General features: G+C 42.0%; 4 protein-coding genes and 1 pseudogene across 14 annotated transcripts; 1 reads left to right on the top strand and 4 right to left on the bottom strand.

Moving 5' to 3' along the window:
* The first annotated feature begins 123,031 nt into the window (after window positions 1-123,031).
* On the top strand, window positions 123,032-376,165 carry CHRM3 (cholinergic receptor muscarinic 3). The gene is made up of 2 exons (XM_047088691.1): window positions 123,032-123,130; window positions 374,186-376,165. Exon 2 carries the CDS (start codon window positions 374,205-374,207, stop codon window positions 375,975-375,977), a length of 1,773 nt encoding a protein of 590 aa, XP_046944647.1. The 5' UTR covers window positions 123,032-123,130; window positions 374,186-374,204; the 3' UTR covers window positions 375,978-376,165.
* A 50,628-nt stretch (window positions 376,166-426,793) lies between these two features.
* Window positions 426,794-449,694, bottom strand: ZNF37A (zinc finger protein 37A). 3 transcript variants are annotated; one of them, XM_047088777.1, is made up of 5 exons: window positions 449,441-449,694; window positions 442,086-442,212; window positions 441,709-441,798; window positions 428,114-429,184; window positions 426,794-427,152 (listed from the first exon to the last, which is right to left on the bottom strand). In XM_047088777.1, the coding sequence occupies exons 1-5, from the start codon at window positions 449,528-449,530 to the stop codon at window positions 426,851-426,853; spliced, it is 1,680 nt and encodes a 559-aa protein (XP_046944733.1). In that variant the 5' UTR covers window positions 449,531-449,694; the 3' UTR covers window positions 426,794-426,850. The 3 variants fall into 3 exon arrangements, with proteins under 3 accessions (XP_046944733.1, XP_046944732.1, XP_046944731.1); XM_047088776.1 differs by lacking the exon at window positions 426,794-427,152 and adding an exon at window positions 447,213-447,271 and having other exon boundaries at window positions 427,659-429,184; XM_047088775.1 differs by lacking the exon at window positions 426,794-427,152 and having other exon boundaries at window positions 427,659-429,184.
* Window positions 449,695-459,187: 9,493 nt separating this feature from the next.
* Window positions 459,188-545,229, bottom strand: LOC124518720 (zinc finger protein 33B-like). 6 transcript variants are annotated; one of them, XM_047088771.1, is made up of 5 exons: window positions 545,145-545,227; window positions 496,420-496,546; window positions 484,892-485,036; window positions 484,519-484,614; window positions 459,188-461,917 (listed from the first exon to the last, which is right to left on the bottom strand). In XM_047088771.1, the coding sequence occupies exons 3-5, from the start codon at window positions 484,923-484,925 to the stop codon at window positions 459,681-459,683; spliced, it is 2,367 nt and encodes a 788-aa protein (XP_046944727.1). In that variant the 5' UTR covers window positions 484,926-485,036; window positions 496,420-496,546; window positions 545,145-545,227; the 3' UTR covers window positions 459,188-459,680. The 6 variants fall into 6 exon arrangements, with proteins under 6 accessions (XP_046944727.1, XP_046944726.1, XP_046944728.1 ...); XM_047088770.1 differs by lacking the exon at window positions 545,145-545,227 and adding an exon at window positions 502,751-502,856; XM_047088772.1 differs by lacking the exon at window positions 496,420-496,546 and having other exon boundaries at window positions 545,145-545,229.
* LOC124518717 (zinc finger protein 33B-like) lies at window positions 514,729-568,739 on the bottom strand. Of its 4 annotated transcripts, XM_047088761.1 has the most exons (5): window positions 568,602-568,739; window positions 561,803-561,929; window positions 545,518-545,662; window positions 545,145-545,240; window positions 514,729-522,972 (listed from the first exon to the last, which is right to left on the bottom strand). In XM_047088761.1, the coding sequence occupies exons 3-5, from the start codon at window positions 545,549-545,551 to the stop codon at window positions 520,646-520,648; spliced, it is 2,457 nt and encodes an 818-aa protein (XP_046944717.1). In that variant the 5' UTR covers window positions 545,552-545,662; window positions 561,803-561,929; window positions 568,602-568,739; the 3' UTR covers window positions 514,729-520,645. The 4 variants fall into 4 exon arrangements, with proteins under 4 accessions (XP_046944717.1, XP_046944716.1, XP_046944714.1 ...); XM_047088760.1 differs by lacking the exons at window positions 561,803-561,929; window positions 568,602-568,739 and adding an exon at window positions 561,424-561,508; XM_047088758.1 differs by lacking the exons at window positions 561,803-561,929; window positions 568,602-568,739 and adding an exon at window positions 555,445-555,735.
* On the bottom strand, window positions 560,858-574,051 carry LOC124518644 (uncharacterized; annotated as a pseudogene).
* Window positions 574,052-576,716: the final 2,665 nt, after the last annotated feature.

The raw sequence follows: 576,716 nt of genomic DNA, 5'->3' as shown, positions 1-576,716 counted from the left end.
TGATTCCTTTCAGCGATTTAAAAATGTAAGACCCATTCTTAGCTCCAAAACAAGCGGCAGGCTGCACTTCGCCAGGCCCTGCTCTAGACAGACATCAGCCACAGCACTCACTGCTTCTTCAGTGGGGTAAATTGGGTCTGACCATCGGGGTCTTTGACGTAGCTCTTTCTCTATAGCTTCTCCAGCTTTTCCTAGTTCCTTGTGGTCATGCAGTTTCTTCCTAGGGTCTTTAGCCATTTCTGTTTGCCCCCGTCTTTGTGCAAGGGAAGGACTGCATGAAGAGATCTGGCCACAGGGGAAGGTGGTTAAGTTCTGTTAGCACGCTGATATCTGATCTAGGAGTGAAAGCCGACTTCTTTTTCCGTCTCTGGAAAATTTCTTTGTTATTGACCTTTTGCTGTTCTTCAGGAACCTCTCCAATTGAAGCAAATTTAACTGACTCCTAATGAATTTGTAATTCTTTGAATGAGGGCTATTTGACCTTAGCTCACTTGATGTTTCAGATTATGTATTCTGCTTTTTTTTCTCCCGAGACTGTGTTGCAGACAGGAAGGTAATGTCGGCAAGTAAATGAAAGAAAGGGTTGATCAAACAAAAGTGTGAACTCAGACAAAAAATAATGTGCCAGTTCCTACTTTTGTTGCCATTTATTCATTCGTTTACTCAGCAAATATTTACATGTGCCAGACTCTGCATCCCCACACGAGATCTCTCGCTTTGCAGGTCTACATACAGTGATGAGCAGAGGACCACGTTTGTCTCCCAAGAACCCCAGGGGAGGCAGAGATCAAGGAGACCCATCTTTCCTTGAATCTCTTGGTATCTGTCACTCATATTGTAGGACGTAGGGGGCACAGGAAGCATAGGACGACACGTGTTCCTACACGTTGCCCATGATAAGTGAAAGGACATGGCTCTAGAGGTCAGAGTCTGGAGCCAGCTGCTGTACTATTCTGAACCCTAAATGCTGTAAACGAGGAGACTACCTGTGTTGGAGCTTTGTTAGGAGGACTAAAAGAAATGTCATACACGGGCAAGATATAAATGTTTAGCACATAGGCCCTAAAAAAACCACCCACATCCAAGGATGTCAAATTTGCCTTTTGTTTGTTTTGTTCGTTATTGATAAATTTATAGCCTTCCAGTAAAGTCCTACCGATTTACTGCTAAATGTACTACTAAATCAGACTTATTTATTGACTGCACAGTGCGGTCCCACTATGCATTGTGGGAGAAATCAGAAAAGTGTGATGTATCACCAAACATTTTTTCAAGCTGGAGGTTGGAAACATACTCTTATATGAATGATACGAAATACTCTTTACTGACGTTGCTATCTCTTTGTGTGTCTTTTTTAGATCTGAACAGTGATGGCACACATTTCAGTTATGAGTCGCTCAGTGAGCTGTGGATCGACGGAACGATAAGCATGCCTGTCGTGATGTATGCCGCTAAGCCTCTTTACTAGTAGGTATTTTCTATTCAGTATTGTTTACGTGGCTATATATGGAGATTGTCAACAGAGTCTACATTTATAATGAAAGAGAAGCAGAATACTTGTGTTCGTGTTGTGGTTGTGAACATGGCTAGATTTATTCTGGTTATGTGGTAGCCAGTTGCAAAATGAAAGAACAGGTTAAAATGTACCTGTTGCGTATGTGTGTGTATATTAGTATGGAAGCGTATATGTATCCCTATAGCAGAGTTTAGAAGTATAGAACTTTACCTCTCTTTTAACTGAGTAAAAATAATGTCACCGGAAATGTTCACTGTCCTTTGGCTCTTTAATATCATCATATAAACCTGGCAGTGAAAACCTAAAAAATTTTACCTAATGTGATGTTTTGAAACGGTTCAATTTTATTGCCGTTTTAACTAACAAGGTATCTGATCATGTGTCCACTTACACAAGTATCATGTGGTAATTGACTTGTCATATTTATGGTGTCATGGAAAAGGAATTATACTGTGTCAGAAAACCCTAATTGGATCATCCGACCAGACCCTCAGGTCTCCAGGCATCAGTTTCCTCATCTGCAAAATGAGAGAGAATTTCTGTTTTACCTAATTCATAAGATTACTTTATAGGTCCAGTGAGATAATAACATGAAGTTATTATTTAACTACAAACCCCATAAAAATGATATTATCTGTGGCTGATTAATATTTCAAGGAGGGAGTTGGACAAGAGTTGTGATCATACTTTGCTTTTTCTTTAGTTTTTTTTTTTTATTTCAATTCTAATTAGTTAACATACAGTGTAATATTAAATTCAGGTCTACAATTTAGTGATTCAGGACTTCCATACATTTGGTGCTCAGCTTTTTAAATTGGTCAATACTGTTTGATATCTTGTGTGTTATTCACCCAAAATATAAATGATAAAATCATACTTAACTTTAATTCATGAACCAAATAAATTTCTCATATTTGAGAAAATTGTGTGTAAATTAAACATGAAAAAAAAAACAACCAACCATGTTTCTCACACATATTGTACACACCAGTCCCCACCAACTATGGGTGTTGGATGTCTGCTTCTGTTCTCCTGGATACACTTTATTAGACTACGTTTGGGTATTTACACTCGGAGGAGAAAAGATACATTAGATACTTTTTGTATACAGTTTAATTTCAGGACATTAAGAGATAATGGAGAAATTCAACCAGATATTGTTCATTTAGCTTACTATATTAAATTCCTTTTTACCGAAACCTCTTCAGTGCCTCATATAGCCATTCTTTTTTTTGCTAATGGAATACAGTTAGTGTGTTTAAAAGATTGAAAATGAGAATCTTAACGAATATATTTAGTAAGATGGAAAAAGACCTTTTCACTAAAATTTTAAAAGTTGTTATATAACCAGGACCATGCAATGACACTGGTTTGCAGATTATTCTCCAGGAATTGGATATGATTATTTTTGAAGGGGCAATGGCTTATTACATGAATAAAGTGTTTGCATTTAGGTGAAACAAAATCTTTAATAACAGGTAATATATATTCACTTGCTAATATTGTAGCATAGTCCCTAAGTGGGGGTGGGAGTGGGGGGGAGGAGCTGTCTAAAGTCAGATTTATGGGGTTGCAACCAACCCAGTTGTTTCATTTTCCAGCTTTGCACTGTTGGACAGGTCCTTTAACCTCTCTGTGCCTTAGTTTGCTCATCTGTAAAATGGGTCTAATAATAAGAATGATTTCTTTTTCTAAAATAAGAGAGAGAGAGAAAGTAAGAAAAGAGGTGGAAAGGCAGAATGTATGTCACAAAACGATGTGGAGGATGGTTTGCTTTTCACTTCCCCCGATCATTTTGTCTAAACCATATTGTATACTTATTCCTGTTATAAATAAACTTAAGGTATTGTCCATTGGGCTCACATTGGACAAAGTTCAGTGGTTGCACTGGGTGGTATATTTCAAATGAGTCATCATTTGTTCCCAAGATGGGAAATACTGATAATCTGGGGCGGTGATCTGAGCCAAGAGCCAATTGCCTGGCTGCTGTGTATGACTCAGAACAGAAAACCAAGTCTCTTTCTGTCACGTGTTAGTTATAACCCATTTGGAACAGTGACAGTGCTTGGTCACCACATCTCTGTGTCCATCTGTATATCAGCACCCAGGATTATCTCATAGGGTTTTTGCGTGGATTACATGAGTTAATAGGGTCAAGTGCTTAGGAGCGCTGTGTGATGCTTCGTAACTAATCAACATTTATGGTTATTATTCACTGGACAGAGTGAGGGATTATGGTAACCACCACAGATTTTGGAATCAGAAAGCCCTAAGTCCAAAACCATTCATTACGTTACGGTGGAAGCTAAAGTAGTTACTGAACCTTTCGAAGTCTCAGTTTCTGAAAAAAAAAAAAAAAAAAAAAAGAAAGAATTTAAAAATACTCCATACTGCTTTTGTTAGGATGATTTAACACAACATCTGGCAAGCAGTGGTAGCCAACACCTGAATCGAGAGTTGTGAAAATATAGTCACAAATTATTATAGAATGCATTTTTAAAGTAATGTAAATCAGAGATACTCCGATTCTGAAAATGTCCTTCTTGCCATATGTTATATTTAGGGGACTTTTAGAAATGTGCCCAATTATATGATTTACTTTGTGAGATCTAGAATTTCAAAAAAGACAAACGAATAACTTAACTCAAATTAAAAAATGCAAACATAACTTAAATATGGTATCCTGATTAAAAAAAAAAATCTGTTGCCTTTTTTAAGCCTATCAGGGAATATCAACTCAGTGTTTATTTTGTTATAACGATTGGGCTGTTACCACATTTAAAATGATTTGTTTTCTAAAAAAAAAAAAAGTGGGGGGGAGGAAAGAGGTGGAAATGCAGAATGTATGTCACAAAACGATGTGGAGGACGGTTTGCTTTTTCACTTCCATGAACATTTCGTCTAAACCATATTGCATACTTATTCTTGTTATAAATAAACTTAATGTATTGTCCTCTGGGAGCATACTGGACAAAATTCAGTGCTTGTACTGGGTGGTATATTTCAAATGAGTCATTATTTGTTCCCAAGGTGGGAAATGCTGATAATCTGGGGCAGTGATCTGAGCCAAGAGCCAATTGCCTGGCTGCTGTGTAAGACTCAGAACAGAAAACCAAGTCTCTTTCCATCACGTGTTAATTATAAACCATCCAGAACAGTGACAGTGCTTGGTCACTTCATCTCTGTCCCTCAGTATCACCACCCAGAGACTCTTTCACATGCAAATTTAACCTGACTTGTTGAGAATTCAGATAATGATATTATCAACAGTTGCTTTCTACACACCTGTTATTCTTCTTGTTTATTTTTGCAGTAACGTTAGCCTTTAAGAGTTTGCCCACGATGAGGACAGTCATGGTTGTAGAGGAGGTTTTTGGGTGTAAACGTCTGGGAAGTGCATTTTTTTTAATGTTTATTCATTTCTGAGAGACAGAGAGAGACAGAGTGTGAGTGGGGGAAGGGCAGAGAGAGAGGGAGACACAGAATCCGGAGCGGGCTCCAGGCTCTGAGCTGTCAGCACAGAGCCCGATGCGGGGCTCGAACTCAGACTGTGACATCATGACCTGAGCCGAAGTCCGACGCTTAAGCGACTGAGCCCCCCCAGGCGCCCCGGGGAAGTGCATTCTTATGTCCACCTATGCAGACATAGGCTTTGCTGTCCCTGCTTGGGGCCCTTGGTGAGAGATGACCTTGGTCATTCTGACCTCCTTCCGGAGGGCCCTGCATTGCTGCATGCTTCAGGCCTTCGGTATGGTCACCATTCACGTTTTGAAGTCTCGTATTAGAAGTTAGAGTGTAATAAAAAGAAGCAGAGTCGTCGTGCTCATCCAAACAAGTGGATTCTCACATCGCCCTCCTTCCGCCCTCCTTCTTGCTGCGGCCATTGTGCACTCGCGATGTTTGTCTCAAAAGTGATTTGTGGCTTTAGAAGTGTCCTTTTAAAGGGGTCTGATCTAGTCGGTTATCACGCTAATACTTCATCAAATCGTGTCTCTGAAAACGAAGAGACATTTCATTCCTTGTCACAGGGCCAGAGTTTGGAAGAGGTAGGGGGCGTCCAGAACCAAAGTCGGCTGTCGTTCGGAGACAGACGTGAAACGAAATCTGTCTTGGCGGGACTTTCAAGAAGAGGTTGTGACTGTAAGCGTAACACACTCATGGGAGGGAGCGGGAGAAGCTCGGAGCGGTTGCGGGTGAGCCGGCTGGGCGGCAGGACAGGAGGAAGAGGAGCTCATGAACAGCGAGCGTCTGCTGCCCAGTGACCAGAAGTAGCCTCAGATGAGCCGCAGACGCCCCCGGACGTGGACGAGGCCCCCTCTCTTTTGTCGGCTTCAGATCTCAGCCTCTGCGCTGACCGCCCACCCGGAGGCACCCCCGTCTCACCTGCCCGTCGCCATCTCCTCGTGCTCGCCGTCCATCAGACTCCAGTTCTTCCTTCCAGACTCATTTGGCATTCGCTGCCGTCTGTGAAAGCTGCCCCCATCCTCCTCTTAAAGTTGACCGTCCCCTGCTGTCCTTCCACCTCTGTACTGCGGACGCGCCCTAGTGAGAGACCACATTCTTCACTTCTTCTGCAATACTTGTCTTCCATTTCACCATCAACCGAGTGGCTTGTGAACAACAGAAATTTATTCCTCACTGTTCTGGAGCCTGGGCACTCTGAGATCAAGGCACCAGCAGACTTCATGTAGGGTAAGGGTCTGCTCTTTAGAAAGCCATGTTTTCCGTGTCCTCACATGGTGGAAGAGGCAAAGGAGTTTTCTGGGGCACCTTTTATAAGTTTCCCACGTATTCTTGTATAACTATAATCCCATTCATGAGGGCTTCACCCTCATGACTTAATCACCTCCCCAAAGACCCCGCTCCCCTCCACATGCCACCACACTGGACATTTGCATGTGATGTCTGAGTTTTGGGTGAGAGGTCCACAGTCAGTCTATAACAAGTATCCATCTACCCCGTTGCAATCTTGTTGAGGGCATTCCTCGTCTTACTCAGTCTCTTATGTCCAGGGTCTAGTGCTCAACAACTAATTCCTGATTAAATTAATGGTAGAAACAATACCATTCTCTGTCCTCAGACTGAAGAGGCAATAATTGCATTTGCCACATCAAAAGATTTCTACGAAATGTTATTCAATATGGATATTACTTCAAATTGTTATTAATATAAATCTGCAGGGGCACCTAATGGCTCAGTCGGTTCAGCGTCCGACTTGAGCTCAGGTCATGATCTTACAATTCATGAGATCGAGCCCCACATCGGGCTCTGTGCTGACAGCTCTGAGCCTCGAGCCTGCTTGGGATTCTGTGTCTCCCTCTCTCTCTCTGCCCCTCCCCTGCTCGTGCTCTGTCTCTCTCTGTCTCTCAAAAAATAAAATAAAACATTAAAAAGTATATATACACATATATATATAATTTTATATTATAATATATTATACATTATATAATTTTATATTATATATTACAATATTATATATTATATATAGATCTGCAAAAAGTATAACCAGAAAAATGAAAACTGGCAACTTTTAACATATTATGAGATTTGTATCATTTTTAACACTTTTAGAAAAACAGAACACAGTTTTGAAAACGTAAAACTGATTCTACTAACTTCCTTATGGGTTTACTATTAAATGTATTATTTTTAGAACAGCATTTCAACAATAATGAGAATTATTTGACCTTTTCTTGACTGAGATGGAAATGATTTTTTCCATGTAAGTTAATATGTAAGAAATTATTTATATATTAAGGAATTAATAGATTAATTAATAGTTTACTAATATATAAAAAAAATTAAAGAGTTCTTAAGGTTTTGTTTTATTATAGTAATTATTACATATATTTAAAATTGATTTTGTTCAATTCATTATAAAATATATTAAAATGTGTAAGATATTTTAACATAGTTTACCCATGGAAACCATGGAAGATACCTACTATTAATCTGAGTGGGGAAAGGTGGAATGTATATATTGTGTAAGTCAGCATTCCTATAGGTTTGAGCTGTTTTTGAAGAAATACAGAGAAAAACAACCAAACCAAAAAATTCCCTCCAAGTCAATAAACGAAACCCTCATGATGTAGTCGTGTGAAGTTCTATCTGAAACTTAACTTTGGTGGCCGTATACGACACAGTAGTGGACTTACAATTGTTTAGTTTAATATTTATACTTGAATAGTACCATGTTAACAGGGAAGATCGTCAAATCCGCTAAACTAGTATTTTCACACTCGACATTTATCTTTGTTACTTCGTGTATATCACTCTTACACAGAGGAGTCACTACAGGCTAACGTAGAATTGTGACACACTGTATCTTAAGCCATTCAGCTTTCCAGATGGCTGTAGATAGGTAAGCGGAAGGCATTGAGCCAGTAAAGACGTATTTCAGAGAGGAAAATGGGCTGACAGTTTTCAGTGCATGAGCTATTTTAGATTGACATGCTTCTGGCAAAAAGGGATAATGTTTGAATGAATCATGTATCAAGAATATTCATCCAGTTGTGTAAGCAGAAATACAGGACTAATGTAGGAGTGATGAATATTCATCCAGTTGCATAAGCAGAAATATACGACTAATGTAGAAATACAGGGCTCGGGTAATCACAATATTAAAGCTTTGGTGTGCTCCAATAAGTAGATCATGGTATGCCAAGAATAACATATTATCGGAAGAAGTAGGGGTTTTTATTTTGTTGTTGTTGTTGTTATTCCCAGAGGCAACACTTGAAAATTTTCGAGATTGTTTCCTGGTAACTTTTTGTCTTTATTTTATGTATTTGAAGATTCGACTATCTTAGTGACTATTTCCTGACATTCTTTTTAGCTAATGAACTTACAGGCGTGTGGTGAAACTTGGCAATGACAGTGAAGACTGCCATGTACTGAGCTAGTAAGTGTGCAGTAGGCTTTGGTCTCATGTTGTGTCACATCATTGTGTCATCCTCACGAAACTCTGCAACAAATGGCCTCATCATCTTCCTTTCACAAAGGAGATGAGTACTGTACCCTGTACCCCACTGATTCACATCCATACTTACATAACCTAAATTTGTAACAGCCTCATCCCTACAGGGGGGCACATATGTATGGAGGCATATCATATCTTATGAAATTAGAAAACTAATTTGATTTTTAAAATAAAATTAGTGTTGAAAATATAATGTGCTTCGGGTTTTGAGCCATGCTTCTCTCATATCCTGGAGAATCAATAGCTTATAAAATTATAATTAAAGATTTCCCCTTCTATCCTTCTGCAGCAACCGATATGAATAAAAATGAGAATCTGCAGTTATTTCAGTCATGTCTTCAGTAACAGATGCAAGCAGGTGTCTTCCAGGAAAATGCATCAGAAATGCATTTTTAAGACTGGACAGTTTATCCACAAAGTTCAACGACATCCTTATTCAACATGTTTTCTTATATCTTTTTTTTTTTTCATATTAACAGTCAGTGTAAGTGCCATGAAATCAGCATGTGTTTCATACTATAATTAATTGCTCCCACAAAATTCAGACTAAAATTCTTATTCTCAACAACTGTCTTCTGTACACCAGTCACCTCACCAAATGCTTTCACATTAATTCCCTCCTTTCAGCTCAGTTATGCTTGAAAAGAATTTTGTGGATTCATGTCATATGCTGCCTCTCTCTCTCTGATGGAGAGATATTAACAGTGTTTTACTGTCCCTTAGATGCGCACTCAGCAGATCTGTTAACCCCAGCAAGCAACACCTAAATGGAATTAAAAAAATACAATAAAATAAGCCTGGGAAGCAGAGAGAGTTTTGAAGAAACACTTGCTTTTAAATAAAGGAGATAATTATAATATTTTGAAGTCATTTAAAATTCGAGGGGATTAAACTATCTGGAAAGAATATCATGCCCTACATGACATTAGTTAAATATTTGAAGCTGGAGAACTGAGGTATTCTGTTTATTCATTCAGCAAATATTTCTAGACCTCCTTCTATGCAGCCCTGCCTGCTGCTGTGAACAACAGACAAAATCCTTGTCCTCATAGTTTTTCCAGGTAGCCACTGGTGAGCAGGAGGCATGGAGGACGAGAATAGAGTGTGTGTGTGTGTGTGTGTGTGTGTGTGTGTGTGTATACATATATATAAAGTCCTTTTCTATAGTGACATAGATCATTAAATATATGTATATACAAATAGTAATGAATTTAAGCTTACATAAAAGCAGTTGCTTTTTGTACCAGCAAAAACTTTCTTCAAAGCATAATTTTATTTATGTGTTTATAATGTTTATTTATTTTTTTGAAAAATTTTTAATGTTTATTTCTTTTTGAGAGAGAGAGTCAGAGCATGAGTGGGGGAGGAGCAGAGAGAAAGGGAGACACAGAATCTGAAGCAGGCTCCAGGCTCTGAGCTGTTAGCACACAGCCCAACACAGGGCTCGAACCCACAAACTGTGGGATCATGACCTGAGCTGAAGTTGGACGCTTAACCAACTGAGCCACCCAGGCGCCCCTGTTTACTTATTTTTGAGAGAGAGAGAGAGAAAGAGCGTGAGTGGGGGAGGAGCAGAGAGAGAGGGAGACACAGAATCCAAAGTAGGTTCCAGGCTCTGAGCTGTCAGCGCAGAGCCCAATGTGGGACCTGAACTCATGAACCGTGAGATCATGACCTGAGCCGAGGTCGGACGCTCAACCGACTGAGCCACCCAGACGCCCCTCCAAAGCATAATTTTAGATTACAAACTTGGAAATTCTTACTCACCAAAACTTCCTATTTTGATTGCTTCCAGAAACGAAAATTTTGATAATCTATCTCAGTCTTCATTGGAAAATGATTCATGTGTCTTCTGCCTTGTTTTCTTTACTCACTGTAAGATAATTCTGTAGGTGCTCCAGAACCTAAAGGAGAAAACTTCAAGACTATTGTGTACATCATCAGATTACACCGAGAGTGGCTAAAAGCGACTGAGGGGGACAGATAGCTTGCACACCATGAGGCCCAAAAGGGAAAAAATAACAGAGAGAAGAGAAGCAATTCCAGTGTTTTGGAACTTCGGTCGAAGTTCAAGTTCTTTCTCTGCTGAAGCACGGAGTGGCATGGATGTGTTGCCCTTGTATCACCTAATCCCATGGAATTTGGGTATAGAACCAGAACCATTCATTGATTGATATCCATCACCTAATTAGAAATGTAGTATCTGATGTAGAGCTGGTGACAAAAGGAAAACTAAAAAAAAATTGGGTAAAGTGGCAGCCATGCACTGTGCTGAACCAGCTTTCCAACAGGAAAGTGAGTCAGAGATTTTTAGTGATTTTTGGATGCCATATAATGACCTCTTAAGCTCAGCAAGTAAGTAGATATTAAACTCTGTTTACTTAGATTGCGGTGATAAATAAAATAGCCCATTCCTCTTGGGGGAGATGATAAACATCATAACTGCATTCATTTTAAAAAAAATATTTCTTTTCTTTGCATGAAGCCCAGTTGCATGTTTGACAACTTAGTCTACTTTCTAGGTTTTCTGAATACGTGGTTTTGGTGGCTCTCCCAGCTCCAGATCACTTAACTCTCATGCCACTGATGTGAAAATCAATGCTTGATGCAAAAAGTGCTACACAAGACTTTGCAGCCATTCTTGAGAGTGCATTTTTAAATTTAGCTCTTTAAAATAACCTAGATTAAAAAATAATGTAGTCAAATGGTAATGTCTAATGGCTTTTAGACAATGGGGCAAAAACAGTGCCGAGGTGGAGGGCCATGAGTAGCTCATCAGTGCTATTTTGCCTTTTCCCTACTACTCCGTATAGAGAGCAAAACTAAAGAATTTCCGCCAAAGTGAAAATTGTTGACAAAGTGATTATCACCAAGTTCCCATCCTGTGTGCTAACAGCCTGCAAAGTGTAGCAGTCCAATAAGGAGAGTAATTAAAACTGCATTTCAGTGTCTCAGACTCCTAGCATTTGTCTATTAAAATACATTAGACACGCTATAGAAACGTCAGTCTTCCTTAAGCTGGAGATGTGTCTCCAGCTTCCTCGGGGTGGAGGTATGTAAGATAAGTTGCAAGATACAACTAGTAAGCCCAAGACAAGGAAAAACTCATTGTGTAGAAGGAGTTCCAGGTTGTTTTTTTCAGTTTTGTTGTAACTCTCAGGGGAAATTCACACCAAGTGGGGCTCATAGGAGGAAGCAAATAAATGTTAGTTGAATCGAATGATGCCCCTGCTTTTCAGTTTCTTTAAAAGATCGGCTACAAGCTCAGACTATATTACTAAAGGTGTTTATTTTTTTTTTTTAACTTTAAAAAGTAATTGGATCATGGACTTTAATCTCATTCTTTCATTTATGCCTTGGGCTAGGAGATCCTCAGGGGCTGTGCAGATTAAGGAAAAGCCACTTAATTAGTGGAGAGAGCCCTCTCCCTTTGTTCAGATTCTTTGTTGCCTGCTAATGAGAAAGGCAACTCAATCACATCTCTTCTGACACTAAAACTTCTTTGTTCAGCTAGCTACTGAACAAAACTGGTCTTTCCATCTGAGTTCTCTGTCAGCCTTGCTCATACTTCAAGGCTGACCTGCAAATCAATCATAAAATCAGGTTGGTAGATTGCCACCAGCATTTTAAAATGCAACACAGCAAAGGAAAAAGTGTCAGAGTGTATCCCATAATGACTTTCTATAAAGTCTTTGTTTCATTTATATCTGTATGTATGTGTGCCAGGTCAAAGGTACAATGTGTTTATTATTGGGGGTCACAGTGGAAAAAAAAAAGTTAGAAACCCCCTGTTATTTATCTAATCCCCTCCCCTCTCTTCTTAGTTCTGTCTTCTTAATTTGTCTTTTCTAACTCATACATTTTCAAAATTTTCATTTCATTAACTCTTTTTTTGTCAGTGTAGACAGCTCCTTAGTTCCTCAGTATCTCTGTCATGATAGCCAACACTTAGTATAGAGATCACTGGAGTGATCTCGTAATGTTGTTTGAAGTAATGAGTTACTGGCATTCTTAAAAGCAGTTACGATTTTGTAAGTCCAACTGTGAATTTAGTTTTTAATCCCACCCTCCTTTTCCTCCTTTAATCCCTATTATGACCAGTGGTAATCACCACCAACCATGCAGTTACCCAGTGGAATTTCTGAGTCATTTTCTAAGTTCCCCGGCCTCTTTAATCAAAATGAATGATCAATCCAGATGATTCTATCACCTAACATCCTTTAAAACAATCCTATTCTTTACCTTGTCAGGACTACTATTTGGCCCTGTGATTTTATACCTAAGCTATTACAGTAAACATTGCAATAGTCTATTTGACTCCCTTCTGGTATGTCATTGCTCTTGCCGTTGGAATCTTTTCTAACACACAAACCTGAATATTTCACTCTTTGCATAAACATTTCCCATAGCCGCATTCCCTTTGCCTTGAGATTAAAATCCAGACACATTTCAGTGAGAATAAGAGGCCCTCCAATATGTGACTTCAGGAAATTCTCCAAACATATCCAGCCCTACCCACTTCTACACCTAACATTTGAACTCAGGTCGGTATTCTCAGCTATTAAGCACGTTAAAATCTTTTGTGTGACTGGACCATCGGGCTCGCCCATGCTCTCCTTGCCTACAATGCCTTCACCTTATATTATGCCTGGAAAATGCCTACACATCCATTAACATATTGGTCCAGGTTTTTTGCCTTATGTAAGAATTCCGAGTCACCTGAGTCAGCTTCTCTGCCATTACTTGCTAACTATTTACGAAACTGAAATCCCTCAATGTCTGTATGTTCGTCTTCCTATCCCTGATTAGACTCAGAGCTTCTCTTGCATACGTATTGCCAGTTTCCCTTTGTAACCAGAGATAGAAGCTGTCACAGTGCGGAACACTAGAAGGATGCTCAGGGAATATGGGCTGAGTGAACTCTTATGCCAGAATCATTGAAGATATTTGCCAGTCCTCTTTTACTGGTACGGCCTTCCTTATCCTCTCACTCCCACTATACCACTGACACAGATTCTTGCTAGACTCGTAAGTATGGCACAAAATAATATTCACCATAGCCATTCTCCATCACTTTCCCTATATCTGTGAGGTTTTTTTTTAAATTTATTTATTTATTTTGAGAGAGTCAGAGGCAATGCAAGTAGGGGAGGAGCAGAGAGAGAGAGAGAGAGAGAGAGAGAGAGAGAATCCTAACTAAGCAGGCTCTGCACCAACAGCATGGAGCCCGATGTGGGGCTCAAATCTGTGGACTGTGAGATCATGACCTGAGCTGAAATCAAGAGTTGGATGCTTAACCAACTGAGCCACCCAAGCACCCCATCTATGATTTTATAATCTTTGAAAAGGTCATATAAGCAAAGCAATATGTCTCCATTATTCACGTTATTCCATTGATACTCTGGACTTGGGTTAAGATCATCTTACATGGATTCACCAGTTTATGCTTTTACAGTGTGTATCCTAAAGTAATGTTCCAATGTGGGCACAAATACTTATTTCAACACTAGAATTTAAAATCAAATCTTGGGTTTCAGCTTACCCTTGACCTTACCCTTCATCTTGAACAGTGTTATACAACACATTTTCCCTGATTGTTTTATTATAGTCAAATTTTTTTTCATTGAATGTCAACAACTGACCGTTTAACCACTGCATCAGATTTAAACATCTAATTCTGAGGGGCCGATTGCTTTAAGTATAATATTTTCTTCATAAGACTTCGGGGAAAGTGAGGAAGAATTTCAAGAGAGAACACTGATTGGTTTAATTTAGTAAAGAAGACATTCCTGTTAGTTGCAGAAAGCTAATCAGCATTTCTCGTGCATGAATTGATTACCTTGTTACATTTCACTGGCCATGATAGGATATGTTTAATAAGGGAAAATATTGCATTGATTCTATAATTATAAATATATATAACATTGTCCCAGTGACTATGAAATGTCTTATGCACACTTTCCCCCTTTTTTGTCATTGCAGAGCTCACACAATTGATCACACAATTGATCATTTCCCATGCTTCATCCAAATCAACCGTTAAGGGGAAACAAAACATTTCATGGCCTTTTTGTTTTGGAATGAATAGCAATGGATGTCACAATTTGTTTTTCCAAGTAGATTTAAGAGTGATGGATAGACTAACTATATACCATTTATTTGTAAGAAAAGATACAAATGGTGAAGTGTATTAACTGGTGTGCAACAATTCTCTGGGACCAAAAATTTATGTATACAAAGAATAGGGAAAAGATACAGAGAAATGTTTTGTGTTGTAAAAACAAAATTTTAAACAATACCATTATATAAGCACATTAATTAGAAAATATATCAATATGCTACTTCTCAATTAATAAATTTATAGTAATGTTAAGAAATGAAATACCGTTAAACTGGTTTTGCTAAATCTTTCTTTAATATATTCTGCTGTTTTCTTGTAACTCATAGGCTAACTGAAGTTTTTATGGTCCTTATTTTTTCCAGATTTTATAAAATATAAAAATATAAAATATAAAAAATATAAAAAGAGATACAAAAAGTAATATAAAACACCTCAAACCGTACCACTGAAAAACTACAAAGTAACTCTTCAAATATTTTTTATATTCTAGACTTCTAAAGTTTACATACTTTTACAGAACCGGTGGGATTACAAAACTCCTCCCTTTTTCCTCTTAGTAGTATAACAATACATTCCTATGTAACAAACATGCCATCATCACGTGAGGGCCTAATAGATAGTTAGTGATAAATTAACATGTGCAGAATTGGACTATGGATTTTCCCCCATTCCACCTCAAACACGCTTCTCCACAATGTCGTTTCCCTTTTCAAACTTTACTGCTTTTTTTTTTTTTAAGTTTATTTATGCATTTTTTTTTAATTTTTTTTTTCAACGTTTATTTATTTTTGGGACAGAGAGAGACAGAGCATGAACGGGGGAGGGGCAGAGAGAGAGGGAGACACAGCATCGGAAACAGGCTCCAGGCTCCGAGCCGTCAGCCCAGAGCCCGACGCGGGGCTCGAACCCACGGACCGCGAGATCGTGACCTGGCTGAAGTCGGACGCATATTTATGCATTTTGAGAGAGAGAAAGAGAATGCCCACAAGCACAGGAGGGGCTGAGAGGGACAGAATCCCAAGCAGGCTCCACACTGTCAGCATGGATGCACATGGGAGGCCCGATCTCCTGACCTGTGAGACTGTGACCCGAGTCGAAATCAAGAGTTGGACACTTAACTGACTGAGCCACCCAGGGGCCCCCAAACTTTACTTCTTTCCCAGGAGAACCAGGCAAAGCCCAGGTGTTATTTTTCTTCTTTCTTCATTTCCCACATGTAATCCACCAGTACATTTTACTAAATCAGCCTTCATAACACATCCCGGATGTGCTCTCCTCCAGCACTGCCGCGTCCATCTGGTCTCACCTGAGCTGGTACCTGGCACTTCCCATCAGCTCTCCCTGAGCCCACTCTTGGCCCCTGTCACATCTCTCCTTCGCTCGCAATCGTGCAGGGGCTTTCGGTATACCCAGATAAAATCCAGACTCTTCCACAGCTGCCAGGACCCCATGTGACCATCACCAGGCGTGCTTTCCCTCATCTTTCACCACCTTCTTCCTCCTTCCCGCTTTGTCTACTGGCTTCTTTCTGCCTCGTAGAAAATCCCTTCCCCTCACACTCCCGCTACCTCTTCCTTTTTGTTCAGGATTCGGCAGACATGCCATTGCCCTCCGTGGCTTCCTGCCCAACGAGTAGGAAAGAAGGCCTCCAACAGACCTGCACATTTTGTTTCCTGTGTATGTACATTATTTCTTAAATACTCCTATGTTTGTTTATCATACATCCACTCATTAGAATGTAAGCTCTGTGGAAACAGAGAGAAAACTCAGTCTTACTCCCAACTCTATCCCCAGAACCAAGAATAGTGCTGTGTGGAGGAGACTAAATATTTACCAAGTGAACAAATAAATCCATGAAGATTTACTACTGTAATTTGTATTAAATAGGATTTCTCAGTCAAAAAATTTTTTCTTAACCTTTTGCTTCTCAGTCTTTAGTCCCCGCCCATTATGTGGCAGGGCTAAATTTACCACACCGCCTTCCCCATCCAACACTGCATGAATAATATTGTTTTGCCAGCTCAGTGCACAACATTTAACCAATGGTTTTCATTTTCACATTAGTGTCTGCTAATGGGGCCCAAAGAAGTTTGGAAATCTTTCTCATTTGAAGCTCACTCACTTCTGACCCAATCCAAGCTTCTGATCCAATCTGAAGACTTCCAGAAGGAAAGGATAAAACAAATGGGGACACATTTATTGAGAGTCTGTTAGGGACCATATACTTGCTGTTTTTCATTGAAGTATTTACATTTAAGTCATTTGACCCTCATAGTAACCCTAGAAAATAGATATTATCCCTTTTTTAAATTTTCATATGAAGAGATGTTCTCTGAGCGATTATGGTTCATGGAAACTAACAGGTTGTATAGTTTAAATCTGTACCCAAGTCTGGCTGATGCCAAAGTCTGAAGTGTTAATGCGACATCATAAACATAAAGGTTTATATCCATCACCACACAAGCTTTCTGAGCCATAGCCGTTAAGTTTTAGTGTGGATTCTGGATATTAGTGCTTTATTCAGAACATTTTTTAAAGAAACAGGTGTCATTCCTTTAGGAGATTTCCACAGACTCACATATCTGTTTTACTACATAAAGGGAAATTTCACAGGTAGAGACCTGGAAGTGACTGGAATCCATCATTTATATAAGCAAAGAAATGGTAAGCTGCTGTTGGAGAGTTCAGCAAACCTTTTATTTACGCATTAATAAAATCATGTCATCAGAATTGGTGCCGATGAGATTTCTATCATATTCTAGACATGCTTACAGGCACAGAGATTTGCCTTCCTTCCTATGAAGGTTAAGATGTCCTTTACTCCAAGGTTGGCGTGGAGCGACATATAAGAAACCAGGAAGGGATCCATCCAGGTGCAAACTCTTTCTCTCAGATGATATAATCACAATTATGAATATTTATTTGTTTCTAAGAATAAGCAGATCATCACAGAGGTGGCTTAGTTCAAATCAGGAAGATGAGGTCAGTGTGGCGTGTGCATGCAATTGTTCAAGTTCCCCAGATAGCTAACTTCTAAGGAGTCCTCAGAATGTCACTAACATAACGAATGTTTGGGTAAATAAAATGAGAACAGTTAAGAATGGCTTAAGCTAAAAATAAAAATTAAAAAAAAGGAAGAGGCCGAATTACTTTTAGACTAGTTCTTCAGATATATGAATGACCTTTTCATTTTTGTTCTTTTTTAATCCCAAACATTTCACAGTATAATTCAATAATCATGAAGAATTCCAGATGGGTTCGCAGAATTTGAAGTTTTTATACTATAGAAGTGATCTATCTCAAGGCAGGGAGGAGGCAACACTTTAATGAAAGGGAGGTGGGCATTGTGGACTAGAGTGTCTTTATTTATGGTAACTCTGTGCAGATTGCTCAGTACACATTTGACAAGAGGCTATTTGTAGGAAGCTAATTTAAAGTAGAAACAAATAGTTGTGAAAAATGAGGAAATCCTGCTGGAAAAAAAAAAAAGTGTGACAGGATCACATCAAATAGGAGTGTTAGAGTAATTTACTATTCTAGGCAATCCAGCAGCTGGTTTATCTAAAGCGTTCCTCTTTTTCATGAGCACTGGAACAAGGACAGGAAATCGTTCAAAAAGCATGCTGCCTTTTCCTCTAACAGATTTCTGTAAAACTTTAATAGCAAAAAAATGAGTTTTAGAAGCTCAGTTCTTAGCCATTTGGGGGACTCTTTAATGAGACAATGCATGTATTTCTAATTTTAGTTACTCAGAAATTATACTAGAATGGAGATTTTTCGAATAGCATAAAGATAAGAGGAAAGAACTCTCTGCTTATGTCATTCATAGAAAGTGTTCTGTATTGAACTCAACACTGAGAATCAGTTTTACAGAATAATGAGTATTTTAGCTAACCATTGAGAAAACGATCCAGAGACCTAACATTTTATAGAACTGCACTTAATTGTTCCAAATAAAGAAATATTAGGACTGGTATAATTAGGAGTTGGAATCCCGAAGACACAAGGACTGAAGGAAACATATAAATCATACAATGTAAAAATGTATTTGGAAAAATATTTTAATGCAACTAATAACCTATAGGTAGGATTATATTTTTAAAAATGATTCCAAAAGATTTGAGTGGAATCTCTTTATGAATTCCCTGCCCTTCTCTCCCACAACAACAACAACAAAAGAATAAAAAATATTTCCTTACTAGGGGCTGGGGGAGGGGGATACTAGGAAAGGGTTGGTTAAAAGGTACAAACTTCCAGTTATAAGATGAATATATGAAATATATATATTTCATATATGGAATACATATATTCATATATGAATATATGAAATATATATAATATATATGATATATATATATATATATCTCTTAGGATATATGGTTCTATTGCAGTAGTTAGCCACCGCAACTATATTTCTAAGTAACAAAATGCATTTTTCACTGGAGTTGTTGTCTTCTTGACTCTAGATTTTATTTGGGTTGTGGGCGACAAAAATCAAATTCTGTGTATTAGTTTCGTAATGCCAGCGTAAAAAAATTACCACCAACTTGTTTATTCTCTCACAGTTGTGAAGGACATAAGTCCAAGATGGTGGTAAGGTTTCATCCCCCATGGGAGGCTCTGGGGGAGAATTCTTGACTCTTCCAGTTTCTGGTGGCTGCAGGCATTCCTTGGCTTGTTGCCACATCACTCTTATCTCTGTCTGGATCTTCACATCACCTCTTCTTCCAAATGGGTCAGATCTCGTGTGGCCTTCCTCTTAACACATGTAACACATTCAGGGCTCACCTAGATAATCCAGGATAATCTTCCCATCTCAAGATCCTTGACTTCATCACATCTGCAGAGACTCTTTTTCCAAATAAGGTCACATTTGCAGGGTCCAGGGATTAGGGCCTGACATCTCTGTAATAAAGGGAGGCATGATTTATCTACTACAGGCTGAGACATGGAGTTTCCGATTCTCAAGTAGCTTTAAATCTAATGTAGTCTGTGGAATATATTAAAATGTAGTTGTTAACTACAACTTTCAGTTAAATAAAACTAATCAAAGCTATCATAGCTGTAATAGGGTGAAAAAAAAACTAGCTTTGTACCCAGAGTATTTTTTACCCCCCGTACTTCATCTGTTCTCAGTCACTGAGGTCATGCCATAAGGCTCTATTGTTCTGTGCCAATTAAATATGATAGAAATCAAGTTTTAAATGTTCGAGTCACATTTATTTCATCTATTAGAAATTTATTTCCCAAAGTTCCTCCACCCATTTTGCCTTACTGGTCCTTGGTGATGTATATTAGAAGCAGATTAGAATACCTGCCGTTAGGCCTTTTTTAAATTCCACAGTTTTGTGGTTAACTCTCCCCTTTTCTTGTTCTGTTTTCCAGTGACAATCTCCTCACATTCAGGCAATTTGTGATCACGGTAAAGGAATTAAGAAGACAACATAACAGCTCTGATCTGGTCTTGTTTTTATAGCACGTCCCACTGAGAAAATGATATATGTTAAAACACCACCTTCGCCAAACACTGTTTTCATTCCAAGCATCTTTGATTTTGATTCAGCATTGTGTCTGCCGGAGCAGACCGAGCTATAGATAATAACGCGAATCCGGAGGTTAGGTCATCGTATCTGTTATTATGTTAATTAGCTTAAGTGAATTACCCATGTCCAGCAAGACATTACTCACTTTGGAATGCATTTCACTAGCAATTTATCATAGTAATAAGAGCTCGAAGAGACATATGAGTTCCCTAAGTGGCAACAATTATACCTGCTAATGGAAAGGGAAGCTGTTTATTAAAACACACTCTATCTTTTGCATCAGAGTTGTTCATCTTTACTTGGATGCCTGGTTTCAGTCCCTTTTAATTCGAGTTCTTCTGTGGATGTTTATTACCTTGAAGGATTCGTTGCTCCCAGATTATTTACTTTTAATTCTAAATTGCTGTCAAATACAATGGGACATGAATTCCTTGTGGGACATGAACATTTCTCCTAGGAGTGTGGATTTGCAGGGTGCTTTGAGGAGTCTCGTTTGCTCCCACTTGACCCAAATTTCACAGAGAAATGTTGGTGATTCAGTTAGGACGTTTCAGGCTCTTCAGAGCAAGCCGGGCTCCTCGCTTACGGAACAGTAAGGGTCTGGTGTCAGAGAGGCGGTCAGAGAAGGAAGGTCCCCAAAAAGCACAACTGCACTTGGTAACAAATGCGATCCCTTTCACTAAACACAAATAGGAATTGTGTCCGATGCGAGTGCATTCACAATGATAGATTAAAAAGTCTCTGTAGAAATGTACCAAATTTGTGCAAGGTGAAATTACCTAGATCGAGATCTTTATTCCAGGGTGACTGGAACAGCTTATTCTAAGGAAAGCATCATTCATTGTATTAGGATGATTATGTGCTATAGTTACACATTTCATAGGTATCTCAGGAACTTAAAATTAATTCTTTGCTGGGGTGCCTGGGTGGCTCAGTCGGTTAAGCATCCGACTTCAGCTCAGGTCATGATCTGACAGTTCGTGAGTTTCAGTCCTGCGCTGGGCTCTGTGCTGACAGCTCAGAGCCTGGAGCCTGCTTCGGATTTGTGTCTCCCTCTCTCTGCCTCTCCCCCACTCATGCTCTGTCTCTCTCTGTCTCAGAAATAAACATTAAAAAAAATTTTTTTAAGAACTACTGTTAGGGGCTTCCAGCCTACCTATGACCTCATTAAAACTGATTGCTCTCTAATTTAAATAAAGAACTTGGTGACATCCTCTTGGTGCTTTAGTTAAAATTTTCATTCTCACTGCAACGCAGATATGCAGAAAAAAATACATTTTATTTATTTTAATCCTAAACTACTGATTAAAACATTTTCAGGATTTATTTTGGGGCCATAATTTAGGCAGTGCCTTAGATACTGCCCATTGTCTAGGGGACGTGATCTTTAAGTTGTCCGCTGGTGAGGATTACTTCTGTGAGCGAAGGCGAATGTGGGGCTTCCGTTATATCACGGAGCGTGTGACGCCCATCTCTGGGCACGGGGCGGTCTGCTTTGGGCTCCAGGATGCTGACCCCCCATCCCCACTTGTCCTGTGGCATCTATGAAACCTGGATAAGTAGTAACATAGAGGCTGGTCTGTTTTGGCACAGGGTCTGTTTTTCCCTGGCTCACTCCCCATCTCCCTGGCACCCGCTGGTGGCTTCTCCCTCGGCCCGCATGGGGTCTTCACTTTATCCCCTTCGGCCCCAGCTGGGCTGGCACTTAGCTCTGATTGGCCGTCTTCAGGCAGCCCCTCAGCCACCTCTGAGCCTGTCTCCGTCTCTAGGAACCGAGCCAGGCCGTGAAATGGAATTTGCCTCGTCTCCCCCACCCTGCCACGCTGGACAGCCAAACTCCCATTCATGGGACTGTACCCCAGGCTGGTGTGGGCAGCCTCTTTCCAGGTAAGGAAGTGGGTCAAAAGCCCTACTTTGCTTTGCTTTAGCTCTCTTCTTTAACCTGCTCTCCCAACCCATGGACAACATAGAGAGAAGAGCAGAATGGGAGAGTAAACACCCCTCACTCTTAGCCTTTTCTCTTCTGGGCTCGGCCTCCTTTCTTACTCCACTCTTCCCTAGGAACCACAAAAGGCAGATTTTCTGGGATCACATACTTCTTCTGGATACAAGCCTAATCATTAATCCCTGAGGAGGAATAGGGGTGTTCTCTCTACTCCCCGGGGTACCTGGGATCCAAGTACCCCTCTGCTTAGCTCTTGATGAACTAAATGAGAGCAGCTGGAATTCAGCAATTCAGACCAATACGTCTGGTCTCCACGTATCAGGCCTGGCTCCCATTGCCTCTTGCTAAAGAGAATCGGGTTCTTTGCCTTTTGCACCCTTGACAGAAAGGAGAAAGCGAGGAAGACGTTGGTTTAATATTTACAGTCATTATCTCCAATATTTATATATGTGATGTGTATATACATACGTATGTAAATGTAACAGTCTTGTCACCTGCCAGCTATATGATTGTAAGAAATTTGCTTTACTCTGTAAGCTTCGGTTTGCACTAAGATGTAGCTATAAAAGCCCATAACTCTGTAAGGCTTTGTTTTTAATGTTTATTTATTTTTGAGAGACAGAAAGAGAGAGAGAGCAGAAGGGGGGCAGACTGAGAGGGAGACACAGAATCCAAAGCAGGCTCCAGGCTCTGAGCTGTCAGCACAGAGCCCGATGTGGGGCTGAAACTCACAAACAGTGAAATCATGACCTGAGCCGAAGTCAGACACCTAACCAACTGAGCCACCCACGTGCCCCTGTAAGGTTTTTTTTTTTTAAAGTCGTAAACAGGGTTTAGTAGGTGAAATGACAGGTAAGGGCTTTAAGAACCTTAAATTCAGATCTAATGATCTTTGACTCTATACTCAGAGACACTTCAAACAGGCACAGTTAACTCATTGTGTAATAACTCAGATGGCTGCTGTGGAAATCTATCAAAAGGGCCCTTGTACTTATTTTAAACTAAGAAAATGTAAATATGATAGTAATGCAGATTATTAGGCAGTACATGTATGTATTGGCGGTAGGTTAGTGACTTCAATCAGTTTGTCAAAGCTGTGCCTTTGGAAAGTGATTGTATCCATTGTTGTTTAAGAAATCCACTTTCCAAAGCACCTGCATGGCTCAGTCAGTTAAGTGTCTGATTCTTGATTTCTGCTTAGTTCATGATCTCATGGTTCATGGGTTCGAGCCCCACATCGGGTTCTCCATGGACAGCTCAGAGCCTGCTTGGGATTCTCTCTCTCCCTCCCTCCCTCTCTCTCTCTCTCCCTCTTTCTCTGCCCCTCCCCTGCTTACACTGTCTCTCTGTCAAAATAAATAATAAAAATAAACATTAAAAGAAAAGAAATCTACTTTCCTTCATACTATGAGTCCTGATTTTAATGAGAAATAAAGAATAATTGAGAGGAGGCAGAACAAGACATCATCTTGACCTGTCTTTTCCCGTCTTTGCGATCAGAGAGAATCCCAAATCCCAAAGCCAAAGCAGAGGAATGTTGGTTGATGTGGGTACTGAAGAGGGTTTCCCGATACTGACAGTCAGAAATAGATGGCAGGGCTGGATGAGTCCGGTGCCCCCCCCCGCCCCCCGCGGTGGTGGAATCGTTCATATGAACATTAAGAGAGGAAGGACGGAGAGGTGGCTCACTTGAGCCCTAAGAGGTTTGTATTTTAAGATGACTTCTGTAGGTTTACGATTTCCCCCACTGTGTGTTATTTCAGTAGTTTAACTGAATTCTGAAGATCCGTCTAAAATTGGCTACCTTCCTAGGAAATCAAAGAGGACATTTATGTTTTACGTTTAAAAAAAACAAGAACAAAAGAAAGAGAGGTCAGGGGGACGCTTCTCGAATGGACTCGTCAGAAACTCCCACTGTCCCCGGGAGAGGGGAGAGGGGCTGACACAGACATGGAAAATCTCCTCCTTTCACTTCCTTTGGGTTTCTACCAATGTCAAATGGCGCAGCGATTTGCGAAGGGCCAGCTTGTCAGGCATACATGAATCTCTAGTAACACTTGAAGATCAGTTTTATTTTCTTGAGGCCAAACATTGATAGGCTCATTCTTTCCAATAATTGATAGTTGAGGGCGCTTTTTAAATAAAAATGGTGAACCAGATAAAGGATGTTCCCTTCAATCATATAGTTTGCTCAAAAATGTGAGGTAGGTTAATATGAAATACACTCTGGAGGGAAGTAAGTGACTCGGCTGGAGGTCACCTTAGCGATAAGTGACTCGGCTGGAGGTCACTGTAACGAACAGGGCATATTCAGATTATGGCAACCTCTAGCTTTGAGATGGAGTGAAGATGTTTTCAATCCTTCTCATCTTAAATAAAGAAAATAACAAGATAAACTCAAAATAACAAGAAATAAACCCAAACTCCATCTTCTCTGACAGTAGGAGGTATGACTACCAATAATACTCGGAAAATGGCAAGAGGGGCAGGGGCTGGATAAAATTCAGGGATATACACGAAAGTCTGCAGTGAATGGAGACCCTGGGGCCAAACCTCTTGTCTGCCCAGTTCTAGTTGACAAGCAGCTGCCTGAACAGGGCAGGACCTTTCTCTGGATATACTGATTCTACCCAGAGAAATCACCTAAAGATCGTAACAATTAAAGGGCCACCAGTTAAAAATCTCTGTACCATGAAGTGGACAAGCCGTCCCCTATGTACCAGACCTTCCAATGAGCTTGTTAGGGTTTTGCATGTTAATAAGGACAGACAGCCACAGAGCACAAGCTATTTGAGGAAAGCTTCGAACAGAAGTGTTCCAGAAACATAGTGTAGAGAAAATTGCAGGGAAAATTTTTAACAAGGAAACAATGCAAAAACATTTCTCAAAACTAAAGGACAAGAGTCTCCAATTTTTCTTTTTCTTTCTTTCTTTCTTTCTTTCTTTCTTTCTTTCTTTCTTTCTTTTTAATTTTGAGAGAGAGAAAAAAAGAACACGTTAGTGGGGGAGGATGGGAGGGAATCCCAAGCAGACTTCGTAATGTTAGCATGGAGCCCAATGTGGGGCTCAAACTCATAAACCATGAGATCATGACCTGAGCCAAAGTTGGACACTTAACAGATTGAGCCACCCAGGCACTCCGAGAGTCTCCAGTTTGAAGAGGCATGCCCTTGCCCTGCACCAGAACGAATTAAGATCGACACTGAGGCACATGACCGTGAAATTTCAGAGCATCTGGGAACCCTGCTCTTTGGTACAGAGAAACCTCAGAGACATGTCCTCCATTACATCCCTAGGAACCACCATGGACACATGCCCGTTTGGGGGTGGCTGGGTGAAGACCAGGTCACCATCAGTTGTCCCTTTCCATGGTAACATTCCCTGTGGCCCCTTCTGCTTCAGACTTCTTTTATTCTCCATGATTTCCGTCAACCACAATCCCTTACTCTCTCCTGCTCTGTCAGGGCAATCTCAGGCCATCAGAGAGGTCTCAAAAATGCTCAACTCCAAATGGAAGTGGCCAAAGCTCCAGTTACCTTTCTCTTGAAAGTAATCAGTGCACTAATACATAAATTCATAAATACATGTAGATATGTGGGCATTGGGCAATAGCACCTTTCTTCCCACTAGAATTCAACCTTTCCATACTGAGCAATGCATTGCAACAGGGCTGACTTCTTGAACTTCTTTTCCCAAGCCCTGGCTCAGCCAGTGTGTCCCGCCAGCCACCATTTAATTGTAAAACTATTATGTGCCAGGCATGCAAAGTAACTTACATATAATGTCAAATTATTTTTACAAGCACCCTATATGGAGGTTACAGCGTTTTGCATTTTAACTGGGATTTGACCTAAGGCTGTATGATTAGCCATTTCGTGACCAAATCTCCTGCAAGTTGCCACCTGGGACTTAGACTTGTGCATGCAGGAGTACAGGTACAGGGGCTGGGGGTAATGTTCCTTTACCCAGAATGATTCTGAGCCCTTGGGGATTCCCACAGTGACTGCTGAAGATCCTGGACCATCTTGATGAAGTGGATAAGAGATCCCAATGAATAAGCTTTTCATAAATTCAGTCCTGTCTTCCAGACTCTTAGGTGGATCAGAGATACTGCTAATTTTCTGTCTGAAATGTAGAAGCTTATCATTTCTAGACAGTATATCAGTAAATTATTGTTAGAAATGTGATGTTGACGAAGGTCATGTTGAATGAGATTTCCTAATTCAGTATAAAGTTGTATCAGGAGAATATACGTGTTTTTCAGCCAGCATGCATCGTACTTAATCATCATCAGCAATGGGCAAATTCATCCATTTTTATTTGTCTACACTGCTCTTGTAAACCAGTTTATTTAAATGAAGCCGTCTATTTCCATTAGGTACTTAATACATCAAATCTTTCTTCTCAAGAATTGTTTGATTTTTATGCATCGTTTTGATGTCCTGCTGTGCCCCTGGTCACTAAGTAGTGACAATGAATGCCATTCCTTTAATGGATGTGATCTGGGATGTTTGTGACATACCCATATCCATTGTTTCATATTTCCTTTACAGTAACTATTTTTATTTAAGAGAAATGAAATCATGTTGTTAAGGACTACACAAAACATGCGAAATACAGAGAGAGTAACAAGCTGGCATACTTTATACTGAGCCCTTCCTTGTCTGTGATTCTTCATATCCCCTTTGAGTTTACCTTTCACTTCCAATACTCTTTCTTCTCCAGAACATTCTTACCTTCTGCTTCACTTAACAGGTGGTGCTTACCCCTCCCATTCCTGCCAGGTTTCCGGGGGTTCTCTGGCATTCCGAGGGCTTTGACGCGATCCTCACTACTCCATGGGCATATAGAGCACAGACTCCCCCTCCCCATACTTTTTCTTCTTCTCTGTATCTCTTTTCATTACCAGATTTGTCTTGTCCGGCATCCCTTCTCTGACTACCCTTCACTGCCAGTTTCTCCCAACATTGGACTTCACTTTCCCTTTTCCCTTCCAATCTCTGCTTTCCCCCTTCCAGCGTTGTGCTGATCAGCTAGTCAGGCAGTTTTGCTAAGTGCCTTCTGTGAGATGAAACTCAAAAAGATGAGGCTTCTGGGTAATATTATATTGAAATATCATCAAGAAAACATTCTCTATAGAAAATTACTCTGATTAATTTAACAACGATACATCCCAGGGCCAAAACTTGGCCGTGGCTTTCTGGCATGTCCCGGAAATTCTCTTCTCTAAGCCATATTCTTCCCCCAAGTGATTGCTAAAGTCCTTTAATGATTTTACTACGTAGGGAAGAGTTATTGGGTAAGAACAAAATTATATTAAATGCACATAACCTATATTGAAAACAGTAGCTTGTCAAAGCCCGTAATCTCATAGAGCAATGCAGTAGAGGTCCCCATAAACCATGCTTTTTATCTGCTTTAATTCTCCTGTGGGTAAGAGCTCTTCTGGCCGAGGATCTCCTTTTCCTGGCCCGCAGTCCCCCGTTAAATCTCCTCCTTCTGTAATTGTCCTGTTCTCTTCTAAACAATGTCTCTGAGTTTTGCTCAAAGCATATCTCTGAGCTGAAATCCCCATTTTATAGATATATTAATCTTGTCCTTCTTTTAACTTTCTCCTTTCTGAACACAGTTTTCATATAACCCTTCACCAGAGCATTAACATTCTTCACCTCGTCTTCCACTCCAGGTCACCACCACCCCCTAGAATGACTCCTACCTAGTTAGAGGTTCGGTGAGTGGTGGAGGCTGGGTCTCGTCTCTTGTCTCCTGATCTAACACTCGTTGCAAAATGCCAGGACTTCCCTGCTGTCATCATATCTGAGAGCAGTCCACACCAGCCCACCCTGACGGTCCATCAAGAGTTAGTCTTGGGGGGCACCTGGGTGGCTCAGTCAGTTAAGCATCCAACTTCGGCTCAGGTCGTGATCCCATGGTTTGTGAGTTCGAGCCCCACGTCAGGCTATATGCTGACAGCTCAGAACCTGGAGCCTGCTTCTGATTCTGTGTATGTCTCTCTCTGCCCCTCCCCTACTCACACTCTGTCTCCCTCTGTCTCTCAAAAATGAATAAACGTTAAAAATTAAAAAAAAAAGTCTTGCATTCCTACACAATTAGTTTTGGGTATCGGGGAGAGATTATTTGATCTTCCTATTCCTTGCCCCATTTTAGCTGATGCTCAGCAGAGCAGTTGAAGTGTTTCTGCAAAACAAGCCAGAGCACACTACTTCTCTGCTCATCACCTTGCTGTGGCTCCCCATGTCACTCAGAGTCAAAGCCGCAGTCTTTACAGAGTCTGAAAGGCCCAGCGTGGCTGGATGTCAGTTTCCCATCTGCTTCCCCTCCTGCTTCGGCCTCTCATGACTTTCTAGCTCATGGGCCCCGCCGGTCCTGGTACATGCAACACATACTTCCCCCTTGGGACCATGCTCCAGCTTTCGGCCCGGAACACTCTTACCCAGATACGCACGGAGACAACCCCTTCACTCCCTTCCAGTCGTTGATGAAATGTCACTTCCTCTACCAGCCCTGCCCAGACTGTCCTGTGGAATAGAACAGGCTATCCCCCCTCCCCCACCCCAAAGCCGCAACGGACACTTCCTGTCACTCTCAGCTCACTCTACTTATGCCTTTTTTTTTTTTTTTTCCGCCATGTTCCTATCACTTTCTGGCACTCTAAATAATTTACTTTTTTTTTTAAATGTTTTAAACTTTTTTTGACGTTTATTTATTTTTGAGAGAGAGAGAGTGCGAGTTGAGGAGAAAGAGAGGGAAACACAGAATCTGAAGCAGGCTCCAGGCTCTGAGCTGTCAGCACAGAGCCCGACACAGGGCTCGAACTCACAAACTGTGAGATCATGACCTGAGCTGAAGTCAGATGCTTAACCAATTGAGCCACCCAGGTGCCCCAATAATTTACTTTTTTAAATAAAATGTTTCTGTTTATTTTTGAGAGAAAGAGAGAGCGCGTGCACATGGTGGAGGGACAGAAAGAGAGGGAGACAGGATCTGAAGCAGGCTCTGTGCTGACAGCAGAGAGCCTGACAAGGGCGAACTGCAAGATCATGACCTGAGCAAAAGTCGGACGCCTAACCAATTGAGCCACCCAAGCACCCTGATAATTAACTTTTTTTATTTGATTTCTCATTTATTTTCTTATTCCCTCTGCCATAATTTATGTCCAGTAAGTGTAGTGATTTTCATCTTGTGATTATGATTATGACAGTTGCCAGCAGCAGCAACAGCATCACCTCGACCAATGCCTGGCACATAATGTGTATTCAAAAATATTTGTTGAATGGAAGTACCCATCTCACCAATTGACAACTTGGCCCTAATGTTATCCTTAGACTACAGGACACTGTTTCAGAGTTTACAATGCTAATTTTATAGTGTCAGAAACTATGCCTTGATTCTGATGTCAAATAAATGTCAGTATAGTGAAACTCTTTACTTTCTTAATGTTTATTTATTTATTTTTGAGACAGACAGAGGGGGAGAGAGAGAGAGAGAGGGAGGGAGAGAACATTAAGTGGAGGAGGAGCAAAGAGAGAGAGAATACACACACACAGAATCTGAAACAGGCTCCAAGCTCTGAGCTGTCAGCACAGAGCCCGATACAGGACTCAAACTCACGGACCATGACATCATGACTTGAGCTGAAGTCAGATGCTCAACCGAACTGAGCCACGCAGGAGCCCCGAAACTCTTTAATGCCCTCATTATGTCCAAAGATAAGAAATAAGGGATTGAAATTAAGTAGAGCTAAGTTTTTGGGTTTTTTTTTCCAACTGGGATATTATTAAATCTCTCCTTTTATAAAAACAGATTAAAACATATAGATTCCCTATGTTTATTAGCATTCATTCTTTTAAAAAGGTAGAGGGGTGCCTGCGTGGCTCATTTGGTTAAGCTTCTGGCTCTTGATTTCGGCTCAGGTCACAATCTCACAGTAGGATTGACCTTCGTATCGGGCTCTGCGCTGACAACATGGAGACTGCCTGGGATTCTTTCTCTCTCTCTCTCTGTCCCTCCCCTGCTCATGCTCCAACTCTCTCTCTCTCAAAGAAAGAAAGAAAGAAAGAAAGAAAGAAAGAAAAAGAGAGAGAGAAAGAAAGAAAGAAAAAGAAACTAAACAAACTTAAAAAATTTGTTTAAAAAAGGTGGAATACTTTGAATAAAGAACAGAAAGCGGGAACGGTTCTTACACCTCTGGTTCACCAAAGTCGTCATCAGTCTGTTGTGAATGAAGAGAGAGAAATTACAAGTCTTAATAATGCCCAGGGGCAACTGAAATAATTCATATTATTGTAATCCTAATCTTTTATAAGAATGTCAGAGGAGGAAACCAGAGTATTTTTGACTTACTGGGTTTCTGAATTTGGTGGATCTCACCACATCTCATTTTCTAGAGAAAGTAGAACACCTTTGAGAGTAATGATCAGCTTTGCATCACACCCAGGACACAGAGTTAATTCTGACTTCTGATTTAGGTCACTGTAGACATAGGCGTGTGTTACAAGTCCTGGATGCTTTGTGGTGTCTTGTAAAGGGATTTGTGTTTTCTCTTAGGGTGAGCCAGTCGTTTGGGTTCTAAGCTAAAATCATCCTTTCTAGAGACTGGAAAAACTATAGGCTGTCAGAGCCAGAAAGGTGGCTGGTCTGACTCAGACAGCTGTGCTCAGTGACACCCATGTACAGTCACTAGTCACCAGCCGCATGATAACATCCTGAATCAGGAGAGGGTGTGCAGTCCCACAGGCTGTGTACAATTTACAGTTTTTAAACACACACACACACACACACACACACACACACACACATTTTAATGATTTTTGTTGTGACAAAAAACCCACATAATAATAAATTTACCACCTTAACTATTTTCATGTGATGGTTCAGTTTTTTAAAAATGTTTATTTATTTATTTTGAGAGAGAGTGTGTGAGCAGGGGAAGGGCAGAGACAGAGAGAGAGAGAGAGAGAGAGAGAGAGAGAGAGAATCCCAAGCAGGCTCCATGCTGTCTGTGCAGAGCCCCACACGGGGCTTGATCCCCAAACCGTGAGATCATGATCTGAGCTGTAACCGAGAGTCAGAATTTTAGCTGACCAAGCCCCCATGGAGCCCCCAGTTGAGTTTTATTCAGTACAGTCACATTGTTTTTCCACCCACCTCTAGAACTTTTCATCCTGCAAAACTGTAGCTCCATACCCCTTGAACAGTGACTCCCCATCCCCTCCTCCTCCTAGCCCCTGGCAACCACCATTCCACTCTCTGCATCTCTGAATTTGGCTTGTCTAAGTACCTCATAAAAATGGAAACATACAGGTTTTGTCCTTTTTGTGATGGGATTATTCTACTCAGCTTAATGTCCTTTTCGTTCATCCATGTAGCCTGTTTCAGAAGTTCCTTCCTTTTTTAGAGCTGAGTAGTATTCCGTTGTATGGATATACCACATTTCCTTTATCCGTTCATTCTGGGAGACTAGACTTCTCCCCTCATCCTACGCCCCTCCTCCCAGGGTCTGTAGTTAGTGGCAATTATAAGTGAAATTGTGATGGTTAGAAGAGGTACTTGAGATTATTTTGGGAAGTGTTACCAGAAAGAACATTGGAATGACCCTTATTTTAAAGCAAGGTTGAGAGAAGTAGCTGGTGAGAGGTTTGGTCCACGATGAGGGAATAATGAAAGTACACAGTGTCTGCACAGTTACTGTGGGCCACACGTGCTTTGACTCATCAAAGAGACCAACAGGGCACCTGGGTGGCTCAGGCAGTTAAGCGTCAACTCTTGATTTTGGCTCAGGCCATGATCTCACAATTCGTGAGTTTGAGCCCCAAGTCAGGCTCTGCACTGGCAGTGCAGAGCCTCCTTGGGATTCTCTCTCTCCCTTTCTGCCCCTCCTGTGAATATTCCCTCTCTAAATAAATAAATAAACAATAAAAAAAAAGACCAACACCTCCTCTTTGTGACCCTCTGAACAACACGCCTTGTGCTCTCAAACACGCACCAGCAAAGAGTAAAGAGTAAACACATAGAGATTTTACCTTTAAAGATAAGTTACTTATTTCTCGATATAAAAACATTTCTAGGGGGAAAAATTATCACAAACAGTTCAGAATTTTCAAGACCATTTGAGATCTTTAAATTGAAACTGACATATTAGAAACTTCATTGGTTTGTGATTCCTCCTCTAAATTATTTTTTAATGTTTATTTTTGAATCAAAGAGAGCATTCAGGTGGGGGAGGGGCAGAGAGAGAGAAGGTCAGAGGATCCAAAGAGGGCTCTGCACTGACAGCAAGGAGCCTGATGTAGGGCTCCAATTCGTGAACTGTGAAATCATGACCTGAGCCAAAGACAGACACTTAAGCCACCGAGGTGCCCCCTTTTAATTTAATCTTATTTTTAAAATTTTTTTAACGTTTTTTTTTTTATTTTTGAGAGAGAGAGAGAGAGAGAATGAGAGGCAGAGGGGCAGAGAGAGGAGACACAGAATCGAAACAGGCTCCAGGCTCTGAGCTGTCAGCACAGAGCCCAACGTGGGGCTCGAACTCACAAACCACAAGATCATGACCTGAGCCGAAGTCAGAGGCTTAATTGACTGAGCCACCCAGGTGCCCCAATTTTATTTTAAAATGAGAAACCGTTCCCTGTTCATCTACATCTTGAAAAACATAGTGGAAAACAAGCTGTTTAGAGAATATTCATAATGAATGCAGTTCTCACATCTGAGATAAGGATGGGCCAGACCTGCAGGCCAGCTCCGTTGGGATTGATGCACGATCTTCTCATGCAAGGGGGTCACGTTCCGAGTGTTGTCACCACCACATGCACCACCCTCTCCCCTGCCTCACAGTTAAAGAGCGACGGGTTATACAAATTCTTAAAACTGTTAACAACGTGCACTTGGGTTTTGGAATAATGATTGCTTCTGAGTACAAACTGTTTACTAACTTTGGCATTCGTACCTATTCTGTTATAAAATTCTGCATAAAATTCACCACGTTTGAATGTTACATTCTAAATTTTTTTTGCCCAAAGCGTGCTTCCTGTCGGATTTATGTATTGGTTGCCATTTCCAACGTGCCCCAGCCATGCATCATCCCGAAGGAGGCAGGTCTCGTTTACAGCATCCTCACTTTCCTGTCAACGGCACTCACCTAAAGTGCCCATCACGGGTATTCTGACCCCTCAGGAGAATCATTACAGTTCTAGCAAAACCCTGTTCATGAAGGAAATGACAGACTTATTAATGTGAAGACATTAATATGTGAGAAGGCTTATTATGTCATTCTTCCCAAGGGTATGTGCATTTTTATAACGATCAATGCTTTCGGCCTGAGGAATAGAACGCTTATGGTTGGATTTTGGGTTTCTGCAAGGGACCAAAGAAATGAGATTTTTCTTTTAAGATGTAAACTCTGGAATACCCCTGAAATCAGATCACAAAGATGGTTGTCCTTACGGAAGACCAGCTAATTCTTTTGACAAGTTACAGTATCTTACGGTCACATCTATGGGTGCAATTATAGTAAATACATTTCTGACTCTGTGTCTTGTGGCTTTGCACTTCCTGGTACAAGAAATGTTTGTGCACATTTTTGTATGTTTTCAATTAAATTTCATATTTTTATATTTACCAGAAACATTCCCTGAGTTTCACTGATATATATATATATCAATATATACCAATATCAATATATATATCAATATATACCAATATCAATATACACATATCAATATATACCAATATCAATATACACATATCAATATATACCAATATCAATATATATATCAATATATACCAATATCAATATACACATATCAATATATACCAATATCAATATACACATACCAATATATACCAATATCAATATACACATACCAATATATACCAATATCAATATACATATATATCAATATATACCAATATGAATATATATATCAATATATACCAATATGAATATATATACCAATATATACCAATATCAATATATATATCAATATATACCAATATCAATATATATATCAATATATACCAATATCAATATATATCAATATCAATATATATATCAATATATCAATATCAATATACATATATCAATATATATCAATATCTATCTATCTATCTATATATATAGATATAGATATAGATATATATCAGTGAAACTCAGGGAATGTTTCTGGTATATATATATATCGTGCATCTACCTCAGTGATACCACTTTGTTCCAAAAAATAAAGTCAATGATGCACCTTACTGGTATTATTTAACTCTGAATAACTGGATTTTTTCCAAAAGTCAAATCCATCAATAAAGGTCAGAGTCTACTAGCATGGTCAACATTCAAATGATGATGCGGAATCAGAAGGACATTCAGCAGAAGCAGTCTTTCGTATTTCAATTCAGTGATACTGTTTTTGTCATTAATATATGACTTCTTATGTGACTATCTTGAAAATGACCTGAATTACCAGAATGGATAGGGAGGGGTGTGTAGGGTTTTATAAAATGAATCTCATTATCCTGGGTTAAGCTCTTTACTAAATACCGTCTTTTCAGCAGTTCCAAAGCCCAGATAAATTTCAGAACCACCTCAAGAGCATTTTACACGAAGAGACCACCAGGACTCAGCCTGGAGACCTGACCCAGAATTCCCTGGTCTCCCACCCAGAATGCATGGTTGAAATTGGTTCCCTAAGTGATTCCCATGCTTCCAGATCAACACCAGTGGGGGCTACTGAGAACCATTGATGTACAGCTATCCCCATTCAGGAAACTTGAAGAGACTTGGATGTTTTCATCCCCGTTTTCTTGAGTAATGAGATCCTATTGACTTTGCATTTTAAATATCTCACTGTCTCTCTATTATATTTATGAGCATGAATGTCTCACCACTTGTCTCCAGTAAGAGACTTGAATTCTATTCTGGCGTAATTTGAGCATTTATGAAATAGCTGTTGAATGAATGATGAAGTGGCTGAATGAAGGCATCAAGACAGACCTTACTAAATGCTTTTCTGGCCCCAGGTTTTATTTTATCCCACATTTCCTTAAATTACCAATCTTCCAAGCCTAACAAAGAAAGTGTTGAAATTAGTTTGACATGTACTATCTTATTAAACCCATAGTGGTCCTTAGGGATTCCCCAGTCTCTTTTCATGATGTCCTTTACTATGCTAATCTGTTATAGAATCATTTCTGGAATATCAAACAGATTAGTCTCAATATTTGGAAATGACACTGCTTTGGGGGAATTGGAACAGCATGTATAATTTTCCAGAGCCATTGGAACTCGTGATGTTCCGTATATGGTTTTAAAGGTCACCAGTCACAGCTAAATATTCTTACTTGTGGATTCTTCAGTGCCTATAAAGGTATTTCACCGGAGGCAAGGATAGTAGATTTTTCCCTTGGAGCAGCCTGTGTAATCCCTGCTTTCGTGGAGCTGACTTTGAATTTCATCTTAGCAATTTTCACATACACTTAGGAGCTCATTTTTCTTGACAGAGAAGACAAAAAAAAAATACGTTAAAAGCTGGAGATGTTTTAGTCTCTTCCACTTTCACTTTCTCATCCAGTAACACAACCCGATTGTCCAGAAGCAGTCTGTGCGAGCTTTCTTACTCCCGAGATAATTCTTCTTGCCTTTAATGAGAGTTGTGCCCTATAACTTATTTTGAATTTTAGATCTTCTAAATTGTTTTTATCAGTCTTTCCTAATAGTTAATACTTGGTCCTCACTCTACGGCAGGCATTGCTGTATTTTATACTTCTGTATGAACTTATATATCTTCCCCAAAACACTAGGAGGTAGGCAACTGTGGTTATCACCATATTGTAGAGGAGGAAACCAAGGCACAGAGATGTTAAGTGATTTGTCCAGGGTCCTACAGCCCAAAGATATTTGAGTTGAGATTTGAATTCAAGCAGCCTACCTCCAGTATTCCTTAAAAAAATTTTTTTTAATGTTTATTTATTTTTGAGAGAGAGAGAGACAATGTGCGAGCAGGGGGAGGGACAGAGAGAGAGGGAAACACAGAATCCGAACCAGGCTCCAGGCTGAGAGCTGTCAGCACAGACCTCGATGGGGGGGTCGAACCCACGAGCTGTGAGATCAGGATCTGAGCCGAAGTCAGACGCACAACCAACTGAGCCACTCAGGCACCCCACAAGCCCCAGTATTCTTAACCGCTATGCTGAGGACACTATGCTGTCCTCAGTTATGTGCCCTTTGTCCATATATTTTGTCCATAGTTTGGTGCTGTATGGATTCAGTGAAAATTATTGGATACATCCACATTGCTTCTGTTAATTACCTACCCCTCCTCTGTCACTAAGGGGATTTATGAATACACAGATGACATTCTTTCTCCCCATATTTTAAACCCAAGTCTCTTTGAACCAGGAACTAGACTGTGCTCTTCAGGAAACAACATGCAGTCGTGCACACCAACACATTGTTAGTTGAAACGAAATTGACTAAATAAATATATTCAACTGAGTATTATGATCAGTTTCCGTGTTTTCTTTTTTAATCAAATTATTAAGATGCTATTATCTAACAAGGAAGGAAACTAAAATTCCTCCTTGCTGTTCTCACTTGGTGACTATTTATATAATATTCTATTTTGGCAAAGAGTTTAGTGACTGTTTATGCCTTGTTGGAAAGTCACTCTTAGATTCTCACTCAACGAAAGAAAAAACTGTTAAATGATTGATTTGTAGTCATTGAGAGGTTATCAAACCTGACAGCACAGTTGAATGTTTCTGCTCTGATTTTCAGACCCAGTGTCAGAATATCCACCTGTGCTCTCTCCCTGTTGTTACCTGTATGTGAGATTAGATGCACCGCTTTGCCAAATATATTTACTATTTATATACTACATACTATATATATATATACTATGTATATATATACACTATATGTTTATATGTATATACTATATATATATGTTCACATTTGTTATACACAAGTTAAGAACTTTGATATGATTTTAACATGTGGAGGTTTTCAGTGAATGTGCTTCTTCGGATTGGCTTTTTTAGATGAACGTATCTCTCTGTTGGAACAGAGTTCCTTACCTCTAGGGCATTTCACTACCAAACATAGGCCGTTGGGGTCATACTCTGAGCACTTGGCAGTGACCCAGGGACATGGCCCTTTACACAGACCTCACAGTACTCCAAAGTTGTGGTTTATCACCTTTTTTTTAAACCTCTCAAGATGGTCCTTGCTGTTCATTTTAATTAAGGATTGTTTGGTAAGAAATTATTATAGGAACCACGTAGTAACTCCACAGAACCTGTAGTTCTGTATGTGTGGTTTTGTTTCTCGAACAAGAATATTAGTAATGAGGAGGAAGAGGAATATGGTGAGGACTTACAATGAAAAAGGTACCTTTACCAAATAAACTGTACTGCTCAAAAAAAAAGTTCTTATTTAAATTTTAAAGCATTGTTATGAAGGAGATATGGTTATCCTTCTGTTTCAGAGGGAGAAATCAAAGCTTAGAGGGTTAGACGTTGCTTAACATCACACAACTAGTCAGTGGCAAAGATGGGATTTGAATCCAGGCCTGTCTGATACCAACACTCTCTTCTTAAGGAGAGTTACTGCTGAGACTTGCCTGTTTGTGCGTGCGTGTGCATGTGTATATGCGTGTGCATGTGTGAGTGTGTGTATCAAATGCTTACTGAGTTTCCATTGGGTAAATATTTATTGAGCACCTGCAAAGCCAGACTCCCTGTACTGGTCACCTTGTGGATACAGACATGATGAAGGCACAATCATTAACTGAACACAATTCACCATGGTTAACCATGTGTTGAGTGACCAGCTCTATGCTAATGCTTTAATTACATGATCTCATTTAAAGCTCACAGTAACCCTAAAAGTTAGGTAATATCCCATGCTATAGATGATGGAACTGAGGTTTAGGAGATTAAGTTAGGGCGTTATTCAAGTTCAAGGCTTGGACTTAGGTTGCCTGATTCCAAAGCCTGTGCATCTATTCTGTGCGTCTATTCAGTTTGCTATTCTGTAAAGAAATTAGGAGAAACATTTTGATACTTTTCACTATATACAGTGCAGAGAAAATAAATTCTACAAGTGGTTTATAATATCTTTCTTTTTATCCTTTTTCATCTCTGCCATAATGTTGTCACAATAATATAAAAGCATACATAGAAATGAATACATATAACTATCCAATATTTGTAGGACTTTTTAACCTAACCGCTTTGCAAGTAGATGTCACTTAAATAACTAAAATTTTGAATTTCTTGAGCGAGAGCACAGTAAAGGTAGATTGTGTGCTGAGTGAAACCATTTGTGTGCTACAAACATAGGATACTCTTGGGTAGTATAAATTATGCCAGCCTGCCAACCTTTGTGACTTTTTCCTCTGTGCTCTAACTACCCTGAAAATGTCATACTAAAGAGGATTTAGACTGCACCATCAGCTTAGAGAATTAGCAGGCTTACTTTGCTAAAAACACTTATTTTTAATCAATATATTGTCTCATTCAAAAAAATGAACCATCTCTGTGTAAAATAAGGAGGTCCATAGTACTTATCTGTTTAGTGTTTGAATTTTTTTTTTAAGTTTATTTATTTACTTTGAGAGACCGAGAGCGGGAGATGGGACAGAGAGAGAGGGAGAAAGAGAATATCAAGCAGGCTCCACACTGTCAGTGCAGAGCCCGACACAGGTCTCGAACTCCGGCACCACAAGATCAAGACCTGAGCCAAAATCAAGAGTCGTCGGTCACTCAACCGACTGAGCCACCCAGGTGCCCGAGTATTTGAGTTATTTTATCACAAACTCGGTTTTCTACCTGTAGAATCATTGTTCACTCAAGTGGAAAATCTCCCAGTTGAGAGCCCATGCACAGTGCGGCTTCGGTTACCAGCCACGTGCCCCTGGCTCTCAAACAATTTCTCTGGATAATAAAGATGTTCTGGGCTCCAGAATAGTACATCCTACATTTTATTGCACATCACCCCTTGCATTCTGCAGGCATCTCAAACATACCACCTCTCAGACTAAACATGCTTTCCCCCTCCAGCCTCTGAAATTCATCTCCCCAATGCCATCATGGTCTGTCACCTGAGTTACTGAAACAGCACTGTAGCCTGCCCCCTAACTAAGTCATTCCCCTCTAGAATCTGTTCTTTACACAGCAACTAATGGGAACCTTTAAAATCACATGGATCTTCCTGACGGGTTCAAGCTGTGAATTCTCTCAGAAGTCTTGAGTGTCTTCCATTGGGATCAAGTCCTATGGCTTTTATTTGATTTGCAAGACACCTTCTGATACCTTACCTGGCGAGCTCTCCAGAGTCCCCATAAGCCACTCTGTCTTTTCCTGCTACCTCTCGAGAGGCTGCATGTCTCTGGGCTTCTCTAGCATGAGAGCTCACTCACACCCACGCCTACACTCAAGCTGGCTCACTGGGCTGGCTAGCTTCTCCCCTGTCACCCTTTCAGCGAGCCTCTGCTCACTATGGACCATGTGACTTGCCCACACCACCACTCACCACACTTTAGTTCATAGTTCAGTGCCTATTTTTCCTGGGAGAGTGAAATTCTATGAGGGCAGGTCTCATGTATGAATGAACCATATGGAAACCAGTATGTTAATACTATTTGTAGTATTTTATATTAAATATGCATATGTATTTGTTTATAGCTTAATCATGAATGATTCATTGAGTTTATAAAACATGGAAGCAGTGGAATATATCATCAGTCTCAAAAATGCTTATATTTACTAAGCCTTACTGAATGCTAGGCATAAGAAAGAATGCATTTGTTCAAAAAGTATTTAGTAAATGCTCTGCTATGCCTCAGACTGTGCTAAATATAGCAGGTATAAGGCACAGTGTGTGTCTTCAAAGTTTTGGACAATGTAGTTGAGAAGATAGGACACAGACACAAAGAAATGGTAATGTAGGTCAATTTAGTATAGGGGTACTAAGTCTCAGTATCTATTTTTACTGGTTAATTACTTAGCCAAGAATTACTTTGAAAGTAATTTCACAATCTTTGAATTGTTCTTCTCTCCCTTTCTCCTCCCTTTCACCCCCTTTTCTGAGCAGTAACGTAAGATTTATTTAATTCCTCTCATTTGGCATCATGACAGTATAAAGTCATCAGTGTAATCACCATAAGAGGACTTTGTTTTAATTTTTATCACCCAGCACATTTTTATTGTCAGAATGGTTACTAATCGTTCATTTTTATTTACTCTAGCTGGGGAAGTTTTGCAAAAATCTTGTGACTATTTAGAAAATAAAATGTTTGGGGCGCCTGGGTGACTCAGTCGGTTAAGCGTCCGGCTTTGGCTCAAGTCATGATCTCGTGGTTCGTGAGTTCGAGCCCCGCGTCGGGCTCTGTGCTGATGGCTCAGAGCCTGGAGCCTGTTTCAGATTCTGTGTCTCCCTCTCTCTGACCCTCCCCCGTTCATGCTCTGTCTCTCTCTGTCTCAAAAATAAATAAACGTTAAAAAAAATTTTTTTTAAAAAGAAAAAAAAATGTTTTAAATTATGGGTTCCCTCCTAGCCTGCTGCCCAATGGACACACCATAGACTCAAACCTTATGACTCCATGAAGATGAAGAAGCCTTGGGTAGTAGACAAGATCTGCTTCTGCCCTTGCCAACTGGCCCCAGAGCCCTCCTTCCCCCTCCCAGACCATGCTCAGCACCAGAATGTCAAAGCCAAGCTGTGTTTCTCTCAGGTTTGATTGGAATAGCCATCTGGGTATCTGATATGGAAGACACAAAAATACTGATGGTTAGTGTCTATTTCAAATTCTTGGGCTCTTGAGATTTTTAAAAATAACCATTATTTTATAGTTTTGTTAAGCTTAATTGAAATATTTTAATAGTATGCTTCAGAGCCTCTAGAAGAAGAGAGAAAGTAAGGGTGAACATGAAATCGTCTAAAAAAATGCTATGATATACATCAAATCAGAAGCTGCTGAGAGGGGTAAAGCCTTGTGTTGAGAAGAGAGTCAGGAAGATCTAGGTTTAGAGGATTCTTGTTCCTGTTCAGATTGAGCCCCACAAAGTGTCACCTGTAGTGACACCTTCTGTCCTCAGTTCAGGGTGCATTCCTCATAATTCGTTCAAAATGCCAGTTGGAAAAGCGTCTGTCAGTTGTGTGGGCATTGTGTTGACCAGCAATATGTAAGTTGTCTTCTCTGATAGTCTAGAAGCTCATTAAGACCTAGAATTCATATATCAGATACCAGTGTTATAATTCTAAGCTCAGATTATTTTGTGAACGTTTGCACTTGGTTCTGGTTAGAATAATTCAAATAGGCCCATGACTTACAGCCATAAGAGGCGATAGTTCTTCATGAAATCAACCCAATAAAAGTTGAAAAATGACCTACATGATTGGAGACACAGTGTACATATATAGATCTATGCATACTTTCAGGAAAATGCTGAAAATTAACAGGAAAATGCCGAAAAACTTTGATACTAAAAGGATGATAAACTGGACATGTCATTTGAGTAAGAGTCACTGTGGCTCCTGTCTCATGATTATCCAAATGTGTTGTCTGGGAGAAAAAAACAGGTGTTCAGGACCTTTGTGAGGGTCAACCGGCTGGTCAGGACTATAGGGTATTTTGTTTGGTGATAGGAGAAAGAGATTGGAAGCTGAGGTCAATAGGCAAAGATTTTGAGCAGCATATCTAACATTAGTAAAACAAAGACCAAGACGATTACAGGAAGATAAGATGTGATGTATTCATGGGCTGGGACCCGGGCAGCCCTTAGTAGTTCGGAGGTATGTAGGAGAAACACCTTGCCTTTGATCATGTTGTCATCAAAAGCACCCATGTCCGCCTTTCCCTAAGCAGCAATATTCAAGAGTAAACACTGAGCTCAATGGGTCCAGTGTAGCCTGCATCTAACGATCACAGTTGAAGGTGGCTATAAATGCTTGGCAGGCCAATCTTTCCTGATTTGCAGGCTGAATGTTATGAAAGCCAGTGGAGAGTTGTAGTTCAAGAAGTCCTTGTACTTTAAGAGACAGAATATGAATTCTAAACGGCCACATCAAGATTAACTCGGTCTGTAAACTGGTCACCACTTCCTTTTAAATCTTGCACAGGATGCATGGAGAAAGGAAAAGAACTCAGTGTTCATGTGCCCTTGCTTCCACTCTAAAAAAAAAAAAAAGGTTTTCCTCCATGATGTCGGTTTTATTTATTATTCCCAGTTTCGAGATGGGAATAGTTAAGCCCAGGGGTACAGTCTTGCTAGGGGAACTCAGCTAATCAATCGTGATGCAAATCTTGATCTGATGAAGCAGCGTTCCATCCACTTTCCACCCTCCATGCTCCATAGGAATCATTTCTATCTAAACTGCTGTGCCTCAGGAAGTAGACAGGCCCAGAGACCCTGTCTGTGAATTGATGTGATAAGATGTTTAGATTGTTCATAAAACAGTATCTGAGGCCAAGCCGAGTCGGAACTGATGGAAAGTTATATAGTTTTGTTTTTGTGGCCATTTCTTAGTGGATTTCAGCCCTGGAATTACACCAAAGCCTATTAATATATAACTGTGGTCCACACAGCCACAAGGTCTTTATGCAAAAACTGCCGAGGTGAACTCGGACTGCAGTCTATTTTTTGCAGCATGGAAGTTTCTCAAAGCAAATGTCAGGGCTTTGGATACTCATACGAATCAAAACACAGGCAGAAATAAAATTATAGTTACCTCTTAGAACCAAAATTCAAGGCCAGAAAATAATCCCCTTCCCATTCTTCAATGTCTCAGGGAGATTATTCTTAAATTTGCCATTAATTTATTTAGAAATTATTCAGGTGTTCTTTGAGAAACACTTCAACGCTTTTCATTATATATTTTGGGATGTTATAAAGCAGATATGCTTCATGCTTCCTTCTTATTTCTGTGTGAAGATTATAACTTTGGCACTCAAGGAAAAAAAATGTGCTAGGAGGCTTCTTAAATTTTTGGAGTAAGTTAAAATCATTTTCTTGCACTTTCTGAGATACATAATGAGCTACAGCCAGTTCTACGATTGGTCCTGGAGGTTTGTGGTGCTGGTATATTGCCTCTTCTTTCTAGATTCTGTCTGGTAGACAGGAAGAGAAAAAGGAAGGTGAAAGCTTAAGTTTTATTTAGGGTGGATATTGGCATCTCCCAACACAGGTCTTTTTGGTGAAGTTGGATTTGAAAATATGACTAATGGAGAAATCTGGGGCTCCTACTAACTTCTGAGGGCTGTACCTTTCTGGGCTTGTAGAGAAAGCTTGGAGCATGTCCTCTCACCTGAACCAGGGGAGGATTGACCTCAGCTCTACCCACCACGGTCTGTCACAGGAAGACCAGGGTCAAGCCCCCGAGCTCGGTGTGACCCTCCAGGCCCTCCCTCTGGCAGGTGTGCCCTCAGCCTTACCCACAGGTGTCCAACGGAGCAGCCAGTTAGGTCCCGGTTGCTTCCTGCAAGGCTGTGACACTCGCCACAGACAGACATGGATCGGAGGTCAGTTCCCACTTGCGCGGAGAGCTCAGCCCTCCGTCCTGTAAATACCATGCACCAGAGAGATTAGCCTCTTACCAGTCGGTTTACTGCTGCTCTTTCCCTTTTGATGGAAAATATGGTGGAAAGCGAGATAGAAGGATCTCCTCCTCCTACTTCACCCCACCCCCAAACACACACACACACACACACACACACACACACACACACACACCAGAAAGAACTTTGCTTCTCATCAAGAAATTCCATCATTTACAGGCCAGGTTGGGACATGAGGAAGCAGAGGGTGGCCTTGGAGTCAGTACCCTGGGGAATTTTAAGCCAGCTATGCAATTAAAATAGTGAGGTTGGCAGAACTGTTTAAATTACCTACAGACACTAGTCTTTATTTTATTTTTCTGTTTATCTGCCTGTCTCTCTGCCCTACACTCCTCCCTTCCTCTCTCCATTTCTCTAACCCCTAAGCAGCAACAAAGTCATTTTTCCAGGGCTTAATTCAGGAATTATAGCCACAGTTACAAAAGCGTGTTCTGGCAAAGAGAAACATTTTCTGAGATTCATTTATAAAGAAACTTTCTCTGGGGCTAAGCAACAAAAGAAGCTTCATATTGGCTTAAATTTGACATATCGGATCCACCAATATAGCTTTCTCACAGGTGCTAAGTATACTTTTAGTAGACCGGTAAAACAAACTTCTACATTCTGGTTTTATTTTTTCCATTTTTACTTAAGTACAAAGGTCTCTTGAAGTTTGGTTTTTGAACATTCTATTAGACCCGTAGACGAGCCACACATCTCTGCTCTCTTAATGCAAACCATGTGGCATATTTTTAATTCTATGTGAATACTGCATAAAAACTTTTGAATACATTATGCCATTTTCTAATTTTAAACAAACTTGATTTAAGCATGTATGCAGATTGGTTCATTTGCTAGTTAGAATACCATTCCTGCAGCTCCCAAGGAGTGGATGAGCCTGGGGACAATATTTATGAAACTGTAATCTAGAATATTGATCAGCCCTCACACTGTCTGGTTGAAACTGGTCTTTGGAGATGAAGGTCCTACGTCTGGAAGTGCTTATATACCACATGGAGGTATTTTTATTATCCTTAACAGAGTGTTGTCTCTAGAATTCATAGACCTCCAATAGGTAGCATAGTGCATAGTATGAGAGAAGCTCAGTAAGCAATTATTGACTGAGTAAACGATCATCTGTTCGATGTGTGGCTATAATCAGACCCCCACTAGGAGTGTTCAGTCGTGTCTTTTCATTTTCCATTTTCAGATGTTCTATTGCAGGGCGTGAGTAGACAGTCATCTTACTTTTGCGAACAAAGGGTGATTTTGAAAATCAAAAGGAAAATAAAAGGAAAAAATCAAAAGGAAAATAAAAGGAAAGGCACTGGGATACTTAAAAAAAATACATATATATATTTTTAGCTCTCTTGTGCTCGTCATGCTCTGCGACAGAGGAACCAGAAGGCCAGCAGAGTACAAGCTGGGGGAAATGCTTCTTATAACAGCATTTTACAAAAAAGAAAACACAAACAAACAAACATACAGGCTTTAGCTGTGTAGAGAAGTGGATTGCATATGCCCACATGTATACGATAGTTCACAAGTGCCCATACAACTTTGTAGTAAAGGAAGTGGGTTTATAAAGCCATCATAGACCTTCAGGTGTTACAAAAAAGCAAAACACTTACTTTATTGAGTTTTTGGAGCACCATTATAAGAGAACCAAACAGTGTATTAACTTACGAATAGTTAATGTACTGATTTCAATGAGGAACCAAATTTAGTATCTACTAACTCACTCAACTGAGTGAAAATAGCCTCCTACATTTGTAGACCTCTCTCTGCCAAAGATGATTCAAGGTACCAAATGCAAGCACCGTTCATGAAAAAAAAATCATATATTAGTACATGAAAATTACATAAAACTATATATTTCTGACTTTGTGTCTGAAGTTCTATAGAAGTCCCTGTGAAGTCCATGACTTCAGAAGTAAGACCATTCATTTACAAGTGCCATAAAATACCTTAGTGATAAATATAAAATAATAGGGTCTTTGATTTTTATATGAAAACCCACATTTTAGGCATCACTAATTTTTTTAAAATCTTCTATTATTTTATATTTCTCTCTGAGGCATGTTATAATATTTGTATTTAAATGGCCTTAGACCTAAATTCGTGGGTGTGATGGATCCACAAGACTCAAGGTCACCTTCATAGGTCATCTGGTCTGTCTGACTCGCTTCCTCGGGTCAAGCAGTGGCCTTGTCCCTGAGGATCTCAAGCTCAGTCAGAGATGCTGAACGTTTGTAGATGAAACGACTGATTCCTTTTACCTCATACTTTGCCTTCAGTTCATTCAGTGATTTATTAAGTCAATCATTAAACATCTAGGGGAGGGGCGCCTGGGTGGCGCAGTCGGTTAAGCGTCCGACATCAGCCAGGTCACGATCTCGCGGTCCGGGAGTTCGAGCCCCGCGTCGGGCTCTGGGCTGATGGCTCGGAGCCTGGAGCCTGTTTCCGAGTCTGTGTCTCCCTCTCTCTCTGCCCCTCCCCCGTTCATGCTCTGTCTCTCTCTGTCCCAAAAAATAAATAAAAAACGTTGAAAAAAAAAATTTAAAAAAAAAAAAAAATCTAGGGGAGCCTGGGTGGCTCAGTTGGTTAAGCATCCGACCTCAGCTCAGGTCATAATTCCATGGTTCGTGAGTTTGAGCCCCGCATCGGGCTCTGTGCCGACAGCTCAGAGCCTGGAGCCTGCTTCGGATTCTGTGTCTCCCTCTCTCTCTGCCTCTCCCCCGCTCGTGCTCTCTCTTTCTCTCTCTCTCTCGCGCTCTCAAAAATAAATAAACATTAAAAAAAAAATCTTTCAAATGCCCATTATACATCTAGGGATTTCAAGACCAATACAATATCCCCAAGACCTCACAGTTGAGCATAAAAAGTAGACCAATGGGCAAAATGGGCAATACATCTTACCAGTATTATGACCTACATATAAAACAAGATACATTTGGGACACAAAGAAAGGGTGGCCAATTCTCCTTGAGACAGGGATACAAGTTTACTTTAAAGAACTATGTTTTAACCATTTTGCATAAGATGAAACTTTATAATAAAAAAAATGTCTTTAGGGATGCCTAGGTGTCTCAGTGGGTTGAGTGTCCAACTCTTGGTCTCATCTCAGGTCATGACCTCACGGTTCTTGAGTTCAAGCCCCGTGTCAAGTTCTGTGCTAACAACATGGAGTCTGCTTGGGATTCTCTCTCCCCCACCTCTCTCTCTTTCTGCTCCTCCCCTGCTCTGTCTTAAATAAACTTTAAAAAAATGTCTTGATAATTTCATTTTTTACAAAGCAGAGACCAAAAACTTTCCCTGTATCTATTCTGCCTCTCTGACCCTTCTTTTAAGAAATTCTTTATATCTTACTAAAATTTTTCAGGATGCATTTTTAACTTGAAGTTCCTTAGTTTCTCCAGGGAAGATGGAAAACTGCTGATTGGTATCCCTTATTTAGCAATCTGAATTTTTGGCAGGCTGAATTTGAATTGCTGGATCAAAACCAAAAAGATTAAATATAACAGGAATAAACATAAAATCCTATATTTAAATTAAAAATGTTATCACAGATAAAAGACAGGAGAAGCACTGACTTAAATGAAAAGGTCTGAAGATTTTAGCTGACCGCAAACTTCAGTATAAGCCCATTGTAAGATGTAGCTGCTGAAATCCCAACTCAACCTCTTGTCCACAGTTACTGTTAATGGAAACAGGCTTCATATCACAGTAAGTATTAAGCTCATTATCCCAGGCACTGGTCAGAGCACAGCTGGAAAATAATCCGTTTGGTTTTGTGTGTCACATTTAAAATAACAGAAAACCTGAAAGCTCTGTATGGAGAAGACCTCACCACGTATGTCTCTGGAGTAACCTTGGCCTCCATCTTGAATTTCAGTTTCAACCAACTGCCAAGCTTCTGAGTGTGTAGCATCTCGTACTACCCAGTGATACATGGCCTGGTTTGTAACAACTCTCCATTGTTCGGTCAGTTCTTCACTCCCAGCAATTTTCAGTCAGTTCTCTAAAACTGAATCACTCTTCCTTCCCTGTGACACACTCCTCTCCTTCTAAGGCATGCATCCATTTTAGACACCACTGCTCGAACATCCACCCAGATGGAAAATGTGGTGGTTGTTGTTTTAAAAACACTTTCCCCTGGGCCTCTGCTTTTCTGATATCCCCCGGTCCCCGAGACAGGCGGCTTACACACTTCACTGTCTTGCCCATGGTGTTAATCATCCTGTCCTTTTGTCTCCAATAGATAGTTCACAGCAGAGGTGAAAGAATATGGTTATACCATCTTAGTGGGAGAAAACAGAGACTTACATTTACTACTTAAGATGTGTTCTTTCTTTTCATTTTATTTTTATTTTTGGGACAGAGAGAGACAGAGCATGAATGGGGGAGGGGCAGAGAGAGAGGGAGACACAGAATCGGAAACAGGCTCCAGGCTCCGAGCCATCAGCCTAGAGCCTGACGCGGGGCTCGAACTCCCGGACCGCGAGATCGTGACCTGGCTGAAGTCGGACGCTTAACCGACTGCGCCACCCAGGCGCCCCTATTTTTTTTAATTTTTAATGTTTGTTTATTTTCTGAGAGACAGAGCATGAACGGGGGAGGGGCAGAGAGAGAGGGAGACACAGAATCGGAAACAGGCTCCAGGCTCCGAGCCATCAGCCTAGAGCCTGACGCGGGGCTCGAACTCCCAGACCGCGAGATCGTGACCTGGCTGAAGTCGGACGCTTAACCGACTGCGCCACCCAGGCGCCCCTCTTTCTTTTCATTTTAAAGTGCCGTAGCAACATTTACCATGCTAGTCTTTATTGAAACAAATGAACAGAAAGATTACTCTGAATGAATATTCTGGAGTTTTCATAACCTTTTAAGTAAATGTATGGACCATCAGCTCTGAGTTCAGAATAAATAAACATTAAATTTTTTTTAATTAAACGAAAAGAAAAAGAAAATTTTTTCTCAGAAAGCATCATTGCGGTGAAGAGGTTTTGGCCTTTTTCTCGCAAAAATATAGCTAATCTAGAAACGTGCTCTTTATAATTATCTGAGCACAAAGTGATCTACCATGATTGATTGACCTTAAAACTCACATTTTATTCTTCATCCATAATATACCTGCCACTTTTTTTTCCTTACCAGAAACTGTCAAGTTTTTTGTTTTTGTTTGTGTTTGGATCTTCATTCTACTGCCTGAAGGCCTTGATTTCTCCTTTGGTCTCCAAAATCGGTTTGGGTGTCAAACAAAAGCAATAATTGGATTTGCTTGAGTTATTTCTTACTTTAGTCCATTCCTTTAAAAACATAATAAAGCTCATAAAATTTATTTCATTTGCCTGAGATCAATTCTATGATCTGTTTAGTAGGTTGTTATAATTCAATATTGAATTCATACTACCTAGGAAAACTGTGTTAACTTATATTAGAAAGTATAATAACTATGTTAATATCAGTAGCTGCCCCAGCCTTTTCCCCTGTCCATTTTCAAAGACAAATGGCCAGGTTTTTATCTGTTCTCTTATTTCTGTTGATTTCTCTCAAAGAGTGTACTTATGGACCAACTTCTATGCAGAAGGTAACAATTTCAAACTTGTTGCCTCTTTGTAAACTCATCCAAGAGAATATACACACTTCTTTATCAGGCTCAGAATTTTACCAGAAGCACAACCTGCAGTGATTTGAGGTTAAAGACGAAGAACGCTATGACTAGGCCAGCAAGGTAGCATTTCTCCACCAGAAGATACAGTGTCAAATACTCAGGGAACCGCCAGGTTAAGCAAGCATCACTGAAAGGGAGACCTTCATCCAGGCCCAAGGAAAGCAGAAGTCATTAATGCATCTGATATATCACCGCAGTTGATTATAATCTTATTCAAAAGCGATCCTTAGCACCTATAATCCTTACTTAGCGGCACTTGCCATTAAGTTGTAAATAAATCTTCAGAATTGTAATTAAACCCTGACGTTCAAATCCACTGATAAGCACGTTCCTCATTTACTGCTCTATATAACCACTTTAATTGTGCTCTTAGGTATTTTCCATATTATTAATATGTTTCCCCCTTTTAAGCCGTATTAACAGTTATCCAGGCACAGGATGTGTCAGAAAGTATTGTAAAACACGTAAGTGGATCAGCTTTTTCTCCCTTTTCATGTCTAAATTATTTTTGCCAGGCACAAATTATTTCTGCATTCTGTGTTATGATATAACTTGATATTATTAGCTTTAACATTTGGAAATCAGAGGTCACCTGGGTGGCTCAGTCAGTTGAGCGTCTGACTTCGGCTCAGGTCATGATCTCACAGTTTGTGAGTTCGAGCCCCCCATCGGGCTCACTGCTGTCAGCACAGACCCCGCTTCAGATCCTCTGCCCCCCTCTCTCTGCCCCTCCCCCCACTTGCACTCTCCCCCAAAATAAACAAATATTTAAAAAAGAAAAGAAAGTATTTGGAAATCAGAAGCGAAAGACTTTTCAATATGACTCATTTGATTTACAAGCACGGGAATAAAAAGTACATTTCTAAAACCAGACAAATTTGATAAGCACAGTTGTACTACTTGGGGAGTTTGTTGACTTTTGTTTAAGGAGACTAAAAGTGGTAGCAACAAAGCTTTTCCCCAAATGGTTGGATTTTCTATATTTGGTATGGATCGTGAGAAGCATTGGCAAAGAATACATTTTGCAAGATGTTTGTGTTTATAAGAAGCAGTGTTTGTATCTATACGGGCACATCTCTGTTGTGAATATTAGCAGTGGTACTGTTGTACCTGTGAATTTACTGTTGCAAAATCAACTTGTCATTGGTGTCAAGGTTCACTTAAGTTCAACTCAGTGTTTCAGACTTTTAAGGTGTTTTGAGAATGTATAACTTCAGATACATTTGTGGCCGTTTCTCAGTTTGAGCAAATCCTCACTGTTTCAATTTCAGTAGATAGAATTCCAGTAGCTTTTAAGAAAGACTTTTAAGAAAGGAAATGGTATTATTTTTTTAACTTTTTTTTTTAACGTTTATTTATTTTTGAGACAGAGAGAGACAGAGCATGAACGGGGGAGGGTCAGAGAGAGGGAGACAGAATCTGAAACAGGCTCCAGGCTCTGAGCTGTCAGCACAGAGCCCGACGCGGGGCTCGAACTCATGGACCATGAGATCATGACCTGAGCCGAAGTCGGCCGCCCAATTGACTGAGCCACCCAGGTGCCCCAGGAAATAGTATTATTTTGATAACTGAGAGAAGAGTATGTCTTCAGAAATATCTCCCATAACTTAAGGTATTCAACTGGACCTCTACTATCTTAATCATTTATTTATATTTTTATAAGGCACAAAACCATTGGATTTATTTAAGTATTTGAAAACCATGTATTTCCAAGATGTTTTGTTCAATCAGAGCATCTCTTTCTTTTTCTTTCTTTCTTTCTTTCTTTCTTTCTTTCTTTCTTTCTTTCCTTTTCTTTCTTTCCTTTTCTTTCTTTCTTTCTTTCTTTCTTTCTTTCTTTCTTTCTCTTTCTTTCTTTCTTTCTTTTTTTTCTTTCTTTCTTTCTTTCTTTCTTTCTTTCTTTCTTTCTTTCTTTCTTTCTTTCAGAGAGAGCCAGCATGAGTGGGGAGGGGTAGAGGGAGGGAGAGAAAATCTTAAGGAGCCTCCATGCCCAACGTGGAGCCTGATGCGGGGCTCGATTTCACAACCGTGAGACCACGACCTGAGCCAAAATCAAGAGTCAGACACTTAATTGTCTGAGCCACCCAGTCGCCCCTGTTGTAGCATTTTCTAAACTTCCCTTTTCAATTCTCCAATGCTCTGAACATTGTAGGCTTTTGAAACAATGTTTAATGTTTATCCATTTGGGTGGCAGAGATTAGAATTTTCTTTAGACAAACAAATCTAAATCTATTTTAACCATTTTACTCTAAAATGGCCAAGTTAGTGCCAGGGTGTTTGAAAATTGAATTGTGTACCAGGGGAAATATGTTCTGATATAAACATCAATGCCAAAATTTACTACTATATTCTTCTACTTTCTATTTTCTTAATTTTAGAGTTGGTTTTTAGAATACTGAAAGTCTTTACAAGTAGTCCCATGATTTTGAATACTAAGTTATACCAGTCTGTTGTACTATATGTGACTCATGTTATGTTTAGGAAACAGAACATTGCCCAAAACATTCAGTGCCTTTATACTAAGAATCAGTGTTAGTTCATGCTTCTTAGTTTTAATTAGAAAAAAAAAAAATCCTCCTTAAAGTATATTTCACCTGGCTGGATTTACAAAATTCAAAGTTTGAAATTTTTTATGTGGGCTGTTTTTTCCATCTCTCGTTTCGCTAGACTGTGAGAAGTCGCAGAGAAATAAAACAATGTTGAGATAATTCCTACCTTCTTCTTCATTCTTTAAATCCAGTAATTTTCCATCTCTGATTCTACATGAAAAGCGTTCGCAGTTCCTGGGACATTTCAGCTGTTGACACTTTAGGAACTTCCAACTCTGTGTAGGTGTTTTCAAGTAAATTTGAAACCTGGAGGTGGAAAAAAAGCCATATGTCCCTAAAAGTTTTATTTTATTTTTTTGAGTGAAAGAATTGTTGCCAATATGAGAGACAGTCAGCAGCTCGTACGTAAGGAAGGTCGCTAAGAGAACTGAAGTAGAATGTCTATTGTTTAAAAAATTCTGAGCAAAACTAACAAACTCAGAGAATACGACACATTAAAAAATAAAAAAAGCTACATACCAAACTATGCTGTTTCTTCTTCATGGATTAAAATTGTACTATCAAAGACAAGTGTATCCCCTGATAAATTTTAATTTCAATTAAGAAGTTGATTGATCGTAAATCGGAAGATGGATCCAGCCCGAATCATCCCATTCTGAGAAGAATCCTTTCTTGCAACAGTGCACACGCCGCTGTTCCAGAATGTGAAGCAGTCTCTGAGGAAACGGATGTCATCTCTGTTGCTGATTTTTTAAAGAGATTAAAATTTAATGGATAAGAGGCCCCTAAATGGTTTTTCTTTGAGTGTCTGCACATATATACAGATACTTTGTGTGAGTGTAAGTGCTGCACAAGTGACCGGAATTTTTTTTAAAGCAAGATTCAGGACAGAGAAAGCCAAAGAGGCTTCATTTCACTCTGTGCTTCTGTAGGAGGGAGTGAGGGGGAATCCAAGAACACGAACCTTTTCACAAAGAAATGAGCTCGGTTCTGATTTTCCAGAGAGCTCACGGTTTAAACGGAGGAGTCAAAACAAAACAATAAAATAAAATAAACACAACTGAGTAAATAAAATCAAACCAAGAGACTTTATGGATGAAAATTCAACTATAATTCACTTCGGTTTATTTGGGGGGAGGGGGTGGAATATTCCTGTCTTTCATCATCCTGCCATCTTGTTATCATCATCAAAATGCATCCTGGGACATTTCCTAGGAGTGGACACCCTGCCTTTCCGTGATTCCAACGTTTTGATTTTTTTTGTGTGTTACAGACAAATAATGGCACGTTCAGTTTCGTTTCACTGACTTTATCAAGAGGGCGATGTATTTCAGAAAGCTAAAATGGCATACGATAAAACTACCGTCAGTAGCTGACCTGTAGCGGATTCTGAAGGATCTCATCCAACGTGCAAAGCGAAACCACTGTAAAAACAGTGGTCTCTAAAGCTTCTGATCTAGTGGGGTGTTTTGTTGGTTTTTTTTTTTTCATGACATGACTGAAGTTCCGTTTCTCATCATAATTTGTTTCTAGCTGATACCTTTTGATTTGTTCTTTTTCATGTCCTGTGAAAATCAAGGCAAGGGACTGTAGTGTTGACTTGTGTTTATTCACCCAACTGTCCCTCACCTCACTTCGAGCAGAGAGCCATTTATACTTTAGCATTTCCTTACGTCTCCTTCTGTTTGTGTATTTTTTTTTTTTTTTTTGTCAGTAGCATCTCGGGGCTTCTGTAAAAGCCTAAACTTGTTGATGGGGTTTTTGCTACTGTAGGTCTCTGAGGGCAATGGGAAGAGAGCACAAATGATTTGCCAGAGCCTCCCCTGCCCCTGAAATACAACGTTGAGAGTTGGGATCTCTGAGCAGAGGGGTCCCTTGAGTAATTCAGTGGCATTGCCTGGGGACACGGCAAGACTTCCGAGGATGCTCTAGCAGGAGGCTGGACTCAGACCTGGGTTCTTAATTGTAAAATCAATTCCTGTACCTCATCATGGCACAGAGCCAGGGGCTTTGAAGGCAAAAGCCAGTGTGGACAGCAGGCAGGACTCAGAGGCGGGGGGGCTAGGGGATCCCTCACGCTTTGGTTCTATGGGAGACACCAGGACCTTGGAAAGGCCCCAGTCATCATTGAGATCGGTATGGTTGTGTTACTGTTACTGCTTGAATTTCCCTGCTGGGCTGGCAGGGTCAGCTGGATCTTTGTTGAGCCAAAGAAAATAAGAAGTGTGTTTTCCTTGGCTTCCTTGCATCTTGAATGTGCCCTGAGATACATCCGTACCCAGTACCTTCGTGTTCTTCGGAAACTGGTATCATGAAAAGGTTGCTGACCGAGCACTCGGGAGACGGATTCTCAGCCTCTCGTCTCGGCTCTGTCTTTCGATCACACCTTTGTCTCAGGAGAACACGACACATACGTGACTCCGAAACTCTGTTTTGGTTGAAGTGGCATTAAACCAAGATGCTTCATCCATGCCCCCCAATTTAAAATTTTTTTTTTATGTTTATTTATTTCTGAGACAGAGAGAGACAGAGCATGAATGCGGGAGGGACAGAGAGAGAGGGAGACACAGAATCCAAAGCAGGCTCCAGGCTCTGAGCTGTCAGCACAGAGCCCGACGCGGGGCTCGAACTCACAAACCGTGAGATCATGATCTGAGCTGCAGTTGGACACTCAACCGACTGAGCCACCCAGGTGTCCCATGCCCCCCAATTTAAAGGTGGGGCTGCTGAATTAAAGGTTCCCGATTTAAGGATAAGGCACAACTGTGGTTCAAAGAGCGAGTGGAGTCACTGGTCAATCAGAGCCGGGTTCACACCTGACTCGTTTGGGGAAGCAGTGACGAAGGTTTCAGTGTTTCAAACTTTCTTTGAGTTTCCTGATTTTGAAAGTCTACAAACTGTTTTGAACCAAATTTTCTCACACCAACGTGCTTCTTGCCTTTCTCCCTCTCCTCTCTCTCTTTTTCCAAAGTGGAGAGTGTGGGCTCTGGGGCAGGAATAGGTGAGACTACGGACTAATTGTGCTCCCCCCACCCCCGCTGGCCCCCAGCCCCAGCCCCAGCCCCATGCACCATCAGGGTCTGCACAGAGGCCTCCAAGCATGAGCTACTTCGACCCCCCATGATGGATGTCACCTGAAATTGCATGGACCGCCTGCTCATGTTTTGGCTCTTCCCTCATCTGTTCCCAGCTGCTCCCTCCTCTTGTGACATCTCTTTGGGGATCTAATTTCTTCTCTGTGTTTTCAACCCCTCTCTTAGCCCCCTTCCGCAGACTGTCCTCAACTGTTACTTTGAGAAGACATTCCCCCGCCCTTGGTCCTGCCTCCTCCCACTGCAGGCCCCTGCATTCCACAGCTGCCCAGCAGCAGCAACCTTCTCAAAAGGTTAGAGGACTTTCACTTTCACTTCTGGGTCTCCCATGCTCCGCCCTGCCGATGGCGATGGATTCTCCCTTGGTCGCCCCGGATAGCTGCTCTTCCCAAGGTCGGCATGACCACCTCCTCAGCAAACCCACTGGATGCCCCCACACCCTCTTACTTCAGTTATCTTCCACGGTGATGCCCTGCACAGACCTCTCCTTCCTTCTACAGTTTCCACCACTTTTCATCCTCTCTCAGTCTCTTTGGCAGGCTCCTGGTGGCCTTTTTCCTTTCTTGGAGTCTTAAACATTAGTAATGTTCCACAGGGGTCCTCCCTGACCCCCTGCTTTTCTTTTCTGATGTCATATCCACGGGCTTTGCATCCATTCCCTTGGCTTTAACTTCTGTCCATTTGATGATTATGCCCAAAGCTTATTTCCTACCCATGCCTACACTGGGGTACTGCAAAGGCCAAGAATGTACACTTTACGCCCACTGGGCTGCTCCTCAGACCTAACATGCACCCGGAAGAACTGATTTTTTCCTCTAAACTTACACTGTAGTGTATGTGCCTTCTTCTGATTAAAAGCAGTGCCCCCACCCCCAAAACCAGAAACCCCAGAGTCATCTGTGAATGTTCCCTTTCCTCCTTTCCTCCCTCCTCACATCCAATTCAGAACTGAGTCACACGGACTTTAACTCTCACATAATCTCTGCTGCCTTCCCCTTCCTGTCTGTCATCACTGCCGCTCCCCTTGTTCAGGCCCCTGGCATCTGTCCTGTGACTCTATCAAGAGTTGTTTGGATGGTTAGTTCCCACCGGCCACCCCCACCCCAGTACATCCTCTGCCCTTCATCTGGGATTGTGTCCTGGGACAGTGACCTCCATGTGGGCTCTTGTGCTTGAGCTAAATCCATAGGAGGCCCTAGAAGATGGCAGAGGGCATGAGGGGAGAGATCGGTCCCCGTGGTTCTGGCTTTGGTTGTCTTCCTCTGAGGATACGGCTCATCCGGGGAGCTGTTCATCCACCCCTGGTTCTCTCCAGCCTCCAGTTACAGTGTCCCTCCTTCCCCTTCTTCTTTGGGCTGGCAACTTCCCTGGGCACTTCACCCTTAGTGGTTTTTTACCTCTGTTTGGGTGTGCCAGTGGGTTTCCTGCCGGGACTCGGGCTGATGCACCTTTTAACTGGTCTCAGTCTTCAGCTCTGCCCTTTCCCCGTTCATCCTCCATGCTTTTATGCAGAATGAACGTTTAACTGTAAATCTATCATCCACGTACTTAAAATTCTGCCATGACTTCCTTCAGTTGAAGAATGAGGATGGCAGGGCGGTTTCTGTGGCAGTGTCCCCCATGATCTCCTGCCTCTCCAGGCTTCTTCTACCCTGCTTGGCCCTTTGCAGGGTGGAACTGGCTAAGTCTAAGTGCTTATAAACCTGCTTATAAAGCACTTATTTTATAAGTGCTTATAAAGTGGTAGGTTTATTGGTAGGGAGAGCCCTGCTCCATAGCTCTGAGGACTCTACACTCTGGCCATGCTCTGTTTGACCTGCTCGTTCACCTCTCCCAGTGTTGCTACCACCATGTGAACCAATAGGGAGTTTTTCAGATTGTGTCACTTAGGTGAATGTTGCGAAGAACAGTTGAAAACAAGAAGTTTGACTGTTTTTCCCCATGGATGGCTTGTTTCCTCACAATTTGTTAAGTTGGAAATAAGGCACTTTCTGTTTAAAAAATTTTTTTTAATGTTTATTTATTTTTGAGAGAGAGAGAGAGAGAGAGACAGAGTACCAGTACGGGATGAACAGAGATAGATGGAGACACAGAATCTGAAGCAGGCTCCAGGCTCTGAGCTGTCAGCACAGAGCCCGACACGGGGCTCGAACTCGTGAACCGTGAGATCATGACCTGAGCCGAAGTTGGATGCTTAACCGACTGAGCCACCCAGGCACCCCGAGGCATATTTTATTTTAAACAGAGACAGGAAGTTTGAAATGATGGGTTACTCATGGAAGCTCAAGACAGGTATTTTCCCATATGTGCAGCGACCTCTGAACATATTAAAGGAACATTTCCCCACATTGTACAAAGTATATTTGAGATTTTTGAACCCATTGATTTTGAAGTATGTGGGCTCAGGGAGTGGCAGGGGGGAGAGTGATTTTAAATACCAGTGATAGGAGGCTGAACTCATCTTTCTCATCTGAAATATTGCCTTTAAGAACCCAGTGAAGAGGATTATGTCATTCCTTAAGTGAAACTTCATATTTCAGGAAAGCTAATTATTAATTATCCCAAGGGACTGAATCCCATGCTGGAACAGCTTTCCCTCATCCTCCGCTCTCAAATCTTATGTTTTCCTCGGTTAATTCGCTGAGGTCTATGCTGTTTGGTGATTGATGGGAGACCGTAGAGAGGCCCGGGATGTGAGTCGTGGTGACATGACCGATGGCATTGTGGGGTTGTTTCCTGATCCATAAAACAAGCAAATAATCTTTGTGACCTGATTGATCCTCTGTGATGGAAGTGGTTTTTAAACTGTGTTTTCTTCAGGGAAATGTCAATATGCATGAGCTTACTGAGTAATAAAGTGGGAAAGAGTAAGAGTGAGGTTAGAGCCAGATCAAGTTACACGCATTTCAGAGGAACGTCCAGCTCTATCACAGTTTGATAGACCCCAAGACCAATTAGAAAAAGGGTGGTAGGCTCATGGATACCAACTGTGTGACATTGGGCAAATTACTTAAATTCTCTGGTTGTCAGTTATGCTTCTAGAACATGGGGGCAACAGTCCCCCACATGTGCTTATTGTGAGGAGTAAATCAACGGATAACCTATCAAGTATTGAATACAGTGCAAAGCATAAGGGCTCAATATATGGATAGATGATGACTTCTGCTGTGTTCCCGTGGCTGCTTTCATTGCTGTTGCTTAGACATTTCTATGCTTTTTCATGTGCTCCATTGCTGTGCTGTTTATGAAATCCACTCACTATCCTTTGTTCTTCATTGTGCAATAACTGTTTTCCACTATGTTGATCGGCAGGTTATGACTTCCATGGTAGCCTCCTTCCTTCTTTTGTTTCTCACAAAACTTTCAATATATAAATGCCCACAATGCTACTAAATTGGCCCTATTTAAAAAAAAAAAAAATTAAGTGGGAGGAGTCACTTTGGACTTTAAGAATATGATTTTATAATTAGAAAAAAAACCCCATCCTGGTAACAAACCCAGACAATTTGAGGTATTGTTGGAGATGAAGTACCCATTTAAGATCATGGATTTTGGTGTGAAAAGAAAGTGAGTAACTGAGAATGTGAAATGCTGAACTAATGAAGAGTTTAGATGAGAGAAAATAGACAGTCTCTCTGTGCTGAAAAGCCCATCCTGAGCTCTAGAAAAATTAATGAAAGTGTCTATTGATAGCTCTTTATGCAATAAAAGTAACATTTTCAACAACAGGCAAATACTAGGAGCTGAATATGTATTTTTTTAATTAATGCTTAGTGTGCAAATAATTATTTTTGAAACCTGCTGGAAGTGTGTCCATATAAAACTAGAAGCATTTCCCTAAACATCTGTAGGACAATTCATTTTTAGAGCTGTTTGCAGTGGCAACGTGAGAAACATTTACCCTTTGTAAGTACACAGTTCAGTTATGTTGAGTACATTCACATTGCTGTGCAACCAATCTCCGGAACTTTTCCACTTTGCAAAATTGACCCCTATACCCACTAAACAAAAATTCCCTATCACCCCCAACCCTTGGAAACCACCCTTCTACTTTCTGTCTCTGATAAAGACTACTCTAGATACCCCACCCATATAAGTGGGATCACACAGCATTTGTGTTTTGGTGACTAGTTTATGTCACGAGCATAGTGTCCTCAAGGTTCATCCACATTGTAGATGTCAGAAGGCTGAACAGTACTCCATCGCGTGTATATACCACATCTGCTTTTCCATTCATCTATCGATGGGCACTTTGGTTGCTTCCAGAACTTCTGACTATTGTGCACAGTGCCGCTGTGCACGTGGTATGCAAATATCTTTTTGACATTCTTCTTTCAATTCTTTTTCATATATATGCCCAGGAGAGGGGTTGCTGGATCATATGGCAATTCTATTTTTTTAATTTTTTTTTTTTTAATTTTTTTTTTTCAACGTTTATTTATTTTTGGGACAGAGAGAGACAGAGCATGAACGGGGGAGGGGCAGAGAGAGAGGGAGACACAGAATCGGAAACAGGCTCCAGGCTCTGAGCCATCAGCCCAGAGCCTGACGCGGGGCTCGAACTCACGGACCGCGAGATCGTGACCTGGCTGAAGTCGGACGCCCAACCGACTGCGCCACCCAGGCGCCCCTATTTTTTTAATTTTTTGAAGAGCCTTCATACTCTTTTCCATGGTGGATACACCATTTTATATTCCCGCCAACAGCGCACTCCTATTTCTCTACATCCTCAGCGACTTTTGTTATTTTCTTTTTTGATAGTAGTCACCTTAATGGGTGTCAAGTGATATTTCATTGTGGTTTTGATTTGCATTTACTTAATGATTAGTGATATTGAGCATCTTCTCATATGCTCGTTGGCCATTTGTATGTCCTCTTTGGAGAAATACATATTCACGCCCATTTTAAAATTTGTTTTGTTGTTGTTGTTGACTTGTAGTAGTTATTTATATATTCTGGACATTAATCTCCTATTAGGTTATGAATTACAAATATTTTCTCCATTCTTTTTCACTCTGTTGTTTATGCTCTGTAATGCACAGAAATTTTAAATGAGTCATTATAACACTTTCATTTGTTATTATTGTTTGTTGTTAAAAGCAGTAAGAATATTTAATAATCCCTTATCATAAAAACAAAATGTTTTTTTTAATTTTTTTAATAATTTTTTTAATTTATTTATTTTTGAGAGAGACAGAGCACGAGCAGGAGAGGAGCAGAGAGAGACAGGGAGGCACAGAATGCAAAACAGGTTCCAGGCTCTGAGCTGTCAGCGCAGTGCCCAACATGGGGCTCGAACTCACCAACCATGAGATCATGACCTGAGCCGAAATTGGACACTTAGCTGACTGAGCCACCTAGGCGCCCCAGAAAATGTTTTTTAAAAATATAATGCTTCTTATTTTCACCTCAAGTTTTTGTAGGGAATTCCTACAATCAAAGGGAAGAACTTAGACAAGTTAACTTTTTGGAATGGATAGGTAAAGGAAGAATAAATAACATGGCAATATTTCAGAAATAACTGAGTTTTTCTGAACAGATGTGAATGTTATTACCATTCAGTGATAGGGCCATTTATCCTGTATCCTGGTAGGCATTCTGTCTGCTTGGACAAAGAAGACACATGCTATTGCCGTGTTCTACTGGAGTTGATTGTTCAGACTTTCTCAGCCTTTGTCGGTAAGTTTACACTAAAGTAAGCATGGATCTTGAGAAACTTAACAGAAGACCATGGGGGAGGGGAAGGGGAAAAAAAGTTACAAGCAGAGAGGGAGGGAGGCAAACCACAAGAGACTCTTGAATACAGAGAACAATCTGAGGGGGGATGGGAGAGAGGTGAAAATGGGTAATGGGCATTGAGGAGGGCACTCGTTGGGATGAGCCCTGGGTGTTGTATGTAACCAATCTGACAATGAATTATATCAATAAATAAATAAATAATTTAAGTAAGTAAGTAAGCATGGATAGTAAGCCAATGAGCTCTGAGTTTGACCTTCTTATAACCAATGGTTTTTCTTTTGTTCTTTTTGAATCTGCATCTAGAAACTGACTTTCTTCTTTACCAGAGAAAATATATTAATTCCCCATGAAAGATAGCCTTATATGATTAATGTAGACAGACTGATAGGGAACCTCAAAGGTAAGCTGAGTTATGGGTGCATGGGTGTTTTTCTTTTACCTTTATGCACACGTACACACACACATGTAAACACATATGCATGCACACATACACACACACACACATGCACACACACACATTATATAAACACATTACGGACAGTCTATAGATACAATAAATTTCATAATAAAAAATGAATAGCTTTACATTAAGTTCTGTTGGGAGTGAAAATTAGAACTGTAAGTAATTTTCTATAACTTAGACATTTGCTACTGGAGATGGTAGTTTATGGCCCAAATTCTGTTTGATTTTCCTCAATGGTATTATGAAGCTTCAACAATGTAGTAAAAGATGAACTCGAATAAGAACCACAGGTTACCTAGTTATATGTTAGTAAAAGTGAAGAAGATCCATAATACGTAAATTTTTAAATTGAAATACAGTGTTAAAAATTTCTCTCCTTGGGAAAATCCTTTTCCTTTGAATTAAACATTGTGAGGGGTGCCTGGGTGGTTCAGTCAGTTGAGCATCCAACTCTTGGTTTCGGCTCAGGTCATGGTCTCATGGTTCAAGGCCCATCTCGCACTGGTGGTGTTGAGCCTGCTTGGGATTCTGTCTCCCTCTTTCTCTGTCCCTCCTCTGCTTGCTCTCTATATCTCTTAAAGTAAATAAAAATAAACTTTAAAAACAAACAAACAAACAAACAAACATCTTTGTGGTTCAAGTTAGAGATTCAGATGATGGATTAAACATTTCCTGCCCGTGCTTTTGTGCTCTGTGCATGAAAGATGGTGATTATTTGCACCTTAAGAAGTAGCATTTATTAAATTGGAAACTTAATGAAATTCAAGTGGAATAGCAAACTCTTAGCCCATCTGGGAAAACTGAGGCTAGTTGTTTTTTTCAATCAAGGAAAAGCAACCAAAACAAAGTCAGTTTCACTAATTACAGCTTCAGAATACTGTCATGGTGTTTGTCCATGACATTCACTTCGTCTAGCCCCTTCCTGTATTTCCCGGGCTTGATGAATTCTTGAACATATTTCCACCTCTCTTCAGATAGGACTGAAATGATTGAAAAATGGAAAGATCCTCTCCAGTCTCTGACAATATGTCTAACATTATGCTTACTTGTCTAAGACTCCTGTCTAGAGCCACGTGCATCTTGGCTGGCTCTCTGCATGTGAGACAGCAACTGCCCTCTCATGAAGTGACAGACTGTGGATCTCCAGACAGAGGCTCGGTTTCTGTGGCTTACGAATAGTCCCAGAGAAGTCGGTCCCAACGTAGATGTCCTCTACAATATTTTAGCTTCAGAGTATTCGGATACGTTTATTGTTCCTTTAATCCAGGGATTTGCAGCTCATTTTCCTCTGAAATGGTACAGTTGGGGAAAATGGAATGCCAAATGATATTTTTAAATTTTTGTGCCGTTTAAAGATCGTTAGACTGTTTAATTGCACAGTGAATTCCTTCCGTTTTACCTTGTTAGTCTATGATTATATGCGTTAATTTCATTAAGGTCTCTTTATTTTCAATCAAAGTGCTCCCTTTAATGACTAAGATTTTTAATAGAAAAATTTGATTTAATACTATTTTTATAAAGTTAGGATGAATTCTGTATCTCAAGAGATCATATATAGGTTGAGTAACACTGGTTTTTATGCCAGGAAGAGCTACATGAGTAATCCAAAATTTTATCAGGTATGAGTTTAAATACTTGTACGTTTGTATAGTCCAGATAATGTGGATGAATGAATTATTTTCAAATTCAAACGTCCTTAGGTAAGAAGACATTTACATAGCTTAAGATCCAGTCGTATTCAAAATCCAATCAAGCCACCAGCCTGTGTGAGAGTATTAGACTTTTCAGTAGAAGGAAAAAATAGGTCATGCCCATGTAGGGTTATGGGCTACATTCTTTCTCCTTCTTGATGGTACAGAGCCATTGATATATTGACCATGTGGCGTCTAGTACCTCTCATAAGATCAGCTAACAAAATCCCATGAAAACATTGGCCAAAGGAACATGTCAAAGGGAATCCCAATGAGACTGAGAAGATGGTTGCCTTCCCTAGAAAGCAAGCACTTTTCACCTCTGAGAAGATAGGGAATTAAAATATAAATGTTTAAGAGAATCAAAACCATAATGCTAATATTTTTGTTTAAAGGAGAATCTGTGAACAACTGGTAACTTACAGACATGTAATTTTAAGGTCACCCTAGTATAATTACAGACTGATAATTCCAGTTTAAAATATATAATCATTTAAACTTGGGATTTGGGTCAGAAATCTCAACCAAGTTTATGTTCTTCATTAGAATGTTTAAGATAACTTAAGGTTTGTGGCATTTATAAGGTTAACTTATTAAATGCATGAGAACTACTTATGTGCTTAGGGAAGTTTCTCATCTGGGCATTTGTGACACTTAAAAAAGATTAGACATATCAGTTGGTAACAAACAGCATTCAAGGTCATCACTACTGTGAGTTTCCAAGGCGTGCCTTGGGATTCTGTGGGGTCCCCAGGTCCATTAGGGATTTCACATGGTCAAAACTATTTTCATAACACTGCTAAAATTTTAGACTATTTGCCTTTTCACTCTTGCTGCCTCAGCACGTCCAGTGGACTCGCCCAGAGGCTTCCCCAAGTGCGATATTGCAACAGACAAAATTCGGAAGCAAATAGGAGAATCCAGCTGTCTTCTGTTAAGCCAGTCATTAAAGAGATTTGCAAAAATGTAAAACAATGCCACTTCTTTACTGAAATTTTTTTTGTTTTGGAAAGTCTAGTTATTTTTCACTGAAAGATAAATCATTCATGCTAATTTGGGGGGTCGATTTAGTTTTTAAGTGAATTAATTTTTTTAATTTCTAGTTTTTATTTCTAATACAGTAAATATTTATAGGTATAATTAACATAAAGAACAGCTGATTGGTGTTATTTTTGAGCATGTAAACGCATCCTGAAACCTACAACCTTGAGACTACTCTAAATTAATTGTTAAAGTTACCACATTCATGGGGTGTAGAGGTGGTGGCTAAGTAGAATGCCTAAGAAAGCCATGATTTTGATTTGTAACTCTAATGAGTCAAAAATTAAATCTTGGGGTGCCTGAGTGTCTCAGTTTGTTAAGTGTCCAGCTTCAGCTCAGGTCATGATCTCACAGTCCGTGAGTTTGAGCCCACAAGCCCACGTCGGGCTCTGTGCTGACAGCTGAGAGGCTGGAGCCTGTGTCAGATTCTGTGTCTCCCTCTCTCTCTGCCCCTCCCCCGCTCATGCTCTGTCTCTCTCTGTCAGAAATGAATAACGTTAAAAAAAAAAAAGAAAATTAATTCTTAAATCCAAAGTCAACCTCTAAGTAGTCTCTTCTATGCACCCTAAAGGTCCTTAAGACCGTCAAACAATGTACCATTACATAAACAGGATTGCACCCAAAAATGTGAGCCTCCTGACTGCAGTCCTATCCCACACGCCCTCTGAGAAGGAACACTGGCTTCTTACTCTCATCCACTTGGCCTCTCTTCCCTCTTGCCACTCAGGTTCCGTTTAGGTGGAAATATATTATTTTCTAAACTTAAACAGCAAAAAAAGGTTTCCAGATCAGCAGAATGATAAAAAAAATAGTTCATGTGCTATGGGCCAGCCCAACAGGCTAAACTGATTCTTTCCCTAGAGCCAGGGATCACTCTGGGCCCCTGGCCTCACCTGTGCAAGGAGAAGAGTAAGGCAGTAATCCTGCATCAGGTGGTGGTGAGAGATGAATTCATACATTTAAGGAGCTTAGAATAATGCCTAGCATAAGATAGCTCTACAGCAAGTGCTGGATCTATTTTGATTGTTAAAAAAGAGTTGTCTAGTTCCCTTTAACAAATACATAGGCATCTGGCTGGAACAACGGCTTCTTGCGGTGGAGGCTGCCTATATCCCTTGCTTTTATGTCCCCAAGGAAAAGAGAAGTACCTGTAGGACCTGTATTAATGGTGGGATCAGTTTCTTCAATAACTTAGAATGTTGGCAGAAAAAAATAAAATTCTGACTCAGCTTCTTTTTGTTACAAGAAAGTGATTTTATTTTTCCATTTAAATTATTTATCTCAGTGGAATGCCACCAATATGAAAAACTAAAATGAAAAAGACTCCGTTTAAATCAACCTTTCTGTTATATGTGTGTGTATCACAAATTAATTTTGGAATTTATTACTTGACCTGAAAAATACACAAAAGTTAGCATGCGTTCCTTAGATTTATTTGAAATATTTTTTTTTTCACTGCAAGTCATGGTTGTAAAATTTAAAAGTATAAGATTAAGTGGAATTTATTCCAGGCATGCAAGGATGGTTCAACCTCATCAACCCTCAATGTGATATGCTACATTAACAAACTGAAATATAAAAATCATATGATCATATCAATAAATGCAGAGCAAAAGCATTTGACAAAACTCAACATCCATTCTGATAAAAACTCTCAACAAACTCAGTGTACAGGGAAGATATCATAACATGATAAAGCCCATATAGGACAAGTCCACAGTTAGCATCATTCTCAACATTGAAAAAAAAACTGAAAGTTTTTCCTCGAAGATCAGGAAGAAGAGGAAGACACCCACTCTCACCACTTCTACTCAACATAGTACTGGAAGTCCTAGCCAAAACAGTTAGGCAATAAAAATAAATAAGAGGAATCCAAATAAGAAAGGGAAATATAAAATTGCCTCTATTTGCAGATGACATGATGTGATATACAGAAAACCCTAAAGATTCCACCAAAAAAAAGTCAGAACTAATAACTCTATCAGTAAAGCTGCAGGATACAAAACCAGTGTACAAAACCCAGTTGCTTTTCTGTACACCAACAACAAACTAAGAGCGAAATTAAGAAAAAAAAATCCCATTTATAGTTGCATTAAAAAAATAAAATACCTGGGAATAAATTTAACCAAGGAGGTGAAAGATCTATACACTGAAAACTATAAGACATTGAATGAAAGAAATTGTAGAAGACACAAGCAAAAGATATTCTGTGTTCATGGGATGGAACAATTAAAATTATTAAAATGTTCATACTACCCAAAGCAATTTGCAGATTCAGTGCAATCCCTATTCGAATTCCAATGGCATTTACCAAAAATGGAACACACCATGCTAAAATTTGTGTGGAATCACAAAAGACTCTGAGTAGCCAAAGCAATCTGGAGACAGAAGACAAAGTTGGAGAGATCACACTTTCAAATTTCAGACTATATTGCAAAGCTAAGTTATCGAAGCAATATGATATTGACATAAAAACATAGATATAGATCTGGGGCACCTGGATGGCTCAGCTGATTAAGCGTCCTACTCTTGATTTTGACTCAGGTCATGATCCAATAGTTCATGAGGTCAAGCACCATGTCAGGCTTTGTGCAGCCAGTACAGAGCCCACTTGGGATTCTCTCTCTCCCTCTTTCTGTGCCCCTTCCCTGCTTTCTTTCTCTCTTGCTCTCAAAATAAATAAATAAACATTATAAACATTAAAAAAAAACACAGGCATAGATCAATGGAATAGAATATAGAACCGGGAAATAAACCCAAGCATATGTGGTGAATTAATTTACAAAAAAGTAGCTGAGAATGTACTGGAGAAAGGACAGTCTCAATAAATGGTGTTGGTAAACTGGACAGCCATGTGCAAAAGAATGAAACAGCCCTATCATATAAACAAAAATCAACTCAAAATGGATTAAAGATTGCATGTACGACTTGAAACCATAAGACTTCTGGAGGAAAAACATAGCTGGTGAGCTCCTTGACATTGGTCTTGGCAAAGATTTTTTGGATTTGATGCCAAAAGCAAAGGCAACAAAAGGAAAAATAAACAAGTGGACCTACATCGAACTACATATACAGCTTCTACACAGCAAAGGAAAGTATCTATTCTGTTAACTTGATAATGAAAACATGCTTCACATTATTCCCTGCATTCTGTTTTAAGATTGTAACATAATTATGCCTTCTTTTATTTGTGTTTAGAATTGGGGAAACCTTTCATTAGGTGGCTTCCCATGGGCTCCTAAGGGTTTATGTATTTACTTTTAAAGGAAGATGCTTTTTCACTGGAAGAAATGACCAAGTATGTATTAATAAACAAAGTAGTTTTCAGACTTTCTGAGGTCCTGAGTTCCTTTATTTAATAAGCCCCACTCTGTATGATAATAAACAGAATAAACTGCACCTTAACTTAAATATAATTTTTGTTGTGGATAAACTTTGAAGTTTATATATAATTATATTTTGAAATCATTTAGTTATAAATGAATCAAACTCATTTATCACTCACTGGCTGAAGTTTCTTGGTAAATATCATGGTAAATGCAGGATTAAATAATTCTTCCAGCTTTACGTGCTTATCACATGTACCTACTTTGTTCAAAGGTTGTTTTGGAAAATGTTCCCCACATACTTATTGTTTAAATAAACTTCTGTGGACTTTAATAATTTTGAGCTTCAGAAAAGAGCATCTCTGACAAAATCCTTGCTGGCAAGAATATGTCCTTCTAAATACTTCCATCTGTTTTAATTGTTCTGTACGCTCTAAGAGAGCTAACATAGATACTTTCACCTGCAAGAAAGTGCCAGAACTGACTTGCCAAACCATAAAATAATAAACCTTGATAGTTCTGTGGTTTAGAATATGGACAGGTTCGTTTGGTACTTTATTTTTTCTTTTTTTTAATGTTTCCTTATTTTTTTTAAATTTTTTTTCAACGTTTATTTATTTTTGGGACAGAGAGAGACAGAGCATGAACGGGGGAGGGGCAGAGAGAGAGGGAGACACAGAATCGGAAACAGGCTCCAGGCTCCGAGCCATCAGCCCAGAGCCCCACGCGGGGCTCGAACTCACGGACCGCGAGATCGTGACCTGGCTGAAGTCGGACGCTTAACCGACTGCGCCACCCAGGCGCCCCATAATGTTTCCTTATTTTTGAGAGAAAGACAGAGTGTGAGCAGGGGAGGGGCAGAGAGAGAGGGAGACACAGAATCGGAAGCAGGCTCCAGGCTCCGGGCTGTCAGCACAGAGCCCCATGCAGGGCTCGAACTCCAATGGCGAGATCATGACCTGAGACGAAGTCAGGACCCTTAACGGACTGAGCCACCCAGCCCCCCCCCCATTTGGTACTTTATAATATCACCTTGCAAATGCAGATAGTGACCATGGTACCAGTAAGCAGTAACACATGGGCAGAAACATTAATGAAAGTCAAAGTTGATTAGTCCCATTACTCAGTTCTGGGGAAAATGTGGCGATTTTCACCAGGACAAAGGTTTTTAGTACAAAACTGTTAGGCATAAGGTTTGCTTAAAGAAAAATTTTAACCTCACAAATAAATTTGACATACTACATAGACAGCAGTTCAGCCAAAATCATTTTTCTTATAGAGCCTCACTTTTTCTTTATTTTCTATTGCATACATTGCAGGACATTGGAAAATACAATAAATTGAAACATACAGTGGACTTATTATTTTTTTCCAGCTGTATTGAAACATAATTGAATCTCCGAACTGCACATATTTAAAGCAACCAGGTTGAAGTTTTGACATAATATATACATTTGTGAAGCCATCAACAGAAACAAGACAATGAGAATGTTTTGTCACTTTGTAATGTTTTGTAATGTAATTTTTTGCAATCTTTCCGTTCTCCATTCACCCTTAATTCCCTGTCATCAGCCAACCACTGATGTGCTTTCTGGCAGTATAGCTCAGTTTGCATTTTCTAGAATTTTATACACATGGAATCATATAATGGGTACTCTGTTTTGATCTAGCTTCTTTCACTCAGAATAATTATTTTGAGATTTCGTCATACTTTTATGTGCATCAGTAGTTTCTTCTTTTCTGTTGCTTATTAGTATTCAAGTATGCTGATATTCTACTATTTATCCATTCACCTCTTAGTAGACATTTGGGTTGTTTCCAGCATTGAGCTATTAAAAAAAAAAAACTACTGTGAATAGGTGTGTACATATCTTTGCATAGAAAATGCTTCCTTTTCTCTTAGGTTAATACCCAGAAGCAAAATGTCTGGATCATATGGTAGGTATATGTTGAACTTCTTAGGAAATTGACACACTGTTTTTCAAGGTGGTTATAGATTTTACATTCCCAGTAGCAAATGAAAGTCCCAGGTGCTCGACATTTTTGCTAACGCTCACTGTGGTCAGTGTTTTTCATTTTAGTCCTCCTAGCAGATGGATACTGGTATTTATTTTTATTTGCATTTCCCTAATGGCTAATGACCTTGGGCATCTGTTCATGTTGCTTATGTGCCATTCATATATATTTTTTTAGTGAAGTGTCTGATAAAATCTTTTTTATCGTATTGTTCATATTTTCTCTCGGGCTGTTCATTCTATTATTGAGTGTTAATAGTTCTTCATATATTTCATGTAAAGTTCTATAAGCTAGAATTTACAGCTAATTTGATGCTGTTTAAACTTTCATCCATAAATTCATCAAACTAAAGTTCTATAACTTTTTTTAACGTGTATTTATTTTTGAGAGACAGAGAGAGACAGAGCATGAGCAGGGGAGGGGCAGAGAGAGGGAGACACAGAATCCGAAGCAGGCTTCAGGCTCCGAGGTGTCAGCACAGAGCCCGACATGGGGCTCAAACTCACAGACCGCGAGTTCATGATCTGAGCCAAAGTTGGACACTTAACCAACTGAGCCACCCAACTGCCCCAAAGTTCTATAACTTTTAAAATTAATGCTTTTTAAATTGATTCAACGTATGAATCATCTCTTGTTTTACTGTGTATGCTCCAAGCACTATGGTATCAGGAGGCACCTGGTGGCTCAGTCGGTTAAGCATCTGACTCTTGATTTCAGCTCAGGTCATGTTCTCAGGATTGTTAGATCAAGCCCTGAGTCAACCTTTGTGCTGGGCATGGAGCCTGCTTAAGATTCTCTCTCTCTCTCTCTCTCTCTCTCTCTCTTTTTCTTCCTCTACCCTTTTCCTCTACACTTGCATACTTGTACTCTCCCTCTCTCTAAAACAGAAAAAAACTGTGCTATTATTATTTATGCCTCTTATTTTTTAATGCCTATGTCTTCTATATATTAGATTACAATTTCTCATGAAATGGTGTTTTTCTGTCCCCTTTTTTATGCCATAGTTATCAAGTTCTCCTTGATGCTGTTCCTGATCTATTATGTATTTATAAAACCTTGTAGCTTTATATAGATATGGTAAAAGCTAAAAGTGAATAGCACTTTTCCTTGCCAGGCATTATTCTAAATCATTCTAAGGTCTTTACATACATTAAATACTTTGGTCCTCACAACACCATGAGTGTACTAACGTGACCCCATTTAGAAATGAGAAAACCTAGTAAAAGAAAGACATTTGCCCAAAGTCACGAATGAGTAGGGGGCAGAGTTAGGACTCACTTCACATCTGGGCTGTCTGGTCTGAGTGTACAAACTCTAGATCTCTGTTAAAGGCTTGGAAATTTTCTTTTAAAAAAAGCTATGGATGTTAATGATTTTTCTGTCACCAAATTAACCTTTGTATAAATAAAATAAACAAATTTGAATGCTAGCTTTGTTGCCCTTTCTAAGTAGTGGAAATATCAAAATATATAGGAGAAAAGAAAACGAAGTTAAGCTTACTGGAAAAATCTATAAATTCTAAACCAAGCTCTTATCCATTAAATTCATTGAGTATCATGCACTCATGTACTAATTTTTCTAACATGTAAATAGAATAAACAGACAATGGAAGTAGTATAATATCATATAAATAGACAATTCTTTAAACATTGGATAAATCCAGACTTTATTTTTTCAAAGTAACCATTATGCCTAAGGTGGGGCTCAAACTCACGACCCGGGTATCAAAAGTTGCGTGCTCTGGAGACTGAACCAACCAGACACCTGTAAATCCAAATTTTGTAAGTTACATGTTTTGCATCCAAGAGAAAATTTAAGATTGACCATTTATGTAGACAAAATTTCATAACATGGCAAATTCAGACAAGTCTACTAAAACTTATTGTCAATGGGTTATAATTAAGAAGTGTGTGATATTGGGGTGCCTGGGTGGCTCAGTTGGTTAACCATCCACCTCTTGATTTTGGCTCATGTAGTGATCTCACAGTCATGGGATAGAGCCCCTGATGGGGCTCTGCACTGAGTGTGGAGTCTGCTTGAGATTGTCTCTCTCCCTCTCTCTTTGCCCCTACCCTACTCATGCATTCTCTCTCTCTCTCTCAATATTAAATGTGTGATATTGATGTTGATGAAAAATGAAGAGAAAATTCTCACAGATTTAAAGAATTCTAAGTACAATTTATAAAATTCTAATTTACAGGATTGAGTTTATACACATGGAGTCATTCGTAAAATAACTTAATCGTTGGGTCATGGAGGTGGGATTGCTCTCATGGGTTTCTAAATTGGTTCTTTCCCTTTACCATGTCTTCATGAATCTGACAATAAACTCTCTCTGCTTAAAGATATTCAGAGATGGAAACACCATGTCTTTATTTTAAATCATAAATCTGAGTGTTTTGTCGTATCAGAGGGATAATCATAATTCCTACTGCTCTGACTTTCTTAGAAAGGAGACTCGTAGAAGACATGGACCAGATTTTTAATTTTTATTTTAATTAGTATGTCACGAGACATAATACCACATCTAATTTAGCAGTTCTTGCCTAATTATTAGGTGATTTTATTAATTGGCATATAGCTGTAGAGAGCATTTTTGTGTCTTGAACGGCCACTTCTGATGAATCAAGGGTATCAACATTTTCTGAATTTTGCATTTAGAACTCTTCCTTAAAGCAGAAAATATGTTTTTCCCTCTTCTATAAATTGCATGCCGTCTTCCTCAGACAGATAAGGAAAAAGCAATCAAACCCACCGATAACAGAAACCGGCCTATTCCTCACTGCCTGCCAACCCCACTCTTCATTACACACTGAGAAATGTCAGTCTGACAGGGTATCATTCACAAGCAGTTTGATTTCTAGTTGTTTTACTTTTTCCTTCTCCATCATTTTTTTTTCCATTTCCTGCAGGATGCACTTAAGGAAATGCTGCCCGTTGTCTCACATTAAATGTCCGGATCCACTATGGAACTTTGTCCCCACTGAATGTTTCCCTGTGTTGTGAGCTGGCAGTGGTGTGGAATAGCACAGCGGTTGAGCGCCCCAGCCGTGGAGCCGCACGGTCCGGCTTCAAACTCGGCCACTGGCACTTACTACCTGGGTCATCTTGAGTAAGCTTCCTTTCCAGACCTTGATTTTCCCTTCTCAGGGGCAGGGAGGATAAGAGCACCTTGGCATAGAGTTTTTATGAGAATTAGAGGTAGTTCCTGAGGACCGTCTGGAGTACGTCAGATGCTATACGGCTAAGCTAATCCACTTCTCTGACCATGAACTCGAGACTAGGAGAATGCGCCATAAAAGCATAGCACAAAATAGGCTGATGTGACTTGGGGCGTCCTCACCTCATCCTCCCTGTGGCTGTCCCAGTGGTGCTGGGAGGACGTGACAGGCAACAAAGAGCTGATGTGGTAGCTCATCAAACACAAGTTTTTGCCAAGCTAGGTGCAGATTACACCTCTGTGCACACAGGAAGCAAAGGCTGAACGCGCTGTCATTCTTAAGGCCAGTTTACTGATCATCGCTAAGGAGCCACGAGTGAGCTGGAGGAGAACGAGCCATTTCAGAGCAACAAAGTGCTGTGATTTTTTTTTTAAGTAGAATTAAGACAACATATATCTTTATGCATATTTAGACATAGGGTTTGTAGTTATAGAAAAATGAGTATCACACAGATTATATATTCTAAAAATCTCCCAATCTCAGGTACCACATAATACAGCACTATTCACGGTAAGCCTCGTGCACATGCACAAAAAGTTGAAGCCTAAGGAGTTACAGGTCTCAAAACAAGTAATGTTAGTTGATGAAAGATCTGTAGGTAAAGAGAAATGAAACTAAAGGGGCCGTAAGAGAATAAAAACAAATGTCAGTCATTGGGTATGTGTGCATCTGTCTGTGTGTCAGTCTGTCTCTCTCCCTCTGTCAGTCTTTCTGCTTGGGTGTTTCTTACTCTCTATTGCTGTCTCTTTCTTTTACACATACATGCACACAGGCAATGAGACCCACTCTCTCCACATTAATGACTCTAATCACTAATCAGAAATGTAAAGTCATGACAGCAGTAGTCAAGAAGTATGCAGTATCTCATTTAAGAGAAAAAGAAGAGTAAGGTGGCTGCAATACCTCTGCGTCTGGCCTGTACTTTCTTAAAGACCAAGTTTCTAATTATTTCAAAAGTATGTGCAATCTTACTGATTTCTTACAACTAAGCAAATAAAAATATCAATTGGATAACATTATTAGAATGAATAACCAAAAGATACAAGACAACAGTATTCTCTATAATGTGAAATTTCAAATCAAAATCCAAGGTGGGGCCTGTGGGGCTCAGTCGGTTGAGCATCCAACTGTCAATTTTGGCTCAGGTTGTGATCTCATGGCTCATGAGACGAAGCCTCTGCCCCTCTCCATCGCCCATGCTCTCTCGCTCTCTCTCTCTCTCTCTCTCTCTCTCTCTCTCTCAAATAAAAATACAAACAAATAAAAATCCAAGTTAAGGATTCATCACGTTGTATATGTGGGAGATTGGTTGCCAAGTCCCGCTAGGAAGACACAGAAATAATGGTTATAATGTTAATGCTCATGCACAGAATAGGCTCACACTGGGCTTGAGAAAAATAAATCCTGAACCTAAGTTTAAATGTCTTGTCTTTTGCTGTACCCCAGATTCCCAGTGACTCCTCTTGTCTACACAGGCAGTCAAAATGTCCAGTTTTTCCCTCATCCAGCAAAACCTGTGCTCTCCCAGAATGGCTGGCACTCCATGTGGTTGAAGGAAAACTGTGCTTTAATTCATGCAAAGGTGGAGATGATTTCATGGATTACGGAAGCATTTACATATAGAGTATTTTTAAATCCCTACTTGAGTACTTAATTGCCAAAAATTCATGTCATCTTTTTCAACGTAATGAATATCTCAGATATAATAGGATCAACAGAATTTGGAAAGCAAAATGGAATACAAAGATAGTAGATTCAAATAAAAATACCCTTCTATTAGCTTGAAAAGTATTCACTTCTGTGTGGTCTTCATAATATGGGAAAAGTTGATATATTTTTTCAAGAGTTATTATTTGGTTGACTATTTCTTTTTTTTGTCTTTTTAAAAATTATTATTTTAATTCCTGTGTAGTTAACACACAGGGTTGGTTGACTATTTCTTAATTAATAATTCTCATGGGTTTTTTTTTAATGACTCGTAGTTTTATTTCAGTCTAATTGTTTTCTTCTCCCCCCATCTTGCTCACGTTTTTGGGGGGCGATCTCAATAAAATGGGTGTTACTAGAAGGAAACCAACTCTGTGAACTGCAGATGGCCCTCTCTAGGGAAAAATACAAATGCCTTCATGCCATCAGCCATCAGTCAGGAATAAGCTCCTCCCATTGCCCAGCTCCCTGGGGAGAAATGACACTTCTTTCTAATGAAAGAACTCCCTTAGTCTTGAAGCATCACCGTTGTGACTCTGGGGATCCTTCAGGCTGCTTCTGATCTGGAAAGACAAGAATATAGCCTTGGTTATGAGAAGGCGGTATGTGTTAACCTTTTACCTACCAAAGATACTGTTCAATCCAGTAGGGAAAAGCCATACTAACTCAGAACACTTGAGCATTTTCTGAAAGATATTTAACAAGAAAAGCTCCAGGGGAGCCGATTAAATATGTTGCTTGCACCCCCAACAGTATTCTATTTCCCAAGAACAGCTGTACAATAGGAATTGCCAAAATTGTAATTCATCACATCAAAATTGACCTTTCCAAATATTTAAGAGGTTGAGATTTTAGCAAACTACAGTTTCAGGAGCTCATTAGATTTTCAAGAGTGTATCCTAGAATATCATGGTTACATTTCAAAATGTGGCATTTAAAAATATGTATTTTGAATATTGTTATTGAATTTTTTTCCTATCCCAAATCAATTAGTTTTTGTTGTGTAACACAGCAGGCAGTATTCTCTTTTCAGAAAGACAAATTTATTTTTCATGATGTTCTAGAGTCTATGAATTTGGAGAAAATACCAGTCCAGACTCAAGAGCAAATTCATTTTCAAGCTAGGCTAGAAAAGAAATAGATGTCTTTTTCTGTAGTGAAGTAGAAAAGAGTCCTGAGCTGTGCAATGCAGCATTTGCCCTTGTCCTAGGAAAACTTCACATGGCCAAACAAAATTGGACCAGCAAGTATCAGAATGCATCTGTCTTTAGGAAATTCATGATGTGTACCTCAGTTTTAATTTCTGAATGATTCTGTTGTAAAGATAATGGTAATGTAGTATTTAACCCAGTAATTTCCAAATTTATTTGAGCAGCAGATCTCTTTTTTAAATACTGTGCAGCTCCTAGATGTCAGGTGCAGTCTAGAAAAGGTTGTAAACACCAGTGAAGAGTCCTCTGATTGCCTGATTTTGTCTACTCCAAACACTATCCTCTTGGTCACATATCAGAATCTAGACAGTTAAGGTGGCTCACTACAGCAATGCCAGCACAAGTTAATTTTTATAAAAATTAGATAGTTTTGTGCCAAAAAAAAAATGAATCTACAGTGTGGTGTTAAAATGTCTATATTTTTAGGGGTTCCCTGGTGGCTTGGTCGGTTGAGCATCTGTCTCTTGATTTTGGCTCAGGTCATGATCCCAGGGTCGTGGGATTGAGCCTTGCATCAGCCTCCACACTCAGTGTGGAGCCTGCTTAAGATTCTTTCTCTCTCTCCCTCTGCCTACCTCCCCTGCTTATATGGTCTCTCTCAAAAAAAAAAAGGTCTATATTTTTATATGTATATTATATACAGTATGCTGTATATACTAATACTAATTTCCTTTGCTTGCCACACACACACACACACACACACACACACACACACACACACACAAAATGGATAACAATCTGTAGCTAAGAAGACCACTGTAGCAGTCCACTGGAGGGTCCTTTTGTCCTTTTGTGTCTGGATTTGAATAGTCTGTGATAGTCCCTTTTACATCCCCACGCTATTACTATTTCAGGTACCGTGTCCCTAAGTATTGTGCTTCTCTTGTGTCTTATAGAAGCATTTAGAAATCTCAGACTCTGTGTCTGCTTTTGTTTGTTCGTTTAATCAGCCATATCCCTGAGGAATCTGGCTTAGCTGTAGTATACTCTGAGAAGTGTCGCCATTAAGAACTTACCAGGCATGACTTCACTGTTTCCTCTGGTCTTAGCTGTATGTCTACCTGAGAAGCAGTGTCGACTTAAGGGAACATTTGGTGCATGCGGTCCTTATCTACAATCCTGTGGAAGAGCTAGACACAAGAATAGGAAGTAGGGCTGATTTTTAATTACAGGCAGCATGGTAGCCACAGATGAAGCGAGCGGCACAAAGCAGGAATGTTGGGAAGAGAGGAAGCGCAGAGAGGGCGTCAGGCATGGAAGATCCTGTCAGACTTGAAGGTGAACTCAGGCTTCATATTGCAGAGGATTTGTTTCAGATTACTTTTGCATCAAATGCACCTGCTTATAAAAAAAGAAGTTGAAAACAAGAGTGATACAGAATACAGAACACACATTCCCTTTATTCAAAAGACAGCCATGTTGTCATTAGGATGTAGTATTTCCTTCTCTGTCTTACAAGTTCTTTTATCACTTCTCTGAGCTGAGTTCATGCTTTTAACTTCAGGCTGTGGGTGAGAAAACCAAAACACTGAATCAAGCGCCTGCCCAAAGTCCAGACTCAACGAGGGCTCAAGAACATGGAAACTTCCTGACTACTGAAATGTAGACTAAAGAAGGGGGAAAAAAAGGGAAAAAAAACTATTCTCCAAACAAGCAAATAATAGGCATAGAGCAAAGTCTATTTTCATTATTATGTTTTAAGGAGTCTATCTACCTGAGGTGTGGTAAACTAAGCTGGCATTATGACTAATTGTTCACCACAAATCTGTTCCAAAGTGTAGTCAGTGAGTGTGGGCGCCCCACTATTAAGAAATCTTGGGCTCCACATTCACCAGTGGTCTTTTTGGGTGTCTCTCAGATGCCTAATGGAAGTCCCCAAAAGAATATCCTTTATAAGAATCTAGGCTTTAGGTACATTTTCCCCCTTAAAATTCATCCCGGTAAACACAATTATTTGCTCCGGCTTTGTAAGACTGGTTTGACCAAAAATAAGAAATACTCCTTTCTGGCTTTTACAGTTGTATTATGACCTAACTTCAAAGACAGAGAGAAAGACTGAGATTTAAGGGCTATAATTATAAGCCACCTGAGTAAGGACTCCTGAAAGGTTACCTGAAGAAAAGGGTGATTAACATTTCCAGGCATGTGAACTGAGTCATTTCTGGCTGAAGGGTAGCATTTTAAAGATATAATATTGTTTGTAAAATTAAGGAACTTCAAGACTGGACCTTTTCCTTTGTTATATATTTTTTTGAACTTTTAGAGAATACAGGAAACCATTGGGTGGGTTAGGCATTTTTAAAATTATAGTTTTATGGAGAAAATAATAGCAGTGGCTTTTAAATCAGAATGTTTTTTTTCCATTCAGAGCAACTCACTGAATGGAGCACTTACTTGTTTTCACTCAGTACAAAAATTCTATCTCTGAATGGTAGTTCCTGTTGTTTTTCCTAAGATACATTTTCCAAGGATTATCTCCCTCTCATGCCACCACATTGGAACATTGGCCAAAGGTGCCCCTAGAACAAAACTATCTCTGAACCCCAACAGATAATAAAGAGGTAACACTGAGAACACTGATTTTCTTGCCAAAAATAAGATAGATTTACTGATTGATCAAAAGATAGAGAGAGATAAATATACAATTATGGGAAGCGGGAAACAAAACTGCTACAACCTTTTTGATAAGGAACTGGCATGATTGACTTAAACATAAAACGTGAAGACCGTATGATCCACAAATTACAGCTTTAAGAATATATAACTACCAAAATGAACATACATATACACAAGGATGGTTATTGCTAAATTGTTTTTAATAGAAAAAAAGGAAACATTCCTAATCCCTCGAACAGTAAAAGGATTGAATAAATTATGGCACTTTGTGCCGAGGTGGGTTCACCAACTCGTACAAAGCATGAGTTAGACCTAGACCCACTGATGAGGAATATTACTGAGAACAGCATATGCTTTGTAACATGAATGTTAGAGTAATAGTACGGAATGACAAGACAAGACACAGGGAACAATAAACATCAAACTAGTAAATTCAAGGGATTGAATTTGGGAGTGAAAATGAGGGAAAGACAAATTTATTGATTTTTTCTCTCTTTATGTAACTAGTATATTTTGGTTTATTAAATGAGCTTTATGCCTTTATAAATACAAAATAGACAACATTTTGTTATGTATTATTGTGCATGAGTGGCCATTGAATTCTGTTTCTAAGAGGTTAGGTTGCCTGGAATTTGGGCTGACCGAGATGAAGGCTCCAGAACAAAAAGTTAATGGTGGAACCCAGGTGAACAAAACTACCTCCTGCCCCCCACCTTATTCTTCCCACTCAATTTCCATAGACTCCTTGGAATTATAAATAGGTTATTGTCCTAGGCTTATCCATAAATACATGTCTCGACTCATAAATACCTCTATATCCAATGGGGATACAAAGGCAGAAAACTGGGGCGCCTGTGTGTCTCAGTCAGTTGAGCATCTGACTCTTGATTTTAGCTCAGGTCATGATCCCAGGGTCATGGGATCGAGCTTTGCCTCGGACTCTACACTGAGCATGGAACCTACCTGGGATTCTCTTTCCCGCTCCCTCTGCCCCCTTTTCTTGCTTGTCACTCTCCCTCTCTCTCAAATAAAAACAAAAGGTGGAAAATAATAGTTTTTCTGTATAAAAGGAAAAGTGGAAATGTACAAACCCATGGCTTTTTCCTTCCCACCTCATTTCTTTTTTTTTTTAATGTTTTATTTATTTTTGAGACAGAGACAGAGCATGAACAGGGGAGGGGCAGAGAGAGAGGGAGACACAGAATCTGAAGCAGGCTCCAGGCTCTGAGCTGTCAGCACAGAGCCCGATGCGGGGCTCAAACTCACGAACCGTGAGATCATGACCAGAGCCGAAGTCAGACGCTTAACTGACTGAGCCACCCAGGAGCCCCCTTCTCACCTCATTTCTACCAGCAATACAGATTAACTACTTTTCGACCAACCTACCTCACAAGTTTTAGAACTATGTTGAGGGGCACCTGGTGGCTCACTTGGTTGAGCATCTGACTTTGACTCAGGTCATGATCTCATGGTTCGTGAGTTCAAGCCCCACATCCATCTCACTGCTGTCAGCTTGTCAGCACAGAGTCCCCTTCTGATCCTCTGTCCCCCTCTCTCTGCGTCTCCCCAGCTTGCACTCTCCCAAAAATAAATAAATATTTTAAAAAACAGATGAAAATAATCATGAATCACATGTGATAAATGACTCTTTCACTCTTTAATTCAGATGTAGGCCACACATAATATTCAATGTGGTGCATTGGCTTCAAATTAATTATGTTACAAAAGGAACTGATGTTTAAACTTTCTTTTTTTATCCTTCTCCTGAAAGATGCTAGCAGAAGAAGATATTTCGTTTTGTCATCATACATACTCCACATAAAGTTCAAATTTCATTTTAAATCCACCACTTGTGACCAAAGGACAAAATTCAAAAATGGGAAGTTTCGCTCTAAATTGTCCTTTAATTCTTGTCAGCTTCAGAGTTCTTGAATTCTATGATTGTAAAGAAAAATTAAAGCCAAAACTACCGGTGAAGCTAGACATAATCTCCAGTAGGTTTTTGCTCACTGGAGACCTGAATGGAAGTGTATCAGTCTATTCAAGCTGCTGTAATGGCATATCCCAGATGGGGTGTTTTATTTTTTATTCTTTTTTAAAAATCTTTTAATGTTTATTTTTGAGAGAGAGAGAGAGAGTGAGCATGAGTGGAAGAGGGGCATAGAGAGAGAAGGAGACACAGAATCTGAAGCAGGATCCAGGCTCTGAGCTGTCAGCACAGGGCCTGATACAGGGCTTGAACTCACGAACTGTGAGATCATGACCCGAGCCGAAGTCGGACGCTTAACTGACTGAGCCACCCAGGAGCCCCTGCTCTCACAGTTCTGGAGGCTGAGGGTCTGTGGCCAAGAGGCCAGAAGAACTTGTTTCTGGTGAGGCCTTTCTCCTTGGCTTGTTGACAGGGCTTTCTCACTGTGTCCTTACATGCTGTGTTCTCTGTACCTAAGCAGAAAGAGAGAGTGAGCAAGAGAAGAACAGTCAAGCTGAGGTATCTCTTTCTCTTCTTATCTCAACACCAATCCTATTGGATTAGGGCCCCCCCTTATTATTTAACCTCATTACTTAACCTTAATTACCTCTTTAAAGACTTCATCCCCAAATGCAGTCACACCTGGGGCTTAGGGCTTCAACATATGAATTTCAAGGGGACAAAATTCATCCATAACAGGGAGAAAAACAAACATAGGGTACCACGGGATACAAAATTTGTGTATATTTTACATTATGCTAAGTTTCTCCCTTCTAAGTTTTTTGTGTCTTTTAGTAAAAGAAACAAATTGAACTGACATTTAACAGCTTGCCACAGCCAGCAGGTATAATCTACAGGGTCCAATTTTAGAAGGTCATGAATTATTTCATTACATTGTTAAAATGTCTTTATATTGAACATAATATGTGAGATACGTACGTACATCTTTTTTGAAAGTGATATTTGAAATGATGCCTCTATAGAATTATTTCTTTTGCTTTTAAAATAGCTTCTGGGAAAAGCACTGGTTAGCCTATTACATGCTAGCCATTTCGTGGGCCCCGTAGAAACACTAGTTAGTTTATATGAAAGACATTTTCTTCTAATTTATAGAAACAAACAAGTACACAAGAATCACATCTAATTACAGAAAGAGCCAGCCGACAGGCGTTAATATTATTGGTGAAGCTCCTTTTTGTTACTTTTCTGTGTACAGACGGAGAAAGGTGAAATTGTAAAGTCTGAGTAATACCCTTCACACTGTTTTGTACGTCTAGTCGAATCTAGCCTCCAACCTTTATCTCAACGGTATGAGATTAGGTCTGCGAAAATTGGACTGGCAGGCGGTCCTTTTCCACGAACGTAGGAGAGTTTTCTTCTCCCATTACAGCTTTCTACCAAAACTGAAATTCTCTTCATTCAATTGTCTGCTGATGCTGCCTCAAATTTCCAGAACTCTGGGTGTAATGAGACTTTATAAGAATCTCAGTAGCCACTCCTACTGACCTCAGGCTCCCGGAGCCGTGAGAATTGACCACTGCCAGCCACCAAGACTCAGCCGTGCCCAGGTCCCGAGTAGTAAAGGAGCAGACTCGTCCTCTCCAGTTGGCAGCTTCTGAGAATCCTGTGACCTCCAAGAGGTCCAGGGTGGGCCTTGGTAGAGCCAGTGTTTACAGTTCATCATCCTCAAATCCTGGTTTGCTCTTCTCATTCTTATTTAAAATAGATGCCCCCAGCCCCCAATTCAACACACCTCTGAAGGCTAGGGACCCAGGGATCTGCTTCGCTATGACCAGGGCACTCACTCCAGACTACTAAACCTTGCCCGTGTTCCCAGCCACTGGCTGAGGTCTTGTCAGCTCGGATGAGCCACCGAGTCTGCTCCCATCCTGATGAGTACGGAACCTGCCTTGAAGGCTTCTAAGACTGTGTCCCCCATCAAGCGGGCCCACTGCCCACCATCTTGGCTTTGCAATGGCTCCTTAGACACTGCAGTGTGGCAACACTCTCCTGGACAGCAAACCCCCAAAGTGGGAGCTTTTCTTCAGCTCCCAAATGCCATTCCCACTTACTGCCTCTCCCCTTCCAGAGTGTTCTGTTCTCAGGAAAATGAAAGTAGAGCCTATCTATCTTAGAGGGCTCAGGATCCACTAAAAATTCTCACGGTGCTGCCCGGATCAAGATCCATTGACCGTCAGCACAGGCAAAGCAACACCTCAAAAATGTTTTGGATATTGCTGGACCTGCTGCACCTCTACCCATTCAAACCGAGAGTGGTGTTAATTGTATGTCTTGGATGAAGTAAAATAAGAAGGAAAGGGCAGAGAAGGGGAATGGTAAATGGAAAAAGATGAAGCAACGCCAAATTTGGTCTCAATGATCCCTGTGGAGCTGTGGTGCCCCAACACAGAGCAAACAGGCAGCTGTTTCTTTATCTATGAAATGTAGACAACAATAGTTAGGGCTGTGGTGATTAAATGACCGGGTGTATACAAAGGGCTCGGGGGTCGCCTGGGTGGCTCAGTCGGTTAAGCGTCCGACTTCAGCTCAGGTCACGATCTCACGGTCTGTGAGTTCGAGCCCCGCGTAGAGCTCTGGGCTGATGGCTCAGAGCCTGGAGCCTGCTTCCAATTCTGTGTCTCCCTCTCTCTCTGCCCCTCCCCCGTTCATGCTCTGTCTCTCTCTGTCTCAAAAATAAATAAACGTTAAAAAAAAGGGGGGCTCGGAATGGCACCTGCAACATGGTGAGCGTTCGTAGATACTTGTCGCTGTTGTGGTTACCGCTACAACTATGTGCGACTGGAAATGCAAAGGAGCCAAGCTTGGACAGCAGCTCTACCCACCACTCACAGGACAACTCTGAGACAGTGATTTGATCCCCGAGCCTCATCTGCAAATTGGGAAGAGTAACAAAAGAATGAATCATTTCATTCATAAGAACAATTTCATGTTTTAATTATCTGTCTTTCCTTTTTCTGGATAGGCTGGCTTAAAAATGAGAAGACAGACTTTGAAAGGAACTAGTGAGGGTCCAACACAACATCTGAATGAATGCAGATACTTAGTGAATCCTGTGTTTAGATAAGAACTTAATGCAAACCAGACTTAGCATAATATATACATTTTTAGAACCATATTTATCCTATTCCCATAAAGCAGGCTGTCAGACACAACTTTGTCAAAACACGTGTTATTTTGGTCTTTGATAAGCAAGTTAAAAACTAAAGCTATATCATGAAATTAAAAAGGAGAATATTCTAGATCTTTCCGAAGAGGCTGGGATCTAATTTCAGCTGAATACCAGAAGTTAAATTAGTTAATTAAGCTTATTCATTTCGGAGCTGTGAGCAGGTATGATGCTGTCTAAATCAGATGACTGTGGGGCACCTGGGTGGCTCAGTCGGTTAAACATATGACTTTTGATTTTGATTCAGGTCATGATCTCACAGTTCATGAGTTCAAGCCCCACGTCGGACTGTGTGCTGACAGCACGGTGCCTGCTTGGGGTCCTCTCTGTCTCCCTCTCTCTGTCCCTCCCCTGCTTGCTCTCGTGCTCTCTCTCTCTCAAAATAAATAAATAAACTAAAAAAAAATTTTAAACATCAGATGGCTGTGGGTTCAGTTATCACTCACTTAGATTGCAAAACATCTGCTCAAGTGTTCTGTGTCTCCCAGGAGATCAGAGCAATATGCATGCTCACAATAATTAGGAAGTAGGCAAATAATGTGAGTTTTTGGAAAAGATTGAAGGAAATGGGACCGTTCAGATGGTTATACTAAAAGTCCAGACCTGCCACCTTGTTGCTATCTCATTACCTCTGTAAATACCCACTGATACGACACAAAGAAACAATTAAAGACACTAACAAAAGAGCCTACACATCCTAAAAGTAATGTTTTGTTGGCCTATTCTCTACACATCCTAAAAGTAATGTTTTGCTGGCTATTGAAAGAATCTTCTCATCTGTGCTTCCTTATTATTCTGTGTCTGGCTTTGTGTTCCTCTTTATTTGGCCTACTGCAAGATTATGACAACAATCTCTGGAATCGCCAATCATATTTTCATCATATAACCCTTTGAGCCGTGTCTACTGGGATTTGGTAGAGCCTGTCATCTACACTCGGAGAGCTGACGCTCACCCTCAATGAATGTCATGTGCGGTTAATTTGCGATAAAAGTAATTTGAAGTTATGACCGAAGCCAGTTCCCTCACTGGTCCTCACAATGAGTGCTTTGCCGAGTCTAACACTAGAGAAACTTAGAGATTCTTCGAGGTATTCAGTCTCTGTTATTGTTCTCTGATTCATGTAGTGAATGAGATATTTTTTTTTTTAATTTTTTTTTTCAACGTTTATTTATTTTTGGGACAGAGAGAGACAGAGCATGAACGGGGGAGGGGCAGAGAGAGAGGGAGACACAGAACCAGAAACAGGCTCCAGGCTCTGAGCCATCAGCCCAGAGCCTGACGCGGGGCTCGAACTCACGGACCGCGAGATCGTGACCTGGCCGAAGTCGGACGCTTAACCGACTGCGCCACCCAGGCGCCCCTGAGATATTTTTATTAGCAGACACTTGAATGACTGGATAGTGTTTATTTTATCATTAAATGTGTGACTTAATTTTATTTTATTGAGATATGTATTTACATATTCAAGTGATCATAATCCTAATACATAGGCATGTTAGGACTTCTACTTCTACTTCAACTGTGTTCTGGAAATCCGTTCATTTTAATGATAAAATCCATATGACAAATACGTATTGAGCAATTACTGTGCGTGGGGGACTTTGCAGGTTACAGTGACAGGACTGACACGGGCCTCAGTGAGATCCACTTGCCCTTGGGTTCCCTAGATTCTATAGGGAATCAACGGTGAAAGATGAAGTCTAGGCTCCCTGGCATGCCCCACCTGGCAGAAAACATCCGGTTTGTTAGAGACCAGAGTCAGAAATGTCTGTATCCTCCCACCGACATGCTATTTGGTGCTTTTCCTAGCACTTCCTCTAGTCACAGCAGGAGTGTTAATGCTGCCGCACATTCCCTTGAAGTGCCATAATACATGTATTATTTCCTGAGGAGACGCTGGGATCTACCAGAAGCAAGGCCATAGGTGGAAAAGGCCAGAGAGCCTGGGTTCAAGTGACCTCTGTTCACCCACAGCCGCAGCCTCAGTTTACCCATGCTCTCAGGAGATGATCAGCCTCAGCTGTTCCTTCCCGAGGATGCCCTCCTCTGCTGGGGCTGCAGGGAGAGGAACCGTGTGAGGCTTCACTTGGGTCCGGGACCCTTTTCCCAGAGTGGGAGAGGTTCCTTGATCGAGAGCTCCGCCAGTGCAGGCAATAGCAGAGTGAGAGGCCCTCAGGGAGAATGAGACGGCAAGGGAGGAATGTTCTCGAGGATAATGCTTCTCAGACTGAGGCAGCACCAGTGACTTTTCTTTCTTTTCCTTTTTCCCAATCTTCTGCAGATCGATACTTTCAACAAAAGATACACACAAGACACGCATCTATTTTTCATTATGAATGAAGTATTTCTTTCTGTCTCCGGGCTTATCTTGCAGACCACACTCTCAGAGGCTGCCCCGAGCTCCTCTCGTCCTGCGCACCCTGGGAACCCTCACCCTCTCACCTCACGGCCTCTTCCCCTCCTATGGTCTGACCTCACTGTCACCTCTCAGGAAACTGCAAGGTTCTCCTTTTAAAAATCCAGCCACGTCTTGTCAGTCCCCACCCCCAATTCTGCCATAGCACTTATGGTTCCCTCCCCACCCTGTGTTGTCCGTGACGTCCTTCACAGGAGCACACTTCCTTCACTCTCTCCCCGTGGAACGTGGTGTCTCTTTTTCTTTCTCTAGTCAACCTTCTAAAAGCTTTCCTAAGGTTCTAGCCTAAATGTCAGGCTCTATGCACTTTAAATATATGAATGTCAAGGGTGCCTGAGTGACTCGGTTAGTTGAGTGTCTGACTCTTGATTTCGGCCCAGGTCGTGATCTCACGGTTTGTGAGTTTGAGCCCCGCATCGGGCTCTGCACTGAAAGTTTGAAGCCTGCTTGGAATTCTCTCTCTCCCTTTCTCTCTGCCCCTCCCCCACTTGCACTCTCTCTGTGTCTCACAATAAGTAAATATACTTTAAAAAAAAATGTGAATGTCAGTGTCTGAAACAGGGTTGGGGGATGTTAAGATTTGACCCTCTCCTAATGTGAAAAGGGCCCTAAGCAGGAGTTAACTGCGTGTATACGTGTCCATCGTGTCTGGAGAAGGTAGCGGACCAAAGCTTCTGAGGAAGGCAGATGGTATTAACCCACTTGCTAACAGAGGAGGGTACCATCACTAACTTGTAAAATGAAGGGATGTGCAGTATCTTTTGTTTTCTGTTCTTCTCCCTTTGTGTCCCTTCACTCTGACGGGGGCTTTGATGGGTATGAGGAGTGGAACTATACAAAGATCCTTTTGTAGAAAGTCAATAGATGTGTTTCTTCTGCCAATGACAGGGATCTTAACTCTCTGACCACCTGTATCCTCATCAGTGATATGCGGTGGTTCAGTACCAGGATCACATTCCCTAGAAAGTTCCATAATTTTCGTACATTGCCTCAAATCTTTTGTTTAACCTATTGATTTTTTTCATCCCGGGGCTCTATGTTAACCTTATTTTCTTAATTCTCTTCTAGCATCTGTGTTCTGGTCAGAGGCCAAATAAATGACATTCAGAACTTCTACTGAGGTACTATAAGGTAAGATCTTTTTCTGGGTTGAGTTCTTTGGTTTAAAAAAAAAAAAAAGGATGTATGGCTTGATCAGTGAAACAGATTAATGAGGAATAGGAATTCCTAAGTTGGTGTTTTCAAGTATGATTTATAATTGCTCTCTGTGCATCTCAACATAGATAACACAGTCGTGCTTGATTTTTGTCTTAATACAGATACTTTTTTTTGACTTTTTGCTCATAATACTCAAAATTACAATGAAAGCATGTCGGTTAAAATATGAAATGTTGTTTTCTTTCAAATACTCATTTGTCTCTTAAGTGTAGCAAGACGGGGTTATTGGAAATTAGTGCCAAATGTTTGAATTATTAGCGTATATAAAATTTTATAGCTTGTCTAGTTTACAGAAGCTTAAATATTATCCCTTGATTGATATCACCTTATATAAAACGCCATACAAAATCTGACAGTGAATATAAAGACAGAGCAACATTGTGAAAAAGCTCCATTTCCTCTCAATGTTATTGTTAATACCTTCTCTATTCAGCAGACAGTGTTATTGCCCTAGTCAATATCCCTTCTCCCTTCTTCCTTCTAAAAATCGTCGTCATCATCATCATCATCATCATCCTGGTATTTTGAAAGGCAGTGAAATGCCTTGTTTAAATACCGTCACGTTCCCAGACTCCTTTACTGAGGCCACTAACTTGGTTCTCACTAATGACCCTGGATGGTGGGCCCCAGGGAGGACTTCTCTTCCTGAATTTATTCCCTTCCTACACTCATTCCCTTCTTGACTTAAAAGATCAGAGCTTCAAGAGCAGAATATTTTGGGAATATTGTTATTACTTCATCTTCTTACCTGGAAAGCTGTTCTAACATTTGTAGCCGCGGATTTTAATTTGTGGAGGTGACTGAGTGTTGACATGGAGAGGTAAATGCCATTGAAAGGAGAATTTCTTCCTTACATATGCTGAGAGAAGGGCCACTCTGTGCCACCAGGCCACCTGAGGAAGCACCAGGTTTGGTCAAGAGGCAGAAGACGGGAAGAGGAGAGAGTCTGAGTCAACAGTCTCTCCTGGGAGTGTCTGTGGGAACAGCTGTGCAGGGCGGGGCATACGGTTGAGGATTGGCCAGTTAAAACCGTGTGAGGGGCTCTGGGCTGTAAGGGTGGTCCCTGGCCGCTGGGTGACTTAGGGCTGAGGAAACACTGGCTTGGTGTGTGAGTTAGAGGAGAACTGGGACTGTGGATCCAGGGTTGCTTGGTTTACACATGAAAGATGTGCTCTGGGCCACGCCCTTTGCTGTCTCTAAGAACTGGGTAGCCCTCTTCTTGGGATGAGCGCTGGGAGTTGTATGCAAGCGATGAAACCTAGGAATCTACTCCTGAAGCCAAGAGCACACTGTATACACTGTATCTTAGCTAACTTGACAATAAATTATTTCAAAAAAATTAGAAAATAAAAATAAATGAAAAGAACTGGCTAGCCTTGACAGAGGCAGGCTCTCCCTCAGCAGCAAGGTTTTAAGATCTCAAAACATCATAAAATACAGAAAGGAAAGAACATGCCTGATACACAGCACAACCCCCCCCCCCCCCGCCTCCCCATCTTGAGATCCCAAGGACGAAAGCCACAGCCAGAGATGTTAGAGCAGGAAGGTAGAATGAACTTGACTCCTTGATGACATTCTTGCCCTCCGGTGAGCCTACCATCAGCTCTCCTGTGGGATGACTCCGATAAATCCCTGATTCTCTAGATCTCTTGACACTTGGAGCCCAGTCCAGACAGCACTGATTCACGGGCGTTCGTACCCGGGGGTTGTGCTAGACATGCCTGTCTTTAATCTTGGCAGTAGTGTGCAGTCAGGGTAAGTGTTATTATCCCCATCTACAGATGGGGAAACTCACACACTGAGTGTTAAGGTTGAGGTTTGAGCTGGACCTTCCGGTGCCCTTCCCTGTCCTCTGTTACCCTGATGCCTATCCTAACAGCATATGCCAGGAGCCTGTGCTTTCGGTATTCACATCTGCTGGTTGGTCAGCAACATCGCCAATTCATTACCCCTTTGAATGCTTGCTCTTCGATAAGCCAGAATTTCCACTGGATTATCCACTTATAAAACCAAGTGAACTTAGGCTATTCCACATTAAAAAAAAAAAAAGAAGAAGAGAGAAAATTCTAATTTGGGGGGGATCAGATTTGATTGGAATTGCCTGTGAAAGCAAGTGAAGGAAATATTAATTCCAAGGTGGGTTTTTTTTTTGTTTTTTGGGGGTTTTTTTGGCAGTAAAAGTTTAGAACTCATGGTCTCAATAAGGCCACCACAATTCAGCTTTTAACCTATGGTCCAAATATTAAATATTCTCCTTCCAACAATCTCTGTTCCTTTACTCGCACTTGTTGGGATCGGGGGAAAATGCAGGTAAAAGATAAATTATATAAAGAACTCCTTTCCAAAGAAAGTCATGCACGATATTGAATAAGGTACTGAGCTGAGTCAGGGAAGGAGGTGCTTGTAATGGAAAAGTCTCTGGGCTGGAAAATACGAGGGGGGCAGTGCAGGTGACAGCCAGCTCCTCCAAAGGCTTGAAAAACGCCAGCTCACCTCTCTGGACCTTTGTTCTTTATTTGTAAATGGAGGGTGCTAGATATTCTGATATTCTCTTCGTGTAAAATAATAGCTTTCTTCGTCAGATCTCCTTTGCTAAGGCAGGGAAACGCGGCATCTACTAAAGTCAAACTTTCCTTTTGGCCACTGAAGTTACGATTTCTCAGTACTTTTCCTTTTTCTTTCTTTTCTTTCAAATAGATCCTGAATCTCTTCATTTCTTTGTGTCTCTTCTGTCACGACCCTGCCCTAGGTCATCATTCTGTCTTTCCTGGACAACTGTGTGAGCTTCCCGATGGTCTCCTGGCTTCCAGGAGACTGGGGAGCCCGGAGCACATCTCATTACTCTCCTGCTGGAGACCTGTTGCAAACCCTTCAACTCCCTTCCTCTACATTAAGAGCAAAACCCCCAGTGCACAACAATGACCTATACATCCCATACGATCCGGTTTCTACCTGTACTTGTCTCCTTGCTTCCCAACTCCAGCAAGTGTCCTTTTCACTGTTCCTTGAATGTGTCTTTGTGTTCTTTCCCCCGACACCCCCGGGGCCCGGGCGGTATAGTCCCCTGGCTTGCATTGTGTGGCCCTGGTCCTTCCAATTCGGATCTCAGCTGCTTCAGCCTTCCCTGACCACTCTCTGGATATGAGCGCCAGCCCAGGTACCCAAATTGAATTCCTTTTAAAAACTAGAAATTTTATTTTCTAAAGGATACGAAAATACCCACGTATGGCAAAAACTACGTACGCATAGAACTTAGGGGATCTAGGAGAGACGTGAAAAATAAGGGGTTTAGGCCAGACGTGAAGAATGCAGCCATGTTTGTTTATGGTTTATTATCTCTTGCCATAGTGTGATCTAAGCTCGGTGAGGGCAGGGCCTTATCTGTTCCTTCCTTGCCAAAGCCCACAGTGCCTACAAGGATGCCTGGTCCCTGCAAGAAGCTTAGTAAATATTTAGCGAATGAGTGAATGTAGAGGCAGAAAACGCCGTAGATCAAATATCCCTCCCAAAATTAAGCGGTGCTTACAGATGTCCCCGAAGAGTCTATTGCTTAGGAAGGAAGGGGAAAAAAAATAAAAGTAAAGATGAAAAAAAAAATTCTGGGGAGAGGGACAGACAGCAGGGCACAAGGAAAGAACAGTAAATCTTTGGGAGGGATCGCTTCAGGTATTTTTACGAGCAGTATTTCTGATCTGTGGTGATGGGTGGCGGAGGCCAGTTCTTTGGATCTTAACAAAGATTTATTAGCTAAGCCTGACATGTGGACGAGCAGAACTGTTTGTTGAATGAAGGCCCAAAAGAATGAAATAATAAATTATTGAACTGCTAAGAGCATTTTGCCTTTTTTTTTTTTTAAATGGGCAGGATAACATTCCCTTGATGCCAATATTTAGTCCGTGTTAGTAACAGCCATTCCAAATACACTGAGTGTGAAGAATGTTCCATGAAGCAGAATTCGGTTACTGCGCTAGGCATCTCCCTGAGAGCATTTCAGAATTTATTCCATCTTCAAGTAAATTGTCACAGTGACTCTCCAGGATGGCATACCGTGGTAACGTATTAAAATGCTGATGGGAAAATGGAAACTAGAAAAATGTCTTATCTGTCAATTAAATGATGTAGCCTCGTGGGTCGATTACAGCAATTCGGGGGCTTTTTGTTTTCTGCCAATTGAGATTTGACAGCTGTTTATAAAATATTTACATTCTGATTTCAGTCACATTGACAACACTTTTGGGTCTTTGGAAGATGATAATTATATGTTAGGAAAACGTTAAAAAAAATTCTGAAGCTGATCTGTTGAGGGGAAAAAATATCTGGCTTTTTTCAAATTGTATGAAGGAAGGAAATCTACTTTATTAAAGGATGTATTTCTAATAAAAGTCAGGAATAATAGACACTTGTGACCCAAAGACGTACTGCGTGTAATATGAGGGAGTATCTTTCTTCACCTCGCCTGTTCTGGGAACCTTATCTTTTCTCAGTCAGCTCTGGCTAGCTAGATACATGTTTCTCACCTTTCTTTACTTTATTAGGCATACATAATGTTTGTATGGTACTTGGGTGAATTAGACAGGATTTGAGAGCATCTCTATGGAATTTTACAGAAAAAGAATTCAATATATATTCTTAGTACTCGAAAGAAGAGAAAATAAAAAGTATTGGGGATAATACTAACTATTGAATTTATATCGAATTTTCAAATAAAATACTTTTAAATGTTTTTCATGAGAAGTGTAAATTTACATGCAGCTTTTCTTTATCAGGTATCATGTTGGAAACAGTGACCTCTAATTTTTTATCAGTATCTGTCTAAAATCTTGACAGCCACTGTCTGTGTGATGCTTTGTAAGAACAAGTAGGTGATAGAAAATTTGAAACCTATTTTATAGCCATTCGAGGGTTCCCTGTAACTGACATTATGTTTGAAGTATCTAACAGCTATTACTTTCTTTCACTGATGAATGTTCAGTTGAAGTTTCTTAAGGTAAGGCAAATGATTTTGGAATCCAACCTAACTTTTTAGTATCAAGTATATTAAGTTTGTATAAAACATATATTCTTTTATAGCCATCACCCTGCACATAGTTTGGACCCCACTAAAAGGGCATGTCAGTCATAAATGGGCCAAAGTGGGCTTGAGTTTATCTGTGGAACCAGGAGAAAAAGTGCAGTTGGAGGCCCAGGGCCCACCCCCTTCCCGTCGCTGGCTCTTCCCTGTCTTTCCAGGGGCCTCGCTCTGGGACCATTCATGTAGACACTCCCTGTGAAAGTCTAACACGCCCCCTCCCCACTGTGTCACAGCTGTCCCTTGGCCAGCCATGGGGTCCCAGGGACACCTAAGGATGCATCTGGTGAAGCCACCACGTAAGCCCTAGAAGTGAGCAGACCTTTGGTGAGAGATTCTAGGGACCTGCAGAGATGAAGCCTGGTCTAGAAGAAACCCAACTCCCTGTGGGCAACTCCCATGCAGAGGGTCATGGCCAGAGGAAGTCCAGAGTGGACCCAGATACAGCACTTCTCCAACACTAACATGGATGCACCTGTTAAAATACAGACTCTGATTCAGAAGGGCTGAGGTGGGCCCGAGCTTTGGCGTTTCTGATATGCTCCCAGGTGAGGCTGATGCTGATGCTGACTAAACTCTGAGGAGCAAGACGGTGATGCACAAGGTCAAGGCCAGGGTCCTACCGTCTGGGTTGCAGGGCAGTACTGGACAGAAGTATCTGCTTTGGGTGAACACAGAGACGTGGGCCTGCCACAGACAGCTGTCCTCACCCCCAGGACCTCCCAGCCCCATTCTATATCATGTCCCTTGGCAACCTGTGTCACCAGTTGTCCCTCCATCAGCTCCCAGCCCCTTGTCCACGTGGGCAGCTGCCCACTCAGGGGCTGGGCACTGAACTTGATGTCCAGGTGTCAGAGCCCACCTTGGGTGTGCTCAGAGTGTCGCAAGGCCAGGTGTCCCCAGCATGCTTGCAGCCAGGGAGAGCTCAGCACCAGACCGGGCTCAGGCACACCTGCCCCTGGGGATTGCCCCCCCCCACCACCACCACACAGGTCCCTGAGGGCATATGCGCCTATCTTACACCCTGGGGCACTTCACCCAGCTTGTGGGAAGTCCTACAATCAGGCTCAAAGAGGCACATTAGGGGGAAGTGGTAAATCTAATAGTTCTCTAGCAAGATTATACCTCATTATATGAAATTGGATTAGAAAGTTTTCAGAAGTGACCCAAATAAAAGCAGTGCATAAAAAATTGATTAAGTTCTCAGAGGAACCTTTGAACCAAAGAGAAAAGAAAATCCAAATTAGGAACAAAAGAAAACAAAAGAAAAGAAACACTGGGGGGCACTTGGGTGGCTCAGTCGGTTAAGCGTCCAATTTCGGCTCAGGTCATGATCTCATGGTTTGTGAGTTCGAACCCTGCATCGGGCTCTGTGCTAACAGCTCAGAGCCTGGAGCCTACTTCAGATCCTGTGTGTCCCTCTCTCTCTGCCCCTCCCTGCTCACACTCTGTCACTCTCTGTCTCAAAAATAAATAAACATTAGAAAAGAAACATTTGGGAAGTAAATATAGGTGTTACGCCATATACAAAAGAAATAAAATGCTACCCAACAATTGATCAAATCATCAAAATATATCACAGAATCCCACTTTAAAAATTTTTTTAATGTTTATTTATTTTTAAGAGAGAGAGAGAGAATGAGTATGAGCAAGGGAGGGGCAGGGGGAGAGAGAGAGAGAGAGGGAGAGGGAGATTCCAAAGCAGGCAAGAATCTCAAGCAGGCTCCACACTGTCAGCAGTGAGCCCGATGCCAGGCGCAAACTCAAGAACCATGAGATCATGACCTGAGCCAAAGTCAGACACTTAACCGACTGAGCCACCAAGGCGCCCCTCACAGAATCCTGTTTAAGACAAACACACAAACAGTATCGGGAGATGGGAATCAAAAATTAAAAAATATTATGGGATGACTATAAAAACTTGTAACAAAAAAGCAGCTCTAGAAAACTGGAGTAATCAAATAAAGTAATAAAGGTGATTAATTTCATAAAAATCCAAGTTTGGAGTTAGTAGGTGATACTTTTTAAATAAAAGAGGGTTTTAGACATTAATTCCATAACATGGAGAAATTCAGTTACATTCCAGGAGAAATGAAAGAGCTCATTAGAATAAAAACATCATAGGGGCTCCTGGGTGGCTCAGTCAGTTACACGTCCGGCTCTTGATTTTGGCTCGGGTCATGATCTCAGTTCCTGGGATCAAGCCTCACATCAGGCTCTGTGCTGACAGCACAGAGCCTACTTGGGATTCTCTCTCCCTCTCTGCCGCTCCCTGGTACACACTCTCTCTCTTCCTCTCTCTCTATCTCTCTCTCAAAATAAATAAATAAACTTAAAAAAAATTGTAGAGGGGCACCTGGGTGGCTCAGTCGGTTAAGCCTCTGACTTCGGCTCAGGTCATGATCTCACGGTTCGTGAATTTGAGCCCCAAGTCGGGCTCTGCGCCGACAGCTCAGAGCCTGGATGGAGCCTGCTTCGGATTCTGTGTCTCCCTCTCTCTCTGCCCTCCCCTGCTCATGCTCTGTCTCTCTCTGTCTCTCAAAAATAAATAAATGTAAAAAAAATTTTTTAAAACCCGTAGAAAGGAACATTAAACACAAGCCACAGTCTTCACACCAGACAACATGCAGTGTACATGGAAGTATAAGAAGAAATAAATTCAAAGTGCGTATAAGGATGACTTGGAAAGAAAAGATCTCATAATGTGATCAAAGGCAAAAGCTGTCGAAGTGCTATATTTGCATTCTAGTGTGTCAGAGGGGAGAAAAAAAGAAAATCCATCTACACAGTTTCTTGTTATTCCAAGACTGCAAACTCTATCCAGTTTTCTTTACAGCAAAGGAGTTATTCAATTCCTGCTGGATGTTCCTAAGAGAAATTTTAGATGATCTATACCAATGCTTTAATACACAGGGTCTATCCTCAAAGAACGTGCAGTTCCGTTTAGACGGGAAGCCATACACATTTTTTTTTTAATGTTGTAAAGTGTTAAATACAAGACCAGGTATTAGCAATGTAACTAAGTAGTTTAAGTACCAAACAGAGGGGCGCCTGGGTGGCGCAGTCGGTTAAGCGTCCGACTTCAGCCAGGTCACGATCTCGCGGTCCATGAGTTCGAGCCCCACGTCAGGCTCCGGGCTGATGGCTCGGAGCCTGGAGCCTGTTTCCAATTCTGTGTCTCCCTCTCTCTCTGCCCCTCCCCCGTTCATGCTCTGTTTCTCTCTGTCCCCAAAATAAATAAACATTGAAAAAAAAAAAATTAAGTACCAAACAGATCATTGACCTGTTGTGGTCATGGGCTATAGCCTTAGCGTGTTTACATCCTTGATGCTTTTCGCAGTGATAGACCTGTGTGAGCTTGTAGAACATGTTTATGAAAAGGATGTGTTAATGGCATGCCAAAGCAGAATAAAAGGTAACATTTTTCATGGCTTCAGGGGCACAGAGACACCCCTCAATAAAAAGGGATGACATATATAGAGGCTGGAGAGAGAGTAGGACTTACATAGGCAGAAAGAAACCAGAGAACATTGAAAAGGATCACCGGGCGGAATGCAGGTATCATCCGTGTGTGTGTGTGTGTGTGTGTGTGTGAGTGTGCACGCGTGCGCAGGAAGTGGTTTTCAAGGATGGCGAGAGAAGGGGACGAGCAGAATGAAGAGGACTTTGTGATTCTAAAGCAGCTTGGATATTATCTGAAAAATCACGGAATACCACTGAAAGAATATGAACTAGGGGATAACGTGAGAAAAATTAATTAGGCAACACTATTTGGAGCTAGATGGAAAGTGGGGAAAATATGTGGGTGACTTTAATCAGGAACCAGAATGTCAAAGGCTGAAGAGAAAGCTACCCCCAGGAGGGAGGAAAGCCTGGATTCAGAAACAGCACAGCGAAGTCTCTGTCTTCTTCTTTTCTAGTCGGTGTGGTGTTTGCTCTCTCCTGTCTTCACACCTTTCTGTTCTTTTGATGATTTGCCTTTCATATGTACATGTCAAATGGGTTCAAATCGTAAAGAAAAAGCAAACAACACCCTGCCTAGGTTCTCTTTTGATTTCTGTCTCTCCCTCCTTCTCTTCCTCCAACCCGCCAGTGACCCTGGTTCCTTCCTTAGGTTTCCTCCTCCTCAGCCCTCAACCCTCCGTAGCCTGGTGGCTGGTCCCCCTGCCTCACTGGAACTGTCGCTAAAATGAGCGAAGATCTGGTTGATGAACCCCAAGAATTTTTGATCCACAACTTTTTTGACATCTCTGCAAGTTTTGCTGCCGTTGGTCTTTTTGAAATTTTCTCTTTGCTTGGAATGCAAGGAACTTCCTCTCCTTGAATCTCATTGTACCATTTTTTCCCTCATTGCCATTCTCCCTCCCTCCCTCCCTCCTTCCCTCCCTTCCTTCCTTCCTTCCTTCCTTCCTTCCTTCCTTCTCTCTCTCTCTCCTTCTATCAGCTGCCTAAGTGCAAATTCTCTCCTCTGCCCCTGCAAAGCTCTGTTCAGAATTCTCCTTATTTCATTTAACTTCCAGGCTTAGACTATGACCTCAAATCTGTGCCTCTAGCTTAGACACCTTTCCCTAGTTCACATCTAACTGTATCTGTAGAGACAACTCTCTCTACAGGGTTTCACCACATGCTCCAAAGTCAGAACGGCAGAACTGAACTCCCCTGTTCCTCTTTCCACTCTCTGCTTCTCCGTGTCTCTGTCTTAGTGCTGTGTGTGTTATACAGGTGCAACCCAGAAACTAGATAAACCCTTTCTGTTTCTCAAGTGAAAATCTAATCTTAATTCCACTGAGCCACTTCTTGGCTGTGTGACCTTCTACGTTACTTACCTTCTATGGCTCTCAGTTTGCTTATTTATAAAATGGACAGAATAGTAACACTTTTCTCACAGAAGGGCTGTGAAGATAAGAAATGGCACATTGTAAGCCCTCAATACGTATAGCTATTGCATTGTTTGAAATAATCTGACTCCCCATAGACTTGAAAAGAAAAAAAACCCTAGTTTTCTTAGCATGTGATTTGATGTTTGCCTAATTCTCAAACTTCTTTCTCACCATTTCCCAACTTCCACCCTGCTCTCCACCCTTATAGAAGACACTCTAAGGTGCCATTCTCTTCCCACCATCCCCCAAGCTCATGCATGCCTCTTCCTGGTATTAGATCATGACTTAACCATGATAATTTCCCCTGATCATCAAAGTGTATGTGGGTAGGGGTGCCTGGGTGGCTCAGTTGGCTAAGCGTCTGACTCTTGATTTCGGCTCCGGTCATGATCTCATGGTTCGTGAGTTCCAGCCCCACGTTGGGCTCTGTGTTGACAGACCGGAACCTGCTTGGGATTCTCTGTTTCCCTCTCTCTCTGCCCCTCCCCTGCTTGCTATCTCTAGCTCTATCTCTATCTCTCTTTCAAAAATAAATAAACTTTTTTTTAAGTGTAGGTGCTTAGCTCTTCTTGCATTTTTCTCTTCGATCTCAACTAGTTTTCCTCCATGTGCTTCTGGAAAGCCATTGCCTCAGAGATTGTTCCTTCTATGTTGCCATCGAGCACAGATCTTCATCTCTACCTCTGTACTATCAGTTTCTTGGTGGTAGAGGATGTCCTATTTATCTGTAGGTGGGAGTGGTTTTGAGAAGTATAACCAATAGGGTGTGGACAAAACAGAATAACCGTTGGCCGTGCCATTGTGCACCTAGAAATGGCTCTAAATATGGGTGAGTCAGCTTTCACCTCAGCTGAGTCTGAGATAGCTGCAAAAGGGAAAGTTTGAAGAGGACAAGGCAAAAGGAATATGAGGATCCTGAGGAAAAGCTAAGTCAAAGATGTGAGGGGAAAAATGGAAGCCAGCTGGTAGATGGTTCACAGTGGAGGAGAGGCCCGTGGGGCCCAGTGGAAGGGGTGGCTGGCAAGAAAGGAGAGCTCATGCTGACCTGTGATGGATTTATTTCTGCATAAAATCTTCCGGAAGAAGATTCCAAAAAAGAGAGGCTCTCAGTGTCAAGAATGAGGAAAGGACAAAACATACATAAATTTGTGATATATAGGAAGTTGAGATATAACAATATACACACAGTTTTAATGAGTTACAGGGTTTTTTTTGTTATGGTATTTGTGGATGTAATGCCATGTATAATAGTATATTATAAATATACATTTTTATATGCGGCTGACCCTTGAAAACACAGGGGTTAAGCGTGCTGATGCCCCATGCAGTCAAAAATTCATGTATAACTTTTGGCTCTGCAAAAACTTAACTACTAATAGCCTACCGTTGACTGGGAACCTTACCGGTAACACAACAGTCGATTACCACGTATTTCATATGTTATATGTATCCTATGCTGTATTCTAACAGTAAAGTAAGCTAGAGAAAAGAGAATGTTCTTAAGGAAATCATAAGGAAGAGCAAATACATTTCTCACTTATTGTCTCCCCAACCCTAAGAGACTGGGCAACAGGGCTCTGTGTCCCTGAGCTCAAGTGGGGTACAGATTTAAACCTTCTGGATTTAGAAGAACAGGTCTGGAGAAAGCACGCCGCGTGCCCAGCAACTGACCTCAGGGGCCTTGTTTTCAGGCAGACCTCTGTGTCCTGACTCTGCCCCCTTCCTTCAGCTTCAGGGCTCTCGTCACGGCTGGTGGTGGTGAGGCCTGGACTGGGTTGGTCTGGACTCTGGAATGGACTCCTGTGCCAGCCCCATCATGACTGTCCCTGTCAACTTGGGCCAGGCACTTAGCCCTTTCCACCTCAGCGCTTATCATGTAACATGGTGATTAAAGCTGGTCGTGAAAATGAGCAACAAATAAGAACACTGCTATAGGAGCGCCTGGGTGGCTCAGTCGGTTGAGCGTCTGACTTCAGCTCAGGTCATGATCTGAGTTCAAGCCCCACTGCTTCAGATTCTGTGTCTCCCTCTCTCTCTGCCCCTCCCCCACTCATGCTCTGTCTCTGTCTCTCTCTCTCTCTCTGTAAAAAATAAATAAACATTAAATTTTTTTTTAAAGAAAAAGAAATTGCACATAAATTTCCCAGCACACAACAAGAGAGCGTAAAGAGAAGGGACAGCCAGACACTGGTGACATCCTAACAGAAATGGGGGAGAGAGAAAGTGATTAACGGTTTGAAGGCAAAGTTTTTAAAAACTTAATTTTTAACCAAATGGCAGCCAATTAAAGCCTGGTGAGGTGGGCAAGGCCCCGCTTTTGTTTTGAAGCTGATAAATTTAATAAAAAGTTCTTCATGTTCACTTCAGTAAAGGCCAGGGGAGATTTCGTGTGTGCACAGGCACATTTCCAAACACGTATCTGTAATTGAATGAGATTTTGTACTGGGAAAGGACATTAATTACCACGTTATATCAGAGCATCACGCAAAACACTTAAAACTAAGTAAACTAACTATTTAATTGAAATACTCTGGGTTTTTTTTTAATGTTTATTTATTTTGAGAGAAAAAGAGCATGAGCCAGGGAGGGACAGAGAGACAGAGAGAGAGAATCCCAAGCCGGCTCTGAGCTGTCAGTGCAGAGCCCGACTTGGGGCTCAAACCCATGAATCGTGAGATCATGACCTGAGCTAAGATGAAGAGTTGGATGCCCAACAGACCCAGGCGCCCCTAAAATATACTGTTCTGTAGCATCATGGATATAATATAAAAACAGGGTGTTAAAAATGTGTATATTATGTGTCTTGATTTCCAGATGGAACCACCAGTGTCCAAGGGCAAATCTAGAACAGTGCCTGGGACATAGTAGCTACCAGATGGTGGTGGGTGAATAAATGAACAGATAAAACCCCTGTTTGCAACCTACGTAGCTTACATTGGAGGGTCTCCATCTTAGGAAAAAATAGCCAATGCATTCTATTTAGATTCTTACAAACGAATGCAACACAAAATTGTGCTTAATGCTAGAAAGCACTATGATGAAGGAATTTTGTATGAGTTGATGTATCAAATCCAAGGAAAAGGGCAAGGCATTCTGAAGTACATATCGTGTAAGCGTAGGTAGGATTGTGTTCCAGACAGTTGGAAAAAGGTTTATGGTGCAAAATCATACCATTAAAGTATTACCTGAAATAATGTTATATTTATTGCAAAATCAAAACATTCCTATGAGAGAAGAAGGAAGGCAAGATTTTAAATTTTTTTAACTTATTTTTTGAGAGAGAGAGAGAGCGCTAACAGGGGAGAGGCAGAGAGGTGGGGGACAGAGGATGTAAAGGGGGCTCTGTGCTGACAGCAGAGATCCTGACGTGGGGCTCAGACTCGTGAACCATGACCTGAGCAGAAGTCGGATGCACAACCAGCCACCCAGGCGCCCCAAGGAAGGCAAGATTTAAAGCTGGCGGCGATGCGGCACGGCACGGGAACAGGGAGGGGGTGTTCAGAGAAGCTTGAATAGTAGTCCTGGCTGAGACAGAGTCGGGGACTCTCTGTCCTTCCTTCTTCCCCTTCCCCAGGCTAGTCTCCAGCATGAGAACGTCAGTGACCTGAGTGACTACCTTCGTACTTTCTGAGGGGAGTATGAAGAGACTGGTACTTTGGGAGTATGAAGAAACTCGTACCCGGGTGGCTCAGTCGGTTAAAGTGTCCGACTTCGGCTCAGGTCATGATCTCATGGCTCGCGAGTTCCATCCCTGCATCAGGCTCTGTGCTGGCAGTTGAGAGGCTGGAGCCTGCTTCAGATTTTGTGTCTCCCTTCTTCTGCCCCTCCCCCACTCGCACTCTGCCTCCCTCTCTCTCTCTCTCTCTCTCTCTCTCTCAAAAATAAACATTAGGAAAAAAATTGAAAAAAAAAGGCAACTGATACTTAAAGTGTGATCCATGGACAAACATCAGCATCACCCTTAAATTAAAATTTGAGACATATTGTTCTAGGGATTAGAAACGTGGGCTTTAACGCAAGGAGATCTGAGTTCAAATCCTGATTCCTCCTCGGGCAGGCCAGTTATATAATACTGTTTTATCATCTGCCCTCTGCACTTATAGGTATGTCATAAATACCCTTATCTTGCTGTAAATGAGATAGGTACACGTAAAGAATTTGTGTAGTACCTGTCTTTCAGTAAGAAATCAATAAACCTTAGCTATGTTTATTATTTCTCTAATGCAGAGCAGGAAGAAAAGGAAATAGCGAGGAAGGGTTCTCGCTATGACCTTACTCTCTCCTTTCCCAATCCCAGACTCAGCAGGAACTTGCAAGCAGATCTGATAGTTTCTCAGAGTTTCCTTCTGCCACCACAAGGTTTTTTTTTTCTATTTACATTCCTATGGACAAGTCACTTAACCTCTTAGAGCCTCAGTGTCCTCCCCAGTAGCATGGGATGGCCACATTAGCCTGTATCACAGTTGTGGGGAAAAAAAAAAGTGAAGGGGTCCATAAGACAGTAGATTCTTTTCATTGTTCAAAGAGCGAGTCTGGAGAAGGTAGCATAATGGATTTCACAATTAGAAAGAATCCTTTCGGGTGCCCGGGTGGCTCAGTCAGTTAAGCGTGTGACTCTTGATCTCAGCTCAGGTCTTGATCTCCGTGTCATAAGTTCAAGCCCTGCGTTGGGCTCCACGCTGGGCATGGAGACTACTGAAAAGAAAAGAAAAGAGAAAAGAAAAGAAAAGAAAAGAAAAGAAAAGAAAAGAAAAGAAAGAAAAAAAGAAAGAAAGAATCATCTTACCATGAGAGGCTAAATAACTGAAGGTGCTGAATTACATCACTTTAGAGTAATGCAGGGTGGAATAAATGGTAGGGCGTTCCCTTTTGATAAGAGGAGAGCAGGTGGATTCTACTGGCAGATGGGGAGGAGAGGGAGTTAGTTCCGTCTTCAGAGACAGAGCCCTCTGAAGTTTGTTCTTGAAAAAATAACGTAGACTTTCAAGGGACACTTATGTATTTTGCTCTTTACCTATGTAGCAGCAGCAAAAGAGCGAGACAAAATTAAGGAAGTAGGCATAGAGGAAAAGTTTCTAAAGAGGATCAGAGGAAGGAATGATTGCATCTGGTTGGGTCTCAGCAGAGCTTCTGAGAGAGAAGATTTTTATGGTTGGCCTTGGGGGATGGAGAGAATCTTGAGAGGGAGTTGCAGTCTTATTGGAGGAAACAGCATGAGAAGAACAAGCCAGAAAAGCTTGATGCTCATGAAGGAAGAGTGAAGATTCTAATTTGGAGGCTCCAGATTGCACAGGGTTGGAGAGGAAGAATCAGTCGTGAAGGTAGGTGGGGATCAGATTGTGAAGGACCCTGACTGTTCGATTCCTAATTTCTGCGCGACGGCTGGTCATAGATTGTTCTTGATTTGGGAGCTGACATGATCAGGGATGTGTGTCAGAACATTTATTTGGCATCCATGTGTGATGTGGCTTAAACCGGGAATGAGTAGAGAGACTAAATCCGTATTGGAGTGGCTCAGGAAAAGTAATCAGGCCCTGAGCTGGATTTGTAATGCTGGGAATGAAAAGGAAAGGACAGTTTCGAACAAATGCCTTTGTGACATGACTCTTCCTTGTCAGCAAGAATCATCAGTATTAGAGGAAAATAGAAATCACTCACTTCATAGTGAGCAATGCTCTTACCAACTTCCATGTTTCAATATATTTTAAAGTTAGTGTGAGTAGAAGTGCAAATATACTAGTTTCTTGTTCTATTTTTATGTCCCTGTGTAAGGAAAGAGAAAAAGGAAGAGTTCTTTTGATGTGTCATACTCTGAGACTTATGGTAGTTTGCTAATTATAAGTTCTATTATAGTAAGGTCTCCCAGACCCCAGTGATTACACAGCTGCAAAATCTGTAGCCGAAATGTCAGCCTGACTTAGTATTTTTGCAGGCCAAAAGGCCAAGCAAAGTAAAGTCAAACTGTTTCTCGTTTCTCACCAAAATTTGCAAGATCTAACAATAGATCTCAAGACTGCATCAAAAAACTTGCATCCATTCTTTGCCCTCCTGGACTGTTGGCTGAGCTGGGTTTTTTCCATCTGTTGAATGGGGGATAATCATACTCTTCATCTATATCCCTGTCTTTGTAACAAAGGCTTTTTGAGTGCCTTGGTTTCCAGATATTTCCAGATACCCAAAATTAAACATAATTCGAATGTCCTCATACACATGGTGGCAGACCAGCTTTCTTTCTTGGTGTAAATTCTTGAAACTGATCAGCCACCTTCATCCACTTACTCTCAGAGCTGGGTGCCCACCTGACTTGTCATTTCCTTGACGTTTGTTAACCTGCCCCGTCAGGCTCGATCTTAGATGTTAGTGTCATCTCGATGTCTTCTCTATAGGGGCAGTCTTTCTAACGGCTTACCAAATAGTTTGAAATGAAACATTTAACTTAATGCGATCTCTTTTTGTTTGTTTGTTTGTTTGTTTGTTTGTTTGTTTGGTAAAAGTCAATATTAAGAAAATGCAAAGAAAAAGTACTGCCACGTAAAAATATTGATTCGGGATTGTAAGTGATTTGTAAAATGTTTTCATTTTTTCTTTTCAAATCTTTGTAATGAGAAAACCATTTCTTAGAGATACAGAGATAAGTGACCTATGAGTTATGTCAGTTCTTGGCGTGTAACATAAAGATGCAACATTTGTATATACTGTGAAATGATCACCGTATTAAGTCTAGTTAGTGTCCATCACCATACCTACTTACAGAATTTTTGTTTTCTTGCCATAAGAACTTTTAAGATTTACTCTCAGCTACGTTCATATATGCAGTATGGTATTATTAACTATAGTCACCATTCTGTACATTACATCCGGGTACTTACTTATTTTACAACTGGAAGTTGGTGCCTTTTGACCACCATCACCCATTTCACCTACCCTGTACCCCCACCTCTGGCAACTACCAGTAGGTTCTCTGTACTTACGAGCTTGGTTTTGTTTGTGGATTTTTTTGTAACATCTTTCTGTTTTTTATATTCCACATATAATCGAGATCATATGGTATTTGTCTTTCCCCATCTTATTTCACTTAGCACAGTACCCTCAAGGTCCATCTGTATTTTCACAAACAGAAAGATTTTGTTCTTTTTTATGGCTGAGTAATATTTCATCATATACATGTATACATATACCTACCATCTTTTCTTTATCATTCATCCAATGATGGGGAAAAAAATCTATTATTTAAAAGGCTTTTTCCTAAGCATAACCATCATACTTCATTTTTATAATTTTGATGGTTTTTTTTTGGGAGACAGAGTGTGCTTCGGTGAGGGAGGGGAAGGGTAGAGGAAGAGGGAGACAGACAATCTTAAGCAGGCTCCATGCTCAGTGTGGAGACCGATGTGGAGCTCGATCCCATGACCTTGGGATCATGACCTGAGCCGAAATCAAGAGTTGGATGCTTAACTGACTGAGCCACCCAGGCGCCCCTTGATGTTTTATTTCTAAAAGACACATCCTTTGATACGTTTTGGTGATTGTGCACATTATTTTATTCTATAGTAACGGTTCTTATGAATTTTTGGTTTTGAAAATGGAATAATGTTTTAAGAGCAACTAATCTTGTGCTGTTAAGTTTTAAGAAAAGGAAAGGATATTTTAATACTATACTAATATAAAGGACTTGGTCTAAGAACAAAAAGGACCCTTCAGAAGAAGGGCCAATAGGTATATTTTTACAAACTTTTATGAGGGCTATATTAACACATATATACACCATTTCAAATCCATTAAAATTCTATTTAATGACATTAGTGTGAAATAAAGTTATTTTGGAGACAGCCATTTTACAGCGAAACATGGAGATGGAGTGCCTACAATGTCTCATTTTCTCTCTGTGTCATTGTAACTATAAAATTGCCCAGCTCTGCACAAGAATATTGAAGGAAATGGAACAATACTCCATAATATTTACTGCGCTCAATTTGGAACGTTCCAGGTAAATTGAGAGATACCAGGATACAACCAAACATCCTGCCAAAATTGTCCCCTTGAAGAACCTAGAATTTCAGGAGTCAGGCGACTGGCTGACAAGGTGGCCTCAGCAGGTAAGGACTCTGCTGATTCAGCACAGAAAAGTCAGCAGCTTATATGAACGATTCATCAAGGTTGGTACCGGACAGGCATTTGAGAATCCTCTTCTTTCACTGCCTTTTTATCCTCAGTCGTTTTCCCCCCGCTGTCCGAAATATATTTTAGGTACTAAATCTCATGATAAAGCCATTTTAACTCTAGCTAGATTCTGTGATTTGAAGTATGGACAGGCAAGTCATTGGCCCTCAGAAGAACATTCACATCGGTAGGTTGCTTTTTAAAATCAGGCAAAAGCGGGCGCCTGGGAGGCTCAGTCGGTTGGGCGTCTGACTTCGGCTCAGGTCATGATCTCACACTCCGTGAGTTCGAGCCCTGCGTTGGGCTCTGTGCTGACAGCTCAGAGCCTGGAGCCTGCTTCCAATTCTGTGTCTCCCTCTCTCTCTGCCCCTCCCCTGCTCATGCTCTGTCTCTCTCTGTCTCAAAAATAAATAAAAACATTAAAAAAATTTTTTCAAATAAGGCAAAATCCCATTAAGAATAACATCTGTCTCCACTGCCCTTGGAGCCTTTGTCCTTTATAGAGCTAATATGTCTATGTTCTTCCCTCTACGGTCCTTGGAGAGAAATTACAAGATTTATGTTATTACTCTGACAGCTGTGTTATTGCATAAGTACCGAAAAACTGAGAACAATGCAGTGTACTTCATTGGGGTTATTCTTAAGGGGTCTAGTATGTGCCCCTTTGTTAATATTAATTTGCAGTTCTTAGTATGCTCTGTGTGTGGTTCTCTCAAATGAGGAAAAGTCCCTGACTAGGGATTAAATGTCTAATAGAGTGAGACCAACTGTTGAGATCGACTTTTTTATTGCAAGTGAGTGATTAACTTTTGGATTTTTAATAATGAGATGAGTTTATTATTGGAAAAAGAAGCTGTTGCTTCACCAAGGGCTTCCTTTATGTGACTCACTACACAATTGTAATATTATTTGTGCTAGATTTACAAATAATCTTTAGTTCTCATACTAAGTGGCAGGCTCCATAATGGGTATTATGGGGCGCCTGGTGGGAGCTCAGTTGGTTAAGCATCCGACTCTTGGTTTCAGCTCAGGTCATGATCTCACAGGTTCATGAGATTGAGCCCTGCATCAGGCTCTGCACTGACAGTGCTTGTGATCCTCTGTCTCCCTCTGTCTCTGCCCCTCCGCCACTTATTCTCTCTCTCTCTCTCTCTCTCTCTCTCTCTCTCTCAGTAAGTACATAAACATTCAAAAAATGTTTTTTTAAGAAATAATGGATATTGTGTTGAAAGGCATCCCAAGGCTTCCTTGGGCTCAACCAGAAAGAATATCAAGACGGATTCATACTGTCTACAAAAGACAGGAACCATGAGGTGCACCCGAGTGCCAGGGTGTTGTTGTGCCCAATTTGAGATAAGATTTTCAAACTGTACTCTAAAATTTAGTATCTTTATGTTGTTCTCTAAGCTTCTTCTGTAAGTCCAGACTTTTCAATTTCGTTGTACGTTTTCCCAAAGCATCTGGTATGTTAGGAACCAGTAAGCAATAATAATTGATTGGTTAATTAATGGATTGACAAATAAGCAAATATTTAGCACCTAAAAGTTGCCAAATTCTACAGCATATCTGTGTGTCCTCATTCAGCAAGTACATTTATTCCATGCTCTCTTTGTGTAAACACTAGCAAAGTCTACATCTTTCATCCTCCATGGTGGTTTGTTCAAGGTTAACAGGTGTGAGTTCTGGGGTGTCTGGGTGGTTCAGTTGGTTAAGCGTTCGACCTCGGCTCAGGTCATGATCTCACAGTTTGTGGGTTCAGAGTCCCACATAGGGCTCTGTGCTGACAGCTCAGAGCCTGGAGCCTGCTTTGGGTTCTGTGTCTCCCTCTCCCACTCTTCCCCTCCCCTGCTTGCACTCTACTTCTCCCTCTCTCAAAAAATAAATAAACATTTAAAAAAATTTTTTAAACAGGTGTGAGTTCTGTGTCTTTTATTTCAAACTCACTGTTTTTGTACCTGCTATCTGCTCCTTATGTCTCTGGGGCAAAGGCGCTTCTCTCCTTCACCTCTAAGTATATACCTGCTCTGCTCTTAGCTTCTCCTGCCCCTCCTGGGATCTTGTGCCTCAGTTGTTCCCAAGATCTGTAGTAACTGCCCTGTCTTTCTCTTGTCTGGAGCCTTTCCCTCTCCTTAAAGATCTACTAGTCTCTCTGTTTCAGTATAAACTTCACTTCACTTAGCTCTGTCCCTCACTTCCAGCTACCATATCATTTCTGTCCTCTCACAGGTGCCTCTCTGGCCTCCTGACCTTCTTTCACTCGAGGTACTTCCTGAAGTAACGGAAATGTTCTGTGCCTGTTCTGTCAAGCACTTGTGGTTCTTGAACAGTTGAGATGTGACTGCTGTAACTTGAAGAAATGAACTGTGATTTCTTGGCATTTATTTATTTATTTATTTATTTATTTATTTATTTATTTATTTTTAATTACACATTTTATTTTTTTTTATTTTTCACTTTTTTTATTGAAATGTCTTTTCCAAATTGCAGTTAAAATGGTATAGTCAAACTTTAAAAATGTAGCATTTCCATTAAAAAAAGGTATAGTGCATTTATATCGAATATATTTTTTTTTATTTTTTCATTTTCTTTCCTCTTTATTTTTTTTATTTTTATTTTTTGTGGTTTTTTTTAATTTAATTTTTTTAAATTAAATTAACATCTAAATTAGTTAGCATCTAGTGCAACAATGATTTCAGGAGTAGATTCCTTAGTGCCCCTTACCCATTTAGCCCATCCCCCCTCCCACACCCCCTCCAGTAACCCTCTGTTTGTTCTCCATATCTGTGAGTCTCTTATGTTTTGTCCCCCTCACGGTTTTTATATTATTTTTGCTTCGCTTCCCTTATGTTCATCGGTTTGTCTCTTAAAGTCTCATAGGAGTGAAGTCATATGATTTTTGTCTTTCTCTGACTAATTTCACTTAGCATAATACGCTCCAGTTCTGTCCACGTAGCTGGAAATGGCAAGATTTCACTCTTTTTGATTGCCGAGTAATACTCCATTGTGTGTATATATATATGTGTGTGTGTGTGTGTGTGTGTGTGTGTGTATACACACACACACACACATATATATATATCACATCTTCTTTATCCATTCATCCATCGATGGACACTTGGGCTCTTTCCATACTTTGACTATTGTTGATAGTGCTACTATAAACATTGGGGTGCATGTGTCCCTTCGAAACAGCACACCTGTATGCCTTGGATAAATACCTGGTAATGCAGTTACTGGGTCGTAGGGTAGTTCTATTTTTAGTTTTTTGAGGAACGTCTTCACATTTAATTTCAATTTAAAGCAGTCATACAGGGCAAATGGCTGCAATATGGGACAATGGGTAGACTTTCTAAGCCAGAGTCCCTCACCTGAGCCACACAACACAGAAAATTATTTGAATGTATCGTCTCCATTCTCCCAGGGATAGTACATAGCGGGTATTATCCCAAGATGCAGAGAAGTTAAATCAGCACATGTAGTGGGTGCTTGAGGGCGTCAGGACTTTGTTCTCTCTGCTAAGGTAACTGAAGTCTTCCTTTCCAGCCCCTTGAAAGACAAAGTTCAAATATATACCATTTTCAAAGGTCATCAGCATCTCTAAAAGGCAGTCCGGTGCAAGTTTCTCAATCCTGACTCCTAATTCTCTGCCTTAATGGAATTCATCACTATCCTCCAAATGCTAATTTTACTTTTCTACTTTCCAGCCTCATATTATACTTTATCCTCAGACTGTTTTATTCTGCCACCTCTCTATGCTTACCAAACTATATAGATTCTCGGAGGCTCACATCTGGGTTTTTCTAAAAAAATGAAGCCTATGAAAAATTGGAATCCTTCGGTCTTTTCAAGAATATCTATTGAAGTTTTGCTACATTCCAGGCAAGGACCTCCCCCCTCCCCCACCCCATTTTCCCCTCCCCCTTCTCTTCCCACTCCCCCCCTCCTTTTTCTTCTTTTGTTAAATATCTCACATAGATTCATGTGTTTGGGGAGTAGAAGGTCTTGATTCAGTAGCTGGGTTGTCATGGTGCTGAGACATCTATCAAGTTGGAGCTGAGGAGGAGTTTCTGCCCCGTTTGCTTCATCAGGGCTTTCAATCTCACCTCTTTTGCTCTTCCTTTGTCTTCCCCCTTCTTTCTTTTTTTTTAAAAAATTTTTAACCTTTATTTATTTTTGAGAGAGAGAGAGACAGAGTGTGAGCGGGGAAAGGGAGACACAGACTCCGAAGCAGGATCCAGGCTCTGAGCTGTCAGCACAGAGCCCGAGGCGGGGCTCGATCTCACGAACTGCGAGATCATGACCTGAGCCAAAATCGGTCACTTAACTGACTGAGCCACCCAGGCACCCTCCCCTCTTTCAATACAGATCACCATGAGACCTGTGACTTTCATCTTAACACACTTACAAGGATATCAAAAGAATGGACATACCGAATTTTGTCAACAATGTGCCAAACTCCCGGACTCTGTATAATTCACTTTCGACATGCTCACATTTCTTTTCCTTGCTGTACATCCCCAGGAAGAGGAAACACGAATGCCTCCTTGAGGCAAATATGCTGGAGGTGATCTCATCACATATCAATGTCATAATAGTCAATGGAGTGGAATCATAAGACAAAGGAAGAACATACAGTAAATTTACTTCTTGTTTACTGCCTAATTATCTTTAAATCTATTTATATTTTTAAGGAGGAATAACTAAAACCAGAACCATACATACTGGATCTCCAAATGAAACAAGAAGCTAAACCATCTGGGATGGTAGTTGAGCAATGTCAATTTACTCTTAAATTTTGTACAATTCCGGAGTGCCTGGGTGGCTCAGTCAGTTGAGCGTCTTACTTCCGCTCAGGTCATGACCTTAGTTTGTGGGTTCGAACTCTGCGTCGGGCTCTGTCCTGACAGCTCAGAGCCCGGAGGCTACGTTGACTTCTCTGTGCCTCTCCCCCATTTGTGCTCTCTCTTTCTCTCTCAAAATAATAAATAAACATTAAAAAAAATGTGTACAATGCCAGTCAAAATATATATTTTTTTGCAGCTGATTAATTATAGTCAGTCCTTACCAGTAGAAAACTCTTTCGGGATTCCTTTGGAGACTTTTTTGAAAAATACATATTCCTGTGGTCTGCTCCTCACCCCTTTACTTAGAGTCTCTAAGCGTGGTACCTAGAAATCTTCCCTTTTCAAGGAATTTCTTCTTCGGAGTGCCAGGGTGGCTCAATTGATTAAGCATCTGACTCTTGATTTCAGCTCTGGTCATGATCTCATGATTTGCACTGATAGTGCAGAGCCTGCTTGGGATTCTCTCTCTCCCTGTTGCTCTGCCCCTCCCCAGTTCAGGCTCTCTCCCTCTCTGTCTCAAAATAAATAAATAAACTTTGAAAAAGAAAAGAAAGAGAGGGAGGGAGGGAGGAAGGAAGGAAGGAAGCAAGCAAACAATGTCTTCTTGAAAAGGAATTTTGATGATTTCATCAGGGTAGGGAACCAGTGGCATGCAATCTTGGGTGGTAAGTGAAAACTACTTAAATATCAAAAAGCTTTTAAAATATATGTAACCCTTTTTAAAATTCGCTGATTTTTTTTTCTTAGTCGTGAACCCAAGTTTTACAAACATGATGGTTGGCTTTACCCTCTGGGTGTCCCTTCTGGCTCCCATGAGGAATTGAAAGCTACCAAAACCCTAATGCAGTCTTCATTCAAAAAATATTTTCATGACATCAGAAAGCAATAGACCACCAGTCACTTGTCCAAGAACCCTCTTTGTCTGTAAATATTTACTCCACGGTGTCACCTGCCCTTGCCGGTCCCCTCTCTTCTTTAGCTCACTGCCATTTGACTTCTCCTCCTTCATTATCTAGAAACATTGGTCTTAAAGGTTTTCAGTGAACCCTTCTCTTTTTAAACCTATTTTTCTCCAGCTTTTCTACCTGAAAACTTTTCAGAAGTTGAGGCCATAGTTACCTATTTTTTTGACATTGCCATCAGTCAGATCTGTGAATCCTTGTATTTTTCCACTTTCTCCGGTTGGTTCCTGGATTTTGGCTGGAGTCTTCTTTTCCACCTCCTGCCCTCCTAAAATAGTTATCCCCTAAGACTGAGTCTGCCTCTCCTGTCTTACATGCTTTTCTTCCTATTCTACGTGCTCTATTCACATAACTCTCATGGCTGTTGGGCAGGTAGGTCATCTTTATATTTTAATCTTTAAACTATCTCTCCAAGGCTTAATTCTTGTGCTATTAATTGTTTAAATGGCTGAATGAGTAAAAATCAGCACTTCTGAAACACAGAACTATTTACCATTTTTCTTGAAATTTACACACACACACACACACACGCACACATTTTCTTCTCCTTTTTATCTCAAAGAAATTGTTATTCTCCTAGTAACTTGGCCTTATCAAAATATGTGAATAATCTCCTTTTTCTTTTATATCCAGTTAGTTGAGAAGTTGCTGTGTTGATCTCTGCCTGAGGGACTCACCTGGGCTCCTCCTACCTGTAGCCATTGAGCCAGGAGCTTATCGAGCCCCCCTTGACATTTCCCCAGTCAGAGCCTGTGTTGGGGTTGCACTGGCCTTGTGGTTCTTCTAATTTCTAAACACATCTCAGCAACAAGGTAAGGGAAGTTTGAGGAAGAAGACTTATTCCTCACAGGTTCTGGAAGGTGGAAGGCACACCTAAGGGCCACACAATGAGGTCACAGGTAGAGAGGGAGGGAGGGAGCATGGCCTGAGGCTTGGCCTTTTTTGGAGTCCAAGGGTGGGGTGCCCATGGTTCAGTATTGATAAATTGAAAACATAAGAGTGGGAATTAGAATGTAGGAAGGGAAGAGTGGGGTCACCCAAGTGGTCAGTTACCTAGGTTCCCCGGGGCTTTCTGGAAGGGGAACTTCATGCGTGGGAGAGGCCTGGCTCCTTATCTGGTGGTTTTATTAGCATCTCAGTCACACAACAGCCGGTGTGCTGAGTTGAGATGGGGGTCACTGAAAAGGAAGCCTCAGCGATCAAAAGTGTCTGGTCAGGTGCTTGCACTACCAAAGCCTAGTCAGCTGTGTCCCTCATGAGGCCTTTTGGCATATTCAGTCCTTCATTTCTCAGCACCTGCATCAGTCACTGTGTGCCTAGACCCTTGGCATCATTCTCCAGATTCTACCAAGGCCTCATTCTTTCTCATGATCCCCAGTGTGACTGACTCCCATCGTGACTCTGTTTCACCTCTCTGTAACAGATTGATTACCGTTCAACTTTTTGACATGTCTTCAGTGTGAATTCAAGCCATAAAAACGTAGAGCTCCATGAGGAGACTGAGGCCCAAAAGGGAAAAATAATTTTCTCAAAGAAGCATCGCTTCATTCTTTGCTTTTGCATGTGCCACCTTCCAGAAGTATAGATGCACCAGGAAGGCTACCTGTCATGTTCCGTGCTGCAGCCTGTGGACATTTTCCTGTGTTCCTCTGTACCTGAATCCCATGTCTCCCATGTCTTCCTGGCAAAACTCTACCCCACCTTGCAGGATCCTACACAGATCTGCCATTGCCTTCTCATGCCTGATGAGAACAGAACTCATCCTTCTCTGTGTTCATGTAGCTTTGTAATTCTGTCACAAACCCTGTTGTCTTCCTCCCACAATATGCAGTTAGTGTTTTGTGTTGAATTGCTGTGAAATTCAACAATATGTGCAGACTTGAAGCACCTAATTTTATTGGAAGTTTACTGCTACTTAGAAATGTTATTCATTCATCACTGAAGGATACACTTTCCAAATTTAATTTGGCCTCTGCTTCCTTAGTCCCCTGTTCTTTGTATCTACTAAGCATTGCTTACAGATCTTTTTTCCCAGAAAGACCATCTCTATTACATGAACCTTCTACTCAAAACATTCAGTGACTCTGCTTTGCTCTCAGGATAAAGCACAAATTCCTAATGACTAGCATTCAAGACTTTCTCAGTCTGGTTCCAGCCTAGATTCCTGTAAATCTGTTCAGTGTTATCCTCCCCTTGGTGTTACAGTATTTTATCTTGATTCTTGATTCTGAGCCTTTTTTCTTATTGTCCACCCCTCAATCCCTGAACCACTTCCCTCTTCTTATTTTATGAATTACATTGAGAATTTAAGATCTAGCATTTTCTTCCTTTTTAGTTTATTCTTTATGAATCTACGCCTTTCCCATGGCGCCGTAAGACTCACTGCCAATAACGCTGAGCACCACATTAGAAGATGGATGGATGGATGGATGGATGGATGGGTAGATAGATAGATAAATAGATACACACAATATACACATTGTATGCATATATGTAACTTTCTGTTATTTTCCCAACATGATTATCTTTTTGCCGAAAACACCGTGTAACCTTCCCAAAGGCAAGGATGATGACTTACACTCCTTTATATCCCACAGAGACACTAGATCCCTAGTGTATCATACTCTCTACTTGAGTTTTTTTGGAATAATTAAATCTAGAACATATTGAAAAAGAAACACATGTAATGTCTCTATTCTAAAACTTTTCTGACCTTTGTTCTATATAGTCACACTCTTTCTATTGGACTCCTTTAAGCTCCTATTACTAAGACAAAACATTTTTCAAGCAGATAAAGTCAATTTCTAAAAAAAAATGGTGTCCACAGGAAAATTAAAGCTCCAAAATAGTGAGATTATGCATTACTTCTATGCAACTTGCACTCTTAAATATCCTGGTGCTTGATTGTTCTAGTTCAACAATAAGAACAATTCCCAGTTCATCCATAATGTGTTGGCTTCTGGAAAACAGAATTCTAATTTATCACATCAGAGTGTGATTGCAGAAGCTTATGTTCTTTGCTGGTAATTAGTACATGTTTTTTGTGTCCATTCTTGCTCATTAGTAAAACAGTTTGGGGTCTTATTCACAGAAAGAACGGGTAGTTCTAGAGATAATCAGATCAAGCAGGAAGTGCCATATTCCATTTTATACAACACTGAGAAACTGAAAGGGACATTAATTTCTCTAAAGGGCATCCCTGCCTACATAGCTGAACACCACCTTCTACATCGTTCATCAATTTCTATTCTGACTGACCTCATCCTGAGCTTCAATCTCCCTGGAAAATTCAGGAGGCTCTGTCAGCATGGAGCCTGTTCACGCTCCTGTTAGTCAGGAAGGGGCTCAGCACTTCCGGACCCAAACCCCACTCATGTGACTGCGAGCCTGCAGCCACCTTTCCCCGAAGTTAGCAAGCATTCTAACGCCTTAAAAGGGAAAAGTAAGATGAAAACAGTGAAGGCCAATTTCCATTCCCTTTAACAAAAATTCTTTGCACCGGCTCTTTCTTGATGTTCGTTGTGTTAAATTGGTGTCTTGGTTCTGTTTGTTTCAATCAACTGGTGAAAGCAGACTCATTATTCCCCTTCATTTAACAAAGTGGGTGTTTCTCTGCACCTTGCTTAGTTTATTCCTAAAAGGACCTCTCTTCTGCAGGCCAGGCTTTACTGAAATTCATTACTGTTTAATACAAAGAACCAGACTCTGACTTAACCAATTTCTCCTCAAATTATTCAGAACCTCACGTGTACATGTGACACACGTTGATTCTCATCTGAGAGCTGTGGTCGAGTAAGCTATGAAAGGAGATAAGGAAAGGACAGTAAAGAGGATGTGAGAAAGACCCAGAAGGACTTCACCACATAATCCAAGAAGAAGAATGTGGAGAGGAGGGCATTAAAACATACATCTAATGCCACCTGCTATATCGATTATACTCTTTTAAAGAAATGCAGTCCTCTAGATGTTTAAAACATTTTAAATTAAAGGGGCGCCTGGGTGGCGCAGTCGGTTAAGCGTCCGACTTCAGCCAGGTCACGATCTCGCAGTCCGTGAGTTCGAGCCCCGCGTCGGGCTCTGGGCTGATGGCTCAGAGCCTGGAGCCTGTTTCCGATTCTGTGTCTCCCTCTCTCTCTGCCCCTCCCCCGTTCATGCTCTGTCTCTCTCTGTCCCAAAAAATAAATAAATGTTGAAAAAAAAAATTAAAAAAAAAAAACATTTTAAATTAAAAAAAAACTACAGGCTTACTCAAAAGCAGGCAGAACATAATCAACCCCCTGTACTCACTGCCTAATTCAGTAATTAGCAGCACATGGCCAGCTTGTTTCTTGTAGATGGCCCTCTTTTCCCACAAACACTGGATTTATTTATTTACTTATTTATTTAGAGAGTGAGGGGGGGCAAGGGGCAAAGGGAGAGAGAGAGAATCTTAAGCAAGCTCCATGCTCAGCACAAAGTCTGACGCAGGGCTCGATCCCATGATCCTGGGATCATGACCTGAGCCAAAATCAAGAGTGAGACACGCAACTGACTAAGCTACCGTAGCTCCCAGCACTGGATTACGTTAAAAGAAATGTGAGATATGCATATTTCCAAGTGTCTCTAAATTGATATTTTAATATTAAAAATTAATTTTAAAAATAAAATATTTAATTTTTAAGAGATCATCTCTGATACTATATAAGAATTAAGAAGCCAGTTAAGGTTCTGTTTAATGAACTATAGTCAGGTATAATGTATATACAATACTAAGCACCCATTTAAATGTATATTTGGATGAGGTGAAACACATTCATCTAACCATGTTATTACCAGTAAATCAAATCTTAACAGTGCACTTCTGTCACCACACCTTGTTCCTTTTATGCCCCTTCTGTCTCTTGACACACGCCCTCAGCCCACCTTAAGCCCCAGGTGATCACTGCTGTGCTTTCTGCTTTCTAGATTTCCTTTTTCTAGAGTTTTCTAACAATGGAATCCTATGAGGGGTGCCTGGATGGCTCAGTTGGTTGAGCGTCTGACTGTAGCTCAGGTCATGATCTCACGGTTCATGAGTTCGAGCCCCACATTGGGCTCTGTGCTGACAGCTCGGAGCCTGGAGCCTGCTTCGGATTCTGGGTCTCCCTCTCTCTCTCTGCCCCTTCCCCACTCATGCAGTCTCTCTCTGTCTCTCAAAGATTAATAAGCATTAAAAATTTTTTTTAATGGAGTCCTACGATATATATTTTTGTGCCTGGCTTCTATTGCTTAGCATAATATTTTTGAAGTTTCTGCATAGTATTGTGAATATGAGCAGTTCATTCCTTTCATTACATTTTTTATTCCATTGTATGAAGGTATCTAGATTTGCTCCTCTGTGTCCTCTGATGGACATCTGCTTTCTCAGTTTGGTATAATTGTGAATGAAGTTACTCTGAACATGGGTGTAAAAGTCTCTGTATTGATACATGTTTTTATCTCTCTTGGGAAACTAACTAGGAGTTTAATTGCACAGCCTTGTACTAAACATGTTTAACTATACAGTAAACTGCAAACCTGTTTTCCAAAGTGGTCACATCACCTTACCTTCCCATCAGCAGTGTATGGAGACAGGAGTGGCTTCCTGTCCTGTCTGCCCAGCACGAATATAGTCAGTCGTTTTAATGTGAGCCATTCTTGTGGGGGCTTGGTGGCTTCTCACGGAGGTTTTATTTTGCGTGTCCTGATTACTAATGGTGTTGAGCATCTCACTCGTCGCCTTACCGGACTCCTCAAACTCGGGTCGACACTTTCTCAATTCAGTGAAGCAGCTGTGCTCTGCCCACTTCCTCTGTCCACTTTCTAGAAATCTTTTCCAAACAGGGAGCCCAGATGTTGTCTTCCCTCATTGGTTTCCCTTCCCTCAGTCATCACAGTCCTGTATACCTGTTGTCCGGTTCCTGAAAACAGTTATTTCGTTTGTTTTGCACAGTCTTCTAAGGTTCTTTTTTGGGGGGCAAGGGGGAAGGCCGGTGCCGTGTGCAAACGATTTAGGTTACTCTCCATCCTCGTTACTCTGTCATGGTTATAAATAGAAGTTCAGGTTATTTTCGGCAATTTTCTATATTCTTTGTTTTAGTTTATCAAGGGCCAAGCCCAGAAAACTCAAGTCATATTGTATGGGAAAAAAAACAAAAAACCAAAAACCCTTCAACTTATCACTTCTGGGCTCACTGTCTGATGGTAAAAGAATATGACACCAAGAAGGAGGAAGGAAAGCGTGCCCCTTTGCTGAGCCTGAGGAACTCTGCCAAGCAGGAATGACAGTGGCAGGGAGGAAAGTAAAGCTGTAGAATGTGTGCCTGCCAACTTTCTCTCTTGGGGTTTTAGCCCAGAAAAAGAGAGGTGTGTCAGTGAGAACGAGGTGTGCACAAGACGGGAGCTTTTTCACGTGCAGCAGCATAGTGAACTCAGCAGTTCAGCCTGCTAGGTCACAGGGAGGCCTTGGAACTTAGGTTCCCGTGTGGCACAGAAAGGACCCCGAGATAGCCGGAGAACCTGTCACTGGGGCTGGGGTTCCATCACGTGGGTGAGAGGGTGCTTCTGACCTGAGGGCCGCAGCACTCGAGGGCTGAGTTTGCATCACAGCCACACCCTAGAAAAGGCTTCATCGTCAGCGGGAGGCAGGATGAGTTAAATAGAGACGTCTACCCACCGTAGCAGGGCAAGAAAAAGCAGATGGCATACCTACCAGTGGTGAATTGAACTGTAAAGTCCGCAAAGCCGGGAGCACTCAGGTGGATAAGGAGCCCCGTCCCGTAGGTCAGAACAGATAAGAGAAGTCGTGTCTGGAGACAGAGACCCTTTTTTCTGTTCCTAGATTTATTCTTTTGCTGTTGTTCTTTTTAAAGTAATCTCTACGCCCAATATGGGGCTTAAGAACCCTGAGATCTTGAGTTGAGTTTTGGGAACTCAAAACCCTGAGATCAAGAGTTGCCTGCTGTACCAACTAAGCCAGTCAGGTGCCCCTGTTCCTAAATTTATTGAAGGCACACCTCTTTCCACTCTGCGTAACACACACACACACACACACACACACACACATTTTAGAAAAGAAATAGAGGAAGTTGACGGAGATGCTAACTTGTCCAAAAAAGATTAACGGTACCTGAATTACACTTAATTTTGTGTTTCTTTTTATACACAAATGCATAAATACAATACAGGCAGAGGGGCAGGGATGCGGTTTGTGAATTTCTAATGATCTGTAAGATTTATACACTTAGGAAGTGCCTTTGCTTTCCAAGAACTGTTGACATGAGATGGGTAATAGTTTCTCTGCATTCATCTCTAGAAGACAAGGAGTGTGTTGGAGCAGCAAATGCCATGACTTTACTGCCTAGAACCGAGAATGAGACCAAGAACGGACAGGGGTGAATATGACACCATCTAAGCACTTGCTCGCTCATCCTTAGTCTTACACGAGGCAGAAGCAAGCACCAAGACTCGCTCTTGTTTCTTCAAATGCTCCTTCTTCTTGCCCAGCCAAAGACAAAATGTCTTCCCAAAGATGGAGGAGACCTTGCTGGGGCCAAGGGCGATGTCTTAGAGCAGAAGATGAAGCAGTGGGAGAATTCTCCAGCCCACCTACTTTCCCTAGAACATGGGATGGAGGGAATGTGAGAAGATGAAAGCATAATACATAGTGGGAAAGACTACTGATCGTAGATCCATTTCAGATCACATACATTAGCAATTATGTCAACAAATCTTGTAATCTCATCTTAATTTCCAATGGCTGCCATAATACTAAAAACATTTGTTTACACCATTATGTTAAAATATGTGCATTTTGTCCCAGCATCGTACAAACCGTGCCTCCTTCCCTCTTCCTCCACTATCAAATAGTTAATTATGTAACAAAATAATATTGTGTATGTGGAAATCATTTAACCATATAAACACGTACTCCAACTGTATTGTGTTTGTGGGTCTATATTTTAATTCAATGGATACTTTAAATGAGTACAGTTTTAAATTATATGGTACGAAGGGGATTAGGATTTCTTAAATGTATTCATCCCTACTCTACCCCTAGCACAACTATTTTCTTTTTCTGGTCACCAGCTAGTATTTACTCACATATGTAGTTTGTTCCTACTTATAATCAGAACATGCAATTTTATATATAGCTTTCTTTATCATTCTCCATATTGCAACTTAATGGAGTTAATCTAGCAACATTTTCTTAGAATCTCCCCTGTTGGATACACAGATTGTTTCCATTATTCACTATAATGAATAAGGCTGCAATAAACATTTTCCTAAGTATGCCATTTTCTAATTTTGAATTATTCCCTTGGGGTAATTTGTAAGATTAATAGTCCAAAGATATGAATGTATTTAGGGACTCTTAATATAGATATGGATCAGATGGGGGGGGTCCATGGGCTATATATATGTATAGTACACCAGAACTATATGAATTTATCATTTGTTTTCCCAGTAACCTCATCTGCATTTATATTTTCTTGCTTATAATTTTAACTAACATAATATGTGTCACTTTTTAAATTTATTTGTATTTCTTTAATTGCCATTCAGATTTTGAAAGTTTACATATTGCTTTACACATGCCTTACTATTAGTGAGCTTAATCAGGGAAATCACTGAAGTATCATTCAAGCATAGGTTCAAGTTCCAACTCTGAATTAGCCTCTCAAAAAAAAAAAATAATTTCTTCAGTTACGACTTAGTGACAATGAGGCCTGCGTTACAAAGTTGTTGAAACGATTGGATGAATTAATCAATGCCTCATGAGTTAGCAGCACATGGGGAATTGTTACTTCTCTCTCTGTCTCTGCCTCCCTCATCTCATCTACCAACCCTCGTTGGTACCAGGTACCAGGGTACCAGGGTACCAGGCCTCGTGCCCCTGACTTCCTCTCGCATGGATTATGCACTCACGCTCTCTTGGTACACAGTTTTATAGGACCCGCCTTGTCCTTCCAGAGTTTACATCCATGGGAGCTCTTTGTCAGCGTTCTCTAGAGAACCGATCTCTGACTTGCCAGCAAGTGCTGACTTATATTGCACATCGCTGAAGTCAGATCTGTTGGACCACGTGTGAACTTACTTGAGTGTTCACACAAACATGTGGGTAATACACTCAGTATGAATGTCTTTCTATAAATTACTCACTTTAGGATTCTGTGTATAGTCCAGTTTCTCTTTTAAATGTCTCTTCTCCGAGTTTCCTTCCACTAGTCTTTTCAGAGATATTTTTATTTGTTTATTTGCCTCTTTGTGCTGGTTTCGGGTAATACTTTATCTTAATCTTCCACTTATTGTGTCCCACCTGAGAACAAGCGTCCTTCTTCTGGTAGCAAGTGCAGTTGGTCAAACAGTCGTAAGACAAGACGATCGCTAGACGTTGCATTCTAGATGATACCCCCATCTGGATTTTGTCCATGTTACGTCTAGTGTGTTTTCCAGGCATTATCCCCCAGCAGTTGCCTGGAGTTGGTTTCCATCTTGAGGACCTTTGTGGCAGGAGCTGTCTTTTCAAGCAGTCATTCTCCCTTAAACCCAAAATAATTCCAAATGCATTATAAAGTATGAGAAAGCCTGTGAGCAAGCATATGGTTTCTCAATTGGAAAAGCATCAAGATTGTAAATTCCTGTCCTCTTCCATGAGGGCAAGGCGGTTTGGGGTCTACCAGAAGATCTTCCAATCTCTCACCTTCATGACGGGAAATCGAACTGAGTAAGATGTGTTCTAAGCAGTTCCACTTCGGGATTTTAAAAAGAGCAAAAGGGGAGGAGGGAGAAGAAGGGAGAAGAGTTCTCTACAGTCTTTTCCAGCCTCAGCAACTGTATTTCTCATCCTCTAGAGAATGCCACGGGCTCCTTTCAATTTTTTATTTCTTACATAAGCCTTCTCTTTATGTGTCACAGGCAAGGCTTCATTTTTGCATTGCTAAACCTGCTTTCCTGCATCTCTGTGCCCACTCTCCCCATTTTTAGATGTCACACATGATGCTGGCCTCTTTTCCTATCTGAGCAGATGCAACAATTCTACCTTCTTACCCACATCCAAGCCCTTCATCCGCACACTGCACCAGCAAGTGTTCAAGTACTGATGATTTCCACCAAGCCTGAGAGAGGCTCCTGTGTAATAGTTAAATCAACAAAGGGAATTCAAGGATCACAGCTGGGTTTAGACACAAAGACCGGTTTTTCCATTGCTGGTGAGTGGTACACAGCAGCCACCATGCCCGCAATATGCCTGCGCAGAGACATCTAGCACTGAAATGTCCAAACTCACAAGGTGAACGAAACGTGCACTTACAATCACGGTATTGTTTCTCTGCCCCACACTTGCATTCATGAAGCTGGGACCAGAAAGGGCGATATTAGAAACGGTGTACTTGTGCCCAGAGCCCAACTTGCACACAGCAAGAAAGCTGTTGACATGAAACAGGACAGTGACTGTAATGGCCACACCACGTTCATCGCTGTATCGCACGCGCTTCCTCATGAACCCTGGCATCCTGAGCCTCTCCCTGCGGCTGACGGAGGACTGGCCCCAGCTTGAACCTCAGTCTGCATGACTCACTTTGTGGTTTGATCAAGTCCCCTTAGCCACAGTTTCCCCTACACAGTGCAGGTAAGGTCACACTGTCCTGCAAAGAGTTCATTAAGCTAGAAGGAGATAATGTGCATACAGGATTTTGGAACAGGGTTCAAATTCTCTACAATTACCAGGGTAGTTGTTTATGTTAGCGCCGTTAGGCTGATTTACAGTAATTTAAATCTGTAAAAAGATGTTCTGCCATTTGTTTGTGTATGTTCCACTTTCCTCACCCTGTTGTGCACCAATTAAGGCGGCTTTCAGAACATGCCGTTCTCCCTCACAGCTTCCTGCGTTTGAATATGCCGCTTGAATATCCTTCTCCTCCCCTCCACCCCCATGTCCCTTTGTCTGTCTGCCACTTTCCTACTCAGCATTCAAGACTCAGCTTGAAGACCTCCTGACTGGTGATGCCCACCTCTGTACCCTCTCTGTACCACAGTCGGGCAATTACTTGCCTGTATTGGGATGATCTGTGTCCAGTGTGGTCTCTTCCATTTGACTGGACCAAGCTTGTCGAAGGCAGAACCAAGTCTTACTCAGTTTTCACCCCAATACCTGGTTCATGTTATTCACTCAGTAAATGTTGATCAAAATGGTGAGTGAAGGTCAAATACTTGGTGCCATGAAGTCAATTGTATTAATCAGGTGAGCGATTCTTTGCTTCTTTGCTATAAATTTATGAAGGAAACTCATCACTCAGCTTTCTGTAAGTGGTATACATATATATTCATTTTGTGTACATATTAAAGGGGAAAGCTAATAAAATACTCCCGGGGCTCCTGGGTGTCTCAGTCGACTCTTGATTCCACCTCCAGTCATGATCTCACAGTTTGAGAGTTTGAGCCCCACATCGGGCTCCACAAGGTGGAGCCTGCTTGGGATTCTCTCTCCCTCTCTCTCTCTCTCTCTCTCTCTCTGCCCCTCCTCCTCTGCTCATGCATTCTCTCTCTCTCTCAAAAAAAAAAAAAAAACTTTAAAAAATACTCCCAATTATTTGAAGTTTCAAACCAAGGACATGTGACCATGTGACAGAGACCATAAGACGTGATGTTTATGTGGAGAGGTAAGTTATACAAATTCATTGTTTCCCCAGTAGCTGCCATGAATCACTCATTCAGCAGGACACCAACACATATTATAGAAGAATAGAGTTTCTTGATGAACATTTGGAAAATTCTGGGAAAATCTCTATTTATAAAATTTATCATTTAATTACAATGTCATCTCTGGAGGAGTAGGAGAAGGCTGGTCAAAAAGTAACAACCTTCCAGTTATAAGATAAAAAAATACTAGGGATATAATATACAGCATGATGACTATGGATAATATTGCCATATGACATATATGAAAACAGTTAAGAGAATAAATTCTGAGAGCTCTCATCACAAGGAGGGAGAAATTATTTTTCTTTTCTTTTTTGCTTTGTTTTTATTGTATCTATATGGGATGATGGATGCTAATAACTACACTTACAGCAATAATGATTTCACAATATATGTAAATTAAATTTATTAGGCTGTACATCTGAAACTTACACAGTGATGTATGTGAGTTGTATCTCAACAGGACTGGAAGAAAGTGAAATGCCATCTCACAACTTAGCTTTCCGAGTATCATTTTGTCTTTTGTTTTGGTTTAGATTAACTTCCTCTTTCATTATTTTGTTCGATTTTCAGCTTTCGTGGTAACATGGCCCCTGTTTTCCTTCTACAAGAGAAATTCAGCACACAGCAGAGTCCTTGATAAATTGGATTAGTTTGATGATCCCACTTGGAATAGGTATGTAGAACTTCAATATTTTCTTACTTAGTGTTTTGAACCCTTGTTATGATTCAACAGGAACCATTCCTGCTGTTCTTCCTGCTCACTGAGAATGGAATTTGCTATGAGGAGTAAAACTGATGGGTCAGAGATGACCTTTGTCTTTTCTGCTTCGAAGTATGTGTTTACGACTTGCAAGGCTCCGGAGATGCTTTTCTTTTCTTCCTCGTGTGATAAATACACATTGAGAATACAGTCATTCCAGGAGAGGGAGGAAATTCTATGCTTGTAGGATTCTGAAAATAATATTAATCTGCAACTCTTTGAACATCAAGTATATGAAATATGACTGATGCTCTGGTATGTTTATGAGTATAATATCTGTAGTTCAGTGCTGTAATGGAAAGATACAAACTTCTTTTTTCCCAAAATTAGGCCAGGCTTAGACAAAACTGAATACTAAATTACAGACTGTATAATTGCACATGTGAATTAATTAATCATCCCCGGATCACTGAGGTTTTGTGACAATTACTCCCTTGGTGTATCATCATATAAATATGATATAAAACCCACAAAATACAGTATCTGACAGTTTTTCTATATACAGAATTCTTTTGAAGGAAATGTTCTATAATTAGATTCTTATAAGGTATAAGCCTTGTAACTCTTGATTTGATCCAGTTAAGACTACTTGGATAACTACTGTGTGTGTGTGTGTGTGTGTGTGTGTGTGTGTGTGTGTGTGTGAGAGAGAGAGAGAGAGAGAGAGAGAGAGATATTATCACTAAGGTATATTTCATTATAAGATTCATTGCTTTCTTGTATTTGACTTTTAAAATATTATTAGGAATATGGTAGGCTTGTTGAGATGCTGGCAAAAATTTAGAAAAGTGTCCCATCTATATAAATTGTATTTTCAAAAGTAAAACTCTATAACAACTCTCCCATGCCCCGCCTCTCAAAAAAAAGTGTTGAAAACCACATTTCAGAAGTAGCACAGACTTGAGAGTTAATGAGACATGAGGACCTAGCTTTACTACTTAACCCATTACCTTAGGAGAATCTTTTATGTTTCCTTAGGAAGAGTGTTATTACTTAATTTGAATGGGAGGAAGAAAATAAATTAATTCACAGGTACAATTTATGAAGTCCACGAGGTCATTTTTATTCTTAATGAAGTATCAGGTAATTAAGGATTGTGTTTCCAAGAGTCTCCAAAGAATTTCATTTCTACCTTCTGTGAGAGTCTGAAATCCATAATTAGAGTTTAACTGCTTGATTTAAACAGAATTTGCAGCTGGTCACCTACATGTTAGATCTGTCTTCGTTTGTTTATTTTTACAAGGTTTTGTTTTGGTTTTTGGCCCACGCAAAGTTGATACGTATGTATTTTAAACAATTACCAAATCAAAAAACCCAGGAGAGTTCACATAAAAATCTAAGTTCCCAGTCTTCTCTTTCTTGGTCAGTGACACACAATAAACCAGTTACTTATTTAAGAAATCTAGTTGCCATACAAGAGACTTCCCTCTTCTTAACCTCTCCACATCTACCCCATCAAGTTCTCCAAGTTCAGCCCTGACTCTGTGGTTCTCAACGCTTATGGTGAAAAGATGCTGGTTCCCAGGTTGCACCCAGAAAAGGAAGGCAGAATTTTTTTTAAAAAGCTCCTCAAAAGATTCATATGTGCAGTTGGGGTTTAGAGCCACTGCTCCAAAATCTTCATTCGTGTCTGTGTCAGATGCCACCAACCCTCCCCCCACGCAAGTGAGACCTTCCCGTCTCACCAGTGCTCTGCAGTGGTCCTGAATTCACCTTCTCACTTCTATTCTGATCCCCAGTCAACCCATTCTCTGCCCAACAGCCAGAACGATTGTTTGTAAATAGAAAAACATCTGGTCAGTGCCTGCTTACGCCTCTTCAGTAATAACAGCAATAATGAAGATCACGGATAATGATCATTTATGCTTTGGTGGGATGAAGTTCAGGTTTGTTGAAAGACCGAGTCACCGAAGTGGTGAATTTCAGGACAAATGGGGGAAAGGGCATAAAAGGTATAACTGAAAATACCAAGGCAGTTTTGTTCCACACACCGCCCCCCGCCAAATCAGGCTTCTGGCCGAATCTTCTGCTGGCCTGTTCCTCTAGGCAGTGACCCAGAGGCCAAAAATAGTGCTGACCTTTCCCACAAATTGCCACCCAATCCACGTCCTGGTCTCCCATGACCATCAGGAGGAGCAAAGGGATTTCATAATTTGTCAGTGACACTATTATAAGATTAATTTCATGGCACAGCCACCAAAGTTTATTAAATGTCACTCCCTCAGAGTTGCACGATTCACCCAGCAAAATACAATGATATTGGTAAATTTTTAGGCAAAATAACAGAATTAAGGGTGTGTATTTGTTGGGGGGCGGGGGATGATGGTTGCAGCTAGGATCTTTTTTCCTATAGCTCATAGATGTAGGTCCTTCTTTTCGCCAATAAATAATGTAAATCCAGTTATTTATTTGAGCTGCAGCGGAGACATTTTGTCCTCATGTGACTGTTACCGTGATTTTATAGACCACTGTATCAGCCACTGAAATCTTTTCTTTAGATTCCAAGCACCCCATCACTGTAGATGTTGCGCTTTCCACTGGGAGGGCAGAAGATAAGGTTTTCATCAAAAAGTACACTCTTTGAGGTATAGTGATGTTGTTTCATCAGAGTTTTAAGAGATACCAGTAAATGCAAACCGCTTTGGTGCTGAGTGGAAACTTGGATCCCTGTCGGCACCCCATGCGCGTGGCATAATCAACTTTTATTTCATGCTTTTATTTCATGCTGTCTTATATACAGAACCTTCTGCAGTTCACCATTTCCATTATTAAAAAGTTCAAGGAGCTGCTTTAAGAACCTGACAAAAATGTGCATTTGACATTCAGGTAATGGAGACCAGTAAAGAGGTTATAAATGCAGCTACCTAGGTGTTGAATTAAGGCCAGGGGCATGGCTACCTTCTTTACCCTACATTATTTTCATCAGTGAAGCTAAAGTGTGTTTGGGGACCTAATTTGCCCAAATAATATGCCTGTGCAGAGTTATCCTTCATTTAAGAAAACAGTTGATATTTTAAGCTTCCCCTAAACGTTTAGTTTGGGGGAAAATGGAAAACAAAATATACGGAGAGAAGCACACATGCGTGCACGCACACACACACACACACACACACACTCACCCACACACACGGACCATCCCAAGAGACACTGGACAGGACCCTGCTTGCTAATGAGATGCCCACACATTTCTTTTTGGGATCAAGGTGGATTGGTCTTGTATGGAATTCTCTGTGGTGAATAGAGCTTTAATAAGGCCACAGATTCCTTTCATGCTGTTTTAGGAATTTCTTTGAAAGGATTCAGGCAGTGACACCCCTTGTGTTTTAGAGTTTTACATTTGTACAGACAAAGCTTTTCAAATAATATAAAGCCATTTTTCTAAATTCCTTATATCCCCGAGTCCCTGGGTTCTGGACAGAGGAAGATTAAAATCTCTATAAAATCTTCCATATTGCGACCACATGAACCAGCTATTGAGGGAGAAATTAATAGCATCTGAAATGAACCTTGTGTTAAGCGTCCTTCACTTTGTATTTTCTACTACTTTGCTCATTTTCTATTAAGTCTTTTTAATCAGAGAGCTCCCTAAAACTCACATACAGTTGATTCAGATTAATCTTTAAAATCTAATATAAAAGATAAATACATATTATGTTTGTTAAAGAGCAGACACACTTTGAATGCTTGTGAATACTGAATTCATTCTGAAAATTCATATTATCTTGTATTGTTATATCAAATGACTCCAAAAATATACGTTTGTCACAGATATTTACTACTGCATCAGACTTTTTCTTATTACTGTCATTCCTCTAGCACCTCGTGTTGACTCCTTTTTTGTTGTTGTTCTTTTTTTTTACATTTTTTTAAACTTCGATTCTTTTTAGTAAACATACAGTGCAATATTGATTTCAGGAGTAGAATCAGTGATTCATCACTTACATACACCCAGTGTTCATCCCAACAAGTGCCCTCATTTGTACCCATCCCCCATCTAGCCCATCCCCCACCCACCTCCCTTAGTCAACCCATAGTTTGTTCTCTATCATTAAGGGTCTCTTGTGGTTTGTTTCCCACTCTTCTCTTTTCCACCGCATATGTTTATCTGTTTTGTTTCTTAAATTCCACATATGAGTGAAATCATATGGTATCATACAGTATTTGTCTTTCTCTGATTGACTAACTTAGCTTCACGTAATACATTCTAGCTCCAACCACATCTTTGCAAATGGCAGGATTTCGTTCTTTTTCATGACTGAGTAATATTTCATTTTATATATATATATATATATATATATATATATATATATATATACCACATCTTCTTTATCCATTCATCAGTTGATGGACATTCGGGCTCTCTCCATAGTTTGGCTGTTGTTGATAATGCTGCAGTAAACATTGGGGTGCATGTACCCTTTCAAATCTGTATTTTTGTATCCTTTGGGTAAATACCTAACATTGCAATTCCTAGGTCATAGGATAGTTCTATTTTTAGTTTCTTGAGAAACCTCCATACTGTTCTGCATAGTGGCTGCACCAGTTTACATTCCCACCAACAGTGCAAGAGGGTTCCCCTTTCTCCACATCCTCACAAATTGCCTATTGTTTCTTGTGTTGTTAATTTTACCCATTCTGACAGGTATAAAGTGGTATCTCATCATGGTTTTGATTTGTATTTCCCAGATGATGAGTGATATTGAGCAACTTTTCTGGTGTCTGTTAACATCTGGATGTCTTCTTTGGAAAAGTGTCTATTCAGGTCTTCTGCCCATTCCTTAACTGAGTTATTTGTTTTTTGGGTACTGAGTTTGATAAGTTCTTAATAGATTTTGAACATTAACCTTTTATTGGAAATGTCTTTGCAATTATGTCTTCTTCCATTTTGTCGGTTGCCCTTTAGTTTTGTTGATTGTTTCCTTCATTGTGCAGAAGTTTTTTATCTTGATGAAGTCCCAGTAGTTCCTTTTTGTTTTTGTTTCCCTTGTCTTTGGTGACATGTCTAGGAAGAAGTTGCTGTGGAAAGGTCAAAGAGGTTGCTGCCTGTGTTTTCCTCTAGGGTTTTGATGGCTTCCTGTCTCACATTTAGCTCTTTCATCCACTTTGAACTTGTTTTTGTGTATGGAGTAAAAAAGTGGTCCAGGTTCATTCTTCTGCATCTAGCCATCCATTTTTCCCAGAACTATCCGTTGAAGAGACTGTCTTTTTTCCAGTGGGTATTCTCTCCTGCTTTGTGAAGATGAGTTGACCATATAGTTGTGGGTCCATTTCTGGGTTTTCTATTCTATTCCATTGGTCTATGTGTCTGTTTTTGTGCCAGTACCATACTGCCCTGATGACCACAGCTTTGTAATAGAGCTTAAAATCCAGAATTGTGATGCCTCCAGTTTTGTTTTTCTTTTTCAGGATTGTTTTGGCTATTTGGGGTCTTTTGTGGTTCCATACAAACTTTGGGATTGTTTGTTCTAGCTCTGTGAAAAATCCTGGTGGTGTTTTGATAAGGGTTGCATTAAATGTATAAATCGCTTTGGGTAGTATAGACATTTTAACAGGATTTGTTCTTCAAATCCATAAGCATAGAATGCCTTTCCATTTCTTTGTGTCCTCTTCAAGTTCTTTCATAAGTGTTCTATAGTTTTCAGAGTATAGATCTTTTAACCTCTTTAGTTAGGTTTATTTCTAGATACCTTATTGTTTTTGGTTGCAAATGGGATTGATTCCTTGATTTCTTTTTCTGCTCCTTCATTATTGGTGTATAGAAATGCAACAAATTTCTGCACATTGGTTTCATATTCTGTAATTTGCAGATTTCATGTATCCGTTCTAGCAATTTTTTGATGAAGTCTTTTGGATTTTCTACATACAGTATAATGTCATCTGCAAATAGTGAAAGTTTGACTTCTTCTTTGCTGATTTGCATGCTTTTCATTTCTTTTTGTTGTCTGATTGCTGAGGCTAAGACTTCCAGTACTATGTTAAATAGCAACAGAGAGAGTAGACACACTTATTTTTTTTTCCCCATTGAGGATGATATTAGCTGTGGGTCTTTTTTATATGGCCTTTATTATGTTGAGGTATGTTCCATCTATCACTACTTTGTTGAGGGCTTTTATCAAGAATGAATGCTGTATTTTGTCAGATGCTTTTTCTGCATCTATTGAGAAGATCATATGATTCTTACCCTTTCTTTTATTAATGTGGTGTATCGTGTTGATTGATTTGTGAATATTGAACCAGCCCCAAAGCCCAGGAGTAAATCCCACTGGTCACAATAATCATGACCTCTTGAGAATAATCATGTTGCCTCTTGAGAGTGAATATTTTAGAATGAAACATATAGTCTTCCAGTATCCTCCATGCTTGGACTCCACATTAGATTTTAGTAAATATTTTTAGAATTTGTATAATGAATAATTCAAATGCATTTTGATATTAGACACAAGTAGAGGAAATACCAAAGCTAGGAACGGACTTGGTACATAGAATAATGAGCAATGGAAATGGTAATTCACCAGATCAGAGACTATATTTGATACGCTCCGCTGAAGCAGAGAGATGGACATCATTTTTAAAGGATTTGGGTAAAGTAAAAAAGCCAAGAAGGCTAATATTTTGGTTAAGAACTCATCCTGATTTTATTAAGGCCATGGCCGTTGACTTCCTTCTTCACCACTATTTTCATCTTTAATTTTTTTCTGCCATGTTGAGGAGATGTTCTAGCCTGAAGATTCCTAACTGAGATGCCTTATCTTTTGAAACTTTTCTAGGGTCATGTGGACAACCATTAAAATGTAGAGTACTACAGAGTGGCTATAAATACTAGTCTGGTATAGAAATAGCTGCACTAGTGAAGAGTTTGGTGGCTTTTAATGCTGTCCAAGTAAACTCTAGGAAGTACTTGAATGTCTTCCACATTTCCATCTACCTGTCCATTAAATCTCTGACTTTTCTTGGCAAAGTTCAAACCCAATTAAAGATGATAGACTTTATATTACTTCTCTTTTGCATTTTAGAAAAAGAGTAGATGGTCCAAATGGATATGATGGTCTTCACAATACTATAAGCCCTTCATACGGAAAGTTATTTTTCTCAATAGTAGTGAAATTTCATTTCAAAATTAGACTGCATTCATAGTGTAACAACACACAGTGCCTTGGGAAAGAAACAGATAACTTTGATATTAAGTATTTTGAAATAAAGAACTTCCATATTTGACTTTGCCTTTTCAATGTTCAATCATATTTTTCTTTACATTATTAATATTCTTAAACATTTTCATCTACTCTTGTTTTTACTTGTGTATCTCTACTATGCTTTTCTAACCTATAAAATAAAAAGATTTTAGATGGCTTAGTACAATAATAAAATAGAATAATTATAAATGAAATAGAAAATTAAGGGAGGGGTGCCTGGGTGGCTCAGTCAGTTAAGCGTCAGACTCTTGATTTGGATCAGGCCATGACCTGGTGGTTGGTGGGATTGAGCCCCACATCAGGCTCTTTGCTGACAGTTTGTTTGCAATTCTTGCTCTCTGCCCCTCCCCAACTCAGTGTGCTCACTTGCTCTCTCTCTCTCTTTCTCTCTCTCTCTCTCTCTCAAAAATAAGTAAATAAACATTTTTTTAAAAAGAAAATTAGGGGAGGAAAAAAAGTGTAATTAAAACCAGAGAACCAAGAAAGAAAGAAATATCAGTCACAATTAGGTAGACCCTAGGGACCAGAAGTTACTACTGTTGGTCTTTAAGCTTGACTCTGAGTTTCCTGGCAGCAAAATTTAGTTAGGCAATTTTGTTATCTGAAAAAAAAATCTCACAAAAAGCAAGTACTGTACTGCCTAACATTATCATATTCATTCTGTAAAAAGAGAAATTGCACACTTGAAGGAATGGAAATTGTTTATGATGCTGTGGGACGATTGAACTCATATTAAAGCATCACAACAGGAGGAATGAGCTACAGCTATCCTGAACTGTGTGTATCTATCATCAGCATCTATTTATATTTGAAGTCATGTTTCAGCTAATGGTTGAATGAAATCCATTGAAGTCAGGAATTTGTATATTGAATTCCATTAGCCTTTTAACCTCAATGGGCACAGAGGTCTTGATCATATCTTCTGTTCTCTACCACCGTCAACATTAAAAATTTTTTAAAGATTTTATTTTTAAGCAACCTCTACACCCAATTTGAGGCTCAAACCCACAACCCAGAGATCAAGAGTCTCATGCTCCGCTGACTGAGCCGGCCAGGTGTCCCTGTCAGCATTCAATTTTGAATGATGGTTTATGGAATTAGGTTGAAGCTATCTATAGTTTCAAAATTGCTGTCTAGATTCTCACAAAAGTGGAGGTAGTTTTATTGTTTCAAATTCTTTAGTTTACTTCATTTGGCATAAAATCACATGGCCGCCTAACACTGTTTTTATTAGGTTGGCTAATACCAGACATACATATTTTTAATTTTGTTACTCTGTAAGCTTTTGGGGAAAAAAATGAATGAGTCTTTATATTTTTTTGATTAGGATCATTGAACAAAGAGTAGTAAACTGCTACATATTTCCCTAAACAACAACTTCCTGCATTAACCTATTGCAATATGAATATTGTGATTAATTTTCATAAAAGCATGGCACACAACTGGATCATTTTAAAAAGGAAAAAAAAGGGAATCACATATTATGTAAGCCACATGGTATAAGATAGAGTTAGGAATCCCTATGCATGAATTCTGGTCTTAAAACATTGAAAGGACGACTTTCAATAAGGAAAAAACAATGGAAATGAATCCATAAGAAAGAATGAATTGTCAGTAAAACACGCCTCTTCTATGTTAACATATAGCTTATTTCCAAATGTTGCATTGTAACCAACACAAAGTAGAATTAAGTAATGAGGGGCCAAAATTTGAAATTTATATTCTTCTTCCACTAATTTCTTATGACTTTGGGCATATTCTTTTTTTTTTCCTAACAACCTTTTTATGTTTTGTTATTTTGAGCATATTTTTAACTTGTGGCTGCCATATAAGTTCTCCCTATTTAGAATAAAAGATAAGTTTGAGAACCTGTCTCCAGGTATTAAACAAAAGGTCAACATGGCGGTACTGAATGCTGTTTTTCTGGGACATTTTTTCAACTTACAAAGACCATTTTAAATTAAATTGATTATTTTTGCAAACTGATGCAGTTGCTCTGGAAAACAGTGTGGAGTTTCCTCAAAAAAATTAGAAATAGAATTACCCTATGACCCAGCAATTGCACTACTAGGAATTTATCCAAAGGATACAGGAGTGCTAATGCACAGGGGCACATATACCCCAATGTTTATAGCAGCACTTTCAACAATAGCCAAAGTATGGGAAGAGCCTAAATGTCCACCAACTGATGAATGGATCAAGAAGGTGTGGTTTATATATACAATGGAATACTACTTGGCAATGAGAAAGAATGAAGTCATGCCATTTGCAGCAATGTGGGTGGAACTGGAGGGTATTAACGCTGAGTGAAATAAGTCAGAGAAAGACAGAGATCATGTTTTCACTCATATGTGGAACTTGAGAAACTTAACAGAAGACCATGGGGGAAGGAGGGGGGAAACATAGTTAAAAACAGAGAGTGAGAGAGGCAAACCATAAGAGTCTCTTAAATACAGAGAACAAACTGAGGGCTGACTGGGGAGATGGGGGAAAGGGGAACATGGGTGATGGGCATTGAGGAGGGCACTTGTTGGGATGAGCACTGGGTGTTGTATGTAAGCGATGAACCAAGGGAATCTACCCCCAAAACCAAGAGCACACTGTACCCACTGTATGTTAGCCAACTTTACAATAAATTACATTTAAAAATATAATAATTAATTAATTAACTAATTACATTGATTATTCTGAGGGTGCCTATGTGGCTCAGTCAGTTAAGCGTCCAACTTCAACTCAGGCCATGATCTCGTGGTTTGTGAGTTCAAGCCCCATGTTGGGCTCTGTGCTGACAGCTTGGAGCCTGAGGCCTGTTTCAGATTCTGTGTCTTCCTCTGTCTCTGCCCCTGCCCCCCCATCAAAAATAGATAAACATTTTTTAAAAATTTTATTAAATTGATTATTTTTACTGCTATGCAGTTAAAACTTGAGTATCACCATTAATCTGCTCGAGTCTTTCCCATTTTCCAAGCACTGCTATGGTCCAGTCCCCATGTGGGAACCCTAACACATACCATTACTTCACATTACCTGATTTCAGAGCAGCACTGGGAGATAGGTAATATCATCTTCACTCTGCATGTAATAAACAAAAATGTATTACAGGAAAGTTATGTCATGAGTAATTCCCATCTCCTTACTAAGAAGGATAACCCAAGAAAACCAGAATTTTTGCTTTCTCAGCACAAAACTCTTATCCTCTACATCAGCGCTTCGCCATCAGGGTTGTGTTGTCCTCTGTGGGACATTGGGCAGTTTATGGAGCCGTGTTTGGTTGTCAGGGGGAAGCGTCCCTGGCATCTACTGGGTGGAGGCTAGCGATGATGCAAACTTCCTGCAACGCACAGGGAACCCGTATCCCCAACAAGGAATTATCCAGATCAAAATGTCCGCAGTGCTGAGGTGGAGACGCCCTGCTCTAAAAAAGTGCCTTGTGAGGGGCTCCTGGGTGGCTCAGTTGGTTAAGTGTCCAACTTCAGCTTAGGTCATGATCGCACAATTCGTGAGATCGAGCCCCCGCGTCGGGCTCTGTGCTGACGGCTCGGAGCCTGGAACCTGCTTCGGATTCTGTGGCTCCCTCTCTCTGTGCCCCTCCTCCGCTCATGCTCTGTCTCTCTCTCTTAAGAATAAACAAACATAGGGGCGCCTGGGTGGCTTGGTCGGTTAAGCGTCTGACTTTGGCTCAGGTCATAATCTCACGGTCCGTGAGTTCGAGCCCCGTGTCGGGCTCTGTGCTGATGGCTCAGAGCCTGGAATCTGCTTCAGATTGTGTCTCCCTCTCTCTCTGCCCTTCCCCTCCTCATGCTCTGTGTCTCTCAAAAATGAATAAACATTGAAAAAAATTTCTTTTAATAAATAAATTTTTAAAAAGTGCCTTGTGGAGAGTATTGAGTAGTTAGTGAAAGGCTATAGATGTGCATAAAAAAGGAAAGTGTATAGGAAGTGAGTATTCTGACAGGGACACTGGGGAGAGTGAGTCTGGGGGCTGAGGGGGAGTGTCAGGGGCAGGAAGGCTTTGCGGATGGAGCCGGGAGACATGTGGAAACATGTATGAAAGGGAGCTTTTCTCCTCCTTTTTATTTTTTAAGGTTTTTAAGGTTTATTTTGAGAGAGACATCACAAGTAAGGGAGGAACAGAGAGAGAGAAAAAGAGAGAATCCCAAGCAGGCTCTACACTTTCAGCTCAGAGCCTGCCACGAGGCTCGAACTCACAAAACCGTAAGATCATGACCTGAGCTGAAACCAAGAGTTGGAGGCTTAACCGACTGAACCACGCAGGCGCCCGCTCTCTTTCCTTTCAAATACAGGGCAAGCTGTCTGCCCTCTTCATGTTCCAGCCTCACTCAGCATCTCGCTGGACTTTCTTGGCCGTTTCCCCTCTGCTGCTCATTCTGATGCCACAGGGCGTGTGAGCTCTAAGAAGTGTCATGACCCACTACCTACTGGGGGACCCTGTCTTACTCCAAATCTGCATTTCAGTTGTACCTTGCGTACAACCCCAGCCGGGAACTGGATGGCTGTATCTACTCTGAGGGAAGATATTTAACTTCCCCGAGCTTCGGTATCTTTATCTGTAAAAATGGAAATAGTGGTATTTTCTTCCTGGGATTGTCGTAAGGAATAAAAGAGTCTCTACTACAAAGCAAGTTCTTCCTAAATATCCTATTAGCTCCTCAGTTAAGTGGCATTTCATTGGCTTTCTCAAAAAAAAACAAAAACAAGAGTTCTAACCACTGGTGCTCTGTGGTCTGCCATTCTCATCCCCAAACAGAACAAACAAAAGCAATAATAAAAACTTTCTGCTCTGCTTCCTCCCTAGTCTGGGTCTCGCCAGCTCTCAGAATCGGTTCGTCTTTGACATACCCCTCCCCCGTTGTTGTGCGAGTCGTCGTCACTGCAACTGAAGGAGTCTGAAGTCTTCTTTAACGATCTCTTCAGTTATGTCTCTCCCACCAGTTTTACTTCACTCCAGTCTTTCCTCGGTACTGATTCCAGAATAATCTATATGTTTTTAAATGAGCCGCATAACGTTACGCTTCTACCTTAAAAACTGTTGACTCCAGGGGCTCCTGGGTGGCTCAGTCCGTTAAGCACCCGACTTCGGCTCAGGTCTTGATCTTGCGGTTTGTGGGTTCAAGCCCCGCGTCAAGCTCTGTGCTGACGGCTCAGAGCCTGGAGCCTGCTTCCGATTCTGTGTCTCCCTCTCTTTCTGCCCCTCCCCTGCTCATGCTCAGTCTCTATCTCTCAAAAAATAAATAAATGTTTAAAGAAAAAAAACTGTTGACTCCCTGGTGCCCACAGGCACCTATCCTACAAACTGAAATTGGAGAATTTTATGCAAGCTCCTAAGAGCCACTCCCTTCCATTAATCCTACGTAAGTTCTACCACGCTGGTGTCTTACTGTTCACTGGGAATTACCCAAACGCTGTGCTTGCACACGGTCCCCATTCTGCCTGCAGTATGCTGAACCTCCTTGCCTGCCACGTGTGTATTCTTCTCAAGACCCTGATTAAATCTCACTGTTTCGCTGATGCCTCTTCCCATGGTTCATCTTCCCCAAGCAGAGTTAGGTTGACCATGCTGTGTTCCCAGAACTCTTCCTTCATAGTTACCCAGCACTTAGCACCTTGTATTGTAACTTACTGATTTCCTCGGTCATTTCCCTGGGACCGCCCTCATATTCATCATAGTATTCCTAGGGCAGTACATAACGGCCACTAAATACATGCTTTATTGTTGAATAAATGCTAAGCGACCCATGAATCCCTGTTAATTTGTCATTCCCTTGCAGCTAGGGAAATGGTGCAATAAATTAATTTGCCCAACGTTCTGGGGCATCCAAAAAGATTAGCAGTGAGTTTCATTAACTTCAGCTTTTACCCTCCCACCATTTCTCAGCTGGGAAGAAATGCAGAGAGAGAAAAATGTAATGTACCTACCTCCTAAGACTTTAACACCTTTTGTAAGATGTGGTGTCATCCAGTTTCTTTCAAAATTATCAACATAAGTACTTAGGAAGCGTTTAAGGTATTATAATGTTCTCTCAAGAAAAAAAGCTATCACTTAAGGACAGATGTCATCCATTCATTCAACAGATTTGTGTTGATTGCTGAATATGTGCCAGATTGCCTGGAACATTATTATTCTATTAATACTATATTTTAATAATAATCATACTATTTTTTGAAAATTAATGGGATGTAGGGCGCCTGGGTGGCTCAGTAGGTTAAGCGCCAACTTCAGCTCAAGTCATGATCTTGCAGTTTGTGAGTTTAAGTCCCACATTGGGTTCTGTGTGCTGACAGCTCAGAACCTGGAACCTCCTTTGGATTCTGTGTCTCCCTTTCTCTCTGTCCCTCCCCCACTCATGCTCTGTCTCTCTCACTCTCTCAAAAATAAATAAACATTTTTAAAAAAAGAAAATGAGGGGCGCCTGGGTGGCTCAGTCGGTTGAGCGGCCGACTTCGGCTCAGGTCATGATCTCACGGTCCGTGAGTTCAAGCCCCGCGTCGGGCTCTGTGCTGACAGCTCAGAGCCTGGAGCCTGTTTCGGATTCTGTGTCTCCCTCTCTCTGCCCCTCCCCTGTTCATGCTCTGTCTCTCTCTGTCTCAAAAATAAATAAACGTTAAAAAAAAAAAAAGAAAATGAATGAGATGTAAAATGTGTCCTCTAATGCCCAAGAATAATTAATTGACTCACTTGTGCTAAGAAGATATCTACAAGTTTTATATTTGATCTAGGACTTTAAATTTATTTGTTAATAAACCCTTCTAAAGGAAGCTGATGTTACCTATATATCTTGGTGCTGGGTTCAGAGATTATTCCTTACTCTACTTTATGAGCAGGAATATTCCAGAACAACAACATCATGTGGTATTGTTACATCATGTCTTTCTGAGTTAGATCATATTTATACTTAGATATACTTTTTAAAAATTAGTTCACTTCAGGGGCACCTGGGTGGCCCAGTTGAGCATCGGACTTCAGCTCAGGTCATGATCTAATGGTTTGTGAGTTCAAGCGCCATATGGGGCTGGGTTCCAGCTTGGAGCCTGGAACCTGCTTCCGATTCTTTGTCTCCTTCTCTCTCTGCCCCTCCCCTGCTCGTGTTCTGTCTCTCTCTTCTCTCAAAAATAAATAAACATTAAAAAATTTTTTTTAATTAGTTTACTGCATAAAGCCATTCCTTTTACATTCCGTTGAACAAATTTAACAAGTTTATGGTCTTCATGTCGCAAAATTGTAAAAACCTGCCTTTACTAATATAAATGTGACATGTTTATACACTCAAGAAGTATATGCGTTTGAGTATATAACTATATTCTGATCACTACCAAATACCACTGTTATTAATGCATCACGCCATGCTGGATGTTTACACTGATGTACAAAAGTCTCTGCTCTTGTGGCCTCTGGGTGATTTAGTGAGTTCAGCGTCTGACTCTTGATTTCAGTTCAGGTCGTGATCTCGCACTGAGTGTGGAGCCTGCTTGGGATCCTCTCTGCCTCTTTCTCTGCCCCGCCCCCTCTCGCACGTGCATGCTCTCTCTCTTTCTCAAAATAAATAAACTTAATAAAAATTCTCTTAAGATAGTTGTGAGAATGAAAAAAAAATTGGAGAGTTTGGTACCTTCTTTTACTTTTTCTTGTAATATATTGCAGTGTTTTTCATTGATCTATTTGCAGAAAGCACCAATATAAATATGTTAGTGTATAACTGCTACTGTATATAATTATATGTTATTATTATATAGTATAGTATATATTTTTTATATATGTATTTCTCGCTGACTTCGAAGCATTGTCCTGGATTTTTTCCTAAAAACTATGTTACCGTACCAGTTTTCAACACAGATTTAATGACTATTTTTTAACTTTATTCAAACTGCATTATCAGTGCAAAATTTCATTTTTTATATGCTCTGTATTTTGCTAAGATTATTCAAGTCCACTAAGTGCATATTTGTGCATATTTATTTGTACACATGCCCATCTAAGACTAACAATGTTGTAAGTCGATGTATCAGCGAGTTAAAAAGTACTTCCATAAGCATAGTGTAGCGGTTATGGGCATAAACTTTGCACCCAGAAGCTCTGGGTTCAAGTTCCCCATCAAAACCTATCCATGGAGTTTCCTTGTTTCCTGACTTATCTTAGCCCCCGTTTTCCCATTTTGCCAAGGAGGGTCATCAGGCCCATTTTATGGACAGACCATGGTAAGGATTCCATGAGACGGGGTGTATAAAGTTAAACAACTTTCTGCGTGCCTGTGCAGGTTAGAGTACAGAGAATAGTGATTTGAATTTAGACCTCACAAAGGCCTTTAATAGTTCAATTTTGTGTCAAAGGGAGAGATAGAGGGAAAAAGCCATGTCCACAGCGATTGGGAAGTATCTGACTCCAGGTCACGGAGCTTTGGAGTGCCCCTGAATGCGGGCTTCCCTCATGCCTGCCCTGCCTCCAGCCCCGAGCTCCTGGTGGGCCGGATGGATCTTTATATCCTCAATGTTCTGAAACATAGTAAGCACTCCAGAAATGCTGGGTAACAATGCAGTTAAAGAAAATTTTGACAATTGCGTGATTGTAAGAATTCCTATGGGAAATTAAAGTTAGGGATGAATACACTGAGAGTCTTTGAGCCACACTAGTATAGCAGAAGGTAGTCTTTTTGCTAAGGTTCTGTTACATCACATCCCAAGGGCAAGAATCTTGTCTTAATTGATGTAAGAGAGTGCCTGGTGTAGACAGACACTCAATATCTATTCGTTTCATAACTGATAGAGCAAATGGATAAACTTGAATAACTAGAAGGAAGTGTTAATAAAAACCTTCTGAAGTTTTGAAATAAAAATGTTATTATTCTTACTATTGTCTTGCCACTAACGTCTTGGAAAGAATATATGCCTTTGGGTGGGTTTTTATCCTCAGGTCTCCTTCTATTCCTCTTTTCCATGTGCAATATAAAATTCTTCCTTTGCTTTTTTCCTCCATTTGTTTTGCTTACAAACAACTGGACTTGGTTTTCTCAATACTTTAAAAATATTTATCTTTTTCTTAAGACTCTTATTGAAATAAAATAAAACTTTGTTAATGTGTACTAAATGAAGAAAAGTTGAGACATAGTTGTTTGTTTTGTTTTTTAATTTTTTTTTTAATGTCTTTATTTTATTTTGAGAGAGGGACAAAGTGTGAGCAGGAGGAGGGGCAGAGAGAGAGGGAGACACAGAATCTGAAGCAGGTTCCAGGCTCTGAGCTGTCAGCACAGAGTCTGACATGGGGCTCCAACACACAAACTGTCAGATCATGACCTGAGCTGAAGTCGGACGCTTAACCGACCGATCCACCCAGGCAGGCGCCCCTGTTTGTTTTGTTTTATGCATAAAATGTAACTGAAATTCAGGGACTGTGGACAGTGGTATTTTTGAGGTGTCTATGTTAGGAAGTGAGAGAAGAATGATCCTTAAGGAACACCATGACTTTCAATAGCACAGATATCTCTGAAGTCCTTTAAATTATTGTGTATCCTTAGGATAGTTAAGGTGGAACTGCAGTCTTACTTCTTCTCTTGTTTTTGATATTTAAATAAGAAAATGTGTCACTTTGACCCGAGTACTGTGATAAATTCACCATTGAACATCACAATTGAAGAATTCAAAAACCACAAGGCACCCGCGGGCTCAGCCAGTGGAGCACGTGATTCTTGATCTCAGGGTTGTGAGTTCAAGCCCCACTTGGGGTGTAAAGATTACTTAGAAAATAAAATCTTTTAGAAAATATTTAACTCAAAAACCAAAGTTTGTGTACATAGGTATGTGTGTGTATATATATATATATATATATATATATATATATATGCTGATTTGTTTTATTTTTTTTTTAATTTTTTTTTCAACGTTTATTTATTTTTGGGACAGAGAGAGACAGAGCATGAATGGGGGAGGGGCAGAGAGAGAGGGAGACACAGAATCGGAAACAGGCTCCAGGCTCTGAGCCATCAGCCCAGAGCCCGACGCGGGGCTCGAACTCACGGACCGCGAGGTCGTGACCTGGCTGAAGTCTGACGCTTAACCGACTGCGCCACCCAGGCGCCCCATATGCTGATTTGTTTTAAAATAAAGTAAACCTCCTCAGTTCTCTCCACTGGAGTTTTTAATAACAATTACAGTGAAAATGCGATCTGTTTGAATGTTACTAATTTGTTTTGTTGGAAAACACAGAATGAGATTTTTCGCAGTTAGTTTTTTTTTCCCCCAGGGGAGGATTCTAATTGAAGCCTCACAAATCAGAGATACAGCAGGTTGATGGGGAGATGGGGGAGAGGGGAAAGTGGGTGATGGGCATTGAGGAGGGCATCTGTTGGAATGAGCACTGGGTGTTGTATGGAAACCAATTTGACAATAAATTATATTTAATAATAAAAAAAGACAAAAAAAGATGCAGGAGGAATGACAAGTAATAAAATATTAATGGGACCGATTGTTGCCTTAACTAGAAGCACTTCCTTTGTGCACAGACAGGTTTACATTCAGGCATAGGGTAAGTAAATGTTTGCATAAGAAGGTGATAAGAATATGAATAAAAATGTAAATTTTTCTAGTTAGAATTAAAAAAAAATTTTTTTAAGTTTATTTATTCTTGGGAGAAAGAGAGAGACACAGCATGAGCAGGGGAGGGGCAGAGAGAGAGGAGGAGACACAGAATCCGAAGCAGGCTCCAGGCTCTGAGGTGTCAGCACAGAGCCCGATGCAGGGCTTGAACTCACAAACTGCGAGATCATGACTTGAGCCGAAGCTGGACGCTTAACCGACTGAGCCACCCAGGCGCCCCTAGAAGTTTTTTAATAGTGAAAAGAATTATAGCAGAGCTCATGAATTAGACTTTTGATAACGCTGTGTGTTAAAACACATAAAATGGTCCCCAAATGTAAAATTATTTTGTATTTGGAATTTCCTGTGCTTCATTAGCCTTGCACCGTGTCTTCAGACATGTTTCCTCTTTCTGAGAGATCCTAAAACTGGGATTTTTACTGACCACATACTTTGGGTCAGACGTCCTTACACACTGAGGCTGTGACAGCAAATGAAACAAAAAGGTTGTGCCTTTATGGAGGTCATGTTATAGTAGGGGCAGATAGAAAGTACAGAGATACACATACAAATGTTGAGTGTGCAGGGAGATCAATCTTAATAAGCATATTAGGGCAAGAGAGAATCTTGGCACTAAAGGGATGTGGTGCATTGTTCTTTTAAGGAGAGTGTTCAGAGTCCTTTTTCAGTTAAGGTCACATTGGAAGAGAAACCCCAGAAGAAGCCAAGGCAGGGGACCAGCATCAGCAAAGGCCCTGAGGTAGGAGCATACTTGAGACGTTGAAGAGAGGCAGGGAAGAACCACAAGCTCAGGATGGAGAGGAAGAAAACGCTGAGAAAATGGAATCAAGTCAGAAATTGGTGGAAGGCCAAGTAGACCATCATAAGACTTTGAATTTTAGACGAAGTGACCTGGGAAGCGTTTGGAAGATTTTGAGCGAAGGAGTGACATAATCTAGATTCCAAGAATCTAAGGAAGGATCATTCTGGCTTTTCTGTGAAGAAGACTAGATGGGGAAAGGGTTGCAGACCATCAGTAATAGATGGGAGTCTGAGGAGCAGACGTGAACATTTCTCCTTGCACAGCCACGCCCAGCTGCAAGGAAGGTCACCATGTGACCAGCTGAGAGTCAGGGGCTTATTATTACAAGAACGGGAAGAACGGATGTAAGTGTGAAAAGAGCAGTTTCGGTGTCATTCAGAGGTAGGACATGGGGTAGAAGGACCAAGTTTGTGGAGGGGAAGTCCTGAGGGTTTGTGCAGGAAAAATACGAGATGCTCAGGTGAACCCCAATGAAATATTTGGGAGGGGCACAAAGGAGTTGTTTGGCTGGGGAAGATTTGGGGTTCTTTTGTATTGTTATATGTCAATTCGAAGCTTGGAAACAAGAGCATGTAAAGTGAAAGAGACAAGAACCCTAGGGATGTCCCTGCTTCTGAGCGTGGTTTGAGAACATATGTGAAGAGTCACCTCACCCTCAGAGGGAGAGAAGGTGCTGGTGGATGGACTTCTCTTTTTCCTCAGGGTCTGCACATTTCCTTTTTGCCCTAACACTCCGAGTGCTATGGATTCCCATTCCAATTTCTCCCAACTCGGTGTGAGTGCAAGCTTTTGCATATATAATACTTGAAATCCCTAAGATGATCCCAGCAAGGCAGAATAATCATCAAAACAAGGGGGCTGTGTTAACCTAAATTGAACATACTTCATGCAAAAGTACTTTCTCATCTTAAAGGGTGAAATCACTTAAAAATAGGACTGTTTTTCTCAAAAATTACCCCTTATATGCAAATTCACAGTAAATTATTTTGTCTGCTCTGGGAGAGGATCATCATTTTAAGAAGTTGCATAGGGTTGTTTGTGTTAGTATTCCTAAAAATTCATAATGTTTCTGTGAGATGTAGTAGCTGGTAATTTTGAAGTATATATATATATTTAGGTGTTTTGTTATAAGCAGATGAAATATGCATGTATATACTTAGGTAGATAATTACTTAGGTATTATAAGATAAGTATGTATAAGATATATATATGTATGTATTTATCTTGGATTACTACATATAGAGTTATATAAACATATTTACTGAAGTATTTTACAGGCATTTTGTTATAAGCGGAGGAAATATATATCATATATATTTACATAGGTATATACTTAAGTATTTATAAGATAAGTGTATATATAAGGAACATATATATCTCTTAGATTAGTATATATATAGTTATATACCTATATATATGCATACTTAAGTATTTTATATCTAAGTGTATATGTAGTTATATAACTATAGAGACAGAGAATCCAAGAGAAAGGAGTCCAGCTAATGAAAAGCTTTAAAGTGTCCAAAGTTGAAGTAATTATGACATTTGGATACCAGCTAAGAGCAGCAGAAAGAAACCTTTGGTCCAGCATCGCTCAGGGACATTTGCCAGGCTCGGATGGAAGTTGTTAAGGGCTGAGCCCTTGAGGGTCAGCTAGAGGAAGCCACTCTGGGGTTGGAGAAGCCACGAGATTGTGCAGATCGGGTGAGGAATAAACCAAGAGGCAGAGTGAGAGCTGGGCAGTGAGGGGCTTTAAGGGCTGACTCAGGAATTTCAGGAAGAGTTGGATTTCATTTTAAGCCTGTAGGAAGAGCTCATTAGTCTTATAAACAGAGGCATGGGTAAATGTGATTAAGAACTTTCTTAGAAGGCTTGCTTCTAAGAGTAACTTTTTTTTTTTCCAACGTTTATTTATTTTTGGGACAGAGAGAGACAGAGCATGAACGGGGGAGGGGCAGAGAGAGAGGGAGACACAGAATCGGAAACAGGCTCCAGGCTCCGAGCCATCAGCCCAGAGCCCGACGCGGGGCTCGAACTCCCGGACCGCGAGATCATGACCTGGCTGAAGTCGGACGCCCAACCGACTGCGCCACCCAGGCGCCCCAAGAGTAACTTTTTAAAATGTTTTGGCTTTGCCTTGTGTTTGCTCAAAGAATTTTACCTTACTCAACATGTTAGAAAATTTTCCTGACTCTTACCAAAAAAAGGAAAAAAAGAAAAGAAAAAGAAAATATTTTAAAGGTCAGAGGCTACAAGCTTTTCATCATTTAGCCAAGAGACATAGATAATATAGTCCATGTATTCGGTTTAATTTAAATAAAATGTCAGCTTGAGGGAGTAACAACGAAGCAATTATCTGAAGATAGATTAGAGTGACATTAAGCCGTGTCCCTCGTGTCCACCTGGGGATCTCATCATATAGTAATTCATCCATTTTACGTTTTAAATATTGTTCCTAGGGAGAAAATAGTCAATCATAATTTTAAATGAACTCTAAACGTTTTACGTTGTATTCGCCTTTTCTGTTCAGTCATGCTGATGTCTCCCAATTTGGATGTGCATATGAATAGTGGATTAAATGGCTCTCTCCATATTTTGTTGTGAAATAGAATGTCCACTTTTAGGCTCCGGGCTTACAGCTCCCCGAGGCACATCATTTGAGGACTTTCCCCCAAGACCAAGTGTCTGGAAAGATCAGTCGTGAAGTAATGAAATCAAAGGGTACTTATTTCAGTGTTTTGACAAGGATCCTAAGGCAAGAGACCTTAGGGGACAAAAGTATCTCAAAATGAATTAGCAACTTTAGATGTCACCAGTGTCTCGTCTGTTCCCTCTAGGCTAGTTGCCTGGAATCTGTTCCAGTTTCTTTCTCTTGAGTCTGAAAGGTGGTCTGTCTCTTAGGCATCTTGAGCAAAACACATATATCTTTGAAATAAATATTCAGAGGCTAGAATCAGTCAGGCAAGGAAAAAAGAATGTCTTTTGAAGAAATCTGCCTTGATGATGGTGCCGGATCATTCTGCATGTGCTCAGGCCAAATGATTCTGTAGGGGGCAGTGTGTCTATGGAGTTGAAGAGGAATTAAGGTTCCAGAATCAACACTCTGAAATGTAAACTCTAGTTAGAGGTGATTTGCATGTCAAAATAGTGGAAGGCCTAGAGTTAGTTGCAATTTTGAAAGACAAAATAAGACCAAAAAAAGACAACATAAGAAACAGCAGTTGTTGGGGCGCCTGGGTGGCGCAGTCGGTTAAGCGTCCGACTTCAGCCAGGTCATGACCTCGCGGTCTGTGAGTTCGAGCCCCGCGTCGGGCTCTGGGCTGATGGCTCAGAGCCTGGAGCCTGTTTCCGATTCTGTGTCTCCCTCTCTCTCTGCCCCTCCCCCGTTCACGCTCTGTCTCTCTCTGTCCCCAAAATAAATAAAAAACGTTGAAAAAAAATAAAAAAAAAAAAAAGAAACAGCAGTTGAGGTACGATAAGGAACCCGTTGCGCCTGGCTGTTTGGAGATGTTGTCAGCCATTTGCAAAAACAGTGAGATAATCCTGCTGTCATGCTCAATACTGAAAAGACCCTAATGAGTATATTGGTTCCATAACTCCAGAGGAGCGTGGAGATTTTGAAGAAGCTTTAAAGGGTAATTACAAAGATGAGTAACAAAACAAAAAGCAGGAAAAGTTATGAAAAGCAAAGAACTTCTCTAGAAGAACTTGAGTGATCTTTGAAGTCACCAACAGCCCCTTGAGAGATGGTTATGTCTGCGTTCTTTCTGCAGGACCAAACAGACCGCAACTAGGGGTAAGGGCTTTTACACTCCAGGACCAAACTGGTTTCTTGACCGTGAAACTTGGAAACAGCAGGAGCGGGAACCAAAAGATTGTAAAGTTTAGTTGTTCAAAGAATTAGGGTGTAGAGAAGATGTGTTTTCATCTACTTGCTTTTGCTTTGGTAACTGCTGTCCTCAGATTGACTCCTTAGTCTTTTCTAAGCATTGCTATGACTTTCTTCATTGCTCCAGAGAAGGACGTCTCAAGTGCATTTACAAGTAAGAAATCAGATCGTCAGAGGGTGCACAGCTTGGGCATCACTGCTCTGAATTCGTGTACGCCTCTGTTTGCCCCCATTTTCTTCACACAGGTGTTTAAGAAAAGTACTGTGATTGCTACCCTCAGCTCTCTACACAATCATAACCCAATAGTTCAAAACAGATGCCACTTACTTTTTTTTCACAGGATTATGATAGCTTTTTGACTTTTCAGAGCACTGTGGATTGAATTGTGTGCCCCCAAACCCATATGTTGGAGCCTTAACCCCCAGTGCAATTTTATTTGGAGATAGGGCTTTTAGGAGGTAATTAAGGTTACATGAGATCATAAAGATGGGCCCTAATCCCATAGGATTGGTAGCCTTATAAAAAGAACCCTCCCACTAGGAACCAAATTTGCCTTCATCTTTGACTTCCTTAACCTCCAAAAACATGAGCTGTCTGTATTTGTGAGCCACCCAGTCTATAGTATTTGGTTGTGGTAACCTGAGTAGACTAATAAGAGGAAAGTTTGCTGCTTGACTATCATAATCTCATTTGTCTGAAGCTGGCTTTAATTAGCAGAAACTTAGAAATTAGACAAGGCTTTTCTCATAAGTATCTCCATAGAGGTGAGGGGCAGGGTGGAGTTCTGGTTGTGGGGGCAGGAGGAGGGCGATAGGAGAAGAAAGGCTCAGGGCATGTCCACCTTGGAAGGTTTCTCATTAGAACAAAAACAGACTTGGGTTACTTACGCCATACTTGGGACGTGCCAGAACACTCTTTAAATCAGACTTGTTTAATACTTTGGTGAACAGATCAGGAGATAAACTTACAGGGTTTCCTTTGATTTCATACACGGTGGGAATTATTCTTCCATTAGGAATAAAAGACAGGCTAGCCTCTGGCCAATATATAAATGACAGACAGCCACATTCAGGAAGATGATTTTCGATTCCTTTTCACATAGCGATAATTTATATATTAGACACTGTGTAGTGGGGTGCATTGAGCTTTACACTATTTGTATGGTATGCAAGTTTCAGGCCTTTACATATTTATGAAGGTTAAGAGAATTAAGAACAGAAGTCAACACTCAGAAATTCAAAATACAATGAGACAAGAATTACATATCAAAACCAGTTAAGACGGCAGTTGGCAGTTGAAGACTTTGATCCGATACCTACTCCCAGTACAATGGGAATTCAGCCAAGAAAGGCATCGTTACGAAAAACGTTTTGAAGATAACTCAGAGAGATGGAACTTAGGCATGTTTTCTTCTAGGACATCATCACTGTTTAAGACTTTTTGTTCTTACATTTGTATATGCATATAGATGACAACAGTTGCGCGTTAATATCTTGAGTGAAGGAGTGAATGCTCAGAATGAAAGACTGCCATGAGGTGTAGATGTTAATCTAGGCACTGACTCACACATTTGCTATAGAAGCTTGTAATTAAATGTAGTCTTTATGACACTCTTTGGATTCCGTATGATCTGCTGATTTAGAGAAGCATCAGGCCCAGCCTACACCGAGCCACAGAAGTTCCAAAGGGTTTTGCAATTATTAATTTCTCTTTTCCTCTTAGCGCTCTTCTTTGAGGTGGGTGTTATGATCATCACGCCCATTTTTCAGATAAGGGAGTCAAGGCTGAAAATATCGGCTTGCCCAAGTCTCAGGATAGGGGCTGAACCTCAGCAGTCTGGGTCCATCGTGCTTCTAGCCTGTGTACTGTGTCAGCAGTTCTGGTCTACAGGCACTTGGTACTGCTTACCCACACACTTCTCCACCTCTTAAATTTGTGCTGATCGTAAAGAATGAGATCAGTATGGAACCAAACCCTATGGTTACAATGAAGATAACTTAACATCATCTTAAGATGTGAAGAAACAATGAAGGCACGGTCTGCTTCATTTTCCACCAGGGCACATAGGAGCTCCCCTGGGTCAGAAAGAACAAGGCGCAAGTCATGTGTCACAGGTTGTAGGAAGGGAGCTCAGACAAATCGGGCATACGACCGTGTCTCTGCTTCCACAAGCCTCATGCAAATGGGCCATCCAAGTTCTGAGACTTTCAAAGGAGCTTAGATGTTCCAAGAAATAAGAAAAGGTCTTTGGCATTCCTGGGTAAAGTGCTTATGGAATGTGAATTTGTTCTTGCGTGATGGTAAGTTAAATATTGTATTTTCTGAGTGGTGTTAGAATAGTAGAGACTGCCATCTCTCTGTTTTAAAAATATTTTATTTCATTTTTACCTTGAGACTCTGGGCTTAAAAATCAAAAGAATTAAAATGTCCCATTCTCTTACACATTAATAAGCATATAAAAATGATACTGAAGAAAAAATTCTGAGTCATCATCTGCATTTTAATACAAATTTAACATCCTAAAATAATTATACTAATCTTGATCTGCATAATCAATGTATTAAAAAGGGTATCCTTTATTAATATGTATAGCTACTTATAATAAAAACTTTCACTTTCAGATATTTTTACCTTTTGGAGTTACATATTGATTTTTCTTTTTTAAAAATTTTTTTAATGTTTATTTATTTTTGAGAGAGAGAGAGAGAACACAAGCAGGAGAGGGGCAGAGAGAGAGGGAGACAGAATCTGAAGCAGGCTCCAGGCTCAGAGCTGTCAACACAGAGCCTGACACGGGGCTCAAACTCACAGACTATGAGACCATGTCCTGAGCTGAAGAAGTCAGACACTTAACTGACTGAGACACCTAGGTGCCCCTATACATTGGTTTTTCATTGACATCTATGTTGCAGAGCAAAAAACTACCCTACAAAAAAAAATTGCAATAGAAATGACGTGGGTAAAATTGGAGTTGATTATTAAAGATGCTTCTATTTTCCTTTGGGAAAATATTCGTATTTTGTGTATTTTACCTTATATACACCACTAGCAAAGTAAATTACTATTTTTTTTAGATTGTTTTTAATTGGGAAAATTTAGTTTACTGCTTTGACATGTTGGCACATTGTTATTACTCACATATTTAATTTTTCTTACTTTCACAAGAAATCTGGAAGATCTTGAGGGACCAGAGACTAAAATCATCACACTATGCTCTCTGTGGTCAGCTACAGTCATTACATGCAAAATTACATCATAAACAAGAAAGGCTTTAGTGCACATTATAAGCTTTAGTGATTGAAATTCAAACTTAGGCTCTAAGAATTTTTAAGCTATTATGATAGTTACATGAAATGACTTTTTCCCTCAGAGTAGTCCTAGTTAGAGGAAATGAAAAGGAAAGAAAACTCATTTAGAAAATTATTTTTAAGAAGCAGAGAAAGAATTTTCATTACCTTTGAATTATTTCAGATTTGCTGTTCTTTAATTAGATGTTGAACTAGACTCACACAGCTATTTAAATTCAGTGGTTGGGGAACATGCTAGAGAATATGCCCAACTCAAGTGCCCTTATTACCTCAAAATTATTTATCTTGATTTCTGTTTCCTTTTCTAATGAATGGATTACCTCTGTAGTCATCATAATATATGTGTTACCTCCAAACCCAATATCTTCTCCATGCTTTCCATATATGCACTAGCATTTTCTCTTAAGACTTTGATTTACAATACAGTGAGGGTGTAGACCATCTTTATCATGTTAGGTATAGAAAGTACATATCTGGATTTGAAGCCAAAAGACATGGTTTCTGGCCCTGACTTTGCTATCTGTTAAAATGTCTGGCCTTGAGTAAGACACTTAACTTCCTTAAATTCCAGGTTCTGCCCTATTAAAATAGAGACAATAATACCTGCCTTGCAGCTTGAATGAAAATCTTATGTCCAAATAAGTGCTATATCTAATAAACCATAAAGTACTATAAAAATGCAAGGTCTTAGAAAAAGAAGAATGAACAAAACCCAAAACCAGTAGAAGGAGGGACATAATAAAGATTAGGGCAGAAATAAACAAAATAGAAACCAAAAAAAATAGAACAGATCAATGAAACCAGGAGCTGGTTCTTTGAAAAGATGAATAGAATTGATAGACTTTTCTCTAGACTCATCACCAAAAATAAAAAATAAAAAAGAGAGAGAGAGACAGAGACAGAGAGAGAGAGAGAAAGGCTCCAATTAACAAAATCAGAAATGAAGAGGAGAAATAACAACTAACTCCACATAAACACAAAAGATTATAAGATGTAAAATATATAACCTCCCAAAACCAAGATTCAAAATCAGAAAGAAATAGAAAATTTGAACAGACTGGTTATCAGCAATGAAATTGAATCAGTAATCAAAAAACTCCTAACAAACGAAAGTTCAGGGCCAGACAGCTTCACAGGTGATTTCTACCAAAAAATTAAAGAAGAGTTAGTACCTATTCTTCTCAAACTATTCCAAAAAAATAGAAGAAGAAGGAAAGCTTCCAAATTCATTCTATGAGACCAGCATTACCCCATTACTAAAACCAGATAAAGCCACTACAAAAAAAAAGAGAACTACAGGTCAATACCTCTGATGAACGTAGATGCAAAAAGCTTAACAAAATATTAGTAAACCAAATCCAACAATACATTTAAAAAATCATTCACCACAATCAAGTGTGGTTCACTATTCTCAAATCAATTGATGTGATACATCACCATCAACAAGAGAAAGGATGAAAACTATATGACCATCTCAATAGATGCAGAAAAAGCATTTGACAAAGCATAGCACCGATTCATGATAAAAACCCTCAACAAAATAAGTTTAGAGGGAATATACCTCAACATAATAAAGGCCATATATAGAGAACCCACATTTAGGGGCACCTGTGTGGCTCAGTCAGTTGAGCATCTGACTTCAGCTCAGGTCACAATGTCACAATTCTTGAATTTGAGCCTTGCATCAAGCTCGCTGCTGTCAGTGCAGAGCCTGCTTCGAATGCTCTGTCCCCCTCTCTGTCTGCTCCTTCCCCACCCATGCTGTCTCTCAAAAAATGAATAAACATTAGAAAGAATGAAAAGAAAAGAAAAGAGGAAAGAAAGAAAGAAAGAAAGAAAGAAAGAAAGAAAGAAAGAAAGAAAGAAAGAAAGAAAGACATCCCACATGTGACATCATACTCAGTGATGAAAAACTAAGAGCTTTTCCCCTCAGATCAAGACAAGGATGTCCACTCACACCACTTTTATTCAACATAGTACTGGAAGTCCTAGCCACACTAATCAGACAACAAAAAGAAATAAAAGGAATCCAGAATGGTACAGAAGAAGTAAAACTTTCACTATTTGCAGATGACATGATACTATATAGAGAAAATCCAGAAGATTCCATCACAAACTACTAGAACTGATAAATTAATTAACATTGCAGGATACAAAATTAATATATAGAAATCCATTGCATTTATATATACTAATAATGGAGCAGCAAAAAGAGAAATTAAGAAAATAATCCCATTTAGATTTGAATCAAAAATAATAAAATATCCAGGAATAAACTTAACCAAGGAGGTGAAAAACCTGTACTCTGAGAATAATAAAACACTGAAGAAGGAAACTGAAGACAACATAAACAAATGGAAACATATTCCATGCTCATAGATTGGAAGAACCAATATTGTTAAAAGGTCCATACTACCCAAAGCAATCTACAGATTTAATGCAATCCCTGTCAAAATATCAGTAGTGTTTTTCACAGAACTAGAACAAATAAACCTGAAATTTGTACGGAACCATAAAAGTCTCCAAATAGCCAAAGCAATCTCGAAAAAGAAGAATAAAACTGGAGGCATCACAATCTCAGATTTCAAGACATACCACAAAACCCTAGTCCTCAAAAGAGTATGGTACTGGCCCAAAAATAGACACACAGATCAATGGAACAGAATAGAGAGCTCAGAAATAAACTCACAGTTATGTGGTCAATTAATCTTCTTCGTAAAGAAGGCAAGAATTCATAACGGGAAAAAGACAGTCTTTTCAACAAATGGTGTTGGGAAAACTGGAGCTACATACAAAAGAGTGAAACTGGACCACTTACTTACACCATACACAAAAATAAACTAAAAGTGGATTAAGGACCTAAATGTGAGACCTAAAACCATAAAAACCCTTAAAGAGAGCACAGACAGTAATTTCTCTGACATCAGCCATAGCAACTTTTTTCTAGATATGTCTCCTGAGGCAACAGGAGGAAACAAAAAGCAAAATTAAATTGTTGGGACTACATCAAAATAAAAAGCTTCTGCATAACGAAGGAAACAATCAACAAACGAAAAGCCTACTCAATGGGAGAAGATATTTGCAAAGGACATACCTGATAACGGGTTGGTATTCAAAATATATAAAGAACTTGCACAACTCAACACCCAAAAAACAAATTCTTTAAATTGGGCAGAAGTCCAGACCAGATGTTTCTACAAAGAAGACAGACAGATGGCCAACAGAAACATGAAGAAAGTGTTCATTATCACTCATCATCAGGAAAATGCAAATCAAAACCACAATGAGATATCACCTCACACCTGTCAGAATGACAAAAATCAAAAACAGGAGAAAAGACAAGTGTTGGTGAGGATGTGGAGAAAAAGGAACCCTTGTGCACCATTGGTGGGAATGTCAACCAGTGCAGACATTGTTGAAAACTGTATGGAGGTTCCTCCAAAAATAAAAATAGGGGCACCTACCTGGCTCAGTCAGTTAAGCCTTTGACTTCGGCTCAGGTGATCATCTCATGTTTCATGGGTTCGAGCCCTGTCTCAGGCTCTGTGCTGACAGCTCAGAACCTGGAGCCTGCTTCAGATTCTGTGTCTCCCCCTTTCTCTCCCCCTCCCCTACTCACGCTCTGTGTCTCTCTGTCTCAATAATAAATAAACGTTAAAAATTTTTAAAAAAAGAGTACACTTATCATAAGCACTGAGTAACGTATAGAATTTTTGAATCACTGTATTGTATGCCTGAAAATAATATAACACTGTATGTTAACTATACTGGCATTTTTAAAAAATGCAAGTTCTTGTATGTTGTCACTTTTATCGGAAGTTGAGAGGTGTTAAGAGAGTAGATCGTAAATGTTCTCTCCACCACAAAAAATATGTAATTATGTATGGGGAGGGAGGTGTTCATTCACCTTAGTATGGTCATATGTTGCCGTATATGCATGTATCATAATCACCCTGCACACCTTTAACTTACATCTATGTCAATAATAATATCTCAGTAAACTCGGAAATATTTTTTAAAAAAATAAAAAAGAGGGGCGCCTGGGTGGCGCAGTCGGTTAAGCGTCCGACTTCAGCCAGGTCACGATCTCGCAGTCTGTGAGTTCGAGCCCCGCGTCGGGCTCTGGGCTGATGGCTCGGAGCCTGGAGCCTGTTTCCGATTCTGTGTCTCCCTCTCTCTCTGCCCCTCCCCCGTTCATGCTCTGTCTCTCTCTGTCCCAAAAATAAAAATAAAACGTTGAAAAAAAAAAAATTTAAAAAAAAATAAAAAAAAAATAAAAAATAAAAAAGAGTAAGTAACAAAAACAGGCATTATAGGAAATAATATAAAATTATGTGTCAAGGGGCGCCTGGGTGGTTCAGTTGGTGAAGCATCTGACTTTGGCTCAGGTCGTGGTCTCATGTCGTGGGTTTGAGCCCCGCATCGGGCTCTGTGCTGACAGCTCGGAGCCTGGAGCCTCCTTCAGATTCTGTGTCTTCCTCTCTCTCTGCCCCTCCCCTGCTTATGCTCTGTCTCTCAAAAATAAATAAATGTTAAAAAATTTTTGTTTAATTATGTGTCAAAAATTATCTGTACATAGAACTGTAGTATCCAGTATGGCAGCCACCAACCACCTGTGACCATTCAGTGCTTGAAATGCACTACACATGTGAAATAAACCATATTTTATTTTTTTTTAATTTTTTTAACGTTTATTTTTGAGACAGAGAGAGACAGAGCATGAACAGGGGAGGGGCAGAGAGAGAGAGAGGGAGACACAGAATCGGAAGCAGGCTCCAGGCTCTGAGCTGTCAGCCCAGAGCCCGACGCGGGGCTTGAACTCACGGACCGCGAGATCATGACCTGAGCCTAAGTCGGCCGCTTAACCGACTGAGCCACCCAGGTGCCCCTGAAATAAACCATATTTTAAAGACTAGGAAAACAATGTAAACTACCTCATTAGTAAATTTTACTCGATTAAATGTTGAAATTACAAGATTTTGGATATATAAGGTTAAATAAAACACATGATTAAATATTTTTAAAAAATACAAGTTCTCACGGGGGCAGTAGTGTAGGTATCTTGCTTGACAGATGAACACTGGTGTCCTCCTTGTGTAGGTGATCTCTCTCCAGTCATTTCTGACAATTTTGTGACTTGGGTTAAGATCCTGAACCTTTGTGAGCTTCAGTTTCTTCATCTTTAAACTAGGAATTTTGAGGATATTCCCCTCTAAAGGCAAAGTGAAGTTTAAGCTAGAAAATGCATGCAAAGTACTTACAGACAAATCTGGCAGGTAATGAGCATAAAATAAATAATAATTCATATTGTTTTGTTTTAAAACACACATATTCAGCATCATACTAGCACAGTTTTGTAGCTGGCATTGGTATTACCTGCTCAGAGTGGGATATGTGTTAAAAAGAAAACATGAATTTTTATTTTAGTTTTGTAAGACTTATTTTTCTGTTAACTGAATAATACATCTTTGCTGTAAACTCTCAGAACGTACAGAAAAGCAAGAAGAAAAGAAAAACAGCCATCAATCTAATTGCCAGGTAGAATCATTATTTAACAGGCTTCAGATGGAAAAGTACGTGAACAAAAATAATTTCAGAGAAAACCAAAAGTAACAGTAGGGATAGAAATGGGATGGATTTGGGTTGCAGAGAAACCAGTCCCTAAGAATGGAAACCAGTGGAGGGGGAGGAATTCAGGAAGTACAATATATGAGAGAAAGAAACAACTGACTTACAAAACTATGGTTGTGTTAATAAGGACTGAAAACTACTTTAAATAACTAAAACGTATGCCCTTGCTTAGGGTAGAATCACCCTGATTTCACCATTTCCCCTGTAGTATTTGACCACTCTACTGGCAGGGATGCGACCATAGCCACATGGAGGGGGTCAAGAGATCCACGTATAAACCATTTTCCATGGAGCTCCTGGCTCAGTCGGTTAAATGCCTGACTCTTGATTTCGGCTCAGGTCATGATCTCACAACTGTGAGACTGAGTCCCTCATCAGGCTCCATGCTGAGAATCCCTACTTGGGATTCTCCCTGCCCCTCTCCTCTCCTCCCCTACTCTCCCTCCCTCTCTCTCTCTCTCAATAAATAAACATTTAAAAAATAAAAAAAAAATTAAACCACTTACCAGTGTTTTCCCTAAAAAATAAAATAAAATAGGAAAAGAAAAGAAAACCAAGTCCTCTGAATCATTCCCTTCACACCTGTGACATCAGAAACCATTGTCCTTGGTGGATGGGGAGGGAAAAGTGGCCGCAGAGAAAAGCCGGAAGAGAAGAGAAGTGACTAAATTTGACATCTCTGGCTTTGTGCAGACAGAACTGGAGAATTATTCATACACAGGGGCAATTAAGAAAAAAAGATTCTAAGAAAGGAATTACACACCAAGTTTGCCACATTCGTTTTGTGAAAACAGGCATTAAGAGGTAATTATTATTTTGCGAAACTGCACCATGACAGGCATTAAGAATGCTACGACGTCTACATTTGACATTACTGCATAATTAAGAAGAGATTATTGCAGATCTCGAGAAATCACTCTCCCATTTCCTCCTCAAAGGTCATTATTTCTAAGTCATTAATCTGAAATGAAATTTAAGGTACTTCAGTAGCATATAGGAAAACAGCATAAAAGTTTAAAGCAGATTTATTCTTTCCGTGCTGCATTAATTTAATTTATGGCGTGGACCCCTCAAAGAGCAGGATCACGCCTACCTGATACGCCTCATATTCAGGAATTATACTCACTATTTCATTGACAAAGAAGGATGTGAATCAATTGCATTTTTTTGTTTTGTTTTGGAAATAAAATACATATTGTTATGAGGCTACTAAATTGTCCATTAGAACATAGGATTTAAAACACAATAAATAGGGGCCCTTGGATGGCTCAGCCAGTTAAGCATCTGACACTTGATTTCAGCTCAGGTCTCGATCTGAGGGAAGTGAGATCCAGCCCCGTGTCAGGCTCTGCACTCTGCACTGGGCATGGAGCCTGCTTGAGGTTCTGTCTCTCCTGTTCCCTCTGCCCCTGCCCCACTTGCACTCTCTCTGTCTAAAAAACAGAAAATAAAAATAAAAGCTAAAAAACACAGTAGGGACACCTGGGTGGCTCAGTCGGTAGAGCGTCCGACTTCGGCTCAGGTCATGATCTCACGGTCCGTGGGTTCGAACTCCATATCAGGCTCTGTGCTGACAGCTCAGAGCCTGGAACCTGCTTCGGGTTCTGTGTCTCCCTCTCTCTCTGTGCCCCTCCCCAGCTTGTGCTCTATCTCTCTGTGTCTCTTAAAAAATAAATAAACATTAAAAAAAAATTTAATATAAAATAAAAAACCCACAATAAATATACTGTACTTCCCGTTAAGTATACAGTTAACTTGCAGAACTTAATTCTTCCAAACAGAAAAGCTAATTAACTACAACACAGACCCTTGCTTGTCAGAGTGACACTTACTTCCCAAGGCCCTTATAATGAATGGTCAGCCGCTATCTTATTGCAGAAACAGTGAGTTCAATGAACAGTTACTGAGGGTCAACTCTGTGTCCTATGGGCTCTGATTCCGGTGTGGGGGCCTTTTATCTCCAGGTGGCCAGGGTCCTGGCCCTCTGGTCTCTCTTGCTCCTCAGGGCCATTTACCTAACAAAGGTAATAGACTCTCAATCCAGTTGTTGATGAACTGATTAGCAGGAGTGTTCCCACAAACTTAACTCTTCTAGCACCGTGTTCAAGTTGTACATTTCTCTCTTGAAGCCTGGAAAATAAAAAGGTTTAAAAAAAAGAAAGGAAAAATAAAAAAATAAAAACCATTCATTAGTCCTACCACACTAACACAACCACAGCTAGCACATTGATACTTTGAAGACTTTTTTTCCTATGTCTGAGGTTTTCTCAGTGTGCTTTTAGTAATATTATATAATTTCTGGATCCTGTTTTTTATTTAATGTATCAAAAGTTATGTTCCGTGTTATTACATAGTTTGGGAAAACTCATTGTTGAGTGAGTGGTGTTATGGAGTGAATGTTTGTGTCTTTCCCCAAATGCGTATGTTGGAGCGCAAGCCCCCAGTGTGATGGTATTTGGAGGTGGGGTCCCTGAGAGATACTTGGGTAAAGGGCGTCACGAGTGGGGTGCTGGTCTGAAAAGTTTAGTGCTCTTAGGAGAAGAAACACCAGAGAGCTCATTTTTCATGCCAATACAAAGAGGAGGTGATGTAAAGACACAGTGAGAAGATGCCCATCTAAAAGCCAAGAGAAGAGAGCCCTCACCAACCTGAATTGGTGGGCACCTTGATCTTGGACTTCCCGGCCTCGAGAGCCATGAGAGAGAAATTTCCATTGCCTGAGCCACCTAGTCTGTGCTATTTCCTTACAGCAGCCTGAGCTGACTAGGACAAGTGACTCCAGCCTATATCGTTTGATTATTTCTAATTGTCCACAGGCAACCTCTGTCACTGTGGTGTACATCTTTGTGCATAAAATATTTTTCTGTAGTTCACATTGCTTCCTTTGTGCAAATTCTCAGAAGTGGAATTATCTGATCAAAGACAAGAATACTTGCTAAGTGTTTATAAATTGGTTGTACCAAATTACATAGCCAAAAGGAATATGGAGAAAGCATGTCTTCAGCCTAACAGCACTAAAAAGAAATGCGTGACAGAAACCCTCAAAATATTAGTTAGAATATCAGAACCGTGTTTGGAACCAGCCTTAAGAAAATAGGGAAGAAATTTAAGTTTCTTTTCTTCCGTTGTTCCTTTTTCCTATGCCTGCCATTCAGCAGGGTTGTTTTCTCCTTCATTCTGGAAGGAAAAAGAACCGTGGATCCTATGCCTTCAGATTTTTAATTCACTCTTTCATGGAGGAATACTGTGTCTGATAGAGGCCTATGACAGAAATGCTGGACAAAAACTCTGGGCTTGTCCCTCACCGACTCCTCTACCTTTCTGTCAAGGGACCAGTGTTCCTTTCCGCTCTCTCCCGCCTGAGACGTTGATGTCATACAGTGTTAGAATTTTAGATTTGCAAAGGATCTCGCAGGCTGTCATCCCAACATCCCATCTACTATGTGTTATTCCCTCTGTCACATCCTCGCCAAGTGTTCATTTAAGCCCCGTATGAGCCTCTTCAGTGACCGGAAACTCGTCATCTCGCTGGTCAGTCCCGTTTGCTGATATCCATCCTCTGGAGGGATCACAAACAAATCTAATTCCACTTTGACTCAAAAGCCTTCAGAAATTTGAAAAGAGCTGTCAAATAAACCTTCTCCTGGATAAATCTTATCAGTCCATCCCCTTTCCCTTGGGCGATATGGCTTTGAGTCCTATTAGCATCCTGTCACCCTCAGAATGCTCTCCATTGTGGGTATGTTCCTATTAAAGCAGATGTCATAAACCCATAGCCTGCAGGCTGACTTTTGATCCTTGAGTATTTGGGAGGGAAAAAAAAAAAAAGGTAAGATCTGAGGGGCTTTATTTCTTTAGTTTGGCATGTTCCTCCCAATTTTCTTAACTTCTTGAAGTTATTACTCATCTAAGTTACCTGCAGACTTTTGGACGCCTGTCTGTTTGTGACCTCTGTCTTAAAGGGCAGGTCCCTCAAATGAACACAGCACTGTAGATCTGATTTGAACCGCTTGGAGGAAAAGAGAACTGTGATCTCCCTCATTTTAATGACATTCCCCAAATGGGTATCAGCCATTTACACACTTGGTTTTTGTTTACTCTTCATTTTAAGTTCCTAAGACATTTTTCCACTGTTCGGTGTCCTGTTAAGTCCTTTCTCTGCCTTGACTTGTGCAGTCGGTTTTCTGAACCGAAGCATAGGAGTTCGGACTCATGACCAGTGAGCATGTCTTCCTAGAGCTGGTCCACCAAGGCAGAATACTGACAACTTTTGTGTCCTGCATCTGTCAGTCCCTTGCAGCAGGACTGTGTTGTCTGGGGAAAGCTTGTGGTCTCTATCATGTCCTGGTGCACAGGTGAGCAGGACCCGACTGAGGAGAGACCCACGAGCAGGGTGCTGTATACCTTCCTCTTCCCCGTGGATTCAACATGCTCCTTGCTCTTCCTCTGAGTCTGTCCTCCTTCCCCAAAGTTTGTCACCAGGGTGTGGGAGGTCTGATTTCAGAATGGCCACCAGGCTGTCCTCTTCATTCTCATGGTTAAGAGCTGTCCCTCATCAAATTAGGCTTAGGGTTTTGCCAGCAATTACCTGCCTTGTTTGGCTAGCTGCCTCTTAACTCTGACTTTCAGTGCACCTTGTGTGGCATTGCCTGATGATTTTCCTAAAATATCACGTTCATCATGTCTATTCTGCTCTTGATATTTTAATAGATTGTAGTTAGAAATGCACACTCTTCGGGGTGCCTGGGTGCCTCAGTAGTTGGGCATCCAACTGGGTCATGATCTCGCAGTTGGTGGGTTCAAGCCCCACTTTGGGCTCTGTGCTGGCAGCTCAGAGCCTGGAGTTTGCTTTGAATTCTCGGTCTCCCTGTCTCTCTCTACCCCTCCCCTGCTCACACTCTGTCTCTCTCTTTCTCTCTCTTTCTCAAAAATAAATAAACATTAAAAAAAGTTTTAAGAAATGCACATTCTTCCCTGTGGGTGGCATGGCCTCAGTGACCCCATTCCATTCTGACCCACCCAGAGTCCTGGGCAGCCTAGACTCTTCATGTTTATTTATTTTGGAGAAAGAGAGAAAGAGCACAAGTGGAGGAGGGGCAGAGAGAGAGAGAGGGAAACACAGAATCTGAACCAGGCTCCAGGCTGCGAGCTGTCTGCACAGAGCGCTACTCGGGGCTCAAACTCACAAACTGTACGATCATGACCTGAGCCTAAGCTGGATGCTTAAGCCGCCCAGGCACCCTATACTAATCAACGTTAAGTCAACTCCTAATGATTCTACTATCACTTCTTTAATGGTTCCAGTTGGGTTCTATTCCTATTTCTGGGCTGAAGGGTAAGCGCGTCGAGAAGCAGCCATGTGCTTTAATGCTTTGTCTAAACACTTTTCCTGAAATAGTATTAAACACATGATGGATGCCTGGTGAATGTTGCTCTCAAGTTGATACACTTACACTTAAAGGAATGTGGTGCTTAAACTTATCACTGATCCATTGTGCAACTAACTCGATTGATTATGGAATTTCAGATTGAGGACAGTGTTTGGGGGCAATTTCTATCTGACCCTTCTAACAGTATTTCTGAAGAGCCTTCTGTGTGCCCCGGAGACATGGCTATCTCAGATTCAATCCTGGCATTCACGTGAATGTCAGTAGTTCTTGTTTTAAATACTTTGTCCACAGATTTTTCCCTTTACTGAACATGGGGTGCTACTCCGAGCTAACGTTCACACATGTCATTCACGGTACATCACATGTATTTTTCACTTCACATCTAGAAAAGTGAGCGTTGTCTTTATTTTTTTTTAATTTTTCTTTAACTTTTTTATTTATTTTTGAGACAGGGAGAGGCAGAGCATGAACAGGGGAGGGTCAGAGAGAGGGAGACACAGAATCTGAAACAGGCTCCAGGCTCTGAGCTGTCAGCACAGAGCCCGACGCGGGGCTCGAATTCACAGACCACGAGATCATGACCTGAGCCGAAGTCGGCCGCTTAACCGACTGAGCCACCCAGGCACCCCAACATTGTCTTTATTTTTATTCTTTTTTTCTTTCATTTTAATTTCAGAAAGGAACGCAAAAGAAAAACTTTAGTATTATAAAGCGTTGTAGAAATTTCTTGTCTTATCTATTAATTCAGTCTCACCTTTGCAAGAATAAAATTCATCTCTTTTGCTACGTGGTAACTTAAAACGTGAATTCGATCCATTGAGTTCCTATGGTGACCTGAATCTCTATTCCAAAACAGTGGCGTGCAACAGGTAACTTTCTTTGTCTGTCCCGATTTTCAGTGTTTCTATGTCAGCCTCACATATAGTCTTCAATAGATATCTTATGTGGATTGATACCATTGCAAACTGCTTCCAAAATTTCACAGACTGAGTGTTGTCTCATCCTCCTATATTAATTAATAATAATTAATTAATTGTGTTGTAATTAATTCAAAGTTGTACCACCACCGCAGAAATATATTGATAAGGCCCCTGCAGGCATGGCGCTGGGCTCAATGCTCTGTAAAAAGAGCAATGTGGATGAGCCATATTTTTGCTCTCCTGGGAAACTCTATTTCGCTTGATTCTCTTACGAGTTTACATCAGTTTCTGGTTTCTCGGGTGACAGAGGAAGTTTCTACATTGTCTAGAGATTGCATATACCCACATACAGAAATCCCTTTAGCTAGAGGAGTTAACTTTCCCTGCTACTGTGCCTTTGGACTAAAAGCAAAATGGAGTCGGGTTTCGGTCGCATTTGGGAGGCGTCCATGTTCAGGAAAACAAAACGACAGATACTTATTAATATGATCTCTGTTGTTTGGGGTAGAAGTGTGAGAAATGACTACAGTACAAATCAAGAAATTCAAAAAGGCACCCAACTAATGACTGTTACTTGGCAATCTGTCCTTTTCTTTTTACCCCCAAATATATGTCCTCTTATTCAGGTTAAAGCAAGCAAAATCTTACGGCTTTTGTGAGATGATGACATAATAAGCATTACATTGAACCTGTCCCAAGTGTGATATACTTGTCCTCAAAGCTGTAGGCCAGAAATGGTTTAATCAAATTAAGTGAAAATTGATAGATCTAGGAATCCCTTTAATAAGTGATGATGTCATCTTGTAAGCATGAGTTGGTGAATCTACCTAATATTTGTATTTGTTCCCTCCTATTCAGAATGTATTTGTTTATTAACTAATGTGAGAGCAACTCATTTTTTCATCAATTTTGACATTTCACCTGGAAAGAAGTGAAATAACTTTGGGGGAGCACTTCTTTGGCTAATAAGCATTTAGCCTCTAGGCTTTTCATGAAGGTCACAGAGGCTTTATCCAGCTTTGTTCATTTAAAAAAAAAATTAATGTTTATTTATTGTTGAGAGAGAGACAGAGACAGAGTGCAAGTAGGGGAGGGGCAGAGAGAGAGGGAGACACAGAATCCGAAGCAGGCTCCAGGCCGCGAGCTGTCTGCACAGAGCCAGACGCGGGGCTCGAACCCATGACCTGAGCTGAAGTTGGACGCTTAACCAACTGAGCCACCTAGTCACCCCCTGTTTTGTTCATTTTAAAGAAGAAATGCTGGTGTAAAATTTTTAGAAATGCCCTTCCCCCACCTTTTGGAAACTATTCTATAATTATGCTTTCTGCATAAATAACTTTGAAGATAAATAATTCCTCAAGAAGGGCAGAGGAAGATGTATGTGCAAACCAGAAGCATCTGCAACTGTTAAGGCGGGTCTGCACCTGGCCCCGTTGAGAGGTGTGGGATGTAACAAGAGATGAAATGCTGGCCGTGGAAATTATGAAGAACCTGCAGTTCTTTCTTCCACTGAACTGATGAATCGGTTGAAGAAGACCTTCTGGCACAACTTCGACTTGGATTTTTGAATTGATTGCAAAAAAGGAAAATCTGGGACACCAGACCCAGGGAGAAGCTCTACCATGAAAGGACACTGAGAAGAGAATAAACAGTCAGAAGTGTATTTTAGCTTCTTATCACAGAAGCAGAAACGCAATTCACCACAACCTTTTCCCAAGTAGCTGGGCTTCTCTTGTGCAATTCAGGTAACAAAATAAACACGAAGTACCTTCTCTGTGCAGAGTGCTGTGAGCAGAATCATGAACCGGTACCAGAAGGAGGAAGAAGTAGTCCTTGCCACAAAGAACTTGGTTTATTTATTAGAGGAAGATATGTATACAAGTAACAACAAAGCAAGGTAGAATTTATTAATATTTATACTAAGATACGAATAAAGCGCTACCGGGAGCTTGGAGGAAATTCGTTTATGCCAGCTAGCGATTTTGCAGAATTTGCGGTAGAAGTCATCTTCGGGCTAGTCATAAATGATAATGAGGAATTGTCTAGGCGTATATGAAATAAATGAATTTTGGAAAAGGAGAAGTATGGAACATGGCTGGGGAAAAGCAAATCGCCCTTTTTGAATGCAGCCCGAGTTGCTACTTTGCTAGGACCGCTCTAACGAAGCACCACAGCCTGAGCGGCTCAAACAATAGAAATTTACGGTCTTGGAGCTCTGGAGGCTGAGCTTGACATGGCCTTCTTTCATGCATTTGTGTCCAAATTCCCACTTTCATAGGGACACCAGTCACATTGGATTAGGACCCACCCTGATGACCCTGTTTTTACTCAGTTGCCTCTGTGAAGATCCTACCTCCAAATAAGATCACATTCAGAGGTCCTGAGGTCAGGACTTAAACACATCTTTTGGGAAGGACATACATCAACCCACAAGAGTACCTAAAGGAGGGAAAATGATAGACTGAGAGATTCACTGTATATATCCAGTGGCCCTGATTTTCAAAATAAGAAATATAAACATTATTCTAAGCATTGGAGTTCTGTGGGCAATCTGTACAAGGTGTTTAAGTGACCTTGGGATACTAAGTAAGCTTTCGTACACAATTAGGATGCAAAGTTGTGAAATGAATGGTGGCAGTAGATGATATTGGAGATAAAAGAGAAATTATAATTAAATATTTGACATATGAGAGGAGGGGGTTGAATGTCAAGGACGGTGGCTAATTTATTGAGATGGAAGGAATATTAAACTGAGGAAAAGAATACCTTCATTCAACTTCCAAGAACTGTTAAAGGCACTGAACACAGCTAGGACATCCCATGACCCAATGTGCAGACCATCTGCCCACTCCAAATTTTATATAAAATACCTGAAACACTGTTACGAGGTACCACCTCCTATGTCCTGGGTTAGATCGTCTGTCTCCTTGCGGATTTCAAAGAGGTAGAATTTGTTAGTCATGAAGCATGATTTGGAGAGGTTTCCACTGCTTCCTGATACTTAAATCTAGAAAAAAATTTCACTCCCATTCTGCTTCACACATCCCCTCCATACGTGTGCGTGCACACACACAGAGGCGTGTACAGGTAAGCACACATGTATAAGGGTGATTTTGGGAAGTACTAAGGAGGTACTACAAAAACTCGATTTATTATCATGGGTAATTTCCAGGGAAATGTGAAAAAGAGAATGCTGTTTTTCAACTTGTATGAGAAAAGTGAGGGCAGGGTATGGTAGAAGAAAGAGCAAAGTCTTGGAGTCTTGGGGCACGTTGGTGGCTCAGTCGGTTAAGTGTCTGACTCTCAGTTTTGGCTCAGGTCGTGATCTTACAGTTCGTGAGTTTGAGCCCTGCATCGGGCTCTGCACTGACATTGCGGAGCCTGCTTGGGATTCTGTCTCTCCCTCTCTCTTTCCCCCTCCAGTGCTCGCACTCATTCTCTCTCTCTCTCTCTCTCTCTCTCTCTCTCTCTCTCTCTGTGTGTGTGTGTGTGTGTGTGTGTGTGTGTGTGTGTGTGTCTTTCTCTCTCTCAACACAAATAAATTTAAAAACAAAAGCCTTGGAGTCTGGCAGGCAGCCTTGTACATGAGCTCCATCAACATTTTCTAGGTGGCTGTGGACATATGAGCCTATCTTACAAACTTTGGTTAATGTGCCATGTAAGAAGAGGACAAATACGTCATATAGTCATTTGGACAATTAGATTAAATGAGCTGTATGAAGGATACAATAAGTGTTATATCTCTCTTTCATTATCATGAATTATAATTTTCATAACCAAAAGATTCCAGACATTTCTGCCTATAGATTTAAACACATGCATATGCACAGACTGATTTGCTGTCATATTCATAAGGTGATAATAAACTAGCTGGACAATAAAAAAATAAATCTGAATCTCCGGTGGAAAAACCCATAGCTCTTGTAGGACTGGGATGATTCTCAGCAAAACTGGCAACTATTGCTCGTGTCAAGTTTCCTTCTGTTTGTTTCGTTTTGCAAACCTAGATGTTCTGAATAGTGAGATACTTGTTTCAGAAGGAAATAAAATCTACATTTTCAAATGAATATACCAACGTTTGTTGGAGGAAAACTCAAGGAACGATTTTAACTTTTCATGCAGATGTGTGATCTTGGTCCCACAAAGACATTAATCACACAGAGGCACTGGTTTTGAAAAAAGATGTAAATAAAACATCCTCCTTTTTTCATTGCTTTTGTATTTTTTTGTACTCAATAATTCCAACCGACATTTTCTGGGCAACAGAGTTTGTCAGCAATTACTCTGTTGAGAATGCAGAAGAGAAAACAGTAATTAAATACCTTCACTTATCCTACTTTATCCCTGACTCTGTAGCTAAACTTAAGCATGGACTGAAAATAAACATACCTTGGGATAACTTAATATAGAAAAGTACTGGGCATCTTTGGTCTTGGAGTAATTTTTTATACACTTATAGACATTAAATGCCTTTATGTACACTAGTTTAGCTGTTTCCCTCGACCTGTCTTCAACCTGCTAAATAAATACTATGGAATATTTCATTACATGAAATACCTACTCATCTCCTTAAAAAGGACTGTGTCAGTATCTGAATGTAGTAATTCTGCAGCATGGGAGAAGATACGACCTTCAGGGTGTTTGAGTCTATGTAATAGAGATGGGTTGGAAATGGGTGAAGCAGGTGATGGGGATTAAGGAGTGCACTTGTCGGGATGAGCACTGGGTGATAAGTGTGGAGTCACTGTATTATACACCTGAAACTAACACTACCCTATATTTTAACTAATTGGAATGTAAATAAAAACTAAAAAAAGAAACATAACCAGAAGATGAAATAAAACAAAATCCAACACTAGCAATGTAACACTATATAATTTTTTAGAAAATAGAAACAAATACTCATCGTTTCACTCAGCTCTTCGCATGTTTCTCCTTGTCCCTATTTACAACAGATTATGTATAAAAGTTTACATACATGCTGCAAACCTTACTTAAACTTCTCATAATAGTGGAGTTTTCTGGTGCTTCATTGGATTCATGATTCTCGTTTTGTCGGATCTGTAATATTTCAGAAAATAGTTCTCCACCTAGTTGAGTAAGTTTCTATTGTTGGGCATTTATAACAGTCTTAGTGTTTCAAGATTTTCAACATAATGAGTGACCATGCAGGGAGTTCCCTTTTAAATAGCTAAGAATTCATTGTCTCTGAATTGCCTTAGAATGCCGTTCCTGAGGTTGGAATTTTTAGGTTGTCCCTTCTCAGAACCACGAAAGAAAATATATTTCAAATTGCATGAGTGTCATGGTAGAGTCACTATGAACGTGTGTGGATGTTTGAAGGACCGAGACCCCTACAATGTAAGCATTAAACGTTCCATGAAGAAATAACGAAATTAATTTTCTGAAAAATGGGAATCTCCAAATGGATATTACTTTGTAGGCCTAAGCCAAAAGAGGCTGAGAAAGCTTTTCTTCCGTCCTGGAAACGGTGTTCATGAATGAGTAAGATACGTTTTTAAATTTCTTTTGTGGAATATGTAAGGATAGCTATTCCTCAGAGGCGGAGGGCTAGAATGGTCAATGAATGAAGGAACTTTTATGAGTGTCCATCTTGTTCCTCAATTGGGGTGTAAAAATGGTTTCCAAACCTGAAGGCTAAAGGTAGACTTAAGTTACTTATCTGTGTCTCTCACGGGGCTATTAAACTGTTTCATTCATAGTAGTTTGTTCTTTGGGTCCCATGACAAGTTCAACAACGTTAACCATCTTTCAAGGTCCACGTTGGCAAAAAGACATTGCCATTAAAAACAAAAGAGCTTACCAAAACATAAGTCTTTTCCATCTAGTCCTGCCTGGCTATTCACATATCCTGAGAAATATAATGCTTTCTTTTGCTTCCTATTTTCTTCATCTAAGCTTGGTATTTATCAAAGATTTTATCAAACACATTCACACTGATCTTGCAGCTTCTCAAACAAGCCAAGTTTGTTCCCACCCCAGGCCTTTGTTCTCTGTGTTCCAGCTTCTAAACTTTTTTAACATTTATTTATTTTTGAGAGAGAGAGAGAATAAGCAAGGAAGGGGCAGAGAGAGAGGGAGACACAGAATCTGAAGCAGGCTCCAGGCTCCGAGCTGTCAGTGCAGAGATGGACATGGGGCTCAAACCCAACAACCGTGAGATCATGACCCGGGGTGAACTCAACTTAGCCACTTAACCGACTGAGCCACTTGGGCACCCCTGTGTTCCACCTTCTGGAATGCTTTCATAGACTGCCCTCTGGTGAGCAGTGGTCTGCTCAATGTGACTCCACCTCAGGCAGCTTTCACTGGCCACTGGATCCAAAATGGCCATGCCCTTGCCAGCCCATCCTCTTCTTTTCCACTGCTCTTTTTACCCACACACCCTGCTTTATTTCTTCAGCAAAGCAGCTAATGTATCATATAAATTCAGGTGCAATTTTTTTCTCCCCTATTAGAATAAAATTCCTTTTAATGACTGACTTTATCTCCTTTACCTATATGTCCAAAGCTAAAACAGTCCTTCCAGTGTTGTAGAGACTCTGTATTTGTTGGAATGAATGAATGAATGAATGAATGAATGAATGAATGAAATCCTTCTTATAGACATGGAATTGCTTAAAGGAGTATACAAGTCCTTTTATCCTGTTCACTAGTTGCTTTTGGAAATAATGTTGTCAGAAACAGGCTTTTAAGAGTCCTCTTCTGAGGCTATTTCTGCAATTCATTATTTGTTGTAAAATTGTATTCAGTAGCTAAATTCCAAATAAGCTTAAAGAGATAACCATTGGTACACCTAAATTCTTCACTACTAACAAATACTCCTTGATGGCTAGGTGACCTTGCTTTATCTTTAAAGCCTAAGTGTTTTTAAAAAGTTGCTATAATGTATCGAAACAGTATCCACATGGGGATAAGTTGACAATGATTTTAATGGGCATTTGGCATGAAATGTCATTGTATCATGAGATACTAATAAAAGAAACTGCAGTCCTCTTATACCCTGATCAGATAAGAAAGGCACTGATCGAAAAGCTCATACTGGCAATTTCTTTTTGCCAACATTGACCTTGAAGGCTGGTTAATGTTGTTGAGATTGTCATGGGACCCCAGGAATACACCATTGTGAATTAGACAATGTAATAGCCCGACTAAAGACCAAGAGATAAATAGTCTTTCCATCTGTTGATATCTATACATCATCTTTACAACTATATTCTTTTTTTTTAATTTTTTAAATTTATTTTGAGACAGAGATAGCACACAGGCAGAGAGAGAGGGAGACAGAAAACCAAGCAGACTCCACGCTATCAGCACAGAGTCCTATGTCGGGGTCAAGCTCAAGAACCATGAGATCATGACCTGAGCCAAAATCAAGAGTTGGATACTTAACCGACTGAGCCACCCAGGCACCCCCTATACAACTATATATTCATATCAAGATCAATCATTGAAAAATTCCCTGATCTAAGTTAGGCAGACATTTCATAAAGTTATAATAATTTCATATCAATAGGTAAGGCCGTTAATGCAAGAAAATACATCGTGACAGTCCAAAGAATGACATAGCATTCTACGTGATTAAGATTGTTAAAACTGCAGAGGTAGATGTGTTCTGGGTCTGTGTATGTGACATGAGGGGAGGGAGACGTGAAGAGGGGGCTGGGGTTCACTTCAGAACAAGCTTCAAGTAAGCATGCAAATTAAAATAATTTGCTGAATATTATTTAACCAGATATAGTACAGAGAATCTGATGACTATAATTGAATACCGAGTTTGGGTTAAGTCGTTTAATAGATTTTTCCTATGTCTCATTCTTGAGAAATCACTTCTTCCTAAGCATGGGGACAATAGATAGAGCCTTTAAGTGCTGCCTCTGAGCACTGCTCAACCATGTGCCCAGCACCTTTCACTGTCCCCCAAATGACCTGTGGGTGTCCCTGGCCCACTTCATTTGTGCTATATCCTTTGCTTGGAAAGCTCTTCCTCTTCTTTCCCAGTTTTGTTTGGCTTCATTTGAGGGAAGTGAAGGGATACGGTCCTGAGTTTTCTAAATTACTTGGCCACTCATGCTCATCCTGCAATACCTACCAAAAATGTCACCTCCCTGGTGACACCTCCCTGAGTCCTAAGATAAGATAAAGGAGCCCTTCTCTGGGGCCACATGGTGTTATGTGGACACAGCCACTGTGGCACAGGTGACAGTATTGAGGTTTTGTTCATTGCTTGCCCACCTGCCTTTCCCTCCACACCATGAGGCATTGGGGTCCTGTATGGATTGTCTCTATTACCCTGATGGTTAAGTTGGGGTTTTCCTGCTCCTCTGAGATTTGGTAAGCAGTATTCACTGCATCCAACTTTGCATCCTCTTATGGTCCAGAGTTCTCCCTACAAGTCCTGGAATTTAGTGAAGAGTTTATTTCTTTGTTTTTGAGAGAGAGAGAGAGAGAGAGAGAACATGAGCAGGGAAAGGACAGAGAGCAAGGGAGACAGAGAACCCCAAGCAGGCTCCATGCTGTCAGCACAGAGCCCGACTGGGGGCTCAGTCTCACGAACCATGAGATCATGACCTGAGCTGAAATCAAGAGTTAGGCGCTTCACTGACTGAACCATCCAGGTGCCCCAAGAGTTTATTTCTTTGTATCACCGATGTGTTCGTTCCTACCTCCATGTGTCTAGCAATGATCCAGTGCCCAGACCCACCACTCAGTCCCTTCGCAATTTTCCAGGAAAGTAGTATCAACTTTCTCTGGAATTTGATGAACTAATGATTAATGATTTGTCAAAGATTTGAGGGTTTCCAGGAGAAAATCCTCAAACAAAACACAGCAAACTTCCTTCCACCCAATCCTGAGTTACCTGCCAGTCTCCCTCTGCCTCTGTCTTCTTTTCCCTCTTTCCCCTCTGCAGCCAGGTGCCTCCCCAGACCTCACTCAGGGAAGCCCTCTTAGGCAGACTCCTCATTATCTCAGCTTTTATCCCCAGCAAGCTTGTTCAGAAATGTCCCTTCCCCCACCCCCCAAAAAGTTCTTCTTTTAAGAGAAACTCTCAGACATTCCATAAAGAGAATAATTCCTTTTATCTCACTTATATGTCTTATTCATCTCTGTCATGAGCATAGGATCAAGATTTTTGCAGATGTTAAAAAAAAAAAAAACAACTTTCATTGATTGTTATTGTCTCAGTTAACTCAGTCCCTGATCAATTTCAGGTAATTTTGAAAGCCTTCTATTTTAGTTATCCTTGCTTGTGATTTGAAAGACTTCATTGATTGGTGAGCTATTTTAATTTACTTTTGTCCTTTACAGAATTCTTCTCAGATCAGAAGAGAAAAAAGATGGTGTGAAAACCATCTCTTACTTAAGAAATATTTTCCTAAAAGAAGTGAAATATATTATTCTGAAAAACAGAAAATAGCAAAATTCACCTTGGAGTTTATTACTGGGATCTTATACTAACAGAACTCTGTCATTGGAATGAATGAAAACCCAGAGGTCTTTGTATCTGGGGGGTGGGGGTGGGGCAGGGGGGATTTGACTACCAAAAACTCTCAACATTGTAATGAGTTCCTCTTGCCAGCATTTAGGTGAATGTAGCATGGTGACACGTTGCCTTTAACACCCTAATTGCAATCTCAAAAACGATTTCCCTTGAGAACCTGAGAACAGAGATAGATCTATTTTGTAAAGACTGAAGAGGAACCCCAAAGCACCAATAAATTAGAATTCATCTGGGGGCACCTGGGTGGCTCAGTCGGTTAAGCACCCAACTTTTTGGCTCAGGTCATGATCTGGAGGTTCATGAGTTCAAGCCCCACATCAGGCTCTGTGCTGACAGCTCAGAGCCTGGAGCCTGCTTCGGATTCTGTGTCTCCCTCTCTCTCTGCCCCTCCCCTGCCCATTCTCTCTCTCTCTCTCTCTCCCTCTCTCTCTCAAAAATAAACAGACATTTTTTAAAAAGAATTCATCTGCTAACTGCAAGGTTGAAATATTTCATGGACAAATCCTGGCGAAATACCTACATTCCGTGTGGTAGAGATGGTGTCTTGTCAAGAAGACTAGAGTGACCATAGCTGGGCTGTTTCATTGTCCTGTATGAAATTTGACCGCACAGTAAAGGACATATTTTTGCCCTTTTAATTTACCCAGGATTTAAGCACAGGTATGATACAATGACAAGCCAATCAGAGATTGTGCTTTTGACATTTTAAAGCCCCTTTAAATCCTCATCGCAGGGCCAGTTCTCAGTGCCTAAAAAGGAAGTCTGCACAGACACCACAAATACTGCCCGCTGTGCGTGGGCACTGTCTGCCTCTGCAAAGATTGTGTGAATGTTCTTTACGGGCATTTCTGTGTGGTAGCAGACAAGGTCATAAAATACTTTGAGGTATGCCATCTCCATTTTTGGAGGCAGCTTAGCAAAATGAACCGATCTCTGAACTGGAAGTCAGAGATCTGATGGCACCATTCCAGCTGTGCAATTTATTATCTGCGTTTCAGAGTTCTGGGCGCCAGTTTCTTCATCTGTAAATATGGGCAACACTGCTTGCTTTGTTTTTAATGTTTATTTTGAGAGAGACAGCATGCGAGCAGCTGAGGGACAGAGAGAGAAGATCCCAAGCAGGCTCTGCACTGTCAGCGCAGAGCCCGACCCAGGGCTCGATCTCATGAACCGTGAGATCATGACCTGAGCCAGAACCAGGAGTGGGTTGCTAACCCGACTGAGCCACCCAGGCACCCCGATACTACTTGCTTTATAATGAAACAATAGCTTCTCTAAGGATGGTCTCTATCTTGTTCTTCCTTCACACGGTCCCCGTGCTCAGTAAATGTTTTGAGAGGAATCTGGGTTTATTGCAGGGGGTTACCAAATAATGTGCCAAACCGCATAAGCTCCGGATAAAACACAAATGATTAATGCAATTGTGTGATGGCTGCTGTGTATACACTACTGACTCCACAGTTTGCACACAACCAGCACCACATTGCAAGAAGCTCTCTTCTGTGATGGGTTTGGTCCTTCTGTGACCCCAGTGATGGGTCACCATGGGCAGAGAATTTTGCATTTACCCATTTTGTTCTGCTCTGTCAACTGGCGCTAGGGTGACCATGAATCCCAGTTGTCTGGAGAGCTCCACGGTTTACCTCTGTTGTCCTGGCATAATTATTAATATCACCGCCTGTCACTGACCAACATGCCAGGTGTGAATAATAAACTGTATTGTTACCCTATGTGAGCATATATCATGATATTCCATCGTATTTTATATGGAGGAGAGACTGAGCATAAAACTAGAAAAGTGTGTATAGCTCTTTATGGTTTTAAACCTTGATCTTTGGGGGAGACATGGTGTGAAGACGACACATTCTTCTGCTGTCATTTCAGTAACTCATCTTGTCTGTGCCTCACCAGCAATGTTTACTAAATCAGGTTATATCTCTGTCAAGGCCTTAATTTCCTGGCTTAGAACTGCTTTCTGCTTGTCTGTAGGAAATCTAGCGTTCTACCAGTTTCCCCACCTGAAGAAATTTTGGAAATTCCCAGGACCTGCACTCAAGCATTCAGTACATATTCACAGGACTAACACTGTGAGCGTGACATAAACTGCTGGGTGTGTATTTATGAGCAAGAAGGGACAGTCTCGGCCTTCAGAGAGGTCACCATCTAAAGAGAGAAACAAATATTATTGTATTGAATAAATGTGGAGGGGGCAGGCTGAGGAAAGAACATAAATGAAGGGTCCCTGAAAAGGACCCTGAGAAAAAAATGACAAGAGATGTAAGGACAAATTCAAGAAAACGTGATATCCTAGAAGCCGAGGCAAGTGATTATAAGGAGGGAGTTGCCAATAGGGTCAGATTAGGTTAGTAACAACTGCAAAGCAGCCATTAGGTTTATCAACTGGGAGGTTACTTATTACTTTCAATTTCAGTGAGGAAATGGTAAGAATTAAAGGCATATTTGAATTGGTGAGGAAGAAATTACAGGCTGAGTACACACTACAGTTTTTTCTTATTTATTTTGAGAGAGAGAAAGCAAGAGCACACAAGTGGGGGAGGGGCAGAGAGAGGGAAAGAGAGGCTGCAGCACAGAGCCCGATGGGGGGCTGGATCCCACGAACCGTGAGATCATGACCTGAGCCAAAATCAAGAGTCATACACTTAAGCGACTGAGCCACTCAGGCGCCCCCACACTACATTTTTAAGTCGAATATAAAAGGAAAAAGAGAGGACATAGGCTAGACACAATGATTTTTTTTTTTGTCAGTATTTTTGTTTGTTTTGAGCAGGGTTTACGTGCAGTGGCATCCTGATAAACCAGCTCTCTCCGGGGTGGGGTTGATAACCCAACCCCTGATTTATAGCTTTGGCTCACTGCCATGGTTTCAGTTCTCCACCATGGCTGACGTCAGGCTGTCGATGTGATCTTAGTGGTGCAGATACAAGCAGAGACACAGAATCAGCCACAGCTCCAGCGCAGTGGGAGTGGCTGGAGCTTTGTGTGCGGAATGAAATACGCAATAGAGCAGGTAGAGAGGAAAGGGGTAGCATCAAGAATAAAAGTGGAAAGATCAATGCTGGGCAAGAGAAAAGACATCGCTTCTAAGGAGTTGGGGGACACAGAACGGGGTTGGAACAAACTCAGAGGACAGGGAGCTGAAAGAGGTCTCGCTTCTTGGGCTATTTTATCTATAAAATAAAATGAGGAAATGAGGGCTTTGCTGAGAGCAGGGAAGTTGTGGTCGGTATATAATACCGGTTTGGAAGGAATAGTCCAAGTTGGAAGGAAACGTCCATGTGGTAGGTTAGTTGGGGTTCTACCGATATCATGGACAGGGCTGTCTCTAGCAGGGGCATGTGGGTTTTTCCAGAACATAGCAGCACAGGTACTGGAACACAGAAACCAAACAATTGCATTGTCCTTGGATTGGAATTTTGCTGGAGAATGTGGAGGGAGGGCAAGAATTCAGGGAAACAGTGGCTATTGACAAGAGAATGTTTGAAGTGATAGGCTAGGGTGTCTAGGATGAAGAGCAAGAACAAAAATGAGAGCCAAGGGGAGTTTTTAGACTGAAAAGAAATGCTACTTCTAAGAGATTGAAAGTCTTAACGAGGTTGTAGAACAGATCTAATAGAAATACGAAGTTGAGAGCTGAAACATTGAGAGGTGCAGGTTGGACAATATCACAGAGTAAACAGGTACAGAGATAACCAAGTCCTGCGTGGTCATGACTGTGATGGGCCAAAGCCCAAGGGAGGGTGGGGACCATAACAACAAATAAGCAAGGGTGTTAGTCATTCAAAAGGACACTGAAGTCACCCAGGATCTTGTACTGGATATTAAGACTTTAAACCCTGTGTGAAAGTCTTTGTTAGATGTAGGAGGAGCTCACTGAGACTGTGGCCACTTGCAGGGAGAAATGGGGTACAGCTGAACAGTGTGCTCCTTAGAAGGGAGCATGAGTTACAAGAGAGTGAAGAAATATTATTTGTTAAGGTGGTAATGAAGAAAGCTAGCCAAGGGGTCCTGAGAGAGTAGGAATTTTTTCCTAAATATTTCCTTTATTTTTTAATTTTATTTAAGTCCATGTTAGTTAACATACAGTGTAAAAATGATTTCAGGAATAGAATTTAGTGATTCATCTCTTACATGCAACAACCAGGGCTCATCCCAGCAAGTGCCCTCCTTAATGCCTATCACCCATTTAGCCCACCCCCCACCAACCTCCCCTCCAGCAACCCTTAGTTTGTTCTCTGAATTTAAGAGTCTCTTATGAGGCAAAACGTAGGGATTTTTTTAATGAAGAGCCTGAACTTTAGAAAATGTGAGTAGACACAGAGAAGAGCCCAGGTACAGCTAAGGGGGAAAGCAGGAGAAGGCAGCTCTCTCTGAATACAAGAACACATAGGAGGGTTGTGGTTGGTTTGTGTGTATGTTTGTTTGACTTGGTTTAGGCTTGTTAGTTTCCTTTGATTTTCACCATCCACACAAGCATATTTGAAGACTGTTCAGAAGATAGGGAGTGACACTTTCGGGAACGATAATTGAAATGTCTTCAGTTTCAGAAAGACATAGGTGTTCTTAATCACCTTCATTTTTCTTGCATGAAAAAGTTGCCATGAGTACATCTTCCAATAAAAAAGAGAAAGTTTAAGGGGTAAGATCCGAGATGAATGATGAGGTTCTCAAAAAGTATTTTTGGATTCATTTTTTTAATGTTTGTTTATTTACTTTTGAGAAACAGAGAGAGAGAGAGAGAGAGAGAGCGCGCGCGCGCGCGCACAGTGGGGGATGGGCAGAGAGAGAGGGAGACACAATCTGAAGCAGGCTCCAAGCTGTGAGCTGTCAGCACAGAGCCTGATGCGGAGCTCTAACCCATGGACCCTGAGATCATGACCTGAGCTGAAGTCAGACACTCAACTGACTGAGCCACCCAGGCGCCCCTGGGTAAATTTCTTAACTGCGAATTTTGGGACCCTGAATAAGGTTTATACACATGTTGGACCTGTAGCTTGATAAGGAAATAGCCACTGACTTCAAAAGCAGTCAGTTGTATTGATTTTGTAATGCTGGCACTGGGAAAGCATTGAACAGATTGTTTTTGAAAACCCAGAGCCTTGAGGCACCGGGGTGGCTCAGATGGTTGAGTGTCCGACTTTGGCTCAGGTCATGATCTCGCAGTTCACGAATTTGAGCCCTGTATCAGGCTCTGTGCTGACAGCTCAGAGCCTGGAGCCTGCTTCGGATTCTGTATCCCCCCTCTCTGCCTCTCCCTTGCTCTCTCTCTCTCTCTTTCAAAAATAAATAAACATTAAAAAAATTTTTTTTAAATTAGAAGAAGAAAAGAAAACCCAGAGTCTTGCTGGACATTTCAGTGTCACAGAGGGGAGCCAGGACCATTTCTTGGGCAGATTGAAATATTTTATTAACAGACCATTCCATCACCACTGGAAAATCCTAAAACAAAACTTAAGAGACATATACACAGGGCGCCTGGGTGGCTCAGTCAGTTAAGCGTCTGATTCTTGGTTTCCACTCAGGTCATGATTTCACAGTTTCAAGCCCCACATCGGGCTCTGTGCTGGTGGTACAGAGCCTGCTCGGGATTCTCTCCCTCCCTTGCTCTCTGCCCCTCCCTCACTCACTCTGTCTCTGTCTCTCTCAAAATAAATAAATAAACTTTAAAAAAGAGAGAGACATATATGCACACACGTTTCTCACTGTTGTTAGTAAACAGTAACTAAACATGGTTGATGGTTATTCTCCATTGGTTAGAGATTAGAATTATGTTTCTTCAGATCTGAGAAACGATCTATGTAGTAAGGACCTTGTGTGGACCTTATTGGGGGTCAAGTGCTTATATCATTCCCTTTCTCGAGGTGTAGTTTACTCTTTTATGCTACCTGTCACTTGTGGCTTAAACTTTGTCCGGGAAATTCACCTCCACTGAACAAAGAACCGGCTCCCTTGCTTGAGTTTTATCCTTCCTCCTCTAAACTTGACATTCCCTGAGGCCATGTCCTGAAATGACTCATCCTGCTATAGCTAAATGGTAGTAATCTGTGTTTAACTAAAGCACTTTATCAAGCAATCTCGTTTTATATCATGTCAGAATATATAGTGACATAGATTTCACAGGACAGGGAGGTTGATTTTCTACACGTGTTTCTACTTCATTTGAGACATGATTTTGTGGGCTGACAAGTAAATGGTATAGTGTAGGGGAAAGAGTAGCAACCACCATATTATTTTGCCAGAACTCTCATGTGACAGTATCAAAAACTGTCGAGAAAGATAACAGTGGATGTTATGATGTTCCGTTCAAGTAATAACAAAGCTTTAATCAACTGATAGACAGACCCACTCAGGATTGAAATGCACCTTTCAAGGGTGAAACATGACAAGCGGTTCATTGAACGCTGCGCAGAAGGTAAATGAAATATATATTTTCCAATCACAATAGGAATTTTAAGTGAGTGGGATGGAATACACTTGGTTGGGAATTCGAAATAAATGCAGCCTGGAATGTGTCTCCGAGAGCAAGGTTTACACAAGAGCTGTACAAGACTCTCAGCATGAAACATGACACTAGGTGAAATTTTCCTGGCATCTGAGAGCCAGATAGGGTTTTTGGAAAGTCCAGGGCTCAGACATTTGGTCAAGAGCAATTTGTTTCTATTTGGGAAAGGAAACGTAGATGCTTATTTAAAACCCTGGGGCAGGAGTAATATTCCACCTGACAGATGGAGTTGTGCACACTTTCTCAGAAGGTGGGGTTTTTAGTTTGGTGTTCCCCATAAAATATTTTCCTTATATTTCCATTTTTTCTTTCTCTTGATATCTTGCTTCTGTAGTTCTAAGTAATTTCATGTATCGCACATAGTAAAACTGATTAGGAAAAAAAAGGGGGGGGGGATGAGAAAACCCAAGAGAAAACACAAGAGTCCAGTAATTCAGAAGTAACCATGAGTAGCAGTTTACCTACTTTCTTGCCAAAGCTATTTTCTCAAAGTCTAGATTCCCATGAGCTGGTAACTTTGCAGGGGAATCGTAAAGGGAGAATAGCCTTTGTGTGCAAGGATGAAGAAGCAACTGGTAACTAACAATACATCCTTTGTAAGGTAAATTCAGGTCACAAAAGACTTAATCTGCAGTGTTGAACGACTTCTATATTTCTTAGGAGCACAGAAATACTGGGTCAGGTGGGACTACAGGCAGGTGCAAGGTGCTGGGCTTCAACAAAAGAAATCGTCTGTGGAACACATAAGAAAGGGGTAAGGACGAGAATCACGGAGAAGATAAAGGGTGCAGGGCCGTGGATTAAATGTTCATGCGTAGACCTCCAGCCTTTTGCAAGTGAAATGATGAAGTCGGTGAGCTCCGGGAATGCAAGATGTTGAATTAATAATCAGGGTTAGTGGATTGCATGTTCTGAGTTCGTCGTTGATTGGAGGAATGGAATTAGTCCCTTGTACTGCTTGTAACACTTTTCCCCTGTAAACAGCAGCTTGTGATTATTTAGCCCTCGTTTGCATTCAGGTAAAAACCAAGATAATGCCCTATAATTCAGCAAATATTTATTTCTCTGGCAGTGACGGATCTGCCTGCATCACAGTTTCACGGGCAGTTCTACAATGTTTACAGTTTCCACTGCTAGGAGCTTTCTGTATATTTATCCCTGGATTAGACTCAAAGTAAGCTGATTTTATCAAACCGCTGGGTAATTCTGACCATTTCGTCTGGCGATTTTAGTACTGTATTGTTGCAGCTGACCTGTATATGTAGAGAATTACTGGGTCACCAGCTCACAGAAATGCCTTCGGATTATGGACATACTTTGAGCACGCATCCATTGAACACAAGGGGTGGGGGGGGAGAGTATTGCACGATCTCCCTTAATGCCGATTTCAGTTAAATAAAAGTGGGATTTCAGGCATGGCCCGGTTGTATCTTCTCAAATTCAAATAGAAGTTCAGCGACTCAGTGCAGAAACAAGAGGTCTTTGAAGAACTGAACATTCAGATGAAGCAAGCGTGTCCCTTCAAACCACATCCTTCCTGCTGCCTGTGGGAAAGGGGTGGTATTTGTGTTGCACTCTGAGCACATGCAGAATAGATCTGTGTGTATTTCCATAAATAAAAGGACATTGTGTGTGTGTTTGGCACCTGTGATGGCAAGGGCAGTTGATTGCTTCCGAAAGCTTTGTTCCAACTCCAGAATCAGCAGGATTTTTAAACACTGAACTAGGAAGTGGGCACTAAAAATACATACACAGGAGACTTATGATAGCATTAAGTTTTGAAGAGCAGGGCGAGGGCTTGCAAACTTTGTTATAGCTGTGTTGTTACTCTAATTATTATGGTTCAGGGGAAGGGATTTGACATGTCGTGTATCCAACCTGCAGACTAATGAGCCATGTTGTAGGAACATTTTGAGTTACTGCTTGTTGTTCCAGTGAGGACGTCCAGAACAGATAGAACGTGAGCGTATGTTTTGCTGGAACCGAAAACTATTCCCTATTTCTTCTCTTTGCTTGTTTTGTTCCTAGCATGTTCATGAAGCCACTAGCAATTAATGATTTGGTTATTTATTTGGAGGCAGAGTAGCGCCCAATCCCAAAACAAGTGTAAAGCAGAAATGAAAGTTGTATTAAAAATGAAGCTTGCGCAGCGCCTGGGTGGCTCCGTGGGTTGAGCGTCCTTCAGCGGACTTCGGCTCAGGTCATGATCTCACAGTTCGTGGGTTCGAGCCCCGCGTCGGGCTCTGTGCTGACAGCTCAGAGCCTGGAGCCTGCTTCCGGTTCTGTGTCTCCTTCTCTCTCTGCCCCTCCTCCGCTCACGCTTTGTCTCACTCTGTTTCTCAAAAATAAATAAATGTAAAAAAAAAATTTTTTTTAATGAAGCTTGCATTATTGAAGTAAACTAGTAATGCTCCCATGCCCATCTGCCTCCATCTTCCTCAAGGTGCAAATCAAGAACTTTCCACGTTGCAAGTAAACGTGAGCATGTTTTAAATGCTCCTGATATTTCCAAAGGTTTAATCCCAAACTTTAATGGGCTTTGTCTGTAGAGATACGGGAAATTTGAGTGGGGTTTTGGGGGGGTTGTGTTTTGTTTTGTTTGATTTTCTGTTATGCAATTCTCCAGAACCTTTACTATAAAATGCATGGAACAGGCATGATTTGAAGAGAAAACTGGGCACCTGGGTGGCTCAGTCGGTTGAGTGTCCAACTTTGGCTCAGTTCATGATCTCGCAGTTCATGGGTTTGAGCCCCACATCAGGCTCTGTGCTGACAGCTCAGAGCCTGGAGTCTGCTTCAGATTCTGTGTCTCCCTCTCTCTCTCTGTCCCTCCTCCACTCACGCTCTGTCTCTGTCTCTCAAAAATAAATAAACGTTAAAAAAATTTAAAGAGAAAACAAAGCCTTATGTAATTCATGTTGGAAATCATGACTATTAGGTCTCTTTACATATGATCAGAGGGGTCATCTCCTGGAATATAATGAAAATAAAAACAAGTGATAGCCCCTTAGGTTTATTTGAATGCAGTTTTTTCTGTGTGAATCAAATTTCCTTCTTTAAACATCCCTGCGAGAGAGTGATTTTGAGAGGCAGTGTGCACTTTTTAATTTTATTTTTGTTTCACTTACATTTGACCGAAATAGATCTGTGAGAAGAACATTTATTTATTTAAACGAGGGTCTCCAAAAATTATGTGGAAATTATGTATTGTGAAATTGAAAATAATTATAATTGTATTCAGATTATCCAATTAAAGGAGTACTCACGTGAAGGATGAGAAATGTGTCAAAAGCCCAAACTCTGTGCAGTGAAATGATGCCTGTTTCTCAGAGAACTGAGTGTGTTTTAGGTCTTAAAACAGACAGAGTAAAGGAGTTCCTGTCTAACGCTGTGAGTGAAATTCTCTTTAGAGGGAACATTGAATACAGAAGATGAGAGTAGTGATCGATGGGAAAGAACTGTCTTCTCCGGTTCATCTTGTAGGTGGGCTCACCTTTCCCAATGGCTCTGCTTAGATCGCAACCCCAGGTATTTAAGACCAAGTGGGAAGAAGCACCTTTCAATGACAGGCATGGCATCGAACCTTAGCAATGGCGTTTATACCGAATAATCATTCATGTTTTCAGGGCTTCTGAAACATTAGAAACCCACGGGTGATATAAACACATTTCATTAACAAGCAGTACAGAGTTTCAAACTGAAAGTCAAAATAAGAGTTTCTGTTCTAATGGAATACAGAAAGACTACCCCCTGATAGATCAGAAGAATGGGAAAAGATCTCTTACATACCGTCAGCTCAAATGAAGAACATTTCACTGAAATGGTTCCTACATTGAAAATTCATCGTGGGATATTCAATGTATATTGTCTCCGTACAGTATGGGAAACACGAAACAAGAAGTGCCTATAACCTGCATGGGAATTGTATTCCCCCGTGTGTATTACATGCACTCGTGGAACAGCTGGAGAAAGATACAAACAGGACCTCAAAAAATATAACAGTGGAGCATGAGAAAAGTAAGTATCGCAGAAGATGAGGGAGGGGACCAGCGGTGATATGGGGAGTTTCCAGGACAATGATTTTTACGATGGACCTTGAAAATGAGCAAAATTTGTCCCCTCAACAGAAGGTAGGGAAAGACATTCCAGGCCACGAAATCCTAGGAAAAAAAGGTGAAAAATAATTACTTTTCCAATTCACATTCAGCTTTTGGTTCAAGGGACAAGCATTTAGATACGGTGCAACTTGTTTGATCTTTTCCTACATAAATCATTCCATTTCTTTCATGTTCCAGCCAAAGTCTGTGAAGCAATATAACCACTTGGTTTTTGCCAGGAGATTTATAAAGATGTACTCGCCTAGAAAATGCTAACAGGATTGGCTGAAACCAATTTTCTTCCACTCTTGTGACATGTGCCTTTGTTTCAGTCAGGTTGACTTGACAGTTTTCAGCAAAACAAAAAGAACCCAGTAGACATGTTTCTTAGTGCCTATTGGCCATATGTGCCCAACCGCTCACATACCCCCAGTTAGTTGCATGAACAGACATTATAGTTACCTGCTCTCTCCCCCGTTTAAGTATTCTTTTTATCGGCCTACATAATCTTTCCTCTTGCAGTTTCACTGGTGACTTTGGTAGAGTCATTTAACGTGTCTTCAACTTAGTTTTTCCTCACTGAGCACTTACTCACTAAGCACACTGAGAAATGTACATGCATTGTCTGCAATGCAAGTACGTTGGCGTTAGAATCTTCATTGTTTAAAGTAGTAAATACTTCGTAGAGATAATACATTTAATTTAGAGCCAACCATGCAACCAAGCGTGGCATTTAAGATGATCATTCAAATGAATGCGTTCTTGCCTGGAAAAGCTACGCACTGATTGTGAGAACATCTGTAAACATGATTGTGCTTTATTGAATTTCATATTTCTTTTACCTTGGGTTCTTAAATGTGACTACAAGAGGGAGATAAAAGTCGAACTAAGTTCTGGCTGGTTAATTCGTTTTGAGTAAAGACTGACAGTTCCTTACTGACGTGTATATGGTACTTAGATTAGCTTTTGGAGTTATGGAGACAAGAATTTACTCAACATCCTCTGTTTTCTCTCTCTTACTTCCTCATGAGAGATTTTGCTGGGTTGCCTTGTTGGTGGTCTCTAAATCTGCTTTCATGAGGAAGAGGTCATCACTCAATTTATTAAGCTATATGTAAGGCATCATGACTCAGCTATTTGCCAAAAATACTAAATACGTATTAAGTGTTTAGTACTAAATACTAAATACAACAGTGCCTCAGTGATTTCTATAGGTACTTAATTATGAGAATAAAATTAAGTGTCCCCTAAAGTATAATCGAATTATGGCTTTTACTTTTAAGAATTTTAATATATCAGTATTTTTTGGAAGGTCAATACTTTATGTTATCCTTAATAGGGATGATTTTTTTAATTCATTTTGGACGTGTTATTTTCAACTTTATCTTTAAAGTACATAACAGGTCGTGGGGGCTGGCAAATTCAACCATTAGGCAAATGCGTATTAAGCTCCCGGCTGCTATTACTAAACCATACTTTAGCTAACAACTTGTAGTAATAATAGCTAACAACTTGTAGTGATAATAGCTAACATGTATTGAACAATTTGTGTATGCAGGCAGAGTTTGGTACATCATATGCTGTATCTCACTAGACCAGTCCCGTAAGATGTAAAGTGGCTAAATATGATCCCTGCCCATTGAGGCAAATTTCATGAGATGTTTCTAGAACTAGATTGGGAATTGCCCTGTTCAGTGTGACTGACCTAGGGCTAATACACCACTGATTCTACTGATTCTAGAACATGAGGCCCCAGGGTACAGACCAGTAGCATTTTGCTTCCTTACAACAACAATTCAATGGAGTGTCAAATTGTGCAGCTTGCCAAAAATCCAGGGGCTGTCACCACTAAATATATTAGTCAGGAAGCAAACTCCATTTTATGAATGGGTGTATTTTGGCCCTTGGTTGATATTCACTGAAACCAAGCTGCACAGTCTCTGGGTATTTCAAATATGGTTGAAAGCTTGCAAATCTGGCTTTTGGTCTCTCTGTGCATCAGTACTGGCCAAAGTCAGAAGGCTTGCCATTGTTGGCCATGCTGTAGACGTCGGAACACTGGAACAGTGTCACTTTGGCAAGAATGTTGACCTAGGAGGATATGAATACATTCTCGTCCTTTTATAAACCTCCCCAGTTTACAGAATTGTGTCTTGAGCTTTCGGTGGAGTGCAGGAAGTGTAATTCTCTTTATCAAGTCATTTGCTGATAAGACATATGGCAAAGCCCAAACAGCACACCTGTGCAGCTGGCCTGGGCGAAGGAAATCATTTCTCGAAGTTTTCTTCGGACGGAGTTGCTTTATTATCACAGTGTGGTAATGGTTAAGACTCAATTTAGGATTGCAAATGAATGAGTTAAAGTCCAGGGTATGCCATTTATTTAACTGTTTATGCTTTGAAGTTACTAACCCTCACTAGACGTTTGTTCCTCGGCCTGTAAGATGTGCACACCAGTAGAGCTTTTGCGAGGAGTCAGTGAGGTTATACACGCAAAGGGCTTAGCACGGTCCCTGGTACAAAGAACACATTCAGTAAACGCCAGTGTTAGGATAGTTCGTGATGATGAGTTGCCAATCTGGCATTTTCTCCATGCAGATGCTGCAAACATATCTCAAATAGAGTTCCTTCTTCATCCTCCCCTGATCCAGTCATTTCTTTGTGTCACATTTCAACTTTTCACCAAATCCTCTCGGCTGGGAATTCTCGTTGCTTACTCTTTCTTATCTCCCACATATCATCAATTACCAAAGCCTGATGATTTTGCCATCGAAATATTTCTCATTAGGGAGCTCCTGGGTGGCTTGGTCGGTTAAGCAGCCGACTCTTGACTTTTGCTCAAGTCATGATCTCACAGTTTGGGAGTTCAATCCCCGTGTCGGTCAGTGCAGAGCCTGCTTGGGATTATCTCTCTTTCCCTCTCTTTGCCCCTCCCCTGCTCACTCTGTCTCTCAAAATAAATAAATAGAACTTTAAAAAATGTTTAAAAATATTCCTCAATCTGCTCTCTTTCCTGCATTCTTATACCAGTGCCTTCTTTCAGTCCCTTATCATCTCTGGACCTGATTACTAAAGCAGTCAATCATTTATTCTCAGGTGCAGTCCTGCCTGACATCCCTCGTCACCTCCTCCCCCAGCACGTCCCCCATGGACACAGTGATCCCTGTGCCACCCTCCTGGAAATGGAGGGCATCTTCTTGGATCTAGCTACTGTCTGGCTCTCTTACATATTTTCCTTCTTCAACATGCTTTGCACTTTGGAAGTTACTTAGGAAAGGAGTTTTTACAGTCTTTCGCTATTAGAAAAATTCAAGCTTTACCATTGCCTGGGGAATAATGACACTATATTTTCTTTGCTTTTGTGGTGTAACATAAGATACTTTACCAAATAATTATGCCGTTTGTCTACTACTACCATTGCAGTGAAATTGAGGCTTGGAAAATGAATATTAAGAGCCTAAAATTGGGGCGCCTGGGTGGCACAGTCGGTTAAGCGTCCGACTTCAGCTCAGGTCACGATCTCGCGGTCCGTGAGTTCGAGCCCCGCGTCAGGCTCTGGGCTGATGGCTTGGAGCCTGGAGCCTGTTTCAGATTCTGTGTCTCCCTCTCTCTCTGCCCCTCCCCCATTCATGCTCTGTCTCTCTCTGTCCCAAAAAAAAAAAAAAAAAAAGTTGAAAAAAATTTTAAAAAAAAAAGAGCCTAAAATTAATAAATTACTTACCATTTGTCTTCAAAATATTGTAAGTTTGAATATATTAGGTAGAAATGTTTATACATAAAGTAAACTTGACTATACTTCTATGGATGCAGATATAGTACAGTAATTTTTAAACTATACTACAGTATAAATTCTTTGTATACTGGAGTGATTCCACCCTACGCAGTTTGATGTACTTGTTTCTTGTTGTTGGATGTACAAGTTGTTTCTCTAGATGTTTTTCCTTTTATGTCAGATGTCTCACCACATAAATAATGCAGTTGCCTCATCTATTACATTCTAAGCTTTTTGACAACAAAGGAACTCTTACAAGTGTGTGTTCCCACTGTGCTTAGAAAAGGCAAAACACTTTGTAACTAATCTGTAAACGCCTGTTGCCTCGCTCATTGACAGTCAGAGAATTAATTTTCACTTACGTAACAAAAAATTATGAGAGTTTTGCTGCCTGGCTAAACATTTTAAAAAGACTCCTTTCTGGGGCACGTGGGTGGCTCTGTCAGTTAGGTGTCCCATTCTTGATTTCTGTTCAGGTCATGATCTCACGATTCATAAGATCGAGCCCTAGCTCGGGCTCTGCACCGAAACCATGGAGCTTGCTTGGGATTCTTTCTCTCTGTCTCTCTCTGCCCCTCCCTTCCTCAAAATAAATAAATAAACTTTAAGAAAAAAGAAAAGAAAAAAGAAGACTCCTTTCCCTAAAATCTAGGCTAGAATTTGCAAACTATTTCAAGGGGATAAATGTGGACTGGATTTTTTTTTAATGCTGCTAGTTTGAATTCAAATGAGCAAATGCATACCTTGATTATTGAGATGAGCACATCTTCCCCTTTTTGAAATGTATTAAGCAATATCAGAAAATATTACTACAAACACTAGTGTAAATGTCTTTAAACTCTTTTGGTACTCCCATAGTGTAGCACATACAACCCTCAGCTAAAACCCGCTCTACTTGCCTGTTTTGTAAATAAAGTTTTATTGGAACACAGCCACACTCATTCATTTGCACATTGTTCATGGCTGCTTTTGCACTAAAATGGCAGGCTTGACTACTAATTGCAACAGAGGCTGCAAACTAGAAGCTCTCAGGCCCTTTAATGAGAAGTTTGCTGACCACTGATTTAGTATATTAGCTGTTGTACGGTTTTTTTGTCTAGATGTGGTTATATTAATAGATAATTTTGGTGCATCATAAGTAGTTATGTTTTACGTATGTGGTAAAATAATGTTCACATTAGTACTGAACTTTTGGATTAGAAGTTACGTAAATCTATAATACCCATGGAGTTAATGGGCATATTACTAAACAAGGCTTCATTTATTAACCATTTAGTTTTTTTCTATTTTCTTGTACTTTGAATGATTCTGATTTACCTTTTTAAAAATATGACTACCATATAATTTAAAGTATTAAAATAGCTTCTTTATCTAGAGAGTTCCGACCAAGAGGATGTACCAGGTTTGGGAAGACAGAACTCATTTTTATGGCCTCAAAAATTATTTTCCTGATTCTCTACCAGACACAGTGATGTTTAGTGGAAAAAACACTTGACCAAAATCAATGGGCAGGAATTCTATTACCAACCCAGGACAATCCTGGACAATCCTGGACAATCTCTCTTTGGGTTTTCCTTCTGCGAAACAGACATGACAGTAAATGTCTTACCAAGCCAACTCCAAGAAATCATGTGCTCATGAAACTGTGTGTTTGTGAAGAAATAAGATCAATTTCGTACTTATTATCACAATGCCTGATAGATAGCAGTGCTTATCAGGTATTTGGTATCTAGATTGAATTGTCTAAATTAATACTGTTGCAGTAGAGAACCTTCCAGAACAGTAGTTACAAGTGTAGCCTCTAAAATTAGCAGCCCTGGGTTTGGATACTGGCTCCATCACTCACTACCTTTGTCACTTCACACATGTTAATGAAACTCTGTGTCACAGTTTTCACAGAGTTTAACTGCAGTTAAACTCACAGCCGCAGCCATGTGTATGAGAAGGGTAATGACAGTGTCCCCTTCATAGACCTTTGGTGAGGATCAAATGGTAAATTTCAAATAAAGCTCTAACAACGCACTTGGTACATAGGCAACTCTCAGTAAATGTAAGTTATTATCATGTCTTAATATATAAATCTTAAGTGAAGAAGGATAGCCTGTTCTGAATGTAACTCTGCCTGGAAGGTCTTCATCTTCTGTTTGGATATAATTGTTATTCTGAGTATCTTACCCCTGACCCCCCCAGAAATGAGTATGAAAATGTTCTCTCATTTCAAAATGTCAGCTTCACAATTTCTTTGCCAATTGAACCCTTGAGAGTGAGGCACTCTCTCTGACCTTTTTTTGGCATCCCCAATTGTTTAAAAGTCTCTATTTAATTTTAAAAAGCTTTTGTGCTCCTTTTCCTTGATGCTTATTATAGGTTTGGAATCATGTGCTATAAAAAGTATTTGGCTGTATGTGCTTTTATAATGAAAGTAATTTAATTGGGCACTCTGCCTCCACAGATCAGCAAGGGTCAAAATGACTTTTTTAAAAACATGAGAGAAGTAATACAGAGGGGGAGGTTAACAAAAAAAAGAAAAGAAAAAACCAACCTTACCATTTGCTTTCAGCACTGAATTATGCATATGCTTCATTAAGGCCAATGGTGAGTCTCCCATGTTGGCTATTTGCAAACCTGTTCCACTGACAGACAAGTTCACCACATGCATTCTCCTAGAGTGGACAGCCCATCACCCCACGTCCGTTAAGTTTGCGCCTGCCCAAATTTGACAATGCTGGGACCAGGGCACGTCAAACACACGATACCAAATACACTTACTCACTATTTTGTCGGGAATTCTTGCTGCCTCCCAAGATTCTTTGTTGAACTTTTCTAAGATGACCCTTGTCACTTCAAGAGTACAAGGAAGAAATCCCTCTCTTACAGAGGGGACACCCCCAGCCAAATAATTTACATAACCTACTTCCTTTTCACACAGTGTCAGCAGGATTATAGAGTTCACCACCTCTGCCTCTTACTGATAAGGGTTTCCTCTAAGTGGAGCAAACGCTGTGCCTCTCTCAGGATGGACACACACTCCATGTCACCCCCACTGACAGAAGCTAAACTTAACATTAGTGGTCACAGTTACATGCCATTTGAATGAGATTAGGACGTAAGAGAATGAGATCTCAGGGGTTCTGGTGAAAATCCCAAGTTTGTGATTCATGTAACATTAAGATATACATATTTTGGGCCAACTCTCTAGGAAAGGAAGTAATGTAGATACAATGGTAGGAGAGGAAGCTAAATCGCCTGGAACATGCTATGTCCATCTGTGAATATTCTTGACTCAATTTGGTTGAGTCTTTCAAATCTTTCCATCTTTGTCCCATATTTTATAAGTTCACAAGAGTAGTTCAGTTAAGGATTATGTAGATTAAATTGCTTTTCAAAATAATTAAAATAGCACTAATTGACAAGTCTATATAAAACAAAGCAACAATGTTGTATTTCCTTGTAGTTGAAGGCAGCACGTTTAATGGAATAACCTAGACCTTTCTCATTAGCACATCCCCAAATCAGAATGGAAATTTTTGGCACAGAGTCTGTCTTTTATTCTAATCTTGACTCAAGGGTCTACTAAACTGTACCTCAAACAGACAAGGTCTTCTCTGTACACACACACACTTAGATGCAACACACTCACATATGTCCTTCAGGCCAACAGAAGGACTGTCGTTCATAGATGAAACCAACATGGATCCATTCATTCGGAATATTCTGAGTGCTCACTGAGTTCAGACCAGCACTTCTCCAAGCTGTGGTCTGTTGAACTGTGTGTGTTTTCAAGACTCTCTCAGGGAGTACACCAGGTCAGAAATCATTAGGTTATAATACTAAGAGGATGGGCACTCCGTTGACATTCGCACTGATGGTGTTAAGTCAATAGTATGTAAAACTGCTAGTTCCTTAGCAGGAATCCAGGCAGGGATGCAGAACTGTACTAGTTGCTGCCATCCTCCACCACTGCCCCTTCCCACACATTTTCACTTAAAAACATTTGCAGTGAAGCAACTTTTTTTCTTTTTTTAAAGCCAACTAATGTCGCCAAATCTCCATCCTTCAGCCACAAAACTTTAAAATATGTAATATTTTTAATATGTATGAGGTATGCACAAATTTCTGTTTCATACTGAAGTGTGATGTTTGTCTTAAAAGAACATGTGTGGGGCCCCTGAGTGGCTCAGTCGGTTAAGCGCGTGACCCTTGATTTTTGGCTCAGGTCATGATCTCATGGTTTGTGAGTTCGAGCCCCACGTTGGGCTCTGCGCTGACAGCATGGAGCTTTCTTGGGATTCTTTGCCTCTCTCTCTCTCTGCCCCACCAAAATAAATAAATGAACTTAAAAAAAGAGAAGAACATGTGTGCTTGTTTGAGATGCAAGCTGAACTAACCATTTTTTTCATGGGATCCCATTTGTATTTCCCATTAAAAGAATGGGAATCCCATTAAAAGAATGACTAACAGATAAACTTGGGTTATTAAGACTTGGGTATTTTACAGCTATTTTCTCAATAATGAATGAAATGATCTGTTACTTTGAGGAAAATACTTGACTACTTGTTGCCAATGACGAAATTTAGGTTTTCAGAAAAGCAAAAATTAAAATTTTGAAAAAACTATATTCACCACTGTGAGTTTGATGGCTTCATGGTATTTAAAAAGTTTTCTGATGAGATGGTGTGATATTGATTAATGTGATTTTTTTTGTATTATATAATGAAACATGTTGAAATTTGGAAGATCTGCATAATTCAGTGGACCAGTGTTTTTATTTTTGTCTTTGTTTTTTTAATGCAAGAGTCATGGGTAAAAATTCAGTCAAAATACAAGGGATTCAAATATAACATCGTGAAAACTCTATAGATATGGTTTTGGATTCTGGAATTGCATCTCATATTTAAGAAACTACTACTGTTGAGTTTGAGTGTATTTTCAAAGTAAAATATCCACAAGTATCTGAAGAAGCTATTAAAATACTACTCTCCTTCTAACTATATATTGTGTGAAGCTGGATTTTCTTCGTGTATGTCAGCCAAAGCTACATCTCTCATAATACATTCAATTCAGGAGCAGAAACAAGAATCTGGCTGTCTCCTATAAAGCCAGACATTAATGCAACTTGTAAAAATGTGAAAGAATACTATTCTCACCAATACATTTTTTGCTTTAGGAAATACAGCCACTTTTCAATAAAAATACATGATTTGTGTTGACATAATCGGCTTATTTCTAGATTCTTTTTTAAACTGTCAGTTTTAACTTTTAATATAGTAAATATTGATACACACATACCCCACACACAAAAGGTCTTTGATGTGATCAATAATTCTAATGGTTTAGAGAGGACTAAGGCCCAAAATTTTGAGATGCAGTGGTTTAGATACGGGCAATGCAGACTCAAAACCATAACCTTCATCTTCACAATTTAGTAGAAGTAGAACGAGCAATTCAGCTACTCCCTTGCGTGTGACACTGAAATAGAAGTTCTGTAAGGAGGTTATGGGAAGAGAGGCAGGACTCATAAGTCACAGAAGTTATGGGGAAGGCTTGCTTGTTTGTTTATTTATTTATCATTTATTTTTAATTTTATTTAAATCCAAATTCGTTAACATATTGGTGTAATAATGTCTTCAGGAATAGAATTTAGTGATTCATCACTTACATATGACACCCAGTGCTCATCCCAACAAGTGCCCTCCTTAGTGCCCATCCCCCATTTAGCCCATCCCCTCACCCACCTCCCCTCCAGCAGCCCTCAGTTTGTTCTCCATATTTAAGAGTCTCTTACGGTTTGCAGAGAAAGAGAAAGAGGGAGGGGTGCAGTGAATGTGAACGTATATGGAAACTGAACATTTTCTAGTACAAATCTACTCTTTTTAAATATCTGGCAGCATTTAGATAATTTAAGACATCTTAATTTTGGTTTATATTCAAATGTATCTTTTGCCAACCATTTATGATCTGTAAATAGCCATTAAGATGTTCAACCTCTCTATTTTTATCTTATTTTTCCTTCCCTTCTACAGGGAAGGCTTCTTAAAGGACATAACAATGTGTCTGAGTCTTTCAGTTTATCTGACTCTTGATGTTTGTCTGAATCTTGACATTCAAGTTCACATTCCGCCAATAAGGAGAATATGTGCATTCTTGTAGAGAGAACACACTGTTCAGAGAAACTGATTGTAAGAGAACATGCTATGTTCTGGAAACTGCAAATTCAGGTTGCATGAGTGAGCCACAGTGTGGACACTGGAGCAGTATAGCTTGCACATGGTTCTGACCATGGAAGAAACAACAGAAACATTCCCATCCTAAGAAGCCGACTCCAGCACTACCCTGGAGACTGTTGTGGGCAGTGAGAAAAACTGGCAGTAGCAGGTGGAAGCAGGGAGAATGAAGAGATGGATTTGATCCGTGTTAGTGAGGTCAGATTTATAGCTAACTGAATGCAGAGGATGATGAAGAAGATAAAAAATATATGGCTTTAAGTTTTTGGCTTGGGTGGTTGGATAACAATGGTGCCGTTCTTTGCGTGAAAGAAAAAATGAGGGAAAAACTGGAGAAGGATGGCGTTGATCAATATATTGTAACATTTTGAGCTGTTGATTGACTAGATCATCAAATGGAGAGAGCCAATGAGCACTTGAATGTCCACCTCTATTAGGAAAAGCACAGAGGCTGAAAATAAAGATGTGGATGCTATTGATACAGAAACGTTAACACCTACTGGCTCCACGGCTCTGGCTGAGATCACTTAGACATCAGGCATAGGACGAGAGTAGAGCAGGGTCAGTGTCAAAGAGCTACATGGGACAAAAGGAACTATACTGCAGATGATGTTGTCTATTGTAGTGACTGTTGGGTTACTTAGGAGAGTTTCATTTTCAACCTTCAGTTTCCCTGAGATTGCGATTAAAGAACATCCCAGCTGGTGATCCCAACTGAAGACTTCAGTGTTTGATTCTCTGTCACAGTTGGCTTTCACATGCTATCATATATGTTGAGATCTGTATGCATTCTTGCACATGAGTAAGAATAAAAGAGTGAGAAGAGAAAGAGAAAGAGGGAGGGAGGGGTGCAGTGAATGTGAATGTATATGGAAACTGAACACTTTCTAGTACAAATCTACTCTTGTTAAATATCTGGCAGCATTTAGATAATTTAAAACATTTAAATTTTGGTTTAGATTCAAGTGTACCTTTTGCCAACCATTTATGATCTGTAAATAGCCATGAAGATTGTTCCTTCAGAAACACTTAGAAATCTTGACTGGGTGGCTCAGTCAGTTAAGCACCCGACTTCGGCTCAGGTCATGATCTCACAGCTTGTGGGTTCGAGCCCCACATTGGGCTCTGTGCTGACAGCTTAGAGCCTAGAGCCTGCCTCAGGGTCTGCGTCTCTGTGCCCCTCCCCCACTCGTTCTTTCTCTCTCTCTCTCTCTCTCTCTCTCTCTCTCTCAAAAATAAATAAATATTAAAAAAAATTAAAACACTTAGAAATCTTTACTGCTGTGCTGGCCTCAATGGTCTGGCAGAAACACTGGTCCAAAACTGAAAAATTAACCAGTAATTAGCTATATGTGCTTGTGTTTTATATTTTAAATTGTAATGTAAAATGTAAACTAAACTGCTTTATGAGGATTATGGTTTTACAATATAAAGAGTAAATATAAACAGGTTCAAACACATTTAGCAACCTTTAAATTTAAACCTTCTAACAAAGAAAAATCTCTGAGTCTGAGTCTAGAAAATGTTCAGTGACATAACTATAGGACACAGCTGGCTTGAGCAGAAGACTTTCTTTCACTTGGTTGACCCTCTATCCACATACAGATAAATTCAATGATTCATGTGAAGTTGTCTAAAACATATCACATTTAGATAATCATAGTTAATATCTCATTTCATTTGATTAATTGGGATAACTTCATCTAAAAAGAGGAACAAATGTCATTATAACATTGCTTACATTCTTAGAAGTGATCTTTTCCCTCCAGATGTCTCCAGTGTCTAAATGCCATTTTATTCCAAAAAGATTTTATGTCATCTGACCCTTTCATCATCCATTTTTCTGGGCATTTAATAAAGTTCCCCAAATTCTTCCATTCCCCCTAGCTCTCTAATCTGTCTGAGTTACTTCTCCGTGGCCTGTAATCCTGAACCATACCACCAACTACCTCAGTCAGCCCTGAACTAAAGTGGAGACTGGGTCCAGCACCAGCATCTGGACAGCTCCCTGAGTATGCAAAGGAGGAGGAGGCTCCAAGGGCAAGAGAGATGCAGAGTAGAACAGAAATAAAGACCCCCAGGGATTCTCCAGCTGTCTCAAAGACTTACAAACAAATGGAAGGAATTGAAGCAAAAATTTCTATTAACAGTAAGGCACATGGCGATTTGCAGGTATATACTTGGCATACACTATGCATCCAAGAAATATTTTAGTAGTAGTAGTAGTTAGTAATTTTCCAGGTAAAGAGTCTTAAGTTAGAGACTAGCAATAAATCCCTGATTTGTTATCACCTCTTCAGATGCACACAGAGGTACTGTAGTTTTATCACAAAGCACATTTATTGTCATTTAACAGGGGAACATTTGAAGTAAAATTAAAGGGTGAGGACCGAAGAGGAGATTGAGTTGAGCTTCGGAAGAATGTTAGGAACTCAACGCAGCATTCTGGAAATTGGTAACTGAAGTCAAGGACTCAAGTGTTTCTCCTGCCTCCTCTCTGCAAACGGGATCTCAGGCTATCCCAAGCAACTGATGCGGGAAATGTTATCCTTTTAGAAGAATTCCAATTAATAACTAGAATATAACAAGTGGAAAAACTTCAGACATCACTATTTTTTAACCAGTAAATGAAATCATGAATCTGGGCAATAATCCTCATTCACTGTCAAGACGATTAGCAGAAAAGCTGATGAGAAACTTACACATGATAAATAAATCAGGATTTTCAACAAAGGAGGAGGGCAGGGGAGGAGGGGTCATGCATAGATTAAAAGAGAACTAAGGCCAAACAAATGTAATATGTGGACCTTATTTTGATCCAGATTTTGAGCAAACCAACCATAAAATAACACTCATATATAATGAGAGAAATACTATTAGTGGGCATCAAGGAATGTTTGTTAATTTTTTAGGTGTGGTTTTGACATAGTGGTTATATACTTGGGATTTGCTTCAATACAATCCAAGATGGAGAGAAGTAGGTAGGTATTTAGATGAAATAAGATTGCCGTATGTTGGCAGTTGTTAAAACTGAGTGATGGAGCTCAATACGATATCTCTACATTTGTGTACACTGGAAATTTTCCATTATTTAATATAAAAATAGATATTTTTTATTCCATAAGGTGTACCCATTTGAAATACATCAGGGCATTTGTGCCTGCTCCCCAAAAAAGGTGGTGATGTCAGAATAGGGAAAGAATTATCATACTTCTAATTTACCCATTGTGTAGGCAAGAAAGCAAACAGAATAAAGGTGCTCAGACACAGAAACATAAAACTTTGGTATAAAATCGGTGTAACATGAGTTTATCATCCCTCATATCACCCTGGTTGAGATCATGTGACTGATATCAAAGTCCAGTGGTCCTTTATGGGTCTTCTCTCAAAGCAAGCCAAGTAGTTTCTATCATTGCTTTATAGATGATGCTGATTTGCTTAATGCAGAAATTGGGTATTCAGAACATACTGTCTGTGTCTGCTTCCTGTATTGCCAAATAATCTTGTTCAGCCCTGTCTATCCGCTGCAACTAACATGTTTCATGTCACTGACAAGTATAAAACGAAAGACCGTTTTCCCCCTGCTTTTATTATTCTTTTAAAAATGATAACTCCAGCTTAAAAAAATCACACAGTAGTTCTGAATGTTTTTTGTCAAAACAAGGCACTGTCAACCTTTTTCTTTCCCAGGCACAGACTCATTACTTCTGAATAAAATTGAAGCAGTGAATAAAAACAACAAATCGTAAATGAAGCAGTAATTTGGCTTGAGGTATAAATTGCTGTCACATTTCTTTTTCTGACCACCTATGTTACAGTGGTCATTACTTCCTGAGGACCTGGTTGAGTCATTCTTTTCTTTTCTCCTTGAAATTTGCCATCCAGAGAAAACTGCCTCCCCTAAAATGAATGCTGACAAATTAACGCCATTATGTAATTTGCACAAATAAAATGCATCAGAAAAGCAGTTACGCTGAAATAATTTAGCAGCTGAGACCATACAGGGGGGTTTCCTCAGAGACGCATGGATGTGCTGTAATGTGCATAATGTCCACCTTCAGCAGTGAGGGCTCCTTCTGTAAACACTGGGGACAAATTATTGACGTGCTGATACCCATCATCACTACTGCCCTCATGATATTGGAGCCTAGAAGGCAAGGAGAAATAAACCAACTCTATAATGTTATATTCTCGATTACATGGCAACAGTGGATAGAAACTGAACCCTTCCTGTGTGCCGTTCACAGAAGTTCCGTGAGGAAGGGGTTATGTTATTACTGTAGACATGTATCTCGTATGAGGAGCTGGTGGTATAGGATAAGCTGCCCAAAGCCAATGGGCTGGACTGTGACAGAACCAGGATTTGAACTCTGAAGTCTGAGCGCAACCTTGCACTTTTCATCTCTACTCGGTACAGCCTCCTTAAGGATGAATAGCTTACTACGATCAGCTGGAAAAAAACAAGGTGTAGTTAAAAACATAACCAGAGGTGCCTGGGTGACTTGGTCAGTTGAGCATCTAACTTCGGCTCAGGTCGTGATCTCACAGTCTGTAAATTCAAGCCCCGCAGTTGGGCTCTGTGCTGACATCTCAGAGCCTGTGTCTCCCTCTCTTTCTTTCTGCCCCTCCCCAGCTCATTCTCTCTCTCTCTCTCTGAAAAATAAATAAATAAACTTTAAAAATAAATAAATAAAAATATAACCAATCACCAAATAACACAGGAATGTGCAGGAAAAGAAGAATTTAAAAATGTTGCTCTATCATTTAACTCCATCTTGACCGTAATACTGCCCAGAACACAAAAGATACCAAGCTCATTTGTGTTATACATAAAGACATTGGTGTGTCCACAGCTATTGCTCTGGAAATAAAGGATTTTTTTTAGGGGCGCCTGGGGGGCTCAGTCGTTTGAGCATCCAACTTCGGCCCAGGTTCTTGCAGTTTGTGAGTTCGAGGCCATGTCCAGCTCTGTGCTGACAGCTCAGAGCCCGGAGCCTGCTTTGAAAACTGTGACTCCCTCTCTCTCTGCCCCTCCCCTGCTCATGCTCTGTCTCTGTCTGTCTCTCAACAATAAATAAATGTTCAAAAAAATTTGAATGTATAAAAATAAAGGATTTGTTTTAGGATATACCATCAGACACTGAACCTAATGACTGCCGGGTTCACACTGAATGCTGTCAGTTTTGCTTTGTCGTAGATTGGAAATTCGATCTCATTTTTGTTGTTCTTGAAAATCTTGTAAGCTTAATTGCTGATCTTGCTCATACTGGTTCTGTAACAAATGATGTCAATAAAATTTACATTTCCAGCATCAAATTGGCAGCATTCAGTTTTTAATGTTTTATTTCCTTAAACATAGTAAAGTCACTTGTAAAGAAATTGCCTATAAAATGGCTCCAACTTGGAATCTACTTAGAACAATCCATTGGGTTATCACAGAAATCAATTCTCTGCTCTTAATTTAGTTTTGTGTGAAAGTTCAGTCTTACCAAAAATGTGGGAATACATTTATATAAAACATTTATATTTGTATGGAATTACCGCTACTGCAGAATATTTTTATTTTTATTTTTTATTTATTTATTTTTTAATATAATTTATTGTCAAATTGGCTAACATACAGTGTGTGTGAAGTGTGCTCTTGGTTTTTGGGGTAGATTCTCCTGGTTCATCTCTTACATACAACACCCAGTGCTCATCCCAACAAGCGCCCTCCTCAATGCCCATCCCCCATTTTCCCTTCTCCCCACCCATCCCACCATCTACTCTCAGTTTGTTCTCTGTATTTAAAAGTCTCTTATGGTTTGCCTCCCTCCCTCTCTTGTAACTATTTTTCCCCTTTCCCTTCCCCCATGGTCTTTACAGAAGTATTTCTAAATAGTTTAATGTGTGGGGTTCCTTTCAGGAATTTTTCCCCCAAACACTAACTTCTGGACAATTAGTCTGTATTTTATTTAATACTTAATTTTCAGGGCGCCTGGGTGGCTCAGTCGGTTGGGCGTCCGACTTCGGCTCAGGTCATGATATTGCAGTTGGTGGTGGGTTTGAGCCCCGTGTCAGGCTCTGTGCTGACGGCTCAGAGCCTGGAGCCTGTTTCAAATTCTGTGTCTCCTCCTCTGTCTACCCCTCCCATGCTCATGTTCTGTCTCGCTCTGTCCCTCAATAATAAATAAACATTAAAAACAAATTAATACCTAATTTTCCACATATATATCTCTTCAACCATGTCCCTGTAAAGTACTATATACATATTAAGGATGATGTGCCTGAGTCTGCTCACCATCGTTAGTCATCCAGGACATCTTTATCTTAGTATATTATTTATGACAATTTTTAACTACATTTTGACAAAATAACTTATAATTTAATTGTTACCCTTTGTCGCTGTGGGTAATGAGTATAGCCACTTTGTAATGATCTACTTAGACAAAATGAATTTTCCACAGAAAGTCTGAGCAAATAATGGAACTTGAATCTAACTACTACCTACAGCATCAGTCATAGAAAGTAATAATGTTACTGTTGCCACAAATCATTTAGAGAAAAAGGATGTCAGAAAACATGACTAACCATAGGTATAGGTGCTCAGATGTGTCCAGCACCATTCACCAATGTCCCAAACACATAGTTCAAAGCCAGAGCTCTGCCAGGTAGTTTTGACCTCGCTAGCTTTTGTCGAAATGTCCTCTGCTCCTCACCCTTAAAAACACAACCACTTTCTTCTTGCATTTTTGTATCATTACTTTTTGCAGCCTCAACCTGGCCCTGTGGGGGGCACCCGGGGGCAGAGCAATGTTTTCCAGAACAGAGCATCACAGCTCAGCACTGCTCTCTCTGCTCTTTGGAGTTGTTTGAAGTAACAGCTAACTCCGAAAACTCTAAAACATTCCGACAAAGAGAGAACCATGATGGATTACAAAGATGCCCGTCCAAGTATCTGAGATCACACGCCAAGAGTCAACAAATCAAGTAAACTGACCTTTCTGAACACATGTGAACATCGTATTTATTTCTCTTGGTCAGTTCATTCTTGAACTGAAATTTTTTCCTAAAAAAATTACTCACGGATATAGCTTCTTTAGTTTGCCTCTTTCTTTTGTTGCCAGCAAGAATTAAGAGGAGCAGGTTGAATACCTAGTAGGGTTTGAGGTTCATGAGGTTTATTTCCATGATGGTTTTGCAGGGAAGCATCCGTGTAACTGAACTTTCCTTTAATCATACTCTATATCTGCATTTTGGGAAACAGCTTTTGATCCGTTCTCTCAGCCCCATCCTCCGCCCCGGTGACCCCGTGCCCTTCGTCGCCTCATTCTGGTGCCATCTGTGGTTGCAGGATCCACCTCTGTTTGTACAGAATTAGAGAAAAGCTGGATCCTCAGCACGCGAGCACCCACGCCCCGTATGTACAGCCCTGGCTGGTGGTCAGCACCGGGGCTTAGTGGTAGGGACAGCCGGTGATCGCAGCCAGCCAGATGGGGATTATCATCCCAGGGTCAGGCTCAGAGAGATTGGGGGGGCCAGGGGTTGTGTGCAAATGAGACATTGACAGGATGGCCCCAAACCCGTGTGTCCTCAGGCAAGTGTGGCTCTGATGTTTGGCGAGCGAATGACATCAGTTTGGTATTAGAAACGCGTGAACTAGATGTTTGGACATAAGGGATGAAATGAGAGAGAGAGAGAGAGAGAGAGACAAAGCCTGGTCCAGACAGATCCACGACTCACTTTCTTTTGCTAGTTCTTGTGCTCTGGGAACAGACACTGAAAATTAACCACTTCGGCGCTCTTTCTGCTCTCTCTAAAGGTATGTAATGTGGACTCTGTGCGCTGGGCCGAGCACCGTGTAAATACGGAGTGGTGGATCTCTTTGGAAAGGACTGAAAAATCCACACAAGGCTCCGGAAAAGATAGGTGTCATTCAGGACACGTTTTTGATGTAGAAGTCCCCATCCACACTAGGAAGCGCCTTACACATTCTGTCTTTTTTGAGGTTGCTCCCAGGGCGGGGCTGTGGAAGGGGGGGGGGTCTCGCTCTCCTCCTGGCTCTCCTCCCCATCCCTACCTGCCTCCATCGATTTCAATCGTTTTGTTAGTGCTCACTACAGGAAGCACCTAAGAATAGACTTGCTGCTCGGAGCAGATTCTATCTTGAGACAGGATGGGTGGAGAACAGCCAAGAACATTGCAGCGAATAGGTGTCCAATTGGGCTTTTCAGTAGTGTGTATTTGACATTGCACGGCAGCACCAGCCCGGGTAGGCATTGGAAAAATGCACCGCCCGGTTCTGTTTGAAAGCTCCCTGTCATTTCAGAAGCACTTGAAAACGGGTGCGTACTGGGCTTTGCTGCGGCACTTGGACAGACTATTAATAGGACTTCAAATCTCGTACTTGTTTTGCCCTTTTCATCTGGAAGAAAAAAATCCGAAAGCCTTTCTCTTCCAAAACAGTACAAATCAAGCCAACGGTAGTGGTCTTTGGACGGAACATCACGTAGCTGCTAAAACTTTGGTCAGGAGAGCTGAGTCACAGTCACTTTTAGGCAGGATACTTCCGTTGTGCCCGAGATAGAGAATTTATAGTGAATGAGGATGGTGAGTGCAGAGATCCCCCTACTTAGTCTGGAAAACACCCAGCTCAGTTGTGACGTCAGGTATCAGGGCTTTGTACGATTGTGAAGAGCTCAGCATCATATTATGTACCCAGAGAGCGTTGGTCACACGGGAGGAGGTATATTTTAAACACTGTCCTGGGTACAATGGGGCATGTCCCAGTCATCTCAAAGAACAGTACACATGATGTCAAAAAACTCAATGTCTCTTTTCCTTAGCAGCCTAATATTTTTTTTTCAAAGAGACTGATTTCTCTTCTACTTTGCTAGCTGGTGGGTGCTTGGCATCTGGAAGCCAGTTGACTTTGCTTTTTGTCCTGGTGCTTCATGTGAGCTGCTTTTTTTTTTTTTTTAAGCGTATTTATTTTGAGAGAGACAGAGAGAGTGAGCGAGGGAGGGGAAGAGACAGAAGAGGACAGAGGATCTGAAGCAGTCGCCGCACTGACAGAAGAGCGCCCCATGTGGGGCTCGAACTCATGAGCTGAGCGATCGATCGTGACCTGAGCCGATGTCAGATGCTCAACCAACTGAGCCACTCAGCTCCCAAGACTGTGAGCTGCTTTACATGGGACAGCTATCGAGAGAGGTGTGTGCCTGTGTGGGACGTCACTTCTCTGTGAGCGTTCACGGAGTAAGTGTGCTGGTTTCCAAGTCAGAAGGGCAATAGGGAAGGGGGGAGTATTCCAGAAAGAGTGGAGCACCGTGAGAAGGGTTGTCGCCAGAAAAGGGGTAGTCTGCTCTGAGGCATTTGGGTGTCTCTAGTAAGGTCACTTTCTGTCATACAACCTTCTTCCTGTCAGGGAATAGGATGTTCTCCAGGCCAGGAATTTTTGAGGCTACAACCAAAGTTGAGAAAACTATTGTTTTATTATTTAACACAACAACTGGAAATCTCCTCAAAATAATATTGTGAAGTGCTTTGTCTAGGATTTGAGGAAAAATTACGTTGTTTTTTTTTTTTTTAAATTACCATTGATTTCCCGTTTTCAAAACTGGAAGTCTGGAATTTTGACAAGATGTTCTAGGCTCAGCCTGAGGAGCTTCAGCAGGAAACATGCAGGCTCCTTGCTCTGAGGTCCCACTGGCTACTGAGGAAATTGACACTGAGGGTGTTTTCACAAATACTTGCTGAGGTGAGGGGGAAGGTCAAGTTTAGTAAAAATAAATCACCGTTGTTTTTAAAAGCGTTTCCCCCAGCTTAATCTTGTTATGATTCCCTGTTTTTCTTTTTTCTTGATGTATTCGTGCATTTTCTTCCCAGCCCTTTGTATGCGATCTATAAGCAATCTCGTATCCTCTTAGTAAGACATCTGGGTTTGAACAAATAAATAAAAGGAATTCTGACACTGAAGCCAGTTGAGTAGTGGCTGAATTCAGTCAGTTAAAGCCTTTTTATCTATTTACAATAAAGCTCCACGCCCCCTCCTGTATACTTATAGTCACGCTACGCACACACCCCTTATATTTCTGTGTCATCGTCCAAAGCTATATTTGACTTCACAGAGCGAGAGTTGTGGTAGACGAAAGAAGACTTCTTTCCACAAAGTAAATCTAATTCCATCTTGCTGGTCAACCGCATCTCTGCCTATGTCCCTTCAAGGCAGAATCGGCCCCACACATCATGGCACTATTTGCTCCCGCCCATCTCTTGGTCCCCTCACCTCGTCACCATCTCCTCCAGCCCCCGTGGCCAGTCAACGCTTCCGCCCACGGCTCCCAACCCCAGGCCTCTCTCTCAGTCTTGCAAAGGTCGGTTGCACTTCGATTTTGACCTGTAAGCCCCAGTAGTTTGCACTGTTTATTCCTTAAATAATTGGACGTTACTGCTTTCTAATCATGTCGTGTGTAAACGCGTATATGAATTCTGGGCCTCATGAGTCACGGATCCGAGGACACCGCGAGGCACCAAAAAGGAACGTGATAGTTTGAATCAGTGGAAACCTAATATAAGTGTTGGTTTTATAATACACCTTTGGAGAAATTCCTGTACACTTTTGAATTTCTTCAGTGAAATAATGAATCCAGCTCTTTTTTCTGGGAAAATAAAAAGATAAGCCAAAACAATTGCCGTACGTATTTGTCCTGAACAAATGTTACCGGTCTTGTCTTATCATGGCAGTCTGCATACATTTTTTTACTCCTTCTCTGTTTGTATAGTTTTGGCTGAACTTGATACAAGAGAAAGTTTATATTAAAATGACATATTTTAGGGGCGCCTGGGTGGCTCAGTCGGTTGAATGTCTGACCTCAGCTCAGGTCATCTAGGGGTCCAAAATGGGGCCCGATGGTCCAAGCTTGTCTCACTCACCTGTATGGCAGTTAGCAGGACTGTGCGCAGGTATTTGAGTTCCCCTCTGCATGGCTGATCCAAGAGGATAGTCAGGCTTCTGATGATGGTCTTGCCAGTCTGAGAGGGGGGGAGCAGAAACACAGGCCTCACGAGGGCCACACTTGGATGTCACCGATGTCAGGACCTTCACATCTTCTTGGTCAAAGCAAGTCCCAAGTCCAGCCTGGATTCTAGGCTGAAGAAATACACTCCCAAGATGGGAAAGCCAAGAAATCATTTGTGACCATGTTTAATCTACACCATCTTGGGGAGCCTGGGTGGTTCAGTCAGTTAAGCCACGGACTCCTGCTCAGGTCATGGTCTCGCAGGTCTTGAGTTCGAGCCCTGTGTCGGGCTCTGTGCTGACAGCTCAGAGCCTGGAGCCTGCTTCGGATTCTGTGTCTCCCTCTGTCTCTGCCCTTCCTTGCTCTCTCTCTCTCAAAAATAAACATGAAAAATGTTGAAATAACATTTTTTTAAAAATCTACTACTATCTTAATTTTTGTCACATTCATTTCGTTAGTGGTAGACACACAAATGAAAGAAGCAGCATGTCGCGAGTCTGAATATTAAGGAAACAAGAGTCTGGTGTCATTTTTAAACTTCTGACAAGATTCACTTGAAACCCGTGACCCTGTGAGAATTGAAAGAAAACCAAACATCTCTGTGGCTATTGCCTGTGTGACTCATCTGTACCACCGTCCGCCGTCACTAACCTCACCTCCTGAGCACAGGTCTTTTTAGAAAGCTACCAGTTTCTATAATTTATCGAAAGGGGAAACAGTCTGGGGATATGTTGAATGCCTAGTCATATTCAACAGATGCCATGACTTGGAGCCCAAAGTAAAATCAATTAAAAAAATAACTTCTATTTAAGTGGAAACCCTAGCAATTGTCTAAGTAATGAGGAAGGCTCCATTTTACTACTCATTTTATTTATAATTTGAACTCAAAGTTGAAACTGGCTTCCAGAGAAAACAATGTTTTCTAATTGGTCACATAATATAGCGCAAGCATTGGGTGCCGTTCCTCATTATTCTTGTATCCCAGGTGTTTTGTTTTTTTTTTTTTTTCAGTAAACTCTAGTTAAGCATAAATACCCTTTAATTATTTTAGCATTGATGTTTTCTTGCTGGGGAGAATCAATTCCTAATAAAATTCACGCGAACCTATCCACACTGCGCTTTTATGAGACATGGCAATGAGATTGCTGTGCGTGAGAGACCCATCAAGTAGCCCCATCACTTCAAATCTCAGCTACAACCGATAGAAAGACAGCATACATTTGCCAGTTGTGCTTCAGGAGAGCTGGGGGTGGACATCGTTTGGGAAAAAGGGACGTCTCTACAAAAAATGATATTCTTACTCAGGAACATAGCATATTCCTCCATTTGTAGGGAAAATTTACGGTAAGATTTCACAATTTCCTTCATAAAGCTAAAAAGAAAAGCAGCATACGTTTCTTTCCTGAGAAGAATTTTCCCTACTCCCACCACCCAAATAAAGAGGCCAATTACAAATGTATTACCTATGACCACAGAAGCTTACAAGTCATTTTGAATCTGTGAAAAATATGAATATTTTGTCTCAAATCTGGAAAATTCCAAACAATACTGTTAGAGAGAGGGCATTCTGTTATATCCATGCAGTAACCAAGTATAGTCCCAGGAGCTCTATCAAACAATCATTGATTCATTCAGCCACTTCTGTGGAGAGTGTGCGTGGCTGGGGCGCTGAGGACCACACTTTCCTTGTATCCTACAATGTAATCCAGTCTATGCCATCAGTCCAAAAAGTGTCGCTATCCTGGTCCAGATGAAAGAACCAAGCCTCGGTGCCCTCGAGCTAACTTGCTTCAGGTCTAGCACTTGGCAAGTACTCAGCTGGTATTTTAACACAAATACATGTGTATCTTTTTTCCTACCAAATCTCTGTGCCTTGTTGTAATTTACAGTTTTAACCTTTCACCCTTTGCAGCTTTCTCCGTATGTTCCTTTTCTTCTTGCAGCCCACCTGCTTTTATTTGCAGATGGTATAGTAGCAGCCCCAGTGTCCTTCTAACCAAAGTCTTTATTCCGTGAATGTTTTGGAAAGAAAAGGCGTCCTTAATTAACAGCACATACAAAAGGACTTTCAGCTTCTAGAAATGGTGGGTCCCTAAGAAAAAACAAAGTTAGGGTGGGGACAGTTCAACCAGTGATCCTGACTCTATCTTCCTAAATTTTCTCTTCTTTCCTCTTCTTGGGGAGGGGGGGAGGGGAAGTACCTTTGCTTTTAACCATGATTTAGGCTACAATGATTTCTTTCACAAGCCCTCCATGTTTCTTTCTTTTTGGGGGAGGGGGTGGGACAGAGAGAGAGGGAGAGAAAGAATCCCAAGCAGGCTCCACACTCTCAGCACAGAGCCCGATGTGGGAGTTGAACTCACCAACCGTGAGATCATGACCTGAGCCAAATCAAGATTCCAATTCGTAAACAACTGAGCCACCTAGGCACCCCTCTCCAAGTTTATTTCTTAGAGGGTTGTCAGTTTGAATCATCAAAGGTGAGATCATCTGACCACGTGCTAGTATACAGTTAGCTAGTGGTGAAAACGGTAACGGCCGCTGCCATTTCCCTAGTATTTATTGAACACCTACTGCACTTTGGGTCAGCTCTCCCCTGTAATCCCAGGTCACAGTAGATGCGTCTTGAGGATCGTAAAGACTGTGCACAGAGCGTAGATGAGAAGCTGGGAGGTCTAACTCCTACTCCCCAGTTAGAATCAGGGCAGGCATCACGCCTCCCATCAAACTTCCTCTGTCGGCCTCCCTGAACTGAACTTCTAGCCCATCAGGCTCTGTTTGTTGCTTTACGCATCGGTGTCCTCTTGGTCAGGTGTCCTCTCTCTTGAGCACAGGGGCCATTTCTCATTTGAATTTCAGCTCCCAGACCCTGACAGAGCACCCAACTTAACGTTCCTTGATAACTGACCTATGGAAATAGTGGTGTGGTCTTAAAGGGGATGGTCTGAAACTACGAGGCCTGGGAGTTGCATGCGATCCCAGTAACAGCTGACCTTGATGGAACCGTTATGACCTGCTGGACCACTGGCAGGCACTTTACACATGTGTCCCCCACGGCCTCCAAACGAGGTGTCTCATTGCTCCCACTTCACGTCAGAGCAAACCGAGGCAGGGAGGCTTGGCCACATGTTTGGGGCTCCTGGCTACCATGTGGTAGAACCAGGATTAGAACCCAGATCCAAACCTACGTTTCTAACCACCAACTTTTATTCCCTTTCCAGACTACTCAGAAGTGACCATTCAATTTCTTTCTGTCTCAGTGCCTTCCTTTTTTTTTTTATATAAAGAATCAAATTGGGGCGCCTGGGTGGCGCAGTCGGTTAAGCATCCGACTTCAGCCAGGTCACGATCTCGCGGTCCGTGAGTTCGAGCCCCGCGTCAGGCTCTGGGCTGATGGCTCGGAGCCTGGAGCCTGTTTCCGATTCTGTGTCTCCCTCTCTCTCTGCCCCTCCCCCGTTCATGCTCTGTCTCTCTCTGTCCCAAAAATAAATAAACGTTGAAAAAAAATTTTTTTTTAAAAAGAATCAAATTATTTTTATTTATTTAAATCTTAACATACGTGTTTTCCATTTTTAATGATACAGCTGATACGTCTCTCATTCAATGTGTATTCATTGAGCCACTGTATGTCCTCAGCACTACTGTAGGCCCTAGGGATTCAGCAGTGACCAAAACTGGCCTAGTTCCTGCTATTAAACTTACATTCAGATCAGAGGTACAAGAACAACAACAAAAGTAAGTAAGATAATATACAGCATATAAGTAGATCATTAGTACTATAGGGAAAGTAGAAAAAATAGGGAAAGGGAGTGTGTGTGTGGGTTGGGCTTAGTGATGGGGAGTCACTGGATTGTGGTTTTAGGTAGGGAGGTCAAAGAAAGCCTCACCGAGAAGACGACAGCTGAGCAGAGGCCTGGAGGAGTTGGGATAGGGTCCGGCAGCTAGAGAGGAAGGGTGTTCCCAGCAGAGGGAAAGGTGCAAATGTCCGGAGGCAGGAGCGTGAATGGCTAGTTCCAGAAAGATCAAGGAGGCCCGGGTGGCTGGAAGGCAGACAGTAAGAGGAGGTTTACGGAGACTGGGAAGGACAGGTGGGAGGGGAGGGTTTGTTTTAGATGTTTTCATTTTGAGATGCTTTTTAAACATCCATAGGGGAGAGGTTGAGGAAGCACATAGACAGATGCAGGAATGAAGGATGTCAGAAGCACATCTGGACTGGCACACCGTGTGGGACTCCTCAGTTCATAGACCGGTTCAGTCTGTGGCAGCCCAGACAGGGGAGGGAATACTAGGAGTTGCTGGATCCTGAAGGACTTGCATTAGATCAAGGAGCACAAATTGGGGATGAGGACATTGCAGGTGAAGGGACTGACCTTGAGCAAGGACCCCGGGCGAGGGAAGGTTTGGCGCTCAGGGAGCGGTATCAGATGTGGCTGGATTGCAGGACAAGACACTGAGGGGGCGGAAGGGGGTGGTGGGGAGGTTAGAGAAACAGATTGGAGAGCCAGATTGCGACCATCTTTATAGGACATGCCGAGGAATTTAGTATTTGTTCTGCAACCAGACGGGAGCCATGGAAGTCTTTGAAGCAGGCATGTAACATGACCGGACACATCATTAAGAAAAGTAACTGGCAGCACAGTGAAGGTTAAATTGCAGAGGAGGAGACTTAAGTCGTTTACATCATAATTACCAACAAGGTTGAAAGTGACAGTCACGCGATGGACAGGTCAAGTGCTATGCAAAGATGATATATACCTCTTCATGTTGAAAAAACACTCCTGAAAGAAACAATAATGGCCTGTGTTTACTGTTACTTATTGTTGTAATTTTTGTTAGAGCATTATATGATATGACTTCTTTTTCTTGAAGGCCTTACATAATTTCCCTTCTGAAATGATGATCTATTTTGAAATGTGAGTACCTTATAAACAATCACATTTCTCTGCACAGAGCTGGACCCTCTGGTGTCACAGTTAATTACCCTCTTTACTGAGTTCCTGAAGAAACTGATCCAACTTCCTTGCGACTAAATCCCATTTTTATTTAGTATATGAAAAAGAAAGGCGACAATTCAGAACACCTTCATATTTTCTATCGCTGAATACCATTACCCGTATCATACTGATCAAATTGCAGTATTTCATTTTGGAAAAATAGCACAGCATTTTCCCCAAACAGAAGCCGGAGGAGCTGGGAATATGCATGTCTTAAAGCTTGTTGAAGGGAACTCCCCAGGATCAACAGAAGCTTATCCTTTGTGTCCATAGAGACTGAATACCAAACCGCGTTTCTTGCGTGTCTTTTCTTTGCCGGGCACTCTCACATGAATTTTTATTTAATATTTAAAATGCTGTGTTCCATGTGTGATTTTACAAGTGACAGTACTGAGGCTCAGAGATGTAAATAACTTGGCTAAGGATACATGCCTCTTTTCCAAAGCGATGTAAATAACTTGGATACACGCCTCATATCCAAAGTGATGGCTATTTCCACTTGCCTCTGCTTTGCTTGTTACGAGAAAGCGTACTCGGGTATGTAAAGCAAAATGCACATCGACAGGTAGAAGGGTCCTGCCAATACTGTTTCTCATAGAAAGTTTGGAACGCTCTCAGGAAGATTTATCCATCTCGTCGGTAAATATCAGTTCTCCTTCTAAGTAGTTCATTCCCTCCCTGGTCAACATGCAGGTAGAAGAGCAAAACGTCCACAAACAAAATTAAGTAAAGAGATTTTGTTTGCTCTCCCAGACTGAAAAGCCTTACTAAAAAAGTGGGGGAGGGGCACCTGGGTGGCTCAGTCGGGGAAGCGTCCGACTTCGGCTCAGGTCATGATCTCGCGGTTGATGAGTTCGAGCCCCACATCGAACTTCAGCTCAGGTCATGATCTCACAGCTCGTAGGTTCGAGCCCCGCTTCAGGCTCTGTGCTGACAGCTCGGAGCCTGGAGCCTGCTTCGGATTCTGTGTCTCCCTCTCTTTCTCTGCCCCTCCCCCACTTGCACTCGGTCTCTCTCTGTCTAAAATATAAACATTAAAAGTACATATTAAACAGAAAAAGAATTGTCCATGGAACAGTTTGAAGATGCACAGGACCCCAGGACGTTTGTGTGATTTAAAAGATTCACAGGATTCTGATTAGGACTGCAACCGGGAAACTTTTGTGGAAACAAGTGGTGATATATTGGTCCTCCATTACAAACCGTTCTTGCACTTTTCTTATCAAATTCCCAGCTTTTGGTCAAACATGGAGAGCAACTTGAGAAAACACAGGGCACAGAGTTCTTCTTTGAGAATGTGTAATTTTCAGTCCATTGATTGATGAATGGATAAAGAACATGTGGTATATATGCAATGGAATATTACTCATCCATAAAAAAGAATGAAATCTTGCCATTTAGAACGACATGGATGGAGCTAAAGTGTATTATGCTAAGCGAAATAAGTCAGTCAGAGAAAGATAAATACCATATGATTTCACTCATATGTGGGATTTAAGAAACAGACAGATGAACGTATGGGAAGGAGAAAGAGAGAGAGAGGAAGCAAACCACAAGAGACCCAAGGAGAGAGAACAAACTGAGGGTTGATGGAGGGAAGTGGGTGGGAGATGGGCTGGATGGAGGGTGGGCATTAAGGAGGGCACTTGTTGTGATGAGCACTGGGTGTTGTAAATGATGAAGCACTAAATTCTACTCCTGAGATCAATTTTAGCATCTATGTTAACTAACCAGAATTTAAGTAAAAACTGTTTAAAAATGTGTAATTTGGTCAGTATTTTACACGTGTGAAATGTTTCACATCAGTTTTATAAGTAGAATGGTGTTTTTAATCCAGCAGAAATAGTGCTGTGCAAAGGACCACTATCAAAATAGGAATAAGGAAATGATGTAATTTTAACTTGAATAGACACCTGTAGATTTCACCGTTCTGTAAAACTGGACTAGATTATCAACTGTTGGGGTATCTCAAACCACCACCCAAGAAGAAAGTGTGCACACACTCACCCATTATAGGCACTGCTTCAAAATGTATTGGGTATTATTAACTACTTATCATTCATTCTCATCTTAAGAGTCACATTCCTCATTTTTGTTTTATTTTGGTTTTCCAAACATCAATTCTCTCTTGTTCTGTAGACAGAGTTTTATGGGCACTTTTTTTCTAATTCTCAGCCCGATCAACCTCCCATTTTATGGTGGACTTTTGTTCAGCCGTTATTCCCATAAAAGATAAATCACAATACCCATCTGTCCTTGACTCTCTTTAATTCCATAGAATTTTTAAGTATACTGTGTTTTTCAGTTAATGAAATGTCTGGACAGTTAAGTAATAAATTCTGTGCAGAAGTCGATTTCTAAGTCAGAAAAATTTAAACTATGAAGTTATTAACTGGAATCAATTTGCATAGATCTTGTCTCATTGTTACTTCAGTATTAGGAAGGAAAGAAGGAACAGCCAGGGAATGTGTGATTAGTCCAAAATGGATGGATTGAATTCACTTGGTAAATATAATTAGCCCTTAAACACCAACGTCATTAAACAAGGAACAATTTGCAGAAGACAAAAGAGGTTGATGCAAATTCTAGCGTGCCTTCTATTTTGTAAGTTAGCCTTGTCTAGATTTATGCAGGGCTGAGATATTTAACCTTCACGTGGAGTGGATAGCTTTATTGAGGGAAAATGATTTCTGTGGAATACCGAGATTGTACTGGCAGTTCTGTGAAAGAGGTCCAACCCTGTGAAAACAGGCATGGAAATGGGCATTGATACTGAAATGCGCAGGAGAGATGACTCCTCATTATGGTACAGGTGAGGCAAACCCAGGTGATGAGCAGTGTGGGTACCAAGACCACAGGATGTGTTCCCCACCGGTTCAGAAGGCCAGGGACATACTTTTTTCCCCTTCCATATTTGTTTTATATTTTAATAAAATGTGGGTTTGGATTCGGCACTCTTTGGTAAAGAAAGAGGAATCATTACCAGCAGTGAAACTTTACCTTTTGACCCTTGACAACTTTGCAGTAATGAGCTTAAATGGAATCTTCCCCCCCGCCCCGCCCCCTTTTGGGAGACTGGTTTTGATCAGGCTTCTGTGCATGCCGAATTATGCCAGATAAACCCTAAAGCAGGAAAGCAGACCTGTTCTCATTATCACTCCAAACTCTGGCGTGCTCGGCGCAAAGTTTCAGGGGTGGCTTTGCATCATGTGTGAGCCTCCGGGCTTCAGGGAGCATTCGAACAAGGGCAGTTTAATCACCAAGCAGAGTGATGGTGGCATTTGTTAGGTAAGGGTTTTTATTGTAAATAAATTAAAACATAGGTAGGACATCCTGACCTCAGATTAGAGAATGTCTATTGAAGGTATCGAAGAACTTACTTGCCCAAATGGAAGGAGGCTACTTGAGTTATAAAGGCCTGTGTGAAGGATACAAAGAAACACAAGACTGTGGCACTGAGTGGCAGTTAAGGGTTAGGATAGTCCATGACTGCTGTTGAAGAAATAGTTATTTGTAGATTGAATTTTTATTAGTGGAGATAGTACTGGTTGTATAACATCAAGCTTCATCTTCACTATCACCCGTCCTGTGACAACTTTTCTTACCCCTCCCTTCTGGAGCACTGACTTTCCTCACTGTTCTGATCTGTATGTACCCCCATCTTTGTGCCTGTAACTCAGCATCAAGGTTTGCAACCTTCTTGATGGACTGGCTGCAACAGGGTTTGGTAAATATGTGCAGGATATAAATGGAAAACCGATAGACAAGTAGAAACGAATGTGCTTGAAAGAAGGCACAGCAGAGGCTATGAAAAGGAAAATGGAAAAAAAACATATGCAAGACCTATAATGAATGAATAGGAAGTCACCGGTGATATGCATTTATTGTCAAATGCATTTTTGCAATTCATTTGGAGATTTCTTTCTGTAAGGACTTGTGTTGCTGCCATCGTTCGGTCAACTCTTCAAATTCCATGTCTGTGTGAGGACTTATTCAAGGAATCTACTTTGCCGTGACCCAAAAGTGTTCTTCTCACCAGTTGTCTCCTGGTGGATTCTTTCACCTTACCCTAAACAGAGATTATATGCCAAATGATGATGTACAAAATAATTATCCTCTGAGGGGATGTGACTAAGGAGTCATTGCCACCTCCTGTTTTCAGCTTTTGAGTTGCTTCCAAGGGAAATGAGGGTGAGGTTTGGTTTCTGGGCTAAAGGCACCAACCACCTGTCGATGTCTGCCATTTGATTTCTGCTGTGTACATCTGCAATTCACATCAGTCATCTGAAACTGACTTGTGCTGGTGAGCTAAGAGCTAGTAGACTTCAATCCTCTCAATAAAGTTTGTATTTCTGGGATTCTTAAGGACATTTGTATCAAAATGTTTTTACTCCCAACGTCTTTCTTTGAGACGCTGGAACCATGGGCTGCTGCCCATTTACAACATAGCCAGCTAGTGTAACTCCATAGAAACAAGCAATTATCAGCTCAGAAGAAAGAGCATAAGGAGTCAGACAGACGAGGACCCTCATCTCAGCTCCACCAAGTTATTCAAGGACCTTCAATATCCTCATCTACAAAATGGGGCAACAATACAATCCTCCTGAGAGGGTTTGTGTGAATAAATGATATGACCCGGGTCAAGCGTTTAACATTGGGTGGAGCACTTTTTAAAATAGCATTTTTTAAAATAGGAGCCATGCTAATAACACATTATTACTTTAAAGCAAAGTGGCAAGACACAAATTTGTCTGGAAGAGTCCATCAAGACTGTGTGTTAGATAGGGAATGCTATGCCGTGGTAGCAAAAGATCCCTTATAGTTCTAGAGCTGAAGGCATGCAGAAGTGTAGGTACTGTTTGCTTAAAGATGCTCAACAGACGTTCCAAGTCAGTGAGTTTCTACTTCATGAGGTCATTTTCAAGGTCTCTGTAGTTTGTCCATTTCAGGGAAAGGACACAGAACATGAAGCAGCAAATGTGGGAGGTCAGGGGTCGGGCGTGGAAGTGACACCTGTCAGGTCCATCAGACTGCACCGGGGGGGAACGATCACAGAACTCCACACGACTGCTGGGAGCCCTCACTTCTGCTCCTGTGGAAGAGAAGGACAATGAATTGTCCTTGAGCCGTCAGTCTTCTGTTGGGAGATTGGCAGAGCGCACACAGGTCCCTGGAAATTGCCTACGTGGAGAGTTTGTGAGTCAAGCCTGTCTAACGTGTATAGTTTTGTGGTTTTCTTTTTTTAAATTTGTTTAATGTTTATTTTATTTTTGAGAGACAGAGACAGAGCGTGAATGGGGGAGGGGCAGATAGAGGGAGACACAGAACCAAAGCAGGCTTCAGGCTCCGAGCTGTCAGCACAGAGCCCAACGCGGTGCTCAGACCCACAAACCACGAGATCATGACCTGAGCGGAAGTTGAGCACTTAACCAACTGAGCCACCCAGACGCCCCTGTGGTTTTCTTCTTTTTTAAAAAAAAATTTGTTAATATTTATTCATTTTTGAGAGAGAAGGGTTGGGGAGTGGAGGGGCAGAGAGAGAGGGAGACACAGAATCCAAAGCAGCTCCAGGCTCTGAGCTGTCAGCACAGAGCCCGACACGGGGCTCAAACCCACAAACCGTGAGATCGTGACCTGAGCCGAAGTTGGACGCTTAACCGACTGAGCCACCCAGAAGCCCCTCTTCTTTTTAAATGAGGAATGGGAATAAGTCATTTATGAGATAACTTCCAGTTCTCAGTATTAGAGAATTAGAGACTACTGACTTTTAGCAAAACACCACTTTGGTTAAATATTTTCCTAATTGAAAAATTGCCAACAAAAATACAGGGTAAGGATTATTTTGTTTTCCATTTTCAAATATGAAATAACATTAAGTGAGCTTATGACAAACAACTGCCAAATTTATCCATTCAAACATTTCTAAAAACAAATAGAATAGTTTAGCTATGCCAGTTTTCCTAAGCTGTTTTTCTAAATTGGAAAATCCTGAAATTCCTATGATTGTCTATTAGATGTGATAACTGTATTTTTTAAATATTTTTTCACTAGGCTTCAGAGAGGAGTGCCTGGGTGGTTCAATCAGTTAAATGTCTGACTTCAGCTCAGGTTATAATCTTACAGTTCTTGAGTTCAAGCCCCACTTCAGATCCTCTGTCTCCCTTTCTCCCTCTGCCCCTCCCCCATCTCAAAAATAAAAATGAAACATTAAAAAAAAGAAACAAATCAAAGCAAAAGGGGATTAAGGTCAGGGTTAGTGTTAGCTTATTCTTATCTTGGTAAAGAGAATGTGAAGCTTCAAGATAATGCATTATTTTTATTGATATTTATGCATAAGGAGATAGGTGATGTTTTTTTAAATATCTCTTTTGGACAGCAAAAGTATTTGCTGGAAGAACTACTTTGATAAGCCACCAAAGGTAGAGAGCAAGACTGCATAGTCTACTATGTGTAAGATTAGAATGATTTATATTCTTTGTGAAATCCACGAGAGTGAGCATAGAAACCTCTTCCAAGGAATTTGGCACTTAGAATACAGAAATTGCATTATAGTGTCCTGAAGGCAGTAGTTACATCTGTCTTGTTCACCAGAGTACAGTCCCAGGATTTAGAGGGATGCTTGAGACATTATAGATATAAATATATAGATATAGCTACATATATAAATATAGATATATAGATATAGTTACCGACATAGATAGAGATGGCAAGTTCCCATATTTTGTTGGATGAGTGGATGATTGTAGAAGTCTGAGCAGCAGGGAGGCCTCGGTTTACTCCTGGGTTGTATAAGCAAACCTGCAGATGGGGAAGGTGTCATTTGGCAAATGACCATAGTCACTAAAAAGACAACAGTGGGTATTTCCCAAGGGATTTTTTTAAAAGACATTTTGGACAGAGTAAGAAAAGTAACTCAATAGAAGACAGTTTCATCTGTCAACCTTTTTAACATCATCCATCCTGTGTATCTGTTGACCTTTTTAATGCAGTCAATCCTGTGTGACAGAGCCCATTGGATTGTAGGTGTCCCAGATGGTCGGTAGAGGCTTTTCTGTGTTCATTCGCTTACTCATTCATTTGTTCTCTTTTCGGTACTTACTATAGTGACACACGAGGGAGGCGAGACTGCCTTCAGTGAGCTTACAGCTCAGAAGCAAATACCAGGCTGTTAGTATATGCAGACAAACTCCAGACAAATGTCTTTCAATTGCAGTGGTCGGTACCAAGGAGATGTGTCTGGTAACCACGATTATAAATATCTGAGTACTACGTGAACAAATAACTTAGAACCTGAACATCTTCTGCACATTGGCTCAAGCAGCTCTTCATTGGTGCCACCAGATAGCACTTTTCCCCTGTATGGGTTTTGTTGAGATGGTGGTGGCTGTGATGGTTTCTGCAGACATTTCAGCACAGCACCGCGTCTAAGTGGTCCTCACGTGGGGCCGGAACCACCCCTCTAGGAGGCATTTGCAAATATGTTGGTGCGTTTTCAGTTCTCGCAATGACAGCGCACCTCGGACAGAGGCTGAAATCCCTACATGCTGGCAGCACACGGACAGCTCAGTACCATGGGGGACTGTCCTGTCCAGACTATCACTGGCTTCCCATCCAGAAGCATGCGGGGAGATCAAGTCAGTCTTTGTCCATTTCTATGTTCTGAAGATCCAACTTTAGGTATCTGTCTCAGGCTAAGCATGGGCAGACCATGCACACACTGGAACACAGGACAAAAAGGATTCTACCAGAATCCGTGATAATTAATGCTGCATTCAGGAAGGGAAGTGTGATCCTGGGGTAACCCCAACCAGAGGGCAATGAGGAAGAAAAACTTAAAATCCATGAGTTATGGGCTAGTCCTCCAGAGGCTGAAAGAGGCAGAAGGAAGAAGGAAGACTTTCTTTCATAATTTGTCTGATGATGGAAAAAAATGCCCAGTCTTATTCTCAGGTTAAGAACATTAATGAATTTTAAATGTGCAGACTCAAGGCTGTCCTACCCTGTCTTAAAAGGATTATGGATTGGATTAAGGGACTTTTCTGTTCCAGCCAAGCTTACAGAACTTTCCTACTTTATTGAGGTAGAATTCTCTTTAATTTTAATGAGATTTATCCTTTCTTTGTTCTCTTAAAACTGAATCCAAAGCAGGTCCTTATCAGTGCTTTATAACCAGGTTAAATATTCCAGCTGACTCTATCCTCCTCTTTTTTAAAGGAAATCTGTTCAAAACCATTGGGGATGTTGTGATCAACATTCTGAAAAGTTTCGTTTCCCTTAGGTATGTCAGGCAGCCCCCAGGCTGAATTCTGTAAACCATTGTGTTTTATTTCAGTTAACACAATAAAACCTCACTTACCAGGAAGTGCCTTATCTGTGAATCTCGAATATCTAGGATATAGTAACCCAAGCAACAAAGCGCCCGATTTTTATGCCAAAAATGAGAAACTTCAGGCTCTCTTGGGAGTCGATGTATTCTCAATTTACACACCGTTGTAAGAAGTTTTGTTATCGGGGCGCCTGGGTGGCGCAGTCGGTTAAGCGTCCGACTTCAGCCAGGTCACGATCTCGCGGTCCGGGAGTTCGAGCCCCGCGTCAGGCTCTGGGCTGATGGCTCAGAGCCTGGAGCCTGTTTCCGATTCTGTGTCTCCCTCTCTCTCTGCCCCTCGCCCGTTCATGCTCTGTCTCTCTCTGTCCCAAAAATAAATAAACGTTGAAAAAAAAATTTAAAAAAAAAAAAAAAAAGAAGTTTTGTTATCTGCTTCTCTGGCTCGCGACAGATTGAAAAATGGACAGCCAGGGAGTTATTTAGTTTGGGTTAAGGATTGCAGCAGGACCTCCTATAGCCTGGCACGGAAAAGGTACAGGCAAAGGGTACCCCACTTTTATTGGAAGACAAAAAAGGAACTCTAAAACCATGTGAGTTTGGAACCAGGGTGTTTTGTTCAGAGAAGCCATCCAGCTAGGCATTTCCTACGGCACGCTGCTGGTTCCCTAGGTGTAGACACTGGTGGTCACACTAACCATATGAAAAGAAGCGAGAGGGGTGCCTGAGTGGCTCAGTCCATTTGGTGTCCGACTTTGGCTCAGATCATGATCTCACAGTTCGTGGGTTCGAGCCCCATGTCGGGTTCTGTGCTGACAGCTCGGAGCCTGGAGCCTGCTTCCGATTCTCTGTCTGCCTCTCTCTGCTTCTCCCTTGCTCGCATTCTGTCTCTCTCACTCTCAAAAATAAATAAACATAAATTTTAAAAAAAATAGAAAGAAGCAAGAGAAGTTTGTAGCCCCTTTTACAAGGTTTCCCTCAAATTTCATAATTTTTTCCCAAATTTGTAATTTTTTTACAATTGTGCCGGCTATAAGACTAACTGTCACAGTCTGGGGGGAAAACACCACTTATTTAGAATATCTTACTTCCTAATAAAGCTGGATCAATGAGACGGTTGTATGGGAAATTCAGTTTGGAAATCTACCTTTGAAAGTTGGAACTATTCGAAACTAAACACAGCAAATTCTGTACCTCTTATCCCCCATCATGGGACATGTGTCTTCCTGACCTACAGATTGCCTCAAGTGTACACTGGGATGCAAAGTTACTCAGTGTCATGAGAGCCTGCGTCATCAGGCTGGTGCATGGGTGAAACCATAGTTTCCAATGCCCCTTACATAAGTTGAGGGAGAGAACGTCTATTATTCATTTTGCACCATCACAGGTAAAGAGAATTGAGGAATTGGACTGAAATCAAATGCTACCAAAATGGAAAATATGTGTTTCATAATAATTAAAGCTTACAGATTAGATGATTCTTCTCTCTTTGTTAGTAACCCTTAGATTAGCGTAATTGCATTTATGGAGTATGTCCTGCCTATGGATTTATTCCAGAAAAGGACTAACCAATGCAGATAGAGTACAATGCATAGTCCTAAAATGTTTGTATATATTGGACCACTATTGTTCTAATACCCAATGTCTAATAGGGAAGAAAAATATACTAGTTACTGAAATAATGATAAATCATGAGAGAATGAACTGGATCCTATGAGAGCAAAGGTGGGGAGGGGGAGGGCTGACCTGTTCTCTGCCTAAAGTTTTGAGGTGTAGAACCATCCAGTTGGGGTTAAATTGTGGTGCCCACAGTGGGCAGCAGAAGTAAATCGTTGTCCTTACTCTCTTCTCATCTTATTCTTGCCTGAGTTTTTTACATAATATTTCTGGCCTTTTACTACACAGAGGTAAATATTGTAGACTTTCATATTAGTTTATGAGGAAATTCTGAGATATAGGTAATCTGCATTTTTAAGCATTCGATAAGTGACTTGTAATCATTGGAGAGTTTTGGAATTATACACAGTCTATTAAATGGAATTTAAAATAGACCACATGCTTTTCTATGGCCTCCTACTTCTTGCCTAAGACTAAAATACCACTTTCCCTCACATGACAATGTCATGAATATTATTTGTGAGGGACTTTGAGAATTTCAAGACAAAGGTGCTGAAGGTTTTTGAGAACAAAATGAATGTTGTTACAATTTTTACTTTGTCTCCCTCATCCATGAGTGTCAAATTCATATTTATCCCAAACTTCCTTTGATTGTTAATTCAAGGAGTGAGATACTGAAAATCAACTGTTCACATTTCTTACCTTATCCCCTCTAAGTAACGAGTGTATATGTCCTCATTCAGTATATACATCCTATTTAATTTTTTTATTAATTTTTTAAATTTTTTAATATTTAGTTATTTTTGAGAGAGACACAGAGCACGTGAGCAGGGGAGGGGCAGACAGAGAGGGAGACACAGACTCCGAAGCAGGCTCCAGGCTCTGAGCTGTCATCACAGAGCCCGACACAGGGCTCCAGTCCACGAACCATGAGATCTTGACCTGAGCCGAAGTCAGAGGCTCAACTGACTGAGCCACCCAGGCGCCCCTGCACACCCTATTTTAAAATAACTGTAGGGAAGATGTCCTTATTAAGAATGTCTGGATGGTAGATGTGAAAGTTGTTTTTTATGTACTTGCCAGGGGCTATCTAAAGTAGAAGTTCAATATAAGCAATCCATTTTAATCCTTTGCTTTTCTTACTTTAAAGCTCAATAAACATTTGGTAAATGAATGTTGAATGTTAATGCATTCCGTTTGCCCATCTCATGAAATAGACAAAGGGAGGCAGTCCCCTTAATACAAGCAGCAATGACTTAAGCGCTTAATCCTAGTGAAATGAAGATGTTTAAGTGCCACTCACTCTTCCTGAGTGACTCATAGGTCAGAAGCAGTCAGTCAACTGCAAACATCTTATGTGTGGTTAAGAAATCCAAGTTAATTTGCAGAATTAAATAATTCCCAGCACTGCCCAGCCCAACAGTGCTACATCTCAGCAGTTTGTTGCATAAATAGCTACTACTGATAGTGGCTTGTAACACTGCGAATCTTACCGCGTAACTCTTCTGAACTTAGCATGGGCCTGGTCTCATTGGCCATCATAATCAAGACTGACACCTTGCAGAGGAATACTTTCTCTTGCGTGTCACCAATGTAACTTTAGCCTCTGACCATCCCCCCCCAATCCATATATGAATATAAAAATTTAGCTATTTAGATTTTTTTAATAAAGAGACTCAGAGATGCCTGGGTGGCTCAGTCAGTTAAGTGTCTGACTTTTGGTTTCGGCTCAGGTCATTATCTCACCGTTTGTGAGATTAAGCCCAGAGTCAGGCTCTGGGCTGACAGGAGCCTGCTTAAAATTCTCTCTCTCTCTCTCTCTCTCTCTCTCTCTCTCTGTCTCTCCTATCCCCTCCCCCTCTCTTTCTCTCAAAATAAATAAATATTTTTTTTAAAAAAAAGAGAATCAAATATCCAAATTTAAGACCCCAGTTGAGGGTAGGCTGGGGATAAGGAAAAGCTTGAGTTGTCCTTAAACAGTTCTTTCCAAGGATTGTAGCTCTTGAAACTTTAAATAAATAAATGTCTTAAGGGGCACCTGTCTGGCTCAGTCGGTGGAGCATGTGACTCTTGATCTCGGGGTTGTAAGTTCGAGCCCCACATTGGATGTAAAGATTATTTAAAAGTAAAAATCTTTAAAAATAAATAAATAAATGTTTCAAAATAGTAACTAAGAAAGAACCTTTTGCATCCAGGATTTTTAATAATTGTGTCCTAAATGGTAGGCAGGAGATATATTTTGTTGTCCCCTGGTATTCTCCCACAGCTTCTAGGGCTGTGCCCCACCTAATAGCCGTTGGGGAATGAATGCTGGATGAGTCAGAGAATGGCACCTTGCATGGTGTCTCCCCTTGCCACGCCCGCAAACAAGGTGGTATATAATGATGGTGATGGCATTGTAGGAGAATCAGCACATTTCCATGAAAATGGTTGACAATTGCTTATTGGAACAGGAATATGTAAAGACGTATATGTAAATGATTCCAATTTTATCCAAATTGTAGGAGTTGTCTTCATGCTTCATAATTTTGAGGTTACTGAAATTGTTAAATGCTTGGATTTTTTTTAATTGACGTGTCTGTTAAAAACAGTTTGGAATATAACTGACTCAAAGGAAAGATTATATTTTGTAATTCTATTGTTTTTTTCCCCCTTGGGAAAGCTCTTATCTTCCTGAGTATATTGTTTTTTCGTATTGTAGTTATGATGAATTTCAGATGTGGATGACTTTGTTTTGTAAACATTTACATAACAGAGCCGGGGGTTGGGGGGGTGGGGTGTGCGCCTGAAGTTGAGCTCCTGACTTCGGCTCAGGTCATAATATCACAGTTAGTGGGTTCGAGCCCCACTTTGGGCTCTGTACTGACAGCTCAGAGCCTGGAGCCTGCTTCAGTTTCTGTGTCTCCCTCTCTCTGCTCCTCCCCCGCTCTCTCTCTCTCTCTCTCAAAAATAAATAAACATCTAAAAAAATTAAAAAACAAAACAGAGCTTGGACTTGATGTGGTCCCCAGTGCTCATACATCTGGCCGTTGAAGGAGACCTTTCAGGAAACTCAAAGCCTTTTCTAAGAAATCAGGGAATGAGAGGTGCCTGGGTGGCTCAATCAGTTAAGCATCTGACTTCAGCTCAGGTCATGATCTCACGGTTCATGAGTTCAAGCCCCGTGTTGGGCTTTGTGCTGATAGCTCAGAGCCTGGAGCCTGCTTTGCATTGTGTCTCCCTCTCTCTCTCTGCCCCTCCCCCACTTGTACTCTGTCTCTCTCTCTCTCTCTCTCAAAAATAAATAAGACATTTTTAAAAATTAAAAAAAAAAGAAATCAAAGAATGAGCTGTATGGATTGTCTTATAATCAAGTGCTTGGTTCTTGAATGTGTAGGTTTCCCAGAGTATACGCAATGGAGAGTTCTGATTTATTAAATGGCTCCATACCGACATCAGAAAAGCAGGGGCGGAGGACCAATCAGCACCTCGACATCTTCCTCCTAACTCAGTGTTTCACTTAAGAGGCTTATCCCACAGGTCTGTGGGCTTTTGCAGAGAGGAAACTCCTATTTTAAAATACTTACATACACAGTTTGGGCTGGATTTTAACTCAGTAAAAATAAGCTATTTTGGAACAAGTTTTTTAAAATATGTTATCTGTTCAATTTTACCTAGACTTTTGTGTTATGTTAATGTGTCAAGGAGCGAGTGACGATAGATATGGATACCTGTCATCCTCTGAGGAAGGAGTTATAAGCACAAGTAGTCACAGGTCTTTGGTATGCCAAGTAAATCCTGTGTAACCACAAGACCAAAGAGATTAGACAATTAAACTGCAGCCTGTCGAGCCAAGGTGAAATAATACTGACCATGTCTTTTTAGATGCCTGAATTTGTTCTTCAATCTGTGTACAAAAATAGCAACAATAATCATATTGCTGCTTCCAATTTGTTTTAAAAGAGACTGTAAAATAAGGAGATTTTGGAAAGGGAAAATGGGTGTGGTTGTGCCCTCTGTGGTGCATTTTTACACAGCCGGGAAGTCACAGAGAAAATGAGCGTGGGCCCCCTGCTCTTTCTCCTGTAACAAAATGTTGAGTACTGAGTTGATCAAGGAATAAGAACATTATTTTTTTATATAGGTATAGTGGAACAATTTTGTTTAAGTTTCATGTATTTATTTTGAGAGAGAGAGAGGGAGGGGCAGAGAGGGAATTCCAGGCGGGCTCCACACCATTGGTGCAGAACCTGACATGGGGCTCAAACTTCAAACCAAGAATCAGACGCTTAACCGACTGAGCCACCAGCTTCTAACATGTGCCTTTTAATGTCTATTGATATATTTGTATTTAATACTTATATTTAAGATAATTATATTTTTTCTATAATGTATAATATTGTTATATAGTATATAATTTCATATATTTACACACACACCAAAAATTTGGCACACCAATTAGTTCTTTAGTCTTTATTCAGGACAAGGTTTCTAAAATACTGTGCAGTGTACCATCCCATTTTTAAAAAATATTTTGTAATGTTTATTTATTTTTTAGACAGACACAGAGACAGAGACAGAGACAGAACAATAGCGGGGAAGGGGCAGAGAGAGAGGGAGACACAATCTGAAGCAGGCTCCAGGCTCCGAGCTGTCAGCACAGAGCCTGACGCGGGGCTTGAACTCACAAACCGCGAGATCATGACCTGAGCTGAAGTTGGATGTTTAACTGACTGAGCCACGCAGGCACCCCTTTTTCTGTAGAAGTTTGATTGGTTCTTTTTATGTCTTGTGTGATTCTGTTACCATGCCCATACTTTACTTTCTCAGACATTGTGTGTGTGTGTGTGTGTGTGTGTGTGTGTGTGTGTGAGCTCCTTTAATGTCCTTGTCTACTAACGATGCCCTTTATTTCATGTCCAGACCCATTTCTGTGGATTCTCTCTTCACTAGGGATTGTGGGTTTCTTCTTGTTTGCATGTCTGAGGATGTTAACATCTGATGCCAGACATTGTGAATTTTATTCTATGGGGTCCTGATGTTTTGTATCCCTCTAAATGTTTTCTCTTTGTTGTAGGATGCATTTAAGTGGGAAACATTTCAATCTTTTTGAGGCTTGCTTTTCAGGAAAGACCCAAGGTCTTTAGTTTAAAGCTACTTTGACCCCATGACTGACTGTGTCTTCAGAGTGCCTTGTAAAGGTGTGTGTATATGAATTCTTCCTGGCCTGTGTGGTCTGAAGATTGCTTTGCTGCTCCTTCCCTGGGATGCATTCCCCAACCTCAGATAGTTTCCTTCTACACATGCACCGGCCAGTCACACCCGACGGATTTCCGGAACCCTCTCTCTTTGCAGCTCCTTAAACCCTGCTTCAGCCATCACATCCTTAATGAAAGTCTAGGAGTCTCTTTTTTTCCCCAGGAGAATTGATTGTGACTTCATCTACAGTGGTTCAGTTCATCATTTCTTCCAGCATTATAGCACCTCTCTGGTCGATTTTGCGTTGCTCCTTGAGGCTTACAAATGACCTCTCAATAAACTGTACCTGTGATACACCCTTTTTTTAAGTCGCCCACTGCACATCACAGAATGTGTCCACGGTGTGTCCCACAGCCCAATAGCGCGAAGGAACAAAGGCATTTATAATATGTTCACATTAGTTAATACGTGAGAATTTGGGCCTCTGTTTAACATTGCAGAAAAACGAAATACATTTTCCAATAGTTGCCTTTGCTTGGCTTTCTCCCCTCAGTCCTTCTGCATAATTTTACCAGTGACAGGAAGGAGGGAGTAAGAAGCACGTTCATTAAATTTGTAGAGGATACCAAACCCGAAGGGAATCGTAATCTCAAAATATAAGATTAGGGTTAATTATATCCTTGGCAAGTAGGATGAGTGATCACAAAGTAAGTAAAATTAAATGAAACTACAAGCTATTAAGTTTTAGAAAGGAATTAAGCCACCTGCCATGATAGAGAGGGTTGGAACCACATAAGATTGTAAGAGCCGTGGTGAATCACAAGCTGAAAACGCGTCAAAAATGAAATTTCCTGTTGTTATAGGATGCTTTGTAAAAGTGGCAAAGATAATTATCCTTTCACAATCATAATTATACAACCCATATAAAAATCCTGTGGCATTTTTGAGATCTATTTTTATTTTAAGAGCATTAGAAAATATAGGGTTTTAAGAAGAAAGCTGTTAAACTCCTGCAAATGGAATCCACGAAGAAACCTTATTCCCGTTTTCCCTTTTTGCTTTCTTGCCTCTCTGTAAGAACGAGTTGTGTGTACAGAAAAGTAGCATGCTGTATCAAAGAAAACATGCAAACAAAAAAGAACAACCACTGCCTTTAACCAAAACCAAAACAGGAGCCTTAGCATTGGGAGCCAGTAAATGAAAAACACAACAAACTGTTATGAACATCAGAAAGGTTTTCAGCAGGCCCTGCGCTAACCGTGTGCGGGTGTGCAGAAGAAAGCCCGACGTCCAAATAGCTTTTTTTGACTTTCTCAGTGTCTCAAGAATATATAATACCATCTAAACCTCACAGCCATTTCGTGAAATATTATTTCCATTTTGCAGATGCTGAAATTGAGTGGTCTCAAAGAAATGAATCCCATTTCCAGGCAGGTAGCTAATTAACAGCACTGTCTGCACAGACAGAAATTTCTACAACACTGGGTCGAACAAATGGTAATCCCAAATGCCTGGATGGATGCATGGTGGAGTACTTTGAAGGCACCAAAATGCTATAAAATGGAAGATGAGAAACGTGTCTGTGGTCTGGAGACTGGATCTTCCCCAAAAAAGTGCTGCTGTGAATTCCCATGAATTCCTTCCACTCTCAGGGAAAAAGAAAACCTATTCATCACTTTCCATACTGTGGCGCTAAGAATTGAAAAGACACCCTAAGACGTTTGTCCTCAGTGAGCGTTTAGTTCATTAACTCCAGGGGGGTAGGACGACCGTTAATATTGTAAGCCGACGATGCCACCAGCTCCTTCCGCGTTGAGCTTGAGTTAGTGATGTAGGTTACCGTGACACCTCCGATCATTTATCTATTTTTAGGTTGTTTTGTATTCCTCTTTAAAAATGAGAAGTTAGGGGCATCCGGGTGGCTCAGTCGGTTAAGCGTCCCACTCTTGATTTCGACTCAGGTCATGACGTCATGGTTCGTGAGTTCGAGCCCCATGTGGGGGTCTGGGCTAACAACGTGGAGCCTGCTTGGGATTCTGTCTCCATTCCGCACCCCTCCCCTGCTTGCTCTCTGTATCTTTCTCAAAGGGTAAAAAATAAATAAATAATGATAAGTTAATAACAGGGTCTCTTGAAGTGTATGTTGAAAATTTGGACCAAAAAAAAAAGTGGGGGGGATAAAATTGATGTTGACTTGGAAGAATTATCCTTTGCATGCGGAAGACTTCTCTCCCATCTGAACAGAGGGGGACAGGAGTGAATTAGCACAGAGGGTTGTGTGGTAGGTGGACCTTGAGTGATTTCCAGCTGAGGTGGACTGCTTTCTCAGTGAGCCCATGGGGCAGATCAGCTGTCCACAAATGTGTGCATTGGGCATGAAACTTGGGTACAGGACAGGTGGCAGAGTGGAGTGGGGTGTGAATGCAAGGGGCTTTATGCAGCTGCTGTGGAAATTCCACTTCTCAGAATCCCTTCCTGTCCTCTCTGTATGCGCATGCAGTTTTTCACAACACACAAGGATTCTGCTAGCTTGCGAATGTCCAGTGATAGCAGAATGGGTTGATAAATTAGGCTGCAGGAACTCAATAGAATATTTTTAGCAAAGAGAGGCTATTCTAGCCACTTCTTCTCCTCATAATTATCTCCTGGCTTGACAAATTCTGAACAGGTAAAGACTTAACTCTACACACTACTATTCAAAAGAGTCTTGTCCAGCGAACCCGAAATTGCCTTTTGTTGGACACGTGTGATCGTGTGAAGGAATTTAGTCACACTGCCGACTGGCCACCACTGAGGTGAAGTTATATGACTCTAGAAAGTCTTTTTCTGCCATTTTGCCATACTGTAGAACTCAGGATATCCCAGGGAAAAGAATTCCTAGGTCTGTCTGGAAACATAAACTTATAATAATCTGGAAGTGAAAAGAAACCTGGAGATCGTTTTGTTCCCTCCTTTTAGAGACGAGGGAACTGTATCAGTCACAGGGTGCCTTACTCGGAATGTTCTGGAAGGTGCTAGTGGTGCCGCAGTTGTGCTGGCCAGGCTTCTCCAGGGAGATGTTGATCTTTCACAGTGGAACCCAACAAACCTCTCTACAGATCTCTGTCTATTCACAGAGCCTGGGACTCCCTCTCTGCCCCCCACCCTGCCGTTCTCCATTGCCTCCTGGGAAGCGTGAATGTCCCTCTGCCACTGGCCCTTGGTCTTAGCTGGCTGCTTTTAAATCCTCATCCTTACGGCAATAAGTCCTGTTCAGGGTCAGGTGCATTTAATGCTTTATTATTTTCTAGTTATGACATTTGTAATGCCAATAGTTTATAGCAACAGACAATAGAAACGTCTGGAGACTCTTATTTCGACAGCTATATTTGACAGAAATTAACTGATGGCACATTTTGAGGCTAAAAGACCAGTAGTTTAATTTCCTGGTGTCGCTGATGTCAGATTGACCATAAAAATTGAAATCTCCTTCTTACCTGACACCAAAAGCGGCTTTGTAGGGGAGGAGCCCACCTTCTGACTTTTACCTCTTTTATTTGATGTAAGAATGTATGAACCATAGTAGAAAGACTCTCAAGCAGTCAGTATATTCAGTTTGCATTTAAATGGTCAAACGAGAATCAAACTGGCAATGAAATGAACTTAATAAAATGAGTGGATATTTTCTTACCAAAAATAAATGCGGGAAATGGGAGAGATACCTAAGAACAAATGGTATGCATAAATAACTGAAATTCTGAGAGCTTATCATCAAATGTGGGATTACTGTAAATGGATATGTTGTCATATAGAGAAAACAAAATAAACAGAAAACGAGAAAAATCAATATGCATACCACAGCATAGTGTCTCTCTGAGGCTTGTTGAAACACACGAGGAATAACAAATTCCTTTAAGCATCATAAGTAAATATGGACTGCCAGTACTCTGAGTAAAGTTTAAAATATCATCCTCTTCAACTTTAGGAGACAGTAGACTATTCATGTCATTTGTGGTTTTGCTTGACATGTGTTAGGCGCGCACAGGGAACCGTGGAGAGTTCATAAAATACCCTGCCCTCCCGCTCACAGACGCTCTTTCTTTGTGACATCCCGTGTAGAGTCGAGCGGGAAGATGCTGTCCCCGTCATGTCTCACACTCACCCTCCTGGCCAGGTGGATGGGGCAGGGGTTTCGCATAAGGAAGGCAGTCAAGCTTCCAACAGCTAAGCCACTTTCTGAGCGTGCAGACTCCCACGAGGTAGAATCCAAATTCCGGAAGACTTAATGGTTTCTGGGGGGTGGGGGGGTGGGGAGGAAGTTGGGTTTTTTTTTTTTAGTAGACACACAGTGTTACATTAGTTCCAGGTGTGAGACATAGTAATTGGACATCTCCATAGTTTAGGCTGTGCTCACAAGTAGAACTACCAACTGTACATGGACTGCCTTCCTCATACACTTCCTTTCATCCCCGTGACTGATTGGTTCCAGAACCGGAAGCCTCTGTCTCCAACTCCCCTTCACCATTTTTGCCCATCCCCTCCCCCCCACCCCCGTCCCCTCTGGCAACCACCAATTTGTTCTCTGTGTTTATGGATCTGTTTCTGTCTTTTGCTTGTTTGTTTGTTCATTTGGTTTGGTTTTTTTTAGACTCCACACAGAAGTGAAATCATAAGGTGTTTGTCACTCTCTGACTTATTTCATGTAGTCTAATCCCGTCTGGGTCCATCTGTGGTGTCACAATTGTTAAGATCTCATTCTTTTTTGTGGCTGAGTAATATTCCATTCTATTTTTATACCATATCCCAGAAGATGTACTGTTGATGCAATACTAGGTTTAGAAACAGAATTGAATACAAACAACAGCAACAACAGGAACCACACAGAAAACCTGAATTCTTATCCTGGCTTTGCTTGCGAAACACTGTATTCCTTTGTAAGTCCCTTATGCTCCCCAAGGCCTCTGAAATTCCCTATTAAAAAAAACACTGCCGTGTCTCTTCTACTTCTTGGAAATAATGCGAGATTTAAATTCCGAGCTTTCAAAAATGTATATTATGTGTGTGTTATATGTGTTATATATTATACATAAAATATAGCATACAGAGAGAGAGAGAGAGTGAAACACATAATTTCTGGGACTTTGTAATCTTAAGAAAAAATTACAATGTTGGCCGTTTAAAGCTTGCGTGGGTACAAAATGCAAACAGGGTTCACAAGGTGTATATTAAATAACATAGCAAATCTAGAAATGTGGACAGGAAGGATTTTTGCTTCTTAATCAAATTTTTTTCATTTAATTTCACCTCTTTCCCAACTGACTTGAATACTTTTTTTTTCTTTTTTCTTTTAGAGAGAGAGAGAGAGAGAGTATGAGTGGGGGAGAGGGGCAGAGGAAGAGAGAGAGAGAATCCTAAGCAGACTCCACACCCCATGTTTGGGATCCCAGGGATCACGACCCTGGGATCATGACCTGAGCCAAAATTAAGAGTCGGATGCTCAACCAACTGAGCCACCCAGACAACCCTTGAACGTTTTTCTTTCTAATTATAGTTCAGTAAATGTCTGCTACATGCTACATGAAAATCAGGCTGCTGAATTTTTTTAATGCATATTGTTTATGTGCCTAAGATAAACTGAAGTTCAATGGCTAATTAAATATTAGATTATTAATTTAATGGCATAAAATCTGGGTCTCAGGAGTGTAAACCTTTCAGATTCAAGACTTAAGTTCCAAGACTGTGTCCTTCATTTCTCCTGCAGGAAAAAACAAACAATCACAGAGAACTTTCTAGAACTTCTATAAAGCAATGTCCTTTTCCTCTAAAAGTGTAGGTCCCTCTAATAAAAACAACTCCTGGAGCCCTAGTGTCCATTGATAGATGAATGGATAAAGAAAAGGTGATACACACACACACACACACACACACTGGAGTATTATGTAGCCATAAAAATAATGAAATCTTGCCATTTGCAACAGCATAGGTAGAGCTAGGAAGTACAGTGCTAAGCTAAATAAATAAGTCAAAGAACGACAAATATCATATGCTCCCACTCATATGTAGAATTTAAGAAACAAAACAAAGGGGACAAGACCACAGAGAGACAAACCAAGAAACAGACTCTTAACTATAGAGAACAAACTGATGGTCACCAGAAGGGAGGTGGCAAAACAGGGTGAAATAAGTGATGGGGATTAAGGAGGGCACTTGTTGTGATGAGCCCAGGGTGATGTAGGGAATTGTTGAATCACTATATTGTACACCTGAAGCTAATACTACACTGTATATTAACTGTGCTGGAAATGAAATTTAAAAATTAAATTAAAAATAAGTAAATAAATAAAATTCCAATGGAGAAGAATCCAAGGGGACTTTCCAGGATTATGAAATTCCCCTTTCATTACAGTACACATTAGTTACACTAATGTGTACTTCTAAAATCAAAACTGTTAACAAATTAATTCTGGTGATCATTTGAAATGAAAAACTATAATTATATATTATGTAATATCTAATGAGTGAAGTATATATAGAGCATGAATAGTAACCATAATATTAATTCCTAGAAGTTATTTAGTATTTATTGTGTGCCAGGTGATTTATATATTACCTCTACAACGACCACACAAGATATATATTTTCTTGCAGGAGCTCATACAATTTGTAACTGATGGAATCAGATGGATCTACCTGGTTCCAAAGCTAATGAATGCTCTTTCCAGAACACCAGAGTTTCCTTAGATATGTTCTACAAACATTGATGTGTGTGTGAATCCTTTTGAGCATTTCTAACAAGCTGTCAGATGTCAGTGCTAATGACCATTGGCCACACTTTGAGTAGCAAAGCTGTAAAGTGCAATAATCCCAGAGTATTTCCCTAGAAATGACCAAAACAAAAAAGTAGCCTTTAATTTGTTAATGTGCATTGTGATCTAAAAGGAGAGGAGCATATATCCTATTTTTCAAATCTGTTTGGTAATAGAAATTTTTCCCTATCCAGCATACCTGAGGATTAGGGTTCTCTTTAGAAGTGCTGCTTTCCATCATGCTGACTGACCTTTTCTGGAAGACACTAAAACAAAGACTTGGCAGTGGTCAGAATAAGGTAAAGTTATATAACCATTATTATGCCTAGTAGTTACTGGAGCTGGGAAGGCAATGGCGGGGGCGGGGTGGGGGGGATACAAAAAAGAATAAAGCAGGACCCGTGCCTTCAAGGAGAGCTCAACTTGGTGAAAATAAATGTGTAAAAAATTAACTTCAGGGCAGGATTAAATGAATTCTAAATGGAGGTTGAGAAAAATGCAGTAAGAACTCAAGGGAGCTGGGCACCTGGGTGGCTCAGTCGGTTAAGCGTCTGACTCTTGGTTTCAGCTCAGGTCATGACCTCACAGTTGATGAGATCAAGCCCCATGTCGGGCTCTGCACTGATAGCAGGGGGCCTCTTGGGATTCTCTCTCTCTCTTTTCCTCTCTCTCTGCCCCTCCCTCACTTGCTCTCTCTCTGTCAGAACAAACCAACTAACAAAACTTAAAAAAAAAAAAAAGAAAATGAAAGAAATAGAGGGAGGAATTGCTCATTGTAAACTTTATTAGTAGTTTCAAATTCTCCTTTTTTCCTGTATCTGATGCTTCCTTTACTGAAGCCCTTAGACACTGCAGGGATTGTTTGTGGAGACTGTAGGAGCTAAGAACATTTTCCAGATTGAACCTTTTCCCTTATTAGAAACTCCTTCCTTTCCTTACTTCTCCACGGGGGCCAGGCCAGGACATCAGTGATTTTTTTTTTCTTCAGAACACATCCTGCATGATATTTACACATCAGCATTTTGATTTTTTTTTTAAGTTTATTTATTTTTGACAGAGACAGAGTGTGAACATGAGCTGGGGAGGGGCAGAGAGAGAGGGAGACACAGAATCGGAAGCGGGCTCCAGGCTCCGAGCTGTCAGCACAGAGCCTGACATGGGGCTCGAACTCACGAGCTGTGAGATCATGACCTGAGCCCAAGTCAGATGCTCAACCGATGCTCCAGGCTCCGAGCTGTCAGCACAGAGCCTGACGCGGGGCTCGAACTCACGAGCCGTGAGATCGTGACCTGAGCCCAAGTCAGATGCTCAACCGACTGAGCCACCCAGGCGCCCCGCACATCAGCATTTTGAACTTCTTCTTTAGTTCAGTTGCTTTATGGGGGGAGTGGTGAAGACGGGGATCTATTTGCTTTTCCCTTCCAGTGTGGGAGGAAGCAGGGTAGCAAAGGACAGCTGTGCATCACCACCTGCCTCTGGCACCCTTGACTGGTCATTATAACCAGGATTTGATGAGTCCCACCCCAGTTCCCTGGATCTGACCTCAGAGGTCTCAGGCAAAGGCACCATGCTGCCATTATGTCATTCAGAGCTAAGAACTCTGGTATCGGTTTCTGGTTCTCGCAGACAGAGAGAGCCACCAGATCTTCTTTGCTTAAAAATGTGAACTTTCATCATATGGCTACTGACCTCTTCGGTATACGGAAAAGTTGTATAAACACCATGTTCCAAAAAGAATCATGACGTTTTGCCATCAGCTTTGTTGCTGTAACTCTTCTCCTAGATCACTCAGTAAGTCCATCACTTTTTCTTCTCAGGATCCAGAATCATTTCTTTTCTGGGAATCCATCTATTCCTTTTAGGCCAATGTTTAGCTTTCTTTTAGTCAAATCCCATTATGGTGGCTCCTTTCCTCTTAAAAATTGTAACAGTAATGGTGCCTGGGTGGCTGAGATGTTTAAGCATCCAACTTTGGCTCAGGTCATGATCTCACAGTCCGTGGGTTCAAGCCCCACATCGGGCTCTGTGCTGACAGCTCAGAGCCTGGGGCCTGCTTCGGATTCTGTGTCTCCCTCTCTCTCTGCCCCTCCCCTGCTTGTGCTCTGTCTCTCTCTGTCTCAAAAAAAAATATTTAAAAAAACATTTAAAAATTAAAATAAAATAAAACAGCTAACATTGGCAGTATAAAGAATCACAAATCTCTGTTCACAATGTCACCTATCACGACATGAACGTGTACGTGAGTTTTACATCAATTTGTCAGAAAAGTGATGTTCAAGAAAATATATTTCCTTAAATTCACATTTCTGGTGGTGTTCATCCTTTCTTCTCAGGGGATGAGTTACCCACTTTTTTATTTCAGTTAGGATTTTAACCCCAGAAGCTCTTCTTACCCCCTCTTGCATCTTGACTTTAGCCAGTGTTTTCTCAATATTTCCTCCTTCAGTTATTTTTTTTTATTTAAAAATTTTTTTTAATGTTTATTTATTTTTGATAGAGAGAGAGAGACAGAGCATGAGTGAGGGAGGGACAGAGAGAGAGAGAGAGACACAGAATCCGAAGCGGGCTCCAGGCTCCGAGCTGTCAGCACAGAGCCTGACACAGGGCCCGAACTCACAGACCACGAGATCATGACCTGAGCCGAAGTCAGACGCTCAACCGACTGAGCCACCCAGGTGCCCTGTTTTTTTAATTTTTTTAAGTTCATTTATTTATTTGGAGAGAGAGCACAAGTGGTGAGGGGCAGAGAGAAGGAGAGACAGAATTCCAAGCAGGCTGCACGCCATTAACGCAGAGCCCGATGTGGGGCTCAAACCCACAGACTGTCAGATCATGACATGAGCCGAGATCAGGAGTTGTTCTCTTGACTGACTGAGCCACCCAGGCACCTCCCCCATCAGTTCTGCCCATTCCAACCTTTGCGTTTCCCTCCTCTCTGTCCCAGCTGATAGGAATAGCCTCCTAATTGATCCCTTTGCCCCAAGACTCCTTACTCAGACTCTTCTCCATACTGCCACCAGGATCCTCTCCAAAGAAGAAAATAAAAATTTCTAAAGAAAATCTGTTCATACAGCAAATCTACTTCTAGAAGGCTCTTCAACAGAAATACTCAAAACATTTGTTACCATTTTATTTGTGACAAAACAATTGGGTTATCTAAGTGTCTGTCAATATGGATACAATGAAATTTATTCTAGTGCATAATACATAGGATGCCAGGAGTCCACAAACTTTTTCTGTAGAAGTTCCAATAGTAGTATCTTAGGCTTTGCAGGACATATGATCTCGACCATTTTTACTAACTTCTGCTCTTATATCAAGAAAGTAGCCACAGGCAATACATAAACAAATAAGCATGGCTGTGTTCCAATAAAACTTTATTTATAAAAACAAGGACATGCTGATTTGGCCCCTAGACCTGTAGGCTCCCAAGCCCTGGTGTAGATTACGGACTGGATATTTAGAACAATTAAGTAAGTCTGCATGTGCTGACCCGGAGGGATATCCACAATATAGTCTTAGGGAAAACAGTATACTACTGATATATCCTATGTTTGTTATGCTATCTTTCTTTGCCTTTCAATCTTTGTTAAAAAGATATGTATGTGTACAGACAGAAGGAGATAGAGACAAATGCAAATAGAAATAAATCAAATACATGATACATCATGCACAAGACAGAAAAATCCAGAAGAATATGCACCAAATATTACTGAGAGCTCTTCTGAGAGAGGATAGGTATAAAGGCAAGGAAATTTTCTGTTTTTATGTGCTTTATGTTTTTATATACTTCTATATTGTTTAAACTTGTACATGATTATGTGTTGTATTTCCATTACAGAATAATACTGAAATAATGAATAATCTCCTGAAATCTGAGCCTTTATCTCTCCACTGGTGCCCACATCTTTCCCATCTCCTACATCCAGAAGCTGTTCCCATCATTTTAATATATAACTGTTTCCATTTTCACACCCTCCATTAGGCTGGGTTTCTTCAGGCAGGGCTTCTGTCTCTCCATTTCTGAATCTCCATACTCAGCACACAGCTTAGCGCACAGTAAACACTCATTAAATCTGTGCAGATGAAGGCTCCTAGTTAAGGAAATATTTTAAGAATCTTAGGGATGTGATAGGGAGATTTTTACACTGAAATTTTAAAACGTTCAGTGAAGTCTACAATGCAGATTCGTATGGCAAAATGTTTTAAATATCCCCATCTAGAAAAGGGTTATTCGTGAATGATCTGTAAGAGAGGGGTGCACATGTGGGTCTGCCTTATTGCTTTGTGGACTTGGATGTTTTCAGCATCACCTGAGTGGCCAAGACAACCCAAAGCTTTTTGCATTGGAAGTCAAGTAGCACCTTCTAAGATGTTGATTTTATGGCTATATTCGTAGTGAATGTATTCAGCTGCAAGTAATGGAATCCTCTATTTATGGCCCAGATAATAAGTGCTTCCTGTTCTCAGATATGCGGTCTGGAGGAAGGCAAGTATTGATGGTGAGTTACCTGCTCACTGCTGGCATCAGGGGCACATGCCCTTTTCATCTTTACGTTCACTGTTTCTTAGCAAGCTGGCTTCTATCTCATGCGTGTTGCCTCATGGTTGCAGGATGGCTATGCGTCACCAAGAATCACGTCCACACTGGAGCAGGAAATAAAGTATAGAAGCAAAAGACCTCTCTTCTTGCTCTTTTAATTATGAAAGAGAAGTCTTTGCGTTACATTTTCTTGTCCCCTTACCCGTGGCCACTCCCTCTCAATCATTAGTCCAGGGCAGTGAAATGAAGATAACTAGTCTACATCGATTGTGAGTCAACCCCTAGACTTGGGGGGATGAGTATAGCCTCCTTTAATTAAAGGAATCTCTCCTCATTACCTCTGGACGTAAGGATTTTGTTAGAATGGAAGAAGGAGGGAGGAAGAGTGTCTGGTGAGCGAAGATTGTCTGTGCCGGTGTTGATTAGCACTGTCAGATTCGTAGATCACTGGATTCAGACGTACTAGAAAAAAAATCATGAAATTTGAAGTTAGACAGGAGGATTCTAGGTCTACTATTTAGCAGCTATGGGAACCTGAGGTAATTATTTAACTTCTCTGGGCTTTTTGTCCTAACTACGAAACAGGAGACAATACCGTGTATCTCATGGGATTGTTGTGAGGACCGAATCCAGGTGGTGGGCCTCAGGCCAAGCACCAGGAGCCACATGGTCTGCATGCCAGCAACACCTGGCCCCTCGCTACTGCTCTGGGGCAGGGATTGCTCTTGGTAGATTCTTCGGTGCCCTTGAGCTTTCGTCTCCCTATGAGTCCACTGGTGTCATTGTTCTTAGAATAGTCATGGCTGTGTCGCCTCATTTAGGCGCTCTTAAAGTTCTAAGTCAAAGTAGGAATACCTAGGCAATGTGTTTATTTAAAGAGAGGAGTGGGGCACGGGCGCCTGGGTGGCTCAGTTGGTTAAGCATCCGACTTTGGCTTAGGTCATGATCTCATGGTCTGTGGGTTCGAGCCCCGCGTGGGGCTCTATGCTGACAGTTCGGAGCCTGGAGCCTGTTTCAGATTCTGTGTCTACCCCTTTCTCTCTTTCTCTCTCAAAAATAAATAAACATTAAAAAATAATAAGGGGCGCCTGGGTGGCTCTGTCGGTTGAGCGTCCGACTTCAGCTCAGGTCACGATCTCACGGTTCGTGAGTTCAAGCCCTGCGTCAGGCTCTGGGCTGATGGCTCGGAGCCTGGAGCCTGCTTCCGATTCTGTGTCTCCCTCTCTCTCTGCCCCTCCCCCGTTCATGCTCTGTCTCTCTCTGTCTCAAAAATAAAACATTAAAAAAAATTTTTTTTAAATAAAAAATAATAAAAGAGAGAAGTGAGGTATTTACAACGCATAGAGGTTCCTATGTTGCTTAATCGTGAAAACTAAATATAGTTTCAGTGTGGGGTAAAGAAAGACTTGTACAATCAAGATATAGAAAAAGAACATTTAATTTAGGGACCAATGCAAAATAAAATTTCTTTTGAATCCGAAGTTCTTGGGTGACATATTTTGATGAAATAGAATGACAGACATACCAAAAAACAAACACCATGACAGACATGCCATTAAATAAAATACAAGTCTGAGGGATTGAATCCCGTTTCAGAATAGTGCTGACTCTCCGGGGTTCTCCACCCAGACTTTCTATCCAGCAGCTTTCTCCAAAATCTGGGGTTGATTGGCTCATAGAAGGATGTGGGTGAAGTTTCTCAATTTAGAAACGAGAATTCTCTGATCCCTGCCTTGTCAGATATTTCTACTAATGAAAAGAATCAAGAAGGTATTCCCTTCACAGAAAAAAAGGACATCAAGTACCACTCAGGCATTTCCTAATAGCCAGTCTGGGATGCAGGAAAGGAAGATTTAGGGAAGGAGAGAAAGTCAAGCTTCGTGGAAAAGAAGATCTGAAAATAAAAACCCAAAAACCTCACGTGTATTCTTTATATGAATTCTGCCTTTTTGGAACTCTACTGAACTGAAACTTTGCAAGAAATGCTCTTTGATACTCTTCCCTTATCTGACAGCCTCCCTTGTCTGATCCAATTTGGGATCATGGCCTAAAAGAAGTTTATTTTATTTCTTTAGGTGAGTTAAAAAAAGATTTTAGATCAGTTTTGCAAATTACTAAAATATCAAACAATGACTTTATGTCTGACGCCCACGTTAATAATCCAGTAACACTTTTCTATTTATTATTAAAGAAGTAGTTTGAAGCTTGAAAGTTTCCCTACTTACTTCTCCAACCATACTTGAACTGCAGCCTTGCACAACTAAGTATTACTCCCGGAAAAGGACTTATTTGGGAAATTCGAGGTACTGTTTTTCTATGTAATACGGTCAGCTTTCTAAAAGGACCGGGACACCTGGGTGGCTCAGTTGGTTAAGTGCTTGACTCTGGATTTTGGCTCAGGTCCTGATCTCACGGTTTGTGAGATCGAGCCCCACATCAGACTCTACACTGACAGCCCAGAGCCTACTTAGGTTTCTCTCTCTCCCCCTCTCTCTGTGTCCTTCTCCCCACCCACTCCCCGCCCAGCGCCCTCTCTCTCTCTCTGTCTCTCTCTCTCTCTCTCAAAATAAGATAAATAAAGTTTTTTAAAAATCAATGAAAAAACATGAAGGACTGTCTGCAAAAATGTTCAGGATTTCTACCAAGGTGGGAGGGATTTTCTTCAACTTTCAAACCTTTAAAAAATTCTGCTGTGAGGGGCACCTGGGTGGCTCAGTCAGTTAAGCGTCCAACTTCAGCTCAGGTCGTGATCTCACAGTTTGTGGGTTCGAGCCCCACATCGGGCTCTGTGCTGACAGCTCAGAGCCTGGAGCCTGCTTCAGATTCTGTGTCTCCCTCTCTCTCTGCCCCTCCCCCACTCGTGCTCTCTGTCTCTGTCTCTCTCTCTCAAAAATAAAACATTTAAAAAAAAAATCCTGCCGTGAAAAATGCCTTAAAAACACATATTATCTTTCATAGCATGAATAAAGAAGTGTTCCAAGCTCCCTTACACAGAAAATTCAGTACAGCTTTAGCTTGTACTCCGAACTTCCCAGAAATCCTCACCAAGCAGTAGTTGCTGTGTCCCCGGCCGCCTGTGTACCTGGGGGGATGCCTGTAACACGTTTGCTCAAGATTTCCGTTTTCAGGTGGAAAAAAGCACAAGGTATTGTGAAAGACCAACTGTTGAACGTATCATGTTACCATATGCCACAAACCTGTGGCATATTGCAACCGTCATTGTATTATCTGTGGAAAACAGAGAGGAGAAATAGATAATCCCAGAGCCGAATTTGAGGAGAAGCCTAAGGTTTAATGCAGCCGGTGTTAGTGACAGCAGACAGGGCTGGGGGGTGGGGGCGGCAGGTGGAGTTTTTAGGGCAATCCCGGTGAGTTTGTAAGAAGGGAGATTTGATGGATCTGGCCATGGTGCCCTGGTGTGGCTTCTTAGCCCTGAGAGGCTTTTACCTTGCAGAGGTATTTGTAGACCTGAAGGCTCGTCATACATGTTGTATGCATGTTATACGTGTTTTATGCATGTTGCAGTTCGAGAAGTCTGACCCGTTCTGTGCATGTGGGCTCTCTTGTGTGCTTTATCCATTTCTCCATTCGTTTTGTTCGCGCTGTCTTCTCTGTGGAAAAAGGCGTCACGTGACGATACAGCCTCTGTGGAGATGTCTCCTCTTAGCTCCGTAGCAGCATAGTAGAGTGGCTAAAAGCCCGAGTATTCTCATCTGTAAAATGGGGGTCATACTGGTTTCTACATTATAAAGTTGTTACAAAAGATTACATGAAGTAACGACTCTAAAGTCCTAAAAACCATATCGAAAACATAGTATCTTCAGTAAAATTTTCAAACTAGTGCCAGTTATTAAGTAGGACAATGCTATAAAGGATTGTTCGATACATTCTCGTCTCTCTCAACATTGCCGCTCAAAACTAGACGCCATGATCCGTGTCTCCCTTTCCCCTTCACACAATTTTAAGAAAGGGAAGGACAGGAAAGAAAGACTCAGCCCTAGGACAGGATCTGCTAGATGAGGTCCACGACCGGGGACTGCCCGTCTAGTACAATGTAAAATGGTACATCCTTCATCCATGAGCTGGAGCACTTACTCCCTCAACCAAAGCTTTTGGCTGTCTCTGTAATGCACTGGAATGTTTGTATTCTAGAAAAGGTTATTAAACACTGTTGTGAACAATGGATAACTAGAAGTGGGACGAACAAGAGCTCACCAAAAGTCAAGCCCCAACAACATCATCACGGATTTGACAGAAGAGATCGGTAACGTTTAAACATTGTGCATCTTGGTTTCAGATGAGAGCGTCTTGATTTCAGAAAGACAGTTGGCAGTTTTTCAAGGCACTGTGATTGGGGACAAAATATGGATTGCTTAATAATGCAGTGAGATGGATGTGTAATTAGACCAGTCATTGACATCCCAAATAACAAAGAGAACTAATGTCATTCCGTAAAACTTTGTTCTGGGATTGTGCTGTTTGAGGTGGGATAGTTATAACCAACAGAATTGCAGCAAAGGTTCAGGCCGAGAAAACATTAAGTATATCACGTATAAGTCAGTAAACAGTAAGCTCCAAGTCTGAGAAAGGCACAAAGTTTTGTTTAAAGGGATTAGGGCATGGGTGTGCACAAAGCGAGAAGACACGGGCTTCTATTCGCTGAGCACACAGGTCATAAGGCTGCCTAATAATCTGTGCTATTCAGACACAAATGAGTGCAGAAAAGAACAAAGGAACAGTCGCTCATAGAGACCAGGCTGTATTCTAGGATGGATGAAAGACATTAGCAACACACTTGAATCCGTCAAATCATCGAAAGGTCGCATTTTTGGACACCTAGATGAGATACCAGCTTCTTTTCTTCAGGGGAACCCAATAGGGATATACTCTCAAAACATCAGGTTGAACTATTAGACTTGATATGACATAAGCCATCCTTTGGAGTGCTATGTATTTTCAGCCTTTACCAGTTCTTGAAGTACTGAGTGAAGGAAGTTTACTATACTCTGATTAAGTGATACTTTGATTTATCCTCAGTTTACTTCAGACATCTCCAGGGCGTCACCTCCACCAGCCTCTCCCCAGCTCTGGGTTTTCACAGCATCTGGCTATAAAAGTTCCATGTTTACCCTACCCACGCCTTCGTGATCTTCTAGATGTGCATCCCTTGTTGTGTAAGAACACACTCATCCTGGCAGATGAGAATTTATACAGACTTCACAGCCCCCTTCCCGACCTTCCTCCTTTCCACCGCCTCTGTCTGGCCCCTTTCCAGCAACACTATAGGATTCTGGAAGGGCAGCCTCAGGACTGCGCGTCCCTTGCCGCGAGGTGGATGATGGTGGGCCCGTCAGTTCGCACACAGTGTTTTCCTGATAGCAGCTAGGGGATTTGGATGTGATTCAGAAATGACTTGGACGTTACCCACACGCGATCCTGTCATTCCTCTCCTTCGAGCCACAATTACAGGGGATGCCAAATCCTATTCATTTTGGCCTTTTTTGTCCAACTTTTCCCTCCCTGATTATAAACACTCACAATGACCATAAAAAGCCCTTTCCTTAAAGGAGACTCACTTATAGGTTCAACAAGGTGATGTCTCTGACTGTGGTTCCACTTCCACTCTTATTCCTTCCAGAAGGGTAACTTATCATTATCTTCTCATCGCTTGTCAGAAGGACGAGTGGACACTTTTTCCTCTCTCTGTATTTACGGTGATCACTTACTAATCCTAATCAACCTTGATGTATGGGTTTGTTTGTTTCTATTTGCTCATCTTTTTAGGGACCAAACTAACTTCTCAGCAGCAAAGCCTTACACAAGTCCTGTGACATGTGTCTCCTCCCTTGATAAATATTTGCGGGGGCGAGGGGGGGGGGCGCGGTCCTCACTTATTTTTGATGTCTCTCCCAGGTCTGTTTTTCAGTGGTTTTGGTTTCGCCTCTTTCTCCTTCCATTGCTTACTAGATCTGCATACCAAATTATTAATTAAAACCAAACAGCGTTGTGTCCTACAGGTGTCCAGCATTCGCATTGTTCCCTCTGTCCCCTTGCTCGCTTTCCAATTTGTCATCTGTCAGTTTGCTGACTTGGCGAGATTTCTGCCGGCCACACGTGCCAGCTCTGGGACCGCTCAGCAAGGCTGTGGCTCCTTCTGTGCGATTTGAGGGTCTCAGAACAGTCAGAACCAGGGAGGTAGAGGCAAGCCTTCCAGCCTCCGCAGTGTGACCACTCCCGCATAAAGCCACACAGCCCGAGGCCAGCATCCCCAGTGGCCCATGATCATAGATGAACCCCCTGTAACTTCATTTAGGAGTATTTCTTTTGTATAGGTAAGGTGAAATTAATGCTGTAGGGAAACCTTATGTGACTTGGTTATGTGACTTCTTAAAATTATATTCTGGGTTATAGAGGTTGTATTATTTTCAATGGATTTGGTAATTTAGTTGGAATGAGAATTTGAGGATACAAACGTAGAAAAATAAATCACCTAAACCCTTGGCTTTCTGTCCGGCCACATGGAGACCACATAGATGGAAGGCTCTCTTCTTTCGCAGCTGCACTGACTTCTCTGTGCCCCTCAGTCTCCTTGTCCTTGTTTGCCTTTATCTGTTCTCTTCTTTCAGTGTGAAATTTCTTTCTTGCCCATCCTTCTTTCTTTCCTCCTTCCCTCCCTCCCTCCTTCCTTCCTTCTTTCCTTCCTTCCTTCCTTCCTTCCTTCCTTCCTTCCTCCCTCTCTCCATCCCTCCCTCCTTCCTTCCTTCTTTCCTTCCTTCCTTCTTTCCTTCCTTCCTCCCTTCCTCCCTCCCTCCCTCTCTCCCTCCCTTCCTTTCTTCCTTCTTTTGTTCCTTCCTCCTTCTTTCTTTTAGGTTCTAATTTCTTATTATCTCTTGATATCTTGTGGTTTCCTCAGCTAATTTTTGCCTTGGATAATGATTTCTCCTGACTCCACATATATTATCTGGGATTGACAAGAGTTAGTTCCTTCATGAAAACATGGGGACTGAACTAACTATGGAAGCAGCCATGGCCAATGGGCTATGGTTTTTATTTTAATCTTCATGGAAAAGATTACTTTGTAGATCCTTCCTTCTTTGGCACTTAGGAGGCTTTCCTTCACGAGGAGGTGGAAATATTTTCTTTGAGTAAAATTACATTTTAACAAACCCTGTCAAGTGTGCATGTGTGCGTGCACATGTGGGTATAAGTAATCTTAGAAAGTGGGTCCAAGTGCTTTCATGATATCAACAAATCTGATACTTTTTTGTTTCATGTGTAGAGAGGGCGTGAGCAGGGGAGGGGCAGAGAAAGAGGCAGGGAAAGTGAGAATCTTAAGTAGGCTCCACTCTCAACAGGAAGCCCAATGCGGAGCTTGATCCCATGACCCTGGGATCATGACCTGAGCCAAAATTAAAGGTCAGACACTCAACCAGCTGAGCAACCCAGGTGCCCCAACAGATCTGATATGTTAAACACATTATCTCAGGTGACTTGTTTGAGTACACAGTCGACCTTTGAACAACACAGGGGTTGGGGCGCCAACCCCAGCGCGGTTGAAAATCTGCACATTACAACTTGGGACTCCCCAAAACCATAACTGCTAATAGCCTGCTATTGGCTGGAATTGTTACGAATCACATAAACAGTAAATTAATACATATTTTTATGTTATATGTATTTTATTTTGTGTTCTTCTGATAAAGTAAGCTGGAGAAAAGAAAATGTTATAAAGACAATTACAAGGAAAGGAAAATACATTCACAGTACTGTCCTGTATTTATTAGGAAAAAAAATCCATGTGTAAGTGGACCCGGACTATTCAAACCCGTGCTGGTCAAGGGCCAACCATACTGTACGTGAAGGGATTCATCAGCTACACTTTGAACCATCTTTTGTTTGCCCTACAATAACATCAGCCTGTCATTCTCCTGATGGCAGTTTGGTTTCAGGAAGACTGGGTGTTGCTTTTATCAAGATGCAGTCTGATTTAGTTTTATTTTATTTATTTTTTTTAACGTTTATTTATTTTTGAGAGAGGGACAGAGTGCGAGCAGGGAAGGGGCAGGGAGAGAGAGGGAGACACAGAATCCGAAGCAGGCTCCAGGCTCTGAGCTGTCAGCACAGAGCCCGACGTGGGGCTCGAACCCACAAACCTCGAGACCATGACCTGAGCTGAAGTCGGATGCTTAACCGACTGAGTCACCCAGGCGCCCCTGATTTAGTTTTATTTTTAAAATGCACTCTAAGAACACTCCCCTCCCCAGTTGTGTATGGTCCATTATATTAACATTTTCTCTCCACTGAGCTAGGCTACGGTGAAGCAAAAGCAAATCATAACTATCACCAACACTTAGAAGTACTGTGCACCAAATACCATTCCGATCACTTTACACGTGCTACCTCTTTCAACTTCACAACGTTCCTGTGGGTAGACACTGTAATTAGGCAAAACCTCAGCTCTGTGGGGTCCACCCACTTGAGGTGTCCACACTGCACAGTGAAAGGCAGGGCGAGAACCGAGTGAGAAGAGTGCAGGAGAGGGGTTTGGTGAACAGGATGCCAGGTTGTGGAAATCCTGTGGCAGAACCAGGGAGTTCGAAGTCAGAGAGAGCCATTAAAGGACATTGTGCAAGCAAGTTCAATGAGAAGACGTGCTTTTCAGAAAGACCACTCCGGCCTGAACGCAGAGACAGCTGGCAGAGGGGCCAGGCAGAAGGCAGGAAGACTAATTGCTGGGTGATTGCAGTAAACCCGGGAGAATGTCAGGAGAAGATTCAGATCTAGGGTATTGGCTTTTGTAAATAGGTCAATGATACCAATTCAGATAGAGCATGCCGTAAGACCAGGTGGGAAAAGAAAGACTGTGAATTTAGATGCTGGATGCCCACAGTCTCAAGTGCCAGAGTCATCACATCATGGTGGACCCACCAGGCAGCTAAAGCCGTGTCTGGAACGTGAAGAGACGAGTGTTCTGCCTCAAGGTGGCCGGTAGAAGCAGGGGACTCGGGCAGTTAAGTAAAGCCACCCACATGCGGGGTGAGAACTTCACGGGGCAGAAGCCGTGTGGAAGCTTCGGAGAAGCTTGTGAGGAGAGAACGCCAAGAGAGAATCAAGTCTTAGAAGCCAAGACAGGAGGTTCCAATGGCAGAAGTGGTCAATAGAGGGGCATCAGATGTGGTGAGCCAGAGGTCTTTGTGACCTGAATGTAGGTCAGTGGGGTGAAACACAGCCCAGACTGCAGTGTGAACACGCCGACCCGTGCAAGAGGATGTGGGAACCACTTTCTCTGACTCATCCTTTAATAAGAATGAGCGTGATGATCAGCACAACTGAGTTCAGATTGTAGCTCTGGCATTGAACAAGCCTGTCCGAAGTTAGGTAAGTGACCACGTATCATACCTACAGCTTTCTAGTGTGTAAAGTTAATACCGTGTATCTCAAAGAATATTTGAGGGATTAAATGTGCCGATATGCATAAAAAAGATTTTACGTATAAAATGTTATATGTCTATAACACAAAAATATGTACATTCACGTATATAAAGTACATTGTTAATGAGAATAGTTATCATTTTTGCTGTAATTTTAGACTGAATAATCAAGGGTTTTCTCCTGAATCCCAAGTAGGGCCAATATTTTAATACTGGGAAATCAGACAACCACTGAGCTTCAGCAACTAGACTTTCTTATGTTTTTTATTTGGATGACCCCGAATGAAAGACTCTGCAGAATATGTTAAATCACCAAAGAAAGATTAAATTTCATTTGATTATGAAGTATTTTTTATGCTACCTTAATTCTTTGAGAGGATATTGAATACGTATTAATTATGACAATTCTAGCTAATATAATTGATAAATTCCAAAAACTCAGTGGAATAAAACAGTATTGGCTTGTTGGCCATCTGTAGGTCTTCTTTAGAGAAATGTCTGTTCATGTCTTCTGCCCATTTTTAATTGGATTATTTATTTGATTTTTTGGCGTTGAGTTGTATAAGTTGCTTATATATCGGATATATCGTTTGCAACTATCTTCTCCCATTCAGTAGATTCTCTTTTAGTTTTGTTTGTTATTTCCTTTGCTGTGCAGAAGGTTTTTATTTTCATGTGGTTCCAATAGTTTATTTTAGCTTTTGTTTCCCTTGCCTCAGGAGACAGATCTAGAAAGACGTTGTTGTGGCTGACACCAAAGAAATTATTGCCCGGGCTGTCTTCTAAGATTTTTATGGTTTCAGGTTTCACATTTAGGTCGTTACTCCATTTTGAGTTTATTTTTGTGTATGGTGTAAGAACGTGGTCTAGTTTCATTCTTTTGCATGTAGCTGTCCAGTTTTCCCAGCACCATTTGTTGAAGAGACTGTCTTGTTCCCATTGCATATTATTTCCTCGTTTGCTGGAAATTAGTTGACTATATAATTGTGAGTTTATTTCTGGCCTTTCTATTCTGTTCCATTGATCTATGTGCCTATTTTTGTGCTGGTACATACCCTTGTGATTACTACTGCTTTGTTATATAACCTGAAGTCATGAAAAGATTCTCAACACCACTCACTGTCAGGGAAAAGCAAATCAAAACCACAATGAGACATCACCTCACACCTGTCAGAATCGCTAAAAATCAAAAACTGAAGAAACAACAAGTGTTGGCGAGGATGTGGAGAAAAAGGAACTCTCTTGCACTGTTGGTGGGAATACAAACTGGTACAATGGAAAACAGTGTAGAGGTTCCTCAAAAAATTAAAAATAGAACTACCCTGTGATCCAGGAATCACACACCTGGGTATTTACCCAAAGAATACAAAAATACTCATTTGAAGGGATATTCATCCCTATGTTTACTGCAGCATTATTTACAATAGCCAAAGCATGGAAGCAGCCCAACTGTCAAAAAGAGGTGTGGTGTGTGTGTGTGTGTGTGTGTGTGTGTGTGTGTGTGTGTATGGTGGAATACATAATGGAATATTACTCAGCCATAAAAAAGAATGGCATCTTCCCATTTGCAATAACATGGGTGGATCTAGAGAGTATAATGCTAGGTGAGATAAGCCAGTTAGAGAAAAACAAATGCCATATGACTTCACTCGTGTATGGAATTTAAGAAACAAAACAAACAAAAGGGGGCGGGGGGAAGAGAGAGAGACAAATCCAAAACAGACTCTTAACTACAAGGAACAAATTGATGGTTACCAGAGGGAGGAGATGGGTGAACTAGGTGATGAGGATTAAGGGACACTTATCATGATGGGCACTGAGTAATGTATGGGATTGTTGAATCACTATATTGCACACACTATATGTTAACTGCACTGGAAGTAAAATACAAAAAACAAATTCAAATTTTTAAATCTGAAAATTAAGATGCAATTCACGTCCATGAAGTAAATGAAAGTTAGTTTTGAAGAAGCTAAAAAAGAAAGAAAGAAAGAAAGAAAAGAAAAACAGTATTAGCGTATGTTTTGCTCATGCAAGAGTCCACTCTGAGTTTTCCTGGTCAGGCATCTCTTCTCTGAACGGTGATTTGATGATTGTCCCATCCTCCGGCTCCATCATGTAAGGGTGTCTCCACTGCAGCAATTTGGAAGACAAAAAGAGCATATAAAATTGCTCAGGAGAGGATGCTGTGAGCCAGGCTTGGAGTGGTGCTCAGTACTTCTGCTCGTAGCCCATTGGTAACCCCAGACCCTCCCGAATTATGAAGGAGGCTAGAGAATGTTATCTAGCTGTATGCCCAGAGGAAGAGAAAATTAATGTGAAGATTAGCCAGTCAATGCGCAGTGTGTAAGTGATAGGAAATAATGCATATATTTCAGCTGTTATTAACCAGAGTATCACCTTCCCAGCCACACTGAATAAATACACAGTTAGTTCCATTTTAGTCTTTTGAGGATTACCCGAGAAAATTCTTCCTCAGTCTTTTGGGGATTACTTAACGATAAATACCCTTTCTTTAGCCTGGCAATTGTGCAAACCTAAACAGAGGCAGACACAAAGCTGTTAATAGCAGACCTAAAAGCGCAAGGTGAGTTCCCTGACCTCCTGCACAGAGTATTGGTTTCTAAGTCAATGAATCTCCTGGAGCACAGACACAGTAGAGCCAAGACTGGGCTTGTGCCTCAAAACGTACCTCTATTGACATGAAAGTCACACTGGCAGTCAAAGCCACATCGACTCTGCAGCTGTACAAAGGGTGTGACTTCGTGGAAGGAACTGTTAAAAGAAAAATGTACAATGCAATTATTCACAGTTAGATTATTATCGTTAACTGGTAAAAGTCCACAAACAAAAATACAGGAAGATATACGCAGCAGTCTCTTCTGAAGAAAAAAAAAAAGGCACGTCCCACAGTCTGTCAAGATCAGTAGACTTTCTTTAAAAGGGGCGGGCTGAACAGTTTCAGTAATATAATTAAAGACGTGCTGAAGCAAGATGAATTAAGAAGAGCAAATACGTCTAGATATCTCTGCATCTTTACCAGGCATACAAGTGCTACCATTGGTGTTTCTGGTTTTCTAGTCAATTTTATCGTTTGATGTCTGAGATCATGACACATCCTCCTGACCATCCAAAGATTTGCCAAACAGAAGGCTCAGTATGATCTCTGCCAGCTCTGAGAGCGTGAGTGGGGGGAAGCCAAATGTATTTCATTAGGCACGGACACTAAGATGATGGGGGGGGGCAGGTCCTCATGGAGTTGGGTGAAGACACAGGACAGAAGTCTACAGATTCAGCTGGAAAAGTGAGAAAGAAATGGGGCATGGGGATTCCAGAAGCACCCTGGATAGGTGGACAGTGTCAAGGAGGTCTACAGTAGTATGTATATGTTGTCTATAAATACACGTCATTAGTCTTACAGTTCTTACTCAGGATACTGATTTTTTTTTTAATTTTTAATGTTTTTTTTTGAGAGAGTATAAGTGGGGGGGTGGGGGGGGACAGAGAGAGAGTGGGGGACAGAGGATCCCAAGCAGGATCTGAGCTTTGAGCACAGCCCCACACAGAACTGGAACTCACAAACCGTGAGATCATGACCTGAGCCGAAGTTGAACACTCAACCAGCTGAGCCATCCAGGCGCCCCAGAATATTGATTTTTTAAAAAGAAGAAAAGGGGCACCCGGGTGGCTCAGTTGGTTGGGCGTCTGACTTCGGCTCAGGTCATGATCTCACTGTTTGTGGGTTTGAGCCCTGTATCAGGCTCTGTGCCGACAGCTCAGAGCCTGGAGCCTGCTTCAGATTCTGTCTCCCTCTCTCACTGCCCTTCTCTCTCTCTCTCTCTTTCTCAAAAATAAAGATAAAAAAATTAAAGGAAGGAAGGAAGGGAGGGAGGGAGGGAGGGAGGGAGGGAGGGAGGAAGAAGAAAAAGAAAGGAAGAAAGAAAGGAAGGAAGAAAAGGAAGAAAAGAAAGAAAAGAAAGAAAGCCTAGCTGGCAGGCTCTGGGAAAGCCTTGGAACAGACAAACAAAAAGCCACTTCCTTTTCTTGTGTGGGTCCCAGCCAAGCAATTCCTGAGAAACTTTCAATATTAACATGCATTTTAATGTTCACAAGTGGATGAGATCGTTTTATAAGATTGTCTTCATCTTCAACCAACTATAAAGATGACTTTCAAATTCATTGTTTTCCTGTTGTTTCTAGCTGTCTGTGAAAACCAAAATGTGTTTGTATAAAGCCACAGGATGTTAGAACTTGAATGGAATTTAAAGATGGTGAAGTTCACAGCTCAGAGAGGATAACTGGTTCTTTCTAAGGACATTCAAATAGTGGACCACACAGTCCAGTTGAACACCTAAGCCTTGGACCTTGAGCTTGACGCTTTGCTAGCCAAGTTGTGGTGTTGCTATGGTCTTTGGTAACTTACGACAGGAGTAAGTGACACAGCTGTGATTTGCATTTTACAGCAAGACCTAGCCTGTAGTTGTGACTGGTCTGGCCACAGATGCCATTCAATAGAAAATGATTATCTTTGGGGCGCCTGGGTGGTGCAGTCGGTTAAGCGTCCGACTTCAGCCAGGTCACGATCTCGCGGCCCGTGAGTTCGAGCCCCGCGTCGGGCTCTGGGCTGACAGCTCAGAGCCTGGAGCCTGTTTCCGATTCTGTGTCTCCCTCTCTCTCTGCCCCTCCCCCGTTCATGCTCTGTCTCTCTCTGTCCCAAAAATAAATAAAAAAACGTTGAAAATGATTATCTTTTATAAAACAAGTACCAATAGGAAGGCAAATCCTGAACTTGCTGGTCATTCTTCCTGGCTAGAGACAGTTTGACTGGCCTCTGAGTTATTTTTCAGAAAACACAACAAATGGGCTTCAGTTATTTCTCGTTATTTGTCACACATTTGGATACCTTCCCAGCGTTAGCATGTGAATTACTGAGCTGCTCTTAAAATCTGTATCCATTCTGAATGATGGTGTGGCACTGGTTATTTTAATTCTCTAGGGATTCCTTCGGGATTGCTTGTTTTAATATAGTTTTATCTTTTGTTTCAAAAGGTTGAGATTTTGTCCGCTCCTGGGGCACCTGGGTGGCTCAGTGGGTTAGGTGCCCGACTTTGGCTCAGCGCGTGATCTCACAGGTTCATGGGTTCGAACCCCATGTCGGGCTCTGTGCTGACCGCTCAGAGCCTGGAGCCTGCTTCGGATTCTGTGTTTCCCTCTCTCTCTGCCCTTCCCCTGCTCGCACTCTGTCTCTCTCTCTCTCTCAAAAATAAATAGACATTAAAAAAAATGTAGAAAAAAACAATTTTGTCTGCTCCTGGTAGTGATACACAAAATTTTTAAATAAGTAAATACATTTATTTATAAGTTTGTAATTTATAAAATTATTAAATAAATAAAATTACAATGACCCTATAGTTTTTCGCTGGGATGGAGCTGTCAGGAGGGTCCCGGCAAGATCAGTGGCCTTCCCTTTGAGGACAGTCACCTCATGGAGTATCCACCAAGTTATCCTAATTCCAGAAAAGAATGAGAGGGAACACGCCCACATTAGGGACTTTTAAAAAAACTGGTGGTTAGCGGTGAGACCGTTAATATGAAACAAAAGGATTCCTAGAAACAACCAAAATTTTACTTAACAGCTCAGGCAGAGGAATTAAACATATCAGATTAGCAGTCCTGCATCTAAAGCTGTTGTAGATGCTCTTATCTTTTGAGCTTCTCAGCGTGAAAACATCTCGTCTGCTTGGACTACGGAGAACACTGTAAGGCTGGAAATTGGCCTACGGCCTCGGCTTTCTGAGGACGTCGGGGAATTCTCGCTGTATCACAACCTTCTGCACCAGAAGCGAGCAGATGTGTAACTTTCAGAGAATCTAACCCGTACTTCCTCCCAGACTACCCCCCGTCGGCTGTTTAGGTCAGAAAATTTTTAGTTTCTGGACGGCAAGTATTTCTGAATAGAAAATATACAGATTACAGTAACACAAATTAGATACAGGTGTCGGCTCTAACACTGCTGACCGTACATGGGACGGAATATGCAGTAATGAGAGGTACGCTATTTGCCGCGGTGACTGTATAGACATGGGTAGGGAAAAACCTCACCAGGATAGCACACGCCTGGGAATCAACTTGAGCCTTGTCTCTCCCACTTACAAGCTTGTTCCCTTCTTTGTCTTTTTTCCCTTTGACTGACCTGTAATTTGTATTAGATCGTGTGACCATTCAACAACTCAAATGGATGTTTCAGTACCAAGCCAAGAGTTCAGACATTAGAGCAAGAAGAGTGGCGAGGGCCTGCTGTATACATCCTGTGCTTTGTCTTAACCTGATCAACCTGTGTTTTTATTTTCCTACCAGTAAAAACGTGGGAGTTGGGTGAGCTGTATGAATTCAAAGGCTTGTTTCGGCTCTCCGTGCTTTTAATTACCACTCTCTCTGAACAAGCAGCAGTGTTTCCGTTTATTAATTTACAAGTTTTATAAGCTATTAAACCACTTTTAATATTAAGCAGGTAACTGGTATTACATTGCTGTATGCCCATTCCATCATTTTTTTTCTTTCGTTTTACATTTTCAAGAGGTTTCTGGTCATATCAATAAATTTAATGTCTTTTAAACATCAGAACAACCATTCTGTGGGCCAGATAACAGTATTCAGTTGCTATCACATTTCTGTAAACATCCAATTTTGGATGATTTCCAAATTAGTTTATAGTATCCATACATGAGAACAGATTATTAATCTGTTAACTCACATTTGCACACTAGCTGTTGATATTGAAAATCTGTCAATATAGAACTGATCTTATTTTTGATGACATTGCGCATCATTTTTTCCCATCTGAGAATAGCTGACACACAATGTTACATTAGTTTCAGGTGTACAACAGAGTGATTCAACAAGATTGTACATTATGCTCAACTCACAGCTGTAGCTACCGTCTGTCACCATAAAACACCACTGCAATAGCACTGACTCTGTTCCTCATGCTGAGCCTTTTAGCCTATGACTCACTCATTCCATAACTGGAAGCCCGTACCCCCCACGCCCCTTCACCTGTTTTGTTCATACCCCTCCCCCCTTGCCTCTGGCCATCATCAGTTCTTTGTTTTGGGTTTTGTTTTGTTTTGTTCTGTTTTGTTAGAAATAGAGAGAGTGATCCCGTGTAGACAAGCAGGGGAGGGGCAGAGGGAGAGAGAGAATCTCAAGCAGGCTCCACACTCAGTGCAGAGCCCTACACGTGGCTCGATCTCATGACCATGAGATCATGACCTGAGCCAATATCAAGAGTCGGACGCTTAACTGACCGAGCCACCCGGGCACCCTTGTTCTTTGTTTTTATATGTCTTATTCTGATTTTTGTCTGTTTATACATTTGGGGTTTTGTTTTGTTTTTTAGATTTCACATATGACTGAGATCTTATGATATTTGTCTTAGTCTGACTTATGTCACTTAATATTATAACCTCTAGGTCCATCCATGTTGTTGCAGGTGGCACAATCTCATCCTTTTTTATGGCTAATATTCCATTATACATACACACACACACACACACACACACACACACACACACACCACATCATCCTTATCCATTCATCTGTTGATGGACACTTGGGCTGTTTTCATATCTTGGCCATTGTAACTAATGCTGCAGTAAACACAGAGGTTTCAAGTCAGTGTTTTTGTTTTCTTTGGGTAAACACCCAATAGTGGACTTACTGGATCGTATCGTATTTCCATTTTTAATTTTTTGAGGAACCTCCCTACTGGTTTCCACACTGGCTGCACCGGTTTGCATTCCCACCACAGTGCACAAAGTCTCCTTTTCCTCCTTACCATTGCCAACACTTGTTATTTCTTTGTAACTTGAGCCATTCTGACAGGTATGAGGTGATATCCCCCTGTGGTTTTGATTTGCATTTTTCTGATGATGAGTGATGTTGAGCATCTTTTTCATGAGTCTGTTGACCATCTGCATTTCTTTGGAAAACTATCTATTCAGAACCTCTGCCCATTTTAATCAGATTATTTCTGGGTTTGGTGTTAAGTTGTACAAGTTCTTTATATATTTTGGATATTAACTCTTTGTCAGGTATATCATTTGAAAATATCTTCTCCCATTCAGTAGGTTGCCTTTTTGTTTTGTTGATGGTTTCCTTTGCTGTGCAAAAGCTTTATTTTGATGGAAACCCAATAGTTTATTTTTGCTTTTGTTTCCCTTACTTTAGGAGACATAGCTGGAAAAATGTTGCTACAGCCAATGTCAGAGAGATTATTACCTGTGTTCTCTTCTATGATTTTTATGGTTTCAGGTCTCCCATTTAGGTCTTTAGTCCATTTTGAATTTATTTTTGTGTATGGTGTAAGAAAGTGGTCCAATTTCATTCCATTATATCTAGCTGTGGTACTGTTTAATCATAAGAGGGTAGAATTATCTTTAATAACTATTTTTCCCTTTTTTGTGTGAAAAACAAATTATTACATTTCCTGCACCAACCACATTTCTTTTGACCAAAAGTTAAGAAAATATTGGCTTCTCTGATGTTAACTTATATAAAGTCCTTTGACTGCTTTTTTGTTAAATTGTATTTTGAAAGTGAGCTGGTATAAAAAGTAGGTGGGAGATAATGGGTATTTTCCGATGGTCTTTAAGAGTAATTTTACTAAAGTAGATGGGTTTAATGGTTACTTTTATGGATGATCATTTAAAGTAATTTTTCTCAGGGTGCCCGGTGGCTCAGTCCATTGAGCGTCTGAATCTTGATTTCGGCTCAGGTTGTGATCTCATGGTTCATGGAATCGAGCCCTTCATCAGGCGCTACACCGATGGCATGGAGCCTGCTTGGGATTCTCTCTCTCCCTCTCTCTTTGCCCCTTCCCTGCTTGTGCTCACTCGCTTGCATGCACACACTCTCTCTCTCTCAAAATAAATAAATAAACTTTAAAAATGTGGGGGTTTTTTAAATATGAAATTTATTGTCAAATTGGTTTCCATACATCACCCGGTGTTCATCCCAACTGGTGCCCTCCTCAATACCTATCACCTGCCCTCTCCTCCCTCCCACCCCCCATCAACCCTCAGTTTGTTCTCAGTTTTTAAGAGTCTCTTATGTTTTGGCTCCCTCCCTCTCTAACCTCTTTTTTTTTTTCTTCCCCTCCCCCATGGGTTCCTGTTAAGTTTCTCAGGATCCACATAAGAGTGAAACCATATGGAATCTGTCCTTCTCTGTATGACTTATTTCACTTAGCATAACACTCTCCAGTTCCATCCATGTTGCTACAAAGGGCCATATTTCATTCTTTCTCATTGCCACGTAGTACTCCATTGTGTATATAAACCGCAATTTCTTTATCCATTCATCAGTTGATGGACATTTAGGCTGTTTCCATAATTTTGCTATTGTTGTTTAAAGTAATTTTTTTCAAGATCCTTCGAGAGACTCTATGCCTTTGAGTGAAGTGATTTTAAATTTTGTTCACCAGTGGAGTTTAATTGCATCGGGAGTGATTTGTGTAACTACTGGTCATTTCAACCCCTCATGCTGTGAGTTAGCACATCAGTGACTCCAGGGTTGTTTTGTGATTAATCCCGTGTGAAGCGGGTCTTCTCCATGCTGTCCCCGTGGCTTTCAGTCTTTGTTAACTGTCCAAATACAGTGCTCAAAACTCACTGGAGTTAGGCAGGAGAACAAAGATGAAGGCCTTCTCTTAATTATTTCATTTGTTTCTTTCATCCTATACAATGCTTTGTTAATCTGTAATGATATGCTTCCTGAGTGGATTTACTGTAGCTTCAGAAATTGGGAAAATATTGACAAGCTTCACTATTTTTATTGAAGGTTGATCATCCTTGCATTTTTGTGAACAGTGTGGCTTTTTTTTCTTCTCAGATTTAGAAGGATCATATTTTTAAAAAAATTTTTAATTTTTATTTACTTTTGAGAGAGAGAGAGAGAGAGAGAGGCGTGAGTGGGCAGAGAGAGGGAGACAGAATTCGAGGCAGGCTCCAGGTTCTGAGCTGTCAGCACAGAGCCTGATGTGGGGCTCGAACCCACAAACTGTGAGATCATGACCTGAGCCGAAGTTGGATGCTCAACTGACTGAGCCACTCAGGCGTCCCTGGAGGGATCACATTTTAAATAAGTGAAATTGTTATTTGCTTGTCTGGCAGCACATTAGGTCTGACCAGTTCATCTTTGTCGGAGTTGAGTATAAAATAAACCATGGTCTCCACGTGATAAGGTATAAGGGGACTTTATGCTGTTATTTCCACATTGACTATGCTCCGTGACGTTTACATTCTGGCGTGGGGAACACAAACGAGACATTTTGTGGAGTCTTCTGGCTAAGCATATTTTTAAGTTCATCAAAGAAATGCAATATGTTGAAATTTGTGTTGTTATTATGGTTTGTTTTAAGGCTTTGTTAATACTCCTGCTTTGAACTAATATATGTCGAATTTGCACCCAGATGGAACCTCGTCTTTTTAGAGCATCCGAGGTTGAATGTATATATAAATGTTGGAATTTTAATGTTTTCCTCCTTCCTCTGTACTCTGTCTTTTCCTTTAGAGTTGAAGAAAGAAAGTATAGTCAGATGAAGTGAGAAGGAAGGGGGATCACAGAAAAAAAGAGAAATGGAAAGCAGGGATTTTGCCCATAAGTCACAGGAGAGAGAAGAATCACTACACTTTTGAAGGGATGCAGGTCTCAAAATGAACATCTCCAGAGGCTCTGTCAGAGAGGCAGAGTTTCGGTGTGATGTTTCCAGTACTTCCTAAATCGCTAGTAGAAATTGGAAATCAGTTGTGTGGACTCCATGTACATTCTGGCGCAGTTAGATACACGCTTTAGACTCGTGTGTGTGCTAGCAAACGTCCACGGTCGGAGCACTGGGCTGATCCACCTTTCAGATGCTTTCAGGTGTTGAAAGGCATCACCCCGTGGTCCCTTCTTGGGCGGGCACCATGTTGTAGTAGAAAATGTCTGACCCACTGTTGTTTGGAAACTAACGGATTCACAACTCTGTCAATATTTCACCTTCCACTACTACACTGATAGTTTCTGCAGTAGGAGTAAGACAGAAGGATTGCATTGTCCCAAAATAATGTTTTTTTTTTTAATAATGGTTTAAAAATGAAAATGGTCAGGCCTGTTTGAGGGAGTAATTCGATTATGAAATGGAAACAGCTTCATGTGGTAGATGGCTGTTTTCAGCATGTGGCATGCAAAAAAGCGGTCGCAGGTTGTATGATATGCCTCCTCCCTTCCCCTGTAGAGTCGATTTCTTTTTGCTACCCAGCATTTGAAAAGCTGTGCTTTCAATGCGCTAGTCTTCTGAGAGTGAGACAACTAGGGCATATATAACAAACCGCCTTTCTGATTCTTCACCTCCTTACCCAGCGCGTGCCTCAAACTCAGAAAGCCCAACGCCAGATTCCACATTCCAACGGCCATTAACCGACTCCTCTGTCTTTGACACCTCCTTCTTTCCAGGTCTTCAGATCCGACATTTCGTGGTCCTCCTTGTTTCTTTCTTTCTCTCCTACTGTTGACTCTCCTTTTAAAAATATATATATTCAGTATCTATTCAGTGCTACCAGCCCCACACCACTTCCCAGCCCAATTCACCATCAGCCCCCATCTGAACTATTTTAATCATCGCCTCACTGCACCGCTTGCTTCTCTGTCTTTGGATACAAAAGTCCTTCCAGCCTGGTCTCAGCATGGCAGCCTGAACAGCTCTTACAAAACGCAAGCTGGCTCATCATGCCCGAACACTCTTACTCAGAACTCTGTCATGGCTTCTTCTCTCATCCAAAGTCTTTGCTGGAACCTGAGGCTCTTAGTGATGTGTTCCCTGCTGCTTCTCCAGTGTCCTCTCCTCCCACCATCCCCTTCCTTCCCTGCCTGGCCCCCACTGGCTTCACCACCGTGTCCGGTCCACCGCAAGCGTGCTCTGCGCCTGGCACCGAATGCCCGTCCTGCAGATGTCTTCGTGCATGACTTTCTCTCTCTCTTTAGGTCTCTGTTCAATATCAGTCCAGCAGAAAGGTCCCTTTTACAACCCTAAGTAAATAGCCCTCCTCTGTAAACACATCATTTCCTTCCCTCTTAATTTTACTCATTTTTCTTCATGGTGCTTATTACCACCTAAAATAGGTAGGTAGGTAGGTAGGCAGATAGATGATTGGTCAGATCCCCCTCCCATTCTAGAATGTAAGCTTCTTGATGGCAAAGTGTTTTTTATTATTAGTTTTTATTTATTAATTATTATTTATTATTATTTAATAATTATTGCTATTATTATTTTTATTTATTTATTTAAATCCAAGTTAGTTAACATACAGTATAGTATTGGTTTTAGGAGTAGAACCCAGTGATTCATCACTTACATATGATCCCCAGTGCTCATCCCAACAAGTGCCCTCCTTCATGCCCATCCCCCCACCCAACACCCACCCAATACGCTTCCAGCAGCCCTCAGTTTGTTCTCTGTATTTAAGAGTCTCTTATGGTTTGCCTCCCTCTGTGTTTTTATCTTATTTTTCCTTCCCTTCCCCTGTTCATCTATTGTGGGTCTTAAATTACACACATGAGTGAAATTGTATATTTGTCTTTCTCTGACTGACTTATTTCACTTAACATAATACATTCTAGTTCTATCCACATTGCTGCAAATGGCAAGATTTCATTCTTTTCGATGGCCGAGTGATATTCCACTGTATATATAAACCGCATCTTCTTTACCCATTCCTCAGTTGATGCACATTTGGGCTCTTTCCATAATTTGACTATTGTCGATAGTGCTGCTATAAACATGGGGGGGGGGGCATGTGCCCATTTGAATCAACATTTTTGTATCCTTTTAATAAATACCTAGTAATGCAATTGTTGGGTCATTGGATAGACGAAGTATTTTTTGGTAACCTCTCTATTCCTAGTGTGAGCAGTGCCTGGCACACAGTAGACACTCCATAAATATTTGTTAAATAAGTGAGTGATGCAAGGCAGAAATCTTACTCTGCACATCATTCTGCTCAGTCCTGCACTGTCCTGGGGAGAACAATAGCTCTGTGAAATACCAAAGAGCAGATATTACTATGCAGATCTCAACTGGCACACTTCAGTAGGGAGAGAGAGGTTGTTCTAGGCTTCGAGGTCATTGAAGGCTTCATGGTACTAATAAGACCAACACTCAGCCCGGGGTGGTGGTAGTGTATCGAGTTGATAAAGGTAGATGGAGAGATTATTAATCATATGCGAATGCCTAGGAGACGGTGGGACATTTATTACTCGATCCGGGGAAATAAAGACCTCAGTTGTTGATATGTGTATTCTGGGGGTATTCAATGAAACGTCCGTTGAAGCTGTTGGAGTGGATGCATATTTAAAAACGAGAGCGTAGCTTCAGAAAGATGGGGGCTGGGACTGAGGAAGTGGCTGTTTAACAGACAGGCTCAGGGGTCAAGCCATTAAAGGAAACTCAGAAGAGAACACCGGATACATTGAAAAAAAGCAGATTAATGAGGTGCCAAAGGAAGAGAGGATGGTAAAAGACAAACTGTGTCAAATATTGGAGTAAAATCTAGTGGGAGAAGACCTTTCGGAAAGCCATTGGACTTGAGGCCTAAGAGGTCATGGGCAGAATCTGTGGGATTCAAGTGGGAAGGTGTGAGCCAGATGGAACGGGCTTAAATGAGCCTATGGGAAGGAGGGACACTAGTCGTGGTAATACCTTCGTGACGTTAGACAGGAAAGAATCAAGACGTCATTGATACCATCGAGGAATGAGACTGCATTTGTGGATCTGCACTTCTGATGGGCAGTGTAGACGCTCTCCCTCCCCTCCCTGTACCCAGACTCCTACCCAGACTCCTAGGAACCCAGCATCGCCTCACGGAATCCCCCAAACAGCCCACCGGTTCTGTCCTTATCTTCCTCTTCTCCAAAGAGCCCGGAGCCACAGACGACACTTTGCCACCACTGCCCCTTTTAGTGACACAGTCCCACATGTGGACGTCAAGAGAAACAATCAGATTGGGCTTCCCTGGACTTTTTCCTTTTTCTGCCTTGACAGTCTTTCGTAACAGTGCGGATCCTGTGGTCTTCGGGTGAAAATGTTACTCTGCACGACATCAGACTTGAACTGCTCCATGCAGGCCTGTCTCAGGGAGAACATAAGGGCTCCATAAAATTCAGAAAAGCTCTCCTTCCCTTGCAACTTTCAATGAACCCGTGAATTATTAGCGGCAGAGCCAAATGAGAGGGTGTCAGAAGCTTAGACTGTAAACAGGTGTCTGCGATACACAGACAACTCATTACGCATCCTAACAGCTGCCTTAAGAAAACTACTTAATGCCAGTCTGGTCAAAATGGATTTTTAGTTCCTCTTCACACCAGGGAGTTAAATTTTTTCAACACTAACGGTATGTGTAGGGATGTAAGAATAATATGTTAAAACACTAACGAGTAGGGGCGCCTGGGTGGCTCAGTCCGTTAAGCGTCCGACTTCAGCTCAGGTCACGATCTCACGGTCCGTGAGTTCGAGCCCCGCGTCAGGCTCTGGGCTGATGGCTCAGAGCCTGGAGCCTGCTTCCGATTCTGCGTCTCCCTCTCTCTCTGCCCCTCCCCCGTTCATGCTCTGTCTCTGTCCCAAAAATAAATAAACGTTAAAAAAAAAAACCACTAACGAGTATTTTAATAGGGCTGGAGATAGGGAGGGAGGTGGAGAGGGGAATAGGCGAGAGGCTGATGGCCATTTCTGTAAGATTTCCAGATTCAGATCACCAACCTCCTTTATTTTCACTTCCCGTTAAAGGTGGACAATCTCTAATGAATAGGTGAGCAAATTTCCAGTGGGGCAGCTGGCAGGTTCCTGTGGGGCCAGGTCGTTGCTCTTCCCGTTCCCAGCTAGAAAACCCTCAAAGGGGGGCATGGCATTGTCGCCGCTGCGTTCCCCACGTTAATTAGCACAGTGTCAGCCTCCCACGCTCAATGACCGTGTGCTGATTTCTTCACCTGACTTAATCAGAGTAGGTTAGCACCAGTGGTTCCTTGGAAACCGAATGCGATGCTTCTCGGCATTAATAGGCATACTACCACGCAGGGATCTTGATAAAATGCAGTCCTGCCCCTGTGGGTCTGTGTCGAGACCTGATTCCGCATTTCTCACAAGCTCCAAGGGGGCGCCTACATGCTGGTTTGCAGACCACGCCTTACGCAGCAGGGTTTTTGTGGAATGCACCCCCCACAGGTTCCGCCAACCGCTGCTGTCGTAGACCCACAGGATGATCCAGATTCCTCTTCCTGCAGCGTCAAATGTGGCTGAACGTAGTTTGAACTCTGGTATCTTCTTAAATATTTAAACAAAGGTTTACTATGATGGCAAATGCAAAATTTGGTTTTTAAAATTGCAAGGAAAAATGTAAACTGTAAAAAATATATATTTGTTATTATATTATATATATAATATGGGATATATATATATATGGGATATGAGAGACAGAGCAATATATATATATATTGTATGTATATATATATATGTATATATATATGGGATTTCTTTGTGGTGGAGATCACCCCCTGCAGGCTACACTCCCAATTGGCCTCCAGGGGATGCTTTCAATCAGAAGCTGCTGGGGTACCTTAGAGAAAAAGGTTCAGAAGCACTAATATAATCCCAATGAGGAAATGGGGACCAGGGAGGTTTGAATAGCTAGTCAGCCTTTCAACAACATTGAGGACAACAGCTCACGTTTATTGGGTTCTTCTGCGTACGAGCCAGGCATGGTGCATGATACATACGTTATCACATCCAGTATTCATGGCAGTGTTCTGAAGTACATATTATGATTGTTTCCACTTGGATCTGAGGACACAGGGCCTTAGAGAAGCCTGGTGGTTTGCCCCAGAGCACACATCTATCTTTCGTCAAAGTCCCTGCTGTCAGCCACAGGGTTTCTGAGCCTCCCGAGGAAGGGAGACCCGGGGCTGGGACCAGAGCATCTCACTTCCCGTCCAACACTCAGTGGAGAAGCTGAGACAAAGCAGGTCGATGCATTTGGCAGAGTGACTTTGAAAATCATAGAGATGTGTCTTGTATGAACCTGGATATTTACTCCCTCTGGTTCTTTCATGGTAACAATCAGCAGACTGACTGGCTTTTCTGTTCAGTATCCGATCCGGGGTTCTAGGCTCATAGACAATCAATACTTTCTCACTAATGTGTGCCTCTGCCAAGCAGCCATCACAGTTAAAGGAAAAGACGGTCTGTAATGAGTTTTTATAAATTGCATTACTAGGTGACAGTTAATGGGTTTCACTCCTTACACAAATGGAATTTAAAAGGGTAGCACTGAGTGTTATAAAGAAGAAATTCTCTTCTATGCATTTCAAGTCTGCATTCTAGAAGCTATACAAGGCAATCTTTTTTTTTCTTTTGTTTCCTACTTCCTATGTTTTTTGGGTTTTTTTTTATTTAGTGATTCATCACTCACATGTAACACCCAGTGCTCATCATAACAAGTGCCCTCCTTAATGCCCATCATCTCCCACCCCAAGCTAATCATTTGTAGTATTTCTCCATGCTTGTGATACCACTCTTTCCAGATACGCACCATGTCATTCTGGGATGTGGATGAACATGCCTGCTGCCCACAGATTGACCTGGTGGCCAAGGGCAAGTGCGGCAGGAGCCGTAGCCCCAGGCAGGCCAGATTCTCTTATGCATTATGGCTCTCTGTTCCACAAAAATAGACTAAATTTTCTCCTTCTCCCTATCACGAATCCCTGACTTTTCTAAGTGAGACACCTTGATCCTTTCGATTAAGGGAGACTCTGTAGAGGTTCAGGTTTGGAGAAAGTCAAGCTGCTTTGGAACGATGCAGTCTGATGTTGCTGAGACCCCAGGGTCAACAGGAACCCTGAAGTTTTGTGTGTGGGTCCTTAAGCTAATAACCCAGAGGCTTATCCTCAAGAAAAATATTGTTCTGAACCATACAGTACCATAATTTTGCAAATTATCTTATACCAGTAGCTGATAATATGTAAAAATTCAGCACAGTTGATTCCGCGAGAAATCTAAGAGAACACCAGTTCAAAGTGATACCACCCCTGTGAGTTCCTTGCTGACGATCTATCTAATGGCTGAGCAGCGCCCTCTATGGTCTCCCAGAGGCAGTGAAGCAGCACGCGGCCTTTGTGAGGGAAGGAAGCTGAGAGGCATAGCACTCAGACATGCAGATGGCACATGGAGTCGTCTCCAAATCTTAATTTGAGATTTGATTGAGAGGCACTGGGAAGCTAACTATTTCCTCTAGTGGAGCCTACAGTCCACCATATGCAATCTGATCCCATTGTTTGAAAAGACAAACGTCCCTAAGAAAGGTGACATGGAGTCCTTCACATCGTAGTGCGAAAACACATTTAGACGCTTCTTTCACAGGGTAACTGAGTAGAAACTTGCACAGGGTAACTGAGTAGAAAGCTGTATTTCCCCCAGTGAACAAGGAGGCACGGAGGCATCCCCGTGTCTTACCTTCTTGCTGGTTTTGGTGAGGGCAGGTCTCCATCGTGCTGGCCCATCTTGATGGTCCGTTATTTCAACACAAAACCCAACACACGGCAGCGAATTCCGAGAACACTTTCCTTCGAGCACGTGGAGTGGAAGTACGTGTGTTCTCAGCACTTACTCCACTGGCTGGGATGAGGAAAATGGAAGGGGGAGGTACTTAAAATACAAGGCAAGCATGTCCATCATCACACCGCCTTCAGAACCGTGAATCTGTTTACGTGAATCTGTTTACCAACTTATTTTTAAAAGACATACATTTGGGGCACCTGGGTGGCTCAGTCAATTACGCGTCTGACTTCATCTCGGGTCATGATCTCATGGTTCGTGAGTTCAAGCCCCACGTCCGGCTCTCTGCTCTCCGCACAGAGCCAGCTTCAGATCCTCTGTCTCCCTCTGTCTCTGTCCCTCCCCCAGATCTCTCTCAAAAACAAATAAACAATTTTTTTAAAAAAGACATACATTTCCCAGAGAGGGTGTTATATCACTATGAGGCAAGAGTCCTGGGAAATGTTTTCCCTTTGTATCAGCTGAAGCTGACACAAAGAGCTTTGCATTTCAAGCGGTACCTGATCTCTCTACCCATACTTCACTGATCCTCAAAATTATCATTTCAGTGTCAGATAATCACAAATTCTTGAATATCAGCTTTTTTTTTTCTTAGTCTGAATATTATAGCCTTAGGCACTAAACTCCAATCTGAAAGGCATAAGGCAGGTGATCGTGGCTAACAAGTTAAATGGTACAGGCTAAGAGTATATACCACGTTGCCAGACAGAGGGGGACTCTGATTAATTGAAGCAGAAAAGAAAGGCCTCACCCCTCCCTGTGAGGATGGCCTGTTGGAGATCCCGGTAAGTGCCTTACATCTCCTTAGCATTTGTCTGAATTTAACTCTCAGTCCTGCCTCAGACAGGCCGGTATCTTGCCATTCTAAGATTTGCCAGACTTGCCAAGCAAGCCGATTACCTTGAAACTCTGGTGATCAGAGGATTTATGGCCACCAGAAGCAGTAGGCATCGTGGTAATGGGAGAGAGGAGCATTCCCCCTCTCGGGAAACATTTATCTCTCCTCAGTGATGACAGCTTTATGATTTTACTGAGAAAATCCACGGAAGGTACTTTCACAAAATCAACTGTCTTTTGACATATTTCCAAGGGCAGTGGCATAGGAAAGAGGAACCACATTATGAAGTAAAAGCTGAATAAAACTCAGGGGTGATAAACGAGATGTCATTTCCATGAAGGGAAATTGACTCCCCCCTCCCTTGATTTATCCCATTGCAACTTCACATGTCAGCCACTGTTTTCCTTTATCCATAAAGGACCGTGTTGTGGAAAATGCTCTTCCTGTGGTAAAGACCTGTGTGTTTGCTGTTTGACATTCTCTCCTGGGGAAGTTCCTCAAAGTTACCAGCCTTTGAGCTGCATATGTGGAGGACCCACCTACCACTTCTTAAGGGTGCAAGTCTTGCCTTCCTTTGGCCCAAAACTGCCTTTTGTTTTTGAAGGAGTTTGTTTTATAGTTGGGTTTCTAAGGAAGCCAAGTTGATGGTGACTCTGAACTTCACAGCATCTTTCCTAGAGAGTCAGTGGTCCACAGGGCCATGTGCAAGTTCACTCCCAAATCTTAGGATTTAGCTTGAGGCAAATGCAGCCCCTTCCTCTTAATTGGGGCTCAGGGGGCAGCAGAAGACAGGGTACTCATTCTTCTGAATCTTCTTTCTGCTCCTCTCACAAGAGTCCTTTTCTCTCTGCATCACTTTATACCGTGTATATCTTCCCCTTTATTTCTCTCTGCCTGGCCGTGTCTTGTGCAAGCTCTTTTCTTCTCTCGAAAATGTTCTCTTTTATCATGTCCTTGTGTTAGTACTTCTATTTAATCTCTCCTCATTTATCCCAAAGATTATTAACTCATTTCCACCTCTTGCTCCTTCCCTGTTCTGCAATCACCCGTGGCTCATTTCCTTAAGTCTTAACATTATTCGCCTTCTAGACCTAAAATAAGTCACAATGATGAGAGTGGTAATGATTGTACTTTAAGCTATTATGTTTCAGGACACACTGGGCCACACACTTCACATTTGACGTCTCACTTAATCCCTGCAGATGACAGGTTGGCACCGTGCCCTTTAATTGATGAGATTCGACGAGGTTCGTACCATGATCAGCGTACAGAGCTTCCGGTCTGGTGCTGTTTCTCTGACTCCTGGTGTGCAGAAAAATGACACGGCTTGCTTAATTGTGAGCTATAACTCATAGGCCTGGAGTGAAGCTTGATAAATATTTACACCATTTCACTCAGGGCCATTCATTGACCTGTACCCTTTGATGAAGATAAATTTCTTTTACTGCACACCTTTCAATAATTATATATTGGGTATCTAAGCAGTTATCTAAGCAGTTCATAAATTCAGGTAGGCAGAGTGGCAAAGTAGGATGAGGAAGAGAAGAGTCCGGGTCAAGAGAAGTAGCTGGGGAAGAAAAACATGTGAAAAGGATGGACGTTTCTGAGACTTGAAAGCCTCTGGCCCTGGAATCTGGGGCCTGACGAGGGGTGAGGTGAGGAGTCACAGCCTTACAGTGGATGGGCAAGGAATGATTGAGCTCACCCCTTCCCATAAGGCTGGAGGAATTTGTGTCTGCAGTAAAGAAAACTATAAATATATTCTTCAGCTGTCAAGTTGGTTTAAGCATACAAATTCACAAGGTTGGCTTTCAGGCAAAATGTACAACATTTTTACGGAGTTCACAGTCACCCTGTGGAGTGTGGAGTGGGTACCTTCCGATGGCTCGCTTCCCTCAGCTGTAATATCACCCCGCAAAATGCCAAATCCATCATGAAACCATTAAATAAGCAGAAAGAAAGAAAGCAGCAGAAAGAGGGAAAATGGTTAACTAGCAGGGTGAGTGGTTAACTAGCAGGGTGAGTGGTTAACTAGCAGGGTGAGCATCGGTGGAACAGACACCTGGGTCTGAGCCCCAACTCCATCCCTTCTGTCACTTCATACACGTGTTTATGTCTGGGTTTACATTTTTTGGATAATGGGAACGCCGTCGTCATATATCCTCTCATGTTATTGTAAGGACTATGTGAACTAGGGTACTTTAAAACGCTTTGTAAAGTATAAAACACGCTCCAAGGGAGACTGTAATTAGCATCACCATTTTTTATTATTATTAACGGTACTAACTTTAAAGCACTTGATTTCCCTTATTGGTCAATTCGAAAGAAGTTCACCTCCACTGTTTCTTTCCGGCATCTTAATAGTTGGCATTTCAGGGGCGCCTGGGTGGCTCAGTCGGTTAAGCGTCCGACTTCGGCTCGGGTCATGATCTCGCGGTCCGTGAGTTCGAGCCCGCGTCAGGCTCTGTGCTGACCGCTCGGAGCCTGGAGCCTGTTTCAGATTCTGTGTCTCCCTCTCTCTCTGACCGTCCCCCGTTCATGCTCTGTCTCTCTCTGTCTCAAACTAAATAAACGTTAAAAAAAATTTTTTTTTAAAGTTGGCATTTCAGTACCACATTTTAAGGGAGAGAGAGAAAGAGAGAGAGAGAGATCTCCTGGGGCTTGAATCTGTTTTTTGGAAGCTTTTGATTCCCATGGCCATCAGGGAACCCAGTCTGCTCAGAAACCTTGGCACAGCCCCACGTAAACCCCACCCCCACCCCACTCTTGCCTGCAGATCCCTGAGAGAGGTTCTGAGATGCTGTAATCAGCCCTCAGCCGGCAGCCTCCAGTTCAGTGACACCTTCTGCCTGGCTTCGAGCAACCGCTTAATGACGAAGAGAACTGAAAATCTCGAGTTTCTGCTCCTCCGGCATTCTGCATGCCTACAAATTGCTTTGACCTCACTCACTCAAACCAAAAACCACCTGTGCCTAGGTGTTAAGCAGGGCCCAGCGATACGGGGCAGAATGACATGCCACACACACATCTGTGGACAGCCAGAGATTATAATTGTTGCGTCCATCGGGAGCAGATGGCATGCTTAGCAAGAAAATAGGATTGACTTTGGGAATTAAGCCGAAAGCAGTAAGGGAATTAGTAAGCCAGACGTATTAGGCCTGCAGAGTAATGGCGGACAGCGTTGCAGGTCACGTGACCTCAAGTGTGGCAAAGCCAGACTGCCAGGGCCTCCTCTGGGAGATGGACCATCACCGTGTTCAGTTGCAGAAACAAATACCTTGTAGAAAACAAATACATACCTACATGCTATTTCCCCTTCTAAAATACAGATATATTTTAGCTTTTTTTTTTTTCTTTCATCGTTTAGAACAGGCAGTTTGGGCAAAGAAAGAGAAACATGGAAAGAAGAGCTAGGAATATAAGAAATCTGGTAATATTAGATGCACTTCCATTATCTTTCAGACCTCAAGATAATAAATAGTTGGCAGAAGAACCAAAAGGAAGCATGTATTCTGTTTCGAGAGTAGCACCCACGGTCTCTGGTCAGGGAATATTCTAAAAGACTGTGGCTCCGCTTGAGTTTTGATGGCGATGATAATGAAAATTCTTATTAATGAAATTTTTTTTATCTGACGTTAGCATTCGGTTGTGTCTAGCAAGATAGGGAGATTTGACAAATGCATTTTTCTGCACGTTTTAACCGCTAACACACTGAAAATATAAGGAAAGGAGCAAACGGCTCACTTAGGTAGAAGACGGTGTGACTTTTCCATCTTAAAAAATTCAGTTCCTTTTTACTTCTTTGGAAAAGGGAAGGTAGCTCAAACTCGTTACTACATCATTGTAAATAATTATCCTTCTGGCCTTTTTATTAGTGGGTCTTAGTTTATAGTTTTATGGCAAGAAAAATGTTTATAGGTTGGCACAACCTAAAAACATCACCCTGTTTAAAATTGACCTGACACTTAAACATCATCGTTTTGGCAATGAGCACCTTCTAAACTTACCCTTCTGAGTTGTGGGCATTAAGCCCATAAATAGGAATGCTAGAGGGAGAAAGGAGGGGGTCACTTCCAGGAGAAGAGAACCCTTGGAGAAGTGAATGGAAAATGTTGCCTCTGTTTAGCATGAATGAGCCTGGGATTTAAATAACATTCTTCAGGCCAGATAAATAGTTTTCCTTTGGCTTAGTAATCATGCATTGCATTCAAATATTTAGGTGAAATGTTTTCTGGCTTTCCTCACTTTGTCTTTGATCTTTACACGCTCTGTTGTATTTTAACTCATCAGCCTCACCAAATAAAAGACATAATTTATACCTTTCAGTACATGTAAGAGAGGCAAATTTGCTATAATGCATTGGAAACACACACCATCGAGTTTCTGTTTTGTTTTGTTTTGTTTTGTTTTGTTTTGTTTTGTTTCTCACACACACACACACACACACACACACACACATCTCCCCAAATGCTGAAATACACTGGAATCTTAAAAGCACTTAGCGAGTGCTCAGAGGCGGCATCATGGGTGTTAAGGATGATCTCATTGATTCCTTTCTTTCGTCTGTTTCCAAGCCGTCCTGCAATGTCTATGCGTGATACTTATAAAAAATGAAGATGTTTTTTAAAGAAACCTATCCCAAAATCATTTGAATTCTTTGTGAGTCATCGCCCACCTCTTGCCATTTCGAGACACTGGCTGCTTTGACCCAAATCAGAAGAGCCTCAGAATCGCCCCTTGCAACCAGGCTCCTCTGAAGTGACTTCTCCGCGGGAGCTCCATAAAGGCAGCCTTAGAGAAGGCTCTCACACACGCGCCTACCCATGAAAACCCAGAGCTGAAGTCAGAGGAGCAGAAAGGAAACGCGATCCTCTCCCGTTCCCCCCTCCACGTGACCTACCCGGCATGAAAAATACATACAGTCCTGATCTCTGTCAGCAAAATGCCAGGCTCTGTTATGGGCAGGATCCATCTGCCCCCTTGAAGGTGGGAACTCGACGTGGGATGTCTGAACAAAAGGAGACCGAGTGAGTTTGCCCTAAAATCGTGCTATGGCTCAGGAGGCAATGTCATGCTGCCTTAATTACATGCTGTGTGAACCATCTTCACTCTGACACAGGTGATCTTTTCTAGGTATAGTGATGCATCAAATCTAGAGGAATAAAGCAGACAGCCTCTTATTTATCACCTCGAAAATGCCTAGTGATAGTCTTTGCCGTGTCTATAGGGCTGATGAATCAAGTGTGATAAGACTGCCATGCTTCCTGTCTCCTACAACGCGAAATGGATCATGAAGAAAAAATCAGGGCGAACCTCTGATGTTATTCATCACCTTAGACTTTACGTAGACCCTTTAAAAGCCTCCCAGACAGTTGCCCAGAGTAGTTTCATGTCTTAGAAATACACTGATTCTAAAAAGAGTTCATCAGCACTCTTCTAGAAAGCCATCAAAGATGGTTTGTATTGATGCAGGGGACAAGCACTTGTTGAAAGGCTTGTTTGTAATAGTAATTTCCTGTTACTAACGTCTTGACAGGTTCCCAGTTAAGCATCGTGTGTTAATCTTTACAAAAGGAGAAATAAGGGAGTTCACGGGTTGATGGGGTTTTTTCCCCCCTTTTTCCAAAGCATTTGCTCACGTTGTGCCTCTGTGGCACACTTCGGTAATGGAAACAGTATTTCAAAGATTCTATGATTAATTGCTCTTATATTTGTTATGGTGATCTGTGATCAGTGATGCCAACTCACTGAAAGCTCAGATGGTGGCATTTTTCAGCGATAAAGGAATTTTTTCATTAAGGTGTGCACCTTGTTTTTTTTTTAGACATGATTTAATTGTGCGCCCAACAGGCCACAGTGTGGTGTAGACGTAACTTTTATAGGCACGGTGAAGCCAAAAAGAAATTCACTTGACTCCCTTCGCTGTGATGTTAGCTTTTCTGCAGCCATCTGGAACCAAACCCGCAGTATCTCCAAGGTCGGCCTCTCCGGGGGTCTTCACCCTGCAGTCCTCTTCTCCATTCCTGTCCCCACCGCCCTGTCCCTCCCTGGGAGTGAATCTCCTGCCCACTCATTGCTGTTTCCTGTTCGTGTTTCACCAAAGGCTCCTTTTTGCCCTGTGAGCCAATTTGCTGCACCTCGTGAGGAGGTCGGCACACTTGTGCACCCGGTGGTCCAGAGGCCCAGGAAAGGTGAGGTCCATCCACTCAACAAAGAAGGAACAGGGTGTGTGGCCACTGCGTTTTTTGATCTTGAGACCAGCAAAGCTCCCTCCTTTGTCTTAATATCCGTGGTCTCGCGGGAGGCCCACGTGCAGAAGGTGGCCACTGCTGTTCTTGTGCTTCTCTGCCCTGGGGCCAAGCCACGGGCTGGGGGACCCATGCTGCTCTGTGCTCTGTACCTTCCACAGTGTAATGACTATTCTTCCAAACATACTTTTGCAACACTGGGGGCCAGGATGAGATGCCAGCTCCCTTACCAAAAAGGGATCTGTGATGCTTTGGATTCCTGGGCTATTAAAGGGATGAGGGAGAACTTGAGGTCATGCTTTGCCATCCTGAGGAAGCGCTCGAGGCACCCCCAGACACATGGGGGGCCAAGGCACAGCCGTAGTTTCCCCGTGGCCCCCGGGACTGCATGGTCTTTCAGGGGAAAGCGAGGCCGGTCAGGGGAATGTTGACCTCCTGCTGTGAGACTTTTTTAAAAAGGCAGTGCCTGGTGGGACACATCCCAGGATCAAGAAGAACGGGCCTGGTGGACTAGGAAGGGGGAGGACTTCCAAATCAGGTGCTTAGGATCCCAGAAGTTAAAGCCACACCAGTTATTTCCAGTGTTATCTCTGTGGAATTTACTGGAAGCTTCATTTCCTGGTAGCTATCTTTGAGGGCCAAGTGACAAATGTTAAGTTTTGGCATAATCATAGTTATGGTTCCTGTATCCTTGGTCAAGTCCAAAGGCACCTTCATCATTTGTTAGTAAGAGCTAACAGATGGGGTCGGCTCTGAGTTGTGATTAAACACCGCCACCTGCTTATCAGCGCTCCGAGGCTAAGGGAAGGGGCTGTCCTCAACTGACCGTTCACACCTTGTAATATGCCATGGTGGTGCTTCTGAAAACGCCCATCCATAAGAGTGAAGTTAGCTGCCGAGTACCTGTACCAGCATGTGGTTCTGAGACACAGTTTCCAAAGAAATGCTTAGAACCACCATAAATTTTGCTTCTTTTCTTTTTTCTTTATTTTTGAGAGAGAGAGACAGAGCACGAGCAGGGAGGGGCAGAAAGAGAGGGAGACACAGAATCTGAGACGGGCTTCTGGCTCTGAGCTGTCAGCACAGAGCCCGACGCAGGGCTCGAACTCATGAACCGTGAGATCATGACCTGAGCTGAAGTCGGACGCTTAACCGACTGAGCCACCCAGGTGCCACTCGCTTCTAAGGGCACGGAGGAAACTTGATACCTTACCTCGTCCGTGGCTAAGCATACTCAATACATACGTGTGAATTAAAAGTCTCTTTCCTTTTAAAGCAAGATGCAGTGTATGATTTCGCACATGGCCATGATTTTTATTTTGTCGGTAGAAGCCATCCCGATTCAAAGTCCAGGTAACGTTTCAGGGTTTCATTGAGAATGCTGTCTGTGAACCGTGAGCAGACCCACTCTACAGGGAGGCTCTGCCTTTTGTTTCCAAGGAAGTCTGCGATTAGATTTCTTTTAGCACTTGTGATGTGGTGGCTCCGTTGGCAGCTGATAGCATGCTGACCACGAGACCTATTGTCTCCCATTCAGGCCGTCCAAGACCGCTGTGAAAATCGTCTTCCTTGCCAGCCACTTTGATCCTGTCACTCCTGCCCTAGAAGCTTCTCGCTGTTTCCTAAAGCCCTTTGTGCCAGCCTCAGCTTCCTCCCTCTGGCTGCTACAGCCGGGCGCTTCCCTAACTGTGGGTCGTCGCCTGCCTTCCCCTGACCTCCCTCCGTCTCCTCTAATTCAGCCAAGCAAGTTTATTCTCAGACTCCTTGGACACAGTCTGATGTGTTTGGTACCTCGTTTTCACTAGGACAGTTGAGCAAAACAGAATGAGGACACATCACCCAAAGTCTCTCTCTCACGTGGGCTAGTTCCACTGGCCTCCTAACCTTTATGAGTTAGGAAAGGAGGCACCTGAATGAGACCTGCATGTTGTTGGCTCACGCTTTGCAGGTTTTATATGGCTACCAGACCACCCGATGTCAGAGTCCCTCCAAGGAAAGGTTTCGGGGGAGAAGGAAGTTTTCTGTATTATTTTAAGCACAGTTTAAAGATGTTTTAAAGCCATTTGAAGACAGGAGAAGAAAAACAATTTGTAGAAGCAAAAAAGTGTCACCAATGAGGAGGCAACCAGAATGAATAGAAGGAAAAGCTCTTCAGTGGCCACTGGGTAGATTTTGCAAGTGAGCAAACATGAGACAAAGTCCAAGGCCACAGGTCGGTTTCTAATCATATCCCCGTACGCATTCGTTCTCTATTTGACAAAACACGTCAAGAGCCTGATTGATATGTGTCAGGTGGAATTCAAAAAATAAAAAGGCGGGTGCCTGGGTGGCTTGATTCCAGCTCAGGTCGTGATCTCATGGTTCGTGGGATCAAGCCTCATGTCAGGCTCCTCACTAAGCATGGAGCCTGCTTGGGATTCTCTCTCTCCCTCTCTCTGCCCCTCCTTGGCTCACTCTCTCTCACTCTGAAAATAAATAAACTTTTAAAAAATAATAAAAATAGGGGTGCCTGGGTGGCTCAGTGGGTTAAACATCCAACTTCAGCTCAGGCCATAATCTCACAGTTTGTGAGTTCAAGCCCCACATCGGGCTCTGTGCTGACAGCTCGGAGCCTGCAACCTGCTTCAGCTTCTGTGTCTCCCTCTCTCTCTCTCTGCCCCTCCCCTGCACGCTCTCTCTCTGTCTGTCTCTCAAAAATAAGTAACATTAAAAAATAATAATAAAAATAAAATGGCGTCCAAGACTACAAAGCAAGTCACTGGTTCCAGGGAAGAAGGACAGTATGTGACATATTACATTGAGGACAGAAACCATAGCGGGGCCCCCATTTAAGTCTTTTTACATAAGGATGTCTACTTCGTTTAAATACTACTTAAGATGATTGGTTTATACCAAGAGAACTCGGGTGAGATTTATAGTAATACTAATCTCTTTCCAGTTGAGTCTGTGCTGTGTTCAACCCATCTCTTAGACTTTTGGATATCTTCTGTATATAGACCACACCTAGGCTGTGTGCTTGACCTTGAAACCATGGCTACCAACTCAGCAACACAGATCCCCAGCTCAACACCAGGAGCAAAGCTTGATTTCATTTCAGTCATGCATGAACTGGCCGATCGCCTCCGTCCTGGGGAAAGATTTTTGTCCCCTGGAGTCTCTTGCTATAATCACTATAAACCATCACTTCTTGTAGAGGAAAGGCGATCCGATTCTGCTTTTGTGACAAACTCGTAACAATGGGACGGGCAGGCCCCTTGGTGGTTGCTGAGCAGCGAGGTCTGGGGTCTCACCCCCAGCGCTGATGGTGAAACATGAGGAAATTCCCTTAGCCACTTTTTTCTTGGAATCTTCTCTGTTAAATGGAGAATATTCCTGTAAGCATGTCCGTGTTTACTTATAAGTAGCATGTGGTAGGGCTTCCTAGAAACTGTAGAGTATATTGTGAAACATTTCACAGAGGGGGAAAAAGATATTAATTTGATAATATTTTAGAGGAGGCAACCCAAGACCACCTGAGCAACGGCAAAATTAGGTAATAAGAAAGATAGCCCCACGTACTGCCTAGGATAACTCAAAAGGCTACTTGAAATGAGAAATGAGCACAGGAGGAGTCCGGGGTTTCTGCATAATGAAGTACAATTGTATTAGGAGTGCTGTCGAAGGTGCTCTAATTTCCAAGATGCCGCATCACATGGATTTGTACAGTAGGGTTATAAAAGGCTGACGCTGCTGGCCACAAATCACATCTCTCTACAATTGCAAAAAATACCTAGTTGCAACCCACCGGGTCGTAATGAGCAAGCCATCAGTCCATCACGGAAATGAAGGTCGTGATGTGACCACCACCTAGTTGGGTGTCTCCCTGTGCTGGCGCTTGGCCAAGCACACTACACAGTCTCCAGCCCAGCAACCTGGACGGACAGGTATTTTATTTTGCAGAGGAGACAAGAGGTTCACGGGAGTAAAGCGCCCAAGGTCACATACGTGGGAAATGGCAAAGCCGGGGTCTGCTCTCCAGTGTACCGCCTTCCAAAATCTGCCTTCTTTCCATTACTGCACCACCTCATAAAGAGGCTTCTGCAGAGGGGCACCCGGGTGGCTCAGTCGGTTAAGTGTCTGACTTGAGCTCAGATCATGACCTCGCAGTTGGTGAGTTCGAGCCCCGCGTCGGGCTCTGTGCTGACAGCTCGGAGCCTGGAGCCTGCTTCGGATTCTGTGTCTCCCTCTCTCTCTCTCTCTCTCTTCCCCTCCCCCGCTCACACTCTGTCTCTCCCTCTCTCAAAAACAAATAAATATTAATAATTAGAAAAAAGAGCTTCTGCAGAAAGCTGACCATGTGAAATTCCCTTTTAAAAAAACTCATTTAGTCAAGGATGCCCACTGTATTCTCCTGTTCAGAGATTCACAATATGTGTCAGTAGGTTAGTGATTCTAAGCAGCAAAATTTACAGTGAAAAAAAGGGGGGAGAACCTGATTTGGACTACCCAGCATTTCAATCACTTGTTTGACCAAAAAACAAAACAAAACAAAACAAAAAAGAACTGTTTCCATGAACTGACTTTGGCAAATATTTATCTTCCTTGGCTGCTTCCGCAAATACCTCATCTCCCCAGTCTTGTTCCAAAGGGAGGGGAGGGCATTGGGAAATCCCCACCACATAAAGTAACAGCAGCCGTCACACTTAGAATTGTAAACTGCCTTCCTATTGACAAAGCCCTTTCTTTTTATTCACTCCAATTCCCCAACGATCGGGTGAAAGTTATTAACTCTCTTTAAGAAAACATTGATGAGACCATCTTAAAAGGCCAATTTGGGATTTTTTTTTTTTTTTTTTTTGGCTATTTCAGTCCAAATTTAAATGAATTTAAATCATTTTGCGTATCCATGGACTAGAAGCTAGATGGTTAATTTCAAAGTGGAGAGGAAGGTTAGTATGTGGATTCTCTCTCCTTGCCTGCCTCCCTCTCTCCCTGTCTCAATATCATAAAATTCATTTGTGTTATCTAGGTCTTGCTCAGGGGAGACAAAGTTCGATTTTTAAGAAGGTCGCCATAGGGTTTGTTTGATGTATTTCTCAGCGAACCCGGGCTTCTCTGCCTTACAGTCTTGACTGCTTCTCCTCTTAGCCTCATGCTAGAGAAACAGTCCTGAGTCACATCAAAGTTGCCTGGAGAGGAATATTTGAATATGGCCCCTTTCAGAGGCACCCAAATCCTCCTTTCCCTCCCCCCGCCACCCTTGGAGGTGGTGTTTTTCTTTCATCCGTGGGAACTGCCACATGTACCTGCTGGCACCCTTGGCATTGTGGAAGCTAGTGACATTGGCTTGAATGCGGATTCAGTCGTCTCAGGCGTGAGGCACCCCGACCTGCCACTGAGCTCGTGAGGAACATAGTTCACGGGAAGCACCACACAAAAGTCCGGTAAATGATAACATTGATAGCAAGTGGTTGCTGAGGGTGACTGACAGCCAGCCCCAGAGATAGGGGCAGGATTCAGCCCCTCCTGATTTCTTTTTTTTTTTTATTTTCAACGTTTTTTATTTATTTTTGGGACAGAGAGAGACAGAGCATGAACGGGGGAGGGGCAGAGAGAGAGGGAGACACAGAATCGGAAACAGGCTCCAGGCTCCGAGCCATCAGCCCAGAGCCCGAAGCGGGGCTCGAACCCACGGACCGCGAGATGGTGACCTGGCTGAAGTCGGACGCTTAACCGACTGCGCGACCCAGGCGCCCCAACCCCTCCTGATTTCTTATGTTACCGTGCCTTTTGCTTTTCCTTCTCTCTCCTCTGGCAGCCTACCCATGGATCCCTTGTATACATTTTAGTTCTTTATCTTGTTACCAGAAGGTAGGGATAAAGTGAATTTTGCAAGTCAAAGAGTTGAAAAGGATTCATGAATAAAATTGAAAATAGTTGTGTTGACAGATCTCCCTGTATTGACTCCCTGTATCGTCATGGCCGTTCCGTGTGTACCCATTCTCGTGACTCACCCAGTAAAGGGAATGTGTGACTTTGAACTCGGCATTTAAACTGTCTGGATGTTGTTTTGTGCAACTTTTTCTCTCCCGTTTTTCAAAATATTTTATTTATTTATTTTTGAGAGAGAGACAGAGTGAGCGAGTGGGGGAGGGGCAGAAGAAGAGGGAGACACAGAATCCGAAGCAGGCTCCAGGCTCCGAGCCATCGGCACAGAGCCTGACGCGGGCCTCAGACTCACGAACTGTGAGATCACGACCTGAGCCAAAGTCGGGTGTTTAACCGACTGAGCCACCTAGGCGCCCCTCTTCCATTTGTAATCAAGTTACTCTATTTGTCAAATGAAGACGTTTGTCTAAAACACTCTCAGACCTCTTCTGCCGTTGCCTCTCATTCCATAAGCTATGGATTAACCCGTATCTTTATTTAATTAGTACCCATTTTGGAAGTTACCATAACTAAAAGCAAGCCTGTAAGCTCAGAAGTACAATCCTTCTGAAAACCTACCTCTTTCAAAAAAAAAATAATCTGAAAAACGGAAGAAGGTGAGCTCTCACACACCCAAGTATAAAGAGAATGCTAGAATATTTACTACAGGGTAGGTCCCACTCGGCCTACAGGCAGTCAAAGGTAGAATGAAATGATGTTAGCGGAACATTGACCAGGGATACACTGACTTCGGGAGGGGAAGACGTGTCCATCTAGACGCTCGTGTGTGCCGTGGGGGCACACGGTGCATGGTCTGATGCTATGTATACGTCAGGTTTCATGTAGCTTTAAATTGCACTTTTAACTGACTCTTCTGGAGTTGAAGGTTATGTAGTGACAGCAGTTCAGCCAAGTCGATGCAAGCCCTTGTACCTCAGTGACAAATTGAACAGTAGGTCCCTGCCATTTGCCAGTTATCCGCGTATGCCATGCGGGTTGGGTTTTGGATTTGGGTTTTGGCTGAGCCTTTCTCATTCGGGAACACAAAAAGCAGAGCCAGGATGCCATGTCAGTCTCCTCCTCTCACGGTCACCTCTCGGGAGGATTCACCCACCAGTTGCTACCATCTAGATGCCCTGGTAGCTGGCTGAGCTGCAGGGCTGCAGAGAAGCATCTAGAATGCAGGGAAGGCAGAGCCAGGATGCCATGTCAGTCTCCTCCTCTCAGACTCTCCTCCCACGGTCACCTCTCGGGAGGATTCACCCACCAGTTGCTACCATCTAGATGCCCTGGTAGCTGGCTGAGCTGCAGGGCTGCAGAGAAGCATCTAGAATGCAGGGAAGGCAGAGCCAGGATGCCATGTCAGTCTCCTCCTCTCAGACTCTCCTCCCACGGTCACCTCTCGGGAGGATTCACCCACCAGTTGCTACCATCTAGATGCCCTGGTAGCTGGCTGAGCTGCAGGGCTGCAGAGAAGCATCTAGAATGCAGGGAAGGCAGAGCCTCGGCGTGACTGATGTTTGCTGCTGCCCACTCCCGTGAGGCTGATTCAGGCTGAGGGAATGTGTTTGCCTTGCTTCAAAGAGATAGTCTTTCCTAATACAGTCTTGCTTTACTAGTCCAGCTCTTGGCTGCTTTTTTGCATTTTTTTATCCACGTAATCCTGTTTTCCTGACGAGCTTTCTTCATAATGTCTAAGCACTCGCTCGCTAATCCGCGCAGCGCGTCTGTACGCAAAATCTATAGTGAATGACCCTGTTGAAAGCCAGGCAAACTCAGACACAGGTGGAGTAAGAAAGGGTTCAACGTCAGCCCTTCTGAGACCCCGCTCAGAACTTTGGCCGCCATGCCTGCCTGTCCTGCTCCTGGTCCGGGACGCGTGGGGGAAAGTGGGGTTCTCCGGGGAGTCACCAGGCACTGTAATCTGGTGCTCGAGAGCAGGGGAGTGGGGCCACCCGGGCTCAATGCCTGTTCTCCTTGCTGGCTGAACGACCCGAGAAGCTGCATCCAACCTCTCTGAGCCTCACTTTCTTTCCTTCCAAACTAGGGGTGTTAGTACCTGCCTCACAGAACGCAAGTGGGAATGGATGTACGCCTGAAGCTTTGCACAGTACTTGGACCAGTGCCTGTCACCCTCTCCGGGGCGGTGAGACCAGGCTCTGAAGGTCCTGAGGTTGACCGAGTGCCAGGGACACCCACAGAGAACTTATGGAGCCCCCTGCACCAGCCCTCCCTCAAGGTCTCCTTCCCTGAGTCTTTTCCCCTTACTGTTCCCTGCCTAATAGGGGTTTCTCAGTCAGTTTGATGTGAAGTCACATTCCCTAACTGTCCCACCTCGAGAACCACCCAAATTCTTTTTTAATTTTATTTAAATCCAAGTTAGTTAACATATGGTGTGATAATGGAGTAGAATTTAGTAGCATTTAGTGATTCATCACTTACGTATGACACCCAGTGCTCATCCCGAGTGCCCTCCTTAATGCCCATCACCCATTTAGCTCATGCCCCCCACCCAACACCCCTCTAGCAACCCTCAGTTTGTTCTCTGTATTTAAGAGTCTCTTATGGTTTGCCTCCCTCTCTGTTTTTATCTTCTTTTTCCTTCCCTTCCCTTACATTCATCTGTTGTGTCTTAAATTCCACATATGAGTGAAATCGTATGATATTTGTCTTCCTCTGACTGACTTATTTCGCTTAGCATAATACTTTCTAGTTCCATTCACGTTGTTGCAAATGGCAAGATTTCATTCTTTTTGATGGCCGAGGAATATTTCATCCTATATACATACCACATCTTCTTTATCCATTCATCAGTCAGTGGACATTTGGGCTCTTTCCGTAATTTGGCTATTGTCGATAGTGCTGCTGTAAACATCGGGGTACACGTGCTCCTTCAAATCAGCATTTTTGTATCCTTTGGATAAATACCTAGTAGTGCAATTGCTGGGTCATAGGATAGCAGAACCACCAAAATATTGAAGACAGGCCACAGCCCCACCGAGATGGCCATGGGACAGAGCTCCTGTGGGTCCCTAGGGCCTCCTACAGTCTCTCAAAGGCGTGTGGACGTTGCCACAGGCTACTGGGGGCGCTGCCTTTGTTTCCCTCTGCCTCCCTGTTCCCTCAGCTCTCCTCAGCTGATGCCTCCCCGGACACAGGAGTGCATGCATGCAAAACCCCCATCCCCTCCCCAGGAGAAAAGCACTACCCATCCACCTGCACCCACACACTCCCACAGCTCTTTAAATCTTAAAGAGATTCCCCCCTCTCCAGACTCAGGGAACTGTGATTTAGTCAGTGAGCTCCTGTATTACTGCACCCCCTTCCCTGTTCAAATATCCGCTGATGCTTAGCAGCCGTGCAACGTCAGAGAAATCACTTTCTTTTTCTGAGGCTCTTCTGTGTGTATGAAATGGAGGTGAGAAGCTTGCCTTGCACGGAGGTTTTGAGAAACTGGTGAGCTAACAGTAGGTGTGCAGTGCGTGGTCCCAGTCTGCTCAGGTGCACAGGCGGGAGGCTTCAGCGACAGACGTTTATTTTCTCATGGTTCTGGAGGACAGAAGTTCAAGATCAAGGTGCCAGCAGAGTTGGTTTCTGGTGAGACCTGTCTTCCTGGTTCGCAGATGACAGCCTTCTCACCGTGTCCTCACATGGCCTCTCCGTGCACGCCTGGACAGAGATCTCTGGGGTCTCTTCCTCTTCTTAGGACACCAACCCTGGGGCTCCTGGGTGGCTCAGTCGGTTAGGTGTCTGACTTCAGCTCGGGTCGTGGTCTCACGGTTCGTGGGTTCGAGCCCCGTGCCGGGATCTGTGCTGGTAGCTCAGAGCCTGGAGCCTGCTTCACATTCTGTGTCTCCCTCTCTCTCTGCCCCTCCCCTCTCGCACTCTGTCTCTCTCAAAAATGAATAAAAGCGTTAAAAAAAAATGTATACGGACAGCAATCCTACCAGATTAGGGCCTCACCCTTACGACCTCATTTAACCCAAATTAACCTCTTTAAAGGCTCTTTCTCCAAAAAATGGTCACATCAGGAAGGGGGACTTCGACATTAGAGTTTTGACCAGGCAGGTTTGCACAGGTGCACAGTAAGTGACATTTGCTCACTCTTCCCTTGCTTCTCCCACATCCTGGCAGCACGTGGGTTTTCATCTTTAAGTCAAGTGCACGTGTCCCTCTTGCCCTGGAGTCCCGGGCTTCAGATGCAGCCCGTTAATGTAGAGTCATAGCCCTGTTTCAGGCCCCTGCTTCATGAACGTGTCCCATGCACCTGCTTCAAGCACCTGCTTCATGCACCTGGCCAGCATCCCAGCAGCTCAAGCACTTTGCGCTCCTGAGAGTATGTTGTATCCTGGGATACCTGTTCCCATGCCATTCATTCCCTCACCTTTCTGCTGCTGGGCATGCCTGGCTGACTGGGTGTCCCCCAAGCCAAGTAGCTGTGCCCCCATGGGAGCTCTGTCTCACCTCCTTGCACCCTGGCCCTGCCCTCCCTCCAGCCAGTGGCACCCCAAATAGATGAGGCCGGTGACCCCAAAGTTGCAGGTGGGTATTTTAGGTCCCCTGTAAGCGGTCCCTGCTCAGGAATGTCATCACACACATAGGAAGGGGTAGGGTCAACACTGTCCACGGCTGCAAGTTTCTACTATTTCTAGAGATCAGGTGTCATCTTGGGACCTGTCATCCCTCCTGAGGGAGAAGAATAGCAGATGTTTGGGTCCATAGCCCCTTCCTCGTTCGGCCCACACTCGACCTCGATTTTCTGTTATTTCCTGGCGGTTCTGGGAAACTAGTGAAAGGTGTGGAGCTGCGCATACATGTAAATAATCAGGGAAAGCTGATCAGAAAGTTAAATCAATGTATAAAAGCCCGCAGGGAAGATAAATGGAAAGATCAGATGGCGGCATAGTGTGGCTGTGGACGTAGTTGCTGGGGACACTGAAACGTTCATTGAAGAAACCTGTACGGTAAAAAATGGCGGTGGAGCCCCCAATACCGTGAGCGGAGACATATGCGAGGCTGCTAAATCAAAATGCCATCGTCTTGTGAATGTGCTGTTTACAGCGAGGCTTGAAGTACAGAGTGGGCTAGAGGTGTTGAAGGGCTTTTCTCCCTGCCGGTCATCTTCCGGCTCCGAGACCGATCTGGCATCCTCCACCCCCCGTCCACCCTGGCCAGCTTGCGGTTCACGCACCAACCTCACTTTCTAGACACAGCCTAGGGGGCGGCCCCGGACACTGCTGTCCGCCCCCGTGCCCACTTGGCAGTGAGGACGCAGGGGAGGCCACACCCTGGGGTTAGTACGTGGATAAGACCTCCCAGGTATTCAGATCATTCATTTTTAAATCCCTGAACCCACAAGAACCAATGGTTCTAAAGTACACTGAGCGGGAAGGTGCCACTTTGGTCTTAAGACAGACATAAAACAGGGGCGCCTGGGTGGCTCAGTTGGTGGATCAGTCATGATCTTTTGGTTTGTGAGTTTGAGCCCCATCTTGGGCTCTGTGGTGACAGCTCGGAGCCTGGAGCCTGCCTTGGATCCTGTCTCCCTCTCTCTCTCTCTCTCTCTCTCTCTGCCCCTCTCATGCTCATGCTCTGTATCTCTCTGTCTCTCAATAATAAATGAATGGAAAAAAATAAAAATAAAAAAAGACAGACACAAAACAAGTGGCCAAACGGCATGCCCTTGCTGTTCTGCCTTCCGGAAGAAACTATGTGTTTCTCTAAACAATTTCATTAATGCCATTCAGAAAATAGCCATTTAGAAATGGTCATAGCTGGATTTGCATGTGACTCGTTAGAGACTCACCGTGGGGGCACTGAGTTGAGACTTCTTCCTTTCTCTCCTTACTTATACTCTTTCACACTGTCACGCTGGAAAAGTCACAGCCTGTTGCGATTTCTGTGGGCTTATTACCATCCTGTGATGTGTCTGCAAACCTTCCAAGGAGGAGAGTATGAAGAGCCACATGTTCTGACCTAACAGGGCCAGTGGCCGTCCCAAAATTGAGAAGACCACACCCGCGATATATTTGTTTTTAGTTTTTATTACATTTATTCTTGAGAGAGAGAGAGAGAGAGCACAAGGAGGGGTGGGTGCTGGCACACACACACACACACACACACACACACACACACACAGAATCCAAAGCAAGCTCCGGGCTCTGAACTGTCAGCACAGAGCCCAACGCGGGGCTCGAACCCATGAACCACAAGATCATGACCTAAGCCAAATCGGACCCTTAACTGACTGAGCCACCTGAGCACAACTAGTACAGTTCTCTTTAAAATTCAGGTGCACCTGGGTAGCTCAGCTGGTTAAGCGTCTGGCTCTTGATTTTGGCTCAGGCCATGATCTCACGGTTCATGGGTTCGAGCCCCGCTTGGGATTCTCTCTGTCCCTCCCCTGCGCGCGTGCTCTCTCTCTCTCTCTCTCTCTCTCTCTCTCTCTCTCTCTCTCAAAAGTAAGTAAACATTAAAAAGTAAATAAAATACAATTCAATGCACCTTATTCAGTTGGCAGTGTTTCCATCATGCAGGATAAAGCAGCAATACTGTGGTTAGGGTCCCTAATCAGCCACATAAACATTGATCTCTGTCTGATCCAAAAGAACAGTGGCTGTCGGGGTCCCCCTCCACTTAACCCACTTCAGCATGTGGGGAAGATCCGAGGCATCTCCTAGAAAACAGGGCAAGGGGGTCCTTCTGCTGCCATTTCCTTGATGTAATTCTTAGTCTTTAGATGACACTCCAGTCTTATCAGTCATCAGGATATTCCCAGAAATCCTCTGGTGCACGTTCTGATTGCACCTGCTTTCTAGTCTCAACAGAGGGCAGGCACTACCCAGTGCTGGGTGGGAAATAGGAACCAAGTGACAGGAGCCATGGGAGATGTGAGTGATAAGGGGACAAGGCGGTGGAGGGTGGGGACACAAGCCTTGTCTCTGCCAGTCTCCCAGGCCCCGGGCGCTGGAATGAGAAACTACCCCTCGACCTGCACACCAGTGCTCAGTTCCTTATGGAATAAAGAACAAAAAGGGTCAGATTTGGATCTACTTTGCAGAAGGTTAAATTCAGCTGGAACAGAATTTTTAAATTCCAGAACCAGAATATAGTTTTCTAAAACTGCTCTGTGAGCATTCAAAACATCAGAGATAAAGGACAGGCTTTCATGTTAGGTATTTCTAGATGGAAATCTAATCCGTGAAATTATAGCATCATTCAGAAATTATGATACCACAGCCAACATGATTAAACAACAGTTGTTCTTTTATAACCAACAAACGATCCGTGTAATTTAGTTGTAATGCTGGCACTCCTGAAGAGTGTCCTGTAACTTGTGTCTGTGCTAGAGACTAGTGCAAAGATAACTAAACTGAGTAGGAGTTGCAGGAGAGAAGCTTTGCTCCTTTCTAGAGATGGTGCGTTTGCTTAACCAGAATCCGCTTCAGCGTATCCAGAGGTGGGTGCACCGTGACGGGTAGTGATTGATCCAGCGACAAATGTGAGCCTGTTGAAGACCTGTCATTCTCCAGAAACCAATCAGCACTTCTTCAAATAACTTTTACAGCTAGAAAAACTCCCGACACCGACTGAAAAGTTTAGACTGAGACCCGGATCCTGCTTTTCAGGATCAATCTGGGAAGGTAATTATCCGGTTACCTTTCAATAAATTATTGTAACCCTGGTACGCACAGAGATTCCTATTATCTACACCTTTACCTTAACATGCGAAGCAAAAGAATATGACTTTTTTTTACTTATTTATTTTGAGAGAGAGAGAGAGAGAACGAGCGGGGGAGGGATAGAGAATGAGACAGAATCTCAAGTAGGCTTTGTGCTGTCAGCACAGAGCCCGATGGAAGGCTCCATCTCATGAACCGTCAGATCATGACCTGAGCCAATATCAAGAATCGATGCTTAATCGACTGAGCCACGCAGGCGCCCAGGAATATAATTAATCAATAGGAGGTAAACTTGTGTTGTGGACACTAACACCTTTGTTGATAAATGAAACATGGAAAGGGGTTTTGCATTAAGTGACCCCTTTGAGGAACCCAGGAAATTGCAAGGTTGGGATCACTACACAAGTAACACGGGTCTTGGAGAAGCAATGACGCAGAAAACAGAGTGAAAGAAAAAGAGAAAAAGGACAGACCCGGTAAGGTAAAGGACAGACCCGCAGGTAAAGCGGCAAAGAAATAGACTAGAACTGTGGCTTCCCCTCCCCCAAAATGTGTTACTTAATGAACATCGTAAAGAATTGTTCTGTCAGGTGCTCGGAGTTTGAGGCTGAGGCATGACAAACCAATGGCAGAAAGTTTATCACAGATTTATGTCAGAGTGAGATCACGGCCGATATATATCACCCAATCTCTAGTTATAATCTCTAACATTTGTTTAGCTGTTTATAAATTTCAAAGCAACATGTCCTGCATCACCTTATCTGATTATCAAGACAGTTTGATGAGGGAGACAGATGACATCTCTCTGGAAAAGGAAGCTTGGAATCAGTCACTTCATCACATGCAACTAGGAATGTAAAAACCAACAACCTTACAGAATGATAGGGCAAGAAAAGCCTCGAGGCCCCATATGCTCATGCCTTGTGCCTTTAAGCAGGACGGTGACAAGCCAGTGATGATAAATCCCCCAGCCTTGCTGCAGGAAGGCCACCTGTGTGATGCCCGGGTTCTGCCCACTTGCTCCGGGTCCCGTTTCACAGCATGTCAACCCATACACCTGCGTTCCTGCTCCCTCCCCTCTCAGCCTCAAGTTACTGTCACCTGAAGAATATGTTACAATTGATTATCCAAAATATTCCCAATTAAATAACTTACTGAGGAGTCAGCTCATCTTTAAGAAAAATTCAGAAAATACTTATGAATTCATGACACTGAAAAATTATTTTTTCTCATAGGGACACCTGGGTGGCCCAGTTGGTTAAGGGGCCAACATCGGCTCAGCTCATGATCTCACAGTTTGTGAGTTCAAGCCCCGTGTTGGGCCCTGTGCTGAGAGCTCAGAGCCTGGAGCCTGCTTCCAGTTGTCTCCCTCTGTCTCTCTCTGCCTCTTCCCCGTGTGCGCTCTCTCTCTCTCTCTCTCAAAAATAAATACACATAAAAAAATTTCAGTAAGGGACACCTGGGTGGCTCAGTCAGTTAAGCGTCCAACTTCTGCTCAGGTCATGATCTCACAGTTCATGAGTTCAAGCCCTGCATCGGGGCTCTGTGCTGACAGCTCAGAGCCTGGAGCCTGCTTCAGATTCTGTGTCTCCTTCTCTCTCAGACCCTGCCCCGCTCCTGCTCTGTCTCTCTCTCTCTCTCTCTCTCTGTGTCAAAAATAAATAAATGTTAAAAAACTTTTTAATTTTTAATAAAACTAAAACATTATTTTTCTCATAAACGAGAGGCTTATGTGACATGTTTCGAAGAGGAAAGGCAAAAAAAAGTGGACAACTCAAGAACACAGCAGACTCTTGTGATTTTTTTTTTAAGTAAAATAGTAAACTAGGGAAATAAAATCGTTTTCCAGAGGGATTGAAGAGAAAATGGGCAAGCGGATAGAATGCCAGAAGCCACTGAGAGACATAAGTGGAGTAAAGGAGACCGTGGGGGTGTTAAATCAGAGGGCGGGAACTCTGCAAATACCTAAAGCTCGAAGCCCAGACTGGTAACTGCTGGGGAGTAGCCGAGGGCCCCCCCGCCCCGCCTGCACCTGCAGAGGGCCGGGCCGGGCGATGCCTCACTTCCTCCAGTCCCTCGTGCCCTGTGTGCCAGACGTCTCTGTTCTCCACTCCAGCACACACCCATTCATTTCGTATCCTGAAAACTTTGTAACTTTGTCACCAGAGACACCATGCTGGTGAGAGGACACCACAGAGAGCAGCAGTCAACAGACCTATTTATCGTCTTCCATTTAGGGTCCGGGAAGGCACACGGTGGACTCCATGCCTTCAGCGGAAGCTGTTGCAACGTGCCATTGTGAACGAGACTTCCTTTCCTGGCCTGACATGCCAAACTATCAAATCCCAACCTTCGGTGCTTATCCAATGCCAATAGCATTCCGTTTAGCGCTGGCCAATCACAGAGCCCAGTGCGAAAAATAAAAACCTCTGTAGTTTGTGGGTAAACAGAAGATAATTAACGAATGTATCGTTCCTTTTTCCCTGGAAGAAGTAAAGATAGGCCGGTCTGAGAAATTAGCGTATCCATTAATTAGGGTCGGGTTTGTGTTTCTGCGTCCCTCAGCATTGTATCTTCATGTGAAAATATTGACTGCGTGTGAGAATATTGAGTGAGCCTCGTAAAGAAAAATGAATGATTAAGAGCACACCCAGGGCAGAAGGAAGGATATGAACACCTGTCAAAATACCCACCAGTGGGGCGCCTGGGGGGCTCAGTCAGTTGAGCATCCAACTTCGGCTCAGGTCGTGATCTCGTGGCTCGTGGGTTCGAGCCCCGCGTCGGGCTCTGTGCTGACAGCTCAGAGCCTGGAGCCTGCTTCGGGTTCTGTGTCTCCCTCTCTCGCTCTGTTCCTCCCCCACTCGCTCTCTGTTTCTGTCTCTCAAAAAGAAGTGTTAAAAATTTTTTTTAAATACCCACCGGTGATAAATGAGTTTTCTTAGGACAGACCAACGTGTTTTGGGATGGACAAGAGACATAAACAAAATCCCAACCAAAGAGTGCCAGCGTTTTGTCCCGCGGACTCTTCCTTCTTAGTGTATTTCAGATTCAGTAGCTTTGTTATTTCACGCAGCCGTGCCCGGCAACCCTGATCCCTGCAAACAAAACCCTCGACTCCAGCTTTCTCTGTTAGCCCATCTTCTCCGCCACAGTCATGCCCTGCGGTTGGCTGATTGACAGGTCCTTGCTGCACATGTCCCGGTGCAAGTTCTGTGCTGGGCCCTGGATGACAGTAGAGGCTGCACCTGCCTTCACAGCAGGCACCGTCTGATGGATGCCTCCTCAGTTCTGAGACGCTCACAGCTTCTTCGTCGTCTTGATTTCTTTGGAAAACATTGCAATCACAGTCGTTCCTGTTTTATATCAGTTTCTAGCAGGCCCCTCCTTCGTTGCAGCTAGCACTGTATGTTCTAGCTTCGAGAATGCCCCATCCCCCAGTCCACCTCATCACTCAGCTCCCAGCTCCCAGGGCTGTTCCAAGTGCCCTCCCGCTCTCTTCCCTTTCAGACCTTTTCTCTCGACACACTGAAAGTGCCACTTCACAACCCCCCCCTTCTAGAGCCCCCTTCTAGAGCCCCCACCCGTCTCTAGTCCTTCTTGTGATGCTTTCTGTGCAATACACGCCTGCCCCCGGCACTGTGTGCACCTGTAGGTGTTCATCACATGTCTGTGCTGTTCCGTGAACCCTGGGCCTTTAAAATTACACATGCTCCTGGGGTGCCTGGGGGACTCAGTTGGTTAAGCCTCCGACTCCTGATTTTGACTCAGGTCATGATCTCATGGCTCGTGAGTTCAGTTCAAGCCCCAGACGGGGCTCTGCACTGACAGCACGGAGCCTGCTTGAGATTCTCTCTCCCCCTCTCTCTCTCTGCCTCTCCCCCCACTCACGTTCTCCCCTCTCTCCCTGTCTCTCTCTCAAAATAAATAAATAAACACTAATTTTGTAAATAAATAAACATTTAAAAAACCTACAAAAAAAATAAAATTACACATGCTCTGAAGGGATCATTGCACATCCATGTTCACAGAGCATTATTCACGAGAGCCACGGATAGAAGCAACCTAAGAGTCTGTGGACAGATGAGTGAATAAGCGAAGGGTGGCATGCATATACAGTGGAGTACTATTCAGCCGTGAAGAAGAAGGACATTCTGACGCCTGCTGCAAGATGCATGCACCTTGAGGACATTGTGCTGAGTGACACAAGGCAGGTGCAACAGGGCAAGCACTGTATGATTCCACCTGTAGCAGGTAGCTAAAAGGGTCAAATCCTAGAGACAGAACACAGAAGGGTGGTTGTCAGGGACAGCGGGCGCAGTCGGGGGGCATGGAGAATGCAGACTTAGTGTTTAATGGGGATTTAGAGTTTAGTTCTGCAAGATGGAAAGAGTTCTCGTGATGGTTGTAAAACAGTATGAATACTGGGGCACCTGGGTGGCTCCATCATTTCAGGGGCCAACTCTCGATTTCGGTTCAAGTCATGATCTCACGGTTCTGTGAGCTTGAGCCCCATGTCGGGCTCTGGGTTGACTGCGTGAAGCCTGCTTGATATTCTGTCTCCCTCTCTCTTTCTCTCTGCCCTTCACCAGCTTGTGCTCTCTCTCTCTCTCTCTCTCTCTCTCAAAATAAATAAACTTTTAAAAAAAAGAAAATCCTTAAAAAAATAAAATAGTTGAGGTGGTATCTTTTATATTATGTGTATTTTGCCACAACTTAAATATATGTTTTTAAAAATTACTGATGCTCATTTCCCCACCGCATTCAGTTGTGAAGAACTTAAGGGTCCTTGCCTTTTGCTGTTTTACAATGCTGGTGTCATTTGTTATGTTCTCCAGGCCCTGAAAACATAAGATAAACAAAGGTGCTCAATAGACATACTTGAATGACTGCAAAATGCAGGATGTGGGGCAGAGAGAGAGAGAAGGGGGGATGGGGAGGGAGGGAAGGAGAGGCAGAGTTGGGGAAGGAGAGAGAGAGAGAAGGAGGGGATGGGGAGGGGAGAGGGAGGGAGATCGGGAGGGAGGGTAGGAGAGGGAAAGGTGGGGAAGGAGAGAGAGAGAGAAGGAGGTGATAGGGAGGGAGGGAAGGAGAGGCAGAGTTGGGGAAGGAGAGAGAGAGAGGAGGAGGGGATGGGGAGGGGAGAGGGAGGGAGATGGGGAGGGAGGGTAGGAGAGGGAAAGATGGGGAAGGAGAGAGAGAGAGAAGGAGGTGATGGGGAGGGAGGGAGAGAAATGGGAAGGGGGAGAGAGGCAGGGAAGGAGAGGGAGAGGCAGGGAAGGAGAGAGAGAGAAATTTCTCCAACATCAAAGCATCCCTGACCTCTCTCTGACCTCAGTGTTATGTGCAGCCATAGTCTGATTAAACCAAGGTCAATGTCACTGATATTTTGAGAAGACTGTGGCAAAGGACCAAATAAGCAAAAAATTACCTTAATCCACAGCGTTGGAAAAATGAAAAGAATCAGATAAAGTAATCAAAGGAAAGCTTTGAGATAAACATAGAAGCAGGGCACTTTATTAAATGGATTTTTGATAAAAGGAGGAAGCAGGCCAATCATCAGCAAAAGCAACCTGTGAGTACTCTAAAGAAATACGGGTAAAATAAGATGAGAGAAAGTGCGTCAGTACATTGAGGGGAAAATGCAAGAAAGTATCATTTCTACAATAGAGGGAAGGATGTAAATCAGTGGAAACAACAATAATATATTCCTTTCCAGGCCAACACCACAGGCAAGTTTGCAGGGCTGGCCTGTGGTGGAACTCACACGTTTTATTGGCAGTATACATAAGGAGACAAAAAGCAGCATATGGAGAAATACAGAAATATACTCTCTAGAGACACTGCCTCTTCAGATGTCAAGAAAAACCTGGATGGAAGCGTGCGGAAGAGTGGCAGGCTGCAAAGTTACAAATTCAAGGCCACCCCCAGAACCAAACCTTAAACCTTAGGCAACTCATTGCTCAAATAGTCCCATTCTTTTCTGGGTTCAGTGGAAGATGCTAGGGAACCAAGAGGGATCCCTCTGTGATGCTCAATGACTCCACCATTAAAATGGGAAAAAAAGGGGGGCGCCTGGGTGGCTTAGTCGGTTAAAGCATCCCACTCTTGATTTTTGGCTCAGGTCATGGGCTCACGATTCGTGAGATCGAGCCCCGCATCAGGCTCTACCCTAATAGCATGGAGCCTGCTTGGGATCCTCTCTCTGCCTCTCTCTATCCCCCTTCCCTCCCCCTCTCTATCTCTCAGAATAAATAAATACATTTTTTTAACAAGTGGGAATAAAGACGGAGAAGGGTCTGAGTCCTTGACCAGTGAACTATTCCTTCTTTGCATCTCCCCACATGGAGTCAGCCTCTTGGGCAGGCCGCCATCTTGTTCATACCTCTGTTCCAGGGAAGGGGAGGAGTCCCATCACTATATTGTGCCCCCCCTTACCTAACTCAGTGCCACCATATTGTAGCTATGAAAAGGTGGGTTTTTTTTTTCATTAAAAATTGGTGAGTAAGTAGAAGTAGGCTAATTGCCACTGTATCCCGACTCCACTGCTCTTTAGCTGTGTGACTGTTTAAGATATTTTAACTCTGTGTATCTCAGTTTCCTCATTGGTAAATTTGGGATAATAATAGTTTCTACCTCAGGGGTTTTTAAAGGATTAGATGAAAGGGAACAGATAAAATGTTTAGACCACTGCCTACAAAGAACATACCTCAATAAATATCAGCTGTTTCTCACGCTATTTTTGTTAAGTTATTCCTTTTGCTAAGATATACTTGGAGACCATCATAAATTTCACTGTGCATAGAGAATATGAAATCTTTAAAAACACAGTTTTACCCCACCAGAAAAATTCAACATAGTTTTCACCCAACAGTGAGCCTCAACTGTTCATAAATGTTAGGTGATTTCAACTACAAAGATGGGGGGGGGGGGTTGGTACCTAAGTATTAAATGCTAGGATAATTTTAATGTGTTTTAAATTAAAAAATCATTATGAAGTACACCATATAATTCTTTAAGTTTTTTTTCAGAAGGTGTGGAACAAAATTTAACTTTCTCTCTGTGTTTCAGATTCACTATTGTGATCATAAATTATTCAGTCCTCCGTAGACACAATGCTATTAAGCACCTGTTATGTTCCAGGCAGTGTTCTAGACACAGGGATGCACTGGTGAATGGAACAAAGCCCCTGCTCTCATGGAGCTTATATTCCTGTTTGGAAACACACACACACACGTGTGTGTGTGTGTGTGTGTGTGTGTGTGTGTGTGTGTGTGTGTTATGGAACAATAATGACCATGAAGGAAAATGATTACAGAGAGCATTGCATGGAGAGGATGGTTATCTAGTGTAGTCAGGGATGGACGCTGATACAGTGACACTTAAGTAAACGATGCACTGATGTGATGGTCTCTGGGAAAAGACCCGTTCAAGGAAGAGGGGACAGGAGGTGCAAAGGCCCTGGGGTAGAAGCCTGTTTCAAGCTTTTGTCTCTCTATCCCAGCATAGAGAGAGCATATAAGGCCAGAGAGCAGTGGGGCAGGGGAAGAATGGTATGTGAGAAATTTAAGAAAGTAACTGGGAGCTGTAATACGGATTTGTTCTAAGTGAATGGGAAGAAACCAGGGACATTTTATGCCTGGGAGTGATATGATTTATATTTTACAAGTGCCACTGGCTGCCGTGGGTACAGTGTGATGGTCACAGTTTGGACTAGGATTCTGGGTCCATTTTAAGCAGAGAGTATGGGGTCTGCTGATGTGCTGGATGCAGTAAGCGTTGTAGATGCCAGTGACGATTGACTGAGACGCCGCCGAATGTGACTTGCCTCAACAGGTGTGCAGAAACTTGCTTTCTCAAAATGTCCTTCATGTCAGCTCGCTTTGTTTTTGTTGTGGTTTGCTTTGGTTGTAACTTACTCCATCTCCTCGTGAAATAAATGAATCTGGGTGAACTGTGGATACATGCAGAACTGACAGTTCCAAGTCTGATTCCAGCAGTGGAAATCTTGGCCTCTCTGAGCCTGGTTTCCCCAACTATAAGCTGTATGTAAACTGTAAACCTCTTTCCTCTACCAGAGGTATCGTTACAGCTCAGTCACAGAGCTTCCCAGCCACACCAAACTTTACCACGGTTGCTTGGATATGGGGACTCAATGGATTTATTCGTTCGTTCTTTTCTTTCTCTCTCTCTTTCTTTTTCTTTCTTTCTTTCTTTCTTTCTTTCTTTCTTTCTTTCTTTCCTTCTCTCTTTCTCTCTCGCTTTCTCTTTCTTTCTTTCTTCCTCCTCCCCCTCCTCTTTTTTTAGAACTTTTAGAATTTTTAAAGTTAATTAGCCTGGTTTACATTAAGATCAAGAAACGGGGGCGCCTGGGTAGTCAGTCGGTTAAGCGTCCAACTTCAGCTCAGGTCATGATCTCACGGCGCGTGGGTTCCAGCCCCACATCGGGCTCTGTGCTGACAGCTCAGAGCCTGGAGCCTGTTTCGGATTCTGTGTCTCCCTCTCTCTCTGACCCTCCCCCGTTCATGCTCTGTCTCTCTCTGTCTCTCAAAAAATGAATAAATGTCAAAAAAAAATTTTTTGAAGAATTATTCCATCATTGGGGTTCTAAAACACCGGCTATCCATTACCATATTTTACATTCCATATTTAAAAAGCATTTCTTGGGGCGCCTGGGTGGCTCAGTCGGTTAAGCAGCCGACTTCGGCTCAGGTCATGATCTCGTGGTCCGTGAGTTCGAGCCCCACGTTGGGCTCTGTGCTGACCCGCTCAGAGCCTGGAGCCTGTTTCGGATTCTGTGTCTCCCTCTCTCTCTGACCCTCCCCCGTTCATGCTCTGTCTCTCTCTGTCTCTCAAAAAATGAATAAATGTCAAAAAAAATTTTTTTGAAGAATTATTCCATCATTGGGGTTCTAAAACACCGGCTATCCATTACCATATTTTACATTCCATATTTAAAAAGCATTTCTTGGGGCGCCTGGGTGGCTCAGTCGGTTAAGCAGCCGACTTCGGCTCAGGTCATGATCTCGCGGTCCGTGAGTTCGAGCCCCACGTTGGGCTCTGTGCTGACAGCTCAGAGCCTGGAGCCTGTTTCGGATTCTGTGTCTCCCTCTCTCTGACCCTTCCCCGTTCATGCTCTGCCTCTCTCTGTCTCAAAAATAAACGTTAAAAAAAAAATTTAAAAAAAAGCATTTCTTTTCAAGTAAATTTTAGTCTATACCAGCCTTACCAAAAACCCTCTGACCCATGTAGTCTGTCTGCAGGTTGGAGAGTGGCATGTAACAGGGTGGTTAAAGCAGGGTCTCAGGAGCCTGACTGCTGGCATTTCAAACCCAGATCTGCTACTTACTAGCTGTGTGATCCCAGGCAAATTAATCAACCTCTCTGTGCTCTGTTTGCTCATCTCTAAAATGAAGATAACAACAGTACTCCCTCACAGGATTGCTCTGAGGACCACAAAAATTAATGCCTGTTACACACTTGGAGATTGCTTGATACATTGCTTGATAAAGGAGTTCCTTATAATTATTATTTCTTCTCTCTACTCAAGTACTCTACCCACCTCTACTTTTAAAGAACTTGAAAAACGCTTGATACTTAAAATCTCTGTATCTCTTTCAAAGAATTCTTTCTAGTGGTGAAATGATACCCGTGCCCTGGAACAGTGATTTGTGAAACATGCCTTTGGAAACACCATAGATTTTCAACTCAGAAAGAACTCCGCTAATCCCATCCCGCTCCTTTATTGGCGCTATACGTTTGCGTATAGCAACGTAAGGGCAGCATTGCCAAGGGGAGGGACGTGGCCAGGAGTGGGACAGGACAAAACACCAGGCTTGTCCTGTCTCTAGGATGAATGATGAATATGGCATAGATTCAAGATGGCGCCCTACAACCCAGAGCTTGATGTCTGAGGACAGGGAAGAGCCCTTTACTCCACAAGGAGGTTTTCACAATTGTCTTTGTGCTTGGGATTTTTGTTTTTTAATCTGGGCTCTGTGTTTTCAGGGCACGCGTAGGAAATGGTGCTACTGGGCACCACTGCATTCTTTGTTTTTCTCCACGTGTCCCCCAAAGCGCTAAGGGCAGCATTGCCGAGGGGAGGGACGTGGCCAGGAGGGGGACGGGTGAGGCTGTGCCGTGAATCGGTCGATCTCTGCATCCTCTAGCCTCTACATGGGAGACATCCAACGAGATGCTCCCTAAGGCCTTTGGATTCCCTGTGATTAAATTATTGGAGAAGTGAAATGCAGAAGTGGTCACACTCCGGGCCCAGATGGGCCAGGAGAGGGAGCGGCAGGCTGAGGGTGTCCGAGGTTCCCTTCTCCAGCAGTCTTTTGTCACCGAGTGTTTTTATAAATACCTCTTGACCAGCTTGGGGGAACAAACACACTACCTGGAAGGAGCTATTTTTCTCTGTATTGGACTTTTAAAAATATATCTCTATCCCTGGCGGTCTGATGGTAAGTGTTCTGGGCAGAAAAATGGGAACTCGTCTTCCACAGTTTGGTCTCCAGTTATAGAAGAAGGAGCGGCCCCTGATGGAGCTGTTGAGAAGGCACTAAGGAAAGGGGATGGGTTTTCATTTCAGCATCAGCTTGACTATCCATTCTCTAAAAATGACATTCGAATTTCAGCAGAACATGAGGTCCAGAGGTGCCCTGCCCAGAGCGCCCGCAGGTGGTGGGGGATGCTTCACCAGAATATTCTGGGGGCACAATTTACTAAGTGCCACGTGATGGAATCAGGTGTTATATAGGTTGAAGGCGATATTTTTATATCTTACCAGGCGTGAAACAGCAGGACTTTGAAAGCGAGTGGAAATATTTTTTCTTTTCCTCTTAGAAGCACTGATATTCTCTATATGCTTATGCTTTATATATTTACGAAAAGACCACTACACTTTTGGCTCAGCCCTCATGCTCAGTGTTTGCTCACGACCCTTATGGAAACAAGGAGAAGAATTAAATCTTCCTGCATGTGGTCTAGGACAGAGCCTGTCACTGTTTTATGGTAAAATCGCTTGAGAGGGAAGTGCTGTGTGTGAACACCTGTGGTCCCTCCGTCGTCATGCCGACCTCCTGACTTCCGGAGGAAGCGATGATTCTCCACCGGTGGGCTCCCAGCCGGTTACATTTCTCATGTTCTTGCCCTTCACTTATAATTTTGTCAAACTGGGACAAAAGCAGACTGCTGGAATCCATGCTGCCTATGACAACATCTAGATGTCCGTGGCTACTTGTTCAACTTTGAATGCAAAATCTGTGGCATTTGTCTTCATTCTTGGAGATATAGGCACCCATCGCTGTATCCATTCCTTATTTGGACATGCTAAGAAGGCACCCCAGCCTTCCTTAGCAATGAGAACGCTGCAGCTGGGTTCAAAGCCTTGTAGCTCCATTCTCCCAGACAGTTAGTAAAACTCTGCTTTTGTGTTGTCTGGATTTGGGGTTCGTCTGTCTTGTAGGACTAGGCTGGGGCTGAACCAGGGTTAAATGACTTGGTGTTTCCCCATGGAAACCAGGCTTTTTCCTGGCACAGAACTTAGTATCTTGACTCTGTCCTGCCTCAGGATAAGATCTTTCTCAGCAGACTTCTTATTGCTCATGCAAAAACACCAGGCTTGTCCTGTCTCTAGGATGAATGATGAATATGGCATAGATTCAAGATGGCGCCCTACAACCCAGAGCTTGATGTCTATGGAAATCAGGAGGTAGTGGGCCTGAAGGAGAGATCCAGAGGAGAGGAGAGGTTTCTCAAGTTCCTCCAGGCGGTGACTTTGCAGAGCCTCTTCCTGGGTCACATCGTCCTGTGATTTTCACACTATATCCCAGTGGAGGTCGGAACAGGACCCACTGAAGGAGGCTGATACTCTCAGACCCAAGGTCTTCATGGGATTCAGCCTCCATCCCAGAACTTACTTTTACCAACAGAGGAATTCTGTACTCTCACTAAGGAGAACTTTGTTTTAAATCCCCAAGGAGATGACCTATGTGTGTTGTTCGTGCCTGAATGCAAAAGATGCCTTGGTGGAGTCCAAGAGAGGCTCTTACTTGTGATTACTTTCGGCATAAAACTGCCTCATTACCAAGTCCTTCCGGTACTTTCTGTAGCTCAGTTCCCTTGGACCGTGTCCAAATCAAAGCTACCTTTACACCAAATTCCTCTCTGTCCTGAATAGTGAGATTATCGGGCATACCCGCCTGCTCCCACACTTCCTTCCTGCTTAATTTAAATAAACAGTGAGTTGTTTTTCTTTTTGACTAAGAGCCAGTCTATACAACAGCAGCAGGAAGATTGCTTTCTATCTATATGCAAATAGGCTGAATTCCCTCCAAGCCCTGGGAAAAGACCCTTTTAACCAAATGACTTATACTTCTGTTTCTTCATGTACAAAATTAGTGGTTTGTATAAAATAACCTGAGTCCCCTTCCAGCTGTATAATTCTACATCACGAACACTGGAGAGGACAAGCTTTGCACACACTCGACAATTAGAGAATCGACAAAGTGGTACATGTTTAAATGCTCAACACTCAACTCGCCACCATAATACTCAAGGTCCTTCTCAACTTGATGTCAACCCATTCCTGCCCCACCTCGACCATAAACCTTTAGGCAACAAGAACACCCAGCCACTCAGCAGTCGCCCAGGTGTCCTGCACTTAACCTGCTGCTGGCAGACAAGTTCACATAGTCCCCACTAACCCGAATGCCCCATACCAGTAACTTCTACTTCTGATGACTCCTGCCCAGTCTTCAAAGCCCTGCTCGAATGGCTCCTCCTCTGTGAACCCTCCACCTCCCCACACTGACTCTTACACTCAGCAGAAGGCTGGGCTCCCTCTCTGTGTATCCATGACGCTTTACTCAGACCTATGGTACTACGCTTGAAATATGGTAGCAAAAGGGGCACCTGGGTGACTCAGTCGGTTAAGCGTCCAACTCTTGGTTTTGGCTCAGGTCAGGATCTCGTGATTTCATGGGTTGAAGCCCCACCTTGGGCTCTGAGCTGGCAATACAGAGCCTGCTTAGAATTCTCTGTCCTCCTCTCTCTCTGCCCCTCCTTCCCTCTCTCTCTCTATATATATATGTCAAAAATAAATAAATAAACATTAAAGAAAAGAAGTATCGTACAAAGCTTTCTGTGGATATGGCTGCCAAGATAGACCGAGAGGTGTTCAGGTATCACCTACCTTTCTCCTGCCATGATCTAGCACCAAGTTCTTTTTTTTTTTTCCAATATATGAAATTTATTGTCAAATTGGTTTCCATACAACACCCAGTGCTCATCCCAAAAGGTAGCACCAAGTTCTTAATGACACATGCTGAGTACAGCTTGAACAAGTCCCATCAGGGGCAAGGTTCTCGAAATAAATCTTTTTAGGTTAAAGTTTAACACATACACAAGGTTATATGCTTAATGTCGACGCTACAGGAAAGGCAAATGAAGATATGGGCAAGCTTTGATTTCTGGCTAATTAGTTCATTTTCATTACGTGGAGATGTCAGAGGACGAGTCTGCTAGATTCTGGTGGTGGGGCTTGGGATCAAGGGAGAAGTACTAGTTTATCTTAAACTGCCATTTTGATTTAAGGTGTTTTCCCTTTAGCAAAGTTTTGTCTAGTAATGATTGAATATAAATCACATGGCACTCTTTCTGGCCAACATGAGACTCAGCAAATCTTCCTTCTTTCGGGATTCTCCGTGCCAGCTCATTCCTGTAACTTTTGTCTGAGGACGCACAGATCTGGTTCTGCTTTTCTTTCCTTTTTCCCCTTTCCTTATTCTTCCCTTCAATGAAGACATTCAAGTGTGAATCTTTTATAGATTTCGTGGTCTTTCAGCAAGCAACTGGCTCATGCCCACTCTGTTCTCTGCACCATAGGAAGCATGGGGCGGGGAATCAAAAGATCATTTGGGCAGTGCTGTTCAGGAGGTTATTCTTTTTACTAGGAAAAAAAATTAGGTAACAACATTTCTTGACTTTCTTTTATGTGTGAAGGCATTTTAAGAGTCAGAGATGAATAAAGCATGGTTGTCGACCTCAGAGCCCTTAGACTTTCAAACAATGGTTTTCAAGTTACAAGACATGAAATCAATTTAGTAGATCAGGAAGCACATTCTTATTTAGAATAGTACAGAATAGAATGCATCCGAGAACCTCCCATAAAGCGAAGATATTATCACATGGGACTTATGCTCAGTAGAGTGGCTATGTGTGCCCCAGATAACAGTCTAGGTTGTCTTTCCTTCTCTAAGACAAAAAAAGTCAGAAGCCCGCTGATTCAGAAGAACCAGTGACCGTGTACATAAGTCACTGCAATTCGGGTTGTAAGAGATTATTTTATTTTATTTTTTTTTTTTAAAGAGAGAGAGACAGAACATGAGCAGGGGAGGGGCAGAGGAAGAGAAAGCAGGCTCCACGCTCAGTGTGGAGCCCGACACAGGGCTCGATCCCATGATCCTGGGATCACGACCTGAGCCAAAATCAAGAGTTGGACGCTCAACGGAGAACCACCCAGGTGCCCCTGGGTTGTAAGAAACTAAAGTTGTGAGGAGAAGTATGAGAGTATCCAATGTCAAACAAGCGTCAAGGATCCACGCGACCCCAGCTGAATCATATTTGTACCACTTTGCCTCTCTCTCCCTTCCCGGGACCAGTGAGCTCTGTATAAACATCCCTTCATGCAGTAGTGAACTTTGATGAACTAACTCTTTGGCTGCCATGTTTCAGTTGTTATTCATAACATGTAGGAGGACACGGATGAAAAGATCTCACACACGTCTTCTGCCACATGGTTAATACTTACTGTCTTTATTACAGTTATAACAATAATAGATGTTCACCGTATTACAGTGAAATATGTAGAGAGATGACGTACAACTCATTTCCCAGAGGTAATCACTTTTGATATTTTCCTTGAGGCCATTTTACATACATATCATATAAGATACATTTATATACAGATCACTTTTTTGGATCTCTAAATGGGTCTGAGTAAAGCTCAGGTATTGTCTTCTACAAAGAACCAACCATATTCCTGACCTATCTTTTGCAACAGCTGAAGGAACGCCTTAAAGATTTTCAAGCTAATAATTTTTAGTTTTATTTTCAAATTAAATGTAACAAATAAGGATTAACCATCCACGTGCTAATCAGTGGGAACACAGAGGTATAAAACATGGTCCTTGCCCTTAAAAGGTTTATAGTCCGGTAGGGGGAAAGAAAGCATTAAATCACCATCAAAACAATGCGGTGAGCACAATAAAGAAAGCTAAGTACCAGGTGCAGAGGAGAAAATGATCTGGCTTATTTGGTGTTATCAAAGGAAGTGTTCCAGAAGCTGACCTGGGTAGAGAACAGCTTTTGGAATTGCCCGGCTGTAGGCAACCTACCTAATGAAAAGCCAATTCAAGAATAATTTCTGGGCGCCTGGGTGGCCTAGTCGGTTAAGCATCTGACTTCAGCCCAGGTCATGATCTTGCAGTTCCTGGGTTCGAACCCTGCACTGGGCTCTCTGCTGTCAGTGCAAAGCCTTCTTTGGATCCTCTGTCTCTCTGCCTCTCTCCCTCTCTCAAAAATAAACATTTTTTAAAAAGAGTAACTTCCAATGCTAGCAACAAAGTTTGAAACTAGTTAAGAACAAAGTATGATGAGGGAGTAAACCAGACTCTTCTGTCTCATATTTGGATTTACCGACCCCACCTATGTCTCAGGAAACCCACGCATTTTCCCCGTGAAACATCTACATAAACGCCCAGTAAGTAATACCATATATAGCCCGTACAGGCCACGCAGAAGGACAGGTGCACACACCCCCATAATATATTCTGCGCAAAATGACTGTGATTACCCAGGGTAGTTTAGAGGAGGTCGTCCTGTGGGTTGATGGAGATGCATTAGTAGAGAAGAAGGTGGTCACTGCCATTTACGCACAGGCGTGGATGGTATTTCATGGACGGAGCTTCCAGACGGTCACCTGCTGTGACCTCTTGTTTCAACCGAGGAGTATATTGGCTTCGAATTGGTGGAGCTCGCGTGACCAGCTCCCCATCCAGCAAATTCCTAAGTGAGAAATAGGAACACTTAACACAGCATCAGGAAACGCAAGCTGCTCTAGGCCCATCTCTCGAACCTGTTTCAAAAACAAAGTCCTATCCTCAGACCAAGAGAGGGTGTGGCTTCGGAGGGAGTGTGCTTTCCTCATTCTGTGCCCGGCCGAGTGTCTGAGCCTGGCACGGTGCTTGCTGAATGAAGCCATGTCAAATCCTTCCCCTTTTTTTAAAGAGAAGCATAGAAATATATTTCAATTGATAAAAATATAAGAAACCCTGTGATTGTTATTCCTATCCCAGTATATTTCTTGGCTGGGAAGCTGCCTATAGGAGCCAATTCTGTCCTTAACATCCTGCTCTGAGAGAAGTGTGGGATCCTAATTCATCCCCACCGTTGCTGAACACCAACCTCAAAGCGCCTTTTCACCTGAGGGCCGACCCTCCTAGAACTCCTGGAACCCTGTTGACATTCACAGGAAGCAGCCGCAAAGGGAAAGTTTCTTTAAAGGGTAAGATGGAGAGAAGTGGGCAAGGGATCTTTGGAGCATAGAGTCACCATCATTCCCTGCTGTCAGAAGCGCATAATAGATAGGGTTGTAAAGAGAAGAAATTGAGTACTGTGCCTCGTGCTTCATGGATCACCCACTGAAATGCTAGCTAAACCGTGAATTGAGAATCTGTCATGCCTCACGGTGTATGAGCAGAGAACACATCTTACTTTTCTCTCATTTCCATGCTTGCCCTTTGAAGTGTCTGTTTAGAGCCAATGAAATGACACATTCGACACATCCTTAATGATAGCTCGAGAGAGCCAGAAAAATATCCGGGGGCCTAGAGTTGCAAAATTAGAACGAATCCACAGAAGGTTGTCCAGTCCAGCCTCTTGTGTCCAGATCTTCCTGAAGCTGACGTCACTGGTTAGTTTTGTGCAGGCACGGACCCTGGTGAGGGAGTCAGGTGCTGGTCCTCACCGCCTCCCCCTGTTTGCCCTGCCCTCCTTAGAAAACTACAGACCCTAGCAGACATTTGCAGCCAATTAATTCCAGAGACCTAATGGCTACATTATGTTATGTAAGCTTTCGTGAGACGCCACAGAGCTTAAGGTGAAACACTACAGGCAGAACTGTCTGATAATAGTGAATTTCAGTGCCCGCAAAATATCTTTGCACTTACACACCTAACCACACAATTACGTAATGATGGCTAGACATTTCTCCTTCAGAAGTTTATAGATTGCTGACTTCACTTGTTTATCTAAAATCGCCAATCCCTTAAAGAGGGTTAGAGTGGGGGTCTCTTTTTGATATTCTGTTACCTGTATCAACTGAATGAAGCCCCTCTCATTCGTGCATTCGTTCATTCATTCATCCATTCGTTCATTCCTCATTTGCTGAGTTTCTATTAAGTGTGATGCCTCAGGCCAAGCTGTGCAGGTACTATGAGACTGAAACAGGCTGACTCAGGCTAGAAGAGTTTGCAATGCAGTTGTGAGGATAAGTTGTGTGGCTAGATAACAACCTTAAAAGGCAGAAATAGTAAAATGGCAAACCTCCGTGGAATTTTAAAGAAGAGCATACTTCAAAACATATGACTCAAAGAAAGATCATGAAGGAAGTGACATTTGGCTTGAGTCCTTAAGACCAGGATGTATAAAAACGGGAGGGGGCGCCTGGGTGGCTCAGACGGTCAAGCATCCAACTCTTGGTCTCGGCTCAGGTCATGATCTCATGATTCCAAAGTTTGAGCCCTGCATCGGGCTCTGCACTGACAGCACCAACCCTGCTTGGAATTCTCTCTCTCTCTCTTTCTACCCCTTCCTCTCTCTCTCTCTCTCTCTCTCAAAATAAATAAATAGGAAAAAGAATTTTTAAATGGGAGAGAGCCCTCTTAGCAGTGGATACACAGTGAGGTTAGAAAATTCAGGGAATATTTGGCAGATGGGAAGACGTTTACTTTGACCAAGAGTGGGGTCTATAAATGGAAGCCTGGAACACAAGGTTGAAGGGCAGCGTGGAGTCAGACAAGCGTAGGCAACAGAGCGTCAACTTGAGTCTACGTGGTGGGGACCCACGGAAGGTGTCGGAGCAGACAGAAGCGATGTGATTGGAGACAGATGTGTGTGGTTGAAGATTCCAAGCTCCACCACAAACACCATCTGTTTTCACCCAGTTTGGGATAGCACCACAATATATAGGTATCATGTCGGCTGTAACTGGCAAGCAGAACGCATTCCTTATTTCATTGCTCCTCTCAACATTTGAAAGCTCTTTAAAATTGCCCACTTTGCAAGCACCTGATCTTGTTTGTTCCTTACTGCCAGCCTATGATGTTTTAGCCCATCGTAGGGGAGGAAAACCATGCCCCAAGAGGTTTCTTCTGGTCACATAGCTGGTTTCGTGACAAAGTGGACACTGGAATCTTCTGCCTGCAGATCCAGGGAATCTCCTAATATATGACAGGGTCCCCAGAACCTAGTTCTTATTGGACTGTTAACCACGAGCCCTGTAAAATACAATGGGGTCCTTTTATGTGTAAAATATTATCATAGGTAAAGAAGAGAGCTCTCCTTGCAGAAATGTGAAATTATTTTCTGGGAGACTGACACTTCTGAAAAAATGCGGCTAGATATTCTTTTATGTATTCTGAAGAGAACCAAGAAAATTCAAATTAGATTAAGGAAGATGTCAAGCAAAGCATCATGTCATCTAAAAAATTCAAACTTGGTTGGGGACAGATTTTCTAAGAGGTCACGTAAAAAGAAGGGAGCATTAGATTCATCTTTGAAAATACAGAATGCAAAATAAATACCCCCTTCCATTTGATTTGCCCTCCAGGGCATTCTCAAAACACTTGATTCTCCAAATAACCCCTTAAGATAGGCATGGTAAGTATTATTATGCCTTCCTTGGTAAATCAGAATATTAAGGCTCATTAATCAGGTCATGCTGGTGAATACTGGGACTGGAACTCAGGTGGTTCTTGAAGCTCTTAATTCAAAGCCACTTTCATTGCCCTTAGATCTGCCTCACAAATGAAAGTCTTTTGAGATGATTTAATAATAAGGTGTTACAGACTGTATATTTGGTTTGAGATACATAATTTATTCCAGTGGTTCTGCAGACTGGTCAACCGTATTTTTTAGGTTTTATTGGGATAGATTTTTCTTTGGGCTTAGGGAAGCATTACCCAAGGCAGAATAGGATCCTTAGGAACATTACCATTTATATGCTTTAAAATATTGAAGTCAGTGAGAAGAACCTCATGAGGGTCCACTTATTCATATCCATCACTTAAACAGAGAGGCAAGGAGGACGTGGCTTACCAGGAAGCAGCTTGGGCCATAAATGCTTTGGGAACCTTGATATTGAACTCAGGGGGAGGTGTGGACAGTTCTTTTCCATAGCACTCCTGGAGCCAGAGCTGAAGCAAAGAGAGAGGAAAGAGGTAGACCCAGGCTCTTCTCCCAGCACACGAGGAAGAATGTCATCCCCCAGTGCAGAGCCCAATCTAGCTCACACCGCGGTTTTTAAATCCATTAATGCAGTCGTTACAAGTGTTATTTATTTTTAACTTCAACAATAATGCATGAATTCTTGCTCTAAAAACTTCAGGGACGCCTGGGTGCCTCAGTCAGTTAAGTGTCCAACTTCAGCTCAGGTCATAATCTCACGGTCCGTGGGTCCAAACCCCGCATCAGGCTCTGTGCTGACAGCTCAGAGCCTGGAGCCTGCTTTGGATTCTGTGACTCCCTCTCTCTCTCCCCTCCCCTGCTCACTGCCTCTCAAAAAATAAACATTACAAAAAATTTTTTCAATTAAAAAAAGAAAAACTTCAAACAGGAAAGGTGGAACTGTCATCTCCCTTGACCAGCACTCAGTCTCACTCCCTACCCAGAGAGTTTTCTCCTCCCTCAATTTTGGGCATATTCATCCAGATAATTGCCTATAAATTTATCTTTATGCTGTATGTACATTTGGAAACATATCAGTCTGTTTTGATTGTGGTCTCCCTTTTTTGCATCCCATTAAAGATATTAATGGGAAGTCAGTTACCGTAAGACAGCGTGTACCTTAATGAATTCTCCCCATTGACATGATCTCTAGGCCTCATAATTCATTTAAGAGCCGATCACTAGTCTGTAGCGCTCCGACATGTCACACGGCATTGGTTTCCTGTTCTCAGTCATGCCCAAAGAAGCAGCCTGGCTCCTCCAGTTTAACTCCTAATAAACTGATACTTGGAAGACAGTGACAGTAATACGCAAAACAATATTCCAGTCATGCAAACAAGTAAGTTACAGTTAATGTCAAAATGTGGTCCCCTGGCCCAGAGGAGAGGCTCGAGGGGCAGAGGAAGTGGACACCACTGACGTATGGCAGGACCTCGGAATTGTTGCTGACCAAGGTACAGACCTCTTCTGGGATTGAAAAGAAAAAGCGTCCATGATCCGGCTTTAAAAGCCAAATCACACAAAATCTTGGGAACAACAGAAATCTCACTCTTGCATCTATATGCTCCTCCGGCAACTCGAGGAGCAGCAGTTAGAATAAGAAAAAGAGTTACTGTGGTGTTTTGTCTTCAGGACTTCGAGGATTGTTTCGATGTGTAGTATGCTATTCAGAGATGGAGCACGGTCACTGCTTGTTCCGTTTTGGGGTGATTAATATTCATTGCTGTCACCCTGGCATAGGAAGTGATTGTCTCTTGATTCATGGTGCACGTGTGGGCAGCAGCAGACACGGAGGAAACGTCATAATTTGAGGCCATTTACAAAGACCCAGCTACCAGAACAGATTGATCAGAAGCCACCCATCTACATTGTACGTCAAGACACCCTGCCTGTCTTGTCTGCTACAAAACTGACCCGCGGTGTCTTCTTCAGTACTGAGCAAGCATTGAGAACATGAGTGTTGCCTTTTACTGATCCGTAAAGGCTGAGAAATGCCTTTAGGTATGATCAAGCTCCTTACACAACGCTGAATTTTCTCATGGAATCAGCCTCTCCTGGAATAATACCAGTGTAGTATGTGTTAGATATTGGCACATGGGGGACAATTTGCTAGAACTTTCGGTATGAACCTTGAGCTAGAGTGCTCTGGAGATGAATTTGGAAGAAATGTGGGGTTTGGTGAGGCATGTCTGAACCTTACGTTGCATTTCGACAAAAGAGAACGATGTTCATTTTCAATGATCGATTACAATTCACGGTAGAATTCTATTGTGTGCAGATTCACAGACTGTCAGCTCTCTCTAAGGGAGGACAACAAAGAGTACAACTCCATTATTTGTTGACCTGCTGTTTTCTTCATTAGATGTGCAGGACCCCAGTTTTTTCTGCAATGAAGAGAAGTTCCACGTGGTTAGAAACCCAAAAGGCTGAAGGACTTGGCATCCTAAATTCTTTGGCTATTAAGGTAGAAACTGAACTCAAAGAATGAGAGATGATCAAGGCCACAGAAGCTGACTAGACGCTCTTCGTTTTCTACTTGGAGTCCAGAGTAATGTGTGACTCTTGAAGAGCACCATTTAAGGCATTAGCACAACTGGCTTATTTTCATCTCAATGGGAAGATGGACAGTCTCAGAAGCCCCAGAAAGTAGTGTCCATCTCTAGTGTCTGACAACAGGAAGTAAACCGGGTAGAATGAGGAAGTAGCCCAGAGAGAAGTTGTGCAAAATAGAATTCTAGAATAATAAGATTTTATATCTGGAAGGAAACTTGGAGTTCACTTACTCTAGGGATTGTCAGCTGCTGGGGGTAGAGGGGAGACACCTGTAAGGTAGGCTGTGTACTTTGAAAATCTCTAGGTGATGCTGAAATGGGCTGCCCCTTGTTTTACTAATGAGGTTCAGGAATACTGAAAGATTTATTTAAGGTTATGTAACTAAACAAAGCTAGAATTTGAGTCTAAGTCCTATGGTTGTTGTATATCATGGAATTATAATATGTCACCTTTAAATCCCATTTTCTTCTACTTTGTTGATGATGGGTGGGGAGAGCTGAGGGAGAAAAGGAAAGAAAGGGGAAGGATTGATCAACACATTACAAGAGTACAGAATTAGAGGCATCTTTTTGGCCTGGATTTTGATCACTTTGAGTTATCAGGAATCCAAATGTTTTCATAAAATCCCAAAGTTGGATGGATCATCTAAGATCCCAACACACACATGCATGTACACACACACACACACACACACACACACACACACACACACACTAAACATAAGGGATAGCAGCAGATTGGGAGGCGAGAAGTGTTAAAATAATGGCCCCAATATCTCAGGAACTGTTAGATTTCCATTCTCATGGCTACCATCCAGGACTCAGACCTTCATCACCCCTCACCTAGACTGTATCAATAGACTCTTCTTAAATGGTCTTCCTTCCCCTAGACCCTCCATGTTTTAACCATTCTTTAGACCACAGCCTACACTTTTGTGGTCACCTCCTTCCTCTCCTCTGTAAACTTCAGGGGATCTGATCCCACCACTCCCCGAATAAGGACAAAACCCCTTATGTGGCTTTCTTGTTCCTAGTTACTTTGTTGCTTTTTAGGTCTTTTTACTTCTTACTTTCCAGGCAATATAGATGTCCTGCCCCAAAACAAGGACCATGCTTTGGTGACTTTGTGGCTTCGCTTGCGTTAATCCTCCTGACCATACACTCATCACCATACTCCTTACCTCTATTTACTAAATTCTGCCCATCCTCCAAGACTTCAGCAGAATTGTAAAATGTGGTATTGTAGCACTAGGGACCCATGACAATGTATGTCATAATTATTTATAGATGTCTCTTACCTACTCCATTAAGCTATAAACTCTGTTGGATTCTCACTTTTCTTAGCATCCCTTTGAGGCCTTATTAGCCTTGATGTAGCAGATTAGCTAAAGGCATGAATGACTCAGCAGTGGTCTTATATAGACAGAGGAAGGAATCCAGCACAAGATTTTGCGAGCAGTAAAAGAAAAAGTATAGCCCACACTAAAAGATAGTAATCCAGCACCTGTAGCATTTCCACATGTTACCAGCTAAAAAACTGTAACTGTCCACATAGAAGTACTGTGCCCCTATTCCTCTCCCAATGAAAGGAAGAAACAGATAAAAGATTATTTTTTTTAACTCCAGGGTAATCGATGTACAATGTTAAATTAGTTTCAGGTGGCAATACAGTGATTCACCAGTTCCATACTTTACACAGTGTTCATCATGATAAGTGTCCTCTTAATCCCCTTCACCTTTGTCACCCATCCCCCCCACCCACCTCCCCTCTGGTGACCATCAGTTTCCTCTCTATAGTTAAGAGTCCGTTTTGTGGTTTGTCTCTTTCTTTCTTTGCTCATTTGTTTTATTTCTTAAGTTTCGCATGTGACTGAAATCATATAGTATTTGTCTTCTCTGACTGACTTATTTCACTTAGCATAATATTCTCTAACTCCATCTGTGCCGTTGCAAATGGCAAGATTTCATTCTTTCTTATGGCTGAGTAATAGTCCATTTTACACACACACACACACACACACACACACACACACACACCACATCCTACATCTTCTTTATCCATTCATCAATTGAGGGACACTTGGACTCTTTCCATAATTTGGCTATTGTAGATAACGCTGCAGCAAACATGGGGGTACATGTATCCCTTCAAATTGCTGTTTTCATTTTCTTTCGGTAAATACTCAGTAGTGTAATTACAAGTGCATATGGTAATTCTATTTTAAATTTTCTAAGGAAACTCCATATGAAATAGGTAAATGTTTAAAAACCAGAACCTAAAAGATGCTAGCTTTAGTTTCTCTTTCAACAGATCGTAGATAGATAATTTATATCTAGACGAGATTAGCTGCCAGTTTTTTCTGAAATTATGTATTTTTTCACTGAGGCCTAAGAGGGATAAGATGTGAGGTTCTATGCTTGAATACAAAAATCAAGGTTTAAAGATTTGACGTATTAGTGAGTTCAGTGTGAGCCATTGGTATGGTGTACCTATTATTTCCTATGGCAGAGGTGATCCCAGACTACAGGGGAAAACGCAGTGTCTAGAATAAAGGCAGTGAGAGGAAATCCCCTCTCTGTATGCAACAAACTACACCCATTCAGTCTGAGATTACATTTAAGATGAAACTTGATTGCTCAGGCCCAAACAATGAGGCTAATGGGTGCCATTTTAACTTGAATTCACGGAGAATTCCCTGAGAATTACAGCTATGTAATCATTAAATGGGTTGCCCTTACTAATAATTACTATTAAATGGAGTGAACTGTGATTTGTTATTCGGTTCTATCCTTCCCATAAGTAGATTATGTTATTATCCAGCCTGTTTCACCAATAAGGATATTGAGATGCAAAGAGATGGAATAATTTATCCTGAGTTACTTAGAAAGTGGCAGAACAGAAAGTCACCCCATGCGTTTGACTTCAAAGCCAAGGCTCTTAACCAAGACCCTGATACCCGTTTTGTTAATCAGGGTGCAGGGGTGGGGAGAAGATGGTCTGAGAAAGTCGTAGATGGAATGCAATGCCAACAAAGGGAAGGCGCTTATAGACGATTCTGGAATTTTTTTTTTCTAACCTCCAGATTCAGGGGAGATTTAATCTGTTTAAAATATGTTTCTTTTAAAGATAGCAGAGGTCACAGATAGGCTGAATGGCTTGATATCTACAGGTAAGAGGCTGTGGTCCGTTCACAGTGAGTTTTTCCTTATTTTCCATTTAGTTGCAGGATATAGAAGTTACATAATGCCTGTGACAGAGCCAATTAAGAAAGAAATGCTAGAAAACTGTAGGAAATTCTTCCCCAGTGAGGTGTTGACTGAGGAAATAGGACGGTATAAACAAGGTGGAGCAAACTGCAGCCCCTGGGCCAAATTAGGAATTGAACCACAAATTTGTTGGCTTTCTATAGTTTTTGGTTGATTTTTTTTTTCACCCTGCTCATTTTTGTGGGGGTTTTTGTCTGTTTTTGCTTTTTATTTTTATTTTTTTTTTCAACGTTTATTTATTTTTGGGACAGAGAGAGACAGAGCATGAACGGGGGAGGGGCAGAGAGAGAGGGAGACACAGAATCGGAAACAGGCTCCAGGCTCCGAGCCGTCAGCCCAGAGCCCGACGCGGGGCTTGAACTCACAGACCGCGAGATCGTGACCTGGCTGAAGTCGGACGCTTAACCGACTGTGCCACCCAGGCGCCCCTGTTTTTGCTTTTTAAATCGTTAGTTGCCAGTATCTTAAAATCGGGATGGTTACATGCTTTTCTTGAAGAGACAAACCCAGCCCCGTGGATCTGAATCCACAGGTCAACAGTGCCATGTTTCCAGAAGGTTCCCATCATGCCCTGTCATCTTGTAGTGTGCCTGCTTCGCTCAGTATGTCATCGACCCAGCTCTTATCATTTGGGCGCTGCCCCACCCCTTCCGTCAACCTGAAGAATACTTTTTAAGTTGCTGGAGTTCACTACATGGACAAGGCATAATTTTCTTTCTGAAGCAATTTTGCATAAAGGGACATACTTTATGCATAAAAGAAAACAAACTTTTGGCATATCTGAAGAACATCCACTAAACAATTGAAGGCTTAGGTCTTCTATACCACATTCCAATTTCTGGCCTGTTTTACAGATACATGCCAAAACATACTTCCAGGGTGGACATTTATATATCACTGTCAGCCATATACTTCCAGATGGGTCCTTGCTGATTTTAACCTTACTTCCCTTTTGCTTTTCTAAAAAAAAGAAAAAGCATCTTAAGCATTGCCTTTCTGGAAATACATCTTAAATTTATATTGATTTTACAGAATAAAGGTTTGGTAGAAAGTAATTGATCAATAGACAGATAGGTGGGAACATTTTTTTCAATCCACACTAATGAAATTTTAACTGTGGAAGAGGAACATGTATCTTGATATACTTACCTCAGGCTCAGTGATTTTAAAGTTAATTTTATAGTTTTTTTTAAAGCTGTGATTTAATAGACATTTTCTAGGCCAGGGATCCTGTTGATATAATAAATGTGCACTTTGTTTCCTTGTAAATTTTCTGACATAGATGGCAGTGTTAATGTCCTTTTTAAAGTAAATTCCAGAAAATGCTTTCTCTTGAAGGGCCCAAAAGAAAAATTATATTCTTGGGACTACGGTAGTTATTGGCCTGAACATTTATCTAGACGTAAAGGAAAATTATTACTCCTAGTATATACCTAGTAGTCTGTTGTTATAAACTCAAGAAAAATCCAACAGACTTGATCTAAATTCAGTCAAACTAATCGCCTCCATGTCACAGAAAGAAAAGACTCTCAGTCTAATGCATCAACGGACAAGATGATGAAAAATAGTCCAGAAGTGCCAGCTTTGCCAAGATCTGAGACAAAACTGAGGGACGGGTCCCCCCAAGCAGCAAGTGAGCAAAAGACTGAGCAATATGGACAATTCATGACAAATGCTAATTCAGAGGAACAGCAACAGAAATGGATCGGCATTTCCCAGAGTGCACTGTGTGGAAGGAATACTAATAATCCAGGGTATTAGTAAGTGTTGTTCCCAACATTTAAAAACCTCTGGTCATATACATTTGGGAATCAATGCATTAATGAAGTCAAACATCTTCCTTCTATTATAGGATTCTCTGAGTTTTTAGTATGTTATTATGTTAATATGGTGAATTCCCAGGGAAGATATATGGCATATAGTAATTCCTAAAATAAATCCATTTTCGATAGAATGTCTTTGGATGAGCACCCTACATAAAATACCTGATATATTGAGGAGCGCCTGGGTGGCTCAGTCATTTAAGCGCCTGACTGTTGGTTTCGGCTCAGGTCATGATCTCACAGTCCGTGAGACAGAGACTGAACCCTGCATAGGGCTCTGCGCTGACTGTGTGGAGCCTGCTTGGGATTCTCTTTCTCCCTCTCTCTCTGCTCCTCCCCCACTCACACACACACACACACACACACACACACACACACACACTGTCTCTCTCAAATAAATAAACTTTTTAAAAAATACCTTGTACATTGATTAAGGCTAAGTTCAGCTGTGGGAGACAGAGTTTTAAGCTTGAGTAATGATGACTTGTTTCTCTCACATGTAAAAGAAGTCTAGAAGCAGGCCGGGACTGACATGGCTCTATTTTTATAGAGTACTCATGCTCCCTCCAGTGTTAGGCTCTGTTCACCATAGAATTTGATCCGTGGTATTATAATCCAAGGTGGCTGCTGTAGCTCCACCCATCACATCTGTGTTTCAAAAATAAGATGAAAGTTGGTATGGTATCCCACCTCTCTTTTAAAGGAACTTTCTGTAAACACATTCAATGCTTCCTTTTATTTCTCATTAGCCAAGCTTAGTCCTGACTGCCAGGATGATAGGAAATTAAGTCTTTTTAGCGAGGTGTTCATATGCGTGGCTACAAGGAGAGGATCTGTGTATTTCAGACAGAAAGAGAGAAGGAGTATTTGCAGACTGTTAGAATCTATGCCCTGACTCAGAAATCACTGAACAGATAATCAAAATAATATATAGCATAAGTATTTATATTTGATTTAGATACGTCTAAGTATTACTTACAAAGGTTTTGATTTTTTTTATTGGTATGAATTTCTTGAACCAACAATAACAGCAACAAAAATAGATGTAGGATTGAGCTACGTGAGGGAAACAAGTAAAGGAAAAATAACTACATGAGTTCATGGTAGTGAGAAGCTGATCTCGTTCTTTGAAACAGAAATAACCACCCTCAGTCAGTTAAGCATCTGACTTCGGCTCAGGTCACGATTTTGCGACTCATGAGTTTGAGCCCCACGTCGGGCTCTGTGCTGACAGCTCAGAGCCTGGAGCCTGCTTTGGATTCTGTGTCTCCCTCTGTCTCTGCCCATCCCCCACTCACGCTCTGTGTCTCTCTGTCTCTCAAAAATAAACGTTAAAAAAAAATTTTTAAAGAAATAGAAATAACCGCCATTTAACACAGTCTTTACCCTCATATTAAAAATACCTTTTTGTTAAGACTTTTATGCATAAATTTGCCTAATTATAATAGATAACATCCATCTATCCATGGCTGGGGAGACATTGTCCTAATTCAGAAAATTTTCATTATCCAGTAATAGAATTGGCTCTGACTCAAATAAGGAATCAATCACTACCTTAATGCTTATGTGTGTGTATGGAAATATCTATTTTTTTATTTTTTGTATCTTAGTTAACATACAGTGCAACACTGGTTTCGGAAGTGGAACCCAGTGATTCATCACTTACATACAACACCCAGTGCTCACCACAAGTGCCCTCTTTAATTCCCATGACCCATCTAGCCCATCTCCCACCCACCTCCCATGCTTTTAAAAAGGAGGAGAGAGAGTTCTGATCAATCTTTTCTGACATTCGAAATTATTCTGGAAATAGATTGACCTCAGAATTATCTTGGTTCGCTCTGTCATTTTCACTGCTTGGTTCAGACTCATAGCAAATTACAATATACTTTACTCATCAATATTTCCCAAACACCCTGGGGCACAGGTTGATTTTACAGTTGACCTTTGAACCACGCAGAGTTTAGGGGAACTGACCCCTGCACAGCTGAAAATCTCTATAGAATTTCTGACTCCTCCAAAACTTAACTGCTAATAGCCTACTGTTGACTGGAAGCTTTACCAACAATATAAATAGTCAATTAACACATTTTTTTATGTTCTATGTATAATACACTATATTCGTACCATAAAGTAAGCTAGAGAAAAGAAAACATTAAGAAAATCGTAAGAAAGAGAAAATACATTTGCAGAACTGTATGTGTATTTACTGAAAAACAAAGTCCATGTGCAAGTGAACCCGTGAAGTTCAAACCCGTGTCATTCAAGGGTCAACTGTATATGATTTTAATGATTCTCCAAAAAAATTATAGAAAACCACTGCAACTCACTGACAGCTGGGTATTATGTCAAGTGGTCTGTCATAACATTTCTCTTCATGAGATTTTATCTCCATGTTTCAAATGGAAGCTAAGGTGTAGACAAGCTAAATAACCTGACTGGTAGTCCTACCTAGGAAGCAATAAGAGCAGACTTTGGTCTTAGTTTCTGACCTCCTATGCTGTATTTCTCCAACTTGGGAAGAGACTCTTCACTGGGTCAGAAGTATTTGTACATATTTGAATTTATTTTTGCAAGGGAATCTCAGGATTCCATGTGTGGGTATAACAGAGTAACACACGCCTATTGTTTATTATTAAGAATAGGTAGGGGGTGCCTGGGTGGCTCAGTCGGTTAAGTGTCGGACTCTTGATTTGAACCCAGGTCATGATCTCACACTTGCTGACACCGAGCCAAAGCATTGAAAGTGCGGAGCCTGCTTGGAATTCTCTCTCCCTCTCTCTCTGTCCCTCCCTGGCTTGCTATAAATAAGTAAATAAATAAATAAATAAATGCCCCTTGACTCAATCTAATTATGGTGCATGTCTGTCTTGGTGTTCCCACAGCACATACAGGAATACAATTCCCCACATTCTTGGCCCAATAAGATTGAAAATAATTTGATCATCTATAAATAACTTCACCAAATCATCATTACAGTATAGAGTCTTCAAAAGAAATTATTCCATTTTCACCATATAATCTTTGAGGCTTAGTCTTCATAGATAAACTCTCAACAATTTTAAGAAAAGGGATTGAATGCTGGTTTCAGCTGATTATATAAAAAAGTGATGATGGATAAGTGGTCTTTTAAAAATCAACATCTGTTCCCTGTGTACCCTCCAGTCATATTTGCTTAGTTTACAATTCAGGCAAAATCTGGGCTGTTTTTAGCAAAGCCAACACATCAATGGAGGAAAACGCTGAATACCATTCTGATTTTGCATATTTGCTTCACGGTCCTCGGAGTCTTTATTACTGGTGATGATTCAAGTATCATTGTAGCACGAAGTTAAGACCAACAGCCACATTCTTCCATCTACAGACATTTCCTATTATAGGTGCATCGCATGCTCGGGGTTGAGTCGTAAAACAGAACCAAAATCCTGACTGCATAATGGAGTTGTTGACTTCATCTCTTTGAATACTAGAAAAAGTGTCATAGGAAATGATAAAATTTTCAAGAAGTAAAATACAGATATTTATCATGCAGTGAAATACTGAGAGGTCCCATTAAAATATTTTGACATTCACCCCAATTATTCTGGGGTAGTATTTAAAAGCACAGACGTTTGAAGTTGCTTGATTTTGACTCGATCAATAAAGCTAATTGTTTCACTGGCTGTGTAACTTTGTAGATTCAACTCTTCCTTCCTCAACTTCTTCATTTGTAAATGAGATAACAACAGCATTTGTCTCATAGAGTTTGTCCAAGAAATAAGAGAATAGGGGCGCCTGGGTGTCTCGTTCAGTTAAGGGGCCGACTCTTGATTTCGGCTGAGGTCATTATCTCAGGGTTTGTGAGTTCAAGCCCTACATCGGGCTCTGCACTGCCAGCAAAGAGCCTGCTTGGGATTCTCTTCCTCCTTCTCTTTCTGCCCCTCCCCAACTTGTACATGCACTTTCTTTCTCAAAATAAATAAATACCCTTTAAAATTTTAAAAAGAAAAAGAAATAAGAGAATACCAGGAAAACAGCTAGTAAGTGCCCAATGGATGCTGGCTGTTAGTAATAGATGTAATTGCTATGTTTGACTCATGAGCCCTAGTTTTCTTTTTTTTTAATTTTTTTTTTCAACGTTTATTTATTTTTTTTGGGACAGAGAGAGACAGAGCATGAACGGGGGAGGGGCAGAGAGAGAGGGAGACACAGAATCGGAAACAGGCTCCAGGCTCTGAGCCATCAGCCCAGAGCCTGACGCGGGGCTCGAACTCCCGGACCTCGAGATCGTGACCTGGCTGAAGTCGGACGCTTAACCGACTGCGCCACCCAGGCGCCCCGAGCCCTAGTTTTCTTATCGAAATGCATTTGATCCCTTTTCTACACTTGCCATACACTTTTTTTTTCAACATTTTTTTTTCTTAGAGAGAGAGAGACAGAGCATGAGCAGGGGAGAGGAGCAGAGGGGGAGAGAGAGAGAGAGAGAGAGAGAGAGAGAATGTCAAGCAGGCTTCATACTCAGCACAGAGCCTGATACGGGACTCAATCCCACAACCCCAGGGTCACGATCTGAGCCAGAATCAAGGGTTGGAAGCTCAACTGACTGAGCCACCCAGGCACCCCACCACACACTTTTAATATAAATTTGCTGAATTACTGGGGAAACACTTAAGGAGTATATAATCTTTTCAAAACTTTCACATCATTGGTGGGAAATCTGTTGTAACAAGCCATCTATGGAGAGTAGGTTTCCAAGTATGGGATATACCAGCCTCTAACAATATGATTTGCTGTATGTTCCCATTGTTAAGATATAAATGGAATTACCCATAATGGAAAAAAATACTGATTCTACCATTCCACATATTTATATCAAGCAGAAGAAAAGCAACATCCATGTTTTCTAGACTATGGACATCTATGACACATGTGGCATTCTTATATCTGTCATAAACCCTAAGATTCAGAGTCTATATCCCAAAAGACAGTGAAGTTCTGGAAGAAGTGAGTAAAACCAAGTCTGGCTTAGGAAAAATAACATTGATTAGGTAAACTTACTGCTATGACTTCCTAGTGAAATACATAACATGAGCTGAATGAATAAAAAAAAATTGCAATTCGTGTTGAGAAGTAATGGTTATCTAGCAAATTTAATCATTGATTTCAGAAATGTAAAAAAAACTCAAGAAAGCAATCTAGTGATCTTTAATCCTTCATTAAGAAACAACTAGCTGTTTAGGTGGAATTCCCATCACCGAAATACAGAAATTCTAAGAAAAAAATAATTTCCATCTTTTCCTTATTCAAGAAGAAGCGTCTCTTTACTAAATGACTGTACCTACAAGCAAAGCGTTTTTAGTACATGTGCTGCCGAAGCGAGCACAGCAAAGCGTTTTTATCTTCCAGTATTCTGTGGCAGGAGCAAACAAAACTGTAGAAAACAGGCTTAAGCCTCTTCTTACTCCTTTGAGAAGAAGCTTTTCCATCGAATGCAATTGTCCAAGAAATGAAATTTAGCTCCTTAGGAATCCAGATTTGATTTTAGTCACATTCGATGAAAAACCCTTTCTGCAACATATTAAACTCCCACAGCCCTTTCCAAATAGGAAATAAATAGCAAAATTTGACACCTTCTCAGGAACCAGGATCATGGAAATGTAGACATGGAGAAAGCGTGTGCGGCTCTCAGCAGTGGCCTAGAACTTCGTGTATAAGGAAGTGTGGCTGCCATCTGCTTGCCTGCTGAGTCTTTGCTCTGTTCCATAAAGCTAGCATAGGAAAGGTGTCATTTCCTTCCCCCTAGAGATGAATCTCCATAAAATTAGTGACTAAATGAAAGGCTTCGTCCCAAATGGCTTTCCTTCCATCTGGTAGACGTTCACTTCTCGAAGTGACTGACAACATGAGCATCACTTGGGAGCTCGTTAGAAGTGAGGATTCTCGGGGCTCGTGGGTGGCTCAGTCAGTTGAGCGTCTGACTCTTGGTTTCGGCTCAGGTCATGATTTCATGGTTCGTGAGTTCGAACCCTCACCGGGCTCTGCGCTGATGGTGTGGAGTCTGCTTGGGATTTCTCTCTCTGCCTCTCTCTCTCTCTCTCCCCGCTCCCCAACTCATGCTATCTCTGTCTCTCTCAAAATAAATAAATAAACATTAAAAAAAAAAAAAAAGAAAAAGAAGTGAGGAATCTCAAGTCCTAACCTGAGCCCCCAGGAGCAGAGCATGTATTTGAACAAAATCCTCGGGGCGCCTGGGTGGCTCAGTCGGTTGGGCGTCCGACTTCGGCTCAGGTCATGATCTCGCGGTTCGTGAGTTCAGGCCCCGCGTCGGGCTCTGTGCTGACAGCTCAGAGCCTGGAGCCTGTTTCCGATTCTGTGTCTCCCTCTTCTCTCTCTGACCCTCCCCCGTTCATGCTCTGTCTCTCTCTGTCTCAAAAATAAATAAACGTTAAAAGAAAAATTAAAAAAAAAATCCTCAGCTCCTTTGCAGGCATGCTCACATTTGCGAAGTGCTGACTGGGTCATCTTCACTGTCACCCTTCACATAAGAGCAGAAACACATGACACTAGCTCCCATTCAACACCCAGTAACTCACTCTATTCTTATTAACACTGAATGTGTTGAAGGGTTGTAAAGGAGATCTTTTCCTCACCAAGTCAAGGAATCGTGCTCTGAGTATCTTGGGAAAGGCTTGTTTTTTACACCTATGTCTGTTTCATAGAAGAGAAGTGGAGGAAAGGGGGAGGCTGTCTGACAAATTTGAAAACGTGGTGAATGTGACACTGCCCTTAACTGTAATGGGAGCCTGGTCTAGTCGTTACAACTCAGCCTGTTTCCACCTCTTGAAACGATTCTCGGGTCCCTTCTGATATAATGATTATGTACAAGGCATATTATTCAGGTCTTCAATTACAGTGTTTTGAGCAGTTTCAGATATAAGTAATATCATGTCCTTCCAGAGAGGGAGTTTTTCTTTTCTTTTATTATTTTTTTAAATTTGTCTTAATGTTTGTTTTTGGAGGGAGAGAGACAGAGTGCGAGCCGTGGAAGGGCAGAGAGAGAGAGAGGGAGACACAGAATCCGAAGCAGGCTCCAGGCTCTGAGCTGTCAGCACAGAGCACCCCAACGCAGGGCTTGAACTCATGAACCGTGAGATCATGACCTGAGCTGAAATCAAATGCTTAACCAACTGAGCCACCCAGATGCCCCTGTTATTATTACTTTTAATATAATTTATTGTCAAGGTGGCTAACATACAGTGTATAAAGTGTGCTCTTGGTTTGGGGGGTAGATGCCCGTGGTTCATCGCTTACATACAACACCCAGTGCTCCTCCCAGCAGGTGCCCTCCTCAATCCCCATCCCCCACTTCCCCCTCTCCCCTGCTCCCCCATCAACCCTCAGTTTGTTCTCTGTATTTAACAGTCTCTTATGGTTTGCCTCCCTCCCTCAGAGAGAGAGTTTTTCTGGATTTTTTGGATTATGGACAGCAAATCTCAATTGTTCCACTTGCTCCTATTTTCTTCATTCTTCATATACTCCAGAATTATTAAGCAAATACTTCCAATCATGACATAAAATGTTTTCAAGGAATTGCCAGCACAGCTGTCTAGTATATTCAGAAGTCATTGAGAAAGTAGATCCTGAGTTCTCATCACAAGGAAGAACAGTGCTTTTCTTCTTTTTCTTCTTCTCTTTTTTTTCTATCTATAGGAGGTGATGGATGTTAACTAAACCTCTTGTGATCATTTCACAATCTATGTAAGTCAAATCATTATGCCATACACCTTAAACTTTCACAATGACATATGATAATTCTGTCTCAATAAAACTGGAAAAAATAAATGAACAGTGAATGAATGAGCAAAAGAGAATGAATGAGTAACTTAACACATTAAAAAATACTTTCGAGATTATAATGGATTCATAAGGAATGGTTTATTCATACAGTGATATTGAAGAGTGGCTCGGATGAACATTCTAGATCGGTGTTCCATCATGTATGAATTGCAAAAAACACAATCTTGAATAGTTAGAGCAGATTATAAAACTACATACTATTTTGATAATTTATATATATATATATATATATATGTATTTAAAACTCATAAAACAGTTCTATACATTATTCATGAATGCATCCACGTATTGGTCAACTAAGAAGATCTGATTTAAAAGGATTAGAATTGGGGCGCCTGGGTGGCGCAGTCGGTTAAGCGTCCGACTTCAGCCAGGTCACGATCTCGCGGTCCGTGAGTTCGAGCCCCGCGTCGGGCTCTGGGCTGATGGCTCGGAGCCTGGGGCCTGTTTCCGATTCTGTGTCTCCCTCTCTCTCTGCCCCTCCCCCGTTCATGCTCTGTCTCTCTCTGTCCCAAAAATAAATAAACATTGAAAAAAAAAATTTTTTTTTTAAATAAAAAAAGAAAAAAAAAATTTAAAAAAAATTAAAAAAAAATAAAAGGATTAGAATTCAGGACGATGGTTATCTCTGGGACAGACTGTATGGAATCGAGGGACTGAACTTAAATTGTATCTTAATAGTTCCTTTTTAAATTATAACGATATTTAATTTGGAACACATAGGGCAAAATGCAAATTTGTTATACCTGAGGGTAGGCATATGATTCTCATGATACTGTGTATATTGTATTAAATGTTGAAAATATTTTGAAATTTAAAATATTTTTAATGTTTATTTATTTTGAAGGAGAGAGAGGGACAGAGCATGAGCGGGGGAGGGGGAGAGAGAGAGAGAGGAAGACACAGATTCCGAAGCAGGCTCCAGGCTCTGAACTGTCAGCACAGCGCCCGACACGGAGCTCGAACCCACGAGCCTTGAGATCATGACCCGAGCTGAAGTCGGACGCTTAACCAACTGAACCACCCAGGCGCCCCTAAAATAAATTAAAATTTTAAAATAAGAAAAAAACTACTTTCAAGAAATTAAACGGAAATGAAAACAAGTTTGCACTCAGTATTACTAAAGGAAATTTGTCTAGCATTGTGCACATTCTAATTCATGTATTGACAAGTGTTTATTACATGGTAATTTTTACTTGTATCTTCGCTTTCTCATAATGCCTCTTAAAAGAAATTAACATAGTTTGTTGGGGTTTTGTGGACAGTTACTATACTTATTTTTCGTTTTTTCTGTGTTAAGATGAATTTATTACTTTATTTTCACATTTTTTTCTTTCTGCTCCTTGAGATGTTCATCTTTGCTCTTTTTAGAACTTCTTAAATTGAATCCCACCATGTTTATTTTCTTTGCTTTTCTTAATATAGCAAAACCATTTATGACTAAAAATTAGTCTCTTACAAAGTTTTGGTCTCATCCTGTGAGGTTTTGGTTTTTTTAAATTTAAACATCTCCTTCACAACTAAATGAATATTTGAGAAAGTGGCTTTAAATTCCTAAAGAGTTGGGGCACCTGGGTGACTCAGCTGGCTAAGTGTCCGACTTTGGCTCAGGTCATGATCTCATGGTTTATGGGTTCGAGCCCTGCATCAGGCTCTGTGCTGATAGCTCAGAGCCTGGAGCCTGCTTCAGATTCTGTGTCTCCCTCGCTCTCTGCCCCTCCCTCACTCATGGATTTATTGAGTAGAATGATTTCAAGATGATTTTTTAATGGATAAATGTTGGGTCAAGACATAAATAAATGCAGTTAATCTATAATGTGGTATTTTTAGGCTTTATGTAGAGGTTTTATCACATTCACATCACGTTATGGAAACAAATATACATATAGAATAAATGAGGAAAGAATGTGGGAAAGGATTTGAATTATTTGTTTTTTTAATTGGGGCTTTTTACTATTTTTTTAAATTAAGATATAATTGGGGCGCCTGGGTGGCTCAGTCGGTTGAGCGTCCGACTTCGGCTCAGGTCATGATCTCACAGTTCGTGAGTTCGAGCCCCGCATCGGGCTCTGTGCTGACAGCTCGGAGCCTGGATCCTGCTTCTGCTTCTGTGTCTCCTTCTCTCTCTGCCCCTAACCCACTCACATTCTGTCTCTGTCTCTCTCAAAAATAAATAAACGTTAAAAAAATTTAATTACGATATGATTGAAACATAACATGTTAGTTTCAGGTGTACAATGTAATGATTCAATATCTGTATATATCAGGATGATTATTCCAGAAGTCTAATTAACACCCATCGCCACATGTAGTTACAACTTTCTTATGAGAACTTTTAAGATCCACTGTCTTAAAAACTTTCAAATATACAATACACTATTGTCAACTGTAATCACCATACTATAACTGTAGTCACCTGACATCCCCAGGACTTATTCATTTCATAACTGGAATTTTGTACCTTTTGACTTCCTTCACCCATTTTGCCAATCTCCCACCCCCCCCACCTCTGGCAATCACCAGTCTGTATCTATGAGCTTGTCTTTTTTGATATTGCTTATTTTTTTTTAAGATTCCGCATAAAAGTGAAATCGTACACCACACTTTCTTTATCCACTCATCCATCAGTGGACACTTAGGTGGCTCCCATGTCTTGGCTGTTGTAAATAACGCTGCAGTGAACATGTGGTTGCATATATTGAGTTACTGTTTTCCTTTCCTTCAGATATATACCCAGTAGTGGAAATACTGGATCATATGGTATTTCTATTTTTAATTTTTTGAAGACCCCTGTAGAATTTTTCATGGTGGTCGCACCAACTTACATTCTTACCAGTGGCATACGCGTGTTGTCTTTTCGCCACATCCTTGCCAACCCTAGTGATCGCCTGTCTGTTTTATGATAGCCATTCTAACAGGTATAAGGTGACATCTCACTGTGGTTTGGATTAGCATCTCCCTGATGATAAGTGATGTTGAGCACCTTTTCATGTACCTGCTTATGTATCTGAAAGTCTTCTTTCAGAAAATGTTTATTCAGATCCTCTGCCCACTTTGTAATTGCATTGCTTCATGTTTTCATATTTCCTTTTTACGTAAGGAACAGTGAAATAGTGAACTCTATTGTAAAATAGAGCTCAAAGTATTTTTATAATGGAAGTTACTTTGGGTCATACTATGCAACTTTAGAAGTCATTTTACAAGGTGATCAGATTTGCAAATAATTATTAGGGGGAATATAGGACAGATATGCATTGAGAGCCAGCTGTGTATTGTGAATAGTTTGAAATGTAGTTACATAAGAGTAAATTAGCAAATCTAAAATCATCCACATGCTGTTCCTTTCCAATTGACATCAAAGATACAGGACCTACAAAGATGATTTGAAAACTAAATTCCATGATTCCTGCTTTTTCTCTCCTTTGTGTAAGACTGGAGATATTCCTCCAAAGGGAAATATGACAAGGGAAGCAATTACATTTCCTATGTAAGCTATTTAATATGCATATTGAATTGAATTGACCCAGATGAATCTCTTTCTTCCATGAGCTTTCAACCCTGCCAGTGCTGTGGAGATCTAACTTGACAAAGGTTAGCAGTGCCTTGATAACTGTTAGGAGAGTTTATAGCAAGTACTGCATCACTTCTGTGTACTTTCTTTGTCTCACCAATAATAAACTTCTATAGTCTGTGCTACTGTCATTAATACTCTTTTATATTGGATCTTTTGTCACTCACTAATTGTTTCCAGCCAGATTACAAGCTCTTGAAAGGCCATGCTGTGTGCTTTTTAGGGCTCTTACATTTCACCCTAGCAATGGGCACAGAGCTGGCCCCTAATACCCACTTGATTGATCACTTGAAAAATGCATGCAGCGTGTGAACAGAACAGTCAGTGATTTATGAAAGCTTAAGTGGATTGTTCCCTGGTTATCCTCGAGATACACATTTTATTCTATGTATGAATCTCTTTGTTGATCGCACCTGGAAAATTCTTGGCCATACCCTAGGAGTCCAAATGTAAAGAAGCTAGAGAAATAATAATTTCATGTGAAGACTTTTGTCTGTTCAAGTCATCTGGTTTCTTATTAAACAAACTCTGACATCTCTATGGTTCAAAAGCATTAAACAACACCATCTGTCATGGTGGCCATGTCCCTGTAGTGAGACCGTGTGTCAAGATATATTGACTCATAGGCATTTAAGCTTACATTTGTTCTGTCCGATGTGTAAAAGCTTCTACTGGGCATGTTAAAAAAAATGATAATAAGGCAAATGCCAAAGTGCTCAACTTTTATGGGCTCTATTTAGCCTTTAGGTGATTTACAGAAAACATGACTCATACGCCACCTGGGTTCATAATGAAAAAGGCCAAATACTTTCCAAACCACCTGTTGCCTTGTGTTTCATGTCTAAGGAATCATATCCAGTATGAAACATGGGCTCTCTGCCGTTATTATTCCCAAAGAAGAAATATAATTCCAAAGGTTTTACCAATCTGTTCATTCTAAATCACTAAGGCTATTAGAGATATCAGAAATATTTTTACGTGGAAAATTTACTGTGAGCACTAGTATGTTTCCTTCCCTCTGAAAGCTTAATGCTATGCTACTCAAAAGAATTCAGATAAGTGGAAGACATTTTAAAGTTAATAGCTCCATTTTATAAATTGCATTGCTCAAATTCAAGAGTAAAAGCCACTTCGTAGTTTTTGTCAGGTCCTTCTTTCACAGTGTGTCAGATGTCACTTCATTCATAAAGTCTGCAAAGATTTAACAGGCTTATTATGCAGTTCTTTCTGGTAATGCCCTTCACTCTTGACTTTGCAGATGGAAATATATTTTATTGATCCAGAAGCACTAAGTGTTTCAGACACTCTCCAGCATATTCCAGTTACTTTAGTGACACCTCCTTGAACATGAGTGTCCCTTGGATAAATCCTTGCCTTTCAGTAATGGCTTTGAAATGGTCAAAATGATCATGAGTCCTCATGCATTCCTGAAATATCTCTGCGCACATAAAAACTACGGAGGGGTTTTTAGATTTGAAGTTGACCTTTTTTGATTAGCAGCTTCATCGTGAAATCTATTCAGAAACTACCTAACTCAGTTTTACACAGAAATCTTTATGTAAGTCTCATACGAATTACTATTTCCAAAACACTCCCTCCTTTAGACAAGAATTTTGTTCACTATATGAAGACAAGGAAGACTATAAATGAACTGAATGCACATTAGCTTAATATATCAATATGCCCTGTGAAACCGGTCAACATGAATGGGTTTTGCAAACAGATGGACCTTTTCTCAGATGCACAACACACACACACACACACACACACACACACACACGCATGCATAGACTTTATTGACGGGTAAACATGTCTGCTGATAGATTGACCAGTGGGCAAAAGAAGAGGTCATCTCTTTTTACGTCATAACTAGCTTTTTTCCAACACTGATTATAAAATTTTTTCAGCCCTCAAAAACAAGAATTTTACAGTTGGCATCCCTAAACAAACCTCTTAGAGTCAATAATTAGTGTTGTGCTGTACTTGGTATAGTACATATCTGCATCTATCCATCCAACAAGCCATCATATTTATTCAATGCATTTCCAAGTTAGTTGTGGACATCAGTTCCCCTAAATATGTCAGCAGATGTATGGAATTAAGTAATTTTTATGTAAAAGTTTCACGGAAGGGATCATTTCAGGTGATCTTAAATATCATAAGCTGCTCAGATTTTTAGTCCAGTTGTTCCGGCTTCTGTGAAGTTCCAGTGTTCTCCCTTCTCTTTTTTGGCTTCATCGACTGCTCTCTTGAGCCCGGGGCTAATTGTCCTAACCCTGCCTGTGCTCCCATCTCTATTCCTTCCCCGGTACCACAGACTTGTGTATGCAGCCATGAATCAGTTAAGAGTTCTTGAACCAAGGTGCGTGTAGCTGTGCAGGTGGTATGAAATCACCACCAGAAAGACAGTTAATGGCCACAGAGTATTATAAACCATGAAAGGCAGGGGTAGTTGACAAAGCGCTTCACACAGTGTCTGACACATAGGTGGTACTCAATAAACATTATGGATAGGAAAATGGAAGGAGAGAGAGGGGAAGAGGGGGAGGGAGAGAGGGGGAAAGGGAGGAAAGGACGCCATTACCTAGGATGATAAGTGAAGGCTTCTTGGAAAAGCTGACAGTTACATGAATGAGATTTCATCAAGAGAGTAGGTAAGACTCATCTCAGTGGAAAATTTTAACCAAACCCTCAACTGAACACAATCTCGTTAGCACATTGATTAAAAGTGGAGGTGGCCAATGAGCACTTGTATTTTTGGTGGCTGAAACTTGCCTGGGGAAAGCTCCCTGAAGACAAGTAGCATTCAAGAGTATTTTTAAAACTTGGATGATTACGTAGGAGGCTGTTTGAAGGACTTAAGATTCAGATAGAAGCTGCAAGGGTAGAGATGAGTGAGTGTGGGACAAGTGTGGGACATACAGAAAGCTGCCAAAGCGAAAACCAGATGCATAACTTTCAGTCACTGATCCCAGTGTTTACAAGGAAGGTGATAAATGTCTCAGCACACATCTTATACAGAGAGAGCTAAAATAGAAATGTTTTTGACATTTCCATTTGGAACCAGGATCTCTCCTGTTTGGAGCATAAAAACAAAGGTACCGGGGCGCCTTGGTGGCTCAGTCGGTTAGGCGTCCGACGTCCCCTCAGGTCATGATCTCTCGGTTTGTGAGTTTGAGCCCCGCGTCAGGCTCTGTGCTGACAGCTCGGAGCCTGGAGTCCGCTTCTGATTCTTTGTCTCCTTCTATCTCTGCCCCTCCTCCACTTATGCTCTGTCTCTCTATCAAAAATAAATAAATGTAAATTTAAAAAATTTAAAAAAAAAACGAAGGTACCTTCCCAAGCTGATCTTTGGATGATAGCCCAACAAACAGACAAAATATTGGGGTGCTCCCTAAAAATGAGGAAAAGAGTTTTGTTGCTTTCAAGTATTGAAAATATATAATAATCAAGAAAACTGTGTGTCCATCAACTGATGAATGGATAAAGAAATTGTGGCTTATATATACAATGGAATACTACTTGGCAATGAGAAAGAATGAAATATGGCCTTTTGTAGCAACATGGATGGAACTGGAGAGTGTTATGCTAAGTGAGATAAGTCAGGCAGAGAAAGACAGATACCATATGGTTTCACTCTTATGTGGAGCCTGAGAAACTTGACAGAAGACCTTGGGGAAGGGGAAGGGGAAAAAAAAAGTTAGAGAGGGAGGGAGGCAAACCATAAGAGACTCTTAAAGACTGAGAATAAACTGAGGGTTGATGGGGGGGTGGGAGGGAGGGGAGGGTGGGTGATGGGCATTGAGGAGGGCACCTGTTGGGATGAGCACTCGGTGCTGTATGGAAACCAATTTGACAATAAATTTCATATCTAAAAGAAAAGAAAAGAAAAGAAAATCACTATTTCAAAAAAAAAAAAGAAAACCTTGTGTGTGCATATATGTACATAAATAATAAAAAATGAAGATAAAAATAGAACATCTTTCTAAAATTTGTCTTATCATTCCAAAATATTTTTGAAGTTATAAACTGGGTGTCTGGCTACTGAACCTAGTATGTGCCATTTGTTTTTATTTATTTATATCATTTAAAAAAATTTTTAATGTTTATTTATTTTTGACAGAGAGAGAGAGACAGAGCATGAGCAGGGGAGGGGCAGAGAGAGAGGGAGACACAGAATCCGAAACAGGCTCCAGGCTCCAAGCCGTCAGCACAGAGTCTGACGCGGGGCTCGAACCCACAGACCATGCGATCATGACCTGAGCCGAAGTCGGACGCTCAACCAACTGAGCCACCCAGGCGCCCCTATTTATATCATTTTTAAGTGATTCTAATTACTTAGTGTGGCCAGAAGTTCGCTTTAAGTAATTTGGACCATCACTCGAAGCGCTTTTGTTAACTTTGTCTAAGACCTTGACCACACCTGGAAGGCAGCAGGGTAAGCCTGAGGGATGAGAGCACAGTCAGACTTTCTCAACCAGTCGGATACAAGGGGTAAAATAATTTATCAGCTGACAAAAGGTTTGTTTAGTTACCTGTGGTCTTTTTTTTTTTTAAGTTTGTTTGTTTATGTTTATTTATTTCTTTGAGAGAGAGAGAGTGAGAGTGAGCTGGAGAGAGGAAGAGGGAGAGAGAGAGAATCCAAAGCAGGTACCACGCTGTCAGTGCAGAACCAGGCACGGGGCTCGATCTCATGAACTGAGATGGTGACCTGAGCTGAAACCAAGAGTCAGGTCACTTAACCGACTGAGCCACCCAGGCGCCCCTACCCGTGGTCTTTAATCATGCTTTGCCACTATTGCTGTCTATCTGAAGTCTTAGTTATAACATGATTTGAACTTGCTTTGGATATTATCCTTGTGTTCCCTCAGGAAAATAGGCAGTTATGTGACACAGATGTTATTTGAAATTGCTTATCTTTTGGAAATAAAGCTATAAATATAAGGTGAGATTATATAGCTCACTCTGTGTCCATCATAAGTCTCATCAGTTGCCAAAGAGCAAAATGACTTCAAAGTAACTCACTTAATTTTGCCCTGGTCATTTTATTAGAGGGCTGGAAGTGACAACAGGTAAATTCCTTGACCAGTTTTCAAGAGCTCTCGCGAACTGACATCCGTCATGATTTCACAGTATTGCACAACCAGGTGATGTTTTTCTTTAATCGCACACATGAATGCGTTCCCTTTAAGTGTATATTGGATCATCCCTTTCCTTCTCCATACTTCCTCCTTCAGAGCTGGCTCTTAGCTTTTCTTGTCACTTGTCAAATCAAAGAATAGGAGAAAGGAATAATAAGAGGGGCATTCGCGTGTAGTTGTTCGAGTGCGTGTTCTGAAATCAGACTGCCCACCTTCCTATTTTGGCTCTTCCGTTAACTCCCTGTGAAACCCGCAATGAGTTACTTAACCTTCCTGTGTCTGAGGAGTTTCATTTGAAAAAATGGAAATGTTATCATGTGTGCTTCATACAGTCTGGGGGATTTTTTTTTTAACAGAGGTAAAATTTACATAACCTACAAAACATAAAATTAACCACTAACCATTTTAATTCAGGGACATTTAGTACATTCACCATGTTGGTAACTCACCTCTGCCTAGTTGCAAGATATTTTCATCACCCCAAAAGCAAAATGCATACACATTAAACAGTCACTTCCCATATCCCCCTACCTCCAGCCCTTAGCAACCACCAATCTGCTTTCCATCTATTTATTCTAGACACTTCATATAAATGGAATTATACAATGCGTGACCTTTTGTTTCCTGTTTCTTACACATGGCGTAATGATGTGGGGGGTTATCCACATTGTACCACGTGTCATTATTTAATCACCTTTAATGGCTAAATAATAATCCATTACATGGAAATACCACATTCATCACCTGATGGACATTTGGGTTGTTTCCACCCTTTGACTCTTATAAATAATGCTGCTAAGAACATTTGGGTCCAGGTTGGTGAATGGACATATGTTTTCATTTCTCTTGGGTGTGTACCTCATATAGAATTACTGGGTCCCATGGAAACTCTATGTTTAACCACTTGAAGAAGCACCACACCGTTTTCCAAACTCACTGCACCATTTTACATTCCAACCAAGTGTGTGAAGGTTCTGATTTCTTCGTATCCTTGTCAACAGTTGTTATTTTCTTTTTTCTTTTTATTTTGTATCATGCCTAACCCCCAGTGGCCATAAAGTGGTATCTCTTCGTGGTTTTTATTCGCATTTCCCTAATAATAAATGAGGCTGAGCATCTTTTCATATTCCTGCTGACTTCATATCATTTTTTGAATGTTTTATTTATTTTTGAGAGAGAGAGAGGGAAAGAGACAGAGTATGAGCAGGGGAGGGGCAGAGAGAGAGGGAGACCCAGAATCCGAAGCGGGCTCCAGGCTCTGAGCTGTCAGCACAGAACCTGACGCGGGGCTTCAACTCATGAACTGCCAAATCATGACTTGAGCTGAAGTCGGACGCTTAACCGACTGAGCCACCCAGGCGCCCCCTCATATCATTTTTTTAATAAAGATTGATTGAGTGAATAATAGATAATATGTGTATGGTACATACCATGTGTCACACATTGTGTTAAGTACTTTACATATATATACACATACACGTATAATCATTTAATCTCAAAATAGGTATACTATTATTATATGCAAAGCTTTTTGCAAATGATAAATGTGAGTTACAATGGAAAACCAGAGAGAACAAGCCTAGAAAAGAACATGACGTCTTCTTTTTTTTATTACACCATTAATTTACATTTTCATTGAATACCCAAAAGATATCGAAGTTGTCCCCCACCCCACCGTCATTCCAGAACACGCCAGAGGTAGAATGACCACTTTGTTGCTTTCAGTTCAGCAACGATGAGGATTTTAAGACCAGATGTGCTTTTAGGGTTTTGTTTGCACGTAAACCTGAAAGAAGGCTTAGTTTGTCTATTTGTCCATTTGTTCATTCATTCTTTCGACAAATACGCATCGTGCCTGTCATATGCCAGATGCTGTTCTAGGCGCTTTGTAATAGCAATTTACAAAAAACAAAAAACAAAAAAAAAAGTGGGGGGTGGGGAGGACCTTCCTTTTGGAGCTCACCATCCTCAGGGCAGAAAACAAACAGTAAACAGATAATAAATATGGATACATTGTGTAGCATGTGGTGCTGAGTCCTGTGGAGGAAAAGGAAAAGGGAGGACAGAAGGGATGTGACACAGGGAAGCATGACTAAGGGTCAGCTGAGGAAGTGAGATCCAGTCCTCTCCTGCTGCTGGATCTCAGCTGCACTCGCCCTCCTGCCCCTCCTCACCTCCACTGCTGGGAGCAGGAGGGAGGGAAGGGGAGAGTGGGCACAGCAGCAACTACCTCGGAAGCAGCCACCCCTTTAATCTGCTAGGGGAGAAAATCTGCACCTCTAATTCTCATACCCATAATTTTGAGAAAGACTGAGAACACGACTATTTTCCTTCCTTCAGTGTTTGCATGTGACTCAAACATTTGCTCATTCCATCTATCACGGCCCATTTAGAGTAGCTAGAAATGGAAGCTTTGGCATTGGCAGGGACACCGGCTAATTGTTTGGAAACGTCCAGTTAGGTTGTGGGCAAACGATATGGTGCTAAGTGTGTGCCTTACGTCAGAGGTCGGTATTCAGGTATTTACCAGCAGACATGGCTGGGCTGCTAACACTCAAGAAAGACTCTGGCCTCGAACACCGGTGTGGCCACGACTGTGTATCAGCCAGACGCACACTTTGTCTGAGATCACTCTTTTGTCTTCTGTACTTGGATCCTCTGGTATGAGTTAAAGAGGCAGGAGGATATTAGGAAGAAATTATACCTGGACAGACTTGATTTCGATTCTTATTGCTAGCACCAAGTAGCCTGACCTTGGGCAAGTCCACGGCTTTACCGTAAAACGGATGCAGTAACGCCTAGTTTGCAGGATTATTGTAAAAATGACATGTAATGGATAAAAAGGAGCCGGGACAACATCTGAAAGAGAGTGGGCACCCACACATCACAGTGGCCGGAATTTACCATTATTGGTGGCACCTGGCCAAAATCGCCCTGACCCCAGCTGGGCATTAGAAGAGCTTCAGGGACACTCTAAAACCCAGCCTCAAGTTATGCCAAGGCTGAAATATGTAGCCCAAGAACCTGACACTCAGCAGTTGGAAAGAAGAGTCCGCCTTCTTCTAGTGTTTGCAGCTGCAAGGAGAGGAAAGCTGCCTAGGAACCAGGCAGGTGGCGGGATGCTCGGGGAGTCTGAGCTGAGCCCCACGCTCGAGGCAGAAGATCTCAGCTCAAGTATCAGCTCTTTGTTTCCTAGGCCCGTGATCTTGGGCCTAATATTATCTCAACCAGGAAATGGAACCCTAATAATGTCTGTGAAAGCTCATTGTAAACTACAAAACACTATACAAAAAGATGATTCTAATTAAAATGTGTGAATACTGGGGAGCCTGGGTGGCTGTCCGACTCCTGATTTCAGCTCAGGTCATGATCACACAGTGGTGGGACTGAGCCCCATGAGGGGTTCTGTGCTGAGAACGGGTCCTGCTTAAGATTCTCTCCCTCTCTCCCTTTGCCCCTCTCCCCTGCTCTCACACTCTCTCTTTCTAAAATAAAATTTTTTTTAAGTATGAATACTGACATTTCTGCATTTAGCAGCAAGCACAGTATCAAAGGTATACAAGCCTTTTAAACTATAAATTATTACAAATATGCTTGTCTGTTAATTGTTTCTAAATATACAGATAGAAACCGATAGGGTGGAAGTGAGAAATTAGTCCATGCAGCTCAAATTCCTGGCATCAGACACACCAGTAATATAGTTTATCAAAGAAATTTGAAGCATTTCAGATATCCTTTAACCTAATCCCAAGCAGGGGCACCTGGGTGGCTCAGTCGGTTGAGCGTCTGACTTTGGCTCACATCATGATCTCAAGGTCTGTGAGTTCAAGCCCCATATTGGGCCCTGCGCTGACAGCTCGGAGCCTGGAGCCTGCTTCGGATTCTGTGTCTCCCTCTCTCTCTGCCCCTCCCCTGCTCATGCTCTCTCTCTCTCTCTCTCTCTCAAAAAATAAACTTAAAAAAAATTTTTTAATTAATCCCAAGCAGTTACCATAATATATTATTTCGTTTTTATAATATCCTTTGAATGCTACTATTATTGTGCATATTCACAGGGTGAGAAATTAAAGAGCAAAGAAATGCAGCCACCAGTATCTCATATGTCACTTAGTGGGAGAATCGCGACTAAGATTTAGGAGGTTGTGTTTTCTTCCTGTCACTGATATCTGTTATTAATAACATTCAGTTTATATTCTACCAAGCATATTTTATGGGTCGGGCCCTCGGCTAGGCCCCGGGGACACGATGAACAAAAGAGACTGCAGAGCTTGCAAAGGGGGAGGGAGCCCTGTGGTCCAGGAACCATAGAACCGAGTGGAGCCACAACTGGAGAAACGCCCTTGCGTGTGGGAATCATGGGGTCCACAGTGGAAGCGGAGGCAGATGGGGACTGGGCGGGACTTCCTGAGGAAGAGAAGGTGGAGTTGACAGCTGAGGGATGGCTGTGTATGGCCGAGCAAGAATGGGCAGCAAGCTGGGTCCAGGCAGAGGAAACAGTCCGAGCTGACCGCAGGGAAAAGAAACAGGGTAGGGGTGGAAAGACCAACACGGCCGGGGCTGGAGAGCAGGGAGGGTGCAGGGAAAGGCCCAAGATGAGGCTGGGGAGGCCAGCGGGGCCACACGGGGCCTCAGAACTGTGCCCGTGACCAAGTAGGGCGAGGCGGGAGAGCAGGTGCGAGTCTCGTGCTCAAGGTCACATGGACTCTTTAGTCCCCTGTCCAGAGGCCGCCTTGCTCCGTGAAAGCACATCTCTGAGGACTTTGGCAATGTCCCTGGGAAACTCAGATAGAGATCCCCCAGCCCACTGTTTCAATGTGTTTTCTTGTCCCGGTATTTCTTAATTCGAGTGATTTTAGTCATTGACTAAGCTGATCAAATCTAAGAAAAATGTATAAACAGGGGCACCTGGGTGGTTCAGTCGGTTAAGCGTCCAACTCTTGATTTCAGCTCAGGTCATGATCTCATGATTCATGGTTTTGAGCCCTGCATCAGGCTCTGCGCTGACAGTGCAGAGCCTGCTTGGGATTGTCTCTCTGCCCCTCCCCCTGCTCATGCTCTCTCTTTCTCTCGAAAAAAATACATGAACTGTTTTAGTAGAAAGGCAGGAATGGTTTTTGAAGAGAGAAACACTTTTGCAGATGCGAAACTAACTTCTCTCTGGGACTGTCTGTGGAGCCCATGCTGAAGCTATTGCAAAGACTCGCCAGGACAGTTTAGGATACAGGAGGCTTTGTCCCTGGCTTCCAGTAGCCGGCGACAGGCCTCCCTCTAGACCCAGACTCTCAGCTCATACAGGATCGCTTGTTTGAACGAAGGCTACAAAATCAAAGAGGTTGCCCAGCCTTCTAAAATCTAGGGAATTCTTAGGGCGCCTGGGTGGCTTGGTTGGTTAAGCGTCTGACTTCGGCTCAGCTCATGATCTTTCAGTCCGTGAGTTCAAGCCCCATGTTGGGCTCTGTGCTGACAGCTCAGAGCCTGGAGCCTACTTTAGATTCTGTGTCTCCCTCTCTCTCTACCCCTTGCCTGCTCGCTCAACCTCTCTCTCTCTTTCAAAAATAAATACACATTTAAAAAAATTAAAACCTAGGGAATTCTCTCAGGATATTGGGAGTATTATAATCTTATGTAAACACAAGAGGAAGTTCGTGATGAGTCTCAGTAATTATGCAGACTTCTAGAAAACACAACTCTCAGGCCAGCCTGTCTCCCTCTTACGTGAGAAATCCAGGCTATTAAAGAGGAAGCTGTGTCAGAAAATTGCAACGTGTCTAGAGCATCACCTTCTTGGACGTTCATCGTCCTTTGACTTCATTTACAGATAACATCAAAGAAGAACGTTGACAAGGGCAGGTTTATCCAAGCAGCGATGACTAGGCTCTGGAAGTCGTTAAATGACAAGTCCAGTGACATCGTTATTTTTACTTCTTTTCTTCACTGAGTCCCAAGAGGGTGGTAGAACACGAGAGAAAAATAGGGTTGACATTTTAAAAATAGCACTTCGAGTAGAGATTTTCAGGTAGCGTAGGTTTAAACATGTAGGCTAGTCATTAAATGTAATGTTTTGATAGTTATTAATTTGCTTTCTATAAGTGGCCTATTACTTAGTAACATGTTGTGAAAATAAATATGATGAAAACCTTTGCGTTGCGGCAGAAAGGAAAAGTAGGAGTTCGTGGGCTGAATCACCCAGGTGCTGCTCGCGTTAATGCAGCCCTCTTCCCATTCGGCTGTGTAGGTCAAAACATACATTCCTGTGAAATTCAGTGACACTTTACAGAGACAATCAGTTTTCTCATTTATTTTCAGCCTACCAATTCTAAATCAAAAGGCTTGTGGAAAAAAAAAAAAAAAAGATTTACAGAAGAAGGCCCCTAACTTTGAATCATTAAATATGGACAGTAGGTTACAGAATCCATTTATTTTCATAAATGTCTTTGAGCCTCAGGATATCAAGAGGGGCTTTTGCCCTGAGGAGCCTTCCAGGCTAGTTAGGCGTCTTGGCTTGGGCGTCGAGAGGCTGACAGAGATGGGACCAGAGCTCAAACCCAGGCCTGTTCAGCACCAAAACCTGCACTCCTTATGGCTAAGCCACATCTTCTCATATTATTTAGATTCTTTTTTTTTTTAATTTATCTATTTTGTGAGAGATAGAGCATGCATGCATGTGGCAGCGGGGAGGAGTAGAGAGAGAGGGAGAGAGAATCCCCACCCTCCTTGCGGGGCTTGAACTCACGAACCTTGAGATCATGACCTGAGCTGAAATCAGGAGTCAGACGCTCAACCAACTGAGCCACCCAGGCGCCCCTATTTAAGTTCTTCACATTATTTCTTTTTTTTTTTTTTAATATTATTTCAAGGAAGAGACACTTGAGATCTAAGCTCGGACCTTGTTGCTCTAAAGGCACAATGACACGTTCAGCCCTCCTCTGAGAGCATGGAGATAATGGCTGGTCTGAATTCAGTCTGTGACTATAGTGCCTGCAGCCACCCAGCCGTCATTTCATGATGGGCAGCCCTGGCCACTTTCTGTTCCTTCTGTGTGGGCATCTCGGATGCAGAATCCCCGAGAGCACAGGGCATCAGGTCCTGAGTCACTGTACAGTGTGGGTGACCTCTGGCCAGAGCGCCTTATTCTAGCTCCTTGGTGTCACCCCCAGGAAGCATAGCAGCCAGGGTGGCAGGTCAGGGTGGCAGGTGGAACCATCAGGGGTGACTCCTTGACACGGGAACGTGAAGAGCACAGGATCTAGACAGTTTCCCAGGGGAATTCTACCAAACCTTTTAAGAGCAGATTCCCCAGTGCTGTTAATACTGTTCCAGAACACAGTGAGGAGTTGACGGGGAGAGCGGGGAAACCCTACCAACACAAGCATCCAATGTTATAAAACTCAGCAAAGGACAAAAACCACAAACAGATATTATTTTTGAAGAGTGATGGACCAACCCTTAATATGACAGTAGCAGACAGAACACTGCAGCAATTAGGATTAGGAGGAAACGCCCCGTGACCACGTGTTGCTTATTCCAGGAAAATAAGGATGGTTTTACCATTATGAAACTGATTAGTATAGTTCAACACAAGAGATCTAAGGAGAAAAATGATAAGATCTTCTACATAGACGCCACTTCTTAACTCTGAGACTAACACTGAGCCTAAAGGGGAAAGACCAGAAGCAGAAATCAGGAATACGTTTAATCAGGAATCAGACAAGGGCGGTCACTACCCCCACCTCACTAAAATTGTCCTGAAGTTGCTGCAGTCAAACACGAAACCAGAAGTACGAATGTGTTACGAGTTGATTCTCTGCGATTCTCAAAGTACAGACTCAACGTGCAAAGTAAACTCTCCGGGATCTCATTTGTTACCTGTCCGATCGGACAAGACTCACATGCGTCGTGACACATGACGCGGCCAAGGGTGAGAAGGCTCTGGCGCTCTGACACGGTGTTGATGGGATACGTCTTCTCCGAATGAGGCCGTGATGACCTCTGTCACGGTCCCAAGTGTGCACGTCTTTCGACCATCGAGTCCACTGTTGGGAGTATGTAGACGTACCAGTGGCACATGTTACATAAGTAGAGTGAAGAATGTAGATTACAGCATTGCGTGTAACAGCAAAAACAGAAAAAAAACCTAAGTGGCCGTCAGCTGATTAAATTATGACCCACGAATCCACCCACCACGATCCATCGGTGAAGTCTAACGCAGGCATCCGGGGAAGGAGGAATCTCCTTGGAATGGACATGGACCCATTCTCCTCCATGTCCTATCAAGTGAGAAAGGACAAGATGGAGAACAGTATCTGCAGTAAACTCATGTTGTATGTAGCATGTTCCCATTTGTGTAAAAACATGGATATGCATAAAACATCCTCTAAAAGGAGTCATGAGACCCGGAAGGCATTGGATGTCTGTGAGGCAGAAAGCTGGGTGTCTGAGGGATAGGATGTCAGCGAAACATTTTCAGTTGGAGCTTTTGACTTTTGAACCATCTGAATATATTACCTTCTCAAGAAATAAATGAATAAAGTGCAAATTAAGGAAGAAAGGAGAAAGCGGGGCGGGGGGGGGGGGGAGGGGGGGTGGCAGGAATTGCATTGAGACTGATCTAGTCCAAGCAGCTAGAAGGGCACATCATGTGGACAAGGGTTGAGGGAGAGAGGAGCAGTGTGGGCGTTGTCTGTGGTGGGAATACAGGAGTGGAGTGGGGGCCGGAAAGCGCAGGAGGGGAGGACATTCAAAGGGTAACAGCAATTCAGGTCTCACCAGAATGAGCAGAGCAAGAATCAAAGGTACAAATACTGGGGTGGCATCGCAGAGGACATTGGCTCCAGGCTTAAAGGGGCTGCATTTTATCTGGCAGACAATGGGAAGCCATCAGAGGCTTTTCGTTAGAGAAGAGACGTGATCAAAACTGTTCTATTAAGGGCTTAAAACCTGTTACCGGCAGAGAGAACGAATTTAAAGGAACAGGCACAGCAGGTGAGTTCCTTGAGCACAGAAACTCACACTGGTTCAGCTCTTTAGCCCCCCTGCATAGAACAGCGACTGGTAGGCACGCATCCAGGCAGAGCTAGCTAGAGCACTTACCACACACTAGATACCTTTCTAGCATGTTCCATGAAGGGCCTGATTTGATCCTGGCAATAACTGTATGAAGGGGCTCTACTGTTGTCCCCATTGTACAGATGGAAGAAATTGAGGCTGGGATTGATTAAAAGTTTGCCCAGAGTCACAGCCAGGCAGGGTGAAACCTGGATTCACCAAGCACTCTGGCTATATAGTCTCTGCTTTTAAAGAATATTAAATTCTGTTTTAGGGGCGCCTGGGTGGCTCAGTCAGTTAAGCGTCCGACTTCGGCTCAGGTCGTGATCTCACGGTTGGTGAGTTCAAGCCCTGCGTCAGGCTCTGTGCTGACAGCTCAGAGCCTGAGCCTGCTTCAGAATCTGTGTCTCCCTCTCTCTTTCCTTCCCCCATTTACCTCTGTCTCTCTCTCTCTCAAAAATAAATATTAAAAAAATGTAAATGCCTCTGTAAACCAGGATTGTGGCAGTGGACGTGAACTGGAAGGCAAAAATTCAGAGGAAACGCAAGAGCCGGGAAATATTAGGGTGACATCCTTACAGTTGAGTAGGGTAACGAACGTGAAAGTAGTTTGAGAAGGAAGAGATAATGTAGCATATGCTTTTTTCCATTGAGCAAAAATTATTAATTACTGTGTGCAGAGGAATTCACTTGACTGCATATGGGATGAATAATAACTACTAGCCTTATTTCAAAAATTATGTATTAAAAATAGTAAGGGGCACCTGGGTGGCTCAGTTGGTTAAGCTTCTGATTTAGTTTCAGCTCAGGTCATTATCTTGTGATTTGTGGGTTTGGGTCCCGTGTTGGGCTCTGCACTGACAACACACAGAGCCTGCTTGGGATTCTCTCTCTCTCTCTCTCTCTCTCTACCTCTCTCTGTCTCTGCCCCTCCCCACTAGTGCTCACTCTCTCAAAATAAATGGACGTAAGAAAATAAAAATAGCAAATATCCATTATTATGAATCACCAGGGATTAATAAACCTTTAGCTGGGATTTGTATATACCATGCTATTGAAACTCAGCAATCGTACGGTAAAATAGATATCCCTACTTGCATTTTACATCGGAAAAATGAATAATTACTCATGAAAACTGCTTTGCCACAGGTCACACGGCTAGTGCATGGTAGGACCACGCTCAAACCTGCATCTACCTGAGTCTGGAGCCTTTGCTGGAGCCCTGGGCTGCCCACTACAGCTCCCCTCCCTGCCCACCTCAGGGCAGGAATGTTTGCACAGATCAGTCCTAGCCCAAAGCCTCAATCAGGCACCCACAGTACGGAGGGACATTGCTCTATTCCAATCAAAATAGGGGGCTCCTGGGTGGCTCAGTCAGTTAAGCGTCTGACTTCGGCTCAGGTCATGATCTCCCAGTTCGAGGTCATGATCTCACGGTTCGTGAGTTCGAGCCCCACATCGGGCCGTCTGCTTTCAGTGTGGAGCCTGCTTTAGATCCTCTGTCCCCCTCTCTCTCTGCCCCTCCCTAGCTCATTCCCTCTCTCTCTCTCTCTCTCTCTCAAAAATAAATAAACATTAAAAAATAGAGTTATAGGGGAGCCTGGGTGGCTCCGTCGGTTGAGCATCCAACTTTGGCTCAGGTCATGATCTCACAGTTCATGAGTTCGAGTCCGTGTCGGGCTCTGTGCTGACAGCTCGGAGCCTGGAGCCTGCTTTTGATTCTGTGTCTCCCTCTCTCTGCCCACCCCCCATATTCATGCTCTCTCTCTCTCTCTCTCTCTCTCAAAAATAAATAAACATTAAAAAAATAGAGTTATAAAGCATAAATAGAATGGCTTTTCCCTGACACCATCCCTAGAGAGGATAGTTTTTTAGTGAAGATTGTGCTGAGGACGGGAGACCTTGTACTTACAGAATCCACAGGTGCATGTTCTGCCTATTTGAACACTAATCGGAGGGTAAAGAATTGGAATATACCCCCTAGGAGCAGGGATTTGCCAACACACAGGGAAGGTCGCATAAAGTGTGTGACTCCTGTGACGCAGGAACCAAGTGCATACCAGAGAAATAGGGTGTATCCCTGTGGCTGCGGCTGTGGCCTGCCCGTGGGCCCAGACACCGTGCACGGCTCCCCTCCGAGTGGCCTTAGGTTGCCTGTGGAATCTGGCAGAGTCCCTAGTCCCCAGAAGGGACGGGGGCGCATTTCTCTTGGCTCTGAGTGTCCTTCCACGCGGACATTAGAGGAGCCTGCTGCCATGTATGTGTCGTGAGCGTGGCCAGACCAGGGCGAGCCACGGAGGAAAACGAGGCAGGGCGGACGCCCACCGATGGCACGCCCACGGCAGCCCGGCCCCAAAGTCCACCTTGCCTTCGACACGCACTGGAGAGAGATCCACAAGCCAGACCTCTGCAGGACTTTCGGGAAGGACGCTACACTGCTCGGCGACAGCCTTGAGGGCTTCCAGGGAACAGAAGGGAACTGCCAGAGCAAGTCCCTGGGCGACACCTCCCGGGACCTGAAATGATTACCCTGCAAGGGGGGACCCCGTGCACAGTTCCCGTGGGCATGTTTATCTTACAGCCGTCACTAAATGCTGCGTGTACTCACACGGACGGCCAGAGTGCCCCCCAGCGACCACACGCGCTCTCTCTCTCTCTCTCTCTCTCTCATTGTTCCAGAAGTTAAGTGGTAAATGAAATAGGTGCAGATATTTCAAAAGAAACACCCCAAACAAAGCCCACTTCACTAGGAACGTTCAGGGGCCGTTTTCCCTCACCCACAGCTTCAAGCCAAGTCCATGACCCCGAACGAGAAGCTTCTCACGTCCTTCTCAAGCGCCATCTGGCATTCAACAACCTCCTCCACCTCCCCCCCGCTCCTTGCCCAGCTGAATGTAAGAAGATCTGGTGCTCTCTTCCCCCACAGAGTCATCCAGGGATCAGGGAAGGGCCCCTGAGCCTGGGGTCCCCCCTCAGCCCCGCAGGAAGGGGAGAGGAATTTGTGATGCTCGATGCCAAGAGGGAGCCCTGGCTCCTAGTGAGACTGCTCCTGTCACCGTGACTTCGTGACCGTGAGCCTCAGTTTCAAGACTGCCCACTTCAAATAAGCACGCCTGTGTAATTGCGTCTGGAGCCTTAGGTCCTGTTCCCTGGAAGCAGAGCTTGAGGCAAGGGTTACTGTGCCTACGGTGGTGGGGGCGTGCTCTCAGGAGCTGAGCAAGGATGGGTCCGGGCTGGAGACTGCTTCAGCCTGATTCCAGGACAGCTCTGGAGCCCGCCGGTCCCGCTGAGGTGGCCCCACCGTGGAGCAAAGCCCAGCACAGCTAGGGGGTAGGGAGGCCCACCAGTGTCGGCTGCTCGTCATCGGGGGGCCGTGTACCAGGGGGTTCTGTGCAGCGCACCAGCAGCGTGAACTAAAAGCAGCCACAAAATGTCATACCTTACAGACCGTCGGCCAGGTATGATTTGGAGGGATACGATCAAGGCTCAGGCTTGGAAGGAGATGAAGGAGGTGAGAGTCAGTCCTACAGCATGATGGAGGGGCCAGCTGGGAGGGGGCCCACAGCGCTGTCCGGCTTCTGGCTCTCACCTCTCCGTCTGGAAACCACACGCAGTCAGACACAGCCTTGTAAGCCTGGGGTGTGATCAGGCGATTAGGTGGGACACTGGGTGCACTGGATCTGGAGGCCTGCCCTTCCTCTTTGGAGGTCAGCCTCTATGGGGCCTCCCCCCGGGGACACAGCCTCAACGACAAAGTCCCCCGTGGCCTGGCTCAGCCTGGGGCCCTCGGTCCCCACTCTCTGGGCTGAGCGCTTCCCCGGCCGGCCTGCCCCCAAGGTTTCTTTCCTCCAGCTCTCCAGCTGGATGTGCGCCTGGTATACGATTTATTGCTTCTTATTAGGTATCGTCTCTTCATGTGCCCAGTTGTGAATTCCTGTAAGGAAGGGCTGTGTCTGAACATCTTCCTGTGCCTTCTCCTCCGAGGGTGTTTGGCAAACACTTTTCAATGGGATGTTTGCTGTTTGACTGGTAGGGTGCCGGGGATTTCCGGCAGCCACAAAGACGGGGACAGTTGGCAAAGAGAAGGAGCACTCGGGAGGCACTGCCGACTCTCTGATGGCTGGTTTCGTGAACATTGCCTTCTATTCAGAACAAGCAATTTTGGGATTACTGTTTGTTTTGGGCGGTTTTTAAGGTTTTAATTTTTTTTCGATGTTTATTTATTTTTGAGAAGAGGGGAGGGGCAGAGAGAGAGAGAGAGAGAGAGAGAGAGAGAGAATATCTCCAGCAGGCTCCACGCGGTCAACATCGAGCCTGACCTGAGGCTCGATCTCACGAACCATGAGATCTTTACCTGAGCCGAAATCGAGAGTCAGACACTGAACCCAGCTACCCAGGCATCCTTAAGGTTTCGTTTTTTAAGTAATCTCTACACCCAGCGCAGGGCTCACACTTACAACCCTGAGATCAAGAATGGAATGCTCTGCTAACGAAGCCAGCCAGCCAGGCGCCCCACGGGATTACTGTTTTCACTGCCACGTGAACTCCAAGTTCAGGGGCCGCTCTGGCGTTCTTGTTCTTGAGTTATTCCTAGGTACTAGAAGATGAATAGGATAGAGGTCCCTTCTCCGAGGCGCTCCTGGGAAGTTCCACGTGTGTCAATGGCACCATCTTTGCACACAAGGAGTCTATTATCTGAAGAGGGAAAGAGTAGGCATTTGTATGCAATGCTGACAGAAGCAAATGGAGCCAGAAGTCGCATCTCTGTAGAGACAGGCACACGGAAAGAAGCGCGGGGTGAAAAACTGAGTGGCTGTCCACCTCCCAGGTCCGTACAGTTGTCCAAACAAGCAGAACTTTCCCTTCCGGGCAGGGAGGGCAGAGGAAACCTTGTCTTCCAGTTTCCTGTGCAGGCCTTCAATTAAGTCGTATGATAAGGATTAATATTGTTTGTTGAATGTCAGACATACAACACCGTCCCTTCCTGGGAGCGCTGGACAGACGCACAATTCAAACATAAAAGGGACCAGCTGACGGGTGGCTCGAGCTCAGAGGTGAGCAGTTTCAGGGTTTACGGGCTGGTTCACTGTTTGTTCTCTGGTTATCCCCCCCCCCCAATTCCACCTGCTGTTCTGGGAAGGAAAAGCCTCCCTCCCGCGCGTTTCTGTGCTCGGCATTCACTCTGCGGTTAGGCTTCTAGAAGAGCTATTGACCTCGCTGGCCACTTTTCTTAGTATTCACATCTGGTCAAAGCAAACTAACTGCGCCAAGGAGATCCTGCTTTCCATACCTTCTCACTGGGGTGTGAAATACCTGAGCAATCATCGCAGGTGCTGGGCGTGTTTATCCTCTTTTTTGACTCCAGTGACAATCGTTAGTTTTTGCCTGAGGCATTGCTGACAGATAGTTTCACTGGAAGGGAGCAGGCTTAGAAAACGGTAACCAGCTACGGGGGTGACTTGGGGTTTCCCTTCCCTTCCTTGGCTTGTCCAGACTCCCCGTCAGCGTGCTGCGATGCTGAGCCAACGTACAGCGTCCGACCACCCCAGCAGTATCCCCTCTTCAAGATGTGCCCCCAGGGGGGGTTGCAAAGTTGGGACCGCGGAATCACTCCAAATGTACTAGTGAGAGAAGATGATCGAGGAGAGTGAAAAGTTAGAATAGTGCTGCCGTGAACACGTGATATTCCGTAGAAAGAGAGCGTCTCTGGTTGAAAGATGGAAGGCTGGCTGGGATGAACCGCAGACTAGCCTGTGGGCTTGTGATCTATTCACAGGACAGATGGAAAGAAGCACCACCGTAAACCTGAATCCGAATACGTGGCTAGTGGTCTCCCTCTGCTTCGTTTTGGTTTGCTCCGTAGTCATATGTCCCCGTTGTCCCATTCTGTCTAGATCCTTGCTGTCTGTGAGCTACCCAGCCTAGAAGGCATTCCGGAGCTTGAATGCTTGCTTGCTTCGGAGTTTCTGTAAGTGCCTTACAGAACCTGGTTTCTCCTTTTCTCATCAGTAAAAGGCGGCATTCCCAAATATTGCCAACTATGAGGGACGCGCTGAGAATTTTAAGTGGGTCCAAGAGTAAAAAAAAAAAAAAAGTCATCGGGGCCGTAAATCTGCGTATGTTTATAGGCAGTCTCGGTACTTCTCACTAATTAATTAGACTAACTGTGTGGATTGGATTCTGAAAACAGAAACAAAGATCAGTTAGTCTGTGGTTGTTCTGGTAGATTTGGTAAGGTGGCCAGGACACCTCGCCCCTGGTCTGGTCGCTTTGGGAACGATTGGTGTTAAGGATACCGGCGAGGCCTGTGTCCCGGGACCCGTCTAACCTGAAAGCTACAGGTTGGAACGCGGGGTCAAGGGGAGACGTGAGTGTTTAGAAAGGTGCCAGCCAGTGCGGTCAGAACGCAGACTTTCCGTGAGTCCAAGGATCTGAACCTTTGTCACATCTCCGCTTTCCACTCAGAGACAGGAACCCTGAAGATCTCGGTCTTCATGTCTGTAAAATGAGGTGATAATCAGCGTGCTGGTCGAGGTTGGCAAGCCGGTGACTGCCCTCCAGCTCAGACCCTGTGACAAATCACAGCACTAGTGATACCCAACAGACGTGTGGGCCTGGCCAGGCCCAGGAAGAGGTGTAGCCATGGTGAGAATCCTGCAAAGAGAACTAACTCACCCCTACATGGCGAGAGGGGCCCAAACCTGAGATCAACTCCACAGATGAGTGATTTGCCCGCGGCAACTCGGAATGACAGGCCACAGCATCGTTTTCCGAGGCTGCCCTCCCTAAGCCTGAGTGCACCGCCATCTACTTTTATAGAGAAAAACAAAACAAAACCAAAAAAAAATGGTAAACACTATACTTGTGAAGATGTCCAAATATCAGCAGGAAGTATAGAAATCGGAATATAACATTCTGACAGCCTGCCGACAGGGGAGACTGTGGAGTATTTTTAGCATCGTGGGTATGTTTTTGTCAAGTCCTGTACATGCTGGGATAGATGTCAGGAACAGACCTCAAAACTCAGCAGGCTCCGAATCTCTCCGAGCCTGTAGCCACCTGCACAAAACTGTGTTTTTAGTCCGAGTTCCTCTAGTTCAGCTTGAAAGTTTGTTGGCATTTTTCTTCCTAAACTGCATGTAGAATCTAGGACCAGAAGATGGTTGTTTCCAGAAAGCACTTTTGAAATGATGCCCAGACAGGGATTGCTAGGGAAGCACAGCCCTTGGTGAGATGCCCACCTAGTTGTAAAGTCATGACCAGAAGGCTCGTACAGTCTGGATGGACACAGGCAGACACATCTGGGGTCTCCAGAAGCTGAAACACTGCACTGGTGATAATGTGAGGGGAATTTTCTACACACTCCCTTGGGCCTACCACTCCCTGTCGAAAAACTTTTAGGGGCGCCTGGGTGGCTCAGTCGGTTGAGCGTCCGACTTCTGCTCGGGTCATGATCTCACAGTTCATGAGTTCAAGCCCCGCTCAGGCTCTGTGCTGACAGCTCAGAGCCTGGAGCCTGCTTCAGATTCTGTGTCTCCCTCTCTCTCACCTCTCCCCCGTTCATGCTCTCTCTGTCTCTCTCAAAAATAAATACACATTAGAAAAAGTTTCAATAAGGGACACCTGGGTGGCTCAGTCAGTTAAGCGTCCAATTTCAGCTCAGGTCATGATCTCACAGTTCATGGGTTCGAGCCCCGCGTTGGGCTCTGTGCTGACAGCTCAGAGCCTGGAGCCTGCTTCAGGTTCTGTGTCTCCCTCTCTCTCGCCTCTCCCCTATTCATGCTCTGTCTCTCTCTCTCTCAAAAATAAGTAAACGTTAAAAAAAATGTTTAATTAAAAACAAAAAACCTTTTAGCAGATCTCTGTTCTTTTTAGTTAAGAGTCAAAACTTCCCAAACTGGGGACCCACACGGTGCACTGTTCCTGAAGGTCTCTGTCTTTTTCACATTTCCCTGTGCCTGGACCCTCGATTCATTTTCCTTCTCTGCCTGTGCCAGGCACCTCCCGACCGTGGCCTGCCCTCTTGGATCCGGGAACTGGCTCTTCACAGGCCAGGCAAGGTGCCCCTCGCCTTCCCGGTGGTATGCCCCACCACCAGGTGCTCTCTGTGCGGTGTTGACAGAATTCTCACCACATGGGGACTTTCATTTATCTAGTGCACACCGTGTGCCCAGCACAACTAGGTACGTTACGTATATCTTCTGTTGTTACCCTCACAGGAGCCTAGAGAGGTAGGCGTTATCCCCATCTTACAGATGAGAAAAGTGAGGCCCAGGAGGGCGGGAGACGGGCCAGAGACACCAGCACCAATCTAGGAAACTAGTTTTGAATTCAGACAGTTTTGACTTCACTGAGTGTAGACTTCCTTCACACAGCTTCCTTGCAACTTCAGTTTTAAGCCATATACATAAAACAATTGACCAAAAAACAACACGGGGCACCAACGCCCCCCCAGCACAGTCAAAAATCCACATATATTTTTGACTCCCCAGAAACTTAACTACTGACTGGAAGGCTCACCAGTAACATAAACAGTTGATGAACGCGTATCTTGTATGCCATATGCATTATATACTGTATTCTTACAATAAAGTAAGCTAGAGGAAAGAAAATGTCCACAAAATCATAAGAAAGAGAAAATATATTTACAATATTGTACCGATTGAAAAAAAATCTGCATATATGTAGACCCGTGCAGTTCAAACCCGTGTTGTTCAAGGGTCTCAACGTTCGTTGGGACCAAACCCACACGTTCAATCCAATGCAGGGTCAGTACATCATATACCTTTGCATGTGTCTGACTAGAAAAACACCCAGAAGTTCAATCATTTGACGAATATATCTGAATGCCAACTATGTGCGAGGCATATGTCACATGCAGGGTAAATAGCGGTAATAAGACAGACGTGATTTCTGCCCTTCAGAACCCGTAACGCTGGAGAGTGAATAAGTGTTACGCAGAAGGCTCAGTATGTTTCTGTGGCAGGGGTCCACACACTTTTTCTGGGAAGGGCCAGGGAGTACAGATTTTAGGTCTTGCCATCACACAGTCCTGATTTCACTATTCAGCTCTGTTGTAGCGGGAAAGCGACAACAGACAACACATAAACAAATGGGCCTTGCCGTGTTCCAGTAAACTACTTTATAGACACTGAAGGGTGAAGTCCGTATACTTTCCGTGTATCACAAAGTGTTATTCCTCTGATATTAGCCTGCATCTCTTCAAAGAAAAATGTAAAAACCATTCTTAATTCACCAGCTTTACAAAAGGAGGCTGGACAGATTTGGTCCACAGTCAACCCCTGATCTATGGGACAGTATGACAGTCGGGACCTAGCTGAATGATGTAAGAGGCTATATCTTAAGACGATGTTGTATAGCCGTTGATGATTTATGTTCATTCTGGCATACATCATCGGTGTTCTTGGTATTTGAGTTAGCCTGTTGGCAGAAATGACCAGCACTTGGTCGAAATTAACTGTATATTAATATCTTTCTATTTAACGCTTCTTATGATTTCTCCTCTTGTTTCTTCCAAGATAATATCAAATGAATTAAAAAAAAGAAACTTACACTGAAGAGCTCCCTCTGTCCCCAAATCAGAGCATTACTGCCACCCCAGCCATCTCTCTAAACTCCCCCTTGGAGGTAGATTCATGTAGTGTTGCAGAAGTAACCAGAAGATTGGGCTAGGTACTTGATGACATCTTTTGACCACAAATCTTTTGACGGTATCTTAATCCTTAAATTGTGACGACATCGAGGAGATCTTAATCCTTACATTGTGGCAACAGAAGGCTTCAGAAAGCTGATTTCCACAGCTTTCCCACTGGTATCCTGCTGAATAACTCCACTTTTGCTCATAAGCAAACAGAAGAAGCAAAACCACGCATGTTCAGGTTTAGCTCTCCTGAACACGATTAGACAGGAATTATTTGAATAACCAGCTTTGCCTTAAGGGGTCTTCTTCCATAACTTAACTTTTAGTTATGCGCAAAGATAAGGAGCCCCGCATCCTTAATATTGGTCTGATTTCTGAATGTTAAAGTACTGGTCTGCATTTGCTGTGGACACAACACTGCTTACAGCCCAGGCGGTGGTCAGCTTAGAAGGCAGCTGCAGGCAGTGTAAGCACAAAGCAGAACTCACGTATGATGACGAGGGATTTCAGGGGAGCCCGGAAAAGGGGCAGGCTGATGGGGGGGGGCCCTGACTGGGACCTGGAAAGCCACTGGGACCCCGAGCAGGACAGCGTCTTCATCTGAGCCCTAGTGGCCTCTGTGGACAAACTCACCCTACATCTCTGTGTGTGTAAATGGTACGCAGAAGGCAACACAGCAGTAGCCTGAGTGTGCGTCCCCACTATACGGCAGACTGGTCCCCACACACTGCTGGCTGCCACTTGGTCCCAAAGATGCATTCCTGGGAGAGAGAATGCCATGCAACCTCTCCAGTCCCTTCGCCCTGGCCAGTCACACACACCAGCACGACGAGGTTGCACAGCAGGAACTGGAAAGTCAGAGGATTTTTAGGGACGTTACTCTACACTAGGCGTGCACCGTATAATTTTCTTTTGTAACTTCGGTTGTGCCAACCGTCCGTTCCCCATAGTGTTTATTCAGCCGTCGCTTCGCGGCCCTTACTTTTCTCAGCTCAGCTTTTGGGGTCACCAAGGGGTTCCACAGACCAAGTGTGCTGGCAAGAGTCACACTTGCTTATTAACAGCCCTCGGGAGAAGACAGAACTGTCACTCTGTCCTCACCTTCTCTGCATCCTGGTTGACGTCTTCAACAGAGAAAGCAACTGTGTAATGTCGGGAGAAGAGCTGTATCAGAAGGGGTTTACAGAAAATGCAGCAAATTTATGTTAAAATTGCCCTGCACAGGGCGCCTGGGTGGCTCAGTCGGTTAAGCATCCGACTTCAGCTCAGGTCATGATCTCATAGTCGGTGGGTTCGAGCCCCACATCAGGCTCTGTGCTGACAGCTCAGAGCCTGGAGCCCGCTTTGGATTCTGTGTCTCCTTCTCTCTCTGCCCCTCCCCCACTCACACTCTGTTTCTCAAAAATAAACACGAAATTTTTTTTTAATTTTTTTTAAAAAGTTGCCCTTCTCCCTCCCTTTCTCTCAGAAAGACATACACACACACACACACACACACACACACACGCACACACGCACGCACGCACCAGTCTGCGTTTGCTTGCAAATTTAATCCATCAAAGGTACTCAGGTAATTTTGATTTCAGTTACAGTTTCTATCATAATCATTCCTTCGGAATTTAACTGCAAGATTTTTATTTTGAAACATAAAGGCATTTTTTTTTCTTTAAAAGAAGTTGGAGACTTTGAGTAACTACAGTCCTATAATTTAAAAAGGATAAAATACATTGCTTTCAATTACATAGTCTGTGAAGTCTCACTGGTGAATGATAACACCAGTTGCCACTTCCTTTTTTTTAATTTTTTTTTTAATGTGTATTCATTTTTGAGAGAGAGTGCAAGCAGGGGAGGGGCAGAGAGAGAGAGAGGGAGACACAGAATCCAAAGAAGGCTCCAGGCTGCACACATTCCTGGCGTGGGGCTCGAACTCATGAGCCCCGAGATGATGACCTGAGCCAAAGTTGAATGCTTAACGGACTGAGCCACGCAGGCGCCCCTACCACTTGCCATTTCTTTGGTATTAGGTGCCCCGTACTTCTACACATTGTCTCTCACTTTCAAAACTATAGCAGACATGCAATCTCTCCATTTTATAGATTAAGACGCTGAGTCCACAAGAGATCAATTGAACTGCCGAAAGCCACATCGTTTTGTGACAAAATTCAAACCCCGAGGGTCAGTTCATTGCATTCCGCTTCTTCCCAGGAGGGGAAAATCCAGAATTTCTTTCAACAGAAAATTTTATATGATGACTATCTTCTCAGTGTTTTTTAAGTTGTTAGATTTTAAAAATAAAATCTATCTCCCCTCTCCCCCACACCGGATGTCCGTCCATTCACTGCTTCCGTACCAGGCAGCTTGTCAGACATTCAGGAAAGGCTGCTGCCCTCAGATAAACCACAGGGACACGGGAGGCAAGAATCAGCTGAAGGACAGTTGGTTTCATCATTGCCATGAGAGCATGTGTGTCGTGTGCTCTGTGACTGCCCCACAGGGACACCTGTCCCAGCCTGAGGAAGCGAGCCTCCAGCAGCATCCTCCCGGACTTGACCAGGTGACCGCGGAAGGTGAGGCAGGATTTTCCAGGTCGAGAGGGTGGCAAGTACAGGGATATGGCAGAGAGAATGATTCCAGACTTTTATTGATTTTCTACTTTTTAATTTTTTTTTTTTTTGAGAGAGAGAGAGAGGGAGAGAGAGAATGCCAAGCAGGCCCCACGCTGTCAGCACAGAGCCCGACAGGGGTCTCGATCTCACAAACCGTGAGATCACGACCTGAGCCAAAATCAAGAAGAGTCAGACGCTCAACTGACTGAGCCACCCAGGGGACCCGATTCTAGACTCTTTTAAACCAAAAGTCCTCAATCTCAAGTGTGCATCAGGATCACGGGAGGGCTGGTTAAAACACCACTGTTGGGTGGGTGTCACCCCCGGACTTTCTGGTTCAGCAGGTGGGGCCCAAGAGCAAGCATTTCTAGCAGGCTCCCGATGATGCCGGTGCCACTAGACCACCCTTGGGAAGAACAGCTCTGATCAGCCCCGCTGGACTGTCTCTGTAGGTCATCCAAGCTGGGCTGTGCTTTCTAGGTTTTATCAATTTGATGTTCATACCCACGTGTTACCTCAGAAACCAACTTTGCATTGCTTATGTTTGCTAAGACATCCATAAATCTGCCGAGTTTCCTTTTTTCGATCTGAAAATTCCCCTGGCAAGGAAGCCACGAATCATGAATCATCAGATTGAAAATCAGGCTTCTGGATGAACCAGCTGGTCCCAGCACAGGGCCACGGGCTGGAGGAAGGCTTCTCACCCCTTCTGCCCCCACCCCCTCCCTCCTCCCGCCACCCGAGAGAACGGCCTGCTGGTCCAGACCAAAGGTGGTCAACCTCCCACCCTGCCTGGCTCACACCCAGCTTCTTGTGGGGTCTGACTGTTTCAAGAAACATCTCCCCTCTGCAGTCGTATCAGTAGCTCTAGACAGACGTCTATCTGTGTCTGAGGGCCATGAAAACAAAACGGGTAATTTCAAACATCTGCTTATTGCTGCTAATTTGTATATGCCTGAGCATTCAGAAGAGGAAACTAGCAATCCCAGTTTTCAGCTGAGGAAGCAGAGGGTAAGCTACTTAGTAGTAACAGCAGCAAGCAAGCACTAGAGAAAAAAAAAACAGGAACCAGAGGGTAGTGCCTATTGCTGAAGCTGCTGCAACTGGTCTGGCGAGGAAAGTGGGAGAGGGGTGTGAGAAATAAACCCATCAACCCAATCGATGGAGGGACACGGAGACTTAGCACAGTGAAGTGAGGCTTTTATCAACGTTCTTGCAAGAGCAGGTGTCTGATTGACAGGCATCCTGGGGCAGTTACAGCAGACGATTTGTCTCCTAGCATGCAAGCCCCTCCCCTGATTCCTCATTGGCTCCTAGCGCACAAGCCCCTCCCCTGATTCCTCATTGGCTCCTAGCGCACAAGCCCCTCCCCTGATTCCTCATTGGCTGAGTACTACAGAGGTTACAGCCTCACCTGGAAGTTACCTATGCCCATGTAAGGCCAAAAGTAGTCTGACTGGAACAAATGTACATTCCCTGAGGTGAGGCAGGGACTTCAGGTCCTTGGCCTGTGCTCATTGCAAAGCCTGTGAAAAAATGCCCATGAAACAGAGAGGGGAAGAAGAACCAGAAAGTGAAGTGTCTAGGATTTGGGACTCCACTGCCAGGAGGGAGGTGTGTGTACATATTTCTAATATGTTAACTAGACAGCCCAGCTTTTATTTGGTATTTCTGAAAATGAATCATCTCCCTTACTTTTCACAGGGGTAAAGAGAGTGAAAGGGGGAAAATAATGAAAGAAATGGGGGAAAAAATAAGATGCAAATCTATTTCGGGCTCCATCCATAAATGTACCGGCTTATGGTTCGGGTAACCGTCAGTTGCCTCACCCTGCCCTCCGTGACATTTTCCCCAAAGTTTGCGATGTCCTAAATCAGACAGAAGAATCCACATCTCCAGATTTTACCTTAATTTTCCCAGGGTTCTTCCCCAAGCCACTGACTTGGAACTCGCACTCAACCATCTGCTTCCTATGCCCTTTGAATAACTATTTAAAGTAAATTTTTCGAGCTAGAGTTTCACCAATGGGAGAAAACCTTTTTATGGTTCTTCCCCTGCCAGGCAGAAGAGCTGGACCATTAGCAAAGCCCAACAGAGCCAGAAGCACTGGGGAATTTAGAAACATAGAGTTCTACAAAGCTACAGCTAGAGAACGACTCATTACCTTCACTGTCCTCGTTTTACCCAGGAGAAAACTCGAAGCCCACAGGGAAAAACTACTTGCCCAAATCGTATGCTAATTAGTACAAAGCTGCTCCTGCGTGTGTATGTGATTGTTGTTAGTTATTGTGTTTGCTTTTACTTTGTGGTGAATTACGGTGTCCTGGGGAGACTAGTAATAATAACTATCATCACTTAACACTTACTGGGTTTTCACTACATGCCAGACACTGTTCAGAATACATGTACTAATTCACTTGATCCCAACACAGTCATGTGAAATAGGAACTATTTTCACTTCCTCTTTGCTGCCTAGGAAACTGAGGCACAGAGAGACATAGTCACTTAGCCTTTCACATCCGTGTGTAGGAAAACTTGAGAATGGCTCAATTGTTAACAGGTCTGGGAGCAACAAGAAGGCAGATGTGAAGGAAAGCCTCATCTACGCTAAATTATTGCCTGTATGTACATATCTTTATACTATACATGGCTGTGACTATGAGGCCACGTAGCCTCGTGCTTTGTCGTGGGGTACACTTGCTACACCCACTGGGACAGGTGAGATGAAGTTTACCCTTGGGTGTGATTTCCATTCAGGGAGACAGCTCCAAGGCTACTTTTTGCAAAGAAAGGATTCTCCACTTCAAGATTATTGGAGGATCGTCTTGCCATAGTAGTTTCGGAACTACGTATCCAAATATTTCCCTCAGGTGTGATGTTTTCCTTGTGGTTCAGGAGAATTTCCTGCCTATTTCCACCCTCTGTATGTTTCTCTTGAAACATACAAATGGTGGGGCGCCTGGGTGGCGCAGTCGGTTAAGCGTCCGACTTCAGCCAGGTCACGATCTCGCGGTCCGTGAGTTCGAGCCCCGCGTCGGGCTCTGGGCTGATGGCTCAGAGCCTGGAGCCTGTTTCCGATTCTGTGTCTCCCTCTCTCTCTGCCCCTCCCCCGTTCATGCTCTGTCTCTCTCTGTCCCAAAAATAAATAAACGTTGAAAAAAAAAAAAAAAGAAACATACAAATGGTAACAATGACTGAATCAGTTACTCGATAGAATGAGTGCCCCTCTTATCTGACCCATCCTTGTAAAGTATGAAACAATTAGTCTTATCAGGAAGCACATCTCTCAGTCTATAATACTGCTTTCCCCAACTTTCTGCATGGCTCCTTTTTTGTGCGACGCTTAATGGTCACCTTCTCCGAGCCCGCCCCACGTTTTCTGAAATGCCCCCCCCCCCCCCCCCGCCGTATCCGACATAACCTTTAACCCCACCACAGACCCTTGTTTATTTCCTCAACAGCATCTCAATTGTGTCTGTCTATTTTGTGAAGGATTCTCTTTTCTACCAGGATATATACCTTGCGTTTGTCTTGTTCATTCCCAAAAGCTAGCTCAGAACCTGACACATTTGTTTTTCTCTACTGAGCAAACACTACCTGTTCCCTATATGCTCGGTATTTTAAGTGCTTTATTAATTTAATAATTAATTAAGGCACCCAGAGAGTTCAAGTAACTTGTCAAAAGGCACAAAACTAGTATGCAGGTTTGAACCCACAGAATCGAGCTCTGGGTTTGTCTTAAACCATCCCTTTTAACAAATATGGACACACTCAATTCTTATCTGCTGGACATATGAAAAACTTTTTTAAAATGCCAGGAAAGAAGGAAAGAATGAAATACCTCCTACTTCACTGTATCTGTTTTCCCCTCGGCTTTACTTCCTACATCTTGATCTATATTTATCCCCACCTCTAATCTCTTGGTCTTTTTTTTTTTTTCTTGAAGTATTATTGAAAGTGTTTCTCTCCTCTTAAAATCTTTCGAATGCAAATGAAAAACCTTTGGCAAAGCTGAAGTTCCAAAGGAAATATATTTATCATATGAAAAGAGAAACCCATCAACAGACACAAACATCAGCCCTGGTTTGATGCAAATTCTATTCTCAAGAAAGCTAAACTTGCCTGATTTCTGTTTGCACACAACAGGTCCCAAAAGATAGGTCCACACCCTCACCTCCCCGAATCTGTGACTGTTACCTTAGTTGGAAAAAGAGTCTTTGCAGGTGTAATTTGGGGCTTGAGATGAGATCATCTCATGGATTATCTATGAGGGTCCAGTGATAAGTATCCTCATAAGACAGAGGAGAAAGCGGAAGGAGGCAGTGTGACCAGGGAGGCAGAGAAAGCCATGAGCCAAGGAGTGCCGGGAGCCCCTGAAAGTGGAAGAAAGCACAGGAGGGACCCTCTCCTAGAGCCTCTGGAGGACAAGCAGCCCTAAGACACCTTGATTTTGGACGTCTAACCACTAGAACAGCAAGAGACTAAATTTCTGCTGTTTTCAAGTCACCCAAGTTGTAATTTATTAAGGCAGCCACTGGAAACTAATACACTGACCTATGAAGATTGAGTAGGTGCTTATTAGTTCCATTAATGAAGCTTTTTGAAACCGATTTGGTTCATTTGTCTTGTATAAATGAATGATAAAGGGTAAGAAAAACAGCTTACCTCGGGCATCTTGAAATCTCTTTTTTTCTTTTAGTTACTCTAGCTTTCCTATGCGTGGCTGTGGATGGTTGTAGAGTAAATCCAACATATGTCTGGTGCTTGCTACTAAGTTTTAAATATGACTCGTCCGGGGTGCCTGGGTGTCTCAGTCGGTTAAGCGACCGACTTCTGCTCAGGTCGTGATCTCGCGGTCCGTGAGTTCGAGCCCCGCGTCGGGCTCTGTGCTGACAGCTCGGAGCCTGGAGCCTGTTTCAGATTCTGTGTCTCCCTCTATGACCCTCCCCGTTTATGCTCGGTCTCTCTCTGTCTCAAAAATAAATAAACGTTAAAAAAAAAATAAATATGACACGTCCTGGTTTGGCAGTGAGCAGGTCTGTACCAAAGGTCCGCCCTGGCCCTTCACTGTATCGGGCACTGTGGAGGGAAAGTAAAACGGAAACCTGTCTATGACTTCAGTGCTTCTGATTGTTTCCTTCTCTTCAGGGGACTCTAATTTCTTGAGTTTAAAAGCATGCCTTGAAGTTTGGTAAATATCCCCCAAAGCCTTGGGAGGCTGAATTCGTAGGTGCAGAGTGAATTCTTGCTGAGTGGCTGGTAGAAAACAAGTGGACTGTACTTAGCCACCAGCAGCAGGTGTCTTACCAGATAGAAGACAGGAAATCATGCTGCCGGTCTTGGTTCCTTCTCGCTGCCAAAGAGCTTGCAGTCGGCCGTCTGTTTAGAATCCGATTGGTAAGAATTGGGGCGGGGAGGTGACCGGGAGGAACGCCTGAAGAGAATGTTTAGAGATCATTGGAGAAACTGTAACAGGCAGGTGCCTTAGAAGAAATGGAAAATAATTGATGTCCCCGGAATAGCCCCAGGCTCCCCGGTGGGTGTCTTGAGGACAGTGGGTTCTGAAACTTTCACCATGTATTAGAAATGCCTGGGAGGCTTGGTGAGACATGCGTTGCTGCGGAATTTCTGAAAAAGGATGTCTTCCGTGGGGTCCAAAAATGGGCACGTCTAACAAGCAACCAGTTGCCGATGCTGCTGGTCCGGGGACCACACTTTGAGAACCACTAGTCTAGGAAGCTTATATGAGGGAAGGATATACTCATCTAGTCAAATTGATTGGCTTCTTGCGGTTATCTTGGGACTATTTCTTGTACCCTGAGAGAAATACCACTGAATGCTTTTTGTGCTGAAGTCCTCAGTATATTTTTCAGTGCAGATCCGTTTATCTGGTGACAACTTTGGCAACAATGACTGTGTGGTGGGCACTCCAGCAACCACATTGTGCTTTCAAGTAGAGGGCACATCTGCTTCGTGCCTCCCACACTCGCACGGTGACTAAGCCATTAATCCCGCGTCAGCGCAACACCAACAGTGGCCTTTCCCTCAAAGGCCACATAGGGAATCTTCAGCTCCTACCAGGCCCATTTCAACAGAGGGCAAGGTGACTCCACGAAACAGCTAACCGATCCAAGTGCACTGGGTTAAGATCGTTCCTCGGCCTCTCTCCTTCTCTGGTCGGTCATATGGAAGCTAACCTGGCTCTGATTCCCCGACCAGAGAGTTGAGGGGATTGCCAACTAAAAGGCTCTCACAGCTATTGCTAAGCGACCTAGTTATTTCTGATCGATCAACAAAACTGTTTCGACGGTTAGTGCTGCAGACACTGCTCCCTGATTTCTCCATTGCATGTGCTTTTGGTACTCCGAGCCGGTCACGTGACAGACGTTTTTTGGGGAAGCAAGTAAGGTAGGTCTGGTTCCTGATGCTTCTTGAGGCAGAACCCAAGCCTTGACTTCATCTTCTCTGGCGCCCAAACCTTGGAGAACGTGCGGAGGGCAGTCCTGGGTTACAGTCGTAGGCAGCACACGATGGGTGTTGAGCGGTGTTGGATGGCCAGCAGAATGGCACAGGGGATGTGCTAATGACCAGTGATTTGGGGTCTTTCGCATGAGGGCTTCCAACCCTGATGGATATGTATTCTAATTTAAAATATCACGGGGAAGAAAAAAATAGACGTTCCCATGGAAACATTTTCTCAGGGCCAGCTCTTCTGTCTCATTATCATATCTTATTTAAATATTTCCTGGAATCAGTTTCGACTTAACCCTTCCGTAGGTCCTCCACCTTCTGTGGCCATGGACAGCATGTTATCTGGTCAGAGGCTTTCTTGAAATAAACTGTAACATTGCAGGCAGTCCCGTGGACTTCCATATTGTGCTTTCAATAGTTGCTAGTTGAATATCACGTGAAAATTTCATTAGCGTTCATTTCGAGATCTCTAATTAAGAATTTTAAGTGGGCTGAAACTACCATTCCTTCAGGAACCCCAGTAGACACCTGCTTACAGCCAGAGAGGGTACCATTTGTCACACATCTGCTAATTGTACACCAGCCTGGTTCCAATCAGCATCGCTGGGCCGCTGTGTGAGCCACATTGTACCAAACACGTGGAGGAAACTTTCCCATAAACCTTTCTTTGGCATATGATTGACTCAAAGTGACTTCCTTTCTGTCAGTTTTTATCATTCTCAGGAAAACTAAATCCCTCAAATATGAGGTTTGCATGTCCCAATTTGTCCCTTTGTGTCCTTATAAGACTGCTTCGGTGACTAGCTTCCCGGGGGTTGGCAGACAGGTCCCTTTACTACTGGCTCTGCGTTGACACCAGCCTGCCAGCAGGGGGAACCCTTCCTTTTTCCCTTCTCCCCTGCCCACCCTTTTTCGAATGTGATCATTTGGTGGCATACAGTGGGATCTCATGGGTTCTTAACTTTAGAAGCTAATTAAACGTTCTCAAACCTAATTCATTGGAATACATCATACCTGGGCCAACTCCAATTTCCTTCTGCACAGCATCAGAATTTCCAGCCATTGTATTTGCATTTGCTTGTTGAGGTGTTTTTGAAGACTTCATTACCTCTAAGTCTACAGATACACATATTGAGTGAGCTGCATATAGAGTTTTAAAAACTTTAAGTTCCTCAATCATAATCGTCTGAATTTTTGTTGGAATTGGGAGAAAACTTACTGTGAAGCTAGTAAAGCTAAAACGGCAAGCTCTTTCCCTTTATGCAAGCCTCTGGGGGAGAGGAGAGTGATGGCATCTTATACTCCTAGCTTCGTATGCATTTTCTTAAAGGGGGACAGTAAACTTGTAGAAGCTTCAGTCTCCACAAAGTCTGTATCTGCCCCTGATTGGAATATATTGAAATACCAACTCGTATAGAAAGCCTTTTCTTTCACAGCCTGTTTTTGGAGTGGAAAGGGTTTCTTATCATCAAGGCGGTGGTGCTCACGGTCACTGTGGTGTTCTCCTCTGGAGACAAATGCATTCTGACACCAACATTCATGTGTCAGTAGGAACAGCAACAAGAAATAGACTGGATAAAGCGATCTATTCTGATGCAAGTGTCGCTGCCTTCACAGAGAAGCCAAGCAGGGTGTTAATCAGCTTCCCCGAATGATTAATCGTCATTAGTCCAGGTTCCCAAGTCTGCAGGCCAGGGAAGGAATCTTAGGGTGGCTTCCTCTGTCATGTAACAACTGCCCCGCGAACTCACTTCACCTCCCTGTACAGCTCTACCGAAGGCTGTGCAGACTGGTTGAACCAGGCTCCACCGGCAATGGAGAACAACGAAGTACTTTGTCGTGTTCAGGGGCAGCTGCTAACTGGCAGCCAGTCCCGTCACTGTATCAGTGGCTCATGGGGGTGGCATTTCAGCCCTCGGTCCCAGACTGGGATATGCTGAGCCTGTGTCAGAGACGTAACCAATTCTAAAATACGGTTCTGCCGGAGAAAATAACTCATAATGAGGGGGGTAAGAATGAATAAGACACGCTTGCATCAAAGAGTACAAATTTAAACTCGGGAAGGGCCTGCCCCTGTAATTCTGGGATTCTCCCACATACCGTTTCCTGCTTCATCTATTACAGAGAAGGAGGAATCGATTCTCGAACTAGCAATGTATGAACACAACATTAACGATGTGCTTCATGCCAATTACAGGAAGACCCCATTGGTAGAGTAGGTTAAGCAAACCATGGAGACTGTGGTTTAGTGTCTGACACACAAAGTCTATAATCCCATTGGACACGTCCGATGTCTCTTGGGCAAATTCTTAACCCCTGAGGCTCTGTTTTCTCAAACATAAAATGTTAAGAATATCCACCTTATAGAATTACTCTAAGGATTTGCCCTAATGAATATATACTTTGAATATGTACATAATATATGTGCCATATATGAGATAGGCGCTCGATAGATGACAGTATGACCAGTTATTACAGAATTGGTTATGTCATGGGTCAAGTTGCACCTGCTGAAGCATAACGATCCCGCATTCTGCACAGCTCTGTGCAATGTGCGGTTCGGTCTCCAATATTAATGTGATGTGACGTGTCGAATCGCCGACATCATAAAGGCTTTAAAATCATTTGGGTCTGGGATTTGGCCATTGATCAATTTGTCCTTCACAGAAGCATGGCCACTCCACTGTGGTATATTATTAGTTCTATGAAGCATTCGCTGCTTCGCAGATCAACAGTGAGATACAGTTAATATCTACCACACAGACGTCTGGGTGGCTCAGCTAAGTGTCCAACTCTTGATTTCAGCTCAGGTCATGATCTCACCATTCGTGAGTTTGAACCCCACGTCAGGATCTGCACTGACAGTGCAGAACCAGCTTGGGATTCTCTCTCTCTCTCTCTCTCTCTCTCTGCCCCTTTCATACTCCCAGTGTCTCTGTCTCAAAATAAATAACCTTTAAAAAAATATCTACCACAGACAGAGACGTCACATCGTGGCCACTGCATCAGAAGCTTAACCTTTCTTATCTCAGGAAAGAAAAACACAAGACTCGGAGGGTGAAGCCACCCGCCCAGGCAACTTAGGTATGCGATCATGCGGATGCAGCTCCGAATCGTGCCCTTGCTGGGTTACAGATGCATGTTAGTGCCGTTCCTTGCCCTCTGGAGTTCAGAGGCAGGTGGGGAGATGTGACACTTCTGAGCTCATCGGGGCAGGGCCCCCCCGTGCCACGGTCCCTCAGTGAAGCCCCGACAGCAAGTGCCCAATCGCCCAGAGGAAGGGCAGTTTGATGGGGGTTTCTAAAAATAATTCCGGGCACCAAACCTCAGTATTCTGCCCATGATTATTTTTTTGTTTGTGTTTATTCCGAATCCTCAGTATAATTTCTTCTTTTCTGTCTGATAAATCTTTTCATCTTATTAATTTCATACTTCTGGTATTTAATGTTTGCATTCATACTCCTGTGCGGTTTTAGAATAAGGATTTGCACTGTTTTGTTAGACCGGTTCAACCTTATTCCTTTGCCCTTTGTTTTTAATCCCGTGGAGCCAGAATTAATAGTGATATGAGCTTTACTTTCCATTTGGTTTCAGGAAATTCAAAACAAGAGATCATTGTTTTCTAATATTTAATTGTGAGGGCTGTGCCAAAATATACATTTTATTATTTTATTTAAATCTCACAGTTTCTGCTCTCATTGTTTCATTTTAACAGATGCGTAGTGCTTTGAACAGTCACTTTTTTATACTTTACCATAGTTTGAGACTTTAGTGTCCATTTTCTTTCATCAAAATCTGTGAGCGTTCTTGGAGGGTAGTGTTTTCAAAAAAGGGTTGACCCCCCCACCACCACATCTTCTCCATCACAGTCCTTTCGTATCTCTTCATTTGTTTGACTTCTACACGGCTTTGTGATGTGGGCCAGCTGCCGAGGACGTGGAGACATGGCCCTCTGCCTTCTTACTAGAATTTCAGTAGAGCAAGTGCGGAACAGGAGTCTGGAAACCGGTCATTGTCTTGTTTGGAGGTTCGAAGAGATTCGCATTGGCCACGCTCACGCTGATTCGGCATCATGTCACTTAAAAGGAGGAAGAATCGCAGGGGACGCTGTGTCTCATACGCTCTCCTGCCGTGAAAACCTGCTGGAGTCCAGGACATAACGTGCTAATTAATGAATCCTGGCCCATCCCTCTTTATGGTACCGGGTGCCTTTTAGGCATGTGTGACGTACATTTATTGGCGCTGAAGGAGAAAGATGTCCACGATATACCGTTAAATGAAAAAAAAGCAAGGTAGACAGCATAATACACATTGGCTGGTTGGGAGCAATGTCTTGGGTTAGACGGCCTTCGTCCTTCGTGCAAATCTTATCTCCGCAGCCTACAAGCTGTGTGACCCTGGCCCGGTGACTTAACCTCTCTGTGCCTCTTGTTTCCTCATCTGGCCATTAAATGAAAGACTCTTAACTCACAGAATTGTCATGAGGATTAAATGGCTTAATATGTGTTTAAACATAGAGAACGGTGCCTGGCACACAGGGAGTGCTTAAATACGTACATATGTGATTTTGGAAGGACATATCCATTCCTCTACCAAGTATTCACTTAACAAGTGAACTGTTGCCAGTGGTTACCTCTAGGGCATGGGAGTGAGAGAGGCAGGGCAAGAGGCCTGCATTGGTGCTTCATACATTTGGGTGTTGCTTGGCAATGGGCCTGGTGGATGCGCCACCAGGGTAGAGGTTAGGAAAAGACGGGAGCCGGCCGCGGCTAGCTGCGGGACCCGGGGCAGGTGTCTACGGCACTCAGTGCAGCGGCTTCTTCACGCTGCAGGCGGGAGGCCTGACTGTCCGTACCTCATGGGATGATTATAAGGCCGCAGGGGTTAATACACACGCACTTGCAAGAGCCCGGGTCCCTGGAGGACAGGTGTTATCGATGGCAGCACTGGAAGGGAAACTGAGATCAAAACCTGCAGCCCCTGGGGTCATCGTGGTGTTTGTCTTTAAAATCACGAGAAAGGAACCAAGAAGGCGTGTCCCCCAAAGGACAATAGAAGTCAAAATAAAATTGTGGGGTCTTGCTTACATTTCCACCATTTTTTCTCCTTCCCGCAAAGCCTTTTAATATCTCGGCCCTGTGTAAATTCTTCGCCGATCGTACCAAAGCCACCTCACCAGTGTGTTCATTTTTTTTTTTTTTCCTGTTACTGGAGATTAATTCTCCCCGTTCTCCATTTTTTCCTCTTCTTCAGTAGAATTCATTTGAACCTTGAGGGGTTTTTGCTTTCAAGGAGGAATCACAATTACTCTATCTTTCTCTTGCCTGATTTGCTTTTATAAGAAAAAGTATTACTTTTTTCATTTTATTTATTTTGAGAGAGAGAGAGAGAGGGAGAGGAGCAGAGGGAGAGAGAGAGAGAGAGAGAGAGAGAGAGAGAGAATCCCAAGCAGGCTCCACGCTCAGCACAGAGCCTGACGTGGGGCTCGATCCCATGACCCTGGAATCATGACCTGAGCTGAAATCAAGAGTCGGATGCTCAGCCTACTGAACCACCCACCCGGGTGCCCCAAAAGTGAACATTATTAATAAAACCATATGCCTTAAGGGTCAATCTACTGAACATGTTACCACCAAGGGGCCGCTTTCCTCCTATCAGAGTTGTGAATTCTAAGACAGACTTGGAAACTCAAAAAGTAAGGATAAAAATGCCTTTGCTCATTGCCCCCAAGAGGCTTACAACCTGTCAGGAGGATGAAGATCCGTAGAAACAAAAAGCGATGTGTCAAATCTCTGACCGGGGAAGGCCCAGGTACGTCCCAGGGACTCCAGCTCTGGGCGTGGTCACATGGCAGGCAAGAGAGGACCGACACCTTCTTATAAAACGCTTCCTGAGGGGTGCCTGGGCGGCTCAGGCAGTTAAGTGCCTGACTCGGCTCAGGTCATGATCTCACGGTTCGCGGGTTTGAGCCCCGTGTCTGTGCTGACAGCTCAGAGCCTGGAGCCTGTTTCAGGTTCTGTGTCTCCCTCCCTCTCTCCGACACCCCCGCCCCCTGCTTCATGCTCTGTCTCTCTCTGTCCCAAAAACAAATAAACATTAAAAAAAATTTTTTTTAATAAATAAACGCCTATTGAGTGATGACGGTTGTGCCCCCGCTTTCTCTGTTATCTCCTTGAATGTGCCTAACAGCCACGCGGTGTTACCCCTGCTCATTTTCTGGTGCAGATACCGAGGAAATGACAAGGCAGCACCCAAACCCGGACAATCGCCTCACAGGACTCCCAGCACAGGTTGTGGGTCCAGGGTCACCAGTGTGAGGGCCAGAGTGCATAGGGGGCAGCGGAGAACGATGACAAGATGATGGTGTTTTCCGTGTGGCTCTTTCCCCCAGGCAAGCCTGTCTTTGCCTTGTGCCCCTCACGGAGGGACATCTAGAGGGACAGGGTGGTTGAGATCCCCTCTCTCTCTCTCCCTCTCTCTGCCGTGGAAGAGGCTGAGGCAGGCCCTTGACGATGGGGACTCCTCTCTCCCAGCCACACCTCCTTTCTGTCCAAAGTCATGGGTGCCACCGAATTCTTATCTTCTTGGACCAGCCCAGCCCCAAGGGCACTAGGCGATCTCTCCACCTCCCCCTGCAGCCGCCTCTGGAGGAGCCCGCTGTGCTCCTTCCCTTCCAGTGGCCTCTCATCAGATGCGACCTCGGTCTCTGCCTCCCTGCCGCCACCGTTTACCCTGGGCGCCCGCATCTCCTCGGGCCCTTCCGTTATCAGCGCTTCTGTCCTAAGTGCGGCTGTGTTGATGCCAGGGACGCGGGAGCTCAGGCCACAGTTCTGGGTCTGCTGTGGGAAAGAAGTCGTGCAGATCTCCGAGTAAAACGGCGAGTGGGAGAAGCAGGAACCTTCCCTGGAGGCGCCTCCCCTGCGGTGAATTGAGGGAGAAAAACTGAAACACACTGTGCTCGGAGGGACGGGAGCGTGTAGGGCGGCCGGCTACGCCCTGCAATGGCTGTTCCCTCTACCTGGAATGCTGTGCTCTTTGTTTCCTGCTTGGCAGCCTGGGGTTTTATTTCTCAAGACTCACCAGATACCCCCGCCGACTCAAGCAAAGCTGGTTATTCACCGGACTCCTTCTCTTGCGGCAATTCACCGTAGTTAACGGTGTCCCTAAGGAGTGGTTTCTGGGGAGCAAGAACCCTGTCCCCAGTCCGAGGCCACAGTAAGCGCTCAAACGCACAGACTGTCTCAGATGATGACTGAAGGGTTGATCAAATGATGACAAGCCTGATTCCCGTAGGTGGGGAGTGGGATTTCCAGAGGAATTAGATGTGAGCTGATTCTTTTTTTTTTTAACGTTTTATTTATTTGAGAGAGAGAGAGACTGAGCACGAGTGGGGGCAGAGAGAGAGGAAGACACAGAATCCAAAGCAGACTCCAGGTCCTGAGCTGTCAGCACAGAGACCGACGAGGGGCTCGAACCCACCAACCGTGAGGTCATGACCTGAGCCGAAGTCAGACACTTAACCACCTGAGCCACCCAGGCACCCCGTGAGCTGGTTCTTGAAGAGACTTTGCCAACCGGCTTGCCAGGTTCATGAGTGCCAGGACGTTTTCCAGGCACTGGATCCATTTTTCTGGATCTCTATTATCTGTCTATACACGGGAGTTTCTCAGCCTCTGGACGACAGACCTCTGGGGCCGGATAATTTTGTCGTCGGGGGCTGTGCTGTAGGATATTTATCGGCGTTTCTGCCCCCCCCCCCCCCACCGCCCCTGCTACACACTGGTAGCACATTCTCCCCAGGTTGTGACAAGAAGAATGGGTCCAGACATTACCAAACATCCCCCGAGGGCAGAGTCACCCTGGGTTTAGAACTCCACAGAGGCTGGCTCTCGTTTAGCCTTGAAAAAACCATTCTGTAAAATTGAACAATCACAGAAACTTAATAGTCTTAACCATTCTCAAGAAACTGCTCTGGACCCGTCAGGCTATGCTGAATGTTCTCTACACATTCTATCTAATCCTCAAGTAGGATAATCCTCATTTTATAGTTAAGGAAGCAGGATCAGAGTGCTCAGGAGATTGCCCACCTGGCAGAAGGGGTATGTTTGCTGACCTAATGGGATCTGGCCGGACTCAGTCTCCCCTTATGTGCACGCCCCCAAGTAACTGCTACTTCTTTGCAAACAGTCTTCCGGCATGTGGGGATGGGGAGGTGCAAATCGGCTAAAGTTTCAAAGGAAATCAGATCTATGAAATACGTCCAGCTACAAAAATAAATACTCTGATAAATATGGACCTTGAAAAAAATCATAACTAGTCTAACTGAAAGCAATCATAAAACATAAATGTGAAGTCAAAAGAACATTCTTTGCCAGGTGTCCTATTAGTATATAAATGGACACGTTAGAAACATGTAGTCCAGGGGCGCCTGGGTGACTCAGGTGGTTAAGCATCTGACTTCAGCTCAGGTCATGATCTCGCGGTCTGTGAGTTCGAGCCCCGCGTCAGGCTCTGTGCTGACAGCTCAGAGCCTGGAGCCTGCCTCGGATTCTGTGTCTCCCTCTCTCTCTCTGCCCCTCCCCTGCTCATACTCTGTCTCCCTGTCTCAAAAATAAATAATAAACATTAAAATTTTTTATTTAAAAAAATATGTAGTCCACAAGTCTGTTTTCACTAGATTTTTCATCAGAATTATTTCTCTGAGTGCATTAGCTCTGTCAGTTTACAGACACGATTCCTCACCCATCACAAACGCACACACCGTATTCAAAAGAAGTAACAGTAAATTTTCAGAATATCGAGAAAATAAGAAGTAAATCCTAGATCCTGAAGGTTTGCGGTAGAAGAGAATCCGGCTGGCCCCTCTTTCTCTCTTTTCCCTCAGAAGCGAGTAAGTAAAGGGATAGGGAGTGAGCCCCTCTGAGCTGTTTTCTACTTCTTGCTGTTGCTCTAAAAATTCTAATAACAAAAGGTGTGCGGCTCGAGAGTGCTGGTGCAGATAATTAGTCCAATGTAGACGTTTGTTTTTGAGGCTCCACCGTGTTATTTCAGCAGCCAGCTGTTGTGCATAGACAGTAGTGAGGCCAATACTTTGCCAAGCAGCCTTCCTTTTTGTTGTCAAATTGCATAAAACCTATGAAAGGCAGCAACCAAGGGAGGCGGCATGATCCATCGACTTTTCAAAAACAAGCTTTCTCTTTTTGAAGTGGCGTTTTATTCCCATTTTGGCATTCCGGAATGTTCTGTTCGCAACAGGAGCAATTGCACCATATTAGGGCACGACTTTCCTCCTGGCAGCTCGAAACAAGAGCTGGGTTCACAAAGTTTGGTTCTGACTGTGCGAGTCTGCAAAGGTTTGATTCCCTTTAAAGACACGTTTGACTGCAGCGGGTTTGTTGACCCTTTGGCTGTCCCTCCACGCACCGCATGACTGAGCCGCGCGGAGGTTCCCACCGGCCTGGGGAGAAGGGCTGCAGCCTCGCGCCCGCCCGCCGAGCCGCTTCTCCGGGTCTGCTTCGCCACCTAGTGACCGGCTCTGGAATTGCCTGTCATCTGAACAACGTAGCGTTGGGGAAAGTCCTTTTCATTGAAGACTGGCGAATAAGGACACAGAGACCCTCTGAACAAAGAAGGGGAGGAGAGACCCACAGCAAACCCTGAGAAGTGATGCGTACTTGATGCTGAATGTGGAGGAAGGGCTGAATAGTTGATCTTAGAAAAAAGCATGGTTGTGAACTGGAAAGGTATTTTTGTTTTTTTCCCTTGGCCCTTCGTGATTTAATAGTAATAATAGTAATAGTAATAGTTATAACAACAACAGAAGTGGAATTAAAGTTCTAGAAAAAGTTAATTTACACGTTTTTAATCATTTCAGGAGGTTTAAAAATTGACAGCCCCCGATCCTTTTTTTTCACGATGGCTTAGAGGAAATGAAATGGCTTTGTCTCTTGGAATTCATTTAAAAAATGCCTCACATTTACATTGGCCTTTTAGGTGTCTCTAAGCACTCTTACACGTGTTTTCATATTGGATATTTACATTTTTTAAGTTTTTAAAACGTCATCTAGGTAGTTTACAGATTTATAATCCCAAAAACTTCTCCCATAACTTAGGGGGATTAAATTTCTCATAATGTTACTTTCAACTCTTGGCACTCTCAAATAGTTCACATTTTGTTCCAATTTTTCATTTTAAATACTAAGAAAAGAGGCCAAACTATCCACTGCAGTGACTTTCAAACATTGCTGACCAGGACCGACAGTACAAATTACATTTTATGTCATACCTGTGTATGTGAATATGTGTGTCCTAAAAAGAAGTCTTCAGAAACAGTACTTACAGTTATTATGTGTTCTGATATATATGCCCTGTTCAATTCTGTGTCTTTTCTTTTTTATTCTCCGGTTGGCCCACTGATTGGTTTCTGGTTTCTGTTTTGAAAAACTCAGCGAAGCAATTCTGTATGTGCTCGTAAATACAATGTGGTGAAGATAGTCTGGAAAAATGTACACTCAGAGGTGAAATCGGGAACCAACCTATATATGCACAGATGTCACTAATCCACGTGGAAGGATAGGGCGCTCCTCCCGGAATAGTGGAGGAGGACTTCGTGTCCCCACCCACTGGCAGGATCGTGCTCGTTTTTGAATGCCTCGCCTGAGGTCTGCAGGCTGGAACACTTCCATAGCAATGCCCTGAATGTCCCACCAACCCCCACGGGCCCCGGCTCCCACCCGACGGGTCGGAAATCTCTGGATCCCTGTTCTGCTCCTGCCTCACCACCCCTTTGCCCTTGGGCAGCCCGCCTTCCTAGACCTTCTGCCTGCGATTACTTAGCTTGCAGGGACCTCTGTTCCCGCCACCTGTTCCTTCCCGAGCATGAAAAGGCGGGGCTTCCCTCACATGTCCTCACCAGTGGACGTCAGTTCGGTGACCATAGATTAGGAACTTCCTTGATTCGAAACAAGCCCTAGAGCATGTAGGCTTTTGATGGACAAGCTCCACAGTGTGTAGGCTGTTGAGTCAGGATGAGAAAGAGTGCTGAGCCTCAAAATCACATCCCCTCCTCGGGGAAAGGCCTTAAACAGGAGCCCCACGTTTATCATCGTTTCATTTGGATCTTACCCAGGACCCCTGGTTCTTAGCAAGTTACATGTTACTTCTGAATGGCAGGGGTATGTACGGAAAGAGAGTAGGTGACTTCATGTCTAATAAGTCGTTTTAGATAGTCCTGATGGAAGCCCTTAGGACCTTCTGATCGGTTTCTCTGATGTCATACCAACAAGACTTCCATCGCTGAACCTCCGAGAGCACGAGGGTGCTTTTAAGAAGATGGATCTGGCACAGGGGGCCAGGGAGAAGGTTATGGAAAATGTCTCCGGTACCTGTACCTGAGTGAAAGTTGGAGGAGGAGGAGGCCTTGTTTCCTGGCCACATACGGACACCCCCTTACTAGATCCAATGGGTACAGCTCGCTGTGGAGGGACTGGGGCCGCTGGAAATGCACTCCCCTGGCTGGGGATAGAAGACAGTGTGCTGTGAAGATGCATGGCCCCTGTGGATGTTCCCACGGAGGAACAAATGGGAGAAGGGCCCCCCGCAGCCGTGGGGAGACAGGGTGCACGACTGACTGGAGAACTGGGGTTTGCCACGTGTCAGATAGGACGTTAACTATTCACGTATAACGTGGGTATTACCTTTTCCACCCACGAATGCTGCCCCGTGCCAGCAAGGAATCTCATCTGTATACACCAACTGCAGTCTCCGTTTTCACGCCCCATTCGGCATGGGGAATCGCCACACAGCAGCTTACAACACCCATTTGCCATTTCAGCTGGTGGCAGGGTTCCCGGGTCGGGGTGTTAAAAGCTGAGATCCCGGGTGTCAGCCGGCCTGAGCTGAGCTCTGGAGTTGTGAGGCCGAGGGACCAGCCGCTCCAAGTGCGTGCAGGCTGTCGCAGCTACTGCCCTCGTGACCCAGAGGCAGAGACGCCCCCCTACCTCCCACCGGGCGCCAGGCAGGGAGCGTGTGCGGCCCCCCGTCACCCCTGCATCACCAGCATCCTCAGACCTGGTTTTTCCTGACCCTCTCCTCACGGAGAACCAACACCAGGGTGGCGGGCGGAAAATTCCAGCATCTTCCCATCTTTACTCTCTTCCCTGCCTCCCTCTGGCTTTGGAAACGCATACTTTTCCCATTAGGAACGTTACAGATTAGGCTGAAGTCCTCTTTGTCCATCACCCGCGCCCTCATCATCTTCCCCAACTGAGACATCACTGCTACTATGGGATTTGCATCTTTCTGTCTTTTTATGACAATTTTAAACATATAAGCATCTATATAAGGTACATACTATTTTTGTATATGTTTTATTGGTACCTGAATCATATCATGTTTATTCATCACCCCACACGCATTTTTTTCCTACTCAACAATATATTTTTAGAGCTTTTAGAACTATATTCGTATATATCCAGCCATGAAATCATCACCGTGACCAAGGTCATGAAGCTCACTTATCCTCTTTGTTTTCTTCTAGAATTAGAGCTTCAGATCTTATGTTTAAATAGATAGATGAGGGGCACCTGTGTGGCTTAGTCGGTTAAGCATCCAGCTCCTGGTTTCAGCTCAGGTCATGATCTCACAGTTTGTGAGTTCGAGCCCCACATTGGGCTCTGATGGTGTGGAACCTGCTTGGGATTCTTTCTCTCCTCTCTCTCTCTCCTCTCTCTCTCTCTCTCTCTCTCTGCCCGTCCCCAGCTTGCTCTATCTCTGTCTCAAAATAAATAAATAAACATTTAAAATGTTTTAAATTGATAGATCATGGATAGATAAACTTTTATTTGCTGTATTCCCTTTTATGTATTACCAAATTTTCTTAATCCACTCTCAAACTGATGTTCTTTTTTTCCTAATTGTTGTCATGCCAACAAATGCTTCAGCAAACATCCTATGCACATCTCCTTGAATATATGCAAGATTTTCTAGAGGACAGATACTTAGAACTTAAATTGCTGGCTCATGGCACACCTGTTTTTTCCGTGATCCTGCTGAATCACTTTTTGTGGCCGTTTTGTCCACCTACTTAGATTTAACGGGGTGAGGAGGGATCTTTCGTATTTGATTAGGCCAGTACACCATTCCCTGGTGCCCAAAGACTTAAATGTCTGTAGATAAAAAGAACTTATCCCTAAAGCCCTGTTTCAGCCAGAGTATTTCTTTTTTAAAGTTTTTCTAATGTTTATTGATTTTTGAGGGAGAAACAGAGCACAAGCAGGGAAGGGGTAGACAGAGGGTGAGAGAGAGAATCTCAAGCAGGTTCTGAGCTGACAGCACAGAGCCCGACTCCGGGGTCCATCTCACAAAGTGTGAGATCATGACCTGAGCCGAAATCAAGAGTCCGATGCTTAACCGACTGAGCCCCCCTGGCGCCCCTCTACCAGAGTATTTGAAGTCTGCTTTTAAAAGCACACTTTGAGCATGGTCTGATTTCTTTCTCCTTGTGTTCCTGCGGTCACAACCCAGCACTGAGGACACGAGAAGTTGGCATTAGTGGAAAGCAGGCAGCATATCAGTTAATACTTCCGAGAATTAGCCTGTCACACCATGTTTCTTACCCTCTTCATAACCCACAGAGAGCAGGCGGTGGCCAGGGTTTTTGTTTGTTTTTATTCTGATAAGAACCCTTAACATGAGATCGACCTCCTTAAAAAAATTTTTTTAAGTATATTTATTTTGAGAGAGAGAGAAACAGAGCACATGAGTGAGGGAGAGGGAGAGAGAGAGAGAGAGAGAGGGAATCCCACTGGCTTCACACTGTCAGCACAGAGCCCGACGTGGGGCTAGAACTCATGAACTGTGAGATCATGAAGTCAAGAGCTGGACGCTTAACCAACTGAGCCACCCAGGCGCCCCCCCCCCTTAGGACAATGTTAAGTGCGGGCTTCAGTGTTGTTAACTGCAGACACCGTGTTGTGCAGAAGGTCACCAGCACTCATTCATCTTGCATAACGTGTGCCCCATTGAATAGTAACTCCTCATTCCCTCTCTCCCCCTGCACCCGCCATGGCTAATCTGCTGTCTGCTTCTACGAGTTCTGCTATTTCCGACGCCTCATATGAGTAACGCAGTGTTTGTCCTTCTGTGACTGGCTTAGTTCACTCAGCATAATGTCCTCAAGGCTCATCGTGCTGTCACATATTGCATCATTTCCTTTTTTAAGGCTGAAAACTATGCCGCTCTACGTACCCCCCATACTTTCTTCATCCCTTCATCCATCCATAGATGTTTAGTTTGTTTCTGTATCTTGGCGATTGTTAGTAGTGCTACATGAACAAGGAAATAAGGGCCAGTGGTAAGGAAGTAAGGCTTGGAGTAAGGGCTTGAAGCGCTTCAAGATGCTAATTTCGGTTCTTTTGGATAAATGCCCAGAAATCATTGCCAAGGACAGTGTCATGAAGCCCATCCTCTGTTTTCTCCTAGGAGTTTTGTAGTTGCAGGTCTTATGTGCAGTAAGGCTTTCGTCTGCTTTGTGTTGACTTTTGTGCATGGCATGAGACTGGGGTCCAGTTTCATTCTTTTGCACGTGGCCGTCCAGTTTTCCCAGCATCGTTTGTGGAAGAGACTGTCCTTTCCTCATTGTGTGTCCTTGGCATTCTGAGCTCTTTCTGGTTACCTGGGTCAGTATGTCTGTCTTCAGGCCAGGATCGTACTCCTTTAATTACTACAACTTTGTGATGTATTTTTAAATCAGGGATTGTGTTGCCTCTAGCTTCGTTCTTCTCTCTCAAGATGGTTTTCGTTCTCTGGGGTCCTTTGTGGTTCCATATAGGGAAGCCCTCTTGACAGAGGAAGAAATGTGTCTCAGAGAAGCAAGGCATTCTGCCAAGTTTGTACTCCTTCTCAGCCAGCCCAGAACTCAAACCCAAATCAAACAGGCTCTGAAGACCATGCTTCTTCAACTACCTTTGGCTGCCTTCCAGGGAAAAGTTATTACTGATAACAACAGCATCATATTTATTGATAGAAGTGCAGTTAGTGCATCTCATTATGTGGTGGCCTCAGATGAGCAACCATGATTTCCTAGACATTTCTCCCTCTCAGAGGCAGAAGTCATAACAGGTTTTCGCTCGTAATTTGCTTTGCTCACTACTTTCCATCTCCCATTTGAAAGGCTTTCTTCTCCTCAGTGACCTGTTCACCTACCAAATTCACATTCTTCTTTTTCGCTTTCACATATGAAGATATTAGAAGGAAACAAGTGTAGTTTTCGGGAGTGAATACATGATTATTAACCATTAGCTTTTTAATTACTGTCCTTTAGATGTTGTATCACAAGGGGGGGGGAGAGCACGTAACTACAGGTTATTCTCTGTGAATGGCTCTTTCGCAACAGTAAAATTTTTGCTCAGTTCATAATCTATATCCATGGTATGATGGACAGAGACTAGAATATTTTTAAAATAAGAAAAAGCACATATCTGAAACTTTTAAGGGATATTAGATATTGAATTGGCATTGAATTATAAAGAGAACAATGGCCACTGGTAGATATGCCAAAGGACTTAAGTCAAAGATCGCCTGATAGTTTGTGATTCACAGGGTTTCTAGTGATTAATCAAGAAGCCCATAGACTCCAGCAGCACCAGAACGAGTATTTAATGAGCCCAGGATAGAGACATAGCCCTATGCATGGGTGTCTTCTCTCAATTCTGGTTTCTTTTATATCCTGTGTTCCAACAAAGTATAATTAGAATGGAATATTATACAACTTGTGGTGTGCCACAGATGCACAGGATGAAGTGAGCCAAACAAAAAGAATTGATCTCAGGCATATTTTTTAAATTCCTACGTGTTTCTTCATCAACATGGGTCAACTGAGCAAATTAATTTGCTCTTGAATTTTTACAAACGTAATGTGATGACCTGCGGGGAGCAATATGACATTGCCTGAAACACTTTGTGCTTTTTAAAAACTATTTTATTCATATCCCATTATCTCATCTGGGGGTAAGCCCATGGAGGGGAGAGTCCTGAGTCATTGAATTCAATGGCACCAATCATAATGGCCTAAAGCTAGTTGTGGCTTAATGAGAAGTGTTGATGTTGAGGGTGACAGTTATGTTAATTGGGACCCTTTTGGCTGCAGATGGCAGCAACCTATCTCCGGTAGCCCCAGCCACAAAGATAATGGTTGGCTCACATATATATCCTGCAAGGTCAAGGAGGAGGGGTTGACCTCAGGAGTGGCTCCATCCAGGTTTGAGAAGACATCATAATCATGCCGTCTCTGTGCTCCACACTGCCTGCCATCTCTCTCCTTCCCCCGTATCTCCGCTCTACGCTTGCTTCTCAGGTTTTCCGCGTGGATATAAATAGGTCACCGGCACCTAGAAATCCCCAGGAACACAGAATTGCCCTCCTTTTCCAGGACGCATATCAGTTCCCTAAATTTACTCTTGCTGCTCATGTTTGCATGTTCTTCAGGCCCATTGCTGAGGTAGAGGAGTCAGGACCACATGATTGATGGTCATCCAGAAATTACATACTGTGGATGACAGGCCATTTCTAAAAGAATGGCCGAAGGAGAGACACATAGTAGACAGCCTCTGCGTGACATTGGCAAGAAGAAACAAAGATGAACGAAGACAGATGTGCCATCAGCACAAATACAAAGCACTGGGATTATTGGCCGTTATCATGATGTATGAGAACATCAGCATGGCAGAAGCTGTGAAAATAACTGTACAGAACATGATCAATTCCGTGGGACATGATGACAGAGACTTAGTGTTCTTAAGAATTCTGAAAGGTGCTGCAGAGGATATGTGGGATTCAGAGCACACAGCAGGGGCTGGGGTAGGGAGGGCGAGTAGGAAGAAGGGAGGAATATGACGTTCGCTGTAGTGCAACCCAAGCATGGACCTTGCTGCTATGTCCAGGAGGCTTTGGAAGGGAAGACGCTGGGGAGATAAAAGCCACTCAGTGTGTAGAAAATTAGCAGGGGTACGTGAGGAAGAAGAGGAATCCATGACAACGGGTGATGATGTGAAGAAGAAAAAAGTAACGCTCATCCGAGCACATGCAGTGGAGGACACTGGACAGGCATCTCGACTCCCCAGGAGAAAGTGGCTGTTAACCTCAGAGACAGGACGTTGAGCTGAGGTGTCTGGTTCGAGACGGATCCGTTCTCATCCATCCGTATGGGTGCGAGTGTGATGGGGAAGACGGGCAGACACCTTTAGGAATCCTATGGGAAGCTGGGAACCGGGTGGAGGGAGAAGAAACAGATCTTCTGCATATGGATCTGGGAAGGAACCGTAAATGCAACAGAGTACCCAAATAGCAAGTCTCACTTCCCGAATACAGACATCCCGCGGTGAGAGAAAGCTGGAGATAAGGATGAGTTGACTGCACCTAATAAAACCCAAAGAGGTGGGGCGCCTGGGTGGCTCAGTCGGTTGGGCGTCCGACTTCAGCTCAGGTCACGATCTCATGGTCCGTGAGCTTGAGCCCCGCGTCGGGCTCTGGGCTGATGGCTCAGAGCCTGGAGCCTGCTTCGATTCTGTGTCTCCCTCTCTCTGCCCCTTCCCCAGCTCTCTCTCTCTCTCTTTCTCTCAAAAGTAAATAAACATTTAAAAAATTGTGTAAAAAATAAATAAATAAAAAATAAAACCCAAAGAGGTGAAAATAAGTAAGGAAGAGGACCCCTTCCATCACCTATGATTGGCAGTTAGTGCATTGCGGTAATTTCATCTATGCGTTATTCAGATGTTCCTTTTTTTTTTAATTTTTTTTTTTAACATTTATTTATTTTTGAGACAGAGAGAGACAGAGCATGAACAGGGGAGGGGCAGAGAGAGAGGGGGACACAGAATCCGAAACAGGCTCCAGGCTCCGAGCTGTCAGCACAGAGCCCGACGCGGGGCTCGAACCCACGGACTGCGAGATCATGACCTGAGCCAAAGTCCGACGCTCAACCAACCGAGCCACCCACGAGCCCCAGATGTTCCTTTTTTTTAATATAATTTATTGCCAAGGTGACTAACATACAGTGTGTATAGTGTGCTCTTGGTTTTGGGGGTAGATTCCCTTGATTCATCACTTACATACAACACCCAGGGCTCCTCCCAACAAGCGCCCTCCTCAAGGCCCATCCCCCATTTACCCCTCTCCCCAACTGCCTCCATCAGCCATCAGTTTGTTCTCTGTATTTAAGAGTCTCTTACGGTTTGCCTCCTTCCCTCTCTGTAACTATTCTTCCCCTTCCCCTCCCCCATGGTCTTCTGTTAAGTTTCTCAGGTTCCACATATGAGTGAAAATACGATATCTGTCTTTCTCTGACTTATTCCACTCAGCATAATACCTTCTGGTTCCATCCATATTGCTGCAAATGGCAGGATTTCATTCTTTCTCATTGCCAAGTAGTATTCCATTGTATATAAAAACCACATCTTTTTTTTAATGTTTATTTATTCCTGAGAGAGAGAGAGAGAGAGTGTGTGTGTGTGAGTGGGTGAGGGACAGAGAGAGGGAGACACAGAATCCGAAGCAGGCTCCAGGCTCAGAGCTGTCAGCACAGAGCCCGACGCAGGGCTTGAACCCACGAACTGTGAGATCATGACCTGAGCCGAAGTCAGGTGCCTAACCGACTGAGCCACCCAGGTGCCCCAAACCACATCTTCCTTATCCATTCATCAACTGATGGACATTTAGGCCCGTTCCATAATTTGGCTATTGTTGAAAGCACTGCTATAAACATTGGGGTACACGTGCCCCTATGCATCAGCACTCCTGTATCTTTCGGATAAATTCCTAGTAGTGTCATTGCTGGGTATTCAGGAGTTCTTAAACTCTTCTTCTCTGTAATAGAACAATACACTAGAACATTTAGACTATTAAAAAAATTTTTTTTACAATTTCAAATAGTCCTGAAGTAAATACATGTGTATATGTGTATGAATGTAAGTGCATGTAAAATTGTATGTGTATGCTTTTGTATGCCCAACCATTTATGTATTTTATGTGTAAGTACACACACACACACACACACACACACAGTACATACATGCTACACGTACACGCTGTCAGCTTCCGGAATCTTGGAATTTGTGCATTATTTGGACACATGCTGCTAAATTACCTTTCGGATTGTTGACCAGTTTACCCTACAGCCAAGACCGTGAAATTATTTCCTTCACACTGTTGTCAATACTCCATGCATCAAATCACTTATATTTTGCCTCGTAGGTGACAAATGGTATCTCATTGATCTTTAAATGCACATTAATTCCACTTGAAAGAGGTTCATCAAGAGTTTCAGCTAGTCAGGCCAGGTGTATGCAGCATTGGGACAGGCTGGTGGGAAGCAAACATCCCAGTGAAACACAGAGGTGGTGGGCTCGAGATTGTCTGGGTATGAATGAATCTCTGCTCCCCTCCTCCGTCGCTCATTAGCTTGATTCTCGGACAAATAACTCTCTGTGTCTCAGTTTCTTGTAAAATGTGATTATTTTAAAGATGAAGCGAGATGAAAACATATGGCAATTTGCACGTGTACCACATAGGAAGTATCCAATATATGTTCTGTTTTAATCACTATTATTGCACTAAATTGAGCTTTGAGCATCCTGAAAGCAAAGTGAGCTCATTGTTCGTAAGAAGAAGAGTAAAGTGGGGCGCCTGGGTGGCGCAGTCGGTTAAGCGTCCGACTTCAGCCAGGTCACGATCTCGCGGTCCGGGAGTTCGAGCCCCGCGCCAGGCTCTGGGCTGATGGCTCAGAGCCTGGAGCCTGTTTCCAATTCTGTGTCTCCCTCTCTCTCTGCCCCTCCCCCGTTCATGCTCTGTCTCTGTCTGTCCCAAAAATAAATAAAAACGTTGAAAAAAAATTTAAAAAAAAAAAAAAAGAAGAAGAGTAAAGTAACACTAGACACTACCCTTATGTAGCACGTTCTGTGTGCCACGCTCTGCACGAAGTACTTTCTTTGCACGTATTAAAATATTTTGATGAGAGACAAAATTTCTTTGACCACTTACTATGGAATTCTGTGTTAAATTTCTCAATGGTTTATTGCATTGTACAGAATGTTTCATTCCTGTTTTTCAGTGAGGAAACTGGCACTAAAAAAAGTTAAGAAACAGGGGCGCCTGGTTGGCTCAGTAGGTTAAGTGTCCGACTTCGGCTCAGGTCACGTTCTCATGGTTCATGAGTTCAAGCCCCATGTCGGGCTCTGTGCTGACAGCTCAGAGCGTGGAGCCTGCTTCCAGTTCTGTGTTCTCCCTCTCTCTGCCCCTCCCCTGCTCATGCTCTCTCTTTCTCTCTCAAAAATAAATAAACATGAAAAAAAATTTTTTTAAGAAATACCCAAGATCCCACCACCAGAAAGTAGTCGAACCGAGATTTGAACCTACGCCTTTGGGACTACAAGGTCTTCCTGCTACAGGCTGAGGCCGCCCCAAGAGACTACATGTCATTCTGACTGCTCTCCATTGAAAGACTCTGACTTGCAGTGTCTAAAGGCCTGAGTCAGGACTCTTACCGTGTGACGTGTGCACATCTTTATATGTAAGAGTTTACAGTTGAACACTTCTTCTTAAGTTTATTTTTGAGAGAGAGAGAGAGCATGCAAGAGAGTGAGGGAGGGGCAGGGAGAGAGAGACAGAGAGAGAGAGAGATTGAGAGAGGGAGAGAGAGACAATCCCAAGCATGCTCTGTGCTCTCTCCACTCAGAGCCTGATGCAGGGCTCGAATCCACGAACCGTGAAATCATGACCTGAGCCGAAACCAAGAGTCAGACGCTTAACCGACCGAGCCACGCAGGTGCCCCCGGTTGAACGCTTTTTAAATCAAGAGCCTAAACACAACAGAAGTGTTCCCAGTAGTATTTTGCTGTGATCAGCAAACACTGAATTCGTAGAATGACACCCACTGAGGAATGATGGACTGAGTCAGGTCCACAGTGGCTGGTGACGTGAGCATCTGTAGGCCTCACGACCCCAGAGGCTCCGAGAGGATGGGGCAGGTCTCCCCCAAGGTTTCCCGTGACAGCACGGGGGTCTTCCTGGTGACGCATTAATTGTAATGGTTCTTAGTCATTTCTATATCTTGGTGACAAGTGTCCAAAAGAACTAATTGCAATTTTGCGACTATTTGTACACAAATGTGCATGCGTGGTGCTACAATACTTTTTATCGCTGAATTTAAAATATCTACAAATACTGGAAATCTCCAAAACCAGTTTGGGCAGTTCCGAATATTCTGGTAAAGATCCTGCCTATTATCAAGCATATGGCAGCTGCCTTCCGTACTGTTACCAACCACTACACGGATCCGGTACGCTATTTCCTATCTGTGTCTTGAAGAGGGGATACAATGTGAGGTCACTTACACTTATCTCGTCCCTTGCTCCGGGTTGACGTTGCTCAGGCTGGTGAGGCTTCAGTGCTCGGCACCTCTTTAACGCTGCTTACGTCCGCAGCCCGGGATAGGTAAGTGCCCGGGTGGAGAAAATTCAGATGAGGGACATCAGGGTCTGGAGTAGCATGATGATAAAGCTATGCTAGATAAGTATCACAGGAGCATCTAATATTTTCCCCCTTCTCTTTAAACTAAGAGAAGGAAGATTTTGTCGGATAACAGCATTATGTGCGAGTGTAGGTGGCAGACTCTTAAAAGTAAGGACAGTGTGGCGAGAAAGAACAATGTTCCGTGCATGCCTTCAGCTAACTGTGCTCAAACAAATCAACGCCTACCTGCTCTAGACTCCTCACCTTTAAAAATAAGAGGAAGGGCTTGGTGTCTCTAGCCTGCCTGAGGGTCAGCATCCTGTAAGAGGTCTCCATGTCTTTTAAAGTGTTCACTCGATGCAAAGAACCAATCAAACGAAGGCAGACATTTTCCTAACCGGGTCTTTTCTCTCTTATCTCCCCAGACTATGTCAGAGAATCACAATGACCTTGCACAATAACAGTACAACCTCGCCTTTGTTTCCAAACATCAGCTCCCCCTGGGTACACGGCCCCTCGGATGCAGGGCTGCCCCCAGGAACGGCCACCCACTTTGGCAGCTACAACATTTCTCGAGCAGCTGGGAACTTCTCCTCTCCCAATGGCACCACCAATGACCCTCTGGGAGGTCACACCATCTGGCAAGTGGTCTTCATCGCCTTCTTGACGGGCGTGCTGGCCTTAGTGACCATCATCGGCAACATCCTGGTGATAGTGGCCTTTAAGGTCAACAAGCAGCTAAAGACCGTCAATAACTACTTCCTCTTAAGTCTGGCCTGTGCTGATCTGATTATTGGGGTCATTTCAATGAATCTGTTTACTACCTACATCATCATGAACCGATGGGCTTTAGGGAACTTGGCCTGTGACCTCTGGCTCTCCATCGACTACGTGGCCAGCAACGCCTCGGTCATGAATCTTCTGGTCATCAGCTTCGACAGGTACTTTTCCATCACGCGGCCACTCACATACCGAGCCAAACGAACCACAAAAAGAGCCGGCGTGATGATAGGTCTGGCTTGGGTCATCTCCTTCATCCTTTGGGCCCCCGCCATCTTGTTCTGGCAGTACTTTGTTGGGAAGAGAACTGTGCCCCCAGGGGAGTGCTTCATTCAGTTCCTCAGCGAGCCCACCATCACCTTCGGCACGGCCATCGCTGCCTTCTACATGCCTGTCACCATCATGACTATTTTATACTGGAGGATCTACAAGGAAACTGAAAAACGCACCAAAGAGCTCGCCGGCCTGCAAGCCTCGGGGACAGAAGCAGAGGCGGAAAACTTTGTCCACCCCACGGGCAGCTCTCGAAGCTGCAGCAGCTATGAGCTTCAACAGCAAAGTATGAAACGCTCGGCCAGGAGGAAGTACGGACGCTGTCACTTCTGGTTCGCCACCAAGAGTTGGAAGCCCAGTGCCGAGCAGATGGACGCAGACCACAGCAGCAGCGACAGCTGGAACAACAACGACGCTGCTGCCTCCCTGGAAAACTCGGCCTCCTCCGACGAGGAGGACATCGGCTCCGAGACGAGGGCCATCTACTCCATCGTGCTCAAGCTTCCCGGCCACAGCACCATCCTCAACTCCACCAAATTACCCTCATCGGACAACCTGCGGGTGCCTGACGAGGAGCTGGGGGCGCCGGACTTGGAGAGGAAGGCCGGCAAACTGCAGACCCAGAAGAGCGTGGACGATGGAGGCAGTTTCCAGAAAAGCTTCTCCAAGCTTCCCGTCCAGTTAGAGTCAGCCGTGGACACAGCCAAGACCTCTGAGGCCGACTCCTCAGTGGGTAAGGCCACGGCCACCCTCCCCCTGTCCTTCAAGGAAGCCACTCTGGCCAAGAGGTTTGCTCTGAAGACCAGAAGTCAGATCACCAAGCGGAAGCGGATGTCCCTCATCAAGGAGAAGAAGGCGGCCCAGACCCTCAGCGCCATCTTGCTTGCCTTCATCATCACCTGGACCCCCTACAATATTATGGTTCTGGTGAACACCTTTTGTGACAGCTGCATCCCCAAAACCTATTGGAATCTGGGCTACTGGCTGTGCTATATCAACAGCACCGTGAACCCCGTGTGCTATGCCCTGTGCAACAAAACATTCAGAACCACTTTCAAGATGCTGCTCTTGTGCCAGTGCGACAAACGCAAGAGGCGCAGGCAGCAGTATCAGCAGAGACAGTCGGTGATCTTCCACAAGCGCGTGCCCGAGCAGGCCTCGTAGAGTGGGGTCTTACCAATCGCGGTGACCAAACGCACGCACGTCGGCCCACAGACCTTAGCAGGGAATGAGGCGAGGGCGGGGGCGATTTCTGGGCATGATGAATATGGTTTTTATCACCCAGATATGGAAGGAGCTGCCTGTTCACTGACCCATTGAATAAATCCATTTTAATAGAGAAAGTCAAATACCAATTCAGCAAAAAAAAAAAAAAAAAAAAGCGTATTACCGAATATAAAGAGATTTATTCTTAAATAGACTTCAAGTGTTTTTTTCTTAAAGAAAGGAAAAAAAAAATTGTTTCGTAGCAATTACATACCCAAATTGATCTGCTTGGTTCTTGTAATTCCCAATAGCGCTGGCATCTCAGATGAGCGTAACTAGCCGACACACTTGGCCACGTCCTTTCCAAGGATTCCACGTGGAACACGTCAGGCTAGTGACCCCGTGGTTCTGAAATTACATCATGCAAAGCTGAACCTTCTTGTCCCAATAGAGCTTCTGTCTTCTCTGGTGTGTTGTTAAACTCTATTTGTGGACTTGATTCTTGCCAAGTACTGTTTTGTGCAGTTCCAGTCTCGTACAAAATAAAAATATAGACGTATATATATATGTGTGTGTGTGTGTGAGGGAGAGAGAGAGAGAGAGAGAGAGACTTCTGCACACACACACATAATGTATATAATAGAGTGGGAATCGCTGAGCTGGCAAATTATTCCTGCAATATGTTCTCAGTACTTTGGTAACTGAAGTTTTCTAGGATCCTAACACAACATAAAAGTGAAATAAACCCAGTGTAATGTTTTGGAAACCAGGGCTTTTTGTCCACAAACCACCCTGGGGAATATTCAGCAGAGAGGCCAGCCCCTGAGAGTCAGGTCCTACGCGGCCACGGCTTGCCCAGACTCGTGAGCATAAGCCTCGTCCTTTGCTGGTGTTCTCTACAGAGCTCAACCCAACCGGGGCCCCTCTGAGCTCAAAACACGAACCACATGCACATTGTTTGAATTCAGTCATTCAAATCTGAATGTTTCCAAACGAAATGTCTGCTATCCAAACTGCTTGAAACTCAGTACTAGTGTCACGCTTGAATGTCACACACAGCAATATAGATGGCAAAGCAAAAAGGGACACTGTGGGGGGGTGGGGGGTGGGGGGGTGGGGTGTGCGAGGAGGGGAGGAGAGCGTGGGATTGGATTTCTTGCTACCTGGCACCTTCCAAACAAAAAAGGGCTCACACCTGTGTTACTTAGCAGTGGCCAGTGCTTTCTGGTTCGTTCTGTGACCTTCACCCAGCCGTCGGTGGGGTTTAGGAACTCGCGTGTCCTCTGAAGAAAGCATTAGCACTCTGGGAAGTATCGCTTCCGATTGCTCTCCTTACATTTCGCGACAACGATTTTTGTATCTCCTTTGAATTGATCCAAAAGCTTAAATGTTGTATTTGGCGGGGAGGGGAGGGCTGCTACCGTTGCTGTTGTTTTCGTCGCTGCTGTAATTGTCGGGGCTCCTTCTCCTTCCTTTTGCCGGGGCCGTGTGGGGAGCAGGGGGGGGGGGGGGTGGGGGGGGGGACTGAGGAGAAACCTCACCTTGTACAGGGCGTCCGTGTCGTGGACCCCGAGCCAGAACGGAAGCTGCTTGTGTTCAGTGTAAGCTGGTGTTTACGAGCAACATCAGCGGACGTGGACTCAGTGGTGTGCGTGTTGCTGAACTATTTAATTTCGTGTTACGTTTCTATGAAGAAATATTTATGCATATTTCACCACCCGTCTATTTAATGTTGATAAATATTACTCTTCAGTCTTCAGCCGTGGTGTCCCTTGCAAGAGACTGTTTAAGGTCCTCTAGAGCGACACGTGCAGGGAACTGGGCTTTCATGAGGCCGGGAAGAAGAAGACAGCCATCCCGTTGGCGTCAGCAAGTACCTAACTCCTGGGCAATCAAAAGCCAACTGTAACGTTAACGTCAGTGTGGAAGACCACTCTTTACTTGATACCTGATGGACCCTGAACAGAGCAAATTTGAAGTCACATGACAAGGGTTAAAAAGCAGATGAGTGTCATTGAAAGAATGATGGTTTTTGTTTTGTTTTGTTTTGTTTTGTTTTGACCCACATTCAACCAAAGAACAAGAAAAACCAGAGACCATTTTCTAACGTGTAGAACAGACTACAGAATGTTCTGTGATCCACCTGTGAAATGTCTAGTGACAAATTGTCTAGTGAGCAACCACATCCATATTTTACTTCTCCCATTGGCCTGGCACTAATAATAAATGCGTGAATGCAGATTCGAGTGTCCCAGGACTTCAATCATTCTGAATCTTTTTGATATCCTGCCTTTTTCCCAAAGGGCTGTTAGCCTGTTTTTCAAACAAAATTAGAGACGATTAGATTTTGAGAAATGGAGAAACCCCCGAGCTTTGGCCAAGCTGCGAAGGTCACTGACGGTTCTTCTTGAACATGATTCTCTCCTTGCCTTTCTCTAACACTGATAATGGCAGAAAGGAATCAAACCCAACACTCTAGCTCCCCTTTACAATTTTTAAATCTCTTATGGGTGAAAGCTGTTTTTCAGTGCTATCTGTGGACTGTGTTTATAGAAAGGTATGGCCAACTCTTAGGTTGTTTCCAGAGAAGGAAAATTCTACTCTCTCGAATACGGGGAATCAGGATATGTAGTCAAAGCTGTAGGAGTGGATTTTTTTTAATATTTATTTATTTTTGAGAGAGAGAGAGAGAGAGAGCGCATGAGCATGGGAGGGGCAGAGAGAGGGAGACACAGAATCTGAAGGAGGCTCCAGGCTCTGAACTATCAGCACAGAGCCTGACGCAGGGCTTGAAGCTACGAACTGTGAGATCATGACCTCAGGCGCTCAACCGACTGAGCCACCCAGGTGGCCCGTAAGAGTGTTTCTAACAGGACAGGGCTACACGTGCAGCTCTCCAAGGGTATGTCATGAGAGGAGGGGTTCAGCATTTCCATAAGATCAAAGTGTCTTTATCCTCAAACCATTTTATTCCACAGAAGTGAGGTTTGCAGAGAGCTTTCACGATTATTTGCTTTAATTGAAAGAGGAAAATAATTAAGCCTAGAATAAACCACACATGAAGAACACCCCCCGACACACACACACACACACACGCATATACATACACATATATACATATGCACACATACATATACATGTACATGCATATACACATAGATACACACACATACACACATACATATACACAAGCACATATACACACATACACACACACCTATTCTATTCTCTGTTCTCCAGGCCTTACCAGATGAATAAGAGAACTGACCTATCCAGTCCCCTATTTCCCTTGGCTCTCTTATCTTCAGCCCATGACCCACCTGAAGTCTCTGCTGGTTCTCCTTCGAATCCTGCATCATCCTTGCCAGAAATCCAGCCTTGCCTCTAAATGTGTCCCACTTCTGTTCACTCTTTCACATGTAATAGTTCTCCACTCTGACAGAGAAAACAAAGAGGAAAGCATAAGCATTAGAAGACTCCGTGGGTGAAGATCCGGAAGCATACCCACTTTGTCAAGCACCCTGGTCGCACATGGGCAAGTTCACTGCTCTGGAGAGGGAGGAGAGCCCCTGGGCAGCAACTGAGAGAAGTGGGAGGGCAGAGTCAGGCAGAGGGCTGCCTCAGGTGCACCTCAGGACGGAAGAAGAATGCCAGGGCTCAGGCAGGCTGGAGGAGCCCCACGAAACGGGGGGAGCGCCCGGGGGTTACCCTGGGTGTCCCATAGTGACCTGAGCAGAGATGATTCCCACCCAGATGGGGACATATCACTGAGAACAGTCCGTCACCAGCAGCTCCAGGGGGCAAAGGAAGGTAGCACAAAGAAACACTAAACCAGCATGGGGGGGCAGGGGGAGCTCCTGGCTCAGTTTTGTCACCAGGGACTTACATGTCCCCTGCCATGCATGTCACTTACCCTCAGACCGTCTGGGTCATCTCCATAAGCTCGTAGTAACTAATTAATCGCAAACAGATCAAAACTGAGGCCTGGTGGGAGGTAAGCGAGAACAGCGGGGAGTGTGAAATGGTGTATCTGATGAACACTTGAAAACTTTATATCCGTCAGTTATTTCCTTACATTTCAAAACAGCGGAATCTAAGGAACTCACACTTTGTGGGTGAACCTGAAATTGGACTGTTTGAAATACCACTCCAGTCCGGGACCCCCGCCTGGGGCCCAGCAGCCTTGCAAATAGAGCTGCTGGGGAGCAGGTGTTTGGGGGTTCACAACGGTGGTTCTCCTCTTAAAGGGACCCAAACTCTGCAGAGTACAGCACCTAAAACAGTAATCCTTTCTTCACCCCGCCTCCCACGTCCTCCTCTAAAAGCGCACTTTTCCCCAAGTGAAATGTGCAGCGAGCTTGGTTCAACAGTGAACAATCCAGCCCACACTTCAGGTTCAAGGAAAATTGCACGGCTTCCCCCTGCAGATTTAGGCCACGTGCTCTCTCTCCTTGTGTCTTCATGACTGTGTTTTGTAGATCTCAGCCTGGATTCACGCTATGTGAGTAAATATTCCAGACCTAACAGTCTGGTTCTGGGGATGGTAACCCAGGGCTCTCTAGAACTAGAGACTTCCATTGTATTTTTGTGGCTTTAGCATTACTGCCTGAGAAAGGAGGCTGTTGAGGGAATGAACATGGACAGGGACAAGTTAATAAAGCGACTCTACTCGGCAGAAGTTCGCACCTGCCAGCACAACGTTGTATTGACTGGCTCGGAAACAGACAGGTGCTACAAACCTTACTTGGACATATGTTACATTCACAGCCTCACACACACAAGGACAGACAGTATGCTTGGAGACATGTACAAGTGGACACCAAATGCTTGAGTAGAACCAAGGCTTCAGAACATTAGGTCTGTGGTGGTCACAGCAGAACCACAGAGACTCAGCACTGAGTTCTGACCCTCCTACCCTGGCCTGGGCTGGGCCCTGAGACCTGAGGTGGCTCCCCTCTGAGCCACAGGAGACGTCCCACATAAAAGGCAAATGGGAAACGAGGCCATAGCCTCCATGAAAGAGAAATATTCATAACGCGTTCCTCACCCAAATCAGAGCCCAGGAACCCTATCTTAACCTAAAAAATATTATCCCCAGAATATATAAGTTTATTATTGTCCCTTCTGGAAGTCCCAAGATCCTTAACAACTCTGCAATTCACACACCAAGCCCCAAACTTTTGATCAATTCTGGGAGTTCCTTGACGATACAAAGTGGGTCTTATCCATCCATCTGTCTCCTGTCACTGGTTCCGTGTTTGTCAAAGAGTAGATATTCAATAAGTGTTGTTGAATGTGTAATATATACTCCTTATGAATTAATATATCAAATATTTATCAGGATTATGTGCACATCCCTGCCCCACGCTGCTACAGTAGTCAGGGGTTAGCTCAGTGGAGCTGCGAAAAGTCACTTAAAGGAAAATGTGATCATGGTTAGCTAATAAGATGTTGCTAAGCAACGAGGAGAAATATTTTAAATAGACTTGAAGTAAATGATATAAGTAAGAGTACAGACAGCGGGAAGGGGAAGCAACTGTCTCTTTTATCCCTAGAACTCGGGGACTTTTTACCGGACTGGTCAACTCCATCTGGTTCTCCTTGGTCATCCTAGTACGAGGAGTACTGAGGGAGGTTGGAGAGTCCACGAAGGTCAGTTTTCTGTTTGTGCAAGTGAGAGCTGTCATTTGGCTTAAGACATCTTCGTGTGTAGCTGTGCTGGGTGTGGAAAGTTAGGGGAGGATCCATTCTGTTCCACAAGCAGTAAACAAAAGCCCTCTCTCACATTCCCTCCCCCACCCACTACATGGCCATTTTCAGCCTCCTACAGACAACACTCAGAGAAACTTCTTCGGGGCTTGTACTGAAGACTATGCGAAGGCGACATTGCGAACGATGCCTTTCTTTCTTTCTTTTTTTTTTTTTTAAACACGGGAACTAAGTTGGTGCAGGTTGGAGGGATAATTAAATTAAAATGGGCCTCCAAGTTGATTTCTGTTGGCAAGAAGCTTTCTGGGAAGTATCTACGATGCGTCCAGTGATCATCATATCCTTCTCGTTTATGAAGGTATAGTGAGAAACCACTGTCGAGAAGAGATGGCTACGTATTTGCTTTGTAAGCAAAAGGCATGTATCATAGTTGCATCTATAATAGTGTCCACATCTTTACCAAAGGCACTGAATTTTACCTGTTTTTCTGACCTGGTGGTGGCCTTCACCTCCTCAGTGATCATTTTTGGTATGCCGTATGCCACGTTCATTCTTTCTCCCGAAAATACGTCAATTGTCTGTACTATAAAATGATGCCTGCAACTGTGTGGTGATATTATCCCCTAAGTTTAACAGTGAAATAAGGAAATAAAACTATTAATAAACAAAGAATGTGGTTTGCTTGCTTTTTAATCCAAAGTCTGCACAGCTGCGGCTTTTTGCTCTAAGAGCAGAGACACGGAAGGTTCCTTCTGGAAGAGGCAGTTATGCACACAGACTACTCTCTCTTTTTTATATACGCTAGAATTTTCTTCAACAGCCAATAGTGTTGCCGCCATAACCCAAAAACACATATGATAATGTGTTTAGGAGTGTGTATTAAGCATGTGTAAAATGTGTCTACACACACAATCCTTATTCCAAGAGTCTGAGGAAAAATTCTGTCTAGATAAACCCATGAACAAGGGGTTTTATTTTCCTCCTTTTAAAAGAAATGCTTATCTTTCCCAACCCCTTTTTTTTTTTTAATTTTTTTTTTCAACGTTTATTTTATTTTTGGGACAGAGAGAGACAGAGCATGAACGGGGGAGGGGCAGAGAGAGAGAGAGACACAGAATCGGAAACAGGCTCCAGGCTCTGAGCCATCAGCCCAGAGCCTGACACGGGGCTCGAACTCACGGACCGCGAGATCGTGACCTGGCTGAAGTCGGACGCTTAACCAACTGCGCCACCCAGGCGCCCCACCAACCCCTTTTTTTTAAATGACTTTTTACTTATTTTTGAGAGACAGAGCATGGGTGGGGGAAGGGCAGAGAGAGAGGGAGACACAGAATCCCAAGCAGGCTCTGAGCTGTCAGCACAGAGCCCAAGGGGGGCTCGAACTCCCAAACCGTGGGATCATGACCTGAGCCAAAGTTGAACACTTAACTGACTGAGCCACCCAGGCATCCCTTTCTCCCCCTTTTTTAAAGAATTGTTTATTAATTTCTTTTGGACCCATCAGAAATGTTTTCCTCCTGAAAATAAAAACCAAGCATCATATTTCACTGCATTGACTTTAAATTTTCTGCAAGTGTAGGTATAAACTGAAGTCAGTCTAGGCAAGGGATGTGAGGGTTTTTTTTAATGTCTTGCTTAATTGATTTGTGGCTATTATGCTATTTCACAGCACGTGCCATAGAAACCAAACACTGCCTCTTCATTGTGGAAACTTCCCAACTTTCACCTTGTAAGCAAGACCAAGAAAACAGTTTTCTGAATCTCTCTCTCTCTCTCTCTCTCTTCCTATCTCCTTCATCTGTCATTAAATCCTCATTCTTAGTTTATCCTTTGGACATATGCTCTCTAGGGCAGGCTGTGTCTGATTTGATGAACCATTTTGTCATGATTCTCAAGGAGATCAATGCAAATTGCCAGGAAATGAACTACTTTTCTTACACTCTATGATAACAGGCAGTTTTTTAATGTTTTCATTTTATTCTTGAGAGAGTACGAGCAGGGGAGGGGCAGAGAGAGGGAGACAGGATCCAAAGTGGGCTCTGCATGGACAGCAGAGAGCCTGATGCGGGGCTTGAACTCACAAACTGCAAGATCATGACCAGAGCCGAAGTCAGATCCTCGATCGTCTGAGCCACCCAGGTACCCCAATAACAGTTTGCGAAATCTTAAATTATGGGATTAGTCATTCGGGTGTAATTGACCATTCCACTGATTTAAATATTCCCACAATTAATTAAATTTTTATTTGGCTGAACTGAGGAATTTCACCCTTGAATTCAATGCTTCCTGTTCTCTAACCGCAGCCATATATTTCTAATGAAAATAATCACTATTTTTTAACTATCTAGCATGCTTTTTAAGGGCAGTAAGAATTTAACATTATTTAAACGATGAGCACACTTTTTTTATTGAAATTATACTTCACAAAGGTAAGTCTGCACATAGCACTTTTCTGGAAGAGATGTCCCCTCATCCAGAGCGTTTACAGAGTTGTAAAGAGAATGAAGCCAACTTCTCTTTAGAGCAGAAGTTCCTTAGTCTGACTGTGGTCTTTCTTGGGCATTTTTGCACACCGCCCTTCAACCTAATTCCCGCTTCTTGGAGATGCCACGTGTACCTGTCAGTGTATTCGCCACTAGAATTAACCAACAGCATTCACATTGTTAAAAGGCCAAAGTAGGAGAGGAGCCAAGATGGCGGAACAGCATGGAAGTTTTTCACGCATCTCGCGTCCATGAAACGCAGCCAGACCAACACTAACCCATCCTACACACCTAGAAAACTGATTGGAGGGTTAACACAACAATCTGCACAACCTGAACCACAGAATTCAGCAGAGAGAGAAAAAATTCATTTTTATTTTCAATTTTTATTAAAAATATTTTTCTTTAATTTTTTTACTGTATTTTTTACTTTTGTGTAAATTTTTTCAAATTCTATCTTACTTCCATTATTTTATTTTAGTCTACTCCAGTGTATTCACCTTTTCAAATTTTCAAACGATTTCCTTTTTTTCTTTTTTCTCTTTTTTGTTTCTTTTCTTTTTCTTGAATGCAGAAAGAGAAAAAATTAATTTAATTTTTTTACTATATTTTTTGCTTTTATGTAATTTTTTTTCAAATTCTATTTTACTTCCATCATTTTATTTTAGTCTACTACAGTGTATTCACTTTTTCAAATTTTCAAACGATTTCTTTTTTCTCTCTTTGTTCTCTTGTTTCTTTTCTTTTTCTTGAATACAGAAAGAGAAAAAATTCATTTTTAATTTTTATTACAAATATTTTTAATTTTTTCTACTATATTTTTTACTTTTGTGTAAATTTTTTCAAATTCTATTTTACTCCCATCATCTCATTTTAGTCTACTTCAGTGTATTCATTTTTTCAAATTCTCAAACGATTTCCTCCCCCTCCCCTTTTTTTTCTCTAATCTGTCAAACCACTTTGAACACCCAGACCAAAACACACCTAAGATCTAGCATCATCTATTCAGAGTGGAAGGAGAAATGGCACTTAGTCCTGCATTCATTCCCGTCGTCTGCACTGCCACTTGGCCTATTCTGACACCAAATCATTTGCCAGTTTGCTATTGGAAAATATTTGAGACATCACAAATCTCTGTTGGGGAAGGAAGGGATTCCATGCTTCCACAGGATAGATATTTTAGAGGATCCAAAGTTTGCCCTGAATGTGCTCCGCACCCGTGAACCCCCAAATATGATGAGCCAGCCAGCATTTGAGCCAAGAGTGACCAAAATTGTGCTTACATCCATTTCTGTCATCTTCCTGATATGCATCTTTGTCTCTGTAATTCTGAAAACTCATTACATCAGGGGTCTCTTCATTGCATTTTTCTTCATTCCAGACAGTATAATGTTTCTAGACAGCGGGGATGTTTTAAATAAAAGTCAATGTTAATGTTCTGCATTCACTAAATGACTAAATCTCTCATAATGTCTTGTTTGTAAATGATGTTATCTATCATACTTAGTCCTTAATTCATTTTACTGGTTGTTCTTTTCCATAAAAAAAATAGGGATTTTGATTTTTAAGTGATTTTACTTATTGGATTTGGAGGAAACTATTGGCAATAACAATGTAGGCTGGGTATGGGTTTGACTTAATCCCACAGTGTTTTCTCATGACTAATACTAACTTCCCCTCTTAACTAACTTACCTTTCTGCGTCCAATCATTCTCCCCCAAACAATTAATTCATAAAGATGACAAATATGGGATTTGTCTTTCTGCTATGGACAGCCACTCACAAGCTAGGAAAACAGATAGAAAGCAATGCTGACTATATATTCACATACTCAGCACAGGAAAGATTCTTTAACATTTAGTTCGATAAGGCCAATGAAATTTGAATAATAATCTGTTTCATTAAATTGTTGGCACGTGGATACAAACAGATCTCTAAGTGACACAATCCCACCCCCCCCCGGCCCCGCCCCACTAACCCTGGCTTCCAGAACACAAAGTGCCTTTAGAAATCTGACCATTTGAATGGATTCCACCCAGCAGGGATAGCTATATTTAGAAAGAGTTGACTACATTGTCGCACTATCTAGGTTAGCTTGAAATGGAAAGAGTCAGTAGAGGCTCCAACCAAATATGGAGGAAGTTCATAACTAGCAGAGATAATTAAGGAGGCCCAATACTACCTACCAGCTGTCGGGAGGACCTTTAACTATGACATCACAGGGAAGGGCCTCCTCTGAAATTAACTTCAGAACAATATCAAAAGGCCAGTCCTTTGCCACTAAGCCAGAGGTTAAGTATTTTCGCAGTAGCTTTGCAAGAAACCATCGCCACCCGGGCCGTGGAATCAGTGACGCGCCTCTAGCTGTTCCCAACCGTAGTGGGAGCACGTGTGGGGCAGAGGTCAGATCCATGAGGGCTCCCCACACCCCTCCCCTTCCACCACCGATCCACATGCCCACGAGCTTCAAGATCAGACTCACTAGAGGCCTCACGAACACCCAGGTAGGATACCTGCTGAAACTGCATTTCCTTCTTGGCTCTGTCAGAAACAAACAGTGCACATATGATTCCTTATCAAGGTGGGAAAACGGAGTTAATACACCAACCTTTCTCTCTGCTACCCCTGCCCAGCCCACCCCAATTCCCTTCCTCATGCCTTCCGTGTGTCCCTACACCCAGAAGTAACTCCTACCTTGTTGGCACCGAGTGTATAAACTTCATATATGCTTTGTAATGCGACTTAACACTTTCCCACCTCTGAAGTTACAAAAATGATTCTGTGTACTAGTAAGCAAGTTCTTTCTCATTGTGTTAGCTAAGCTTGGCAAACAGAAGTGACTTTGACTTCAGAAGATAGAACCAATGTGTGAAAACAGAGATACAGAGATAAAGAAAAGGAAAATAAACACTCGCTGTTCATTAAGAGATAATGGCTTCCTTTGTTTTCTTTCAAGATTCCAACATAAGATTAAGATCTTACTGCACTACAAAGTTGGAGCACTCCTGGATAAAGTATCATAGATCCTTTAGTTGGGGGGGAAAAACAACAAAACTTTAAATATTCTCCAGTTAAGGGGCGCCTGGCTGACTCAGTTAAGCGTCCAGCTTCAGCTCAGGCCATGAACTCATGGTTCGTGAGTTCAAGCCCCGCGTCGGGCTCTACACTGACAGCAAGGAGCCTGCCTGGGATTCTCTCTCTCCCTCTCTCTCTGCCCCTCCTCTGCTCTCTCTCTCTCTCAAAATGAATAAACTTAAAAAACTTTTACAGGGGCGCCTGGGTGGCGCAGTCGGTTAAGCGTCCGACTTCAGCCAGGTCACGATCTCGCGGTCCGTGAGTTCGAGCCCCGCGTCGGGCTCTGGGCTGATGGCTCAGAGCCTGGAGCCTGTTTCCGATTCTGTGTCTCCCTCTCTCTCTGTCCCTCCCCCGTTCATGCTCTGTCTCTCTCTGTCCCAAAAATAAATAAAAAACGTTGAAAAAAAATTAAAAAAAAAAAACTTTTACAAAAAATAAACATTAAAAAAATGTAAATACTCTCCAGTCAAATCAATGCAAGCAAGGGTCCCTCCTCCTATGGCATTGTTGACCACGAACCACCCAGATGCGGTGTAAGTAATTCCAATGGCAAGAAACTCATTAACAAAGTGGACCACTTTTTATTTAGGGTTTTAATTGTTTTGCTACACTGTATCCACGGGCTCTAGCCTTCCCCTCTAGGGCACTGATCTTCCACAGTGTATGCATATCAGTGGGGATACATGAGGACTTTCCAGGGAGCACTACTGTAGGGTCAGTTTAAGGAAGTCATTTGTGAGATCCTCAACTGTCACAGGTACTCCTTCTCAAAGGTGACCTGACTAGAAGATCATCGCCTCCATCACACCTGCCTTTCTGCTACTTCACATGACACACCTCTCACCCGGCCTGAGTCTCACTCGTGTGCACAAACAATCTAGACAATAAACAAAAGGACAGTTTTATTTATTTATTTTTGTTAAATTTATTTATTTATTCTGAGAGAGTGAGTGTACAGGAGAGGGGCAGAGAGAGAGGGAGAGAGAGAGAATCCCAAGCAGCCTCCACGCTGTCAGCATAGAGCCACGGGGCTCAAACTCACGAACCTCGAGATCATGACCTGAGCTGAAACCAAGGGTCAGATGCTTAACCGACTGAGCCACCCAGTGCCTCACAAAAGGACAGTTTTAAAATGCACAGTTCCGGGCGCCTGGGTGGCTCCGTCTGTTGGGCATCCAACTTCGGCTCGGGTCACGATTTCGCGGTCCGCGAGTTCGAGCCCCGCGTCGGGCTCTGTGCTGACAGCTCAGAGCCTGGAGCCTGTTTCAGATTCTGTGTCTCCCTCTCTCTCTGACCCTCCCCCGTTCATGCTCTGTCTCTCTCTGTCTCAAAAATTAATAAACGTTAAAAAAATTTTTTTTAAATGCACAGTTCTCCAGAGAGTGTCTTGTAGCAGAAAAGCAAATAGAGCTTCAAAGAAATATTGAAGAGTGGAGTGTCTCATTTTATCCAGAGAACAAACCTATACTAAAGCCCCATGCCTCTATGGTATCCATCCATATATCCATCCACTCATTTGTCCATCCATCTATCCACTAATCTATGAGTTAGAATTCAAAGGTGAGGTAGCTGTCATAAGAACATGTATAATCGCATTTATTTAAACTGGAACATTAGGTCAGGTTTTTTGTAACATAAAGTAAATGAATTTTGTTGATTCATTTCGCAGTGAGGGCTGGCTTTGCCAGTTGGATTATAAGGTATACATTTTCCATAAGGTGGATAAAGAAAAATCTACACTACAAAGTTTTGATATATTGAACAGAGATCATATGGCATATGCAGGAAACTGCACCCTTTGAACTTATATTAAATCTGTTTATAAACAAAAGTAGGCAAGAGGCATACAGCTTTTCAATTTTTATGTAAATGAGGGGGGAGAAAGCAGTGAAACAGAAAACAGAGTAATAACCTCCCCTCATCCATATGGCATATCCCTGAATATATGAAGACAATTCTCATTTCTCCTGTACAGCACTTTCTCTCCACTTTAAACCTCCTGGGCGGCCTGAGCCATTCTTCATAGTTCACAGTCAAGGGCATCACTGAGGGGGGAAGGAGTGAGTGATCCCAGCAAGTCCCACGTCTGTCTTTCCTGGGATCAAGCTCGCACCCCCACCCAGCCCTCCTGATAACTCAGCCTCCGAACCTGGCTTGTCCAACCTCACAGTGCACATAAAAGCAGCCACTCAGAGAACAATAGCTGCTCCATCCTCTGAAGAACCAATGAGTGACTTGACCGTAATTTCTTGCCCTAACTCCAGCGAATCTCGTTGTGTCAGAGGCACCCTGTCTGCCTCAAGGCACAGTCGACAAGCAGAAGGGAGCCAACAAGTAGGAAGGGAGGAAGAAGGGAGGCTGAAGGAAAGTGAGTGTGTGTCCCACCTACACCAAGACGCGTGCATCCACAAGCAAGACCACTGGTGATGTGGTTAGAGTCAGTGGCGTTTTAGATACGGTGACATCACACGTGTCGTAGGCTCTGACTTTGCGAGGGGAACAGGGTGTTACGTTCCTCGCTTCTTCTAATCCACTATTTGCCTATTAGCACCACATCACTCCCAACCCCACTCCTGGCCAAATCCTGCACGTGAACCTATGGTTTCTGTAAGTACTGCTCAAGGAGAAGGATGATGCAAAGAGACAGGAGTCAAAACTCTGAACTTCCGAACTTCCAAGCAGATTTTTAACCAACCTAGAGGAGAAAAAGACGTCGTTAAGCCATAGCTTTCAAAGGTAACAGAGAGAGACAGAAAAGAAAAATGTTCCTGGGAATTCTAAGACCTTCCCTGGGTTTCTACCCAGGGACATGTGCCTCTGAGCCTTCATGCTTCTCTGCTTTTTAAATTTCCACTGGCTCTCGCCTTCAGCCGAGCCGGGGTCCTCGACCAGGGTCATGGCTAAGTCTTCACAGCGCCCCCGAGAGCCACATTTTCCTGAAGTCTTCATCTGGTATTGCTTCTTCAGCTGGTAGCTGACCATTGTTGTTGTTTGCTTGTTCGTTTCCGATTCAAAACTCTGGCTCCTTTTCAGCTCAACCCCTGACGTTTCTGTTTCCTGTCTGATAAAGGCTTCCTGCTGCTTTACAGAGCAGAGGTCAGTGCAGAGAGGAAAGCCCCCAAAATAGTCTTCTCTCCTGGCTCAGGCACCCCCACCTCCCAGCACCTGACACTCACACTGATGACAGTGTTCAAATATTTCTCTGGGGAGTGCAGAGCTTTCTGAAAGCTCCATAATTTTATTTCTTATGCTGTATCTTACATTACATAGTGGAACAAGATGTGCAGTTAAGTCCGTTCAGAATAAAGGGAAGGGAAGGTCCTCAGAATTCTCACTGTCCCAGATGCTGTCAGATGTTTACAGTGGAAGCCACACTTTGGAGGTTGGTTATAGGTGCCCTGTCTTCGGATTTTGCAGTGGGGGCTTTACGGAATAGCGCAGAGGGGATGTTCTAGAGTCCAGAGTTCCACGTCAAGCAACAGGTGAAAAGGCAAACTGGTTTTAGGATGATAAGGCCTTCGGGTGGCAAATGAACTTGGGGACTGTGCTGCCCAGAACTGTCTAGTCACCACCCACAGGAGAGAAAGAGCATAGAGGGGTTTCCTTAGGTGCAGGTGAAACTGAGACCACATGACTTTGGCCAATGGCATCACTGCCATTTCTACCCAGATGATGTCCCTCCCAGCTCTCCAGGGGGTGGCTTTGTGGGAAAGCGTGTATCCTCTGCTCTTACAGAACCTGCTCAGAGACAGACCCTATGACGACCCTACCGTGTAGGGTCTTTCTAAAATAGCACCTTGCCACCCCATTCTCAACTTATTTACCTCTCTGGATGTTTCTTCACAGCACTTATTACGTTACACATTTTTAAAAGCATTTGTGACCTATCTCCCCTCACTGGGATGTAAGCTCTGTGGACACTGGGTGTTTGCTTACTTTTCCTGTCTCTTCCCGCGCGCCCCCCCGCCCCGCCCCTGCCATGTGTAAGAGCCTAGGAAAGTATTTTGATGCTAGGCAGGTACTTACAATGTATTTAAGTGAATGAACAGAATAAAATCTAAAAGCATGTCTTCAAACTTCCACATTTCAATTGATTTGAATTCTTTTTTTCAGTATATGTAGTTTCCTATCTAATGTGTGATCAATAACTCCTCAAGGAGAAATTTGATAGGCTCTACAGCCTTCCACGCTAGCCAGTGAAATGAACAATGCTCCCCACTCTCCAGTCGAGGCCTTTCTTTGCAGGATGGGCCATTCTCATATTTTTGTTCTTACTTCTAGGGCTCTAGAAACAACAAAGAGCTCATTGCAATGAAAGCTTAGGAAATATGTAATATCACATATTCAATAATGATGCGACGTTTTGAATGGTCTGTATACATTTTCAGGCCTTTAGTGTAACAGTTTACATTTGTTTCCAGATTTTACATGGAAGTGTACTCATAGTTGGAAAATTTATCCATGACTATGTAAAATGTTCCTATAGTATATTTATATATTAATGACTGTTCATATATATACATAGATTTATGTATAGATATATATATATAAGTACATATAGTTTTAGATATAAATATGCAAATGTTTATATAACATGTATATGTTACATGAAGGTAATATAAATTATATATTGAATATATACAAGTATATAATTTATCTGTAATTATAATTACATACATATTATGTATATATTTGAATTCCTCAATTTTGGTACTACTGTCTTTTTCCTTTCGTCCTTCAAACTCCGCACTATTTGACAGGCCACCAAATGGTTCATCTTTCTCCTGCCTTAGAGTGATTCTAGCTTGAAGCTGGTTCAACATCAAAACCAATAGTGATCTCTGAAACACACGTCATGCTCCACATTTTCTCTTTATGCTTGTACGTTATTACTCCAAAAAAATAACTCTCTCTCTTCCACCTAGAGCCCCCAAACCCTCAATGGTGGAATCCAGAAACATGTCCCAATTAAATCCCCCAAGACTTGATGTGTCCCACACTCCCCACCCTGGCTGAGACTTTTTCTTATATTTCATGGCCACTGACTCACCATTCCCCAAATCCTTTGTTCTCTAGAAGAATACATGGGAATCAGCTATTTCTCTCTAAAATCCAGTTATTATTTATTTGTTTGTTTGTTTGTTTGTTTGTTTGTTTGTTTTTGAGAGAGAGAAATAGAACGTGCACTCAAGCAGGGGAGGGGCAGAGACAGAGGGAGAGAGAGAAGCCACGTCTAGCGAGGAGCCTGACGCTCGATGCGGGGCCGGATCTCACGACTGTGGTGAGATCATGACCTGAGCCAAAATCAAGAGTAGGAGGCTCAACCGACTGAGCCACCCAGATGCCTCTAAAGTCCAGTTATTTAAATACACTTTGCCAAGACAAGAGAAAGATAATGCTTTGGACACCTTGAAAGTGACAATGGGATGAAAAGGCCACGTGTGTGCAGATGAATCCATCACACTGACTCAGTCCAAGGACAGGCAGCCCCAGCCTTACATTTGAAATAGGTCCTTGTTTGTTTGTTTTCAGGATTGGTTTTTTATTTCTTTTGTTCCGTTTAATCTGGTGGTTCTGTGTGGTCATTTCCAGGCAAGGAAAAAGAAATGCAAAATATAAAAATTTATATTCAGCCATTTTTTCATTGCCCTTTGTTGGGGGGATCTTTGGTCTTTTTTCCCCCAGTTCCTTCTTGTTCCAATTGTGTATGGACCTAGAAGAAACACCTACTAAATTACTTCACAACAAGATACAAGTGGTGCTTTAGTTACTATTTCTGTTGTACCAAATTCCCACAAATTTAGTGGCTTATGACAACATACATTTATTCTTCTTGCTCTGTAGTCAAAGAACAAGATGAATCTCACTGGATTAAGATCAAGGTGTTGAAAGGCCTGCATGCCTTCCAGAGGGTCGAACAGAGGATATGGCTTTACCTTCTCCAGTTCTAGATGTTGCCCACACTCCTGGGCTTGTGGCCCCTGCCCCCTTCAAAGCCAACAATCTCATCCCTGGACCTCTGCCCCTGTTGTTACATCTGTTTCTCTGAATCCGATTCTCTGCCTCCCTCTTTCCCTTATAAGGACTCTTATGATTAAATTGGGCTTCCCAGGGGCACCTGGGTGGCTTACTCAGTTAAGCGTCCGACTTCAGCTCAGGTCATGATCTCACTGTTCATGGGTTCGGGCCCCACACTGGCCTCTACACTGACAGCTCAGAACTTTGGATCCTCTGTCTCCCTCTCTCTCTGCTCCTACCTCTGTCTCTCTCTCTCTCAAAAATAAATTTAAAAAAATTTTTTAATATATTTTAAATTGGGCTGCCCAGATAATCCACGCTTATCTCCCCATTTTAAGATCCTTAACTTAATCACATCTTTAAAATTCCTTCTGCCATGTTAAGAAGCATATTCATAGGCTCTGGGAATTAGTACATGGACATCTTTGGGGGCCAATATTCTGCCAAACAGAAGTGGTAATGTGTCCTTCACCCTCCCCAGGAGGGACAGATGTTTGTGCTTCAAAAGAAAAGCCTATAAAATTGATTTCTAAAAAACAGAACTCAAGGCATGCCGACCTCTGGGTGTGAAAGAGGGACTTAGGAGCGAGTGGGGTCTTTCCAGTGTGTTAAAAATGATACAGAAACGTCTATCTCAATGACATTGTGGACAGAGGATTACAAATTCTAGTTTCCACAGCTGCTCTGTAATGATTTGTAATACGAAATGTGTGTACATTTTCCTGCTAACTGAAAGAACGTATATTAAGTTTGAAGAGTCTGTGTGCTCTGAAAAGCCATAATGAGCTTCCCAAATCCGTATAAGTTCGTTTTTACCACTAAAGGCCAGTTTTTCATAAAAGAATCCTCAAAAATTCACAGATACTCTTTAATTAGTGACATGGGGTAGCCTCCATTTTGTTGAACGCTTGCTATGGGTGAGGTGTTACGCCAATATATTCATATCCTATTTATTCTGCCTACAATCCTAGGAGACATTTAGTCCAGGAAAAGGGAACCGAGTCTCAGAAAAGTCATTTGCCCGACATCACACATTTATGAATTGGCCGACCTAGAATTCAGACATTAGTCTGTCTGATTCTAAAGGCTGTTAGCACCTGTTCCATGAAGATGCCATGGACTCTGTCGGTGGGTCCTTTCCCACTTCCTAAGCCCATTTTGTCCTAACCCCCTCTCGTTTCCTCTACTTTTCCTGTGCGGTGCTCTTTAGGTCATACTCATAACCAGTAAAATCCACTTTTGACAGCTCTCTGCTGTCAGTGCAGTCCCCCTCTCTCTCTGCCCCTCCCCTGCTCTCTCTCAAAAATAAACATTAAAAAATAATAGAAATTAAAAATAAAACAAAATAGGGATAATAAAATTATAGGTATGTTGCATTGTTTTATTACCCAGCCCAGTTGGGGTAAGGGGTGGGGGGAGGGTGGTTGATGATGAGAAAAGAATTAATGTATTGAATACATTCTATGAGTCACATGCTTTTCACAGTTTCGCATGTATCTGAAATTGACTGCATCATAAAAACACAGTCGTCCAGTTGGGATTGTGACGTAGCTATTGTTGCCTATAAACATGTGACTTCGGTGGTTACTACTTGGGACCTGTCTGGACAATGACCACCACTTGCCATCTGAGTCAACAGAATCTTAAAGGAAGGACCTTTAAGGAAAGGAATATGCGTCCTGATCATCTGAAATCATTTTGACACCTGATACAGAGAGAGGGGACCAGTAGTCAAACTTGCAGAATGAACATAAAAAAGGAAGACAATGTCAGCAATCAGATGGCAGAGTGGGGGAGGGATGCTTTCAAGAGCTGTAGCGTCACCAAAGTTCTGGAGAGCAGAGTGTAGGGGGAAAAAGTGGACATCAGGGACTTCGATTCAGAAAAGCGGAACACTGACACCAAGAAGCTTTGGGAATGCCTGAAACAATTTATTTTGTTGATAGTTCCTTTTTTCCCACATGTATGAAAAAGATAGACGTCTTAAATCCATACCTAAAGTCTCCAAGAGCTGTCACCAAATGTACAATAACAATAGTAATGACGAAACAGCTCCACATTCTGTAAACCTAATACTGTTCTAAAATAAAAAGTTTCTTTTTTTTTTAAGCATGGGTTAATAGTAAAATGAAGGAAGTTTTCTGGTAAATAAAACAATGGGCTCACAAGTGGTTACTTAGATTCAGAGACATACAGAATTTTATGTTTGATTTTACGGCCACTAGAGTTGATAGACAATAATTTCCTAAAACAAGAGATAGTGATTTAAAGTTTATGTTAATGTTTTCGGAAGGGGAAAAAATATGACTCCTTGCCTACTTTTGCGCCAAATAGAAAACTGAACTATTTTTTTTTTTTGAGACACAGTGAGAGAGACAGCAAGAACAGGGGAGGGGTAGAGAGAGAGGGAGAGAGAATACCAAGCAGGCTCTGTGCATTCAGCACAGAGACCAACATGGGGCTCTATCCCACGAACCATGAGATCATGACCTGACCCAAAACCAAGAGTCAGAAAGTGAATCGACTGAGCCACCCAGATGCCCCTCAAACTATCTCAATATAAGAAAAGCTATTTGAAGTGAATAAACTGTGACGTGGTTCATTAATGTGAGCGTTTGTGTTTTATGTATCTCCATACAAACACATCACATGTTTATGTTGACCATAAGGCAAATTTGATGGGAGGTGAATTTTGAGAATTTACCCACATCAGTGAAAGGAGACATATGTTGATATGACTCATTTGCCTTTTAATGTAATTCAGGCATAAATGAATATGACTTCAATAATTACCAATGTCCTAAATACAAAATTTGTTCCTCCTAAATTTCAAGAAATAAATATGTGATCATTTCCTATAAATACACTCATTTCCATCTGGATGGGAGTTGGCTCGTGATTTATAATGTTTCTAATTATGTAATATTAATGTAATGCTGCATCAAATCCAATAGAAAGTGTGTGATATTTGTCATGATTGTAAGAAAAAATTCTGACATTCAAGGTTTTTCCTCAAATATCTCTTCTGCGGTTGTAACCAGAAAATCTGTTGTTAAATGTCATACACTTCACTGTTGCTCAACATTTGGCTTATGTAACTGATGTTTATTAGGCATGCTTGCTGATCAAAATAGTCTGAGGAAACTGACGTGGCAGAGTATGCTTATATTTATCTTTGGGTCTACAACGTAACGATTTTTATTTTAAAAAACCTCTTTTTGTGTTCACCCATGCAGCAAATGTTTATTGAGCATTCACCATAACCCACGCACTTTTATGCTAAGATCAATTAACTAAGGCAGTGAAATAAGCCGGTATCTTATTGGGTGAAATGTATACAACCTTCAACAGAACTGCTAATGTAGAAATTATTACGACAAGCAGTGACCAATACATTTGACATCTGAACAAAGAAAGTAGTTTGTTGCCCATGCCAGTGTGATCTGAAAAGTAATCAAATTCCCCCCTAATTCAAAGTATTTATCCAATATTTTGCTTGTTTGCCTAAAATGCCCACCTTTACCCTCATTCATTATTTTTAAGACAAGTTTTTTGAACTAGCAGTCCATGGAAAACTATGTTCCACCAAACCTACAGAATTCATCACTAGAGCTGCACTACAAGAAATACTAACAGAAACTCTTCAGGCTGGAGAAAACTTTTTCTACTTGAAGCAGAAAGAAATAAGCAGAAAAGAGAGAGTGCGTGTATAAAATACACACATGTGAAGAGGAACAAATATATGTGTATAGGTAAAAAGAAAATGTTTACCATTGACTTTAACAAGTAATAATCATAGGGGCACCTGGGTGGCTCAGTCAGTTGGGCATCTGGCTCTTCGTTTCTGCTTGATCTCGCAGTTCGTGGGTTCGAGCCCTGCGTCCAGCTCTGTGCTAACAGCATGGAGCCTGCTTGTGATTCTCTCTCCTTCTCTCTCTCTCTCTCTCTCTCTCTGCCCCTCCCCACTCATGGCCTCTCTGTCTCTCTCTCTCAAAATGAATAAATAAACTTAAAAAAAAAAAAAAAGAAGGATGGGGCACCTGGGTGCCTCAGTCAGTTAAGAATCCGACTTTGGCTCAGGTCATGATCACACAGCTTGTAAGTTCGAGCCCCATGTCAGGCTCTATGCTAACAGCTCAGAGCCTGGAGCCTGCTTCAGGTTCTGTCTCCCTCTCTCTCTGTCCCTCCCCCATTCATGTTCTGTGTCTGTCTCTCAAAAATAAATGTTAAAATAATTTTTAAAAATAAATAAAATTTAAAAAAGGATGATAAAAGAATGTAATGAGTCTTCAAATGTTTTTATTATTTACAATAAAAAACAAAAGTAATAAAAGTAATATAAGCCATGTAACTATAAGTATAAATATTGACTTTCTAGAGTAACTACAAATTCAATTAAAATAACTACATATATCTATGTATACATAGATGGAAATAGATATAAATGTAGAGATACATACCTAACTAAAGAGCTAGTTGAAGAGAAAAGTGGAGTTATAGAAAATAATGAGCCCAAAAGAAAAGAAGGAAAGAACCAAATCTCAAGGGGGAGTCAGAAAAAAAAAAATTAGTAGCAATTTAAACTATTAATAGGGAGATATGACATAGATAACTTTTTAAAAATTTTTTAATGTTTATTTATTTTTGAGAGAGAGAGAGAGAGACAGAATGTGAGTGGGGGAGGGGCAGAGAGAGAGGGAGACAGAATCCAAAGCAGGCTTCATCCAGGCTCTGAGTTGTCAGCACAGAGCCTGACGCGGGGCTCAAACCCACAAACTGAGAGCTCATGACCTGAGCCGAAGTCAGACACTTACCCGAGTGAGCCACCCAGGCACCCCAGATATGACATAGATATAATTTAAAAAGCTAATAGAGGAGAAAATTGAATAATTAAAATAATCCAAAAAAAAGCAAGAAAGGAGGAATACTGGGACAAAGGGCAGAATATTGAAATAAAGTGGCGAGACAGTGAGCATAAATTCAATTATATCAACAATTACATTAATTAAGTGTATATAAAAGGAAATTGAGTGTAAATATTGCCAGACTGAAATAAAATACAAGACTCAACTATATGCTGTTGGCAAGCAGCACACACGGATTGACCTGAAAAACTTGAAAATAAAAGGATAGAAACATAAAGATCGTGCAAACATGAAGGGAAAGAAAACTGTGTCATTCTATTACCATAAAACAAAGCAGACTTCAAGTGAAGAATTATTACCAGAGATGAAGATGAACATTTCATAATTAAAAGGGCCAGCTCAATAGGACAACGTAAACATCCTAAATGTGTATGCAGGTAATAATATACCTTCAAGATAAAGGAAGAAACAGATAAATCCAAAACATAGTTGGAGATTTTATTCATCTCTGGAACTAGCTGTGGGATCAAACGGGCACAACCGGGCAGGACACGGTGAGGTTAACCAACTTGACCCAATCAAGGTCAGGTTAACTAATCTTGTTTGATTCACCCAGAGCAGCCTGATGAACCAACTTGACCTGATTCATGAAACACCACACCCAACGACAACGGCAGAATAGACATCCTTTTCCACCGTGAATGGAAAATTCACCAAAATAGGCTGTATGCTACACAGTAAATCAAGTCTCAACAAATTTCAGAAGACTGGAGTGACACTGAGCATGTTCTCTGAAAAAACAGTGAAAAACAGATGAGAATTAAGAGGACCAGGAAATCCCTACTCTTCAGAAATGCAGCAATATTCTTCTACATGACTCATGCGCCAAAGGAATCATCACAGTAAAATGTATAAAATGTTTTGGACTGAATGGTAATAAAAATATAATATACTAATACTTGTGGATTTTGCTTAGGGGGTAAACTGTAGCCTCAAATACTTATATTAAAAAAGAAGAGTTATTGAAAATTAGTTAACTAAGGTTCAACTGCAAGAAGCCCGAGAAAGAACAGCAAGTTCAACGAGAAGGCAGAAGTAGCTAAATTATACATGTAAGAGCAGAAATCAATGAAAAGAAGCCAAAATCAATACACTAGGGAAAATCAATAAACCTAAAAGAAAATCAACAAACAAAAGTTGGTACTTTGAAAAGTGAATAAAAAATGGTTTTTAAAAAAGGTACACAGAAAAGGTAAACATTGGCAGGGGCAATAATGGAGATCAAGGAAGTGCTGGAACATGGAATGGTGTCCAGGGGGTCAGCTGATGGAGACAAGGGCACACGGGCACAGCGAAACTGTGTATTGTCCAGCATCCGGTGGTTCTTTCCGTCAGAACCACAAGGTGGCGCCAAACCTCCAGCCTTTCCTCCAACTGCTCCCCGCGCCGGGACCTGTGTTCCTGGCGGCCTCCATGCTTCCAAAAGCCTAACACTCCTGCATTCACTTTTTCCAGCAAAATGCAGAGCTTCCTTCCTTCAGTACCTTACTTTCGAATTAAAATTCAGATCTAATTGGTGGAGTCTGCACCCTAGCTGCAATTCTTGTTATCTTTATTTTTTTATCCCTATTAAATAGTAGTTCTACACCTTACCATTTAGCAATTCATCATATTAAGTTATCCCTGTTCAGATTACAGGTTCGGTTTCTGTTCCCTGCGGAGAGAGATGCTGACTGGTACACTTTTTTAACATCATGACTAGGCAGCACGTGTCTGATTTTGAACTGGGCAGTCTGCTGTTTAACCTTTCTGTCTAGTGTAGACTGTAACAGAACTATAAACGTTATTTGTAAAAGATTACATAAGATTATTATAGGTTATAATGGGACCCAAATGCACAAAATTATGCAACTGAATGTAAAATGTAAGTCAAATATTTTGCCTCTCATAATTTTTATAATTTGGGCTACACATTTTTATCAAATGATTCAATGTGTTCCTTCCCTATGACTCTAAATTTTACAAATGGACACACTTCCTCTTTATTGTGCTCCATTCTCCTTTTCCTGACAAACATATTGGCTAAAATTTTAAGATCTCAAGTGACATTGCCTCCATTAAAATTCTTTCTCTGCAGCAGTTTGCATTTTGTTGAGTAAAAACACACTCCAGGACAAACTCAGGCACAAAAGACAGTACTGTCCATGATTCCGTTTATCTGAAGTCCAAGAACAGGTTAATCCCGTCAGAAAATACAAAGGGGCCATAGCTGGTGTTACATGTCAACTTAGAGTGCTCATCTACCAAACACTAAGTGTTGCTATAATGTGATTAACATCTACAGTCAGTTGACTTTAAATAAATGAGTATATCCTCCAAAATCTGGGTGGGCCTTAAAACAGAACTGAGGTTTTCCGAGGAAGAAGAAATTCCACCTGCGACCTGGAGCATGAGCTCCTGCGGGAGAGTCCAGCCTGCCCTGACAGGGAGTTCAGATTTACAAGCACCGCCCCCCACCCCCCCACCATTTCCTTGCTACATAGAGAGCTTGAGATGCAGACAGATAGACATGGGTCTATCATCTAGCTGTCTAGATATGTGTCTATGTCCCTATGTCCCTATGTCCCTATCTATCTATTTATGCATGTCTGTGAATGTGTCCTCTCAAAATCCGAATGTTGAAACCCTAGCCCCAATGCGATGTATCAGGAGGTGGGGCCTCTGGGAGGTAATTAGGGTTAGATGAGGTCCTAGGTCTCCACCTTCAAGAATGAGATTAGTGCCTTTAGAAGAGTCACCAGAGAGCTTGCTTCCTCTCTCTAGGGTGAGTGGAGTGAACAGTGACGGGCAGGCATCTGTGAAGGAGGAAGCTGCTGTCGCTAGATACCAAATGTTCCAGTGCCTTGACCTTGGACTCCCCAGCTTTCAGAACCGTGAAAAATAAGTGTTTGTTTTGTAAACCACCCAGTCTACGGTATCATTGTTATAGCAGCCCAAGCTAATCCTCTAGTATAAATATACATGTAAATATATATATGTAATATCTAGAATGACAGAAATGTTCTATATCTTCATATCTTCATTTGGGCAGTGGTTACAAAGATTATATTACAATACTATTGTTATATTACAAAGATTGTAAAAGTTTTCAGAATTTGGTTTTACCATCTGTGTGGGGGAAAAATAAATACACCCCCTACCACTTACCATTCCCCAAAATTAATTTTATAAGGACACATTTCATCCAAGTAGGAAATCTAAAATTATGAAATTTTTAGAAGGAAATTTTGGAGAATATCTTCATATTATATATAACACACACACACGCATTCCCTCTCCAAAAATCAAACAGAGAGAAAAATGGCCCTTTTTTTCTCTGTTTAAGGTCTTACCTATTAAAGGCCTTGAATCCAAGATATATATAATATATATTATATAAATTATATATAACATTAATTTATATAAAAATATATATTATATAATCATGCACTCCTACACCTGTAAAGAAAACAACCTGATATTTGAACAGATCTTCACAAAAGAAAATATACAAATAGTTAATTAATAGAGACCCAATCTCAATACGATTAGTTATCAGGGAAACACAAAACCACAGTGAAAAGGAGCCAATACACAACACTCTAAGGGCTAAAAATTAAAAGGACTAAAGACACCAAATATCAGAGAGGATGTGAAGCAGCTAGAACTTTCCCACCTTGTTGTTAGAGCATAAAATGGCACAGTCACCCTGCTTTCTTATAAAAGTACATGTGCACCTGTTCTATAATCCAACAAGACTAGTCCTCAGTATTTACGATGATAAATAAAACATATGCCCAAAAAGAGAGCTTCTACCACAAAGTTCCTGACTATTTTATCCATAACAGCTCCAAACTGGAAACAACTCAAATATCCTTAAAGAGTAGAATGCGTCAGTATGCAAATATAATATTTTTGTGTGATAGAATATTACTTCACAGTAAAAGGAAGGAACTCCTGATAAATGCAATAACACTGGTAAGCCTTTAAAAACATCATGGTATGCAGGAAAAATTAGACACAAAAGTACATGAATTATAAGCCCCTTCCCATCACTGAATTCTCTCTGTATTTTTGTCAAGAAACAACTAGGGTATAAATGTGGATCTATCTCTGAGCTCCATTCTGTGCCTATGGTCTCTATGTCTACTCTTTAGACAATAATACCACACTTTCATGACTACTATATATTTCCAGTAGTCGTGGGATCAAGGAACATGATCCTCCAACCTTGTTCTTTTTAAGAGTATTTTGGTTTTCTCAGTCTTCCAGAATTGCATTTTTAACTACTCTAACTTTTCATCATCTTTTACTTAAAATTGAAATAGTAATCCCTGTTTTGTAATAAATCAGTGAATTTTAAGCCACCTAGCACAGAAGTATCAGTACCAATTAAATGTTAATTTCCCTCTTTCTCCTCTTCTTTCCTTCCATCTCTGAAAACCTAACAGACTTTATATATGAGAAAAACCGCCTTTCCTTTTGTGTCATGAGTTATAGTTAAATCCAAGAAAAAAAGAGAACCAAAATAAGCCGAAGAGGGATATTTTGCTATAAATTTTTACTGTTTCCCCCTACTTGTTTAGAAGGTCTTTATTATTACAGGATTCCACGATTCCATGATTCAGATCACCAGTTTCCTTTTTTTTTTTGGAGAGAGAGAGGGAGCACGACAGCAGGGAAGGGGCAGAGGGAGAGGGAGAGAGGGAAACCCAAGCAGGCTCCACGCCCAGCACTGAGGCTGCCTCAGGGCTGGATCTCACGACCCTGAGGTCATGACTGCGCTGAAATCCAGAGGTGGACACTTAACCGACTGAACCACCTGGACGCCCCAATCACCAGTTTCTTATCTGCCAGACTTTGCGGTCAAATTCAAAGTGGCTCGTCCCATCCCTTTGCCGTCTTGCAGTGCTAGCTAACTCCAAATGCCACGGGGGAAGTAGGGTTCCCCAAAGCGCTTAAGATCCAGCCCGCCTAGCGCTGCTTTACAGACACGTCTGGGCCTCGGGTCGGACCTCTGTATTGGTGTGGGTGTGCACCGCGCCCAAGGGCGTCTGCGCGCAGCCAGAGTGAGAGGCCCCACGCCGGGGCTGCCTGACGTTATTAAGACAGGTCATGGAAAACGGAGGAGGAGATGATGCTCCTTCGCACTCAATTCAGCTTTGGGAACAGCCTGCACCACACCTCACCTGCCTCCCACCCACATGGACCCTCTGAAGCTGGCATAAACATCAGACCGACCAAGGGCCGCATCCATGCCCTCTGTTCCCCCAGCTCCGAGGGGCCCCCTGTCACTTCCATCTACTGAGGCCACAACGGCCGTCGCCACCAATGGTCGCTCTCTGGTGGCGATGGCTCCTGGGCTCTGCTTCCGCATCGTGCGTGGAGCCCTGCCTCTGACGCCGTCCTGAACACGGGGACTGGTTCGCATTCACCGTGTGTGGGCCGCGCGCTCACCCCCAAGAAAACACGTGGCAGGTAAATCCATCATTAGCCTCAACCCTCGAGTAACGGACGCCGTCATCGATCTACATTTAGCAATGTCAGAGAAACAAAGTAGGAAGGATCTGCAGTCCATCAACTTTCCAATGTCAGGACGTGTCAGGGGTTGAATTATGTTCCCCTCCCAAATTCAGGCGCTGATACACCGACCCCTGGGACCTCAGATTAAGACCTTATTTGGAAATAGGGCCAATACAGATGTAACTAGTTAGGTGAAGATGCAATCACACTGGAACAGGAGGGGCCCCTCACCCAAAATGCCTGATGGCCTTTTGTTTTTTTAAATGTTCATTTTATTTTTGAGAGAGAGAGAGTGTGTGTGAGTGGGGGAGGGGCAGAGAGAGAGGGAGACACAGAATCCGAAACAGGCTCCAGGCTCCGAGCTCTCAGCACAGAGCCCAACGTGGGGCTCTAACTCACGAACTGTGAGATCATGACCAGAGCTGAAATTGGACGCTTAACCGACGGAGCCACTCAGGAACCCCTGAAGTCCTTCTAAAAGAGGAAATTTGGATGCAAACATGCTCACAGGGAAAATGCCACGGGAGGAAGGAGGCAGAGATCCGGGCGAGACGTCCGCAGGCAGACCACCAGCAAACCACCAGAAGCTAAGAGGCCAGGGTCAGGCACCCTCAGAGACTTCAGAAGGAGCCAACCCTACTGATGCACTGACCTGGAACCTCTAGCCCCCAGCAGTGGGAGACAATACATTTCTGCTGTTCAGGCCACTGAGCTTGCGAAACTCTGTTACAGAAGCCCTGAGACACTAACATGGCACTCAGTTAACACAGACCTTTTGCACCTTCACTTTTACAGCTGTAGACCTTTAGTACAATGGCTCTCCAATCTGTAAGAATGACTCATTTGTTCCTTAGGCTGCACTTACTAAGGAGATCAATTGGTAACTTTTTTTTTCTTTTAGCAACAAGGGTTAAGCAAATATAGTTTGATCTTCCCACACAGCGTCCTTTCAAAGTTTTCGAACCTGGTAAACTCCTACTTACCGTTCAAGTCTTTCAACTAAAATTTACGGTAGCTACATGTAATAGAGACCCCCAAATAAGAGTGATTATACAAAAGTAAGTTTTCTCTCATAGGTAAGTCTGAATGTAGGTAATCCATGAGATCCTCATAGCCTAGGCTCCTTCTACCCCATACACTACCATCCCTAGGGCACCCCTCATTACTCAGGATGGTAGTCAGGGCTCCAGCCATTGGATCTGCATTCCAGGGAGCAGAATGGAAAAAAGAATCAAGAAGAAGAGGGCTCACTGCATAAAGCTTCTCTCTTCTAAGGAAGGATTCTACTAGCTATCACGTGATGTTGTAGCTCACATCCAATTAACTCGAATTAGTCACTTGGCCACCTTTAGTCACATGGTCACACCCCTGGCACACAATGGGAACTGGAAAATGTCATTTCACCTCTTTTCTCAGCCCCCATGCTCCTAGCTAAAATCAGACATGTCATTACTGTGGAAGATGAAAACAATGAATAGTGGGGAAGCTACTGCTCTTAGCTATGTCTGGTTAAGAAGATTTATCTAGCAAAATCACTTTATTTCTTTATATCTTTATTTATTTACTTATTTATTTATTTATAATGTTTAACTTATTTTGAGAGAGAGAAAGAGAGGGAGAGGGGGAGCAAGCATGAGTGACGGAGAAGGGCAGAGGGAGAGAGAGAGAGAATCCAAGACACAGGGCTCGATCTCACGACCCTGATCAGGACCTAGCTAGTCTAGGGGCACCTGGGTGGTTCAGTCGGTTAAGTGCCAGACTTTTGGTTTTGGCTCAGGTCATGATCTCACGGTTTGTGAGTCTGAGCTCCGCTGTCAGTGCAGAGCCTGCTTGGGATTCTCTGTCTCTCCCTCTCTCTCTGCCCCTCCCCTGCTTATGCTCTCTCTCTCAAAAAAAAAAAAATAAATAAATAAAAAGAGTCAGACACTCAACTGACTGACCACCCAGGAGCCCCTCTAGCAAAATTATTTTCATGTCATCTGACATCAGTAATACCTTATGTCCTCTCCCCTCACATGTGTATTATGCTAACACCCAGAGCCCCCACATTTCAGGGGTCTGCCATAATGGACGTTCGTGGCTCATCCACATGACAGATGTTCCTGTTTTTTCGGGGAGGCAGTTTTCCCCCTCAGTGCAGTGTGCAGACAAAGACTTCTCCAATTTGGCCAGAATTCATCCCGCAGAAGAGGGAGGAGGACACGGGGCAGGCATGGCTGAACCTTCCGGTCGTGGCCCAGACGCAATCCACATCACCCCTGTCATATTCCTCAGGTTTCGCCTCAGTCATTTGGCCACATCCAGTGCCTGCTCCTTGGGCAGAAGGGACAACTAATGTTTCCGAACAGCGTGCTACATCTCTCTTGGAGGAAACGTTAGCACACAGGAGTCATCTCCTCTCCAGGCAACGTCGCTGGAGTCTTAACATGGAAAGCAGTAGCCTCACCTCCCCGGGGAAAACTGGAAATACGCTGGAAGGAGGGATGGCAGCGGGTGCTTGGATGGCTGAAAAAGAACGTTAGCGTTACTCTAAAATGCACTCTTGCAATTGTGACAATAAAGTAACTTCATCTTGCTTCCGTGAGAGAGGGAGAAGAGATTGACATTTCTTGAACATTTCTTCGAGTAGGAAAAATTCACCAACCAGTCGTGCAGGTTTTTTTCCTCTAAGGAATGTGTCCGTTTGGTTCAAATTTCCAAATTCGCTGACGTAAAATTACAGACAAGTACAGCAGCTGCGGTAACAGATTTTGGTCCAGAAGTGGGGGTGCCTCCTCCCCCAGGCCGTACTGTGGGGAGCTGAGACCAGGTAGTTGAGTTGCGCTGGTTTCGAATCGCCCCGGTGGGGGCTGGCTGCCTAACGTGGGGGCCGAGGGGCTGGGGGGTTTCCTGTGTCTCACACCAAGCTCCTGCCCCTCCCGCAGCAGTGAGCTGCTGGGGCTGGATTCTCTGCAGGCTCGGGTCAACTGGGGGAGTCGAGCAGTAGAGAACCCACATGCAGGGTCATAGCTGCAGGCACCTCCTGCATCCCACGAAGTCCGTGAAGACCCACCATCGTCTCCACGACCCATCTGGGGTTCACAGTAAAACGAGTAAAACAAGTACGGTTAAAAAGGCCCAACCCTGTAACCCCCCAGGGCCCGAGGAAGCCACTCATCTCTCCCCCGCCCCCATGGATGCGGACAGGCCTGCCGTCTACTCTGAGGGAGAGGCGGTCCCGAGGACCTACTAGTCTACTTAGCCCTTTCTTCTCTACAAACCTTCACTCCTAGGTTCCAGAGACGACAGCAAGGATTCCACCAGTTGCTAATGTATCTATTCCCTATACTCTGGGATGGAAGAAACACGCACAGAGAGAGTCCAGGTCCCAACAAACAAACTGTTAAATGTGGGTTAAGACTCCTTCTATCCCCAGACCTCAAAGCCCTATGCCAACTGATGGGCCGCGTGGTATGTATGATCTTTGGGAATCAGAGTATGTCCAAAACTACTATATGTAAGTCCTGAGAAAAAGCAGTATTTCCCTTTTCCCAGAGTATGGTCACACTGGTAAATCTGCAGTTTTGGGGACACTTGGGGAAGGCTGGTGTAAGTTCATAACCTCAGGAGCTTTCCTGGTGTAATCTCAGACTGGCCCCCAGAGGCCGGGGAGAGATGGAAGAGAAAGGCAAGCCATTCCGGTAGGTGGCAATGTTAATAACAGCAAAGGGAACTTGCAGACGAGGTTTGTCTCGGGTGGCAGCAAGAAAAATGCGTCCCCTCCCCCTGTGCCCACTCTCTAAATCTTAAAAGTTTATAAAAAGGCCCTGGAGCGTCTGGGTGGTTGTCAGTTGAGCATCCAACTCTTGATTTTAGCTCAGGTCATGATCCCAGGGTCATGGGATGGAGCCCTACGTTGGGGTCCGTGCTGACCGTGGAGCCTGCTTGCGGTTCTCTCTCTCTCTCTCTCTCTCTCTCTCTGTCCCTACTCCCTGCTTGCACCCACTCTCTATCTCTCCCTTTCTCAAATAATAGGATAAAATAAAATAAAATACCCAGTCACACATTGTGCAGGTGTTTTCAACACATCACCGTCTCAACATGCTGTCCTTCGAGCAGACCCTGGAGAGGGAAAGGTAAGCGGACCCCACATTCCAAGGATGGGGACGGGGTGAGGAGCCCCCGAGTGCCCAGGTTCAGCTCACGGGTCAGTCGGTTGTCACATCGTTTGGTTCATGTTCCCCAACAGCTGGGGAGAAGACGTTGCAGGCACCTGAGATGACTGCAGGGTCATTACCCGAGAAGCTCCAGCCTCCCCCTCAGGCTGGGGGCTCCGGGTCCAACACTGTCTTCGGGGGCTTGGGTTAGGTGAGAGACCGTGGCTTCTCACGGGAGCAACCACTGGACCTGGGTCCTTCTCCCCGGCAGGCTGCCCATCGATTCGTTCTAGGCACACCTTGTGAATCATCCGTCACCACATACCCCTGAGGGTCCCGTTCCGTAATTTCCATCCTTGTCCCCATGGCGTACTGTGCGAAAGCAGGTTTCCTACTCAAATATCCTGGTTAGAAGCCAAGACTTTTTCTCTCTCCCTGGAAACAAAACCAAGAAATGAGAGCCTGTGGTAGGTACGTGGACGCCCAAGGCCTCTGAGAAAGGCGCCGCTGCCCCCTTCTTGCCGGAGTTTGGTGCAGGAAAAGAGCCCTGGCCTCGTCCTTCTCCTCTTCTCGACTTTTCTCAGCAGAGATTCGGTTTCATTCAGGGCAACCAGTCACCACGCTGAAGGACTCTATCTAGTTCGTCACCTCTTGCAGCTAAGAGTGACCACGTGAAGTCCCGGCCAACTTACAGTGAGCAGAAGGATTCCGTGGGCCTCTGGGGAGGCTCACACAGCCACGCTCCCCTGAGTCCTCCTCCTTTCCTCCCTCTTGCTGTCTGGAATGCCCCAGCAAAGGTGTTCTGCTCTAGGTTCTCCCGCCTGAGGCGGCAATGCCAGTGCTGGCCACCAGGGGGCAGGCGGTGTCCGCCGTGCTCGGCAGGAGCGGGGGCGCCAGAGCAGATCCGCGCGGAGGTCATTCTGGCCACTCTCCTGCCCCGGCCCAACAGGCACCTTCAATTATGGGCGTCCATCTACACAGTCCGAGCTGGTCCGAGGTGGGATGGGGCTCCGGGATCCGCTCATTTATTCATTCTGGCAACTGTGCCCGGAACATTCATCCCGGTTTAGGCCCTGCCCTCCAGGAGCTCACACGCTGGAGGGACAGATGGACAACAGCACAGAAACAAATACACGTGGGAGACAAAGGCCAAACGCTGTCTTTAAATAAAGCACGGTGCCGTGAGACAGGGCTGGGCGCCACAGGCGATGCGGGTCTGAACAGGCCACACTGAGGTGCCGTGGATGACGGGACCAGGATGACAGGACAAGGCCAGCCCTGCACGCGCCTCGGAACAGTGTTGGGGGGGGGGGGGGCTCATCTGCAGCGATTCGGAGACGAAGTGACACAAGTGAGTGCGGCCAGAGATGCCACGAGCAAGGCACGACCACGGGTGGCTTGTCACTGGGAGAAGAGGAGGGGCGGGGGGGGGGAGGAGGAGGGCAGGGCTGGGACCCGGGGCCTGGGGCCTGGGAGACCGCGTCAACAATGTGTCTCTGGGTGGAAAAGCTACCCCAAACACGGCGACTTGCAGCCACGGACGTGCATTACCTCACGGTTTGCGTGGACCAGGAATCCAGCTCGTCCCGGGAGCCTCTTCCCCAAGAAATCTCGGGAGGCTGTGGCTCTGGTCAGCCGAGGCTGCAGGACTGCAGCCGCGTGCACTGGGGGTGCTGGCAGGACTCGGGGTGGACCGAGGGCCTGACGCCCCTGTCAGTGTCTCTCAGTTGTGGACTGCATGAACCTCTCCTACGCACCAATGCAATTTCTGTTTCTGCCTCACAACGGGGGACGTGACGCAAGAGAGAAAGAGGGAGAAGACCAGAACACAAGAAAGAGTGGGCGAAACATTACTCAAAGTCACTTCCAACTCTTGGGAGTGCCGTGCGTAGCTTTGCCGTCTTCTATGGAAAAGAGGCCACTAAGTCCAGTCCACGCTCACAGAAGGAAATCACACAAGGATGTGACCACTGTGGGGATCGCAGAGAGCCACTGAGGAGAGGAGGGGAAGGCCCCAGAAGGTTCAGTGCCTCGCCCAGAATCCCAGTAAGAAGGTGGAGCCAAGTGTGAACCCCACTGTGTCCTCACAGTTGGGGCCCTGGCTGCACCCAGGTTTTCTCAGGGACTCTGGAAAAGGCTGCCAGTGGGACTGTATGTGGACGTGGACGTGGCACAGGGGGTGGGGTGAGTACTCAGCAGCCTAGACGGGCATTTAACACCCTGTCCACACAGCACTCGGGGCAGAGGGAGCTGGGGCCACTGGGTTCACACTGATACAGTTTCTGAGTCTAATTCCTCACGGGACAACTGGGAAACCGAGGCCTACAGAGAGGCAAAACCAAGGAGAAATAAAGACTTTCCCAAATGAACTGAAACAGAGGAGTTCACTGTCATTACACCTGCCTTCCAAGAAATGATGAAAGGTGTTCTTTGAGTGGAAAGAAAAGGATGCAAATTAACATCATAAGAACAGATGGACACATGGGTAAAATTCATTGTTAAAGGTAAACAGATAGAAGCCATATTCCTCAATACCCTCAGTACTGTAATGGTACATAACACTTATAAGTGTAGTTTAAGGTTTTGAAATGTATTATAAACGTAAGTGCAATAATTTGCCATCGGATACATAATATAAAAATATGTAAATTGTAATATCAATAACCTAAAATGTGAAGAGAGGAAGTAAAAGTGGAAAGTTTAGGAATGCCATCGAAATTAAATTGCTACCAGCATGAAATAGAGCATTATATACATAAGATCTTAAGAAAGTATTATATGCATGGCATTGCCAAGAAGAACAAAGGAGGAATTGCACTTCCTGATTCTTACATAGCTGTAATAACTGAGACACTATGGGACTGCCATAAAAACAGATACGTAGAGACCAGTGGAACAAGAGAACCCAGAAATAAACCTATACACAGTCAACTAATATTTGATAAGGGAGCCAAAAGCACTCCCTTGTGGAGTCTCTCCATTTAACGGCGATGGGAAAACTGGGTAGTCAGGTGCAAAAGAATGAAAGTAGCTCTCCATCTTAAAATTAACTCAAAGGGCGCCTGGGTGGCTCAGTCAGTTAAGCGTCCGACATCAGCTCAGGTCATGATCTCATGGTTCGTGGGTTCAAGCCCCACATCAGGTTCTGTGCTGACAACTCAGAGCTTGGAGCCTGCTTCGGATTTTGTGTCTCCCTCTCTCTCTCTGTTCCTCCCCTGCTTGTACTTTCTCTCTCTCTCTCTCTCTCTCAAAAATAAAGATTTAAAAAACTAATTCAAAATGGATTGAAGACTGAAATGCAAGCTTGAAACCATAAAACTCCCAGAAAGAAAACGTAGGGAAAAAGCGTTTTGCCATGGGTTTTGGCGACAATACTTTTTATGTGACACCTGCATCACAAGCAACAAAATACAAAATAAACAAGTGGGACTACACAAACTAAAACGTTTCTGCACAGTGAAAGAAATAATCGACAAAATGGAAAAGAAGCCTACAGAACTGGTGAAATACTTTGCAAACCACATATCTGATAAGGGATTAATAGAATATGTAAAGTGGCACCTGGGTGGCTCGGTTCAGTAAGCGCCCGACTCTTGATTTCAGCTCAGGTCATGATCTCACGGTTCATGAGATCCAGCCCTACATCGGGTTCTGTGCTGACAACATGGAGCCTGCTTGGGATATTCTCTCTCTCTCTCTCTCTCTCTCTCTCTCTCTGCCTTCCACATTTTGTGCTCTCTCTCTCAAAATAAATAAATAAACTTTTAAAAAAAGTAAAAAAAGCAAAAAAAAAATCAATTTAAAAATTGGCAAATATCCTGAATAAACATTTCTACAAAGAAGATACTGATACAGCTAACAGGTATATAAGAAGTTGCTCAACGTCACTAATTATTAGGGAAATGCAAATCACAATCACAATCTGTTAGAATGGCTACCATAAAGGGGCTCAGTCGGTTAAGCATCTGACTTCGGCTCAGGTCATGATCCCACAGTTTGTGGGTTCAAGCCCCGCATCAGGTTCTGTGCTGACAGCTCAGCCTGGAGCCTGATTCGGATTCTGTGTCTCCCTCTCTCTCTGCCCCTCCCCTCCTGTCTCTCTCTCTCTCTCTCTCTCTCATTCAAATAAACATTGAAAATTTTTTAAATAAATAAATGCACTACAGAAGAGCAACCATCCCCATCCCCAGGAATAACACTGGCTTCCACATAATACTCCCATAACCATGTCTATTGTGTGTTTTTTAATAAATTTTTTTAATGTCTATTTATTTTTGAGAGCAAGAGACACAGAATCTGAAGCAGACTCCAGGCTCTGAGCCGTCAGCACAGAGCCCGACACGGGGCTCGAACCCACGAACCGTGAGATCATGACCTGAGCCCATGTCGGACGCTTAACCGACTGAGCCACCCAGGCGCCCCTATTGTGTGTTTTTAAATGCTGATAAATGTTTTACAGAATGTCGACAGCATTCGTTCCCCGTAAGAACTCTTGTAAAGGTAGCTTGCCGGGAGCACTGTTTCGTGTGCCAGGCTCAGCCTGTTCGTGTGGCTGGACCGGCCTCTGTGGCTCTTAGTATGATTGCAAGATGCCCTCAGCAGTAACCATCAGGAAACTTTGAAACAAAAACAAAAACAAAAACCAGGCTTATTACTTACAAGTCCTGGACATGACATGCACACCTGAGGCCACACTTGAAGGTTGCAGGTGGGGAGAAGGGGAGCTAGAGTTCTACTTTTCTTGGAGTTGAGAGTGGGGGCCTTTTTATTGGTAGGCTTTTTATTGGTAAATTCTGAACATGACACTGTCGAATTTAAAGCATTTGAAGACAGGGGGCGCCTGGGTGGCTCAGTTGGTTAAGTGTCCAACTCCCGGTTTGGCTCTCAGGTCATGACGTCGCCATTTCGTGGGATCGAGCCCTGTGTTGGGCTCTGTGCTGGCAGCACTGAGCCTGCTTGGGATTCTCTCTCTTTCCGTCTCTCTCTCTGCCCCTACCCCACTCGTGCTGTCTCTGTCTCTCAAAATAAACAAACGTTAGAAAAAATAAAAATAAATAAAAATGTAAAAAGTAAAGAAAAATCAAGACTGGGAAGAGAAAGAACAAGTAGCCCAAAGGGTCAGTTACCAAACCTACCAAGATCTCCAAAACAAAGGAGCCTCAGGGGTGGGGTGCAGGCCAGCTCTTTACGTATTTACTTAAAGAGCAGCTGTGAAGTGGGCCCTCAGCAATCAGACTTAAGTCACGTGCTTGCATTATGAAAAAGAGAAAACCCAACTGTCAGGGCTCATGCCATAAGCACTCCAATACCCACCTTTATTGCATGTGATTTTAAATGCTTCTCTACGTTCAATACAAAAGATATCACATCCATGTCCTGAAATAACTCTTCTCAAAGTAGAATGCAAGTAGCGCTCTTCGAGCCATTGCTATTACATTTGGTTTTAAATTCTCCTCCAAATGCCTTGCAAAATGGACATCACACCCCTGCTCTGAAATAACAACCCTCTCAACGATGGACTCATGTATCACTGTGATGACCATCTTACTACATGTCTGTTTTTTTTTTAATTTTTTTTAACGTTTTATTTATTTTTGAGACAGAGAGAGACAGAGCATGAACGGGGGAGGGGCAGAGAGAGAGGGAGACACAGAATCGGAAGCAGGCTCCAGGCTCTGAGCCATCATCCCAGAGCCCGACGCGGGGCTCGAACTCACGGACTGCGAGATCGTGACCTGAGCTGAAGTCGGACGCTTAACCGACTGCGCCACCCAGGCGCCCCCTACTACATGTCTGTTTAAACACTTCTGCATATAATTTACAGAATGGCTAACATATCAATTTCCTAATACAACACCATACTCCAAGTCACATTATACATAGCACTCTTACACCCATTTTTATCACATGTGTTTCAAACACTTCTCTAAATGCATACTGAAAGGCTGTCACTTCCATTCCTTGAAACAACATCCTTCTCAAACTAATATACACCCAGCAGTATAAACATTTTTATTACTTTTTAAAAATTCTCTTAACCTGTTAACAGATACAGCTATTACCTGTGCCCTAATAGAACCATAATAATTATATAAGTTTTAGGTCCTTCTCTAAATGCATTGCAGAATGTCTACCACAATCTTTCCATTAAATGACACTCCTCTGTGGTAGAATACAGATTCTACTTTTATAGACATCTTTACTTCAAGTGTTTTTGCCTGGATTTTATTGATATAATTGGGGCACAGTACGGTGTAAGTTCAAGGTGTGCAGCACAACTTGACATATGTATTATGGAATGATTATCACAGGAAGTTTACTTAACGTCCATCATCTCAAGTAGATACAAAAAATTTTTTTCCATGTGATGGGAAATCTTAGGATCTACTCTCTTAACAATTTTCATATCTACCATAGAGCAGAGCTAATTACAGTCATAATGTTGTACATTACATACCCAGTATTTATTTATTTTATAACTTAAAGGTTATACATTTTGATCACCTCCATCCAATTCTCGCATCCCCCACCTACCACCTCAGGTAACCACATACCTGAATTCTTTTGCTAGGAGTCTGTTTTTTGTTTTTGTTTCTTTCTGGTTTTTAAATTCCACATTTAAGTGAGATCACACAGCGTTTGTCTTTCTCTGTCTCACTTATTTCACTTAGCATAATGCCTTCAAAGTCCATCTATGTTGTCACAAATGGCAGGGTTTCCTTCTTTTTGTGGATGAGTATTCCACTGTGTGTGTACCACACCTCTTTCCCTTCATCTGTTGGTAAACACTTCAGTTATTTCCATGTCTTAGCTATTGTAGATAATGCTGGAATGGACAAGGGGATGGAGATGTCTCTTCGGCATTTTGTTTCCTTCAGATGTATTCCCAGAAGAGGAATAACCTGATCATACGGTAGTTGCATTTTTAATCTTTTGAGAAGACTTCATACTATTTTCCACAGTGGCTGCACCAGGTTACAATCCCACAAGGAATACAAGTTTCCCTTTTCTCAACACCCTTGTTCATGTCCATCACTCTAATAGACCATCACTCTAACGAGCAAAAGATTCCTCATTGTGGTTCTCATTTGCATCTCTTTAGTGATTGGTGATGTTGAGCACCTTTTCACGTACCTGTTAGCCATTTGAATATCTTCTTTGGAAAATGTTTGTTCAGATCTTTTTCCATTTTTAAATAAAATTTTTTTTTCTGTTGAGTTGCATGAGTTCTTTATATCTTCCAGATATTAACCCTTCATCAAATATATGGTTTACAGATTTTTCCCCCATTCCATAGATTGTTTTTTCCTTTTGTCGATCATTTCTTTTGCTGTGCAGAGCTTTTTATTTCAAGACAGTCCTACTCGTTGGGACTCCTGGGTGGCTCAGTCAGTTAGGTGTCCAACTTTGGCTCAGATCATGATCTCATGGTTGGTGGGTTTGAGCCCCACATTGGGCTCTGTGCTGACAGCTCAGAGCCTGGAGCTTGCTTCAGATTGTCTCCCTCTCTCTCTGCCCCTTCCCCATTCATGCTTTGTTTCTGTCTCTCAAAAATAAACATTAAAAAAAAGACATCTAAATCTTTAATCCATTTTGAGTTCATTTTTATGGGGGAGTAATATAGGGGTCAAGTTTCTTTCTTTCACTTGTGAATGTCCAATTTTCCCAGCACCATTTATTGAAGAGATGGTCTTTTCTCCATTGAGCATTCTTGGTTGTTTTGTCAAATATTAGTTGACTGTATATGCATGGGTTTATTTCTGGGCTCTCAATTTATTTCTATTGATCTATTTGTCTGTTTTATGCCAGTACCATACTGTTTTGACCACCTTAGCTTTATAACATAGTTTAAAATCAGGAAGTGTGAACCTCTCACAGGATTGCTTTTGCTGTTCAGGGTCTTTAAGTTGTTCCATATAAATTTAGGATAATTTTAGGGGCGCCTGGGTGGCGCAGTCGGTTAAGCGTCCGACTTCAGCCAGGTCACGATCTCGCGGTCCGTGAGTTCGAGCCCCGCGTCAGGCTCTGGGCTGATGGCTCAGAGCCTGGAGACTGTTTCCGATTCTGTGTCTCCCTCTCTCTCTGCCCCTCCCCCGTTCATGCTCTGTCTCTCTCTGTCCCAAAAATAAATAAAAAACCTTGAAAAAAAAATTTAAAAAAAATTAAAAAAAAAATAAAAATAAAAAAATTTAGGATAATTTTTTTTTTTTTGCTACTTCTGTAAAAAATTACACTGGAATCTTTTAAAAAATTACTTAATGTTTTATTATTTATTTGAGGGGGGGAGAGAGAACATGAGTGGGGGGAGGGGCAGCGAGAGGGAGGCACAGAATCTAAAGCAGGATCCAGGCTCCGAGCTGTTAGCAAAGAGTCCAACACAGGAGACTTAACTCACAAATGGTGAGATCATGACCTGAGCCAAAGTCTGACACTTAACCAACTGAACCACCCAGGTGCCCCATCCACTGGAATCTTGATAGGAATTGCGCTGAATTTATAGATGGCTTTGGTTGGTATAGAGATTTCAAAAATATTAATTCTTATATCCATGAATATGGAATGTCGTTCCATTTATTTGTGTTTTCTTTAATTTCCTTCATCAATATCCTGTAGTTTTCAGTGAAGAGATCTCTGATCTCTTTGGTTAAATTTATTCCCAAGTATTTTCCTGTTCTTGATGCTACCATGAGCAGAATTTTATTTTTGAAAATTTATTGTTAGTGTATGAAAATGCTGCTAATTTTGTGTCCTGCAACTTTCCTGAAATCATAGCTCTAACAATATTTTGGTGGAGTCTCTATGATTTTCTCTATATAAAAATCATGTCATCTGCAAATATAGACAATTTTACCTCTTCCAATCCTATTGTGATACCTTTTATTTCTTTTCCTTGCCTAACTGCTCTTCCAGGACTATGTTGAATATGAATGGTGACAGGGGACACCCCTGTCTGATCATAAGTGAAAGCTTTCAGACTTTCACCGAGTATGATATTAGCTGTGGGCTTGTCATATACAGTTTTTACTATGTTGAGGTATGTTCCTTCCATAATTAATTTGTCATGAGTTTTTATCATGAACAGATGTTGAATTTTGTCAAATGCATCTACTGAGGTGCCTTATTGATTTATGACATTGCTAAACATCTCACATATGAAAATGTAGAACGACGGCTGAAAGAACGGAGAGATCATGCTGATAGTAACATTGTTATCATGCTTGTGGGCAATAAGAGTGATTTGCGTCATCTCAGGGCAGTACCTACAAAGGAAGCAAGAGCTTTTGCAGAAAAGAATGGTTTGTCATTCATTGAGACTTCTGCTCTAGACTCTACAAACGTAGAAGCTGCTCTTCAGACAATTCTGACAGATCTACTGCATTGTTTCCCAGAAAGCAAATGTCAGACAGACGTGAAAATGACATGTCTCCAAGCAACAATGTGGTTCCTATTCATGTTCCGCCAACCACTGAAAACAAGCCAAAGATGCAGTGCTGTCAGAACATATAAGGCGTTTCTCTTCTCACCTAGAAGGCTGTGTCCATTTCCCAGGTCTGAGATTTAAATATATTTAAATATATTCTTGTGGTCGCTTTGCATTTTATTACTTCCTCCTACTTATGAATTTTTCATGTCTTAAGTCTTTTGATTTTAGCTTTATAAAATCATCCACTTGCCCCAAATGACTGCAGGTTTTCATGCCAATGCTTCACTAGCCTTACTTTAATAAAATGAATGTTCGGATTCATAAAAAAAAAAAAAAATTCAGCTACTGAATTTTTCTGCATCTACTGAGACAATCATATGATTTTTTTTTAATGTGTTGTATCACCTTTATTGATTTGCATATATTGAACCATCCTTGCATCCCAGGGATAAATCCCACTTGAATACAGTAAAAGATCCTTTTAATGTGCTCCTGAATTAGGCTTGTTGGTATTTTATTGCGAATTTTTGCATCTATACTCATCAGAAATATTGGCCTATAGTTTTTTTTGTTGTTGTTATAGTGTCCTTTTCTGGCTTTGGTTTCAGGGTAATGCTGGCCTCATAGAATGAATCAGGAAGTATTCCTTCCTCTTCTGTTTTTTGGAATAGTTTGAGAAGGGAAAGTATTGCTACATTCCAATATGTTGTGGTATGTTGTCTTTCCATTTTCATTTGTCTCAAGATATTATTTTACCCATTTATTATTTGATACACTGGTTTTTGAGGGAGTGTTGTTTAATTTCCAATGGGAGTTTTTCAGTTATCCTCCCATTACTGATTTTTTAATTTCATACCATTGTGGTCAACGAAGATACTTGGTATGACTTCAGTCTTCTTGAATTTGCTGACTTGTTTTGTGAACATATGGTCTCCTGTATAAAGTGTTCCATGCATGCTTGAGAAGAATGTGTATTCTGATGTTCTGTGTATATGTCCATTAGGGCCTTTTGGCCTACAGTGCTGCTCAAACCCGGTACTTCCTGGTTGATTCTCTGTCTGAATGATGTATCCTTTTTGAAAGAGGGGTATTAAAGTCCCCAAATATTGCATTGCTGTTTATTTTTCCTTTTTAGCTCTGCTACTTTTACCTTATATATTTAGTTGCTTTAATGATGGGTGCATATATACAAACGTTATATCTTCTCGATGGATTGACACTTTTACTGTCATATAATGAACTTTTCTTTTACTATTTTTAGTTTAAAGTCAATTTTGTCTGACATAAGGATAGCTACCCCTGCTATTTTTGGTTACCATTTGCATGAAATATTTTTTCCATTCTTTCACTCTCAGTCAGTATGCAACTTAATGCTAGAGTCTCTTGTAGGCGGCCTATCATGGGATTTTATTGTTTTATCCATTCAACCTTTCTAGGTCTTTGAAGACTATAATCTCTTTACTTTAAAGTAATTATTGACAGATAAGGACTTACAATTGGCATTTTGTTATTTTCTTTTTTGTAGCTCCACTGTTCCTTGCTTCTTATCCATTTGTGTTTTAATGCCTTTTGGTGAGCATGCTTTGACTTCTTTACCATGTTCTTTTGCATAAATGCTATAGGTTTTTCCCTTGTGGTTACCATGAAACTTACATAAAGTATATGAAAATTATGTCTATTTTAAACTGGTAACTTAAATCCAACAGCATTCTTAAGCTTTACCCTTTTATTTCTCCTCTCTCACACATTTTCATTATTGATGTTACAGTTTATATATATTGTATATTGAATAAAAGGTTATTGTATTCATGGTTATTTTTACTAAGTTTTTTTGTTTTTGTTTTTAATTTTAAACTAGTGTTGTTAGAGAATTATGCACCACCACAGAACAAGCCTAAGACCACACACACAAAGCCTCGCAGGGCTGGGAGCTGGTTCCCTTTTCCACCCAGTCAGGGGAATTCATTTAAAGCCCCACCCACTATTGAGTGCAGAGATGCCCACCCCACCAGGTAAAAAGCCTGACCTGAGCACCTGGGAAGCTGCCTAGGGAAACAGCACTTGAGTGGAGATCATGGCCAGCAGCACTGCTTATCTGCTGAGTTGAGGACACTGGCCCACATGGCCAGGGAACTTGGGACTACAATTCTGCCAGACTAGTTCCTCAAACAAGATATGCCAGCCTTGAGGCCTGTCGAGTGGTCCTGCCTGGGCAGGGAACCTACTCCATGCTCTGCCTACACTGAATACAACCTCCACCCGTTCTCACTGTAGAACAGTTAGAATAGGCAACTCAGTAACATCCTCATGAACCCTTCACTCTCTGCCCCACCATCCTCAGACCACCACCTACCTCTGCAAGTTGCAAGACAGAACTACGTGTCAAGTCCAGGCATAAAACACTTCAGCTGGGCAAAAAAGAAACCTTTCCCGGAAGTTTCCAGAACACTTCTGCAAACAACTCTGATGACAGCTAGAACACGGGCCAATCCCAAACAAATCTTGGAGGGGAGTGTCTTTCATGAGTAGCTTAATATAATTGTTCTTTACCTCTGAACCTTTCAAGGCCAAGGTGAGAAATTACAAGTTAAGGCACTGCCATCAAGGGAAAAATGTGTTGGGTATTAAGAGTCTGTAAGAACCTATCAATTGTTTGAAAGTTAATTTAAGAAATAACAGTTAACACATACACAGCTCATATTAAATTGCCCCTATGAAGTAGCCACTACTAATGTCCCCATTTGACAGATGAGTCTGAGTACAAAAGATGGTAATTTGTCTCAAATCTAGTGACAGGGCCAGACATCACATGAGCCCAGGCAATCTGGTAACTAATTCTACGGCCTCCCCTACACTGGGAAGAAAGGAATAAGACAAAATATGTATATACAACATCACAACACAAATGTACATGGTTCGTTACGCTTCAGCTATGCAACTCATCCCTAAGTGGATTCCTCATCTGAATGTTTCAGCTGGATATTTTCTTCATATAATGGAAAGCAATACTGTGTTGAACTCAAGTAGTACTGTTAATATCTGCTTTCTTTAATTGATTTGGCTTATTTTGTGTAATCAGTATTTTCATTATACCCACTGATGGATCCTGACGCAGATAACAACTTCATAAACACAGTGTCTGAATTCTTTATTGAAGAATTAATACAAAACACTGGCCGAATCCACTTTTATATGCCAGGAAACTGAGAGAGAACATGTGTAATATATGGTAAAACTATGGAATATTACTTCACTTAACATGTTTATTGAATAGGTAAGACAGAGAAATTGGTTAGCTTTTAACATGGAGTATCTTTGTTATTTAGCACATTGAGAAGGGAACAAAATACTTTCTGTAGTAAACTCACATACATAAGCACTTACTACACAGCGATCCCTCACACACACGCTTACTGCTGTTGTCCTAATTATTCATCTTGTGTTGTGTTTTTAAATGAGACGGGGAAGCCGTTGGAGGAATCTAAGCAGAGAGTGAACAATGTCAGACTTTCTGCTTTTATTAAGGAACATTTACACTCAAACATGTATATATATATGTAAATATTCGCAAGTAACAACATCTGTAAATTGATTACACCTACAATCAATACTGAGACAAAAAGAACACGATGAGCACCAGAGAAGCCCCCTCACATTAGGCTCTGCAAGCTGCTACCATCCAGGCAACCACCTGGATTCTAACACCATATATTAGATTTGCCAGCTTTTTGAATGAAAAACATGTATACAGCACTTAAGTCTTCTGTGTTCTTTGCATGCGTGTAATTGTGGTTCGTTCATTCCTACTGCTGTACAGCACTGAATGAACAGCACAGTTTATATATTCATTTTAGTGTTGTGGCCATGTGTGCCGTTTCTACTTCCATTGAGAATTCTAGTACTATGAATATTCTTTCAGTAAACATGTATTTCTGTTGGATATATGCCTAGAAGTAGAATTACACAGCCAAATGTACACACATGTTTAGCTCTAGCAGAAAGAGCCTATTTTCCACAGTGTACAATTTACATTCCTACCAAACTCGTATTAGTCCCAGCTGCTTTGTATCTTCATCATCGGTTGGTCTTTTCTTTTTACCACTTTAGCCATTCTGGTGTATACTGGTAATCACATACTCATTATGATTTACTTTTCCTTGCTGACTAATGAAATTGAGCAACTTTCCACATTTACTGGTCACTTAAATACACTTTGTGAATTATGTTCAATCTGCTGCTCACTTTTCCTTTCCTTACTGATTTGTTGGAGTTCTTTATATATGCCTTATAAGAGTCCTTGGTTTGATATATGCATTGCAATTATCTTCTCCCAGGCTGTGGCTGGCTTTTTAACTCATGTTTTGTTGTTGTTGTTGGGTTTTTTTTGGTTTTTGTTTTTGAACAAACAGCAATTTTTAATTCTAATGTTCTCAAATTTATCTTCGTTTTTTTTAAAATTTAAATCCAAGTTAGTTAACATATAGTGTATCTATGGTTTTTGTTTTTTGTTTAAGCTGTCTTAACCAAAGCTGTGATGTTCGCCTATATTTTCTTCTAAAAGTGTTACTTTCACATCTAGATATACAATCCACACAAAACAAGTCTTTGTGTATAGTGGGTGGCTACAGTCAAAATGTTTCTTTACACACACACACACACACACACACACACACACACACACACAGAGCTGACTAACTCACCATTTATCAAAATTACCATCTTTTAACCACAATATTAAAGTGTCACCTTTGTCATATATTAAGATATTGGGGTCTGTTTCTGGACATTGTTTATCCTTGTGCCTATACCACAGTCTTGATATCCAAAATCTAAGTCCTGCAGATTTATTTTTCCATTTTGATTGTCTTAGCTATGGTCACTGCATCTGCATATACATGTTTTTGAGACAGAGACAGAGAGAGATAGCATGAGCAGGGGAGGGGCAGAGGGACAGGGAGAATCTTAAGCAGGCTCCACACCCAGCGCAGAGCGTGATGTGGGGCTTGATCTCATGACCATAGGAGATCATGACCAGAGCCAAAATCAAGAGTCAGGTGCTTAACTGACTGAGCCACCGAGGTGCCCCTGAATATACATTTTAAATTCAGATTTGCTAATTTCCAATAACAAAACCTGCTGTTAGATGGTGATTGGGTTGCACTGAATGTACTACTCAGTTTTGGGGAAATGAACCTTCAAAGTCATCAAGACAGTTATGTATATCCTTTCATTTATTTTCATCTTTAATATCCCTTAATTTGGTGGTGTGCAGTTTTTGGATTTCTAGAACTTACTGTTTTTGGAATACTGTAAGCTTAATAGCGATGTAACAGTATTTAAAGTGTACAACTTGACAGGGTGCCTGGGTGGCTCAGTCGGTTAAGCAGCGACTTCAGCTCAGGTCACGATCTCACAGTCTGTGAGTTTGAGGCCTGCCTTGGGCTCTGTGATGACAGCTCAGAGCCTGGAGCCTGCTTCCGATGTGTCTCCCTCTCTCGCTGCCCCTCCCGTGCTTGCTCTCTTTCTCTCTCAAAAATAATAAACATTTAAAAAAAATTTTAAGTGTACATCTTGATATAATTTGATAAATATGGCTGAAAAACCATCACAATATAGTGAACCTACCCATCACCTATAGGGATCACTGCCCCTTTACTGTCTGACGTCCACTGTCATGAAAACAGTTATTTCCTGGATTTTATCGGTTTCCTTTTTCAGTTTTTTTTTTAAGGCAGGTAGGTAGATCTGGTCTCTGCTACCGTATCCTGGGTGGATACAACTGTCCTGCTATCACTTGTTTTCTATTTGTAGTTTTTTACACAGTGAGTTTGCTAATTCACCATTTTTAGTAACTTCTCCATAAGTTTTTTTTCACTTTTCCATGCAGTGATACCACCTACCAATAATGAGTTGGCACTTCAATCTTCCAAGTTTTAGGCCTTAAACTTTCTTCCTTTTTGCCTTACTGACGAGCTAGAGCCTTCAGTCATATGTGAAACAGAAGTGGTAACAAGCATTCTTATCTCATTAATGTCAGGAAGATATAGGTCAATATTTATTTATTTAGTATAATATTTGCTGTATGTTGGTTTCCTTTTGTGTTTGATGAACTTTCCTTCCGTTCCTAGTTTTGTTGGTTTTTAACCATGAAAGAAAAGTTTTTACCAAATACGTTTTCTGCATCTATTGAAATAATCAAATGGCTTCACTTATTTTTTCTACTAATGTGGTAGGTTACATCAACTACCTTAAACTTGTAAATATTTATTCTGAAATGACTTCACACTTAAAAAAGTCACAAGTGCAGTACCAAAATACTCCCATATCCCCCTCAGTCAGATTCTCCTAACCGCACTGCATCTCCTCCATCAGTCCTTTGCGCTGTGTGCGCATGCGCGCATGCAGGCACGTGAGCGCGCGCTCTCTCTCTCAGCCTTTGTCTAAAGCATTTAAAAATAAGCTGCAGAGGCACCTGGGTGGCTTAGTTGGTTAAGCGTCCAACTTCAGCTCAGGTCACGATCTCCTGGTCTGTGAGTTCGAGCCCCGTGTTGGGCTCTGTGCTGACAGCTCAGAGCCTGGAGCCTGCTTCGGATTCTGTGCCTCCCTCTCTCTGTCTCTGCCCCTTCCCCACTCAGTCTCGCTCTCAAAAATAAACATTAAAAAAAATTAAAGCAAGCTGCAGCCATGAGGCTCCATTACCTCTACATATTCCAGTGTGTATTCTCCCCAAAGGCACTAACCTATAGAACCACCCAGCAATCATCCACATCAGGAAACAAACATTGATAAACACGACCATCCAATCCATACACTGAATTTTGCCAACTGTTCTACCAATGTCTGGTCTTCATTTTTATTTTAAAATTATCTCCAGTCACCTCTAATCTGAAACAGCCTCTCAGTCTTTTTCGTATCTTTCACATAATAAAAAACTATAGGCTTTGCATTCACTAAAATAACCATTCATATGGATTCACCTGATGTTTCCTCCTAAATAAACATAGGTCAAGCTTTCTTTTCTTTTTTAAGTAGACTCTACACCCAGTGTGGAGCCCAACACAGGGTTTAAACTCATGACCCTGAGATCAAGACCTGAGCTGAGATCAAGAGTTGGACACCTAACTCACTAAGCTATCCAGGCATCCTACAGGTTGTGCTTTCTTGGCGAAAATACCACACAAATGATGCTGCCTCTTCTCAGTGCATCTCATCAGGGGACACATCATGCTGACCTGTCCTACTCCACTGGTGAGGTGAACTTTGATTGCCTGATCATGCCAGTGTCTGCCAGGTTTAATCACAAAATCACCCTTTCACCTCTGCAGCTGATGGGTATTTTGTGGGGAGATATCTGAAGATTATGCCATATCCTGTTCTTCATCAAAGCTCTACTCACAGACTCTAGTCTATGCTGACAACTACCTCCTGAATCAACTGCCCCTCCAATGGTTGCCCAATGGTGTTTTTCTATGTCCATTATTCTCCCTACATTTATTAACTGGCATTCTTCTGTACAAGTCTTCCCTTCTCCTTTATGAATTTACAAATTTATCTATATCACTATACATTAATGGACTCCCATTTTATTAATGGGAATTAATGATTCTGACGCTATGTTCAAACTGTCTCAAATCTGGCCAGTGGAACCTGACCAAGGTGGTTCTTTTGACTCCATGATTATTTGAACATTTTTTTACTGTCTGGCAGGTAAGATGATTCAGGTTCATCGTGTATTTCTCCCCATCTTTTACCTGAAACCAGCCATCACTCTGGAGACAGTCCCTTTTTTGGTGGAGGACAGCATTTAGACATTAGTAACCTGGCATTTGGTGTGCACACTGCTCCTGGGGTGTCATTGTGTGTAGGCCCTCTCAGCAGACAGATCCATCTCACACACACACCACACACATACACATTTCTGTGAGTTACATTCCAATCCAACACCCCAGGATTTTCTAACTTTCCCCTCTCCATTTTCATGAAAACCTTCTCTGATCTGGCTCTCATCATCCTCAGCACATTTTCTCATCTGATCAATGTTATTGACACTTTAGCCACGATGATCATCTCTTCCAGTTGCATTCAACACGTCTGATGCAAGTGTGCACATCACCACACCTTTCTCATCCCTTGTGGCAGGCCTGTTCTGACTTCCACTCTAGGAATGGAAGGCAGAAGAGAAACACAGAAAGCACAAGGGAGAAGGGAGAACGTGAGAGGAAGAAGAACTGGCCAAATCGATTTAATTTTAAATAGTAAATCCTTTGATTCCCCTAATAAACATTACTTGGTCCATGGATATGACTGGATTTTTTTTTTTAATTTAAGATTATGCACCTTAATTCATAAAATATTGGTAACTTTACTTTCCTGAAATGTCTTTTACAGGTTTTGGTATCAAGGTTGTACAACGTCCCCAAAATGAATTAGAAAAGTTCCATCTTCCATTCTCTGGAAAAGGTCATGGGAGCTTCCTATTATTTCCTTCTTAAATATTTGGAATAACTGCAGTGAAAGCATCTGTACTCAGAGTTTTCTTTCTGGGCAGTTTTGGTTTTTTTTAATATCAGGTATCATTTGTACAACTGACCTCTGGTATGACCTTACCTTTACTGATAGCATGCTGTGCTCGCCAAGGGCCCATCCTACTAACAGTTCCAATCATTTTTTGGAACTGAATTCCAATCATTTTTTCTGTCCTGAATAAAATCGACTTTTAGCCTAGCTTTTCAGGCTCCTTCCTGTCCTGAGTCAATCTTCTAAAAATTTGAGAAACTAGCTATGAGGCTTAAACCTCTAATGTTGAAGAAATTTTCACTCCAGCTTTGAATGCTGAAAGTTCTGCTGGCTTCTGGTCTCTGCCCTCTCGCTACGAGCTTCACCCTCTACCTGAGCCAAGCTCAGGACTCAGGTTCCTCTGTGCCCAAAGCTGGCAAATGCTCCCAGGGGAAACAGGTGCATTTTGCCTGGGGAACTTTCTGTGACTCACTCCTCTCCTGAATTTTACCTTTAGTCCTCTTTGCTCCTGCAGCAACAAGCTGCATTGAAACAGATGCTTTTTGTGATGTTTCTCTAGTTGTTCTCATTAGGGTACCGACCTGCTACAAGTTACTACCCAGCACTGGAATCTACTTGTGCTTTTTAATTTACTTATTTTTACTTGTGCTTTTTTAAAGCTTTATATTTAAGAATGCATTTTTAAATGTTTATTGAGAGAGGAGAGAGAGAGAGAGAGAGAGAGAGAGAGAGACAGGCTGAGAGAGATAATCCCAAGCAGGCTCTGTGCTCTCAGCATGGTGCCTAACATGGGGCTCAAATTCCCAAACCATGAGATCACAACCCGAACCAAAATCAAGAGTTGAATGCTTAACCAAATGAGCCACCCTGGCGCTCCAAAGAATACATTTTTGTATGTGACTATTACGTTTTTTGGAAATTGTTACATCACCTATGAAAGTATTAAGTATGTGGAGAGACAGAGTGGGGTATGACAAGTCACCCCAGCAGGGTGACACTGAGACAAACGTAAACGCCTGCCAGGGAAGAGACCACCTATGCTTCATGCACGCTCACATCTACTGCCTCCACTAAGTTGGGCGTGCAGCAACCCACCTTTCCCCTCTGACCCCCTAGGCCAGGATGAGCCGCTCTCAACAGTCTGCCCCAGAAGCATGAACACATCCTGCTGGCAAGCTGCCCGTCCATGAGCCAACAATCCAGAACCTCTCTCTCTACCTGGGCATCCGAAAGTCCTCCTGGTGGGTCCTCTTGCTAAAAATCTTCTCTTCTTCTGCAGATGCATGAGCCTCTGACTTGCTTCCAACTGCTGGTCCCAGTGTGCTGTGTTTTCACATCTAATACCTTAAACAGTGGGGAATAACAAGCCCGGCAATGGGCCAAATTGCATCTCAACAAAAATACAAAGCTATTTCTAAATGAAAACCATCCTCCACCTTAAATTGCCAGAGATCCTTCAATTCAAAATATCTGATGCATAAGCTTAGATTTTAACTTAAAGCTCCCACACATTTAAAATAATGTATTTTGTCTAGAAACTACGATATCCACTGAGATGCTAAACACAACTAATAAAATAGCACAATGCTTTCCTATAGCTTCCTATAATCTGTGCATGTTCTATAGCCTGTGGATCAAGTATTTTCTACCCTATGAACATTAATAGAGGTTTCTAACTTGTGAGGTGTGGCTTTGGGCGATTTGCTGATAAGGTGTTCTCCACTCTGAGATTTCTGATATATTCTATGGTTCAAATTCCAGCACTAAAGTTTTCTATATTCAATAGCTTCATATTATTCTCTCCCCTCTATAAGTTCTCTGCTGTATTGTGAGAACTGACTTTAGACCTAAGATGTTTTCAAAATCATTACAGCAACAGATTTTTCTCCCCTTTTGCATTCTTTTTCTATAAAATCTTGACTTCACCCAGAGTGATTTCCCCCATTTATTACATTTATAGGGTTTCTCCCCAAATGTGTTCGTTGATGTACAGTGAGTTTTGACTTCACATAAAATGATTTTCCACATACATTACATTCATAGGGTTTTTCCCCTGTGTGTGTTCTATGATGTGCAATGAGTTTTGACTTTACACAGAATGATTTCCCACATTCATTACATTCATAGGGTTTCTGTCTTATGTGAGTTCTCTGATGAACAATTAGGGCTGACTTCTGACGGAAGTTTTTCCCACATTCATTACATCCAAAAGGTTTCTCCCCTGTGTGTCTTCTCTGATGTTCTGTGAAACCCGAGTAGTAGCAGAAAAATTTCCCACATTCAATACATTCATAGGGTTTCTCACCTGTGTGAGTTCTCAGATGTTTGGTAAGGGTTGACTTCTCAGAGAAGGATTTCCCACATTCATTACATTCATAAGGTTTCTCCCCTGTGTGAGTTCTTCGATGTTTAATGAGGTCTGATTTTCTAAGAAAGGCTTTCCTACATTCATAACACTCATAGGGCTTCTCCCCTGTGTGTGTTTTCTGATGTACAGTAAGGACTGACTTGAACGAGAAGGCTTTCCCACATTCACGACATTCATACGGTTTCTCCCCTGTGTGTGTTCTTCGATGTTGAGTGAGGGTTGACTTTTCACTGAAGGATTTCCCGCATTCCTGACATTCAAAAGGTTTCTCCCCTGTGTGAATTCTCTGGTGTTTAATGAGGTCTGAATTCTTGTAGAAAGTTTTCCCACATTCCTGACATTCACAAGATTTTTCCCCTGTGTGTGTTCTCTGATGTCTTGTGTGGGCTGACTTCTGGTTGAAGGTTTTTCCGCAATCATGACACTCATAAGGTTTTTCTCCTGTGCGTGTTCTCTGTGGTACACCAAAGACTAGCTTTTCACTGAAAAACGTTCTACATTCATTATATTCAATCACATTGTCAATTGAGTGGCTTCTCTGAACTGGAATGAGGTTTGACTTCTGGCTGAAAGGCTGAACACTCTGATGCTCAAAGAGAATGGATTCCTCAAAGAAATTTTCTCCACATTCATTAAATTCATACTGATTCTCTCTTGGATGTGTTCTCTGATGAGCCATGAGGGATGACATATCACAGAAGATCTTCCCATAATCAGTGTGTTCACAGGAGTTCTTTCCTGTGTAAGTTTTCTTATGTACAACAAAGAGTGAATTCTCATGGAAAGCTTTCCTACATTCACTGTATTCAAAAGGTTGCTCCAAAATTTGAATTTTCTGACGGTGAACAAAATCTTCATTAAGATGGAGGCCATTCCCGTTTTTATTATATTTATAAAGTTTCTCTTCAGAATAAATTCCTTCATGCTTATCATTATGGAGCCAATTTCTACCTTTGTTAAACTCATTGAACTTCTTTCTTGAATAGTTTCTACTGCTATTAATTAATTCTGAAATATAAATAGAGTGACAAGGAAGATTAGTTGACAGGAAAATTAGGAGAAACAGAATTAGTTAGGTTTTGGGGAGTGGGTAAGTTTAGGTCATTACCTTCTCACATCTAGATTATGACAACAGTATACACATTTCCAGTCTCATCTCTCTCTTCCATTCTACACAACAGCAACAAATCAAATTTCTAAGAACTCTAATTCAAAAGAGAACAGTACTATAACCCAATCTCTAGTATCTAATTCTGTTACTAGCTCTAAATCACTAGCAATAAAAACATACAACAAAATAGCAAAATCAATGAGTGGTCAAGCCAGCCTTGCCACAGGATCAGATTTACAGCTCTTTTCTGATTTATAGATATTTTCCTTTATTCCATCTGAGTTGTTCAATAGTGAACCATCAAACCCTCTTCCAATGCTTTCTAGCTTTCCCCCAACCAAATCTCACCTGATTTAACATTAGTCTTCAATCCTGCATACACACACACACACACACACACACACACACACACACACACACTTCTATATCTTTGCAAAACATGAAAACCTACAATTCTAAACCTGGTCCTAAAACTGTCATTTACCTTTACTTTAATATTTTTTTGGTTATGCATGCTCACCTTTACTCCTCTGCTATCTACAATACTATATTTGTAATGATATATCATACGATACTGTACAAAACCCATAATAATACTATTGAGTCCAACAACCTAAGAACTGACAATATTTTTTACAATGGTATCACACTGAAGAGAACATATCAGTTATATCCGGATTCAGCTTAGAATCAAGCTGTCAATTTACAAATCTAGAATGAATATATTTTATTCTGGTAAGCCCAGCTGTTTGTCCCTTATAAATTGCTCATTCTCATTCATAATCTTATATTCTTTCACTCCGTTAGCTTACAGTCCAATAATGTTTTTAAAAAGTTGCCTTCCCAAATCTCCCCATAATTTTCAGCCTCATTTGTTAAAAAAAAAAAAAAACAAAAGACCTAAAACATAAACAAACATTTCTCCAAAGAAAACATACGGATAGATGGTCAACAGACACATGAAAAGATGCTCAACATCACTCATCGTCAAGGAAATGCAAATCAAAACCACAATGAGATATCACCTCACACCTGTCAGAATGGCTAAAATAAAAAATACATAAAACAACAGGTATTGGTGATGATGTGGAGAGAAAGGAACCCTCATGCACTGTTGGTGGGAATGCAACCTGGTACAGCCACTGCGGAAAGCAGTATGGAGATTCCTCAAAAGAGTTAAAAATAGAACTACCCTATGATCGCGCACTCACAGTACTGGGTACCTACCCAAAGAATACAAAAATACTAATTCAAAGGGATACATGCACCCCAATGTTTATAGCAGCATTATTTACAATAGCTAAGATATGAAAGCAGCCCAAGTGTCCATCGATAGATGAATGGATAAAGAGGATGTGGTATGTGTGTATACACACACACACACACACACACACACACACACACACACACACACACACAACGGAATATTACTCAGCCATCAAAAAGAATAAAATCATGCCATTTGCAACAACATGGATGGAGCTAGAGAATGTAACGGTAAGTGAAATAAGCCAGTCAGAGAAAGACAAATACTGTATGATTTCACTTGTATGTGGAATTTAAGAAACACAACAAACAAGCAAAGGGGGGAAAAAAGGGAAAGAAACCAAGAAACAGATTCTTAACTATAGAGAACAAACTGATGGTCACCAGAGGAGAGGTGGGTGGGGGGATGGGTAAAATAGGGGATGGGGATTAAGGAGTGCACCTGTCGTGATAAGCACTGGGTGATTAAAATAAAAAGTTAAAAAAAAATCTGTTTGTATAATTTACTTAACACAAACATGAACTACACTGCGGTAACACTGTCTTTGTTAAACGCTAATTTTTTTTTAAATGTTTATTCATTTATTTTGAGAAACAGTGTGTGTGAACAGGGGAGGGACAGAGAGAAAGGGAGAGAAAGAATCCTAAGCAGGCTCTGTGACATCACCGCAGAGCCTGACAAGGGGCTCAATCCCACGAACCACTAGATGACCTAAGCCAAAATCAAGAGTTGAACACCCAATCGACTGTGCTCCCCAGGCACCCCAAATACTAAATTTTTAAATATTTCATGCAGCTCTGATTTTCATTCAACTATGTTTCTGGCAGCCATAACTCTACCTATGATTTTCTTTCAACACTGAACAGATATGAAGTCAATGGTATTTAACAAACGGTTTTTATCAGAATTAACTGCACAGCTTTACCAAACACAAATTTTAGGCATCATACTGAAAGGTTTAGTGGTTTAACGTCTGTACTTTTAAAAATAGTTCTGGGGCACCTGGGTGGCTCAGTCAGTTAAACGTCTGATTTTGGCTCAGATCATGATCTCATGGTTTGTTGGGTTTGAGCCCCTGACAGTGCAGAACCTGCTTGGGATTCTCTCTCTTCCCCTTTCTCTGCCCCTCTCCCACTCATGCTATCAAAATAAATAAATAAACTTAAAAAAAAAAAACTTCTGTAAAAAAAACAGCGAATATGGTAAAATGTCACTGAAAACTTTTTAAAAAGCATGTATAGAATAATGTATTTAATATTATGACATTAATAATTAATGTTAGTTTATAATGAAAATAAGTATTTAAATGCTATTAACACATCCATATAAACCCCATCAAAAATGTCCTGTTCATCTGAGGGAGATGACACGGGATTGGCTTTCACACTCCATAGTAAATTTTAAAATGAGTGTGTGCTACTTCTGATAAGAAGAAACAAGGATGATAATAGACACGATTTTTTTCAGTCTCTATGTCAGTGTACACAGAATAAATCAGAATCTAACAAATCTTACATGATTGATGAGCTGGCATGTAAGTTTGTAAAGAATTTGTGGTAATGGCTTTCTGCATTATTATGAAAATCTGGCTCTATGTGGCTCCACGGTCAAGCAAAATCATTAATGTGTAATACTAGATTTTTAAGAAGTGAAACCAAGATCTTTCTCTTTGGAGGATCAAAATACTGATAGGAAGAGAAGCCTCTATAAACTATAATTACCTAACTATATGACCAGGAATTAATTTCCTGATGGGCAGACATGGAACAAGAAGTATGCTGAAGTAGTCGATGAGCTTCTCTTGGCAATATAAAACATGTGATGAACACAAGAAGCCATTACTCAATGTCAGGCACTCTTTCCACACCTTGTTTTCTGTTTAGGTTTCTCATTTACAACCTCCATGTTTCCTACTTATTTTCAGCAATATCTTTTTGTTTTTCCTAGATTTTTATGTAATGTCTACACCCAACATGGGGCTTAACTTACAACCCTGCGATCAAGCATCTTCTGTTCCACCGAGTGAGCCGGCCAGGCACCCCTGCAATATCTTTTCTACCTCTGTTTTTTTTTTTTAATTGTATTTTGATTACTGCAGTGATTTTATTCTTTTTTTTTCAATTATTTCCTATGATATAACATAGAATTATTTCCTATGATATAACACAGTTCATAACACACCTTCCTGTGGTCTATCTCCTTCAGAATGAATTACCTGCCTCTCTTATGTTCTCGTACACCAGAAACCATGTTTCATTGTTAATTTATATTAAAAACTAGTGACAATATTCAGACATTACACGATAACATTTTCAAGTGAATTTTCATCTGTCACTTGCTTGTCCTGTCTTCTCCTGTTTCTCATAATAACTTTGAATCCATCTCATGTTATGTTTCTTAACAAGGGCACTGCATGCTCTCAATCTTTACTACGGTCTCCAACCAACCGAGAGAAGTCTTCGGTTTGTTTCAAGTATCAAAGTCTTCTGCACTTTCTACCACTTCACAGATGGCCTGCATCTTTCCAACAGAGCTTGTGTGTGCGAGTCCTCATCCAGCCCCCAGTGTGGAGTCCGCTCCAGCCCTCTGCTTCTCACAAAGAAACTACAGAGATCTACCAGCATCCTAAAAGTCCTTCCTCCTGTTCTGTAAGATGAGGTTCGAGATTCGAGGTCACACCTTCGGACGTGGCAGCTGGGCACACACCTCCACCCCGTTTTTCCCTGCTCTTGGCAACCCTTCACTTGTTCTGTTGTTGACAGTTAAGCTTTCTGCTTGTTCTTTCAAAGTGGGGTTTGACTGGCAGGTCTTAGCTCTTCCTGTTTCTAAGAAGCCAAGGTTAAAATGCCAACTTTATGTTTCTGTCTTCAAGCCTGAGGTCCTTTACTTCTCCTTGAAATTCTTCTCTGGCCTCCAGAGTATCACCTTCTCTCAAATTTACTCCATCCTCACAGACTCCCCCACCGTCCCCACTGCTCAGTCCTCATCGTCATCACTTCTAAACCTCATGGTGCCCCAGGATTCAGCCACGAGCCCACATCTCTGGTTTATTTGCACTCATGATCAAGAAGCTCTCATACAGCTCCCACGACTGAACATCTCCACACAGCCGGCATCCACTCGTCTTCTCCAGTTCTGCCCTAACAGAATGCATATTGTTACATACAGTGTAACCCCTAAAAGGCTAATAATTTTTTAAAAGACTATATAACTAGTCTATATAAAAGACTATATAACTAAAAAAAGCTAATAGAGGCAAAATAAAGTAATAATTAAAAAACCCAAAAGGAGTTGTGAAAGGAGAAATAACAGAAGAAAGAAGAAATGGTACATAAAGACACGAAATAGGACTGCAGGCTTAAGCTCAATTATACCAATAAACATAAATGGACTGAACAGTCTAAACAAGAAATTTAAAATGTCAGACTAGATTTAACAACAACTAGAGTGTGGTAAGGCTGGCAGTAAAGGATGAAACAGAATATATCCTACAAACTCTAAAGAAAAGAAAGCTGGTGTGGGCGATGTTAATACCAGAAATGGACTCGAAGGAAGAGCATCACTGCGTATACGGAGACAGGCACCACATAGTGGTTCAAGAGTCCATTAAAAGGTGAGACATAACAATCGTAAATTTCTGTCTGCCTAATAATACAGCTTCAAGAAATATCATACTAGGAGATTTTAAAACACCTTACTTAGTAACTGACAGAGTGGCTGACAAAAGACAATCAGGATACAGAAGACCTGAAGACCAGAAGACCATTATAAAACACTACACGAAACAATTGTAGAACATATATCCTTCTCAAGTACAAACAGACAACATCAACAACTTTCAAGCCACTGCAATCACACAAAGAATCTTGTCTGTATTAAATCAGAACTCAAGACCTGAAGGATAACTACAAAAGAATGATTTTAGAAGCAACTCCCTTCTAAGCAACCCATGAACCGTGGATCAAAGAAGAACTTTTAAAAGGCGGTGGGGGGGGGGGGTTCCTAAAAAGATTTCCATGGCAGCCCTGCAGCCCCAGCTCTGCCCCAGCCAACATCCAATGCTGAATTTAGCTTCCAGGAGTAGGTGCGAATTTTGCACTAAGCAAAAAAAGGGGGAATTTTTAAAAACATCTCTGTATTGTCTTGTGGCTACTACATCCAAAGATGTGGCAGAAAACAATTTGGTGTAAGTCCCAGAGACAGTCGTCCCTATCAAGGGAAGAAGTGTCTGTGGGTGAGGATTTAGTGTCCATGTGTAGAATCTTACAGTACTGGAGACAGAACAAGTCTGCAAGACTGATGATCTGTCTAAGGGAGGGCTGCGTGCAGAAGGAGAACAGAACTAGGGAGGGCCTGTCCAGACAGAGAGACACTTTGGGAACTAGCTGCCTTTTGGAAAAATCATTTTGAACTTGCTAATGAGCTCTTGTTAAAATGTGATGCCTGATTTACTGGAGAGTGATAATGGGTCTCTAGCCTGTTGAACCCATTTTTGAGTGGATCAACTTGGAATCTACCACTGGCAAGGTGAAAAAGACTTTCTATTTTATTCATTTTTTTAATGTTTATTTATTTTTGAGAGAGAGAGAGAGAACGCACTTGCAAGTGGGGGAGGGAGACAAAGAGAGGGAGACAGAGAATCCAAAGCAGGCTCCAGGCTTTGAGCTGTCAGCACAGAGCCCGAAGCGGGGCTCAAACTCTTGAACCACGAGATCATGACCTGAGCCTAAGTTGGACATTCAACGGAGACACCCAGGCGCCCCCAAAAAAGACTTTTTAAAATAAAACCCAGCAAGAAAGGCCTTGATGGAGTCACAGAGCTCTCTCCTAGCTGCTGCTCTGCTGTGTCCTTCAGTTCTGCCAGGCAGGTGTGAAAGCAGGTGTGGTCCCTCTGTGTAGTGGCAGGACTCTGACCATGACAATGTTGAAAGCCACCCTGAGGCACTGTGGGCTGTGGAAACACGGTGAATCCTGGCAGAATCGCGGAGAGGGCTACTTCTGGGGCCGGGGCCTGCACCGCCCAGACTACAGGAGCTGACTGTGTTCTTAGCTCATGTTCCTGTGGAAGGTGGAAGGTGCAAGGTGGGGGGTAGGGAGCATCCATTCTGGGACAGGGAATCGATCTCAATTTTAAACTCCTTTAGAGGATATCTCACTACTGTGACTTTTCAATAATGAGCAAGAATGAGTCTATTTCCCTCACCTCTTTCTTGGCACACACACCTTAGCAAAGCAGTCTATTAAAGGCAGCTGTCCTCAAAAGGGATGGTCTCCAGGCTATTTCCTGGATACGATTAGGGGAAAAAGGGTGAATATGGGGGCGGGTAGTACACGGACCTCTTTTGCAAATTCAACATCTCACCCTGACCGTTCATGTGCGCATGATGGATCTCTTTTCCCTGACAGCGACTCCAGGCCAGAACACAGCCAAAAAAACAGTTTCAAGCATCAGAATTAATTCTAAGTTGTATGAAAACGCTTCTGTTACAGGGCTGTGGTCTCCCTTGTACCTGGCCCTTCCAGATGCAAGGTCTGGCTAAGAGTGGAGGATGGCTGGAAAGACTGTGAGACTGCAGTTTCCAATAAGACACGCGGACTTTGTAATGACGGAAGGAAAGCAAACTCTCTGGCACCTGGAAAGCGAACCTTTATAGCAGCATGGGGACAGGGCTGTCAGACCTGCTCTCGGAGTTCTCCTCCCAGAGGACCAATGCCTCTGCTGCTCCCGCTAGCTGCCGCCCGCGCTCTTCAACCCAACTACAAACTGCAGCGAATCCCTGGCAGTGAAGTTGGCAGCTGCTTCCCCCATCCCTGCTTGGTGTCACAAGACAGCAGCTCGGAGCACCTGTGGGTACCATGCATACCACAGAGAAGGGGATGGACGAAATGGCGTCATGGACAAGCAGGACTGTTTGGAACTGACTGCCTGAAGACAAAACCAAATATTTACACTGGTACTGGGGTGGGGGTCTAAAGCTTACCAGACAGTGAGAAGCCATGATGGAGGCAGCAGGGGCAGGTGGTGCTAACAACTGCAAAATTTTTATTTCCCAGTATACCCTCTGAGATTGTGTGTGTGTGTGTGTGTGTGTGTGTGTGTGTGTGTGTGGCATAAACTTGAAACTGAAGTGTGATCTGCACCCAGGGGTGGTTATCAGAAACACTCAAGTATGTGAGCAAACACCTGGTGCTGAACAGACCCCAGACATGCACTCTGTGAGCAGTGTCACCTACAGTGCAGGTGTTCTGTTAAAAAGAGGGACAGAATCTTTTCCTGCCTTGAGCTGAAATGCTTCATGACCCTGCCTCAGCCTGGAAGGCATTCAAGTCAGTTTTAACTGGCTGGCCACGGCTGTATGGACCACAGAGCGTGCCACAGACTTCTTCCACACAGACCAAGGCACAGTCTGTACAAAATATCAATAAATGCTGCCGCACCTGGTTTACCACCTCGGGCCAGGTAAAAGGTGAATGGAAAAACGTGAAGAGCATCTAGCTTTCAGCATACAAACCTGTTTCAAAACTAAAACAAAATGAAGAATGGCACGTACACAGAAAAACTGGCCAGAAGTCAGAAATAAAACGAATGGTACTGTGGGACTGTAGGGAAAATAAATTTTATGTTACTGAACAGTGAGGACTTTTTGAGCAAATCTCAATAAAACTTGGAGCTTAAGGTGCAAGAATGAAGTTTGGAAAGTAATTAATGACTAATGAGATAGGGACACACTCTAGAGAGATTTACAGTTCAGTGGGCATGCTGGACCTGGGACCCTGATGCCATCCTGGGTATACAGCTGGAGACAGGGGCGCCTGGGTGGCTCAGTCAGTTAAACGTCCAACTCGCAGCTTTGGCTCAGGTCATGATCTCATGGTTCATGAGTTGGAGTCCCATGTGGGGCTCTGCGCTGACAGTGTGGAGACTGCTTGGGATCCTCCCTCTCTGCACCTCCCCTGCCTCTCAAAATAAATAAATGAACTTAAAAAGTACATACATACATACATACATACATACATACACACATAGCTGGAGATAACGACCGTCTTTTTCCCTGAAGAAATTTACTCATAGTTCAAAGGATTAGAGTGTGAACTTGGGCTCCTTTCTAAGGGAGCAAAGGTTCCCCTCTCTGCTTTAAAAAGGGTAGAGGGACAACTACCTCTCTCCTCTATGCAAGCGCCCAGATTCATTTTATCGGTGTTCTGCACCCAAAATACCAATTCTGCATGTATGTGCAAGACCCCTGGTTTTTCTTATTGCTCCGAGAGTAAGAAATCGAGGTACACCAGAACCACAAAATTGTTACTTTGCTTTACATAAATAATAATTCATCTGCTCTAATCCAGATACTCGTACCAATACTTGTATATTGTATTTACGGTAAAATTAACAAAGACAAATATTAAAAATTTAACAGTCTGAAATTTACAATCTCCACCAAGAGATAACTTCAGACCCAATGGTTTCATAGGTGAAACCTTTCAAACATTAAAAAAAATAACATAATCTCACATAATATCATACATAGAAAAGTATGAAACACCGCCCAACTCATCTTATGAAGGTAGTACAGTCTTCAACCCAAAACCTGAAAAGATTACGATGAGGACAATTACAGGATAATAGCTCTCATGAACACATGCACACAGAGAAACCCTATACAAAATAGTGAAAAGCCAAACTCAGTGATTATAACAGCAAAATACATTATGATGAAGATGAATGTATTTCAAACATATCAGGTTGGTTTAACATTTGAAAATCAATCAAGATCACTCACCATATTAACATAATAAATATGAAATAAGTATGACTATCTCAATACATGCAGAAAAAGCATTTGACAAAATTCAATACTCAGTCATGATCTAAAAAAAAAAAAAAAAAAATCTCCTAGCAAATTAGGAATAGAACTTCTTCAAAATGATAAAAGACATTTATAGAAATCCTTCAGCTAAAGTCAAAATTAATAATAATACACCCAACAGTTTCTCCCTGAAGTCAAGAACAAGACAAAAATGTTCACCTTCATCACTTCTATATATCACATCACTGGCATTCTCAACCAGTACAACAGGCTAAGAAAAAAAAATGTATAAACATTAGGAAGGAGAAGTAAACTTGTCTTTATTCCTAGAGAACACAACTGTTTACCTATGAAATTTTTAAAAATCTATATAACTACCAAAATCAGTAAATTTAGCAAAGTTGCAGGATACAAAGCCAGGGTGCAAGTATCAACTGTTTTTCTATATGTTAGCATTAAACAACTGGAGAATAAAATAGTATGAATAGCATAAGGTTAAAAATGAAAATAGTATAAGAAAACATAAAAATATTTAAGAATATATTTACTAAAGGGCACCTGACTGGCTCAGTCAGAGGAGCATGTGACTCTTGATCTTGGGGTTGTAAGCTCAAGCCCCACACTTGGTGTAAAGACTAAACAAATAAAACTTAAAAAAACAAAGAATATATTTAATGAAGGATGGGAAAAACTACTAAACTGAAAACTAAAAAACCAGAAAGAAATTAAAGAAGAGTTAAATAGAGTCATACCATGGTCATGGATTGGAAAACTCAGTATTATGAACATGTCAATTTTATCCAAAATGAGCAATGCAATCCCAATAGAAGCCCTAAAAAGGTAGGTGTAGGGAGTGTGTGTGTACTTGTACAAATTGACAAGGTGCTTTTAACATGTATATGAAAATGCAAAAGCTCATAGTAGCAATGCATTATCCATAATATCTGGCATCACAAAAATTATTTTAATATATTTTGTAGACTAAACATGTTCTTGGGGCACCTGGGTGGCTCAGTTGGTTAAATGTCCGACTTCAGCTCAAGTCATGATCCCACAGTTTGTGAGTTTGAACTGTGTCAGGCTCTGTGCTGACAGCTTAGAGCCTGGAGCCTGCTTCAGATTCTGTGTCTCTTTGTCTCTCTGTCCCTCCCCCACTAGCACGGACACTCTCTCTCTCTCAAACAAACAAACAAAAAAAAGCATTAAAAAAAAAAAAAAGATGTTCTTAAAAACTAAATACATAAATCTAATAGAAAACTAAAAAACAATGGGTGCGTCTGGGTGGCTGAGTCAGTTAAGTGTCTGACTCTTGGGTGTCAGCTCAGGTCATGATCTCACAGTTCTGTGAGTTCAAGCCCCAGGTCGGGCTCTGCACTGGCAGCGCAGAGTCTGCTTGGAATAAGATCTCCTCTCTCTCTGCCCCTCCTCTATTCGTGCTGTCTCTATATAACTCAAAATAAATAAAAATAAATAAATACATAAATAAATAAAACTAAAGCCAAAAAGATGTTCTTGGCAACTTTCTGTATTCATGTTATAGCCAAGGAACCCTGAAGAAAATAGCCAACACAGGAGTGCTTGAGTGGGTCTGTCGGTTAAGCATCCGACTTCTGCTGAGGTCATGATCTCACCATTCATGGGTTTGGGCCCTGATCGGGCTCTATGCTGACAGCTCAGAGCCTGGAGCCTGCTTCAGATTCTGTCTAGAGAGACAGTCTCTCTCTCTCCATCTCTCTCTCTGCCCCACCTTGCTCGTGCTCTCTCAACAATAAATAAATTAAAAAAAATTTTTTTTTAATTAAAAAAAAGAAAATAGCCAATCCAGAAGGCTAACACTGCCAGATGTCATAACTTATAATTAAGTTATAAAAATAAAAAGCAGTGGTATTGTCGAAAAGAAGGATAAATCAGCCAGTAGAACAAATCAGAAGTCCAGAAAGAAAACCACAAATATATGGTCACTCATTAAATGACAAAGATAAAACCACAATTCAGCAGGGGAAAGGACAGTCTTTGTAACCGTATTCAGAAGTCATCAAGAGACTAAGACAAGTCATAACTCAGAAAAGATTTCAGTAAGTACATACATCTGCCAAAAATTTATATTCAAAATATATTTTAAAAATTCTAGAATTCAGTAAGACCAATAACCCAATAAAATAATATCGACAAAAGACGTCAACAGTTACTTTGCTAAAGGAAATCCAAAAAGCCAACAAACATATGAAAGGATGCACAACATCTTGAGTCAGCAGAGAAATGGGAATTAAAACCGAACAAGACAGCACAACACAATAACTAGAATAGCAAATTAATTAGGCTGACAATACCCAGTGAATGATGAACTGCAATTAAAACTCTCACACATTGCTAGTAGCAATATGACGTAGTACAACCACTTTGGAAAACTGTTTAAAAAATACTGATAAAGCTAAATATGTAGATACTCTGTACCCAGCAAGCCTGTTTCTGGTCACACATCTAACAGACATTAAGAGTTTAGGGGCACCTGGGTGGCTGAGTCCAGTGAGCATTCAACTCTTGCTTTCAGCTCAGGTCATGTGAGTTCATGACCTGTGAGACCATGACATGTGAAATCAAGCCTCGTGTTGGGCTCTGTGCTGACAGCATGCAGCCTGCTGGGGATTCTCTCTCTCCCTCTCTCTCTGCCCCTCCCCTGCTCACATGAATGCTCTCTCTCTCTCAAAATAAATGAATGAACGTTTAATATATAAATAGATAAATATAAATATAGATATATAGGATATGATTTCAAAGATTTAAAAACAATTTTTCCTCCAAAAGACACACACAAGACTATTTATATTGATGTTTAAATGCTTTAAAACTCAAACCAAATAGGTTTCAAAACGAATATGTATCCTTAATATGTAGTATAAAAATAAAGAGATAAACTCTGGGATAGTCACAATGGAATGCTACACAGCAATATACAGCAATAAACTAATCATACACACAACATGAATGTTTCTCAAAGACATAATACTGAACCAAAGAAGCCAGATACTATATATACACACACAGAACATACATATGGTCCACATACACATATATAGCATATATAGAAAGTATATCTTAAGATGTGTGCACTTAATATAATTATTCTTTTCGTACACAGAAGTGACACTGGGAGATTCTGGGTGATTCAGGGACACTGAACATTTGAGTCAAGTCAACATGCCACTTCCAAAGGCTCATCAGAGCCTCTAAAAAGTGATTCCTGAAGACCACTTCAAAGACCATTTCAATGACCTTAAGCTCTCAACTAATGCTTTATCATCTAATTTCCTCCTAAACTCCAACTGACTCACACTGACTGACTCACCTGGGTCACTCTGGCCTGGGGAGTCTAATATCCATGGCTCCTCTCCTTGTTCCAACTTGAGGATCACTTCTGGTTTAGGAATGGATAACCCTGTGAATAAGAATCGTATCACGTGGGACAAACTGGATGAGTTTCAGCACTCCTCAAGGTGGACGACAGTATAACTCAAAAACTGCACAATAAAAAAAATTTAATTTATTCCTGTTATGGGACAGAGGGAAACAAATTCCTTGTGACAACCAAAAGGGATAAACCATCCTTGGCCTCCAAATTCCAAAGCTAAATATTATTGTAGTCTACAAAAACTCTACAGGTTTCTGTAAATACAAAACAGGCACACATACTGGAGGCCTGCCTGCGAAACAAGCACTACCTACCCACTGCGACAAGGTGGCTGTAGTTCTCCAGCATCACGTCCCTGTACAGGGTCCTCTGAGCAGGGTCCAGGCGCTGCCACTCCTCCTCAGTGAAGCCCACAGTCACATCCCCGAATGACAATAATCCCTGCAAAAGCACATTGTGCTCAGTCTAAAGCAGTCAGAATCAGGAAATATGAAAAAAAAAAAAAAAAGATGTTCAAAGACAAATTCTTACATGTTTTGCTGTTGAAAACTGACCAGATAATCTTACTAACCTCTACTATATATATATACCTTGTTTTGTGTTAGACTTTGCGAGTAAAAAAGAGATTAGAGTAGAAATACCACTGACGAATCAATTTATTATTTTTTTAATTTTTATTTTTTTCAATATATGAAATTTATTGTCAAAATGGTTTCCATACAACACCCAGTGCTCATCCCAAAAGGTGCCCTCCCCAATACCCATCACCCACCCTCCCCTCCCTCCCACCCCCCATCAACCCTCAGTTTATTCTCAGTTTTTAAGAGTCTCTTATGCTTTGGCTCTCTCCCACTCTAACCTCTTTTTTTTTTTTTTCCTTCCCCTCCCCCATGGGTTTCTGTCAAAGTGATGTACAGTTTCAATGAAATCCTTAACAAAATCCCAATGACGTTTTTTGCAGAAATTAAAAAAACCCATCCTAAAATTCAAAGAAACCAGACTATCCACAACAATCCTGAAAAACAACAAAACTGGAAGACTTACACTTCCTGATTTCAAAACTTAGTACAAAGCCACAGCAATCAAAACAGGATGGTACCAGCATAAAAAGGGACAAATAAGACCAATGGAATAGAAAAAAGAGTCCAGAAATAAACACTCACACATCTTGTCAAATGATTTTTGACAAGGCTGTCAAGACCACTCAATGCGAAAATGACACCTTTTTATCAAATGGCACTAGAAAAACTGGATAGCCACATGTAAAAGAATAAAGTTGGACCCTTAACCTAACACCATAGACAAAAATCAACTCACACCAAGTACCTAAATTTAAGTTCTAAAACAATAAAACTTAGAAGAAAACATAGTACAAAAGATACACAACACCGGATTTGGCAATGACTTCCTGGATATGACATCAAAGGCATGGGTAACAAAGAAGAAACGGACACACTTGTCATGAAAATTGTAATGTTCACATCAAAAGATACTATCCACAGAGTTAAAAGTTAATCGACAGAACAGGAGAAAATATTTATAATTCATATATCTGATAAGAGATTAATATCCAGAATATAAGAGAACTCCTAAAATTCAGCAACAACAACAAAAAACCCAAACAACCTAATTCAAAAATGGGCAATGGACTTGAACAGATATTTCTCCAATGAGGATATACAAATGGCCAATAAACGCAAGAAAATATACTAAACATCATGAATCATTAAGGAAATACAAGACAAAGGTACACTAAGATCCCACCTCACACCCATTAAGATTGCTACTACCAAAAAAAGAAAAAGCAACTGTTGGCAAGGATGGAGAGGAAATGGAACTCCCATCCTCTGCTGCTGACTGCTTAGAGTGTAAAGCGGTACAACCATTGTAAAAACAGGATGGAGCTTCCTCAAAATTAAAACTAGAGTTACCTTACGGCCCAGCAATTTTCCTTCGAGGTATGTACCCAAGAGTAGGTCTCAACCACATGTCTCAACCACTCATGTTCACGGCAGCATCATTATTCACAATAGTGGAAACATGGAAGCAACTCAAGTGTCCATGGACAGGTGAATGGACAAGCATAATGTGCATATACGTACAATGGGATATTACTCAGTCTTAAAAATGGAAAAAACCCTGCAATACGCTACAACATGGATGAATCTTGAGGACGTAATGCTAAGCGAAATAAGCCAGTCACAAAAGGACAAAGACTACAGGATTTCACTAATACGAGGTACTCAGAGTAGTCAAAATTATAGAAACAGGAAGTTGTAACAGTGGTTTCCAGCACCTAGAGGTAGGGGAGATTGGGGAGTTATTGTTTAATAGGTATAGAATTTCAGTTTTACAAGATGAAAAGAGTATGGGGATGGATGGTAGTGACAGACACACAACAACATGAATGTATTTAATACCACTTAAGTGTACACTTAAAAGTGTTTAAGATGGTAAATTTTATGTTATTTGTATTTTGCCACAATTAAAAAAGAAAAAAAGTAATAATATACTGACATGTACTAAACAGGGACACACCCTGGAAACATGCTAAGTGAAAGAAGCCAGACACAAATGGCCATATGCTGAATGACTCCACTTGTAATAAATATTCACAACAGATCAACCCGTAGAGACACAACACAAATTGTCGGTTGCCAGGGGTTGGGTGAATAGAAGAACAGGGAGAAACCTATTAATGAGTAAAGGGCTTTATTTAGAATGATGGGAATATTTTGAAACTCAATAAAGGTAGTGGTTTCATAACACTGTGTACTAAATGTACTGATTTGACTTGGTTGCTTTAAAATCATTTTGTTTTGGGGGCACCTGGGTGGCTCAGTCAGTTAAGCCTCCTACTTGATTTCAGCTCACGTCATGATCATACCATGGTTGTGAGATCGAGCCCCACATCATCAGGCTCTACACTAGGTGTGGAGTCTGCTTAAGATTCTCTCCCTCCCTCCTTCCTTACCCCTCCCGGCATGCATGCTCCTGCTCTCTCTCTCTCTCTCTCTCTCTCTCTCTCTCAAAAAAAATAATAATAATTTTGCGATATGAATTTCACCTCAATATATTGGAGTTTTTTTAATATGTAAGAAGAAGGTGTGGACAATAAAATTGCAATGAAAGATGAAGGAGTTAAAACCACGTATCACTAACTACAACAAAAAAGAAACATTAAATTCCCAATATAAAAGACATAGCATTTCATATTGGGCTAAAAATGTCTAGTCACATGTTCTTTACTAAAAAATATATTCACAAAGAACATGTAAAATCCAACTAAGGTGCATTACCCCCATGCCGCAAAACCTCCAGGATATCAGAGGATGGAACGACTGACTGGTGAGTGAGAATGGATAATATCTCCTTTTACAATCAAGTGTTTTCAGTTATCTGCTTTCAACTAAGTTGAAAGAGAAACTAATCAGAGTTGCATTAAGAAAACAATTCCACTGGGGCGCCTGGGTGGCTCAGACGGTTGAGCGTCCGACTTCGGCTCAGGTCATGATCTCACAGCTCATGGGTTCAAGCCCCGCGTCGGGCTCTGTGCTGATGGCTCGGAGCCTGGAGCCTGCTTCGGATTCTGTGTCTCCCTCTCTCTCTGCCCCTAACCCACTCGCATTCTGTCTCTGTCTCTCTCAAAATAAATAAACGTTAAAAAAAAAAAAAATTAAAAAAAAAAGAAAACAATTCCACTTACAATAGCATCTAAAAGAATAAAATACTTAAGAATAAATTTAAGCAAGAGGTTGTAAGATTTGCACACTGAAAACTACAAAATATTGCTGAAAGAAATTAAAGAACCTAGGCAAATGGAAAAACACCTCACATTCACGGATTATAAAACATCCCCAAAGTGATATACAGATTCAATGCAATCCTTATCAAATTCTCAACAGCTTTAGGGTTTTTGTTTTGTGTGTTGTGTGTTTTGTGTGTGTGTGTGTGCGTGTTTTGTTTTGTTTCTTTGTTTGTTTTGTAGAAATAGAAAGGCTAATCTAAAATTCACATGGACTTGCAAGGGACCTTGCTGCAGAACACAGTTTGGCGGTTTCACAATACGTTAAACATAGAATGCGCCATCAATTTTACTCCCAGGAAAGTGAAACAGGTCTTCAGCAAAAGCTTGTACGTGAATGCTCACAGCAGCACTATTCTCAATAGCCAAACATGGAATCACTCCAAATGCCCATCAATTGATGGACACACAAAAGGTGGTGTATACACACAAGGGAATATCACTCAGTCACAAAAGGAGATGAAGTAATGATAACATGCTACAACATGGGTGGGTCTTGAAAACATTAAAGGAAGTGAAAGAAGCCACACATGGAAGACTACACATTGTATGATTCCATTTATATCAGACATCCAGAACAGACAAATCCACGAACAGGAAGTAGATTAGTGGTTGCTAGGGGCTGGGGAGACTGGGGAGGAATTGTTCATTAAGTCACGGCACTGCTTATTAAAAGTATGAGGTTTCTTTCTGGTGTGATGAAACTATTCTGAAAGGAGATGGCAGTTATGGTTGTACAACATTGTAAATGTATTAAGTACAACTCAATTCTGCACTTTAAAAAGGTTTAAGGGTGAATTACACATCATGTGTATTTTACCACAACTGAAAGAGTGGAATCCCTCACCAGACTCTGCAAAAATTTAGATTCTGCCCAGTCGCCAGGGCAGTCACAAAGCCTACCTCCTCCTCCTGACCATCCTAGATCACCATGGTCTGTCCAAATTCGCTCCTTCTTTGAACAACCATGAGTCCTAATGCTGGCACAATTCACGTGCAACTCAAATTTTCCTCTGAATTGGACGAGAATTATTCACTTTATTCCTACCACTTTTTTAGTAATTGCAGGATTGTCACTGGAAGAGACACAATATCACCAAATGAAGGTTATCAAAAAACTTTTTTATGTTCCAGTTTCAAAACTCAGTAAGATCTCAAGATGTGCATTTATCTACAGGGCATCTTTGCCCTACTGTATCAGAGGTCAGCAAACAGCAAACCTTTTCCGTAAATGGCCACTTAGTATTTTAGGCTTGCCGAGCTATACCATCTCTGTCACAATCACTCAACTCTACCCCTGTAATATGAAAGCAATCACAGCCACAAATAAATGAGTGCAGCTATGTCCCAATAAAACTTCAGAGACACTTAAATCTGAATTTCACATCACAAAAAAAAAAATCACTCTGGATTTGTTTCTGTTTAATTTGTGGGCGATAGAGAAAGAGGCAGCAGGCTGTATTTGGCCCATGTACTGTAACTTGTGGACTTGTGCTCTATATCTTCCCTGATGTTAACATTTTTATTTGTACTATTTCATATGAAGGTACAGACATTTTATAATAAACCTCACACAAATTGTATAAACCTCACATAATCACTGTTAGGCAAAACTGTGAGTAAATGAACAACTCACCTGGGATGTGATCATCTTCTGCTGGCCCTGGAAGAGTAGGGATAGCCAGGAGGGCACAGCTGAGAAGGAAAGACGGATCATGAGAGATACCACCAGCCTACAAAATTCCACGTAGCTGCTGGCAAAGCAACTCTGAAGGGGAGATGCTTTGAGAAGGGACAGAAAGGATGAGAGGAAGGGAGGGAGCAGCCCAGGAACAATTCCGGAGGGCTGGGACTCACTCGTTTTTAAGTGTAAAAACATTTGTTTTCGGGGTGCCTGGAGGCTCAGTAGGTAGGGCCAGCGACTCTTGATCTCAGGTTGTAGATTTGAGCCCCATGTTGGGTAGAGACGTACTAAAGATAAAATACTTAAATTTTGTTGGGGCACCTGGGTGGCTCAGTCGGTTAAGCATCCAGCTCTTGATTTTTGGCTCAGGTCATGGATCTCACAGTCCATGAGTTCGAGCCCCACTTCAGGCTCTGCGTTGACAGTGCAGAGCCTGCTTGGGATTCTCTCTCTCTTCCTCTCTGCCCCTCCCCATGTTGTGCACGCATGGTTTCTCTCAAAAAATTTTTTTTCAAAAAAAAAAAAATAAAAAATAAATTTTTTTTACTGAGTTACTAACAACGTACACTCTAACCCAGAAAAAGGTAAACAACACAGTACACTAATTAAGCAAATTAAGACAAGCCAAGGAATGGAACATAGGGATTTCATGAAAACTGATGCTGAGCAAAAAATACTCAAGTCGTAAATTTCATTACACACCAGAGAGTCCCACTAGGTTCTGAAAAAAGGGAGCGAATTTTAAGGGCTGATCTTTTTCGTAAGGGGAAAAAAAAAAAGAGGTTGCTTTAACTCAGTTTTAGGTTCTTGAACATATCTTTTGATTAAAAACAACTACCAGGGGCGCCTGGGTGGCGCAGTCGGTTAAGCGTCCGACTTCAGCCAGGTCACGATCTCGCGGTCCGTGAGTTCGAAACCCCGCGTCGGGCTCTGGGCTGATGGCTCAGAGCCTGGAGCCTGCTTCCGATTCTGTGTCTCCCTCTCTCTCTGCCCCTCCCCCGTTCATGCTCTGTCTCTCTCTGTCCCAAAAATAAATAAACGTTGAAAAAAAAATTAAAAAAAAAAAAAAAAAACAACTACCACAAACTGGTTCTGACTTATCTGTCGCCAAAGCAGAAAACACCTGCCAGGGCCATCAGGAGACTCAATGTCTGCTTTTGGTTTTGCCAGCACAAAATGTGTGACTATGAGCGGTCACTGAGACCTAAAGGCCTCTCCTGCAGTACCATCTCGGATTCTATCAGATCGGGACAGAGGGAGCATTCAGCCCATGGCTAGTTGTGCTGTCCTGTGCGAAGGGCTCAGAATCTGGGGGAGGAGCAAAGAAGGAAGGGATGAAAGAGGTGGTTTCCTTCCACTTGGCTGGCAAGCCCTTCCTTCCACATGATGCCCCCACACCTCCCTCGCGAGCAGTTAAGTATTCTCCATTCCTTTTGCTTCACCCTCCTCTCCCAGCCACAGCTTCTGTCCCTCCCGAAAGCTGGCCCAGAACGAACACCGTCACCCAGTCTGCGAGGATCTCGACACGACGGCGGTCCTGGCAAGGGTCTTTGCTCCTTCCACATTCGCTGTGCATTTCTGCTGCGGTCTGGGGACAACTGACCGACTGTCCTAGGAGGGATTCCTGTTCTTGGGGGCCCCCTTCTTCCCTCACAATGGCTGCCCTGTTCCAGGAAAACTGAGCATAGCCAGTTAGAATCCTTACCCAAGATCGAAAGCTGTTGGCCCTTCCTGTAACCCTGAATCGCAAGCTGGACCTTCTGTAAATGCAAACCGCTGCTACCGAGGGCACAGGCAAGGCTGCAGGGTGCCGGAGGGACCTGGACGCCATCTTTCGGGTTCTCCAGAAACAACAACGAATTCCCCCAATCCAAGGCCACGTTCACTTGAAAATTGCTCCCCAGGAGAGGTCAGGTCTCCTGCAGCTACTGCGTCGGCCTCGCTCTCAGGTTTGATGCGAGACAGAGGATGAGGCAGAGAACGCATCTACTCGTTCGCCACCTGGGCTTCCGTCACCTCCCACAGGACTTTATGCGGTTACCATGGGAACGGGACACTGACCACTGGTGGCTGGGAGAACGAAGACGGACCCGAGTGAAGAAGAACGAGGTCCCCCCCCCCCGCCCAGGAGAGAAGCGACCAACCACGAGCGCCCCCAGGCCAGTTTCCGCCGGTCTTACCGAGGCCTCGGGCGACCCTTCACCTCGGAGACAACACGAACCTTCGCTGGATAACAAGCGCGGGGACGCGCTGGTTCGCATTCGATGCATACAGACGGAGCAGGAATCACCCCGCGCTCAGGCACCGAGCCGTTTCCTCCGTCACCGGCCCCTCCCGCACAAGGCCTCCGTCCCACGGGTCACCAACAACCACCACAGCCACCCGGGTCTCACCCACCACGTCCTCCCCGCCTGCCCCCAGGCCCTCAGTCGCGAGAGCATCCGGGACCGTCTTCTCGCGATGCCGCGGCGGCGACGTGAACTACCGGGAGGAGCGCAGCGCACATGCGCAGAAGGCCCCGAGCGGCTCCTGCGCCCGAGCAGGAAGCGCGCGCTGAGTTTCCTAAGACCCTGGCGACATCTCCTTCGGAATCAGCTTAGGAGACTTTGGGTATAACTGCCCGATTTAGCAAATAAGGTACAAGCAGGAGGCACCGACAGTACAGTTTGACTCATTGCTTATCCGAAATGAATGCTAAGAATCTAAATACACACCTCTTTCATTAATTCCATTTCCCTGATGAATTGGCTCTCCTAGCAGTTTCTACTGCAAAATGCACCTGCAGAATTTCTTCCAGAGACAGTCTGTGTTCTATTTATATTGTAACATCGACAGTATCATACCTCTCATTTCGTTCCTCCTTTCAGACATTCATTGATGAGAAAGCATACCCGATTTAGCATTAGAGTGGTCAGGAATCACCATCCTTATCGCCGAAATTGTTAGGGAAATCTAATTTAAAACAAATCTCCGAACCTAGAAAACTTAGCCACTCAGGCAGAAGACAAAGAAAACAATCTTACCATTGAATGGCGGGATATATCTCAAAGACAATCCAAGGACAGAAAGAAATCTCATCTTTTTATAGCCAAGCAGATACATCCCATCAAATAAATGTTGCAAAAATAAACAATAACTAATTCTCAAGTAGGAGGACTTCACAGCATTATTTATCACACATTGTTTGCCCTAAATTTGCCTGGTAATTGGATGACCACCTGTGTTAGTTTATTGGTTTTACAAGTTAAAAAAACAAGCTTCTCCTATCTTTATGACAGGAGGTAGTTTTGCAACTTGGATCAAGACCCCAACCACCAAAGTTTAGGCTTCTACCCTCTCACAGACTCTGGGAGACAGAAGTGCCAGCTCCCTATTACATTTCAAACAGATGGTTCTGAGGTCCTTGGGAAAGACATTCTAGGCTGTAAAACTGCCAAGAGACATTTAAGAAGATTTATGGTTCATTCTCAAAAGCGCAGACAAAGAATTTACAACTTTACAAAGAAAATAATCTACAAGGAGGGATGTCACTTCATTTTTAGCAGAATATTAAGCCTCTTATTTTTCATTTGTATATGCCCTTACACCACTCTTACCACTTACGGTTAATGTCGAACCGAAGGTCCTAGAAAGGGAAATTAGGCAATAAAATGGAATAAAAGTCATCCAGATTGGAAATAAAGTGGTAAAACTCTGTCTACAGATGACAGGAGCTTCCATGTAGAATATACTTAGGAACATGACAACAAACATCAGAACTAATCAATGATTGCAACATGGTTGCAGGATACAAGATCAATATATTAATAGCAAATGAACTTGTACACATTAGCACTGAACAATACAAAAACAAAAAGTTCTTAGAAATGAATTTAACAGGGGCACCAGAGTGGCTCAGTTGGTTAAGCATCCAACCATGGCTCAGGTCATCATGTAACAAATGTGCCCACATTCAAAAGGGACACACAGGCGCCTGGATGGCTCAGTCAGTTGAAAGTATAACTCCTGATTTTGGCTTAGGTCATCTCATGATTTATGAGTTTGAGCCCCACTCCAGGCTCTGCACTGCTGATGCAGAGACTACTTGGGATTCTTTTTTTTTTTTTTTCAACGTTTATTTATTTTTGGGACAGAGAGAGACAGAGCACGAATGGGGGAGGGGCAGAGAGAGAGGGAGACACAGAATCGGAAACAGGCTCCAGGCTCTGAGCCATCAGCCCAGAGCCCGACGCGGGGCGCGAACTCCCGGACCGCGAGATAGTGACCTGGCTGAAGTCGGACGCTTAACCGACTGCGCCACCCAGGCGCCCCGACTACTTGGGATTCTTTATCTCCCCACCGTTTGTCGCTCCCCCACCCTCTCTCTCACAAATATACTTTAGAAAGGTGGGGGGGGGGGAGACACAGAACTTCCCTCTCAATGAGATAAGGGTCAAAAGATTTGCAAATATGTTTTGAAACCTTTACACTTAGGAGACCACTTAATACTGCCTTCTTTCATCTCCCCAATGGAAGATGCAGGGGAGCTGGGAGGTTGAAAACATCTCAAATTTCCTGAGGTTTTATTAACTGCAAATGTATGAGCACTACTGCAAGAATTGTGAGCATTTGTCTAAGTTCAGCACTGAGCAGGCACTTTAAGTAGCGACACTTGCACAGGTGTACTCACATCCCACCTGCAAGAGGTGGTCTATTAAAATGCCGGCGGCTTACAGGGGAAGCGAACATTCTACGAACGCCTTTTTCAAGAGCCCAGGATTGTGCATACTGAGAAGTGACAGGAGTGCCTTGGTCACTATCAGTAACGTCTGGAACTAGGAAGGGAAAGGGAGAATCCTGCTCGGCTCCTGTATCATAGCCATAGGACCTGGAGAAACATCTGTTACCGTGATTTACATTCAGGCTGTACTGTGAGGTAAGACATTTCCAGAATTCCTTACCCCACGGTGGGGCACCTCCTGGGTTAATGGCCCAAGAGTACGTAAAAAAGAGCAGATGGGGCCACTTGTTGGCCAGAGGCTCCAGTCTTAAGAGGACTACTTGACGTATGGCCACTTATGCAGACTCTTGGGACCCAAGAGATGATGTTCCCTTCATCAGGGACATCCTGGATGAGGGATGAAAGCCAGCAACACTCCCCCGAGCTCCATCACATGTCAGGATGATGATGACGTCTGTAAAGTCTGAGAACTGCCACTGCTGCTCATTCAGTTCATTGCAAGGGACAGTCCCGGTAACGGGGTCCGGGAGAAGGGGGACCTCTTCCAGCACCACAGCTGGGCTGAATGAAGCCGAAGAGCACAGCCCCCTTGCAGCTGGGATACGCCAGAGACCCCACGTTTGGCTCCATCATGCAGCAAGGAAGCGTCAGTAACCATGCTTGCAAGGTACTGCTTCCATGACTCGAGCTGCAACAGGCAGTTGGGTATGGAGGGTCCCAGGCTCAGGGAGCCTCGATGTGCTGGGACACCAAGTACATGACCAACACCTGATGCTCCAATGGGGATTACTGCAAGGCTGAAGAAGGTAGTTTCTTGCATCAGAAGCCACTGGGCAACCTATGGCCACCCTGGGGGGGGGGTCTACAAACTCCAGGAGGAATGGGTGGATACTGGCAAAGTTTCTGCAGTGAAGAAGGGCACTCACAGGAGTGCCTGTTGACTTCAATGTGGATTGATTCTAGAGCCTGTTTGTGGAGGGGGCCCTATAAAGTTGGGCCAATTGGAGGTAGAGCCATCAATATAACTGAGTAAACTGTTTAAGTGGGGAATATGTTCCTTGCAGAACCCAAGAAGAAAAGACACATTTGCATTAACATTCTGTGTGCTAAGAACACACAAGACAAAGAACAGTCAGTAGCAGTTTCATGACAGTGGCAGGGATGCAACAGTCCCAGGTTTACAAGTAATTTTCAGGGAATTTACCTGAGGTGGATCTTTGCAGTATGTATGGGAAAATGAATTATCACAACTTTTGTATGTGAACGCCTAATACATGGGTGAAGGATCTCCTTGGAGGATGAGGTCATCAATATATCATACCTGGGTTCCTGAAGAAATCTGGGTGCAATTAAGGTATCCCCTGCAAAGACTATGTGCAATGGCAAAGAGTTGCTGGGATATCCCATTGGCAGCCTGCTGAAGGTGTACCAGGTGCCTTTGGAGGCAAAGGCAAACTGTGGCTGAGGCTGCTGAAAACAGCACTGGGGAGAATGTACTGGCAAAACCCATAGTAACAACATATGTACTGGTTGCTGCTTACACGAAGGCAGTTATTTCAGGAACAGTGGTGTTGGGTCCCGGACAACTGGCCACAGCACTGAGGATGCGGTGACCCACTGTGACATGCCAACACTATTTCTAGGTTTAAGAACGCAGTTTTAGGAACCTACCATGGGAATGTGCTATAATTAAGTCAATGGGTGCTGTGACCACGGAGAACTCAGGCAATAGTTCTGTGGACTAAGAGAAAACATACCTACTCATCCGAATGTCTCAGGTTGTTCATACTGGCAAAAAAAAATAACACAGCCCGGGTGCCTTACAAACAACACAAATTTATTTCTCACAGTTCTGGAGGCCCTCAAGTCCAAGACAGATGAAGGGGCCAGCGGTATCAGCACGTGGGGAGGGCCTGCCTCCTGGTTCACAGATAGCTGTCCTTTTGCTCTGTCGTCACTTGTGCAAAAGCCAAAGGCGTTCGCTCAACACTTGTGAGGGCTTTACTCCCATTCATGAGAGCTCTACCCCCATAACCTCATCACATCCCAAAGGCCCCCCACCTCCAGACACCATCACACTGAGGACTGGAGTTCAACATATAAGTTCTGAGGAAACACAAATGTACAGTCACCCGCACTCCATTTGGTAGTCAGTAACTCCTCTAAGATTTTAGGGAATGACATGATCAAATTTAGCCGAAGGCCCAAATACAGCTGTAATTCAAGCCTTGTGTCAAGGTCGTGACAATTTGTCAACGGTGCGTTTCAGCAGATATTTAAGTCATTTCACAAACGATCTAGTGAAGGTACAAAAGCCAGTTAGTGCCCTTTGATCTTCTGTTGCATAAGTTATCTTCGTATAGTCTGGACTCCCAGCTGGGGCAATCTGTGCACCTTCACTTCTGTCGTTTCGTTGTTTCCTTTTCCTGTGCCTAAGTTCCTCCCACCCCTCATTCGTTCTTGCCAATTCTTTCCTTTTTGTTGTCACTCAATATACGTCAGGGGCTTTGCTATTTACTCTGATCGCGCGTACAAGTTGCCTTCTCCAGAGAGCCTCCAGGGAGGATCTGTGGGCTCAAGAGCCCACTCTGTGGCAAAGGTCACATTGCTTCACGCGGATGAAGGATCCTGGGCTTACCCTGCATTCCAATGATCCCCTCTGCTGTGGCACAGGGTGAGTGCTTTCCCCTCTGAGCAGGAGGATGAGAGTTTTTCTCAACAGAAGCAGCAGAGCACAGCTGCAAGGAGCAAGCGTGGCCCATAACCTGGCGGTTGACCGAATGTCTTCTGTAGGGCTGCCTTTTTGCAACAGTGCAGGTTTCTTCTCTCTCATTTCTCTCTCTACAAATTCCCTCACAGTATTTTGGGTTTCTAGCCATGTGAAGTGACAGCGTTCAGTTTTTGTCTCCATCCTGACACCTGTGGCGGGGGCCTGGGTGGTTACCAGGGAAAGGACCACAGCCCGGCAGTCCGCCTCACGGACAGCTGTCCCTTCCTCCAGGGAATGCCAGCCAATCTCTCTGGGGTCACGGTTCACAAACAATAAGGTCATTCTGGCACGGCAAGGGTCAAGGCCATCAAGCCCCAGGACTCCAAGGTTAGTCCTTTGGTGTACTGAAAAAAACCCCAGCGCCTCGCAAACCCCAGGTGCACTGGCTGAGGGTTCTGCATTAGCGCAGTTGAGGTCCTTCCTCTGGCAATTTGGAGACGTCCCCTTTTGTTTCTCATCAGCCTCCGGGCCACAGGACACCACAGGTGTGCACCTCGGCACCCTCGGGCGTGAGGCGTGTGTGCAATGGCAGCAGGGGAAGGAGCAGCAAGAGATGGGGACGGCCGCTGCCCGCACGTGAACAACAGCTCATCACGCACCGAGGGCCGTGCACGCTTCGTGCTCCCGGGGCCAGGGCAGCCCAGCTTTCCAAACTTTCACCAAGGGCCATCTGCATGCCCTCCCCGCTGGGGCACAATGACAAAAACTGGTAAGCGTGGCTACCCTGAACAGCCGGGGACGGCCAACACACGGTACACAGTAACCGGAGAGTGCCAGCCAGACCCTCGACCCTGGGTAGCTGGGGCTCAAATGCTCACCAGTTAAAGTGCGGTGTCGTCACCGCCTCTACAGGCGGAGCGTCTCACGACACCAGCCAAACTGACTGAACCCGGAGCCCAGGCACCTCGGGTACAGCCAATTAACAATTCTTAGGGCCAAGAGCTTGTTGCCAGGGGAGGAGACAGTGACACCCAAAACAGGCAGCACAGTCCACGGCAAGAGGCTGTCTGCCAGCAACCGGTAGCTCGGTCCCAGGTGGCCTTTGTCCTATCTCAGACCTCGTTAGTCAACAACAATCACTTAATGACAACTGGATGAACTGGGTCTTACGTGGTGACCCGGGTCTTAGATGGACCATCCTCTTAGTGATGCCCACTGTGTTAACTGCCTCCTGCTCGGAGGGTTCACTCCATGTTGGTTTCAGATGTCAAGAGTCTAGGACACTAGGCCTTAACTTCAGACCACAGTTACTGTAATGAAAAAGATTCTGAAGACTATAGACACAGCTCAGATGTTCATCGGTGGCCATTATATTTGTAGTGCAGGAACACAGGACCAACGGAAACTTAGTACAGACACAAGGTGTCATGAAGAGAGGTGAGAAACTTACGATACTTGCAGAAAAGACAAGGCGGCTTATAACAACAGGAAGCTACAGCTGAAAATAGGCTTTAGTGATGGTCAGCATATGATCTCTGAGAATGCATTCTGCCTCCCACCATGGGACAAGTGGTACTGAATACTGCGTTTCTAACTTTGTAATTATAGAAGAAACACCCTCGGAGATTCCTCTATATTGCTATAGGCAGACAGGATGGTTCATTTCTTTCACACACTTTACATTTTAGAGTAGTCGTAGAGTTACAGACACATGGAGCAGAAAGTCGAGTTCCTATACACCCCTTCACTCCTACCCCTCTGCAGCCCCCCATCATTCATATCTTGCAGTAGTGTGGTCCATTTGTTACGACTGATGAGTCAATGCTGATACAGGAGTACTACCTGAAGACCACAGTTTACATTAGGGCTTACCCTTTGTTACATTTTTGGGCACTGGCAAAGGATCCGCACGCCATCTACCGTTACAATATCCTACAGCATACTCCCACCGTCCTAAAAGTCCTCCCTAATCCACCTATTCAGCCTTCCCTCCCCTGCCTCAATCCTCTGGCGACCACCGATCCTTTTACTGTCTCCCCACGTGCCTTTCCAGAACGCACTATAACTGGTAACGAAAGGTGGAAAGCCTTTCGGATTGGCTTGTCTCATTCAACAATATGCACGTAAAGGCTCCTGCATGTCTCCTGTTACCGAACGGCTCATTTCTTTTTACCACCCACCCAACCACCGTATCCTAAAACCTCGTTAACTCACGTCAGCGCGTTTTATTGTCGACTCCTGGACATTTCCTACATGGGCAATCATGTTACGTGTGACTGTACACAGTTTTCTCTCCTCCTTCCCAATCCAAGTCTCTCTCCTTCTCTGGTCTTGCTCTGTCGGCAAGGACTTCCAGAAGGAGGATGAAAGAGCAGGGACAGGGACCTCTTTGCTCTCCTCTTCTTACTGGGACAGCATCTAGTTTCTCACCATCAAAGTACAACGTTAGCTGTAGGGCTGTTGGAGATGTTCTGTACCAAGTTAATGTTCCCCATACTCCCAGCCTGCTGAGATTTCTTATTGTGGATGTGGGTTAACGTTTTGTGAAAGGCTCTTCTGCACCTACTGATAAGATCATATGATTATTTCTTCTTTTGCCTCTTGATGTGACAGGTGACTACCTGACTATCAAATGTTGAACCAGCACAGCACCCCTGGAATAAATCCCACATGGTCATGGCACGTAATTATATATTGTGGGATTCAACTTGGTGATGATTTGTTGAGGATCTCAGCATCTATGTTCCGAGACATATAGACATCTAGCTTTCCTTTTCAGAATTTTTTTAATCACACCCAACCTAGGGTTCGAACTCAGGACCCCGAGATTAAGAGTCGTGTGTTCTACTGACTCAGCCAGCCAGGCACCCCTGTTGCTTTCCTTTCCTATAATGTCTCTGCCTGCTTTTGCTACTATAAGCATCATAGAATGAGTTAGGAAGTATTTCTTCTCCTACTTTTTGGAAGAGGTGTAGAGAACTGGTATCATTTCTTCCTTACTTAAGTGTTTGCTAGAAGTCACCAGTGAACACATCTGGGCTTGAACTTTCTGATTTGGAAGATTAAGGATGAACTCAATTTCCTTAATAGATTATTTGCCTATACAAATTTATACTTCTGTGAGTTTCGGCAGATTGTGTGTCTCAAGGAATAGGTCTAGGTTATAAAATTTGTGGGCAGAGTTGTCTGTAACATTACTATCCTTCTAATGTCCATGTTATCAGTTGTTCTTTCTTTCACTTCTGACATTGGCAACTTGTATCTTTTCTTTTTTCTTAGTTAACCGAAGGTTTATCAATTTTATTGACCTTTTCAAATAATTAACTTTTGGTGTATTGGTTTTGTTTTTTCAAAGATCTCACAGATTTCTGCTCTGATTCTTATTATTTCATTTGTTTTCCTTACTTTGGATTTAATTAGCTCTCTTCTAGTTCCCTAAGATGAAAGCTTAGAATATCTGTGCAATTTAAGATCATTAGTTTGTGTAAACTGATTTATGAAATCGGATAATGAAATGTAGTATACCACCTTTACACCCTGTCGGTCCATAAAAGCCTCACTCTGACCTTACTCTGGCTCTGCTCCAGTCTCAACCCACCTTCTCATATAATCAAAAACCCAAGGGCCCAGATCTGTTTCTGGGTACACTGGACCTGAGTTTACAGCCTAGATTACAACCCTGAGTGTCATATAGTCTGTCTGTGGCTTCCATTCTGAACTCTGCCTTAGAGGGCAGTTACCTATAGGGGTTTGTAAAAAATTGAGGCTGAGGGCTAGAGGATGCACATAAATACACTCAAGGCAGTTTGAAAGGACCATGGGTGAGAGGGGAAAATGAGATCATAGACTAGATATCCCTCTGTACAGAGCACATTTTATTTACCATTTTGATATTTTATGTATTTTAAGTGGTTACATATTAGCTTTGGGGGCCTCCTTTCCAGAGGTTCCTCCAGGCCCCGACATACCTGGGAGATGTTGAACTACGAGTGTCTAGCTTCAATTCACAATCATATTAAATTCCACTACACATATGGAAGAGACACAGTTAATAGAAGGTACTATTTGTAGAAACAGGAGTCCTGCAAACTTAAGGGATACTTCACATAAGCATTTAACGCTGTTGCCCTAATTATTCAATTTGTCTCTGTTTTAAAAACTTCATACTCACATGAATTGCCAGGATAGGGTTGCAGAAAGGATATTATTAACACAAGGGACCTGCTTGTGGTGAAATCTTGGTTCCTTTTTAACCCTAATACAATACAGATTCCAGATTCCTTTTTGATTTTGTAGCCTGTGCTCATGGGTACTCAAAGTATAAGTGACAACATTTTATAAAACTTCACATAAACACAAAGTGCATGTAAAAACCACTGAAGTGTGAATGACAGTATGTGACTTAGTATTAAGGAACCATCCGTATTTCTGCTCGAGAACATACCTTTGTTATGTAAAATATCTTAAGAGGAAACTCAGAGAAGGGCACATGAGAAATCTATGTATGACTGCAACTTCTTTTATTTCATTTTACTACTTTTTTTTTGCTTGTTTGTACAACACACAATATTCATCTATAAATTACAAATTCTTAGGTTTCCTAAGACAAATATGGCATCAAAACTACAACACAATTTCCTATGTTATATTACCTCTAAAGAGAATCTTCAAGCTGTTTGTCTCAAACTGAAAGATTTCTCCTTAGTAGAAATTCTGACATAACCTAGTTTGTATTTTTGCTAAAAACAAATGACAAAATCAAAAAATCTGCAAGGTTTTATACCCACATTTGCTAGGGGACATTCAAAGGAATGTTACCTAACAAGACTGTCCTTTATGTGTTGCAGTCTACCTCAGGGTAAAATAAGGCAAGTTTGTGGACGAAAGTTATTCAACATTCAGGATATCGACATTGCTTCCTCTACGTGAGTTCTCTGAAGTGTAGTGACTGCTGAACCACAGCTCAACATTCCTAAGACCCACTGCAATCCTAAGGTTTCTCTTGCGTGTGTGTTCTCTGATGTACAATGAGGTTTGACTTCTGAGAGAAGGGTTTTCCACATGTGTTACATTCATAGGGCTTCTCGCCTGTGTGTGACCTCTGATGATTAACAAGGTTTGATTTACGGTAAAAAATTTTCCCACATTCATTACACTGACAAGATTTCTCCCCTGTGTGAGCCCTATAATGCACTGTGAGGGATGATTTGTGACTGAAAGATTTCCCACAGTCATTACATGCGTAAGGTTTCTCTCCTGTGTGTTTTCTCTGATGTAAAATAAGTCCTGACTTCACACAAAAAAATTTCCCACATTCATTACATTTATAGGGCTTTTCTTCTCTATGAGTTCTCTGGTGCACAACAAGAGCTGACTTATCACAGAAAGACCTTCCACATTCGTTACATTCATAGGGTTTCTCCCCTGTGTGTTTTCTCTGATGTAAAGTAAGTCCTGACTTGACACAGAAAGACTTCCCACATTCATTACATTTAAAGGGCTTTTCTTCTTTATGAGTTCTCTGGTGCACAATTAGAGCTGACTTATAACAGAAAGCCTTTCCACATTCATTACACTCATAGGGCTTCTCTCCTATGTGGATTCTCTGGTGCTGAGTGAGCTGAGACTTCTGGCAGAAAGTTTTCCCACATTCATTACATCCGTAGGGTTTCTCCCCTGTGTGTATCCTAGTATGTTTATGTAGGGACGATTTACTATAGAAGATTTTTCCACATTCATGACACTCGAACGGTTTCTCCCCTGTATGTATCCTGTAATGTTGAGAGAGGGTGGATTTATGGCTGAAGAATTTCCCACATTCAGGACACACAAAGGGTTTCTCCCCTGTGTGAATTCTCTGATGCACTGTGAGGGCAGACTTCAAACACGTTTTCCCACATTCGCAACGTTCATAAGGTTTCAACCCTGTATGAATTATCTGATGCCTGGTGAGTACTGACTTGTGGTAGAAAGTTTTCCTGCATACATCACATTTGTAGGGCTTATCCCCTATGTGGGTTCTCTGATGTTGTAGAAGATGTGACTTCCGACAGAAAGATTTCCCACAGTCAGGACATTCAAATGGTTTCTCCCCTGTATGAGTTCTCTGATGTAGCATAAGGTGTGAATTGATCCAAAAGGATTTCCCACATTCATAGCATTCATAGGGTTTCAACCCTGTGTGTGTTCTTTGGTGTTTGGTGAGGTCTGTCTTCTGGTAAAAAGTTTTCCCACATGCGCTACACTGATAGGGTTTCTCCCCTGTATGTATTCTCTGGTGTATCGTGAGGGCTGACTTGTGGCTGAAGGCTTTACCACATTCGTTGCACACATAGGGCTTCTCCCCCGTGTGTGATCTCTGATGTTTCGTGAGGTCTGACTTCTCCCAGAAAGTTTTTCCACATTCATCACACTGAAAGCGTTTCTCTCCCGTGTGTATCCTCTGATGTCGAGTGAGGTGGGACTTATGCCAAAACGCTTTCCCACATTCATTGCATTCAAAATGTTTCTCTCCTTTATGAGTTTTCTGAAGTTGTGGAAGGCATAAATCCCCCCGGAAATGATCCCCACTCTCACTACACTCCGAGGGTTTCATACGTGCCCCATGAGGTTTCAAAAGGGTAGACTTCACACATAACGATTTCCCACAACCACGCAGTCCACAGTGATTCTCTTCAGAGGCATTCATGTGATGTAACAGGAAAGAGGAGTTAGGAAAGAAGGTTCTCCCATATTCAATACATTCAGAGTGATTCTCTTCAGTGATCTCTCTCTTGTACGTTGCCTTTTCGGGGAAAGTTTCTTGATACATGTAATATTCAAAATTTTGCTCTGCACTTTGAATCTTCTCATGATCAACAGAGTCTTCATCCTGACTGAAAGTTTCCCCATGTTTAAAAAATTCACTTTTCTCGCTAGTAGGAGTTTTCTTGTGTTCAATACTGAGTAGTAATTTTCCACAGTCATTAAATTCATCAGTCTTTTTTCCTAAATAGTTTTTCATATAGATACACAATTCAGAAATACAGCTGAAACTCACTCCATATGAGTCACACTGACAGAAGCTTTCTCTGGAAGGAAACGGATTTGTGTCCAGGTTTAATGGTTTTCCTATTACATTACCTCGTTCCTTGGTCAGCGTTTTCTTACTGATGAATGCAACTTCCCTCACAGGTTTATGCTGGTTTTCTCGGCTCCTTCCTTTCTTGTGATCAGTTTCCCAGACTTCTAAAGGTAAGAAAAATTAACCGTACACATAAATACTAACGCATTTCTTCTGGAATGTAACATATATACAAATGCCCTATGTTTTAGTGGATTTTGATTTCTTGTCTAGTCTCCAGGGAAGAAAATAACTGTAAGTACTTATTTTTTCGATTTCTTCTGTTGGACATGAAAATACGAAAATGGAAACAAGAAACAAAAGGCCTGGCATGGTGGAAGAAAGGAGAGGAAACTGCTGCAAGCATACATCTGCATTCCGACGTCTGAGGAGTAACGGCAGCTACTAAATTCGGAATGTCTCCATCTATCCTCCAAATACCTCTAAGGATCAACATAAGGAGAGCAAATAAAATGACCAATCAACAACCCATGACTTCAGCATAACTGGGAAATACAAAATACTACTGACTTCAAACCACCACTGAGGAAATAAACATTTAATACAGAAGAAACTGATATAGAGTCCACATCTATATAAAGAGTCAGTTTGAGTCTGTGGCAACGACACGTAGAGGAAGAGACAGAGAACTTAGAGATAATTAAAGTTCTTTTTCTTTAATGTTTATTTTTGAGAGAGAGAGAAACAGAGCATGAGCGAGGCAGTGGCAGAGAGAGGGATACAGAGAATCCAAAGCAGGCTCCAGGCTCTGAGCTTGTAGCACAGAGCACGACATGGGGCTCAAACTCAGGAACCGTAAGATCCTGACCTGAGCTGAAGCCAGACGCTCAATGGACTGAACCACCCAGGCGCCCCTAGAACGTATAGATAATTAAATGCAAATAAAATCACCGCCTGAAAGGGGAAGTCCCACAGTGAGAGGAGAAATCATGGAGCGACATCTTCGTTCTGACAGATGACAGCTCAGACCACCGAGAACTCCAACACAAGGGACTTGGAGTATTAATGGGAACTACGGAGGCAAGGGCTGATCGGGTGAGGAATTCAATTGTAAAAAGGGCAGAGTGATCTTAGAATTGTAAGATTCTGGTTATGATTCTGATTCAAATTGTAAGAACCTGGTTATGAGCTGAACTGTCCCCCTCCCAAACTCGTATGTTGAAGCTGTAAAGTTTAATTACATTATCAGGGTGCAGCACTAATGACAGGAAAGACATCCATATCAGAAGCCGAAGAGACACCAGCCCTTTCCTGCTCTCCCTGTTTGCAGAAAAAAAGCCATGTGAGGAGAGGGCCAGAAGGTGCTGTCTGCAAGCTGAAGACAGAGGGCTCACCAGAAGGCACCAGAGGGCACCCTGAGGATACCTTCATCTTGGCCATACAGCCTCCAGATGTGTGAAAAAATAAATTTGTTACTTAGGCCACCCACTCTGTGGTGTTTTTGGTAAAATGGTCCAGGCAGATTTAACAGAAAGTACAAAAAGAAAAGAGATTTGAATGAAATTTTAATAAACAGCATGGAAAAAAGACATGACAACAGAGCAAAAAAAAAAAAAAAAAGAATGACAATAAAACCAAAGAAGGAAAACTGGATCACAGAGAAAATTCTGGATAAAGCAGGTGATCTACAAAATAATAAAATACATGTTTTAAATTAAAATTATATGTGTGACTGCAGTCTCTAAAGAGAAAAAAAGAAAACAATGGAATAAATACAGTATTAAAAACCATTCTCTAAGAAAACTGCCCAGAAATAAAAAGAGATCTTACCCGCATATTTTAAGGACCACCATGAACTTTCCTTTTCCATCAGGAAAGCTGACCTGAAACAGTCCTTCCTAAGACATGCTTTAATGAAACTGTAAACCTTAAAAGTGAAGAAGTCTCCTCTGGACAGAAAGATCAAGTCTCAATAAGCAAACAAACAAGTAGATTGGGCAAGAGACTCTGTCACCAATAAACAAAGTGAGGTCAGTGCAGCAACCTTTTCAACAAATAACCAAGTAGAAGTCAAGGGTTGTATATCCAGCCACGTGATCCTTTAAAAGTATCCAGGCTCTGGGATGAGGTCAATCATATTAGATATTCAAGAAATCAGGTAATAATGTAATCACGAAACCTTCTAGAAGAGGACAAACTTCAAGCAACCGAGATTTGACAGGACACACTGGCAGAAAAGCTGAGCAGTGTAGGACTAAGACCAAAAGAAAGTTGAGAACAAGAATATAAGAGTAATATATTAATGCTATATATTCCAGTGAAGCAGAAATAATGCAACTATAAAAGCCTATAGGAAACAGGAAAAAGGAGAAGAAATAACAGTAAGCTAAGTGAGAGCCATAGAATAGTCTAAAGAAGGTCACTAAACACTCTAAAGGTCACTAAAAGCTGAAAACCAAATGGAAGGTTAAATAAGGAAATGAGCAACTAAAGCCAGTATAAAAGACATTACTGTAAAAGTAACCACTAGAACAAAAACATCTAAAGTTTCTAATGGACTCCTTCAAAATGAACAAAAAGACGAAACAGAATTGTTCAGTGAATATGATACTCATTAAATGTTAACAAATATGACATATGAGACCAGACAGGAATCCTGTTAGTAAATGTGAATGGGCTTAACACACCACTTAATAAAATGACTTCAAATGGGTTACAAACAAATCCCAAATCTCTGCTGCAAAGGGGAAACACACTGACAGAAAATGACTCAAAAAGATAAAAACAAAGGAATGGGCAATATTATTCCAGGCAAAGGGAAACAGTAAGGAAACAGATACAATCTAGTTAGCAGGATGGACAAAAAAACCAAAAAACCAAAACCAAAAACAAAACACTTTACAAGGCTAACATCCACAACTTTGAATGTACAAATAACAGTGAGAAGTATCGAAAGACCGAACAACCTTCATGAAGAACTCAGAGAAGCAAGGAAAAAAATACAACACACTGATAAAAAGAGTATTTCAAGAGCGATCAGAAAGCACAATGTCAGGGTGTAGAAGACGCAACGACATCAGGAAGACTTGTATTATGACCCATATGTAATTTTCTAATATCAAAACTTATAATACAAAATATACTTATATCTCAAGGGTGCACAAAACATTACAAAAAAAAAAACCTGATAAAGGTAACATGCTCAGGGAACAATGCACTAAAACTAGAACTTATTCAGGAATGGGGCGCCTGGTGGCTCAGTCGATTAAGCGTCTGACTTTGGCTCAGGTCATGATCTCACAGTTCGGGGGTTGGAGCTCCGCATCGGGCTTTGTGCTGACAGCTCAGAGCCTGGAGGCTGCCTCGGATTCTATGTCTCCCTTTCTCTCTGCCCCTCCCCAGCTCATGCTCTGCCCTCTTCTCTCTCTCAAAAATAAATGAACATTAAAAAATATTTTTAAAAAAAGAAGTTGTTTTTGGGGAAGAACAAGCTTCTTCCATCAGGACTTCAAAAGCAAACAATCCTCTAGCAAACTGCTCTTTGGTGAAAAAGGAAACAAACCAAAGCCTAAGTTCTAAACCAAAAAAACTAGTGAAAATATTACTTACGAGTCTATGAGGGATACATATACAGATCAGAGATTTCACAGCATTAAATGTTTTGCATCGGTGACAAAGAATGAAATACAAGTGAATCCTTAACTCAAAAAGTAAAAGACTAGAAAAAGGCAACAGTAATATAAAAGAAAGAAGTAGCACAAAGAGGGAAGCAATAAAGGCAGAAACACATGAATACAAGAATAAATTTAAAATAATACGGATAAGGGGACCTGGGTGGCTCAGTCAGCTTAGGATCTGACTATTGATTTTGGCTCAGGTCATGATCTCACAGTACATGAGTTCGAGCCTTCTGTGTTTAAGGTCCAGTAGTTTTACTAAAGCATATCTTAGAGTGAACCATTCCAGGTCAGTTTTCCCAGGTTCCTGATGGTCCCTCTGAATACGTGCATCAGGTCTTTTTTCACTTTTGGACAATTTACTTAGATTAGAAGTTAATGAAACAGGGGTGCCTGGGTGGCTCAGTTGGTTAGGCGTCCGACTTCGGCTCAGGTCACGATCTCACGGTTGGTGAGTTCGAGCCCCATGTCAGGCTCTGTGCTGACAGCTCAGAGCCTGGAGCCTGCTTCGGATTCTGTGTGTGTGTGTGTCTCTCTCTCTGCCCATCCCCTGATCATGCTCTGTCTCAAAACTCAGAAATAAATAAACATTAAAAAAAACAAGTTAATGAACAAAAAACAGAAAAACAGTAGAATAAGAGGTAAGTCAAAAAGCTGTTCTTTGGGGGTCACCTGGCGGGCTCAGGTGGTGGAGTGTGCAGCTCTGGAACTCGGGGTTGGGAGTCTGAGCCCCACTTGAGTGTAGAGATAAATAAAGTCTTTAAAAAAAAGCTGGTTTTTTGAAAAGCAACAAAGGAGGCAAATCATAGGCTAACCTCGTCAACAAAAACAAGGGAATGAAATCTCAAGTGTGCAAACTGAGAAAAAAATTAAGGAAGAAACTACCATTGAAACATGGTATGAAAAAATCCTAAAGGCTATTTTTGTTCAACTTGATACAAATACATCTGAAAGAAATGTAGCAACAAATTTACTAACAAAATACCACTTACCAAATTTACCTTGGAAGAAACAAAATGTAAATAGAATAATTCCCACATAAGAAACAGAAAATATCGAGTTTGCCTGAGCCATAAAATACGCACTTGCATCCTTTCCACCTAGAGTCACAAGTTGTTAAATTTTTGCCACATTTGCTTTATCTTTCTCTATATAAAGGCTTTCTGACCATGAACTATTTGGTTTAAGTGCAGACATCATGACCTGTTATTTCAAACATGTCAGCATGTATTTCCTAAGAATGAAGACATGATCACACTCAAAAAACCCTCCAATGATACATCACCCATCATATAATCCATTCAAGAGGAGCAACAGCTTGCAAATATCTATGTGCTTGTGGGCTACACAAAACTCCTCCCTTCACCACAAAATCCTCCATAATCAGAGGTATAGCTATCATGAAAACGAGTTTCATCAAAATTATCTCTTTAAAAATTTTCCACATAGGTTCTGAAATTTGTTAACGTATCTCTGAGGTACGCCTGTACTGTCTTTCTCCATTTTCAGTGTTAGGAAAATGCTGGCCTACGAATGAATTAGTATACCTTTTTTCCTGGATTTTCTTGAAGAGTTTAGTAAAACTTGTGTTATTCCGCATGTGGCAGAACTCACTAATGAAGCCCCTGGGTCTTCTTTGTGGAACAGCTATCTATTTCTTCTGAAATGAGCTTTAGTAGTTGTTTTTTTGAAGGAAACTGTCCATTTCATCTAAATCATTGAATTCATAAAGTTAGAGGCATAATATTTCGTTATTTGACTTGTAGGATCTGCAGAATATTTGGTGATATTGCCACTCCTATTCTTGACATTAATAATTTGTCTCAGGGCACCTAGGGGGCTCAGTCAGTTAAGCGTCCGACTTTGGCTCAGGTCATGATCTCGTGGTCTGTGGGTTTGAGCCTGGCATCGGGCTCTGTGCCGACAACTCAGAGCCTGGAGCCTGCTTCAGATTCTGTGTCTCCCTCTCTCTCTGCAACTCCCCTGCTTGCACTAAATGAACATTAAAAAAAAATAATAGTAATTTGTGTCATCTAGAAGTCTGTCAATTTTACTGACCTTAAAAGAACCAGCTCTGGGTTTCACTAATTTTCTCATTTATTCCTCTGATTTGAATTACATCACTTTTTATCTTTATTACTTCCTTTATTCTGCTTACTATGGATTTAATTTGTTCCTTTTTTTTCTAGATTCTTAAACAGGAAGCAGCTGAAGCCATTAATTTGTGATGGTCATCTTATCTGACACAAATTTCATAGAGGTGTGTTAGATAAATGTGTGTGTACACACACATGAAATTTATACATCATATATTAGATATGTTGTATATAATACATACTCCATATAAAAGAAATTTCACATATGTATTTGTGCTAGAGATACATACATACACACAAAAATGTACTTGTGCTGGCCATTAGTTTGTGATAGTCCATCTTATCTGACACAAATTTAATACGTGTGTGTTAGATGTGTGTACACACATATATACAAAATCCAGTGTATGAAATATATACATATCTTAAATATACTTTATAATACGTATTCCAAAAAAAGAAATTTCACATATGTATTTGTATTAGAGATACATACATACACACAAAAATAGACTTGTGTTAAGTAAGAAAGTTTTCAATTACTACAGCTCTGTCTACCTTTAAAAACTAGGAAAGAGAAAACTAAACCCAAAAGTAAGAGAAGAGGAGCACTTGGGTGGCTCAGCCAGTTAAACAGCTGACTCTTGATCTCAATCTCAGCTCAGGTCTTGATCTCAGAACATAAAGTAGTAATTCAACAATGTATTGTTGGAATTTAAACATATACAGATCTACTATGTATACAAGTAATATCACAAAAATAGAGTAGAAGAAATAGAACTATATATGAATGACATTTCTATATTTCACTGTAGATGAGGGGGTATAAATCTGAAGTGGAGTCTGTTAGGGTGAATTTCTTAGGAAAATTTTAATAACAACCATTATGAAAATAACTAAGTGAAAAGAATTTAAATACTATGCTAAAACACATTCACTTAATGAAAAACAAGGTACTTGTTTGAACTATGGGTTCAAAAAGGCATAAGGCAGATAAACATCAAAACGCAAAATGGCAAGAGTAAATCCAGTCATACCAGTAACAGAAAACTGGGAATGGATTTAGAAATCCAATCAAAAAGCAGTAATTGTCAGGTCCCAAACACAAGCTGTCTACATGAGACACACTTAGATTCCTATTAATGAATGAATTAATATTAATGAGTATTAATGAATTAATGAATTCATATTAAAGAATGAATTAATGAACTATATTAATATCTGACAAAATATACTTTAACACAAAATACATTATTAGAGATAAAGAGGGACATTACATAATGAAAACAGTCCATCAGTAAAGGAGACATAAATCCACATAATTCTACATTGCTGACGATGAGACTAGAGCAAATACTGACAAACTTCAAAGGAAAAATACACACAACAACAATAATTAAAGACTTTAAAATTCCACATTAAGTAATGGATAAAACAACTGCTAGAATACAAATAGGAGGAAAAAAAAGATAAAAATAACACTATCAAGTAACCAGAATAACAAATATACATAAGACACTCCACTCAAAAAGAGAGGATTACACATTCTTCAGAAGTACATACGAAAGGTTCCCCAGAATACATTTTAAAAGGTTCTCCCATCAAAATGGAAGGAAATTATAAATCAATCATATAAAGGAATTTTGAAAACTCACAAATAGGACATTAAACAATGCATCTCTGAATAAAATAGAGGGGAAAAATATCCAGGAAACATAAGAAAACACTTTGAGTAAAAATGAAGACCGAATATACGAACACTTGAGACACACAGAAAACAGTACTTAGAAGTCAATTTATCCTGCAATAACCACATTAAAAAAGAACAAGCCCAAATCAATAATCTGCCTTATACAACTGATAACAATGGGGAAAAAAAAGTAATATAAATCCAAAGCAAGCAAGGATGGGAAATGAGAGAAGAGTAAAAATTAATAAACCAGAAAAGAAAGGCAATAGATGACTCTTTTAAAGTATCAATAAACCTGACTAAATTATATTTAGGCTGACATGGAAATAAGAGACATAACAGTCAAATTATTGAAGTTATGGGGCGCCTGGGTGGGTGGCTTAGTCAGTTGAGCATTCAACTCTTGATTTCGGCTCAGATCATGATCTCATGATTCGCGTGATTGAGCCCTGCATTGATTGGGCTCTGTGCTGGCAGCGTGGAGCCTGCTCGAGATTCTCTCTCTCCCTCTTGCTCTCTGCCCCTCCCCTGCTCACTCTTATGTGCACACTCTCAAAAATAAATAAACGTATTTGAAAGAACTAAATTACTGAAGTTGTGGAATAAAGGCAGTACACACGCTAGGGATAGAATGTACTCACATTACAAACCTGGAATGTTTTCTACACTACGAAAACAAAATATAAGTGAATGTTTTGAATTGTATGTCAACTAATTTGATAACTTGGCTGAAATACAAAAATTCCTAGAATCGGAAAAAATATAACAACTCAAGAAGAAATAAGCTATCTGAAAAAAAGTATAAGAAGTAAACACACTGCAGTCATTTTAAAACTGCCCATAAAGGAAGCCCAGGTCCAGATGGTTTCACTGGTGAATTTTTAAACTCGTTTAAGTAATAATTAATATTGATTATTCAAACACTCCTGCAAACAATAGAAAAGAACACCTCCCCCCTAATTATATGAGCCTTATATTACATCGGCACTAAACTCAGACATGATGAGAGAAGACAACTACAGTTCAATGTCTAAAACAACTAAGAGCAACATCTTTGGAATACAGACCCACAGATACTCTGCACAATACTAGCAAATGTTATCGAATAACACATTACGAGGATTACACACAAAGACCCCGTGAGATTTATCCTACTAACGCAAGGCTGGTTTATCATCCGACAATGGCAAGTGAGCACCAACAGTGCACTCTCCCTCTGATTCACTCGAGCTGGAGGGTATCTTCTCTCCGCGTTCTCCCTCTGCCTCACTCCAGCTCGCCAGTGTCTTCGGGAAAGCAGTGTGTATACTCCTCCACCATACTTGGGCGCCTACTGCCTAGTGAACACTTTTAGATTCCCCAGCTCTGCTTCCGGTCTCACAGGACTGTACATATTTGCAAACTTTAAGAGATACCGTCTGAAGATCTTCCTTCCAATCAGCCTGAATCTAGATGCTGAGTGAGATCCTCCCCTTGGGACAGTGACAGGTCTTGGAATACCCTCAACTACTGAAAGCCACTACAAATAAAAGAGGCTGGTTAGACAACCATGAAAATTTGACAGGCAACCAAGAGCTAAGTCAGGGTCGAATGATAAGGTTCATCACCTACACCAGGCCATTCTTCCAATACTAGGAGAGGTGGCTGTTTTATCTAATGAACACAAACCAACACAGAGAATCAAGAAAAATACACAAAGAAATGTGTGTTCAAAACGAAAGAACAAGAAAAAAACCTAAGAATAAGTTCTTAATGGAATGGAGACAAGTGATTTACCTAATAAGGAGTTCAAAATAATAGTCATATAGATGCTCATCGAACTCAGGAGAAAACAGATGAACATGGTGAGAACCTCAACAAGAAGAAAGTACCAGAAAGTACCAAACAGAAAATACAGTAAGACAACTGACAAATACTAGAGGAATTCAATAGCAGAACAATGAGGCAGAGTGAATCAGTAATCTGCAGTCAGACAGTGGAACTCACCCAATGAGAGCAGGGGGAAAAGTGAACACAGCTTAAGAGACATATGAGACAATAAACAGCAGACCAACATTTGCATTACAGAAATCACAAAAGGGGATGAAAAAGAAAGGGGCAGAAAATTCACTGAGAGAAATAATAGCCAAAAACTTCCCCAAATTGGGGGGAAAAAAAGAAATCCATATCCAGGAAGCCCAGAAATTTCCAAGTAAGATGAATTCAAAAAACCCACACCAAAAACATTATGAGATGGAGTGCCAACAACTAAAGACACGGAGAGAATGTTAAAAGTAGCAAAAAATCCACAACTGGTTCCAGAAAAGGGAACTCTCGTAAGATTATCAGATCCTTCAGCAGAAACTTTTCCAGTCAGAAGGCAGTGGCATGGTATATTCAAAGAATGGGAAAAGAAAAATCTTTACTGGACAACAATACACAGCAAAGCTCTCATTTAGAATCAAAGGACAAATAAATGAGTTTCCCAAACAAAAGCTAGAATTCACCAACACCAGAAAAGCCTCACAAGAAATGTTAAAGGGACTTCTTTAAGTTGAAACAAAAGAATACAAATTAGTAACACGAAAACATATTAAAGTATAAATCTCACTGGTAAAAACAAATATATAGTGAAATTCAGAACATCCTAATGTTGTGAAGATAGTGGGTTAATCACTTACAAAAGCAGTATGAAACATAAAAGACCAAAGTACAAAAAATAACCATAACTACTTATAATCATTAGTTAAGACATACAGAAGATTAAAAGATACAAGATTTGACATCAAAACTATAAAACAGATATGTAGATCGAGGGATTCTGGGAAGATGGCGGCGTAGGAGGACGCTGGGCTCACCGCGCGTCCTGCTGATCACTTAGATTCCACCTACACCTGCCTAAATAACCCAGAAAACCGCCAGAGGATTAGCAGAACGGAGTCACCAGACCCAAGTGCAGACGAGAGGCCCACGGAAGAGGGTAGGAAGGGCGGCGAGGCGGTGCGCGCTCCACGGACTGGCGGGAGGGAGCCGGGGCGGAGGGGCGGCTCGCCGGCCAAGCAGAGCCCCCGAGTCCGGCTTGCAAAAGCGGAGGGGCCTGACGGACTGTGTTCCGACAGCAAGCGCGACTTAGCGTCTGGGAGGTCATAAGTTAACAGCTCTGCTCGGAAAGCGGGAAGGCTGGAGGACAAAGGGAGGGTGAGCTGCGGAGCCCCCGGACGACAGAGCTCAGTTTGGCGGGGAACGAAGGCGCTAGCCAGCGCCATCTCCCCCGCCCATCCCCCAGCCAAAATCCCAAAGGGAACCGGCTCCGGCCAGGGAAATTGCTCGCTCCGCGCGAACACCCAACTCTGTGCTTCTGCGGAGCCAAACCTCCGGCAGCGATCTGACTCCCTCCGGCTGCCACAGGGCCCCTCCTGAAGTGGATCACCTAAGGAGAAGCGAGCTAAGCCTGCCCCCCCTGCCGCCGTGCACCTTGCCTTCCCACCCCAGCTAATACGCCAGATCCCCAGCATCACAAGCCTGGCAGTGTGCAAGTAGCCCAGACGGGCCACGCCACCCCACAGTGAATCCCGCCCCTAGGAGAGGGGAAGAGAAGGCACACACCAGTCTGACTGTGGCCCCAGCGGTGGGCTGGGGGCAGACATCAGGTCGGACTGCGACCCCGCCCACCAACTCCAGTTATACACCACAACACAGGGGAAGTGCCCTGCAGGCCCTCACCACACCAGGGACTATCCAAAATGACCAAGCGGAAGAATTCCCCTCAGAAGAATCTCCAGGAAATAACAACAGCTAATGAGCTGATCAAAAAGGATTTAAATAATATAACAGAAAGTGAATTTAGAATAATAGTCATAAAATTAATCGCTGGGCTGGAAAACAGCATACAGGACAGCAGAGAATCTCTTGCTACAGAGATCAAGGGACTAAGGAACAGTCACGAGGAGCTGAAAAACGCTTTAAAGGAAATGCAAAACAAAATGCAAACCACCACGGCTCGGATGGAAGAGGCAGAGGAGAGAATAGGTAAACTAGAAGATAAAGTTATGGAAAAAGAGGAAGCTGAGAAAAAGAGAGATAAAAAAATCCAGGAGTATGAGGGGAAAATTAGAGAACTAAGTGATACACTAAAAAGAAATAATATACGCATAATTGGTATCCCAGAGGAGGAAGAGAGAGGGAAAGGTGCTGAAGGGGTACTTGAAGAAATTATAGCTGAGAACTTCCCTGAACTGGGGAAGGAAAAAGGCATTGAAATCCAAGAGGCACAGAGAACTCCCTTCAGACGTAACTTGAATCGATCTTCTGCACGACATATCATAGTGAAACTGGCAAAATACAAGGATAAAGAGAAAATTCTGAAAGCAAGGGGTAAACGTGCCCTCACATATAAAGGGAGACCTATAAGACTCGTGACTGATCCCTCTTTTGAAACTTGGCAGGCCAGAAAGAATTGGCACGAGATTTTCAGGGTGCTAGACAGCAAAAATATGCAGCCGAGAATCCTTTATCCAGCAAGTCTGTCACTTAGAATAGAAGGAGAGATAAAGGTCTTCCCAAACAAACAAAAACTGAAGGAATTTGTCACCACTAAACCAGCCCTACAAGAGATCCTAAGGGGGACCCTGTGAGACAAAGTACCAGAGACATCACTACAAGCATAAAACATACAGACATCACAATGACTCTAAACCCGTATCTTTCTATAATAACACTGAATGTAAATGGATTAAATGCGCCAACCAAAAGACATAGGGTATCAGAATGGATAAAAAAACAAGACCCATCTATTTGCTGTCTACAAGAGACTCATTTTAGACCTGAGGACACCTTTAGATTCAGAGTGAGGGGATGGAGAACTATTTATCATGCTACTGGAAGCCAGAAGAAAGCTGGAGTAGCCATACTTATATCAGACAAACTAGACTTTAAATTAAAGGCTGTAACAAGAGATGAAGAAGGACATTATATAATAGTTACAGGGTCTATCCATCAGGAAGAGCTAACAATTATAAATGTCTATGCGCCGAATACCGAAGCCCCCAAATATATAAAACAATTACTCATAAACAGAAGCAACCTTATTGATAAGAATGTGGTAATTGCTGGGGACTTTAACACCCCACTTACAGAAATGGATAGATCATCTAGACACACGGTCAATAAAGAAACAAGGGCCCTGAATGAGACACTGGATCAGATGGACTTGACAGATATATTTAGAACTCTGCATCCCAAAGCAACAGAATATACTTTCTTCTCGAGTGCACATGGAACATTCTCCAAGATAGATCATATACTGGGTCACAAAACAGCCCTTCATAAGTTTACAAGAATTGAAATTATACCATGCATACTTTCAGACCACAATGCTATGAAGCTTGAAATCAACCACAGGAAAAAGTCTGGAAAGCCTCCAAAAGCATGGAGGTTAAAGAACACCCTACTAACGAATGAGTGGGTCAACCAGGCAATTAGAGAAGAAATCAAAAAATATATGGAAACAAACGAAAATGAAAATACAACAATCCAAACGCTTTGGGACGCAGCGAAGGCAGTCCTGAGAGGAAAATACATTGCAATCCAGGCCTATCTCCAGAAACAAGAAAAATCCCAAATACAAAATCTAACAGCACACCTAAAGGAACTAGAAGCAGAACAGCAAAGGCAGCCTAAACCCAGCAGAAGAAGAGAAATAATAAAGATCAGAGCAGAAATAAACAATATAGAATCTAAAAAAACTGTAGAGCAGATCAACGAAACCAAGAGTTGGTTTTTTGAAAAAATAAACAAAATTGACAAACCTCTAGCCAGGCTTCTCAAAAAGAAAAGGGAGATGACCCAAATAGATAAAATCATGAATGAAAATGGAATTATTACAACCAATCCCTCAGAGATACAAACAATTATCAGGGAATACTATGAAAAATTATATGCCAACAAATTGGACAACCTGGAAGAAATGGACAAATTCCTGAACACCCACACTCTTCCAAAACTCAATCAGGAGGAAATAGAAAGCTTGAACAGACCCATAACCAGCGAAGAAATTGAATCGGTTATCAAAAATCTCCCAACAAATAAGAGTCCAGGACCAGATGGCTTCCCAGGGGAGTTCTACCAGACGTTTAAAGCAGAGATAATACCTATCCTTCTCAAGCTATTCCAAGAAATAGAAAGGGAAGGAAAACTTCCAGACTCATTCTATGAAGCCAGTATTACTTTGATTCCTAAACCAGACAGAGACCCAGTAAAAAAAGAGAACTACAGGCCAATATCCCTGATGAATATGGATGCCAAAATTCTCAATAAGATACTAGCAAATCGAATTCAACAGCATATAAAAAGAATTATTCACCATGATCAAGTGGGATTCATTCCTGGGATGCAGGGCTGGTTCAACATTCGCAAATCAATCAACGTGATACATCACATTAACAAAAAAAAAGAGAAGAACCATATGATCCTGTCAATCGATGCAGAAAAGGCCTTTGACAAAATCCAGCACCCTTTCTTAATAAAAACCCTTGAGAAAGTCGGGATAGAAGGAACATACTTAAAGATCATAAAAGCCATTTATGAAAAGCCCACAGCTAACATCATCCTCAACAGGCAAAAACTGAGAGCTTTTTCCCTGAGATCAGGAACACGACAGGGATGCCCACTCTCACCGTTGTTGTTTAACATAGTGCTGGAAGTTCTAGCATCAGCAATCAGACAACAAAAGGAAATCAAAGGCATCCAAATTGGCAAAGATGAAGTCAAGCTTTCGCTTTTTGCAGATGACATGATATTATACATGGAAAATCCGATAGACTCCACCAAAAGTCTGCTAGAACTGATACATGAATTCAGCAAAGTTGCAGGATACAAAATCAATGTACAGAAATCAGTTGCATTCTTATACACTAACAATGAAGCAACAGAAAGAGAAATAAAGAAACTGATCCCATTCACAATTGCACCAAGAAGCATAAAATACCTAGGAATAAATCTAACCAAAGATGTAAAGGATCTGTATGCTGAAAACTATAGAAAGCTTATGAAGGTAATTGAAGAAGATTTAAAGAAATGGAAAGACATTCCCTGCTCATGGATTGGAAAAATAAATATTGTCAAAATGTCAATACTACCCAAAGCTATCTACACATTCAATGCAATCCCAATCAAAATTGCACCAACATTCTTCTCGAAACTAGAACAAGCAATCCTAAAATTCATATGGAACCACAAAAGGTCCCGAATAGCCAAAGGAATTTTGAAGAAGAAGACCAAAGCAGGAGGCATCACAATCCCAGACTTTAGCCTCTACTACAAAGCTGTCATCATCAAGACAGCATGGTATTGGCAGAAAAACAGACACACAGACCAATGGAATAGAATAGAAACCCCAGAACTAGACCCACAAACGTATGGCCAACTCATCTTTGACAAAGCAGGAAAGAACATCCAATGGAAAAAAGACAGCCTCTTTAACAAATGGTGCTGGGAGAACTGGACAGCAACATGCAGAAGGTTGAAACTAGACCACTTTCTCACACCATTTACAAAAATAAACTCAAAATGGATAAAGGACCTAAATGTGAGACAGGAAACCATCAAAACCCTAGAAGAGAAAGCAGGAAAAGACCTCTCTGACCTCAGCCGTAGCAATCTCTTACTCGACACATCCCCAAAGGCAAGGGAATTAAAAGCAAAAGTGAATTACTGGGACCTTATGAAGATAAAAAGCTTCTGCACAGCAAAGGAAACAACCAACAAAACTAAAAGGCAACCAACGGAATGGGAAAAGATATTTGCAAATGACATATCGGACAAAGGGCTAGTATCTAAAATCTATAAAGAGCTCACCAAACTCCACACCCGAAAAACAAATAACCCAGTGAAGAAATGGGCAGAAAACATGAATAGACACTTCTCTAAAGAAGACATCCAGATGGCCAACAGGCACATGAAAAGATGTTCAGTGTCGCTCCTTATCAGGGAAATACAAATCAAAACCACACTCAGGTATCACCTCACGCCAGTCAGAGTGGCCAAAATGAACAAATCAGGAGACTATAGATGCTGGAGAGGATGTGGAGAAACGGGAACCCTCTTGCACTGTTGGTGGGAATGCAAATTGGTGCAGCCGCTCTGGAAAACAGTGTGGAGGTTCCTCAGAAAATTAAAAATAGACCTACCCTATGACCCAGCAATAGCACTGCTAGGAATTTACCCAAGGGATACAGGAGTACTGATGCATAGGGGCACTTGTACCCCAATGTTCATAGCAGCACTCTCAACAATAGCCAAATTATGGAAAGAGCCTAAATGTCCATCAACTGATGAATGGATAAAGAAATTGTGGTTTATATACACAATGGAATACTACGTGGCAATGAGAAAGAATGAAATATGGCCCTTTGTAGCAACGTGGATGGAACTGGAGAGTGTGATGCTAAGTGAAATAAGCCATACAGAGAAAGACAGATACCATATGGTTTCACTCTTATGTGGATCCTGAGATACTTAACAGAAACCCATGGGGGAGGGGAAGGAAAAAAAAAAAAAAAAGAGGTTAGAGTGGGAGAGAGCCAAAGCATAAGAGACTGTTAAAAACTGAGAACAAACTGAGGGTTGATGGGGGGGTGGGAGGGAGGGGCGGGTGGGTAATGGGTATTGAGGAGGGCACCTTTTGGGACGAGCACTGGGTGTTGTATGGAAACCAATTTGTCAATAAACTTCATATATTAAAAAAAAAAAAAAAAGAAAGAATATGTAAAAAAAAAAAAAACTATAAAACAAGGAGGGTGGGGGGGAATATAAACACATAGCTTTAGAATATGTACAATCTTCAGTTGTTGTCAACTTAAAATTGACATTGTCCTGAAATGCCCCATTAGACCAGAAGGACTTTACAGACATTTCATCCACAAAGAAAAATTCTCAAGTACACATGAACAACTTTCAAGGATTGACCATATATTAAGACAAAAAACAAATCCTAGCAAATTTAAGAAGACCCAAACGCAATCAAGCATCTTTCCTGCATGAAACTAGAAATCAACTAGACAGAACAAGAAAGCAAAAGGTAGCATGCTTGCTGATTTCAAACTATACCACAAAGCTATTGTAATCAAAACCGTATGCTATTGGCATAAATGCAGACACACAGATCCATGCAACAGAACACGGAGTCCAGCAATAAACCCACATCTAAGTCAACTAATCTACAACAAAGGAGACAAGAATATACAATAGGGAAAGGACAGTCACCTCTTCAATAAATGGGGTTAGGAAATATGGACAGCCACATGCAAAAGAGTGAAATTAAACCGCTATCTTGCACCATACACAAACTCTAACTCAAAATGGATTGAAGACTGGAACACAAAACCTGAAACTATGAAAGTCCTCGAAGAAAACAGGCAGTAGGCTACACATCAATCTCGGCAATAAGTTTTTGTATTTGGCCCTAAATACAAAGGCAACAAAAGCAAAAATGAGCACGTGGGACTGCATCAAACTAAAAAGCAAAGGAGACCATCAATCAAATCAAAGACAATCCACTGAATGGGAGAAACTATTTGCAACCATTTATCTGATAAGGGGTTAATGTCCAAAACAGACCTAATATTACTCAATAAGAAAAATAATATTTGATTTAAAATGGGCAGAGGATATGAACAGACATTTTTCCAAAGAAGACATACAGATGGCCAACAGGTACTTGAAGAAAGTACTCTACGACACTCATCATCAGGGAAATGCAAATCAAAACCACAATGAGATAGCACTTCACACCTACGGGAATGACTATTCTCAAAAAGACAAAACATAACAAGTGTTTATAAGGATATGAAGACAAGGAAAGCCTTAGGTACTCTTCGTGGGAGGCTGAACTATGCTGCCACCATAGAACACAACATGGCAGTTCCTCAAAACATTAAAAATAGAACTATTATGTGATCCAGTAATTCCACTTCTGGGTATATATCTGAAGAAAATGAAAACACTAGCCTGAAAAGACATACACATGTTTTTTCACTGTAGCACTATATAAACAAATGAAGAATACATAGTTATAAGTTAAACACATTATGCATACTATATTTTATATGTTTTACATACGTATGTATTATGTATATATACATATTATAAATATGATATAAATGTGGAATATTACGCAGTCATAAAAATTAATGAAATCTTGCCATTTGGGGACACCTTGGATGGATCCTGAGGGCATTATGCAAAGTCACAGAAGTCAGACAAAGGAAGACTAATACTGTTTGATCTTGCTTACATGGGATTTGAAAAATGAAAAACACAAACACAGTGATGTTACAGATCCAGGGAACATACTGTCGGTTGACAGAGGTATGGGTTTAGGGGTAGGAGAAATGGATGTGTGAGTGTGTGTGTATATCAAAACGATGTATTGTCAAGACCACACACACACACACACACACACACACATACACACACACACCTTTATCAACAACTGATGCTGAGGCAATTGGATATCTACATGCAAAACAATTATACTCTTTTCTCACAACATACACAAAAGTGGGTAACAGACCTAAATGTAACAACTATTCACTTAAAGAAAATATAGGAATGAATCTTTCTGTCCTTGGGATAGACACAGGCCTTTTAGATACAACACCAAAACCAGTAGTGACAAAAGATAGAACAGATAACCTGTATGTCATGAAACAAAAAACTCTTTCGCTGCAGAGTGCACAGACAAAATAGTAAAATGACAACCCAGAAACAGGAGAAAATACTTGCAAACTATATACCTAATTAGGGACTGATATACACAATATGTAAAGAACGCTTACAACTCACCAATAAAAAGACAACTACAACTAAAATATTAATAAGGCAAATGCCTATTGAATATTAAGCTTGTATCTGGCAACCTTCCTATAAATGACTTCTATGTTGTAGGAGTGTGCTACTTTAGGATTCTTAGACAATTGAATCTCTGCAAAAAGAGGAGTTTTATTTCTTCCCTTGTCACCTTTCATATCCGTTTTGTTGCATTACCTAGGATTTCTACTAAGATGTCAAATAAGAGTGGTGAAACCGGATGGCCCTGACTTGCTCCTGATCTTAGAGAGAAAGCACCCAGTTTCTCTTTATTATATGTGATGTTAACAGATTTTTTGGTAGATGCTTTTCATCAACTTGAGGAAATTCTCTATTCCTAGCTTGCTGAATTTTAATCATACATGGATTCTGTTAAATGCTTCTTCTGCATCAATTGATAGGATCATAAAATTTTTCTTTCTGCAGCTTACTGATGGGATGGATTATGTTAATTGATTTTTGAATGTTGAATGAGCTTGCAGGCTTGGAATAAATCCTAATTCGTCATGGTATATAATTCTTTTCCTACACCGTTGGACTTTATTTGGAGTTCTGCATCTATATTCCTAAGAATTATTTGTAGTTTTTCTTCCAAAAGCGACCATCTGCTTTTGGGATTAAGGAAACAATTCTTTGGCCTTAAAGAAAGAGTGGAAAAGTTCCCTCTAACTACAAATCATCCCTAGGAATTTACAAAAAGGCCACTCGAGGTAATAAATAAATTCAGAAAAGCTGTAAGCCACAATATAACCACCCCCAAATCAGGTGAGGCTTCTATGCAACTGCAATCAACAATCTGAAAGAAAATTAATAAAGCAACTTTATGCATAACAGCATCTCTGTCAGCCTATGGTACATTATACTGATTGTTTCTGGAATGCTGAACCACTTTTACATGCTCTGCATATAAACCACTCAGTCACGGTGTAGGATTCTGTTTATACACCACCGTTCTCTACTTGCTAATATTTTGCCAAGGATTATGCAGGTAACTACTTGAGAGTATTTCTAAGTGTACCACTTCATACATTTTTTTGGTGGTTGTTCGAGGTATTTGAGTCCATTTCTAGGTAAAAGGCACATATATGATTCATCACATTCTTCTCAGATCAACATTTTACCAACTCAAGGGAAATGTACACTTCAATTCCATCCAAATCCCTTTATTATATCTTTTAAATGTAATTATATATTTTCCCCACACATGGAGAATCAAATCATAGGATATTTCTACATTTTGCTTCAACAATCAAATATGATTTCAGAAAATAATGAGAAGGAAACTCCATTATATTTATCCTTATTTTTTCCACTTCCAATGTTGATTCTTTTCTGAAGTTCCAACATTCTTGTGTTATTTCCTTTCTATTCAGAGGAGTTCCTCTAGCCATTTTTACAAGTTAAGTTTGCAAGGGACACCTGGCTGGGTCAGTGGGTTGAGCGTCTGACTTCGGCTCGGGTCATGATCTCATGGTCTGTGAGTTCGAGCCCCACGTCGGGCTATGTGCTGACAGCTCAGAGTCTAGAGCCTGTTTTGGGTTCTGTGTCTCCCATTCTCTCTGCTCCTCCCCTGCTTGTGCTTTATCTCTGTTTCTCAAAAGTAAATACATGTTACAAAAAATTTTTTTTATTTTATTTTTTTTTTTTTTTTAATTTTTTGTTCAACGTTTTTTTTTTTATTTATTTTTTTTGGGACAGAGAGAGACAGCGCATGAACGGGGGAGGGGCAAAGAGAGAGGGAGACACAGAATCGGAAACAGGCTCCAGGCTCCGAGCCATCAGCCCAGAGCCTGACGCGGGGCTCGAACTCACGGACCGCGAGATCGTGACCTGGCTGAAGTCGGATGCTTAACCGACTGCGCCACCCAGGCGCCCCTACAAAAAAATTTTTTAATAAATCAGTAAAAGTTAAGTTTCCCAACATTTTCTCTTAGTTTTCCTATGTATGATAACTTCAGCTCTCCTTTCATGAATATATGTTCACAAGATAACAGTTTTGTCTGAAAGTTCTTTTCCTTCAGTACTCAGAAAAAAAGGCATCGTTTCCCTCTAGCTTCCATGCTTTTGGCTGAAACATCCACTATCATTTCCAAAGAAAAGGAGATGTTTCTCTCCGGCTACTTTGAAACATTCTCTTGTTTTTAGAAATGTAATCATGACATGCCATTGGCGTGGATCCCTTTGCATTTATCTTACTTGGAGTTCACGCAGATTCTTCAATGAATACTATTAGGTCTTCTGCCGAACTTGGGAAGCTTTCAACCATTATTCTTTAAAATCCTTCAAGTCCCACCCTCTCTTCCCTTTTTGTTACTCTTCTTCCCGACACAGAGAGAATCCACCCTCCTCTCGTTACCTCCATGCCTTCCAATCGGGACTGACCATAATCACCCTTAAGGAAAACAACAAGCGTCCTCTAGTGACATCTGTAGCACTTATGCTCTTCCCAATATCTTCTCCAGAGGCGAGAAAGATCTTATAAACATAGATCACACATTGCTTATTAACCAAAATATACTAATAAGGAAAATATTAAAATCTTTAATAAGATTTATGATATTTACCTTGTGGACCACAACTGCCTGACGTCATTTCCTGTCCCACATTCATCAATCACTCACTCCCCTCTGGCCATTGTGAGTTTTTTTTTTTTTCCCCCGCTATTTCCCAAAAAACACCAAACACATTCCTGCTAATTGGCTTAGTGGGTGCTATTCCCCTTCCTGAGAAGAGGCAGAAACCGCCCAACTCACACAAACATTTCACTCAAATCCTGCTCTAATGGTGGCTGATCTCCTACTTTAGGTCTCCCCTGAGTACTCTTCTTAAAGCAGCACAATTTAACTCTGCTCTAATTTCCATGGTCATTTTTTACCATTACACAGTGTTAATACGCAGAAGTATCTCTTTCTGGTGCTACTTTTTAAATGTATGAGACATATAAGTGTATAAATTCAAGGTATACATGTTAGTTTCAGACAATTATATACTGTATTATGACTGCTACTGTACCAATAATCAGCACCTTTAATATGTTACACAATTCCCATGCCTTATTAGTGATTGGAATGATTCAGTTCTGGTGTCTTGGCAAGTGTGATGATCACAATACGATACCGTCTGCATTCTTGATATGGTATCCGCCATCTCTACGGCTTACTTATCTCTTCCGATCTTGTACCATCCCTCCTTTCCCACTCCCCATCCCCTGGGAACCACCACAATACCCTCTGTTATCATGAGTTTCCCTTTTCCAGATTCCAGATATAAGTGACACCACACGGTAACTGTCTTTCTCTTAAAGTGGCAAGATGTCATTTCTCATGACTGAATGATACTACTCTCTTTTCTTTCTTTAGCCATTCATGAACTGACGAGCACGCAGGTTGTGTCCAGATCTGGCTATTGTGAATAAGGCCGTGATACACATGAATGTGTATATTCTCTTCGATATCCTCTTTTCATTTTCCTCGGGTATGTTCCCAAGTACAACTGCGGGATCCTAGGACAGTTCTATATTTAACTGCCTGAGGAATCTCCACACCCTCTTCCACAGTAGGTGAACCAATTTACATCACCACCACCGACAGTGCACAAGAGTTCCCTCTTCTCCTCATCCTCGCCAACACTTGTTCTCTCTTGTCTTCTTGGTGCTAGCCATTCTAAATGGTGTGATGTGGCTGGATGCGCATGTCCCTCACGTTAGTGATGTTGACCACCTCTGCGTGCATCTCTTGGCCACTAGTGCTACTTGTATAAAGTCACTGGCACATTATTCTTTCACTGCTATGGCATTTATTAATTGTTTTTAATCAAAAAAATTTTTTTAACATTTATTAATTTTTGAGAGAGAGAGACAGAGCACGAGCGGGGGAGAGCCAAGAGAGAGGGAGACACAGAATCTGAAGCAAGCTCCAGGCTCTGAGCTGTCAGCACAGAGCCCGATGCAGGGCTCGACTCATGGACAGCAAGATCATGACCTGAGCTGAAGTCAGATGCTCAACTGACTGAGCCACCCATGCGCCTCTCACTACTATGGTATTTAGACAACAGCAAGCACTCAAAAATTATTTAGGTCGGAAAATCAGTGTATGAAACAATGCCTGGGAACAGCAGGAATGCAGTGCAACAACCCAGGTAAGGTCGCAGGCTGACACTGCTTTGAAAAACACAGACTCATGCAGGAAAACGATGGCAAAGGGGAGGAAGGCAAAGATTGGTCTGTTGACCAATGTAAGAATGGTGAATATTCAAAATGTGAATCAAACAGGAGAACATTTTTCGTGAGAGCAGAATCTGGAGGTTTGGTTCAATAACCAGTATTCTCAGTCACTCACTGGATTATGACTTCTAAACAGGTACCTTAAAAACACATTCCAAAGTTGCCCAGCCCTGGGTTAATCATGGGAAGGTAATAAATGTCCTGATGTTCATCGGTGCCGTATGTATCAACTCACCTGGGAGGCTCTGGCTTGGGAATTCTTCCTCCGATATCCACGGCTCCTCTCCTTGCTCCAGCCTGAAGATCACCTCTGGTTTGGTAGCACAGGACCCTGTCAACGTGAAATCATTCAGGATTCAGACCAGGTGGCCTAGGCTTCAGGGCCTCTGGAAGAGGAGGAAGCCACTGCAGCTGCTCAGTGAAGAAGCCACGGAACACTTCACTGGAGAGGTAAACACAACTATCTTCCTGGCGCCCAAAGGCGGTCAATCGGCAACGACTCCTGAATTCCGATCTTAAATATCCTTCAACGCGGCACAGAGCCTATACGCCTCATAATTAACACAATCAAAACATGCTACTTGGAATTATATAAAAACAGTCCTTACCCACTGAGACAAGGTGGCTGTAGTTCTCCAGCATCACGTCCCTGTACAGGGACCTCTGACTTGAGTCCAAGCACTGCCACTCCTCCTGGGTGAAGCCCACGGTCACATCCTTAAATGATACTGACCCCTGGAATTTCTGTTCAATCTGAAATGTTCAGAAGTGGGTGACATGGAAAAGCTGTATGGGAACCGATCCTTCTCATGATTACCAAAATAGTCTGCAGAAGGTGTGTTTGGCTTTAGGCTTTGAGGGGAGACGAGAAATCTAACGAACACTATGCCATTGCTTCAGGGTATTATTAATGTAAAAATCACCAAATCCCACAATGTATCCGGAACTGTTCCAATTCTTAGAAATGCTAAGATTAATAAAACTGTTCTTGTATTCAAGGAGCACATATTCTGATAAGAAAACATGCAGTAACAGGTTACAATGGCTAGGGTGAAGTATGCACAAGACAGACTAAAACAAACGAGCAGCAAAATTAGCTCTTTGTGGGGCCTCACTGAAGAACAGCTGGTGGAGAAGAGGAAACCCGTACTCTCATGAACACAGGGTCGTGGTCCCCAATGAAAGCAAAGATGGGGCTCCATTAACACATTGGCGAAATGAGAAGAGGGCAAATGGCGGAGGAAAAGTTGAGAATCCAGCCTGGATCTGTGATGACAAGAAGTGCCAGAAAGGAATTCATGGAATGGATCACAGAGTAAATTAGACCGAGTCTTCAATGTGTGATCACTTTCCACTTTAAAGAATATTTTGGAGTACTGGGGCGCCCGGGTGGCTCAGTTGGTTGAGCGTCTGACTTTGACTCAGGTCATGATCTCGCAGTTCGTGAGTTCGAGCCCCGTGCTGGGCTCTGCTGACAGCTCAGAGCCTGGAGCCAGCTTCGGATTCTGTGTCTCCCTTTCTCCCTGCCCCTTCCCTGCTCATGATCTGTCTCTCTCTGTCTCTCAAAAATGAATGAACATTAAAAAAAGTTAAAAAAAAAAAAACACTTTTGAATACTATCGAAGTTGATATTTATGAATTACATATACTATCAATACATTTTGTTACAAATTTTTATCCTCCAGTTTAAAAGGTAAAAGCTGAGGGGTGCCTGGGTGGCTAAGTTGGTTAAATGTCCGAGTTCAGCTCAGGTCATGATCTCCCTGTTCCATGGGTTTGAACCTCGCATCGTGTTCTGTATGGACAGCATGAAGCCTGCTTGGGATTCTGTGTCTCCCTCTCTCTCTGCTCCTCCCCAACTCATGTTCTGTCTTTGTCTCTCTCTCTCTCTCTCTCAAAAATAAACATAAAAAAGTTAAAAAAATATATGTAAATAACGTGTTTCTACCTGTTGAGGAAGCTACATATCGTGAGTATAAAGGCTGAGGTTCCTTAAGTATCTGAAGTGGGAGAATACACTGAGACATGACAAGTCTATGAAGAAGTGAGGTGGAGCAAGATGATAAAATCAGCAGCACACAAAGATCTTCCTGAGTCATTTTCAAAACCAGTAGGCACCTCAGGAACCACTGAGAACACTTCCAGTATCACTTGTAATGTGAGTTCCGGTTCCCACATTTCAAGCTTCAAATTGGCAGAAGAGGCATCTTCCGGTCGACTAGGAGTCAAGAGATCTCCAATTTGTCCACTTCTCAAACTGCATTTTCTGCAAATGAACTATTCTATACAGATCCCGAATGTAAATCCTTATACGCTTCTGTAATTTCAGTACCTACAGCATAAAGGTGGTGTAGGATTGCACTAGCTAATCCAGAAAACTTACTTAACATAGTATTATCCAGGCACATGATTAGAATTCACCAATCAAGAGATATATTCGATTCCAAATCATTCCTGACATACCAGCTCTGTCCTTTAATGAAACTGTTTCAAGAATTTTTTTTTAGGTTTCTTTATTTATTTTGAGAGGGAGAAAGAGAGAGCATGAGCAGGGGAGGGGCAGAGAGAAAGGGACAGAGAGGATCCCAAGCAGGTTCCATGTTGTGAGTGTGGAGCCCCAAGCACGGCTCCATCCCAGGAACCGTGAGATCATGACCTGGACCGAAATCAAGAGAAGGATGCTAAAGTGACTGAGCCACCCAGGTGCCCCATGAAACTGTTTGAAAAACAGTATTACAAATATTCTTCATTAAGGAAAACAAAATACTTCAGAGGGCTTCCACAAAATACAGGATAGCAGAAGATGACTGAAGTAAATGTAAAGGTCGAATTGCAGTAATAATAAAGGTCCTTTCATATGTTAATAGAAAATTACAAACTATAACCACAATTTAAACTTAAATGATAATTAGTATTAGAATAAAAATTAAATACTGAACCACTCTAGAAGGAGTAACTTTAAAGTGTATCATCAAAGGTCACTTGATAAATCATGTGACCACTGACAAACCACTCACAAAATATTTTTTCCCCTCTCCAGTAGGTCCAGCGCCCCAGCCTGCCCCTGTGGGTACATCACAACTCCTGCCCACTGACATCAAGCTGGGCCACGTGACTTGCTTTGGCCAATGAAAAGTAGTACAAGGGAAATGTGTCACTTCAGGGAGAAATTTCAGAGACATCATCCTTCATCCTTGACCCCACAATGCACAGTACAGAGAGCAGAGCCACGCCTTAGCCCCTAAGATCACAGACACAAACAAAAAATAAATTTAGGAATCCTTTGTTATGACACAAGCTGACTGATGCAGTGTTGAAAAAACAAAATAATCCAATAAAATACAAACGAACAACCTCTAGAGACCACTTGTGTATACAACAGGCTTGAGCAGTCAAAGCTTGAGCAAGGCAAAAGGACCCACAGCGACCACGACCACGACCACCAAGCTGACGTGAACAGGCTCATTAAGCCACAGGCCCTCACTGACCAATGGGCTGCCCACGGCAGGCACAGTGCCTAAGATTACCAAAAAAGGGGGAAAAGTTACAGCTACTCTAGAACTACAGCCCCTCACCACCGCCTAGTAGCAGACGGTCTCCCCTTTGCCATCCTGCCCGCTGCTCCCTTGCAGGGTATCCGGTAAACTTCTATTTCTTCTGTTCTGTCTTGAGTGAATTCTTCACTGGCGCCTGCCGGCTCCCACTCAACCGGGGTGCCCCACACAACCAAGAAAAAGCATAGGGAAGAAATACATTGTCAGATGGAGGGACTAAAGCCTAACAAGAACAAATACAAATGGGTTACGTCACCCAATACAAAAAACAATTATGTTATTTTAGGCTTGAAAATCTTGTCTTTTCATTTTTAACCAGAAATGAAAAATCGTAAGGAAAACAAAACAGGATCCCCACCGTAGGACTTACAGTAACGTCTAAATCACGTGAGTTTCTTTTAATGCCCTACACAGTTCTAAGAGTTTCTCCTTATAAAGAGCGATGTCTCATTCTTAGAATCCTCACCAGCTGGCACACATTAGGACACGTACTAACTATTCATAAATGGTTAATGAACGAAGTGAATGAAGGCCTAATTAAGGTACGTTACAGGGAATACCAACTGCAGTGAAAGGGAGACTTATTTCAGTGATAAAAACAGTTGCAGTCAAATGAAACAGAACAGAAACCCCCCAATAAACCCACGCATATATGGTCGACTGATTTTTGACAGAGTGCCGAAAACACACAATGGGGATGGGATAGTCTCTTCAGTAAAAGGTGGCGGGATAACGGGACACCTACATACAAGAGAATGAAACTATACCCCTATCTTACACCACTCATACAAATTAACTTGAAATGAATCAGACTTAAACATAAGAACTGATACCATACAATTCCTGGAAGAAAACATAGGGGAGAAGCTCAACATTGTTCTTTAGGATGATGTTTTCTTTGGATAAGATGCCAAAAGCAAGGCAACAAAAGCTCAAACAAGACTTTATCGAACTTAAGAGCCCTGCCCAGCAAACAGTCCATAAACTGAAAAGAACCTACAGATTGGGAAAAGATATTCACAAATCATGTATCTGATAAGGCGTCAATATCCAAAATGTATACACAACTCATACAATACAAAAACCAAAAAGCAAATAATCCAATTAAAATGAACAAAGGACCTGAACATTTTTCCAAAGACCTACAAATGGCCAATATGTACATGCAAAGGTGCTCAATATCATGAACCATCAAGGAAATGCAAATCAAAACCACAATGAGATATCTCTTTCACACCTCTCAGAATGGCTATTATCGAAATGACAAATGGCAAGACTGTGGTGTGAAGGGAATCCTCATTCACTGTTGGTGAGAATGTAAACTGGTGCTGCCACCTTGGAAAACACTATGGTGGTCCCTCAAAAAATTAAAAATGGAACTATCAGATGATCTAGCAATCCAATTCTAGGCACAAATCCAAAAGAAATGGAATCAAAACTGCAAAAGACACCTGTAATCCCCTGTTCACTGCAACATTATTGATAGTAGATGAGGCATGAGGCTTAGTGTTCATCAACAGAGGAATGGGGTAAAGATAATGCATGTATACATACATGCATATATAATAAATATATATATAAACGCACGCACACACACACACACACACACACACACACACACACACACAATGGAATACTATTCAACCATAAAAACAAAGGAAATCCTGCCACTTGAGACAATATGGACAGACCTTGAGGGCATTATGCTAAATGAAGTCAGTCAGAGAGAAAACAAATATCATACACTATAACTCACCATAAAGCCAATTTCATAGAAACAGAGTATAAAATGGGGACTGCCAGAGACTGGGAGAAAGAGGAAACAAATGGGATGCTGTAAGCCAGGGTCATGAGATCGATCCCCACACTGGGCGCAGAGCCTACTTAACAATGAAGAAAGAAAGGAAGGGAGGGAAACAAACTAATTCCAGGTAAAGATGTCCCTACCTATGAATGAATACCTAAGAAAGAAGTAGAAACAAAATAAAACACAATCTTGGGGAGAAAGCAGGAGGAAATACTCAAGAATTCTTGTTATGAATTCAACATATCTTTGACACTAAATACTAAATCCTAACAAGAACATGTCCCCCACCAGGAAAAAATACCTCATTGCTCAATGTCTCTCACGGACACAGATACATAATTCTAAAACAAAACATTGCCATGACCCACTTAGCTTTATTTCAGACATATCTTGTTAGTTTTACATTTAAATTTGTTGTAATTAATTTTACATTAAATTTAATTGCATAAGATTTGATGTAATTTACTAAGAAAATGAAGGAGACAAATCATATGACTATTTCAATAGATGTCCAAAACCATTTTAAATAATTTAATTGGCACTCATTGGGGCACTTGGTTGGCTCAGTCAGTTAAGCGTCCAGCTTCGGCTCAGGTCATGTCACAGTTCGTGGGTTCGAGCCCCAAGTTGGGCTCTGTGCTAACAGCTCAGAGCCTGGAGCCTGCTTTGAATTCTCTGTCTCCCTCTCTCTCTGCTCTTTCCCTGCTGGTATTCTTTCTTTCTCTCTCAAAAATAAACATTAAAATTTTTTTTTAAATTTAATTGGCACTCATTAAAAAAAAGAAAAATTCTAGGTAACTAGGAATAAAACTGGACATCCTTGATGCCATTATGAAATGTAAACAAATACAGCAAAAATCCATACTGAAAGGAAAGTTTCCCCCCTACTCTTGCTTCTATTTAATATTATATATTTGAGGACCTAAGAGGGCAATATAGAAAAAAAAGTACAAAATCTGGGAAAAGTATATGGTAGTGTCACTATTCCCAGATTATACATGTGTATACATAAAAAAATCCAAATTTTTTGGATATACAGATAAACAATTAGATGTAGTAAATTAGTGTAGAAAACTTGTTGGAAATAAGGTCAATATATAAAAAATAACATGCCAGCAACAAGCAGTTAAAAAGTGCAAATAAAAATATATTTAAATATTAATACATAATACAGGGTGGCTCAGTTGACCATCAGACTCTTGATTTCTGCTGTGGTCCTGATCCCAGGGACGTGGGATCCAGGCTCATGTCGGGCTCTACCCTGAGTGTGGAGTCGGCTTAAGATTCTCTCCATCCATCTCCCTCTACCCCTCTCCCCAGCTCACACTACCTCTCTTGGGTGGGGGTAGATACATGTATATTTTAAAAAAACCACTAAATACAAAGAAATAATTCTAACAATAGGTGTGCAAGAATTCCACCCACTCTTGAAATTGCTGAACACTTATACACCGTAAACTTATGAAATTTGCACAAACTCAATAATCAGACACATACAAATTAAACAGTGAAGTTTGTAACCATTTGAAGTAGGAATAACTTCTGTATCTGGAGAAGACACAGTTTTCTGATGAGTAACAATTTACCTAGAAAAATGAGAAATCCTAATATCCTGTAACTCAAAAATATTAATCACTGGACACTGGACCAGTGACTCTTAAACTTAATGTGTTATCAACCATCACACGGACATCCCATAAGAACACAGATTGCTGGGCCTGGCCTCCAAAAGTTCTCTTCCAGTAGGTTTCGGATGGTGGATCACAATCTGCATGTCAAACAAGTTTCAAGGTGACACTGCCATTTCTGGCCAAAGATCCTCACTCTGAGAAGCAATGCTCCAGGGTCTGGAGACACATCTGCATTTACCATAGAGAATGACAAGGATATTCACAGCAGCTGTTATATTAATGAAACACGCAAATTACCTACATGTCTATCAGTAAAATATAGTATTTAGAATACAATGTGGCCACACAGCGGGAAAATCCAACATTAAAAGAAACAAACTACAGGGGTGTCTACGTGGTAAAGCATATGACTCTTGATTTCGGCTCAGGTCATGATCTCACTGTCGTGAGACTGACCTCTGCACTGAGAGCGCAGCCTGATTAAGATTCTAATTAAAAAAAAAAAAAAAAAGGAAATAAGCTACATATGGATAGATCTCAAATTACTAGTGAACTAAGAGAAAATGCCTGTCAATTACACATGAAGATAATTTACATATTTTAGAAGTACTCAAAACAATAAACAGTATTATTCAACCATTTTTCCAGTATCCATCAAAAGAGACAAAGAGTCTCCTGGAAAGAGTGGTCAGTAAATACAACTGAATCATTGGCAACCTTTACCTGGACAGATCCCAAAGAGTGAAGAAAAACCAAGGCAGAAAGCTATGGGATGAATTTGACGGAGAAGCTCAGACAGACTTACTGGAGAATTTAACTTTAAATGATCGGCTATAAAACTCGCATACACAACCTGGCTAAAGTACTCATGGAGAGTTCTTGTTAACCAGCACACAGGCCATATTCATTCCTCTAAACGTATCAGGGTTTTAATTTTCTTTTTAATGTTTATATATTTTTGAGAGAGCAAGAGACAGAGTGTGAGCGAGAGAGAGGCAGAGAGAGAGGGAGACACAGAATCTGAAGCAGGCTCCAGGCTCTGAGCCGTCAGCACAGAGCCTGACGTGGGGCTCAAACTCACGGAGTGGGAGATCATGACCTGAGCCAAACTCAAAAGCTCAACCTACTGAGCCACCTAGGCACCCCTAAACGTATCAGGTTTAATACCAGGATCGAACAAGACTATCATTAAATTAACTACTTGAGCTATCTCTTGGACCCTTTTACTTTCAGTGAGGAATAGTTTTAGGCACTCATTTCAGGGCTGTCACAGGAAGGTTAAAAGATAAAAAAGATATCATCCAAGAAGTCTTTGTGTCTTGTAAAAATTCTGTCTGTATCCAAAAGACTGTATCTTCCTTTCTCCATGATTATCAGAAACAACAGAGATGTTATTTGTAGGTCAGTTTAGAAACTCTAAGATATAGAATGATCAGTATGTATCTAGAAGCCACTTTAGTCTTGCTATTGATCTGTCACTACTTTCTGTAAAGATAGATTTCTATCTATTGCTAATTTCCCATTAGTATGGGACTCACAAATCTCACCAGGTCCACTGCAAAATAATGTGGGGAATGAACAACTTACCTGGGATTTGTTCATTTTCTGCTGTCTTGGAAAAGTGTAGACAACTCTGGTGATGTGCTGAGTTACAAGAGGAATGAGTTCATAAAAGAGCTGGCCTGCCTGGTGGCTCCTGAATGCTCCTCCCCTATAAAACTATACAACCCAATAGATTCGAAGAGCGTCAGTGCCTTTCACCTTCAGAAAGGACAGCAGATGCTCAAAGAACAACTGTCTAATAGGACTCTGACATAATCATGTAATGGCTGCTGGGCATAAAAGTTTTCACTGGGAAAACCTAAATATTTGCTTCCTGGGGATTTTTAACAGTTTAAAGCTCTCTTGATGTTCACAAAAAATTTTTAAATTAAAAAGTAGGTTTAAACAAAACATTATACTCAGTGAAGTAACATTAAGTCTTCACCAAAACTGCTACAAAAAATACTCCCAACCTGGGGCACCTGGGTGGCTCAGTTAAGCCTGCATTCTTGTTCAGGTCAAGATCTCATGGATGGTGGGATGGAGCAAGCCCCACATCAGGCTCTGCGTTGACAGTGTTGAACCGGCTTGGGATTCTCTCTCCCTCTTTCTCTGCTTCTTCTGGGTTCTCGCACTCGCTCGCTCGCTCTCTCCCCAAAATGAGTAAACTTAAAAAAATACTCCTGATTAAACTGTTTATCAATTTCCCCACTGTTACTAAACCTTTGATTACTGATTACACAGAAAACGATAAAAAGCAATGCTTTAATGAAAGGTCTATGTTTTCATTTCTTGATCCTGGTTGCCGTTTCTCAAAAGGATCTTTTTAAAAGTAATCTGCCTTTCCTCGTGTGGAAAAGCAGGCAGTCTCTCTGGAGTCGGGAGACACAACTTCCAGTCTTCGCCACTAACAAACTGTGATTCTGAGTAAGTCAGTAACCTTCGAGAAGAAAAACAAACAAACAAACAAACAATGTTTCTATTCAATGAGACAAAAAGTAAGGGATTCTTGGAGATCCTTCCCTAATGCCGGACTGAGTAACACCACACCTCAAGAAGCAGTCACCGACCCGACTTGGAGAGCCGCTCAGACTCCAGGAAGGATACAAGGAGAACCAAGAGGCGGGGCGGTAACCGAGTCAGCCCAGGCAGGGGCGCCCGTCTTCCCGGACCACCCCGCCTCCACCCGACGCGCTCGCGCCCCCCTCCCGGCCGCAGCCCCGGTCTCTCCCACCGCCTCCGGGCACACGCCCTCCTCCCGCGGCCTCCAGAACCGGGCCCGCGAACGGCCCCGGCCGCTCCGGCAGGGACTGAGCACCGGGGCGCCCGACCTCGAGTGCTGATGGACACGTCCCCAGCCCGCCGTCACCGGTCCACGGACCTCCTCCACACGATCGGGCACCGACCACCAGGGCACAGACTCCCGGGCACAAGGCGCCCCCATTGGCCCTCGTCCAATCGCCCCAAGCTCACCTATCGATCCCTGCGCATGAAGCCCCAGAAAAGGTCAGAGACACGGCGGGTGCAGAACGCCCCCTCCCAGCGAGAACTGAGTTAAACGGAAGGAAAAAAAGAAACAGGACGGAAGTGCAGAGAGGCAGAAGGCGGTACTAGGCAAGCGCAGAACCGGACAGTGGGAGCATTCCGCGCTGAAAGCCAGAGCTACCGCTCCTTTAGACTGCGTGAGCGGCTACGGACTTTAGCGGAGAGCTTCGAGTCTTTATCTAGCGTGAGAAGGTTGGGGCGCTTGACATAGTTACACAAACTGTCAGATCGCGTCAGGGACTCCCCAAAAGTTGCAGATTACATCCGAGATCTACGTGCACCCAGTGTGTAATTTAGACACACAAGTGTCAGGAATAGGAACCTGCTTGTCGACTTCACTTTTTTAAATACTAGGATTTAAAAAAAGATTCCATCAAGCAATAAAAGAATTTTTAAAATAAAAAAATGTATCTGACACCGTCAGCGATTCTCTCTGGAAATAAAAAGCCAGGGGACGAGGGTGGCATCAAGCAAGGTAGTTCATCAAAATCATGAAAGCAATGAACGAAAATCGTAGATAAATCAGAAAATCGACAGTCCAAAAGAAAATGTCTTTATTCGTCTACATAATCCCATTCTTTCTTCTAGGACACTAACATTACTTGAAGAAATGGAGATAGACCCTTTCACTGAAACTCAATATACTGTGACAAATTCCACCAACACTGTCAACCAACTTTTGTACATACTTTTTTCTCTTTGATTTTTGTGTACTTTAATAGGTACTTTACAAAAGCATTCGTAACTTCATCTGTAATACATGAAAATCGAAACTGACAACATTTCGAAAAGAAAACTTCCTAGGAAATATCAACACGTATAATATTGCTCCACTACAAGTAGTCTGGCATCTGCTTCGTGGAAACATGGCCATGATTAAGAGTGTTTTTTTGAATGTAGTCTAATAAATACAGCATTTCAAGGCAATGAGAAATGAATGGAATATTCCAAACAGCAAGTCATTCCCAACAGTTTGGAATAGTCTTAGGTACTTAGTTCACACAGGGCATAATTCACAGGGATTCAAGATTTGAAATGTGTAAAATAAACCACTAGGAAAATAAAGGTGACAAGCTGTGACACCAAAAATAAAAACCATAAATTTAGTATCCGATGCGTTTTAGTATTAGCAATAACAAATAGTTCAGCTCTATTTTAAGTTAAAAGCAAATAAACAAGGAAATATACTTTTAATATTTGAAAGAGGGGCGCCTGGGTGGCGCAGTCGGTTAAGCGTCCGACTTCAGCCAGGTCACGATCTCGCGGTCCGTGAGTTCGAGCCCCGCGTCGGGCTCTGGGCTGATGGCTCGGAGCCTGGAGCCTGTTTCCGATTCTGTGTCTCCCTCTCTCTCTGCCCCTCCCCCGTTCATGCTCTGTCTCTCTCTGTCCCAAAAATAAATAAACGTTGAAAAAAAAAATTAAAAAAAAAAAATATTTGAAAGAAAAGATATGTTAATTAATAAAGAGATCTTTAAGTCAATAGAAACGTGAATCCGGCTACATAACTAAGCACTCATGATAAAAAAGAAAATGACAATGAATGACAAATGTATGTAAAAGTCTATTATGAGAATTTAAAAGAATGCAAATGTTTAAGTAAAAACATGTAACCTATCATTTATTGAGAGAAAATTTTTTCATTTTACTTCTATACACAAAAGTTCACTCTGGTGTAGTTTCAGGTATTGTGACAAATGCGGAGATCTGTGTAACCACCACCACAGCCAAAATCCAAAACTATTTCACCAAAGCCCTCCTTAGGAATGGATAACCCTGTGAATAAGAATCCTATGACGTCGGACAAACTGGGTGAGTTTCAGGACTCCTCAAGGTGGATGACAGTATAACTCAAAAACTGCACAATAAAAAAAATTTAATCCCTGTTACGGGACACAGGGAAACAAATTTCCTTGTGACAACCAAAAGGGATAAACCATCCTTGGCCTCCAAATTCCAAAGCTAAATATTATTGTAGTCTACAAAAACTCTACAGGTTTCTGTAAATACAAAACAGGCACACATACTGGAGGCCTGCCTGCGAAACAAGCACTACCTACCCACTGCGACAAGGTGGCTGTAGTTCTCCAGCATCACGTCCCTGTACAGGGTCCTCTGAGCAGGGTCCAGGCGCTGCCACTCCTCCTCAGTGAAGCCCACAGTCACATCCCCGAATGACAATAATCCCTGCAAAAGCACATTGTGCTCAGTCTCAAGTAGTCAGAATCAGGAAATATGAAAAAAAAAAAAAAAAAAGATGTTCAAAGACAAATTCTTACATGTTTTGCTGTTGAAAACTGACCAGATAATGTTACTAACCTCTACTATATATATATATATATATATATATATATATATATATATATATACACACCTTGTTTTGTGTTAGACTTTGCGAGTAAAAAAGAGATTAGAGTAGAAATACCACTGACGAATCAATTTATTCTTTAATGCAAAAGATCTGAGTGCACACATGTACTTGGAACTGCCCTGGTTCTGACAATTCCAAGTGGAATAAAATACTCTTTCTCATCTCAAAGAAGATATTCTCATAAGGAAACCCGCAAAGACATACCTGCCACAGGAATTAAAGAATCCACACCTAAGAAGACATTACGTTTATACATCAGGCTGATCCTTGGCACAAAGAGAGCCTACCACCATCAAACAATAAATAAGTAAGAAGAAACAAAAACAGTAAGAAAATACAGCAAACATTGCAGACTGGGGAGAATCTGATTTCCAAGCGACCACATGATTAAATTCAAATGCCCAATGTTTAATCAAAAAATCACAAGGCATACAAGAAAACAGGAAAACATGTAACCATATAAAACTCCTAAAAAAAAAAAACAACAGAGGTGCTAATGAGCTCCTTGACATAGGTCTTGGCAATGGTTTTAGGTTTGACTCCAAAAGCAAAAAAACAACACAAGAAGAAATAAATAGGAGTACATCATAACTAAAATGTTTTGCACACCAAAGAAAATCATCAACAAAAATAGAAAGGAAACCTACTGAACACAGAAAATATTCCTGAGTCCTGTATCTCATAAGGGACTAATATTCAAAATGTATAAAGAACTCACATAACTCACTTGCAAAAAAAATATGAATACACAATTGTTCAGAGAAGACATACATGCCCATAAAAAAGACGCTCAACATCATTCATCATTAGGGAGAGGCAAATCAAAACCACAATGATATTACCTCCTACCTGTTAGAATGGCTACCAAAAACACAAGGAGGAACAAGTGTTAACAAGGATGCAGACAAAAGGGAATGCTGGGCACTGCGCATCGGAATGTAAACTGGTGCTATGGAAAACAGTATGGAGGCTCTCCAGACAATTAAAAGTAGAACTACCATATGATCCAGCCATTCCACTTCCCAATATTTACCCACCCCTCCAAAAAAAATAAAAACATTAACTCAAAAAGATACATACACCCCATGTTTACAGCAGCATTATTTACAATATCCAAGATATGGACACAACCTAACTGTCCACTGATGGATGAATGCATAAAGAAATTGTGGTATGTATATACAACGGAATATGATTCAGCCATGAAAAAGAATGAAACCTTGCCATTTGCAACAACATGGATGGACTTTATGGCATGATGCTAAGTGAAATAAGTCAGAAAGAGAAAGACAAGTAAGTACCATGTGATCTCTCTTACATGTGGAATCTTTAAAAAACAAAAACAAAAAACAAGCTCATACAGAGAACAACTGGGGGGGGCGGGAAATGGGTGAATCCTTTTCTAGTTTAAAAAACTGTCTTCAAGAGAACAAAGAAACTACAATATCTTTTATGAACATGGATGTAAAAAGTCCTCAACAAAATATTTCCAAACAGAATTCACCAGCATAGTAAAAGGATTATTACATATCACAGAGCTATAGTAATCAAAACATATGGTACTGGCACGAAAATAGACACAAAAATCAATGGAACAGAATCGAGACCTCAGAAGGAAACCAATACCTACATGGTCAATTAATCTATGACAAAGGAAGCAAGAATAAACTTTGTGAAATAGACAGTCTCTTCAATAAATGGGGCTGGGAAAACTGGACAGCTACATGCAAAAGAATTAAACTGGACCACTTTCTTACACTATACACAAAAAAGAAACTCAAAAGGGATTAAAGACCTAAATGTCACCCCCAAGTCATAAAACTCCTAGAAGACAACTACACCGAGTAACTTCTTTGACATGGGCCATAGAAACATTTTTCTAGATATGTCTCCTCAGGCAAGGGAAGTAACAGCAAAAATTAACTGTTGCAACTACACCAAAATAAAAAGCTTTTGCACAAAGAAAACCATCAACAAAACAAAAAGGCAACCCAGTGAATGGGAGGAAATATCTGAAAATGATATATCTAACAAAGAGGTTAATAACCAAAACATATGAAGAGCTTATACACCTGATTAAAGCAGACATCCAGGGGCACCTGGGTGGCTCAGTCAGCTAAGCATCCAACTTTGGCTCAGGTCACGATCTCACGGTTCGTGGGTTCGAGTCCCACATTGAGCTTTGTGCTGACAGCTTGGAGCCTGGAGCCTACTTCAGGTTCTGTGTCTCCCTCTCTCTCTGCCCCTCCCCTGCTCCTGCTCTCTGTAACCCTCTCTCTCAGACACAGGAAAACATGTTCAACGTCCCTCATCATCAGAGAAATGCAAATCAAAACCACAATGAGGTATCACCTCACACCTGTCAGAATGGCTAGTATCAAAAAGAAATAACAAATGTTGGCGAGGATGTGGAGAAAAATGTAAATTTTTAGTGGGAATGGAACCGGTGCAATCACTGTGGAAAACAGTACGGAGGTTTCTCAAAAAAGTAAAAATGGAAATACCATATGACCCAGTAGTTCCACTACCGTGCATTTAGCCAAAGTAAATAACACACTTAATTGGAAAAGACACATACACCCCTATGTTTACTGCAGTATTATTTACAATACCCAAGATATGGAAGCAACCCAAGTGTCCACTGATACATGAAGGAATAGAGAAGATTTGGTATATATACACAATGCAATATTACATAGGCATTAAAAAGAATGAGATCTTGGCATTTGGGACAAAATGGATGGACCTAAAAGGTATTATGCTAAGTGAAATAAGTCAGACAGAAAAAGAAAAATACCACATGATTTCACTTCCATGTGGAATCTAAAAAACAAAACAAATGAACAAAGAAACAAAAAAGAGACCCATAAATACTGAGAACAACTGTTAGTTGCTAAGGGAAGGTGTTGGTAGAGGGGTGAAACAGAGAAAGAGGATTAAGAGTTACAGCCTTCCAGTTACTAAATAAATCATGGAGATGAAAAGTACAGAACAGCAAATAAAGTCAGTAATATTGTAACAACATATGGCAACAGCTGGTGACTACACTTATTGTGGTAAGCACTAATGTATACAATTGTTGAATCAGTATGCTGTACACCTTACACTAATAAAATTGTATGTTAATTATATTTCAATTAAAAAATAAAATAAAATAGGGGCACCTGGGTACCTCAGTCAGTTGAGCAACCCATTCTTGTATTTGGCTCAGGTCATGATCCCAGGGTCATGAGATCAAGCCCCATGTCACACTCCACACTGGACATGGAGCCTGTCTAAGAGTCTGTCTTTCCGTTTTCCTCTTCCCTGCTCACACCCACACTCACTGTCTCTCTAAAAAATTAATAACATTTAATTTACTTTAAGTTTTCAAAAAGGATTATACACCATGACCAAGTAGATCCATTCCTGGAATGCAAGGATGGTTCAACATACAAAAATCGATTAATATAATATACCACATCAATACAATGAAGGGATAAAAAAACCACATGACAATCTCAAGTGATGCAGAAAAAGCATGTGACAAAGTTCAACAATCTTTCATGGTAACAGCACTCAACAAAAGAAGGGAACTACTTCCACATAGTAAAATCCATGTATGGAAAGAAAGAAAGAAAGAAAGAAAGAAAGAAAGAAAGAAAGAAAGAAAGAAAGAAAGAAAGAAAGGAAGGAAACACAGAAAAATTATTCTCAATGGTGAGAAGGTAGAAAGCTATTCCTCTCAGATCAGGAGTAAGGTCAGGATGCCTGCTTTCACCACTTGTCTTCAACACAGGACTGGATGTTCTAGTCAGAGCATTAGACAAGAAAAAGAAATAAAAAGCATCTAAATTAGAAAGGAAAAAGTAAAAGCATCTGTGCAAATGAAATAATATTACATGTAGAAAAATCTAAAGACTCCACAAAAAAAGCGGCTGCATCAACTAAATGAATTCAGCAAAGTAGCAAGATACATCAACACACAAAAATCAGTTGCATTTCTATATAGGAACAATGAACGATCTGAAAAGGAAATTACAAAACCAATTCCACTTACCAAAGCATCAAACAAAATCTTAGGAATTACTGTGACCAAAGATGTAAAAGATCTGCACAATAAAAACCACAAAATAGTGCTGAAGGCATTAAAGAAGGCATTAATAAATGGAAACACATCCCATGTTCCTGGATTAGGCAACTTCTTGTTAAAATGTCAATACTACTCAAAGTGATGTACAGCTTCAATGAAATCCTTAGCAAAATCCCAATGACGTTTTTTGCAGAAATTAAAAAAACCCATCCTAAAATTCAAAGAAACCAGACTATCCACAACAATCCTGAAAAACAACAAAACTGGAAGACTTACACTTCCTGATTTCAAAACTTAGTACAAAGCCACAGCAATCAAAACAGGATGGTACCAGCATAAAAAGGGACAAATAAGACCAATGGAATAGAAAAAAGAGTCCAGAAATAAACACTCACACATCTTGTCAAATGATTTTTGACAAGGCTGTCAAGACCACTCAATGCGAAAATGACACCTTTTTATCAAATGGCACTAGAAAAACTGGATAGCCACATGTAAAAGAATAAAGTTGGACCCTTAACCTAACACCATAGACAAAAATCAACTCACACCAAGTACCTAAATTTAAGTTCTAAAACAATAAAACTTAGAAGAAAACATAGTACAAAAGATACACAACACCGGATTTGGCAATGACTTCCTGGATATGACATCAAAGGCATGGGTAACAAAGAAGAAACGGACACACTTGTCATGAAAATTGTAATGTTCACATCAAAAGATACTATCCACAGAGTTAAAAGTTAATCGACAGAACAGGAGAAAATATTTATAATTCATATATCTGATAAGAGATTAATATCCAGAATATAAGAGAACTCCTAAAATTCAGCAACAACAACAAAAAACCCAAACAACCTAATTCAAAAATGGGCAATGGACTTGAACAGATATTTCTCCAATGAGGATATACAAATGGCCAATAAACGCAAGAAAATATACTAAACATCATGAATCATTAAGGAAATACAAGACAAAGGTACAGTAAGATCCCACCTCACACCCATTAAGATTGCTACTACCAAAAAAAGAAAAAGCAACTGTTGGCAAGGATGGAGAGGAAATGGAACTCCCATCCTCTGCTGCTGACTGCTTAGAGTGTAAAGCGGTACAACCATTGTAAAAACAGGATGGAGCTTCCTCAAAATTAAAACTAGAATTACCTTACGGCCCAGCAATTTTCCTTCGAGGTATATACCCAAGAGTAGGTCTCAACCACATGTCTCAACCACTCGTGTTCACGGCAGCATCATTATTCACAATAGTGGAAACATGGAAGCAACTCAAGTGTCCATGGACAGGTGAATGGACAAGCATAATGTGCATATACGTACAATGGGATATTACTCAGCCTTAAAAATGGAAAAAACCCTGCAATACGCTACAACATGGATGAATCTTGAGGACGTAATGCTAAGCGAAATAAGCCAGTCACAAAAGGACAAAGACTACAGGATTTCACTAATACGAGGTACTCAGAGTAGTCAAAATTAGAGAAACAGGAAGTTGTAACAGTGGTTTCCAGCACCTAGAGGTAGGGGAGATTGGGGAGTTATTGTTTAATAGGTATAGGATTTCAGTTTTTACAAGATGTAAAGAGTACGGGGATGAACGGTAGCGACATTTGCCCAACGATGTGAATGTATCTAATACCACTGAAGCGGCTCCCGTCACCTCCCAGAAGGCGTTACGCGGTTACCATGGTGACGGGACACTGACCACCGGTGGCTGGGAGGACGAAGACGGACCCGAGTGGAGAAGAACGAGGTCCCCCCCCCCCCCGGAGAGAAGCGACCACCCACGAGCGCCCCCGGGCCAGTTTCCGCCGGTCTTACTGAGGCCTCGGGCGACCCTTTACCTCGGAGACGAAAACACGAACCTTCGCCGGGTGACAAGCGCGGGGACGCGCTGGTTCGCATTCGATGCATACAGACGGAGCAGGACTCACCCCGCGCTCAGGCAGCGAGCCGTTTCCTCCTTCACCGGCCCCTCCCGCGCGGGGCCTCCGTCCCACGGGTCACCCACATTCAACCACAGCCACCCGGGGGCTCGACCATCGCGTCCTCTCCGCCTGCGCCTCGGCACTCGGCAACTGAAGCATCCGGGACCCTCTTCTCCCGAGGCCGCCGACGCGAACTACCGAGACGGGCGCAGTGCACATGCGCAGAAGGCCCAGAGCGGCTCATGTGGCCGACCCGCTCGTGCAGGCCTTTTCCCAAATCCCTGGCGCAACCTTGTTGGGAATCAGGCATCAGGCTTAGGAGACGTTGGGTACGACTGCCCGATTTAGCAAATAAGGTACAAGCAGGAGACACTGATAATACAGTCTGACTCATTGTTTATCTGAAATGAGTATCTAAATACACACCTCTTTCATTAATTGTTTCCTTAATGAATTGGCTCTCCTAGCCGTTCCATCTTTTGTAGAATGCACCTGCAGAATTTCTTCCAGGGACAGTCTGTGTTCCATTTATGTTAGAACATAACTTCGACAGTAGTCATCCCTGTCTTATTTCGTTCTTCGTCCTTTGAGACGTTCATTGATGAGAAAGCATGCTCGATTTAGCATTATGAGTGGTCAGGATTCACCAGACTCAGCCCATCCTTAAATTATTAGGGAAATATAATTGAAAACAAAATCTTGGGGCGCTTGGGTTTCTCAGTCGGTGAAGCATGGGACTTTGCCTCAGGTCATGATGTCACAGTTCATGAGTTGGAGGCCCAAGGCCCGGCTCTGTGCTGACACCTCAGAGCCTGGAGCCTGCTTGGGATTCTGTGTCTCCCTCTCTCTCTGCTTCTCCCCCACTTACGCTCCGTCTCTCAAAAATAAATAAATGTTGAAAAAATTTTTAAAAATCCTCTCTGAACCTAGAAAACTTAACCACTCAGGCAGAAGACAAAGAAAACAATCTTATCATTGAATGGCGGGATATATCTCAAAGACAATCCAAGGACAGAAAGAAATCTCACCCTTTTTTATAGCCAAGTAGATACATCCCATCACATAAATGTTGCAAAAATAAACAATAACTAATTCTCAAGTAGGAGGATTTCACAGCATCCTTTATCACACATTGTTTGCCCTAAATTTGCCTGGTAATTGGGATGACCACCTGTGTTAGTTTATTGGTTTTACAAGTTAAAAAAACAAGCTTCTCCTATCTTTATGACAGGAGGTAGTTTTGCAACTTGGATCAAGACCCCAACCACCAAAGTTTAGGCTTCTACCCTCTCACAGACTCTGGGAGACAGAAGTGCCAGCTCCCTATTACATTTCAAACAGATGGTTCTGAGGTCCTTGGGAAAGACATTCTAGGCTGTAAAACTGCCAAGAGACATTTAAGAAGATTTGTGGTTCATTCTCAAAAGCGCAAAGAATTTACAACTTTAGAAAGAAAATAATCTACAAGGAGGGATGTCTCTTCATTTTTAGCAGAATATTAAGCCTCTTATTTTTCATTTGTATATGCCCTTACACCACTCTTACCACTTACGGTTAATGTCGAACCGAAGGTCCTAGAAAGGGAAATTAGGCAATAAAATGGAATAAAAGTCATCCAGATTGGAAATAAAGTGGTAAAATGACATGAGCTTCTATGTAGAATATACTTAGGAACGTGACAACAAACATCAGAACTAATCAATGATTGCAACACGTTTGCAGGATACAAGATCAATACATTAACAGCAAATGAATTTGTACACAATAGCACTGAACAATCCACAAACAAACAAACAAAAAGTTCTTAGAAATGAATTTAACAGGGGTGCCTGAGTTGCTCAGTTGAAAGCATCCAACTTTGGCTCAGGTCATCATCTCACAGGTTTGTGAGTTCAAGCCCCACATGGGGATCTCTGCTGTCAGTGCAGAGTCCACTCTAGATCCTCTGTCTGCCCACCCCCCACCCTTGCTCTCACTTCTCTCTCTCTCAAAAATAAATAAGCATTAAAAAAAAAAAGAAATGAACAAAAAGGAGCATAAGACTTCTACAATTAAAGTTGCACGGTTTGTACAAGATTTGTATAATAAAAATTCCAGTGAAAGATTTTGGAGATCTAAATAAACGGGAAATCAGGAGAGAGGTCAACAAGATGTTAAAAATGAAGTTCCCGTCCTTGTTCCTTCACAGAAACACCAATTTAACAACCACCCGTAGATAAAAATACCTTCAGAGGATCTCCAGAATCTAGATGAGAGGTTAAAGCACATTGGTGGAGCACACAAACAACAAAAAAGACATAATTGAAAAGAGTGAGAACAACAGTCTCGCTATACCCTCATCACTCCTCCCCAAAACCCACACAGTGCAGCACTCAAAGAGATCCCCTCAGTCCATAAGTTCTCCTGTAGGAAAAAAGAGAGCAAAGTGGGGATCCAAGTTCGGTGTAGAGCCAGCACTGGGTCCATTCACCCCCAGACCCAGCCAACCAGTCCACTCAGAATATCTCGTCATGCTGACTTGTATAGGGCTTTTATTGACGATGCCAAGTCTGTAATGACTAGAAAAAGTAACCACTTCTTCAAATGTACAGACACCAACACAAGGCTATAAGGACCACAAAAAATTAGGGAAACATGCCACCACCAAAGGAACAAAATAAAGCTCCAGTAACAAACTCTCAATCAATAAGAATAATTCAAAATAATCATCTTCAAGAAGCTCAGTACAAGAGAACAGAGAGAGAGAGATAGCCAAATGAGATCATGGAAAACAACAAACGAACAAAATGAGAACTTGAAGAAAGTGATAGAAACCACAACAAAGCACCAAACTGAAATTCTGGAGCCAAAGAATACAAAGATTGTAGTGAAAAACTTCAGTAGAAATCTTCAAAAATAGACACAATCAAGCAGAAGAAAAAAAATCAGTGAACTCAAAGACAGGTCATTTAAAAATATCCAGAGGAGCATAAAGGAAAAAAAAATTTTTTTTTACGATTGAAGAAAGCCTATAGGACCTATGGAATACTATCAACTAAATCAACATACACGTAATGGGAGTCCCAAAAGACAAGGGAAAGAAAGAAGCAAATGTATTTGTGTGTCCAAGAATGAGAAATAAATGTGACAAAAATTCATGGAAGGGGCAGCATTTTGTCCTTACTGGAACAGACACTCTGGATATAGACTTGCCTTCCTTGCACACAATGCTTCTGCCAAAACAACCATCTGTGGGCTAACAGAATATCCCACTGTCATGGGATTCCACACTGTGTTGCTTCTGATCAAGGAACCCACTTCACAGAAGAAGTAGAGAAGCAATGGACCCAGGGCTCATGAAATTCACTCATCTTATCACCTGTTCTACCATCCCGAAGAAGCCAGCTTGATTGAATGTCAGAATAACTTTCTGAAAATGCACAGTGCCACTGGGTGGCAATACGGTACAGAGCTCGGGCAAGTTCTCCAGAAGGCTGTATATGCTCTGAATCGGTGTCCAGTATATGGTGATATTTCTCCCATTGCCAGGATTCACAGGTCCATGAATCACAGGGAGGAAATGGGATTGGCAGCATTATTACCCCTAGTGTCCAGTAGCAAAATTTTTGTTTCCTGTCCACAAGACCTCTGGTTCTGCTGGCCTAGAAATATTAGTTCCAAATGGAGGAATGCTTCCACCAGGAGACGCAACAATGATTCCACTGAACTGGAAGTTAGGATTGTCACCTGGCGAATTTGGGCTCCCCATGCCTTCAAATCAACAGGCAGAGAAGGGAGATACTGTGCTGAGGCGATTGATCCTACTAAGAAGAAACTGGACTACTACCACACATTGGGGATCAGGAAAAGTGTGTCTAGAATACAGGAGATCCCTTGAGGCATCTCATAGTACTAGCATGACCTGTGATTAAAATCAATGGAAAACTACAACAACCCAATTCAGGAAAGACTACTAGTGGCCCAGACCCTTCAGGAAGGAAGGTCTGGATCACCCCACCAGGTAAAGAACCATGACCAGCTGAGGTTCTTGCTGAGGGTAAAAGAAATAAACATAGTCATGAAAGATCATAATACATACCACCTGTGACTGCATGAGCAGTTACAGAAATAAGGACTGTAATTGTCAGAGGAGTATTTCTTCTTTATTTCATTAATATGTGTGTGCCCATACCTTAAGTATACGTACTTAATGTACATATAGGTATATATTAAATATTTACTTAACACTTAGTATAACATATACTTAAAATATACTGGGTATATATATTAAGCAGGTATCTTTGTTTACTTCCTTCTCTTATCCCTGTATCTATAATATATGGTGTACTGATTTTATATCATAGTATTTAAGTACTGTTAACTTAAATCATACTATTTAAGTTATGGGTTATCAAGGAAAAAAGTAAATAAACATCACTGAAGGACTTTGCATCCTCTTTCAGGGATAGGTTTAATGGTTTTTAATTGTACCCTGGAGATAGTTGTATAATGTTAGATGGAGGAAATATGACTTTGTTATTGTCTTTATTTGGAGATTAAACATGGGATATGGTATTAGAAACCAAGATCTGGGCACTACGTGTGCATGTTCCTTCCAGGACTCTGGTGCGCTTATATTGTGTCAGCTGACACAAAAAGGATATATTTTGTGTATACTAGCATGTGTATATAAACATACAGGGAAGGGGCACCAGGGTGGCTCAGTCAGTTAAGCATCCAACTTCGGCTCAGGACATGCATGACTTCATGATTTGAGTTCGAACCCCATATCATTCTCTGTGCTGAAAGCTCAGACTCATTTTTGACAGCACAATAAATAAACATTTTCAAAAAATAAAAAGAAAACATACAGGGAGAGGGGCAGAGGGAGACAAAGAATCTCAAGCAAGCTCCATGGTCAGCATGGAGCCCAATGCAGGGCTCAATCCCTCGACCCTGAAATCATGACCCAAGCCAAAAGCAATAGTAAAACACTCAACCAAGCCATCCAGGTGCCCCTCATAAAGATCTTCTGCTCCTCTCCAGGACCTTCTTACATTATCTCCCCTTGCTTCTAGATCTGTAACTGGACATAAGTCCCAGTAGATGTCAAAGAGTACAAACTGCAACCCATAAAGAAGTGTGATACACACTAAAATAAATGTATAATTTTATATTAACAGAAACCTGGGGAATATGTTTGGGATCAGAATGGAAAGAATATAAGGTCAGATCGGCTGAATTTATTGACACGGGCCCACTAAATTGATATTCTGGACTGAATATTTAGCTTGAGGGGCTAGTCATGTCTCTTGTTTGATTTGGTTGACCTACTGCACTAAAGCAGTTGAAATGCCCAAACTTCCTTGATATACCGTAGAGAAAACTATGCAAAGGCTCAGGAAGATGAGAATGTTAAAGTGGATTTCTGTAAGGGCTGCTTACCGACCTCAGAAGGTCCAGAGGACATGTCTTTTACCAGGCAAGCCCCAGAATCCTTCAAGAGCCTTTGTGGTTGCTCTTCTCTATGAATCAGAAATTACAGGGAGAATTGCTACCTTCAAATGGGGATGTGTAAGTCCAATGAGGATGCTGAGGTGCCAGGGTGGCAGGGGCGACACGTGGCACTTAATCATCAAAAACATGGACATGGTTACTGTTAGGGACAGTGGAGCCAAAGCAGTAAGCAAAATAGTTCGGCTTGCAGATATTTGGTGTTTACTAGTTGATCATGGTGTAAGCAGAAATAAAATAGATGGGAAGTCCACTATAGTCTTCATCTAAGTGGAAAACCTGCAGGCGTAATGAGCAGAAGTCTGACCTGAATCACCAAAGGAGTCATACCCTCTCAATCAACGTCCAGCCTTGAGCCGGTTTACAGACTCAGAGCATCCCTTCAGAAGAGGAGTCTCCAGGTCTTCTTGAGGAAAAACCCAGTAATGCCAAAAATGTATACTGTTAATCTATCTCCCAGCATTTCCCAGAGGAACAGCCAGCCATTTACCAATCTGAGTAGGCATTTGGGCGGGTGGGTAGGGGGAATCAGACTTTTCAAGATTCCCAAACACTGGCTTTCAGCTGATGTTAATGCCTAGTGACCCAAAAAGTCGCTTGTAGTGCACTCCCCAGAGAAGGAGCTAATGGGGGTCAAGTGATTGAGGGATTTTAGCTCAGGTCTATCTCACAGTGGGCCCACTGGGCCCAAATCCAAAGGGTCGTTCTTTCTTCAACTGTGGAACACATAACTGGAATAGAGACACCAGAAATTTTCAGAATTCCCACACTGGTTCCTTGACCCTTCAAGTGAGAGCTATTATGGCATAAAGACCATATGGAAGTCAGTAAAACTATCTCTATCTACAAAGATACTAAATCAAAAGCAATACTGCATTTTTGGAGGGTTTGCAGATATTAGTGTCAGCCTCAAGGCCTGGAAAGATAGAGCAGTGGTGATTCTGCCTCCATTCAATTACTTATTTGGCCTGCGCAGAAGGTATATTAATCTTACATAATGACAGTGGATGATCATAAATTTAATCAGGTAGTAACTCTGTTTGTAGCTGAGCTTTTAGATGGAGTTTTGTTGCCGGAACAAAGCAACACTTCTCTTGTCACCTGGTGTGAAGCTATTTAGCAGCAAATGTTTTTTATCCCCCTCTACTATACTTATTAGTAAATACCATCATAGCAGTTTGCTTTCTGTTGGCAAGGCCAGGAATACACCTTCACTGTCCAACCTCAGGGGTCTGTCAACTCTTCAGCCCAATATCATAGTCCAGGCTACAGGCTGCTAGATTGTCTTTTTCTTCCACCTGTCTTGTTGATTCATCACTTTGATGATACAATGCTGGTTGAACCTAATGTACAGGAAAGAGAAAATATTCAAGACCTATTGGCAAGTCACTGTGAGCCTGAGGGTGAACTATAATCCCACAAAAATGCAGGGGGCTGCCACCATGGTAAGATTTCTAAGGGTCCAGTGTTGGAGGGCATGCCAAGATAATCTTTCTAGGGTAAAGAAGGAGTTACTCCTTCTACCACAAGGGAAGATGTACAAGCGCTATTGGGCCACCTTGGATTACAGCATGTGCCACGTCTGGGCCTGCTACTCCAAGCCATCTACTAAGTGAACAGAAAAGGTACCAATTTTGAAGAGAGTCCAGAAGAAGTGACTGTTCTGCAATAGATCCAAGCTGCCAAGCAAACTGCCATGCCATTTGGATTGTGTTATCCAGAAGGCCTAATGTTGCTTGAAGTCTCAGTGGATGAGGATCCCGTTAAGAACCTTTGGCAGGCACCTATCCAAGAATCACAGCATATACCCTTAGGATTCTTTAAGCAAAGCCATGCTATTCGCTGTCAACATCTATTCCCCTTTTGACATGTCTGCTAATGGGTCATAGTGGAGACTGAACACCTAACCATGGGCTACCAAGTTACCATGCAACCTGAACCGCCCATCAAGAACTAGGGTGTTGTCTCATCCATCAAGCCATACACTTGGGCGTTCACAGTAGCACTTCATTGTGAAATGAAATGGGATATGCACGATTCATCTCCAGCAGGTCCTGAAAACACAAGTATGCCCGTGACCCCTACTGCTGCTATATACTTCCCTCAATTCACAGCTATAGTCTCATAAGGAGTTCCCTATGACCAGATGACTGAGAAAGAAAGAATTCAGGCTTGAGCTAGATAATTCTGCATGGTATGCATAACTACAACCTCATTCTGAGATGGTCCTGAAAGTCAGTGGTGAAAGGATATCATCCAAGTGGGCAAAAATTTGAGCAGGGCACCTGGTTATTTATTTTGTAGGGAAGGAGAGATGGCCATAGTTATAGGTCTATACTGATTCGTACACATGGGCTAATGGTTTGACTGGATGATCAAGGATTTGGAAGGAGTACATTGGAAAATCTGTGACAAGTTGTTCTGGAGAAGAAGTGTGTGCACAGACTTTTCCAATCTGGCACAGTGTGTAAAGACATTTGTTTAACAATGTGAATGTTCACCAAACTGTAATCTTGTCAGAGTAGGATTTAATAATTAGGTGCAGGGAAGCACATATTCTGTGGACAAGACTCTCCTTCTGTTAGTCAGCCCCTTTCCCCAGCCATTTCTGTCACTGCCAAGTGGGTTCATGAATCAAAGATAGATTCCTGGTAGCAGTGAAGAGATCATGCATGGGGTCAGCAACATGGACTTCTACTCACCAAGGCCAATCTGACAAAAGTTACTATTAAGTTTCCAAACTGCTAACAGAAGAGACCACCAATTAACAACTAACTTGGCACCATTCCCTGCGTGGATCAGGGGCTACTTGATACCAGAGTGATTATATCACATCACTTCCATCACCAAAGGGACCATACTTTGTATATACTGGTGAAGATATTTACTTTGTACATGGATTTGCCTTCCCCGTCTGCAATGCATCTGTCAAAACTAACATCAGTGGATTTATAGAACGCTGAACCCATCACCATGGTATCTCATACACCTCTGTTTTATACCAGGAAACTCATTTCACATGCCCATGGAATCAGTGTTCTTACTCTGTTCCCCATCATTTTGAAGCATCCAGGGTGATACAACATGGAGTGGCCTTTTGAAGACTCAGTTGCAGCACAAGCTAGGTGTCAACACCTTTTTGGGCTTGTGTAATGTCTTCCAAGATGTGATATATGCTTTAAATAAGTGCCCAACATTTGGGCCTGTTTCTCCCGTAGCCACAATTTATGGAGCTGGCATCAAAGAGGTGGAAATGGGAGAACAGCCCTATCATTTTCCTAGAGATCTACTAGCAAACTCCTTGCTTCCAATTCCCTCAGCTTTAGGTTCTGTTGGTCTAGAAGTCCTATTCCAAGATGAAGAATATACCATGAAACACTTCCACTGACCTAGAATCTGAGACTGCTAGCTAGCCACTTTGGTGCTCATAAGCCACTGAATCAACAGGGAGCTGGGTTACTGGAATGGCTGAGTGACTGGTTACTATTAGCGGGAAATTGGTTAGCTTCTACCCAGTGGAAGTAATGGGGAATATGCCTGGATTGCAAGAGATCCTCTAGGCTGCCCCATATTACTTTTGTGTCCTATTATTAAGAGAAGTGAAGGTTTGGGTCAACCCAAAGAACCAAGACAAGCTAGGGTGCTTGCAGAAGACAAAGGGACAACACAGTAGGTATGTACTAGAGGGTCATTATAAATACCAGCTATAACCATGTGATCAATAGCAGAAACAAGGACTGTATGGTTATGAATACTTTTTATTTTTGTTACTTAATTTAAATTCAAGTTAGTTAACATACAGTTGACTTGGCATCAGTGATTTACCTCATATGTGACACCCAGTGTTCATCTTGCAAAGTGCCCTCCTTAATGCCTGTCACCCAGTATTTTTACTACTTTTTAATGTTTATTTATTTTAAGGAACAGAGTGCATTTGTTGGGGAGGGGCAGAGAGAAAGGGAGAGAGAGAAAATCCCAAGCAGGCTCCAGGCTCAGTGTGAGCCTGATGCACAACTCCCATGAGTGCGAGATCAAAACCTGAGGCGATATGGAGTCGGATGCTGACTTGACTGAGCCACCCAGGCGCCCCCTCCTTTATTTTTAAATGACCAATTATGTAAATATTAACCCAATATTTTTTCTTTTATTTCCCTTTCTCGCCCCTGTATCATTTAACATCGTACGTGTTAATAGTAATCAAGTTACAACTTAAAGATGCCAGTATTTAAGTTACAGGGTATCAGTGGATGACTATGAATCAGAAAAATACACATCATCCAAAGAAAGAAAGCAACAAAAACAAGAAAGACTTCGTACCTTCTCCTGAGAAAAGCATAAGCATGTTTTTGGTTGTCTGCAAGATAGTTGATCACGTTAAGTGGAAGCATGACTTTGTTTTGGTTTTATTTGGAGATTAAGTTTAGGGGTTTTTATGGGCTCAATTTGACAAGGGTGAACTGAGGTTGCATGGTAATGTGCCAATGGCTGGGGAAAACTACACTTTCCAAAGTTCCATTTCTTGAACATTTCTACCTAAGGTTCACTACAACAGATTCTTTCACAAGAAGTGAAGCTTCCACCATGTTGAAGTTTGCACCCTATGTCGGGGATGTACTGACTTACTTATGGGTATGAGGCAGTGCCTGGGCTGCCTCCAGGGGCTCCTCCCTGGGGCTGACTCCAGGGCCAGGAAGGTAGGTTTTGCTTTAAGGACCCTGGCTTCTGCACAAGTCCTTTACTGAGAAGGTCAGAGGAAACAGAAACAAACACGGCTTTCAGTCCACCCTTGTAGGTTCCAGCTGTTACTTGTGAGTTCTAGTTTGTTCTTGCTTTCCCACCTCACATCTATCTTCCCTTCTCAACTGCTCCCCACTCCCATCCCGTTACTTTCAAGCTCCAGCATCAGACACGAAAACAAGAGCGTTCCAGGGACTATTTAACAAGGTCCCACAATGCATAAGGTCAAATCCCTGTAACAAATCTGTATCTACATGTCTCCTAATGGTTCTGTTTCTCTGACTGAACTCTGACATTTACATTCTGAACACGCAGTTTAAAAACCTGTGATTTCAAGAATATAATCAAGATTAGTACTTCTGGCTCATGTATTTATAGTCATCATATATTTCCAGTTTCGAACAGTCCTTCGCATGTCTTGTGTATATGATCAACACCTAATGAACTATGTGCTCAGCTTACAAGGAAAGAGTCATATACCCTACGGATCCAAGCAAGCTGAGGATTCCTAGGCTACACCACTACCACCATCACTAACAATCATGTTTCAAACAGCTGTCTGAAGATAGGGCCTGACCTACATGAACAAGCAGTATTAGGGCTTTTGGGTTATACAGCCCTGTATCGCGGTCATTCACACACCTCTGGAAATCTATATAAAATATGATTCAGGTGACAAAAAAAGATACACACAGATTAAAGATGATCATCTGATTTCAAGTGATCTGGGTGACACAGATACTATTGTTGTGAAATATTAACCATCCCATAGTGGCCTAAAACACCCACCATTTTCTTATACCGGAGAATGCAGCAAGGGTATACTAGACAAAACTTTTCCCTGCTCCTTGATGTCTGAGGAAAAGCTGGTTTCACTGAGAGGTGGGCTACAGGCATCTGAAGACTTGCTTGCTACCATGCACAATATATTATCTGGGAGGACAAAGACTGGATATAACAGAACTCCTATGCAAAACCTCCCTGTGTGGCTTGGCTTCTTCTGACACGAAGGTCTCCTGCAGGTGTACCACTCACATGGAGGCTTAGGGCTCCCATTACAAGTATTAATAGCGAACAAGGCAGTGAGTTCTGTGGCCTTCAGGAATAATGCTGGAATCTCTTTCACCAAATATGGGTGCAATTACGGTATTGCCTGCAAAGACTATGTGCAATGGCAAAGAGTTGTTGGGATATCCCACTGGCAGCCTGCTGAAGGTGTACCGGGCCCCTTTGGAGGCAAAGGCAAACTGTGGCTGAGGCTGCTGAAAACAGCACTGGGGAGAATGTACTGGCAAAACCCATAGTAACAACATATGTACTGGTTGCTGCTTACACGAAGGCAGTTATTTCAGGAACAGTGGTGTTGGGTCCCGGACAATTGGCCACAGCACTGAGGATGCGGTGACCCACAGTGACATGCCAACACTATTTCCAGGTTTAAGAACGCAGTAAACTGGAGTACTAAATGGAGAAGAAGCAGTGACAATCACTTCGTCTCTGAACAGGTGGTTACCATGCTTTCAACCGGGACATACAGTACACGGGGGTCCCCTTCTGACAACCCAAATTCTACGTGCCAAAAGTTCATATTCACTCGACTGGAACCTACCATGGGAATGTGCTATAATTAAGTCAATGGGTGCTGTGACCACGGAGAACTCAGGCAATAGTTCTGTGGACTAAGAGAAAACATACCTACTCATCCGAATGTCTCAGGTTGTTCATACTGGCAAAAAAAAATAACACAGCCCGGGTGCCTTACAAACAACACAAATTTATTTCTCACAGTTCTGGAGGCCCTCAAGTCCAAGACAGATGAAGGGGCCAGCGGTATCAGCATGTGGGGAGGGCCTGCCTCCTGGTTCACAGATAGCTGTCCTTTTGCTCTGTCGTCACTTGTGCAAAAGCCAAAGGCGTTCGCTCAACACTTGTGAGGGCTTTACTCCCATTCATGAGAGCTCTACCCCCATAACCTCATCACATCCCAAAGGCCCCCCACCTCCAGACACCATCACACTGAGGACTGGAGTTCAACATATAAGTTCTGAGGAAACACAAATATACAGTCACCCGCACTCCATTTGGTAGTCAGTAACTCCTCTAAGATTTTAGGGAATGACATGATCAAATTTAGCCGAAGGCCCAAATACAGCTGTAATTCAAGCCTTGTGTCAAGGTCATGACAATTTGTCAACGGTGCGTTTCAGCAGATATTTAAGTCATTTCACAAACGATCTAGCGAAGGTACGAAAGCCAGTTAGTGCCCTTTGATCTTCTGTTGCATAAGTTATCTTCGTATAGTCTGGACTCCCAGCTGGGGCAATCTGTGCACCTTCACTTCTGTCGTTTCGTTGTTTCCTTTTCCTGTGCCTAAGTTCCTCCCACCCCTCATTCGTTCTTGCCAATTCTCTCCTTTTTGTTGTCACTCAATATACGTCAGGGGCTTTTCTATTTACTCTGATCGCGCGTACAAGTTGCCTTCTCCAGAGAGCCTCCAGGGAGGATCTGTGGGCTCAAGAGCCCACTCTGTGGCAAAGGTCACATTGCTTCACGCGGATGAAGGATCCTGGGCTTACCCTGCATTCCAATGATCCCCTCTGCTGTGGCACAGGGTGAGTGCTTTCCCCTCTGAGTAGGAGGATGAGAATTTTTCTCAACAGAGGCAGCAGAGCACAGCTGCAAGGAGCAAGCGTGGCCCATAACCCGGCGGTTGACCGAATGTCTTCTGTAGGGCTGCCTTTTTGCAACAGTGCAGGTTTCTTCTCTCTCATTTCTCTCTCTACAAATTCCCTCACAGTATTTTGGGTTTCTAGCCATGTGAAGTGACAGCGTTCAGTTTTTGTCTCCATCCTGACACCTGTGGCGGGGGCCTGGGTGGTTACCAGGGAAAGGACCACAGCCCGGCAGTCCGCCTCAAGGACAGCTGTCCCTTCCTCCAGGGAATGCCAGCCAATCTCTCTGGGGTCACGGTTCACAAACAATAAGGTCATTCTGGCACGGCAAGGGTCAAGGCCATCAAGCCCCAGGACTCCAAGGTTAGTCCTTTGGTGTACTGAAAAAAACCCCAGCGCCTCGCAAACCCCAGGTGCACTGGCTGAGGGTTCTGCATTAGCGCAGTTGAGGTCCTTCCTCTGGCAATTTGGAGACGTCCCCTTTTGTTTCTCATCAGCCTCCGGGCCACAGGACACCACAGGTGTGCACCTCGGCACCCTCGGGCGTGAGGCGTGTGTGCAATGGCAGCAGGGGAAGGAGCAGCAAGAGATGGGGACGGCCGCTGCCCGCACGTGAACAACAGCTCATCACGCACCGAGGGCCGTGCACGCTTCGTGCTCCCGGGGCCAGGGCAGCCCAGCTTTCCAAACTTTCACCAAGGGCCAGCTGCATGCCCTCCCCGCTGGGGCACAATGACAAAAACTGGTAAGCGTGGCTACCCTGAACAGCCGGGGACGGCCAACACACGGTACACAGTAACCGGAGAGTGCCAGCCAGACCCTCGACCCTGGGTAGCTGGGGCTCAAATGCTCACCAGTTAAAGTGCGGTGTCGTCACCGCCTCTACAGGCGGAGCGTCTCACGACACCAGCCAAACTGACTGAACCCGGAGCCCAGGCACCTCGGGTACAGCCAATTAACAATTCTTAGGGCCAAGAGCTTGTTGCCAGGGGAGGAGACAGTGACACCCAAAACAGGCAGCACAGTCCACGGCAAGAGGCTGTCTGCCAGCAACCGGTAGCTCGGTCCCAGGTGGCCTTTGTCCTATCTCAGACCTCGTTAGTCAACAACAATCACTTAATGACAACTGGATGAACTGGGTCTTACGTGGTGACCCGGGTCTTAGATGGACCATCCTCTTAGTGATGCCCACTGTGTTAACTGCCTCCTGCTCGGAGGGTTCACTCCATGTTGGTTTCAGATGTCAAGAGTCTAGGACACTAGGCCTTAACTTCAGACCACAGTTACTGTAATGAAAAAGATTCTGAAGACTATAGACACAGCTCAGATGTTCATCGGTGGCCATTATATTTGTAGTGCAGGAACACAGGACCAACGGAAACTTAGTACAGACACAAGGTGTCATGAAGAGAGGTGAGAAATTTACGATACTTGCAGAAAAGACAAGGCGGCTTATAACAACACGAAGCTACAGCTGAAAATAGGCTTTAGTGATGGTCAGCATATGATCTCTGAGAATGCATTCTGCCTCCCACCATGGGACAAGTGGTACTGAATACTGCGTTTCTAACTTTGTAATTATAGAAGAAACACCCTCGGAGATTCCTCTATATTGCTATAGGCAGACAGGATGGTTCATTTCTTTCACACACTTTACATTTTAGAGTAGTCGTAGAGTTACAGACACATGGAGCAGAAAGTCGAGTTCCTATACACCCCTTCACTCCTACCCCTCTGCAGCCCCCCATCATTCATATCTTGCAGTAGTGTGGTCCATTTGTTACGACTGATGAGTCAATGCTGATACAGGAGTACTACCTGAAGACCACAGTTTACATTAGGGCTTACCCTTTGTTACATTTTTGGGCACTGGCAAAGGATCCGCACGCCATCTACCGTTACAATATCCTACAGCATACTCCCACCGTCCTAAAAGTCCTCCCTAATCCACCTATTCAGCCTTCCCTCCCCTGCCTCAATCCTCTGGCGACCACCGATCCTTTTACTGTCTCCCCACGTGCCTTTCCAGAACGCACTATAACTGGTAACGAAAGGTGGAAAGCCTTTCGGATTGGCTTGTCTCATTCAACAATATGCACGTAAAGGCTCCTGCATGTCTCCTGTTACCGAACGGCTCATTTCTTTTTACCACCCACCCAACCACCGTATCCTAAAACCTCGTTAACTCGCGTCAGCGCGTTTTATTGTCGACTCCTGGACATTTCCTACATGGGCAATCATGTTACGTGTGACTGTACACAGTTTTCTCTCCTCCTTCCCAATCCAAGTCTCTCTCCTTCTCTGGTCTTGCTCTGTCGGCGAGGACTTCCAGAAGGAGGATGAAAGAGCAGGGACAGGGACCTCTTTGCTCTCCTCTTCTCACTGGGACAGCATCTAGTTTCTCACCATCAAAGTACAACGTTAGCTGTAGGGCTGTTGGAGATGTTCTGTACCAAGTTAATGTTCCCCATACTCCCAGCCTGCTGAGATTTCTTATTGTGGATGTGGGTTAACGTTTTGTGAAAGGCTCTTCTGCACCTACTGATAAGATCATATGATTATTTCTTCTTTTGCCTCTTGATGTGACAGGTGACTACCTGACTATCAAATGTTGAACCAGCACAGCACCCCTGGAATAAATCCCACATGGTCATGGCACGTAATTATATATTGTGGGATTCAACTTGGTGATGATTTGTTGAGGATCTCAGCATCTATGTTCCAAAACATACAGGCATCTAGCTTCCCTTTTCAGAATTTTTTTAAAGTAATCACACCCAACCTAGGGTTCGAACTCAGGACCCCGAGATTAAGAGTCGCGTGTTCTACTGACTCAGCCAGCCAGGCACCCGTTACCTTCCTCTCCTATAATGTCTCTGCCTGCTTTTGCTACTATAATAAGCATCACAGAATGAGTTAGGAAGGATTTCTTCTACTCCTCCTTTTTGGAAGAGGTTGTAGAGAACTGGTATCATTTCTTCCTTCCTTAAGTGTTTGCTAGAAGTCACCAGTGAACACATCTGGGCCTGAACTTTCTGATTTGGAAGAATAAGGATGAACTCAGTTTCTTTAATAGATATTTGCCTATACAATTTATACTTCTGTGAGTTACGCAGATTGTGTCTCTCAAGGAATAGATCTAGGTTATGAAATTTGTGGGCAGAATTGTCTGTAAGATTACTATCCTCTAATGTCCATGTAATCAGTTGTTATGTCTCTCTTTCACTTCTGATATTGGTGAGTTGTATCTACTCTTTTTCTTAGTTAACCTAGCTGAAGGTTTATCAGTTTTATTGACCTTTTCAAATAACTACCTTTTGGTTTATTGGTTCTCTTTTCAAACATCTCACTGATTTCTTCTAATTCTTAGTATTTGTTTTGCTCTTTGGATTTAGTTAACTCTTCTTTTTCTAGTTTCCGAAGATGAAAGCTTAGACTACCTATGCAATTTAAGATAATTAGTGTGTGTAACCTGATTTTTAAATCGGAGCTTGAAATGTATTATATCATCTTTACCCTCTGTCGGTCCATAAAAGCCTCACTCTGAGCTTCCTCTGGCTTTGCTCCAGTCTCAACCTACCCTCTCATATAATCAAAAATCTCCAAGGGCCCAGATCTGTTTCTGGGCACACTGGGCCCTTGAATTTACAGCCTAGTTTACGACCCTAAGTGTCATATAGTCTGTCTGTGGCTTCTATTTTGAACTCTGCCTTAGAGGGCAGTTACTTCCAGGGGTTTGTACAACTGAGGCTGAGGGCTGGAGGATTCACATATGTACACTCAAGGAATCCCACGGCTTGAAAGGGGAAAATGAGATTACAGACTAGATATCCCTCTGCACAGAACACACTTACCATTTTGTTATTTCGATTTATATATTTTAAATGCTTACCTATTAGCTTTCTGGGCTTCCTTTCAAGACATTCCTCCAGGTTGCTACATACATGGGAGGTGTGCCTGATATTGAAACAACTGCTGAACTAGGAGTGTCTATATTCAATTCCCAATTATATCAACTTCCACTAGGAATATGAAACACACAGGTTACAGAAGGTAGCATTTGAAGATACAGGAGTCCTGTAAACTTAAGGGACACTTCACAGAATCATTTAACAGGGTTGCCGTAATTATTAAATTTATCTCTCCTTTTTATAAGCTTCATATTCACATGAACTGCCAAGATTAAGGTCGCCGAAATGATATGGTTATTAACACGTCAGAACTTCCTGTGGTGAAATCCTGATTGCTTTGTAATCCCAATGCAATTAGGACAGATTACAGATTCCCTTTTGATTTTGTAACCGGTGTTAACTGATACTTAAACTATAAGCAAGAACATTTCATAAAACTTCACATACACATAGTGCATATAAAAACTACTGACATGTGAATGTAAGTGAGTATTAGGGTATCGTCCATATTTCTGCTCTAGAATATACCACGGTCATGTAAGATATCTTTAGCTAAAGCTCAGGGAAGGGCACGTGAGCATGTTACGTATTACTACTAATACATACTACTAATTACTTGTTTTCAGTTGTTTCATTTTACATTTTTTTGTTGTACACTGCACAATATTCCTCTAAAAATTACAACTTCTTATGTTGCCTAAAGTAATAAGGCATCAAAACCAAAACACAACTTCCAATATTATATTACCTCTAAAGACAATCTTCAAGCTCTTTGTCTCAAATTGAAAGATTTCTCCTTAATAGAAATTAACATAACCTACTTTGTATTTTAGCTAAAAACAAATCTTATAAAATCAAAACATCTTCAAGGTTCTATGCCCGCATTTGCTAGGGACATTCAAAGGAATGTTCCTTAACAAGACTGTCCTTTATGTGTTGCAGTCTACTTTGGGGTAAAATAAGGCCAGTTTGTGGACGAAAGTTATTCAACATTCAGGACATCAACATTGCTTCCTCTACAACGTGAGTTCTCTGAAGCGGAGCGACTGCTGAACCACACCTCAACATTCCTAAGACCCACTGCAATCCTAAGGTTTCTCTTGCGTGTGTGTTCTCTGATGTACAATGAGGTTTGACTTCTGAGAGAAGGGTTTTCCACATGTGTTACATTCATAGGGCTTCTCACCTGTGTGTGACCTCTGATGGTTAACAAGGTTTGATTTACGGTAAAAAATTTTCCCACATTCATTACACTGACAAGATTTCTCCCCTGTGTGAACCCTATAATGCACTGTGAGAGAAGATCTATGAATGAAGGATTTCCCACATTGGTTACATTTGTAGGGTTTTTCCCCTGTGTGTTTTCTCTGATGTATAAGAAGTCCTGACTTCAAATAGAAAGATTTCCCACATTCATTACATTTATAGGGTTTTTCTTCTGTATGAGTTCTCTGGTGCACACTTAGAGCTGATTTATCACAGAAAGCCCTTCGACATTCATTACATTCATAGGGTTGCTCTCCTATGTGCATTCTCTGGTGCTGAGTGAGCCTAGACTTCTGGACAAAAGATTTTCCACATTCATTACATTCGTAGGGTTTCTCCCCTGTGTGTTTTCTCTGATGTAAAGTAAGTCCTGACTTGACACAGAAAGACTTCCCACATTCATTACATTTATAGGGCTTTTCTTTTGTATGAGTTCTCTGGTGCACAATTAGAGCTGACTTATAACAGAAAGCCTTTCCACATTGGTTACACTCGTAAGGTTTGTCACCTATGTGGATTCTCCGGTGGTAAGTGAGCTGAGACTTCTGGCAGAAAGTTTTCCCACATTCATTACATCCGTAGGGTTTCTCCCCTGTGTGTATCCTACTATGTTTACTTAGGGACGATTTATTATAGAAGATTTTTCCACATTCATGACACTCGAACGGTTTCTCCCCTGTATGTGTCCTGTGATGCTGAGAGAGGGTAGATTTACGGCTGAAGGATTTCCCACATTCAGGACACACAAAGGGTTTCTCCCCTGTGTTTCTCTGATGCACCATGTGGTCAGACTTCAAACACGTTTTCCCACATTCGCAACATTCATAAGGTTTTAACTCTGTATGAATTTTCTGATGCCTGGTGAGTACTGACTTGTGGTAGAAACTTTTCCCGCATGCATTACATTTGTAGGGCTTATCCTTTACGTGGGTTTTCTGATGTTGTGTAAGATATGCCTTCCGACAGAAAGATTTCCCACAGTCAGGACATTCAAATGGTTTCTCCCCTGTATGAGTTCTCTGATGTAGCATAAGGTGTGAATTGATCCAAAAGGATTTCCCACATTCATAGCATTCATAGGGTTTCAGCCCTATGTGTGTTCTTTGGTGTTTGGTGAGGTCTGTCTTCTGGTAAAAAGTTTTCCCACATGCGCTACACTGATAGGGTTTCTCCCCTGTATGTATTCTCTGGTGTATCGTGAGGGCTGACTTGTGGCTGAAGGCTTTACCACATTCGTTGCACACATAGGGCTTCTCCCCCGTGTGTGATCTCTGATGTTTCGTGAGGTCTGACTTCTCCCAGAAAGTTTTTCCACATTCATCACACTGAAAGCGTTTCTCTCCCGTGTGTATCCTCTGATGTCGAGTGAGGTGGGACTTATGCCAAAACGCTTTCCCACATTCGTTGCATTCAAAGTGTTTCTCTCCTTTATGATTTGTTTCAAGTTGTGGAAGGCATAAATCCCCCCGGAAATGATCCCCACTCTCACTACACTCCGAGGGTTTCATACGTGCCCCATGAGGTTTCAAAAGGGTAGACTTCACACATAACGATTTCCCACAACCACGCAGTCCACAGTGATTCTCTTCGGAGGCATTCATGTGATGTAACAGGAAAGAGGGGTTAGGAAAGAAGGTTCTCCCATATTCAATACATTCAGAGTGATTCTCTTCAGTGATCTCTCTCTTGTACGTACTCAATGTTGCCTTTTCGGGGAAGGTTTCTTGATACATGTAATATTCAAAATTTTGCTCTGCACTTTGAATCTTCTCACTATCAACAGAGTCCTCAACCTGACTGAAAGTTTCTCCATGTTTAAAAAATTCACTTTTCTCGCTAGTAGGAGTTTTCCCGTGTTTAATACTGAGTAGCAATTTTCCATAGGCACTAAATTCACCAGTCTTTTTTCCCAAACGTCTTTTCTTATTGATACACAATTCAGAAATACAGCTGAAACTCACTCCATATGAGTCACACTGACAGAGGCTTTCTCTGGAAGGAAACGAATTTGTGTCCAGGTTAAATGGTTTTCCTATTACATTACCTCGTTCCTTGGTCTGCGTTTTCTTACTGATGAATGCAACTTCCCACATAGGTTTACGCTGGTTTTCTTGCCTCCTTCCTTTCTTGTGATCAGTTTCCCAGACTTCTAAAGATAGGAAAAATTAACCGTACACATAAATACTAACTCATTTCTTCTAGAATGCAACATATATACAAATGCCCTATGTTTTAGCGGATTTTGATTTCTTGTCTAGTCTCCAAGGAAGAAAATAACTATAAGTACTTATTTTTTCGATTTCTTCTGTTGGACATGAAAATACAAAAATGGAAACAAGAAACAAAAGGCCTGGCATGGTGGAAGAAAGGAGAGGAAACTACTGCAAGCATACATCTGCATTCCGACGTCTGAGGAGTAATGGCAGCTACTAAATTCTGAACGTCTCCATCTATCCTCCAAATGCCTCTAAGGATCAACATAAGGAGAGCAAATAAAATAACCAATCAACAACCCGTGACTTCAGCATAACTGGGAAATACAAAATACTACTGACTTCAAACCACCACTGAGAAAATAAACATTTAATACAGAAGAAACTGATAAAAGAGCTCACATCTATAGAAAGAGCTTGAGCCTGTGGCAACTACACATAGAGGAAGAGACAGAGAACTTAGAGATAATTAAAGTCCTTTGTTTTAAATACTTATTTTTGAGAGAGAGACAGGGAAACAGAGTGTGAGCGAGGAAGGGACAGAGAGGGATACACAGAATCTGAAGCAGGCTCCAGGCTCCAAGCTTGTAGCACAGAGCACGACATGGGGCTCCAACTCACGAACCGTTAAGATCCTGACCTGAGCTGAAGTCAGACGCTCAACGGACTGAACCACCCAGGCGCCCCTAGAACGTATAGGTAATTAAATGCAAATAAAATCACTCCCTCAAAGGAGAAGTCCCACTGTGAGAGGGAAAATATGGAGCAGACATCTTCGTTCTGACAGATGACAGCTCAGACCACCGAGAACTCCGACACAAGGGACTTGGAGTATTAATGGGAACTACGGAGGCAAGGGCTGATCGGGTGAAGAATTCAATGGTAAAAAGGCCAGAGTGATCTTAGAATATGACTCAAATTGTAAGAACCTGGTTATGAGCTCAACTGTCCCCCTCCCAAACTCGTATGCTGAAGCCCTAATCCCCAGTGTCACTGCATCCGGAGACACAGCCTTTAAGGAGGTTAATTAAGGTTTGAATTACATCATCAGGGTGTAGCACTTATCGGATAGGAATGACCTCCTGATCAGAAGCCGAAGAGACACCAGCACTTGTCTGCTCTCCCTGTGTGCACAGAAGAAAAGCCATGTGAGGAGAGAGCCAGAAGGTGCTCTCTGCAAGCTGGAGAGAGAGGGCTCACCAGAAGGCACCCTGAAGGCACCTTCATCCTGCCTTACAACCTCCAGATGAGTAAAAAATAAATTTCTGCTACATAGGCCACCCACTCTGTGGTGTTTTGTTAGAGCGGTTCAGGCCAACTCGTAGGAAGCATGAAGAGAAAGGAGACTTAAATGAAATTTAATAAACAGCATGGAAAAAAGACATGACAATAGAGCGAAAAAAGAGAATGACAATAAAACCAAAGAAAGAAAACTGGATCACAGAGAAAGTTCTGGATAAAGCAGGTGATCTACAAAATAATAAAGTACATGTTTTAAATAAAAATTATATGTGTGACTGTAGTCTCTAAAGAGAAAAAAAGAAAACAATGGAATAAATACAGTATTAAAAACCATTATCTAAGAAAACTGCCCAGAAATAAAAAGAGATCTTACCCGCATATTTTAAGGACCACCATGAACTTTCCTTTTCCATCAGGAAAGCTGACCTGAAACAGTCCTTCCTAAGACATGCTTTAATGAAACTGTAAACCTTAAAAGTGAAGAAGTCTCCTCTGGACAGAAAGATCAAGTCTCAATAAGCAAGCAAACAAACATGTAGATTGGGCAAGAGACTGTCACCAATAAACAAAGTGAGGTCAGTGCAGCAACCTTTTCAACAAATAACCAAGTAGAAGTCAAGGGTTGTATATCCAGCCACGTGATCCTTTAAAAGTATCCAGGCTCTGGGACGAGGTCAATCATATTAGATATTCAAGAAATCAGGTAATAATGTAATCACGGAACCTTCTAGAAGAGGACAAACTTCAAGCAACCAGTATTTGATAGGAAACACTGGTAGAAAAGCTGAGCAGTGTAGGACTAAGACCAAAAGAAAGTTGAGAATAAGAATACCAGAGTAATGTATAAATGCTATATATACCAGTGAAGCAGAAATAATGCACATAAAAAGACTACTGGATACAGGAAAAAGGAGAAGAAATAACAGTAAGCTAAGTGAGAGCCATGGAATAGTCTAAAGAAGGTCACTAAACACTCTAAAGGTCACTAAAAGCTGAAAACCAAATGGAAGGTTAAATAAGGAAATGAGCAACTAATGCCAGTATAAAAGACATTACTGTAAAAGTAACCACCAGAACAAAAACATCTAAAGTTTCTAATGGACTCCTTCAAAATGAAGAAAAGGCGTGACGAAACAGAATGATTTAGTGAATATGATACTCATGAAATGTAACAAAATGACAGATATGAGACCAGACAGGAATCCTGGTAGTAAATGTGAATGGGCTTAAATCACCACTTAATAAAATGACTTCAAACGGAGTCACAAACAAATCCCAAATCACTGCTGCAAAGGGGAAACACACTGACAGAAAATGACTCAAAAAGCTAAAAACAAAGGAATGGTCAATATTGTTCCAGGCAAAGGGAAACAATAAGGAAACAGATAAAATCTAGTTATCAGGAAGGACAAAAACAAAGCACAAGGCTAACATCCACATCTTTGAATGTACATGTAACAGTAAGGAGTATCAAAACACCAAACAACATTCATGAAACAAACACACTGATAAAAAGAGTATTAAGAAAGATCAGAGAGTATGATGTCGGAATGTAGACACGCAACGACAACAATCAGGAAGACATGTATTATGACCCATATACAATTTTCGAATATTAAAACGTTAATACAAAATACACTTACGACTCTAGGGTACAAAAAAACATTAAAAAAAACCTGATAAAGGTAACATGCTCAGGAAACAATGCACTAAATCTAGAACTTACTCGGGAAGAACAAACTTCTTCCATCAGGACCTCAAAACCAAACAACTGTCTAGTAAACTGCTCTTTGTTGAAAAAGGAAACACCAAGCTGAATTTCTAAACCAAAAAAACTACTGAAAATATTACTTATGAGTCTATGTGGGATACACGTACTGATCAGAGATTTCATAGCGTTAAATGTCTTGCATCAGTGAAAAAGAATGAAAAAGAAGCAAATCCGTGACTCAAAAAAAAACTAGAAAAAGGCAACAATAATGTAAAAGAAAGAAGTTAAAGCACAGAGAGGGAAATAATGAAGGTAAAAACAGAGAAATACAAAACTAAACTTAAAATAATACAGATAAGGGAGCTCAAGTGGTTAAGTTGTTTTGACATTTGATGATGTCATGGTTTGGTCTGTGAGTTCAAGCCCTCTGTGCTCTAGCCCCTTCCCTGCTCATGAGTGCGCGTACACTCTTCTCTCTCTCTCTCTCTCTCTCTCAAAATAAATAAATTAAAAAAAATAATAATACAGGGGCGCCTGGGTGGCTCCGTCGGTTAAGTGTCTGACATCGGTTCAAGTCACGATGTCACGGTTTGTGAGTTTGAGCCCCGCACCTGGCTCTGTGCTGACAGCTCAGCTTCAGATTCTGAGTCTTCCTCTCTCTCTCTGCCCCTCCCCGACTTGTGCTCTGTTTCTCCCTCTCAAAATTAAGTAAATGTAAAAAAAATTTTTTTAAAGGAAATAAATAATATAGATAAAAGTTTTTCTTCATCTTTAAGCTCCATTAGATTTACTAAAGGATGCCTTAGAGTGAGTCATTCCAGGTCAGTTTTCCCAGGTCCCTCATGATCCCTTCTGTTAATAAAACAGAAACAGAAAAACAGTTGTACAAGTGTTAACTCAAAAAGCTGGTAATTTGGGGGACAACTGGGTGGCGCAGTAGATTAAGCGTCTGACTTCAACTCAGGTCATGATGTCAGGGCTGTTTCAAGCCCTGGGTCGGGCTCTGTGCTGACAGCTCAGAGCCTGGAGCCTGCCTCAGATTCTGTGTCTCCCTCTCGTTCTGCACATCCCTGCTCACGCGTGAACTCTATCTCAAAAAAAAACAAACAAAAAGAGAAATTAATTTTAAAAAAAAACCTGGTTCTTTGGGGGCACCTGGCAAACTCAGCTGGTGGCGTGTGCAGCTCTGGAACACAAGAGACATTACACCAGAAGGAACAAGGCAAAGAGACAAAGAAGAGGCATCCCAGGCTATTGCATTTGTTCTGATCCACCAGAACCATTCACACAAATACACTTATAGTAGATGAAGATATTCTAATGATTTCCTCCAACTGTGTTTTCCAGGAGATGATCTCAAAAATGGTGGCATGAAGGGCAGTACCAAAGAGTCGCCTCACACACTACTCTCTGAAAGGAGTCACATTTAACTGGACCAAACTATACAATGTGTGACTCAGGACAACGGTGGAAACATTGAGCGAAGAGCCAACAATGAGTAGAGGCTAAGGGCAGAATATGACACCATCAGAGGCAGGGAGGTTAACACAGAGATCAGTGAAAGAGACTGTTAATCAGCGTTCTCCAGAGAAACAGAGCCAGGTACTATATGTACGTGTGAGAGCGACACAGACAAAGGAAGAGGTTTATTAAAGGACCCGGCTTTTGCACTTACGGAGGCCAAGAAGTCCCACAGTCTGCTGTCTGAAAGCTGGAGAACCAGGAAAGCCAACTGTATTTCAAAAGGCCTGAGAACTAGGGGAGGTGACTAGAGGGTTGGTGGTGTAAGTCCCAGAGCCTGAAGGCCCCACAACCAGGAGCACTGATTCTGTCCAGAGAGGATGGACGTCCCGGCGCAAAAAGAGAAAGAGAATTTGTCCTTCTTTGCCTTTTGTTCCATTCCATCCTCAACGATTAGAGGATATCTGACCATAATGGTGAGGGTGGATCTCTTTACTCAGTCTACTGAGTCAAATGCTGCTTCCAGAAACACCCCCCAAGACACACTTTTACCAGTCTGGCCATCCCTGAGGCCACTCGGGTTGACACCCAGAATTAATCATCATAGACACACTCAAAGAGCACCCTCTCAACACCACTGCCATTCTACGAACCATGTGCACTGCCCAAGGCAGAGCCCTCTGACAAGAGACATCAGCCAACAGTACACTGCAAGAGGAAAAGACTTCAGTCAAATAATACAGTCAAGTCACTTAACAAATACATAAGCAAGCAAAAATAACAAGAAGCCCTATCAGACTCGGTACAAAATATCTAAAATATGCTTTCGTCCAAAATTACAGGTTCACAAGACAAACGGAAAAATTTCACATACGTGGGAGAAACAATAGGCAACAAACTGTCCTTGAGAGGGTCTGGATACTGGATTTAGCCGACCTCCAAGCAGCTATTATAAACATGTTCAACAGGGAACCACACTGGGGCGCCTGGGTGGCTTAGTCGGTTGAGTGTCCAACTTTGGCTCAGGTCATGATCTCACCGCTCGTGAGTTCGAGCCCCGCATGGGGCTCTGTGCTGACTTAGAGCCAGGAACCTATTTCGCATTCTGTCTCTCCCTCTCTGCTCCTCCCCTGCTCATGTTCTGTCTCTCTCTTTCTCTCTCTCTCAAAAATAAACTAAAAACAAAGGGAACCACATTTACGGGATAAAGGAAGGTAGTGTTGATACCCTGTAACACAGAAAATATAAAAAAAAGGAAAAGAATTAAGTAAAAATTCTAAATTTGACAATTTACAGTAACTACACTGTAAATTCCTTAGATGGGCTCAACAGCTGACTGAATGTTATAGAGGAAAGAATTAGTAAACTTATAATACAATCTAAACACTAGAAAGAAATAAGAATGAAGAAAACTGATCAAAGCCTCAAATATATGAAAGATACCATTATCTGCACCAACATACTCATAATGGGAATATCAAAAGAAGAGAAGAAAGGGTAAGGGGCAGAAAAATTGTTCAACAAAGTTATGGTGAAATCTTGCAAATTTAGAGAAAAAGAATATTCAAACACAAAATGATAGACGAACACCATGTGGGATAAACAGATCCACGTCAAGAAGCATCACAGTGAAAATATTAAAAAGCAAAGAGGAAAAAAAATTTTAAGTCTCAAGAGAACTACAACTCATGACATACAAGGGAACTCCAGTAAGATGACCACCGGACTTCTCATCAGAAACACAGAATCCAGGAGTTGGGATGACAGAGTGTGTTGGGGGAATAAAACAGACAAAAACAAAACAAAACAAAAAACCCCAAAACAGTCAACCAAAATAACAGCACTGCTTTCAAAACTGAAGGCGATAGGGGCGCCTGGGTGGCGCAGTCGGTTAAGTGTCCGACTTCAGCCAGGTCACGATCTCACGGTCCGTGAGTTCGAGCCCCGCGTCAGGCTCTGTGCTGATGGCTCGGAGCCTGGAGCCTGTTTCCGATTCTGTGTCTCCCTCTCTCTCTGCCCCTCCCCCGTTCATGCTCTGTCTCTCTCTGTCCCAAAAATAAAAAAACGTTGAAAAAAAAATTTTTTTTTAAAAAAACTGAAGGCGATATAAATTAACCCATAAATTCCCAGTCATGACTTCAAATCCACAAAGATTGTAGGTAAAAGTAACTATTTAAAAGACAGGATAAAGAAGTATTTCTTCTAACCATTTGGCCAAGGCCATGCAACAATCTTTATGTATATAACTATACTGTTGGGTCTGTGACCGTAAAAATAAATGTATTTGACAATAAGGCAAAATGAGGCAGAAAAACAAAGGTAAACTGGGGTGAGAAAATGACCATGGATGGTAACCAGAATCCACAGTAGCAAATGAAGCAGAAATGGTGAATAAGAAAGTTAATATAATGAACTCCACAGAGAGATATTTGCTATCCTTTCTTCTCTCAGTTTCTTTTTAAGACATCCAATTATATAAAGTAGTAATTCAAAAATGTATTGCTGGAATTTAAACATATACAGATCTACTATGTACAAAAGGAACCTCACGAAAATAGAGTAGAAGAAGTAGAATTACATATGAATGACCTTTCTATAATTCACTGTAGATGAGGGAGTATAAACTGAAGTATGGTGATAGGGTGAATTTCTTAGGTAAATTTTAATAACAATCATCATGAAAATAATTGAGTGAAATGGTCACCGTAGAATTAAAATATTATGCTAAACCATATTCACTTAATGAAAATGAAGGCAGTAATATAAAAGAACTACAGGTTCATAAGGCTGTTTAGGGCAGATAAATGTCAAAACGTAATATGGCAGGAGTAAATCCAGCCGTATCAATAACAGAAAACTGGGAATGGATTTAGAAATCCAATCAAAAAGCATAGGGGCACCTGGGTGGCTTGGTGGTTGGGCGTCCGACTCTGGCTCTGGTCATCATCTCACGGTTTGTGAGTTCGAGCCCCGCGTCGGGCTCTGTGCTCATAGCTCAGAGCCTGGAGCCTGCTTCGGATTCTGTGTGTGTGTGTGTGTGTGTGTGTGTGTGTGCGTGTGTCTCTGTCTCTCTCTCTCTACCCCCTCCCACTTTTGCTGTGTCTCTATCAAAAATAAATAAATGTAAAAAACCATTTTTTTTTAAAAAGCAGTAATTGTCAGCTTGTAGAAAATATGTAAATTCAAACACATGGTATCTACAAGACACACTGTATTCAAAGGCACAAATAGGTAGAAAATTTTAAAAGCAGAGAAAGATCAATCAAGTATATAGCATCAGTAAGCAGGTTGGACAGGCTATACTAGTATCAGACAAAATCCACTTTAACACAAAATACATAATTAGGGATGAAGTGGGACATTACATAATGAAAATGGTCCATCAGTAAAGGAGACAAAAATCTAAGCAATTATACGCTACTAACGATGAGTCTCAAGAAATACTGAGAGAATTCGAAGCAAAAATACACACGTCAACAATTACAGATTTTAATATCCCCCATTAAACAAGGATAAAACAAGGGATAGAATACAAATAAGAGAAAAAAAAAAGATAAAAAAACACTATGAAGTAACCAGACTAACAAATATATATAAGACAATCCATTCAAAAAGAGCAGATTACACATTCTTCAAAAGTACACACAAAAGGTTCCCAAAAATACATTTTAAAAGGTTCTCACACCAAAATGGAAGGAAATTATAAATCAATCATATAAAGGAATTTTGAAAACTCACAATTGGAGATTAAATAACATATCTCTGAATAAAATAGAGGGAAACAATATTCAGGAAACTGAAAACACTTGAGTAAAAACAAAGACAAAATATACCAAATCTTATGAGACGAACAGAAAACAGTACTTAGAAGACAATTTATCCTGCAATTATCATATTAAAAGAGAACAATCCCAAATGAATAACCTGCTGTGTATACCTGAGAACAACGGGAGAAAAAAAGCAATACAAACCAAAGCAAGGAAGGATGTGAAATGAGAAGAATAAAAATTAATAAACCAGCAAAGAAAGGCAATAGATGACTCTTTTAAAATATCAATAAGCCTGGGGGCGCCTGGGTGGCGCAGTCGGTTAAGCGTCCGACTTCAGCCAGGTCACGATCTCGCGGTCCGTGAGTTCGAGCCCCGCGTCGGGCTCTGGGCTGATGGCTCAGAGACTGGAGCCTGTTTCCGATTCTGTGTCTCCCTCTCTCTCTGCCCCTCCCCCGTTCATGCTCTGTCTCTCTCTGTCCCAAAAATAAATAAACGTTGAAAAAAAAAATTTTAAAAATAAAAATTAAAAAAAATATATCAATAAGCCTGACTAAACTGTATTAAGGCTGACATGGAAATAAGAGACATAAGAGTCAAACTACTGAAGTTATGGGGCGCCTGGGTGGGTGGCTTAATCAGTTGAGCACTCAACTCTTGATTTCGGCTCAGATCATGATCTCATGATTCGTGGGACTGAGCCCTGCGCCGGGCTCTGTGCTGGCAGCGTGGAGCCTGCTCGGGATTCTCTGTCCACTTTTCGCTTTGCCCCTCACCTGCTCACTCTCATGTGCACTGTCTCAAAAACAAACAAATAAATGTTTCTAAAAAAAATAAATTACTGAAGTTGTGGAATAAAGACGGTACACATGCTAGGGATAGAATGTACTCACATTACAAACCTGGAATGTTTTCTACACTACAAAAACAAAATTATAAGTGAATGTTCTGAACTAATTTGACAACTTGGCTGAAATACAAAAATTCCTAGAATCGGAAAAAATATAACAACTCAAGAAGAAATAAGCTATCTGAAAAAAAGCGTAAGAAGTAAACACACTGCAGTCATTTTAAAACTGCCCATAAAGGAAGCCCAGGTCCAGATGGTTTCACTGGTGAATTTTTAAACTCGTTTAAGTAATAATTAATATTGATTATTCAAACACTCCTGCAAACAATAGAAAAGAACACTTCCCCCCTAATTATATGAGCCTTATATTACATCGGCACTAAACTCAGACATGATGAGAGAAGACAACTACAGTTCAATGTCTAAAACAACTAAGAGCAACATCTTTGGAATACAGACCCACAGATACTCTGCACAATACTAGCAAATGTTATCGAATAACACATTACGAGGATTACACACAAAGACCCCGTGAGATTTATCCTACTAACGCAAGGCTGGTTTATCATCCGACAATGGCAAGTGAGCACCAACAGTGCACTCTCCCTCTGATTCACTCGAGCTGGAGGGTATCTTCTCTCCGCGTTCTCCCTCTGCCTCACTCCAGCTCGCCAGTGTCTTCGGGAAAGCAGTGTGTATACTCCTCCACCATACTTGGGCGCCTACTGCCTAGTGAACACTTTTAGAGTCCCCAGCTCTGGTGGCCAGCATCACTTCTGCTTCCGGTCTCACAGGACTGTACATATTTGTATACTTTCAGAGATACCGTCTGAAGATCTTCCTTCCAATCAGCCTGAATCTAGATGCTGAGTGAGATCCTCCCCTTGGGACAGTGACAGGTCTTGGAACACCCTCAACTACTGAAAGCCACTAAAAATAAAAGAGGCTGGTTAAACAACCATGAAAATTTGACAGGCAACCAAGAGCTAAGTCAGGGTCGAATGATAAGGTTCATCACCTACACCAGGCCATTCTTCCAATACTAGGAGAGGTGGCTGTTTTATCTAATGAACACAAACCAACACAGAGAATCAAGAAAAATACACAAAGAAATGTGTGTTCAAAATGAAAGAACAAGAAAAAACCTAAGAATAAGTCCTTAATGGAATGGAGACAAGTGATTTACCTAATAGGAGTTCAAAATAATAGTCATAAAGATGCTCATCGAACTCAGGAGAAAACAGATGAACACGGTGAGAACCTCAACATGAAGAAAGTACCAGAAAGTACCAAACAGAAAATACAGTAAGATAACTGAAAAATACTAGAGGAATTCAATAGCAGAACAATGAGGCAGAATGAATCAGTAATCTGCAGACAGTGGAACTCACCCAATGAGAGCAGGGGGAAAAGTGAACACAGCTTAAGAAACATATGAGACAATATACAGCAGACCAACATTTGCATTATACAAATCACAAAAGGGGATGAAAAAGAAAGGGGCAGAAAATTCACTGAGAGAAATAATAGCCAAAAACTTCCCCAAATTGGGCGGAAAAAAAAATCCATATCCAGGAAGCCCAGAAATTTCCGTGTAAGATGAATTCAAAAAACCCACACTGAAACACATTATGAGATGCAGTGCCAAAAACTAAAGACACAGAGAGAATGTTAAAAGTAGCAAAAAATCCACAACTGGTTCCAGAAAAGGGAACTCTCGTAAGATTATCAGATCCTTCAGCAGAAACCTTTCCAGTCAGAAGGCAGTGGCATGGTATATTCAAAGAATGGGAAAAGAAAAATCTTTACTGGACAACAATACACAGCAAAGCTCTCATTTAGAATCAAAGGACAAATGAGTTTCCCAAACAAAAGCCAGAATTCACCAACACCGGAAAAGCCTCACAAGAAATGTTAAAGGGATTTCTTTAAGTTGAAACAAAAGAATACAAATTAGTAACACGAAAACATATTAAAGTATAAATCTCACTGGTAAAAACAAATATATAGTGAAATTCAGAATATCCTAATGTTGTGAAGATAGTGCGTTAATCACCTACAAAAGCAGTATGAAACATAAAAGACCAAAGTATAAAAAATAACCATAATTACTTATAATCATTACTTAAGACATACAGAAGATTAAAAGATACAAGAATTGACATCAAAACCATAAAATAGGGAGGGGAAAATACAAAGACAGAGCACTAGAATATGTTCAATCCTCAGTTGTTGTCATTTTAAAATTGACATTGTCCTGAAATACCCCATTAGACCAGATGGACTTTGCAGAGATATACAAACATTTCATCCACAAAGAAAACTTCTCAAGTACACATGAACAATTTTCAAGGATTGACCATATATTAAGACAAAAAAACAAATCCTAGCAAATTTAAGAAGACCCAAACCCAATCAAGCTTCTTTCCTGCATGAAGCTAGAAATCAATTACCAGTAAGAAAACTGGAAAATTCACAGATATGTGGAGACTACACAACACTCTCCTGAACAACCAATGAGTCAACAGAGAAACCAAGGGATACCTTGAGGCAAATAAAAATGGAAATACAACATATCAAAACTTAAAGGATACAGGAAAGGCAGTACTCAGACGGAAATTCATAGTGATAAACACTTACAATAAGAATCCAGAAACTTCTCAAACAAACAAACAAAAAACCTAACCTTACATCTCAAGGAACTAGAAAAAAAACAAGGACATGAAACCCAAGTTAGCAGAAGGAAGGAAAATAATCATGATCAGGGCAGAAATAAATGAAATATGATCTGAAAAGATCAATAAAATTAAGAGCTGGTTCCTTGAAAAGACACACAAAATAAACTGAATTTTTACTAGACTAACCAAGACAAAGAGGACTCAAATAAATTAAATCAGAAAAGATAAAATACTATAACTCGTTCCACAGAAACACAAAGGATTTTAAGAGACTACTATGAACAATTATGTCATAACAAATTTGACACTCTAGATGAGATGCATGAATCTGTAGAAAAATGGTCTACCAAGAGTGAATCATGATGAAATAAAACATGAAATCTGAACAGACCAATTAATACTAAGGAAACTGAATCAGGAAAAAAAAGCCTCTCTAAAAATAAAGCCCCCCCACACCCACCAAATAAAGCCCAGGACCAAACACCTTCACTGGTGAATTCCACAAATCACCTAAAATAGTACCATTCTCAAACTCCACCAAAAAATAGAAGAGGAGGGACATTTCCTAACTCATTTTACAAGGCCAGCATTACCATCATACCAAAACCGGACAATGATGCTACAAGAACAGAACATGACAGAATATCCCTGATGAACACAGATGCTAGAAAATATTAGCAAACTTAACGCAACAATACATTAAAAGGAAGATATACCGTAACCAAGTGTGATTTATTACAGGCACGCATGGATGGTCAAACATCCACAAATCCATCAACATGACACACATTACCAAAATAAAGGAAAAAAAATCATAAGGTTATCCTTCAACAAAGTGGGGTTAAAGGGAACGCACCTCAACAGAATAATGGCCATATATAAAGAAACAAAAGCTAACAGCACACTCAATGGTGAAAAACTAAAAGCTTCTTCTCTAACATAAAGAACAAGACAAGGATGTCCATTCTTCCTACTTTTATTCAACACAGTAATGGAATTAAGTCCTAGCTGCAGAAATCAGAGAACGCAAATAAATAAATAAATGGTATCCAGGTTGCTAAAGAAGTGAAACTATCACTATGTGAAGTCATATAATATATACAAAACCGTAAAGACTCCACCAAAAAACTGTTGGCACGGATATATGAATTAGGTTAAGATTGCAGAATAAAAAGAAAAAACAAGATATAAAAATCTGCTGCATTTCTATACACTAATAACAAAATAATAATGATAATAAATAATTAAGAAAATATTTACCTTTCCAATTGCACCAAAAATTATAAAATACCTAGGAATAAACTTAACCAAGAAGGAAGAAGATCTGTAATCTAAAAACTAGAAAACACCAATAAAAGAAATGGAAGACAACATGAACAGCTGGAAAGATATACTATACTCTTAGATTGGAAGATTAGCATTAAAATGTCCTTACTGGGCTACCTGGGTGGCTCAGTCCGTTAAGCAACTGACTTCAATTCAGGTCATGATCCTATGGTTCATGAGTTCGAGCCCTGCAGTGGGCTCTTTGCTGACAGCTCAGATCCTGGAGCCTGCTTCGGATTCTGTGTCTCCCTGTCTCTCTGCCTCTCCCCGACTCATGCTGTCTCTCCATCTCTCAGAAACGAACATTAAAAAAAAAGTTTTTTTAAATGTCCTTACTACTCAAAGCAATCTACATAATCAATGCAATCCCTATGAAAATATCAATAGCAATTTTCACACTAGCAGAAATAATACTAAAATTTGTAGGTAGAACCAAAGAGGTTGTTTTTTTTTTTTTTAATATTTGTTTATTTTGAGAGAAAAAAGACACACGCATGTGAGCAGGAAAGGGGCAGACAGAGAATCCCAAGCGGGCTCTGCACTGTCAGTGCAGATGCCAACACAGGCCTCGATCTCATGAATCATGAGATCATGACGTGAGCTGAAATCAATAGTTGGACACTAAACAACAGAGCCAGCCAGGAGCCCACACAAAAAATCCTGAATAGCCAAAGCAATCTTGAGAAGAAACAAGAAAGCAGAAGGTAGCATGCTTGCTGATTTCAAACTATACCACAAAGCTACTATAATCAAAACCGTATGCTATTGGCATAAATCCAGACACACAGATCCATGCAACAGAACACGGAGTCCAGCAATAAACCCACGTCTAAATCAACTAATCTACGACAAAGGAGCCAAGAATATACAATAGGGAAAGGACAGTCACCACTTCAATAAATGGTGTTAGGAAATACGGACAGCCACATGCAAAAGAGTGAAATTAAACCACTATCTTGCACCATACACAAACTCTAACTCAAAATGGATTGAAGACTGGAACACAAAACCTGAAACTATGAAAGTCCTCGAAGAAAACAGGCAGTAGGCTACACATCAATCTCGGCAATAAGTTTTTGTATTTGACCCTAAATACAAAGGCAACAAAAGCAAAAATGAGCACGTGGGACTGCATCAAACTAAAAAGCAAAGGAGACCATCAATCAAATCAAAGACAATCCACTGAATGGGAGAAACTACTTGCAACCATTTATCTGGTAAGGGGTTAATGTCCAAAACAGAACTAATATTACTCAATAAGAAAAATCAAATTTGACTTAAAATGGGCACAGGATATGAATAGACATTTTTCCAAAGAAGACATACAGACGACCAACAGGTACTTGAAAAAGGAATACTACATCATCAGGGAAGTACAAACCAAAACCACAATGAGATATCACTTCACGCTATTAGAATGACTATTATCAAAAAGAAAAGACATAACCACTGTTTACAAGGATGTGAAGAAAAGGAAACCCTTGGGTACTGTTCGTGGGAAGGTAAATTGTGAAGCCACCATAGAACACAACATGGTAGTTAGTTCCTCAAAACATTAAAAATACAACTATCATATGATCCAGCAATTCCACTTCTGGGTACTTATCTGAAAAAAATGAAAACACTAACGTGAAAAGACATACACACATTTCTTCACTGTGCTACTATACAAATAAATGAAGAATGTATAAATAGTCATACATTAAGTTATATACGTTATGTATACTAAAGTACATATATTTTACATATGTATATATTTTGTATACATATCTTATAAACATGATATACATGTGGAATACTATTCAGTGATAATAAATAATGAAATCTTGCCATTTGGGGACACCATGGATAGATCCTGACGGCATTATGTAAAGTCACAGAAGTCAGACGAAGAATAATACCGAATGATCTCACTTAAATGGAATTTGAAAAATAAAAACACAAATACAGTGATTTTATAGATCCAGGGAACATACTTGTGGTTGTCAGAGGTGTGGGTTTGGGGGTATGTGAAATGGGTGTGTGTGTGTGTGTGTGTGTGTGTGTGTGTGTGTGTGTGTGTGCGCGTGTATATCAAAATGATGTATCGTCAAAATGACACCCCCACACATACACACCCTCTTCAACAACTGATGCTGAGGCAATTGGATAGCTACATGCAAAACAATTAAACTCGTTCCTCATACCATACACAAAAATGGGTAACAGACCTAAATGTAACAACTATTTACTTAAGGAAAATATAAGAATGAATGTTTTTGTCCTTGGGATAGACACAACCCTTTTAGATACAACACCAAAACCAATAGTGACAAAAGATAGAACAGATAACCTGTATTTCATGAAACAAAAAACTCTTTTGCTGCAGAGCGCACAGCCAAGATAGTAAAATGACAACGCCAAAACGGGAGAAAATATTTGTAAACAATATACCTAATTAGGGACTGATATACAGAATATGGAAAGAATGCTTACAACTCACCAATAAAAAGACAACTACAACTAAAATATTAATAAGGCAAATGCCTGTTGAATATTAAGCTTGTATCCAGCAACCTTCCTATAAATGACTTCTATGTTGTAGGAGTGTGCCGCATTAGGATTCTTAGACAATCGAATCTCTGCAAAAAGAAGAGTTTTATTTCTTCCCTTGTCACCTTTCATATCCCTGTTTTGTTGCATTACCTAGGATTTCTACTAAGATGTCTAAATAAGAGTGGTGAAACCGGATGGCCCTGACTTGCTCCTGATCTTAGAGAGAAAGCACCCAGTTTCTCTTTATTATATGTGATGTTAACAGATTTTTTGGTAGATGTTTTTCATCAACTTGAGGAAATTCTCTATTCCTAGTTTGCTGAATTTTAATCATACATGGATTCTGTTAAATGCTTCTTCTGCATCAAAGGATCCTATCAAAGGATCATACAGTTTTTCTTTCTGCAGCTTACTGACGGGATGGATTATGTTAATTGATTTTTGAATGTTGAATGAGCTTGCAGGTTTGGAATAAATCCTAATTCGTCATGGTATATAATTCTTTTCCTACACTGTTGGACTTTATTTGGAGTTCTGCATCTATATTCCTAAGAATTATTTGTAGTTTTTCTTCCAAGAGCGACCATCTGCTTTTGCGATTAAGGAAACAATTCTTTGGCCTTAAAGAAAGAGTGGAAAAGTTCCCTCTAACTACAAATCATCCCTAGGAATTTACAAAAAGGCCACTCGAGGTAATAAATAAATTCAGAAAAGCTGTAAGCCACAATATAACCACCCCCAAATCAGGTGAGGCTTCTATGCAACTGCAATCAACAATCTGAAAGGAAATTAATAAAGCAATTTTATGTACAACAGCATCTTTGTCAGCCTATGGTAGATTACGCTGATTGGTTCTGGAATGTTGAGCCACTTTTGCATACTGGGAATATATCCCACTCGGTCACAGTGTAGGATTCTTTTTATATATGGCTAGTTTCTATTTGCTAATACTTTGTTAAGGAATTGTGCTAGTAAATTTATGGGACATATCGATCTATAGATTGTTTCCTGGGCTATCGTTACATGGTTTTGGTATCGGGATAAGAAAAAACTCCATTAGAACTGTTTCCTTCTAGGAAAACAAAAAAAAAAAAAAAAAAACAAAAAAAAAGGAGGTTAGAGTGGGAGAGAGCCAAAGCAGAAAAGACTCTTAAAAACTGAGAACAAACTGTGGGTTGATGGGGGGTGGGAGGGAGGGGGAGGGTGGGTGATGGGTAGTGAAGAGGGCATCTTTTGGGATGAGCACTGAGTGTTGTATGGAAGGCAATCTGACAATAAACTTCATATATTGAAAAAAAAAGAACTTTTTCCTTCTATTTTTCTACAAGAGATTGTGTAAAATCAGTGTTAATTCCTCCTTAAATGGTTACATGTTTGACAGATGGTAAAAACATCTGTAGATTTTTTTAATCTATTTCTTTACATTAAATTTCTTTAATTCAAATTATCTACGTCACCTTTATGACAATCTATGGACCATTCAAATTGTCCATGTCATCTTGAGTTTGGTAGTTTAGGATTTCTAAAGAATTGATCCATCTCTTCTTGACTGTCAAATGAAAAGCATAACATTTAAAGTATCATCCTGTTAATGAATGCAGAAGTGATAGCCCCACTCATTGGTGGTTTGGGGTGTGTGTGCGTGTGTGTGAAGACTGCTAGGTTTATCAATTTTATTTTTTTTCTAAGCACTGGCTTTGTATCATTAGGTTTCTCTGTTTTCCTATTATAAACTTCATTGATTTCTGCTTTTTTCATTTTCTTTCTCCTACTTGCTGTGGATTTACTTTGTTCTTTTCCACTTTCTTCAGGTAGAAAGTTCATTACGGATTCGAGACCTTTCATCTTATCCAATGTTAGCATTTATTACTATAAACTTCCATAACAGCACTTTAAGCTGCTTCACACACAAATTGGTATACTTTTTCATTTAGTTCTAAGTATTTTTAAAATCTCCTTTGAGACTTCTTTGATTCATGCTTTACTTACATGGGTCTTGTTTAATTCGTAAGGTTTGTTGACTCCCTGTTACTGATTCAGTTTTTCTTTTTTGTTTTTTGTTTTGTGGGGTTTTTTTTTGGGGGGGAGGGGGGTAATGTTTTTATTTATTTTTGAGAGAGAGACAAAACACAAGTCGGGGAGGGGCAGAGAGAGAGGGAAACACAGAATCTGAAGCAAGATCTAGGCTCTGAGCTGTAAGCACAGAGCCCAGCATGGGGCTTGAACTCACAATCCGTGAGATCATGACCTGAGCCGAAGTCAGACCCCAACCAACTCAGCCACACAGGTGCCCCCACAGTTTGATTTCTTTATGTACGGACAACATAGCATGATTTCAGTTCTGCAAAATTTCCTAAGCTTTCTTCATGGCCCAGTATATGTTTTACCTTACTGAATGCTCCACGAGCACTGGAGGAGAACACATATCCTGCTCTTTTAGGTAGTATTCCTAACCAACTGAGCCACTCAGGTACCCCAGTCTTTTAGGTAGTATTCTACATTTTCGTTCAATCCTGTTCAGGGATGTGCTCTGCAGCTCTTCCACATCTGCTATTAATTCATATCTGTGGTCTACAAGTTCTACCAATTACTAAGAGTAAGGTGCTGAATTCCCCAAATATAACTGAAGATTTGTTTATTTATCCGTTCAGTTCAGTCAGTTTTGATTTGTGTCCTAGGAGGTTCTGTTGTTTGCTGCGGTCACATTTTGGATCACTGCCTGTTTTTCTCTAATAATTTTCTTTGCTGTCGAGACTACTTTATCTGATATTCATGGAGTCAATCTTGCTTTTGTTTTCATTAATATTTGCATAGTACACCTTTTCATAAAATTTTGTTGTTGATTTTTGAGAGAGAGAGAAACAGAGCATGAGCAGGGTAGGGGAAGAGAGAGAGGGAGACACAGTATCTGAAGCAGGTTCCAGGCTCTCAACTGTCACCACAGAGCCTGACGTGGGGATCAAACTCACGAACTGTGAGATCATGACCTGAGCCAACTCAGATGCTTAACCCAGCCACCCAGGCGCCCCCATCTTTTTCTATTCCCTATCAACCTCACTATGTTCTCTCTGAAGTGAATTTTTTGTAGATAACATATTGCTGCATCATGTTTTCTGTTTCATGCAGTCTACCAATTTATACGCCTATTGGTGTATTTAGTTCATTTACATTGATGGTGAACACTGCTAATGTCAAGGTTTCAGTCTGCCATTTTATTTTTCGGTTGTTTTCTCAGTTTCTCATTCATCTCTTCCTAACTAATTTCTTACTGGTTGCCTGAACATTATTTTAAACATTCCATTTTCATTAATTTAGAGTATTTCGTTTTTTTCTGTTTATGCTTTTTCTGAATGTACCACTTCATATAACTTTTTAGTGGTTGTTCTAGGTATTTGAGTCCATTTCTAGGTAAAAGGCACATATATAATTTATCACAGTCTTCTAGGATCAACATCTTATCACTTCAAGAGAAATGTAACACTTTAATTCCATTTAAAGCCCTTTATTCTATCTTTTAAATGTAATTATATCATTTTCTCCACACATAGAGCATCAAATCATAAGATATTTCTAAATTTTGCCTGAATCAAATATGATTATAGAAACTCATGAGAAGGAAACTCTATTACTTTTACCCTTATTTTTGCCACTTCCATTTTCTTTCTTTTCTAAAGTTCCAGCTTTCTAGTGTTATTTCCTTTCGATTCAGAGAACTTCCTCTAGCCATTTTTAAAAGTTTTATTTGCTAACAACACTTTCTCTTAGTTTTCCTTTTTATGGTATCTTCAGCTCTCCTTTCATGAATATATGTTCACAAGATAACAGTTTTGTCTAAAAGTTCTTTTCCTTCAGTACTCAAAAAAAAGGCATCGTTTCCCTCTAGCTTCCATGCTTTTGGCTGAAACATCCACTATCATTTCCAAAGAAAAGGAGATGTTTCTTTCCGGCTACTTTGAAACATTCTCTTGTTTTTAGAAATGTAATCATGACATGCCATTGGCGTGGATCCCTTTGCATTTATCTTACTTGGAGTTCACGCAGATTCTTCAATGAATACTATTAGGTCTTCTGCCGAACTTGGGAAGCTTTCAACCATTATTCTTTAAAATCCTTCAAGTCCCACCCTCTCTTCCCTTTCTGTTACTCTTCTTCCCGACACAGAGAGAATCCACCCTCCTCTCGTTACCTCCATGCCTTCCAATCGGGACTGACCATAATCACCCTTAAGGAAAATGACAAGCGTCCTCTAGCGACATCTGTAGTGCTTATGCTCTTCCCAATATCTTCTCCACGGGCGAGAAAGATCTTATAAACATAAACCACGCATTGCTTGTTAACCAAAATATACTAAAAAGGATAACATTAAAAACTTTAGGGGCGCCTGGGTGGCGCAGTCGGTTAAGCGTCCGACTTCAGCCAGGTCACGATCTCGCGGTCCGTGAGTTCGAGCCCCGCGTCAGGCTCTGGGCTGATGGCTCAGAGCCTGGAGCCTGTTTCCGATTCTGTGTCTCCCTCTCTCTCTGCCCCTTGCCCGTTCATGCTGTCTCTCTCTGTCCCAAAAATAAATAAACGTTGAAAAAAAAAAAAATAAAAAAAAAAAATTACTTTAAAAAAAAAAAAAAACTTTAATAAGACTTATGATATTTACCTTGTGGACCACAACTGCCTGACGTCATTTCCTGTCCCACACTCATCAATCACTCACTCCCCTCTGGCCATTGTGACTTTTTTTTTTTTTTTCCGCTATTTCCCAAAAAACACCAAACACATTCCTGCTAATTGGCTTAGTGGGTGCTATTCCCCTTCCTGAGAAGAGGCAGAAACCACCCAACTCACACAAACATTTCACTCAAATCCTGCTCTAATGGTGGCTGATCTCCTACTTTAGGTCTCCCCTGACTACTCTTCTTAAAGCACCACAATTTAACTCTGCCCTAATTTCCAAGTTCATTTTATACCACTACACAGCGTTAATACGCAGAAGTATCTCTTTCTAGTGCTACTTTTTAAATGTATGAGACATATAACTATATAAATTCAAGGTGCACGTTAGTTTCAGACAATTATAAACTGTATTATGACTGCTACTGTACCAATAATCAGCACCTTTATTATGTTACACAATTCCCATGCCTTATTAGTGATTGGAACGATTCAGTTCTGGTGTCTTGGCAAGTGTGATGATCACAATATGATACCGTCTGCATTCTTGATATGGTATCCGCCATCTCTACGGCTTACTTATCTCTTCCGATCTTGTACCATCCCTCCTTTCCCACTCCCCATCCCCTGGGAACCACCACAGTACCCTCTGTTATCATGAGTTTCCCTTTTCCAGATTCCAGATATAAGTGACACCACACGGTAACTGTCTTTCTCTTAAAGTGGCAAGATGTCATTTCTCATGACTGAATGATACTACTCTCTTTTCTTTCTTTAGCCATTCATGAACTGACGAGCACGCAGGTTGTGTCCAGATCTGGCTATTGTGAATACGGCCGTGATACACATGAATGTGTATATTCTCTTCGATATCCTCTTTTCATTTTCCTCGGGTATGTTCCCAAGTACAACTGCGGGATCCTAGGACAGTTCTATATTTAACTGCTTGAGGAATCTCCACACCCTCTTCCACAGTAGGTGAACCAATTTACATCACCACCACCGACAGTGCACAAGAGTTCCCTCTTCTCCTCATCCTCGCCAACACTTGTTCTCTCTTGTCTTCTTGGTGCTAGCCATTCTAAATGGTGTGATGTGGCTGGATGCGCATGTCCCTCACGTTAGTGATGTTGACCACCTCTGCGTGCATCTCTTGGCCACTAGTGCTACTTGTATAAAGTCACTGGCACATTATTCTTTCACTGCTATGGCATTTATTAATTGTTTTTAATCAAAAAAATTTTTTTAACATTTATTAATTTTTGAGAGAGAGAGACAGAGCACGAGTGGGGGAGAGCCAAGAGAGAGGGAGACACAGAATCTGAAGCAAGCTCCAGGCTCTGAGCTGTCAGCACAGAGCCCGATGCAGGGCTCGACTCATGGACAGCAAGATCATGACCTGAGCTGAAGTCAGACGTTCAACTGACTGAGCCACCCAAGCGCCTCTCACTACTATGGTATTTAGACAACAGCAAGCACTCAAAAATTATTTAGGTCGGAAAATCAGTGTATGAAACAATGCCTGGGAACAGCAGGAATGCAGTGCAACAACGCAGGTAAGGTCGGAGGCTGACACTGCTTTGAAAAACACAGACTCATGCAGGAAAACGATGGCAAAGGGGAGGAAGGCAAAGATTGGTCTGTTGACCAATGTAAGAATGGTGAATATTCAAAATGTGAATCAAACAGGAGAACATTTTCCGTGAGAGCAGAATCTGGAGGTTTGGTTCAATAACCAGTATTCTCAGTCACTCACTGGATTATGACTTCTAAACAGGTACCTTAAAAACACATTCCAAAGTTGCCCAGCCCTGGGTTAATCATGGGAAGGTAATAAATGTCCTGATGTTCATCGGTGCCGTATGTATCAACTCACCTGGGAGGCTCTGGCTTGGGAATTCTTCCTCCGATATCCACGGCTCCTCTCCTTGCTCCAGCCTGAAGATCACCTCTGGTTTGGTAGCACAGGACCCTGTCAACGTGAAATCATTCAGGATTCAGACCAGGTGGCCTAGGCTTCAGGGCCTCTGGAAGAGGAGGAAGCCGCTGCAGCTGCTCAGTGAAGAAGCCATGGAACACTTCACTGGAGAGGTAAACACAACTATCTTCCTGGCGCCCAAAGGCGGTCAATCGGCAACGACTCCTGAATTCCGATCTTAAATATCATTCAACGCGGCACAGAGCCTATACGCCTCATAATTAACACAATCAAAACATGCTACTTGGAATTATATAAAAACAGTCCTTACCCACTGAGACAAGGTGGCTGTAGTTCTCCAGCATCACGTCCCTGTACAGGGACCTCTGACTTGAGTCCAAGCACTGCCACTCCTCCTGGGTGAAGCCCACGGTCACATCCTTAAATGATACTGATCCCTGGAATTTCTGTTCAATCTGAAATGTTCAGAAGTGGGTGACATGGAAAAGCTGTATGGGAACCGATCCTTCTCATGATTACCAAAATAGTCTGCAGAAGGTGTGTTTGGCTTTAGGCTTTGAGGGGAGACGAGAAATCTAACAAACACTATGCCATTGCTTCAGGGTATTATTAATGTAAAAATCACCAAATCCCACAATGTACCCGGAACTGTTCCAATTCTTAGAAATGCTAAGATTAATAAAACTGTTCTTGTATTCAAGGAGCACATATTCTGATAAGAAAACATGCAGTAACAGGTTACAATCGCTAAGGTGAAGTACGCATAATACAGACTAAAACAAACAAGCAGCAAAATTAGCTCTGTGAGGGGCCTCACTGAACAACGGCTGTAGGAGAACAGGAACCCCGTGCTCTCATGAACACAAGGTCATGGTCCCAGGTGCAAGCAAAGGCGGGACTCCTTTAACACATTCGCGAAATGAGAAGAGGGCAAATGGTGGAGGAAAAGATAAGAATCCACCCCGGAACTGTGATGACAGGAAGGGCCATAAAGGAATTCATGGAATGGATCACAGAGTAAATTTAGACGGAGTCTTCAAAATGTGTGAACACTTTCCACCTTAAAGAATATTTTGGAGTACTGGGGCACCCGGGTAACTCAGTAGTTGAGCGTCCGAGTTCGACTCAGGTCACAATCTCGCAATTCGTGAGTTCGAGCCCCGCGCTGGGCTCTGCTGACAGCTCGGAGCCTGGAGCCTGTTTTGGATTCTGTGTCTCCCTTTCTCCCTGCCCCTTCCCTGCTCACGATCTGTCTCTCAAAAATGAATAAACATTAAAAAAAATTAAAAAAAAAAAAGAACACTTTTGAGTACTACCAAACTTGATATTTATGAATTACATGAATATACTATCAACACATTTTGTTACAAATTTTTATTCTCCAGTTTATTTATTTATTTTTTATTTTTTTTTCAACGTTTTTATTTTTATTTTTGGGACAGGGAGAGACAGAGCATGAACGGGGGAGGGGCAGAGAGAGAGGGAGACACAGAATCGGAAACAGGCTCCAGGCTCTGAGCCATCAGCCCAGAGCCTGACGCGGGGCTCGAACTCACGGACTGCGAGATTGTGACCTGGCTGAAGTCGGATGCTTAACCGACTGCGCCACCCAGGCGCCCCTTATTCTCCAGTTTAAAAGGTAAAAGCCGAAGGGTGCCTGGGGGGCTAAGTTTGGCTCAGGTCATGATCTCACTGGTCACGGGTTTGAACCCCACATCGTTTTCTGTATGGACAGCATGAAGCCTGCTTGGGATTCTGTATCTCCCTCTCTCCCTGCTCCTCCCCACCTCATGTTCTGTCTTTGTCTCTCCCTCTCTCTCTCTCTCTCAAAAATAAACATAAAAAAGTTAAAAAAATATATGTAAATAACGTGTTTCTACCTGTTGATGCAGCTACATATCGTGAGTATAAAGGCTGAGGCTCCTTAAGTATCTGAAGTGGGAGAATACACTGAGACATGACAAGTCTATGAAGAAGTGAGGTGGAGCAAGATGATAAAATCAGCAGCACACACAAATCTTCCTGAGTCATTTTCAAAACCAGTAGGCACCTCAGGAACCACTGAGAACACTTCCAGTATCACTTGTAATGTGAGTTCTGGTTCCCACATTTCAAGTAGCAAATTGGCAGAAGAGGCATCTCCTGGTAGACTCGGACTCAAGAGATCTCCAATTTGTCCACTTCTCAAACTGCATTTTCTGCAAATGAACTATTCTATATAGATCCCGAATGTAAATCCTTATACACTTCTGTAATTTCAGTACCTACAGCATAAAGGTGGTGTAGGATTGCACTAGCTAATCCAGAAAATTTACTTAACATAGTATTATCCAGGCACATGATTAGAATTCACCAATCAAGAGATATATTCAATTCCAAATCATTCCTGACATACCAGCTCTGTCCTTTAATGAAACTGCTTCAAGAATTTTTTTTAGGTTTCTTTATTTATTTTGAGAGAATGAAAGAGCACGAGCAGGGGAGGGGCAGAGAGAAAGGGGCAGAGAGGATCCCAAGCAGGCTCCATGCTGTGAGAGTGGAGCCCCAAGCACGGCTCCATCCCAGGAACCGTGAGATCATGACCTGGACTGAAATCAAGAGAAGGATGCTAAAGCCACTGAGCCACCCAGGTGCCCCATCAAACTGTTTGAAAAACAGTATTACAAATATTCTTCATTAAGGAAAACAAAATACTTCAGAGGGCTTCCACAAAATACGGGATAGCAGAAGATGACTGAAGTAAATGTAATGGTCGAATTGCAGTAATAATAAAGGTCCTTTCATATGTTAATAGAAAATTACAAACTATAACCACAATTTAAACTTAAATGATAATTAATATTAGAATAAAACTTAAATACTGAACCACTCTAAAAGGAGTAAACTTTAAGTCCAGGTCCCCCAGCCTGCCCATAAGGGTACATTACAAATCCTGCCCCTGACATGAACCTGGGCCACGTGACTTGCTTTGTCCAATGAAAAGTAGTACAAGGGAATGTGTCACTTCAGGGAGAAGTGTTCAGAGACATCATCCTTCATCCTTGACCCCACAATGCACAGCACAGGGAACAGAGCCACGCCTTAGCCCCTAAGATCACAGACACAAACAAAAAATAAATTTAGGAATCCTTTGTTACGACACAAGCTGACTGATTCAGTGTTGAAAAAACAAAACAAAATAATCCAATGAAATACAAACGAACAATCTCTAGAGACCACCTGTGTATACAACAGGCTTGAGCAGTCAAAGTTTGAGCAAGGCAAAAGGACTCACAGCGACCACGACCACAACCACCAAGCTGACGTGAACAGGCTCATTAAACCACAGGCCCTCACTGACCAATGGGCTGCCCACGGCAGGCACAGTGCCTAAGATTACCAAAAAAGGAGGAAAAGTTACAGCTACTCTAGAACTACAGCCCCTCACCACCGCCTAGTAGCAGACGGTCTCCCCTTTGCCATCCTGCCCGCTGCTCCCTTGCAGGGTATCCGGTAAACTTCTATTTCTTCTGTTCTGTCTTGAGTGAATTCTTCACTGGCATCTGCCGGCTCCCACTCAATCGGGGTGCCCCACACAACCAAGAAAAAGCATAGGGAAGAAATACATTGTCAGATGGAGGGACTAAAGCCTAACAAGAACAAATACAAATGGGTTACGTCACCCAATACAAAAAACAATTATGTTATTTTAGGCTTGAAAATCTTGTCTTTTCATTTTAACCAGAAATGAAAAATCATGAGGAAAACAAAACAGTCCCCACCGTAGGACTTACGGTAACGTCAAAATCACGTGAGTTCTTTTAATGTCCTACACAGTTCTAAGAGTTTCTCCTTATAAAGAGCGATGTCTCATTCTTAGAATCCTCACCAGCTGGCACACATTAAGACACGTACTAACTATTCATAAATGGTTAATGAACGAAGTGAATGAAGGCCTAATTAAGGTACATTACAGGGAATACCAACTGTAGTGAAAGGGAGACTTATTTCAATGATAAAAACAGATGCAGTCAAATGGAACAGAAGAGACACCCCCCAATAAACCCACGCATATATGGTCGACTGATTTTTGACAGAGTGCCGAAAACACACAATGGGGATGGGATAGTCTCTTCAGTAAAAGGTGGCGGGATAACGGGACACCTACATGCAAGAGAATGAAACTATACCCCTATCTTACACCACTCATACAAATTAACTTGAAATGAATCAGACTTAAACATAAGAACTGATACCATACAATTCCTAGAAGAAAACATAGGGGAGAAGCTCAATATTGTTCTTTAGGATGATGTTTTCTTTGGATAAGATGCCAAAAGCAAGGCAACAAAAGCTCAAACAAGACTTTATCGAACTTAAGAGCCCTGCCCAGCAAACAGTCCATAAACTGAAAAGTAACTTACAGATTGGAAAAAGACATTCACAAATCATGTATCTGATAAGACGTCAATATCCAAAATGTATACACAACTCATACAATACAAAAAGCAAATAATCCAATTAAAATGAACAAAGGACCTGAACAGACATTTTTCCAAAGACCTACAAAGGGCCAATCCAATATGTATATGCAATGGTGCTCAATACCATGAATCATCAAGGAAATGCAAATCGAAACCACAATGAGATACCACTTTCACACCTCTCAGAATAGCTATTATCAAAAAGACAAGAGATAACAAATGGCAAGAATGTGGCATGAAGGGAACCCTCATTCACTGTTGGTGAGAATGTAAACTGGTGCTGCCACCTTGGAAAACACTATGGCGGTCCCTCAAAAAATTAAAAATGGAACTATCAGATGATCTAGCAATCCCAATTTTAGGTACAAATACAAAAGGGATGGAAAGAAAACTGCAAAAGACACCTGTAATCCCCTGTTCACTGCAGCACTATGGACAATAGCTGAGGCATGACACAGCCTAAGTATCCATCAACAGAGGAATGGGGTAATGAGAATGTGTGTATATATATAAATACATATATATATAGACACACCCACACAATGGAATACTATTCAACCATAGAACAAAGGAAATCCTGCCATTTGTGACAATATGGACAGACCTGAGGGCACCATGCTAAATGAAATAAGTCAGAGGGAAAAGAAATACCATATAGTATAACTTACCATATATAAGTAGTATCTCAAAAACAAACAAACAAAAACAAAAACAAAATCCCTACCTCATAGTAACACAGCATAAAATAGGGATTGCCAGAGGCTGGGAGGAGAAGGAAAATATGGGATGTTGTAAGCCAGGGTGATGAGTTCGAGCCCCATATTTCGTGCAGAGCCTACTTAACAATGAAGAAAGAAAAGAAGAGAGGGAAATAAACTAACTCCAGGTAAAGATGGCAATACATATAATGAATACCTTAAAAAGTAGAAACAAAATAAAACACAATTTTGGGGAGAAAGCAGGAGGAAATACTCAAGAATTCTTGTTACATATTCAAAATATCTTTGACACTAAATACTAAATCCAAACAAGAACATATCCCTTACCAGCAAAAAATACCTTTACTGGTTAATCTCTTTCATGGACAGATACATAATTCCAAAACAAAATATTATCATAACCAGGTTAGGTTTATTTCAGAAATATCTCTTTAGTTTTATATTTAAAATTAATGTATTAATTTTACATTACATTTAACGTAATTTACTAAGATAATGGAGATAAATCATATCATGATTTCAATAGATGACCAAAACCATTTAATAAAATTAAACAGGCACTCATGAAAAAAAGAAAAATTTTACATAACTAGGAACAGAACTGCATATCCTTGATGTCATCAAGAAATGCAAAAAAATACAGCAAAAATCCATACTGAAAGGAAAGCTTCCCCCTTACTCTTGCTTCTATTTAATATTATATATTTGAGGACGTAAGAAGGCAATAAAGAAAAAAAGGTATAAAAACTGGAAAACAGTGTCACTATTCCCAGATTATACATGTGTATACATAAAAAATCCACACATTTGGGAGGTAAACTATTATAGTATAGTAAATTAGTGTAGAAAACTTGTTGGAAATAAGGTCAATATATAAAAAATAACATGCCAGCAACAAGCAATTAAAAAGTGCAAATAAAAATATATTTAAATTTTAATACATAATACTGGGTGGCTTAGTTGAACACCATACTCTTGATTTCTGCTGTGGTCATTACCCCAGGGACGTGGGATCCATGCTCATTCGGGCTACACCCTGAGTGTGGAGATGGCTGAAGATTTTCCCTGTCCCCCTCTCCCAGCTCCCGCTCTCTCTCGCCGGGGGGGGGGGGGGGGGGGGGGGGGAGGATACATGTATATTAAAAAACATGAAATGCACAGACATAATTCTAACAACAGGTATGCAAGAATTCAACCCGAAAACTATAATATTACTGAACACTTATATACCATAAATTTATGAAATTTGCACAAACTCAATAATCAGACACATACAAATTAAACAGTGAAGTTTTTAACCATTTGAAATAGAAATAACTTCAGTATCTGGAGAAGACACAGGTTTCTTTTTTTTTTTTTTTTTTAATTTTTTTTTTTAACGTTTATTTATTTTTGAGACAGAGAGAGACAGAGCATGAGTGGGGGAGGGACAGGGAGAGAGGGAGACACAGAATCGGAAGCAGGCTCCAGGCTCTGAGCCATGAGCCCAGAGCCCGACGCGGGGCTCGAACTCACGAACCGTGAGATCGTGACCTGAGCTGAAGTCGGACGCTTAACCGACTGAGCCACCCAGGCACCCAAGACACAGTTTTCTGATGAGTAACAATTTACCTAGAAAAATGAGAAATCCTAATATCCTGTAACTCAAAAATATTAATCGCTGGACACTGGACCAGTGATTCTTAAACTTAACGTGTTATCAACCATCACACGGACATCCCATAAGAACACAGATTGCTGGGCCTGGCCTCCAAAAGTTCTCTTCCAGTAGGTTTCGGATGGTGGATCACAATCTGCATGTCAAACAAGTTTCAAGGTGACACTGCCATTTCTGGCCAAAGATCCTCACTCTGAGAAGCAATGCTCCAGGGTCTGGAGACACATCTGCATTTACCATAGAGAATGACAAGGATATTCACAGCAGCTGTTATATTAATGAAACACGCAAATTACCTACATGTCTATCAGTAAAATATAGTATTTAGAATACAATGTGGCCACACAGCGGGGAAAATCCAACATTAAAAGAAACAAACTACAGGGGTGTCTAGGTGGTAAAGCATGTGACTCTTGATTTCGGCTCAGGTCATGATCTCACTGTCGTGAGACCGACCTCTGCACTGAGTCCGCAGCCTGATTAAGATTCTCTCTAATTAAAAAAAAAAAAAAAGGAGGGGCGCCTGGGTGGCGCAGTCGGTTAAGCGTCCGGCTTCAGCCAGGTCACGATCTCGCGGTCCGTGAGTTCGAGCCCCGCGTCGGGCTCTGGGCTGATGGCTCAGAGCCTGGAGCCTGTTTCCGATTCTGTGTCTCCCTCTCTCTCTGCCCCTCCCCCGTTCATGCTCTGTCTCTCTCTGTCCCAAAAATAAATAAACGTTGAAAAAAAAAAAATTTTTTTTTAAAATAAAAAAAAAAAAAGGAAATAAGCTACATATGGATAGATCTCAAATTACTAGTGAACTAAGAGAAAATGCCTGTCAATTACACATTAAGATAATTTACATATTTTAGAAGTACTCAAAACAATAAACAGTATTATTCAACCATTTTTCCAGTATCCATCAAAAGAGACAAAGAGTCTCCTGGAAAGAGTGGTCAGTAAATACAACTGAATCATTGGCAACCTTTACCTGGACAGATCCCAAAGAGTGAAGAAAAACCAAGGCAGAAAGCTATGGGATGAATTTGACGGAGAAGCTCAGACAGACTTACTGGAGAATTTAACTTTAAACGATAGGCTATACAACTCGCATACACAACCCAGCTAAAGTACTCATGGAGAGTTCTTTTTTTTTTTTTTAATTTTTTTTTTTAACATTTTATTTATTTTTGAGACAGAGAGAGAGCATGAACAGGGGAGGGTGAGAGAGAGAGAGGGAGACACAGAATCTGAAGCAGGCTCCAGGCTCTGAGCTGTCAGCACAGAGCCTGACGCGGGGCTCAAACTCACAGAGTGTGAGATCCTGACCTGAGCCAAACTCAAAAGCTCAACCTACTGAGCCACCTAGGCGCCCCTAAACATATCAGGTTTTATACAAGGATTGAACAAGACCATCATTAAATTAACTACCTGAACTAGCTCTTGAACCCTTTTACTTTCAGTGAGGAATAGTTTTAGGCACTCATTTCAGGGCTGTCACAGGAAGGTTATTCACTATGTGTACCTATGTTAAGACCAAAACTTCTTTGATATCATCCAAAAAGTCTGTGTCTTGAAAAAACTGTCTGTATCTAAAAGACTGTCTTCCTTTCTCCATGGTTTTCAGAAACAGAGATGTTATTTGCAGGTCAGCTTAGAAACACTAAAATATAGAATGATCAGCATGCATCTACAAGCCATCTTAGCCTTGCTATTGATCTGTTACTTTGTATTTTCTGTAAAGGTAGATTTCTATCTATTGCTAATTTCCCATTAGTATGGGACTCACAAATCTCACCAAGTCCACTGCAAAATAATGTGGGGAATGAACAACTTACCTGGGATTTGTTCATTTTCTGCTGTCTTGGAAAAGTGTAGACAACTCTGGTGATGTGCTGAGTTACAGGAGAAATGAGGTCCTAAAAGAGCTAGCCTGCCTGGTGGCTCCTGAATGCTCCTGCCCTATAAAACTATACAACCCAATAGATACGAAGAGCGTCAGTGCCTTTCACCTTCAGAAAGGACAACAGATGTTCAAAGACCACCTATCTAACAGGACTCTGACACAATCATGTAGTAGCTGTTGGGCATAAATGTTTTCACTGGGTAAACGTAAATATTTGCTTCCTGGGGATTTTTTTCAGTTTAAACCTCTCTAGATGCTCACAAAAAGTTTTTCAACAAAAAAGTTAGTTTAAATAAAAACATCAACTCAGTGACGTAACATTAACTCTCCACCAAACTACTGTAAAAAACATTCCCGACCTGGGGCACCTGGGTGGCTCAGTCAGTTAAGCCTCTACTCTTTCACGTCAAGATCTCAGGGATGGTGGGATGGAGCAAGCCCCACATCAGGCTCTGCGTTGACAGTGTTGAACCGGCTTGGGATTCTCTCTCCCTCTTTCTCTGCTTCTTCTGGGTTCTCGCACTCGCTCGCTCGCTCTCTCCCCAAAATGAGTAAACTTAAAAAAATACTCCTGATTAAACTGTTTATCAATTTCCCTACTGTTACTAAACCTTTGATTACTGATTACACAGAAAACGATAAAAAGCAATGCTTTAATGAAAGATCTATGTTTTCATTTCTTGATCCCGGTTGCCGTTTCTCAAAAGGCTCTTTTTTTTTTTTTTTTAATTTTTTTTTTCAACGTTTATTTATTTTTGCGACAGAGAGAGACAGAGCATGAACGGGGGAGGGGCAGAGAGAGAGGGAGACACAGAATCGGAAACAGGCTCCAGGCTCTGAGCCATCAGCCCAGAGCCCGACGCGGGGCTCGAACTCACGGACCGCGAGATCGTGACCTGGCTGAAGTCGGACGCCTAACCGACTGCGCCACCCAGGCGCCCCTCAAAAGGCTCTTTTTAAAAGTAATTTGCCTTTCCTCGTGTGGAAAAGCAGGCAGTCTCTCTGGAGTCGGGAGACACAACTTCCAGTCTTCGCCACTAACAAACTGTGATTCTGAATAAGTCAGTAACCTTCGAGAAGAAAAACAAACAAACAAACAAACAATGTTTCTATTCAATGAGACAAAAAGTAAGGGATTCTTGGAGATCCTTCCCTAATGCCGGACTGAGTAACACCACACCTCAAGAAGCAGTCACCGACCCGACTTGGAGAGCCGCTCAGACTCCAGGAAGGATACAAGGAGAACCAAGAGGCGGGGCGGTAACCGAGTCAGCCCAGGCAGGGGCGCCCGTCTTCCCGGACCACCCCGCCTCCACCCGACGCGCTCGCGCCCCCCTCCCGGCCGCAGCCCCGTCCCTCTCCCACCGCCTCCGGGCACACGCCCTCCTCCCGCGGCCTCCAGAACCGGGCCCGCGAACGGCCCCGGCCGCTCCGGCAGGGACTGAGCACCGGGGGGCCCCGACCTCGAGTGCTGATGGACACGTCCCCATCCCGCCGTCACCGGTCCACGGACCTCCTCCACACGATCGGGCACCGACCACCAGGACACAGACTCCCGGGCACAAGGCGCCCCCATTGGCCCTTGCCCAACAGTCCCGGGCTCCCCGATCCCTCCCTCAATACGGAGAACTGACCCCAGTAAAGGTCAGAGACCCAGCAACTCCGGAAGCGGCTCTTAACGCGAGAAGAAACCGGAAGGAAGAAAAAACGGGGCGGAAGCGCACAGAGGCAGAAGGCGGTACCAGGGGTGCGTAGAACCAGGCACCTGCGAAACCAGGCACTCGCAGAACCAGACAGTGGGAGCAGTCAGCGCTGAAAGCCAGAGCTACCATTTCGTGCAGACTCCGCGGGCGGCGACGGAGGTTAGCTGAGAGTGTATCTTTATCTAGCGTGAGAAGGTTGGTGTGCTTGACATAGTTACCCAAGCAGAAGAGTCCGTCAGGGACTCCCCAAAAGCTGCAGATTACATCCGAGATCAATGTGCACCCAGTGTGTAATTTAGACACACAAGTGTCAGGAATAGGAACCTGCTTGTCGACTTCACTTTTTTAAATACTAGGATTTAAAAAAAGATTCCATCAAGCAATAAAAGAATTTTTAAAATAAAAAAATGTATCTGACACCGTCAGCGATTCTCTCTGGAAATAAAAAGCCAGGGGACGAGGGTGGCATCAAGCAAGGTAGTTCATCAAAATCATGAAAGCAATGAACGAAAATCGTAGATAAATCAGAAAATCGACAGTCCAAAAGAAAATGTCTTTATTCGTCTACATAATCCCATTCTTTCTTCTAGGACACTAACATTACTTGAAGAAATGGAGATAGACCCTTTCACTGAAACTCAATATACTGTGACAAATTCCACCAACACTGTCAACCAACTTTTGTACATACTTTTTTCTCTTTGATTTTTGTGTACTTTAATAGGTACTTTACAAAAGCATTCGTAACTTCATCTGTAATACATGAAAATCGAAACTGACAACATTTCGAAAAGAAAACTTCCTAGGAAATATCAACACGTATAATATTGCTCCACTACAAGTAGTCTGGCATCTGCTTCGTGGAAACATGGCCATGATTAAGAGTGTTTTTTTGAATGTAGTCTAATAAATACAGCATTTCAAGGCAATGAGAAATGAATGGAATATTCCAAACAGCAAGTCATTCCCAACAGTTTGTAGGTACATAGTTCACACAGGGCATAATTCACAGGGATTCAAGATTTGAAATGTGTAAAATAAACCACTAGGAAAATAAAGGTGACAAGCTGTGACACCAAAAATAAAAACCATAAATTTAGTATCCGATGCGTTTTAGTATTAGCAATAACAAATAGTTCAGCTCTATTTTAAGTTAAAAGCAAATAAACAAGGAAATATATTTTTAATATTTGAAAGAAAAGATATGTTAATTAATAAAGAGATCTTTAAGTCAATAGAAACGTGAATCCGGCTACATAACTAAGCACTCATGATAAAAAAGAAAATGACAATGAATGACAAATGTATGTAAAAGTCTATTATGAGAATTTAAAAGAATGCAAATGTTTAAGTAAAAACATGTAACCTATCATTTATTGAGAGAAAATTTTTTCATTTTACTTCTATACACAGAAGTTCACTCTGGTGTAGTTTCAGCAATTGTGACAAAATGCGGAGATCTGTGTAACCACCACCACAGCCAAAATCCAAAACTATTTCACCACAGCCCTCAAATTGCTTCGTGCTACTCTTCTGAAGTCAAACTTCCTTACCACTCTATCCTCTGGCAGCTACTGTCTATACTTCATGCCTATAGGTTTGCCTTTTCTGGAAAGTCCCATGCATATAGAATCTTACAGTATGTAATCTTGTGAGTCTGGTATCTTTGACTGAGTACAATATACTTCAGATTCATCCTTCTTATTTTATGTATCAATACACATACATTGTTGGTTTTTATTTCTCAAGTCCTTGGGGCGCCTGGGTGGGTCAGTCCGTTAAGTGTTCGAATTCGGCTCAGGTCATGACCTCATGGTTCCTTCGTTCGAGCCCCATTTCGGGCTCTTTGCGGACAGCCCAGAGCCTGAAATCTGCTTCGGATTCTGTGTCTCCTCTCTCTGCCCCTCCCCTGCTTGCGCCCTGTCTCTCTCTCTCTCTCAGAAATAACCAAACATTTGCTTCCCAAGTCCTACTCCATGGTATGGATATACCACACTTATCTATTCCCCAGTCAAGTGACTTTAATTTCCAGTTTGGTTAGGGGTGCCTGGGTGGCTCAGTCGGTTGAGCGTCCGACTTCAGTTCAGGTCACGATCTCGCGGTCCGTGAGTTCGAGCCCCGCGTCAGGCTCTGGGCTGATGGCTGGGAGCCTGGAGCCTGCTTCCGATTCTGTGTCTCCCTCTCTCTCTGCCCCTCCCCCATTCATGCTCTGTCTCTCTCTGTCTCAAAAATAAATAAACGTTAAAAAAAAATTAAAAAAAAATTTTCCAGTTTGGGGAAATTATGAATAAATAAAGTACACTTTGAAATATAAGACTTAAAAATATTTTTAAAACGAGAAATATAGAGTTATGGTATGGGGTTGAGGAGATACTTATTCCCAGTCACTGTTACTCTGAGTTTAATTCATGTAAACTCCCTGGAGGCTCGTTTCTATCAAATTTTAACGGATTTTTAATCTGGCACTTCCAGCACGTACACGACTCCACATGACGCTATCATAAAATTAACTTTCAGTGATGTGCGTACAAGAATGTTTACATCAGTCAGGGTCCAGATGGGAAGAGAATCCACCCAAATGTTATAAGAGAGGGAATTTAATAGAGCAGGTTAAAACAGGCATTTTAAAGGCAAAAGTGGACACTGAGGCAACACAGGCGTAACACGGGCAGAGAGCAGCTCCCATCTCAGGGTAACATGACAGAAGAAGTCACTCAGGAGAGCGGCCCCACAGAACTGGGATTCCACACCTGAAGCGGAGGAGGTGCTGGGTCATGCTGATACTACAGATACTCAGAGAAGAGCCCTGCAGAACTGGAATTCAGACCTTCAGACCTTCAGAGCGGTGTCGTCCAGTTACTGCAGGCCGCTCAGAAGGGCACAGAGGTGGGGGGATAACGCCTCTGAGGCTCACGCCTCCCAGCTGGTGTGCCCATCGGGGAGGGATCAATATGGCTGCACCTGGGAGAGCTCAAAGAAGCTGGTGAGAAAACATGCTGGGATTCGACAGTGGTGATGGTTGCACAACTTTGTGAATATGCTTACAAACCATTGAATTTTCCACTCTTAAAGGAGTGAATTTAGTGGTAGGTGAATTATATCTCACCTATTTTTAAATTTTTAAAACAATTTTTAAAAAGAAGCTGTAGTCTACTACTAGTGACCAAAGTGCAGGGCCATCGCTGGGGTGATGTTAAGGAAAGCATCCCATGATGACACCTCACAGCCTGGAGCCTGCTTCGAATTCTGTGTCTCCCTCTCTCTTTGACCCTCGCCCCCACGCGCTCTCTCTCTCAAAAATAAACATTAAAAAAAAAAAAGAAGTACTTAAAAAATAAATCAATAACACTAAAAAAAGATAAATGGGGAACCTGGGTGGCTTAGTTGGCTCAGCATCCAACTCTTAGTTTCAACTCAGGTCATGATCTCACGTTTCTGTGAGACTGAGTCCTAACGGGCTCTGTCCCGGAGGTGCAGAGTCAGCTCAGAATCAGATCTCCTCTCTCTGCCCCTTCCCAACTCGTACTTTCTCTTTCTCTCCCTCAAAATAAATAAATCTAAATGAATAAGTAAATAAATAAAACTCAAAAGATGTTCTTAGCAATTTTCTGTATTCATTATACCCACGCGACCCTGAAGAAAATAGCCAACCTAGAAGAGTGACGCTGCCAGATATCATAACTTATAATTAAGTTACGATAAATAAAACGCAGTGGTATTGTCATGAAGGATAACTCAGCCAATAGAACAATCAGAAAGCCCAGAAACAAAACCACAAATACATGCTCACCCAATAAATGACAAATATAAAACCACCAATCAGCAGGAGAAAGGACAGTCTTTTCAACCGTCATCAGAAGTCATGGAGAAGACAAGACATAACTCAGAAAAGATATTTTTAATAAATACATATTTCTACAAACAATTCATATCCAAGATATATTTTAAGACTTCTAGAATTCATTTTTAGGGAATTTTTTTTAATATAATTTATTGTCAAATTGGATTACATACCACACTCAGTGCTCAACCCAACTAATGCCCTCCTCAGTTCCCATCACCCACTTTCCCCTCTCCCCCACCCCCCATAAACCCTCAGTTTGTTCTCTGTATTTAAGAGTCTCTTATGGTTGGCCCCCCCACCCGTTTGTAACTATTTTTTCCCTTCCTCTCCACCCATGGTCTTGTGTTAAGTTTCTCAAGATCCACATGAATGAAAATATAGTATCTATCTTCCTCTGACTGACTTATTTCACTTAGCATAATACCTTCCAGCTCCATCCACATTGCTGCAAATGGCATGATTTCATCCTTTCTCATTGCCAAGTAGTATTCCATTGTATATATAAACCACGTATTCTTTAACCATTCATTAGTTGATGGACATTTAGGCTCTTTCCATAATTTGGCTATTGTTGAAAGCGCTGCTATAAACATTGGGGTATAGATGCCCCTATGCATCAGCACTCCTGTATCCCATGGGTAAATTCCTAGTAGTGCTACTGCTGGGTCATAGGGTAGTTCTATTTTTAAATTTTTAAGGACTCTCCACACTGTTTTCCAGAGCGGCTGCATCAGTTTGCATTCCCATAAAACTTCTAGAATCATTCAATAAAGACCAATAACCCAATAAACTAGTATCGGCAAAAGACCTGAGCAGTTACTATGCTAAAGGACATCCAAAAAGCCAATGAACATATGAAAGCATACTCAACATCATTAGTGATCAGAGAAATGGGAATTAAAACCTGACGAGATAGAGCAACACAACGACCAGAATGGTTAAATTTAATTAGACTGACAATATCAAGTGCTCATAATGATGAACTGCAATTAAACTCCTCACACACTGCTAGTGGCAATATGATTTAGTACAACCACGCTGGAAAACTGTTAAAACTAACACACATTGATTAGATATGTAGCTACTCTGTACCCAGCAAGTCCATTTCTGGTCACACATCTAACACACATAAGACTTTAGGGGTGCCTGGGTGGCACAGTCAGGTGAGCATTCAACTCTTGGTTTCAGCTCGGGTGATAACCTCACGGTTCATGAGATTGGGCCTCACATTGCGCTCTGTGCTAACAGCATGCAGCCTGCCGGGGACTCTCTCCCCCTCTTTCTCTGCTCTCCCCTGTCACATTCACACACTCTCTCTCAAAATTAATGAATGAACTTCATTTAAAGATTTCAAAAATTTAAAAACAGTTTGTGTCCTCCAAAACACACACAGAAGAATATTTACATCAAGGTTTTTCAAATACTTTAAAACTCAAAAGAAATAAGTTTCAAAACAAGTGTGTTTCCAATATGTATCCTAAAGATGTAGCATAAAAATAAAGAGATAAACTTTGGGATAGTCACAATGGAATGCTACACAGAAATATACAGCAATTAACTAATCATACACACAACATGGGTATTTTTCAAAGATATAATACTGAACCAAAGATGCCCGGTACTATATGTATATATACACACACATATAAAATACACATGGTTGTTATACACATATACAGATAGTATGTCTTAACTCAATATAACTTATTCCAATAAAAAAGATAACATTTGTGTATAAAAGTGACAGTAGAAGATTCTGGGTGATTCAGGGACACTGAACATTTGAGTCAAGTCAACATGCCACTTCCAAAGGTTCATCGGAGCCTCTAAAAAGTGATTCCTGAAGACCACTTCAAAGACCATTTCAATGGTCTTAAGCTCTTAACTAACGCTTTGTCATCTAATTTCCTCCTGAACTCCAACTGACTCACACTGATGGACTCACCTGGGTCACTCTGGCCTGGGGAGTCTAATATCCATGGCTCCTCTCCTTGCTCCACCTGGAGGATCACTTCTGGTTTAGGAATGGATAACCCTGTGAATGAGAATTGTATCACGTGGGAGAAACTGCATGAGTTTCAGGACTCCTCAAGGTGGACGACAGTATAACTCAAAGACTACACAATAAAAAAAAATTTAATTTAATCCCTGTTACGGGACACAGGGAAACAAATTCCTTGTGACAACCAAAAGGGATAAACCACCCTTGGCCTCCAAATTCCAAAGCTAAATATTATTGTAGTCTACAAAAACTCTACAGGTTTCTGTAAATACAAAACAGGCACACATACTGGAGGCCTGCCTGCGAAACAAGCACTACCTACCCACTGCGACAAGGTGGCTGTAGTTCTCCAGCATCACGTCCCTGTACAGGGTCCTCTGAGCAGGGTCCAGGCGCTGCCACTCCTCCTCAGTGAAGCCCACAGTCACATCCCCGAATGACAATAATCCCTGCAAAAGCACATTGTGCTCAGTCTAAAGTAGTCAGAATCAGGAAATATGAAAAAAAAAAAAAAAAAAGATGTTCAAAGACAAATTCTTACATGTTTTGCTGTTGAAAACTGACCAGATAATGTTACTAACCTCTACTATATATATATATATATATATATATATATATATATATATATACACACCTTGTTTTGTGTTAGACTTTGCGAGTAAAAAAGAGATTAGAGTAGAAATACCACTGACGAATCAATTTATTCTTTAATGCAAAAGATCTGAGTGCACACATGTACTTGGAACTGCCCTGGTTCTGACAATTCCAAGTGGAATAAAATACTCTTTCTCATCTCAAAGAAGATATTCTCATAAGGAAACCCGCAAAGACATACCTGCCACAGGAATTAAAGAATCCACACCTAAGAAGACATTACGTTTATACATCAGGCTGATCCTTGGCACAAAGAGAGCCTACCACCATCAAACAATAAATAAGTAAGAAGAAACAAAAACAGTAAGAAAATACAGCAAACATTGCAGACTGGGGAGAATCTGATTTCCAAGCGACCACATGATTAAATTCAAATGCCCAATGTTTAATCAAAAAATCACAAGGCATACAAGAAAACAGGAAAACATGTAACCATATAAAACTCCTAAAAAAAAAAAACAACAGAGGTGCTAATGAGCTCCTTGACATAGGTCTTGGCAATGGTTTTAGGTTTGACTCCAAAAGCAAAAAAACAACACAAGAAGAAATAAATAGGAGTACATCATAACTAAAATGTTTTGCACACCAAAGAAAATCATCAACAAAAATAGAAAGGAAACCTACTGAACACAGAAAATATTCCTGAGTCCTGTATCTCATAAGGGACTAATATTCAAAATGTATAAAGAACTCACATAACTCACTTGCAAAAAAAATATGAATACACAATTGTTCAGAGAAGACATACATGCCCATAAAAAAGACGCTCAACATCATTCATCATTAGGGAGAGGCAAATCAAAACCACAATGATATTACCTCCTACCTGTTAGAATGGCTACCAAAAACACAAGGAGGAACAAGTGTTAACAAGGATGCAGACAAAAGGGAATGCTGGGCACTGCGCATCGGAATGTAAACTGGTGCTATGGAAAACAGTATGGAGGCTCTCCAGACAATTAAAAGTAGAACTACCATATGATCCAGCCATTCCACTTCCCAATATTTACCCACCCCTCCAAAAAAAATAAAAACATTAACTCAAAAAGATACATACACCCCATGTTTACAGCAGCATTATTTACAATATCCAAGATATGGACACAACCTAACTGTCCACTGATGGATGAATGCATAAAGAAATTGTGGTATGTATATACAACGGAATATGATTCAGCCATAAAAAAGAATGAAACCTTGCCATTTGCAACAACATGGATGGACTTTATGGCATGATGCTAAGTGAAATAAGTCAGAAAGAGAAAGACAAGTAAGTACCATGTGATCTCTCTTACATGTGGAATCTTAAAAAAACAAAAACAAAAAACAAGCTCATACAGAGAACAACTGGGGGGGGGTGGGGAAAATGGGTGAATCCTTTTCTAGTTTAAAAAACTGTCTTCAAGAGAACAAGGAAACTACAATATGTTTTATGAACATGGATGTAAAAGGTCCTCAACAAAATATTTCCAAACAGAATTCACCAGCATAGTAAAAGGATTATTACATATCACAGAGCTATAGTAATCAAAACATATGGTACTGGCACGAAAATAGACACAAAAATCAATGGAACAGAATCGAGACCTCAGAAGGAAACCAATACCTACATGGTCAATTAATCTATGACAAAGGAAGCAAGAATAAACTTTGTGAAATAGACAGTCTCTTCAACAAATGGTGCTGGGAAAACTGGACAGCTACGTGCAAAAGAATTAAACTGGACCACTTTCTTACACTATACACAAAAAAGAAACTCAAAAAGGATTAAAGACCTAAATGTCACCCCCAAATCATAAAACTCCTAGAAGACAACTACACCCAGTAACTTCTTTGACATGGGCCATAGAAACATTTTTCTAGATATGTCTCCTCAGGCAAGGGAAGTAACAGTAAAAATTAACTGTTGCAACTACACCAAAATAAAACGCTTTTGCACAAAGAAAACCATCAACAAAACAAAAAGGCAACCCAGTGAATGGGAGGAAATATCTGAAAATGATATATCTAACAAAGAGGTTAATAACCAAAACATATGAAGAGCTTATACACCTGATTAAAGCAGACATCCAGGGGCACCTGGGTGGCTCAGTCAGCTAAGCATCCAACTTTGGCTCAGGTCACGATCTCACGGTTTGTGGGTTCGAGCCCCACATTGAGCTTTGTGCTGACAGCTTGGAACCTGGAGCCTACTTCAGGTTCTGTGTCTCCATCTCTCTCTGCCCTTCGCCTGCTCCTGCTCTCTGTAACCCTCTCTCTCAGACACAGGAAAACATGTTCAACGTCCCTCATCATCAGAGAAATGCAAATCAAAACCACAATGAGGTATCACCTCACACCTGTCAGAATGGCTAGTATCAAAAAGAAATAACAAATGTTGGCGAGGATGTGGAGACAAATGTAAATTTTTGGTGGGAATGGAACCCGTGCAATCACTGTGGAAAACAGTATGGAGGTTTCTCAAAAAAGTAAAAATGGAAATACCATATGACCCAGTAGTTCCACTACCGTGCATTTAGCCAAAGTAAATAAAACACTTAATTTAAAAAGACACATACACCCCTATGTTTACTGCAGTATTATTTACAATACCCAAGATATGGAAGCAACCCAAGTGTCCACTGACACATGAAGGAATAGAGAAGATTTGGTATATATACACAATGCAATATTACATAGGCATTAAAAAGAATGAGATCTTGGCATTTGGGACAAAATGGATGGCACTAAAATGTATTATGCTAAATGAAATAAGACAGACAGAAAAAGAAAAATACCACATGATTTCACTTCCATGTGGAATCTAAAAAACAAAACAAATGAACAAAGAAACAAAAAAGAGACCCATAAATACAAAGAACAACCTGATGGTTGCTAAGGGAAAGTGTTGGAAGATGGATGATACCGAGAAAGAGGATTAAGAGTTACAACCTTCGAGTTATAAAATAAATAAATCATGGAGATGAAAAGTATAGAACAGCAAATAAGGTCAGTAATATTGTAATAATGTATGGCAACAGTTGGTGATTACACTTATTGTGGTAAGTACTAATGTATACAATTGTTGAATCAGTATGTTGTACACCTTATGCTAATATAAAATTGTATGTTAATTGTGTTTCCTTTAAAAAATAAAAAAATAAAAAAATAAAAAGGGGGCGCCTGGGTGGTTCAGTCATTTAAGCGTCTGACTTCGGTTCAGGTCATGATCTCCTGCTCTGTGAGTTCCAGCCCCAAGTCGGGCTCTGTGCTGACAGCTCAGAGCCTGGAGCCTGCTTCAGATTCTGTAGCTCCCTCTCTCTCTGGCCTCCCCCGTTCATGCTCTGTCTCTCTCTGTCTCAAAAATAAATAAACGTTAAAACAAAACAAAACAAAACAAAACAAAATAAAATAAAATAAAATAAAATAAAATAAAATAAAATAAAATAGGGGCACTTGGGTGCCTCAGTCACTTGAGCAACCCACTCTTGGTTTGGATCAAGTCATGATCCCAGGGACATGAGATCGAGCCCTGTGTCACACTCCACACTGGGCATGGAGCCTGTCTAAGAGTCTGTCTTTCCCTTTTCCTCTGTCCCATCCCTGCTCATGTCCACACTCACTGTCTAAAAAAATAATAAAATTTAATTTAATTTACATTTTAAAAAAGGATTATTATACACCATGACCAAGTAGATCCATTCCTGGAATGCAAGGATGGTTCAACATACAAAAAGTGATTAATATAATACACCACATCCATATAATGAAGGAAAAAAACCCACAGATGACAATCTCAAGTGATGCAGAAAAAGCATCTGACAAAATTCAACCATCTTTCTTGTAACAGCAGTCAACAAAAGAGGAATAGAAGGGAAATACCCCCACATAATAAAAGCCAAAAATATAACACACACACACACACACACACACACACACACAGGAAAAATTATTCTCAGTGGTGAAAAGGCAGAAAGCTATTCCTCTCAGATCAGGAGTAAGGTCAGGATGCCTGCTTTCACCACTTGTCTTCAACACAGGACTGGATGTTCTAGTCAGAGCATTAGACAAGAAAAAGAAATAAAAAGCATCTAAATTAGAAAGGAAAAAGTAAAGGCATCTGTGCAAATGAAATAATATTACATGTAGAAAAACCTAAAGACTCCACAAAAAAAGCGGCTGCATCAACTAAATGAATTCAGCAAAGTAGCAAGATACATCAACACACAAAAATCAGTTGCATTTCTATATAGGTACAATGAACGATCTGAAAAGGAAATTACAAAACCAATTCCACTTACCAAAGCATCAAACAAATCTTAGGAATTAATGTAACTAAAGATGTAAAGGATCTACACAATAAAAACTACAAAATAGTGCTGAAGGCATTAAAGAAGGCATTAATAAATGGAAACACATCCCATGTTCCTGGATTAGACAACTTCTTGTTAAAATGTCAATACTACTCAAAGTGATGTACAGTTTCAATGAAATCCTTAGCAAAATCCCAATGACGTTTTTTGCAGAAATTAAAAAAACCCATCCTAAAATTCAAAGAAACCAGACTATCCACAACAATCCTGAAAAACAACAAAACTGGAAGACTTACACTTCCTGATTTCAAAAGTTGTACAAAGCCACAGCAATCAAAACAGGATGGTACCAGCATAAAAAGGGACAAATAAGACCAATGGAATAGAAAAAAGAATCCAGAAATAAACACTCACACATCTTGTCAAATGATTTTTGACAAGGCTGTCAAGACCACTCAATGGGAAAATGACAGTCTTTTCATCAAATGGCACTAGAAAAACTGCATAGCCACATGCAAAAGAATAAAGTTGGGCCCTTACCTAACACCATACACAAAAATCAACTCACACCAAGTACCTAAATTTAAGATCTAAAACAATAAAACTTAGAAGAAAACATAGGACAAAAGATCCACAACACTGGACTTGGCAAGGTTTTCCTGGATATGACATCAAAGGCATGGGTAACAAAGAAGAAATTGACAAACTTTTCATGAAAATGGAAATATTTTGACTACAAAACACACTATCCACAGAGTTAAAAATCAATCCACAGGAAAAAATATTTATAATTCATATATCTGATAAGGAATTAATATCCAGAACATATAGACAACTCCTAATATTCAGCAACAACAACAAACCCAAAACAATCCAATTCAAAAATGGGCAATGCAGTTGAACAGATACTTCTCCAAAGAAGATACACAAATGGCCAATACACAAGAAAAGATACCAAAGGAAATACAAGTCAAAGGTACAGTAAGATCCCACCTCACACCCATTAAGATTGCTACTACCGGGGCGCCTGGGTGGCGCAGTTGGTTAAGCGTCCAACTTCAGCCAGGTCACGATCTCGCGGTCCGTGAGTTCGAGCCCCGCGTCAGGCTCTGGGCTGATGGCTCAGAGCCTGGAGCCTGTTTCCGATTCTGTGTCTCCCTCTCTCTCTGCCCCCCCCCCCCGTTCATGCTCTGTCTCTCTCTGTCCCAAAAATAAATAAACGTTGAAAAAAAAATTAAAAAAAAAGATTGCTACTACCAAAAAAAGAAAAAGCAACTGTTGGCAAGGATGGAGAGGAAATGGAACTCCCATCCTCTGCTGCTGACAGTGTAAAGCGGTACAACCATTGTAAAAACAGGATGGAGCTTCCTCAAAATTAAAACTAGAATTACCTTACAGCCCAGCAATTTTCCTTCGAGGTATATACCCAAGAGTAGGTCTCAACCACATGTCTCAACCACTCGTGTTCACGGCAGCATCATTATTCACAATAGTGGAAACATGGAAGCAACTCAAGTGTCCATGGACAGGTGAATGGACAAGCATAATGTGCATATACGTACAATGGGATATTACTCAGCCTTAAAAATGGAAAAAACCCTGCAATACGCTACAACATGGATGAATCTTGAGGACGTAATGCTAAGCGAAATAAGCCAGTCACAAAAGGACAAAGACTACAGGATTTCACTAATACGAGGTACTCAGAGTAGTCAAAATTACAGAAACAGGAAGTTGTAACAGTGGTTTCCAGCACCTAGAGGTAGGGGAGATTGGGGAGTTATTGTTTAATAGGTATAGAATTTCAGTTTTTACAAGATGAAAAGAGTACGGGGATGAACGGTAGCGACATTTGCCCAACGATGTGAATGTATCTAATACCACTGAAGCGGCTCCCGTCACCTCCCAGAAGGCGTTACGCGGTTACCATGGGGACGGGACACTGACCACCGGTGGCTGGGAGGACGAAGACGGACCCGAGTGGAGAAGAACGAGGTCCCCCCCCCCCCGGAGAGAAGCGACCACCCACGAGCGCCCCCGGGCCAGTTTCCGCCGGTCTTACTGAGGCCTCGGGCGACCCTTTACCTCGGAGACGAAAACACGAACCTTCGCCGGGTGACAAGCGCGGGGACGCGCTGGTTCGCATTCGATGCATACAGACGGAGCAGGACTCACCCCGCGCTCAGGCACCGAGCCGTTTCCTCCTTCACCGGCCCCTCCCGCACAAGGCCTCCGTCCCACGGGTCACCCACATTCAACCACCGCCACCCGAGTTCTTCACCATCGCGTAGTCCCGCCTGCGTCCAGGCGCTCTGAGGCGAGAGCAACAGGGACAGTCCTCTCGCGATGCTGCGGAAGCCAACGTGAACTACCGGGAAGAGAGCAAAGCACATGCGCAGAAGGCCCCGAGCGGTTCCTGCGCCTGACCAGGGAGAGCATGCTGAGTTTCCCAAGTCCTGGCGCCACCTCCTTGGAAAACACCTTTCATTCTTAGGCGACATCGGATAGAACTGCCCGATTTAGCAAATTAGGTACAAGCAGGAGGCAATGATACTACAGTTTGACTCATTGTTTATCCGAAATTAATGCTAAGTACCTAAACATACATCTCTTTCATTAATTCTATATCCCTGATTAATTGGTTCTCCTAGAGGTTCCTTCTTTTGCAGAATACACCTGCAGAATTTCTCCAGGGACAGTTTGAATTCCATTTATATTGTAACATCGACAGTACCATCCCTCTCTTATTTCGTTCTTCGCCCTTTCAGACATCATTGATGAGAAAGCATACTCAATTCAGCATTATGAGTGGTCAAGAATCACCACTCGTATCACCAACACTGTTAGGGCAATACGATTTGAAACAAAATCTTCTCCGAACCTATAAACTTAACCACTCAGGGAGAACACAAAGAAAACAATTTTATCATTCAGTGCCAGGATACATATCACATACAATCCAAAGACAAAAAGAAATCTCACCCTTCTTTATAGCCAAGCAGATACAACCCATCACATAAATGTTGCAAACAATAACTAGTCTCAAGCAGGAGGATTTCACACCATCATTTTGTCACACATTCTTTCCCCTAAATTTACCTGGTAATTAGAATGACCACCTGTGTTAGTTTATTGGTGTTACAACAAGTTAAAAAACAAGATTCTCATATCCTTATGACAATAGGTAGTTTTGCAACATGGATCAAGGCCCCCACTACCAAAGTTTAAGCTTCTACACTCTCATAGAATCTGGGATACAGAACTGCCAGCTCCCTCAAAGTTTACATTCCAAACAGATGGTTCTGAGGTCCTTGGGAAAGATATTCTAAGTTGTAAAACTGACAAGACATTTAACAAGATTTATGGTTTATTCTCAATGGTGCAGAGAAAAAATTTACAACTTGAAAATCTACAAGGAAGGATGTCTCTTCATTTTTAGCAGAATATTAAGCCTCGTTTTGAATTTGTAAATGCCTTTACACACTCTTACCACTTAGTTAATATGGTACTGAAGGTCCTAGAAAGGACAATTAGGCAATAAAATGGAAGAAAAGGCATCCAGATTGGAAATAAAGTGCTAAAACTCTTTCTCCCTGCAGATGACATGAACTTCTATATAGAATATTCTTACGATCCAGACAACAAACATCAGAAGTAATAAACCATTGCAACACGTTTGTAAGACACAAGATCAATATATTAATAGCAAATGAATTTGTATACACTAGCACTAACCAATCCACAAACAAAATGTTCTTAAAAGTGAATGTAACAGGGGCACCAGGGTGGCTCAGTTAGGTAAGCATCCAACTACGGCTCAGGTCATGATCTACAAATGTGCCCACATTCAAAAGGAGGGGACACAGGAGCACCAGGGTGGCTAACTCAGTTGAATGTCTGACTCCTGGTTTTGGCTTAGTCATGATCTCATGGTTCTTTGGTTTAGATCATGATCTCATGGTTCATGAGTTTGAGACCCGCTTCAGGCTCTGGACTGCTGACACAGAACCTGTTTGGCATTCTCTATCACCCACATCATCTGTCCCTACCCTACCTTCTCTCTCTCTCCTTCAAAAATAAATACACTAAAAAAAAAAAAAAATGAAGGGACACAGATCTTCCCTCTCAATGAGATAAGGGTCAAAAGATTTGCAAATATGTTTTGAAACCTTTACACTTAGGAGACCACTTAATACTGCCTTCTTTCATCTCCCCAATGGAAGATGCAGGGGAGCTGGGAGGTTGAAAACATCTCAAATTTCCTGAGGTTTTATTAACTGCAAATGTATGAGCACTACTGCAAGAATTGTGAGCATTTGTCTAAGTTCAGCACTGAGCAGGCACTTTAAGTAGCGACACTTGCACAGGTGTACTCACATCCCACCTGCAAGAGGTGGTCTATTAAAATGCCGGCGGCTTACAGGGGAAGCGAACGTTCTACGAACGCCTTTTTCAAGAGCCCAGGATTGTGCATACTGAGAAGTGACAGGAGTGCCTTGGTCACTATCAGTAACGTCTGGAACTAGGAAGGGAAAGGGAGAATCCTGCTCGGCTCCTGTATCATAGCCATAGGACCTGGAGAAACATCTGTTACCGTGATTTACATTCAGGCTGTACTGTGAGGCAAGACATTTCCAGAATTCCTTACCCCACGGTGGGGCACCTCTTGGGTTAATGGCCCAAGAGTACGTAAAAAAGAGCAGATGGGGCCACTTGTTGGCCAGAGGCTCCAGTCTTAAGAGGACTACTTGATGTTTGGCCACTTATGCAGACTCTTGGGACCCAAGAGATGATGTTCCCTTCATCAGGGACATCCTGGATGAGGGATGAAAGCCAGCAACACTCCCCCGAGCTCCATCACATGTCAGGATGATGATGGCGTCTGTAAAGTCTGAGAACTGCCACTGCTGCTCATTCAGTTCATTGCAAGGGACAGTCCCGGTAACGGGGTCCGGGAGAAGGGGGACCTCTTCCAGCACCACAGCTGGGCTGAATGAAGCCGAAGAGCACAGCCCCCTTGCAGCTGGGATACGCCAGAGACCCCACGTTTGGCTCCATCATGCAGCAAGGAAGCGTCAGTAACCATGCTTGCAAGGTACTGCTTCCATGACTCGAGCTGCAACAGGCAGTTGGGTATGGAGGGTCCCAGGCTCAGGGAGCCTCTTTGTGCTGGGGCACCAAGTACATGACCAACACCTGATGCTCCAATGGGGATTACTGCAAGGCTGAAGCAGGTAGTTTCTTGCATCAGAAGCCACTGGGCAACCTATGGCCACCCTGGGGGGGGGTCTACAAACTCCAGGAGGAATGGGTGGATACTGGCAAAGTTTCTGCAGTGAAGAAGGGCACTCACAGGAGTGCCTGTTGACTTCAATGTGGATTGATTCTAGAGCCTGTTTGTGGAGGGGGCCCTATAAAGTTGGGCCAATTGGAGGTAGAGCCATCAATATAACTGAGTAAACTGTTTAAGTGGGGAATATGTTCCTTGCAGAACCCAAGAAGAAAAGACACATTTGCATTAACATTCTGTGTGCTAAGAACACACAAGACAAAGAACAGTCAGTAGCAGTTTCATGACAGTGGCAGGGATGCAACAGTCCCAGGTTTACAAGTAATTTTCAGGGAATTTACCTGAGGTGGATCTTTGCAGTATGTATGGGAAAATGAATTATCACAACTTTTGTATGTGAACGCCTAATACATGGGTGAAGGATCTCCTTGGAGGATGAGGTCATCAATATATCATACCTGGGTTCCTGAAGAAATCTGGGTGCAATTAAGGTATGCCCTGCAAAGACTGTGTGCAATGGCAAAGAGTTGCTGGGATATCCCATTGGCAGCCTGCTGAAGGTGTACCAGGTGCCTTTGGAGGCAAAGGCAAACTATGGCTGAGGCTGCTGAAAACAGCACTGGGGAGAATGTACTGGCAAAACCCATAGTAACAACATATGTACTGGTTGCTGCTTACACGAAGGCAGTTATTTCAGGAACAGTGGTGTTGAGTCCCGAACAACTGGCCACAGCATTGAGGATGCGGTGACCCACAGTGACATGCCAACACTATTTCCAGGTTTAAGAACGCAGTAAACTGGAGTACTAAATGGAGAAGAAGCAGTGATAATCACTTCATCTCTGAACAGGTGGTTACCATGCTTTCAACCGGGACATACAGTACACGGGGGTCCCCTTCTGACAACCCAAATTCTACGTGCCAAAAGTTCATATTCACTCGACTGGAACCTACCATGGGAATGTGCTATAATTAAGTCAATGGGTGCTGTGACCACGGAGAACTCAGGCAATAGTTCTGTGGACTAAGAGAAAACATACCTACTCATCCGAATGTCTCAGGTTGTTCATACTGGCAAAAAAAAATAACACAGCCCGGGTGCCTTACAAACAACACAAATTTATTTCTCACAGTTCTGGAGGCCCTCAAGTCCAAGACAGATGAAGGGGCCAGCGGTATCAGCACGTGGGGAGGGCCTGCCTCCTGGTTCACAGATAGCTGTCCTTTTGCTCTGTCGTCACTTGTGCAAAAGCCAAAGGCGTTCGCTCAACACTTGTGAGGGCTTTACTCCCATTCATGAGAGCTCTACCCCCATAACCTCATCACATCCCAAAGGCCCCCCACCTCCAGACACCATCACACTGAGGACTGGAGTTCAACATATAAGTTCTGAGGAAACACAAATATACAGTCACCCGCACTCCATTTGGTAGTCAGTAACTCCTCTAAGATTTTAGGGAATGACATGATCAAATTTAGCCGAAGGCCCAAATACAGCTGTAATTCAAGCCTTGTGTCAAGGTCATGACAATTTGTCAACGGTGCGTTTCAGCAGATATTTAAGTCATTTCACAAACGATCTAGCGAAGGTACGAAAGCCAGTTAGTGCCCTTTGATCTTCTGTTGCATAAGTTATCTTCGTATAGTCTGGACTCCCAGCTGGGGCAATCTGTGCACCTTCACTTCTGTCGTTTCGTTGTTTCCTTTTCCTGTGCCTAAGTTCCTCCCACCCCTCATTCGTTCTTGCCAATTCTCTCCTTTTTGTTGTCACTCAATATACGTCAGGGGCTTTTCTATTTACTCTGATCGCGCGTACAAGTTGCCTTCTCCAGAGAGCCTCCAGGGAGGATCTGTGGGCTCAAGAGCCCACTCTGTGGCAAAGGTCACATTGCTTCACGCGGATGAAGGATCCTGGGCTTACCCTGCATTCCAATGATCCCCTCTGCTGTGGCACAGGGTGAGTGCTTTCCCCTCTGAGTAGGAGGATGAGAATTTTTCTCAACAGAGGCAGCAGAGCACAGCTGCAAGGAGCAAGCGTGGCCCATAACCCGGCGGTTGACCGAATGTCTTCTGTAGGGCTGCCTTTTTGCAACAGTGTAGGTTTCTTCTCTCTCATTTCTCTCTCTACAAATTCCCTCACAGTATTTTGGGTTTCTAGCCATGTGAAGTGACAGCGTTCAGTTTTTGTCTCCATCCTGACACCTGTGGCGGGGGCCTGGGTGGTTACCAGGGAAAGGACCACAGCCCGGCAGTCCGCCTCAAGGACAGCTGTCCCTTCCTCCAGGGAATGCCAGCCAATCTCTCTGGGGTCACGGTTCACAAACAATAAGGTCATTCTGGCACGGCAAGGGTCAAGGCCATCAAGCCCCAGGACTCCAAGGTTAGTCCTTTGGTGTACTGAAAAAACCCCAGCGCCTCGCAAACCCCAGGTGCACTGGCTGAGGGTTCTGCATTAGCGCAGTTGAGGTCCTTCCTCTGGCAATTTGGAGACGTCCCCTTTTGTTTCTCATCAGCCTCCGGGCCACAGGACACCACAGGTGTGCACCTCGGCACCCTCGGGCGTGAGGCGTGTGTGCAATGGCAGCAGGGGAAGGAGCAGCAAGAGATGGGGACGGCCGCTGCCCGCACGTGAACAACAGCTCATCACGCACCGAGGGCCGTGCACGCTTCGTGCTCCCGGGGCCAGGGCAGCCCAGCTTTCCAAACTTTCACCAAGGGCCATCTGCATGCCCTCCCCGCTGGGGCACAATGACAAAAACTGGTAAGCGTGGCTACCCTGAACAGCCGGGGACGGCCAACACACGGTACACAGTAACCGGAGAGTGCCAGCCAGACCCTCGACCCTGGGTAGCTGGGGCTCAAATGCTCACCAGTTAAAGTGCGGTGTCGTCACCGCCTCTACAGGCGGAGCGTCTCACGACACCAGCCAAACTGACTGAACCCGGAGCCCAGGCACCTCGGGTACAGCCAATTAACAATTCTTAGGGCCAAGAGCTTGTTGCCAGGGGAGGAGACAGTGACACCCAAAACAGGCAGCACAGTCCACGGCAAGAGGCTGTCTGCCAGCAACCGGTAGCTCGGTCCCAGGTGGCCTTTGTCCTATCTCAGACCTCGTTAGTCAACAACAATCACTTAATGACAACTGGATGAACTGGGTCTTACGTGGTGACCCGGGTCTTAGATGGACCATCCTCTTAGTGATGCCCACTGTGTTAACTGCCTCCTGCTCGGAGGGTTCACTCCATGTTGGTTTCAGATGTCAAGAGTCTAGGACACTAGGCCTTAACTTCAGACCACAGTTACTGTAATGAAAAAGATTCTGAAGACTATAGACACAGCTCAGATGTTCATCGGTGGCCATTATATTTGTAGTGCAGGAACACAGGACCAACGGAAACTTAGTACAGAAACAAGGTGTCATGAAGACAGGTGAGAAATTTACGATACTTGCAGAAAAGACAAGGCGGCTTATAACAACAGGAAGCTACAGCTGAAAATAGGCTTTAGTGATGGTCAGCATATGATCTCTGAGAATGCATTCTGCCTCCCACCATGGGACAAGTGGTACTGAATACTGCGTTTCTAACTTTGTAATTATAGAAGAAACACCCTCGGAGATTCCTCTATATTGCTATAGGCAGACAGGATGGTTCATTTCTTTCACACACTTTACATTTTAGAGTAGGCGTAGAGTTACAGACACATGGAGCAGAAAGTCGAGTTCCTATACACCCCTTCACTCCTACCCCTCTGCAGCCCCCCATCATTCATATCTTGCAGTAGTGTGGTCCATTTGTTACGACTGATGAGTCAATGCTGATACAGGAGTACTACCTGAAGACCACAGTTTACATTAGGGCTTACCCTTTGTTACATTTTTGGGCACTGGCAAAGGATCCGCACGCCATCTACCGTTACAATATCCTACAGCATACTCCCACCGTCCTAAAAGTCCTCCCTAATCCACCTATTCAGCCTTCCCTCCCCTGCCTCAATCCTCTGGCGACCACCGATCCTTTTACTGTCTCCCCACGTGCCTTTCCAGAACGCACTATAACTGGTAACGAAAGGTGGAAAGCCTTTCGGATTGGCTTGTCTCATTCAACAATATGCACGTAAAGGCTCCTGCATGTCTCCTGTTACCGAACGGCTCATTTCTTTTTACCACCCACCCAACCACCGTATCCTAAAACCTCGTTAACTCGCGTCAGCGCGTTTTATTGTCGACTCCTGGACATTTCCTACATGGGCAATCATGTTACGTGTGACTGTACACAGTTTTCTCTCCTCCTTCCCAATCCAAGTCTCTCTCCTTCTCTGGTCTTGCTCTGTCGGCGAGGACTTCCAGAAGGAGGATGAAAGAGCAGGGACAGGGACCTCTTTGCTCTCCTCTTCTCACTGGGACAGCATCTAGTTTCTCACCATCAAAGTACAACGTTAGCTGTAGGGCTGTTGGAGATGTTCTGTACCAAGTTAATGTTCCCCATACTCCCAGCCTGCTGAGATTTCTTATTGTGGATGTGGGTTAACGTTTTGTGAAAGGCTCTTCTGCACCTACTGATAAGATCATATGATTATTTCTTCTTTTGCCTCTTGATGTGACAGGTGACTACCTGACTATCAAATGTTGAACCAGCACAGCACCCCTGGAATAAATCCCACATGGTCATGGCACGTAATTATATATTGTGGGATTCAACTTGGTGATGATTTGTTGAGGATCTCAGCATCTATGTTCCAAAACATACAGGCATCTAGCTTCCCTTTTCAGAATTTTTTTAATCACACCCAACCTAGGGTTCGAACTCAGGACCCGAGATTAAGAGTAGCGTGTTCTACTGACTCAGCCAGCCAGGCACCCGTTACCTTCCTCTCCTATAATGTCTCTGCCTGCTTTTGCTACTATAATAAGCATCACAGAATGAGTTAGGAAGGATTTCTTCTACTCCTCCTTTTTGGAAGAGGTTGTAGAGAACTGGTATCATTTCTTCCTTCCTTAA

This window comes from Lynx rufus, unplaced genomic scaffold (genome assembly GCF_022079265.1).
Source record: "Lynx rufus isolate CCGP_SWC_20201006 ecotype Redwood Valley unplaced genomic scaffold, mLynRuf1.p SCAF_25, whole genome shotgun sequence".
Lineage (NCBI taxonomy): Eukaryota > Metazoa > Chordata > Mammalia > Carnivora > Felidae > Lynx > Lynx rufus.
This window is presented reverse-complemented; position numbering and strand designations above follow the sequence as displayed.

Coding starts and splice junctions, on each gene's coding strand:
- LOC124518717 (XM_047088758.1), bottom strand. CDS start 555,507: ATGGGGGCGCCTTGTGCCCGGGAGTCTGTGTCCTGGTGGTCGGTGCCC. Junction 545,663..555,444: donor TGCCCGATCGTGTGGAGGAG/GTCCGTGGACCG, acceptor TGAACATTTCAG/ATTGAACAGAAATTCCAGGG. Junction 522,973..545,144: donor CCCAAGCCAGAGCCTCCCAG/GTGAGTTGATAC, acceptor TCCTATCTTTAG/AAGTCTGGGAAACTGATCAC.
- CHRM3 (XM_047088691.1), top strand. CDS start 374,205: ATGACCTTGCACAATAACAGTACAACCTCGCCTTTGTTTCCAAACATC.
- ZNF37A (XM_047088775.1), bottom strand. CDS start 449,530: ATGCATCGAATGCGAACCAGCGCGTCCCCGCGCTTGTTATCCAGCGAA. Junction 442,213..449,440: donor AAGGGTCGCCCGAGGCCTCG/GTAAGACCGGCG, acceptor GTGCTTTTGCAG/GGATTATTGTCATTCGGGGA. Junction 441,799..442,085: donor CAGCCACCTTGTCGCAGTGG/GTAGGTAGTGCT, acceptor TCTTATTCACAG/GGTTATCCATTCCTAAACCA.
- LOC124518720 (XM_047088768.1), bottom strand. Junction 484,615..484,891: donor CAGCCACCTTGTCTCAGTGG/GTAAGGACTGTT, acceptor TCACGTTGACAG/GGTCCTGTGCTACCAAACCA. Junction 461,918..484,518: donor CCCAAGCCAGAGCCTCCCAG/GTGAGTTGATAC, acceptor TCTTACCTTTAG/AAGTCTGGGAAACTGATCAC.